Source organism: Mesoplodon mirus (genome assembly GCF_964341445.2).
Source record: "Mesoplodon mirus genome assembly, chromosome: 19".
Lineage (NCBI taxonomy): Eukaryota > Metazoa > Chordata > Mammalia > Artiodactyla > Ziphiidae > Mesoplodon > Mesoplodon mirus.
In genome coordinates, this window is record NC_138995.1 from 6,839,823 (window position 1) to 7,416,538 (window position 576,716).

Consider the following 576,716-nt stretch of genomic DNA (forward strand, 5'->3'; position numbering starts at 1 on the left):
TTGAAGAATCCTTGCATTCCTGGGGTAAACCCCACTTGATCATGGTGTATGATCCTTTTAATGTGCTGTTGGATTCTGTTTGCTAGTATTTTGTTGAGGATTTTTGCATCTATGTTCGTCAGTTTTACTGGCCTATAGTTTTCTTTCTTTGTGACATCTTTGTCTGGTTTGGGTATCAGGGTGATGGTGGCCTTGTAGAATGAGTTAGGGAGTGCTCCTCCCTCTGCTATATTTTGGAAGAGTTTGAGAAGGATGGGTGTTAACTCTTCTCTAAATGTTTGATAGAATTCGCCTGTGAAGCCATCTGGTCCTGGGCTTTTGTTTGTTGGAAGATTTTTAATCACAGTCTCAATGTCAGTGCTTGTGATTGTTCTGTTTATATTTTCTGTTCCTTCCTGGTTCAGAGTCAGAAGGTTGTGCTTTTCTAAGAATTTGTCCATTTTTTCCAGTTTGTCCACTTTATTGGCTTATAGTTGCTTGTAGTAATCTGTCATGATCCTTTGTATTTCTGCAATGTCAGTTGTTACTTCTCCTTTTTCATTTCTAATTCTATTGATTTGAGTCTTCTCCCATTTTTTCTTGATTAGTCTGGCTAATGGTTTATCAATTTTGTTTATCTTCTCAAAGAACCAGCTTTTAGTTTTATTGATCTTTGCTATTGTTTCCTTCATTTCTTTTTCATTTATTTCTGATCTGCTCTTTATGATTTCTTTCCTTCTGCTAATGGGGTTTTTTTGGTTCTTCTTTCTCTAATTGCTTTAGGTGTAAGGTTAGGTTGTTTATTTGAGATGTTTCTTGTTTCTTGAGGTAGGATTGTATTGCTCTAAACTTCCCACTTAGAACTGCTTTTTTTTTTTTTTTTTTTTTTTTTTTTGCGGTACACGGGCCTATCACCGTTGTGGCCTCTCCCGTTGTGGAGCACATGCTCCGGACTCACAGGCCCAGCAGCCACAGCTCACGGGCCCAGCTGCTCTGCGGCATGTGGGATCCTCCTGGACCGGAGCACGAACCCGTGTCCCCTGCATCGGCAGGTGGATTCTCAACCACTGCACCACCAGGGAAGCCCCTAGAACTGCTTTTGCTTCATCCCATAGGTTTGGGGTAGTCATGTTTTCATTGTCGTTTGTTTCTAGGTATTTTTTGATTTCCTCTTTGATTTTTTCAGTGATCTGTTGGTTATTAAGTAGTGTGTTGTTTAGCCTCCATGTATTTGTATTTTTTACATATTTTTTCCTGTAATTGATGTGTAGTCTCATAGCATTGTGGTCGGAAAAGATACTTGATACAATTTCAATATTCTTAAATTTACCAAGGCTTGATTTGTGACCCAAGATATGATCTATCCTGGAGAATGTTCCATGAGCACTTGAGAAGAAAGTGTATTCTGTTGTTTTTGGATGGAATGTCCTATACATATCAATTAAGTCCATCTTGTTCAATGTGTCATTTAAAGCTTGTGTTTCCTTATTTATTTTCATCTTGGATGATCTCTCCATTGGTCAAAGTGGGGTGTTAAAGTCCCCTACTATGATTGTGTTGTTGTTGATTTCCCCTTTTATGGCTGTTAGAATTTGTGTTATGTATTGAGGTGCTCCTAGGTTGGGTGCATAAATATTTACAGTTGTTATATCTTCTTCTTGGATTGACCCCTTGATCATTACGTAGTGTCCTTCTTTGTCTGTTGTAATAGTCTTTATGTTAAAGTCTATTTTGTCTCATATAAGATTTGCTACTCCAGCTTTCTTTTTTTTTTTTTTTTGCGGTATGCGGGCCTCTCACTGCTGTGGCCTCCCCCGTTGCGGAGCACAGGCTCCGGACGCGCAGGCCCAGCGGCCATGGCTCACGGGCCCAGCCGCTCCGCGGCATATGGGATCCTCCCAGACCGGGGCACGAACCCGTATCCCCTGCATCGGCAGGCGGACTCTCAACCACTGCGCCACCAGGGAGGCCCTCCAGCTTTCTTTTGATTTACATTTGCATGGGATATCTTTTTCCATCCCCTTGCTTTCAGTCTGTGTGTGTCCCTAGGTCTGAAGTGGGTCTCTAGTAGACAGCATATATACGGGTCTTGTTTTTGTATCCATTCAGCCAGTCTGTGTCTTTTGGTGGGAGCATTTAATCCATTTACATTTAAGGTAGTTATTGATATGTATGTTCCTATTACCATTTTCTTAATTGATTTGGGTTTGTTATTGGAGATCTTTTCCTTCTCTTGTGTTTCCTGCCTAGAGAAGTTCTTTAGCATTTGTTGTAAAGGTGGTTTGGTGGTGCCGAATTCTCTTAGCTTTGGCTTGTCTGTAAAGGTTTTAATTTCTCCATCGAATTTGAATGAGATCCTTTCTGGGTAGTGTAATCTTGGTTGTAGCTTTTTCCATTTCATCACTTTAATATGTCCTGCCACTCCCTTGTGGCTTGCAGAGTTTCTGCTGAAAGATGAGCTGTTAACCTTACGGGGATTCCCTTGTATGTTATTTATTGTTTTTCCCTTGCTGCTTTTAATACTTCTTCTTTGCATTTAATTTTTGATAGTTTGATTAGTATGTGTCTTGGTGTGTTTCTCCTTAGATTTATCCTGTATGGGACTCTCTGTGCTTTTTGGACTTGATTAAGTAACCAATATTAGGGAAGTTTTCAACTATAATCTCTTCAAATATTTTCTCACTTGCTTTCTTTTTCTCTTCGTCTGGGACCCCTATAATTCTAATGTTGGTGCATTTAATGTTGTCCCAGAGGTCTCTGGGACTGTCCTCAATTCTTTTCATTCTTTTTTCTTTATTCTGCTCTGCAGTAGCTGTTTCCACTATTTTATCTTCCAGGTCACTTATCCGTTTTTCTGCCTCAGTTATTCTGCTATTGATTCCTTCTAGAGAACTTTTAATTTCATTTATTGTGTTATTCATCATTGTTTGTTTGCTCTTTAGTTTTTCTAGGTCCTTGTTAACCGTTTCTTGTATTTTCTCCATTCTATGTCCAAGAGTTTGGATCATCTTTACTATCATTACTCTGAATTCTTTTTCAGGTAGACTGCCTATTTCCTCTTCATTTGTTTGGTCTGCTGGGTTTTTACCTTGCTCCTTCGTCTGCTGTGTGTTTCTCTGTCTTCTCAGTTTGCTTAACTTACTGTGTTTGGGGTCTCCTTTTCACAGGGTGCAGGTTCATAGTTCCCGTTATTTTTGGTGTCTGCCCCCGTGGCTGAGGTTGGTTCAGTGGGTTGTGTAGGCTTCCTGGTGGAGGGGACTGGTGCCTGTGTTCTGGAGGATGATGCTGGATCTTGGCTTTCTGGTGGGCAGTACCGCATCCAGTGGTGTGTTTTGGGGTGTCTGTGACCTTATTATGGTTTGAGGCAGCCTCTCTGCTAATGGGTGGGGTTGTGTTCCTATCTTGCTAGTTGTTTGGCATATGGTGTCCAGCACTGTAGCTTGCTGGTCGTTGAGTGGAGCTGGGTCTTAGCATTGAGATGGGGATCTCTGGGAGAGCTTTCGCCATTTGATATAACGTGTAGTTGGGAGGTCACTGGTGGACCAATATCCTGAACTCACCTCTCCCACCTCAGAGGCACAGGCCTGACACCTGGCTGGAGCACCAAGACCCTGTCAGCCACAGAGCTCAGAAGAAAAGGAAGGAGAAAAATATATAAATAAAATAAAAGAATGTTATTAAAATAAAAAATAATTATTAAATATAAAAAATTTTTAAAGTAATAAAAAAAGGAAAAAAAAAGAAAGGAGAGAAACCAAAAAACAAATCCACCAATGTTAACAAGCTCTAAAAACTAATATAGTAAAAAAACAAAAAGACATAAAACAAAACAAAACAAAACAAAATGGACAGACAGAACCCTTGGACAAATGGTAACAGCAAAGTGCTACAGACAAAATCACACAAAGAAGCATACACATACACACTCACAAAAGGAGAAAAAGGAAAAAAATATATCATTGCTCCCAAAGTCCACTGCCTCAATTTTGGGATGATTCATTGTCTATTCAGGTATTTCACAGATGCAGGGTACATGAAGTTGATTGTGGTGATATAATCTGCTGCTCCTGAGGCTGCTGGGAGAGATTTCCCTTTCTCTTCTTTGTTCTCAACAGCTCCCGGATTCACCTTTGGATCCGGCCTCACCTCTGTGTGTAGGTCGCCTGAGCGTGTCTGTTCTTTGCTCAAACAGGACGGGGTTAAAGGAGCAGCTGATTAGGGGGCTCTGGTTCACTCAGGCCAGGGGGGAGGGAGGGGTACGGAATGAGGAGCAAGCCTGTGGCGGCAGAGGCCGGCGTGAAGTTGCACCAGCCTGAGATGTGCTGTGTGTTCTCCCCGGGGAAGTTGTCCCTGGATAACGGGACCCTGGCAGTGGCAGGCTGCACAGGCTCCTGGGAGGGGAGGTGTGGATAGTGACCTGTGCTTGCACACAGGCTTCTTGGTGGCGGCAGCAGCAGCCTTAGCGTTTCATGCCTGTCTCTGGGGTCCGCGCTGATAGCCGCGGCTCGTGCCAGTCTCTGGAGCTCATTTAGGCGGTGCTCTGAATCCCCTCTCCTTGTGCACCTCGAAACAACGGTCTCTTGCCTTTTAGGCAGTTCCAGACATTTTCTCGGACTCCCTCCCAGCTAGCTGTGGCACACTAGCCCCCTTCAGGCTGTGTTCACGCAGGCAACCCCCATCCTCTCACTGGGATCTGATCTCTGAAGCCCAAGCCTCAGCTCCCAGCCCACACCCACCCCAGTGGGTGAGCAGACAAGCCTCTCAGGCTGGTGGGTGCTGGTCAGCAGTGATCCTCTGTGCAAGAATCTCTCTGCTCTGCCCTCTGCACCCCTGTTGCTGCGCTCTCCTCCGCAGCTCCGAAGGTCCCCCCCACCCACCCGCAGTCTCCGCCCGCAAAGGGGCTTCCTAGTGTGTGGCAACTTTTCCTCCTTCACAGCTCCCTTCCAGTGGTGCAGGTCCCATCCCTATTCTTTTGTCTCTGTTTTTTCTCTTTTCTTTTGCCCTACTCAGGTACGTGGGGAGTTCCTTGCCTTCTGGGAAGTCTGAGGTCTACTGCCTGCATCCAGTAGGTATTTTGTAGGAGTTGTTCCACATGTAGATGTATTTCTGATGTATTTGTGGGGAGGAAGGTGATCTCCACGTCTTACTCCTCCACCATCTTGAAGGCCTCTCCCTGTTTTTTTTTAAGCAGTTTTTAAAATTTAGTATACTGTTCAGGTGCCAATTCTTTTTTGTTTTTTCAATTTTATTTAAGTATAGTTGATGTACAATATTGTGTTAATTTCTTCTGTACAGGAAAGTGACTCAGTTATGCATATATATATATACATATATATATTTTTTCATATTCTTTTCCATTATGGTTCGTCGCAGAATATTGAATATAGTTCCCTGTGCTATACAGTAGGATGTTGTTGTTTATCCATGCTGTATATAATAGCTTGCATCTGCTAATCCCAAAGTACCATTCCTTCCTTCCCCTCCCCACCTCTCCCTTGGCAACCACAAGTCTGTTCTCTGTGTCTGTGAATCTGTTTTTGTTTTGTAGATGTGGTGTGCATTGTATTTTAGATTCCACGTATAAGTGATATTGTATGGTATTTGTTTTTCTCTGTATGACTTACTTCACTTAGTATGATAATCTCTAGGTCCATCCATGTTGCTGTGGATGGCATTATTTTATTCTTTTTGATGGCTGAGTAATATTCAATTTTATATATGTACCACATCTTCTTCATCCATTCATCTGTTGATGGACATTTAGGTTATTTCCATGTTGTGGCTATTGTAAATAGCGCTGCTATGAACATAGGGTTGAATGTATCTTTTTGAATTATTGTTTTGTCTGGGTATATGCCCAGGAGAGGGATTGCTGTGTCATATGGTAGTTCTGTTTTTAGTTTTTTAAGGAACCTCCATACTGTTCTCCACAGTGGCTGTACCAATTTACATTGCCACCAACAGTGTAGGAGGGTTCACTTTTTGCCACACCCTCTCCAGCATTTGTTATTTGTAGGCTTTTTAATGACAACCATTCTGACTGATGTGAGGTGGTACCTCATTGTAGTTTTGATTTGCATTTCTCTAATAATTAGTGATGGTGAGCATCTTTTCATGTGCCTACTGGTCATCTGTGTGTCTTTTTTGGAGAAATATCTGTTAAGGTCTTCTGCATATTTTTCAGTTGGGTTTTTTGTTTTTTTGTTGTTGAGTTGTATGAGCTGTTTGTATAATTTGGAAATTAAGCCCTTGTCCCCTCATTTGCAAATATTTTCTCCCATTCCATATGTTGTCTTTTTGTGTGTGTGTGTGGTACACGGGCCTCTCATTGTTGTGGCCTCTCCCATTGCGGAGCACAGGCTCCGGACGCGCAGGTTCAGCGGCCATGGCTCACGGGCCCAGCCGCTCTGCGGCATGTGGGATCTTCCCGGACCGGGGCACGAACCCGTGTTCCCTGCATCGGCAGGCGGACTCTCAACCACTGTGCCACCAGGGAAGCCCGTCTTTTTGTTTTTTTCATGGTTTCCTTTTCTATGCAAAAGCCTGTAAGTTTGATTAGGTCCCATTGTCTATTTTTTGTTTTTATTTCTCTTGTCTTGGGAGATGGACCTAAGAAAACATTGGTACAATTTATGTCAGAGAATGTTTTGCTTATGATCTCTTTTAGGAGTTTTATGGTGTCATATCTTACATGTAAATCGTTAAGCCATTTTTTGAGCTTATTTTTGTGCATGGTATGAGCGTGTGTTCCAAGTCCACTGATTTATATGCAGCTGTCCAGCTTTCCTAGCACCACTTGCTGAAGAGACTGTCTTCTCATTTTATATTCTTGCCTCCTTTGTGGAAGAACGATTGAGTGTAGGTGTGTGTGTTTATTTCTGGGCTCCCTATTCTGTTCCATGGATCCATATGTCTGTTTTTGTGCCAATATCACACTGCTTTGATTACTGTAGCTTCATAGTATTGTCTGAAGTCTGGGAGGGTTATCCCTCCTGCTTTGTTCTACTTCCTCAGGATTGCTTTGGCAATTCTGGGTCTTCTATAGTTCCATATAAATTTTAGGATTATTTTTTCTAGTTCTGTGAAAAATGTCATGGGTAATTTGATAGGGATCACATTAAATCTGTAGATTACTTTGGATTGTATTGCCATTTAAAAAATATTAATTTTTCTAATCCAAGAGCATGGGATATCTTTTCATTTCTTTGAATCCTCATTAATTTCCTTTATTAACGTTTTGTACTTCTTGGCATATACATCTTTCACATCGTTGGTGAGATCTATTCCGTAAGTATTTTATTGTTTTTTTGATGCAGTTTTAAAAGGGATTGTTTGTTTACATTCCTTTTCTGATAATTCATTTTTAGTGTAAAGAAATGCAGCCAATTTCTGTATGTTAATCTTTGTCCTTCTACCTTGCTGAATTTGTTTATCAGTTCTAGTAGTATTTGTGTGAAGTCTTTAGGGTTTTCTGTATATAGTATTATGTCATTTGCATATAACAATATGAGCTCTTCCCTACCAATTTGAATACCTTTTCTTTCTTTATCTTGTCTGACTGCTGTGGCTAGGACATCCAATACTATCTTGAAAAGAAGTGGTGAGAGTGGGCATGCTTGTCTTGTTCCAGATATTAGCGGGAAGTCTTTCAGCTTTTAAGTATTATATTGGCTGTAGGTTTGTCATGAAAAGCTTTTATTATGTTGAGATGTGTTCCCTCTATACCCACTTTGGTAAGAGTTTTTATCATAAATGGATGTTGAATTTTGTCAAATACGTTTTCTGCATCTACTGAGATGATCATGTGGTTTTTGTCCTTTCTTTTGTTGATGTGGTGTATCACATTGATTGATTTGTGTGTGTTGAACCATCCTGGTGACCCTGGGATGAATCAAACTTGGTCTTGGTGTATGACATTTTTAAGTGTTGTTGGATTCGGTTTGCTAATGTTTGGTTGAGAATTTGGGGGACTACATTCATCAAAGATATTGGCCTGTAATTTTCTTTTTTGGTAGTGTCTTTGGTTTTGGTATCAGGGTGATGGTGGCTTCATAGAATGTCTTTGGGAGTGTTCCTTTCTGTTCATTCTTTAGGAAGAGTTTGAGGAGGATCAGTATAAGTTCTTTGTAAGCAAGCCTGCTTTTACATTTCTACCAAGCAAAGCAGCACTTCCAATATTTAAAAGAGAAATAAAACACACTACAGAGCTAAAACTACCTTTTCCTATCTCACTCACTGCCTTCCCTCCAACACAATCATTGTCTTGACTTTTGGATGTTCCTTTCAGTCCATTTGTATACGTTTACCTATCTATCCATATGTCTGTTACAAGCAATATATAATATTGTTTTGCATGTAGTTTTTAAAATGTGTATAAATGGTATCACTGGGTATGCATGGTTCTGCATTTCGCTTTTCTCAAACTGTATTGTTTAAATGTATCCATGTTGTGTATCTGTGCTGAGCTCCATTCCATTTCACCTCCTTATACTATTCCATCTTTCAAATAGCCTGCATTTTCCTGCATGTCCTCCTACTAATTTGTGTTGTTCAATTTTTTTTTCCTTTGCTATCTTTGTGTGTATGTAGCTCCCTCCACTCAAATTATAGTTGTGAGATCCATCCATGCTGTTACAGCTCAGTAATTTGTAGTCGCTGTGTTTGCTCCATTGTGTAAAGACACACAGTTTAACAGTTGTGCAGTAGATGGACAGTAGAACTCTTTCAGGTTTTGCCTAGTGTGAATCACAGTACTACAGACAGTCTTGTACATGTCCTTTGGAGGCATAGGTAGGTATACAGTTGTCCCTCAGTATCTTTGGGGGACTGGTTTTAGGACCTGCTGTGTTACAATGCTCCCAGGATGCTTAAGTCTCATAGTCGGCCCACCTTATCCGCGGATTCAGCTCCTGCAGATTCAGCCAGTGTGGACTGGAAACATAGTACATTATCTGAAGTTTTGTTGAATCCACAGATGCGGAACCTGCAGATACTGAGGGCCAACTGTATATAGGAGTGGAATTGCTGGTCATAGGGTATGCATGTGGTTACCTTCGGTGGAGAGAGTCAAACGTCTTTACAATGTAGTTTGCTACCAATTTACAGAACAACCAGTTGCTCTACATTCTTGCTAGCAATTGATAGTATTGTTAGGCTTTTCAGTTTTTGCCACTCCAGTAAGCAATTAGTGGTATCTTGTTGTCTTAATTTGCATTTTCTCTTACAGATAATGAGTAGGCATCTTTTCATTTGCCTATCAGCCATTTGGATGTACTCTTGTGAGGTGCTTATTTATGAAATACACCTTTCCCTAATGGATTATCTTATTGACTTAGAGGGATGGAGTCACATTTTGACTGAGGTTCTTTGTCAGATTGTTGCAAATGTCTTCTTCCACCCTGTTGCTTGCCTTTCCATTCTACTAATTATATGTTCTGATAAACAGCAGTTCTGAGCTGTAGCAGAGTCTAATTTTGTCTTCCTTCAGGGGTAGTGCTTTTGGTGTTCTGCTGAAACAACTTCTCTCTACTCTAAGATTGTGAATGCCTTCTGGAACTGTTACTGTTTTATCTTCTCCGTTTTGATTTGTAATCTAACTGGGCTGGATTTTTTTTTTTTTTTTTTTTTTGGCTGCGTTGGGTCTTCATTGCTAAGCGTGGGCTTTCTCCAGTTGCAGCGAGCGGGGGCTGCTCTTCGTTGTGGTGCCTAGGCTTCTCATTGCGGTGGCTTCTCTTGTTGCAGAGCACGGGGTCTAGGCATGCAGGCTCAGTAGTTGCAGCACGTGGGCTCTAGAGTGCAGGCTCAGTAGTTGTGGTGCATGGGCTTAGTTGCTCTGCGGCACGTGGGATCTTCCTGGAGCAGGGATCGAACCCGTGTCCCCTGCATTGGCAGGCAAATTCTTAACCACTGTGCCACCAGGGAAGTCCTAACTGGGCTTGATTTTTGTGTGGTGTAAGTAGGGGTCAGATTTCATGTCTATTGGTGATGCTAAAATGAATTTGCTTAATAGATATAAATAAATAAATTAATAAATAAATGGCCAAAACTGTGAGTACTGACTCACAGCCAATGATCAATTGAGTTTCCACTGGACACAATTTGCATTTCTAGGGGCAAGAAGCATCTGAATTACTCACAGTGGAAGGTGTAGAATCAGATAATCAGGACAGCTGGGAGCCTAAACATGTATTGTTCTTTGAATTCTCCTTTGAACCAGTTGTAACATTTTCTTGGTTCCTTTGTTAATAAAGGAATTAAATAAATTTTTGGACAGGTGTTCAATTCTATATCTTTATGAGAGTTATGATTTTATCCATTTTTTAAAACTGACCTTTTAGCAGTTCTAATTCCTTTGCTTTTTACTCCTCCCTGTTTACCTTCAAGTGCAAGGGTTTGTCATAGATTGTTCTCAAGTTTTTGGACCAGGGTGACTCGTCCAGTCATCAGTGGATGAGGGCTGGGGATAAAACAGTTTTAAGATACACAGTGTGGCTTCCTGCACACGGGACTTGATGACAAGAAAATACAATGGCTGACAGCTCTCCTGTGCCCTATCACTTAGTTGAGAAATACAGGTGTTTTTAGTAACATTATTGCCCCTCTAGCACAGAGCATTCTTCCAAAGACTGACAAATTGCAGAGTGGTCACGTGTTAGTTTTAGAAACTTGGGTTTCTACATAGAGTGAACTTTTGCTGGAAGTAAGACCAGTAACCTAGAGAAAAGAGTAAAGGATAGAAAAACAGATTGTTTAAAGAGAACTGTAACTGTACCTATCTTGTGACTGACCTATTTCTTGTTTTTAGGAGAACAAAAAAAGTAAATAGCATTTAAAAACAATAACAACAAAATGCTTCTGGGTAGATTGCTGTATTCAAAGAGACCAAATTTTATTTTTTTAAAATGTGACACAGCCGTTAAACTTTCACATTAACAACAGCCAACGTCTGTGTAACTCATTCACACGATCTTCTATGTACACACAAGCACACACTACATAAAAAATAAATTAAGCTTTAATAATGAAACACATTTACAAATGCATCTTCTTAAAGCCTATCAAAAAGTAAGAAATATGGACATTTCTGAGACAGGATCACTGTAGAAGCTGGCTCTTCAAGAAGAAAATATTTTGAGAATGAAAAGCCTGAGACAAATCACTGAGTATTAAATGCCAGTTTTGTAATTCTGCATATTTCTTAATCTACTTATTAGCTTTCTGTTGGCAAGAATATAGCTTTTAGGGTTGTCTCCAAAAAGTTAGATGTCACCTAAGTAGAAAGTTCAGCCACATTCCTTCTGAAAATTAAAAGTAGAGCCCCTTTTAGCCGCCCTTTTTATTTATTTATTTATTTATTTATTAGTTTCTGCTTTATAACAAAGTGAATCAGTTTAGCCGCCCTTCTAATTTCCAAATACGACTCATCCTTAGTGGCCCTAGATCAGTGACTATAAAATTTTATGTTCAGAGACCTCAGAAGTGAATTTTGAAAACCGGTGTATGCCCTTATACATTTCTAAATTGATATCTAAAATTTTTCATCCTAAATAGTTGCAAAGGATCGAAGTGCCGGCATGTTGTAGATGCTGCCAAATGGTTACATTCCCCTTTAAATTTAGCCAAGAGGCTCTAAGTACAATAGGTGGTAGCCACTACCATCCTTTCAAAAAATTAAACAAGGCAATTTTTTAATGGCAGGAAATGCTACATTTTTCTTTTTTACTCACTGAATTTGTATTTTTATTCTACTTCCCCCTCAAAATTTTAGCCCAATTATTCTTGGCTTTTATGTTGTTTAGTTGCATATCTAACAAAATTACATATCCTGTCATCATAAGGCTCTACATATTTTAAACTTCTTCTGGACTGCACTTAATAAACAGAGTGCACATTTTAATAAAGTACTAAATAAACACAGTAAAATTTCATTGGTAATGTATCACTTAAGGAGCTGAAGAAGGCTTCTCCCTCCAACTATTTCATCTCCGTATAGATTAATATTTGTTACAATTGTCATGGTACAGTATCACTTCTGTTCTCCCTTTTCAGTTTTATGTATGGAAATACTGATGGTCGTCACAGGTAGATGGGAACAGAAGGAATTATGTGACAGCAACGTAGCTGACTTCTTCCACCTCCTTCAGAACTATGTGCTAAAGTAGATGCTCAGAAACCTTGGGTGTTCCTTCAATTTTGTCGAAAGCAAAGAATTGGGAAGCACCAGCATTGCAGAAGGATTTGTATCTTGTTAAGAGGCTTTCACTTTCCAAACACCATATTTGGATGTTTACATCTTGAGTCATGCTCTACAGTAAGACTGACTATGGGGAAAGATGTTCTCTTCGGTAAGGAGAGAAAAGGGCATTTTCTCGGGCAGATGAATCTTAGGAAAGAGTACAACAGGAAGGGGAGGATCTGAAAACTGATCCCCTAAAACTAACTCCTTGGAAAGGTCTGGTAGATTGCTAGGGGTAAGACTGGCCCACTTTAAAAATTATTGGCCTTGGGGGCTTAAGTTTAGTTTTTATTTAACTATGTCATAAAGCATATAAATTATTAGATTAGGTTGCCTTCTTAATTAATAGAGCAGCAGGTCCTCAAATGTATTCCACTGTAACTAGTCCTCTAAGATGTTTGTTGGCAAAAGGGTTCTCAGATCAAATTTGGGAAAGGGATATTCTACACCCCTCTTCACTGTGCACATTAGAATAGCCAAGGTTTACAGTAGAGAAATTAACTTTCTATAACCTAAATTTCACACTCAAATGATCTAACCAGCCTCCTCCATTTATATTGCCACGTAGTAACGGATGTTCACCATTTCCTTTATCGATTAGAATAAAGACTATTCTACACATAGGCAATCATGGCTTGACTCCATCGATGTTGCTGCCATTTCAGGTTGTTCCTGTCAATCACGATTCTCCTTGACCTGAATTGGCTGTGCTCATTCCATGGCTGTTAAACCACAATCTCAGCTAGATATTTTATGCTTAGGTTATGTGGCATCTGGGCAGACTCTGATGTCATCTGTGCCCCTCACTTTCTCTGTGTCTCAACCTAGAGAATCCTACCACCACCAAGAACCAGATTAATGTGTTACCCTATTAAGGGGAGAGTGTAGTGCCAAAGCAAATAGTCTCTAATGGTGGATTCAAGTCACTGTAGCACAGAGGAGCAGGAGCCGGTTTTAGGGGAGAGGGTTCTTCCCAGCACCATTGAGAGCACAAACCCTCTCATGTGCCTGCTCTGTCTCTGCGTGAGTACGGCTTGGTATGGATTCTACGAGATAGCAGCTGAAAAGATGCTTAGCTTCTGCCTTCTGTGCTACCACTTCTTAATTTTTTTTGACACAGTAGCAGAAAATCCATTTTAAGCAGAAAGGGGATCCTGGTCTTCCCTTTTGGCTTTAAAATGGAGTGAGGTGGAAGGTTTATGTCTTTTATTCATCCCTAGCTGAAAACAGGTAATGACATCAACACCTGAGCTTGTAGAGGTAATGCTGGAGCCAAAAGGGGCTTGTGGCTGGAGGTGCAATAATTAGGCTCCAGTGGCTTCCTGGCCAACAGCCAATGGGGCACTGGCTACAGAGTCTGAAAACTCCCTCCGTGCAGCGTTCAATTCAGTGCCTTTTCCATCTAACCTTTCTTGAATGTTGATTTGAACATTTGCTACCATCGGGAATGTTCTTCCCTCAGTTGCTGGCTGCCAAATAAAATAGCAACTCCAACTCAAGGAATAACTAAGTAATAAGAGCAACCTGACCAAGGTGAGGCTGTTAGGTATATATTCAGGGCTTCACGGAAGATAAAATGCATTTCTTTCAGAAGCACATGGATAGGTTCCATGAGACCGGTAACCATGGCTTTTTTTTTTTTTCTTTCCTTAATTTTTGTAAGACCTGGAACCCCCAGACTTTGGCATAGTGCTTGGTGTATGGAAGTACTTGATAAACTTGCGTGGAATGGAGGGATGGGGTCTTTTGATGAGACAGCATGGCTGGCTTTAAGGTACTCTTCAGCTAATTCGTGCACGCGAAACCCAGGATAATAAGGGGCAGGCGGAGTGGATTTCTAGGACACAGTTCCATCCAAGTAAAGCCACCAGACTGACTGCTGGTTTGTGGCTCCCCAGCAGTCACTTGTTTCCCATAGTTCCCTTTTGTCTCCTAAGTTAGTTCTCAGTTCCCTCTGACCAAGTTGTGGCTCTTCGGACCACTCCCCAGCCCCCGCACACTATCCTCGCCTTGAAAAAGCCTTATTAAAGCATCACACTGTACAAATCATTAAACTGCATCTCAAGATGTAGAGGAGGATCATCTTGTCCTAGGTGGGTCTGCCCCTTTGTGGGTGGCCGAATCTGAGATTTTCTGTAGTTTCCTAAGGCTTCGCTCATGGCTCCAGAAAACTGGATAATCCAGAGAGCCTTCCCTGTATCACACGGTTTAAGCAGTGAGTGACCTCTTGCCTGTGGACAGCTGCAGACCCGGAGCTTCCCTGTGGCTATGCAGCCAGCTCATAAGTGGACGGAGCAGGGGTGAGTGAGAAGCTGGCCGAGCCTTCAGGGGCTCTGATCAGCTCTGTAAATCAAAGGGGCCCCAAGATTTCCACCCTTGATCCCCACTGCCCCTGTCACGAAGCAAGTCTCTGTCTTAATGGATAGGCTCCACCCCCAGCCCCCTGTCATGTATGGCAGCAGGTCGGTTCAGCCTGCTGGTGGTAGTTAAAGTGCTTTGACCCGGGGCAGGGCTAGGGCTCTTCTCTGGGCCCTGGTAAATTCTGATGGCCTTAAGTGTGAAATCATTTGCCTTTTAGTTCAAATCCTTTGCAGAATCTAATGAATTAATTCCTTAGAGATGGAGTTCATCTTCTGTGGAAGTCAATTACCTGGGTCTTTAGGGGCCAGAGAAGGAATCCTCCTCACTCTACAGGTCGTGCACAGAAGCTTTAACCGATCAAGAGTTTCATTGCTTTTATTCAGTGAGGTTTGGAAACGAGACGCCAAATGTGAGCAGGTTTTGGGGGTCCTCTATAGAGACTATAAGTTAAGAAATTGTCCAAGACGGAAAAGTTACCAGGAAATTACCCCAACTCATGCCACTTGGGTCGACTTCAGAAATGTCATCTCGCTGACAGGCTTGAGGAGAGGATGACCTCACACATGAGCATGTTCCCAGGGTCCCAAGAGAGCACACAGTTCTACATGCAAACACACGTGCACACACGACACCTTTACACATGAAGCCCGGATTCTATGAGTAAAACTTGCTGTTGCTGACTCTCTTCTCTCTTAACCTGAAATGAAACAGATTTCACCATCATCCATTAGTCTAGGACATGGGCCACGTGCTGAACTCTGACATTTCTCTGTCCACACATGTGCAGCATATTTGGGGCTGGAGGGTACAGGGCAGAGTTGGAGAAGTGAGTCCCTGGCAAAGACACGTAACTTGCGTGGATCTGTTTCCTCACTGGTCATTGTGCTGGGGTCACTGCTCCTGTGTAGGTGTGGTCAACATGAAATGAAAATAACACGGGTAAGGAGTCTCCATGCTGTTTGCAACGGAGGTTGCTACTGGCATTTTCTTCATGATAGTTCTTGGTGGAGCAGGACTGTCTGGCATACTTGGCTGTCCCTCCTTACACGTCCGTAGCACAATTCAAAGCATCCCTTGTTGTGGAGGGGGAGGGATTCTGTCTCGATTTAGGAACCACTGGACTAGCCCATGCTTGGGAAGTCTAGAAGCGCTCCTTAAACAGTAGTGGTTCTGGCTTATTTGCACTCTGACATTCAAGTGTCCCTCTCATGAGGACAGTTTAGCTTAGGGACGGTGCAGATGCTTAAGCTCTAACTGTAAGTAATTGACGGAGCAAAGAGAAGTGGAGTCAAGGGTATCAGGATTTCTAAAGATGGAGGCTTTCCCGCAGCCCTGACCCCGGGGCCCAACATCACAGTGGCTACACAGGGTCTGCGGCGGCGGGGGCTGACCCACCTGCGGTTGCACTTCTCCTGGTACAGCTGCAGCTGGTTCTCGTTGACGTTGAACTCTCTGACCAGGGCATCCCGGTTGGCGCTGCGCAAGTTCTGGTGTGTGTCGTACAGAAAGAGCTGGTTGTTTAGTTCCTCCTGCCGCCTCCGCAGCTGGCGGCAGGAGGAGTAAAGCTCCTCTTCGCTCTCCTGGGGAAGAGAGGTGAGAACAACCATGTGGGCACAGCGGCCTCCAAACCAGGGTGTGGGGCGTGGTGCGGGGCGTGGCGCCTGGAGGGTGTGAGGGAAGGGAGCACAGGGCAGACATGTCATCTGCTGGGACCTTCCCAGAAAATCTAGGGCCTCTTTTAACCAAAGGTAAACCTGCAGTCATTTACTCCATGGGAAGCAAGCAGTTTAGAAACTCTGGTTCTCCAGGAGGGGGAGCTTTATTGTGAAACACTGAAATGACACATGCACCGCCCACTGATCCTGTTTCTTCATCAAATCTGTTTTTCCGTGGGTCTGTGTCACCTTCTGGCTCTCATCCAAATGCAAAGGCTCTGTGCTTATAGTGGAACACAGCAGGTGAGGCAGAGGGCAGCCTGGATGGGAGGTAGATTAGTGGTGGCCTGGGGGCTGGAGTGGAGACAGCTAATGAGCAGGAGGTGCTTTCTGGGGTGATGAAAATATTCCCAGACTGGTCATGATGATGGTTACACAGCTCTGAAGAGACTAAAAACGATCGAACTGTATACCTTTAAGTGGGTGGAATGTACGGTATACGCATTATAGCTCAATAAACTTGTCACCCCTGCTGTGGCAAAAGAGGCAGGGAAACATAGGCTATACCCCCAGAGATGGGCTTGTCACTCTGGCCAGTAACGACGACTCCCCTGTCACCTCCGCCCCCAGGCGTGTGACCCAAGCCAGCAGATGGGTAGCAGCCCTGGGCCTCTGGTCAGTGCTCTTGGTAAAAAGCAAGTTTCTTTTCTTGGGGATCAGTGGAAAAAGTGATGATTGTTTCCAGTTGCTAGCGGTCCCTTTGCTATCGCGTCGAGAAAGAGAGGGAAACAGAGCCACTGGGAGAGCACCTGGATCCAGCTATGACTGTAACAAGCCCTACTCCTAAACCCCACAGTTGTCTGAGCCAAAATATTCCCCCCATTATGCTAAGGGAAAAAAAAAATCTTATCGGGTAAGGTGTTTGTAGTTCAGTATGGGAGGAGGAGGGTGTGTTGCCTCACTGATGTTTTTAAAGGTCTCTGTCTATTGTGCAAAGGATGGCTACTCAGGGGGTGGGTCTAGTGGCTGTTACCACTGGTGCAGTAGGTCAAGTGAGAGATTCCAGTGCTACAAAAATGGGCATCCATATACACAAGGGGGCTTCTTTTGTCATTTTTTTTTTTTTTCTTTTTGCTGTATGCGGGCCTCTCACTGTTGTGGCCTCTCCCGTTGCGGAGCACAGGCTCCGGATGCGCAGGCCCAGCGGCCATGGCTCACGGGCCCAGCCGCTCCGCGGCATATGGGATCCTCCCAGACCGGGGCACGAACCCGTATCCCCTGCATCGGCAGGCGGACTCTCAACCACTGCGCCACCAGGGAGGCCCTTGTCATTTATTTTTATAAAATGTGGCTCAGACCATAGCTTGGTCTGAAATTTTTTTCTCACCTTAACGACCTAACAAACCATCATGGATATCCCCGGGATAACAGGTAGAACTCTGACTTTGGAGAGTGGGGATAGAGATGGTAAAGGTTATTCTGGCCACTGGCAAAGTGCCGAGGAGTAAAACGATGACTGTCTTTGCACAAGGAGTGGAGGTAAAATGGGTAGTCCTTGGTAACTGATTCAGCGTACTGAGTGGGGCACTGGCAAGGGTCCGTAGTGACTTCGCTTAAACGTTTATCCTTCCTCAAGGAGACCAGCTTTCCTTCCTATTAAAACTAAAGCAAAACAAAACGAAAGCCACACTGAAGTCTTAACACTGTACTACAATGGTCTCTTTTCACCTGCTCTCCGCCTAGAAGAAAACAACTTACGTTGCTTTCATATATGTAATGATGAGTAGCACTGACATAGATACACTACCAAATGTACAAGAGATAGCTAGTGGGAAGCAGCCACATAGCACAGGGAGATCAGCTCGGTGCTTTGTGACCACCTAGAGGAGTGGGATAGGGAGGGTGGGAGGGAGACGCAAGAGGGAGGAGATATGGGGATATATGTATATGTACAGCCGATTCACTTTGTTATACAGCAGAAACTAACACATCATTGTAAAGCAATTATATTCCAATAAAGATGTAAAAAAAATACACCTTTTCCACTAATGCTTTTAAAATTGCAGGCCTTGTCTCCTTTTCTGAATCCCAAAGCATTTACAGTTGTGATATAATTCAGTCCTATGAGATACAACATACATTCAGAAAAGTACATAAAACATATATACAGTTTAGTGAATAACTATAAAGCAAACAGCTATGGAGACACCAGCAAGTCAAGAAACAGAGCAGTCTACTCTATGTACCCCTCCCAATCAAGACTCCCTCCTTCCCTCTTAGAACTTTGTGATAATTATTTCCTGGCTTTCTTTTGAGTCTGAGTTGTCACAAAAATTTAGTTTTTCTTTTCCAAGTCAATGATTATTTCTATTTTCTAATACATGTATCTTACCAATTTTTCTCACCATTGCTTCTTGCATTACGTTCCTTCTTGCTTACCATGGTCATTCTTTTAGCAAACTTTATTAGTACTAAATTATCTGTCTTTGCATTTCTGAAAATACCCCCATTTTGCCCTCACTCTTGAATGGTAGCTCTTAGGATGTAGAATATCTAGACCCACAGCTGTGTGTCTAAGGCATTTTAAAGGTAACCCTTAGTCTTCAGGCTGCCATTGCTATACAGGGAAGCACTGCTGTTATGTGTCGGTCGTCTGTAGTTAATCTGTCTTTTCTTTTATAATTTTCTCTTTACCCTGTATTCTGCCATTTCAGTAGAATATGCCTGTATGTGGGTCTCTATATTGCTCTGTTTATAGTTGGAGGATGCTTGTCTCTTCAGTGCTGGAACATTCTCAGCCATGGTTATTCCAATGTTGGAGCTTCTCATTTTACGCTTTTTTTTTTTTTTTTTTTTTTTGCCCTTTTAGTATTTTTACCTTGTCTTGCTGTATTAAAGCAAATTCCCCAAACACAATCTTCACATTTATTCTTTCCTTAACTGTACCCTGTCTGTAATTTCCTACTTAATAATCTTTAAAAACTTTTTTCAGGACTTTTCGATTCGTCTTTCCAGGGATTTCTTTATTGGTCCTTTCATTCCTACCTTTTCTGATTAATTTTAAGAAGGGTGGTTCTTTTTAAAATCCGTGCATCCACTGGGTTCCCTTTTCAATTTTTTTTTTAATTTCAAAGTTATTTTCAGATTCACTGGAGTCAATTCTCTTTTGTGCTTGTTAGCTATATTAGCACTATTTTCCTTGAGTGTTAAAATTTTAATGTGCAAGCTCATCTGGAATGGGACGTTTCTTTCCTCCCTCAGTCTATACACGGGCATCTGGTTTTCTGAATGCTCTAAATGGGGAACTCCCAAGGGCAGGGCCAGCAGTGTTACAGTGATAGTCTGGGGCTCTAGGTTCTCAGGAATACTACTAACCCTGTCTGTGTCCTGGCTGCAGGGCTGTATCCACTTTTATCCCATCCCCTCAAGCAAGCAGCTGACCGCTCGCCTAAGTCCTGGGCACCTGCCAAACCTCTTTTTATGAAGGGTGTTTCAGAAGAGTGAAGCCCACTGGCCCCAGGCCATCTATCTGTGTACAGCCTATGTACAGTCCCATTTGTATTAGCACACAAAAATGAAATACATAAATTATGTATCCAAACACAAGGAGTAATAAAAAGAACAAAAGGCTAAGGAAAGACTGAATCAGTGAAGATAAATTTAGAAATGGCTGAATTGGTAAACCCAAATACAAAATAAATACAAGAGCGAGGTGGTTTTGTGGGAAAAACACAAACACAGAGTCAATGAAGTAGATAATCTGTTATCTAAACTAATCTAGGAAGGTATGGAAGGCCAATTAGCCAAATAAAAGATAATAGGTATAGAACTACACATAAGAAGATGTGGAAGGAACCTATGAAACGGAAAACCAAGTGATAATGAAAAGAATAAATACGTGTGTGTATTTATTATAAGGCTCTTATATCTCCAATATATAGTAGATATATACACACATATGTTCTATTACAGAAAAGTAGCCCATAATAGAAAAATAATTATCCTGGAAGAAAATGAGAAAATTTTTATATCAGCCTCAGAAAGCTTCACAAATGGTGTCTTTGACATCTGTTGTATGTAGGTAGCAGTTACCTCCAATTCTATTCAAAATGTGCCATAGCTCTGAGAAAGAAGGCTTACAAGTAATTTATATGAAGCCAGCATAACAAAACCTGACCAAAAACTTCAAGGAATAGCAGTGAGAAAACCCTAAGTAAAATATTAACATGTACATTATAGAAGCACATTAAAGGATACAATCCTATTGTATTTCACTAAGAAGTTCTTTTTTCCTGCTCTTAAGATGACTGTTTCACACTTCCGCTCTCCCTAAATCTCCCCAGTCTCAGCTGATGGCCTTGCTGCGTGTTTCGTATAGATGAAATTACGTGGGAAATCTGCCCATCTCGGCTCCTTACCATATAGCCCATGGCTTTCCTCCTGCACTTACCCTTTCTCTGTCCTGCTTCGTTTCCCTTTTTCACTAAATCACCTCCATCAGCAGGATGCAAATACATCTTAAGACGCTCTCCCTTCACCCCAGCAGCTAAGGACCCATCTGTCATCCCCTTCACAGCAAATGTCCTTGAATAAGTCATGTGCTCCCCATCAATATACCATCTACTCCCTCTTACGTTTTACATTTTCAGTTTTTATTAATTACATATGCACAGAGTTTAAAGAGCCAAGAAGTCCTGTGAGGATTATTACCAAAAAACCCAGCTGCCTCCTGGTTTACCACCCCCTGCCCCTTGATCCCTGCCCCCCAAAGTCAACAGTGGTTTCTTTTGATTATTAACTTCACAGTTAAATGATTTTGTTTTTCTAAAAAACAAAAACCAAAACAAAGCAAAACAAAAAAACCCTGCTTACTACTCCAAGTTCTTGGTTTTTCAGTTTTTAGGGATTATTTTCAGAGAGAAAGATTTGGCTGTTTTATCTTCCCCCATGGAGATAAATCCATTTTTGGTTATATCAATTTATGTTTACATCGCAATTTTATTATTATTCCCACTTTGAGCCCTTGAATCTTCTTTAACCCCCTGTTTTAGATGGATGTGTGTGTGTATAATTTAGAATTTAAAATCCTTTAATTCTTGGAGAACACCTTTGGTAGTAAGTTTTCTCTGCTCTGTGACAAAACCTTCATGGAATTCTCCATCTTTACTTTTTTTCTGTTTGTTTTCTCCCCCCACTGATGCTTTTTCCTTTTAATTTTTTTATGTTGCCATTTTATACTTACAGAAAAGTTGCAATAAGAGTACAGCAAATTCTCATACCCTGTGCCACCCTGGTCCCCAGGGTTACCATCCTGCACAACCACAGTATAATTATCAAAACTAGGAAATTAGCATTGGGGCAATACTGTTAACTCAAGTATTCGGTTTTCACTGGGTTTTCCATCCATGTCCTTTATCTGGTTCAAGATCCAGTCCAGGAACCCACATCACATGCAGCTGCCGTGTCTTCCAGTTTCCTCCAATCTGTGACATTTCCTCAGCCCCACCCGCCCCCCATTTATGAGCTTGACACTTTGAAAGAGTACTGGTCACTTGCTTTGTAGAACATTCTGCAGTTCAAGGCTTTGTCTGGTGTTTTCTCATGATTTGTTTGAGGTTATGCAGCTTTGGCACGAATGCCACACCTTCTCAGGAGGTACGTGATGTCAACACATTACTGGTGGTGACACTGATCATTTTTGGTTAAGATGGTGTCTGCTGGGTTCATCCACTGTAAAGCTCCTGTTTTTCTTTCCGATTAAATTTCCTAGAGGAAGGTATCAATAGTTTGAGACTATGCAAATAGCCTGTTTCTCCTCAAACTTTGACTCACTAATTTTAGCATCCACTGGTACATCTTTACTGTGGTGTTCCAATGGCGATTTTCTATTTCCCTCACTCCTGAATTTCTTTTCTTGAATGTTTATTTTTTTATTTTATTTTTTATGGAAGTATAGTTGATTTACAATGATTTCTGCTATACAGCAAATGACTCAGTTATACACATTTAAATATTTTTATATATATACACTCTTTTTTATATTAATATAATATTTTATATTAAACATTATGATTTATCCCAGGATTTGAAAATACTTCCCTGTGCTATACAGTAGAGGACATTGTTGTTTATCCATCCTATATGTAATGGTTTGCATCTACTAATCCCAGACTCCCAGTCCATCCCTCACCTCTGCTTTGGCAACTACAAGTATGTTCTCTATGTCTGTGAGTCTGTTTCTGTTTCGTAGATAGGTTCATTTGTGCCGTATTTTAGATTCCACATATAAGTGATTATCATATGGTATTTGTCTTTTTCTGAGTTACTTCACTTAGTGTGATAATCTCTAGTTGCATCCATGTTGCTGCAAATGGCATTATTTCATTTTTTTATGGCTGAGTAGTATTCCTTTGTATATATGTACCACATCTTCTTTATCCATTCATCTGTCGATGGACATCTAGGTTGTTTCCATGTCTTGGCTATTGTGAATAGTGCTGCTATGATCATAAGGATGCAGGTATCTTTTTGAATTATAGTTTTGTGTGGATATATGGCCAGGGGTGGGATTGCTGGATTAAATGGTAGTTCTATTTTTCGTTTTCTGAGGAACCTCCTTACTGTTTTCCACAGTGGCTGCACCAACTTACATTTCCACCAACAGTGTCGGAGGGTTCCCTTTTCTCCACACCCTCTCCAGCACTTGTTATCTGTAGACTTTTTAATGATGGCCATTCTGACTGGTATGAGGTGGTACCTCATTGTAGTTTTGATTTGCATTTCTCTAATAATTAGCGATATTGAGCATTTTTCATGTGCCTGGTGGCCATCTGTATGTCTTCTTTGGAGAAGTGTCTATTTAGATCTTCTGCCCATTTTTTGATTGGGTTGTTTGTTTTCTTGTTGAATTGTATGAGCTGTTTGTATATTTTGGAAATTAAGCCTATGTCAGTCGCATCATTTGCAAATATTTTCTCGCATTCTGTAGGTTGTCTTCGTTTTCTTTGCTGTGCAAAAAGCTTATGTTTGCTTAGGTCCCATTTGTTTATTTTTGTATTGCCTTGGGAGACTGAGCTAAGAGAACACTGGTACGATTTATGTCAGAGAATGCTTTGCCTGTTATTTCTTCTAGGTCACTCCTGTATTTATTAATGGAATTCTTCTGTAAGGAAAAACTATCTCTTCTGTCTCATTTAATTATTATTTTTCAATTATTTTTTTATGGATGTATAGCTGATTTACAATGTTGTGTTAGTTTCAGGTTTACAGCAAAGTGATTCAGTTATACATACACACACACACTCACACACACATATATATTATTTTTCAGATTCTTTTCCCATATAGGTTATTACAACTTATGGAATATAGTTCCCTGTGCCATATAGTAGTAGGTTGTGGTCGTTTATCTATTTTATATATAGTAGTATGAATCTGTTATGCCCGAATTCCTAATTTATTCCTCCTACCCACCTTTCCTCTTTGGTATCCATATGTTTTTCTGTATTTGTTTCTGTTCTGTAAATTAGTTCATTTGTATCATTTTTCAGGTTCCACATATAAGTAATATATGATATTATTTTTCTCTTAGTATGAATAATCTCTAGGTCCATGCATGTTGCTGCAAATGGCATTACTTCATTCTTTTTTTAAGGGCTGAGTAACATTTATTGTTTATATATTACCACATCTTCTTTATCCATTCACCTGTTGATGGATATTTCATTTGCTTTCATGTCTTGGATATTGTACATAGTGCGCAATGAACATAAGGGTGCATGTATGTTTTTAAAGTATTGTTTTCTCCAGATATATGCCCAGGAGTGGGATTGCAGGATCTTATGGTAACTCTATTTTTAATTTTTTTGAGGAACCTCCATACTGTTCTTCATACTGGCTGCACCAGTTTACATTCCCACCAACAGTGTAGGAGGTTCCCTTTTCTCCACACCCTCTCCAGCATTTATTATTTGTAGACTTTCTGGCCATTCTGACCTGTGTAAGGTGATACCTCATTGTAGTGTTGATTTGCATTTCTCTAATAATGAGTGGTGGTGAGCATCTTTTCATGTGCCTATTAGCCATCTGTATGTCTTCTCTGGAGAAATGTCTACTTAGATCTTCTGCCTATTTTTTTGGTTGGGTGGTTTGTTTTTTTGATTTTGAGCTGTATGTCTCTCGTTTAATTATTAAACATTCATGTGTCCATGGGTTATAATCCAATATTATTATTTTGCTGCTCAAATTGTTCCAGCTTGGGCCTTTGGGAGATTTTGGTGTGTCACCATCCTTTCTTTAGCACTTCTTTATCCATTACTTACTGGAATTTGAAGATACTCCACGCTCATTTTATATTTTATCTGTCCCTACTCTGGAATTAAGCTTTTGTCTAAAGAGCTCTGATTTCTTTTACTGGAGAATGATATTTAGAAAGCAAGATGTGGGTGCTTGTGTGTGCTCATTGCTACTGGGGTGTCATTAGTTCTAGGCCCTCTCAGTAGATACAGCTAGGGTATGTATATATGTAGAGTAATGATGCAAACATTATGTATTTCTGCATACCTGTGTGTGTGTGTATTTTAAGTGAGCTTACACTGATACCTCTGATTTCAATCAAACAGTAACTTTGGAAGGGTTGGTGTATATTTCTCCTTGTTCAGGTGTTGCTTTATGTCTTCCAGTCTAAAAGCCCTATACCTTTCTTATTTGAATTACTCCTAACATGATGTTATAGTTTTTGTCATTATCAAGAATGAGATTTCCCATCTGTCCCTGCCTCCCATCCCACATTTCCAACTGTTATTTCTAGAATAGAGAAAAGTGAGTGACTTAATAGATACATGACAAATACACAAATCAGTCTCCTTAAAATTGGAGTCTGTTTTTTAAAGTATATAACCATAATTTGTGAGCAGATAATTTTATTGCTTTACCACACTTTATACTGATTGTTTCTTTGACTGGTTACATTTGTTACCTCTAAAGGTATATGATTTTGCTCAGTGTCACTAACAATACCAGGGTTAAACCACCCTTGCATTATTGGACTAAACTACTTACTTGTAATATATCATTCTTCCAGTAAATAGCTTTTTTTTAGAATTTTAATCTGTATTCGTAACTGACATTTATCTATGAGTGGGTGGTGATATGAAAGTTATACAGCTTCAAGACATTAACTGGAACATTTCCAGTTTTCTGTTGACTTCAGTGGATTAAAATTGGAATTGCGTTCTTTAAATCCAACTAGAACACAGCTGTTAACACCATCTAGATCTGATACCTCTTTTATCTGATAGGTGTTTTATTACCCTTTGGGTGTTTTTTGTAGCACTTCGTCTCCAAGTTTTCTACTGTTTCTTGACACAATTTTAGCCCATTCTTTAAGGCAACCATTTTGCCCTAGTTTTTCAAACTTTTTAATCTTATTATTCGGGGTTCAGTCTCCTTTTCAGTGTTTACTCTTGTATGCTTTTGCCCTTACTTTGTTCCTTTATTAAGCACGCAAAGAGTTTATTTAATTGATCTTTTCAATGAATCAGCATTTGTTTTATGTTTCCTTCAGTTGGCTTTTATCTTTATTATTACTATTTTTAATTTTAAATGAATATTCAATTTTCTGTGTAGTTTTAAGGCAAGAACTCTCCTACATATACTTATATACTTACAGCATAAATGTTTTACTACTTTTGGGTAATTTACTTTATTTATTTCATCTAGGAATTCCTTATTTTCAAATAGGGAACATTTTGACCATCTTAGTATCCTTCAAATTTTATCAGGTTAAAATGTATTAAGGTTTTCTTTGTGATCAAGTACTCAATCAAGTTTCTGAGAAATAGAAGAAAACAATGTACGTTATCCACTTGTGGGACATAAAGTGTATCTCTTAAATCAAACTTGTGAGTCATTAGCTTGATCATCTGTCCTTGGTGATTTTTTTGTATACTAGACATCCAGATTCTGAAAGATGTTTTCAATCAAGTGATCTTTTATTTGTATGAACTTTTGTTTTATACATGTAGCATAGTAATGCTGGTTTCTAACTAAACATCTATGACTCTTGCATCCCTTTTGTAAACCAGACATTCTGTCATTACATATCATCCCTCTTAATACTCTTTAGTACTTTTGATCTTGAATTCTACTTCGGTATTAATTTTTCCTTCCCAATTTTTCCCAGTAACTCTTCATTACTGTTTTTTTTTCTTCTAACCTTTGTTTCAGGCCTATTTCTTTTAAACATTGCACAGCTGGATTTCTTTGCTTCTTTTCCAACGGGAGAAATCAGCCCATTCACCTGATCAAATCTATGTTATATCCATTACTATATTTTTAATTTCTTCTTCTTTTATCCTTTTCTTTTTCTTTTCTTTTTTTTGTGGTATGCGGGCCTCTCACTGCTGTGGCCTCTCCTGCTGCGGAGCACAGGCTCCGGATGCGCAGGCCCAGCGGCCATGGCTCACGGGCCCAGCCACTCCGCAGCATGTGGGATCCTCCCAGACCAGGGCACAAACCCGTGTCCCCTGCATCGGCAGGCGGACTCTCAACCACTGTGCCACCAGGGAAGCCCCAGCTTTTAGTTTTATTGACCTTTGCTATCGTTTCCTTCACTTCTTTTTCATTTATTTCTGATCTGATCTTTATGATTTCTTTCCTTCTGCTAACTTTGGGGGTTTTTCTTCTTTCTCTAATTGCTTTAGGTATAAGGTTAGGTTGTTTATATGAGATGTTTCCCATTTCTTGAGGTAGGATTGTATTGCTCTAAACTTCCCTCTTAAAACTGCTTTTGCTGCATCCCATAGGTTTTGGGTTGTTGTGTTTGCATTGTCATTTGTTTCTAGGTATTTTTTTTATTTCCTCTTTGATTTCTTCAGTGATCTCTTGGTTATTCAGTAGTGTATTGTTTAGCCTCCATGTGTTTGTATTTTTCCCAGATTTTTTCCTGTAATTGATATCTAGTCTCATAGCATTGTTGTCAGAAGAGATACTTAATAGGATTTCAATTTTCTTAAGTTTACTAAGTCTTGATTTGTGACCCAAGATATGATCTATCCTGGAGAATGTTCCACGAGCACTTGAGAAGAAAGTGTATTCTGTTGTTTTTGGATGGAATGTCCTATAAATATCAATTAAGTCCATCTTTTTAAATGTATCATTTAAAACGTGTGTTTCCTTATTAATTTTCTGTTTGGATGATGTGTCCATTGGTGAAAGTGGGGTGTTAAAGTCCCCTACTATTATTGTGTTACTGTCGATTTCCCCTTTTATGGCTGTTAGCATTTGCCTTATGTATTGAGGTGCTCCTTTGTTGGCTGCATAAATGTTTACAATTGTTATATCTTCTTGGATTGCTCCCTTGATCATTATGTAGTGTCCTTCTTTGTCTCTTGTAGTAGTCTTTATGTTAAAGTCTATTTTGTCTGATATGAGAATTGCTATTCCAGCTTTCTTTTGATTTCCATTTGCATGGAATATCTTATTCCATCCCCTCACTTTCAGTCTGTATGTGTCCCTAGGTGTGAAGTGGGTCTCTAGTAGACAGCACATATATGGGTCCTGTTTTTGTATCCATTCAGCCAGTCTGTATCTTTTGGTGGGAGCATTTAATCCATTTACATTTAAGGTAGTTATTGATAATGTATGTTCCTATTACCATTTTCTTAATTGCTTTGGGTTTGTTATTGAAGGTCTTTTCCTTCTCTTGTGTTTCCTGCCTAGAGAAGTTCTTGAGCATTTGTTGTAAAGCTGGTTTGATGGTGGTGAATTCTCTTAGCTTTGGCTAGTCTGTAAAGGTTTTAATTTCTCCATCAAATCTGAATGAGATCCTTGCTAGGTAGAGTAATCTTGGTTGTAGGTTTTTCCCTTTCATCACTTTAATATGTCCTGCCACTCCCTTCTGGCTTGCAGAGTTTCTGCTGAAAGATGAGCCGTTAACCTTATGGGGATTCCCTTGTATGCTGTTTTTCCCTTGCTGCTTTTAATATTTTTTCTTTGTATTTTATTTGATAGTTTGATTAGTATGTGTCTTGGTGTGCTTCTCCTTGGATTTATCCTGTATGGGCCTCTGCACTTTCTGGACTTGATTATTTCCTTTCCCATATTAGGGAAGTTTTCAACTATAATCTCTTCAAATATTTTCTCAGACCCTTTCTTTTTCACTTCTTCTTCTGGGACCCCTATAATTCGAATGTTGGTGCAATTAATGTTATCCCAGAGGTCTCTGAAATTGTCAATTCTTTTCATTCTTTTTTCTTTATTCTGCTCTGCCATAGTTATTTCCACTCTTTTATCTTCCAGGTCACTTATCCGTTCTTCTGCCTCAGTTACTCTGCTATTGATTCCTTCTAGTGAATTTTAAATTTATTGTGTTCATCAGTTTGTTTTCTCTTTAGTTCTTCTAGGTCCTTGTTAAATGTTTCTTGTATTTTCAGCATTCTGTACACAAGATTTTGGATCATCTTTACTTTCATTACTCTGAATTCTTTTTCAGGTAGACTGCCTATTTCCTCTTCATTTGTTTGTTCTGGTGGATGAGGCTGGATCTTGTGTTTCTGGTGGGCAGGACCATGTCCGGTAGTGTGTTTTGGGGTGTCTGTGACTTTATTATGATTTTAGGCCGCCTCTCTGCTAATGGGTGGGGTTGTGTTCCTCTCTTGCTAGTTGTTTGGCATAGGGTGTCCAGCACTGTAGCTTGCTGGTCGTTGAGTGGAGCTGGGTCTTAGTGTTGAGATGGAGATCGCTGGGAGAGCTTTTGTTGTTTGATATTACGTGGAGCTGGGAGGTCTCTCGTGGACCAGTGTCCTGAACTCGGCTCTCCCACCTCAGAGGCACAGGCCTGACACCCGGCCGGTGCAACAAGACCCTGTCAGCCACATGGCTCAGAAGGAAAGGGAAAAGAAAAAAGAAAAACAAAAATAATAAAATAAAATAAAGTTATTAAAAGAATAAAAAAATTAAGACGTCATAAAGAAAAGAAAGATGAGAGCAACCAAACCAATAAACAAATCCACCAATGATAACAAGCACTTAAAAAAAAAAGACAGAACCCTTGGACAGATGGTAAAAGCAAAGCTATACAGACAAAATCATACAAAGAAGCATACACATACACACTGACAAAAAGAGAAAAAGGAGAACAATATATATATTAAAAAGAAGGAACAGAGCAACCACATCAATAAACCAATTTGCCAAAGATAATAAAGTCTAAATACTAAACTAAGCTAAACATAAAACCAGAAACAAATCCAATGCAGAGAGCAAACCCCAAGTCTACAGTTGCTCCCAAAGTCCACTTCCTCAATTTTGGGATGGTTCGTTGTCTGTTCAGGTACTCCACAGATGCAGGGTACGTCAAGTTCATTGTGGAGCTTCAATCCGCTGCTCCTGAGGCTGCTGGGAGAGATTTCCCTTTCTCTTCTTCGTTTGCACAGCTCCTGGGGTTCAGCTTTGGATTCGGCCCGACTCTGCATGTAGGTCGCCTGAGGGCATGTGTCCTTTGCTCAGCCAGGATGGGGTTAAAGAAGCAGCTGATTAGGGGGCTCTGGCTCCCTCAGGCCGGAGGAGGGAGGGGTACGGATGCAGGGCAAGCCTGTGGCAGCAGAGGACGGTGTGACCTTGCACCAGCCTGAGGCGCGCTGTGTGTTCTCCTGGGGAAGTTGTCCCTGGATCACGGGACCCTGGCAGCAGCGGGCTGCACAGGCTCCCGGGAGGGCAGGTGTGGACAGTGACCTGTGCTTGCACACAGGCTTCTTGGTGGCAGCCGCAGCAGCCTTAGCATTTCATGCCCGTCTCTTGGGGTCTGCGCTGATAGCTGTGGCTCACGCCCGTCTCTGGAGCTCGTTTAGGTGGTGCTCTGAATCCTCTCCTTGCACACCAGGAGACAAATCCACATTGTTGTTTGAGTCACTAATGTGGATCTCTATTTATGTACTGAATTTTTAAATTCAAAAGATAATTTTTTTTTTGGTTTCAAATTCCAGAAGGTCTTTTTTAGAGCTTTAATGTACATCCAAATAAAGCACTGATGTGTTAGGGTTCTCATAAGATGCTTCCGGCAGCTCTAGTTCAACTGCCAGCCACCTGTACCGGGTATTCACCTGGTCTTTCCTCTTCTTGTCGCTCCGTGCCTGGTTTTCCACTGCATGCTCATGGTTTTGTATGTGCGGTAGTCACACGAAGGCACTGGGACATGGTGGAGGCACCTTGTTTCTGCTGTTTGGGAGCAGCACTGGTCAAACTCTAGCTGTTGAGGCACGAGGAGGGCCTTTCTCTCTGTCTCCAGGTCTCCCGACTGTAAAGAAATCTTTCCCAATCTCCAACACCAGGACCAGCTCAGCTCCCGAGTGCAGCACCCCCTACTCATCCTCCAGGACTTCAGTGTGCCCCACAGCCCTTCTCCAGAAGGATATGTGTGAATCCACACATCTGCTCTGGCTGGGCCTTGCTGGGAACCACAGACCCTGGTCTTTCCAGCTAGGCCACTCCACCCCTGGTACCTCAGCCCCACCCAGCACGAAGGTAGGCACTGCCGACCCCGGGATCGGTACTCAGAGATCCTGGGGCTGCCAGTTTTCTCAAACGTACCCTCCAGATACTGCCAGCTTGCCCATCGATGATAATTAGGATGACTATTCGAGTTTCCGTATTTCTCCTGCCCCATTCTTCTGAATCTCACAAGTTTAGATCATTTGAGTGAAGGAGGCCCTTTTCAATTAATGGCAGGATTGCATATAATACATCAACTTAAAAGAAACTATTTACTTCCAGAGAACAATTCGACATGTATCCAAAAATATATGGTCTTTTATTTTCCTCTTTGACCTATTATTCCATTGCGAAATAGCTAGCCTCAGGAAGTAATTTTTAATCAATGTTATATGAAGACCTTCATTATTATAAAGTAAAAAGGTGCAAACAACCTAACTGTCCATCAGTGGGAGAAAGGCTAAGTGAATTAGGGACCTCCACCTGATGAAACAGGCATTAATGGCTTTGAAAATGGTAAGAATATGGAAAAATGCTTAGCATCATCTGTGAAGTGAATAAAGGGCACATATTCATATTATATGAATCCAACTATGAAAATATATGCAAAAAATTATCAGGCAAAGGAAAGATATCAAAATGCTAGCAGTAGTTATGTACAGGTGGTTTATGGGATTTTTTCAACCTCCGCCTTCCTTCCTTTTCCTACTTCTCAAACTAAATATCATAGGTACTAAAATGGTGTTAAAAAGACCCTTTGTAAACCATATATACAGCTAACAGAGGAACAGAACTGATGAGTGATTGTGACATTTAAATGGCCTCCAGAAAGGGCTCAACGTGCTTACTGACAGCTTTCTGGGGGCTTTAAACTCTTATCGCAGCCAATGTTTTACGAGTAAACTCCATCTCAGCTTGCACTGGATCAATCATTTGCTCAGACAAGGCTTTCTGGAAGCTGTTTACCAGAGTGTCTGCCTGGTGTCACAGAGGATATACAGTGATAAATAAAACCGGTTTGACCTTGGGCACCCAGGTGTCCCAGACACACACCTCTCACCACAGTGTGGGGCACACAGGCCAGACGGTGCCTGTGAATGGCTTACAACCAGGTGACAGATGTGGAATTAAATAAAAGCTCGAGAACCAGTAGCAAAGATGAAACCTGCACGTACTCAAGACAACTTTTCCCCCAGGAACCCCACACAAAGCCCCCTCTTCCCCCCACCCTCTCTCAGTGGCCTCCGCGGCAGAAGCTTCCCTCATTAAGGAAGTCAAAGCTGGATAAATACATTTTCTTTTAAATACACCAATTGCATCTGCTGCCCGTGCTACCTAGTCATTTAAATTCTTTATAATGCTTCCGGGTGGTTTAACAACAGCTTTGCAGAGCAGTGTGTAGACGAATGCTCAACAAGGACTACCAGGAAAGGGAGGAATGTATATAAAACTTTCATGTCAAGCATTTCTATCATTTAGAATCATGAAAGGTCATTTTTTTGGATCCATAATTTAAGGCTCAAGTGAAAACTGACCTTCATATAAACATTACATTTACTTTGACAGAGTCCAAAGTGCTAACATTTAAACTTTGTTTCAAAATGGAAAACCTTCATTATCAGTCCCCTTATCTTTTTCAGACAGTTACATCATCATGAGCTTATTTCATACCAACAAACTGTCACTGAGGTTCTTTGGCCCCCACCTACCGTGCCTTGTATTTTTGCATCCTCTTCCACCTTGATGCTTCTAAAATACTTTTGAAACTATCAAGGTTATCAAAACTGAACGGAAGGCAAACAGCTATGCAGAAAGCCTAATGTTCTCTCCTCTGAGTTTTTACTGCATGGGCGATGACTATGGCTGTTCAAAGGCATCCCCATCCTTGCCTTCTCTCTTCCCCATTGGATGGTGCTCAGCTCTACACGCACACCTGGGAGATATTGCAGGTTGGGTTCCAGACCATTCCAACAAAGTGAATAGTGCAATAAAGCGAGTCACACATTTTTTGGTTTCCCAGTGCATGTAAGAGTCACGTTTCCACTATACTATATTAACTATGTCTAAAAAACAATGTATCTACCTTAACTAAAAATACTTTATTGCTAAAAAATGCTAACCATCTTCTCAACAAGTCATGGTAATAACAACCAAGATCACTGATCACAGATCACCATAACAAATAGAGTAATAATGAAAAAGTTTGAAATATGCAAATTACCAAAATGTGAGACGGAGACATGAAGAGAGCAAATGCTGTTGGAAAAACGGTGCCAACAGACTTGCTGGTCACAGGGTTGCCATAACCTTTCAATTCGTTTAAAAAACGCAGTATCTGAAAAGCGCAATAAAACGAGGTAAGCAACACTGACCAAGCCCACGTCAGCCCTCTGGGTTTTCCAGGTTCTCCCAAGAGAACTGGGGCGAGCACAGATTCACCCAACCCAGGCTGAGTGTGGTGTTTAGGGGAGTGGAAAGACCTTGGGAGGTTGTACTGGCCACATACGGGGCCTAGTGGGGTTCGCTCTATAAGAGAGGCCGTCACAAAGACTCTGAAGCTTTAGAATCACAATACATACCATCAAACCCAAGACCTGAACTACCCACTCCTCGGTGCTGTATTCTTACCTTTGGTCCTCACCAACCTTATCTCATCCTCTTTCATAATTCAAGGAGGCCAAGCCCCTTCCATCAAGCCTACCCAAACTGGTTAACCAAAGGAGAGAATAAGTATCTTCAAGGCTGCTGCAAACCAAAAGAACAAGAAGCCAGGCTCCACCAATAGCAGACAGAACCACAAGAGGAGTGCCGCTCGCTGTGGGAACTTGAGGTCCATGAATTCCCTTCCCCAGGACAAGCCGTGACAAAGCTTTGCTGGATGCTTGCAGACCTTTGGAAGGGATTAACCAAAGACCAACAGGTGAGGTAAAGCACGCAGGAAAGATGCGTTTACCTAGAAGAGCACTGTCTTGCCTGGCTCTGACTGAAACGAAACCAAAGAACTTCCAAAGAGCTTCCCCCTTTCCAACTACACAACCTCTTCACAGAATCGTACAGCATCCTGCCAGAAGAAAGGCCACTGGAAGGAAAACCCTAGGACTTCGGAGGACATCTGTAGCTAAAAGGAATCCTTCTTTTATGATGTGGCATGTTTGGCTAGATAATTCTCCATGTGTTCCAAGTCCCTCAGCCATACTCATTGGTCGTCTCCACCCCACCAGCAGACATACATAGCTCAGGGAACCCCAGCTGGTGTGTCTCCACCCACCAGGACTGGCCGCATCTCACAGAAAACCAGGAGGGAAGCCAGCTCCATGTCTTCACTGTAGCCGTTCTTCAGAGGAACAGATCTAAATCCTGCAGAGTGGAAAAACAACACCAAGGTAGGCAGTTAATGTCACACCTTTGCTTTCTTGGAGTACCCAGGGATCACATGCCCAGAGCAAGGAGCAGAGAAGTCAGTGCCCCATGCTGGGGGCTGACTTCCTTCCTGGAAGCCACAGGTCCCACCCTGATGGTTGGGGAGAGAAGCTGCAGAACACAGCCTTGACTGACAGGTCCATCCGGAGAAGTGAAGTTAAAAATACATGCCATCTAGAAATGAAAATGACTCACTCAGAGAGAATTAAAACCCACAGAACATTGCACGTTGAATTCAGAGCGACTACAGCTGTAGTTTCAATTCCTTAAATACTCCTGATGAGGCCAAAGACTCAAAGGAGTAATGAATCCCCACATTCATTTTCTCCACTTAGCCCTTTACAAAGCTTAGGACGAGGGAGTGTTTTCTCTTTAAAGATTTCCAAGGGGAAGAAATCTTCCTGTCCCCTGGCAGTTTGTAGCAGCATTGATCATTCTCCTCTAAAAGCCATTCCCAATTTACAATTAGGACCTGTGTCTGATGGTCTTTTAAATGTTTCTTTTTATTTACGAGAGGGTTGAGGTGGGGCTGAATTCCCCCCGACCCCTCCCCATTAAGTAATGTTTAAGGCAACACATCTCAAAGTTGGTTGGTCTGCTTGTTTTGATGAAGTTGTATAACTGAATACACAGTAGAAATGAAAGTCTCACTCCTACCCACTCTTAACCCCTTATTCCAGAAGGAACCACTGTTAACAGTATCTTTTCCAAAATAGTCTATGCATGTGTTTGTTTCCCTTAAGATCGCAAAGGATAGTACCCTGCCCAGCAATTCTGTGCCTTACAGTTTCCATTGACCACTGTATCTTAAGGATTTACTATATAGCCCTAGTATCACTTTGAAAGTTTTTTAAATTTAAATATAGTTGACATACAATATTATGTTAGTTTCAGGTGTATTACATAGTGATTTGATATTTGCATACATTATGAAATGATCACCACAATAATTCTAGTAACCATCTGTCCCCAAAGTTAGTACAATATTACTGGCCATATTCCTTATGCTTTTATATTATATCCCAGTAGCTTCTTTATAAGTGGAGATTTGTACCTTGAAAGCTTTTTATTTGCACTGTATCTACTGATTGTTTGGGACAAGCAACGCTCAAAGTAGGGCATGTGGGCTAGTTTCTCTGTGCCTTCCACCCGCAGGTTTTGGCTTGTTTGATGACTATTCTTATTTCTCTTAGAGAACCTTTTTTAGTCTGTCAGTTGATTTATCACCTTTAAATAATATCTATTGAATCCCTCACTTTCCACTGCTAATGATGAGGAAATTGGCATGCTTACATAACCCTATAGCTTCTCTCCCTTTTCCTCCCCTAATCTGGGTAAGCTGTATTATTATTTCTACATCAACATGGTGTGTAATATTTGCATTCCATTTTGTAACCATAATTCTCCCACAAAGGGAGGCTTAGTTCTGTAAAAGAACATGACAAGGAACACTTGTACACTCACAACCTAAATCTTACCATTAACCTTTTACTTATATACTATATACTTATATACTTACATACTATATACTTACATACTATATACTATACTTATACTATAGTATAGTATATACTATACTTACTTATATACTATATACTTAAAAACTATACTTATGTTTATCCACCCACCAATCTATCGTGTCATATTTACTTCATATTTCAAAGAAAGATGAAGGCCTCTGTACACTTCTCCTTATGTCAGCATGAATCTCATTAACAAGAAGTCAGTATTTGTTCAGTGTCCCTTTTGTGATATAAAGTTACACACAATGAAATGCACAATTTTTTAAAAATGTCCAATGCTCACCACCTTCTTACTGAACTGAACTTTTCCATCAATATTTTGGCTGGCTAAATTTGTCTTTTGTATTCTTGAATATGAGCTCATGGGACATATAATCCCTGGACTGTGCATGTGTGAACACATCCATCCTGTGATTTTATACTTCAGTGACAGTGTGAGTGGGTATAAAACTCTCAGGTCACACTCTTTTCCCTGGAGGATTTTGGGAACACTGCTCTCCTTGAATTTTGCTGTAGAGGTTTTCTGGCGTATTTTCCCCTTAGAGGTGTTGGGAATTATGGTGATGTGGATCACCTGTGGGTCTTATTAAACTGCAGATCCTGACTCCAGAGGTCTGGGATGGGGTGGAGATTCTGCATCTCTACCGAGCTGATCTATGAACAGTGCGGAAGCAGTCAGTCTAGGTGTTGATTGATGTTAGAAAGTGCTGAACTGCTGTGTGCTGTGGCGTGCTGGGGGGCAGCCCGTGCACCCCGAGCAAAGTGGTGCGGCCCAGCGCGTGCCTCCGAAGTTGGAGAAGTGAGCTCTGTTCCTCCTGTGGCTGGATGTCTCCAGTTCCACATATCTCCTGTCACTGCCCAAGCCTCATTTTTAGGAGCAGCCCTTCACATATATTGGGAGTAGGACTGAACGGTGTTTGCCAATTTCACTAAAAATAGTTTGGCTCCGTTTTTCTTCTTACTGGTTTTGGTTACATCACAGAGGAAAGGGAAATAGGGACATCTTTTGACGTAGCTTCAGTATTTTTGGCTTATTATAGGAGTAGGGGAGGCCCTGAGGGTGGCCTGCAGAGTAGGGAAGAACATGGGGTTTGAATCCCAGCTCTGGTCCGAAAGGTGCGTGACCTTGACCTAGTTAATTAACATCTCTAGGCCCAAAGTGCTTATATTTAAAAAGCGGAGATGATAAAACCCCTTTCACAGGACGGCTGTGAGGATTAAAAGAGAAAGAGTTTAAGGCACGAAGCACAATAAAGGCTGCTTTCCTTCCTTCCCGAGCTCCAGCCGGCTTAAAAGCTTAAGTGCATCTCTAATGACAATGGGCAGAGTTTATTTTCGAGTTCGATGCCTTATGCACAAAGGTATTGTTATTCTGTGTCACGCCTTCATGAATATGGATGTACGAGGCAGTGCCAGCAGCGGGGACAGAGAGAGAAGGTCTTACTGGGAGCATCTCACAGCTGGGGGAAGGGTCACATTTTGTATCATCCTTGAGATGTTCTTTGTTTTTTAAATCTCTCCAAGCTAAGCCATAGCATTTTCTAGATGATTCGATGGGACACTGTTAGGTGGCTGGTCAAGAGGGTTCCTCAGCTGACCTCTCTCTAAGCCTTGGGAGGGGCTACGGTTCACATCCCTCCTCAGGACCCGGTAAGGAGGGGGAAACAGCAGAGCCCCTGCTCTGTGCAGGATGAGTCCACAGGAGGTGGGTTAGGAAGGGGGGTGGGCACAGTTACCACAAAAAGAAATCTGTCCTAAGCCTTACTTATTGGGCTAATGTAAAGGAGGCAAATTGCAGAGTAAAGTCCTGCGGCTAAATTGCTGGGTTTAGTTTCCAGTGAGGGCAAGTTAACCAAGAGGGCTGGCAAACATCAGGCCTCTTGGACTTCCAAATGAGTGTTCACTGCTGTTATTAAATCAGGAAGATGGTACTTCTAATCAGACAAGTTAAATATTTCTCAAGTTCCTGTTTAATCTACTCATTCACTTAGGACTTTGTTTCCTCGATAGGAGGGGCAGCCTAGGTCTCGGTTTTCTCCGAGTGCCCTCTGAGGAGCTGGCTAAACGTGCAGATTCCTGGGCCCACCCAGACTGGCTGAACCAGAACACCCTGGGATGGGCCTGCATTTAGGAAACCTGCATTTTCTAACTGGAGCACCCTCACACACATGTCTAGTTGTAGAAATGATTAAGTGTATATGATATAAATTTAGGGACTATCTGGTATGTTCCAAGTTTAGAAAAAAAATTTTTTTAAATAGGAAACAGGACCCAAGGTTTCCAAACAACATCAAGAGAAAAGACTATCTTTGTATACAAATCACTGAAATGAAAGTGATCTTTTGCTCTCGAAAAATGATCCTTGGAAAATAGGGGAACAGTGACCTCATGAAGAATTTAGAAGGATCTATGACTGGGGTCTCTCAGAAATACAGGGCCCTTCTCAAAGCATGAAGGGGTTTCGTGTTTTGCTCAGCATGGGAAGGAATCACAAGAAGAAGAAGTGAGTCAACCATCCCAACCTCATAGAAGAGGAAGGTGATGCTCGGACAGCCCAGGTGACTTGCCCAGGGTGACGCGGGGAAAAGCAGGCCTAAGACTGTAGTTCCAGGTCTCTTCCTTCCCCGGGAGCACCTTACCAGCCCCTGAACCTGCCTGAGGAGAGGCCAACAGCTTCTAACCTTCCAAAACGAAATCAAACTACAGTGCCAGGTAGACCGTCAACTAATAATCCAGTTTTGGATGCAGAAGCCCCACTGTGACCAGCCCAGCATCCCATCCTGCTACTTTCCGCGGTCCCTGTCCCAGCTCACGGGAACTCCCACGAGGTCAGCTGTCCAACCTACCCACGATTTAATAAAAGCCAGGAAAAAGGCTTTTTTCATTCTTTTCAAAGCCAGCAGCCCAGACCCAAAAGGATGCCAATCCAAGCCAAACATTATCATTAAAACGGGTCTTACCTGATTTGATTCCTTTAATGGGGAAAGTGGCATGTGCGAGAAAGTTGGGATCGCTGAACATATCTTCCTCGTAAACCACAAAGCGTAGAAACGCGAGGTTTGGGTCGTAAATTTCAAACGTCACCTTCTCCTGTGTTGGAGCCCAAACAGGGTTTAGGCCGTTGTCATCTGGAAGGAGATCCAAGCTCACTTAGAGGCCCCGTTCGTCCTGCCCCCTGTTGGTTACACCATCTCTACATCCGTTGGCTTTGAATCTCCGTAGCAACGGTGTAAATACACATCTAGGCCAGGATCTAAGAAATATTTTCCAATGGCATCGCGGGCCTGGCCCTCACTAAGCAGCGGGGGAGGCGACCACCACCCCTTATAGATCTCCCACCTCAACCCCCTGGGATTGGGGGGTGGACAACAGTGCAGGAACAGGTAGGTTTGGATGAGAGAAAAGGAGACATGGGAGCCACATCCCTCGTCTGATGGGGGAGGTGTGTTAGGCGCTCTGAAGAGATAGTGGGGTCTGGAGTTGCCAGGGGAGAACCAGCCTCAGGGAGTAAGGTAAACAGTTAACTTTCACCCTCCACAAATGCCAGTTTCACTGGTCAGCACGTGAGCTGTTCATCGGGCTACCTTCTACTAGGGGCAGTGGTCCCAAGCCTTAAAAGGCCCCCAGTTCAGTTTTTTCCAGGCTTCAAATGGCAGAACAAGCATTCTCTGGGCTTCCCTGCCCTCTGTGGGTTAAGATCACCCAGGTTGGGCTGCAGCCTTTTGGGTCAGGTCAGCCACATCCTCTCTTAGCCCTGGAGTCAGTAGGTAAGCAGGTGAGGGCTGATGCACAGAGAGGGGACACCCCAGAGTGAGGGGGAGCTGCAGCCTTGCTGGGGCCTCCCGGTGTGAGTTACAGGCTGAGAAACACAGCAGTGGGTCCATGTCCAACTCCTTCATCACGTGGCCCTTTGTTTCCCCTCCCTGAGCTGCCCATAGCAGGCAAGGGGGATGAAGGAAAGGACCTGGACACCAGTGCGTTACCGAATACCCGATGACTGGCATCCCCAACCTGTGATTCAACTTGCCTGAAGTTTAATTGAAGAAAGGACCCAGCAACTTACTCACAACTGTTGTTTTGAACTTGTTGTTGTCATATTCGGCTCCGCATATTTCCACCTCCACAAAGGGACATGCAATACTTCGTCCAGGTTTGGGGAGATGACGAGCCCCCAGAACCTAGGACACCAAAAGCAAGTATTGGAACTCTCCCGGCTCCATCCTGGGCAGAGCCAACAAGTTCCACGTGGGTGGGTTCTCATTTCTTCACTGGTGAAGTACTAGACCCTCCTACAGTGGACACCCCTACTGCTTCCCTTTTGTGGATGAGGAAATAGGGGTGGAGAGTCAGGGAGGATTCCCACAGCTGCTAAGGATGAGCTGGGATGGGAGCCCCAGTGCCAAGAGACTCAACAGGTGGACCTCACCTGTGCACAGAAATGCATATGCCCAGGCCCAAGTAGGCACCTACAGAGATGGAGTTCAGTCAATTTCCCAGCCCCTCCCAGGAAAGGATGGGGGAGAATGTGGAATCCTTTTTGTAACAGGCCTTTTTTTTTAATTTTTAAGAACTTTGGTTATTTATACATATGCTTCAGTTTCTCTTCCTTAATCTTATGAGAAATGCAGTTCATTTCCCTACCTTGCATCATTTCCCAAACAGGAGAAAACAAAAACTCTAACAAAGAGACAACACCTTCTCTGAAAGTTGGACCAGTTTAGAAAAGCTTTCACCCCTCAAAGTGGCCACGGTGGGGACAAGCTCTCTCCTCCACAAAGACCAGAGAGCCACTTCTCACATGTTTGATTCCCCCTTTTTTCTGACCAGACACTGACCTCACAGGGACCCTGGTGAACCCAGCCAGAGACAGATTCATAGCTCGCCCCCGCAAACAAGGGGAGGTGACCAAGCTGGACCTGGGAAGATGCCCTCCCCTCTTCCCCTGCAATGACCATGGCAGGCACTGCAATTAAGATCCTGAACCGTGTCTGGGTGTTGACGGTTTAAACCAGGTGACCGGTGTCGCTAGGCAGTGGGCTGGGCCATCCCCACGCTGCACAGCCCCGGCCCCCTGCACGAGGAAGGAGGCCTGGGCCTTACCTTGACCGTCAGAGTCATCAGGATCTTCCTCTGGGACTCGGGCGGCATGGGGTCATACTTCTCTGCCCTCATGCTCTCGGGCTGCAGGACGTAGCCAGTCCGCCCATTGAGGGAAAACAGGGCGTGATTCATCTGCAGGTACTTATCTGGGGAGGAAAGATAACTGCTGATGAAAGTGAGGCAAGAAGAGGGGCCCCAAGGTGCTGGGTAGGGGATGATTTATACCTTTTTCTGAAAATAATTTGAGGCAGCTGTTAAAACAGGTATCAGACTCAAAAATATGGGTTTAAAAAAATCCATTAAAAACCAGTGTTGCAGGAAGAAAATATGGGATTAAAAAAGTCTCAGAGTAGGGACACCTTTCCAAGTAAGATACAAAATCCAGAATGTATTCAAAGCTAAAAATTGCCACATAGAACAAAATTTCCATAAAAGTTGATGTGCTATAGAAAAATCAATTTAACTCAACTGACAGGTAAATATCTCTATATAAATTTAACCTATTAAGAAATCTGATAAATGTGTGCTGTGAATACCTAAACCCCCTTAGAAAAACTGGGTAAGAAGCATGAATAAAGTCTGCAGAAAAGAAAACACAAATGCTTCTTAAGTACATGAAAACCTGGTTAATGTTACTCATAAAAAGAGAAGTTACCAGGAAGGGAAGCTGTGACTACAGTGTAACATCAGTTTTCACCTATCGAAGACTGAAAAGTTTTGCTAAAACTAAGTTGGTGAACTTTTGCCAAAAAGGGTGTAAACGTCTCGCCTGCTTGCACTCTGCCTGCAGTTCCCATGGGGGCAGGGTGGCTAAGTGTCTTCCCTCAGACACTCCTGGATGCAGGTGTTCAGTGGTTTTCCTCAGGGCCAAGTTGACCAAAGCTGTTTGAGCCACCCTGCACTTCTGAGAATTCTGCCCCACAGATGTGCTCCCATATCTGAAGTGAGGCTCACGTAAGATTACAGGGGGCAGTGCCGTCTGTAATAGCAAATGAAGGGAAATAACCTAAACGTGCCTCAGCAGGGGATCAGTTGAAGACCTTATGGTTCTGCTCAGTGGAATCCTATGCAGGCACAAAAATACAAAGGAGACTCCTGATAAACAGGTCCTCCAAAGAGGCTTAAATAACCACCAAAGTGCAAAGCACCATGATTAATGCCACCCTTTACATAAAGAAGTTGTGCATGTTGGCTTTTCCCAGCATATGATTATCTCCAGAAGACAGCCTGAGCAGCAAGCCCTCAGAGAAGGATGGGCCCGGAGAGGGGACCCGAAGACAGCCACTGAACACCTGAATCCATTTGCCTGAAGCTCAATTCCTAGACTTTTAAATTACGTGTGTGGATGCACTTCCTTTCTCTCGTAAACCAGACTGACTCCGCGTCTGTCACTTGCCATCACGGAGCCCCTCACACAAGCACCTGGCATGCCCAGCGGTCCCCTTCATCACTCTGTTCGAGGGGATGGGCCTCGCGCTAGCGTGCTGGCCGAACTCTGACAATTCCTAAGACAAACTGCGCGCTCTGGCCACCACATCACACCGGTGGCCCCAGCAGACTGTGCCTGGAATAATGCTCCGTCATCTCAGATTTATTGGCCACCATCAGCCCCCTTTTACCTGGAGTCTGGAAATTGAGCGCCACCATCTGGGAGCCACACAGCCAGAGGCGGAAGGGGTCGTAGTTGGAGGAGTCCACCCGCTGTCCCTTGGGGTAAACGCGGGTCAGGCCCTTTTGATTGTATTTCAAGAGATCATTGGGTTTCTGTCTGACGATGCTGTCAGCCTTTGTCTCCACGAAGGAGCGGATTTCTCGGAAGTCGGGGTTTTCTGCACAAACAGAGGGAGTCGCATTTATTCTGTGTCTCGCACATTTTCTTAACGCCTCATGTACTGGCAGGATGTGCAGGTCGTAAAATGAAACCAGGAATCTCTCCCGGATGAGACATTCGAGTGGTTATGACGATACTGCCATAATTGGTTCTGCTTTGGGCTCTTCGCCTCTGGGGGGGGGTGGGTCCCAGATATTAACAGGGATCCCAGTGTTCCCACAGCCTTTTAGTCTAGGATGACTGTAATTTACTTTTTGTTTAGAACTACCAGCAGCCTTGTACAAGAAACCACAAAAGCAGTGCAGTTACAGAAAGGGGCGGGGGAAATGGGATCAGCAGGGAGGAGGAGATCTGAGGAGTGGAAGGTGTGGACATTGGATCTGGCTTCCTCATCAAAGGTGTTGCAGGCACAAGATGAGTGAACCCAGCATCTTGGTGGAGGGAGAATTGAATGCTAGCAGGAAGGGATGTGACAGGAGAGGGGATGCCTGCGTGGGTGAGGGGACAATGAATGGGAAGAGACGTGGGAAAACGCAAACAATTCTTTGCTTGGATGAAGCTCTGCTGCTTCACATCCAGCTGTGGTAGGAGAGCTCTTAACACGCTGAGCGTGGCCATGTCTGGTTCAGAGCTATGACATCTTTCCCTGCGGGTGGAGGTACGCAGGGACCAGCCTCCCAGGGACCATTAATGCTGAGGTTTAGTACTGCTTCTCTGGTCCTCTGCCTTGGAATTACAGATTCCTGAGATCAGAGACAGGAGTTGCTCAAAAGGAGGAAGAAAATATGAACAGGACCATTATTAGATGAAAGAACTTGCGACTTTGGAGGATTTGGTAGGAGATCCATTTTTGCATCCTTCTGCAGCAGGCCAAATAATGGCCCCCAAGGATATTTAGGTCCTGGTCTCTGGAACCTGTGACTATGTTCCTTATATAGCAAAGGGACTTTGCAGATTGATTAAACTGAAGGGCTTGAAAGGGGGAGATCATCTGGCCCTAAATGAAACCACAAAGTCCTTATAATTGAGAGGTAGAGGGGGATTTGACTACGTAGAAGAGAAGGCAATATGACCACAAAGGTAGAGATTGGAGTGACATGGCCACAAGCCAAGGAATGCCAGCAACCATCAGAGCTGCAAGAGGCAAGGAACAGATCCTCCTCTGGAGGGAGTGGGGCCCTGCTGACACCTTGATTTCAGCTCGGTGATACTGATTTTGGACCTCGGCCTCCACGACTGTGAGAGAATAAATACATGTTGTTTCAGCCACCAAGTTCGTAGTAACTTGTTACAGCAGCAGAAAAACTAATCCACCCTTTAAGAGGGTTTGCCTTCTGAAGATACCAGAAGGGCCTGTTTCACCAGCACCCTCGCCCTGAGGACAAACTGAAGGGGAGGTTCCCACTTAGCACAGGTAAGACGAGTAGGAAAGGTTTTCACAACGCCATACTCAAATGGAATCAAGAGTTTTCACCGAGGCTGGGGGGCAGAGTGATGGGAGACGGTACCTAGGTTGTCCTTGGTCTTGCTGGTCGGTTTGCAGTAGACGACCAGGTCCGAGAGCTCGATGGCGATGGACTGGTTCTTCTCCCAGTACTTCATGTTGTTCTCCTGTGCGGAGCCAATCTTGAGTTTCAGCCCTCAAGCCGGCACCTGCAAAATCCCATCCTCCCAGCCCCTGGCAGGCATCTCCCTCCCCTGGGTCCCCTCTTCTCTTTGGCCCTCACACAGGCTCACATCTTAAATGCGGTGGAAAGTTCTCCTTTCCCCTGCCCGTCTTCTTACTTTGGAAATTCTCCACCAAGCTGCCTCCACCCAGGATCGGTGTCTAGCTCAGTCTCTGACCACAACTCTCGAGAATACAGGGGAGCGAGGGCTCTTCTTTGTCACCACCCCTCTCTCAACCCTCTGCTCTCGGCCCGCTGCCCTATCCCTGCTCATGAAACCACGCTGTTACAGTTCATCAGATTCTAGTTCTCCAAGCCCAGGACCTCTCTAGGCCACGGCCTCCTCGTGCTCACTCGCTGTCCCCTACACCCCACCTCCCTGCAACGTGCACCTCTCTACGCAAAGGACTCTCCACGGCCCGGGCCACACACCAAGGACTTGGGAGCCACTCGCCCTCGGAGGACCCACGGTCAAATCCATCTCCAGGTAAGGATGGGCTCTCACTCCACTCCAAACCACACAACCCTCTCTGGCCTCACCAACTTCTGACCCTTCCCCCCACTGGCCAAGCGGGGGAACCCTAAAGAGAATATCGTTCGCAGATGATAACACCCACCATCTGGGAGGCTGCTTCGCTTCAGGCAGTGCACACGGAGTGCTTGATGGATATCATGCCTAAGCCCACACACTCCTGAGAGGTGGAATTTATCGCCACTCTTCCACATTACAGCACACACACAGGTGGAGTAGCTTCCCCCGGGCTCCACAGCAGGCCGAGACCAGGTGCCTAAGCAATCGGCCTCACCTGTGTTACCACTCTGCTTCGCGCCCCCTACAGTGTACCTCAGCCACCAGGTACGGGAGGAGGCCTGTCTGAAAGGCCGCCAGGTTCCCATCCCGGGTCCCTCTGAAGCACAGCAACGACGTCCTGGCCCCTCATCCTGCCGCCCCCATCCTCCTCCCTCCTCTGCAGGTCCATCGGATCCCTTTTCCTTCTGGACCCCGCCCAGATCACTCCTCCCCCAGGACGCCTTCCTGGATAACTCCATCCAGGACTGGGAAAGAGATGCTGCATCCCGCAAGCCTTCCAGAATGCCCACTGCCTCACCCGGTCTTGGCCTTGCACTGTCTCTCGTCCGACTATCCTATGTTGGTGCCTTTCAACACGCGTGTCTGGACCAGTGTCCACACTGAGACACGTCCCTTGGGAGCAGGACCCTGCAGGCGGTGAGTCTTCTGGTGACAGGTGGTGGTTTGGTGACAGGAGCATCACAGTGGTTACAACTGTGGGGACTGGACTCAGAGGCGGGTTTGAAAGCTGGCCCGATTTGCTGGCTCTGCCGACAGGGCAAGTCACCTAGCCTCTCTGTGCCTCAGTTTCCTCAACTGTACGATGAGGCTGACTTGAATACCTAACCTCCTGGAGCTATTGAGATAATTAAAGAAGGAGGCCTCTGCCCTCGCCAATCATGTGGCAAACAAGGGGTGCGACACGGACTGCCCCAGAAATGCCTTTCCGGGCCAAGGACAAGAGCATCCACTTTTTAAACAAGCAGGTGCGGGCACCCGATTTCTTCTGTAAGAATGCCTCCAACTCGTGACTGCTGGCAAAACTCCTGGGGCCCAAGTAGACCCTGGCAATGACCAGAAAACAAGCTTTTTACATGAGCTCTGGCAGCAGCCACGTCACCAGGGAAGATCTGAACGTGAAATCTGCCCTAGCTCATCGAAGCACACCCAGCTTTCACCAGCCCTTCCCACACTCCCTGAATGTTCCTGGGCACAAAGCAAGCTGTAGCAGCAAGGCTCAAAGGGCTGGTGTGGGTGGGATGGGCACGGAGCAAGAGACAAAGAAGGTGTCAGCCAGATAGTCTACGGCCCGATGCTGTCAGGGAGACTGAAGCACGATCTAAGCTCAAACCTCAGGTGTTCTTTCCTAATCCTTATGTCAGTTTGGCTTTATCCTCTTAGTACACACTTTTCCCCGCAGGTTATTTGGGGAGAGGAAACCCTAGCAACCACACAGCTCACTTCTGATGACAGTATGCCCGCCTGAAGTAAGGGTGGATTGAGCCAAGCCACAGCTGTGTCAGAGTGTGGACCTCTGGCCTCACCAAGCACAGAGCCATGATGGGTTACGGGGCATCCGTTTTTTCCTCAACCTCAGCAGAAAACAGTATCAGTTCAAGATGAAATACCAGTTGCTACTGCAAACTTGTAGGACAGTTACTCTCCAGACCCACAGACTTTGCCCATAGGCCATCTCAGAGTTTGAAATCACAACACACTTCATTGGTCAGGCTTTGGAAACTCACTGACTAGATGGATCTTAGTGACTGGCCTTCTGCCATTTGACTGAAAGAAGCCAGAGATGATGTAAAGTTACCGAGCCCTGAGCAGGTTCCTAGGGCCTCGGTGAGGAGCTCCCGGCAGTGAGCTGAGAGCACACCTCGTGCTGCTTTCCCAGCGGCAGGAGGATCCACCTCGCTTGTTCCCACACCGGCAAGCCCTGCGGCTGGTGGTGCTCAGCGGGGAACCGTTGTCAATTCTGCTGACTCCTGTTTTGTTTTGCTTTTTAACATTCATGTGAAGTGTGATAAGACTAAGCAGATGTAAAAGCTAACTAAAAAGGAATGTCGATCCAAGGCAGAGAACAGCAGCCTTCAAGAGCTAGGCTTGGTTTCAGAAACTGTCATGTGCTGGGGAATGAAGAGGACAACCTTCAAGTGAGGTCACATTTTCCTCCATTAAGAGAAAGGGAGAGAGCCAGGAAGCACCAGGCCGAGGGTGTCATCGCCATGCCACTTCCCTCTGAGCCCCACACTCAGATGGGGCTTGAGTGCCTGAGAATAAAGTCTACAGGGAACGGGGGCTAAAGGCTTCCTCCTCACTAGTGTTTTTCTCCATTCTCAACTACACGGGCCTAGAATCCCAAATACTAGAATATGCTCAGGACAGTCATGTGCTGGCAAATGGTGCCATACAGATCATGATGACAACCACTCAACTGACAATGAAAACATACCTAGAAGAAGAAAGGAGGAAATTATCTTTCAAATGAACCCCAGGACAGTGGCAACCCCCTGTGCGTCAGAGCTGTACTGCGTTGGAGGCACCAAGGGCAGATGAGGTGGCCCCACGGGGGAAGTGGGAACAGCCTTGTTGGCCACAAGCTCGTGGTTCATCCCAAGTGACTGATGTGATGACATGACAGGTCTTGCAAAGAATAAGGACCCATATGTAGGGCCTCTGACTAGATTCTGGGATGGGGGAAAGACAGCAGGCCCTGCCAGGGAGGGTGCCCATCTGAACAGCTCTCTGCACAAAGTCTTCTAAAGAAGAGGACTTTACTCCAGGGTGTCGAAAGGATGAGTCAAGGGGCCTCTGGAGACCACAGACTGGCCAAGTTGCAAAGTCCTCCCCAGGGGGAAGAAAAAATCAAGCCAAGTACACTGGAGGAGGGAGACTCATCAATTATAACCAGAGGTCAGAGGCATCCAAGAGGTCCTGAGAAAGCCTTAAAATCAGTCCTTTGGGTCAAGATTGGCCATAGAAGCAACTGAGTACATGGGAAACCCTAGAATTTCTTCCCAGTTCCGTGGCCACAAGAAAGAGAAGACAGCACCTTGCTCCATCATCCAAGACACAGCAACACTTCCCCATGTCCTCCTGGCACGAAGACAACGTGATGATTAAATCCTGTGGTGACCTGAGCCCTTGCCGTGTGTCAGGCTCTGGGCCAGCGCTTTCTATGCATCATCTCCTTTCATCTTGTGAGTTGGGTATCTGGCTCCTCATTTTACTGACAAGGAAACTGAGGCCCAGAGAGGTGTGGTTACCTGCCCAGGGTCCAACCCTGCCAGGATGCAAACTCCAGTTGGCTTAATTCTATACCTCCTGTTCTTACCTAGAACCTCACCCTTTTCAAAAGACCTCCAGACAAACCCTAATGCTCCATTGAGGATAAACCCTCAAAAGCTCATTCCCATCTAGACTGGAAGTCCCCCCCACAAGGATACAAACTTCTGGAAGGAAAGGGCTGTGTCTTGTCGATTACAGTATTCCCAGGGCCCTTTCCAGTCCAGAGACGTGAGCTCAGTGAACGTGCACTGGAAGGATCCAGGCTGCTTTGAACAGTATTTAGAAACAAGAAAACGTTCCAAATGAGGAAGGCAAAACTTTCCTGTTAAGACACACAGGGCCCAACAGGCCCCAAACATCAAGGGGGCCTGCACATACCGTGAGTCTTCAAAGGTTCAAACCAGACCCAGCTCCGCAGGTGGACCTCCAATACCCATTTCCTCTCCACAGTGTCATGTTGTCTGAACACCCCCTCTCTGCCCCCTGAACTCTGTGGGGCCACTGGGCCTGCTCCTCTGGCAGCCCAGACCCACCCCACCTCAGCAGAGTACCACAAGTCTGAGAATACCAGGCCCACCTGAGCCCAGGTGAGCAAAAGGCTTACCTTGGTGTCGATCTTCCAGGTGATCTCCCGGATGCTCTGGAACCACTCAAACAGCTCCTCCACCTTGTCTGTGGCAAACTCCACCGGAGGGTCACCCTGCTTCTTGGGCTCCAAGATAAGGACGAAAGGCTTCTGGTTCTTCCCGTGTGGGGCTTTTACTTTGGGAAAGGATAACAAAAGGCCTCATCAGCCTGTTTGAAAGCCAAAGAAGACCAGATTTCCACTTCCCCAGGCCACTTCTCTTATGACCCCAACCCAACCATCATCGTCAGTCAGCGCTGACTGGGACGTCTACCTTGTATCAGGTAGCGGTCCATGTCTTAATGTGCAGTTCCTGTGAACGTGACCTTATTTGGAAATGGGGTCTGTGCAGATGTGCGGAAGGACCTCAGGATGAGATCGTCCCGGCATTTTAGGTAGACCCTAAATCTAGGAACCAGTGTCCTTCATCCGAGAAAGGAGAGGAAAGTTGAGGCAGAGACACAGGGGCATCAGTGGGCCATTGAAGATGGAGGCAGAGACCGCAGTGATCAACTTAAGCCACGGACCGCCAGCAGCCGTGAGCAGCTAGGCATGGAATAAGTTCTCTCTACAGGGCAAGTATTTTCTGGAAAGAGAAAATGAGGGCTACGAGAGGAGAAATTATCAGCCAAATGATATCATCAACAACGATCTCTGGGCTCTCACGTGCCAGGCACTGCTCTGTATCTTATTTAAGTCTAATCACAGCCTTTTGGGGTGCTATTCCTGTTCTGCCCATTTTACAGGAGGGGAAACAGAGACTTGTTGAGGCAGAGTGAGCCATGGACGGTCACCGAGCTGGTAGTGGCAAAGCTGAGGCTCAAGTCAGACCTGACTCCAAGCTCCCTCCTCATCACCCTGAGCCACGTGCCTGTGCAAGTTCATGGCAGGAGGACACAAAGGGTGACAGCAGGGAGGGCACGAGCCCCCAGTGCCCCAGATGCAGCTTGTCTGACGACTTGCAGTGGAAGCCCAGGCAGCTTCTGTGGTCACTATGGGGCTTGGTTTTCTCATCTGTGAACTGGAACTGGAACCAAGGATCCTTTGCCCACCTGCCTAGGCTAGTGGACTGACAGACTGCAAGGGGCATGGAGGCCGGCTACTGAGACACAGGCTGCTCAGAGAAGAAAGGTGCTCTGACTTCTTGCCCAGAAAGTCTCTCCTCACTGCCTTCAGCTCCTTTGTCTGGAAGCTGCTATATGCTCACTTAAAAGACCCAGGAAGCACCATGCAAGTCACACCCCTGCCACCACGGTTGAGGCTGTGGGCTCCCTCATGCACCAGACTCTGAGGGGGAGGCCAGGTTTCCTGACGCCCAGCTGAGCTGCCAGGAAACTGCAGCTCTAAGAGGGGAAATAACAGGCCCAGGGTCTCGCAGCAACTGAGAGGCGGAGCTGGGCTGAGAACCAGACACCCCCAACTCTATGCTCCACTGCAGCCCAGCCAACAGCTCAGGTCCTCCTAGAAAAGCATGGGAGACCCAGGCAGACCCCTGCAATGAGGACGATGATGCTGGGAATAACAACAGCCAACAGTAGTCCAGCACTTAATATATACGCACCCGGGTATATAATAACACCAGATGATAGCGCTGTACGGACGTTAAAAGCATAGCAATCAAGATGTAAGATGACAGTCATTGACCAGCTTGGCCCAATACTCAGCTTCAGCATCCAAGTCGAAGCTAGAAGGACCCAAGACAGCTGACTCCCTGTCTGGAGCGGTCCTGAGGCCAGGCTGGGGGGAAATTTGGGTGGGAATCTGGGCTGAGACCATGTGTGCACATACCAACATTATAGGTGTTGAGATCCAGTATTCCTCTGCAAAGAGACCCTAAGGGATTGTCTTCAATAATCTGTGAAGAAACAAGACATAACTCACATTCGTCTTAAAGGGAATAATGAAAAGATAACCAGTTTCCAAAGCACACCGTTTAGCAAAGGCACTGCCTGTGGAACTGTTTAAAATGCATTTTCATTACAGGCTACGTCCACGGGGAGAGAGCTAAATAACGAAGCGTGTTGCTGATGGGGACCCAGCAGCGAGCAGGTGCCGGCAGGTTCAGTGTTTCATTTTCCAATCTGTAAAAAGGCGCCTTGTGAATTCCAGAGCAGGTTTCGAAGCATTTCCATGGATCTGGTTTCAGAAACACCCTAGACCCTTTCTTCTGACATTATCAGGAAGTGGGACTGGCCTCCTTTCCAAGCCCAGCTCAAGAACCTCTGTGGCTCCCCGTGTCCTATGGGAGCAACACCTAAGCTCTGCAGTCTGGCCTCAGGGCTTTCTGGGCACTGCTCAGTCTTCCAGCTCTTCCTCTCGCGCACATTTGAACCATCCCAGGGGTCAGGTGAGGTGGGGAGTTTCCTGGTCTCGGGAAAGCTGGAAGAGCTGTGTATCTGCCCATCACGTGTACTACACCACCCCTCCCCCAGGCTAATGCCGACCGTGCGGGTAAAGGGCAATGCGGGATGGACACAGCTGGGGAGCCGGGGGCGTTCACGTCTCTGCCTCAGGCCGAGCGCAATGAACAAAACTGTGTTTCCACTACCACACCTTTGCTTAGGCTGTACCTTCCCACCTGCAGTTCCCTTCTGCTGGTCTCTGGCTGCTGAACTCTAACTTAACTTTTAACACTCAAAGGCCTCTTCCTCCATGCAGCCTTCCTAAAGTGCCCCGAGTCTCTCAGAAGAAAGTCTAAGATTCCAGCCTTGGAGCACTGCCATCACACTGAAAGTAGCTGCTCTTCGAGCCTTCTGCGCAAGAGGCAGAGGGGAACAGAAACCAGGTTTGCAATGTCACCAGGAGGGCCTCGACTCACCTTTCCCTTGGGCCAGCCTGCTTACACCAAGCACATTCTGAATGTCAGGCTGGCCAAACGAAATGTTGTATTCGCAAGCCGCTTTAAGCAAAGGACATGGCCGTGGCCGTTTTCACTGCAGAGGGAATCCTGCATATGCAAAGCCTTCCAGCCCAGCGCAGCCTGATTTAAACCTGACTGTCTTGTCACAGTGACCGTCACCCACAACTCGGGGGACAGTCCCAATTTCCCCGTCACTCTGCTGTCCCTGTTCAGGAGCTCCTTGGGGAACACAGGACAACGCATACAAAACGTGGAGCTGGCTCAATGGACCCCCCAGAGCAGGATCAGCGGGTCCCTCCCTGTGATGAACGATGGAGACTCACCTGCTTTTCCAGCCCCTCTGCGTCAGCTGTTGAAATGTCTTCAACGTAATTGGACGGGAAGTACTGCTGGATTCTGGTTCCGTAGTCTCCTTTCCACCTATACGGAAACAGAGAGATCAGAGGGCCTTGGCCGAGCGGTGTTAATGATCATCACTGCTCACTAGCTCCCAGCCGATGGGGGAGGGGGAAGGTGGCAAGTGACTGAGTGTCCGGAGGAGGGGGTCGTTATCTGTGACAGCGGAGCGTATCAAACGGATCCTCGGGTTTTTTTTTTTTTTTATCAGCAGTGAGTGCTGGGGGTCACGTCCTCCCCTTACCATGATCCTAGTGTTTGGTCAAAGCCACCAAAAGTCAAAAGTTTCAGTGCTTTAAGTGGACATCAGATGCCATACAAGACGAAAGCTCAGCTCTAGCGGAGGCCCAGCCCCCTTTCAGGGAGGGCTGTGAATTTAGAGACAGGGGTGGGATAAGGAAGGTTCTGGAGCCAGACGGCCTGGAATCAAACCCCGTTCCACCACCAGCTACGAGGTGCTCTGTGCCTCAGACCCTCCATCTGTACGTGGGGATCATCCCAGTGCCTCCCTCAGAGGATTTTATTGGGACTATATGAGTTAACATACACCACAAGCTTTGAGTAGCACCTAGTACATATTAAGCGACCAACAGTGTCGGTTCTTGTTACTCAGCTAAAGTCGTGCCCCCCACCCCTGACCTTCCCACCTCTGTAGCAACACTAATAACATGAGACATAATCAACTTTTGTACGTGTCTTGATTCAACCAAACTGGCGGCACCTCCAAGATGTGCTGCCAGGTCCGGTGCCTGGACATGCAGGGCTCCTCCTCCAACCCCTCTTGTGGGCCACTTTCTGCAGCCAGGGGGCTCCTTCCAGAATGCCCCTCTGACCCCACCATACCAGTAGCTCCCGAGGCATTCAAAATTAAGCCTAGACTGTTCAGCCTGGCAATCAGAGCCTGGAATGCTATAGCCCCAGGGGCTCCTGGACCCCGACTCCTACCTCTCTGTGACTTGAACCTGATATTCATTCCACACCACCTGTGGCCACCTCCCCCTGTGGCCCTGCCATGCTGTGTAACTTCTATGCCTTGGTCTGTGCCCTTTATAGCCAGCTTGCCCCTAACCATTTAAGACTCAGCTGAGGCCTTCCTCTTCCAAGGAGCCTTCCCCGACTGCCACCTAGGCCGAGTGCTCCTCCTCTGTGCTCCTTGGCATCTGTCCCCACAGCTGTCAAACCAGTCCGCGCCTTATAGTTAACTTAACAGTTATACATCCGTCTTCCCCTGTACGTGAGACCTTTCTCGGTCTTAATCAAATCTATCCTCGGGGGCACTTAACAAATGTTTGTTAACCTGAATAAGCAGAGAGGACTGACTGTCCCACGACCTGGTGGAAACACAGAATTGCCAGTTGTGAGCCTGTTTCACACTCTTTTCACCTTCATTTCTCCAGACCTATCTCCGGCAAAGTCTGGCTGTATTCAGGGCGACTGTATGGACCATTTGCCCAGAACTGAATGGTTTATACCTGTGGTCCAGATGTAGTATCAACAGCGCATTCCCTCCACTCTAGAACGTATCCTGGTTTGAACCACAATTATTTGGTCCTCTAGTCTGGGAGGATGCAAAAAAGTGTGGTCTGAGGCAGACATCCCACTAGGTGGCAATACTGTCACCAGGGAGAGGATAAGAAATGAGGGGACCTCAACTGGGCATAAGGTTTACCCTCAGTCCCTCACTAAAGGCACTTACTCCAGTCTCTTAACTCATCTTGAGACAAGATCTGTGGGGATCCAGGTAAGAAATGGGTTGGAAAGAGGGGGTTCTCCAAATTAAAAAAACAAACAAAAAGAAAGTCTGAACACCTCTGGATCTAGCACATGAGTAAGTAAAAAGTGTGGCCTCTTGAGTCAGAAGGCCTGGCTTCAAATCTCAGGCTGCTGTGTGACCCTGGACAAGTTACTGCACTTCTCTGTGCCTCAGTGTCATCTATAAAATGCAGGTAAGAACAGAACCAACCTTACAGGGTCACTGTGTGCATTAAATGAATTATTTCAAATGAAGTGCTTAAGACAGTGCTTGACAGTGCTCCATTCAGGCTGCTATTCAGATTTCTAAGTCAGGTCCAGCTATCTTGCAGGAGGAAGAGGTGCCAGTTTTGTGAGGCACTTGAGTAACTAACTCTGCAAGTGCTCATGGTTATGAACAAGTCCTTATGGCTCTAAGGTAGGAATCATCCCATGAACCCACTTGCCTAGGAACCCACTTGCCTGGGGAACTATGGATGGGCAGAGAATTCTTATTCCCAGGTGAAAAAGGGGAAGAGATAACTCAACCCTCAAACACCCAGGTGCCTTTGGCCTAAAAATGTACCTCTTCAATCCAGGATGGGGCCACTGCATAGTGCATGGCACTAAGCAATAGTATAAGAATTTGAATTTAAAATAATGCACAGGCTTGTGCTGTTTAGTAGCTGGACCTTGGAAAGCTTCATTCACTGCATCTATAAGTGGGGATAATCATAGTCCTAACTGCAGGGTTGTAACAAGGATTTGGTTAATGTATGAAAGCAGTTAGCATAGTGCTTGGCACACAGACCTCAAGAAATGGGAGCTGCTATTATAATTAAAATAATACATAATATGATGTGATGATATGATAAAGGACATGATCATTGTTATTGTTATTTACCCACTTTCCTGAATACAGCATGCATCAGTCACCTTCCCACAGAAAGTACAACAGGTCAAAGCCAGCCCAGAACAGCAGATAAAGGGGTCAGAGCTCCCCTCAGCCTTACCAGCCCCCAGGCTCCTTGGAGACATTGTGGATGAGGGCGCCACGGCAGAAGCTCAGCTCATCGCTTCGCTTGGCTTTGTAGTCATACAGAGCTTTCACGGTTCTCTGAGGCTTTCAGGGAAAACAAGAGGGTAAAGGTCAGGCCAGGCAACATGAGCAGAAGGAGGCGGCTGCATTTTCTGGCACATTGGTTCTTCTCAAAAGAGAGGGAGGCTTTAGTCCAAGGTTACAGCGCCATCTGCTGGTGAAGGGCTGGCATTGCCAGGGAGCCACAGCCCCGAGGACGTATACCAGGGAGTGGGGATGGGAACTGGCCTAAGCTCAACACCGCTTCTGGACATCCCCAAGCCTCACCAGCATTTTAACCTAGGCCAGTGATCCCCTAACTAGGATGCTGACATTTTCCAAGAGTAACTGAGATGCTCCTCCATGAAATTCACCAAAAGGGGTCTCTGCACTGGCAGAAACAACACAGAACTTAGGACAAAATTTCTCTTCAGTGAATTTGCTTTAATGCCGGCTGCTTGACAAGCATAAATCAATGACAAAATGAACACACACACACACAGCAAGCAAACACTAACAGGAAAACCTCAGAAACCACCAGCCTGTTTAGATCAGCAGCTGCCCCTCCCCCAACCCAAGGAAATGGGGATGGGGGTTTTATAAGGAATCCATAAAACTGCTCCTCAGGGCATGGGCTATGGAGTCAGACACGTGGGTTAAAATCCTTGGTTTGCCCCTTCCTTACCAGCTATATAATCTTGAGGCTCTCTCAGCCTCAGTTTCCCCAACTGTGAAACAGGAATTAAAACTTTACGTACTTCACAGGGTCATTGAGACTATTAAATGAGATAATGCATGAAAGGATAAAAATGACAATAGCTAGCATTTCTTAGTCAAAGCCCTGTTCTAGGCCTTTCATCTATAGTGTCTCCTTTAATCCTCACAACAACCCTAACAGGTAGGTAAGCAGTAGGAGTATATCCTGTTTTACAGATGAGGAAGTAGAGGTACACAGAGGTACACAAAGAAGTAACCTTGCCCAAAGTCAACCAACTGGTAAGTAACTGAGCAGAGAAAGAACCCATTAATATGAGTTACTGCCATAGTTCGTGATGTTCCATAAGAAGCAATGTGGGTTTTAGGAGCTTTGCCATAGGAACCTCCAACCAGAGCTTTCACCCTTGACTCCCCCACCTGCAAACAGTGCAGGCTCTACCTGTGCATCCTGCTTCAAGGGCAGACTTAAGGACCAGAGCCACATCTTTCCCCATGAAATTCTATAGGTCACTACCAGACTCCAAGGCCAAAAGGAAGGTATAGCCAGTGGCAGAGGGGGGTGCCATATAACGGCTTCCACAGGAGCAAGTCTCCAGCCTGAAAGATGGCAGGAGAGGTCCTCATGTCAGGTCCCTCATGAACTAGAGAAACGAACCACCACTGGATGACGAAGCAGGCATGTGATGTGACACAGCAAACTGGCTAAGAGTGCACTCCAGGGAGCATCCAAATCCCAGCTCCACACCTTCCTCAGCAATTATTCAACCTCTATGTACCTCAGTTTCCTCATCTGTACAATGGGCACAAAAATGGTCCCTAATGCCTGGGGCTGTTACAAGGACTGATGAGCCATCACGTGCTTAGAACAATGCTCGCTATGTGGTCATCAGTATGTGTTAGCTGTTATTACTGATCTAATCACTCCAGTTCTGAGAGCTCATTTAAAGGACATAAAGCAAAAGAGACCAAGCCTCACAGGTGAGGAAGTTCAGTTTAGTGTTAATGAGAAGAGCACAGCCTAGAAACAACCCAAATGGCCACTGATGGGGACACAGCCAAATGGGCAGTTACCCAGAATATTCTACAGCATAAAACACACTCTCTTTTTAAGTTAAACTTCTAGTCCATATACTTCATCTAAATTTTTTGGCCTACCAGGTTAAACAAAAATGGTCATTAAGTAGCTTAGCAGTGGAGAAACTCAACCTGTGGCCAAGCAGCAGGTGAACAAAGCAGAATAAAAATGGCAGGTGCTGGTGGTGGTGACTATAAAATACAACTCCATGCGGACAAAGACCAGAACGGACAGCACACCCAGAAATGCAGCTACTGCACTAGGATGGTGAGACCAGGGCTGATTATTTTTCTTCCTTTCAAAGTGTTTTTTTTAATTGTTACATCATTTTTTCAATCACAGTAATAATAATAATAATTTTATTTTGAAGCACTCACCATGGTCTGGCAGCTTGCGATCAAATTCTGCATACAATCATGTTTTACTTGGCTCACTTAGTGTAGGAGGACTTTCTCTACAACTTGGTTTAGTTGCCAGGATTTTATAATGGGGAGATTTCACATCAAACATCCAGATTACTGGCTTGTCTTGAGAAATCAGAAGACCCAGCCTGATCTCTGGAAAGGCAGCCATCGACTCCTAATGGGGGGCGGCTGCCCTTGAGATGGGCTGCGTGTCCCCAGTTTACCGTGGCCTCCACCAAACCCTGACACCTGGCTGACATGAGGCCATGTCATTCTCATACCCAAAGCATCTGTCACTTCTAATAAAAGTTTTTGCTATTCAGCCAAGTCCCCTAATGCCTTTCACACCCAGTTCCATTCACCCACAACTTTTCAAGACTTCACTTCTTGCTGAAAGGGATTTGCATTGGCCAAGGATTATAAGTTTAAACAAATTTCTCTCTGGATTTCTAAAGAGCCCACCAGCAGGGCCCCTTCCTAAGTGAGAACTGTACACTAATCGTGTACCAGATACCCCCCCAAACAGAAAATTCACCACCGTTCTTCCACTGCAGGCTCAAACTAAATTTGAGATGAAACCAGGAGCTGCAGGCTAACAGTAAAATCCAGGCCCACCTGCATGAAATTACACAGCAGCTGGGGTGGGAATGTAAGATACCGTTTGCACTGCAAAGAGGTCACTGAACCAAATGGAATTTATGAACACCACAGGCTCAGTCACTTAGCAAGAAACATTTGAAAGACTTTTAATTAGAAGCTGTGTGGCCCAAAGGTGGTTCATCAAACTTCAGAATTTTAGCAAAACAGTTGCGTTTGGATGGAATTCTATTAACCTCTTCCCTGAAACTAGATGTCGTATTGTCAATCATCATTTTCTTCTCAAAAAAACATTTTGGGGGGCCAAGTTTTCCAAAATGCTCCCTCACCCTCTTTTAACTGGGGGGTGGACCCCATGTCAATCTAGTGACTAAGGAATAGCGTGAATTGGAAGTTTGGTACTGTACCATGGAAGGATTGATTTCACTGGGATCCACATACATCCTGCTGACGTCATAGAGGGAGTTTATATCTCTTTCCTGAAAAAGAATAGAGAACAATAAATGGAGCCATCCAAGCTCCCGGGACAGCCCTTACTTAGAACAGGGATGCATCCTTGTGGTTTCCTGCCCTCTAGTAGAAGAGCTGAAACCTCACAATTTACTCACCTTGCGGGTGGAGACAGTAAAAAGCTATTAAGTTCCCCAAAACTTGGAAATTTTACCCCAAAATGAGAGCGGCCCCCATGTGGGCCTGCGCTGTGCTCCTTTGTAAGAAAAAAACACACACCCTGAGATCCAGTGGTGTGCTGGAGCAAGCTCACCGCTCTTCCTGACCGCCTCTCAACGTCGGCAGCTTGACGCTGGCCACGGTGGGAGTATTTACACCACAGAAATTGGCAGATGCCACAAACCAGGGCTTCGTTTCACGGAGAGGTGGGTAAACCTCCACCAGCACACACTGAAGGTCCCTCCTGCCCTTCCTCTGCCTCTCACTGGCCTTTAGCCCCACCAGCCACATTTCTGTCTCGTGCACGCCTGCTCCCCCACTGGCTCCCCCCGGAACTGGCCTCCTGCACAGCTTCTCGGCCAATCCGCTCCCTGGGCTCCCTTCTCACCCTCTGCAGGAGGCCTGCTCCCACCTCTGTGGCCCCAATCTAACGAAGTGCCCCATCCCTTAGGCACACCATCCTGTTTTCTCTTCTTCACTGTAACTCACCCTGCCCGGTGTGTGTGTGTCACCCAGCTCCCTTTTCTAGAGCCCAAATTTCCCAACGCCGATGGTGTTCCACCATACTCCCAGTATCTAGAACAGTTCCTGGCACATGGTGCACAGTAAATCTCTTTTCAATAAGTTAATGACTCTGTCTGATAGGAACTGAGACATGGTAATCAGATCGGCTGTCTTCTCTGCTCAGAACCCTCCAACAGCTCAGAAAAAAAGCCCGTGTCTCACAGTGGCCCTACACCACGCAGTTCTAACCTTATTTAGTGCTGCCCCCGCCCTGGCTCACTCACCAGCCACAGCAGCTTCCTTTCTGTGCCTCAGGCATGCTCTCACCTCAGGACCTTTGCACTGGCTGTTCTTTCTTCCTCATAGCTGCGGGCTCCCTCCTCCACCTCCTCTTGTGTCTGCCCACATGTCTCCTTGTCAGCGAGATCTTCCTGAGCACCCTTGAGAAGTGCAGCCCCTTCCCCATCACTCTATCCACTTATCCACCTGCTCAGTGAGTTTTTCTCCATAGCACTTATCACCCACCAGCTGATACATGCTCTGTATATATTTTTAAATTTCATTTGTTGTCTGTCTCCCCTACGCTAGATTGTAAGAGTCCAAGGGCAGGTCTTTGTCCACGCTGTGCAATTTTGGACGTAGAGCCGTGTGGGACACATGTCAGTGCTCAAGAAAGGTTTGCTGAATGAACAAACAGATGAATCGTAACCTCAGACAAGATATTCCACCCAATCTCGAGTGAGTCAACCACCTACCATATTGTAGCGCTCCAGGAGCTCGGGGGTCACAGGGTAGCGCAGTTTCATCTTCCGGTAGAGTGCGTGCTTCTCGTAGTAGCTGACCAGCTCCACGAGGCTCTCGAAGTAGGCGGAGGTGCCCAGCACGAAGTGCCGCCCGTCCCGGTTGATGCGACAGTGCTTCACCTTGCCCCTGGCCCTGGGGGGGAGACCACATGGTGCTGACATCCTGGCAGCCAGACAGACGGTGGCCACATAAGCCCACCAATCAGAAACAACCTAGTCATCCATCCTAGGGGACCAAATAAATGAAGAGCACACAGCCCTCGCATGGAATACAATGACGTAGGTCTTTGCAAAACAGATACAGAAGAACCGGTACCTCAGAAGAAACACTTCAGAGTGACTCAACAGCTATGGCTCCTCTGGTCCTTCCCTTCCTCCCCAACTACTGGACTTGACTACAGAACACCCCAGTGTCCAGATCAGGGCCAGCAAACTATGGCCCACAGATTAAATCCACCCCCCCTCCTGTTTTTGTAAATAAAGTTTTATTGACGCACAGCCACATTCATCTGTCTATGTACTGCCTGTGGCTGCTTTCACTCTGCAACGGCAGAGCTGACTGAGCAGCTGCAACAGAGGCCATCTGGCCTGCAAGGCCTAAAATATTTATCCTTTGATCCTTTGTAGAAAACATTAGCCCACCTCTACTTGAGAACTCTGGGACTTGATGCCCAAACCCTTAAATCTTATCTTTAGCGGCCCAACTCGTGCACAAATGGAATTTTTTTTTTCCAAAAGGGGAAACAAATCTTTTGTTTCCTCACCTATTTGAAACAAGAGGCAGAAGAAAATCCAAAAGAGAATAGAATCCTCAGTCTTACTAGCTTTTATCAGCAAGAAGAGAAATATCTGTGAAAGTAAGTTTGACCCTAACTTTACAGCCAAGAGCATCTTTAAAGCTGCAACAGAACTAGTTACTATGCTCAAACTACTTATCTTTTAAAAATTTTGCACCTTAACAGACATTTTTTACTGTTTTAAAAAATACATCCCGGGGCTTCCCTGGTGGCACAGTGGTTGAGAGTCCGCCTGCCGATGCAGGGGACACGGGTTCGTGCCCCGGTCCCGGAGGATCCCACATGCCGCGGAGCGGCTGGGCCCGCGAGCCATGGCCGCGGAGCCTGTGTGTCCGGAGCCTGTGCTCCGCAACGGGAGAGGCCACAGCAGTGAGAGGCCCAAAAAAAAAAAAAAAAAAAAAAAAAAAAAAAAAAAACATCCCGGGGCTTCCCTGGTGGCGCAGTGGTTGAGAGTCCGCCTGCCAATGTAGGGGACACGGGTTCGTGCCCCGGTCCGGGAAGATCTCACATGCCATGGAGCGGCTGGGCCCGTGAGCCATGGCCGCTGGGCCTGCGCATCCGGAGCCTGTGCTCTGCAGCGGGAGGGGCCACAACGGTAAGAGGCCCGCGTACCGCAAAAAAAAAAAAAAAAAAAAATCCCATTAAGCCATTTCTTCCAAAACTCCTATTTAAAAAAAAAAAATGCTAGGAGACTACTTCTTCAGTAGCCTACAGGCAATGATATTTTATTAAATATTTATTTTTAAAAAGAAAAGAAATACTGCTGAGTAAAAAAAACAAGTTGCAGAATGAAACTATAGTATGATCCTATTTCTATTTTTTTAATGGAACAAAATACCACTAACAGAGTGGCGCTATATATTTTCCACAGGTACATACATATGTATGTAAAAAAAATTTTTTTGAGTCTTGATGGAGACACCAGTTACAAAACTGCTTTCTGCCAAAACAAAGATTGAGATGGCAAAGACCACAGGGGGCTTTAGCTTTCACTGCAGTATCTTAATTTTTTATAAGGCTAATATACTTACGTAGTGAAAAATTAATTTTAAAACTTTATACAAAAGCTCTACAGGGCAGGGAGGCTCTGGGGTACTGAGGTTAAGAGCATCAGTCAGGTTCTGGCTCCTTCCCCAGGTAACCTCCCTGAGCCTCAGTTTCATCATCCACAGATCTGGGGATGCACAGCTTCTGTCTCAAGGTGAGTGTCAGGACCGCTGTCCGTTAGGTAACCCAGGGTAAGCCCTTTGCAATGTGTCTGGCACCCAGAAGAAACTAAAGAAATGAATGGTTGGGAAAATATAAACAGCCAAGCCAAAACTTCCCTGGGAGACAGAACAATCAAAAGGGGAGAACAGGGCTGGAGTAAGAGCTGTGCTTTCCAGCCTCCCGGACTGTGCTGCTAGGAGCCAGTGAACACTAACGCCTGAGGGCTTAGCTTCGCGATGAAGCCCCTCATCCCACGGAGGGGCGCCTCCCACCCGTCACACCCGGAAAACAACCTCGTCTCTTTGCGTGCATTTGAAAGCAGACACTTCCCTCCTGTGGAAATCTATACAGAAGGTCAGTATATGTTCCCAGGGCCTAGAACGGCGCCTAGTACAGAAGAAGTACCCCCACAAATATGTGGGGGGAGGGAGCAAGGAAGACGGGGAGTCACTTGTGAGTCCTGTGATGACACCTCTCATCCCCACCAGACCACTGGCCTCATGGGAGCAAGGGCTGGGCTGTTTTTATCACTCCTGAGTTTCTAGACCTGACACATAGCAGGTGCTTATCAAACATTTATTGATTCCTAAAAAAGAAAACCTCCAGCTCTCAGGGTGCCTCCAATCTCATGGGGAGGACAGATGTGCAAGCAGAACACGGTGGATGTCTATAAGCTGAGTATCCATCTGGGAGCCCCCGCTTCATCCACGCATTTCCAGTGACCCCAACCTCATCGCCAGCTTGAAGGTGCCCAATCAGAATCAAGTTACTGGGCTCAAGCAGGGGCCAGTGGGAGCACCTCACAGGACTCATCCTCTCTGTGGACACTGTCCTGGCACCTCAAGGTAAAGTGAGAACAAAGCCAATGGAGCGTAACACCGAGATGCTCAGAGCTAGTCTCCTGTAGGTCACAGACGAGGCTTGTATCCGAGTGTGTTGGAGGCCAGTTTCACCTCTTGAGCATCTCAGCCTGTAGCCACTAAATCCCCACCTTTTTTCTTTCAGCCACTGAGTTTGGTTTCTGTCCCTTGCACCCAGAAGCATCCTGACTGACGACAGACTATAGCGCAATGCGACCCCCAACACCCAGCCCAGTGCCTGGTACAGCACAGATTCAATTAAACACATCCAACTCCCATCCAGGAGAAGCAGACACCATAAAGAGTTTGGGGGAAAAGAGCAAAGACACCCCTCTGTTGGCAGCACAAAGCACAGAAGAGCCATGCTGGATGGAGCTGGCACACAGTAGGTCCTCAGTAAACAGCAGTGATAATCACCATCACCCCCCAGGAAGGCAGCTCAGGGGTAATGGGGGATGGGGGCAAATCCAAACGCCCTGAGGGGCAGACTGAACAGGAGCCAAGGGGGACGGGTGAGGGCAACAGGAAAGGAAGGGCAGGAGCAGGCTGGCACACCGGGGCCCCTACTGTGCAGCCAGTAGCCACCTTCACCCTGGGCAACTGTGGGCCCAGAGCGTCCAACTCCTTCCATTTTTCATAAGAAGCAATCTGAATTTCCAGGTAAAACTTCTCAGTTTTTAACATCACCATGCAGGCTGAGCAAAACACCCAGAGGCCCAATGTGGCCCACAAGCCTCTTGCTTAGACCTCACAGTAAAGCACGCAGGCTTTGGAGGAGGACAGGCCTGAGTCTGAAACCCTGACTCAGCCTAGGATGAGGCTGTATGGCTTTAGACAGGTCAATTAACCTCTCTGGGCCTCCTTTTCCTTACTTGTAATAACTGGATCTACCCCTCATGGGCTACCGTGATGGCCTCAAAGGCAGCCCAGTGTCCCAAACATCGGTTAGGAATTCAATATCTGGTAGCCAGCATTCTATTACCATCATCAAGAATACGCAGGGAGGGCTTCCCTGGTGGCGCAGTGGTTGAGAGTCTGCCTGCCGATGCAGGGAATGAGGGTTCGTGCCCCGGTCCGGGAAGATCCCACATGCCGCGGAGCGGCTGGGCCCGTGAGCCATGGCCGCTGAGCCTGCGCTCCGCAACGGGAGAAGGCACAACAGTGAGAGGCCCGCGTACCGCAAAACAAACCAAAAAAAGAATATGCAGGGAAACCCTGAAAATGGGGAAATGGAAGGAAAGTATGATGCTTTTGGTAGAAACTGGAGGAATTGGGCATCTCGGGGTAGAATTAACATACAGAACCACCGTCCTAGAAGTGGTTGGTCCACACAACCTTCCCACTGGCAGTGGGGTGTCAGCTGTGGATGGGAGAAAACAAGAGCTACAACATCACCCATCTGGATTGCCAGGGCGGCCTGGGTTCGAATTCCAGCTCCACCGCTCACAGACTGCATGTTTCAAGCAGGTTATTTAATCTCCCTGTGCCTCAGTTTCCTCCTCTGAAAGTAGGGATCACGGTCATGCTGACCCCACAGAATTGCTGGAAGATGAGATGAATTAATATAAAACACAATGCTCTTGAGAATACAGACCGGTGCCCAGCACACTGAACGCACACATCAGTGTCGTCTGCTTTCGCTCTTTATGATTGTCATCGTCGTGGTTGACACCCTGGGCGGAGGACACAGAGCTCAGCCTCCGCCTGCAGTTCCCCCTTTGTTCTCCACACCTGCCCTTCCCAAGCCGTCTCTGCAGAGCACACAGTGGGCTCCAGCCCGTGCACCTACCTGAAGGTGATGGCGTAGGAGTCGGTACCTTCCCGCTTCCGGATCAGGAAGGCCCCGTCCCGGGGCACCCGCATCAGCATGTCCTCCGCTTCTCCACGGCTCAGCCCATCATGGTACCACCTGCCGCACAGGGCCGGGAAAATGGCCAAGGGGGAGGCCGCTGAGACTGGCAGCAGAGGAGGGGACGGTGGGTTCCCGGGACGCCCGAGGCACGGCCCCGGAACCCACCACGGCAGCTACACAGGGGGCCTCCTCCCCCGAAACCACCGCTGAAGACTGCAGCGTTTAAAAAGATCACCCAGACACAGCTCGGGTGAAGCGTTCATGCAGTGGGTCTGCTTGGAGCATAAGCGAATAAATCAACTTACATCTTTACCACCACCCCCCCGACCCAACCCCCGACCCCAGCATCAGAGGATGGCACAGTCACCACAGTGTCTCAGAACAGCACAGGCAGAAAAGATAGGGAATAGGGTTTTAGGTTGTTTTTAAAGATGTGAAATAGCAAATTTTACGGCGATCCATTTGAATAAGGACAAGAAAAGTAAAAAATAAAGGTGCCATAGCTACATGGCCTCCTGTGAAATGTGCATTTGAGCAGCCTTCTGCTTAAAAATGACTCTTTTCTTTTCACAACTAGTTAACCCTTTGCAAGGCCTAACTGATACTCACTTTACAATTATTTTTTCGCTCTCAGACCAAAAGGAATGAGCTTGGACAGAAAACGTAACACCGGGCCAAAATTAACTCTAAAAATCAAAGCTCAAGACCTCAGGACCACGAAGATAAAGGAGAAGAAAGGAAAGGAGAGGAGAGAGAAACAGGCTGTAGGTAACCGGACAGCGGCTGCCCTAGGGAACTGCAAGAGGCCCCAGTGGGCCCAGGTGAGGCGCCTCGTGGGAATCTGGGCCCCAGCACACCCGCCAGGCTGGTGTTTCTGATCCGTGAACGCAGTCGCACCCCCAGGGCACAGGGCACACGTACGGCTTCGACTCGTGCGGGCTGGGGTTGGGAACTGGGTCGGTGAGCCGGAGCTCGAACTCGGCACAGCGCAGGTGCGTCTCGCTGTAGTGCTGGATGAGGGCATAGATGCTTGTGAACATGAGGTTGTCAGTCAGGTAGTACTTCAGGGTCCCACCCTCCACGGTGGAGCGGATCCGGCAGTGCTGGACGCGGCCCGACCGCCTGCCGGGAGAGGGACCACGTCAGAGCCCAGGCCCGGCCGGCGGGCCCTTCCCGCAGCCGGCGCGGCAGAGAGCACAGGGTGGGCCAGAGCTGTGGCCGGGGCCCCCAGGGGTGGACGCTATGTGCGGCCACACAAGCCTCCGTCTGCTCTTAGCACTCACCCAGCGCTTTCACACAAGTTGATACTTGGGGCTGGATTCCAGACCATCCTACCTACTTCCTCTACCCGCCGTCCCCTTTCACCTACGTAACTGTGCCTCTGGAGCCAGACAGCCTAGGTTCCAATCCTGACTCTGCCACTGAGGAGCTAAGTGACCGTGAACAGGTGACCTGTCCTCTCTGAGCCTCACTATTATGACCCTAGTGGTCAACAAGGACAATGATAGTATCCTCCTCACAGAGATGTCCTGGGGATGAAACGGGATCATACACAGAACGTGCTCGGAACGCGGCCTGGTACGTGGTAAGCATCTGACAGGCGTTAGCTGTCGCGATTGTTTGTATGTTGTTAATATTAGAACTTTTATCCTTCAGGTCTCAATTTAAACACCACTTCTTTCAGGAAGTCTTCCTGGATTATTCTCCCAACATCACACTAGACCCCTCTCTTACAGACTTTCATGACGTCCTGCGCTTTTCCCACTGCACTTGTCAAAACGAGAATAATGTATCATTTGCCTGATTCCTTTTCCACTGTTCATCTCCCTCCCGAAACTCTGATCTCCATCAGGACGAGGACCCTGTCTGTCTGTCACTGCTAAGTCACTGTGCCTAGCACAGAGCAAGTACCCAATAAATAAATCTCTTTTAATGAATTCATGCACAGATGACTGAGTGAGTGAATGAGCACACTCACTACAGCCTCACCCACAGTTCCGTCAGGCCACTTGACAATTTTAAATAGTGCACTGAAATATCGCTACTCTTGTTGACTACGTTTTGGGGCCCTCACCCAAGTCTTGCCCCACACAGCTCACTAAATAAAGTCTGGGTTTCCAGCCCAGCCCCACCCAAGTGTGGCCTGAGCTGGCACCACTTGCCTCACGGCGCCCCATCCCACCAGCTGCGAGGAGAAGGCGCGTGCCCCGGGGAAGAGGGCCATTACCAGAAGGACAGGGTGTAGTCATTGGGGTAGGTCTCGCTCTCGCGCACCAAGAAGGTCCCATCCTTGCCCCCCGTCTCGGCGCAGTATTCCTGCAGCAGCTTCTCGGCACTTGTCCTCTTCTCCACCTTCTTGTGGAACCACTTCTCCCCAAAATGCAGCTCCGTGGGGGCTATATCCTGGGCCGCAAAGAGAGGAGGGGTTTCTGAAAACCCGGACCAGACCCCCAGTATCATCAGACTGGTCCCTGTGTGCATGCTGATTCCTGAATAACAGACTGGACTGGGTAACAGACCAAAAATGGCCTCAGCTCGCTTTTACCCCGAACCCCGAGAGGTCCGGGAAGCCAGCCTCCACTGCCCTCCCCACCCCCCAGCCACCTACTCCTGACACTTCCCCATTTGTGGTGGCCTCCTGGAGTTCTGAGTCCTGGGGTAAGGGGTCCCCAGTACAGCCCTCAACTCTACTGTACAGGAAGCCTGAGAGCCATAATACCCTGGGGGCTGCACTCAAGAGATAGTACCAAGGATGACCAGCAGCCCAGCGGGGGAGGGCAGGAAAGCCAAGAACCAGGCTAGTGGCTAAGGCTGGACAGGACATCCAAATGTCCCCATCCTCCCCAGGGAGCACAGGCCAAGCCAGCCTTTCAGAGAGCAGGAAAGACACCTGAACCTCACTGGCTAAGCACATGGGCCAGCCAGCCAATCAGAGAAGAGCCAGGCAAGCCTTGGTACCCAAAGAGGCAGCTCCTTGGACTGAGCATGTCCAGGCCTGCCGGCCACCGGATGAGAGGAGCATTATAGGAGGTCTCCACCTACCGGGGGCTGTTCATCTTCCACAGTCTGTTCAATGTCATCGCTGAAGGACAGCTTGGCATCAGCAATGGCACAGTAGTGCCGAGTCCATTTCTACAAAGTAAAACCAGCGTTAGGGCTTCCCCAAAGTCTCTGCTCCATCAACTCCGAGGCCCAAGGCCCCTGCCTGGCATCACCCCAGCATTCACTGGGGACTCGCCTTTCCCACTTTTGTAGCCATTTATGGTGGTTTCACAGAATTCGATCCCCTGTGAGACATTTCTTTTAAAACATCTATTTTAAAACATCTTCTGGGGTTCTTTTGGCATTTTCAGGACTTCTTTATTCAGTGTGTCTAAGGGTAGACACAACGTAATATCGTATTGCTTTCATTTGAAGGCTTTTATGAATGATGGGATTGTTTTCTGTGTGTGTGTCCTCATGACTGTCTTTTTCTATTTCATCCATTTTTTAAGACTTTCAGGATTTCTCAGCCAGCCTGTCTAGAGACCCTTTCTTCAACATTTAAATATGACTTAATTCTTTATTTAAATTTCAACCATTTTTAATTTTTATTTCTAGAATATAAGAATAGATGTGTAAAAATATACTCAAATGCAGAAAGACAAACATAATATGATACCACTTAATATGTAGAATCTAAAATATAATGCAAATGAACCTATACACAAAACAGAAGCAGACTCACAGACAGAAAACAAACTTAGGGTTACCAAAGGGGAATGTTGCGGGGAGGAATACATTAGGAATATGGGATTAACAGATACAAACTACTATACATAAAATAGATAAGCAACAGGACCTACTGTGTAGCACAGGGAACTATATTCAGTATCTTGTAATAATCTATAATGGAAAATAATCTGAAATACATACACATATAACTGAATCACTTTGCCGTACACCTGAAACTAACACACCATCGTAAATCAAATACACTTCAATCAGTGAATCAATGAATTGATCAATACCTACTCAAATGGATTGCCATGTTAGGTTATGGGATATGAGAAGTGGCATTAACATTCAAAATGCCTCATTCCCATCAAAAAATAATGTTTCCTCGGGACTCCCCTGGTGGTCCAGTGGTTAGGACTCTGCGCTTCCACTGCAGGGGTCCCGGGTTGGATCCCTGGTCAGGGGAACTAAGATCCTACAAGCCACGTGGCTCGGCCAAAAATAACAGTAATAATGTTTCCAGTGGAACTGCCTCAGATTGGAGGACACTAAGGAGTTAGGACAACGGATTGCATTATCACATCCCAGATTGCATCCTGGGTCAGAAAAAGGACATTAGTGGACAAACTGGAATAAGGTCCACAAATTAGGTGGAAGTATTGTGCCCAGTGTTCAATTCCTCATTATGATAATTATACTCTAGTTACACAGAATGTTACTATTTGGGGAAACTGGGTGAAGCATGTATGAGAACTCTCTGTGCTTGTATGTGTGTGAGAATCTAGAGTATGTTACACTGAATATAAAACTGCTTCAAAGTAAAACACTAATAATGCAAAAGAAAAACAGTTTCCTTAAAATGACAAATTCACTTGGCACAAAACGGGAGTAAGACAGGAATCCTCCCGGAGCTCTCCAGCAGGCCGTAACGCGCTCAGGGCCTGAGAAGGGGCGCGAGAAGACGCACCTGGTCGATGGAATCCCACATGTACAGTTCACCCTGCTGCTTGTGTTCGTCTTTCTTGTCCTCCATGTTGACATCCACGTCGCCTCGGGGGCCCAGCTTCTTATGCTGAGGGGAAAAATACACAAAGCCTGTCTCCCTAAGACCCAGGTTAGGATCTGTGAGCCAGCAAACATTCATCTACACCAGCCAAGAATCCACCGGATCGTCCCACCTCAGGGCCTTTGCACTGTCTGTTCTCTCTGCCTGGCTTCTCTCTCACCACACTGGCGCTCTGTGCTCGGCGTCACAAACTCAGAGGAGCTTCCCTAAACATAGCCCACACTCCCCTTCCCACCCAGGTCACTCTCTAGCCCCTGGTAGTTCATCTTCACGCTCGTTAGCCTAAGTGTATCTATGTATCTATCTGTCTTCTGTCTTCCCTGCTAGAGTGTAAGCCCCATGAGGGCAGGGACTTCGTTTTGCTCCCTGTTGAACCTCCTGTACTAGGTTAGCAGATAGTGCTCGATAACTATTCAGTGAAGCAATGAGGTGCCCGCGCTCTCCAGCACACAGAGGGCGAGGCAAGATCACAGCCAGTCCAAGGGCACGGGCTGCGCAGGGCAGCGCAAGGCACACTGGGGATGTAGATTTAGAAGACCTGGGTGCGAACAGCACTGCCGCTGCTTTATGGGCTGCGTGACCCTGAGCAGGTGGCCGCACCTCTCTGAACCTCTCACGGCTCATCTGCAAGACTAAGAGAGTGATTACGACAACGTCCGCCTGGGCGAGTTCACTGACCACCCATGTGGACTAGCCTTGATAAATCCCCGTTGTGGCGACCGGGTGGAGGGAGCTCAGGATTGGGAGTCAGACCTGGGCTTGAACTCAGGGCCTATCACCTTCCTCGCTGTGTGGCCTTGGCTGCATGACAATCTGTCTCAGTAACTTCCCCTGTAAAATGGGGGTAACAGGGACTTCCCTGGTGGCCCAGTGGCTAAGACTGCGCACTCCCAACGCAGGGGGCCTGGGTTCGATCCCTGGTCAGGGAGCTAGATCCCACACGCCACAGCTAAGAGTTCGCATGCTGCGACTAAAGATCCCGCATGCCGCAACTAAAGATCCCGCATGCCGCAACTACAGATTCCAAACGCCGCAATGAAGACCCAGCGCAGCCAAATAAATAAATATATTTCTTAAAATGGGGTAACATAGCCCCCCTGTCCCGTAAGGCAGTGGGCGTGTAGGATACCTGTAAATAGTGCAGCATGACATAAATGTTCCATTTTGTTCCATCTTTGGCAGGAACTAACTGTAACCTCAGCTGAGTCAACCTCTAGACCTCAGGGTCCTCACCTGCCAGGTGGGCTGGGGGCCCGGGACTATCCGTCCTGCAGGGCTGCCATGAGACTGAATAACACTGACGACCGTGCCCAGCCCAGTGTGTGGCACTCAGTGACCATGTACAAATGCTACTTCCACCCCTTTTCCCTGAAATTGAAAGGGCTGAACCAAGAGGTACCACAGGTGGGCAGCGGGAACTCTAAAAGGAGTCTTCACACCCTAAAACAAGCGCTGGGAAATCCCTGGGGACACGCAGAGAGCTGTTCTAACAGAAACGGAGGGAAGCCACGGGGGAGCTGGGAATAGAGAGATGCAACGAGGTTCCCTGAAGACGGACGGCCACACCCGAGGAGCCCTGGACGCCTCCACCGCCCGGCCGAGCCCCCTCTGCCTCTCATCCTGCCTTCCTCACGCTAGAAGCTTCCCTGAGCGTCTCAGCGGAACCTGCCCCAGGATCTTAGCCAATTCCTCCAAATGTGCTGGTGTTTTGACCCCTGAGGGCACCAGCCTCCTCCTCTCTGGATGGGCCTCAGCCAAAGCCCCCTCACAATTTGGTGTTTCTCTGTCAAGCGGTTTGTCTCCCTACAAGACCGTGACCTCCTGGCAAGTAGGAGATGTCCCCAATGCATCTTAGTGGCCCAGTGACAATCTAGGGAACATACCATGCGTTCACACTACCCCACCTTCACGGATGTCATCCCCGAAGCCGAAGGGCCTTCTCCCTTCTCTGCCTAGTAAATCCCTGTCTGTCCTTCCTACGGACCTGCCAGCTGTCACTGAAATCCACACTGCTCCTTCCACCGGTGGCTGCCCAGCTAGAGTCAGCCCCTGCAGATGGTGTGGTCATGTGACTAAGTTCTCACGCACTGGACGCAACAGCCCAGGACTGTCCAACTGACGTCCCACCTGCTTACCAGGAATCACTCGCCCTGGACCCCTCACATTCCCGTTTCTAGGAGCTGGAGCTCAATGTGCCTTGCAGCCCAGCATGGACCACACACAAGGACAGTGCCCAAGGGCAGAGCCTTCGCCAGTTCTGTGTCATGGACCCCCTCTGAAGTCTGGGGAAGACTACGGATGCCTTTCTCAGAATAATGTTTATAATGCATAAAATGAAAAGAGAAACCAATTATACCGAAATACAGCTACTAAGTAAATAAAAAATACTTGCAATATACTAATACATGTACTTCCTTATTAACATCTTCCAAAAGATCTACAGGCAGATCTAATAACCATCATAATTTTAAAGTAGTGACGAGCACACGTTATCTTGAGATATTGGCAACAACTGTAGAAGTGATATGAAATTATCCACGATTTCTGCTGGTGGCAAAGCCTCAAGCGGCTTGTTGCCAATATTCATAATGGAAGGAAATGTTAAGTTTTACCTACATGTTAATAACGAGGCACCATTTTTGCCCAAAGTTCACATGCCACCACCTCACGAGTTTTATCTGTGGACTCCCTGGGGGTCTGCAGAACCCCATCTGAAAACCCCTTCCCTGGGAGACTGTAGACCAAGATGAGAAGATCCTGAGTCCCCAGACAACCTCATGGACCGGAGCTCAGAGCTCCTAGAATACTCTCCCGCACATCGAGTCTTGAACTTACACGACTGAAGCCACGGTCCATCTGGTCTCTTAACCCTAGTAATACACATGCCCATACGTCACCCCTCCTGGCATCCGTGGTACGGCCGTCACTCATCCCTCCCCACAGCCACCCCTCGCCTCTAGTGCACGCAACCCTCTGGGGCAACTGTTCCCTTCCAGTCCACCCCCCACGCGAGAACAGAGCCTGGGTCGCTGGAACAGCCCCAGCTCTGCACGAGGGCCTGACGCAGAGCGGGCCGTGGTGAAGACTGGCCAAAACAAACGCACAGAAGTGAGTGAACACTTCTGGGGCACCTGCTGTGGGACAGGGCAGTCCCAAGCGCTCCGCACATGTCCCTCCACGTTACGCTTGCAGCACACAAACGACGCGGGTTCTGTGGTGAAGCCCCAGACCACGAGGACGCAGAGGCGGCGGGAGGTGAAGCGACCTGGCCCGGGTCAGGCGCGAGGTCAGCGAGCAGAACGGGGAGCCCGTGCCCCAAGCCGCTGGCTCTCCCCATGTGAGCAATAGCCCCGGGCCGCTACCTTGATGATGATCTTCTCCCGCAGCTGGCTGGGCGACGGCAGCTGGTCGGCACTGGCCTCCGTGGGCTTGGTCAGCAGCAGGTCGCCGAACGCCTCCTTGAACACCCGGGCCATGTGGCGCTGCTGCTCCACGCAGCAGTGCTCCTCGATGGACAGGATCACGGGGAAGCTGCGGGCGGCGGGGAGGGAGGGGCGCTCAGCAAGCGGGACGGGGCCTCCGGGGCCAGGGCGTGCCCTGTGCTCTCGGCCTAGGGGGACGCCAGCACTCAGCTGGGGCTTCTCGGCAGTGACTTTGGCCAGGATGGAGCCCGGGGTGGGGTGTGCATGTGCGGGGGGGTATCTGTGTCGCTATGTGGGGTATACACGTGTGTCTGTACGTGGAGAATATACGTCTGATCATGTGTCTGCGGAGGGGGTGTCTCTGTGTCTTTGTGTTCCGGGGGTGTTCTATGCGGGCGGTGCCTCTGCACGTGAGCATCTGTGTGGGATGTGCGTGAACGTACGTGCGTGTGCGCTGGGGGTAAGGGGGCGTCTGCGCCCATCCGTGCGGGACTGCCCGTGTCTGTGGGAGGGTGTCTCTGAGTGTGTGTGTGTGTGTCCATGTGGGGTGTGTCTGCAAGGGGGGTATGTTTGTGTGTGTGTCCGTCCACCCAACCCTAGCTGCCTTCCCCTTAAAGGTGAACCACCAGGAAGGAAATCAGCCAACCGACCTCGAGGTGACAAAGGCATGGTCTTTGATGGCCTGCACGACATCATCAAACTTGATCTTGGTGGTCCGCGTCCAGCCGTGGTAGATGATGGGCTTCCCGTCAGGCCCGTCCCAGCAGTCCACTGAGGGCAGAGATGTGCAGCCTCAGCACCCACGCCTCCCTAGTCCAATGAGGGTGGCCACGCTGCCCGGGTGACGACCGTGCCACCAGCCCCGGCCCCCGCACTGGCTCAGTCACCAGGACCCTGGGGCCAGACCCGGCATTGCCCTCAGGGGCCACCAACATGAGGACACGTGTTACCTACGCAGTTACAGGAAGATTTTGGTCGTCTAATTAAAGGTCCCGCTGTCCAAAAGAAACGAAATGTTTCTTTTTTAACAAGAGATTTATCATGTGTTTTATCTTCTGATTTGACTTGTCTAAACCTTGGCTTGCTTTTTCTGCCAGAAGAAAGAATACGGAGCAATGGGAAATTTATTTTTAAAGATTCATGGTGGGTTTCCCTGGTGGCGCAGTGGTTGGGAGTCCGCCTGCCGATGCGGGGGACGCGGGTTCGTGCCCCGGTCCAGGAGGATCCCACATGCCGCGGAGCGGCTGGGCCTGTGAGCCATGGCTGCTGAGCCTGCGTGTCCGGAGCCTGTGCTCCACAACGGGAGAGGCCACAACAGTGAGAGGCCCGCGTACCGCAAAACAAAAAAAACAAAAAAACAAAACCAGAAAAGAAGATTCATGGTAAAAAATTCAGACCAAACTAGGTTATGCAGAAGGTGAGCATCCCTTATATTTTTGACCCCCAGAGGGAATAGGAGCTGACAGTTTCAAACTTGATTTTTTCACATTTGCTTTTTCCTAAGGGGGGAAAAAGGCATAAATTAAGCAACACTCTGTAGGAATAGCTGCCATCAAGGTCTGATACCGTGATGGATGCTTTTGATAGAACTGGAGCCCACATCAGTGGTCTGTGCCTCTTCTCAGCCCAGTATAGCCATGAGCCTCTGGCGCTGAGTCGGGCCGGGGGCGAAGGGTGGGGGGACAGGAGGAAGCACCGGCCCCCGGCCATGTCCGGGGCCTGGAATCACCTCTGCCTGGGTGGCTGTGAGCAACTGGGGACAGAAGAGTCAGGGCGGTGGCCGTGGCAGGGCCGTTGCTAAAGCACGCAGGGCGTCTGCTGCCTCGGACACAGCAGCCCAGAAAGAAGCCGAGGGACAGGAGGACAGTAAGGCCGTCCTGGCTACTGGCCTCCCAGCCCCTCCACTGTATCCGGACACTTTCTGGAGCCCAAGGTGCTGTGGCTCCAGCCTGGCCCGGCTCAACACCACTCCTTGTCGTGGCGACCTTCTCTTCTGGGGGAAGGTCCCCGGCTGGTGGCCGCGTGGCTCACCCCAGATGCTACGGGCACCTGCGTTCTCCCTCCATCTGTCCCGTGCATCCCCACTACTCAGGCCTCCAAACACACAAAGCATCCAGCAACAACACGGCCAGTCTAAGCCCGCCGACCGCATGGCCGCCAGCGCGAAGGGGGTACTCACGCTCAATGCAGCGGCAGCCCATCCGCAGACAGCGGATATAGGCCTCCGGGGACGACTCACTCCGAAGCTGGTCACCCGTGAGGTACCTGGACGAGAGGAGGTGGGTGGCTGTGTGGGAGCAGGCCTGCAGCTCAGGGCATCCCCGGGGAACTTCTCAGCCCGAGCTCCCAAAGGCCTGAGTTCTCCCTGTCTACAAAGACCCCCATTTAGGATCCGGGCCAGACACATGCAGTCGTGTGGCCGAGCCAGTCATGAGACTCAGGCCGTGACCGTGGGCTGTGAAGGATAACCATCCTGGCAATCCAAGTGTGGGCTCGAGAACCTGTGTTCTTTCGAGGAGAATTCGGTCAAAGGGTGTCAGGCGGGAGACTGACGTATGATGATAAATTAACAACCCCCCTGCCCCACCGCTGCCCACTAGGCCCTCAGTCTCAACAGGGCAGAGATGGGCCATCATTCTGATACCAGGGCCCCAGGCCAAGCACAGAACAGATGGGACTTACTACCCTATGAACTATGTCCACCAAAACTGACATGAAAATACCTATTTTTATCACTCTCCTCCTCACCACATTCCCCCTTTAAGAGTCTGTGGTGCTCAGCTGTTTTCTAGGTTTGGTAGAACTGATCATTCTAAGACACAAACTCAAACCAACGGACATGGTGGGGAAGAGAGAACCATGAAGTGAATTTGCCCTGGAAAAGGAAGGCACCTTCCAAAATGCCTGGAGATGAACTTAAGGGTCTTCTCTCCAACTCCTGCCTGGACTGACACTTGGTAAAGTACCAGTCGACAGCTCTCTGGATGCCCAGGACCCAAGGCCTCCACCCCCTCACCTTACAAAGCAGACTGAGTATCAGAATTTGAGTGTAACGCCCATTTCCCCCTTCCCGTCTGCTCTTTTTTGCAATCAGGGCAATCTTCCAAAGATAAGCATTTGAGTGTGTTGTTCTCTGGCCTAAAGGCTATCAGTGGCTCCCACTGCCACTGCCCTCGCTCTGACCTCAACGATTCCACTCAAGCTGACCCTCCTGTCCTCCTCTCCTGCCACTCACCCTCCCACATTCTACACTCTAGTCCTACTAGAACCCCCTCAGTTCCTCCTGCCCCTGGACCTTTGCACATGCCGTTCCTCTGTCTGAAACCCTCCTCCTCGCCTCACCACCTGTTCTTCTCTCACCAACTCCGGCTCATCGTTAAGACACAAAGGAGGCCTTTTCCCCTCCAAGCTCATGAGGACGGGGCTGCTCCTGCCCTTTTCACTGCTGTATCCCCAGCACCCAGCAAGCACAGGGCCTGGCACAGGGCAAACTCTCAGTAAATATCAGTTCAATGACTAATTCAATTGCTTTCCTGTGACTACTAAGAGAATGAGATGCTCAAACAGTGCCAACCAGCTTTGTCGACTTGCTTCTTAGGGCCACAGAAAAAGGTTTATTATTGCAAAACCAACTGGGAAAGAGAGATGCATCCCCCCATCCTCCAGAAGCTTTCATATATTCCAATCTGAGCAGCAAGGGCCTGCACTCTGCCCACTGCCCACATGCTCTGCCAGAGCAGTGCACTTGAGCGCCCACCGTATTGCCCTTCACCTGCCTGACCCACTGCAGGCTCACGGTGAAACTCACGTGTTATGTGATGAGGAGATCCAGTAATGAGACAAGGGGTTGTTCATGTCCTGCATGTCCACCACGTCATACTTCTCGTCCCAAATGCTGTTCTCCCGGGAAAACAGGTACGTGAGGAACTAGGAGAGTGACAGACACAAAGAGGGGATCGTCACACTAAGGACGGGGGGTGCCGGGTTCTTCTGGGTCTGTGTCAACCCGGGGCGATGGGACATGAATATTCAACAGATGGTCTCCAGACCTCAGTTACCCACATTTTCAGTGCAGAAAACTCAGACTGCAAGAGGCTGTACCAACACACGTTTCATTGACCTATATTTACCTTTTTAATGTGTATCCTCAAATATTTGAGGCTACAAGAGTATATGCTGCCCATATATAAGTTTTAAGGCATAATAACATCATGAACATCTGTGAACCTACATGAGAAACGGAACATGCCAGTATCGTAACATCTAAAAGGCAGGAAATTTCATATCCCAAATCCTGACCCCTTAAAAAAAAAATCAGAAGATTGAGTGACAGTGGGTAACACTCTGTTTCCTGGGACCGACGGTACAGGGGACTGGAGCTCCCCAGTGCCCCCTCACACAGGGCCAAAAGCACCGATTTCCACATCGTGCAGGAGCCCCATAAACCTTGGAATTTCCCTGCTCTGCTTGTAATGGTTAGAGACTCCCTGGTAGCACACGCCCCCTAGTGACAAAAGCAAAGATCCCGACCAGGCTATGGGATCAAATAGAGGAGGAGAAAAACCAAAGGCTGTGATGGTTCAGGACCTGGAAGGAAAAAAAAAAGAGTTCTCGACTAAGAGAGCCAGTCTCGGGGCATCTAACAGCAAAGCCCTCCAAGGGAAGAGACCCAGAAACTATACCTCGGAGGACAGAGACTTGCATCACAAAGCCATGCCAACAGGACTGAGGGGCCCACTTACCTCATCCACAAACAGGAAGGGCTCGGCAGTTTCTCTCATCGTGTCATCAATGAACTTTGTCATCCGCTCACGGACTTTGTTCAGATCCTGAGCCCACAGCTCCTTAGAATGATAAAGAGAACAAGAAGTCATCAGAAAGAGGAACTGCAAAATTCTTTGCCTCTCAGGGTCCGGTTTCAGTCTGCACGCACATGCAATCAAGGCCTTACCCTGTGCATGGCAAACATTTTCCCTAAAGGACCAGAGAGTAAACATTTTAGACTCTGGGCCCCAACCACTCAATTCTGCTACTGTCATGCAAAAGGAGCCACAGACAACAGGCACACAAATAGCTGTGGCTGCGTTTGTAAATAAAACTTTATTTATAAAAACAGGCAGTGGGCCAGACCTGGCCCCTGGGTGTAGTCTGCCGACTCCTGCTCTACGCTAGTTCTTTATACGTGTTATCACAAGGAGGCGGGGAGCACAGTTACATCAGACCACTGGGGTTACTCGCCTGGCTGACGCTGGGCAAGTTACACACCTTTTCTGTGCCTCCTCATCCATTACGTGGGAATAATGGTATCTACGCACAGAGGCTATGAGGGGCTGGATGAAATAAGGGTCTGTGCTTAACACAGCACCTGGTACACAGAAGGTGCTCAAACCACGGCACTGTGTGAGCAATCGCCATCCTCCCGTGACATCTCGTTTAGTCCAGAAAACTCTGCAGGTCATACACTGTCATCGTCATTTTACAGACAAGGAAACAGAAGCTCAGGACATCACATGACGATCCCAACTTCACACAGCTAGTAAGCAGGAGAGCTGGGCTTCCAAATAACTGAACTGTGGAAAACGGACATAGAATCAGTCCAGATCAGTGAAGCAGTGCTGCTCAGACAACAGTAACGTCTGAAAGATACATGACCAGTTCAAAAACAGCTTCTGGGGCTTCCCTGGTGGCGCAGTGGTTGAGAGTCCGCCTGCCGATGCAGGGGACACGGGTTCGTGCCCCGGTCTGGGAGGATCCCACATGCCGCGGAGCGGCTGGGCCCGTGAGCCATGGCCGCTGAGCCTGCGCGTCTGGAGCCTGTGCTCCGCAACGGGAGAAGCCACAGCAGTGAGAGGCCCGCGTACCGCAAAAAAAAAAAAAAAAAAAAAAAAAAAACAGCTTCTGCATGGTCTCAGAACTTCAAAAGCCCTTTAGAAAAAGAATATATAACAGAAAGTAACTTTGTTTTCCTCTCCAAACCCTAAAACCCCAAATATTCATAGACAAAAGGATGACACCTGACCCATAGATTCAACTTTGACCCATGTTTTCTGGATTCCAAATATTCTAAAATCTCTATCTTTAAGAATCATAAAAGCAGATGTGCTACCAGACGTGTGCAGTTGGATGGGAAGGGTCAGATCAGGACGTTTGAAAGAAGGAAAAGCATAATGGCAGACACAAATGAGGTGGGTGCAAATCAACAATAAGCCTTGCTGTTCATCCTTGCAAATCTACTTGGATAAAGGACACCCAATAGCTGGGAGCTGGGGGAGCATCCAGTTCATTTGAATACAGCAGTGATGCAATCCTTGAATACCAGAACATGAAACTCAAATTGCAGGATACTTAATGCAAATGCCTTGCCAGCCCTAGACGCCCCCAAAATGCCAGAAGCTTCCTGCTTCCTTCTCCTAAAAAGCTTTCACATAAAAAAACACGGGTACTGGACTTCCCTGGTGGCGCAGTGGTTAAGAATCTGCCTGCCAATGCAGTGGACATGGGTTCGATCCCTGGTCCAGGGAGATGCCACATGCCACAGAACAACTAAGCCTGTGTGCCACAACTACTGAGCCTGCGCTCTAGAGCCCATGAGCCACAACTATTGATCCCGTGTGCCACAACTACCGAGCCCATGCACCCAACTACTGAAGCCTGCACACTCTAGGGCCCGCGAGCTGCAACTACTGAACCCGCATGCTACAGCTATTGAAGCTCATGCACCTAGAGCCCGTGCTCCACAACAGGAGAAGCCACTGCAATGAGAAGCCCACGCACTGCTCGCCACAACTAGAGAGAAAAGCCCATGTGCAGTAACGAAGACCCAATGCAGCCAAATAAATTAATTAATTACTTAGTTAATTAAAAAACAAAAACAAAAACATGGGTACTTAGCTGCTATAACCTGGAACTGCACTGGCTGTAAATAAGAAATCTTCTGCCTAAAGGAGTTTAAAATATGAATAGTCTGGGGGGTGGGTAGAAAAATGTATCTACTTGGTGTGGGGTACTGAGTGGGGCAACTATCAATGTAATAATGAAAATGATCAGCGTAGTGATGAGAGGAGCGAGCATGGTGAGGCCGTCAGCACTGGGCAGGGGCAGCCACCGGGTCTGTGCTCAGCCTTGTCACAGGGTGGCTCACTTTGAACTCACACGAGCCCAGGCAGAACATATAATATTATTCTCCAGTTATATAAATAAGAAAGCTGAGGCTTCAGTCATGAATTAAGTTGACCTAATGATGAGCCCAAGACCAACGCAGGCACATCAGTTCCGGGTCAGTCAGTGTCACCCATGCCTCCCAGGGCTGGACTGCGGCACATTTAACCAGCCCTCGGATGGAAATTCACATCAGTTCCAAGTTCTCACTTCTATGAAAAATGCTGCCATTATTTCTTTAGGATAAGTTCCTAGGAGAGCAATTATTTAATCCAAGTATATAAACTTTCTTTCCAAGTTTTCATTTCAATTGTGTATTGCCAATGGGTTTTCTAAAAACCTGCACTAATTCGCACACGACGTGCTATGGTGGTTATTCCACATGTGAGCATCCACCGCCGCCGACAAACGTCCTAGGTCACTGACTCTGATCCATGCCAGCATCCCACAGAGCGCGGGGAGCTGGGACATTCAGGGTCCACGAAACGGACGGCTCAGGGGCCCCACCCCTGGCAGCACATCTTGTTCCCGTCACGCGCACCCACACACATGCTCGTGGGCTGCCTGCGTCCCAACTCCCGGATGCAGGATCCTAACGGCCTGTACCTTGCTCCTGGCCCACAGCCCTGATCTCTGAGGGCAGCCCAGCCACGGGGCCAGTGTAGGGAAAGCCTGCGACCCTCCCCTGGAATAAAATTACTGAGCACGAGGTGGTGGATGCCAGGATATAAGACTACTTGTCTCTAGGAGTTTAACCGTTTAACTTCAACGCCTACAAAACTGAGTAACTCAGCGCAAGGCAGAGCGCGGCAGAAAAGCAAACAGCCTGTGCCTCTGTCTCTGCTTTACTCTCCTGGCAGCACCGCATCGTGCGTGTAATCGTGCTCAGCAGAACTCACGGATCCCCCCTCGGTTCACCCGCCCTGGGTCGTAGTCTCAGGCGGGGCAAGGAAGCCTTCTCTTGGTCACTGCCATTCACCCCGCGTGGGGAGAGCGCGACACCTCAAAGCCCTCGGTCAGCGCTCATCACGCACCACAGCAGCTGCCAGCTCTGCACCTTGCGCAAGCAGGCGTCTGTTCGTTATGTTCCCCACAATCAGTGACATCTGAACGTGGGACGTGTACTGCGTGACACTAAGAAATTCGTGTTCATCGTTCATAACAGGGGTATTATGGCCATGTTTTCTAAAAAAAAAAAAAAGTCCATTTCATAAGAGAGATGTGCTGAAGTATTTTCAAATGGAATGATACACAGTCCGGGGTTTACTTTAGAATTTGCCAGCAAAGAAATGAAGAAGGAAGGAAAGGAAGGGAGACACGTGGGTATGGGGATGGAGGATGGATGAAATTAAAGTGGCAGAATGTTCTTAACTCTGTAATCAGAGTGATGGGTACAGGGTGGCTTAGATGCCAGCTTGTCTACTTTTGTGTATGTTTGAGATGTTCTATAATACACAGTATTTTTTTAAAGTAAATGAACTGAATATTACTATGAAAAAGACTATATATTGTTATTATGAAAAAGTCTATTAAAAAACCTAATAAAGAGAATAAAAGTAAATGAAACTCCAGTGATATAAATAAAAATTTGAAATAGATATGTGACTATGCACATATATACGTATTCATACACACACACAAAGATCAAGACCATCTTGTCTAATTCCCACAATTCTGAGAGGCAGGGTTCTCATCCCCACTTAAAGAGGAGGAAAGTGGGGCACAGAAAGGTCAAACCACCTGCCCAAGGTCACACAGCTAGTGAGAGGATGTCAGGTTTCTCACTCTAGCTCAGTTTCTCAGCCGAGGCACTAGTGACATGTGGGGTTGGGTAATTCCTTGTTGGGGGGCGGGGGGCTGACCTGTGCACCTCTGGATGTTGAGCAGCATCCCTGGCCTCTACCCACCAGATGCCAGTGGCAGCTCTGAGTTGAGTCTGCAGCCATTGCCTTGGGGCAGAACCGTCCCCTAGAAAACCACTGCCCAACACAAACTCTGACTCAGCCACCAGCTCGGAGCCCACACGCAAACATTCCGGGAGACGTCCACATGTCATTTAAGGACAGCTGTGCCACCTTATCCCCCAGAAGACCCGCAGGCTCATCCACCTTAGTCACACCCTCCACGAGTCAGGGAAGGCTTCCTGGGGGAGTGACACCAGAGGTGAACTGAGAGGAGGAGCAGAGCCAGCAGGTGAGGACACCGTCCGCCCGCCGTGCGGTGCTCTCCTTCCCTTCCTCCAGCTGGGGCCTGGGAAAGGGGCTGATGAGAGGCCAATCTGATCCCAGAGTCTAAGCCCCCGAGGCGGCACTGAGCAGGGAGACGACACCTGTTTCATGGCGGCAGGTGGTGAGAAGGTGAGCAAGCGCTGGGGCAGCCCCACCCCAGAAGCCCCTGCCCTGCTGTCCTCTCACCTGCTGCTCATGTAAGAGAAACCGCTGGAAGTCGTGCAGGTGAACTGCGGAGGCATCCGGCCGGTCGGTGTTGCTGCCCTCGGGGAAAGGGAAGGTGTTGAGAGAGGGGCATCCAACAGTCAGGAGGCGATCCCAGCCAGCAGGACGGCCACCCAGACACCCTGCCGAGTGCCCCCCACAGGGCCAGGTGCAGGCTGGCCAACAGGAAGACAAAAGTGACCCAGGTGACATCCCTGACCCAGGAGGATTCAGAGGGGCCCTGACACCAGAACCTGGGAGAACTGGGCCCTGGAATCTACACCCAGCTGCTCCCAGGTGGTCCACGTGCAAGGCAGAAGGAAGGGGGAGGGAGGCAGGGTGGGCGGGCGGGCGGGCAGGCACGGACAGGCATGGACAGCAAATGCCCGGGCAGGGCTGGATGTGGAGAGCGCCTGGGGTAGGCGATGCTGGAGAAATGACTCCAGAGTTGGCTGAGCCATCGAGGGCTCTGAAGCAGGAGCGTGGGCCAGATGAAGCCCCCAACTCTGGCGGACAGGGAGAATCATCTGGAACATGCAAGACGAGAGCCGTGAAGCGAGCAGAGGCCCGCTGCTGGGAGAGTTTTCCATTTGACACGGACCCCTTCACCCTGAATAAAGGGAGGTTCCACCTCGGCCAGCAGCTTACTGACTGATGGCCTGGTGGAGAGGATGCTCACAGCCACCAGAAAACCAGAACCTCACTGGACTGGCAACCCTGTTCGCTATGGAAAGTGTATCCGGCAGAGCAGGGCATTCCGGGGAAATCTGTACTCTTCCCTGAGCACATGCAGCGGGGGTGGAAGTGGGGGGGGTCTCTTTTGAAATACAGGAGATAAAACAAGCTTTAAGCTTTCTCTCTTTACTAAACACTCAGGGTCCAAAAGTCTGTTGTCTTTGAGTGCATTTCCAGCCTTCTTCCCTAACCAGCCTCATGGTCCAACAAGACTAATCTTTTCATTAAAATACCACATAAGAATTGGATTCATTTTATATACATTTTGGAGTCTTGGGGTTTCTGGCTTAGAATGTAACAGAAGGAACAGTTGCCAGGGCACCCTCATCAACGAGGGCTGCTTCCAAAAAGTAGGCCCAGGTCAGTGGGCCGCAAATCACACTCCAGGTGCTATTAACTCCATGACAAACATTTCTCCCAGGTAGACAGGCTTAGAGGACATAGAACACTTTATAATTAGGGGAATTAGTAAGTGCAGTAGAGGTCCTGACAAGTCCTGCAGCGCTTAGGTTTTAATAATAATATAATTATCACTATTTACGAGCCCTGCCATGCACCACAGGAAGCACTTTATATGCTTCAACTCATCTGAATTCAGTTCACTCTGCTTAGCCAGGAATTTCCCCAACTCACCTCTGGGAAAGGAGGTCCTGAAGCAAGCAGGCTTCTCTACAGAACCTTCTGGGTCACCCTCCCAACATTCCACAAGCCCTGTTGCTGTGCATGTTTATTCGTGGCACAGGCTTGGGATGGCCAGTTCCCCAACAGGGGGACCCCAGTGCCTGCCAGAGAGGTGACCTCCTGGAGTTCCGATGGCAAGGCTGGGGGGACCCACAAGGGCACCAACGCCCGGCACAACTACCCAGAACAACAACCCAGCAGAGGTGCCTCACCCCAAGATGAACACGGAGGAATCCTTTTTGAATTCGTCAAGAATCTAAAATAGAAAACAGAAGGAACACACCCATGAAACAAGAACGTTAGACAAGTCGAGCCACTTCATGCAAATAAACAGATTTTTTTGTTGTTAAAAAATTATCATTGTCATTTATGTGACTTGCAAATGTTCAAATATTTATATCTTTACACAAAAGGTGGAAGTCTTCCTCATCCCTTGCAAAGTCTTTTTTCTGAAAAGCAATCACTCGATAATTTGGCAGGTCTCCATCTAGAGTTCGTTTTATGGATATTCTTTTTTTTTTTTTTTTTGCGCGGTACACAGGCTTCTCACTGTTGTGGCCTCTCCCGTTGCGGAGCACAGGCTCCGGACGCACAGGCTCCGGACGCGCAGGCTCAGCGGCCACGGCTCACGGGCCTAGCCGCTCCGCAGCATGTGGGATCCTCCCAGACCGGGGCACGAACCCGTGTCCCCTGCATCGGCAGGCGGACTCTCAACCACTGTGCCACCAGGGAAGCCCTGGATATTCATTTAATTCTATCTTATCATATTATATTACATCTACGTCTCCCAACTTTTTGCTGTTGTTTCAAGCTTTACGTCTTATTCAGCAACCTCACATCGCCCTACCTCACTACTTTCAAAACCCACACTGTACCCCATAACATGTCTGTCTTTCAGTTTTCTGCTATTATATCCAGTCTTACAAAGAACGTTCATACATATATATATCTTTGTCCACCTGTGCCAGCATTTCCATTGGGTAGTTTCCTGGGCAGGAAAGCGCCTGGACGCGGGGTGTGTACTTTGGCAGATTCACCAAATTGCTTTCAAAACAGCTGTCCTGACCAGCATGCCCACCAGAGAACGCACACCCTTTTCTGCACCCTCACGGGTACATTTTCAATCCTTAATATTTCAATGAGCTCATTTCTAATCCTTGAATTCAAAAGAAAGAAACAAATATTGGACAGCTCTGGTCCTACACTTCATGGCCTACTGATCTCCCAACCACTGATGGAAGGATGGCGAGCTCCTCCCCCAGGAAGGCCTGGGGTCCCCCAACCCCCAGCCTCCACTCACTGGCCAGGCATTTTCCACATGCACGCGCACGCATGCATGCATGCACACACACGCCACACACACGCACACCCATACTGCATCCATTTCTGGCTAGGTAGCATCACTGAAATAATCTTCAATGAGACTGCGATTGGATAAGCATTTGAGTAATTCAGGGCACAAATGGAAATGTAGCCCCTGGCAGGTTACAAACGCTAATGATATAAAACAACTCCTGCTCTAGATTCCCCAAGTCCTCTTGCCAAACTGCTTGCACTCCAGGATGACGTGGAAACTCTATGTTCTAGAAAAGGTATCCACAGGCCCCTGGGAAGAATCAGGAGATCTGCATAAGTCTGTGCAAATATGGTTTTTTTTTTTTTCTCGAAAGATGATCCATAGCTTTAGTGAGCATCTCAAAGAAGTAGGTCACCAAAAAAGATCAGAAGTCACTCTTTTAGAATGCCTTAGAAGTACTTCCTTTCATTTATGTGTCATTTACAGCATGGCTATTTATTTTAAAAAGAAAAGGGATTTTAGGCAGTGCCAGCAGTTTGTTCTCTGGAGTCATGTGGCCCTTAGATCACTGGGTCCATCTGGTGCTTAAGGCCGGATCCTTTCCAAACCCAAATCCCGAAACTGGTTTCCCTACATCTGGAGAAAGGCCATCTGTGACCCCCCCTTCAACTGTCCACTCCACGCGGCCCTTACTTAAAGCCAGCCCCATCCTTGCCTTGCCTTGCAATGATGTCCAGCAAAAGCTGCACCCCATGTCAGCTACATGAGGAGCTGGGATGAAGGAGGAGGTGCCTCTACTGTGGAGATGCTCCAGAGCCAGGAAAGACCGGGAGCAACACCTCAGCTTCCCCACTCCTCTGCCTGCAATCTCCTGTCACCCCATTTGCTGAACCCCCTGAAGGCAGAGGTGCCTGGGAACTTGTTTGTAAGAATCAGCCCCTCGGGGTACAGAGCAGGGCAGAGAATGGACTAAAATTGAAGAGGCAAATATGACCAGCCCAGGGCTCACCACTCAGGTAGCACACATGGAAGCAAACCCAGTTCTCTCAGAATTCAAAGGCCAAGCTGCCTGAGGATATGTTAGGAGATGGGCAGGATGCACTGGGGGGCAGGGGTCATGGGAAGTGGGAGAGAGGAAGCAAGACGATTCCTGGGCTCTCCCAATGGGGCGGCCATGTATGGGTTCACGGCAATGGAGGTGGGGGGTGGTGCTGAGTATCATGCCGCCTCTTCTGGACGTTCTAGTGTGAGATGCGAGGCAAGCTGGCAGTCAGGAGAGTCTGGCATTCAGGGGAGACGTGGGGGCCGGAGACATATGTTTCTGGGAGTAATCAGCATAAGATGCTATTTGAAGCCGGGGGACCAGACAGGATCACACCAAGAGTAAACAGGTAAGACAACAGCTCTGTGGACTGAGTTTTGGGTAGGGATGTACAAAAAACAGCAATAGCATGGTGGGTCTTTTCCTGAAAGCAGCTGGGAGGCCATTCTGGGGCTGCAGCGGGTACTGGGTGTTTCTCCGCCTGGGTGCCAGCATAACTGCAGGGAAAGCTGTCCCTCACCATCTCTGGCCACAGATGCTTGAGGACACGCCAGTGCGTGTGAGCAGGGGGCTGGCTGAGGAGCTGACGGGCACTGGATGGTCCCCCGTGGGGTCCACTCAAGACTCTTGGGGACCAGCGGGTTGGTAGGGCAGAGGGTAGTCACGAGCTCCCTCTGGCAGCAACCAGTTTAACAACTGGTATCAGCACTTGCCAGCTAAGCACCGGCCTCACCTGGGTCATGCCAACCATGAGACACCAAGAAACTGAAGACCCAGCCAAGGAGGTTGAGAGCCAGCAGAAGGTGAGGTACGAGAAGAAGGAAGACAGTGCAGCATCCAAAAGCCAAGTGACAATATCAAGGAGAGAGTGGCCAACTGTCACGTGGGTCACATGCCACAGAGCGAACAAAACAAAGACCAGAGGATGGACCACTGTACTTGTCAAGGCGGAGGTCAATGGTGATGACAAGGTGAACTGCTGTGGGGTAAGAGGCATGGAAACACCACTGGAATGGGCTCCAGAGGTGGAGGGAGGGAAGGAAGTGCAGACGGCGGTATAGACGGCACTCTTGGAATAGGTCACTCTACAGGGTCAGAGAAATGGGGCGGCAGCCAGAAGGGGGAGGTGTGTCAGGAGGATGTTCTAAAGATGGAAGAATGTGCAGCATGTGTTATGCGTAGAACTGCGTCCCCCAAAAGTCATGTCCAGGTCCTAACACCACCTGTGAATGCAGCCTTATTTGGAAACAGGGTCTTTGAAGATGCCATCAAGGTAAGTTGAGGTCATGCTAGATTAGGGTGGCCCTAAATCCAATGAATGGAGTCCTAACAAAGAGGGAGATTTGCAGACACACACACACAGAGACAGTGCCCATGGGATGATGGAGGCAGAGACTGGAGAGGTGCGTCTACAAGGTAAGGAGCACCCAGGATCGCCAGCAAATGGCAGAGGCTGGAGAGGGGCAAGGAACAGATCATCCCCTAGAGCCATCAGAGGGGAGTGGCTCTGCCCACACCTGGCTTCAGACTTAATCTCTAGAACTGTGAGAGAATGAAGTTCTGCTCTTTTAAGCCACTCAGTTGTGGGTCCTTTGTTACGGCTGCCCTGGGAAACGGACAGGGCGTGCTTGCGAGCTGATGCAGGGCAGCACCGACCTCAGTCACTCCTTGGGCCAATCCTATTAGGAAAGCAGTAAAATAAACCCTGTTTCAGAAGCAAGAAATGGGCTCAGGGAGCACACATAATGGTTCCAAGGTTATATACGGAGAACGTCAAGGGGGCAGAATTTCAACCCAGGTCCACCCTGGTCAATCGCCACTGCCCCACACAGTATGTGCAAAGGCACATAATATAAATAACAACATCCTAGCAACGAGGGCAGAATGCTCTAGATACTATGAGCACACAGGGGAGGCAGCAATTAATTTATCTTCGCATTACCGTGTACGGTTACATGGCCAAATCCTGCCAAGCCAGGGCATTCAGCCCTCTGTGACTCTGGGCAACACTTCTGACGCCCTACGACCCCGATAAAAGCTCAATAAGGTCAGGGTGACGTCTGTTTAGTTGACCACTGTGCCTTCTTGAGTCACCCATTTATTGAATGGATGACTAAAATAATAAATTAATTTCTCTGGGGAAAAGTAAAAGGCTACAGGGAAACTCAATTAAATTAAAATTAAGTTAAATTAAAAGGCTACAGGGAGGGCTTCCCTGGTGGCACAGTGGTTAGGAGTCCGCCTGCCAATGCAGGGGACACGGGTTCGGGCCCTGGCCCGGGCAGATCCCATATGCCGCGGAGCAACTAAGCCCGTGCACCACAACTACTGAGCCCGCGCACCGTGCTCCGCAATAAGAGAAGCCACTGCAAGGAGAAGCCCGCGCACCGCAACGAAGACCCAACGCAGCCAAAAATAAAAATACATAAAATAAATTTAAAAAAAAAAGGCTACAGGGAAAAGTAACCTATGACTTTTGGTCCTCAGGAGAAGAGGAGGTTACCAGCTAGACAAGGGAAGGGGCCACGCCAAAGGAAGGGGACAGAAATGACGGCCCAGAGGCCCCGAGGTCCACCAAAGGTCAGGGACTTGCATCTTCCCACGTCGCTGTGGGTGATCACATCCTCTGGGGCTGCAACTTGCCCAACACACTCTCTGTGCTTTGCGGGTCATGTGAAGCGGCCATGGGGACAAACCGCAGTGATAGGAAAGCGAACCAGATTCACGGCTAACTTCTGCACTGTGGACCCTTCTCTCCCCTGACCACTGATCAGGACAGCCTGTGATATTCCCTAGACTCCTCCACCAACATAGGACAGAATGTTAGTTGCTCTCCTCCCACACGCTCACACCCATGGAAAATCTGGAAGAGTAAACATCCAACTTCTTATTGAATGTATAATGGTAGGTATAATCATGGGTGGGCTTGCAGGTATTTTAATTTCCTTTTTATTTTATAATGCACTTTCCACTTTTACGGACTGCATATGCATTACTTTGCTTGTAGTACAATGTATCCAGATATCAGAAACAAACTTCCTGTCGAGGGCTGCCTCATCTTCTGTTTCAGTACATGAGATATCAAAGGACATGCTGGGAAATCCACTGACTGTGACCAAGATGGTCTTTTATTTTTAATTTATTTTATTGAAGATTACAATGCTGTGTTAACTTCTGCCATACAGCAAAGTGATTCAGTTATACACATATATCTATCTAGATATCTATATATTCTTTTCCATATGGTTTGTCACAGGATATTGAATATAGTTCCCTGTGCTGTACAGTGGGACCTCGTTGGCTGTCCATTCTCTATATAACAGTTTGCATCTACTAATCCCAAACTCCCAATCCATCCCTCCCCCACTCCCCCTCCCCTCCCCCTTGGCAACCACGAGTTTGTTCTCTACGCCTGTGGGTCTGTTTCTGTTTCGTACATAACTTCAGTTGTTCCATATTTTAGATTCCACATATAACTGATATATATTTGTCTTTCTCTTTCTGACTTACTTCACTGAGTGTAATAGTCTCGAGGTCCATCCACGTTGCTACAAATGGCATTATTTCATTCTTTTTTCATGGCTGAGTAATATTCCATTGTATATATGTACCACATCTTCTTCATCTGTTCCTCTGTTGATGGACATTTAGGTTGCTTCCATGTCCCAGATGTTGTTTTAGAAACAGGACAGAGAGCAGGAGCACCAGCGGCCAGCTGCCCTCACCTCCTCCCAGGGGGATTCTGCCTCGTAAAGACAGGCTGACAGTGACAGCAGATATCACGCTCTGAGGGCAGCTTTGCATGCCAGACCCTCTGCTGGGTGACTGAGACCTTCCAGTTCTTTTTTTTTCTACCAGTTCTTTTAATCTTCACAACAACCATCTAGGATAGCTACCGTCACCTCATGACGGTCAGGAAATTTAACACTGCTCCTAGCCAAAAGCAATGCTAAAGGAAAATCAGTGCCACCTTAAATTATAGCAGAGTTGTTTCCTACTTTAACAGGCAAACAAGCAACAGAAATCACCTATATTCAGACCCCAGTGGGATAGATAGTAATGGGATGGCAGAGAGCTGTGTGTGTTTATGTTCCCTGGCACCTTGCAAGGCTGGGAAGGCATTTGTTCTTTCAACTGCACTGGACATAATTTGTGAGCCGTTTACTAATCAGTAAACGCTGGAGCCACTGGAGAGCGACTCAGACTTGGGTTCATGGGAACCCATGGTGGACAGACGGCCCCAGGATCTCCACCTCCTGGTATTCAGACCCTTGCCTTATCCCTGTAACTTGCAAAGGTAATGGATGTACACACTTATGTGCATATGATTACATGATGATGTTTTTATATGCTTGGAGAACCTGTCTTGCTGGCTTTGAGGAAACAAACAGCCATGCAGGGAGCCCCACACATGGAGAAGCCGTGGGCAGCGACTAGGAGCTGCAGGCGGCCAACAAGAAGCTGGAGCCCTCAGTCCTACAACTGCAAGGAACTGAATGCTGCTATCCCCACATGAGCACGGAAGCCGATCTTTTCCCATCTGAGCCTCAGATGAGACCACAGCCTCAGTGGAAATCTTAAATGCAGCTTTTTGTGAAACCCCAAAGCAGAGAATCCAGCTAAGGCACACCTGGATGCCTGAGCCCCAGAAACTGAGAGAGCAAACGTGCATCGTGGTAATACTGTTATGTACATGCCAGCAATACAGAACTCATACACATAATACGTAAGCAATACATAAGTAATACAGAACCCTAACGCATTTCCAAACTAATCTACTAGAGGGTACCAAGAATAGAGCATGTGAAACGGCAGGGGGTAAAAACAGATGAATCAACAGTAACCCAACCACCTAATCCCATGGGGTTGAAACTCCAGTCCTGGGCCGAGAGCAAGAGTGATATTAGTCAACCATCTTCACTTATAATCAGGGCCTGTAAATGCCAGACCCCCAGCCTCCAGTAACCCAAGGGGGGACTTCACAGGTTTGCTGGGGAGGCAGCAAAGTAGCAGTGATGAAGCTGGGTATTAGATTCAAATATTTAAGGAAGAAAAAACACAATGTCTTAGGTTTGCTTCAAAACCATCTGAGAAGAGGGAGGTGGGTAAGGGCATAGATGAAATAAGATGACCATGAGTTGACCATTGCTGAAAACTGGCTGCCAGGTGCTTGGGGGTTTGTTATACTATTATCTCTGCTTGTCTCTGTTTGACTTTTCCCTTAATACCAAAGTTTAAAAAATTAAAAAGAAGTATCAGTGGGTGGGCAGTGAAGCTGAGCACAGGAGAACGCAAATTCTAGCTCTGCAGCTTACTCACCTCATGACCTCCAGCAAGTAACCGGCGTGTCAGCAAGTTCATCCCCAAGATGAGGATAATAGCAGTACCTCTCCCACAGGGTTGCCAGGAGAATTAAATGTATGTAAGACATATAGCACAGCGCCCAGCACAGAGTTCACACTTAGGAAATGTTAGCTCTGATCTTTATTCACAATACTGTTATGACAGCCTAGTTAGAAGTATATCCCCCCACAGGGGGACACACATGGAATTAAATTTCTTATCTTCCTGCTGCTGCCAAACTTTTGGAAGCTTTGAGGCTTCACAGCAGCAACGTAAGCGAGTGGTTAGACACAAGGAGGGACTGGCAACTTCAAGTTGGAAACCTATAGCTACTGATAAGCAGGACCCCACTCCCTGCATTTAGCTCTGGGCATCATCAATCACCATGAATGGCCCTGTCTCCCCAAGGAGCCCAAGAAAGCCAGCTGCGCCCCTAACAGCACAGAGGAAATGCTTTTCTCTGCCCTGAGCTTCCAGTGAGGAGCTCAGTAAGTAAATGATATGCTGACAGGGGAGAAGCATTTATCTACACAAGAGCACTGAGGCTTCTCAAGTTGGCCAGTAACTATCTATAGAGCCTGGGGCTTTGTTATTCAAATTCCAAGTCACTGAATTAAAATATGCAGTGGCCGGACTGGACAGTTACACCCTCCAGTGATGGAGAGGCTGCTGACCCAGAAGGTCTTAGGGACTGGGTAGGTGACATAAATTAGCAGAGAGAGCTGGATGGGGGGTTGGGGGAAGGGCTGGGGCAATCCAGAGAAAGCAGGCTTCCCCCCACCGCGCAGAGGCTGCCACATAGAGCCACATCTCGATTTTTCTTTTCCCAAGAGAAGTGAAAAATCTGGATCTTACTAAGAAATCTCCCAAGTTTTAAATGTAGGCAATTCATTTTAAAAACATTTAAACCATTAGGCCAAGTACAACTGAATGCTGGCTGAATGTGGCATTCTGGCCACCAGGGTAACCTCTGGTACGTACAGATGTTTTTCCCCAAAACTGGGCCATCTAGGGTACCCCCGGAGGACTCAGGGATTCCACAGAAACCTGACTCAAATTTCTTTCCCTTCCTTCTCTCTCTCAAACACACATACATGAGCTTTAGAAAGAACCACAATGAAAAGTGCTCTTATGTGGAATTTTATCACGGTGGAGACCACCAGTGGTGGGTAACCTGTACTGGCAGATGCAACAGCTTTTCTGGGAACCTTGCTCCCAAGCTTCACCTGCTCTCTGCCTGATGAGACAGTATCTTGAAATTTCCAGACAAACGATTATAAAACCTGTTTTTTGCAACTACTTATCTTGAGTGAATCAAGTTTTTCTCAGTCTTGGTCAACTGCCTAAGACAGCAATTGTCATTATTCTGGATTTCATTTATATACTATCATCACAACATTGTCATTGCTCTCAAGAATTGATTATGAATGAAAGATACAGATTTTAACATAAAAAGTGTTCTGATCAGCTTTTATGTAGCAGAGTATTCTTAATTAAGGTTTCGTACAAAAAAGGGGAGCGGGGTTAGATAGCTTTAAAGTTGTATAACCAATGACCTGATTTAATACCTTCATTTTACAGAGGAGGCTGAGTGACGGGGGGAAAGATGGCTTTCCCCAAAATCACTTGGTCAGTGACAGGTCAAGTTGGGGCTGGAATCCAGGTCTTTCAACCTCCAAAGCCTACGATCTTTCTACTCTATTTGGCAAACCAAGAACTAATTATCACTTGTGAGAAAAAGTGAACACACTGCAACTGAATCTTTTACTCTATGAAATAATGTATTTTTCCCCAATCTAGGCAGACAAGAAATGCTTCTCCCATTTCTCTACCTCAGATACGTCCGAAGTCCCAAGGCCAGTGGTCACCTATCAAGAGGCCTCACCCTGCGGCCAGCCGTCTTTCACACTCATCACTTTAAAATGCCTGCACTCTTGACCTCCAGTCCCTCGTCAGTCCTCCCCAGCGCCCGGTGGGGCAGGAATCATAGCCCCGATTGCACGGATGAGAAGACCGAGGCTGGGAGTGGTCAGTGACTGGCCCAAGATCACGCACAGCCAAAGAAAGCAGATCCGTCTTGCTGCAAGTCCTACCCACTCTCTGCTTCCTCGCGGCTCTGCTCTGGACCCACCTCAGCCCCCTGCAAAGGCCTTTTCCAACAGTAACAGCAGTAACCACCCACCAGGCATGCTGCTCCCTGCATTGAATTGAATGCCTCCCTTTTTAAGCCTTATGCTTTATGGGACATTTTTTTTTTTTATTGCAAAAGTAACGTGCTACTTGGAACAAGTTGAAAACGGAGTGGTGCAAAGACAAATTTAGTTCTCCCTCCTGAGCATCTTTCCAAATCCCTCCAGGACATACACAAAATCAGCATTAAATGTGAGGGGCTTCCCTGGTGGCGCAGTGGTTGAGAATCCGCCTGCCAATGCAGGGGACACGGGCTCGAGCTCTGGTCCGGGAAGATCCCACATGCCGCGGAGTAACTAAACCCGTGCACGACAACTACTAAGCCTGTGCTCTAGAGCCCGCGAGCCACAACTACTGAGCCTGCGCTCTAGGGCCCACCTGCCACAACTACCAAGCCCGCGTGCCTAGAACCTATGCTCCGCAACAAGAGAAGCCACTGCAATGAGAAGCCCGCTCACTGCAACAAAGAGTAGCCCCCTCTCGCCGCAACTAGAGAAAGCCCACATGCAGCAACAAAGACCCAACACAGCCAAAAATAAATAAATAAATAAAATAAATTTAAACCACAGTAATCTATTAAAAAAAACATTAAATGTGAGGTGTGTATACTCTTCCATACCTTCTCCTTGTTCATAAAAACACTCACAAACATATATAGGAGGAGTACTGTTTGTTACCAAAAAATCAGACCTAGCTCCTTGAATAATCTGCAGCTGGTTTTCCTCACAAAATACCATGAACATCCCTCCAGATGGACAGAAACACAACGGACTCAGGCTTCTTAATCAGCTGCACAGTGTCGCACAGTATGGATGGACCGTAACTTACCCAGCTTTTGCTCTACTGAGAGGCATTCAGATGGCTCCCAAGTATTTTGCCAGCATAAGTAATGCTGCAATAAACAATCTAGTGATACACTCTTAGGTCTCAGTGCTTTCATTTCTCTAAAACAGAGCCCCCAAAATGCCACTGTCAGGCCAAAATGTATGCACATCTTAATTTAATTTTAAAATAGCATATTATCTATTTTTTAATAAATTTATTTATTTTAACTTATTTTTGGCTGCGTTGGGTCTTCACTGCTGCCCACGGGCTTTCTCTAGTTGCGGTGAGCGGGGGCTAGTCTTCGTTTTGGTGCGCAGGCTTCTCACTGCGGTGGCTTCTCTTGTTGCGGAGCACAGGCTCTAGGTGCGCGGGCTTCAGTAGTTGTGGCACGCGGGCTCAGCAGTTGTGGCTCGCGGGCTCCAGAACACAGGCTCAGTAGTTGTGGCGCACGGGCTTAGTTGTTCCGTGGCATGTGCAATCTTCCCGGACCAGGGCTCGAACCTGTGTCCCCTGCATTGGCAGGTGGGTTCTTAACCACTGCACCACCAGGGAAGTCCCAATAGCATATTATCTTAATGGAAAAACAAACTCTCATTAACAAGGAATAAAAGTATAAAAAGAACAACACACAAAAATCTCTCAACCCAGAGACAAGTTACCATTAATAATTTGGTAAATTTCCTTCCAGAACAAGATGACAGAGTTAGTAGAACCTTTCTTACTTTAATAGGCTCAGACTAAATTCCAAGCAGACTGACGGCCACTCATATTCCCACCGTGAAGGTATGAGAGCACCATTTCCCCACACTGTCCCCATAGCTCTATAACATTTAAAACTTTTGCCGAGGCTTCCCTGGTGGCACAGTGGTTGAGAATCTGCCTGCTAATGCAGGGGACACGGGTTCGAGCCCTGGTTTGGGAAGATCCCACATGCCGTGGAGCAGCTAGGCCCGTGAGCCACACTACTGAGCCTGCGCGTCTGGAGCCTGTGCTCTGCAACAAGAGGCCGCGATAGTGAGAGGCCCGCGCACCGCGATGAAGAGTGGCCCCCACTTGCCACAACTAGAGAAAGCCCTCGCACAGAAACGAAGACCCAACACAGCAAAATTAATTAATTAATTAATTAACTCCTACCCCCAACATCTTCTTTAAAAAAAAAAAAAAAACTTTTGCCAATCTAATAGATGAAAATATGATGTCACTGCCATTCCCACTTGATATTTCCTTGACTAGAAGGGAGACAGAACACTTCTCATGGGTCTCTTAGGAACATGCCGGACTTCGAAACACAGGGGAAACAAAAATATCATTCGATCATTTGCTCAAGAATCATCTTACCCATGCAGATGGCCGACAGGCACAAGAAAAGATGCTCAACATCACTAATCATCAGGGAAATGTAAATCCAAACCACAGTGAGATACCACCTCAGACTCATCAGAGTGGCCATCATCAAAAAGAACACAAATAACAAACGCTGGGGAGGGTGTGGAGAAAAGGAAACCCTCCTACACTGTTGATGGGAATATAAACTGATGCAGCCACTGTGGAAAACAGTATGGAGGTTTCTCAGAAAACTAAAAATAGAGTTACCATATGACCCAGCACGTCCACTCCTGGGTATATATCCGAAAGAAACAAAAGCACTAATTCGAAAAGATACATGCACCCCAATGTTCATAGCAGCATGATTAATAACTGTCAAGATACAGAAGCAACCTAAGTGTCCATCAGCAGATGAATGGATAAAGAAGATGGGATATATATACACACACACACACACACACACACACACACACACACACAGTGGAATACTACTCAGCCATAAACAAGAATGAAATAATTACCATTTGCAACAACACGGATGGACTTGGAGGGTATCATGCTAAGTGAAATAAGTCAGACAGAGAAAGACAAATACTGTATGATATCACTTACATGTGGAATCTAAAAAATACAACAAACTAGTGAATATAACAAAAAAAGAAACAGACCCACAGATAGAGAGAACAAATTAGTGGTTACCAGTAGGGAGAGGGAAGGGAGGAGGGGCAGTATAGGGGTAGGGGATTAAGAGGTACAAACTATTACATATAAAATAAGCTACAAGCATATACTGTACAACACAGGGACTATAACCCATATTCTATAATAACTATAAATGGAGTATAACCTTTAAAAATTATGAATCACTATATTGTACACCTGTAACTCATATAATATTGTACACCAACTATACTTCAATTTTGAAAAGTAAGGTAAAATAAGACTATCAAAACCTTCAAAAAGTGAATGGGAAAAAAAGAATCATCTTACCAATTTTTGCTGTTCAAACATAAGTTTTTTATAGAAGAGATGGAACTGTTCAAAGCTGAGTTCATCTTTGTGTGCGCCTATTTCCTGTAAATATAAAAAACAAGTGACCGCACGATTTTTCTTGTCCACCACAAGAATGCCTCTTCCCTGTTCACAGAAATACCATGGCTCTGCTACAACACTGGTTAAAATCAAACTTGCATTCCTCTGAACCCAACTGTCCACAAGTTTCCTAATTTATCTGCCTGGAGAACATACCCACCAGGGATCCCTGGAAAGATCCTTCCCTTGACTCTGCAAAAGGGAAGGATCTTAGCCAGAATTCCAAGAGCCATAACGCAGAACTCCTCCTTTTGGGGGCAGAAGACACTTTCAAATCTAGACATATTTATAGGGTGTGTACAGATAGGTCATTTTTAAAAGCATAAGAAAATGAACCGAGCCTTTAGAATTAACAGAGCTCAACTCCAGTCAAGGTCTGCCCCCTGAATGGCTTAACAGCTTCGGGCAAATCACTTGACCCTCTCAGACCCTCCGTTTCTTCATCTGTAAAATGGGAGAACCACCATTACCCTCCTTGGACTTCCTTGAAACCAAACCAGATAACATCCACGTAGCACCTGCTTGGTAAAGGCTTGATAAAGAACAAAATTCCAACTACGTGGTGGTCAGTGGTAAATGCCTCTCCCATCTCTCTTCCGTCAGTCCCCACCGTTCTCTGGCTTTGCCTTCTTGGACTAGTTCGAAGGATGGGGGCGGGCCAAAAGACGGCTTGATAAGCCATAAAGTGGGTGAACTGTTCCGGGAGCTCACTGGTGTAAAAATGAATGGGCTTCTTCCGCTGAGGAATCCTGTGACATGCCCCTGTGAGGCCACCAACTGGGGCTACTGGGATAGAGTGTTGTTGGGTTCCTTGAAGAGAGTCAATCTCTCTCTGAAGGCCAGAAAGAATGCCTATGGATCACCTCCATCCTTACACCCTTCAGAAGAGCCCCACCTGACCTACGCTACCCCATCACTCACGGAATGACCCACCCTAGGTCTACCAACGGCTTAATTACACAAGAACATAAACAAATTAAATGATGGGCGGAAGGAGGGATGGAGGGGCGGGAGGAGGGGCAGGAGGAAGGAACAGTGGATGAAGGGAGGGGTGCGAGGAGAGGGGGAGGGCAGAGAAGAGCCACCTCTGACAACTATGCTATCAGGACTTGAATACAAAATGCCAAGTCCTTGGCAACCTACATAAGGAATCTTGCCTAATATATTCCAGAAGAAACACGTGTTCATATTATTAAAAGGAAAACAGGCTGTGGGGTAGCGAGGGAAAGGGAGAGCTGGACTGGCGGAAACGTCCCAAGTCAAGCAGCTCGGTGAACATGGTCTTCGTGGATGACGTCCTCTGCCATGACTGAGGACACAGGCTTAAGATCTTCACACAATCCCTCTGTCCGGACTAAGATGGATGAATCTGGAGGCGGGGGACTTCCTTGGGCACCATTCAATGGAGCTCAAAGGCATGTAGTGGCTTCATGGGAAAGGCACATGTAGCCCTGGGTTCACAAAGTCGCCAGGCTGAGAAACAAGACTTACCACGAACTTATCTTTGAGGAACTTGGCGCTGCTCACTTTGAAGTTGACCAGGGGCAAGATGGTCTTCAACTCTCGGAGGCTAATGCTGCAAAAGAGGGGAACCCCAGCCCCATCAGCCTTGAGGGGTGTCACGAGTGGAGGATCTGGCTGCTCCCGTCAGCTCCCATCTCTACGAGAAGACCTGCCAACAGCTGTTAGTGAGCACTAACTGGGAACAGAGACTCTGGGATCAAGACACCCGATGTGCAAAGGCTGGTCTCCACCCTTCAGGGATGGCCGTGGACACGGATCACGTTGGAGATTCGCAGTGTGGGCAGAAATGGTGTTGGATGACCTCGGCAGATATGAAATGTCACAGTGGTTCCAGCCAAGAGGAGGTCACTGAAGGCCAGAGGCAGGCAGGGGAAGGAGCCAACCTTCTCTGAACACCTACTATGTGCCAGGCTACCCCGGGGATCTCCAGGCAATGACGTCACCTCGCCCCTCGCTACGCTTGACCCCCCACACAGTATGCATTCTCGAACCCCAAGGTTCAGAACAGGCAACGGGGATGGGGGCAGGGTATGCGGCTCGAGGTCGGAGCTGGTCTGACGACCTGAGGAGGTGGGCTCCATTATCACTCCATGCAGCAGGTGAAGAAACCGAGGCTCAGAGACGTCGGGTGCTGGCATGCAGTGGAGGCGGACTCCAGTGCAGCCTGCCTCTGGGTCTGCCTGTAACCACTGCATTTGAAGCCTCTCAGGGAATGCCACGAACAGTGATGGAGGGTGGCGGGTCAAGGGCATGAGATCCAGACCCTCGTGGCTGCACAGCCAAGCGTCCGGCAGAGCGAGAGAGGGTGGTCTGGGCGGCCTCTGGTGTGGCCACAGAAAACTGTTCTGCCTTCTTGGAGACGTCAGACTAGAAAGGGGTTGTGCGGGGCCAGGAAGGAAGTCTGCCCGGGCTGTGGGCAGAAACGGCCCAGCTTCCGCCACACTGTCTACTCGGCCTCTGCCAGCACGCCCGGGAGGAAGCAGCAGGCCACACTCGGCAGCTGCCCCGGGAGACCGCCAAGAGGACTCCTGGCCACCCCAGTGTCCCCACCTCCAGCATCCCTGTCTCTCATCTAACAGCCTCCCTAACATGGGAGACCTTTATGGGCCACGTGTTCCCCACCTCCCGCCACTCCTGGGGCCGGCACCCAGGGCTTTCCCAGAGAGACGGTGAGGGCAGCACAAAGCCCCTGGCAGGCCCGGCGGGGCTGGCCGCGCAAGGAAGCGAGCAGGCTGGCTGAGACCCCCTTTCGGACCCTGCCCCCGGGGTGTCCACGAAGAGCTTGGCCAGGGCAGGATGAAGGGAGAGGAGCGGCGGGGGATGGAGCTATAAAACGAGGCAGGGAGAGGGTGTGGCCAAGCTGGTAGCCAAGGGGGCTCATCCAGGACCAAGGAAAAGGTCACTGTCCCCTGGGGAACCCAGAACTTCCAGGCAGAAACGGGGCCAAGAAACCTTCCCACAACCAGGAACAAAGGGACTGGGGAGCTGGGAGCCAGTGCAGCTGCCGGTGGGCCAGTGGAGCAAACACAGGGCCCAGGGGCACGAGAATCTGAGCACTGGGGCATCTGAGCCCACCGGCGCCAAAGGTCCCGCCTTACAGTGGAGCAACTGAGCCCCCAGGTAAAGGTGGGGGCCAAAGAGCTTCTTTGGACTCCCGTGCAGGGACTAGCCACTCCACTACCCTACCTGCACCTCACCCTCACTCCCCGCTCTGGGCATGTGGACCAGGACTGGCCCATGGAGCTGCCGGTGGGTAGGAAGCCAGCAGCTCCCAACTTCACCCCTCTCCCTGTCCAGGATTTGTCATCAGATCTCAGCCAAGATCATGGTGTGCCCTCTGGCCGTAACTCAGGACAGCTCTGCAGGGCCTCCCCGGAGCTCCCCACGGGCCGGCTGAGGCCGTGACTGTGACTGCATCTCAATCCAGCTGCCTTCACAGGTGTGGACATGCACACACTCCCCATAAGCTTCCTGCACACAAACCCCCATCTCAGATTCTGTTTCCTGCAGGCTCAGCCTGTGATGGTGCGTTAGGGAACCAGGGCAATCCCTTTGGGGAGGGATGGCAGGAACTACCCCCTCCCCACGGGCACTTAACAATCATGTCAGCGTCCCTCCTCAGCTTGGCATGGTCCCAGATCCTACAACACTGCACCCTGGGGCAGCCTTTACCAAACAACTGAGGTTGGCAGCCCCAGGAAACTTACCTGCCACCCTGAGGCTGGTAACCAACACCTCCACCACCCCTGGCTTCTTGTAATAGTAATAAACATTCATTAGTGTTTACCGTCAGCCAGGCACTGGCCAAGCACTCATCACAAAGGAACCCACTGAATCTTCAAACCAATCCCAGGAGGTAGGAACTATGATCTCTCTTACAGATTAGGAAACTAAGGCACAGAGAAGTTAAGTAACTTACCCAAACTCATACAACCAGTAAGTGTTAGTGCTGAGATTCAAACCTCAGCGCTGCCCAATAGAAGTTTCTAGGATGACGGAAACGTTCTGTATCAGGGCTGTCCAATGTGGCTAGGGTGACCAAGGAACTGAATTTTTAAATTTTTATTTAATTTTAATTACTTTAGGTTTAAATAGTCACATGTGGACAGTGCAGCTCTAGAAGCCTGCTCCTCTAAGCAGGGTCCCTGGAACGCACGCCCGTATCAACATCAGTTGGAAATTTGTTAGAAATGCAAATTCATGATCCCCATCCAGACCCAGTGAAACAGAACTTCTGCAGGACAGGCAGTGCACCTCTGTGGGTAAAGCCCCCCCAGACTGTCCGACGTGCTAGAGCCAGGACTGCTGACCGCAGGGAACCTATTTGCATGCCTGCTGAAGACAGAACTGGACCACACACCTGCACGCCCAACCCTCCCGTCTCCTAAAGGCCAGGCTGAGCAAGAACAGGAAGTGCACACTCGGTTTATGCAAAGTCAGTGTCGTATGCCGAGGGGCAAAGGGCAAAGTGGGAAAGAAATGTCCACAGCGACAACCTGCTCCCAGCCCGTAGGTCTGCTGGCCCCTCTGCAGGACTCAGCCCGTGAGCCTCACCCTGAGGAAGGCAATTCCAGTGACCACGCCCCACCCCCGAAGGGTCAGGGGCTTTCGCAAGGGGTATTTTGACGGAAGAAGTTTTCACCTAATGCACTGACCTTAGAACCTAATTCCCAGGTAAGAGGCAACTAAACTCTAAAGACTCAAAAAGAGGGGGTTTGTGGAAACCTGGCCAAGATTCATGTTAAACGATTCACGCCTTTGACTCAGTCTCCCCAGGTCTGGAAATGTTATAAGGAAAGCTTCCAAAGTGAGAACGTTCTGGTTGTCCCTTGTTACAATGCTATGTCTGCGAATGAAAAGGGAGGGCTTCGTTCATCTGACCAACACTACAAAGACCGAACCAGCCGGATCCCCGACCTCAAGAGACCCCACCGGTGTGAACAGCAATAACAGGGGCAAGACTCTAAGAAAGCAGAGGGCGTCCAGCCAACGGGACAGCCTGGCACTAAGACAGAGAACCCTACGATGACCCCGAAAACGCTTCCCGTGAGGGTCGCTCCATAACGTTCCCTCTGAACACAATTCAGTGAAACTGTGAACATTAGGAAAAACCGGACACAAACTAGATGACAAACAAAAGGCAACGTTTCAAGCCAAATATCAGAGCCCATTGGTTGAATTACAACGTAGGCGTTAATACTATTCCCAGAGAGTTGCAACAAAATGTAAACATGTTCCTGGTTTAAGGTGAAAACAGCTTCCCCTCCTTTCACGGGGACTGGACTTAGTGACTGGTTCCCAGAAGATAGAGCGGGGGCAGGTGGGGGGTGGTCTTTACAAAGGAGAGATCGGGAAGACGCCACCTTGGCCAGGAAATCAAGGTTTCCATCACCCTTGACAAGCCACGGTGAAAGCAGGCACCTCTTGAGCGAGGTGAAGAAAAAGACCTTCACCTCCGTGATATTCTTCCCAAACACAACCTCAGGTTACCCTTAACTCCACTCTAATCATGACCAAAATATCAGACTAACACAAACGGACGGACATGTTACAGAATACCTGAGACCTACTCCTCAAAACTGTCAAGGTCATGAAAGACAAGGGAAATGGAGAAAGCGTCACAGCCTAGAGACCAAAGGGGCGGAACAACTAAGTACAATGTGGGGTCTTGGGTGGGATCCAAGACCAGGAGAAGGACACGGGTGGAAAAAATGGTGAATTCCAATAAAGTCTAGGGTTTACCTAACAGTCATAGAGCAAATGTGGTCTGTCAAGTTTTGACATGAATGATGTGAACCGCAGGGAAAACTGGCCAAAGGGGTATATGAGAAATCTCTGTGCCATCTTTGCAACTTTTCTCTAAACGTAACATTATTCCAAAATTTTTAAATTAGTTAAAGAAGAACACAATGGAAAGTCATATGTATAGTTACATATTAATGAAGTAAAATGAACAACAAACCAATAAATAAAGTTGAGGATGGAAATCTACTGAAAACAATTGTACCCAGAGTTAAACAGTGCCTACCACTTAATGTCAAATTCACACCAATTTTTTCTAGTTTTCAGTAGTTCCAAAATTTTCTATAACGAACATGAGTTACTTTCATAATATATATACACTACCAAACGTAAAATAGATAGCTAGTGGGAAGCAGCCACATAGCACAGGGAGATCAGCTTGGTGCTTTGTGACCACCTAGAGGGGTGGGATAGGGAGGGTGGGAGGGAGACTCAAGAGGGAGGGAATATGAGGATATATGTAGATGTATAGCTGATTCACTTTGTTATACAGCAGAAATTAACATTGTAAAGCAATTATATTCCAATAAAGATGTTTAAGAAAAACAAAAAACATAGGCTTGGGGTTCCCTGGTGGTCCAGTAGTTAAGCCGCTGAGCTCCTAATGCAGGGTGTGCCAGTTCAATCCCTAGTCAGGGAACTAAGATCCCACATGCTTTGCAGCACGGCCAAAAAATAAAATTAAATAAAACATAGGCTTGTTTACCATATCTAAAAAAAAAAGTCCATGTGATATTTTTAAATGGGCAAAGGACTTGTCTAGATATTTCTCCAAAGAAGATATACAAATGGCAGAAAGCACATGAAAAGATGCTCAAGATCTGTAGTCATTAGGAAGATGCAAATCAAAACCAAAATGAGATACTACTTTACACTCACTGGGATGGCTGGAGGGAGGGAAGGGAGGGTGGGGGGGGGAAGGAAGGGAGGGAGGGAGGGAGGAGGTTAGGTGTTGGCAAGGAAGTGAGAAAAACATGAAATCCTGTTGCTCTGCTGGTGGGAATGTATAATGGTTGCAGCTGCTGTGGAAAACAGTAGGCAGTTCATCAAAAAATGGAACAGTATTACCATTTGATCCTGCAATTCCACTTCTGGGTAATGCACAAAAGAACTGAAAGCAGAGACTGGATACCCATATTCACAGCAACAATACTCACAATAGCCAAAAGGTGGAAGCACCTGGAGTAAGTGTCCATGGACAGATGGACGGATAAACACCATGTGTTATATGCACATAGTGGAATATTATTCGGCCTTAAAAAGGAAGGAGATTCTGACACTTGCTACAGTCACGTGGGTGAACCACGAAGACATCATGCTCGGTGAAGTAAGCCAGTCACAAAATGCAGCATCCTTCCACACATATGCCCATAGGAGTCAAATTCACAGAGACAGAAAATATTGGGTCATTTTACAGAAAAACCTCAACGACCTTTTTGGCACAGCGGTTACCAGTGGCTGCAGAGAGGGTAACAGAGTGAGGGCTTAACGGGTACAGAGCTTCAGGTTTGCAAGAGGGGTAGAGCTCTGGAGACGGGTGGTGATGGCAGCACAGCAGCAGGAAGGCACAGAAGTGTACACTGAAAATGGCAAGTCTTACGTTATGTATATTTCACCACAATGAAACCAACACGTACTTTTCAGTCAAAGGAGGTCACAGTGGGGAAGGGAAGATTTCTGCCTTTTACCAGCTTAGTGATCAGGTAAGCCACAGCTGACCGGCTAGGTTGCTGTGGACAAGTGATCTAACCTCTCCTGGCCTCATATCCTCATAAAATGGACCAGAGGGGGCCCAGCTCACCAGCCTGAGAGCCTTCGTTCCATACGCTTTCCCCAATTCCCTAAGTAAGGAGAGTGCTCAGAGCGGCGGGTGTTACAAAGTGAGTCCTCAGCAAATGCCAGCTGCTGCCATTTTGCCTCTCGAGAGGCTGAAAAGGGAAACATGCTCAGGCCAACAAAAACCCGGGATTGGACACTGCCCGAGCCGGGCCAGCCCACAGTCTGCCTCCCATCCCCAGACTCTTTCCTTTGTGCTGCAGCTCCTTTGTTTTCTTCCAGGAAACGGGACCACTATGCGAGACAGGAAAGGAGGGAGACTGGCAGAAGTCAACTGCCCTTTCATTGGCACCTTGGTCAAGTTCCTTTTGAAAAACTCCCTCTGGGCCTCACAGAACCACAGGAAAGGTGGGATTTTCCACGTGTTGACAGAGCAGCAGGGCTGTGCCCAGCGGAAGGGAGGTGGGGGAGCGGGAACAGTAAGCAAGGAACAAGGAATCATGGCCAGAGACAGACGTGCTCTCTGCTGAAGGTTCTGGAAAGGACTTCTCTGCGGAGGACTTGCAAGAATCCATTCTGAGCGAGAGAGCTGGAGGGAGGCTCCCACTTCTTGACAACAGAAGTTGGAGAAGCAGACTGTGGAACCAGATCAACAACGCCGTACCCCACCATGTGGAGAGAGGGCCCAGGAGGGCTCCCTCTCTCAGCTCTGTGCCAGCCTCAGCTGTGAATCACGCCAAGGCCACAGGGAAGGGAAACAGTCATGGGAGGCTCCACCTCCGAGACTGAAAGAGGCCAGTGTGTATAAAATCCCCCAGCGCGGGGACCTCGTTTGATCCACCCTCCGTAACACAGGCGGAGCCCAGGTGTGGGACCACAGAACGCTGGCTGAGAGGAGGAGGGAGTGAAAGGAAGACGGACAGAGACACGGAGTGAGCTGCTGGCTGACCTAGCAACGTCACTAAACTTTTCACCGCTTCATGGTTACCATCTGCAAAGCATCCCGTGGGGCACGTGTACAAGAGACCACAGAGGCTCTGAAATCAACAAGTGATAGATGACACTAGCCTGACACTAGAATGCCTTAGGGATGGAAAGACTTTGAGGAACAAGAGAGGTGAGTTGTAGAGGTTACTTGCTGCCTCATTTATGACGCTGACGCCTCTTAATGGAGAATGGAAGGAAGGAAAAACATTTAAAAACTTTCAAAGAGGTCTGATGTGAGGCTAAAATGATACAATTGATTGTCAAGTGCTTAGTACAGTGCCTGGCATTCTGGGTACTCAATAAATGGTGGTTTTTTATCTTTTTTTTTTTTTTTTTTTTTTTTGTGGTACACGAGCCTCTCACCGTTGTGGCCTCTCCCGTTGCGGAGCACAGGCTCCGGATGCGCAGGCTCAGCGGCCATGGCTCACGGGCCCAACCGCTCCGTGGCATGTGGGATCTTCCCGGACCGGGGCATGAACCCATGTCCCCTGCATCGGCAGGCAGACTCTCAACCACTGTGCCACCAGGGAAGCCCATCATTACATTATTAACAAGAACTGGATCATAACCGAAATAAAATGGAGAGGATGTTCAACCTCACCCATAAACAAGGAAATGCAAATTTAAGCCAAAATCCACTGCTGCCTTTTACCCGTCAGATTAATAAAGGTCAAACTCTGGTGACATAGTGAAACAAGTACTTTCTTGCACTGTTGGTAGAAATAGAAATTGCTACCACCTCTCTCAAAAATCTCAGACCCGATGACACCTGGCCGCTGGAATTCCTCTTCTGGGAATTTATCCTGCTCATACCCTCATCACCTAAGTGTACAAAAAGGGAGATGTGAAGGCTTTCACAGTATGATAATAAAGGACCAGGAACAACTTCATGTCGATCAAGAAGGAAATGATTTCTCATCAATTAGAGAATTACACTGCATCCATCCAAGGACAAACCGCATTTGATACAAAAATGTCTGGCATGGAGCGTTGTGTGCTGACAGGGAACCACTCCAAGACGTGCTATTCAGTGAACCAGTCAAGGACACTGAATTACATGTTATCACATCGCCCCACTCATGTCCACCCAGCCCTTACGACCATCGCTACTGAACTGGGTTTACCTCTTGATGGTCAATCACCCACCACAGAGAAAGGGCAGGCACCATGGTGATCCTGTTTCTCCCCGGGACACAGAAGGGGCTCACACGTGAAGGCCTAAAGGACGGGCTGCAAGTGCTCCACAAAAGAGGAGGCACCTCTGCAGACGGACTGGAATTTTCCACTGCAGTGAGGTCCCGCACGGGTGGAGATTCTGTCACCATGACCCCCACCACCTAGCACTGTGTCCAGCACCTTGTAAGTCAAACCTAACTTCATGAGGCACTTTCCACAGCAGAGAACTTGCTCCAACCCCCTCAGAATGTTTAAAGGAAGAATGAACATCGGAGTCCAAAACTATCGGGAGAAAACTACAAAAATGTGAGTGAATCTTACCTGTTTCTTCTGGTTTGATCCACAGAATAAATCTGCTTTCTCAACCAACTGGGAAGAGAGTTGAGACAAAGAAAGTAAGTTAGAAAACAGCACAAGTCTAAGTGAGTTCTATAGGATGGGACAAAGGAAACTGGAAACAAAAAGGAAGGTTTTCCAACTTTCTAACTCAGGCGACTTGGGAAGAAGCAGTTTCTCCTTGTGGTTGAAATGCCCCAGCTGAGCCAAGAGGCCCCTTTGACAGAGGTTGGCAATCTTTAAACTGACAATTCCCTCTGATATTAGTTATTCCCCAAAAAGCTGGTAAGGAAAATGGTGTAAATCAGAGGGCTTTGGTTTGCTGGAGGGACAGTAATTCACACACCAATCCCACCCAAAGGGAGTGGCAGGTGGAAAATCCCAGACCTCAAGCCTGAGGTCCTTTGATCAGTCAGCTTAAGCCCTCTTCCTAAATCCTTTAAGAAACAAGCCTCCGGCCCTCCCCTCAAACCCAACACCAGTACGAGCTTCTTTCTCAGCCCCAGTGCACTCCACACTCCAGCAGGCCAAGACCAAGGCCCAGCACTGAGACAGGCTTTTCTGTGAGATGCTGGAGAGTCCACAGCCACTAATGGGCACCTACTGCATACAGGACACTCAATGAGCCTCCAAGACACAATGTTCCCTTTTTCTTTTTTTCACCATGTTGGCTAAAGGGAGCAGAATAAATGCCTGAGTGAGCGAACACAGAGGTAAACAGGCCAAAACCGTCACCTCTCAATGATGGTGGGGGTGGATGCACTCATCACTTCCTGGTGTAAGATCTTCAAGCCAGAGAGCCACTTAGTTGCATCTTCTTTAGTGTCGGCTGCAGAGGTGAGGGGACAGAAATGCTGTTACTCCCCGGGAAGACAGACCGCTGCTTAGGGACCCCCGCCCCACCTTCCCAGCCCCACACAGACCATGGGGCTGGGAGGAGCCTGTGCTGGTTCCTAGGCCCTACTTTTTGTCTCAGATGAAGCCATATGCCCACAGTGAGCCTCCTACAGCAGGGGTGACAAGCCAGTGCCTTTTTAAAAGAGTTTTAGCCCTATGCTAACGAACAAGAGGCAGGACCTGGGATAACTTGTACCACAATCCTGAGCAGCCCTGAGCATCTCCCCTGTTTCCCTTCAAGGCCAGAGAGAGGGGTGCAAAGTAGGTGATGCTGATGCCTGTAAGGGAAGCGGCAACAAGTACCAGTTAAGAGCTTGGCATCATCGGCAAGTCCCAGTATACCACTTCAGGGTTGTGTGATGTTCACTTGGTTACGTAACCTCTCTGTGCCTCATTTCCTAATCAGTAAAGTGGAGATGGCAATGCAAACAACTAGTCCAGTTCTTAAACATCTCCAAACTAGGGAGTTTGCTAGTCTAGATAGAGCATGCTGAGGTTTCTGCTCTCACTCTTCCCGTGTGGCTGAGGAGAAAACTACAGCTCAGAAGAGTGACGGGACCTATCCCAGAGCCAGTAAATAAGAAGCTGGGATCCAGACATCACCCTGGCATCCTGGGCTCCACGTCTTGCTTGGGCTTTCATGGCCTCCCTACCAAGAAGAGCACCCAGGCTTCAGCCTGCAGGGGGGCTACGTGGACAAAGCTCTGAAGGGACACGGTCATGGGCCCCTCTCTCCTGCCCCATCTCTGCCTCCTGCTACACACCATCAATCAGACGTCCACCCAACACTTCCTACATCCAGCTTGCTAATTTCCCTCCTCCAAGCCCTGGCACATGCAACGTCCTCTCCCTGGACCATCCATCCTCTTTCATCCCAACTCCTACCGATGCCTTAAAACCCAGTTGAAAAGTCACCTCCCCTGCAAAGCCTTGCAGGGAATGAGGCACTGTGTATTCCTCCAGCATGCTTATGTTTGGACTACTGCTCTTATCACAGAGTACTCTAAGTTCCTGTCCACACGTCTGTCTCTCCAAGTAGACTGTGAGCTCCTTAAAGGCAGCAACTGGGTCTTATTCCTCTCTACAGCCCCACTGACATCTAGCACAACCTGGCACAGAGCATATGCTCAAAAGATGCCTGATGCAAGCATGAGTGAGAAATCAAACCAATGAGACCTAACTGACCCTAAATTTTATGTCTTTTATAACTGAGTTGTAATAGTTCTTAAATATTCTAGGTATGTTTTTTATCAGGCATACGAATTGCAATTTTTTTTCTCTACATTGTGGGTTGTCTTTTCACTTTTTTTTCCTCTTGGCCGTGCTGCATGGCTTACAGGATCTTAGTTTCCCGACAAGGGATCAAACTCGGGCACCCTGCAGTGGAAGCTCGGAGTCCTAACCACTTGGACCGACAGGGAAGTCCCTCCCTGACCCTAAATTAAATGTCTCTAACGCTACTCAGCTTTCACGGTTTCCCCCCACTTTGGTCTACTTTTAATGCTACTTATTTTCTCTCTCGTCAGTCATGATTGTACATCAAGTTCTAAGTCAATAAATTCTAGGATTAGACCTGAAGGCAGCTACAAGCTTCTGCCCCTGAGCAAAGTGCCTGAGCTTTTTCACAGCCCTTCTCCTGGCTGCTCTGAGGCCTCTTTGACTTTCTGGTGGATTCACAGGGATGGCCTGAAATCTCACCTCCAGATACGTGTGTCTACGTGTGTGCACGTGTGTGTGTGCACGTATGCGTTTACTGTAAGTGCATGTACGCATGTTTACATGTGTGAGGTGGAACATTTCAGGATAGTTCCTTTGGATCAGTTAAGCTGAATAAATGGTGCAGACCAGACTCTGCTGGACGAAAAATGTACCCTGCCTTCAGCTTTCTGCACGAGCCAGGTAGGCCCTTAACATAATCCTTTCCACATGCCAGTGAAGTCAGCTTTATTAGGCTCCCCGTTTCACAGCTGAGCAAACTGCAGCTCAGAGAGGCTGAGTCGCTTACCCAAAGTCACACAGCTAGCAAGGGACAGGGTTAGGATTCAAAACCATGACACCCTAAACGGGCATTAGCGGTCGGGCAGGTGTGAGCATCCTGCTAGTGAACTTTCTAGGAAGGAAACAAAGACCCAGGGAGGGAGAAAAGCACATGTCATGCACCCACCTGCTAAGCTGAGCGTGCTGAGGACGAACTGGGTGCCGTACAAGATGGTGAAGCAGCACTCTTCCTTCTGGCGGACTGCTTTCGCACGCTCAAAATCCTTGGAGTTCTTCCCTGGGCGGATTTCCTTTATTTCCATGATATCCACTGAAGGAAAATTAACATCAGCCAGTCAGAAGCTGGAGTTCACTCCATCTGAGGCTGCAGCCATGCGCCTGCACCCCAGACACACAGAGCCCAGCTCTTCACTCCCCAGAGTGAAGACAAGCTGGGCCAGCCCCACAGTCGTGCCCCGCTTGCAGGATTATGTGCAAACAATGAAATGCTTGTTGTTCTAAGCCACTAAGTACTGGGCAACTTGTTGAACAGCAATAGATGACAGAAAAAGAGGAAACCCATCCTCCCTGGAACCCCCGCTGCCACGTGATGCCAACTCACTCCTAGCCAAAACCTACCTGGCCAGGATGGCACCTGACCCAAGGGTGACCCCTCCCTCCATGGGATGGCCATCTAAGGGTGACCCCCCCACACACAGGGTGGCCATTAGGCCCAAGAATGACCCCCTCCCCTCACAGGATGGCCACCTGATGCAAGGGAGACCCCCCCCTTCCTGACATAGGATGTCCCGTGAACTAAGGAGTGCCACAGAGTGACAAGTCCCCCCATCCTTTCCTCCCTTTCTTCTGTCAAAAAAGCACCTTTTCCTGGGATGAACCCATTTCACGTGATCAACGTGAAGATGATCCACATCCCGACACCTTTCACCACCACAAGCCAAAGGAGGGGCCAAGGGTCCCAGGAATGACCAAGATGTCCCACCCCTGGCACGGTGATGGGTTTGGGGATGAGCACATGGCCTAAGCTGGGCCCATCGGCATCCCCCTGGGACTTATTTATTTGGCCAAAGCTATTCATCAAATTTCTCCCGCTGCTGCTGCCAGGCTGACAAAACGTGAGTCTAGGGATAGCAGGGTCCATGTGGCCTGCCATACAGAAAGCAAAGATTCGTCCCTGATGCACTACTGAGGCCCTGGGTCCATTTGGGCTTGAAGCCACTTCTGCGCTGGAGCATGCTACCTATGTGACCCAATAAATTCTCTTTTTTGCTTTGGTTAGTGGGAAGTGAGTTTCTGTCACATGTAACCATAAGAATCCTGGGACATACATCTTTGTGCTTACACTGAAGAGAGAAACAGGAAAGAGAGGTATTCCTGGAAATGAGAGAGTAGGGACAGAGACCTCAGCATTGACCTGGGATCAGGGAAGCAAACAGACCCAAGTGAACAAAGGCATTTTAAGTCAGAGTTGAACTGGCAGGAAAGGTTCACAGCCATTCACACATAACAATAGGAGGAGGAGACAGAGTATTAAATTAGGGGAGGAGGGGACGGAATGAACCAAAGCCTTTTTTTTTTTTTTTTTTAATTTATTTTTGTCTGCGTTGGGTCTTCGTTGCTGCACACAGCCTTTCTCTAGTTGTGGCGAGCGGGGGCTACTCTTCGTTGCGGTGCACGGGCTTCTCATTGCGGCGGCTTCTCTTGTTGCAGAGCATGGGCTCTAGGCACGTGAGCTCAGCAGTTGTGGCTCAAGGGCTCTAGAGCGCAGGCTCAGTAGTCGTGCCGCATGGGCTTACGTGCTCCACGGCACGTGGGATCTTCCCGGACCAGGGCTCAAACCCGTGTCCCCTGCATTGGCAGGAGGATTCTTAACCACTGTGCCACCAGGGAAGCCCGAACTAAAGGCTTTTCACTTTCTTACCATGGATCTAGCTAGACTGAAAACAGTTTGGGGGACAAGAATCATGAAGTAAAGTGAAAAGACTTTAAATAAACAGCATTTGTTCTGTACCCTGTGTGTGGTGGTAGCTACACAAGCCTAAACATGTGATAAAATTCCTTGAAACTACACACCAAAACAAAAGCCCAAGAATGACCCCCTTCAGTCCACATAAAAAATGGTGAAAACTAATTAAGGTCTGACTACTCAGCCATAAAAAAGAACAAAATAACGCCATATGCAGCAACATGGATGCAACTAAAGATTATCACACTTAGCGAAATAAGTCAGAAAGAGAAAGACAAATACCACATGATATCACTCATATGTGGAATCTAAAATATGACACAGGCTTCCCTACTGGCGCAGTGGTTGAGAGTCCGCTTGCCGATGCGGCGGTTGCGGGTTCGTGCCCCGGTCTGGGAAGATCCTACATGCCGCGGAGCGGCTGAGCCCGTGAGCCATGGCCACTGAGCTTGCGCATCCGGATCCTGTGCTCCGCAACGGGAGAGGCCACAACAGTGAGAGGCCCGCGTACCACAAAAAAAAAAAAAAAAAAAGAAAAAAGAAAATATGACACAAATGAAACTATCTACAAAAGAGAAACAGAATCAGGGACATAGAGGATAGATTGGTGGTTGCCACGGGGGAGGTGGGTGGGAAAGGGTTGGACTGGGAGTTTGGGATTAGCAGATACAAACTGGTATATGTAGAATGGATAAACAACAAGGTTCTACTGTATAGCACAGGGAACTATATTCAGTATCCTGTGATAAACCACAATGGAAAAGAATATGAAAAAGAATGTATACACATGCATAACTGAGTCATTTTGCTCTTCAGCAGTAATTAACACAATATTGTAATTCAACTATTATTTAATAAAAAATAAATTTAAAAAAACTAATTAAGGTCTGTAATTTAATAATATTTTACCAGAGTCAATATCCTGGGCTTGACAACTATGGTTATAAAAGATGTTATCACAGGGGGAAATTGGATGAATGGTACACAGAAACTCTGTATTATTTTTGTAATGTCATCATGAGTCTAAAGTTATTTCAAACTAAAAAGTTTTTTAAAACACTTATCAAGGGACTTCCCTGGTGCAGTGGTTAAGAATCCTCCTGCCAATGCAGGGGACACAGGTTCAAGCCCTGGTCCGGGAAGATCCCACATGCCACGGAGCGACTAAGCCCGTGCGCCACAACTACTGAGCCTGCGCTCTAGAGCCCGCAAGCCACAACTACTGAAGCCTGCATGCCTAGAGCCCGTGCTCCACAACAAGAGAAGCCACCGTAATGGGAATCCCGCGCACCGCAACGAAGAGCAGCCCCCGCTCACCGCAACTAGAGAAAGCCCGCGCGCAGAAATGAAGACCCAACGCAGCCCAAAAATAAATTTAAAAAAAAATTTTAAAAACCCACTTAATTATGGGTGGTCCTATTATGGGGGTGGGGGTGGGGGTGGGGTCAAGGGGTCCTTCATTCCTCAAAAACTAACAACAAAACACAGAGTCTTTGTGCGTGCTCAGATTCACAGCCTTCTGGGGGGTTAAATCGGCACTGTTGATTTATCTGCTTCAGCAGTTATCTGAGAACATCTGAGGTATTAAATGTTTGTTCTCAGAAATCAGTTACTTACCCAACCCAGCTGACTGCCAGTTAAGAGTCTAGTGACCTTAAGCAATACTCTTTTTTTCCTAGCTATTCTAACAATGATTATCTAACCATTCTCTTTCCCCATAAAATATCTCTAAGAGGGAATTTCTGAATTGGCCAACTGTGAGCTTTTTTCCTTACAGCAAAATTATAATAAAAATTTGATGCATTCATAACTAAATAAAAAAATTTCAGATAATGTAACACTGTCTTCAGGCAATCACTTAGTCTTATCAATTCCTTCTAAATCACTCTTGAATCTATTTTCTACCCATTCCCAGGGCCAACACCATAATCCAAGCCACTGTCACCTCTCACTTGTGCTACTGAAGTAGCCAGGAGCTACCCCCACAGTCTTTTCTATGAAATGCAGACATGCTCAAGCCACCCCTGGGCTTCAAGCTTGCCGATGGCATCCCAGTGCTATTAGGACTAAGAACCAAGGCCATGGGATGACCCTGCCGACCCCATCTGGATCAACTGTGCATCCTCACTGTCGTGCTCCAGCCACACTGGCCAGCAGCTTGCATTCACTCCCCCACAGGACACCGCCGCTGGCTCTGCTGGGGACGCTCTTAGCCTAGTTAGCTCCACGTTCTCCCTTTCAGTTTCAGCTCAATCACCGTCAGACGCACAGAATACCCTCCAACTACTGCTATTACACACACCAAGCCCCTCTTCCCCACAGCACTGAAGAGGCCAAGTGCTTAGTGGTGTGAACCATGGATTCATGGCTCCTTCCCTAGATGGTGCATCTTTCCTCACCACTGTATCTCCACCCCTAGCAGAGCAACTGGTACACAGTGGGGCCCAATAAATAGCTGTCGAAAGAGGAAGCGGACAGAGAGAGATGGGGACACAGACAGGGACAGAGTGGAGATGTGACAGAGGGGGAGGCAGAGGGAGACAGACGCACACAGATACGAACACACACAAACGGCAACAACCAGACAGGGTAAAGGAGGGGCAGAGACAGCCAGACAGGAACAGAAGACAAGCCGTCCAGATGAGGAGGGAGGGAGATACAACCACGCAACGTACAGAGTCAGAGAGAAAGAAACATGCGAGACGGGAAAAGAAGAAAATGTAAACAGCCACTCTGATGATGCAAGCAGCCCTGACCATCCCTACACTACCCTTCACTTCAGGGCACGCAAGGATCCTTTGGAGGCCAGCCCTGGCCCAGGAAAGGGCCGCAGGCATCCACCCTCGCCAGCCGGGACTGCCTGCCTCCATGACGTCATCCTGATCACTTCCCCCTTTCTTTTCCGGGGATAAGTACTGGCCTATTCATCATGCTTCTGATAAGACTATGCTCTCTCCATTGGGTTGCCTTTGTTCCATTGTCAAAGACAAGTTGATGATTTGTGTGGATCTATTTCTGTTTTCTCTATTCTGTTCCATTGATCTAATTGTCTATTATTTCCCCAGCATCTCACTGTCTTGATAACTATGGCTTTATAGTAAGTCTCAGAGTACGGCAGCAGACACCTCTGACTTTGTTCTTCTTCAATACTGCACTGGGCATGCTGGGTGTTCTGCCTCTCCGTATAAACTTTAGGATCAGATTGTCAATATCTACAGAGTAATTTGCTAGGATATTGATTGTGATTGTGTTGACTCAACACCAAGTTGCAAAGAACTGACATACTGAGTCCTCCTATCCATAAACGCAGAGTACTTATTCATCATACTTTGTCAGCCAGACATTCTCCTGGATGTACACAGTCCTGACCTCCAAAGGTCTTACAGACACACTAGCTTCATTCTTGAGATTAAAAATAAAGGCAATAGGGCTTCCCTGGTGGCACAGTGGTTGACAGTCCGCCTGCCGATGCAGGGGACACGGGTTCGCGCCCTGGTCCAGGAAGATCCCACATGCCGCGGAGCGGCTGGGCCCGTGAGCCATGGCCGCTGAGCCTGCGCGTCCGGAGCCTGTGCTCCGCAACGGGAGAGGCCACAGCAGTGAGAGGCCCGTGTACCGCGAAAATATAAAAAATAAAAAATAATAAAAATAAAGGCAATAATAATAGTCATGTACAGCTCCTACAGAGCCCTTACTATATGCCAGGCACAGCGCTAATGCTCTGCACATGTCATAGGTCGGTTCCCTGGAAGCCAAGCCTGAGGCAAGGATTCTCTTTTAGGCTTTTATTGGGTGGTGGGGTGGACAAAGGACTGCAGAAATAGATGAGGCAGGAGAATAAAGCTAAAGCTAGGCTGTGGTCCCAGCAGGGGACGGGCTTCAGCTTGGTCACATGAGGCGCTGGAGCATGGATCACACCAGGAAAGTGAGTCTCCTGGAAACAGCGAGGCTGTCCTATTGTTCCCCCATGACTGTCCCCATTATACAGATGAGGAAACAGGCATGCAGAGGTGAAGTACCTCGGCCACGGTCACCAGCCAGCAAGTGGAAGAGCCAGGATTTGAACCTTTACGTTGCTTCTCACGGTCAAGCAGGCGACGCTGAGAAGTCATGTTAGGACATGCAGCCCTCTTCCCACCGCGCTCCGTCAGCAAGTCTCACCGTACATGGGCCTCCTGGCTACGTCGGCTCTCATTTAAGTGATTTCTCAACACCGCCTTCCTTCTCCCCATCCCTGCACTGATCCAGCCTGTCATTTTTACATCTGTGCCATAAAGTTCCTCACCAGCACCATCCGCATTCATAGGTTTCTTTGTTTGCTGCCTATCTACTCTCTCCTCTAAGCCCCAGGAGGACAAGGGTCGTGTCCGCCCTGTTCACAACCGGAGCCTCACACCCGCCTATGTCAGAGCCTGGCTCAGAGCAGAAATTCAGACTGCCGCGGAATACATGATAAGGTTTCCTGGGTGTCTTGGCTTGGCTTCCCCCAGAAGTGGACCCTGAGACAAGGATCTGAGCGCTTGCAGTTTATCCAGGAGCCGATCCCAGGAAACACCAGCAGAGGAGCAGGGAAGTGAGACAGAGAAGGCAAGCTGCTGATAAGGAGGCTGCTGTGTCATCAACCTGGCACCCCAGGGGCACCGGCAGCTGACCCCATGGGGATCTGGGAGCCCCTTAGAGTTTGCCCCACCGAGAGAGGGAGGGAGCTGGGGTGTTATCTCCCAACCTCCAACTGCTATTGGTTGAGGGCTGCTTTTAGGGGGCCTTAACTCCCCAGGCCTCAGGCAAAGAGCTGCAGCATTCACGGCGAAGTGCCTTTAATGTACAGCAGTGACTACTATGGCAGCAGGGTTAGGCCTCGGCATCCTCTGCTGTATCAGGTTATCGAACTGGTAGTTTCTGTGCTACCCCCACGGAACTCGGCGATCAGATGTTTGAGGGCTGCAATGTCTCTCTAGTTCAGGCAGAACAGTGGCAGATGTGGACAAGTCCCAGTTGTTGAGGGAACAGCGTCTCTGGGCTCCCCCAGGAGAGATCCTACATGGAGACGGGACGAGATGTTACTGTCCCTGTACGTTCTGTAGCCCCAAAGCTATCCTGGATCAGCAGGTGGTTCTGGAATTACAGGTGTCAGTGCGCTCCCTCGCTCACTCTCTCTTTTTTTTTTTTTTTTTTTTTTTTCTTTTTGCGGTATGCGGGCCTCTCACTGTTGTGGCCTCCCCCGTTGCGGAGCACAGGCTCCGGACGCGCAGGCCCAGCGGCCATGGCTCACGGGCCCAGCCGCTCCGCGGCATATGGGATCCTCCCAGACCGGGGCACGAACCCGTATCCCCTGCATCGGCAGGCGGACTCTCAACCACTTGCGCCACCAGGGAGGCCCTCTCTTTTTAATGTAACAGCTTCAGTAAGATATAGTTCACAGGCCATACAGGTCATCCACATGAAGTATACAGTTCAGTGGCTTTTAGTATATTCACAGACTTGTGCAACCACCACCGGTGTCAACGTTAGAACATTTTCATCTCCCCAGAAAGAAACCCATACCCTTCAGCCTCCACATTTCCCACTCAGCCCACACCAGCCCCCGGACAACACTCATCTACTTTCAGTCTATAGAGACTTGCCTGTTCTGGATGTTTCATATAAAGAGAGGCATACGATACGTGGTCTTTTGTGTCTGGCTTTTAAACTCACTTGGCAGAAGACCTTTGAGGTTCCTCCGTGTTGTAGCACGTGTCAGTACTTCATTTTTATGAATGAATAATATTCCATTGCATGGATTGGGTCTATCTATTTATCCACTGATGGACATTTGGGCTGCTTCCACCTTTTCGTTATTGTAAATAGTACAGCTATGAACATGTGCAGACAGGTTTCTGTCTGAACATACAGGTTTCTTTTTGAACACCCGTTTTCAGTTATCTCAGGTTTCTGGTAGGAGCGGACATTGGTCCTCTCACGACTATACCCTCAGGGCTGCAGGTGTAACGGTGACGTGCCCCCTCATGCCACGCGGCTGACCAGCCACCAACCCGGGCCAGCGATGGTGCTCGTATGTAGGTGGACAGTCACTTGCTGTGCATGAGCTTATGGCTGGGCCTCTGCGAGCCAACACCGAGCCCTTCAAAGCTGTCACCACTACTTCCCAGGCCTTCTGCGCAAGCAAGGGCCACCCTCCAGACACACAGAGGTGCTCACTCTCTCGCCACCCCCTTGATTACCAGGGGCCCCAGGAAGTCAGGAAGGAAATCCCTGGCCAGTGGGAGTGGTTTTCTATTTGATAACTGGCAGAGTCTGCAAGGGCCCTTTGGGTATTTTTGTTGGCATGCCCAGTACTTGATCTTGCATCCCACGGGGGCACCTTCCTCGCTGAAGGGTGGTCCCACCACACCAGGGGTGCGGAGCAGCAAGAAGCGTAAGGCCGGCTGCACCCAGTCGGGTTAATCCCAAACCACCTTTCGGAGCTGCCGCTGGGAATAAAACCCTAGTGCCGGGGATGCAAATCCACAGGTTTCCAAGGGTCCCCCAGGTCGTGACAAGCCCATGGCTGGTGATGAGCAGATAAGACTCTGGAACCAGCGCACCCTGGGTTCAAATCCAGCAGGTGGTTTCAGGCCGTAACTTCACCTCTTCCTGCCTCCGTTTCCTCATGTGAACAATAGGAGAAATAATGGTCTCCCCACACGGTGCTCTCTGAGGATTAAATGAAAGTGTGTCCGTATGTGTGCGTGCGTGCGTGCGTGTGAATTAAAACAGTGTCTGGTAATTTTAACTAATAAAGATGTAGTAACTTCTAAGTGCTTGTTAGCTACTATTTTTTTAATTATTAATGCAATGGAATAAAGCTGAACTCATATAAGGCCTAAGGAAAAACACCATCTCTCAACTTATCTGTTGTGGAAATTGAAGAGCCAGATTCTTACGTAGTGATGTGGAGAAGCTCCACAACAGCTTACATAAACAGGATACCAGATTTATGTGCCTGCATCCGTGTGTGTGTGGGTCCACATGTATGTACAAACACATGCATGCACATATAGTATACAGGTGCCCGTTGCTGTTCAAAGTCTCACTATATTAATATTTACTGTAACTCGCAAACATTTTTTACCTAAAATGCACCACAAAGATCACACACCTGCTACAGGAAGGTCAGGTGCAGGCACCTGTGGACGTACTGCTGTGTATCAGTCTGCATTAGAGAGGAACATGTCCGGTGCTCTAAGGCTGAAAATCATCATGCAGCAAACCTAGCGTCCTGCCCACCCTATTCAGTCTTAGTGTTCACTTCTGGCAAGCCAGCTACCAACCAGAGTCCAATTTAGATGACCTCTTTAGTATTTTTAACAGATTTCATTGTCATTTCTATCAAGTTACAAAGTAGTTACAGGACAGAAAAAAATCAAAATTCAGAACCAATACCGTGTAGTATCATACGTATGAGTAGTAAGTTCATTAAAGCATCAAATCATTAGGTATTTGTTGCTGTCAATGCTTCGTATGCTTGCAGAAATATTTGATGGGCTGGTTTCTAGGTGATTAAGGGTGTCAAGCAACACTGGGGAAACTGGTTGGGTTTTTTCGAGCTGTTGGTAATGTGTCACCACTTGTATCCATGTAATATGACATAACACACTGCTATCCAAAGAAAGATGCTCTCCATTGTGTTTTCAGGAATGCACTGGGCTCAGCTGAGGAGGGATGCCTGTATTTGTACACGTGCTCATATGTGTGTAAAAGCATGAGAAAATGTTAAAAAAAGAGATTCCCACCAATTTGCTGACAACAGGGATTACCGGTGGGAAGGGGGATGGGCAAACGGTGGCAACGGGAGCTTGATCTGCACTGGCTGGAATTCTGGCCAAGGGGCACAGAGTCGGTAAGAGGACCGACTTTACTTTCCAAGTCGGCTCTGGTGGCCAGAGCTCGGGCCGAGTATGCTCATGCAGTCGGGCTCTGCAGCCGTGCTTCCTGCTTGAAGAAGTGAGATAACACAGCCACAGAAGCCAAGCCTTGTCTCTGAAACCTCCGCCCGCTTCCCAGCATCACCTCGGGTCTTCCCCAGGTCCGGCCACTCATCACCTGCAGACTTACACTTGGGGTTTTCTGCCCCCCCCCCCCGTCGGTTGTCCCCATGCCCCTGTTCTTTGACTCCTGTTTCCTTCCTCCTCCCACTCTTGAGTCTGGGCCGCTGTCTTGCTGACCCCCGCACGCCTGGAACATCCTCCTATCCTCACATGACCTATTCCCCAATTTCCTCGGTCGACCTCAAGTGGCACCACCCCCCAACAAGCTTAACAAAGTATCTTCAAGGAAGCTCCAGATGTACCCAAGGGGAAGAGACAGAGAAGGCTCGGGGACCTTCCTGCACATACCCACCACCCTCCTTTTTCCATCTTTCAGTCATTCAACCAACCAGGTAGGTAGTGATCATCTCGCTGAGCGCCAAGGATGAAGCCGACAGGCATGGTCCCCGTCCCCGGAAGCTCAGAGCCTGGGAGGACAGACCCTGTCCGAACCTGCACACAAGCACGTAAACCCACCACCACGCTAAACACCTCAAGGGAGCAAAATCAAGTCCACACGGGGGCTTCTTCCCAGCAAGGGGAAGAAAGGCTTCTCGGGGGCATGCGTCTTGGCTGCGTTCTGAAGGCTAGAGTCATCCTGGTGAAGGGGGAGCAGAAAGCCCTGGAAGGAGTCCCGGGGTCCAGAGACCCCGGTTCAAATCCCAACTCTGCTCCCCAAAGACGCCTGGGAGGTCGGGCAAGTCACCTCCCTTCTCTCTGCAATTTCCTCGTCTGCACTCACAGTGGTCCAGTAGCTCCTTCCCTGAGCTGCTCTGCAAACAAGATGAAATTACATTAAAGAAAAACTGCAGTGGCCCCCAGGAGGTCTCACAGCCAGGGTTAGTTGAGCTATTGGGATGCATGTTCTTTCATAGCGTCTTTCAATAACACCTTCACCACTGCTCGTGGTTTCACTTTGTCTCAGTGTTGCTCGGTCTCAGTGAAGGACCCTGCTTTAAAAAACCAAGGGTGTGGGCTTATTTCACATACACAGCAGCATCTGACCTTGCAGTCAGATAAAAAACTGAGATGCACCACAGAACACAGTTACAAGAGGCTCAACGTGGGAGAGGAGAAAGAGCCCAACTTTAAAAGAATCTAGAAGACACGTGCTTCAAGTTCCACTCTACTTGTCCCAGCTATGCAGCTTGGGACAGGTTTCTTTATTCTAGCCTAGCCTCTGCCTTCTTGTAGGTAAAATGGGGAAATAATATCCATCCCACAGGTAGATATTATACCTAAAAGAACTTGGTAAAACATTACAAATTATTTTAAAGCCTAGAGATGGGAAGTGAGGGGGGCCGTTCTCATCTTCCTTGTTGAAAATGTAAGAAACAATGGATGAGACTGCGCTGACAGCCAGAGGAGAATATGCCACCTCATGCTTCCATATAGAGACTTTTCCAGAATAACAACACTCAAATAATTATTTAGCTGTTCCTGGAATGCGCTGTATCCAGGCAGAAATGTTTGAAGGACTGTTTTATGGGTGTTTAAGAGTTTTAAGCGATCCCGGAGAAATTGACTGGCCTTCTCTTCCCTCCGGGGACTCCCTCTCCCCAGGGGAGCAGGGAACGCTCTCGGACAGCAGAGTCTGGAAGAAGGAACCGGGCTTGCCCAGCTCAGCCTCCTGGTCCAGCTCTTGTCCAATCCATCCCCCAAGAACCACATGCCCTGCCCTACTCCCTGCCACATGGAGTGGACATCCAACAGTGCCAGTGACAGAGTGAGCAGGTCAGGGGTCGGGGGCCAGAGGTCAATGCTAAACCAGACTCTTCAGGCAGCTCAAACGCAGAGCAAACCTTCTCATAGCCAGTTATGAGTTACCTGTGTTTCAGTTCTTGTTTCCAAACGCAAGAGAAAATGAGAGAAAGAGAAGTCTTATGAACTGGTCAGCTGAAACCCCAAGCACTAACTAACCATCAAATACAATTCTTTAAATATGCATTGTTTTAGTGTCACTTAAACTTGATGTTTCCTCACTCCTGCTGGAAATGAAATGAGAATAATCCCATGCGTGTGATATGGGAGAGGACTTTAATAAGAGTACCTACATTTTCTTTTTATGTCTTAACTGTGATGTATTTTACTACGAATTGGAAAAATACAGATCTAGCAGCCTCTAAACTGTGAGATCAAAGTTCCTTCTCTACAAATTTAACTTAAAAAGAGTCCATCTTAAAATATGTATTAGGTATATAAAACAGGTATTGTGCAGATATTTCAAAAATCATTCAGGCATTAAAGGAAGGACTCACTCCCTTATGCCCAGCCTATTAAAATTTTAATTTGCTTTGCCTTAGACCAGTATTGTGAATCAAAATTACACAGAAGGCCTTCATTGTACAAAGGCTATATATAGATATTTCCCCCACTGGACCAACCAGTTTTGGGTTTGGGGTTTTTTGGAGTCATATGTGCTTTTGACACTTTCTCGAATGTCAGTCATTTGATTATCAACTTTGTCAAGTGTGCCATATCTGCATAGTGCTGGCACTGTTTGTCTAATATTTATCTTTAAATCAACTCATCTTTTTCACTTGAACAGATGTATTTTAAGAATGGGTTTATGCCTTACGGTAAAAAGAAAACCAGTCCCGCCCACCATACATTATAGGAATTGTAAAATAACGCAGTCAGTGGAAACAGGACAATATTAAATTCTGCCTAAAACCAGCTGATGCCAAAAGGAAACCCTCACGTGCTTCTGAGTTGTAAGAGGACAAAAGCAGGCGTGTTAGAGGGTGTGAGGCCAAGTTCACCATAGTAAGACTCACAGAAGACACAGAAGCAAAGAGGTGGTTACCTCGTGGGGACAGTGGCCACAGAGCTGGACATGTGTAAATTTGAGCTCACGCTCACCTCGTTTGCATTTTACCATAGGTTTGTTATATCTTATTAAAGAAAAATGCCTTTCAAAATGAGACGTGTTAAAATTTTAGAAATGCAGGTGGGTATGGTCATTAAGAGGGATTTTGGTGGTGATGGAACTTCCAGTATCTTGACTGTGGCAGGGGATACAGGGACCTACCCATGGGATAAAATCGTGCAAAACAAACAGATACACACAGAGTATAAGGACAACTGGGGAAATGTGAGTAAGTCAGGTAGTGGACTGAATCAGTGCCAGCGTCCTGGCTGTGATGTCACACTACAATTTTGCAAGATGTTACCATTGGGGGAAACTGAGCACAGTCCACCTGGAAAATGAATCTTCATTTATCTCAAAAGAATCTTCAATTATCTCAATGAAATTTTCAATTACAAATACAGAGTATGGGGCTTCCCTGGTGGCTCAGTGGTTAAGAATCCGCCTGCCAATGAAGGGGACACGGGTTCGAGCCCTGGTCCGGGAAGATCCCACGTGCCACAGAGCAACTAAGCCCGTGCGCCACAACTACTGAGCCTGCGCTCTAGAGCCTGCGAGCCACAACTACTGGGCCGGCGTCCTACAACTATTGAAGCCTGCGCGCCTAGAGCCCGCGCTCCGCAACAAGAGAAGCCACTGCAGTGAGGAGCCCGCTCGCCGCAACTAGAGAAAGCTGGTGCACAGCAACGAAGACCCAACGCAGCCAAAAATAAACGAATAAAAAATAAATAAATTTATAAAAGAATAAAATACAGAATATCAAGAAAGAAAGAAACCAACCATGCTAGTAGCAAACAGGTATTCTCCCTGACATGATCAGAAAGACCAGAAAGGAACTTTGAAGGGAAGGATGCTCCCACCACTGGCTCATGTTCCAGGGGCCCTGCCTGGAAATCGTGCTTTGCCAGGGCCCCGAGCATGGTCTCCCCTGGGGGACGCTGGGGACAGCATCCCTTACCCCTCCCCACAGGCTGCTTCTCCATTCTAGGAGCCAGTCCTGTGCTCCTCCCTCCACCAGGATTCATACTATTTCTAGCCGGACCAGAAATAGATGCGCTTGGGGCTGGCCGATAAGCCAGTCACTAAAACCCAGAGGAAGTGGCCTGCAGGGGACCCACAGCGGGGCCTAGCTTGGGCGCCCACTCATTCTGCAAAGGCCAAGGACGGCAGCCAAAAACACAATTTCTATGTACGTCTGCAAGGAGCCTGAGTTCTCAGCACCTGCAGAAGGACAGCGTGGGTTCCCCCTGTAACAAGAGAACGACCTCTCGTCCCATCTACCCCCTGCCTGACCTCAGCCCAACCAGCGGCACTACACATAAACACACACTCATTCTTTGAGTCTGATGGTTCTTTTCTTGTTATTTTTTCACAGGAAAAGAAAGGTTCTGAGAATACAGACAATTATCTCAACTTTGACCAGGTTTGCGTAGAGAAAATTCTAGAGGTTGACTGATGTTGAATCTTCCCATGGAAAACGCTGGTCTTCGTCTTTCTACCAGGAGCCTCTTGGCTTCAGAGGAAACCAAAGAGGAGCAAAAGGGCAGGGAAGCCACATTCACAGAAACGTCTAGTACAGCCAGGCAACATATCAGGGATTCTGATGTGAGCCGAGATCGTCATCTGCATTCCAAAGATGGGGACACTGAGACTGAGATGCGTGACTTTCCAAGCCCACACTGGTGGAGCCAGGACTTGAACCCCAGCAGTCTGGTTCCCAGCCTGTGCTCTTAATCACTATACAGGGAAGAAAGACCTCCCTGCTGCTCAGACCTCACCCTGGGCCAACGGGGTCCTGCTAGGTTCTTCCTCTCAGGAGCATCCTTGCAAGGGTCCTGGCTCCGAAACCCCTACACAGACAGAAGCAACTCTGACAGTTCACCGTTTGCCGACCACCAGCCGAGTATAATACTTGGTGTCCGTTACCTCAGTGGTGCCTCCTGCAGCCCTAAGGGGCGAGTGGCCACCGTTACCAGCACCCCCATTTTGCAGAGGAGTAAACAGGCTCTGGCAGGCTGGGTGACCAGGGTGCGAGCCCTGCTGGTCCAGCTCCAGAGCCGGCACACTCCGGCACCACCCAGGCGGGCTCAACAACCAATTCCACCAGCAGAAAACGGAGCCCGGCCAAGGTCAAGCCCAGGGTAGAAACACCTGAGTTGGATGGAAAACAGACCAGACCCTTCTTACAAAATATTTATTAGGTGCCAGAGCTGACCTCCCCATCTCCTTAATCCTCTGTCAACCTTGGGAACAAACCCCCATTTTCCAGACTCGGCTCAGGAAGGTGAAGTCATTCCCTCAGGGCCACCTGGCCGGGCCTCGATGCCAAAAGCAGCAGGGCGGAGGCAATGTGGTGGTGGTGCAGAGAGAGAGCCCCACCAAGCAGGGGAGCCCGGCTCTCTGCCCTCCCCACTTCTATTTCCGAGCGGGCTGCTCCACCAGTGGCCTCTCTGAAAACCCTTGCGTGACCAGGATAGATACCGGCTAAACGTGGCTCCTCTCTTTGAAGTCAAGCCTCAGCGGGCGGAGGGAGATGCTAAACGTATTCGGGGCTCCCGCTGCCACAGTCAGTCCCTGGATGAGACAGGCAGAGATACCTTTTCACCCTCCGGCTTCCCCTGCAGGCACTGGGCCGTGCTGGCCAGAAAAACGGCTCAGGACCCTCGGAGTGACCGACAGAGCCATGATCAAGGGAAGGAGCTCCGAGGGACGAGGACAGACCGCAAGAGAAGGCCCCGCTCTTCCAGAAGCCGCCCCCAGAGTCCTGTGGTGAACACACGACACACTGGCCATTTCCACCCGGCCTAGAGAGCCCTCCAGAGAAGTAAAGCCCTCATCCTTTAAAGGGGGACTTCATCCTGGGGTCCGTGAGCCTTCATGGGGTCCTTAAAACCCCCAACACAGTGCCTTCCAGGCAGGGAAGGAGCAGGCTCTCCGGAAGCCCAGAAGCAGGAAAGCGCATTCATCTCAGCGCAAGGCCCAGCGCAAATGCCCCCTTTCTGGGAGGGCTTTCCTTCCTCTTCTCAACTTCCCCTTTCCGGGTTCTCATCACACTTACGGTAATGACTCGTTCCTCTGCTTTAGTGCTACAACCTTGACGCCAACACCAGGCCCGGCCCCGGGCCCCGGGCAAGCATGGCACACTAGAAGCCTTCAAATAGTTACAGGCGCGGATGCCTGGACCTCTGGGAGCTTAACAACTGCCTGTGCTAGCTCCCATCCTGCTCCCTTACAGCTAACTGGGCACCCACGGTCTCCCCCACCAGACCCAAGGCAGGAGGGCCAGCCTCTGCCTCATTCTTCAGTTTTGCAGGAACGGGGTCTGGCCCTCACGATGCCCTCAGTCAGCTCCATATCAGACTGCTCACAGAAGGTTAACTAAAATGGCAAATTCTGCTCGAAAAGGAAAAGGAAAGAATGCATCAGGAAGTATTCCTTTATCTCCTTGTTGCTGAACCTGAGGATTATTCCTAAAAAGCAGCTACTATGTGGAGCGGAGGCCGGGAGAAGGATGCCGACTATCTATCACCACCATGGAAATGATGCTAATAGCCTCCCAGTATTCACAGTGCGTCAGGCACTGCGTGCATTTCCTCATCTGAGCATCAGATCACCACAATATTATTATGATTACTCCCATTTAACAGAGGGGAAGACTGAGGCTGGAAGACTAGAAAGCCGGCAGCTGGTAACTGGCTCCAGGCTCCCAAGCCCATTGGCAGGGCATGACCAGTTCCAGCAAGACAGCAGCCTGCGGACGTCGGTCCCTTCTGCTGGGGGCAGAGAAGGGCCCTGTGGCCCCTGCTTTGCCTTTGCAAATGAGTTTTCACTGTGGTTAGCAAGCCAGCCCTTCATTTCCCCACGAGGCTCAGAGTTTTGCAAACCAAGGTTGCGGGGTAGGGGGTGGCAGTTCCTGTTACAACGAGCTAGAAGGTGAGAGCCTTCCTTCCCTTTCAGAGAGGGCAGGACTGGGGCAAGAGGGTCCCCCAAGCACTCCAGTCCAGGCAGGTCCACCCCGAGACCTCCCTGCACAAGGATCTGAGTCCAGCCCGGGGGGCACGAACGCTTGTCTGACTCCACAGCCTGGGGCGGAAACCCACAGCATGCCTCCTCTTTCCCAGCATTTGCCAGGGAGCCAGCCTGTGCTCCCAACTGGAGCTCGGGTCAGCAGAGGGTCAAGTCCCAGCCCCACGGTCACTCCACCCACAACCCTGCCAGCTCCCATTCCCCCTGCAAAATAGAGACACATTAAGTAGGGTCAGGCTCACGGAGGTGATGCGGGGATTTAAGGAGTCGACAGCTCACATCAAAGAGGTACGCAGGATGCAATCTGGTACTAAACGCTCGCTGCTGACACCCACAGGTCATCACGGTGAGGGTAACGCCCACCCACTCATCCAGTTGGCAGAGGCGCTGAGGGTCCACGGGCCTGGCCCAGTGGCAGGGGCTGTGGATACCACGCAGACCAAATCCCTGCCCTCAAGGAATTATATTCTAAGGAGGCAGACAGGTAAATCAATATGTATTATATCTGGTGGTGGTAAGTGCTGTAAGAATTAAACCAAAGCAGGGACTTCTCTGGTGGTGCAGTGGTTAAGACTCTGCGCTTCCACTGCAGGGGGCAAGGGTCTGATCCCTGGTTGGGGAACTTGGATCCTACATGCTGTGTGGTGCAGCCAACAAAAGAAAAATCCAAAGTAGAGCGAGGCCTGGTGGGTGACAGGGTAGGGGAGAAGCTTGGGTAGCAGGTGTGATGTGGGAGGCCTCCCCGGAGGAGGTGCCCTCTAAACTGAGGCTTGAAGGAAGCAAGGGCAGATCCATGTAGATGTCTGGGGAAGAATATTCCAAGAAGAGCAAACAGCAAGTACAAAGGCCCCGAGGGGAAATGGCATGCTGTGTTCCCAAGAGGGAAATGTGCCTGTGTGTCCCGCATTCTGCTAATCTCTTGGATGTGAGGAACAGCAGGGCGCTGCCCGGACCCACTGCACGTGCTCCCTGGAGCCTCCATGGCCCCCAGTGCCTGCCCATCTCACCTCTCCCACCCGTACACTCTGATCACACCAGCTCCACATCTGTATATTCAGTCATTCCTCCTGCCTGGTGCACACACCTGTACGGCCTTTGCACCTGCCTGGAGCCCCATCCCCGCACCTTTCTCATCCCTGTCCACCGTCACCCACTGTAACTAGCTAGCTCCCCCTGGGGTCCTCTGGAGTGGGCTGTGGCCCCTGGTGGGTGGGCGTGCCATTTTTTTTATATACTCATGATTACAGTTTTACTATAAAAGACAGAACTCAGGAATAGCCAGATGAAGAGAGAGGTACAGCAAGGTTTATGAGGGTCCTAAACACAGAGCTTCCATCCCTTCTCTTTGAGGAATCAGGGCTCAGCACTCTCCTGGCACATCGGTATGTTCACCAACCAGGAAGTACCAACAAGCTTTGGTGTCCGGAGTTTTTAAAATTGGGGTTTCATTACAAGGACATAAGTGATTGAACGTAGACCTCATGATTGAACACAATCTCCAACCCCTCTTCCTCTCTTCTCTCACCGGAGGTCAGGCTGTTTTAACATCCCAACCCTCTAATCACAAGTCTGTCTTTTTGTTGACCAGCCCCATCCTGAGTCATCTCATCTCATTAGTATAAACTCAGGTGTGATCCAAACGGCTCTACATAATAAGGACACTTATTTTACTTGGGAAATTCCAAAGATTTAGATTCTCCTTCCCAGGAGCCAGGGACAAAGACCAGTCAAATTCTTTGTTACACAACAGTAGGTCTTCTTGAAGTCCCTGGACTGCTAACAAGGATGCTTCTTGCCATGATTTTTTGAGACCTACTAACTGGCTAACTGTCCCCCTCTCACTTCTGCATCTGCAGCATTCAGTACCTGGCACCAAGGAGGGACTCAGCCAAGAGGCAGAACAAGGCCCCTGGACAGTGATGTGGCAATCCCCGATGCCACTGGAAACGCACACTCCTTCCCCAGGCGATTCCACCTCTCAGAGTCCGTCCACCCATGAGAAACACCCACCCATGCTGACTGTGGAGCAGCTCACACCTGCAGAAGGAAAAGAGAATCAACGTGCGTGTCCATCACTGGAGGAGTTAAGCAAACTGGCTCTCCTCATCCATGGATCCCTCTCCACCAATTAAAAAAGACAGACCTATACACAGTAACGTGGATAAATCAAAACAACCCAGTGCAACGTGGTGCTCTGGATGGATCCTGGAACACAAAAAGAACATTTGTGGAAAAGCTGGTAAAATCCAAATAAAATCTGAAATTTAGTTAATAGCCATGCACTGATGTTAATTTCCTGGTTTGGGCAAATTCATCACATAAGACGGGAGCGTAGGAGAAAGGCACATGGGAACTCTGCATCTTTGCAACTCCTCTGTATATCCAGAATTATTCCAAAATTAAAAGCTTAGTTTCAAGAAATGCTAAGCACGGAAAAGGTTGCAAAAGTTTGAAATTTTATACAAATGGTAATGACTTATTTAAAAGACACAAACCGGAGCTTCCCTGGTGGCACAGTGGTTAATCAGCCTGCCAATGCAGGCGACACGGGTTTGAGCCCTGGTCCGGAAAGATCCCACATGCTGCAGAGCAACTAAGCCCGTGCACCACAACTACTGAGCCTATGCTCTAGAGCCCGCAAGCCACAACTACTGAAACCTGTGGTCCTAGAGCCCGTGCTCCGCAACAAGAGAAGCCACCGCCATGAGAAGCCCCCACACCAGGACAAAGAGCAGCCCCCGCTCGATGCAACTAGAGAAAGCCCGTGTGCAGCAAAGACCCAACACAGCCAAAAGTAAATAAATAAAAGAAATAAATTTTTTAAAAAGAAAATAAATAAATAAAAGACACAAACCAACTGTCATGTGTATCTGTGATTCCAGTTACCCCAGTGTATGAAAAGTATAAGACATAAAAGAGAAGGGTAGGGACTTCCCTGCTGGCACAGTGGTTAAGAATCCACCTGCCAATGCAGGGGACACGGGTCTGATCCCTGGTCCAGGAAGATCCTACATGCTGTGCAGCAACTGAGCCCGTGTGCCACAACTACTGAGCCTGCGCTCTAGAGCCAGCAAGCCACAACTACTGAGCCCACATGCCACAACTACTGAAGCCCGTGCTCCGCAACAAGAGAAGCCACTGCAATGAGAAGCCTGTGCACTGCAACGAAGAGTAGCCTCCACTCAGCACAACTAGAGAAAGCCCGTGCACAGCAACGAAGACCCAACGCGGCCAAAAAAAAAAAAAAAAGGAGAGAGAGAGAGAGAGAGAGAGAGAGAGAGAGAAGGGTACACATCTTCATCACGAAATGGTTATTTCTGGGAGAACTGACAGATGGCTTTATAGCCGTGTCTATAACATTTAATAAAAAGAGATCTCTAGCAAATATAATGAAGAAAATGCTAAGAGTTGGTAAAACTGGGTCATGATGCATAGGTACGGTTTATATTATTTTCTATGCATTTTATGTTTGAAATATTTCATAATTTAAAAACTCAAACATGTATTTATTAAAATAATTAAAAGTTCATGAATGAGTGAAAAGCACAGAAGCAGAAAAAGACAGGACAGAGCTAAGGCACGTGCCTCATCATCATTAAAACCCAGCTTCTGTGACGTTGTGACTATTTTTGAGTCTAGAAATCTTTAAGAGATTCAACACTCACAGCAGACACTTCATTCAGTGATCCCTCTAAAACCGGGATGCAGCTGGTGAGATAATATGACACAATCTATTAAAATGTTCAGTGTGCACACCCAGGAATTCCACTTCTAGGAACTCATCCTGCAGCAATAGTAGGCACAGGTGCACAAAGATGCAGGTCCAGGGGCATCTCTATTCTGGATGATTGGAAGTGCCCTCCTGTCCACCAGTAGGGAACCTGGGTTAAAGAAACGACAGCGCAGCCACTATCTGGAACACCAGGCAGCCATCAGAAGAGAATGGAACAGACCCACGGGTACTGATGAGACAGACGCATAGAGCACAGTAAAGAGAAACAGCAGGCTGCAGAGCGACGTGCATCGGGTGGTCCTATTTCTGCTTAAAAAACTGTACATAAACTTATGTACATAAGTGTGCATATGGATATATACATACATAGGAAAGATGTAAAAAAAATACACTAAATGGTTAACACTGGTTACGTCAAGATCTGGGAGAAGGAAGGACAGAGCATTTTTTCCCCTCACTTACATTCTCTGAGTTGGTTATAGTAAGCAGGTAATGTTTTCGTAATAACACAGCAAGAATGAGGCCCCTTTGTCTCAATGTTCACAGTGGCTAACTGACAAAACAAAAACCTGGAAACGCAGTAAAGGTAGAAGAATAGGTGATTTACCTTTGGTTCAGCCACACCATGGGTTATGATGTAATCAGTAAAAAGGGCGTAGTAGACTATCTGTGTCAACTGAATTGGAGAAATTTCCTGAGCTATTATTCAGTGACAAAAGCAAAAAAAAAAAAAAAAAAACCCTCAGTGTACAGAGATGGTCAGACTATAAAGAAAAGTGAAGAGCTGGTTGGTAAGGGAGGAGGGGTGATTGGGAGGATACAGGAGACGCTTCTGGGAGCTGGCAACATCCTCGGTCTGGATTTGAGTGATGGTTACATGGTAGTTCGTCTTATAATTAGTCATTATACTGAATATTTAATGTGTGTTGTTTCAAATTAAAAAAATTTAAAAAGCTTACAGACAGGGTTTCCCTGGTGGCGCAGTGGTTGGGAGTCCGCCTGCCGATGCAGGGGACACGGGTTCGTGCCCCGGTCTGGGAGGATCCCACGTGCCGCGGAGCAGCTGGGCCCATGAGCCATGGCCGCTGGGCCTGCGCGTCCGGAGCCTGTGCTCCGCAACGGGGGAGGCCACAGCGGTGAGAGGCCCGCGTACCGCAAAAAGAAGAAAAAAAATAAAAAAATAAAAAAAGCTTGCGGACATACGGTCGATGCCACAGAGTCTCTATAATGACCACGTGCGCATAGCTCGGCCACCCTGCTCCTCATCAACACCCTGCCCCCCTTGCCTTTTTTTTTTCTTTTTTAAACACAGCAAATGCTCTCTGGCTACGGGACCTTGGCACTTGCCAGGAGTCGGAACCCGTTCTCCTGTGGCGCTCACTCTTCCCTCTATGCCAGACTGCCAGGTGCATCTCCAGACCCGAGCCAAGTCTGAACAAGACCAACACAAACAAACGTGAAACCCAAACAGAGGGCTAGGTGTCAGGATGCCTGGGAGATGTGCAGTGTCTCCCTGGAAAGAGGTTTCTAGTGATAAACCCCAGGGCTCTCGGCCTTTCTCAGCTCTTTTTTAAATTTTACTCCAAAATTTGGAAAAGAGAAGGAAGGCAAATTGATGGGAAAGAAATTCACATTTACTGAAACCTTGGATGGAGCACACCTTTCACGCTCTGAAAAACACTACAAGTTCAACTGCCACAGCGGCTTCACAAGGCTGGTGCTATAAAGGTCAGCAGAGTCTCTGAGGAGTTCTATAACTTGCTTAAGGCCACACAAGCATGTCTTCCCAGGATCCTCTGTGGACCCTGCAGACCCACTGATTGCAACTGTGGCCGAAACGAGCAAAGGACAAGGCACCATGTGCCACGCAACAATAAGAATCACAAACACCCTCATCAGTCTAAAACAGACTTTATACTCATTGGCCAGGGAACTGCATCTGGCTGCAGACGTGTTTGGTTAGGTCAAGATCACGTTGCTTATTTGTTTAAATGAGTCAGCACGTTTTAAAAATGAGACGATTTTGCATTAACGACCTACGTTTCCAGCTGCGGATGTGTCGACCCTGGGCCTACAGTGTGGGGTACGATCTGCTCACCTCGTACCGGGCACACACGGGCTCCCCACCCACCATAGTTCCCACCCGCCCTCGCATCTCACCCACTCTGCGGCCCAGGTTTGCTGTCACTCATTCCCTAGACCCTGTCCAGTGCTCTTATTTAGGTCACCTGCCTGGCCTCCTACAAGTAGATGAGTTTCTGGTCCTTCACCTGGAACAGAGGAGGTAGAGTTTTAAAGGAATAAATGCAAGGTTCTGGTTTTGGACCTGAAAACTTAACTGATGCTGTACAGAAGTAGCCAGAGCTCCAAAACAACAGAGACCCTTATAACTGCAGCAGACATGAATTTACGAGGCTCCTTCTCACACATCCCATCTACGGGGTCCCGGGAAAACGTCCAGTGAGTCTTGATTTCAGCACAAGGTCACAGGGAAATGCACCCTCAGGACACTCAAGCATGGTGACACACAGTCTGTAGATCATGAAGCAATTCCTTAGGGGACTGAGGAGGCTGAACCGAGAGAGCAGTTCAGGGCCAAGTGCCCTGGCTTCAGTCATCTGATCCAGAGGAAGCAGGAGCCTGGTTCTGCTCATCTCCAGCAGGAAGAGCCTGACTTCCAGGTGGGAGCAGGAAGAAGCTTCAAAAAACCCAAGAGGTGCTCAAAATTGTCTCAGGCCACCTTGAGAGACATACTGGAAAAAATCATGGCAGAGCCATTCCAACTAAGTGGCTTCAGGAAGGTCACGCTACTTTGTGAGACTCAGTTTCCCCATCTGTAAAATGGGGAGGCTTTATAAAGGCTTAAGGAGGATTTATAAAGCACCAAGGACAGAGGTTGTTAAGACCCTTCAGAGGACATGGAAAGTGGCTGCTGCTGTTAGGAGTTTTAGTGCTTCTCCACCAACCACCACCATTTATACAGGATATCATTCTAAGTCCTTTATATATTTTAACATATTTAATTCTAAAACATCCCCATGACATAGGCACTATTTTTATTCCCATTTCGTCAGTGAGGAGACTGAGGCACTCAAGATGAAGCACTTGGACCTCAAGAGCACACTGCTAAGTGCAGAGCTGGGATTTGAACCTGGGAAGTCCATCTTTGGAGTCTACCCTTTTGGCCATGACACTTATGGCCTCCTACTACCTGTATGAGGAAACCGGTTACATTGGATGTTTTTCTCAATCCTCCCCTCCCTCTGTGAGCCCGGATCCTAGTGCTGTGCATCTAGCAGGAGGGAAGCATACCTCCAGGTGGGGATAAAACCCACAGACCTTGGGGGCAGGTTTGGTGTCGAAGGTGAAGAAGAGAGAGTGGAGTCAGGAGGACTCCAGTGTTCTGGCACGAGCCACTGGGTGGGTGTGGTGAGCCTCTCACCAAGGTGGAGAAACAAAGAGTAGGTTTTAAACAAGGAGGCCTTAATTTTTTTTTTTTTTTTTTTTTTTTTTTTTGGCTGGACCACACGGCATGAGGGATCTTCCCCGACTAGGGATCGAACCCGTGCCCCCTGCATTGGGAGCTTGGAGTCTTAACCACTGGACCACCAGGGAAGTCCAAGGCCTTCATTTTTTTAGTGACAAGTTCCATTTTAAATAGTTTCAGCTTAAAAGACTTACTAGATGTCCAAGTAGGGATAACCAAGACGCAACTGGACATTTCTAGAGTTCCTACTCCAAGTTCGGAGATCTTCCCAATGACTTTTATGAGAAACCTCCCACGGCCCCCAGTCTGGTTCCACGTCTCTCCTGACAACTCCACGGCACCCTGCACATACCCCTGTCGTAGCAACGTCACCTCTTGTCTATCTCCCCCGCAGACTGTGACCCTCTGAGAGATGGGATCCTGCTTTGTTCAGCTTGGTCACCTCATTGCCCAGCAGAGTGTCCAGAACATGGTCGGTGCTCAATAAATCTTTACTAAATGGGTCAGTCTAAAAGATCTTGGAAGGAGATGCATAGTTGGGAATGTATTCATTTCCTATTACTGCTCTAACAAATGACCGCAAACTTAAGAGGCTTAAAACAACAATACAAATTTATGATCTTACATTTCCGCAGGTCAGAATTCCAAAATGGGTCTCACCAGGGCTTCTCCTTCCGGAGGCTCTGGGGAGAATCCATTTCCTTGCCTTCTCTGGCTTCTAAAGGCGTCCCTTGCCTGTGGACCCTTCATCTTCAAAGCCAGAATCTTTCAGCCTCTCTCTGACTCTGATCTTTGACCTCCCTCTTCCATCTTTTAAAGACCCCGTGATGTCCTTGGGCCCACATGGATCATCCAGGATCATCTCCCATCTTAAGCCCCTTAACCTACTCACACCTGCGAAGTCCCTTTGGCCATGTTAGGTCACATATCCACAGGTTCTGTGGATTAGGACCTGGACATCTTTGGGGACCACTACTCTACCCACATGGGGGGTGTCCTGGGAAAGGACCAAAAGCGTAGAGGTCACAAGATGGCAACCAGTGAGACGACCCCCACCATGGGATGTGCTTCATTTCTCAGCCCCAGTGCTGTTCTTTCACTACAACACGTACTACTGAATTTCAATGCCCAACTCCTACCACGCCCCATCACCTCACAAACGTGGCACATGAGGAACACGGCAAGAAGGCCCACGACACACCCAAATAGGGTCCCAACAGAGAAGCACGGCCAGCCCTGCAGTCAGTCCCACTCAGCACCAGGGCCTGCTTTTCCACGGAGGTTGGCAGTGGTCTCACATCTCCAGGGGTCATTTGGTGCCAAATCACAATAAAACAATCATTAAAAAAAATTAAATACAAGCCCACACCAGACAGAGAGGAGCTCGCCTCAGAGAACACCGGGCAGCGGAGTCCCATCCCCGCCCCACCTGGACCCTGACGCAGCGGTGGGCAAAGGCGGCACACAGGAAGCCTGGCCCCGAGAACGCATGGCTCGTTTCTCTTCCTGCTCGAGAGAGGAAGAGAGAGGAAGCCTTTGTGCAGCAGTTCCCCTAGCCACGGGGGCGCGCGGCCGCCTGACCACAGAGACCGAGGCGCTGAGGCCAGGCCCCAGGGAAGCCACAGTATCTCAAGTCCCAAAGGCCTGACCAAAACAGTCCATCCAAGCCAGAAGGGTAAAAACATAAAAATGAGCACAGGGGCCATCATGGGAGGTTACCTCCTACGAAACCATAACAACATAAACCTGGCAGGCTGTGCAAGTCTCTGATGGCTGCTGTAACAAATTCCACAAATCTAGTGGCTGAAAGCAACATGAATTTAGTCTCTTTCAGTTCCAAGGTCAAAATCAGTCTCACGAGGCTAAGGTGGGCTATCCAGGTATGGGCAGGGTTGGTCCCTTCTGGAGGCTCTAAGGGAGAATCCATTTCCACACTGTTTTCAGCATCCAGGGGCCTGGCCGTCTGTACTCCCTGGCTCGTGGCCCCTTCCCTCCAGCTTCCAAGGACATCTATGCAACCTCTGCTTCTGTCATCGCCTCTATTAACTCTGACCCTCCTGCTTCTTACTTAAAAGGATCTTTGTGATTACACTGGACCCACCTATCCAGACCATCCAGAATGACCTCCCCATCTCAAGATCCTGACCTTAATCCCATCTGCAAAGTTCCTTCTACCACATAAGAGAACATATCCACAAGTTCTGGGGATTAGGACGTGGACATTTTTGGGGCCATTATGCACACCCTACCCTTCAACTCCCCCTATCAGTGATCTGCAGAGGAGGAGGGTATTACTTCAAAGACAGCTTTGCAAGTATCTTTCCAGGAAAGCCAAAGCTTATCCTTCCCCTCATGCCTACCACATTTACAGACACTGAGGCACAAGTTCTGGGACAAGGAAAGAGGGTAAATGAAAAGGAAAAAACAAAAACAAAAAAAACTCCCTATTTGCAGCAGCCAACCATGTGTCAAACGCAGGGCAAGGTGCTTTGCATACACGCTTGAGAGTCTGGTCTCACCTTTGCCAGTTAGCACAGAGGAGAACTGAGGCTCAGAGAGGTTAAGGAACTTGCCCAAGGTCTCACAGCCTGCAAATGGTGCATCCGGGGTTCAAATCCAGGCCTGTCCAGCTCTAACTCTGGGCTACACAGAAAAAACTTGGATCCTTTTGAGATTTTTTTTTTTTTCTGGTCCCAAAAAGTTGTTCACAGTAAAACCCCTTCCTTTTGGGGAGGAAATTATGCAAAGCATGTGCCACTGCCTCCACTCGCTTGGAGACTGAGCAGAGAAAGATCTATTTGGGGGCTTTACGCTCCAGTGATCTGCTTACTTGGCCTAAAACTCACCACCCGCTGCTTATACATTTTTTTCTACAGAGGCCACTTCCTGAGGCTCAAATGAGGCAAGCTGGTGAGTCTGCCCAGCAAGACCAGAGCCGGCTCAGAGCAGGACGCAGGACAAGAAGCAGGGCCCGCTCTGAGCAGGTCAGAGACCCCAGGGCCTGCCTCAAAACAAAACCGAACCACGTTAGAAGCGGCAGAGCCTGCCTGTTAGCCTGTCGCCAAAATGCACAGCGTCCAAGCCTGCGACAGAGGCAATAGCCACGGAGGCTGCCCTTTTTATTATTTTATTCATTCATTCATGTTATTCAAAGGAGCCCCAGACTGAAAACGCCTGCAATGTCTATCACTTAGTTTCTGGGGTAGTTTGTTATAAGCAAGAGATAACTGAAACCTTTATTACTACTCTCAGTAACAACCACCATCATTGAGCACTCGCCATGTGCCAGGCATTCTTCTCATCACTCACAGGAACTCATTAAATCCTCACAGCAATCCAGCAAAGTGGACCATATTTCCCCCCATTTTACAGAAGAAAACAGAGGTGCCCAAGGTCATCCATCAGAAGGGTGGGTGGAGTACCACTCATCAATAGAAAAGAACAGACTACTAGGACCTGCGACAACACACATGAACCTCAAGAACACCACGCTGAGTGAAAGAAGGCAACCACAAAACAGCACATACTGTATGTGCTATTCCATTTATGTGAAATTCTAATACACACGAAACAAGCCTGGAATGGCAGAAAGCAGGTCAGGAGGTGCCTGGCGCAGGAGTGAGCAGGCGGGTGCTGACTGCAAAAGGAACACGAGGGAGCTTTCTGGGGTGATGGAGGGGTGGTGGTTACACGTGCGTACACGTGTCAAAATGCACTTAACCATATACTTAAAATGAGACCCCTGCATTGCATGTAAATTATCCCTCCATAAAGTTCATTTTTTTAAGTTTTTAAAAAAAATACCAGGTACATCTATCTCCCAGAAGATCATAACCCTTAAAGATGAAATATGACATCTTCATAGAAAAGCAACCAAATGCTAGCTTGGTTCCTGATCAGGTACCTAGACCGTAGGCGATGGGAGCTATTTTTCTTTATCCGTGTTTTTCTGTATTTTCCAAAGGTTCTACATTGAACATGCATTCCTCTTATGATGGAAAATGAAACTACAGTCAATGTAATTTTTAAAACTCAGATGAGATGAGTCCAGCCTTCCTGAGATGGCTTGGATGACCGCTTCCCCCAGGGAAGGTGGAAGAGCCCTGGAGGAAGAGTCAGGAGATGCACCTGGCTCAGCCTGGAGCTTCCTGGGTGTCTGGGGCCCAATCCTGGCTCAGCCTGGAGCTTCCTGGGTGTCTGGGGCCCAATCCTTAACTCCTCTGAGCCTGGCTCTATCAGGGGACTCATGTGAGCCCCTCTTGACAATTCTGCCCAACCATCTGGCTCTGGAAGGGACTCAGCCTCCCCTCCTCCCACCCTGTGCATCCCCAGAAGCAGCCCTGCACCCAGCAAGGTCTTTGTGCTCCACATCAAAGCCCTGAGAGTCCTCACTAAACCCCACAGGCAGGCCGACTGGATCTGGATCCCACCTCGGCCATCCCCTGGCTGTGTGGCCTTGAACAAGTCACTGGACCTGAGTCTCAGCTTCCTCATCTATAATTCGAGGAGTTACACTTGCCTATGAAGGAGCTGGAAGAATAAAATGAAATGATGGTACTGGGTGTACCCTAAGTTCCCACTAAAAAGCTGTATTTGGTTTTACTTTTGATTCAAAGAGTGCCCCACCAAAAAAAAAAAGAAAAAAGAAAAAATCCAGTGAGTTCCCACTAATTCATGGAAGAGGAAGCAAATCTCCCCCATGCGTGCTCCATCAAAACACCAGCTCCAGGCTTCCCTGGTGGCGCAGCGGTTGAGAGTCTGCCTGCCGATGCAGGGGACACGGGTTCGTGCCCCGGTCCAAGAAGATCCCACATGCCGTGGTGCGGCTGGGCCCGTGAGCCATGGCCGCTGAGCCTGCGCGTCCGGAGCCTGTGCTCCGCAACAGGAGAGGCCACAACAGTGAGAGGCCCGCGTACCGCAAAAAACAAAAACAAAAACAAAAAAAACACCAGCTCCCATGATGCTCCCCTCCATCCTCCTCCCTTATGCCAAGTTGATGAGGTAGGCAGCCCTCAGTTTCCATGGAAACTCATGACAAGGGGCACCCTCACGGAAACTACTCCAACCATTTCCTTCTGCCTGCCTGCGAGTGCCAACCAGGCCTGCCACATCTGACGAAGGCTGTGCCTGGATGGATGGCTCTGGCCTGGCTGTCATCCAGACCACAGAGGCCTCCAGAAACACTGCCCTCGCTGGACAGATGGTTCCTGAAGCTCAGGTCTCCAGAGCTGCATTTCACTACAGCTGAAGGGTATCGCTAGGCTAGACAGGGGAAGGATGGCATTCACCCACTGAGATGATGTGTACAGTGTACCCAGCATGTGCTGGTCATTGGGAAGTGCGCTGGAGCACTGAACAGAACAAACACGGCCCCCCTTCCAAGTGCTGACACAAACGCAAAACCCACAGAAATAAGAAGTAATCACAAGCTGCACAAAGCTCCCCAGGAGAAGGGCGAATGAGAGAGAATAATGGGGACGTGTACCAGACAGGGAGGCAGGAGGTTAGGAGTCAACTGAACTCAGATCCGGAGCCAGAAAGGCCCTCACCAGTGAGGAAACCGAGGCACAGAGGGTGGAAGTGGTCAGAAAAACTCTAAGAGCTTAAGACACGAGCTCACTGAATTCTCACGACCGCCCTATGAAGTACTGCAATCCTCACTTGACAGATGGGGCACTTGGGCCCGCAGAGAGGAAGTGACTGAGCCACGTCACATGGTGGGAAGGAACAGAGAGAAGATGACCCCCAGCTCTCCATCTTGCCCCTCCCTCCCAGAAGCTGACTTCTCCTTTCAGTCTTGCTCTCAACCCCAAAGATTCACTTAATCCTTTTTTCCCTCCCCCAAAGAAGAAGGGACACTAGACTAAATGCTCCATGCAAGCAGGGAACTTGTCACGACCAGGCACGTATCAAAAGTACTCAATAAGTGTGTTACGTGAAAGAATTATCACCTACCCTCTGAAATGCTGCCTTCACATTCGGAGTCTTTCCTGAAGGACAGGTGCCGTTTGAGAACCTCACTTTGACCAACTGTGTTTACTGAAGCTGTAGTCACACAATATACAATTGATAAAGTACCTTGACGAGGCAGTAGACAGTGACCCTCAGGTCGATGCATTTCATCTCACACCTCCTCCCACCAAGAGGGGTAACCCTCACCTTGCATCTGGGCCGGCCTCGTGACCTGCTCTGACCAACAGGATGAGACAGAAGTGACACTGTGCAAGTTCTAGAGCCCAGACATCAAGAAACCTTGCCGCTTCTGCCTCTGAGAACATTTCTTTCTTTTTTTTTTCTCTTTTGGCTGCCCGGCATGTGGGATCTTAGTTCCCGGACCAGGGATCAAACCCGCGTCTCCTGCACTGAAAGCGCAGGGTCTTAACATCTGGACTGCCAAGGAAGTCCCATTAGAACGTTTCTTTGAGACTGCCACATTAGGGATCCAGGCTGGCCTGCTGGAGGATGAGACGCCACACGGAGAACAGAAGCCCCCAGCCAACAGCCAGCACCAACTGCCAACCACGCAAGGGAGGCCATCTCGGAACGTCCACCGAGTAAGGCCAGCACAGCAGCAGAGGAACGGCCTCAGAACCATGCAAAATAACAAATGGTTGCAGTTTTAAGCCACTAAGTTTTGGGGTAGTTTGCTACAGAGCCATAGATAACTGAAACCATTATGACCACTACCAACAAAAACTACCGTTCATTTAGCAGTTACTATGTGCCAGGCGTTCTCCTAATCACTCATACATTAACTCACTTAATCCACACAACATTCTGATAAAGCGGATAAAGTTTTCTCCTACTTTACATAAAGGGGAAGCTAGGGTGTCAAGAGGTGAAGCGACTTACCCAAGGACACCCACCAGTGACCATCTGAACTCAGATCCTCTGACTCAAGCCCACAATCTTAATCCCTTACAACTAATAATAGCTTACATTTATTCAGCTTTCTCTGTATGTTAGCAATTCAACAAAATGCTTTGCATGAATTAACTCACTAAGAATTCACCACAACTGGCAAGGTAGTTGGGATTATCCTCATTTTACGAATGAGGAAAGGGCCCAGAGAGGTGAAGTAATGCGCTCCAGGTCACAGAGCTAGAGAGAGAGCATGCCAGGATCTGGACAGGCTGTGTGGCTCCAACGTGTTGGTTCTTAACCACTCTTCTACACTGGCCTCTCTCTACAGTAATGAAATTCCTTACGTCTCCCAAACCGATACGTTCATTCTAAAGCCACACAACTGCCTTTTGATCAACACTGCCTACTTCTTTGTGAAAATGCTGACGGCACACACCACGTACCACTCTTTTTTTTTTTTCTGTTGAAAATCCCAATATGTTATTAGTTGGATATAGACAAACTAATTTTACATTTTATATGCAAGACCTCAGACTTAAAAACACAACACAATATTGACGAACATGGTCTGAGGACAAATACTACTCTACTTCCAAACTGTGTATAAAGCCACAGTAATCAATAAAGTATGTATGGTGGTGATGGACCACATGGAAACAGTGAGCAGGCAGAATGTGATGGCTAGTCCGGAGACAGGGGTTGCGTCCCGAGGGAATGGTGTTGAAGACCACGTACCACTCTTTAACACAGCCCACGTCTGAGCTTCACAAACAGGCTGGAGCACCATTCGTGGTCTTCGGGCATCACACACACATACACACACTCTCTCAAGTTCCCCAGAAGAATAAGACTCCTCTCCAGCGTAATAATAAAAATAATAACACCTAAGAAAGCTTTTTGTTCTTAGCGAGGGGTAGATGCTTTACAGGCCCTAATTCATTCTATCATCACAGCTGCCCAAGGACATAGGTGCTAACACTCCCATTTTACACATGGGGAGACTGAGGCCTCAACGTCCTCAGAGACCCCACCATGGGTTCTCCCGCACCTTGAGTTGCCTTCATTAGTAAAGACGGGTCTTTGTCTTCATTTCCCTTTCACTACCCACCTCTTCCCACCAGCCTACGAGGGTCATGAGAAGGATCTTGTCACTGTCATTTGCCTATTTACGCAGCATCCAATACCTTTAGTGCCTGTCAGGCTCTAAGCAGGTAGCTGAGCAATGGGTACAGGAGCAAAGAAACTGGCTCAGAGGAGACCCACAGCCCAGCTGAAAGAACCGGGACGTGGCCCCGGGCATCCAAGCCCTGCCCCACGCACAGTAACAAGGTGTCCACCATCTTGGTTCTCCCTTCTGGAACCCCATCTTCTCGGGAGTGAGTAGTCATCTCTAACCAGGGACAAGGGCCCCTTCTCAGACTTGTCACATGGCCCTTTCATGGCCCAAACTGGGCAGTGCCGAGCAACTCAGTGCCTGAGGGCTAACTGTAAGGGTGCTAAGTAACACGCATTACAGGCCCTCAGAGGTTTCCGCCAAGAAGGCCACAGGCATCTAAGGAGCCAGCTACACCAGGGCTGGGACAACATCAGGCATCAAAACTGGATCCCCCCAAGGAGGCGGGATCCTGTGGCTCAGGCCCTGAGCTGCCTGAGAGGGACGTGTGTTCTGGACGGCTTTGGAGCTCTCTTAACCTTTGGAAGGGCCAGGAGAACCTCAGAGCAACAGGATGAGTCGACAGAACCCAAGGAGGGGTGGGCAGAAGGGAAAACAGCCCCCAGCCAGGGCGGTTCTAAAGAAACAAATCAGGAAGCCTTGGAGGCAGGTCTCACAGCCCCCAGACGTCCCCCTGGAGGGACAGGTCACCCTGGGGCTGTGTCTTCTGCCTCTGGAACCCTGAGGGCTCGGCCAAGCATAAGCAGTTCGCTGTCCTGGGTGGCCCCCACCTGCTCAGGCCAAGACCCCCTGGGGAGGACTGGGAGGCTCACAGGCTAGCCTGGGCCCCCCAGGGAGAGCAGAGACCCTCCAGGTGAAAGACCCTTCCCCTCTTCTGTCCAGAAAGCCTCCACGTGCAACGGCTGCGTCTCCCTTCACTCACACTCAGCACGAATGGCCATCGCAGGAGGTGGCCTCACGGTGGTTTACTTTAAGCCTCTGAACTCCCTGACCGTGAACAATAACTACACATTCCTTTCATCCCTGGGAAGAAAGAAACGCTTAAAAATTAACCTCGGGCCTCCCTGGTGGCGCAGTGGTTGAGAGTCCGCCTGCCGATGCAGGGGATACGGCTTCGTGCCCCGGTCTGGGAGGATCCCATATGCCGCGGAGCGGCTGGGCCCGTGAGCCATGGCCGCTGGGCCTGCGCATCCGGAGCCTGTGCTCCGCAACGGGAGAGGCCGCAACAGTGAGAGGCCCGCATACCGCAAAAAGAAAAAAAAAAAAAAAAAAAAATTAACCTCAACAACCAGAAGGTTTAGTCCTGGAATGAGATTTGTCAGGTTGGCACGACTTCTATTTTTTTTTTTTAATTTATTCTTGGCTGCGTTGGGTCTTCGTTGCTGTGCGCGGGCTTTCTCTAGTTGCGGCGAGCGGGGGCTACTCTTCGTTGCGGTGCACGGGCTTCTCACTGCGCTGGCTTCTCTTATTGTGGAGCACGGGCTCTAGGTGCGCGGGCTTCAGTAGTTGTGGCGCACAGGCTCAGTAGTTGTGGCTCGCGGAAGTCACACACAGACAGAGTAGCAGAGCCAGGACTCAAGCCCAGGCTCGTCCAACTCCAACACTGCTGTTACACGTGATGTGACCTCCCGCAGCCCATCAACTGCCCCAGGGTCGCCCCCAGGAAGTGCACACTCACAGCCCTCTGGGACACAGGTCAGACTTGGCCTCGAGCCACAAAGCACAGCCACTGGGACCAGAAACGCCATAGTTAGATCAGTTTGGCTGCTGTTCCCTGGGCTCCTATCAGGTATGAAACCTCCCATGGTCCCTCAAAGAACGTGTCAGAACTTATCTTCATTTTCATTACAAAGGCAGTTGTGTGTGGATTCTACCAATGTTTGCCAGATCCCCCAAACAATAATGTCTGTGAAATTAAAGACCATGTCTATTTCGAGCTGAACTCAACAGTTCCCTGCCCTTGGCAAATAATCAGTAAGTAGTTATTAAATGAATAAATAATGGGAGGAATGAATTCAGCAATGATGAATAAAAGCAAAGAGACAGGGACTTCCCCGGTGGCGCAGTGGTTAAGCATCCACCTGCCAATGCAGGGGACATGGGTTCGAGCCCTGGTCCGGGAAGATCCCACATGCCACGGAGCAACCAAGCCCGTGCTCCACAACTACTGAGCCCACGAGCCACAACTACCGAGCCTACGTGCGGCAACTACTGGAGCCCACGCGCCTAGAGCCCGTGCTCCACAACAAGAGAAGCCACCGTGATGAGAAGCCCGCGCACCGCAACGAAGACCCAATGCAGCCAAAAATAAATAAATAAATTAAAAAAAAAAAAAAAAAGCAAAGAGACAACCAGTTCATTGGCAGCCTCTCTTCCTGACCAGGCTTTGAGAGCCACAGCTGAGACGTGTTCTCCCGACCTCGGTTCCCAAAAGGCTTTCACGACCTTACAGTAGAAGAGGCTAATTCTAAGGAAACAGACCTTCCCTCTCAGACTTGAGGTCTGGTACCTCCTGGGGCTGTGGGAAGAGCAGGCAGAAGGCTCTAGAAAGCAGGACGTGGGGCTGAGTTTCTCGCCGAGACTTCCAGTGGGTGGCTTTGGTGGCAGGACACGCTCTCTCAAGCCCAGGGAAGAAGCCAGACACGCGCTCCCACCCGTCCTCTGGCCTCTGCACACCCTCTTCTAGAATTCACGTCACTGGTTCAAGTGGGGGGCCCCAAGACCAAAGCAGAGCCAGTCTTACCCCTGGATTGACATATACAGTCAATTCTCACCTTTCACAGCAGTTACATTCTGTAAAGTCACTGTAAACACTGAATAGGCAAATATGGACCCATTGCTCCTCGGGGGGAATACGAGGTTACGTTTTTGCGAGCCTCTGGTCCCATCATTTTCCTCAATTGATCAACACAAAACCTTGTTTTATATGTTTGTTTAAAGACACCTTATTTAACATATATTGTTGATTCCTTAACACTGAACTCACAGCCAGCAACAATGTAACTCACGCCTGAACAAAGCTTATGTCACACCTGTTATTTTCTCCGTAAGGCATAGCACAGCCTTCTTGTGCTTCATAGGAACACTAGACAGCCGTCAGGTGCCTTTTAAATGACAAAATCACACCCAAAAGGCAAAAAAGTGAGAAAAACGCGGTGCTAACTAGCCTGTTACACTATGAACGCTGAAACAAGCACGCAGCCAGCTGGGAACGCAAACCTCGGGCAACTCCAACGTTCACGGCTCTAGGAACTCCCTGGCGGTCTAGTGGCTGGGACTTGCACTTCCACTGCCGAGGGCCCAGGTTCAATCCCTGGTTGGGAAACTAGGATCCCGCAAGTTGAGAGGCGTGGCCAAAAACAGACAAACAAAAAAGCAAAAAAATGTTCACGGCTCTACGCACGCGCACAGATGACTACAGAAGCCACGAGGTTTGGTACAGGGGTTGCGAATAAGTTTTAGCGAGTATGCAAATTTGGAAAGGTGGAATCCACGCGTGAGGACCAAGGGTAGACGCTGAGGGAAACTGGCACTCTCGTCGGGCTGCTGGGCTGGGGCTGCTCATGGCTACACGATCTGCTCTGTAGCGAGGCCTGTCTCTGAAAGGAGAGAACAAGGGCAAAAAGCAAGGACCCGCAGCAACGTGAGCAAAGGATGGGAGAGGCAGTCTCCGTTGCTGCTCCCAAGGCCCCAGCTCCTTGGATCTGGTGAGTTACAGAGCATTCTTCTCAGGCACACATTCCAGTATATTCTCCGTTTTGCTTAAGCTGGTTTCTGACCCCTGCAGCCCAAAGATTCCAACTTGTGCTCGGGGCAGTGGGAACTGGGCATGAGATACACTCTCTCTAAAGTGAGGACAGAGAAGACTGGGCAATTGGCAGCAAGAGGGGAAAGGCACATGCATATGTATGTACACACACACACACACACACACACACACACACACACGTGCTCCCCAGTCTGCAAGCTGACCAGTGCCACCCGGGATGCAGGGCACCCCCAGAAGAAGGTTCTACTGGGACTACTGAATAATCTGCAGAAGCACAGCTGGAAGTGGACGCTCAGGCCCCGGGGATCAGGTGTCACACCTAAATCTAGAACAGATGCCCAGGCAGATGGCAGAGCCAGCAGACACGCACAATTCCACATTTTCAGTTGCTGTAGGAAAATAAAGCCACCGGACCTCATGAAGCAGGATGCAGATTTGCCCTCGTGATCATCACAGCAGCTGCCACATGGAGAACACCTTTGTTGCTTGGGGGAGAAGGAAGAGTATGGGGATCACAAAGGAAGTGGGTAATGCAAAAAGAGGAAGTAGGTATATTCTAGAAGTGCAATGTCCGATTCAGTAGCTATTGGCCAGATGTGGCTCGTGAGCACTTGGAACTGAATTGGTCTAAATTGAGATGTTCTGTACGTATAAGACACACTAGATTTTGAAGACTCAGACCAAAAACAAAAATGTAAAAATCTCATTAATAATTATATTGTGGAGCTCGGTGCTTTGTGACCGCCTGGAGGGGTGGGATAGGGAGGGTGGGAGGGAGACGCAAAAGGGAGGGGATATGGGAACATATGTATATGTATAACTGATTAAATTTGTTATAAAGCAAAAAATAAAAAAAAAACAAAAAACAACAACAAAAAAAATAATAATTATTATATTGTGGGGACTTCCCTGGTGGCACAGTGGTTAAGAATCCACCTGCCAATGCAGGGGACACGGGTTCGAGCCCTGGTCTGAGAAGATCTGACATGCCAGGGAGCAACTAAACCTGTGAGCCACAACTACTAAGCGTGCACTCTAGAGCCCGCGAGCCACAACTTCTGAAGCCTGCATGCCTAGAGCCCATGCTCTGTTACAAGAGAAGCCACCACAATGAGAAGCCCATGCACCACAACGAAGAGTAGCCCCCGCTCGCCACAACTACAGAAAGCCTGCATGCAGCAATGAAGACCCAACACAGCCAAAAATTAAAAAAAAAAATTATATTGTGTACATGTTGAAATAATACTTTGGATATGCTGAGTTACATAAAATATATTATTAATTTCACCTCTTTCTTTTTTTAGTGTCATGACTAGAATATTTGAAACTATGCATGTACCCGGCATTGGTGGTTCTCATTATATTTCTTTTAGACACAGCTGGTCTAGAAGTAGCCTACCTTGGCTACAGCAGAATGGAGAGGCAGGTGGGTGGGCAGTGTGGTGGGATGGGGGAAAGAGCAAGTGAGGTCTCTGTTCAGATCCTTTGCCCATTTTTAATTGGGTTGTTTGTTTTCTTACTGTTGAGTTTTAGGGATTCTTTGTATATTCTGGATACAAGTCCTTTATTAGTCATGTTGTGCAAACATTTTCTCCCAGTCTATGCCTTGTCTTTTCAATCTCTCGACCTAAAGTTTTTATAGCACATAGTGATTGGGGAAATCTGACCTTATTAGTTCCTCTAAAAGCCTTGGTAACCTTTGGTTGACTTGCCTAATTCACTTAACTCACCAGTAATAGGGCATAACTCACAGGTTTATTGTGATGACTGGACACTACACATGAATATCCATACACACGATCACATGGGTACATATGTGCTTATAATACCCAGCATGATGCTGACTCATGGCACATGCTCAATAAATGCAATAATTACTCTGCCTTCAAGGTGTTCCTGTCCTCTTGTCAGCAGTGCCTCCCAGTTCCCCCCCAACTCCCCTTAGAGGGTAGCTGGCAGCCAAATGGCAGGCAGAGGGGCTCAAGCAGTCAGTTAAGAAGGGAGGAGGCATTTCCACGGCTCTGTGAAAAGATTCACCAAGTATGGACACCCTGGGGACAAGGCATTAAATCTTGAAGTGATGGAAAATCTGTGCCACACCTCAGCCACCACATCCAAGTGAACTTGAACATTTACTAAGGAAAGTAAGATGAGCCAGCCCATTCAAAAAATGGTCCTGGGACTTCCCTGGTGGCGCAGTGGTTAAGAATCTGCCTGCCAATGCAGGGGACACAGGTTCGAGCCCTGGTCCGGGAAGATCCCACATGCCATGGAGCAACTAAGCCCGTGTGCCACAACTACTGAGCCTGCGCTCTAGAGCCTGTGAGCCACAACTACCGAAGCCTGCGCACTTAGAGCCCATGCTCTGCAACAAGAGAAGCCACAGCAATGAGAAGCCCACACACCACAGCGAAGAGTAGAAGAGTGACCCCCGCTGGCCGCATCTAGAGAAAGCCCGCATGAAGCAATGAAGACCCAACGCAGCCAAAAAATGAATTAAAAAATTAATTTTAAAAAAAGATTAAAAAATAAATAAATAAATAAAAATAAAATAGAACAATGGGACTTCCCTGGTGGTGCAGTGGTTAAGAATCCACCAGTCAATGCAAGGGACACGGGTTCGAGCCCTGGTCTGGGAAGATCCCACATGCCATGGAGCAACTAAGACCATGCGCCACAACTACTGAAGCCCGTGCCTAGAGCCCGTGCTCTGCAACAAAAAAAGCCACCATAATGTGAAGCCCGCACACCACAATGAGGAGTAGCCCATGCTCGCCGCAACTGGAGAAAGCCTGTGCACAGCAACGAAGACCCAAAGCAGCCAAAAATAAATAAATAAATTTTAAATAAATAAATAAAATAGAACAATGAGCCAAAAGGAAGATGCAAATCAGAACCACAATGAGATATGGTTCCCTCCCACCAGGATGGCTACATCAAGACAGATAGACAAGGGACTTCCCTGGTGGTCCAGGGGCTAAGACTCCCAGCTCCCAGTGCAGGGGGCCAGGGTTCAATCCCTTGTCAGGTGACTAGATCCCACACGCTGCAACTAAAAGTTCGCAGGCTGCAACTAAAGATCCTGCATGCCACAAATAAGACCCGGTGCAACCAAATAAATAAATAAATATTTGGGAGAAGAAAAAGACAGACAAGAACAAGTGCTGGTGAGGATGTGGGGAAACTGGAACACTCATACACTGCTGGCGGGAATGTAACATAGTACAGCCACTTTGGAAAACAGCCTGGCAGTTCTTCAAACAAGTAATCAGAGTTACATGTGACCTGGAAAACCACTCTTAGGCATACAGCCGAGAGAATGAAAATATATTCACACAAAAACATGTACACAAATGTTCACAACAGCATTAGCCACAATAGCCAGAAAGTGGGAACAACCCAAATGTCCATCAAGCGATGAACAAAATATGGTCTATCCTTACAATGGAATATCCTTCAACCATAAAAAGGAGTACTGACACATGCCACAATGTGGATGCCCACTGACAATAGTATACTAAATGAAAGTAATCAGGTGCCAAAGGGTAGAGAGTCCATTTAAATGAAATGCCCACAATAGGCAAATCTACAGACATAGAAAGTAGTTCCTCCTCAAAAAGAAAAAAAAAAAAAAAGTGGTAGATCATGGTGGAAGATATTCACTCAACAGCACACAGTTATTGAGCACCTACTGATGGCACTGGTGCCAGAAGCTAGAAGTACAGAGACTAACAAGACAACCCCCGCCTTAAGGAACTAGAGTCCAGTCTTTTCATTCCAGACCCGACTCTGGTCGGCAACTCTGCATAGCCATACATTTTTGGAACCAACTTCAACATGGAAGATCATCCAGAGCCTTATTCTCGAGCAAGGAAAATGACACCCAACTCACATCCCAGAAGAGAGCCTGTCCTAGTAAAAGGCATGAGCTGAGCAATCAGAATAACTGCAACTAAATCCCCACTGTTACCCTTGGAAAGTTCCTCAGCTTCCCTCAGCATCAAATGTCTCCTATCAACTTTCTGGGGTGACTGTGAGGCCCCATCAGCAGCCTCGGCCCACAGTACGGGCTCCTAAGTTTTCCACCACCATCCAAAGTGGTCCTGTTGATGTCATGGCGAGACCCACACCTTCAGCCAACAGGGGAATCAAGCTGCTAGATTCACGGCCTGGGACAGAATAAAGGCAAACCAGGAGGAGAAGGACACCCAAACAACAGTCACAAGACCCTTCATTTGCCTGTGAATTTCATATCTGTAAAAGATGTGAGAGCCCACGGACATCCAGATCCTGGTAAGGGTGGTAAGTGGGCGTACAAGTCGGTGAAGCTTTCCTGGGGACAACTGAACTCTATGCCCAGAGCCCTCAACACAGCCTTCCTTCCTCCCAGAAATTCTTCTAGAAATTTATCCTAAGGAAATTAACAGGGATGTGCCTACGAGTTAGATATGAAAATGTTCCCGGGATCACTGTTTGACATGGCAAAATAACAAACTGCATAATATACAAAAATAGAAGTTTGGTAAAAAATAAAAATATACATAAATAAAAATTATGAAATAAAGTAGAGGGACTTCCCTGGTGGCCCAGTGGTAAAGAATCCATCTTCTAATGCAGGAGACGTGGGTTTGATCCCTGGTCAGGGAACTAAGATCCTACATGCTGCGGGGCAACTAAGCCCTCATGCCACAACTACTGAGCTTGCGTGCCTCAACTAGAGAACCCACACGCCACTATCTACAGAGCTCACGCACTCTGGAGCCTATGCGCCACAACTACAGAGAGAAAACCCGCGAGTCGCAACTAGAGAGAAGCCCACATGCCAGAAATGGAGAGAAACCTGAGCAGACCATGCACCGTAACGAAAAGATCCTGCACGCCTCAACAAAGATCCTGTGTGCTGCAACTAAGACTCGACGCAGCCAAAAAAAAGTTAAGGAAAATAAATAAATTAAATAACAGCTATTTTTAAAAAAAGTAAGGTAGAAAAATATAGCCATTTAAAACAAAATGGAAGGCATATACTTGGACTGGAAAGATGTTCACAACTGGAAACCACCTAAATATCCATAAGCTAAAGGACAGGTGTATCTATCAAGCTGTACTCATGTAGTAAACCAGCTATGGGCGGTTCAAATAAAGCTGCTGATATTATGTGGATACCTCACAAATAATATACTATTATAAATTGCAGACTAAAATTTTTGAAATAAATGTAAAAAATATGCATGGGAATGACAATTATCAAAGCATGATACTGGTTTCTCCAGGGAAGGAGGGGTATACATGAGGACTTAACTGTAATATTTAATTTCTTAAAAACAAACAAAAAAGATCCAAAGCAAATACTATGATGTGTCTATGTTGATTAGGAGGGTGTATTCATTTCCTATTGCTGCTGTGTAACAAATTACCACCAACTTAGTGCCACCATTTATTATCTTACAGTTCTGGAGGTCAGAAGCCAAATATGGGTCTCACTGGGCTACAATCAAGGTGTCAACAGGGCTCCCTTCCTTCTGGGGGTGCCAGGGGAGAATCCGTTTCCTTGCCTTTTCCAGCTTCTAGAGGCTGCCCACATCCCTTGGCTCATGGACCCCTTCCACCTTCAAAGCACTGACTTCATCACTCTAACCTCTGCTTCTGACATCACGTCTCCTCCTCTGACTCTGACCCTCCTCCCTCCCTTTCTTTTTTTAAAATTTTATTATTATTTGTTTTTGGCTGCGTTGGGTCTCCGTGACTGCGCACGGGCTTCCTCCAGTTGCGGCAAGCAGGGGCTACTCTTCATCCTGGTGTGCGGGTTTCTCATCGCGGTGGCTTCTCTTGTTGCGGAGCACGGGCTCTAGGAGTGTGGGCTCAGCAGTTGTGGTGTTGTGGCACGTGGGCTCTAGAGCACAGACTCAGTAGTTGTGGCGCATGGGCTTACTTGCTCCGCAGCATGTGAGATCTTCCCAGATCAGGGATTGAACCCGTGTTCCCTGCATCGGCAGGTGGATTCTTAACCACTGCACCACCAGGGAATTCCCTCCCTTTCACTCATAAGGACCCTTGTGATGACACTGGGCCCACCCAGATAATCCAGAATCATCTCCTCATCTCAAAATCCTTAACTTAATCACATCTCCAAAGAGCCTTTTACCACACTGGGCAAGAGTCACAGGTTCTGAGGATTAGGATGCGAATACTGGGCTGGGGGGCAGGGTGGTGTATCCACAGAATATATAGAAAGAATAATAATAATAAAAGCAGTGGTCGTAATAGCAGCAGCTAACTCTTACTGAGTGCTTTGAGCTATCTGTGAGGCCCTATCCCCAGGTGTGCTCCAGTTAGCTCTCCTAATCCTCGTGAGAATGCGGTAAGGAAGGCATTACTATTACCCCATTTTATAGATTGGAAAATGAGAAGCTAAAAAACTTGTCCATGGTCACAAACGTTGTAAGTGACAGAGCCAAGATCTGAACCCAGGCAGTCAGACCCTAGAGGACATGCTCTTAAGTACACAGGCGTTTGTCATCTTTGTCTCTACACCAATCTCAACATTTTAAATAACTCATAAAGAGAAGAAGGTGGTCACAATATAGCACAAAATGAAAAACACATATTACTATAGAGTATTATAAAAGGATTATGTTTTGTAAAAATGTAACTGTCTTGCAAAAAAAAAATCTGGAAGGGTTACACCAAGTGTGAACACGCATCCCTCTGGGTCGGGGGTGGCGAACGGTTCGTAATCCTCACCAGTCAAAGTTAAAAATCTTTCTACTAGGGGCTTCCCTGGTGGCGCAGTGGTTGAGAGTCCACCTGCCGATGCAGGGGACACGGGTTTGTGCCTCAGTCTGGGAGGATCCCACATGCCGCGGAGCGGCTGGGCCCGTGAGCCATGGCCACTGAGCCTGCGCGTCCGGAGCCTGTGCTCCGCAACGGGAGAGGCCACAACAGTGAGAGGCCCGCGTACTGCAAAAAAAAAAAAAAAAAAAAATCTTTCTACTAATGGACACATGTGACTTGCTTCAAGAAAAACAAAGTAAGAGCTGTTTAATTAGGGGAAATAAAACCACGTCAGAGGGGCCTCGCTGGGAGCTGTCTTCAACAGGACACGGGTGTAACTTTCACCATCGGCCACCCAGCGCAGGCCCTTCTTGCTGCCCCAGGGGCATCGGTCCTCCCCCGGCCAGGTCCCTGCTCCCACCAGCAGAGGCTGGCAGCAGGCCAGGAGTGGCCTGGAGTGGCCAGGCGTGGCAGGCAGGTGACACCTGGCCGGTGAGACCCAATCGGACTGAGAAGGTGAGGCAGGGAGACCCCGGCGGGCCCCCAGTCCTGAGGTGTGTCTGCCCCTGTGAGTCCTGGAGGCCTCCTCCTGCCATATCGCTCTCGACTGTGCGGTGCTGGCTCTAACTCTGCTGGTTTCCATTCTACTGACCAGCAAGTTCCCAGGCTTTTCCTTCTCAGAACAGAATCCTTCACACACAGACACTTTACCCCTCAAAACCCACTCCCGACCATGGCCACCGGCACACCTCGTGTAAGATGAAAGCATCTTACAGCTTCTCCCTATACTGTGCCAGGAATGTGGAAGAGGCCCTCCTGCTCTAAACTGGCATCAGCACCGATTCTGTTTACGAAACTTCACCGCTGCCCTGTGGACGCTCCTCCTCCAAGTCCAGGCCTCCCTGGACTGCGGAGGGAGAAAGGCAAGGAGCTGGGCTGCCCGCCGACAGCCAAGCTCAAACCCAAGGGACCTTAACCCCGTGGGACCCCTACCCACACGCGTCAGGAGGGCCCAGCCTCTACATGGGTGGGCTACATGACGACCGCCCCCAGTGCCCCCAGGCACACACAGATGCGGCCCACACAAGCTCTGTCAGGTACATACCATGCGTGTCAGATGCACTTACAAATGTAATCCTCACTACCATCCTGCAGGGTAGCCCAGCCATTAATTACCCATCTCACACATGAGAAAACTGAGGCAAGCACAGGCCCAGGCCAGAACCAGCAAGTGTGGATAAAGAAGTTGTCACAGAGCTGTCCTAACCCCAGACACTGCCACCTCTGGGGAGAGAGAAGGGGACAGAGGCTGAGAGGACAGCCAGGTGTGGTTTCCTGGATCTGTCTGCTGACCACGTCTCTGAGAAGCACCCACTGCAGGTCAGGTGTGGGCCAGGTGCTGGGATGCCTCCCTGGTGATCAGAACCAGTGGGCCCCAGCCTCCCGGAGCTCACGGTGTGTGGGGTGACAGGCACCGAGGGCCTGGCTCTGGGGTCAGGCATGGCCAGGGGGCAGGAAAAGTCAACACCAGGATTTCTGGCTTCAACCTCAAGGTGCACAGCACTCAGGTCTCTTCCAAGGCAAAACAAGGCGTGTCACTTCGCCCGCCTGATATGGGAAAATGTTCGTTTACAGCGAAGACGGACGGGCGTAGGGGTGAGGGTGGGCTGGGGAGGGTGGAGGGGGAGGCAGATTATTTTCTTTCCTACAGGATTCACCAGGGGATGCCTTTTATTTATTTTTATTTTTATTTTTGTGATACGCGGGCCTCTCACTGTTGTGGCCTCTCCCGTTGTGGAGCACAGGCTCTGGATGCGCAGGCCCAGCGGCCATGGCTCACGGGCCCAGCCGCTCCGCAGCACGTGGGATCTTCCCAGACCGGGGCACGAACCCGTGTCCCCTGCATCGGCAGGCGGACTCTCAACTACTGCACCACCAGGGAAGCCCAGGGGATGCCTTTTAATAGCTCCCTCCCCTAGTCAGACATGTGTAAGAGATCCAACCTGCACCCACTGTTGGGGACCCTCTAATTGTGTGAAGCGGGAACACAGATGCCTGCCAGGGCTTGGCACTACAGCACAGATGCTCCCTGTGCCGGCCCTCTGGCTTCTCGGAGCAGATGTGTCCACACTCCAGCTGTCACTCTCTCCTGTCTTCTCCTCCCCAACGGCCAGATGGACCTCTGGGCTGGGACACCGAGATCCCCAAAAGCCAGACCAAAAGAGAGTCCTGTCAACACCTCCACAGCCATCGGGAGCACAGGGAACTGGCTGGACCACAACTAACCAGACATGCACAGGGTCCTCCAAAGGGGAGGCTTGGTTACTTGGAGGAGAGAATTCAAGGGATGTACTTCCAAGAGACGGGCGAGAAGCCTGAGCCATGGTAACAAGAGCAAACCTCACATAGCGCTTCCCCTACCTTTCTAAGTGATTTACCTTCAGGAGCTCATTTGATCCTCCTGAAGACCCTATTAGGTGGGTACTGTCATTCTTCCCATTTTACAGGTGAGGAAACAGAGGCACAGAGAGGGAAGTCTCTTGCCCAAGCCACAGACTTGGGACTCAAACCCAAGCAGGCTGGCTCCAGTCCCCACATTTAACCAGCACACAACACTGCCTCTCACACCCTCACAGCCAAGACCAATGCAACCAGGAAATGAGATGACACTTGGAATAAAGCAAGGGCTCTTAAATTCCTTTACAACAAACTCCAGCTTGTCCGTATTATCTGCGGCCACGTGGATACATCAATCGCTGGGCTCACCTCCCTGCCCCTTGGGCTCCTTTGAAAGGGGAGTGTGTTAGTCTGCTAGGGATGCTGTAGCAAAACACCCCCAACTGGGTGGCTTCAACAACAGAAATGTATTGTCTCACAGTTGAGATCAAGGTGTTGGCAGGGGTGGCTCCTTCTGTGGCTGTGAGAGGGAATCCCTCCCGGCTTCCCGTGATGTCGGCAACCCTCAGCGTTCCCAAGCTTACAGAGGCGTTGCGCGTGCGCGCGTGTCCTCTTCTTATAAGGACACCAGTCATATGGGATTAGGGGCCCATTCTGTGCCAGCATGACCTCATCTTAACTAATTACATCTGCAAAGACCCTATTTCCAAATAAGGTCACCTTCTGAGGTCCTGGGGATTAGGGCTTCAACACATGAATTTGGAAGGGAGACACAATTCACCCGGAACAGGGACCCATCTCTGCCCAGAGTCCTGAAGAAGCCAGACCCTGTTCTCTATCAGGAGACCCGTCTAACCCACCCTCCACATCAAAGCTGACCGAGAGGACACTGGTCTCAAAGGCAGCCAACCCCCGAGCACGTGCTCAGAAGACCCAGCCAATCAGAGGCATCCATCGTTGGGAGGCTGGGACCCAAAGCCTTCACTGATGGGGCTACACAGTCAAAGTGGAGAGCTTTGCTGGGGAGGGTCTAGCCATGACTATGAGGAAACCTAAGACGGCCGACAAAGCCCATCTATGGAGAGACGTCACCAGTGGCAGCTCCTGTCACAGATGGGATGGGAGAGTCCTCAGTGCCATCACCTCCCCCTCCCAGGAGGCCCAGTGCAAAGGCTCTTCATGTCCCTGAATTCCTGCAAGGATCCCTAAATCCGTACAATCATTCTATTCTCTAGCCATCAGTGGGGCTCCTACAGCCACCTCTTCATCTTCCAAAATTAGGGGTCGTGGAAGAGCCTGGGGGACGCCTGACAAGCCGCTTTCCCATTCTTCCTGACACAAAACTGGGCCACATTTCCCAGCATCCTTTGTAGCCAGTCACATGCCAAGTTCTGGTCGATGGATGATGGGAGGGAAGAGGCACATCGGTTCCAGAGATGACCCCTAAAACCTCCTAAGCCATCCTCCCCTCTTCCTCTTCTGCCACATGCTGGCCGAAGAGAAGACCCTGCAGTGGCCTCAGATGGCTGAGGGGACAGTGGTGCCACCAGACAGCAGAGCCCCACCCCCCAATCCCACTAGACCATGACCTGAGAAACTTGCATGAGATCAAGAAATCACTTGTCACTGCTGTTAGTCTACCCTGACTAATACAGAAGCTTTATTGCTGTGCCCTCTGCCCAGAATGCTCTCCCCTTAGACCTTCTCATGGCTCCCTTATCACCTTTCAAGTCTCAGCTCAAATGTCACCTCCATGGAAATGCTCCCCTGAGGCGTGGCCTCCTAAAACAGTGATCGTCACCGGTTACTCTGTCAAGGGGTCCTGCTTCTTCCTTTCCTAGCACCCAACACCATCCAGAACGACTGAATGATTGGCCTGGCTTTTTCTGCCTTTCCCGTGACACTGTAAGCTCCTCTGGGGGTCCACGCTGTCCCGCTCACCGTGCAGTCCCCAGTGACAAGCACCATACCCGACACACACCACGTCCTCTGAGTGTTTGCTAAACCAACAGAGGGCTGAATTCTAATCACGCCAAGTGATCGTCATCCAGGGCCGAAGACAACCCTTGAATAAACACAGAAACCGATTCCTCCACTGACCAGCGTACAGGCAGGTCTCCATCCATGTCAGGAATGAAAACAAGAGCTCTGTTTCTCACACCAGCAGGCTCCGCCCTAGGGAATCCGTACCCCGGAAGAGGAGGAGGACAACCCATTCGGGTGCAGGAAAGAAACAAGGATCTCATTACATAAATGCAGGTTCTCACATTCATGGCATCCTTTCCACAGTGCCGTTTCCCTTCACGTCTGATGCGGACAGGAGCAGCAGATGCTTGAGCACCTACCTCCTCTGTGCCCAGCACTGTTGAAAGCAGGTTACATGTATTACTTCATTTAATCCTCACAGGAGCCTTAGGAGACAGGTTCTCTTACGATTCTCATTTTACAGACGTGGAAAAGGGGCACAGAGAGGTGACATGGATGGTCCAAGGTCACCCTCCAGTGAAGAGGCAGGGCTGGGATCTGAAGCCAGGCCCTCGGGCTCCAGAGCCTGTGCTGTTACCGTAACTGCACATCTATGATCAAAAATTGTATGTGTACACACACACACACACACACACAAAATGGAGTATTACTCAACCATAAGAATGAAATAATGCCACGTGTAACAAGACAGTTAGACCTAGAGATTATCATACTAAGTGAAGTAAGCCAAACAGAGAAACACAAATACCATACGATATTACTTATATGTGGAATCTAAAAAAAAAAAAATGATACAAATGATCTTATATACAAAACAGAAACACACTCACAGACACAGAAAACAAACTTCTGGTTACCAAAGGGGAAAGGGGGCAGGGGACAAATTAGAAGTTTGGGATTAACATATACACACTACTATATACAAAAGAGATAACCAACAAGGACCTACTCTAGAGCACAGGGAACTATACTCAGTATTTCGTAATAACCTATAAGGGAAAAGAATCTGAAAAAGAAGAGATATATGTATAGGTATAACTGAGCCACTTGGCCATACACCTGAAACTAACACAACATTGCAAATCAACTATACTTCAATTAAAAAAGAAGAAAAATTCTTTAAAAAGAAAAATAAGTTTGTACACACTGGGGGCATTGGTGGAATCTTATTTCTGATGGGACACTTGACTGACAGAGCTTGGGAACCACTTTCAGACAATGGATTTCTTCTTAGACGGAAGATGCCAGTGGGAAAAAAAAAACATCTATTTCTCCATCGTTTGAAAAACACTTTGTTAAAATAAGAACTTGGCAAAATACTCTTTTTTTTTTTAAAGATGGGTAAGAAGCTCAAGGTTGGATTTCAGAAGAAGCCAGGATACAAGACGAGCCCATTTCAGCGCCCCTGGCTGTGTCCGCACTTGTCTCCACTGTGGGGTCTCCAGCAGGCATGTCTGGCTCCCCGCTAACCAGGCACCTCTCGAGCCTCCTTCCCCTGGCACCTCAGCACCAGGCAGAGCGTGTCCTCTGCGCGAATAAGGAACCGGTGCCTTCCCTCCTGTCGTAACGAAACCTGAACGAAGCTGTCATTCTTAGGTCCCCAGCAGGGTGCTTCTCCATCCCATACGGGCTCAGACATCTCCGATATCATGTAAGAGAAGATAGCAACACAGAGCGGAAGACTCGAGACCCTGAAGGCAGGTTGAACGAACGCAAACTGTAGTTGTGCCCCTTCCTGACTGTGCAGCCTCGGGCATGTCACCTAGTCTCGCCAGGACTCGGTTTCCTCGTAATAAAGTGGGGATGATTCCTGCTTCCTGTTCACAGGGTCACAGGCAAGCCAAGAACCTAATACCAGGGAAACAGAACAGCTCCTATTTGCGAGAATCCCTCATTCACGGGCAGCCACCACTTGCCAAAACTAAGCAGACGGAGAAAACACGCGTAAGCAGAAGTGAAAACTTGAGGATAAAGGGCCCATTCAGTCAAGAGGGACATGGTCCACGTCCTCAAAGGCGGCTCATTGCACAGCCGGCCCCATCCACACTCCACAAACAGCTGGCACCACATGGGCTCCTGAGACGCATTCCAGACCGCCCTCCCAAATGGACAAGATGCAAGAGGACCCCAAAGGTTCAACTCAGAAAGGTCCCCAAGCGGGCTCCTTTCCAGCTGGAGTCTACGCAGCTGGTGCCCCTGGAAAAAAAGAAAAACCAGAGAGGCAGCACTTCCCGGCATGAGCTCCCTCCCGACATCCAGAGACTCAGGAGCCAGTGCAGGAAGGAACACAGGGCACCACCTTGCCCATCAGCCTTGGAAAGTAAACGGGAGAATGACAGCCAAGAGGTGAGTGTCTGCCTGGAGACCATCGTCTTTATTAGAAGCCAGGCCTTGGGAGTCCCACCCACTAAAATATGTACCTTTTATATACAGATAAAACATGTACATATAAAAAAGTACATAAGGACTTCCCTGGTGGCGCAGTGGTTAAGAATCCGCCTGCCAATGCAGGGGACATGGGTTTGAGCCCTGGTCCGGGAAGATCCCACATGCCGCGGAGCAACTAAGCCTGTGCGCCACAACTACTGAAGCTCGCACGCCTAGAGCCCGTGCTCCCCAACAAGAGAAGCCACCGCAATGAGAAGCCCGCACCCTGCAATGAAGAGTAGCCCCTGCTCGCCGCGACTAGAGAAAGCCCGCACGAGGCACTGAAGACCCAACCCAGCCAAAAATAAATAAATTTATTTTAAAAATTAAAAAGTACATATGATAAAATCCGTTTGATTCTCACCCTTATCTTATTGGTGGGGACTACTATCATTTCACTTGACCAACAGGGAAACAGGCACAGAGAGGTCAAACAACCTGCCTTGGATCACGCAGCACCTAGTGTTTGATCAAGCGGGGAGTTGAGCTACAAGTCTGGATCCAGAGTCCAGCCGTTCTCAAGGTCACTTGGCTCCAAGGTGGCTGCTGCCAACTTTTTCCCACCCTGGACATGCGAGCCTCGCCCTCCCCAAGAGAAGATTCCCCATGCTTTGAACCTGAGTTGGCCCTGGTGACCTGAGCACGTGACTTTCTGGGAGTTCTTGGGCTAAGTCATAAGAAGCCCAGCAGCTTTGGCCTGGGACTCTTGGAACACACACCCAGGGGGTACACCAGGCACCATGTAAGAAGTCCAGCTACCCTGGGACTGCCACGCAGCAGGTGCTCAGCCAACATTTCCAGCTGAGCCCAGGCTTCCAGCCATCACCACCACAGCACCAGACATGGGAGTCAAGATTCTGGAACCTTCCAGACCAGGTGATATGCCAGTTGAGTGCCACCTCAGTCCAGGCCACAAAGAGTAGAAGAACCGTCCAGCTAAGCCCTGTCCAAATCACTGACCCACAAATCTACTCACTTGCATCCAATGGCACCTACTGACCCCACTTCAGGGCAGGCGTCCTGCTGGCCACCTGACAAGCCCCTCCCTTAACTCTCCACACAAGCAGCTCCGCTGCTATGAGGCCTCCCCCCATTTCCTACCACCCCCCCATCCCCACTGAGGGGGACAAGAGCCTTTCTTCCTCGTGAAGTACCCAGCGCAGACCTGCACTGTGTACCGACCACACAATCCTACAATGCCCAGGTGCTGCATCTGTTCCCTCCAGGGCAGGGACTCCATCCTTCCTCCTCTCTCTTATCAGGATCTAGCACCCAATATGACAGCAAATATGGGCTGAACACATGACATAGCTCCGTCATGACAGGGTCCCAAGAGAAACCCAAATATACCCAGTGCCATTTTACGGTTCTAAGCAAAGCAAACGCATGACTTTAGACCAGGGCTTCTTAACCTTGGCACCACTGACACTTTATACGGGATAACTTTGTTTTGGCGGGGGTGGGGACTGTCCTGTGCATTGTAAGGTGTTTAGCAGCACCCCTGGCCTCAATCCACTAGATGCCAGAAGCCCCCCCAAATAATCACAACTAAAAGTATCTCCAGGCGTTGCCAAATGCCCCTGAATGGGTGGGGATGGGATTGCCCCGGCTGAGACCCACTCACTGCTTTGCACAGTGGGACCCCTGGGTGTCTACCTTCACCCAGGCCTGCAGGGGGTGTGTGACACCTGTCCAAAGGTCACAGGCTGCTTGCCAGTTACCCCAGGACCACATGCTCGTGCTCCCTCCTGTTTGCCTGCCCCTTGCAGATGCCACAGTAACCTGGAGGACCCCACTAACTAGGACCCCTGAAGCAACACGACAGCTGTGGGGGCCCCCCCAGGACACCCCTATGTCAGGAGGCTGAAAATGCGGTGCTGAGAGTCCCCACCTAGGGCCCAAAGGCCTGTTCTCTCTAAGTGGTCAAGGGAGCACCTTTTCTAAGCTCTTTACTCCCAAACTGGGTTTTCTGCTGCTTTACAAACACTACTGACATAGCCGTATCACACAGGCTCGCCAGCGCACGTTCCAAAACGCAAACGTGTTCGCATCATCCCTCTTCTGAAAACACTTTGGTGGGTCCCTACTGCTCTCCAGAAAAAGTCCAAACGCCTAAGCAAGACTCTGCTGCCCGGGACAAGCTGGATGCCACTTGTCATCAAACAACCCATGGCAAAAATGGCAGCAGCAGTTGCCACCGGTCCAGGGCTTACCCTGTGCTGTACCTCATGTTCCAGCCTCTGATGTATCGACTCATTTACTCATTCCCAACCGTAACCGTGTGCATGGATACCAATGTCACTCCCATTCTGCAGATAAGACAATCAGATCTCAGAAAGTGGAGGCAGCTTGCCCTGCGGTCACATGGCAAAGCTCATCAAATGTGCTGGAAGTCAGCTCCACACTGCTTGTACCTAATCAAACGATGTAGGCTCCACGAGGACTGGAGTCTAATGTAATTCCTGCTGTATCTCCAGGACCTAGAATAGTGCCTGGGAGAGCGGGCATTCAAATATAGATGGACAGAGGTAAGGAAGGATGGGTGGAAGAAAGGAAGGAGGGAAGGAAGGGTGGATGGACTGAGGGGAGGACGGAGGGAGGGAGGGAGTCTCCAGAGCAGTACCTACCAAACCTATAGCTACAGGATCACCCGGGGCGCCTATTAAAATACTGAATCCCAACCAACCTGGTGAATGACAGTCATCCTCAGCCACTCCAGGGAGGAGGAGGAACCGCTTTTGGTTAATGAGTGGGGAGAACTATAGTGTGTGGATTTCAAGAGCCAAAATCCTGTCTCACACCCATCAGAACTTTCAGGAGAAAGTTCCAGTAGGCTGTATCTTTAAATGCCCCTCACCAGGTGTTTCCAATGTTCAACCCCCAGAAGAGAAGGGACCAGCCATCCACTCTCAGTGCAGGACACCAGTATTTACCATCCGTGCCCTTTCATCCCCAGGCAGGCCCCCACCCCCGCCCCAGCTGCGACAGGTCTCTGGGCCACCTGGGAGGCGGAGTGCGGCCAATGCAAACAAAACCCGGAGGAGAGTTTGCTGCCTCCAGACATGGGCACTTGCAAAGCGGGGCTTCTGGCTCTGTGCCACTAGAGGCCTGCTCGGCTCCAAAGCCAGGAGAAACCTTTTGGAAAGCTACTTAATCTCACTCATGATGAAAGAAATCAAACGAAGAACTACACCGAGCTATCAGAGACCACCTGTGAACGGCCAAGTTCAGAACCCCATGGCAGAGTGGATGAGGGTGTGGGGAACGGGAGGTACCCTCAACACCTCGTGGGCCTCTGTGGGATGCTGTCCAACTGTCCTTTAAAAGTTAAAATAGCCTGTACCCTTTAACTCAGAAATAACACATATAGGAAGCTGTCCTTCAGGTAAACACAATATGTGTGCATGAAAGCATAATGCAAGGATGACCCTCACACACAGTTGGTGGGAATGTAAAATGGTGCAACAACTTGGAAAATAGTCTGGCAATTCCTAAAATGATTAACAAAGTTACCATACTGACCTAGGAGCAATGCTACTCCTAGACAGATACCCAGGAGAAATGAAAACACACAGCCATACAAAAAATCACTCATGAATGCTCCTAGCAGCAGGATTCATAATAGCCAAAAAGTGTAAACAACCCAAATGTCCATCAACAAATGAATGGATCAACAAACTGTGGAATATCTATACAATGGGATATTACTCAGCCACATAAAGGAATGAAGTATTGAGACACACCACAACGTGGATGAAGCCTGAAAACACTGGAAAACATTGTGTTAAGTAAAAGAAGCCAGTCACAAAAGGCCATATACTATATGGTTCCTTTTAGAGGAAATGTCCAGAACAGGGAAATCTATAGAGATAGAAAGGAGATTGATGATTGCTTAGGGCAGGAGAGGTGGATGAGGAATAGAGGGATGGCTAAAAGGTACAGGGTTTCTTTTTGGCGTGATGAAAATTGTGGTAGTGGCAGTGGTTGCACATATCTGAATATACTGAACTGTTCATTTTAAATGGATGAATTATATGGTATGTGAATTATATCACCATAAATCTGTTACCAAAAAATTTTTTTTAAAAACTAGAATCCGGGCTTCCCTGGTGGCGCAGTGGTTGAGAGTCCGCCTGCCGATGCAGGGGACACGGGTTCGTGTCCCGGTCCGGGAAGATCCCGCATGCCGTGGAGCGGCTGGGCCCGTGAGCCATGGCCGCTGAGCCTGTGCTTCCGGAGCCTGTGCTCCACAACGGGAGAGGCCACAGCAGTGAGAGGCCCGCGTATTGCAAAAAAAAAAAAAAAAAAAAAAAAAAAAAAACTAGAATCCAAGTATAGTCACTGCAGCTAATAACAAAAGACTGGAAAAACCCAAGTGTCCGTCTCTAGGGGTTAAACTGTTACACTGTAGCCAGAATGCTATGTGGCCATGAAAGAAAAAGGCAGCTCAATATGCCGATAATAAACCACCTCCAAGATAATTGTTAAATTAAAAAAAGAAATCAGGGCCTCCCTGGTGGTGCAGTGGTTGAGAGTCCGCCTGCCGATGCAGGGGATACGGGTTCGTGCCCCGGTCCGGGAGGATCCCACATGCCGCGGAGCGGCTGGGCCCGTGAGCTATGGCCGCTGAGCCTGCGCATCCGGAGCCTGTGCTCCGCAATGGGAGAGGCCACAACAGTGAGAGGCCCGCGTACAGCAAAAAAAAAAAAGAAAAAAAGAAATCAAAGTGCAGAAGTGTATGTAGTAGGTACCCATTCATGTAAGAAACACAATGCACACATCACACAAGCATAGAATACTTCTGGAAGACCAAAGAACTTGGTAATGAGCTTGCCTCTGGAGCATGACGTGGGCTGGGGAAGAGACATTTATTTATGAATTGTCTCATTTTCCCCCAAGTGTACATTTTAATTCCTCAATTAAAAAGTAGCCAATAAAAAAGTCAAATTAAACAAGTCTCTGCAACTGAAAATTGCTTAAGTCTCCTAACTCTGTTTGTTAAAAACTGTCTTAGAAACTTTAGGAACTGAGCCAACTGCCGAATGTAAAGAGGATGGGGAGAAGAAGATGCCTCCACCTGGACCAGAACTTCCCTTCAGAGCTACAGAACAGTCAGCAATGCGCTCTGTCCACCTGCAGCTACGGCACAGGCCTCTCACTCTGCTCGTCTGGCCACCAAGCTATGAGTTTCCACAAGCTCTGGCCAGTCAGCCCTCAAAGGGCAGACGGCTTGACCATCAACTCGAAACAAATGCTCCCCGACGCTGTGAGACAGGGAGCCCGGCCCCTGCCATCCCAGGTGAGCTGCCTGGATGTCACTTCCAGGTTGGCCCATGCAGGCTTCTGTTCCTTCACCCGCTGTTTCCTGGCTAACCTCCCCCACCTGCTCTAAACCCATTCGAAGACCCAGACAGCGCGGCCCTGCTTTCACTTTCAGAAGGTATCAAACCAACAACAACTGCCGTGACCACTGGTCTGGGCAGGAAGGTGAGAAGGTACTCACGGAAGCCCTCGATCTTATCGGCCGTCTTGCTCCAGGCCACCTGCTGCGTCTCCATGACCACCTGGACAGTCCTCCGCTCCGGCGTGGACCTGCGGAAGCTGAACACCGACATCACCGTGCCCAGCTCCAGGGCCCTCTTGATCTGACTCTTCTCGTACTCCGGAAGGGCGTCCACATTGATCGTGGTGCTCATGGTCGCCCGCTCCAGGGGGACGCAAGCAAGGAGTGAGAGAACGAGGGAGGCTGGAAGGGTGGAATAAAGGAGGGAACTGGTTTTAGTTAACTGAGCGGGATTTGGCTGAGACTTCAAGAGCCAAAATCCTGTCTCATGCCCATCGGGATGAGTGTGGGGAGAAGGTTCTAGTGGCGGAGACTCGCTGGCCGCTCAGAGGGCCCAGGCAGGACACACAGAGGTTTAAATGGAAGTGAGGTGTGGGTGGGGCCCTCGACCTCAGTGACCCAACCACTATCCCGGCTTTAAATAACCAAATCACCCCAGCCTGGCTGTTACCACTCCTTCCCCACATACTCTGATGCTGTGGAACATTTGAATAGCCAGAGCAGCCCAGACTGACTCCTGACCCCACCCCTGACACCCTGCCAAGAGATTTCCAACCATCCCTTTACTTCCCGAGTGAAGTTGGGAACAGGAAAAAAAAAAAAAAAAAAAAAAAAAAACCTTCCGAACGTGTCCATGGAACTGGGGCAAAAAGGGCAGAAAACAGCAGGGCCCAGCAGCCTCACGTTCAAATCCTGGTGTAGGTTGCCACGGACCGTGTGGACCTGGGCAGGCTGCGTGACCTCCGTGAGCCCCAGCTTCATCGGAACAGTTAGGAAGCCACCTGTGAAGCACCTGGTGTGCAGCTCAGCACCCAAGGGGTGTCCCTGGCGATCCCTCATCCTCGTGCACAGGTGGCATTTCCCAGAGAGGTGTTTGCGCCCCAAATCTCAGGGCCTTCCTTGTCTGGTTTCTCTCACGCCCACATCCAATCCACAGGCAAACCCAGAATCCAGTCTCACTGCTTCACTGGTCCCTCCAAGGATCTTATACTTGGGTCGTTCTGATCGCCTGCTAACTGGTCTCCCTGCTTCCGCTCCAGCCCCTACAGTCAACTCTCGGACCAGGAACCAAAAGGATGCTTTAAGAACAAGCGTGAAATCATGTTGCTCCCTAAGCCCCTGCTCTGCAAAAACCCTCCCCCCCAGTCTGCCTCCCAAATGTCCAAAGACTCACTGCCCCTCACTCAGAAGGGACTTAACTTCAGGCTTGCAGACTGCAGCCCCTACCCCAAGTCACTTACACCCGCAGGCTGAATTGCCGCCCTTGTAAAGGGGAAGATGACAGATGAAAGAACCTCCAAAGGTTCTCGTAAGGATTGAACCAGATAATATATCTCAGCCCGTAAAACAAAGATGCAAAGTCAATGCTCCTCAGATTTAGCTCCTGTTACTGTCACTATCCACTGTTCCCTGTATCTTTCTTACCTCCTCCCCTCCTCCAAATCCCTTTAGGCTCACAGTTGCTACTCTGTAGAGAAACTGGTGTTCAGCCAGGGCTGTCTGGGCCTCCACACTGGCTCAGCCTCCCCACAGCCTCTTTGCCAAGTTGCTCAAAATCAGGGCCTCAGTTTCCCCGGCTGTATAATGAGGATAACAATACCACCCTCGAGGGGCTCTGGAAGGACTAGACACCACAATGTGTGTACAGCCACCAGCATCTAGCAGGGCCTCTGATCATATTAATCAGACAGCTGGTCAAGACATTAATCAAGGGTCAACTCTATGACAGACATGGAGGGTGGACTTGTATGCAAGTGAGGGGTGCAGGGAGCGGCCCAGGCCCTGTCCTTTGCTCCCTCATCCCTCTACCTCACACCCACAGCCAAAGGCACCTCCCAGGTATGCTGACAGCCCAGCGATAAGCTCATGAATTACACCTGCTCTCCACCCATTTGGAAAGGGACCAGTCAGCTCAATGACTCTGCAGTAGCAGAGACATGGGGGTGGGGGTAATAAACGGAGTAGCAAGAAGGGGTCCTTAGTCTGAGGTAAGGCTGGGAACTGACAGTGTTCATAGGAAGCTTCTGGGGGAAGGGGGCGTCTGAATCCAAGCTTTAAAAATGATGAAGTGGGAGGGAACAGTGTTCTAGTCAGAGGAACAGGCTTAAGCAAAGGCCCAGCAGCAGGACTACAGGGTAGGCCAAGAACTCTGCCTGACCTGAGCCTCCTGCCTCACCGCCCTCGAATCCAGGTCAGGGGATGAACAAGGTGCCTGAGGCCAGTCTCACCCTGGTAAACTAGCTGTTTATTGGCCCTCCCCAGGCGCCTGCACCTGCCATATCTCGTTCATCTCATTTACTTCAATGAGAAATACCGGAGGTGAAATCTCAAGTCCTGGGAGGTGAAATCATGTGATCAAGGTCACAGAGACACATGGTGACATGAGGATCGGAACCCCAGTCTGAATCCCATGCCCCTGCTCCTTCAGCACCTGCCTTCTGGAATCCAGAATCTGGTGGCAGAATATGGTCAGACAGTAACTAACTTGGCAAAGAGGTCAAAGGACTTGTCCAAGGTCACACAGCTGGAAAGTGTCAGAACCAGGACTTGGACCAGGTCCCAGCCATACACCTCCTGAGTTCCCCACTCCCAGGGCTCAAGGCCCACGTGTAGCAGGGCACAAATAGGAAACACACAACCCCTCACAACACTGCCACGTAAACCAGCCAACCGGGAAGCACCAGGGCCCTCAGTTCTTTCTGACTCTGGGAGGGCCTTGGACTTAACCTTCCCAGGATTCTGGTTACTTCCCACTTAGAAGCCCAGTGGATTGGTTCAACCATAAACACCAAGTCTCTCACGTCCTTCCCCAAGAACTGGGAAGACATCCTCACGGCCACAAGATCCTTGGAGTCAACCACCAAAATCCACCAGCTCCCAACTCAGGCTTCCAGAGTTCAGTGCTTCAGCAACTAAGGTAAGGAGGTCTCTGAGGCCTTGACCCCAGGGGAGGGCACTAGCCATCACAGGCAATTTCTATTTTGCTTCTGCTTTCAAAAAAAAAAGAAAAAGAAAGAAATAGCCTTGAAATCCCTTTTTTGTTCCTGTTTCTCAACCTCCCTGGGTAACTTTATAAAAGTGACTTATGGTGTAAATACAAATGTGGCTGAGATTTAACAAGATTCTACTTTTCATGTCCTTCTATTCGAAATAAACTTCTGGGAAAGATAAATATCCTATGATACTGCTTATATGTGGAATCCAAAAAAATGGTACAAATGAACTTATTTACAAAACAGAAGTAGAGTCACAGATGTAGAAAACAAACTTATGGTTACGGGGGGGAAAGGGAGGGGGGATAAACTGGGAGATTGGGATTGACACATACACACTACACTATATATAAAATAAATAACTAATAAGGACCTGCTGTGTAGCACAGGGAACTCTACTCATTACTCTGTAATGACCTATGTGGGAAAATAACCTAAAAGAGAGTGGATACATGTATATGTGTAACTGATTCACTCTGCTGTACAGAAGAAACACAACATTTTAAATCAACTATACTCCAATAAAAAATAAAATAGAAAATAGAAAATAAACTTCTGGGATACAAGGACCCAGAACCAGGAAACAGGGGAGTTATCTTCAGTGCTCTCTGCACACGTTAGAGAAGTACAGAATTTCATACAAAATCCCACGAAACAATTCTGTTAGACTTTGGTACAGTCGCATCCCTGAGAGGTAACAGCCCATCCTACAGCTCGAGGGACGTTACTGCTGCATCTCACACCCACCCTACAGCAACAAAGCGATACATATTTTCATTGCAGGAACCAAGCAGTGTCAGCTGGGGCAGGTAGGAATGTGCGTTACTTCAACTTTTTTTTTTTTTTTTTTTTTTAGGGCAATCTGTGAGCACCTACTAAAATGTAAAACATGCATATGCTTTGATCCAGTGCTGTGCAGAAACACACACAAAAATATTCACAGAAGCATCATTTGTAATACAAAGAGGAAAAAAAAAAAACAAGAAACAATTCAACTGCTCACGAATGGGGGGGGTCCCTTAAATGATAGGACACACACACATTAAAGAATGCTCAGTAGCTATTGGAAAGAATGAGGAAGATTTACACGCAATTTGATCTGGAAAGATTCGTGAGGTGGATGAAGAAAAAGTTGCAAACTAATAAGCATAAATATAATTACATTTTTTAAAAGACTGTCTGCTTATAAATCCAGGAGGAGTGGTTACTTTCGGAGAGTGGGAGAAGGTAAAGGGTCTGACCTGACTTTTGACTGATTTAAGTGCTAACACAATGGATGAGTTTTCTGCTTTGTGTTTTTAAGTGTTTTCCAAATGAAGATGTGCTTTCAAAAATTTCCTCACCCGCCATTTTCCATCAACTCCACTCAGCCAAAGGGCTCTTTATGGGGGTCCTGGCTTGGCCTCTTCCAGAGGAGTTTCACAGGCTCCAGGTAGAGGGAGGGGGAGGGGGGAGGGCTGCAGCATGATTAGGCCATTTCAGCATCAAGGAAACCTGCAGTGAGTATCGTCCTGAGCTGGTACACACGGGGCATCCATACCTTTGTAATAGGAGTAACTGCCTGAGGCGGCCAGGGACCCCTAAATTAAGACTCCCTGCAAGACTGTAGCTAAGGATGAAGGCCCGAGCCCCAACGCAGGGCCCTTAGGCACAGGGTGAAGAAGTGGCAGCCCTGGAATGGAGGCCTGGGTGGCCCAAGTACCCAGGGGAAGAAACTGAGGCTCAGAGATTCTTCAATTTGCCCAAGGTTACACAGCTGGAACCGAAATTCGAATTACACTGACTGACAAGGCCACCTGTTTCCCATGCGCGTGCCCCCCCCCATACTTTCTCACTCTAGTTCAAGATCAGGGTGCTACAAGAGCCCCTCCCGGGCCCCCTCTGGAATCCAGGCGCCAAGCGCCCCCCGCCCCCCGTCGAAACGGGACACATCTTTCCCGCGAATTCTTCCGCTATGGGGGTAACGACCTCCCTGGGATTCCACAACATAACCAGGAAAACTCAAGAGACGCACATAATGATGCATACAACTATTGCGGGGGGAGACGGAATCTGGAATCCCCCGAAAGCTCTATTTCTCAGGGTGCAGGGCTGCGCCTGTTGTCAACAAGCCCTGGGCACAGAGGTGGTCAGGAGACACGACCGCCCCCCCCCCCCCCCCCCCGGCCACCGGAGCCTACACCACCAGCGCTCGCGCGAACCCGACCGCAAGCCGCGCCGCTTCCTCCAGGCTCCCATTCAAAGCCGGACGGACCCGGGACACCAACCGACGAAGTGGCGCCGGCCCAGAGTGAGGAAGTGGTCGGCGACGGAGCCTGGACCCCCGCCGTCACCGCCCCGGCCCCGGGCACAGCAGGCTGGGGCCCCGACGGCAGCGCCCGGGCGCAGGTCCCCCCTGGACGCCGCTCCCCGAGCGCGGGTCCCGCGGTTGCCCGCGTGCGCTCGCACCCGGCCGGGCCACTCACCTGGCCGCGCCCCCGCTGCGGGTCCCGGCTCTGGGGTCCCGCGCGCAGCCGCCCGCCGTCCTGGCTGTGGGCACTCCCTGCCGCGCACGCCCTCCGACGCGGGCGCCGTTACTTCTGCTTCGGCCGCGGCCGCGCGCCACGTGACTCCTCCGGGGCCGCCCCCCGCTCCCCGGCCCGCCCCACCCCCGGCCCGCAGCTGTGGGCACCCCCGGCGCCGCGTCCTCCATGGGGGCGGACCAGGCCTGGGACCCCGCCTCCCCGGGCCGAGAAAGAAACTGAGGCAGCGGGAGAGGATCGACCTGCCCCTCCTCGCTTGCAAGGTGGAGAGAAAACTTCCAGATAGACTAGCTTTTATGGAGCTCCTACTGCACACACGTGTTTTACATGCATTTAATATACTCCCCGTAATCACCGGGAATTGGCAGTTCATGGCCCTAATTTGAAATCGTTACTGAGGCTGCGCTGGTGATCACCTCTTACCACCTGGGGCAAGCCACATAAATACCCTCAGCTCAGCTTTCTCATCTGTCAGACATGATCAAAATAGTGCCGGCCCCAAAAGTCTGTTGTACGGAACGTAGAATACTAGGGAATTGATCTCCCATTTTCCCAATGAGAAGATTATTTTTTATGGCTCACTTTATAAACTTCTAAGCATATAGACATGGTCGAATGCCTAATGACGGTATTTAGTTGATTCATTTAGCTACACCAAGCCTACCTCAAGTCACATATTGTATGATGTAACATATTCTTTAAGAGAAATATTGCTTTTTTCCACTTTCCTGTTTCATGAAGCAATTTTATTCAAACCTTTCATATGCATCTTTGACTACAGTCCGTTGTGACTGTAGCCAGCTTCCCAGTCACCTACAGAGCTGTCAGGACACGTCAGTTCTACTCGTAAGCCACTTGAGTTACAGCATTTTTTAAATCTATGAGTATTGTTCTGGCTGAAAGTATAATACCTAAAGCCACAGGGCTCATTCACTGACTTTAGGCAATCTGGACTCATTTCTTTCACTGCTTCTAGCTCCGGGCTGTACCAGTTGCTATTCCCCACAGATCACTTACTGCACCATTTTTTAAAGAAATCTTCGAAACCACGTGTAATCATGGGGCCAACTCCCCAGGAATGACGGCTGAATCTGGGTTAAATTTCTTTGCCTTTTTTTTTAACAACTTCAATTTATATTTATTTCCATCAATCCTTTTATCATTTCTATTTTGGTACATGTTATCTAATGTACATAATATATTGTTACAAAGATATATGTGTAGAATTTATTTTCTTTTTTTTCTTTTATTTATTTTTGGCTGCATTGGGTCTTCGTTGCTGCACGTGGGCTTCCTCTAGTCGCGGTGAGCGGGGTCTACTCTTCCCTGCGGCGTGCGGGCTTCTCATTGCAGTGCCTTCTCTTGTTGCGGAGCATAGGCTCTAGGCGCATGGGCTTCAACAGTTGTGGCACGTGGGCTCACTAGTTATGGCTCACGGGCTCTAGAGCACAGGCTCAGTAGTTGTGGCACACGGGCTTAGTTGCTCCGCAGCACATGGGATCTTCCCAGACCAGGGCTCAAACCCGTGTCCCCTCCATTGGCAGGCAGATTCTTAACCACTGCACCACCAGGGAAGCCCTAGAATTATTACAAAATCCATGTGTATAGGGAACCGTGTTAAACCTCTTGCTGATGAAATGAAACTAAGTGCCATCAGCTTTGGAAACCACAGTGGGAAGCTTTGGCTCCTAACCTCTGTCCAGACAGATAGCTAATTCTGGCTGGAGTTTTCCCTGGTCCCTGGGGATCAAGCAAGCAAAGACCAACATGTAGCACACACTTCAGCTCAAAGAACTCTCATTTAATGTGTGACTGGGAGCCTACAGCATTTGGGGAGTTAAAATGTCTGCTGGGTTTGAGATGGTGGTCGTAGGAGATGGCAGTTCGCTTTTTTCGTATTTCTAACTACTTTTCCTCTTTGCCTTGGTTTTCGCTCTCAGGTGAACAGCTAAAGGAACACAGTGCAATGAATGGGAGTGTCTGGGGTTCCTCATCGTGGCCTCTTTTTCTCCAACTCCAACTTGATTGTTCAAAATAGTCACTGAGATGGAAGCCCTGGTTCTGGGAGGGCTGAAACACGACATGACACTTCTTCTCCAAGGCATAATGGGTAGGGGGAGAAGCCACCCAATATATTCAGATACATATGGCAGAAAGCCCCCTGTCATGAGTTAGCTATTTTAGGGCTCAAGGGCATTAAGTCAGTGGGTGGTGGAGGCTGGATTTGAACCCAAGTCTGTCTGGGGCCAGAGTCCATGGGCACACAGGCCCACTGCCCGTCCCCAGCATTAATAGGAGGCATTCGGGCAGGAAAAAGTGAGTGTGTAACCACTCCGCATAGATTCACAAATGGGTCAGGAAGTGACCTCAAAGGGTGGAGGGAACTTTCTTTTCCTTTTCATATAAAAAGAAAGAAAAGGGGGAGGAGGGGAATAACCTGAAAGAAAATTGTGTTTTAATCAGCCTTGTCTTGACTTTCTATTCTGAGTCCCTCACCAGTCCTCAGGGATGCACATGTTTTTCCCCATAACCCTCTCCCATTTGCTAGCAGCCATGGTGCATTGGACCATTAGCCAACCCCCTCCGTGCCTCAGTTTCCCTCTCTGCAAAATGGGTATATTAACTGTCCTACCTCCCAGGGTGATTATGAGGATTAAATGAGATGAGGGATAAAACAGGCAACATAGTTCAACCATCAGGGCTGACTATCTTCAGTATTGTTATTGGGAGGAAGAAGAAAAAGCCCCGTGGTGCAATGGGAAGGTATGGATTTGGAAGACAGGGAGATCTGGTTTCAAGTCCCAGATGGCCACTTCCTTAGCTGTGTGAACTTAAGCTGGTCAGTTACCCTCTCTGAACCTCCAATTTCCCCATCATTCGACCTACCTTTGGGATATAAAGAACAGGCAATCTACAGAGACGGAAAGTAGAGTAGTGGTTGTCTGGGACTGGGAGACATGGGGGTCTTGGAACGTGATGACTAAGAGGTACAGGGTTTCTCTGTGGAGTGATGAAAATGTTCTAAAATTGATTATGATGATGGTTGCACAGCTCTGTGAATACACGAAAAGCCACTGAACTGTACACTTTAAATTTTTGTGTTTTTTTGGCCACGCTACGCGGCATGCGGGATCTTCCCCGACCAGGGATTGAACCCATACCCCCTGCCTTGGGAGCGAGGAATCTTAACCACTGGACCACCAGGGAAATCCCTGAACTGTACCCTTTAGATAGGTGAATTGTATGGGATGTGAACTCTATGTCAAAGCTGTTCAAAAAAAACCACCTACCTTAGAAGGCTGTTTAAAGAATTAATGGCTGGGACTCCCCTGGTGGTACAGTGGTTAAGAATCTGCCTGCCAATGCAGGGGACACGGGTTTGATCCCTGGTCCGGGAAGATCCCACGTGCGTCAGAGCAACTAAGCCCATGCGCCACAACTACGGAGCCTGCGCTCCATAGCCCACGACCCACAACTACAGAGCCTGTGTGCCACAACTACCGAAGCCCACACGCCTAGAGCCCGTGCTCCATAACAAGAGAAGCCACAGCAGTGAGAAGCCTGTGCACCGCAACAACGAGTAGCCCCCACTCGCCGCAACTAGAGAAAGCCCGCGCGCAGCAAGGAAGACCCAACACAACCAAAAATAACTAAATTAAAAGAAAATGGGCCTCCCTGGTGGCGCAGTGGTTGGGAGTCCGCCTGCCGATGCGGGGGGCGCGGGTTCGTGCCCCGGTCTGGGGGGATCCCGTGTGCCGCGGAGCGGCTGGGCCCGTGGGCCGTGGCCGCTGGGCCTGCGCGTCCGGAGCCTGTGCTCCGCGGCGGGGGAGGCCACAGCAGTGAGAGGCCCGCATACCGCAAAAAAAAAAAAAAAAAAAAAAAAGAAAAAAGAATTAATGGCTAACACAGCTTAGCACAATGCAGTCTTCAATAAAGTAGCAGCTGCTCATTATAATAATCATTATTATTAGATAGTGGGTCTTCTGAACCTGGCCATTCTCTCCCGGTTACGCACAGCAGTGGCCAGGCTGAGGTCCACCGCGCTGCCCCAGGGCCTTGCCAACCTCCTCCCTCCACCCCACAGCCAAAAACAACCAGAAAACCCCGAGAGGTTTTGAGTTTGGTTTCCTTTCCCGATATTGTTCAGAGAAGTGCATGTCCCCTGGGGACAAGCTGAGTCCCAGCTGCTGGCTGGCAGGCGTCTGTGAGAGGAAGTACCACCCAGTACTGGCTTCCAGACCTGGTCAGGGTTAGGCTCAATCTAGAAGTTTCTGCACTGGGGGGGCAGTCAGACCCCCCTATTTTTTTTCAGCTTTCCTGAGGTGTAACTGGTACTAAACTGCGCACAATTAAAGCATACACGCTGATGAGTTTGGACATATGCATACACCTGAGAAAACATCACTGCAATCAGGGCAATAAACATCCATCACCTTCAAAAGTTTCTTGTATCCTTTTGTTATTGTTGTCATTTTTTGTGTTGTTGTATTTGCATGTGTATGTGCGGTAAGAACACAACATGATACCTGCCCTCTCAACAAGTTTTTTTTTTTACGATTATTTATTTATTTATTTATTTATGTTAGGGTGCATCGGGTCTTAGTTGCAGCACACAGGCTCTTCATTGTGGTGCACGGGTTTCTCTCTAGTTGTGGCGTGTGGGTTTTCTCTTCTCTAGTTGTGGTGCACAGGCTCCAGGGCACATGGGCTCTGTAGTTGTGGTGCACGGGTTCCAGAGCGTGTGGGCTCTGCAGTTTGCGGCACGCGGGCTCTAGTTGAGGCTCGCGAGCTCAGCAGTTGTGGCACACAGGATTAGTTGCCCCAAGGCATGTAGGATCTTAGTCCCCTGACCAGGGATCCAACCTGCGTTCCCTGTATTGTAAGGCAGATTCTTTACCACTGGACCACCAGGGAAGTCCCTCAACAAGTTTTCAAGTGTAAAATACAGTACTGTTAACCCTAGGCACGTGCTGTAATGCAGATTTCTAGAACTTACTCATCTTGTGAAACAGAAACTTTAGATCCATTGAACAACTCTCCATTTCCCCCTCCTTCCAGCCCCTGGCAACCGTCATTCTATGCTCTGTTTCTATAAGTTTGACTATTTTAGGTGGCTCATATGAGAAGAATCATGCAGTGTTTTTCCTTCTGTGTCTGGCTTATTTCATTTAGCATAAAGTCCTCCATGTTGTTGCAAACAATAGAATTTCCTTCTTTTTAGAGGGTGAATAACATTACATTGTATTTATACACGACGTTTTCTTTATTCATTCATGCATCCATAGAGGTTTAGATTGTTTCCATATCTTGGCTATTGTGAATAATGCTGCAACGAACATGGGAGTCCAGATACCTCTTCATGATACTGCTTTCAATTCTTTGGGATATACACCCAGAAGTGGGATGGCTGGATCATATGGTAGTTCTATTTTAAAATTTTGGGGAAGCTCCAATGTTTTTCATAGCAGCTGCACCATTTTACATTCCCACAAACAGTGCACAGGAGTTCCAGTTTCTCCACTTCCTCTCCAACTCTTGTTTCCTTTTGGTTTTTTGGTGATGGCCATTATAACAGGTATAAGGTGATACCTCACTGTGGTTTTCATTTGCATTTGCCTGATGATTACTGATGCTAAGCACCTTTTCATATACCTCTAGGCCATTTGTATGTCTTCTTTAAAGAAACATCTTCAGGTCCTTTGCCCATTTTTAAGGCAAGTTATTTGCGGTGTTTGTTTGTTTGTTTGCTGCTATTCAGTTGTAGGAGTCTGCTATTCAAATTGAGGGCTGCTTGGAAAAGCCTCTGGTCCTGTGGTTTTAATTTGGGCTTCTCAAAAAATGGGTAGATGACCTAAATAGACATTTCTCCAAAGAAGACATACAGATGGCCAACAGGCACATGGAAAGACGCTCAACATCACTAATTATTAGAGAAATGCAAATCAAAACTACAATTACGGGGCTTCCCTGGTGGCGCAGTGGTTGAGAGTCCACCTGCCGATGCAGGGAACACGGGTTCGTGCCCCGGTCTGGGAGGATCCCACATGCCGCGGAGCGGCTAGGCCCGTGAGCCATGGCCGCTGAGCCTGCGCGTCCGGAGCCTGTGCTCCGCAGCGGGAGAGGCCACAGCAGTGAGAGGCCCGCATGTGGCCAAAAAAACCCAACCAACCAACCAAACAAACAAACAAAAAACTACAATTACGTACCACCTCACAGCTGTCAGAATGGCCATCCATCAAAAAGTCTACAAATGACAAATGCTGGAGAGAGTGTGGAGAAAAGGGAACCCTCCTACATTGTTGGTGGGAATGTAAGTTGGTGCAGCCACTATGTAAAACAGTATGGAGGTTCCTCAAAAAACTAAAATAGAGTTGCCACATGATCCAGCAATCCCACTCCTGGGCATATATCTGGACAAAACTATAATTCAAAAAGATACATGCACCCCTATGTTCACAGCAGCACTATTCACAGTAGCCAAGACATGGTAACAACCTAAATGTTCATCGACAGATGAATGGATAAAGAAGATGTGGTACATGTATACAATGGCATACTATCCAGCCACAAAAAAAGAAGGAAATAATGCCATTTGCAGCAACATGGATGGACTTAGAGATTATCATACTAGGATAAGTTAAGTCAGAAAGAGAAAGACAAATACTATATCACTTATATGTAGAATCTAAAATATGACACAAATATGGGACTTCCCTATTGGTCCAGTGGTTAAGACTCTGCGCTTCCAACGCAGGGGGCTCGGGTTCGATCCCTGGTTGGGGGCTAAGATCCCATATGCTGTGGGGTGTGGCCCCCAAAAAAATATGACACAAACTTATCTACGAAACAGACTCACAGAAGTAGAGAGCAGACTTGTGGTTGCCAAGGAGGATGAGGGGTGGGGGATGGTTGGATCGGGAGTTTGGGATTAGCAGACACAAACTATTAAATATAGAATGGATAAACAAAAAGGTCCTACTGTAGAGCACAGGGAACTATATTCAATATCCCGTGATAGACCATAATGGAAAAGAAGATGAAAAAGAATGTATATATATATGTATATGTATAACTGATTCACTTTGTTTTACAGCAGAAATTACCACAACACTGTAAATCAACTATACTTGAATAAAATAAATTTTTAAAAAACATAAATGAGGGACTTCCCTGGTGGCACAGTGGTTAAGAATCTGCCTGCCAATGCAGGGGACACAGGTTCAATCCCTGGCCCGGGAAGATCCCACATGCTGCGCAGCAACTAAGCCCGTGCGCCACAGCTGCTGAGGCTGTACTCTAGAGCCTGCGCGCCCTAAAGCCTGTGAGCCACAACTACTGAGCCCACGCGCTGCAACTGCTGAAGCCCTCGTGCTCTAGGGCCCGTGCTCCGCAACAAGAGAAGCCACCGCAATGAGAAGCCCGTGCACCGCAACGAAGAGTAGCCCCCGTTCGCTGCAACTAGAGAAAGCTCGCGCCCAGCAACAGAGACTCAATGCAGCCAAAAATAAATAAATTGTTTTTTAAAAATGAAATAAACAAGGCTGATTGGGCAAAGCTGATCAGCGCCCTTGGAATAATGGTTCTCTTGGACTGGGGAGGGGCAGAAGACAGGCTCTTGGTGAGCTGTGATGTTCTCGGTTTTGATCTGGTGATTAATATGAGCTGGTCACCCAGTGAAAATGTATTGAGCCTTATGCTTACAACTTTTGCGACTTTATGTTATACCTCAATAAAAAAATTATTATTATTATTTTTTTTTTTGCAGTACGCGGGCCTCTCACTGTTGTGGCCTCTCCTATTGCAGAGCACAGGCTCTGGACGCGCAGGCTCAGCGGCCATGGCTCACGGGCCTCGCCGCTCCGTGACATGTGGGATCCTCCCGGACCGGGGCACGAACCCACGTGCCCTGCATCGGCAAGCGGACTCTCAACCACTGCGCCACCAGGGAAGCCCTAAAAATTAATATTTTTAAAAGGCTGTTCAATGTGTTAACAGGTTGTCTCTGATGTATGTTTCTGCCTTCAGTGTTTTCTACATATGCTTTACTAAGCATGTCTTAGCTATAAGAGAAAACCAAATGTGTTTCAAAATCAAGGCTGTCACAGGTCACTTTTCTGCATTATGTCATGCAACAATAAAAACATTAAAATACAAGGGCATTAGCTAAAAGGAAGAGGAAGCATTTAAAATCTTTGCCGTTTACCAAAATCAGTAACACGTATTGAATACCTACGTGGCACCAGGACCCTTCCTGCAGTAAATGCATTAACCCCTCACAACAAAGTTAGGAAGCTCAATTATTCTCACGTCTCTTTTACTGATGAGGAAACTCAGAGGTGTTAAATGATTCACAGAGGCGACCCAGCAGTTGGTGCCAGAGCTGGACTCTGAAGCCGAGTGACTTCTTCAAGATCTGGGGTTATTTCGACTCCCACAAAGGACTCTTGCTTCTCCTGGGGGTTCTCAGGGAGGTCTAAGACACACTCAGACATGCTGGGCCTACAGAATCAGAACCTCGAGGATGGGACCGGGGGATCTGCATTTTAACACCCCCCACCCCCACCCCATGATTCTTTTGTACCCTCTAGTATGAGCAACAGTGCCTTCTGCTGTAACAAGGAAGAAACACATCATGGGCCTCTTCAGAGGTGGAAAGCAGTCTGGGCACTTTGGGCAGATATAGGAAGGTATTAGGTATAAAGATAAGGAGGTTATGCCTGGCAGATTCCAGAAAAATGACCTCATAATGAGTTCCTTTGGGAGAGAGGGCATCGACTAATACTCCCCCCATGGCATCCATGACGAATTCTCCTTAAACACCAATTTGACAGATCACCCATTCAGTCATTCAGCTTACCTAAACACCTGTTGAATGCTATGTGTCAGTCACTCCTCTAGGTTCTGAGGATAAGAAAAGGAGAGATTCATTCTCTATCAAGAGGTCGCAGCTGGTGGGAAAGATGAGCAGGTAAAAAAAAAAGGTTACTCACCTGTTAAAATGGCTAAACTAAAAACACCTGACGGGGAATTCCCTGGCGGTCCAGTGGTTAGGACTCGGTGCACTCACTGCTAGGGCCCGGGTTCGATCCCTGGTTGGGGGACTAAGATCCCGCAAGCCTCGCAGCACAGCCAAAAAAATAAATAAAAAGAAATATAATTCAAAAAATAAAAACACCTGACAATAGCCAGTGCCGGAGTGCACGTGGAGCCACTGATGGGAATGCAAAAGGGTGCAGCCTCTTTGGAAAACAGCTGGGCAGTTTCTTAACAAGTTAAATACGCTTACCGTACAAGGCAACAATCCCACATCTAGGTGTTTACCTGAGAGAAATAAAAACATACGTCCAGGGGCTTCCCTGGTGGCGCAGTGGTTGAGAGTCCGCCTGCCGATGCAGGGGACACGGGTTCGTGCCCCGATCCCGGAAGATCCCACATGCCGCAGAGCGGCTGGGCCCGCGAGCCATGGCCGCGGAGCCTGTGTGTCCGGAGCCTGTGCTCCGCAACGGGAGAGGCCACAGCAGTGAGAGGCCCGCGTACAGCAAAAAAAAAAAAAAAAAAAAAAAAAAAAAAAAAAAAAAAAACATACGTCCATGCAAAGATCTATACACTAATGTTTACAGCAGCTTTATAATCACTGAAAACCGGAAACAGCACAAATGCCTTTCAACTGGTGAAGAGATAAACATCCATACACTGAAATAGCACCCATGGATAAAAGGGAAGAAACGCCAAGGATGCATCTCCCATGCACTATGCTAAGTGAAAGATGCAGCACCAAAAGACCACAGAGCTAGGATTCCATTGATAGGACATTCTGGAGGAGGCAAAACCACAGGGACAGAAAATAGATCACTGGGTGCCAGAGACTGGGGGTGTGGAGGGGGGCTGACTACAAAAGAACATAACAGACTTTGCGGGGTGGGGGCAGATGGAACTGTTTTACATTTGGTCGTGGCAGAGTTACATGACTTTATGAACTTGCCAAAACTCGTAGAACTCTGTACCCAAAAGGGTGAACTTTCCTGAGTGTAAATCATATTTTCTTAAGAAAAAAAAAAAGATGATTACAATACAGGTGGTAAGGCCAAGGTTGAGAGAGAAGGGATAATTAACGCAGGTTTGGGGGGAAAAAATGAGAAGAGAGGATCAGGAAGCCTTCCTGAAGGTGGTGATCCTGACACTGAGACTAGAGAAAGGTCAGGAGTTCAAGTTCCGTGAAGCTGAACTGGGAGGGGAGGAGAGAGGGCGGGATTTCAGACAGGGGACCCGCCTGCGGGACGTCCGCTCTGGGAGTGACTCAGTTCTGCTGCAGTGAGGGCTGGACGTGCCCAGAGGGGAAGGAAGGCGGGCAGGGCTCCACTCCGGCAGGGCTGGCTGAGTCCTGCTGAGGCATTTGGACTCTACCCAGGAACAATGGGAGCTACCGCAGGTCTCAGAGCAGAAGAGTGACTTGGATGATTTCTGGTTTGGAAAACTCTCAGTTGACCAGGATGGGGGTGGGATGAGGGAGCCGGGCTGAAGGCAGGAGGGCTGGTCAAGAAGTTCTGTGCCTACGGTTGTGCATCCTTGGCTGAGGCATTCTGTCACTCAGCAGACACTAACCAAGCACTTGCCACTTGCCAGGCACTGTTAACAGAAGCCGGAGATATAAGAATGGACCCAAACTCCCTGTGTCTCTTGCATTCTACTGGGGAAGACAGACCACAAACAAGGAAGCACAGTGTCACGGTCATTGCAGACGGGGTGGAGCAGGCGAATATTATGGGGAAGGTGAGGGAGGTGTTTAGACCCCGCAGCACAAAGGCCTCTCAGAGGAGGTGCCAGCGGAGCGGGCCTGAGGAGGAGGGGCAAGGAGCCAGTCCGTGAGGCTCTGGAGAAGGAACTTCTCTGGCAAAAGCAAAGCCCCCAGCAACACACCTGATTGCTTTTGAGGGTCACACAATGGGTGCAGGATGTGGAGTCCCTAAAGCCCTGGGGTGGGGGGCAGCTATGCCTCCCTGGGATCTCTGTTCCCGCAGGAGAGGGACAGGGCCTTCGCCGGCAGCAGCTATGTTTCCCATCATATTCTGGTGAATAACAGTTTAAGGGCCCGAGTGTGAGCGTGGAGAGAACAGCCTGAATCCATAAGGGCAGCCTTCCTCTCGGGTCTATAGGTCACAGCCGTTGCCGTTATAAACAGCGCCCATGTGGACACAACCACAGCAGCTCCAGAGTCAGGGAGACTCAGGCCATACCTGGGAAGGCCAAGCTGGATTTTCACATTTAAAAAAAATTTTTAAAGCCCCTAGCAAGCAAACACACATCAGTGACTGGTGACTCATGTGTTTCCCGAATCCTCCCCGTCAACAGAGCAGGCCGTGCCTGAGTCTCTCCTGGCCTGTCACCTCCCTTGGCCACACAGCACGGGGTCCACAGGGGTCATTCCTGCACAGATTGAACCTTTGCATCAAGTCTGAATTAAGCCACTAATCGGTCAGCCAGACCCCCAACTTGTAAGGGACCAAAATGTCACTGACAAGTGCATTGGTCTCCTGTGGCTGCTGTAACAAAGTACCACTGGGGAGCTTAAAACAACAGAAATTCGGGGCTTCCCTGGTGGCACAGTGGTTGAGAGTCCGCCTGCCGATGCAGGGGACACAGGTTCGTGCCCCGGTCCAGGAGGATCCCACATGCCGCAGAGCGGCTGGGCCCGTGAGCCGTGGCCACTGGGCCTGCGCGTCCGGAGCCTGTGCTCCGCAACGGGAGAGGCCACAACAGTGAGAGGCCCGCGTACCACAAAAACAAAACAAAACAAAACAAAACCCCAGAAATTCATTCTCTAATAGTTCAGGAACCAGGAGTCTGAAATCAAGGTGTTGGCAGGGTTGGTTCCTCTGGAGGCTCTGCGGGGGCCAGCAGCCCTTGGTGTCCCTCAGCATGCAGATTCGTCACTGCAGTCTGCGCCTCCACTGTCACATGGCTTCTCCCTGTGAGTCTGTCTTCACACCATCTTTCCTCTGGGTCTCTCTGCATCATCTCTTCTTTTTCTAAGGAGACCAGCCATTAGATTTAGGGCTCACCCTAACCCCGTATGACCTCATCTTAACTTGATTACATTGGCAAAGACCCTATTTCTGGATGTCCCTGGTGACGCAGTGGTTAAGAATCCGCCTGCCAGTGCAGGGGACACGGGTTTGAGCCCTGGTCCAGGAAGATCCCATATCCGTGGCACAACTAAGCCCGTGCGCCACAACTATGGAGCCTGCGCTCTAAAGCCTGCAAGCCACAACTACTGAGCCCACGCACCACAACTACTGAAGCCCGCATGCCTAGAGCCCGTGCTCCACAATGAGAGAAGCCACCGCAATGAGAAGCACGCGCACCGCAAAGAGTAGCCCCCGCTCGACACAACTAGAGAAAGCCAGAGTGCAGCAATGAAGACCGAACGCAGCCAAAAATAAATAAATACATAAAAGACCTTATTTCCAACTATGGTGACGTTCTGAGGTTCCGGGTGGACATGAATTTGGGATGGACCCTATTCGACCTAATCCACAAGGTAACAAGCAAGATGGAGAAAACAGGGCTTGCCACCAGCTTCTCAGAGACCTGGAATTACCAGAGAGCTCAGCTTGTGGCTGAAAAGACAATCACAAGGGGTGAGGGTGAGAACCCCCCAAAGGGTATGCCTGGGTGATAATCCATGGGGCTAAACTGCCTTCCGAGGAGAGTGTGGCACTCAAAAGCCACCTGTGGGCAACTGTATTTTCCAAAGACACCTGTCCATACCATCTGCTCTTCCACACACAGTGTGACACTGATATTCCTCCTTTGAGAGGTGGGGTCCAGGTCCCCTTCCCTTGAACCTGGCCAATCTCTGTAACCTTTTATAACTGCCTCAATAGAAGGTGGCAGAAGGGACAATGCATGAAGCTTCTGCCTGGCTCAGGACGCATACCTTAGGAGCCCCAAGCTGACTTAAGAAGACCAGCTCCCCTGAACTCACCATGCTGGAGAGTCTGAAGAGAGAGACTGCACAGAGATGACGAGATGCCCAGGGAGCCCCAGTTGCTCCAGCTCTCCTCTGGTCAAGTCCTTCCAGCCCAGCACCAGATACGAGCATGAAGCAGCCTTTGAGATGGTCCCAAAACAAATCAGCACCTGCCTGCAATAGCATGAGAGACTCCCCACCCCCAGCCAGAACTTCCCTGCCTCTCCCAAATTCCTGACCCTTAGAAACCATGATAGACCATCAATGAGCGTTGTAGTTTCAAGCCAGGGCGAAGTTGTTATGCAGCAACAGATAACTGGTACAAGGGGTCTGCTTTGCTGAGTGGGGTTTGCAAGTCTGGGACAGAGCAGAATTGTCCAAGGCAGTGGAAACAAGGCAGGGCTTCTGAACACCAGGCTTGTGTTCAGAAGCTGGCAACGGGAGAAGCAGGTGTCGGAGGGCACATACCTGGCAAAGGCAGTGGCAGAGACACCCAGCATCCAACAGCAGCAGGACCAGAGGCTAAAGCCTCCAAGCCCAGGGGAACCAGCTGTGCTGCCTGTGCCCGACCCTGGCAGGGGCGACCTGTGCTTGGTTCTGCCTTGCTTCTGGTCGTGTAGATTCCAGACCTGGATCTCTGTCCTTCCAGAGAGTCTGCAAGCCACCTAATATCCTTCAAAAAATTCCTTGTTTTGCTAACACTAGAATGGGTTTGTCCTCTACCTCCTACAACTACTGGATACATTGTACGGTTGAGGTGACTCCTAACTATGTAAAGAAAACTGTGTACAGCTAAAAGACTGGAAAGGAGCTGTTGACAAGTGTGGAAAGGGTGACATACTATGGTTTAAGGGGAAATTGACATGTATATGTCTATATGTACAAACCAGCTCCAAAAAATCACCAAGAAAGTGGTAACAGTGGGTGTCCCTAGGAGGAGTTTGGGTGGCTGGGGCTCAGGGCAGGAGACTTATTTTAAACCTTTAGAATTCCGTAGTTGTACAAATATTACCTGTCGAAAAATAAATACCTAACTGAATTGATAAGAAGGATAAAGAGGGACTTCCCTGGCGGCACAGTGGTTAAGACTCTGCACTCCCAATGCAGGGGGCCCGGGTTCGATCCCTGGTCCGGGAACTACATCCCACACACATGCCACAACTAAGAGTTCGCATGCCACAACTAAGGAGCTGGTGAGCTGCAACTAAGGAGCCCTTGAGTCGCCACTAAGGAGCTCACGTGCCACAACCAAGAAGCCCGCCTGCCACAACTAAGACCCGATGCAACCAAATAAATAAATAAATATTAAAGGAAAAAAAGGATAAAGAAAAAGGAAACATTATTAAACACTAATCATGGTGGTCTCAGGTGGTTATTTTTCCACCTTTTTATACATTTCTCCATTTTTCAAATATCTTAGCATGGGAATGTATACTTTAATAATAATAAAAAAAGGCACCATGAAAAAGGACTGAAGCCCACAAAATGCAAGAAGACACTTGAAAATCATATATTTGTATCCTGTATCTAGACTATACAACTCAATAATAAGACCAATAACCCAATTTAAAAACGGGCAAAAAAATCCAAATAGACGTTTTTCCAAAGAAGATATACAAATGGCCAATAAGCACATGAAAAGATGCTTTACATCATTAGCCATCTGGAAATGCAAATTGAAATCACATGAGATACCACTTCACACCCACTAGGATTGCAAACCTGCAAAAGAAAATAGCAAGTGTTGACAAGGATGAGGGAGAAATTAGAAGCCTCATACACTGCTGGTGGGAACGTAAAATGGTGTAGCTGTTTTGGAAAACAACCTGGCAGTTCCTCAAAAGGTTAAACAGAGTTATTATATGACTCAGCAATTCCGTGCCCAGGTGTATACCCAAGAGAACTGAAAATGTTCACAAAAACACTTGTAATGACGTTAATATCAGCATTACTCATAACAGAGGAAAGGTGGAAACAATCCAGATGGCCACCAATGAATGAATGGATAAACAAATTGTGGAATATCCATAGGATGGAATATATTCAGCAATAAAAAGAAATTAAGTACTGATACACACTACAACATGAATGAACCTCGAAAACATTATGCAAAGTGAAAGAAGCCAGTCAGGAAAGACCACCTAGTATGTGATTCCATTTACATGAAAGGTCTAGAATAAGCAAAGCTATAGAGACAGAAGGTAAATTTGTGATTGAAGGTGGTTGGGGAAAAGGGGAAATGAGGAGTGGCTGCTTAATGGGTATGGGGTTTCTGTTCGGGGTGATAATAAATGTTCTACAATTGATTGTGGTGATGGTTTCACAACTGTGTGAATACACTAGAAGCCACTGAATATACACTTTAAATGAGGAATGGTATGGTATGTGAATTATGTCTCAAACTGTTCAAAGTATTAAAAAAAAGAACTGAAGGAAAATGTCAAACAGTGGCTTTTTTCTGTTGGTTTGGGATTGTGTGTGTGTGTGTGTGTGTGCGCGCGCGCGCGTGTGTGTGTGCGCGCGCGCGCGCGCCGCGCGCTTTGTTTCCAGGGCCTGGCTCAAATTGGAGTCCAGCAAATGTCTACTGAATGAACGGATGGACAAATGACAAAATGATGGCTAGCTGGATGGATGGACGGATGGATGGATGCCTGGATAGATGCCTGGATGGATGCCTGGATGGTGGTAGCCAGCCTCCAAGATGGCTTGGCTCCAATGATCCTTGTCTCCTGGATCTACGTCCTTGTGTTGTCTCCTCCAACACTGAACAAGGCATGATTCTGACTTAACAGAATCCTGTAGAAGGGACGGTATATGACGTGTCAGGCTAGGTTATGAAGGCATTGTGGCTTTTGCTTTGGTCTCTAGGGCCACTCTCTCAGGGGGAAGCCAGCCACCATGCTGTGAGGACACTCAAGCAGCCCTCTGGAGAGGCTCAGGTGGAGAGGGACTGAGACCTCTCGCCAACAGCCAGAATGAACGAGTCAGCCATTCCTGAACTCCCGACCCTCAGAAACCAGGCAACAATTATTACAGTTATTGTTGTTGTTTAAACCACTAAGTTTTGGGGTCAAGAAGCAACAGATGACTAATAAAGATTTATAAAGACAGGATGGATGGATGGACGATGGATGGCAGGTGGACAGATGGAAGGATGGGTGGGTGGGTAGGTGGGTGGATGGATGTATGGATGGAAGGAAGGAGGAATGGGTGGGTGGATAGAATGTTTAATTTGGGTCCCTTCTAGAGCTTTCTTTTTTCTTTGACTCACACAAAAGTAAAGGAGATGCAACTACTCCAACATGATTCTCAAAACTCTCCATTTCAGTGGAGTTCAGGCTCAGGCAAACATCCATGAGCAAAAGATACGAGGTCACTACCCTTCCTACTGTACTTCCTCTCCCTCACCCAAGGAAGCAGCAAGTGGAACCATCTGGGATCTTTTACATGATCTCAGAAAACATGTGTAGAGGCCTGGTGTGTCTGGTCCAGGTCCCAGAGTTCCCAAGAAGGATGAGACTTGGAACAAATGGCCAAGGAAGCAAGATAAGGTGGTGGGGTCACTGAATGAGCAACACATCTGGTTCAAAGCATAGCTCCCTTGCTTGGGCAACTCATTTACCCTCCCCGTGCTCCCAGTTCCTCATCTATAAAACAGAGCCAGTGACAACCCCCTCGTGAAGTCTGTGACTCTTCAACGCCAATATTAATGAAAGGTTCACATGGGACCTGGGTGCTAGGACTTACCTTCCTTCTCCCCTCTACCCAGCTCTCTGCTTGTCCTCCCGTGGCCCGCGATGGTATATGGCACGGTCACCTGCACCAGCTCGGGCTTCAGATGACCTGGGCTGGACTCCAGGCTCTGCTCCTCTGCTGTGTAAACTTGGGCACAATACCAAACCTCTCTGTGCCTCAGTTTACTCACCTGTAAAATGGGGATAGTAATAGTAGCGGCCTTATAACTTTGTTGTGAGCATTAAAGGAGATAATCTTCTAACTCACTAAGGTCGGTGACTGGGCACATAATATGCACTCCATGAATGCTGGCAGTAATGATACAGATAATAATAATACGGCATATCACTACCATCCCGTCAAGCTCTGTGTGAAAGGCAGGAGTGGCGCTGGCAAGTTATCCGGTTGGCTTCCAGGAACAATGCTGCCGTCTACTCGGCCTCCCCAACTGTCCTGGGCTTGGCCACCCTAAACTTCATCCTGATGGAACAATGGCGGCTCCACCACTCGGCTGAGCACCACCCCACTCAACCTCTGAAATCCCACTGTGCCCTTGAACAAAAAGCCCATCTTTCCTCCCAGAAATGCTGTCACCTCTCTGGTCTCCATGGAAACAGACTACATGGACCGGCCTGGAGTCAGGGCAGGTTTGGGATGACTGGAGGCACTGCCACACTCTTACCTGGGGGCACGAGGGGAATGACTGTCTTTCCGTGGACTTTGTGGAACACTCTTTTCTGATGGCCTGGAGCTCTGGGGGAGAGCAGTCTCAGTGTCCTCGAGGGGTGTCCTCCGAGCTTGCAGACGCGGCTTCAGAAGCTGAGGGCAGATGCTTCAGTTAAAGGCACAGGAGGGGCTGGTCTCCCATGGACGGCCACCTCCCTGCTCGGCGGGGCAACACCTTCCTGCTTGCCAAGACTGACACATGTTCTATCTCCTGACCCCCAACCCACAAGAAGGGGAAGGAGGTTTTTCCAGCCTCATTCCACAGATCAGGACACAGGGGCTCAGAGAGGCCAGGCACTTTGCCTAAGGACACATAGCTGGCTCCTCCTCTTCAGACATGTCCCTCACTTTGTGCTGTTGCCGGGGTGATGACCTTGGCGGGGGTCACCACTTCTGAGCCAGCTTGGAAAGTCAGCTCGACGCCTGGGGCAAAATTCAAACGCTGCAGTACCTGGAACAGAGTAGGTGCTCAATAAATATTTCTAAAAACCAAGTCCTCCTTTTTTACATAATAATTATCTTTAAAAATAAAAATAATAACTAATTTTTTAACAACTACAATGTGCCAGGCATTTTCTACCTGTAACTCTACTTAATCTTCACGGCATATTCTATTTAATTCTATTTAATACCCCAGAGCAGGTTATTAGTGCCCCATTGGGGATTCCTGCAAATATTTAAGACAGGCCTGGATTTGACAAACCTAGGGAGAAGTGTCAGGAGGGGTAGGGGTCTCCACTAGTGAGCTCTGCCAGAGGGCCAGCAAAAAGTCATCCACTAAAGCAGGTGGTGACTCCTTACCAGGTCCTTGAGGAGGATAAACTGTGAAGTGAAGTGCATTGCTTTGTGAATTTCCAAATCACCTACCATGTGGGATGAGGTACAAAGAATAGAGAAAAGACAAATGGGAAAGGAGAAGGATGGGGAAGGAAGGGAATGGGGGAGGGGAATGGGGAGGTCATTCCAGAGGCTTCTCTGTCCCCTCCTATCACAGGTGAAGGTGGCAAACCTAAAAGTGGGTTCCCAGGACCTGGGGTCCCTGGGTCAACCCCCAAGCATGGTCCCTAAGGACCAAAGTCCTCAGCCTGCCAGGTCTGGCCTTGCCTTCCTCCTGGAACCGCGCCAGGCCAGCAGGGCTGTGATGGGGACCCAGGCCAGCCGACCAGGCAGTGCCCTCACACCAGCTTAGCCTCCACCAGAGGTGGGACTGGCCTGGCCCTAGCCACCTCCTCTCCCTCCACAGCCACCCCTCGCTACCCCGTGCCCTCCAGCTACCTCCGCACAATGAAGCGCCAAACCAGCGCTCCTCTCATCTCCAGCCAGGGCGCCTCTTCCCGCCCCTGTAATCGTGGCTATGGCCTGTCTTCGGTCATCCTCCCAGCTGCCTCATCCCCTCCCAAACTCAGGGCCCAGACTGAACCTGGTCGTGGAGAACAGTACAGTCAAGCTCAAAGGAAAGAGGAAAGGGCTCCTCCTCGCCTGTGCCAGTGCCCACGTAGGTCAGCACCCAAACTTTCCCCTCCGGCCCAGCTCAGGCTCTCCCAGAGGTGGTCCAAGGCATGGCTTTCTGGCTTTAGGCCGTGGACATGGAGAGAGGGACTCCCCGCAGATGAAGAGAGATTCCCAGAGACCTGGAAAAGGCGAAAAAGAAACCTGAGTCCTGGGGAAGGACCAGGGCCAGCCCTAAGGGATGCTCCACAGCAGGGTCAGGCTGCTATGGTGCTGCAGAAGCAGTAAGACTGCAGGAGCGGATCTCAGCGAGCACACAGAGGCACCAGTCACCGGAGCTAACAGTTACGAGCGCTGCCGGTGTGCCAGGCGCCGTTCCAAGTAAAATTCTAATGACCACCACAGCCCCATGAGGCAGGTGCTCGTGCATCCCATGTTACAGCAGAGGAAACTGAAGCACAGAGAGGGTAAGGCACCTGCCCAAGGGCAGAGCCAGGGTTGGAACCCACCATGTCGAGCTCCTGATTCCACCACCCTCTGTCGTCAGTACATCCAGAGGGGCCTCCCCAGCGCTTGGGCCCAAATTAAAAACCAGCAAATCAAACAGCATCACCATATGACCCAGCAACTCCACTTCTAGGTGTACACCCAAAAGAACTGCAATAGGGAGTTGAACAGATATTTGCACCGTTATGTGCCTTAGCAGCACTATTCACCACAGCCAAGACGCGGAGGCAACCCAAGTGTCCGTTGATGGATGAGTGGATAAGCAAAACGTGGTCTAGACACACAACGAAATATTATTTAACCACAGAAAGGAGAGAAATTCTGACACCTGCTACAATGCAGATGAACTCTGAGGACCTTACTCCGATTGAAATACGCCAGTCACAAAAAGACAAACACTGTCTGACTCCACCTATATGAGGCATGTAGAGTCGTCAGATTCGTAGAGACAGAAAGTAGAAGGGTAGGTGCCGGGGGCTGGGAGAGCGGAAATGGGGAGTTAGTGCTTAATGAGGACAGAGCTTCAACTGGGAAAAACAAGAAGTTCTGGAGACGGACGGTGGTGACGATTGCAGAACAGCGTGAGTGTATTTAATGCCACACAAGTGTACACTTAAAAACGGTTAAGGGCTTCCCTGGTGGTGCAGTGGTTAAGAATCCGCCTGCCAATGCCGGGGACACAGGTTCGAGCCCTGGTCCAGGAAGATCCCACATGCCACGGAGCAACTAAGCCCGTGCACCACAGCTACTGAGCCTGCGCTCTAGAGCCCACGAGCCACAACTACTGAGTGCACATGCCACAACTACTGAAGCCCGTGCGCCTAGAGCCCGTGCTCTGCAACAAGAAGCCACCACAACGAGAAGTCCGCGCACCGCAACAAAGAGCAGCCTCTGCTCGCCACAACTAGAGAAAGCCTGAGCGCAGCAACAAAGACCTAACGCAGCCAAAAATAAATAAATAAAATAAATAAATTTATTTTTTAAAAAAAGGCTAAGATGGTTGATCTTACGTTATGTAAATTTGACCACAAGAATCAAAACAAACCCAGGGCTTTGGCTCGACACTGGGCCGGGCACCCCAACAACGGCTGACACTGATGTTTCACCGAACTGGCTAGATGGGCTGAGAGGCTACAAACTAAAGAGAGGTGGTATTCCTTGCGGACCTGAGCTTGAGGGCCATACCTGCTGCAGGAGGGAAGCCGGGCAGCTGGGCGGGTGGGAGTCGAGACAGGGCAGAGGCCAAGAACAGAGCTGGGTAGCTGTGACTGGTGGGGGTGGAGGCATCCTGAGAGGCTCAGGCCAGCTGCAGGCTCTGCCTAATAAGAGCTGATACCATTATTAAGCACCTGCTGTGTACCAGGCTCTGTGCTTAGCACGAGACACGTAGCACCTCATTTATTCCTTACTATTACAACACTTGGAGGTGTTATAATTTACGTCCATGGCACAGATGAGGAAACTGAGGCTCCAAGAAGAAAAGCAAGCTGCCCAAGGCCCCCAGCTAACAAGTGGCCAAGCAAGGCCTGGACCCTGCATCTCTGGACACCCATCCTCTTCCCAGGCGGCAGTTCCTCTGCCTCTGGGGGCATTTGTTATTGTGGTGTCTGGCGCTGGGCTGGGGTCTTCACCTCCCTGGGCATCCTGAGGGGTCTGGCTGTCCAGGCAGGGGTCCTGGACTTGGGCCACATCCTCCACGGAAGTTGCTGGGAGCGGATTCTGCCCAGGCAGAGCCTGAAGGGAGGGTGGGCAGCACTGGGTCAGCGTTATGGGTCCCTAAGGGAGCACTCAGGGAGCACACCTACCCCACCACCACTGCTCTCTGGGGCGTGGGGTAGGACCCTGGAAGTGGAGGTGGAGAAGTGCCCGCAGCCCAGCGGGTGAGTGCTTCCAGGAGAGCCTCAGAGGCCTCAGAGGCCACTGCCTGGATGGCTGCCATTAGTGTGGTCACAGCTGCCTCCGCCCCAAGGAAAAGAGGAAGTGGTCAGAAGCAGCGAGAGAGAAGACAGAGAACCTTAAAAGAGGACGTGTCCCAACCCACACTGCCCCCTCCCCTCAGAAGAAAAGGGGCCAAGCTGGCCCAGCACTTCTTGGAGGCTCCCACCAGCGAAGAGGGAACCTGCTTGAACCCCACACTGATGTTCTGAAAACACTCTAGACCTCTGCGGGCCTCCGGCCCTCCAGCCTCGGGAAGCCCTGAGGTCCAGGGGCAGAGGACAGTGGGAGCCCCCAGCCCAGTGCTCACAGCCATGAGCCATGGAGGATGGGGCATCGTGGGGTTCTGGGTTCAAATCCTGCTCTGCCCTTGTTAGTTCTGCAGTTAGAGACAGGTTGCTCACCTTGCTGGGGCGCCAGTTTCTTCATCTGCAACCTGGAGATAACGAGAGCCCCGAGCTTGTGGTGAGCATTCAGTGAGGCTTTAGATAGGAAGTGCTAATGCCATGCCTGGTATGCAGTAAGGGTTTAATAAGCATTAGCTATTGTTATGTCAGGGGAATCTCTGAGGCCTGCAGGTTGCCTCTCTTCTCTAGGAGGCTGGGCCTAGGGCTGGCAGCAGGTGGAGGCTAGGCATGGGGCACATCCAGAGAAAACTAGCCATGCTGCTACCATAAATGGAGACAGAATCAGAAAAACCTTAGGGACAAAAATGGATGAGCCCCATCTCTCCAGAGGCCTACTCTGAACCCCCTCCACAGCACAGTCTAATCCTCAACACCTCCAGACAAGGAGGTGTCACCAACATGCCAAATGGCACAGCACAAAGGGTCTGGGACCCTATCTCAGGAGCTAAGCCAAAACTCTGCTGTTTGACCTGGATGCAGAATTAGTTGTGTCTGTTCCATCACCATGTTGAACCTAGTTCAGCAGAAATGGTCAGCACCGCTCTACCTCGTAGTGCAATAGCTGTTTACAGATCTTTTGTTCTGTCTTCAAGAAGCAGTCAAGGAACTTCCCCGGCGGTCTAGTGATAAAGAATCTGCCTTACAACGCAGGGGATGGGGGTTCGATCCCTGGGCAGGGAATTAAGATCCCACATGCTGCGGGGAAACTAAGCCCGTGTGCCACAACTACTGAGCTCGCGCACCCCAACTAGAGCCCGCGTGCCGCAAACTACAGAGCTCACATGGTCTGGAACCAGCACGCCACAACTAGAGAAGAGAAAACCCTCACGCCACATCTAGAGAGAAGCCCGCATGCCTCAACGAAGATCCCACATGCTGCAACTAAGACCAAATGCAACCAAAAGTAAATAATAAAAAAAAAAAACAAAAAGCAGTCAGTAGGGCTGGGGCTTGAGTGAGGTGAGTGCAGTACCTAGGATGGGTCCCTGAGAGTGAGTACCTCCTCACACTTCGTGTATCCTTAAATTTGGCAACTCCTGAAACGTTCACTCTCGGGGTGGACCTTAGGACCCTTGCTCACTTCACCCTAGTCTTGGCCTTGGTCGTCAGTCTCTAGTTCCCATCACTCCTTCTCTCAAACATTCTAACCACCTCCACTTACAAACTATTCACCAAGAACCAAACAATATACTTTACAAGAACTCCCTAGAAATGAAAGAAGGAAGAAACAGGAGTGACGCTTTGGGCAGGAAACTTCGTATTTTTCAAAGCCCTGCATTTCACAGGTTAACTCATGACATTAAGACGCAGAGCGCTCTCTGCCTCAAGTTCAGAAACCTCTTTTCCAAAATACCCTTGTGAAGGAAGCATTGGAAACCTAAATAGAAACTCTTATGAGACATGGTTTCAGAATTTTACACCATTTGTATGTGACAAAACAGCAAGGAACAGTAATATTTCAGCAATTCACACAAGCGGAAACATAATTGGTCAACCCCGCCGCCAAAAAAAAAAAGTCAACCTCACTAATCATCAAAGAAATGAAAATGAAATGTCATTTTTACATTCTAGTCAAATAATTTGATATCTAACATTATAAATTGTTTTTTCTTATGTTTATTCTAACATATATATCTCTGTGAATATATGCTTCTAGCTAGCTTTTTTTTTTTTTGAAATGAGATCATTTTTTAACTCACTATAGTGTAAACATCTTTCTGGGCCAGCAAATGCAGCAAACCTCATGGTATATTGTTTTGTTTCATTTTGGTTTTGTTCTTAATCAGCCATGTCACTTTGCAAACCCTTGTGCACATGGAGATCCACTGCGTTTAGCAGTTGCCTACTGATGGGCTGTTTACAGTTTTGGGTCTTTCTGTTAAAAGCAATGCATCTTTGCACATGTATCTTTGAACACCTGGGTGAACATAATCACAGCAAAAAACCATCTGCCATTGTAAATGCTGGATCACGTACCAAAATGTATATATATATTTTTTTTTTTTTTTTAATTTTGACAGAAATGCCAAATGGTCCTCTAGATACTTTACTGTTGAATTGGTAACAATATCCATCTAATACTTTGATTTTTTTTTTAAATAAAAGGACCACTTTAAGATTTAAGATTACAGAGATGGTAAAAAACAGCCCAGATGGGCTCAGGGATGAGGTTCTTTGGCTGAGTTGGCTCATGGTCCCCCAAATAAACCTCCAAACCAGTAATGCATGAACATGTAAATCAAACCCATGCTTTGGATGCCCAGCATTGATGTCTGTTTCCTGCCTGGAGAGCCCCGTGTAAAAGCAGCAGTGGGAAGGCAGCTGGGCTGAACTTCAGGCTCCACCTTGGGCCCTCTTCTGCCACCCCCAGGTCTCACGGCTTGGAGAGGTCCCCTGAAGGAGGGAAGGAGCCAGGCTGTGTCACTAGAAAAGACTCAGTTTCAATCCCAGCTCTGACAGTATCCCACTGGATGACTTCGGACTAGTTGCTAAGACTCTCTGAGCCTCAGTTTTCCCAATCTGTAAAATGGGCCTGATAAAACCTGCCTGGCTCATTCATTGTGATGAGGATCAGATGTAGGAAAGGATGTGAAAGTAACTGGTGTTCCTTCTGCTTTGGGTTTGCTGTCAGGTCTACAGCTGGGGAATAGCGGAGCCCAGTCTGGGGTTTTCTGACCACAAGTGCTTTCCCAGAAACAATCTTCTCTTAAGCTGTTGTTTTTTTAAACTGAATAGATTATATGCAATACAAAGTTCAAAAGGTCTAAAAGAGTAAGGGTGAGAAGCCTCCTTTTCCCACTCCTGTCCCCCCAATCCCCCATCTCCCCTCCCCAGAGGCAGCCTTTGTCACCTCTTTCTTCTGTCTTCCTCTGGGGTCAGTTTTTGCGCACCTCCACAAAAATGCAGCATTCTACATCTATTGCTCTGCACCTTGCTTTTAAAATTTTTTTCTAACATTTCCCACAGCTTTTCCCCTATCAGTGCATATGGAGCTTCCTCATTCTTTTTCCTCCCAACTTTTGCTTTGGAAAATTTCAATGCTATTAAAAAAATCTGCAAGAATAGGAAAATAAACAACCATATTTTTTAACTTAGCAACTGTTAATCACCAATTATTAATACATGCCATGTTTGTTTCATCTCTTTCTCTCTCTTTTTTCTAAACTATCCAAGAGTTAGTATTTCAATCCCAAACACTTCAGCAGGTATCTCCTAAGAAGGACATTCTTCTACATAACCACAATACAATTATCTCATTCAGGAAACTCAATCATCTAGTGTATTGACCATAATCAAACTTCCTTAGGTATCCAATTTAAAAATCCTTTTTAAAAATTCAGGTTCCAATTAAGGATTTCCCATTGCATTTAGAGGTCATGTCTCTTTAGTCTTCTTTAATCTGGAACAGTCCCCAGCCTCTTTTGTCTTTCATGACATTGACATTTTTGAGTGTCTAGGTCAGTTCTGCAAAATATCCCTCAATTTGGACTTTCCTGACTCTTTCCTCAAAACAGATGAAGGTAAATCAAATTTTTTTTTTTTGCAGGAATAGAACATAGCTGACGTTACACCTCATTCGTTTTGATGGCAACAGAGTATCCCAGTGTATACAAGTTGTGCAACTGGTCCTTTATCCACGGATGTCTAGATGATTTCCAATCATTTGTTTTATACACAGTGCTACAATGAATGTTCTTAAATCTGTCCTCTTGAAAGTTTCTGAGTATAGAGTCTGTCTATAGGGTAAACTCCTGGAAGAGGAATCCCTGTACCTACATATAGATGCATTTGTAGTCTTGAAAGCTATTGCCAAATGGCCCTTTCTAGAGGATGTATTTATTAATACTCCCACTAATACTGTGTGAGGACGCTTGCCCCAGAAGCCTGTCATATTTTTAAACTTTCATCTCCCTGAGTCCTGGCTCGCAGGGCCACGCAGCCTTGCAGAGCCACTGTCTGACAAGATTTCCTTACATTTTCCCCTATGAGCTTTGACTGGAATCCGAATAAAATCCTACCTTTCAAAGACAAAGTCCAAAGAATTCTCAGGGAGCAGAATTCTTGATGTTTGTTACAATACACATCCACTTGTTCAATAAGCTGCTACGATTCAAAAGGAGGGATTTGTTAAGCAACGCCTGATGGATGCCTGCGAAGTGTGCATTATTAACACGCCCATTTTACAGATAAGCAAACAGGCTGATGAGGTCAAGCAGATTGTTCAGTCCAGTCTGAGCGAGGAATAACCGATCCAGACCAGTGTGCCATCACAGAAGCGGGAATAGCCTCCTTGGATGTTGGGAGTGGACAGATACAAAAATAAATCCTACATAAGAACTCCAAATCCAAAACTTGTTAACGCCCTGCAGCCGCTTTCTGCTCGGGTGAGATCATCTCGGTTCCCACTGCTGGGTTCTCAGACTGCTTGAAAACTATCTTCCCCAGAATGCATCGCTCTCAGGGATCCTCCGGCCTCTGTGAACTACATTTCCCAGAATACAGTGCGGCCACACCCCGCTGGTGCGATTTCCGCTTCCGGCCTAGGTGTTTTCTGGGAGTTGTGGTCTCTGAGGGTTCCGGGATCGGAAATGCTAGGACCTAAGGGGCTCGGGACTGACCAGGCAGCGAGCCCGTGTGGCACAAAGATATCTGGTGGGAATAGATACCGCATTTATAAACCGGGAGGCACTGAGCAGGCCTGAAGTCACTTTCTGCTTCCCTTTACCCAGCAGACTGGCTCTGTCTGTGGCCACACCGCCCCGGGAAGCTATCGGTTGGGACTTTCTCTGCCCGACTTCAGGGATAGCAGAGGTTCCTTTAGGATCCTGGCATTCACTTTGCTGCTGAGTCTTCTAAGGGCCCCGAGGTTCCGTCCTTTATTCTGTGACACCATATTGCCCCAGAAGCGCACCCTGTTTCTTCCTCCTTGAGACACCCGCTCCCTTCCAAGCAGTAAAGAAAAAAAAAAAAAAAGGAAGCACCTTTTAAAAGTTATCTTATGGGGCTTCCCTGGTGGCACAGTGGTTAAGAATCCGCCTCCCAATGCAGAGAACACGGGTTCGAGCCCTGGTCCACGGAGCAACTAAGCCTGTGCGCCACAACTACTGAGTCCACGTGCCACAACTACTGAAGTCTGCACGCCTAGAGCCCGTGCCCTGCAACAAGAGAAGCCACTGCAACGAGAAGCCCGCGCACCGCAACGAAGAGTAGCCCCCGCTCGCGTTAATTAGAGAAAGCCCGCGCGCAGCAACGAAGACCCAACGCAGCCAAAAATAAATAAATAAAATAAATTTATAAAAAAATAAAAGTTGGGCCTCCCTGGTGGCGCAGTGGTTGAGAGTCCGCCTGCCGATGCAGGGGATACGGGTTCGTGCCCCGGTCTGGGAGGATCCCATATGCCGCGGAGCGGCTGGGCCCGTGAGCCACGGCCGCTGGGCCTGCGCGTCCGGAGCCTGTGCTCCGCAACGGGAGAGGCCACGGCAGTGAGAGGCCCGCATACCGCAAAAAGAAAAAAAAAAAAAAAAAAAAAAAAAAGTTATCTTGCTCCTTCAGATAGTCAAATAGCTGTATTACAGGCAGGAAGTTCAAAAATAAAGTCTGGACGCTGAAGTCAGCTTCTGAATCAATAGGTGAGAGCAGAGTCCCCAACCTCCTCTCTGTTAAAACCCGCAAGCCCAGGCCAACCCAGATCCACTGAATCAGAATCTGGACAAAGCTCCCCACGTGATTCTAACCTGCAGCCAAGGTCATAGCCTCAGGTTTACAGGGAAGATACGAAATGTTTGTATTCTAGATTTACCTACGTTTTCTTACGGGAGCTACCAGACTGCCTGCTTTGAGAGCAGTGAATGTACAGAATTTATCACTGCATCCCCAACATCCAGCCCATGCTGCCCAGAGTAGGAAGTGTCCTTGGGGTTGATATTCAGCTGATATTTACCATATGGCCCAGTTGCCTGTGGCCATTCAATGTGCAGTGCCCATGCCGTCCTGGTTGTTAAATATTTTGAATACAGTTCCTAAGTTATAGTCATTGTTTTGAGAGGGAGAGGGGGAGGGGGAGGGGGGAGGGGGAGAGAGAGAGAGAGAGAGTGAGTGTGTGTGTGTGTGTGTGTGTGTGTGTGTGTTTCCGGGGGTAGCTAGAATTCAGGAAAATGCAAGCTGGGAGACAGAGAATGGTCAGAGGTGAAGATATTTGGTGGCAACACTAAGAGAATATTGGAACTTAGAGAAAAGAAAGATGTATATGGCCACAGGTCATCACGGAAGGCTTCTGGCAACCCTACCTGTTTCTCATAGGTCAGCACTAGGTCACATGCACATGTCCAATCAGTGGGAAGAGGACAAGGAATGTCATGACTGGCTTAGACCAACCAAGATTCAGTCTCTGCACTGGGCACCCTGATGTGGTGTCAGCAAGGAGGAAAGGGAACCTGTAACACCACGTGTTACTGAACACACCTTCTCTAGTTCAGCCCTGCAGGGACCTGGATGCAAAAGCCAGCGTCTTCACTGGGGCTGATTTACATAAAACGAGCATTTATGGGTTCATGTATTCTTTACTGAATGTTTACAGAATAATGGAAAGTTCCACTGCACAACATTCTTTTTAAAATCCGTAACACTGTTGGGGTTAAGATTAGACATTTTTGTTCAAGAAAAAGTAGCATTTCTTTTCATCTCCCCTGCCTTCCCATAGAGCCCAGTCTTGTCGGCTCCTCTTTCCAGCTCTCCAAATTTCTCTCAAAAATTCAAATTCCTTTTCCCGCTTTTAGACAATTCAGTTCTTTCCCAGCTCCTTTTCCACACTTCCTTCCTCATCACCACCGTCACTACTACAGTTGACCCTTGAACAACGCGAGGGTTAGGAGTGCTGACACCCTGTCAAAAATCCGCCTATAACTTCACAGTCAGCCCCTCCCTATATCCCAGGTTCTGCACCCATGGATTCAACCAACTGCAAATTGTGCAGAAGGTATTGATTGAAAGAAATCAAACCCATGTTGTTCAAGGTCAGCTGCACTTATGGAGTCTACTGCTGTGAAATTGGAATCTTTTGGTTGCAGGTGAGAGAAAAGTCAACTAAAACTGACGTGAACAAGAAGGGAAATGATCAGCTCATGTAACTAAGGGCCCAGGCCTGCAGTCACAGCTGGATCCAGGAGCTCAGACAATGTCATTATTCTTAGTCTCTCTCCATCTCGCCTATTTCCTTCTAGGGGGACCTTGACCTCAGGCAGGCTCTCTCCCACAGTAGCCTCGGCAGCTCCAAGTTTCCCTTGTCCCAGCTTCCTATCCACAAGGAAGAAGAGCTCCCGACCCACCAAGTCCAGTGAGAGCCCTGAGCCCAAGTTCTCATCAGCTCAACGTGGACGAGGTGCCAATTCCTGAGCCCCTGTGTGAATGGAGACGGAATATAGGGATTAGCTTAGGCGGGGTCAGATGATCACCCCTAGAGCTGTGGGGTCAGGGGCAGTCAGAGCCATCAAACCATGGACCCAGAGTGCATGTGAATTGGTTCCCTCAGGGCACGTGGGAGACCGTCAGCAAAGGGAGGGTGGATGTTGGGTTAGACCATGCATGACCACTAGGATGCACGCTGGGTTACACTTCACACAGATTAGCCCACTAATCATCCTGTCAACACTACACAAGAGGGACTATCATCCCCATTGAATTGATGAGTAAACTGAGGCCAGTAAGTGGCAACAGTGAGATCTGAACCCAGGCAATCCTAACTCCAGAGCCAAGTGAGTTCAGGTGCTCAGTGAAGCAAAGGGTCCTCCTGTCAACAGGCCACCCCTCCCGCAGCAGATAGTTTAGTAGGTGGTCTTTGCTGCTTGAGCATGCCTTTAAGGGTTCACCTTCCACCCTAAAGAGCTCATCAAAGTATAATTTATAAAGAAACGTGGCCCTCTTCCCTAGAGCAGGGATTTATTTAGCCTGATGATTGTGGTTAAAGGGGTACATAAATTTGGATGCTGTTACTGATGAAAGTTTGTGTCCCCCACCCCCAGAGCCATGGTTGAGCCCTAACCCTCCACATGATGGTATTTAAAGGTGGGGACTTCTGGCGATGACCAGGGTTAGATGAGGTCATGAGGGTGGGACCCCACCATGGGATTAGTGGCTGTATGAGGACATAGTAAGAAGGCAGCTGTCTGAGGGCCAGGAAGTGGGTTCTCACCAGGAACGGAATCAGCCAGCACCTTGATCTTGGGCTTCCAGCCTCCAGCACTGTGAGAAATAAATATCTGTTGTTTAAGCCACCCGGTCTATGGTATTTTATTACGGCAGCCCAAGCTAATACAGATGGGGAAAAAAAATGACACCTTCATTTGCACTAACCTTTAACTGAAATTTAGCATTTCCTTCCATGACGAACACGGCAACAGAACACAGGAGTATCAGCAGGACCTGTGACTTCCTCACCCTCAGAAATTACAGATATTTTCACATCACATTATAGTTGTTGCAGACATCTCAGATATCATTGATGCTCATCACTCCTTGCAAATTCTAATATCATGAGACTGCTTGCTAGAGCTGGTTATTAAATATGTTACTTACAAGCACAGGTATTATTATACTACAAATTTGGACTTTATATCTTGGTAACTGTATTCAGTATAACTGGTGTCCTTAAGACTCCTTGGACTTTATTTTATGTACTTAAAAATATTATTTGAGGGCTTCCCTGGTGGTGCAGTGGTTGAGAGTCAGCCTGCCGATGCAGGGGACACGGGTTCGTGCCACGGTCCAGGAAGATCCCACATGCTGCGGAGCAGCTAGGCCCGTGAGCCATGGCCGCTGAGGCTGTGCGTCCAGAGCCTGTGCTCCACAACGGGAGAGGCCACAGCAGTGAGAGGCCCGCGTACCACCAAAAAAAAAAAAAAAAAAAATTATTTGAAAAAGAAGGGCACAGGCGCGGGCCCAGAGGAAGCCCGGGGAGCACACTGTCCTCTTTCTTGTTATGCCTCATGGGAAGAACCACTGAAGGGACCTGCAACATTCTGCCCAAAGCAGATAGACCTGGGGACATCCGAGCTGCCATCAAATCCTCAGGGATGTTTGCATTTCGGAGCTAGGACCCAAGACGGAAACTACAGGAAAGCAAGCCTGGGCTTCCCATAAGCAGGCAGTTCCTCACTGTCACAGTGAGGTGAGGGAACCCTGGAGTGAACCCACACACCCACTCTTGCCCCCTCCCATGAGCGAGGCTCACCGGAGCCAAGGCAACCCTTGGGAAGATAAATCAGATCACATCACTCCGTCACTTTACATTGTATGGCATCCCAGCTCCCTCAGGATCTCACCCAGACTCCGCACCATGGCCCACGAGAGCCGAGCCACCCAGCCTCACCCTGTTCTACCTGCCAGCCCATTCCCTCCCTCCAGCCCTCCCCCTCCCCCAGCTTTTGGAATGTGCCTCGCTCCCTCCAGCCTCATGGCTTTTGGCCATGCAGGTGCTTCTGCGGGCACTGCACTGCCTTCTGCTCCTTGCCCAGCTGATGCCCGTTCCTCCAGCATCATCGAGAACAGAAAGCACCCTGCTTCTTTTAACAGAGACAGTGTAATGTAGCTGTTGACCAGGTATTGCGAACCCAAAAGACAACATGGGGACACTAGGTATCGCGGGCTAATAGGGACCCAGGGCAGCCACCATCCCAGGGCTGGAGGAGCAAGGGAAGCAGGTGATGATGCAAATGGAGAAGCTTGGAGGGGGACGCGGTGCTGGGCCCGAGGCCTCTGAGGCGGGGCCGGCCAGCTTGTGAGCCGCAATTTAAACATCAGCTCCCTCGAAAGGGGGCCCTGAGGGTGGTAACCTCCCTGCCCTTCAGAGCGCTGTCACAGGTGGTAACCGGTGTGCACATGTGCTGGTGTCCACCTGCCCTTACTCTCCCCACCAGACCCCCGAGAACGGTGATTATGCTGCGTTGTACTAAGTGCCCCCCAGAAACCCTGTTGACAGAATCATTCCTCAGGGACGGTGTGTCAGAAGCTCCTTTCCTGGCTGGACTGGGTCTCTCCCAGGTTATCTAAACTCTCCGTGATCTTGAACCTGGGCTGGGACTAGAGTGACCAAGAGGGGCCACGCTAGGTTCCTGTTGCAGGACTTCGGGTGGCGCCCCCTCTGGGGGCCATGCAGGTGCAGGGTCAACCCTGAGAGGGAGCATCACCTTAAAGTCTTCACCTGGGGCCCCTCACGGCCTCACCTTGAACGCTAGGCCCTGCCAGGCAGGTAGTAGGGCCCCGTAAGATGTGTTGAGTGAACGAATGAGCCCAGGCCTCCGTTTTCCAGGGGAAAACAGCCCACTTGGAGTAGCGAATTCTCTAGGTCATCTCTTGGCTGAGAAGGGCTATTCTGCCTTTGAAAATTCCCTCTCTTAGGGCTTCCCTGGTGGCGCAGTGGTTGAGAGTCTGCCTACCGACGCAGGGGACACGGGTTCGTGCCCCGGCCCAGGAGGATCCCACATGCCGCGGAGCGGCTGGGTCCGTGAGCCATGGCCACTGAGCCTTCACATCCGGAGCCTGTGCTCTGCAACGGGAGAGGCCACAACAGTGAGAGGCCCGCGTACCGCAAAAAAAAAAAAAAAAAAAAGAAAATTCCCTCTCTTAGATGGCACATTTTATATGTTTTTTATGATTAAAAAACATTTTTTAATGGATAAAAATGCCCCTACCAATAATAAGCCTCTTGGTGCTGTGAGAAGTGCCCCTGCTTTGGAGCCAGACTGCCTGGGTTCAAATGGAAGTGATTCTACTTCCTGGCTGTGTGGCTTTGGGCAAGTCACTTTACCTCTCTGAGCCATAGTTGCCTTGCCTGTAAATGCAACTAAAGCCCCAGCACAGTACCTGGCACGTGGTAGGTACTTTATACAAGTCAGTTTCCTCTTGTTGTGAGCCCTGATCACACCTCAAACACAGAGGACCTGCCTCTCTGAGTGAATGGGAGTGAACCAGGGTGGGGCTGGATCAAAACCAAGGCTGAGGGCCCTGGTCCATGGGAGAAGGGGGCTGCCTTGGGGAAATCCCTCCTGCTCTATGGAGCAAAGAAGGTATATGGTTCAGAACTCTATTCAAACTTGCTTAAGCAAAATAAGAGAGTTATGGTCTCACATGTTGGGAATCCCAGGGAGGACACTGGCTTCAGGTTAGGCTGGATCCAGGGACTCAACTAGACCTTTATCAGGTTGGTCTCACTCACTAACCCAGTGACTGGCCGGGGCAATAGGGTACAGTGATTGGCCTTGCCTGACTCACATGCCCTTTAGGGGAGGGCAGGGTTGGGGGCTGCGATCGACAGCCCCACTGATCCAGCTCCCCGAGGGAGGGAGAATGGGTGTTGTCACCAGAAGAAGGGAGGAAAGTAAGATAAATGGTAAACCTTCCGACCTGCCACACACTGTCCTAAACACTCATACTTAAGTCATTGAATCCTTATAACAACCCTTATAACAACCCTACAAAGTGGGTACCATTTTCATCACTCCCATATTACAGATGAAGAAACTGAGGCCATGGGTGTCTCAGGTCACAGTCAGTGAGGGACGGAGTCAGTATCCAGCCCCAGACAGTCTGGCTCCAAGTCCAAGTGTGTCACCACTTTCCCATGTCGCTTCTCCCCATCAGATAGAAACAAGAGACGGTTGTCAGAGGGGCAGCCCCGGAAGGAGTCCCAGGGCTCCCCTGGAGTAGAATGGGGAGCAGCTGAGGACAGCAGGTGGCCCAGCCTCATCACGAAGCCTGTCTTGAGTGCCTCTCACTGTATCTGGAAAATGCTGGGAGCTCCCAAAGAATTTACCAGAAATTGAGGACACTCCCAGACTCTGCCCCAGGGGCAAAAGTCCTGGCCTGAAGACCCAGACCCTGGCTTTGCACTGCCACAAGCTGGCTGTGTGAGTTAGGGCCGGCCACTGCCCCTCTCTGGGCCTGTTTCTTCCTCTTGCAAATGAGTAAGTTGGGCCTGAATCTCCGTCACTGAGGGCCTGGGCTTCCCCTGGGGAAAAGCTGGGAGTGCACTGCTCTGACTTGTGGTCGGCCACAAACTACTCTGTCCTCAACAGCCCTAGGTGCTGGGAAAGCAAGGTGGCCCCCTCCCCAGCCCGGCCCCCAGCACATCACCGAGAAGGCCCAACCATGAACCCAGCTTCCTTCCAGAAGATGGCCCCTAGTCCCTGGCTGACCACTGCTGGGCCCACCCCTAGCTGGTACCCAGGGCGGTGCCACCACCCCGCAAAGCTCCACCCCGATGCAACTTCCCCATCTGGTGTCTTAGCCTCCTAAACAGGTATGAAAAACTCGCCAGGGCAGGGGCTCTCAACTGGTGATTTTGTCCCCTTAGGGTTTCCAGATTTAACGAATAAAAATGTAACCTTTGGGACATAATTCTAGTAAAAAGTTGTGAGTTGCTCATCTGTGATGCAAATTTAACTGGGAAACCTGTATTTTATCTGGCAACCTTATACTCAGGGGACATCTGTCCACATCTGGAGACATTTTTGATGATCACATTGGGGGGTTCTATTGGGAGCTAGTGGCTGGAGGCTGGGCTGCTGCTGAAACCCCACCATGCCCAGGACAGCTCCAGCACAGAGAACAACGCAGCCCAAATGTCAGCAGTGCCCGAGGCTGACACACCTGCCCTGGGTCGTTCCCGAGGCTGACACACATACCCACATGCGATCTCAGGGACTTGTCAGAGGGAGCAGTGGTTATCCTCACGTGAAAGCCAGGGAAACCGAGGCACAGGTTAAATGGCTTGTTCAAGATCACACCCAGTGGAGTCTTCCGCCTGTCTGTGCCCTCTTCCTCTCTAATCACCTCACGTGTTCTTCTAGACAGGGAGCCATGCAAGGCCAGCCAGGAAGTCCAGTAGGGGAAGGGGGACTGGTAGAGCTATACAGGGTCTCCAGACCCCACGGGGCTGGCGCTCTGGGCTCCCAATGGGCAGGCAAGCCAGTCCTGGAGAGGGAGGCTCCCAAGCATCACTACCAGGGATGCTGTCAGTTGTGTCACCAGGGGGCAGCAGAGACTTGGAAATGATTCCGTGTGCCTGTGCCCTCCGCTACTGGAAGGCACTGGGTATTCATCCTGACTCCTGGGTCCCACCCACAGAGATTCTGACTAAGCGAGTCTGCATGGGCACCAGGCATTGGTGGGGTTTTTTTTTTTTTTTAACAGCTCCCATGTGCAGACAGGATTGAGAACCAAGGGCTCAATTTTCATGCCTGATTTCACATCAGAATCACCTGGGAGCTTTAAAAAATACCAATGTGGAAACAACCCAAATGCCCATGGATGGATGAAGGGATAAACAAAATGTGGCATATATTATACAGACAGTGGAATATTATTCCGCCGTAAGAGGAATGAAATTCTGACAAATGCTACATGGGTGAACCTGGAACACACTGTGCTAAGTGAATTACTAGCCAGACCCCAAAGGACAAATACTGTATGATTTCACTTATATGAGGTTCCTAGAAGCAGTCAAATTCATAGAGACAGAAGGTAGAATAGATGTAACCAGGAACTAGGGAGAGGGAGGGATGGTGAGTTAGTGTTTCACGGGTACAGACTTTCAGCCTGGGAAGTTAAGAAAGTTCTGGAGGTGATGGTTGTACCATAATGTGAATGCACTTAATGCCACTGAATTGTACACTCAAAAATGGTTAAAATGATAAGTTTTGTGTTACGTATATTTCACCACAATTAAAAAAAAACATGTAATGGGAATATACATGCTGGGTTTCATGATTAAAGTTTAAGATCACTCCACAAAACAAACACAAATGTCCACGGGTCTCACCAGACTAACTAAATAAGACGGTCTGGCGGTGGAGCCCTGGGCACTGATATTTTCTAAGTGTCCCAGATGAATTTAATGTGCAGTTACGATGGAGGGTCCCTGTTCTAAGATTATTCTAAGATTCCAGCATCCAGGAAGAATAGCGGGTGTGCCATTCATTTATCTGTTGTGATGGTTTTAAAACCTGTCCACAAATTCTTTGATGCCCTTCCTCTAAGAGGTGGAGCCTAATTCCCCTCTCTCTGAGTGTCATCGGACTTAGTGACTTGCTTCTAACAAACAGAGAAAAAAAAAAAGGGAGAAGCAATGGTGATGGAGAACCAAAGGCCTCCCACCAACAGCCATGAGAGGGAGCCATCACAGAAGTGGATCCTCCAGCCCCAGCTGATACCTTGGTTGCAATCACAGGAGAGACCCTGAGTCAGAACTACCCAGCTAAGTCACTCCAGAATTCCTGTCCCGCAGAAGTGGTGAGATAATGTTTGTTTTAAGCCACTAAATTTTGGGGTGATTTGTTACACAGCAATAGCTAATGAATACATCCATTCAGGAGTCATTGAACCATCCATGCATTCCTGTACACACCCACCCATTTATCTACCCACCCACCTCACCTATCCTTTCATTTATCCATCCATCTATCCATTGATCTCCTTACCTCTTCATTCATTTATTCACTCACACATCCACCCATCCATCTACCCCTCCATCCACCCACCATCCTAGAACACAGGGCCTAGCACATAGGAGACCCATGTAAATATTTGTCAAATAAATGAACGAACATTTTCTAAATGTCTCCTCTATGTTACTGCCTGAGACAGGCCAGGGGACTTGCCGAGAAACATGACCCTCAGGTCATACTGGGTTGGTACCTGGTCCTGCAGGACAAGCTGGGCAGCCCAAGGACATACTCTGGCTCCCAGAGACTGTTGACCACCTTGTGGGGAGGATCTTCCCCACCTGAGCCCATCCAGCCTCATTTCCTCCTGCTGAGAAGCTTTAGCCTGGAAAAGGAAGACTAGGAGGATGGCAGAGCCGCCTGCCCCCTGGGGGGGTTTGTGATGAGAAGATCTGGGCTTTCCTGGAGACCAAGTGGGGCAGCCACAGAAAGGCCGATTTCCTCCTGTGCAGCCTCATTCTCTTCCCTGAGAACAGGATGGAGGCCTGGGCCCTTCCCACCCCACACATGCCTTTTCTAGCCTACTCTCTTCTCATCCCTCAGGGTTACATGCTAGGACCCCAGTTTTCTCATCTGTAAAATGGGAATAACAAGAGTATTTTAGAGGTGAGATGACTGGGTGCCGGGGAAGAGCCTCAGCAAAGGGCCAGTGGCAGCAAGCACATACTGTGCCCTGGGAGCTGTGATGAGGAGTGCGGAGTGACAGTAAAACCAACGTCCTCCCAGCGGGGGCAGGGCCGCAGGTGACCACCCTCTCCTCTCTGCTTTGCTCACTCTGCTCCTGCTGTGTCATCTCCTCCTGTTCCTCTAACATTCCATGCCCCGCTGCTCCCACCTCAGGGCCTCTGCACAGGCTGTTCCCTCCTCCTGGAAAGCTCTTCCCCAACTGACAGCTTCTCCCTCCCTCCTTCAGGTCTCTGCTCAAATGGTCACCTTCTCAGCGAGGCCTTCCCTGGCCCTCCTTCCTTTACTCTCTCCATCCCCCTTTTGGATTCATTTTTTTCCATTACGTTTATCCTTCTAAGACGCTACATCCTTTCCTTACTGAGTTTGCTTATTGTCTGACTTCCCTCAGAACATTGGCTCCACAAGTGGGGGTTTGGCCTTGTTTATTCACTGCTAGATCCCTCACCTGCCAGAGTGACCAGCACATAGTAGGTTTACAAGATGGATGGATGGATGGATGGATGGAGGATGATAGATAGATGGCTGGCTGGACGGAAGATGATGAATGGGTGGATGGATGGATGGTTGGAGGATGATGGATAGATGGATGGATGGATGGATGGAAGATGGATGAATGGGTGATGACTGAATGGATGGATGGATGATGATGAATGGATGGATGGATAAATGAACAGATGTTTAAAGTCAGGATACCGAGCGGGACTTCTCCAGCAGCCCTGAAATCAGCATCTAGGTGTACGTTCCCCACATTCTAGAAAAAGCCAGCAAAGAGAAGACCAGACCCCAAGGCTTATGAAATGTGCCTGCAAACGTTCTGCTCTCCCCATTTATCACCCCAGCACCAACAAAAGATGGGTGTGGGATGAGGAGGGAGAGAAAAGGAGAAACCTCCCTTCCCAGGCCTCAGGTTCAGCCCTGTCCTGCACCCATCCCCAGCTAAGCCCGGTGCCGCGGATCTTCACGTGGCACCTGCCTGATGTAGGGGGAAGAGAACTGGCAAGAGGTGCCAGGGTGGCAAGAGGTGACCACTGCAGGGAGGCCTGAGTTCTGGGAATCACATGGACACCAGGAAGGAAGCAGGGCCTGAGACACTTTCCCAGTATCATCCCACCCGAAAGCGTTGGCCCCAGGATGAGGAGCCCTCTCCCCCCAACCCCAGGAAGCAGTGGCAGGTGGGAGATGGACCACAAGGAGAGCGAGCTGCAGGGGAACACGCCGTGGGGACCCTCACCTCTGCCCCCACCCATACGGTTCCCCAAAAAGCACACGTTTGGGCTGCCTCTGAGCACCCCTGTGGACAAAAGCATGATGCCTGCCATTTCAGAAAACAAGCAATGCTACCCGCCATCAAGCCATCAGACACTGTAGCCATCCCATCCCGAAGGTGTGCCCTGAAGGGAATTCAGGATGGAAAAATACAGGATACTGGCCCTAGATAGTGAAGATGACTATCAAAGGAATAATTTCAGTGAGCCCAGACTCTTGCACCATCCCATACACAGAAAGACACTAAAATCATTAACTTGAGATGTCTAGTTTTTGTGGTTAGCAGTAATCTTTTGTAAGTCTTTCTACAGCACTTTTTCCCCCCGGCAAAAGCTCCTATATATCCTGGTTCCTCCCTTACCTCTTTGGAACCGTCCCTCAGAGCCATCTGAGAGGCTGCCTTCCTGGGCTATAGTCCTCAGAAATGTCCTCGAATAAAACATAACCCTCAACTTTTAGGTTGTACTTTTTCTTTTTTTTTAAGTCAACACCCCTGGCCACTTCTCTGATGGCCAGCAAGAGAAGCGGCAATGACCAGACAAGGGCAAGGACAACACCAGTGGTCCCTTCTCCACCTTCGCCGCCCACAGGAGGAGACAGGGACTCAGAAAAGGGAAGAGGCATGAAACGAACGTGAAATTGGACGGGAGGCTAAAGTTCTCAACTAGCCTGGGCATTTTGCTACTGAAAGTGTCTTTAAGAAACTGGAAAGAAAGGTTTCAGAGAACAAGGTTTAGTGACAAAGAACACACCATGTTACATGTGTGCTCCATACGTGAGCAGTGGGCCAGCTTCCCTTGCTGGGCCGCCCTGAGGATCACAGGTGCTCAGCTCGGCAGAGAGCCTGGCACGCGGAGGTCTCAGGAAATCGTTGAATGAAGGGACATTAAAAACAAAACAATGGAGCTAGGAGTGCGGGGGTGGGAGGGGTCAGTAGAGGGAGCCTACACACCCGCCTCCCTTGGCCGCCACTGTGGGGAAGGGCCACAGCCTGAGCTGTTTTACACCAAGACATCTCCCAGACTGCAAGACAGGAGCGTGTCTGGGTGACAGGCTTGGGGGCAGGATGTAGAGCTGGAGGGCCCCCCTCCCGGTGCTGGTACCCTGCCTTCTCCCGGACCGTGCTCTGGGGCACAGGTCCGCAGGGTTCAGGGCTGTTCTTCCTGCTTCCCTCAACCCTGCAGAGCCTTCCCTGCCCGGGGGGTCTCCAGTAGCTGCAACACGTGCTGCTGGAAGCGAGGGGGTGGGGTGGGGGGAGGGGTCTCCATGGCAACATTGACGTCATGGACCTGGAGTCCCTGAACGCTGCCTCCCGCCCCCACCAGGGCCTGGTGCAGCCCTAGCCTCATTCTGCAGCGGCTGGGACCTCAGGGGCGTTGGAGCTGCCACCCTGCCCTCCGCTGGCTCTCGTCCTGGCCACCAGAGGCAGACAGCTGTGAACCGGGCCAGCCAGGTCTCACCTGCTAGCCGCCTTCCTGATGCCCCTTTGTCCTCAAAGCACTCTCAGCTGGCCGCTAGCTCAAGAGACCTTACTTCCTGTTTCATTAACAGGAAGCCCCGGAGAAAGCACATCTTAATACAATGTGGGAGGTGAGGTGCTGGCCTCAGCCCCCAAATGCTAACCGCGCCTGAGGACTGAGACCTAAGGGCCTTGCCTGTGATATTAAAAAAAAAAAAGTCCCAATCTGAGATGCACGGTTTCAGCTCTGGGGTGGCCTTGAAACTGAGCAGCACCCTGTGGGGCTCTCCCAGGTACAAGCCCTATCTGTGTCCCCTGTTTCTTGTTTGTAGGAAGTAGGCTTTTTTTTTTTTTGCAGTACGCGGGCCTCTTACTGCTGTGGCCTCTCCCATTGCAGAGGACAGGCTCCGGACGCGCAGGCTCAGCGGCCATGGCTCACGGACCCAGCCGCTCCGCGGCATGTGGGATCTTCCCTTACCGGGGCACGAACCCGCGTCCCCTGCATCGGCAGGCGGACTCCCAACCACTGCGCCACCAGGGAAACCCGGAAGTAGGCTTTATTTAGCCTCCTTGACCTTCTCTGAGTTCCAAAGGGCAGATCCAAACAGTTGCTAATCAGGGAAGGGAAGGAACACAGAAACAAGGGAGGAGCAATCAAGAAACAATAGTGCAGCCTTGTGGCAGGGTCCTCCTCAAGGAATATACATAACAATGTCTTTGAGTTCTTCTGCAGGAACTTAGGCCCCATCCAGGTGGAGGATGGTAACTTCAGGCTGAGCGCAAGATTCCTGAAGCCCCGCCCTGTTACCTCACCAACAACCAATCAGACAAAAGTCACACACCCCGCAGCCCTTACACCAAATTTTGCCTATTAAAAACTTCCCCCCCTCATGGACTTCTCTGGTGGCGCAGTGGTTAGGAATCCCCTTGCCAATGCAGGGGACATGGGCTCGAGAGCCCTGGTCCGAGAAGATCCCACATGCCATGGAGCTACTCCTCGCAGCTAGAGGAAGCCCACGCACAGCAACAAAGACCCAACACAGCCAAAAATAAATAAATAAATAAGTTTATTTAGGAAAAAAACTTCTCCCCCCAGACCATATGGAATTTTGTTTTCTTTTTTTTTCTTAAATATTTGTTCATTTATTTGGCTGTGCCAGGTCCTAGTTGCGGCATGTGGGCTCTTATTTGCAGCATGAGAGATCTAGTTCCCCGACCAGGGATCGAACCCGTGTCCCCTGCATTGGGAGCATGGAGTCCTTAACCACTTGAGCACCAGGGAAGTCCCAGGATTTCAGGGGTTTTGACCATGAGCCACCCGTTCTCCTTGCTTGGCCCTGCGCTAAACTTTTCTCTGCTCCAAACTCCACCGTTTTGGTTTGTTTGCCCTCACTGTACATCGGGCACGTGAACCTGTAACAGCCTCTCAATTCACACCATCTCAGTAAAAACCATTTATGGGTGTGTAAGTGCTGGCTCCCATCCTGTCCCCTTGCTGCTCTCCCCACCTCCCACCGAGCTGCCACTGCCCCTGCTCCTGGTTTATGGAAATTCTGGAACCATGCTGTCCACACAAGAGCCACTGGCCACATATGGCTGCTACTGGGCACTTGAACATGATTGGTCCTGACTGAGATGCCCCGGAAGGGCAAATTACACACTGGGTTTCAAAGACTTTGTATTAAAAAAAAAAAAAAAAAAGGAATGTAAAATATCTCAATAATTTATTTTTTCCAATAATTTTTATATTGATTGCAGGTTGACATGTTTGGGCATGTTAGGGTAAGAGATATATATTATTAAAATGAATGTGGCCTGTGTTTCCTTTAACTTTTAAAAATGTGGCTACGAGAACACTTTACATGTGTGGCTCGTATTCTATTTCTCTAGGACAGCACTAGTCTTGAACAGCCACCCACCAGGGGACACAGCCCCCAACCCCATGGCCGTGGTGGACACCACCGGAACTCCAGGCCTGTGAGGGGCTTAAGATGCATGGCTGCTATCCACAAAAAAACCCACCTCCCACCCCAGCAAATCCCCTGTAGCCAGTGGGTGGGGGAAGCCCCAGACAGGAGCTGCTGTTGAGACCAAGCAGGACCCTGTGGGGCTCCTGGACACAGAAGCCTTTCTGTGTCCCCTGTTTCTTGTTTGTAGGTCAACGGATACACATAACAACATCTTTGAGCTCTTTACAGAACTAAAACCCCCAACCAATGGAAGATGCTAGCATTCTTCATTCCAGAGATCACAGTTTGATAACCTCGAGAAGCTCATCAAGAGACCACCTGAGGCCAGATCAAAGGAACCAGAAAAGCTCATCAGGAGCTTTTCTGAGACCAGATTAAAGGAGTGCAGGCCCTGCACACACCTTGATCCTTATCAGCAACTCTGCCCTTGAGCCATTGCTCTAAAACTCCTCACCAAATCCTCCCAGGTTGGGACACACAGTTTTTCAGGGCACGAGCTCACTGTATCCCCCTTTGCCTGGCAAAGCAATAAAGCTATTCTTTTCTACTTCATCCAAAACTGTCTCTGAGATTCGATTCGGCACCGGTTGCACAGAGGCCGAGTTTTCGGCAACATCGTGAGGGGTAAGTTGTGCCCAGCAAGCTGCTAAGGTTCCAGAACCCCATTACTTGAACCTCCCTTCCCACTGGATCTGACAGCCCCTTCCCCTCCCTGGCAAATCAGAGAGGAGACACAGCCTGGTGTTTTAGGGGTGTTCAGCTCCTTGGCCCTACCTTTACATCAGAGGAAAAACAGCCAAGATGTCTGTCACCAGGAGCTTGGTGGAGACCTTCCAGCCCGTCCTCAGCCTCCTGCTTCTTTGATGACCACAAGTGCTCTGGGGAAGGTTTCATTTCCAGAGGTGACTCTGAAAGGCAGGTTTCAATACACTGATGAGTGGATCAGGGAGCAGGTGGATTTCATCTCCCTGACAAAGCTGGGAGAGGCTAGCCCAGGCTTGCCTTATTCAGCATTACCGTGGAACAAGAGGGAAAGTCAGCCTGAAGGTTTTCAAGGCCCCATCCATATCTGGATAGAGTACACTGAAAAATAAAGCCAAGTCACCTATCCTGCCATGTACAGCTGTGCAGGTTGGGCACTGTACAAGGGTGCCGCATTTAGAAGGTTGTATGTTTATTACATAAACTTGAATATTTACTATGACAAATTTCCAGCAGGTGGCAGTAGAGTGTTTTGAGGAGGCGACACAACCATTCACCAAGAGGCTTCACAAGGATGGACAAGTATGGCTGATAGGAGATGTGATGGTGGCACTGGCACCCCTTACGCTCCCCAGCCCAGACACAGCAGAGAGGAGCAGCAGCCACCTTGTCATTTAAAAAATTCTGTTTTGATGCCGCTTAAGAAAAAACGGATGCAAAATTCAAATTAAAGAAACCACTTTAAAGTGGCATTTCGAACATTCACAGTGTTGCACAATCACCACCTCTATCTAGCTCCAAAAATTTTTCATCACTGTCGGGCTGCACCCCGCAGGCCTGTACGGCCTGCACTTGCCCAGCTTTAAGACGGAAGAAAGAGCCCAGAGTCGGCAACAGAGACATCAAAGGTTTAATGGATGGGGGAGCTTACATGTCTGAAGCAAGGTCCTGGAGCAAGGTCCCACCGAGCAACACCCCACCGTGTGTGGCTTCTGGTGGGCAGGACACGGTGGCAGGCTTTGCTCCTGGGGGCCAGGGGAGGTTACCAGTTACAGGAGAAGTGACCTCAGGTGGGCTCATTAGTTACCAGGGAAACCAGCAGAGGGACACGAGGTGAGGCCCCTCACTGGCCCTTTGATAAGAACAATCACCAGCTGGGGCTCGGGGCAATTACACATAGGAAGGTCAGTCAGGTGAGTAGGGTATGGGGAAGCAGGCCCTGGTCCGGCAGGGGTTGGACAGAAAGCAACAGAACAGCCACCTTGAGTGGCCTGACCATACACTCAACCCCAAATAAAACCCCATATCCATTAAGCAGTCACTCCCCAGCCACTGGTAAACACCAATCTGCTTTCTCCCTATAGAGATTTGCCTATTCTATTATTTCATATAAATGGAATCATACAATATGTGGTCTTTTGTGTCTGGCTTATTTAACTTAGCATAAGGTTCTGAAGATTCATCCATGCTGGAGTATGTATCATTATGTATGTATTCATTCCTTTTCATGGATGGATAAGAGTCCATTGTCTATATATACCATGTTTATTTATCTGTTCATCTACGGATAGGCATTTGGATTGTTTCCACCTGCTGCCACTTTTATAAAGTTGATGTGGGGCTTTCTCTGGTGGTCCAGTGGTTAAGACTCCATGCGTCCAATGCAGAGGGCGTGGGTTCCATCCCTACTCGGGGGAACTAAGATCCCACATGCTGTGTGGCCAAACAAAACAAAACAAAACAAAACAGTTGACGTGTAATGAACGCAGTAAATCACACGAATCTTAAGTGTCGAGCTCCACGAGTGTGTAAACATCTGTGTATCAAGATGTAGCGCATTTTCAGCACCCCAGAAGATTCTCTCCTACCTTCCTCATCAATAACAACCCCTACCTTGCAGAGATAACCACTACTGTGACCTCTATAACCACAGATGACTTGTGCTTCTTCATGAACTTTATATAAATGGAATCACACAGCAAACCCTCATTTGTGTCCGGCTCCTTTCACACAACATAACGTCTGTCCAATTCGTTCACGCCATTGTGTGTATCTGTTGGATCTTTTTCTCTTTTTCGGCAGAATCTCCTCATATGGACATGTCACCATCTATTTATTCTTCCTCCTGTTGATGGAGGCATTTGCGTTGTCCGCTGTATGTCTGTTCCACAGTTAGTTTATTCATTCTCCTGTTAGTGGACATTTGGGCTGTCTCCACTTTGGGCTATTATGAATAACACTGCTATAAACATTCTTGTTTGTGTCTTCGGTGGACACGTGAGCTCGGCTCTCTCAGGCGTCTACCCAGGAGCAGGGCTGCGTGGTCCCGGGGTCAGCAGATGTTTAGCTTTAGTAGATACGCTTCCCAAAGCGGTAGAACCAATTTCTACTCCTGCCAGCAAAGTCTGAGAGCTTCTCTCAGCCGCCACTCCCACCTCTGAAAATGGGTGCAAGCTGATTCTGGGGGCCCCTGTAGCAGAGCTCTTCCAGCTCGGCTGGGAGGCACTTGGGTTGCTGAGGTTGGGACAGGAATACCCGGTGCCCTGGTACCCTTGGGAGGGGTTTCCCAGCCTGTCGTGGAGACGCTCCCCTCCATCCTGTCCCTCTGTCCCCTGGCACGGTCAGTCACTGTCTTAGTTTGGGCCTCCCCAGAAGCAGGCTCTGCGATAACTATTCCAGCCAAGGTAGCTTATTTGGGAAGTGGTCCCAGGAACCACGAATGGGACCATGGGAAAGTGAACGGAGAAGGGCAGGAAGTCCTAACCAGCAAGTCAGCCCGGGGGCAGCTGGAGATTAATCCCAGGGAAGGACTCCAGGAATCAGGGAAGAAAAGGAGCCTTGGAGGTCTCCGGCCTCACCAGGAGCCAGAGAGCAGGGGCATTTACACACCAGCTCCCCCTGCCACGAGGGCTGCTGCCAGGCAGAGGTGCAATTCTGGGCCTCACAAAGCCTCAGGGAATAAGCCAAGAAACCGAACTTCACCCTTCACTCCTCGCTGGCCCTCCTTCCATACCTATCACCACGTTCTACAGTTTTACTCCTCAGCTTCTCTTGAATTTGTTTCTCCACGTGGTCCAAGCCACAGCCTCAGCCCCATCCACTCACCAGTCAGCAGTGGAGAGATCTTCCCATAATGCCTGGGTCATAAGCTTGCTTTGATCCCCAGCTCCCTGCGTGACCTTGACCAAGAGACCCAGCCTGTTCTGGCCTCCACTTCCGCATGTGTCAAGAGGGATCATGTTAGCACCTGCCTCATAGTCTTGCCAGGAGGAGTAAATGAGTTCAGACCTATAAAACCCTGTTACCATGCCTGGCGGGTAGTAGGTGCTGCATACATGCTTTGTCAGCAAATGGATAAGATAATTGCAACGTCCTTACAATCGTTCATAGCCCTTGGGGTAAATCCCAGACTTCGATGAATAAATATGACTAACGAGACACTGGCTGGTCTCACCCCACACCTTCCCACCGTGATATGCTGAGTGGTGGCCCCAGAAGGTACCTGCACCTGGAAACAGTGACCAGGAACTTATATGGAAAAAGAGTCTTCTTCGTAGATCACATAATCATGCTAAGGATCTGGCCATGAGATCATCCTGGATCATCCAGGTGGGCCCTAAATCCAATGTCAAATGTCCTTACAATAGAAAGGCGGAGGGATTGTGAGCTGGAGAAAAGGAGGAACCACATGAAACAGAGGCAGAGATGGGAGTGATGCAGCTGCCAGTCAGGAACGCCGGTAGCCACCAGAAGCTGGAAGGGAAAAGGAAATTTTTCTCCTCTACGGTCTTCAGAGGGAGCAGTGGAAGCGTGAAGCCCTAACCACTGGACCACCAGGGAATTCCCCCTGCCGACATCTTGATTTTGGACTTCTAGTGTCCAGAAACAGAATACATTTCTGTGTTTTTATCCACCGGGTTTGTGGTACTTTTTGTGGCAGCTCTGGAAAACGAATGCACTCTGTGTTTTAGGGCTGCTGTGAAAAAAACCCACAAACTGGGGGGCTTAAAATAACAGAAGTGTATTCTTTCACAGTTCTGGGGGCCAGAAAACCAAATTCAAGGTGTTGGCAGGGTTGGTTTTTTCTGAGGGCTGTGAGGGAGAGTCTGTTCCCGGCCTCTCTCCCGGCTTCTGGTGGCTTACCGGCCTGCCCTCATCTTCACATGGCCTTCTGCCTGTGTGCCTGTCTCTTCAGATCAATTTCCTGCTGTGCATGTCTGCTTCTGTGACCAAATTCCCCCCCGCCCTTTTTTTTTTGCGATACGTGGGTCTCTCAATGTTGTGGCCTCTCCCGTTGCAGAGCACAGGCTCCGGACGTGCAGGCTCAGCGGCCATGGCTCACGGGCCCAGCCGCTCCGCGGCATGTGGGATCTTCCCGGACCGGGGCACGAACCCGTGTCCCCTGCATTGGCAGGCGGACTCTCAACCACTGCGTCACCAGAGAAGCCCCCAAATTTGCCCTTTTTACAAGGACACCAGCCATACTGGATTAGGGCCCACCCTAATGACCTCATTTTAACTTGAATACTCTGTAAAGACTTTATTTCCAAATAAGGCCACACTCTCAGGTACTAAGGACTTCAACATCTCTCTTTTAAGAGACACAATTCAACTCCAACGATAACACCCCCCACCCTGCCCCCATGCCCACCATGCTTTCCATCTGCAGGTCCCAACACAGATCCCGCTCCTGTCTGTCGCCACGTCTTTGCACACTCCCCTTTCCTCTCTGATGTGACAAACATCCTCATTCTTCACTGTCAACAATACCACCTCCTCCAGGAAGCGTGCCACTCCCCCCCCGACTCCCAAAGCCTGGGTTAGCTGCCACCCTCCATGCCCACCATAGCTTCCTGTCGTAGCATCTGTCACACAATATCAGGGCTGCCTGACTGACTGCCAGCATGTGCCAGGTCACTGGGGCCCTGGAGGGTGAGGACCATGTCTCGTGCTTCTTCTAGCATGTTTTCTAGAACGTGCTAGCACCTGCTAGAAGGTGTTCAATAAGGAATAGTTGAATGCATGAATGAATGAGGCCAGGCCCTTTTCCAAGGCTCTCTGACCCCTTTCCCGGCTGGCCTTTAGAGAAACTTCTAGCAGTCTGTCAGACACAAATGACAACCAGGTTCCCACGTGGTACAACTCCAGGGAGTACCATTCACACTGTAGTCTAAGTGACTGGAGGACAGCTCATTCTAAAGTAGGCACTGTTTGAGTGTGGCAACCTGGAGAATTGCATCAGGCTGGCCTGCGGACCACAGAGCTCAGATCCCACTAACCCAGTGGCCACTCTCTTGGGAGTGCTTCTCCCTGCCCCCATTTCAGGATCTACCCTGAAAATTCCTGATGAACATCCCTCCCCAGCTCAAGGACCTAGCGCTCCACTGGGCTCTCACTGGGCCCCTCACCATCAGCTGTGGGGGGAGGGGGAGAGGGGGGAAGTTGCACGTGTGTTACAGGAGGAACAGGTAGGGTCCTGGCATGAAACAGAAGACCCACTCTGGTGGGTTCTGGAAAGTACGTGAGGAAGGGCTAGCTCTGGAGGGGCGGTGCCGGCTAGGTAATTGACAAGGGACGCTGAGGTCCCGGAACGTACAACAGGGGGCTCTTACCACGTGCAGGTCAGCAGGGTGAGGGGAAGACGCGGTGTAACTCAGTTTCTGTAGGAGGAGGTCGAGTTGGCAACCTTCTGGTTCAGGGAGTGGGCGGGGTCAAGGGACGTGAGGCACGTGAGGCACGTGGTGGGTGGGGTTAAGGGATGTGAGGCATGTGGGGTGGGCGGGGTCAAGGGGCGTGAGGCACGTGGGGTGGGCGGGGTCAAGGGACGTGAGGCACGTGGCGGGTGGGGTTAAGGGATGTGAGGCACGTGGGGTGGGCGGGGTCAATGGGGCGTGAGGCACGTGGGGTGGGCGGGGGTTAATGGACGTGAGGCACGTGGGGTGGGCGGGGTTAAGGGACGTGAGGCATGTGGTGGGCGGAGGCTAAGAAATGTGAGGCACCTGTAGCTTGCAGCCCGCAGGTCCTTCCAGGCCAAGGCTGAGGGTGGGGGTGAGGGTTGTGCTCAGAGCTGGAACTGTGGAGGGCGGCTGCTGGGGGAGGGGAGGGCGGGTGGGTACCTGAGCTCACAGAGGTAGGCCGATTCTGCAAGAAAAGCATGGGGGGAGAAAACGCCCTGATTCTCTCTTCCCGCGTCCCTGCCTCTCTGCCAGGTAGCCAGCATTCTCCAGGCTCAGCCGGAGGAGCCCAGGTGACAGGGTGGGGAGGAGGGCTGAGGACAGTGCCTGCAGGGTCCTACCTTTTCCATCTGGCAGTGATGAGCGCCTGCTGAGCCAGGCCCTCCTCTGCTGGGTGGGAAGAATCAGAGACGGCAGGTTGCGGGGCCTCACAGCCCCGTGTCTCAGCCCGCAGCTGGCTGTCGTGAAGCCAGTGCCATCTGGCCTGAGGACCGGAGCTCCTGGAGCTCGCCCGCCAGCCCTGCAAGTCCAGGGCCCTCCTTGTTCTCACGCAGGGCACCTGGCTTCCCTGAGTGGCCGGAAGTCGTCAGTGGGTCAGCTGACAGGCCGCACACCTGAGGGATGTAGAGGCCTCGGGGAGTGAGGAGGCCAGGGGAGGGGGAGGTGTACGGAGAGGCACGGAGGTAGTGGGAAGAGGGTGTGGGGTTATCAGGGGGCGTAGAGGGGGTTACACCAGTTGTCCTTGGGAGAGGGATGAGGGGCCTGGCTGGAAGGGCTGGGCAGGGGGCGGATGGAGGTGCAGAGGGAGGAGACTCAGCAACCTAGCAGCAGTGGGCTGGCCGTGGGGCAGGGTGGAGGTGAAAGTTACGTTTCTTCTTATCTGGGGGAGGAGCCAGCTGGCTGGCTGGCGTCTAGGCGCTGGACCTCAGGGAGCCCGCCACAGACCAGAGGCATCCACGTCAGCCAGAGCTTCTCAGAAATGCAGGGTCTTGGTGCCCACCCAGACCCTGGGGATCAGAACCCCCGTTTTCTGGACTCTCACTGGACTAGAGCTTCCGTGACGCCCTACCGCACAGCAGTCTAGGAGGACGGCCGGGTTCTACCCTGGGGTGACTCTTCCCCCTCCCCCGGGGACACTAGGCCCCATCTGGAGACATGTTCAGTTGTTACAACTGCAGTGGGCGGTGGAGGGGTACTCCTGGCATCTAGTGGGTCAGGGCTGGCGGGGGCCTGCTCAACATCCTTTGATGCCCACGGCGGCCTCACAACAAAGGAAGATCTGCCCCCTAACGCGCCGGGGTGAGGAGTCCTGGACACTTGGAGAGGGTGTCCGGGCTCTGCCGTGAGCCCCCGACTCTCGGCCTAGGTCTCGTCCCTTCCCATCGCCCGGGGAGGCCCCTTCAAAGCCACACAGAAAGGCCAGATGTCAATGAGTCACTTACAGTTTATTTTTGCCTGAAAGTATTTCACATCTCTGAACACAGCCACGTGACAGTAGTATTAACCATCAGGAAAAGCAACGGTGCGAGGGGGAAGGTGGCGTGTCTCGGCTCTTCTTTTTTTTTTTTTTTTTTTTCCTTTTAAAGTTTTTTTTTTATGCTTCTGCTTCTTCCTGCACCAGAGTGCTGTAAAGTACGGGACCGGAGGGGAGCGAATAAAACCAAACAACAGAAAACAACAACAACAAAAAAAAACACGGAACGGAACACACTCACACGCACACACGAAATCAAACCTGGCACGGAAAATGAATTAAGACTGAAACCCAATTTCTTTTTTTTTTCCTTTTTTAAAAAAATGAGGGCATAGTCGGGGGGTAATAAAGTCTACCTAGCAAAGTATAAAACGACAAAAGCATGGTTTCCATTGAATAAGATTAAATATATATAAAACAATTACATTGACTGGGGGTTAGGTCTGGAGGTGCTGAAGGGGGGCTGTGTTTGTGCTAAACCAACAGAAGAAGGGGCTTGGGGGAGAGGGGACCCCAAGTAAACCATGAGGGCTGTTTTGTACAGTGAGGGCTTGTTTATAAAAGAAACCGAGGTTGGTGTGTCTTCGGGGCCGGTGTGGGGACAGAGGGGGCAGGAGGGGCGTCTGCGCTGCAGTGGTCACATTCGTGGGCGGGGTGGGCAGTCAGGCTGGTGGAGGCGACGTCTCTCTTCTCCCAAGAGACCATGCAGAGAGGCGGGCATGCATGAGGGGACCGCGGGAGGCACAGGACGGCGGGGAGGCCACAGGTCGCAGAGCCTCAGCGGGGACGGGGGCAGCAGAGGCCACCGCAGATGGGAGAGCTCTGGGGGAGGGGGCGGGGCAGCTCTCCTGCGGGACGGACGGGAGGACAGGTTAGCACCCTCCCCCTCCAAATGTGTAAAAGGGGGCCGAGAGAAAGCTGGGGCCGTAGAGGAGCAAGACGACAATGTGGGGACCCCACTTCTCCTCCCCCAGCTGACCTCCACCCTGTGAGGAAACTGGAGACTTCTGGGATCGAAACGCACGGTGGCGTGGCGGGCAGAGGGATGGACGGACGGACCGACATGAGAGCTTTAGCACAGAGAATCCATTACGAAAAAGCAATTAATTTTCCAAGGAGGTTCTTTTTTTTTTTTTTTTTTTTCTGTCTGTTTGTTTCCTTTAAAAAAATAACAAGAATACTACCACTACCCTGACAGCTGACTGGTTTGTACAGTACTACACGCCAGGGGCGGCCGGCGGGCGGGCGGGCGGGCGGGTCAAAGACTTCATAAATAAGAAGCAGGTCCCAGACCTGCAATTTGTCAACATTTCTTAAATAGGCGCATTATTTAAATCTTATGTACAACAAGAATCACTTTGCATAGCAATGGCGAGGACACAGGACAGGTGTGGGTGTGATGACGTGACCGGGTCTTGTCCCATGGCGACGACGGCGGGGTGAGTTCTCGGCAGGGCCTCGGAGGGAGAAAGCATCCTTCCTCAGCCTCCAGGCCCATCGGGGTTGCGAGACGGTGGCATCAGAGTTGACTCTTCCCACATGGCATTGAACACAGAGGCAAAGAAAATCCACAAAGGGTCCCCCCTCCCCAAGTGCCCCCATCCCCACCCTCTTCCCGACCCGCTGCCGCTCCTCTGGTTGCTACAAAGTCCGTTTTAGATCAGGTCAAGGTTTCCGATTATGAAGCTAAAAGAATTAGGTGGGGGCTGGGCGTGCTTACGGACCCCCTCCCCACCCCCTCCCCCCTCCGCCCTCCGCCCCCAGAAAGACTCCCCCGTCTATCTCACAGCCAGGACGCGGGGTGGGACCCCGAGACCCGCTGCTCTACAGCTATTAGTCAAGAGTTGCGTGTCGCAGTTGCAAACTCCTTCCTGCCGAGCGGGAGCTTCACCAGGCTTCCGTGTAGCGGACGTCCACCTCCTTCAGGTTGGGAAGCTTGGCCTGGGGGGAGCAAGAAGGATCCAGTCCCTTCCAGAACCTGGTGGTGCACGCCCCCACCCCTGGCGGCTGGCGTTCCCACCGTGCCCTCCCCACTTTGTCACCATCGGGGGCTCCCGAGCCCAGAGCTGGGGAACCTCCGGGAGAACCAAGTAGGCGGCATGTGGCTCCACAGAAAGCAGGCGATAGCTTCTGGGGAGTCCACGTTCCCACCCCACAGAGGCTTCGGATCACTGGCTCTGGGGGCAGGAAACCCAGGATGTGAGCCCCCCGCCACTGTCACTTGCAGGCCACCTGCCCTTGGGTAGATCCCTGGCCTCCGGGAGCCGGCTTCCTCATCTGTGGAGGGAATCCGAGTCCAGTCCCTGGCTCACAGGACGGGGCGAGGGACTGGATACCAAATGCAGGGCAAACCCAGAGCACCCGGTCCGAGACAGTGCCTGTGCCCTCAGGGCTGTCAGGAGTCCGGTGGGGAGAATGGAGAGGGATCCATAAGCTGCAGGTTCCTGGCAGGTGGGTGGAGGTCCTTCCCACTTAGGCTCCCCTACGTGGATCTGTGGCCGGACTACAGGATCCCACCTGCTACTCCTCAGAGCGGCTTCCTGCCCCCCATCGCTGCCACCCATACGCGTTTGTGCTCTGCCTTCTTTTATCAACAGTTGACTTTTTCTTTACAAGCCTTTGCTGTACAGCCTTTGCTGCTAACTGGTCTCCTGCCTTTACTTCCCGCCTCCCCAGCTTCCTGGGCACTGGCCTGCCCGGCAGACTCACTTTAACCACTTCTTTCTGTGCAGGCTCTTCCGCCCCAATGAATGGAGCTGGCGGTCCCCTCCCTGCTGGCCCCTGAGCCCCGTCCTGCTTCAGTCTGCTGCGCGTGTCTGTCTGCCGGGGACTGAGCTCCCTCCTGGGCAGGGGTGAGCCCGCTGCACCTCGGTGTCCCTGTCCCCAGCGCAAGCCTGCCACACAGAAGGTGTCTGGAGGCTTGGCCAGTGAATGGGCCCCCGGCTGCAGGTCTGGCTGAGCTGGAGGGGAAGCTGAGCAGGGGAGGCCCTGCTGGAGGTGGGCTTCCAGGGCACCCAGGGTCCAGCACGCTCCTGGCCCAGCCCTGGGAAGGGTGCTGGCTCTGCGGCGGAGCCCACTCCTCCGGGCCCAGGATGAGGGGGCGGCAGGAGCCTGCTGAAGGCCCAGCCCCTCCAGCCCTGACGAGACATGCATTTTTACAAACAAAATGTGCCCACCTTCCACCACCCAGATCCTCTTTCCTTGACTTTAAGTTGCCGACCTAGCCCAGCCTGCTGGTCCTGGGTCTCACCTGTGTGACTGCACCAGCCCTGCAGACCTTCTCCATGGTGCTACCCCTTGCTTGTACTCTCCCTCAAAAATCCTGCTTTCCACGTAACAGCCAGAACAAGCTTTTAAAAGCAGAACTCAGCACCCTGCTTAGAGCCTCTGAAAGCTTTCTCCTGAACTTAGATGAGATCCAGAGTCCTTCCGTGACCTGCGAGGGCTTATTCGGTCTGGCTCCGGTCTCTTCTCTCACTTTCTAGTCACGTTGGCTACAAAGTCGGTGCGTACCAACCCTTTCTGCCTCAGGACCTTTGCACTTGCAAAGGAAGGAAGGAAGGAGGGAAGAAAGGGATTACCTTCAGGTCTTCGTAGGTGTCCGCCGAGAGCTTGGTGCTGTTCATGTTTAAGCTGCAGAGACTCTTCATGGCTGTCCAGGGACAGACAGACAGACACAGTCATTAGGTCAGTGGGACCCCACAAGGGGCAGTTGCAGGTACAGGATGGAAAAGCTGGGGGTGGACTGAGTTGCTGAGGCCTCTGGTTAGGAGATGGGGTCGGGGAGGTGGGGTTTCAGAGGCACAGCCCGGGACCACTACGTACAGAAGGTCTATTTCAGGCAGGAGCTGATCTGAATTGGGCCCACGTTCTCCTCCTGCCCTCTGAGCCTCTCTCCCTTCTGGTCCCTCTGTCATGTCCCTCCACTGCCTGTACCCCAAATGTCCCCAGAACTTGCCTGCCGCACTGCAGACAGCGGACCCCGCTGTGACTCTAAACCTCATCCTCTCTGCCCTCTGTTACCCCGTCACCTGCCTCCAGCCACTCCCAAGCCACCCAGAACGTGCCGACGACCTTGCAGGAGTCATGCCCACTGCCCAGCATGCCTCCCCCTCGGTCAATTCCTACGTATGTGTCTCTCACCCCCAGATCCAGTCACCTCCCTGGGAAGCCTTCCTGGATTCCTCCCAGCTGAGGCCCAGGGCCTCTCATCTAAACCAGTGGACCTGGAAATGGGAAATGCAGATTCCCAGGCTCGACATCACCCAAGATTGGAGTTTAGTAGATTAGGGTCAGGGTACAGAAATTGACAGTTCTAGGTGCCTCGAGTATTTTGTGGCTCCTTCTACTAGGGCGGTGCTTTTCAAACTTTAATGTGCCTGAGAATCACCCAGCAGTTTGTTACAGTGCAGTTTCTGAGTCAGCAGGTCTGGGGCAGGCCCGATAATCTGCATTTGTAACCAACTCCCGGGTGAAGGCTGTGGCTGTGGCTGGGGCCGCAGCTGCTGCGGCGGGTCAGGGGAGCACGATCGCCCTCAGGGGCTGTGACAGCGTCGGGAGGGCACAGGCTGGGCCTCACTCATTCTTCCTTTTTCCTCTAGAGTATCAGCTCCACGAGGGCAGGGGTATTTCCGCCTGGCATGGAGGAGGAGCTCCGGGGGCACACAGCACGGTGCGTGAATGGAGGAAGGCATGAAGGGATGGATGGACGGACTCACAGCTGAGGGCCAGCAAGCCGGCGTCGGTGACAGGCGTCTCGCACAGGTTCAGCACCTGGAGCATCGTGAGGTGTTCCGACAGGAGCCGCAGGCCGGCGTCTCCAAACTGTGGGGCAGAGACCTTCTCAGCCTGGACACTGACGCTGGCCTCCCCGGGGCACCCGGGGCGATGACCCCGAGGCGGGGGCAGCGGTGGAGCAAGGAGACAGGACAAAGCCCAGGCCCGGGGCCCATGGCCTCCATGCCTCAGGGCCTGGGCCACTCTCGCTTCTCTCCAGAGACTCCAGTGCCCGGACCGGGTTCACATCCAGCTTCTGCTGGTGCCGTGGACCAGACAAGGGCCCCCGTGGAGTCGGTGTTGCCATCTGTCAAGGGTGGCTTTGAACTCAGTGACTCGTGGCTACTAGCAGGAGCCGAGGTGGCCCTTCCCTGGGCGGGACAGTGGGACAGCAGGGCAGCCGCCCGGGTTCTCTTCTGCGAGACGAGGGCGTCGGCAGGGCCTGCACCTCACAGTGGAGCGGAGACCACACACGCTGGTACGTGTTTAACAGCCCAGTCGGTACGAAGCACGGGCAGCGAGCACTGTGCGCTGTGGTCATTATTACAAGGAGGAGACCCAGCAGCCGCCTGCACGCCCCCTGGGCAGGGGTGTGAAACCTGTGTCACATGTCAGCTGTGCCAGGCATGTCCCTGCTCTGGGCCTTGGCGACTCCAACTGTGGGACGGGCCACTGGGCTTCACGAGGGGCTAAACCTTCTCTGGCCTGGGACCCCCTGGGGGACGTGGGCGCTGTGCCGTGGAGGGGGCGTGGTGATCAAGCGACTGGACCCGTGGGTTCTGGGCAGAAACCCAGCCATGGAGGAGGGTGCGGGGCAGGTCTGGGGCAGGGGTGCACAGTGGGCACGGAGGAGGGCGCAGGGGGCAGGGGGCAGGGCAGGTCTGGGGCAGGGGTGCACAGTGGGCACAGAGGGCACAGGGTGCAGGGTGCAGGGCAGGTCTGGGGCAGGGGTGCACAGTGGGCACGGAGGAGGGCGCAGGGGGCAGGGGGCAGGGCAGGTCTGGGGCAGGCGTGCACAGTGGGCACGGAGGAGGGCGCAGGGTGCAGGGTGCAGGGCAGGTCTGGGGCAGGCGTGCACAGTGGGCACGGAGGAGGGCGCAGGGGGCAGGGGGCAGGGCAGGTCTGGGGCAGGCGTGCACAGTGGGCACGGAGGAGGGCGCAGGGGGCAGGGGGCAGGGCAGGTCTGGGGCAGGCGTGCACAGTGGGCACGGAGGAGGGCACAGGGGGCAGGGGGCAGGGCAGGTCTGGGGCAGGCGTGCACAGTGGGCACGGAGGAGGGGGCAGGGGGCAGGGGGCAGGGCAGGCCGTATGTACCTGAGTGGACCACAGGTTTAGCTGCTTGAGAGAAGGCAGTTTGATGAGGTGCTCAGCGCAGGCACTGGTTACGTTGGTGAAGGCCAAACTGAGGTTCTCCAGGTTTCCGAAGGAGCCAGAGCTCAGCAAACGAGCCAAGTCAGCATCCTGCAGACAGGACGGGCAGGCGGGGTCTCAGGAGGCCTGGGGCTGCCAGTAGCTCCCCGAGGCCCTGAGCCTCCCCTCCCCAGCCCCACAGAAAGCTGTGGCGGGGAGGAGAGCATGGTCCAGTGGCTTGGGACAAAACGGGGTGTCAGGGAGGGCACGGCTGCCTCCACGTCTCCGTGGTGGCAGCTGCCTAGCTGGAGAAAGCCCTCGGAGCTGTGACTCACAGCCTGAGTCACCAGTGGGGTGTTCCGAGGCCACGTCCCTCCCACAGGCGTGTGCGTGCATGTGTGTCCGACCGTCTCACTTTCCCAGGCGGGAGCTTGCGCCTCTTTCCCACCCGCAAACACTGAGGCCCTTTCAAGGAGTATGTGAGCACTAGACTCTGAGGTCATTGAGGGTCCCTTCCATTTTTGTGATAGAATCCTTGAGTTTTAGCTGCCAACTGGCTGCCCTGGATTAAGGCTAATCTCCCAGCTAGGTGGGGCCACGTGCTAAACCTGGACAACGTGTCCCGCAGAACTTCCAGGAAGGTCCTTAAAGGGAAGGGGTGTGTTCCTCTTTGCCTCTTCCTCCTTCCTCCTGGCGTGAATGGAGATAAGATGGATGGAGTTTGAGCAGCCAGTTTGGACTATGAGGTGGAAGCTATGTGCCAAGGACAGTGGGGCGGCAGGATAGAAGGAACTAAGATCCCTGAAGACCTTGTAAAACGGGGACGGAAAGAGGCACCAACCTGATAGGCTTCTTGCCATAAAATGAACTATCAGCACAATTTATCTGGTACGTGAATCCTCAACGTATCTGAGCTATCATTGTCATCATTATGAATAACTGGCAACATATTAACATTAATATCAACAATAATCTTTATCATAATGTTTGGTTTCCTGCAACCCAGTTCCCTCCTAGGCAGGGAAGTACCACAGGGTCCCTGTTCACCTCCTCCCATCACCTCCAGCAGACACTGTCTGCTGTTCCCCACCAGGGAGGATAACCCGCTTCTTCCCTCCCAGCCCTGCAGGAGAATGAAACCAACTCACTGTGGACTTGGAGGGCAGTGTTAGCCTGGTGGGCCCGCCTTTCCTTTGCTGCAACAGAAGTCAGACTGGTTACGACCCGCTTTTCCCTGAGCCCTCACCTGGTACCCGCGCCTCCAGTAACACCTCTCATGGCGCTGTTTGTATTTCTTGGTAGTGGCAGGCGACATGGTGGTCTTTGTCTCAGGGGCAGACCCCGAGGCCAGGTCTGAGAGCAGGTGGTTTATCAGAGAGGCGATCCCAAGAAACCCCAGCAGGGGAGCGGGGAACTGAGACCACAAAGGCCCCTAAAGGAAGAGCCTGTGATCACCCCAGCTACCCCTGGGCCTCTGGGAAATGGTGGCAAAGTCACATCTCACAGAGAGACCCCACCTCTCCCGCCAGTCACTGGTTGCGAGCTGCTCCAGGAGACCAGGGGGCGTGAATTCTCCACCCCTTCTGTCCTGCTGCGCCCGTGGACAGAGAAGGCCCTTTGGCCAGGAGGTACGGGTGCTGGCATTCGGAAATCAAGCCCTGTGCCCTGAAATGAAGGGCCTCAGGGAAGTGGGGGAGGGAGGGAGGAGGGGCACAGACAGCCACTGCCAGGCTTGGCTTGGAGGGTACATAGGATGTGGCCGTGACCAGGCCCATATGGGCTGTTTGACTTTGGGCCACAGACTCAGCCTCTCTGATCGTCTGGAAAGTGGCGGGTGGCAATCTCGACCTCTCTGGGTCTGGAGGAGGAGTCAGTGAGGTGGAGGCCCGCACAGGGGCCACGGACCCTGGGCTCTGCCCTGCTCACTGCAGCCACGCTCTCGCTTCTGGGCAGGGGAGCCCCGGAGCCAGCCGGGCAGTCGGGCAGCCGGGCAGCCGGGTGCGGACTCACCAGCTCCTTGAGCTCCCGCTGCCGGTCGCACAGCTGCTCATACATGCGCTTCCCCACGCTCGTGCTCTCCAGGGTCGAGATGATCTGCAGCTGCGTGTCGTTGTTGTCGATGATGTTGTATTCCAGCATCAAGCATAGGATCTGCCAAGAGCCGGGAGGCGAGTTACCGCCAGCCCGAGACTCTGGGCGGGGTGGTCCTCGAAGGCGCGGAGGCCTGAACCCTCAGCCTGTCCCAAGAGGAGCCCCTCACGCCTCAGGAGGCGGCCAAGCTCGGCACACCCACGCGTTCCCAGGTGTTGTTCTCTCCCCACTCTCTGCACTTCCGGCTGTGCGATGCTGGGGGGATAGCCTGCCCCAGTGTGCCCTCTGTGTAACGGGAACATTGGTGCACACACACTCAGCGCGTGGGAGCTCCTGGTTAACGCTTGTGGGCACGATGCACGCCGGGCCCGTATGGCCTGGTAGAGCCCGAAAGACACCTCTTTCTATCCCTTGCTTTTCCACGGAAAGCTCTGGGAATCAAACTCTTTGATGTTCTCCCTGCTGAGAGGTGAAGTCTAATTCCCATCCCCTTGACTATGGGCCTGGCCTCGGTGACTCACTTCTTTTTTCCTTAAAAAACATTATTTATTTATTTATTTATTTGACTGCACTGGGTCTTAGTTGTGGCACGCCAATCTTCAGTTGCGGCATGCGTGTGGGATCTAGTTCCCTGACCAGGGATTGAACCCATGACCCCTGCATTGGGAGCGTGGAGTCTTAACCACTGGACCACCAGGGAAGCCCCGGGGACCGACTTCTCATGGCCAGAAAGTGGCAGAAGTGATGCCGCCTGACTTCTGAGGCTGAGTCAGGAAAAGAGATATAGCTTCTGCCAGGTCTCTTTGGACAGTGGCTCTGGAAGCCCCAGGCTTCTGGGGACTTTGGGGGAGACAGAAGTGACATGAGTGCCCGGGGCTGGTGTGTGCTCCTCGGTGAGTGGGAAGGCTACGACCAAGGCTGCTGTGTGGACGGCGGCCTGGCAGCCCCAGCTGCTCCAGCCTCTGCTGGTTGAGTCCCCTCAGGCCAGCGCCAGACACGTGAGGGAAGCAGCCTTGGGAGGACCTAGCCGCCCCCCATCTGACTGCGACCCCATGAGACACTCAGAGTGAGAAGTGGTCAGCTGAGCCTAGTCAAGCCAAGACCCATAAGCAAATAAATGAGCATTTTTGTCTGAAGCCCCCATTTGGGGGTGGTCTGTTCTGCAGCAACAGACAAATGGAACAGAAACCTGCCCGATCGATCCCTTGGACCCACGTGGATCAAAAGTGAAATTAAAATGAAATTAGCAGATGGTTTGATGAAGGTCTCCCGCTCCCGCTAAGCTCAGGAGGGCTGGGGCTGTGCCTGCCTCGTCTGCTGCCGTGTCCCCAGCTCTTGTAATAACTTGGGGCTCCTAGAAGCTCCTAGAAGGTGCTCCATCAACAAGGATGGAGTCCTGGGAGAGTTGGCAACCTTACCAGGGACTCGGGCCAGCTCCTTACCTCCACCATGGTCTGGTTCCCCCTCAGCGCCAGGAGCATGCAGGGTCCCAGCTTGTTTTCTGCCAGGGAGAGCAGGAATTTTTTGGTCTTGTAACAGGAGCCCATGAGGATGTGCACCTGTGAGGAGAGATGGGCCAGGTGAAGAGCAGTGACCGCCGTGGACTGTGGCCGCGGTGCCTGCCTTCTGCATGCTGCAGGGATCGTGAGACCAGAAGACACTGATCAGACACACCCCACACCCAGTCTGGAGACACTGCATCTGAAACGATCACCAGACTCTCCCCGGGGGATCCAAAGGACCCCTCCCTGACACCGGCTCCCATGTGGATGAACCTCGAGGACGCTGTGCTGCGTGAAGTAAGCCGGTCACAGGAGGACATATCCTGTAGGGTCCCACTCGTGGGAGGGATCTAGGGTCAGGCTACAGAGGCAGAAAGGAGAAGCGGGGGTGGGGTGGGGTGTCGGGCGGGGGGAGCGTGTGGGGAGTTAGGACAGTTTCAGCTTGGGAAGATGGAAGTTTGGGGATGGACGGTGGTGACTGCAGAACACTGTTGGTACACTGGATACTACAGAACGGTACACTTAAAAGTGGTTCAGGTGGGCAGAAATCAACACAACAGTGTAAATCAACTATACTTCAATAAAAATAGTTTTTAAAATGGTTAAGGTGGCAAGCTTTATGCTATATATGTTTTACCTCCGCTCCGTACACACACACAAAAGCCCCCTCTCCCGTCCCCCTCGGGACTCTGCTGACATCTGGCCCTCTGGGTCTTGGCACTGTCAAACCTGGTGGAAACGTCTCGGCAGCCCCTGCTCAGGGTGCACAGGCCCACCCTTCACACGCAGGGCAGGGAACAGTACGGGGAGCCCTGTCTCCCCTTCCCAAGCCCCCTGTGAGTCCCAAAGGTATTCTGAGTGGTCGCCTGCCCCAGAAACCCAAGAGTTGGCAAATTCTGCTCCATCTTGGGTTATCTGCAGGGCGGCCATTAAGAAAAGTGTGTTTCTTTCTGGTGCATCTGGAGATGGGTGCCCAAGGGCAAGGGTCCCCAACCAACAGCTGGGAGGCCCAAACACCTGGTGTGCTCTCCCCCGACTTCACATTAGAGCCAATGCCCTTCTGCGGTTGGAAACGGCAGCCTAGTCAAGGGGACCTCATCCGTGCCATGTGTCTCCATGGAAACGACGCATCACCATCCAGGGGCTGCCTGCTTCCTTCCCCACGTATATTCTTTTCTGCTCCATCACCAACAACTCTGGCATACAAATGCAATCTCTCAGGCTGGGGAGCTGCCAGCTCCCTGACTTCTCTCTCTCACAGTCCCCGCACCAAGGGGCGGGAGGGGGGGGGAACCACGGGGCGTTGCCATGGTGAAGCTGTGACATCAGAGCAGAGAAGCCTGTGAGAGGTGGTGCAGGAAGGCAAGGCCAGCATTTCCAGGACACACAGGGCACTCAAAGGGGACACGTCAGGCAGCAGGCGAGGAGTGGAGAGCAAGTGCGTAAGGAAAGGAACCTAAAAATAAGCCCCTTTCCAGAGAGGATCCAGAGGCAGTGCTGGGGTCTGTCGTCACTGAGCAAACACTGCCAAGTTCACTGCGGAGAGCGTTATGAGCTGCTCACCCCACTGAACCGGCTACCCAGTAGGGATGAGAATAACCACACCCGTCACTTCTGCGCACTCACTGTGCGCTAGGCCCTGGCCCGGTGCCTTGCATATATTATCACAGGCAATCACCATGGTAATCCCGAGACGCCAGGACTACGCTCCCCGTTTCACAGACGAGGAAACCGAAGCCCTGAGAGGCAAGTTACTGATCCGAGGTCATCAGGCTAGCGTGTAGCAGGGTTGCAACCTTAGCCACGGCTGGCCTAGGCTTGCGCCTTTCTCAAGCTCTGGAACATGAGTGACTGTGGAACGGAGTGGTTTTGTCAGCAAGCGGGCTAGGTGAGGTTGCTGGCCGCCTAGAGGAGCATCTGCTCTGGGGAAGGGGCATCTGTGCCTCCTTTCACAAGATGGACACTCTTTGCTACTGGAAGAAGGGCCGGCTCTGGACAGCGTGGGCCTGGCCGAGGGAGGAACTTGGAGGCCGGAGGCCTGTGTGACCTCAGGCAAGCCACTGCACCTTTCTGTGCCTGTTTCCACAGAGGTAGTTAAGGGATAGGGCTGCCGTGAAGATTAAGAAAGGTCGTGCATGTGAGGTGTTGGTCACAGTGCACAAGGAAAGTAGCTGGAATCACCAAGGATGCGGTTATTGGTCTGGTGATCTCAGATGCCTCATCTCCAAGGTGGGCCGGTCATCCTGACCTTGGGGTATCAGGGCAAGGATCAGACGAGCTGGCGGATGGATCTGCAGTGCCTTCTAGGATACCTGTGCCCATTACGCGCTCAGTCCCTTGAACAAAGCAACGCGCTACAGTGAACCCGGTGAGCTTGGGCAGTTAACACCTGTAACGTCTGGAAGATGGGGTAATAGGAAGTGTCCCTCCTCACGCTGCTGGGGGAGCCTTTGGCTCGGGGCCTGCTCAGGTAAGAGATGAGGAAGTGACACTTGTGGCCGGCGTCACCATCACCATCTTCATCACCAGCATCCTTTCAGCCTAGAAATTCCAGGGCTGGTCCCAGCGGGCTCGGGGCGGCTCTCTCACTGGTCAGGGGAGGGGAAGCCAATGTGCCCGCCCGTGGCTCCGGTCACTCCCAACCCCGGCCCTCACGTACCATGCTGGCGAACAGCTCCCCGTCATCGTCGCAGGCCACCCCTCCGGGGCTGTAGAGCTGAAACCAGCCGTCCTTGCCGGCTCGCACGCTCAGCAGGCACGAGTGGACCTGCCACAGGGGAAGAGCGCTTGGTCAGCCCCTGCAGATCCATGATGACGGTGGCCCACGATCCACACACGCAAACGGCAAAGGCCCAGACAAGTCCCACAGTTAAGGAACTGGTTTAACTTAGTTTAGTCCAGACCCGCCCCCAGCCTTCTACTAAATTCCATGGAAGGCCTTTTGGGAAAAACTCTGATATCCATGAACAGGGGAACTCCAGCTCCTCGGGATGGAGGGCCGGGCCCTGGCTTGTTTAGTTGCCCTGAATAAAGCAAGTCTGTGGCCAAGCTGGGGTGGAGAGGCGCAAAGGGACCTCTGTGCCGCGCTCTCCTGCGCCTTTGATGGGGGCATTGTTTTCTCCTTTCTCTGTCTGGGTCTCTGTCCCCCTGTGTCCCCAGTTCCTCTCTCTCTGCTCTCCTTTCTCTCTGAACCTCTGCCTCACTCCCTCACTTTTGGGGCGTCTGCTCCTCCACCTCTGGGGGTCTGCCTGCTTCCCTACGTCACCCTCATGGGCGCTGTCCCCCGGCTTTGCCTCTGTCCCGCCGATCTCTCTCTCTCTCTCTCTGGGACCCTGACATCCTCTCCTTAGGAGAAAGGGTCTCTGTCCAGAGTGGGGGGCAATTTCAGTGCTGCCCGAAGCACAGCTCTCTCTCTGTGGCTCTCAGCTTCCTCCCCAGGGCTCCATGCGTCTGTGTGTGGGTGGCGTGTGTGCGTGTGTGCAAACACGTGTACACATGTGGGAGGAATTCCACATCCACCCCGGCCCCGCTGTAATTGCAGAGAGTGAAGGACGAGCTCCTGCCAAGAGTCACTTCCTCACAGATATTCAGTTGATCACAACCCACACACAAGTAAACAGAAAGCAGGGGCGGCGGGGCTTTGACCTTTCCCTCCGAGTTGGAAGACTATCGGACGCTAACTTAGCTACTTCAAGAAACAAGGAAGCCAGAGTATGAAACTCTGTTCAACAGATACAGCAGAGAATCTATAAGAAAACAACTATGGCTCCATCTGGGAGGGAGAAGGTGGGAGGGGAGAGGAGTGAGGAGGAGAGGGGAGAGGGGCAGAGAAGCAGGAGAGGAAATCAGAGCAGGAGGCGGGCGGAAGCGGGAGGCAAGGCTGGCAAGAGGGGCCTGCTGGGGGGCCGTGTCCTCAGCAGCCTCCCGGGTGTTACCCGGGCTGGGAAGTTTCCCTCCTGGCACTTGGCACTGCCGCTCCGCTCTGGGATGCAGCTGGTACCACTTTTATTCATCAACTTCAAAGTCGGTGTCTGAAATGAAGCCTCACTTTCCAGGGGAATTCTGAGACTCTGCCTTCACGCACGGCGAGGGATGGCTCAGGTTTAAGAAGAATGGAGACCATCGCTGGTGCCCAGACGTTTAAAAGCTCCCTGTCTACGGCTTCTGCCTGAGGATCGCTTTTGGAGCCAGGTGTAGAATCATGGTGTTTTAGAACTAGATCCTTCTAGATCCTTCTCGAACCAGGCTTTATAGTGTGGCCTCTTTAGAATATACTCTGGCTCCACCGAGCATAACTCCCTCCCTCATCCTCCGGCTCTGCCAGGGGTGCACGTGTCCACCTCTGTCCCTGCCTGGGAACCAGACCCCTCATGCCCCAGACTCCGTGTGCACAGAGAAGGGGCCTGAGCGCCTCAGGGCAGCCCCGCCTGGCCCACTGTGCACGCTGCAGGGCTGGCCCCTTCTGGAGCCTAACCATCCCTGGGTGAGGATTGGGCCTTGGCCAATGTACCAGTTGTGTGATCTTGGGCATGTAACCCCAGTTTTCTCAACTGTAAAAGGAGAGTAATTCCAATGTAAAATGGGGATGATGGTAGCACCTAGTCACAGGGTTGTTGTGAGGATTAAATGAGACATCGCACGTGCCTGACACAGCGAGAGCGCCCCGTGAAGGCTGCTGTTGCCATTACAGTGATGCAATGGAGAACGGCGTTGGGCGGGGGGGTGCCCAGCCCGCTCTGAGTCCCTGTTCACACACAGCGGCTCTGGGAGGGAAGGCTGCTGCCCTCTCCCTGAAGCCCAGCTGTTGCAGGGGCAGAGCGGCCCCTCGGGGAGGCCCTAGGCCACCATGCCCGGGAAATAAAACCCGGCTCAGATCCCAGCTCAGACATCTTCCCTGGCCCGCTGATACTCAGAACGGCAGGACCAGAGAGGATGAGCCGTATCTCAGAGCTGGTTAGGAAGCCCGGTGCCAGCCTGGCCCTAAATCATGGCCCGTGCCCTAAGGAGAAACAGCCGGTGGGAAACACCTCTGGGGAGCCTCCATTTACAGGAAAACACTGACATCACGGGCCAGGCTTGGACACTTGGGTTGGGGGCTGTGTTTACGCACAAGGCAAAGGAGCCTTTGTAAACTGTTATGGATGCCCGCGGGGGACAAGGGCGCCCTGACAGAGCCACATGCGCCCTGCTGCAGCCTGGACCGTGTGCCCGCGAGGGAGAGGGAGGCCTCACCTCTTGTCGCGGGTCTTCGGCGAACCTCTGAATCACGTACTTCAGTTCCCTGAAAGAGACGGCGTAGGGGCAGAGTCATGCCCAGGGTCCTGGCTCGGGTGGGCCAGGATGGGGGGCTGAGGACAGAGCTGGGGAGGGCCGGGGCACCGGCTGAGCTGGCGGGGTCAGGAGACGCCTCGACGGGCCTGGACACGCGTCTCGGGAGAGCTTCTGGGAGGAGCCATCCTTGCCTCCCAGAAGGCACGTGATGAGGACGGGCCGGAAGGAGGGCTGGCTGCTGGGGGACGCCCGCACGACAGAGGACACTCGTCCGGGAGGAAGGTAACAAGGGCGCTGCCCAAATACTCACTTGGTGAACTTCTCGTGTGCGAGGGCTCTGCAACAGAAACAAAGGGAAAACCGCAGTGAGCAGGGCGTTCGCAACAGCTCAGTGACCCAGGGTCTTTCCTCTGGGGGCGGCAGGCTTTCTGCCCGATTCCAGGAATGAAGAGGAAGTTGAGCATGAAACACCGACATCGTGTCCCCACTCGACATGACATGGATCAGAGGAACGGGAACGGGCTGAGCTGCCCAGGCCCCTGCTTACTCTAAAAGGAGGGTAATTCTAATGTAAAATGGGGATGATGGTAGGGCCTGGTCATGAGCACCAGGCTCCAGAGTACGCAGAAGTGGCGCTCTGGGTGGGGCACGTGAGCACGTCTGCATGTGGGTGCCAGGGACCCAGGTGTGCTTGTGAATTGTTCCACCACTAAGGCACGGCCGTGCTCATGACCACCACTCATCCGAGCGGCAACAGGGGACCCTTCTCAGGTCCAGTCGCCTCACGGGCCCACCATCAGGTGTATCCCCGCAGCTGTGGGAACAGCGACTGCAGCCAATGACGCCACTGCCCTCAGGAGTCGGATTTCTCCAGTCTCAAATCCTGGGGGCTCCAGGGAACAGCCGGCCCGGCAAATGGGGTAATTACTGAGTGTAATGCCCCCTTGGAGAGCCGCATTTCGTAAACACAGGGCTCCTTAGTCTGCTCTGGAGGCAGCCCGGGGCTGCCTCCTGGGGCCTGGCTTCTTCACAGCTATCAAAACAGGCCTGCAGGCATTTTAGGGCCTGGTGATTTAGACAAAGCCTTCTCCTCAGGCCATTATCCACCAGAGAGTTTTCTCCCTATTTTCCCGTGATAAATTCGATACTGGGATGAGGGCCAGAGAGACGGAAGGGTCCGTTCCTGGCCCAGCTCACTGTGGGGCATGAGCTAATCATTGTAATGGGGGTACTAAGGGAGCTTTCAGCATATGGCTGCGCAGCACATAAAGCCATTCCACACGCGTTATGTTTGGATTTTTACTCTGGCCCTCGGAGACGGGAGAGGCAGGTTTTCCTACGCCCATCTGACGCACAATAAACACCCCTGACGTGACCGCATGGGGGCTGGTGCAGAGGGCTTTGTACTCTTAGCTCAGTGAAGCCATCTAGCCATGCAAGCAGGTGATTTCCCCATTTTTGGGGGTGGGGGTGAGCCTCCTCGGGGTCCCACAGCTGAGGACCAACACCTCCATCTCCATCTCCCGCTGTCGTCTGTGGTGTCCCCCGGTGCGTCCCGTGACCTGATCGGTCCCCCTGCTAAGGCCGGGGTGGCCGACGGAGGTTGTCCTTTCAGGCCGGAGGGTGCTGGGGACGTGTGTGGGACTTACTCTTTGGGGAATGGAATGGGCTGAAGCAAGCTGGCCAGAGACGGTCTCCAGTCATCATAGTCCGACCTGGAACGAGAGGGGACAACGGTCAGGGCTGGTCTAGACGAGGGGAGGTTATTAATGGTGTGTTATCACACAGGGTCAAAGACGGGGCGAGAGTCTGGCAGAGATCACGTGGCACCGACTCTGCTCTGGTCACCTCGGCTCCCAGGGGCTCCGAGGGACAAGCAGCTGGTGTCTGCAGCGTGGCCGCGAGGCCTGATAAGCCTCTCCGGAGATTTCCCTGTGGCCACCGAAGGGGCTAGTCGCCCAGCTCCCCGGATTCCTCCTCCTCGCCACCACACCCAGGTTCCCAGACCCTTGTTCCTTCTATCTTCCAGAGCACGGAGGGCTGTCATGAGCTGAAACGTGGCCCCCTCAGATTCATACGTTGAAGTCCTAACCCCAGGACCTGAGCCCAGGAAGAGGTGACTGAAACGAGGTCATTAGGGTGGGTCCTAATCCAACCTGACTGGTGTCCTCGTAAGTGGAGATTAGGACACAGACACACACACGGGGATGACCACCTATAAGCCAAGCAGAGAGGCCTCAGACAAAACCAACACTACCCACACCTTGATTCCACAGTTCCAGCCTCCGGAACTGTGAGAAAATACATTTCTGTTGTTTAAGCCCCTTGGTCTGTGCTGGAACCTGGCCTAAGCAGAGGATGGCCCCGGACCCCAGACCTAATTTGTGGTCCTATGGGCCCGGGGCTCCCTGATGTACAGAATTCGCTGTTTTTTGTTTTGTTTTGTTGGCACTGCCGTGCGGCTTGTGCAACCTTAGTTTGCCAGCCAGGGATCGAACCTGTGCCCGCTGCGGTGGAAGCATGGAGTCCTAACCACTGGACCACCAGGGAAGTCCCAGAATGCATTGTTTTTCAACCTTCTTTTCATTCAGTTGGACCCCTCTGCCCCCCGCCGCCCCAAGGAGCTTTTTCAACCTTTTCCTTAATCGGTCTCTAAGTACACTCTATCTGTTAATATGCTGTATGTCTCTCTATACTTTATTCCAAAAAAGAGGAAGATCTTCTCACCCCCCAGAACAAATAATTCACCCTCACCAACAATGCACAGCTTAGATAACCCCAGCGTAGGAACTGTTCCCACCCCTCCTTCCTTCAAATAAAGTGATGATAAAGCGGCAGCCTTCAGAATCCAGCTCACACCCTCGAGTGTTCCGAGGAAAGATGCAAACGCCGGACACACAGAAAAGAATTCCCAGAAAAGCCTGCTGGCCTGAGATAAGTTCTGACAGTGGTACCTGCTGAGGGTTACTAAGCACTTACCAGGCCGGGCAGTGGGCACAGCCTGGCTCACTTAGTCCTCAGAACAGGCACTTGAGGACAAGAGTGTCACACCTGCCCTACAGGTGAGAAAGCAAGGGCCCTCGTGCCTCCTGAGTCAAGCAGCTAGGACGCTCAGAGCAAGGGTTCACAGCCAGGTCCTCAGACTCCAGGGCCTGGGGCTGGGTGTGTGCTTTACGCTGCCCATGGGCAGATGCGCACAGGGAGCCCGATTCAGGACGTGGAGACAGACCCCTTTCAACCTCATACCTGCGGTCATTGATTTTTGCAGCTGGCTTGTCTTCCCTCTAAACCCCTTCCCTCTTTCTCTCCTACCTGTCACTGACTGACTTATGGTTTCCAGAAAAATCTAAAAGTAATAGGAGCAAACAGTGTAGACAGCACCTGTCTCGAGCCAGGGGCTCTTCCAGGCACATACATGGATCAGCCCCTGTGTTCCTCCCAGAGACCTGGTAAGCTGGATGCGCCTGCCATCCCCATTCTACAGCCAAGAAAACTGAGTCTCGGTGAAGATAGGCACTGGCCCAAGGTCACACAGTCGGTAAGAGCTGGGGTTTGACCCCAGGAGCCTGGCTCCCGTGTCTGTGCTCCTACCCACCGAACAACACATCTCGTGGCCCCTGTCTCCACCTGCAGAGGCAGGCCCTGTTCCCTTTCTCAAAAAGGGCGCGTACGCATTTTTCTTTTGCTTTAAAAAAATATGTTCAATGTAGAAATGCCATTAAATACAGGAATCGCTACAGAGTGTTTAAATCACCCATAATCAGAGTGGGTGTCAGAGGAGCTGTGGCCGTGCCTGGTGTGTAGGCACCTGCTGGGCTCCCAGACAGACACAGCCCAGACCGTGGCTCACTCCAGAGGAAAGGGACATGATCAATGAACAGCATGTGTCACTGGGTCCAGGTGCTAAGCTCAGTGGGAGGCTGGGGCAGGGGTCTAGGTGAAAGCGTCTCCCCAGCCTGGAGCTCGGCCTCCTCAAGGCTCTGTCATGGCAGCTCACGCAGGACCAGGGGGAGGATGCAGGGGTGAAGGACGAGGCAGAGGCAGACGGACTTCCTTCCTGGCCTGGGCCCTGCCCAGCTCCAAGTTTGCAGTTGCTCCAAATGTCCGGTCTGACCATTTTAGCGTACATGGTGGGTGTGTTGGGCCGAGACTGGGAAGCTAGGAGCCCGGGGCCTGGCCAGGCCCAAGGGATGGGCGTGGGATCCCCGTGGCCAGCAGAGCGCCTGCCAGGAGCATCCTGAGAGTAGGGCTGGCCTCATGGCTGGCAGGCCAGGCTGACCTGGGGTGGAAGGGAGAGCTGCAGGCCGGGCTGTGAGAGGCCTGAGCCCACCTGCAGGAGGGACAGGATAGCCAGGCCTTCCTGGGCTCAGGGAGGAAGGCGAGAGTGAACCAGGTGCCTTAAGCATCCTGAGGGCCTCTGACAGGCCTCAGGTGTCAAGCAGCACACATTTAATCCTATAAGCCCCATTTACAGATGAGAAATGGAGGCCCAGAGAGGTCAGGACACCTGCTGAAGATCACAGAGCTCATGAGGGGAGAAGCTGGACTTGAACGAGGCTCCGTGAGCAGGAAATCCAGCCCTCTGGCCTCGGGCTGCTCTCCACGAGCGGTTTAGAGCCTACATGGCTGAGGACTTCCTTTCTCTTGCTTGGTGGGGGGGGGGGGCGGGGAGTGCGTAGGTGACACCAGAGACAAGCTGGGCCGGTGAGGGGTGGACGTGGGAAATGAGGGCAGAGTGGTTCCGAGGATTTGGGGCGGCCGCCTTGGCCCGGCAGAGACAATGCACACTTGGTAGAACTGTAACCCAGCTTGACAGGTGCTGTTAAACCAAAGCTCTGAGCTGTCCCGTGGACAAGGTGCTTCCTCCAAGCAGACCATTTCCCCGATTTCACGGAATCTTCTGCATGGCGTGGGGAGAACACACCAGCCCGAGGGCACGGGGGCCAAGCGAGCCTCTGAGAAGCCGAAGCCCCAGCACACGGGTCTGGGACCGGCCGCCGGCCTGGCCCTGACGGCTGTGTGCTCGCAGCGCCCGCCCTGAATCCTGGCTCTGTCACGGCCACAGCCTGGAGAATGCCGTGTGTGGCTCCCTGGGGTGGGGTGCTGGTGGGGTCCTCAAAGGGGCCCCTGGGGGTGAGCTAGGGCACAGCGAGGCCTGGGAGACCAAGGGGAGGTCCATGGCCTTTCTAGAAGACCAGGAGCGAGGCACCTAACGCAGCCCAGGGCTCCAGAAGGGCGTGTCAGGGACACAGCTCATTCTGCTTGGCTGCTGCCATCACACGCACAAGTATCTGCTCCCTCAAAAGGCAACTAGCTGGCCCAGGGATTAAAATCCAAGGTGAGAACTGAGTGGCCTTTATCTCTGAAGCTGGGGATCCGGGCAAATCCCCCTTCTCTGCCTCGTCATCCCACCAGGGACCTTCCAGGGCTGTAGGCAGATCCACTGGCCTCAAATGCTCCAGGGAGTGTCTGGGTTCTACAGAGTGGCCACAAGCCCCAGGAATCTGCATCTGAAATTTTCCAAACTGACCAGTCCATCTATACGCATACATACACTATAAATACACACACATATGTGTATTTCTGCTGCTCTGCAGACCTCATCTAAAACCCTCGCCAGAAGCCCGAGCACGGAGATGCTGACCGTGGGAATGGGGGTACCTGTCCTTGCCGTAAGCCTGCAGGGTGCCAGGTGGGGTGGCGAACGCGTGGCACACACGAATTCACTGAATTCTCGAGGCAGCCCTGAGAGCCAGAACGCACTGACAGACGTCACTATCCTTATTTCACAACTGGGAAACCGAGGCCCAGAGAGGCGGACTCATTGTCCAAAATCATACCATCAGTTGAATGGTGGCGGGGAAGATTGGACCCCAGTCTGGCTGACATTCAACCAAGGAGGTGAGGTGGTCCTTCCACCCCCGCCCCCAGGCACCCAGCTCCCGCCCCCGAGTCCCACTGGGAAGACAGCGGCTGGCAGCGGTGGTGTCTGGGGCCTGAGGACCTGCATGAGGACAGAGATGCTGACTGGGCTCCAGTCCACCCCACCCCAGAGCCTCCTCAGACTCCCCAGCCACACTCACGGGCTTCATCCTGGCCACGCGGTCGCCAGCAACCTCCTTCTCCATCTCTCCGCCTGTTGGAGGCTATTCCAGCCACTCCTTGTCCGTCAGGGTCTCCAAGCCCCCAGACAGTCCCTGTTCCCTGCACTGAACTCCTGGTGTTTCCGCTCAGCAGAGCTGCACTATCTGGCTGAGCCAGTCCTTCACGGAGCAGGGCGGTCCTGGGCGGTATCCCCAGCACCTGCCTTCTACATTCTAGTCACTACCATGCTTCCCGGGCACGAGGACAACCCCAAGTCCATCTGCATTTTCCCTAAAGGCCCCGAGGGGTGAGGCGTCTTCCAGCTGACCTCCAGCCCACCGAGGCCTCTTTTAAAATCCATGTGTTTGCAAAAGTAACAAGTAGCCAGATTCAAGCTGATCAGAAAACAGGGGATGTGCCCATCTCCCATCTCTCCCTCATGATGGCGGCTCTTTTCTCTTCCTGGACGGAGGGGCATCCCTTTGCCTGTGGCCACACGTGTGCCAGGAGATTCCCACGCTCCGTCCCACCGGGCGGGCAATGTCGCTGCTTTTAGAACTTGGTGCTACTCAGATTCAGAGGGAATGTGAGCAGGGGGCGTTGGGTCCCCAGCATTTAGCATAGAGCCTGGCCCACCTGGGTGTGCTGTAAGTGTCTGATGAAAGAATGCATAAATAAGTGGGTAAACAAATGTGTGAGCCGCACACACGTGCCCAGGAGGTTAAGAGCTGGAATCCGAACCACTATAGGCCAAACCTGCTCTGTCCAGCTCCCAAAGGCCACATTCTTTCCACCGTACCACCCAGCTTGGGCCTCACAGGCCGATGATCTCAGAGTCAGCCTTGACCTGTGCTGGGAATAGTTTTCCTTTTTTGAGTCTCCCAGGGAACATTTTGCAGTTTACGTTACTTTCCAAAGGTGTTAAACTCTAACTATTTGAGGGCCCTCTGATGGGAACACAACTAATCAGGGCCCCTGTCCACTCTCTCGGGATGGAGCGGTGCCCGCCTGCTCCTGTGGACACGGTCTGCCAGGCTGGGCCCAGGCTCTAAGCATGGCTTCTTTGGCCCCCACAATGCACTGATAGGACCCCTCAATTCCACATTAGAGCCTCTGTCCTTCCATTCTTTACACATTATTCTCATCTGGGGAGCCGTCCTATTGATAACAGCAGTCCACTCTCACCAAGTCCTAAATTCTCCCAACAGCCCCTCTGAGGAAGACACCCATTTTACAGATGAGAAAACTGAGGCCCAGAGAAGCCAAGAACACTGCCTGCAGTTACACAGCAGACTAAGCCCTATGGCCGCATTTCCTCGATTCTCAGATGCACGCTTCTTGCAAACTGAGTCTGCACTGAATGCCATATTCATGGTTTGTTTGTTGTTTTTTTCCCCCTCTTAAAGTGCTGTTATTAAATCGATGATGTGTCTTACTCCCAACGGTACCTTAAAATAGAGGAAACACAGTTGTAGTCAGAAAGTGTACCAACTCCCATCTGCCCAGTGTCCATGCCTGCAAGATACCTGCTCTGTGCTGGGGCCCAAAGCCATGCCCTCTAATGGCTGGGGGGCAGCTCGACTCAGAGAGGGTGGGTAACCAGCGCAAGGTCACAAGCTAACACTGGCACCCCTGGGCCCTGAACCCGGCAGTCTGGCTCTGAATCTGTGCTTTTTCCAACGTATCATGCTTCGGAGCACTTTGAGCTGCTGGGGTTTTGCGGATTTGACACATGTGAGGCCCTCCAGTGGGCCAGTGACTCAAGCAGGCAGCAGAGTTAGAGAAGGAAAGCCGCTAGAGAAAGAAGTGATCAGGCCCAAATCGTGCTCTGCGCTCCCCCAAGGTGAAAAAGGCTTCTGGACGTATAAACCTTGCTTCGTGGAGATCTCCGGGTGGGGCGGGATGTGCTGCCCTGAGCAGTGGTCAGGAACACCGCCCAGCGCCCAGCAGGCAGCCTCTGATGGGCCCCCTGACCCCCACCCATGACCTGGCAGCTGAGCAATGCAGGCAGGCAGGAGGTCTGGAAGCAGATCAGGAAGAACAGAGTCCTCATTCATGAGCATGTTTATGAAGAAGGAAAAAAAATGTGTGTCAACTGCATGATGAAACTCAAGCCCTTAGCGCTTAATGAGAAATATGAGTCAGGGCCCGGACTGGCAGAAGGTCTGGGAGTTCCAGGTGTTTGCGGAAAACAGCCGGAGTCAGGGGCTGCGGGAGGAGAGCTGGGCCCGGCCAGATGAGGAGGAGATGTGGGCCGCGGCTGGCCGGTCCCTCAGTGGGCTGACCGCCACCCTGGGAGAAAGCGGGGACTCCTCCAGCCTTAAAGAGACTGAGATGTGTTCTTGGAGATGCTCTCTGAGCAGAATTTTGAATCTGCTTTGGGTGGGGATATCGCTAATCGCGGTCGTGCCCTCAGCTGGCCTTGGCTGCCGGAACCACGGGAGGCCTCCCCCTCTCCTCTCCGGGGCCAAAGCAAGGGCAGAGGAAGAGTTTGGGGATGCTGCATCCAGAGTCACCTCCAAGCATGAGAAGCCACCGCGTAACGTGTACGCCTGTGTGTGCACACACGTGCTCACCTCCACAGACACCACAGGCCTTGCTTTTAGAGCACGAACAGGGGCACCCCTAGGCAGCTCTCATTCACCAGCTCACCAGGCAACCGGCAGGTAGCCTCCACCCTCCGGACCACGAGCGCACTCCGGGCAGCACCCCGTTCATGAGAGCAGAACGAACGCCACAGAGATGAGCGACAACGACGCAGGGACTCAGTGTGACCCCAGCAACACCGACGAGCCCCAGGAGGCAGGACCCCCCAGATCGAGGGGCTCTGGTGCCCTGACATTAGATAAGCACCGGGCATCAGTGAGACGCGACCATGCCGTCATGCCCCCAACCCCTTGGAAAAGCCCATGTGCCACCACCAACTGCGCCGGGCAATGCCCATCCCTGCAAGTGGAGCCAAGTCCTGTTCTTTTTTTTTTTTTTTTTTTGCGGTACACGGGCCTCTCACTGTTGTGGCCTCTCCCGTTGTGGAGCACAGGCTCTGGATGCGCAGGCTCAGCGGCCATGGCTCACGGGCCTAGCTGCTCCGCGGCATGTGGGATCTTCCCAGACCGGGGCACGAACCTGTGTCCCCTGCATCGGCAGGCGGACTCTCAACCACTGCGCCACCAGGGAAGCCCCCAAGTCCTGTTCTGAAGGACAGAGATGGTGGGAGCAAGTGGGGGAGGCATCTGCTGGGTTCTCCAGGCCCAGCTGGTCCACAGAACTGCAGAGTTCAGCGCGGGGCGGAAAGGAGTGGACAGCAAGGCCCTCCGCCTGGGGCTCAGCACCAGGCGCACACAGTCCGTGACGGGTCTGGGGTGTGAATGGTGGAACTGAAAGACCTTTGGGGGTCAAAGACTAAGACCCCCTCCATTCTAGAGTCACACAACTGAGGCTCGGGGAGGGGCAGGCATGGCCCAAAGCACCCAGCTCAGAAGCACCACTCAGAGCAGACCGGGTCTCCGGCTCCGGCTCAAAACTCCTCCCACCAGCCAGGTGCGTGGAGCCTGATCCGGATGCCATGCTCCCTCCCCCGCCCAGCGGATGAGGCTGCATGGGGGCAGCTGCTGGAACTTGACGGCAAGTAGACACCACACACGCGAAGCGTGCATGGGTCGTGTGACACAGAAACACACCCACACGCTGGCTCAGGGGCATATCTACACACACAGAGAACATACACACACACTCCAGCTCTTGTGCACAAATGCTCATACCCACACGTTGCACTCAGAGCCACTCATGCACAGAAGTAGCACAAGCACCCGGACACACCTACACTTGTGCACTTAGACTCACAGGCGCTCGAAACACACATACTGCCCCTATAGAGAAATCCACATCCCTCCCATATCCAACTCCTACACGTAGACACACAGAAACTCGGGCAATCACCCATATGCTGTTATGCCCTCATACATCCAAAGCCATGTATACTCACACAAGGACAATTACAGATTCAGAACGAGCCCACACCCTACACAACACGCAGAGGTGTCCACACACTCACAGACATACTCGGGCCCCGTGTGCTGAAGCACATCCTGGCAGGCGTATGCACTCACACATTCTCAAACTCATGGACACAGGTGTAGACATCATGCTCGTGCCTATACCCTACACACGTGTCCAGATCCTCGAGCACACACGTACACACACAACCCTGCATGCACACACCCCAAAACAAGTGCCCTCATACCCTACATCTGCATCCTGTGCACCCACACTCAGCACGCCCACCCTTGCACGCCTCCAGCCAGCTGCAAGGCCCCTCCCCAGCCCGAGGGTACCAGGCAGGCCGGGGGACACTCACAGCAGCTTGAGGATCTCCACGTAGCAGCCGAGCGTGCGGTCGGCCTGGGGGCCCAGCTCGATGCTCATGGTGCTGCAGGCGGGGCTGACCATGAGGCAGTCGATGAGGTTGGGTTCGCTGTCGTTGCCCACGCTGGCCGTCAGCGCCGGCTTGGCAGTGCTGGCGGGCTCCACCTCCACGTGGATCTCGCTGGAGGCCACGACCACCGACTTGAGCCGCGCCTCGGACAGCGTGGCTTCCTGAGACACCAGGTCCGGGCTGGGGTGCAGGAGGCGCAGAGGTAAGGTGGGCTTCCGGTCGCAGGGCTGCTGGCAGCCGTTCCGGATCTCCTTCAGGCTGGGGGAGTTGTCGCGGCTGGGGGAGAGGTGGAGAGGGGCGTAAGTGCGGGCCCTGGGGGCGGGTCACAGAGGCCGCGAGCTGCCATCTAGTGGCTGCTTCCAAGCGCCAGGCTGCACGCGGCTAAGTGTCCCCGGAACCCCACGGCGGTGCGATGAGCTGGTGCTACTGTATCCCTCCCCACCAGCGAGGAGACAGGCTCCCTCGAGGCCTGCAGACAGGGAGAGGTGGGGATGGCATCCAAACCGGGCTGCCTGTCATCGAGGCACGTGCTGTAGTCCCAGCACATAGCAGGCGGTCGACACATTTGTGGAACGAATAAGTGATGTTAACCTCTACACAAGACCTCCCCCAAGATGCCTTCCCTGGCCACCTTCCGGACACACCTATGAGACCTACTAGCGATTTTGCTTCTAGTTGCTTCCTCTGGTCTAACTGCCCCCTCCCCCTAATGTCCTCGGGGCAGGGCCCAGGCCCCACCTCTGCGGCCCCATCCCTGCTGGGTGAGAAAGCTCAGCTTCTGCCCTCCACTGGGAACACCCTTCAGAGGGATCCCAAACCCCAGATGCTAGTCCCCTGGAGTGTGCACGTCCCTCCTGTCTGCAGCACCGCACCGCTCTGGGCTAACCCCCCACCCCGCCCCTTGCAGCATCTTCACCGCCTAGAGGAACGATGCTTGTGCAGGGGGTTAACGGGTGTTAGCTGAGGAAAGGGCGCTATGGCATCACTGAGGTCACATGTGTTTGGGAAATGCTGGGCCTCTTTACAGCAGGACTTGTCAGAGCTTTGAGTCTGGGTAAAGCGCCTCCTCACTGGGTGCTTCCAAAAATTACGGGGAGGCGTGCGTCAGGACAAAGGTGACTCCAGCAACGGGCTTCCTTTGTTGGTGCCCCTGGGCTGCCACGGTGCTAAGTGCTATCACACAGACCACACAGACATTCTTAGATATCTCTGAATGGTAGGTATTACCAGGTGAGGAAAGATGCTAGCAGAGGTCAAATGGCTACCCTGATGACATGGCTCGTAAGTGGAGAAGACTGGGATTTTTTTTTTTTTTTTTTTTTTTTTTTGCAGTACGCGGGCCTCTCCCGTTGCAGAGCACAGGCTCCGGACGCGCAGGCTCAGAGGCCATGGCTCACGGGCCCAGCCGCTCCGCGGCATGTGGGATCTTCCCGGACCGGGGCACGAACCCGTGTCCCCTGCATCGGCAGGCGGACTCTCAACCACTGCGCCACCAGGGAAGCCCGAGGACTGGGATTTGAAACCAGGTCTCTGAGTGCGTGTCCAAGATCCTGCATGATCCCATGCAGGTCCTCCTCCCCCACAAAGTCTTCCCTGATTTCTTCCACCCGCCGCTCTCACCCTTCCTGCCCCTGGGCCAGAACCTTCCACCCCTGGCTGGACACCAGTGTCCCTTGAGGCACTTCTAAACATCCTAATGTCCCATTAGGTCAGAATCTCTAGGGTGGAGTCCAGACACCAGTCGTGGTTAGGGCTCCCTGTGTGTGCAGTCACGGTTGAGCCCACTGAGGCTCCAAGAGACTCAGAGCACGATGATATGATCACAAACAGCTGCTCGTCCAGTCCTTCCCTAAATGGGCCACACGCAGGCGCCTGTGCTTCCAAAGAGATGCGCGTGCTCCTTGTGCACGAGGACTGGCTCAAGCACAGGACTCACACCCAGTGTGCTCAGAGGGCCTGAGTTTGTCCAGCACGTGCCACGAGCCAGGCCTGAGCTGAGCCCACCAAGGATGTTTGATAAATACACTTTAAGCTTTGCTGGGGAAAAACAAAACCCTTTAGCTAAACTCCCAGAATTCTGTGCCTGATGGAAAATTGTGTGTGGTCCGGTGGAGGATGCGGTGTAGTTACTCAGAGCTAACTTGCTAGCCAGTGCTCAGTTCCATCCCCTTTGCCTTTGCTGGGATTTAGGAGTGGATTTTCAAGGCTGCTTGGCTCAGACTGGGTGATTTTCCAGCGAGCTATGCTAACCTGGGTCAAGTTGTCTGTTTTGTGCACAAGTACATCACGTACCCACTGAGAGTGCCGCAGATGGGCCCGGTAGACGGCACGGGGTTTTGTCTTCCAGGGGCTGACCAAGGGGGTGGGGTGGACCTGAGCCCAGGGAAGGTCTTGCATCCCTCGGCGTGATTTCCTGGGGGAGGTGAGGGCAGCACTTGGATCCCCAACTGCTGGGGGCTCCGAGGGGGCTGGGCTGTCCTGAGCAGGGAATCAGGGCAGGCCTGAGCGGCAGGCAGCAGGGCCCGCCCCGCCCTCCCCAGGCCTCCACCCTGGGCACCTAGTAGCAACCGCCGCCTCCTGGGATCCCCAAAGTTGTGCTTGGCCTCTGCAGAGGCAGCCAGAGGGGAGTCTGGAAACTGACATCCCATCAAGTCCCTTCTCTACTTAAAACCCATCGGCGGGGCTTCCCTGGTGGTGCAGTGGTTGAGAGTCCGCCTGCCGATGCAGGGGACGCGGGTTCGTGCCCCGGTCTGGGAGGATCCCACATGCCGTGGAGTGGCTGGTCCCGTGAGCCATGGCCGCTGAGCCTGCGTGTCCGGATCCTGTGCTCCGCAATGGGAGGGGCCACAGCAGTGAGAGGCCCACGTGCCGCAGAGAAAAAAAAAAAAAAAAAAAAGGAAAAAAAAAAAAAAAACCCATCGGCGACTGCAACGCCCTTAGAATAAAACCTCCACAACTGACGCGCAGGCACAGCTCCGCCACTCAAAGCATGGTCCCCAACCAGCAGCGGCGGCATTACTGGGAGCCTATGAGACAAGCAGAGGCTCAGGCCCTGCCGCAGACCCGCTGACATGACCCCGGGAGCAGCTCAGCACGGGAGGCGGAGGTGGGAGAAGCTCAGTGGTACAAGTCTCTCCGTGGCCTGGCCTTCCTCTCCAACTTCGTCTTCTGCCTCTGCCCCTCTCTCTGCTCAGGGCACACTCAGTTTTCTTCACTTCCTCCCTGCAGTGGAGTTTAAGAATGCAGAGTCCTGGGCCTGGCCCGGAAACGTTGCGTCCAGGAGTCTGCATTTTCAAGCAACACTTCAGGGGACTCTGAAGCAGGTGTTTAAGGACATGTAACCAATGGCAGCTCTATCTGCACTGCCGGGCCTTTGCACATGCCGTTCCCTCTGCCTGGAACATCTTGTCCTCTTGCCTTGCTGACAGCCAGCAGGTGTCAATTTAAATATCACCTCCCTGCAGAATCCCTTCCTCACTTCCCCCTAGGGCAGGGGTTCTCAACTCTGGCCACATACTCCACTTGCCTAAGGTGTTAAAAAAAAAAGAAAGAACCCGATGCCAGGGGCATCCCAATCAAATCAGAATTGCAGTGGGTGAGGCCCAGGCACCTTTTTTTTTTCCTTCTTCTTTTTTTTTTAAAAATTTTTAATTAATTAATTTATTTGTCTGTGTTGGGTCTTCATTTCTGTGCAAGGGCTTTCTCTAGTTGTGGCGAGCGGGTGCCACTCCTCATCGTGGTGCGCGGGCCTCTCACTGTTGCGGCCTCTCTTCTTGCGGAGCGCAGGCTCAGTAGCTGTGGCTCACGGGCCCAGCTGCTCCACGGCATGTGGGATCTTCCCAGACCAGGGCTCGAACCTGTGTCCTCTGCATTGGCAGGCAGATTCTCAACCACTGCGCCACCAGGGAAGCCCTCTTCTTCTTTTTAAAGATATAACCAGTGGGATGCGGGTAAAAGTCTAACAACCAAGTCTCCAGAAAAAAAGGAGCCCTGATTGGTAGTGTTTGCCAATTTTCTTGGTGTAAATACTCCCACCATGATTGAATTCAAGCTACCAACGTGTCACCCCTGACTGTGGAAGTGGGAAGAGATGTGCTTCCAAATGTGCCTGGGCTCCAGCACACCCCGGGGGTCAGTCCAGTCTAGTCCACAAATCTTAGGTGCAGAGCTCTGTGACTATCACAAATTCTCCTGTGTAATAAACAGCCACCAGACCAGGGCTCCTCCTCTTGATACTTCGGACATTTGGGGCCAGACAGTTCAGATGATTCCGGGCTGCTCTGTGCGTGGCAGCGTGTTCAGCAGCATCCCTGACTTCCACCGCTGGATGCCAGCAGCACCCCTCCTTCTGCAGCCCAGAATGTCTCCGGATGTTGCCAGAAATCGCCTGGGGGTCAGAGCTGCCCCCAGCTGAGAACCACTGACCAAGATCAAGATGTGAAAACATTTCCAAGAACCCAGCAGTTCCTCTCACGCCTTTCCACCTAACTCCCTGCCCCGAGGCTGCCACTCTTCTGGCCTCTATCACCAGAGGTTCGTTTTGCCTGTCACTGAAACTCAAGGAATGAGATTCACACTCTATGTATCTTTCGGGCCTGGCTTCTTCGGCTCCATATTATGTGTGTGAGATTAGCTCACAGCTTGCTGGTTGCACTCGTTTGTTCATTCTTGCTGTCCTGCAGTGTGCCTTCGTGTGAACACACCACTTACCCGTTCTACTGTTGTAGGACACTGGGGTTGAGGCAGATTTTAGTTTGGGGCTGTTACAAATAATGCCGCTGTCAACCTTCTTGTACGTGCCTTCTGATGAATATACCAAAGGGATGAGGAGCTGGGTCCCAGGGCTTATGTGTGTTTAGCTTCTGTAAAGCCTTCCCAGCTCACTCTGACACGCAGCCAGGGTTGAGACTCGTTGCCGTGGACCACGTTAATTACGCCTCTGGCTTCTTTCCTCACAGCCCTGATGAAATCGCTCACTTTCTCGTTCCCACCCCTCCACCCACTGCTACACCATCCGCTCTGGGAGGGCAGGGGCCCCATCGGCTGGTTTACTTTTGTGCCTTCAGCACCTGGCACAGCAGGGACCCTCACTGAACAAGTGTTGAAAGGATGAAAGAAGAATAAAGGCTGGCTGTTGCTGTCCCCAGTCCCCTCCTTGTGGAACTGCGTTGCACGGGTCCTAATTCTGGTTGTTTCCATCTCTGCCCTTCTCCTAGGGTGGGAACTGGGAAAGAGATTCCATTCTGCTTCCTGCTCCCAAGTCAGGGAAACCCTGCTCTAGGGCACCCAGGCAGAGCCTTGGAGACACAGAGGGAAAACGCTGGCAGGTGCTGTTTCCTGTTCCTGCCCCGAAACCTAAGTCCCAGCTCAGGTGTCCGCGGAGCGAGCCCGGGGAGGGTGGATGAGGCAGAGGCTTCAGGAGGAAGAGGAGCCTGCGAGTCTGTGACACCCCTGATGCTCTTCCTACTTCCTGGGGTGGCCTGGGTTTGAAATGCATGCAGATCAGCTCCAGAGCTGCAGTGTATGAGGCCAAAGGCACGTGACCATCCATGTACACAGGGATGCCGAGGATGGTTGTACAGGCCATGCCTTACTCTCTACTGCCTCCACCTTTTTTTTTTGGCTTTTAATATAACATGCTGTAGGGCATGGAACAGGCACCGGGGAATGACCAGCATGACACCTTCATGTTGCCCTGTTTGCACAGGTTTCCAGTGATGCTCCACTGCCTTTTCTTTACGGACTGAAATATATTCCTGCGATGCTCCCAGCTCTAGCGGTGCCTAGACACATTCTGGTCTTTTCCGAGTTGTGCAGTACTCCATCTGAACAACTGGACAGGGCGGCTGCAGCAGATGCCATCTGTGCTCTGCACATCATACCTTCTCTGATGACCCCAGAGATCACCATAGAAAGTTCTATATGACTAATGGCATCCACGTCACTCTGCATCCCAGGAGCCAACCTCAATCCGGGAAGAACGGGAGCTGGTAAGTAACTACCCCGGTGCCATCATCCCTCAGGGGAGGGACTCCGAGAGAACATTCCACGGTCTCCCGGGAGGTCCCACTGGGACACGCACAGGTGCCTGCAGTGGTCACCTGCTTACGAACATCGAGTCTGCTGGCTGTCCTCCCTTCCCATGCTCCCTCCCACTGCTTCCTGGGGTTACCTCCCTCATAAGCTGCTTGCACCCGAACCCTGGGGGACCCAGGACAGTGGCTCTGTCATGCCTTCTTCCAGTTACATGTGCCCGGTGGTGAGAAATCTTCAGAATAAAACACTTGTTCCTAAAGCCAAGTCAACACGACGGCCTTGCAGTGCCAGTATTGATTCACAGTGTTTGCTTTTCCAGTCACATCCCTGGGTTCTGGGCCCTGGCACCAGTGAACACAGGGGATCTGGCAAACACACCTGAGGCAGGCCCAGTGGAAGCCACTCCACCTTCCTGCCTGGCCAGGTGTGTACAGGTCACCGTCCTTGGGGCAAGCGTGTCCCACCCAGGCCCTCCCGAGGCGGTGGGAACTGACCTGTTGATGAACTCTTCATAGCAGGAGTAGATGGCGGCCAGGCACACAGCCACCAGGTTGGGCAGGACCCGGGGGTGGGGGCAGTGTCCCGTGGGGCCGTGCATGCTGGAAAAGAGCAGAGGGCTAGGTGAGAAGGTGACGGCAAGGAGGAGGGGGAGGCCGGGGCGCCCTTCAGACACACACTGGGGGGGATGGGGGGCACCCCAAGTCCTCTGCTGGGGAGTTGGCAACACCAGGATTTGCGTCCTGGCTCTGCCATGTGCAGGCAGCAGAGAGCCAAGCTCTGGACCGTGGGCTCCAGATCCAGGGAGCCTGGGTTCACGCCCAGCTGAGTGGCCTTGGCAAGCTTCTTAAACTCTCCACTCTTTCCTAAGCTATAAAATGGGGACAATAGCCCCCTCCTCAGTGGGTGCCATGAGGATACAATTTTCTAATTCATGGGAAGAGTTAGCAGACAGTGGCCATACGTCCTGTGTCTGTAGTTCATGCCCAGTGGTTCTGTAACAACTACTCACCTCATTTTCCTTTCCAAGTGGCCTGCTTTGAAAGAAAAGTTATTATGGTCATCCTGATCCTGGCCTAGCATGAGGTCTGGGACATATTTGCTAAGTCCTCCATAAAGGCCAGCCATTGTTATTCGTCACAGCGATGTCTGTGCCTCAGTTTTCTCATCTGTAAAATGGGGCTAATATCCCTACTCCCAGGGCTGCTTGGGGCCTGGGGATAATACCTGTAACATTCCTGGAAAATCGGTGCGGCCGTTGGGACTAAGAGGCCTAACCTGAAACAATTTCGTAAACCATTACTGGGTGCTTTAAAGGGACCCTGGAGTCACCAGGGTTCCAGCAGGACAACTTTTTTTTTTTTTTCAATTCATCTTTTTTTTTTGGCTGCGCCACGCGGCACACAGGATCTTAGTTCCCCGACTAGGGATGGAACCCGTGCCCCCTGCAGTGGAAGTGCGGAGTCTTAACCACTGCACTGCCAGGGAAGCGCTCAGAAGGACACATTCCTTGGGTTTGGAAATGCTTTGTGAGTTCCAGGTGACTATCTTTCGGAACTGCCTTCAACAGGCTATCACGATTTTCTTAAAAAATGAGAAGAGTAGTGATGACGACCACTCACGTTCCCATCACACTTAGGCACTGTTCTTGGTGTTTATGTGTATAAGCTCACAGAATCCTCACGTTACCTAGATGAAGTAAGTACTATAGTTCTCATCTTACAGATGAGAAAACTGAGGCACAGAGAAAAATTTTTAAAAATCAAAGCAAAAGCACCCCCTCCCCGCCCCAAACACCAAAAGTAAGAGTCAGAGTATCAGGCTTCCTCTAGGCCAAGTCTGGGAGGCGGCTGTTCAAATCCCCAATGATGACTCTCCTGGGCTAGCAGGAGATCGTTCCCTACACACCCAGCACCCACAGGTGGGATCCACAGAAACTCTCTTATTATTTAGGACCGTTAACCATTTCCCGAGTTCCTACTGAGCATCAGGCACTGTGCTAGGGGCTTCCTCATATATCATCTTATTTAACTGCATGACAACCCCTGTGGATAGCAGAGGAAAGAGGATCAGAGAGGTACAGCGACTGGCTCAAAGTCACACAGCAAGTGAGTGCCTCAGACCATATGGGGTCAGGAGGACGCAGGAGACCCTCGTGGAAGATGAGACGCTTGGGGCCTCTGAACACCAGCAGGTCCTCTCCAGGCATCAATGGAGTGAGTGGTTCCGGGTGCAGAGGAAAGCTGGCTTGCAGGCCAGGAAGGGGAGGGGGCCCGGCTGAGGAACCCACCTCTGAATGAACTTCTTCACCACCTCCATCCCCGCATTGAGCTCGTTCAAGGCAAGGATGTACTCCTGAGTAAACAGCCTCAGTCGCGGGCACTTGCCAAAGTCCTGCAGAGAAAGCAGAGGGCAGGAGCTGGGGAGACAGGCAGGCAGGAGGCCAGAGGGGTGGTGGGACCCCACTCTGCCCCAAGACACTGGGGTGGAAGGCAACGGGGACATGCCAGCCATCTCCTCTTCCTAGAAGCACACGTATCTTTCACTCGAAGGGACCGGCTCTGTCACCCTCTCCTCACAACTCCCGATGGCTGCCCGTGGAGATGGGAGATGTCCTGCCACAGGAGGGTCCCTGACACGTGTCACCCACCCTGTGGGTCAGCGTGCCACCCAGACGTGCTCGGAGAACAGCCCAGCTGGTGTGTTTCCCTTCTGTGCGGCTGCACGGGGGCCTGCAGACGCCCAGCTGGCCTCCAGCGAGGACCAGCTCCTCTTCTGCAGTCCCCCGAGAGTTTCTGGGCCCCCTGCTTTCTCAGCTCAGAGGGGAAAGGCCAACGTCCAAGGTGGCTGTCGGCTCGGGGACTTGTCAGGAGAAGCAACACAGGCGGTGCAGGAGAGAAGGGTGTGGGCCAGGAAAGGACTGTGTCCCTTCCCACGTCACTGGACTTCTGAACCCACGTGCTGGGGTGTGAACGGCCAGGAGGGCAAGTCACAGTGTGGTGATGAGGTTGACCAGCAAGACCTCAGAAGGAAGCCTGGTGGTCTCCAAACTCCTGTTTCTTCTCCTGCCCCCGCTCAGGGGGAACCCATTTAATAAAAAGCAACCTGGGTCAGGACTCTAATCTAAAATAAAGCCTGTGGAGACTTTCCTTGTGGATCTAACCGATCCTGCGGGCCCTGGGGAAAGCTCAGATCAGAACACGGCCCGCCCACGCCCTCCTGCCAGCTCACAGGAGCGAGTTTCTAGAGTGCCTGGTGCTTCCTCACCTGGAGTGAGAGGCTGACTTAGGATCCTCAAGACGATGGGGGCTCATTTGCTTCCATCCTGCCTGCTAGGGTTACGCCTTTGCATATGGAGGGCAGTAAAAGCCACGAGAAAGCTTGGCAGGATCTACACACGCACGTGCGTGCGCACACACACCACAAATACATACGTACATACACGCACACGCAGAGCATTGGGCTAGAGGATGGGGTCCCTGCATGAAGAGAAGATGGAAGCTTGATTGTGCTTTCAAACTGAGGAAGTTGCCCAGAGGCCCTGAGTCCCCGGGAAAAGGGTAACAGGAAAGCTGTGTGGCCTTGTGCAGCCATGGCCCTCTCTGGGCCTCACTGTCCCCACTGGGGAATGAGAGTTGAAGAAACTATCTCTAGGCCCCTTCCACCCTTAACGTTTTATGATTCTACGAAAACTGATTCAACTAAACCCTGCTAACTGCCACTACCTTTGTTATTAGATTTCTGGATAGTCAAGGTCATTTCCTTGGAAATTAACATTACAGGTGGGTCTGGTGGCCTTTTAACATGTGGGTGAGGGACATTTTGCCGCTTTGGCAAAGTCAAATATGTTGCCTTTGGAAAGTGGGAGGTCCGATCACAGTCCACTAGGGACCACAGCCATGTCTTCTTGCTTCCTCTGCCACAAGAACACACCAATGAGTGGCACGTGGGCACAGGAACCGTGATCATTCTTGGGGATGCAGTTGAACAAACTGTTCATACTTAAGGAATGCTTCCATTTGTATCTAGTTTTTTGGGTTTTTTTTTTGCCGTACACGGGCCTCTCACTGTTGTGGTCTCTCCCGTTGCAGAGCACAGGCTCCGGACGCGCAGGCTCAGCGGCCATGGTTCACGGGCCCAGCCGCTCCGCGGCATGTGGGATCTTCCCGGACCGGGGCACGAACCCGTGTCCCCTGCATCGGCAGGCGGACTCTCAACCACTGCGCCACCAGGGAAGCCCTGTATTTTTATTGTGGCCCAAGGAGTAACATTCTTTGAGACTCTTAACCTAGATTCAGTTTGCTCATCCCTGAAACGGGACACGGGATATAGTGACAAAAGATGCACTCTGAGAGTAGGGGAAGCTCTGAAATCCCAGAATACCACGGGGGTGTGTAACCTTCCCCATTTCCCAAACATTCAGGCGTGTCCTTGAGAAACACTGCACCAGGGGTGAAGAGAAGTCAGGGCTCAGGCTGTGCTGACAGGTCTGTGGCTGGCGGCAGGTAGTGACCAGACACCCCACGCCAGCTCCGAAACGCTGTCCCGGCCGATCACTTAGCTTTAGGGAGTGTGAAGTGGGTGACACTGAAGGCCCGCCGTGCTTCCCATGCCTGGTGTGAGCCACAGTCACATTTGTCTCTTCTGCAGGAGGGCCTAATTCCCCCACCCTGTCCCGTCCACAGTTCTCTTTGACACAGTTCAGTGTGTAGTTAGTGGACTTTAAGAGCCAGTGGGATCGTGAAGCGTTACAGAATGCCCAGACCCTGGAAGCACGCGGGGGAGTTCTTTAAAAGTGAAGTAAGCATTCAGGCCTGAGGGTCCCCGGTCTCTGCCAGGCCACAAAAGATGCTATAAATTCTGGATCTGCCTTGTAGCTGTTCTGATTTTTATCCAGAAAATTACATAGTCAACACTTCAGGCCCATAAAACTAACCAGGTATAAGGGAGACGCTGTATGGTTAAGCCTTGGGAGGCTGCCTGAAATGTGACATTTTCCCCTTTGAAGTCAGATGTCCTAAAAGAACCCTTATTAAACAGCCTATTGACTACCATGGAATGCGCAAAAATGCTTACGCACCTGAGGAGGCAGGGACCCTGGCCAGGGCTGCCCTGGGGATGTGGCTCTGTCACTGACATGTTGTGATGAGAGAAGGTCCTTTGCAAAAGAAACTCCAGAACCTTTGCTCTGGACTCTGAAAGGGCATGGCCCTCCCCTCACACCACATCCACAGTGACTTTAAAGTTAACAATCAGGGGACTTCCCTGGTGGCGCGGTGGTTAAGAATCCGCCTGCCAGTGCAGGGGACACGGGTTCCAGCCCTGATCCGGGAAGATCCCACACGCCACGGAGCAACTAAGCCCATGCGCCACAACTACTGAGGCCGCACACCACATTTAGTGAAGCCCGCACACCTAGAGCTCGTGCTCCACAACAAGAGAAGCCACCGCAATGAGAAGCCCGCGCACCGCAACGAAGAGCAGCCCCCGCTCGCCACAACTAGAGAAAGCCCGCGCGCAGCAACGAAGACCCAACGCAGTCATAAATAAATAAATAAATAAATAAATAAACAGGGGACCAAAAAAGTTAACAATCAGGGACCCTTTCCTCCCAGCTGGCCGAGGCCAGAGAGCACCCTTGCAATGATTAAAGCCTAAATTAAGGCAACACCACCCCCCATCCCCCAGGGGAGTTTCTTTGTTAGTCCTGAAGAAAGAATTGCATGGAGTATTCCCTTCAGCTGTGTTCAGAAAACAATAAATACATTTATCTCAAATTAAGGAGGATCTCAGAAATAAGCAACAATTTAATTATGGTGTGTGATCACTCAGGGAGAATGGTAAAGAGAATCTGTAGGGTACCAACATGGTACAACCGGTAGTGGCTGCTTGGAATGCTGTGTGGAGAAAGACTCTGAAGCTACCTCTGGGCTCTGCAGGAGGAGTGCTGTAATCGGCTAATGATGTCTGCCAGGGGTGTGGGATGGGAGAGGGCGGCACATGTGTCATACCTTCCATTCCTGACTGGGGAAGGGGGTAGGTTATGTACTGTTCTTTGGGGATCTGGTGTCGAGACAGGTAAGCTACCTCACAAACCAAATTGTGAGCTGGTCACCCCTTTTCCGAGCTGTTTTCACACGCTGCCTCTCGACGGCGGGGGGGGACAGTAGTCGCGGTCACCCCACAACCGATTCAGTGGCCCAGCGTGTGATGCAATGACACGGATGCCGCCACGCCACCCAGGCAACGTCAGTCCAGGTTGGTGGCTGGCTCAGCAGAGCCTGTTGGAACACCAGCCCTTGCTTCAGACTGCCGGCTCCCTAGCACCACTCATGAGAGGCCACACCTGCCCGCAGGTCCCTGAGTAACCTACAGAAATCACAGCTGCCCACAGGTTCCGGGGGGAACCCACGGCACTTTCTGGGTCTCCGCTTCCTCATGTGCAGAAGGAGGTCACGGGCCGTCAAGGGGGTCACACGGCATAATACACTGGAGCATCGCACTGTATCCGGCTCTGAAAGGCGCTCCGTGAGTACCTGAGACTAGGCGCTAGTTGTACTTATTCCCAGCTGTGGCCCTGGGGCCAGTTAGAGGACTTTGCTCAGCCTCAGTTTCCCCACGTGTAATACAGAGAAAACAATGACATTTGCTGCTCTCACTGGACTGAGGACCGAATGCAAAAGGGCCGCAGATTACAGGAGCCTGGACCACCGAGCACGCAATGAAATTCTGTGCCTATGTTTTTAAAAATTAACTAATTTAAGGCTGTACTTTATGCGAACTTCCTCGATTTCCCCCTAATGTCCTTTTTCTGTCCCAGGATCCCATCCAGGAAACTCCACTGCAATTACTCATCATGTCTCCTAGGGCCTCTAGGCTGTGACCGCTTCTCAGACTCTCCTTGTGTTCGATGACCAAGGTGCTCTGTAGAATGTCCCTCAGCTGGGATTAGTCTGACGTTTTTGTTATGATTAGACTGAGCTGGTGGGTTTGAGAGAGAAGACCCCCGAGGTCCAGGGCCCTCCTCCTCACGTCACATCAAGGGTACATGCCGCACTGTGACTTAACACTGGGGATGCTGACCCTGACCTCTGGCTGAGGTCACGACTGTCAGGTTTCTGCACTGTACAGCCCTCTTTCCGCCCTTTCCACGGACGCTCCTATGGGTAGCCCCCTCTTAAGGAGTGAGGAGTTCACTCCCCTTCCTCGAGGGCCGAGTTTCTACAGATATTATTTGTGACTCTACACACCTATCTCTTCTCCCCCAGCCACATTATTTTTGTCATTCTTACCGTGGAAAGATTCCTCCTGTTGTCTTAAGAGCAAAAAACAGAACCAAGCAGGGTAGGGTGCATGAAAACCCACAGGGTGCAACAGAATCCCAAGCCCAGTCCCTGGCCATCAGCCGCCAACCCCATCCCCAAATCTTTGGAAAAGTGAAAGACTGGAAGCTTGTGCCCCTCCCCTGGCTCTGCGGTCCGGGTGTCGGGGGAACTTACCATGTTATGCTTGAGGATTCTCTGGACCACGGGGGTGAACACTTCGATGACCACCATGGACCGGGGCCGCTCTCTGCAGTGCTGGGGAGGCAGGAGGAAATGGTCAGCGCCGAGCCTGGCGGGGTCCAGCCAGGATCTGCGGAAGCCCTGACCGTGGTCTGTGGCTCAGGGCAGTGAGCCCGGCTCTGGTGCCTGGGTTCCCCTGCTCAATGCTGCTGCATACCTTTTTGTTCAATTTGGGGGAGTGAGAAAAGTGGGTGGGGATGGGATCTTCTGTTTGCTTTTTGTTTTGATCTGACTGACGGTCTGAGATGGTTTCAGGGGGTACTGACAGGAGTCCGTTCCCACACAATCCTATTTAACAGGGCAAGATCCCCATAGCTCTGAGGTTCGGCGTGCGTGGTCTAACAGAGGAGTCTCTTGAAAATCAGGTGCAAGGATACCAGGGGTTAGTGCTTGGATGCCAGAATCTCGAAAATTCTGTGACTTCTCAATTGAAGGCTTTGATAAGCTGGCTGCAGGGTACAGGCCACACGCAGCTCTTGGGTGTATTTTATCTCACCAGCATGGGGTTTTGTTTTTCAAAGTGAAATTGAAGGCCTTCGGGTGGAACAGACGATGTGCTGCTCCACCACGTTTAAACCTGCCTGGGCCTGAAGGTGCTGTTTCCAACCCTGGAAGAGGACACTGGACTTGGGATACTAGAAATCCTAGACGCTTCTTTTTTTTTTTTTTTTTTTTTTTTTGCGGTACGCGGGCCTCTCACTGTTGTGGCCTCTCCCGTTGCGGAGCACAGGCTCCGGACGCATAGGTTCAGCTGCCATGGCTCACGGGCCCAGCCGCTCCGTGGCATGTGGGATCTTCCTGGACCGGGGCACGAACCTGTGTCCCCTGCATCGGCAGGCAGACTCTCAACCACTGCGCCACCAGGGAAGCTCCCTAGACAATTCTTGATACGTAAACTTTCCCCAAATCTCGGGGTCCTGGCTTCCAAGTCTGGCAGGAGAGGCTGCCTGGGCGTGTCCAGAGAGCTGGCCAAGTGGACCCGGTGGAGGCGACTTTGTTCCCTCAAGCCTTCCTCTCTGGGTGGGCTGCCTGGTGGAGGAAGTGCTGAGGCTGCGACTCCAACCGCCCCCCGAGGGAAAACAGCCCTGAGTCTCACCAATCCCTGTGCCTGGGCCCCCTGCTCCAAACGGCAGGGCAGCTACCCAGGGAGTTCTATCAGGAAATGCCAAAAGGGATGGTTTCTTCCACATCACTGCTTTTCAAACTGTGCTACCAGGAACCCTCAGGTATGATTTACTTTGAACAAAGGTCCATTGTTCTAGAACAAAAGTCTGAACACCGTGAGATCTGGGAGAAACCACCCAGCTTGAGAGGGGAACAAGGAGCAGGTCTGGATTAAATGGGACAAAATACTGAGAGAGGAGATGACCCACCGGGACAGGTAAGGGAGCAGCTGGCTGCTCTCTCGGGAGCCCAAATACTGGGTGACCTGATTGCCCTGCTTGGGGGCACAACGCCAGGTGCTGGAGGCAGAGAAGGCCCGTCTTAGTTGTGTGCAGTCCCACCAAGTGGTTATTCCTTCTGCAGCTGTTCCCCACGGGGGAGGGGGGCCTTGGTACAGCACAGGGCCCGATGCCTAGACACGCTCTTGCACACACACACACAACTGTACACTCGGGGCTCACCCGCGTGGGCCAGAGGGCACGCACTGGCACACGCCCACATTAAGAGATGCACCTGGGCATTTCAGGTAGCAGGCTGGGCCCACCCTCTGCTCTGTGGGTCGCTGGGAAAGGTCTGCTGATGGAGAGACAGGGCCAAAGAGGATGATGTGATCCTGTCTCCCTAAAGCTTGCGTCCCCTAACACACGCAGAGAGCACGCTCCCTGGGTGAGGAGACAGGAGCAATAAGTGCACCACGGTCCCCTTTACCCCAGGACCAGCAGGGCCCCAGGAGCCCGCTCTGCCACGCCACGCGCCTGTCTCACTGGTGCACACAGCCCACACCCCCAAAGGACGGTGTGTGGCCGTGGAAGGAACAAGCTCGGTGAAGGGGGTCGCCAAGAGGAAGTGCTGGGAAAGCAGCAAACCCAGGCCCTGCGACTTTCCAAGGACATCAGACCATTGCATTAAAAAAAATCACCCAGCAAAGGATCAAACAGGATCGTGTGCTGGTCCAGCCCCCAGGCCACCAAGGTGCTCTCAGACGGGGGATGCCTGGTCCCTGACGTGCCCTGGGGATGTTCCACGTAAATCCCACTGCAAGGCTGGCGTGGGGTCCCTGGGACTGGATGTCCTGCTCCGGGGCTCCACCAAGCTCACCTGGCATCCCCCTGCCTGCCCTGTTCAGGGAAAGCCCCACGGCTGTGCCCTCACTGTGGGCCGGCCTGTGCTCACAGGAGCCTTGGCTAATAATAATAGCCCAGCTCTGACGTCAGGAGCTCAGAAAGTCTGCTGCAAACTTCTCCCAAGACAGCCAGGAAGACATTCCAAGGAAAACTCTGATGCTCCTCCCTGACCTGCCGGTCTGACCCTGGGTCTCGCTTATCACCTGTCTGGCGGAGAGGGGGCTGTAACCCAAGAACGGGGTGCCTGGCTTGTCTCTGGCTGTGTCTGGGGCCCTGACCTGGGTCAGGGCAGGGGGAGGGTCTAAGTTTGGTTTTCAGCAAATTTTGCAAAACCAACCCCTGCCATGCACATACAGAGACAGGCTGCTTCCTGAAAACACAGCCCCGCTTCAGCAGTGCCGTACCTTGCAAAAGAATTCACAGAGATCTGGTGGCGGATGGTTGTTTTCCAGCAAAGGAGCGATTGCCTGAAAGAAAAGGAACAAACGTCAGGTGGAATCCCTTGGAAGGAAGCGTAGGGGTGGGGGGGTGTCTACGTTAGATGGTTAACTCACGGTGGAAAGCGCAACCTCCTTGTCACCCTCTGGGCAAAAAAGCCATCCTCTAACTTGCCGGCCAGAGCTCCTAAATTGTGTGTGTGTGGCGGGGGGTACGTGGCTCCCACTGAGAAGCTGATAAAATCTCTGGGCTGCCCCCGAGAAAAATATACATCTGTAACGATGCATGCAACTTTAGGGGTTTCACGACCTGCTGATGACCATCCGCGTCCCCCGTGGATCAACAGTCCCTGCCTACGAGGCAGGACGCGTGGTGGTTATAAGCCCAGGCTTTGGGGGCAGAGTCCTGGGTGCAAGTCCTGCTTCAGGCACTTGCTATGATGTGACCATTAGAGCAAGTTATTTCATCTCTCTTAACCCTGTGGTCCCCACCAGGAAGGTGGACCAGAGAGCATCACTTTGAGGGTGAGCGGAGGTAATCTGTGCAGAGAGGGCCTCTTAGCCTGGCCCTGTTAGCACCTGGGGCTGGCCCTTGCTTCCAGCGCAGCTGTCCTGTGCACTGCAGGATGTCTGGGAGTATCCTTGCTCTCAACCCCCAACCCAACCGTGACAATCAAAACTGTCTCCAGGTGCACTTCATTTTATAAAAATTAAGAGAGGTTAGAATTTCTAATGCCCCTTGACTTCATTCCTCACCGAGCCTTTTTTTTTTTTTAATTTTTAAAAATTTGGCTGTGCTGCGTGGTGTGTGGGATCCTAAGTTCCCCAACCAGGGATTGAACCCGCGCCCCCTGCATTGGAAGTGTGGAGTCCTAACCACTGGACTGCCAGGGAAGTCCCATCACCGAGCCTTCTTAGGCCAGCTGTACACTGTTACTGGTTCCCACTGCCATTCCTGTGCAAGGTTCCCATGACTCAGATAGCGTTGATTTTTTATTTTTCTGCCTCTTTCATAATTTCTGTTTTAATGATTTTGCCAAATTTCAAATTCAAATAAAAAATTGGAACAATGGAGAAAAAGCTATGTCCAGACATTGCCAAATTCCCCCTGGGGGACAAAATCGGCCCCAATTGAGAAGCCCTGGTGTAAAGTGCCTCTCCTAGCCTGCGATAAGGCCAGCTCTACAGAAACATTCATTATGGGATGGATGGTTAATGCCTATGTGAGGTCCACTCGTTGTCCAGTTCCACACTGGTCCCTACAGTAGGAAACGGGAGACCCAGGACCCAGCACCGAGACTGCCGGGCTGTGTGACTGAGTGAGCAGCTCGGCCTCCCTGGACATTTGTCTTCTAGTCTATAAAACGTGGAAAACTAGAGTTACCAATTCACAGGGTTGTTGCGGGGAGGTGATGAGAGAAAACTCTAGAAGCTTTGGCGTCTGAGGCTTGGGATAAACCCACTGCCTGGAGTACAGTTTGTCACTGACACCAGCACAGGGGGACCGTCTTGGGCTGTACTGGACACGGCGGCAATTTCGCCCGACTTCTCAGGAAGGCTCTGTGATGACAGGGTCTCCCCATCACTGAGCCCCGTAGCCCAGACCCTGCCTGCTTGTTTTCAGAGGGTCTCCTGGCTCTGCTTCCGCAAGCAGGGCCTTTGGATGTGGGTGGGTACCCCTCGGTGAGGGCTTCCGCCGGTCTCAGGACCGTTAGGGGAAGGAACACGTAGCGCGATGGCAGTGGGGGATGACCACCAGCCCATCTCCCCCATTATGTGGAAGGTGAAGTCATCAAAGCTGAGGCTCTGCTTCACAGCAGCGACGGTCAGGCTGACCAACAAGTGGAGACGGGGCCCAGGGTCTTACTCGCTTAGGGCTATGCGGTCCAACATGGTAGCCACTAGCCACGTGTAACTCTTCCCGTTATAACTGACATGGAAGAAACAATTTCTTTCTTTCTTTCTTTCTTTTTTTTTTTGGCCACCCTCCTTGGCTTGCGGGATCTTAGTTCCCCAACCAGGGATTGAATCCGTGCCCCCTGCAGTGGAAGCGCGGAGTCTCAACCACTGGACCGCCACAGAATTCCCAAGAAACGATTCTAAAGGAAATGAAATTAAAAGTGCAGTTCCTCAGTCACACTGACCGCATTTCAAGTGCTCACCGGCCCCATGAATCTAGTGGCCACTGCAATGCACGGCGCAGACGGAGAGCACGTCCATCACCACAGGCAGCTCTCCCCGACGGTGTGGGAAGGGGGTTGGTGGGCTCCGACCTGACTGCAAGGCTGAGCCCACCACCCTCTCACAATCCCCCGCAGCCATGTGGACCAATCACTACACTGATGATAATAATATACCAAGAGCAACACCCACAATAGCCATAGCTGTTGCAGGCACTGCCTATATGCTGGGCTCTGGGCTGGGTCATGTCACTTAATCTTCACCGTGTGCTGGGAGCGGGGTGTGCGTCTTGCCCTTTCCTCAGAGGGATGAAGTCTGCTGCCCAAGGTCGCATGGCTAGAATGTGCTGGGGCCAGATTTGAAGCCATGTGTGTGACCCAGGAGCCTGAATTATTCACCATGCTACTTCTCAGCCCGGGCTCTCCACACGAGCAGGAAACAAGCAACCCGTCTGGTGACAACTCCATAGGAGGAGAAATGGGGCAATGAAAGACGATGAAACACCCCAACGTAGGCCGGGCCCACGGTTCAGGCTTTGCACGCTCATTTTCAGAAGTTCAGCGCCCGGCCTGTCAGATGGGGACTCTCTGCTGCCCATGCTGGTGAATGCAGGGAGAGGTCAGGCCACAGCATGGGTGGCGGGGCAGGGCAAGGGCCTCCCCCAGCCCTCGAGTCGCTGCCTGGCCCGCGGCTCCGCTCCCCACACTGAGCTCTGGGACCACCTCTGGGAGGAAGGATCACGTGCAGGGTGTATCCTCCTGGCTTCAGCCCCTCCAGTCAAACTGGGCCCACCTCTTTCACAGGGATGAGTCAAAGAATAAAGGATTGGGAACAGATGAAGCGCCCACAGTGGGCGTCAGGCGTGGGCTCCGCGCTTCCACAGCTATTATCTCATTTGATCCTCATGACAACTCTGTGAGGTCAAGCGGTAGTGATTTCCATTTGCACAGCTGAAGAGACACAGGGTCAGGGAGGTTGTTACAAGGCCTGCCCCAGTCACAGAGTAAGGATCGTTTTAGATCGTATTATTAATAAGATTTTATGTTTCTGCGGCATCTTGCTATGAGCCGAGCCCCCTTCCAAGCATGTTTGGTGTATTAGTCCATTTAACTTTCCCAGCAGTCCTGTAGGAAAAGGCACTATTATCACACACATTTCATAGATGAGGAGACTGAGGCTTAGAGTGTCAAGTTAGCTGGAAATGATGTGAAGGGCCATCTGGTTAAATACAAACACTCTAGAGCCAGTGGAAAGAATGGAGTACGGGGTAGACCAGTGGTTCTCAACCAGGGTCAGCTGTGCCCCCCTCCCAAGGGATATCAGCATGTATGGAGACAGTGCGATCATCACAACAGGGGAATGCTGGGTGGAGTTCTAGTGGGTGGAGGCCAGGGATGCTGCTCAACATCCTACAATGCCCAGGACGGCCCCACCACAAACAGTCATCCATGCCCAATTGTCACTAGTGTCGAGGGTGAGAAACCCTGGGTTAGACACGTGCTTGCATGTCTTGACTTGAAAGAATCTCCAAGACATGTTGTTAAGTGAAAAATCGAACACAGGACAACACATCAAGCTTCGCATCTTTAATGTTAAAAGCAAAAACTAAAAACACAACCGTGTCTGTCTCTGTGGGTTTGTCACCCCATGAAAACCTCCAGGGCTGCCTCTGAAGGGGCCGCTGGGATGAGGTGAAATCTTTTTTTTTTTTTTTTAAACAATGAAAATATACTCACGAAATCCTTACAGAAGTACTTTAAAGAATATTTTAAAGATATTTTAAGTGAAATTAAAAGCTCTTCCATTACTCGCCCAAGGTCACAGCTGGTAGGGGGTGAGCCCAGGGTCTGCACTCAGCTCTGAACTTGAACCACACTCAGCTTTAAGCCCACGTTCTTCACCAGCACGTGGGAACACTGCCGGAGTCTGGACTCCAGGTCCACGCTTGTCCAAGGACACGCCAGCTGTTACCAGGTAACAATTACCCACGGCACTGATGCCTCACTGATGGGTTGAATAAAACCAACTTAAATTACTTGTGAAAGTACTTTTGAAAAATAAGCGCATAAAAAACAAAACAAAAACCGAGCCCCACTGGGAGAAAACTAATTGTCAACAGGTCAAATCAGAAAATGTAATGGCTGGAATGAAAGGAGGCTACAGAAGGCTTCACGATAATAACAGCATTGGTAATAGAGAACACTGAAAGCAAGGCTGCCAAACGGGGGGCTGAGGGTCACACCCTGAGATCAAATTCTTCCCTGTTCTCAGGCATCCCCGCTGAGCAGGGAAGCTCCGCCCAGTCCCATTAAGGGGTCAGCCCAGCCAAATTAGCTGAATAAACGCAGGCTGGATTTCTCAGATCACAATTCCTTTCCCAGGCTCCTCCCAAGTCCAAAGCCCTGACCCTCCTTCCAGGGCTGAGGTGCACAGTGGGACCCACAGGTGTTGCCAACCAGGAGGGGAAGATGCCAACTCCTTCCTCGGCACCCACGTCCTTGCCTGCTTCTCCACCAGCGAGAGCCTCTTTGCCTTGGCCTGTGCTGGGCTCCCTGCCTGGACTGCCTTTCCCAGGAGCATCCTATCCACCTGTTAAGACTCAGTTCACTTACCTCCTCCTTGAAGCCCTCTGCCATCTCCCTCCCAGTCCCCTCCCTGAGAGAGGAGGTCAGGTGCCTGCCCTCTGTGCTTCCCTGACACCCTGAGCAAATCCCAAGCCCGGACCACGTGATTTCTGGATTACCCGCCAGGTTCTGCCAGCACACAGTAACCCCTCAAGGGTAGCTCTGTCTGTGCAACAGAGACCAGCGTCTGGCACATACCTGTCCTCACATGTCAACGAATGTTTTGTTAAGTGAATTTATTAATTAGTAACATGCCAGAGAAAGGTGCTGGTGGGTGACTGGGGAGGTCCAGGCTGCTGCTGCCCCTGTTCTAGCAAGAGGAGGCAATGGGTGGTCAGAGCAGAGCATGGGAAAAACCTCTATATTCTTAGCAGACACCCACTGAGCAGCTGCTGTGCGCCAGACACTGCGGTTGGGACACCACAGAAGCTGCTGCCTTTACTCTCCACGATAAAAGCCCTAAGGCTCACCTCCTTTGGTGCCCACAGGACCCAGCTGCAGCATGGAGGGTGATTCTCCAGGCCAGGCTGGCCAGGGCCAAGTGGGTGGGCTCCCGAAGCCCTAAAGCAGCTCAGAGGGGCACGGTGTCTGGGATGTGGCCCTTGTGTCAAAGGCTGCGGCCGCGGGACCTCTTGGGCAGGTAAATGTTCCAGGTCCCTTCCTGGGCACACAAAGCTCTGCCTCTCACTTCCATTTCAAGTTCTGCCTTCCTGCTTCCTACTTCCTTATGCTTTATGCTCCAGCAATGCTGAAGCTTCCAGAATATACCATGTTGCTTTAAATCTCTGTGCATGGGACTTCCCTGGTGGTCCAGCGGTTAAGACTCCACACTCCCAACGCAGGGAGCCCAGGTTCGATCCCTGGTCAGGGAACTAGATCCCACATGCTGCAACTAAAGATCCTGCACGTGGCAACAAAGATCCCATGTGCTGCAACTAAAGACCCGGCGCAGCCAAATAATTATTAAAAAAAAAAGTTTCTCTGCATGTTTTGTTTTCTCTCTCTGGAAAGCCCTTCCCCTGTTTTGCCATCTGGCAAACTCCTATTGATCCTTCAAAACCCGGCTCAGACATCATTGCCTTTGGGAAGCTCTCTGGCTTCTTTCCCAGGTGAGTTTATCACTCTACTCTCTATGTGACACGCCTCTTATTTTTGCAGCGATCTCATTTAATAGACCAAGAACTCCTTGGGAGCAGGGGCCATCTTAGTTACCTGTGGATTCAAATACAGAGCTCAGTGCTTGGCACCTGGTAGGTGCGCTTTCATTTCTTTCTTCTCTCTTGGGAGAACCACATTTCATAGTTTAAAATCACCCAGGAAGATATTTTACACCAAAGATGCTCACATCAAAGTCAAGTCCCAGAAACTACCATCGCACTTTGCACATCAGAGGGAATTCAATCCGGGTTTCTAGTTGTGGATTAATTGGGAGCATGTCTTGGGGCAAGAAAGAGAAAGTTTACCTTTCAGCTAACAGGGTTATGGCTGAGAGTAAATTATACGGTCTCTGCCATCTCTGGCCTCCTCTCCCTGCGACCGACTCAGGAAGGAGGAGGCGATTAAGGCACATTTGCTACCAACCTCAGAGACTGATAATAACATCCCCCCAATCAACTGGGGCTCTGACATGTGCAAAGGCAGGAGGGAGACATGTCTGGCCTGATAGAAAAGACAAAATTGATCAAGGCCACCGTGCTGGTGGATGATGCTGGCATTTCAAGAGTTCACTCAAACCAGGGGAGGCTTGTGGGCACAGGATGTGGGCAGAGGGAGAGGGGCTGCCCGGGACTTACCACAATGATGTTTTCATGCTCCTGGGTAGTCAAGTTTGTGTTCTGAAGGATGAGCAGAGAGATCAGGAGGAAAACAAAACAAAACACACCATTAATAAAATGGAAATTGGGAGATTGGAACTGACACATACACACTACTATATACAAAGGAGATAACTAATAAGGACCTACTATGTAGCACAGGGAACTCAATACTCTGTAATGGCCTATATGGGAAAAGAATCTAAAAAAGAGTGGATATATGTACACGTATAACTGAGTTGCTTTGTTGTACAGCAGAAACACAACTTTTTTTTTTTTTTTTTTTTGCGGTACGTGGGCCTCTCACTGTTGTGGCCTCTCCCGTTGCGGAGCACAGGCTCAGCGGCCATGGCTCACGGGCCCAGCCGCTCCGCGCCACGTGGGATCTTCCCGGACTGGGGCACGAACCTGCGTCCCCTGCATCGGCAGGCGGACTCTCAACCACTGCGCCACCAGGGAAGCCCAGAAACACAACATTTTAAATCAACTATACTCCAATAAAAATTAAAAATAAATTAATAAATAAAATGGAACATTTGCATCTCAAAGGTCCATGCAGTTTCAAATGCTTTCAGCCTCTTGGACAGAGGGCACGTGTCACTTTTTCTTAATTAAATAGATCAGAAGACCCTCAAAGGCAGGGTCGGAGGCGGGTGAAGGACGGCTTCGGGGCAGGAAGAATCGAGTTCCAAGTCCCTGTTTCACCACTGGAGTGACGTGACCTTGGACTAGTCACTTCTCAGTGAGACAGTTTCTTCTTCCGTAGATGGGGCTCCTCTTTGGGCTTAAACCCATAGCTGGGCCCTTGTCATAGTGAAACACGCAACTTGGAAGCCCGGAGGCAGCTTCATAATAAACATGTAAAGAAACAGACTTCCGGGCCTTGACTTTGTGCCAGGTAGTCTTTGGGGAGCAGCACACAGAATATTTCAGTGGTTCCCAAGCTAGGTTCCCAGGGAACACTAGTGTTCCATGAGTTGGCCCAAGATGGTCTAGTTATGTTTAAGTTCTAGCAATCACCTTGCAAAAATATTAAGCGGAATGGATTAAACTTGCTAAATTTCTAGGGGTTTTTTTCCTGCCCCCCCCACCCACCCCACAATCTGGAATTTTCTTACACAACTGGTACCTGTGACCACCATCCTGTGTATGCAAATGAGGATGCGAATGAGGAAAGGGATGAATATGCAATACGCAAGAGACAGTGAGAAAACTTCAGAAACAGCCACTATTGTCTTTGTTGCTGGTGTCCTGGTGTGTTCTGCTCTGACCATCTGTCTCAGTGGACACAAGCTTTCACTGGTGTCAACTCATTTCCTAACAGCCGTGTCTGCTGTTCATAACGCACCTCCTCGTTGGGCAGTAAACCCCAAGATCGACTGTTCCCGGGTTCTAGAAAGAGCCCCACGGGCTGAACAGGTTTAAGAAGTACCTGTCATCTGATGCATTTACATCAGCTACAGCGGAAGAAAAGCTAGTGAGCTGTGGATTTCCTTTTGTCCAGTAAGCTGGCTGCCCAAGGGGTGAAGGCGGCACAGAACCAGGGTCAGTGCCTGAGCGCCACGAACGTCCAGGTTTCCATGGAGGCTGCCTGACTTATGGGCTTAGGATCCAGAACACGCGGGAGGATGCTTTTTGGATTCTAACACCTTGTGCTTTTTGTGGATGTTGGTGTGGTTTGAGCACCCCGTTTAGGACAGATTATTCAACACCAGCCATTTTTCAGCCGAGGGCAGACGAAAGCCTGGCTTTGGTCTTTCCTACTCACTACACCTAAGGCACTGTTGTCGGGGCTTTGCTACACTCCTCCCACCCGTTTCCTGTTCTTGGGATAGGTTCTATTATCCCAGTGACAGATGAGCAACCAATGGCTCACCCAGGAGCACAGGTAACAGGTGGTGGGGTGGAGATCTGAGCCCTGTCTGTCCTGTTCCAAAGCCTATACCGCCAGCCACTGAGCTATATACAGCTCAGTCCATGTGAGGGGCGGTTCCATCTTTCAGGCTGCCGTGGGAGCTCCGAAGGGACCAGCCAGCCCTCACCACACCCATGCACCTTTCCAAGAAGAGCCTCTGGCAACCACAGGTGCCGTTTCTTTGGTCCCAGTCACTGGTGATGGCACATAGCACTCTGCAGGGAAACTTCTCGCCACTAAGGCCATTTCTGACCCGGGGTGGAGAGCTCTCACTAACAGCCACTGCCCTGGAGGGGACACTTGAATCCTGAACCGAGCAGCCACTACACACACTCAACCCAACAAAGGCCTGGGAGGGTGGGGACGCCAGCTTTAACAGGCCTGTCCTCCCCCTCCCTCCCTTGGGATCCTGCCCACCTTCTGGTCGCTTTGGTGATGCCTGGAGCCTCTTAGGAGGAGGCCTCAGGTACAACTTAAGTAAAGAGAACAGACAGGGAATCCAGTCCACACACAAAAAAGGGCAAGAAAGAGGGAGAGTTTATTCTTCCAACCATCCCCTCTAGACATCTAGCTGAGGGTGCTGAAGGTCAAGTTCACAGCCATGTCCCACGATAACAGAAATGTGACCAGTTATCAATTGGTCCCTATATATCAGGCACAGTGCCAGGCACTGTATACATATTAGAGCATCCAATCCCTAATTCTGTGAAACGGGTGCTAATCTTAGCCCCAACTCATAGATGAAAACCGCACTGAGAGATCTAGTACATTGAGCAAGGCCAGTGAGCTCCTGAGAGGAGAACCAGGTCTTTCTCACTCTGCACACCTGCTCTTAACTGCTGTCCTAGGTGGCTGGGTCCTTCACTCACGAAAAGGTCTCTACCAATTCACGTAATGTCACATTAGCTTTGCAGTTGGGCAGACCTGGGCCTGGGTCCTGCCTACCCCTCATCCAAGTGACCCTGGGCAGGCGACTTAACCCCTTGGAGCCTCCGTTTACATTTCCGTATGTTTTAATACTTACCTTGCACGGTCGCTGGGAGAAATGTAAAAGGGCTGGTGTAAATGCCTGCCACTGTGATCGTCACAGAGCATGTGTTAAAAAAACATCAGCATCACTCGGAGAGGCGTTAGCCTCACTGGAGGGGATGCTGCCTGGGCTGCGGTCCCAGCTCTGTCCCTTGCAAACAGCAGCTCTTAGCAGTAAATTGGGGATAACACGGACCCCTTGCCTGACTCACAGTTGGTGCATAGCAAATCCAAGCTTCCTCCTTTTCTTCCCTTTAAATGCCTCTGTCTCTCCACCCTAGCGCTTGGGATCAGCTGACTTTGAGATCCTTGATCTAAAGCCTCAGAAGTGATGCAAAGCCCACGAGCACGTGGTCACATGAAACATATCTGAGACGGGCAAGAAATCCCACCAGAGGTCGGGCACAGTGTCATCTGCCACCTTCGCCATCGTCCTGATGACAAGCCTGACTTAATGATGGTGTGATGGCGGCTGAGACTGGTGGGGTTGATGGGGTGGGCGATGCAGCTCTGCACTGAGAGCCAGACAGCCTTAAGGTGAAACTTCCGGCCCCACTGCTTTCTCGGCAGGTCACTCGGTATCTCTGGGCCTCAGCTTTCCCATCTGTGAAATGGAGACAGCAAGGGCTGTCTCTCAGGGGGAGCGTGAGGATTAGATGGGATGCTGTGTGCGTGGCACCCGGCGCCTGCCCAGCATGTAGCAGGTGCTTCCTGAGGGCGAGCTGCTTCCCCTTCTCCAGATGAGAAGCCAGCCCCGGGCCTGCCAACAGGCCCCTCCCGCTCAGGTGGGAAGCCTGGACTCGAGGCCGGGCGTACGGCACAGGCCTCAAATCCCAGACCTTGACCGTGATTCATTTCAGACCGGGGTCTTTACTGTTCCGTGGGACGACGCTGGTCTCCCACCCGAGGACAGACCGTCCTCTGCTCCTTTGCCACCCACTTTCTACCTCTCGCTCCCACCTCCTCGCAGGGCGAGGGACCCTCTCTATTCAGCAGACATGGAAGGCCTGGGCCAGTTTCCTGGACCAACGGGCAGTGACCAGCCTGGGTCTGCAGAGAAGGCGGAGGTTCTAGGTAGCAGGGAACTTGTGCCGGAGTCCGAGGGGGGGGTGGGAGAAGCCACCAAGAGTAGCGGGGCAGCCAGAGGAGCAGGGGCCGCTCCCCGGGGAGAGGGACAGAGAGATAGCTCTGCTGGCCACGCATAGCTGAAACCGGGAGTCATCAACCCCTGTGTCCCTAGAGGGCCAGGCAGGCAAATAAATGAGAGAAGTATTAATATCTGTCAAGTGCTTAAAATAGCACTGGAACACAGTAAACGGAGAGATGTTTCCGAGCACCCCTCGCCCTCCATCGGGCAGCCTAAATGACGGATTAAAGCCTCATGTCCCACTGTCTTTCCTGCCAGAACGTAAGCTCTAGGAGGGCAGGGGACCATCTTCATCCAAGTGCGCAGAACACCGCCTGGCACATGGCACACACTCAAAGTGTGGGGCTGCCTGGGAAAGCCGATGGCTCAGATGGGTGGCACTAAGCAGCCAGCTGCAAACTGCTGCTGGATTTTCTGATCGCTTTTAAAGAGAACCTGGAAATTCCTATGTTGTTGTGAAATCTCTCGACTTTTAATATCCTGTGTGAGTTGAAGGATAGCTATGGGCTGTGAGGGGTGATTAGAGTGGAAAGCCACATCTGCCTGGACCTCCAGTGCTGGTGGGGGCCGGGGCAGGGGGAGACGGAGGCGGGCCAACGCCATGGGGATAGGAAGGGCAGTCTGGGGGCTTCACGGACGTGTTCCCGCTCAGGAACGAACTAGAGAATTCTGAAAGCAGCTGCCATCATCACCATCGCCAGCCCAGCTCGGGCCCAAGAGCAGCACCCACAATGTCCTCCCTCGAATCCAGTCCTGGGGCACAGCAGGGTGGCAACCACTCAGCTGTAAGCACCCGGGGCAAACCTCCTTCTCAACTCCCTCGTGTCGCTGGGGGACCGCTCACCTCCTCCCGCAAAAGGGAGACAACACAGACTCAAATTCGATTCTGCTGCTTGGTACCCGGTGGTACTCAGCAGGTGTAAAGGAAGCCGACTTCAAAGTGGCGGGGGGTGCGTGGGTGGGGAACGGGATGGCAGAGTGCGAAATCAAGCCAAGGGGAAGCGTTACCTCTGAGAGCAGTTTCGAGACGATTTCCAGTGGGGCTTGGTTGATGGAGTCATCCTGCAGGGGGGACGTCAGGGCCATGTCCACCAGAGTTCGGATCTCCTTCAAGACGACTTCCCAACGGCTTGGGTTACTCAGGACTTTCTTGTATTTGTAAATCTTTTTCTGGTTGGGAGAGAAAAAGAGACCCACACGTGTTATTAACAGGCCAGGGGCGCAATATACAAGACGATCAAAGAATCAGACGTCCTGGATGTGAAAGGCCCCACGTCTGGACCCCTCCCCGCCCCATCAGAATCTGACCCCCGAAGACGGGACAGTCTTGCCCCAAGTCGAAGGCTGCATTTGCAGACAGCCAGGCCTCCTGAACGCTAGTAATTTCCACTCCTTTTCCAATGACTTAAAAAAAAGGATGAAGCTATTTATCCTCCAGGTTATATCTTTTGCCAAACTTGTTCCCCAAGTATTCAAACGCAATACGAAGGGGGAGCATTATTCCGGGTCCACAAAGGCACTTTCTTTGCGTTGGAGGCACTGTTTCTGCTCACCCTGACCCTAAGAGGTCCCCTTGGAGACTGTGCTCAGCTGAGAAACCTGACACACAGGCTTGGGGCCTGGAATTCAGCTCCAGCCAGGTGGGGACTGAGCCCAGAATGGTCCTCAGCTTCCACCTGGGGAGTAAGACGGGTGCGTTCTCACCTCCGCATCCAAAGCTGGCGAGCGGCTGGGGCAGCGGCCGGGGCTCTGTCCATATGAGGCCGGGCTGGTTCCGCCCTCTGACATCATGGAAACAGAAGCCCTCTCTGAGGCCGAGGTCCCGGCCTGCGCTCCCCGGGCTCCGCAGCGGCCTGCCCCACTGCCGCCCGGCGTGCCTGGGCATCTCTCCCTCTAACTGGAGAAACTTCATTAAGGACTCTGCTCCTTGGGGAAAACCTAATTTTAATGTCACTGAGCCAGCTGGGTGACATGTCACAATCTCTGAACCAAAGTCTGAAAGAGGGCAGGAGGAGGTGAGGGTCCCCCACTGGCCCCGAGGCTCAAAGAGAAGCTTGTAGGCCACCAGCGTGTCCCCAGTCACTTAGTTTCTGAGTTAAGAATTACAAAGGGGCTTGGAAGCCAAGGCCTAAAATGAAGCACATGGGGGACAAATTCTGCATCAAACTGGGTAGTTCTCTGTGCTGAGTGAGGCGCGGTGGTGGAACAGGAGGTCAACTGTAGGATCAGACAGGCCCGGTTCTTCCCATAAAGTATTTCACCTACGGAGCCTCAGCCTCCTCTTCTGTAAATTATGCATGAAAACACCCTGTGGCCTCTTCCAATGTGGAAGCCTTATAAATCCTGGACCCAGGTGGTCCCCTCTCTGTACGGAGTTATACTCAGAAGCGGACTCCAAACAGCACAACCACATAACCCAAAGGGAACTCCGATACTCAACCTGCCTCTTCTGAAAAACTTTCAAGGAATGAAATGGACAACCCACAGTGATACAGACAGCATCCCGTTTTTTTCTCCCATCTTTTTCCCACACTGCCTGATGTTCTGGAGCCTCTTATCTGCTAATCATACCCCGGTGCCACCACCATCACCCACTTACTTAACTCACACCTAAGTTTATTTCCCCTCAGTCATCCCAGATCTTTCTTATGTAAATCTCCGTAGTCTGCCTCTCCCTCCTTCTCTCTCTCCTTCCACACACTCTCTGCCGGAAAGAGTAGAAACATCTACTTATCATTTTAGGTCCTATAAGGGCTGGAAGAAACGCATGGCAACTTCTGTTGGGGTGGGTATTCAGTGAATAATAAATACGCTGTTGATGGAGATGATGGTGACAAGCAGTATTTGCTGACCCCATGACTTGCATGATGAGGTGCACCTAGCCGCCTGAGGCTCCCCTGGGACCGTAACCAGCCTCAGTCCCAGTTACCTGCCTGGTGTTGTGAGCCAGGAGCATGACCAGGGCTATACAAATATGAAGTGCCCAAAGTCTGAAGCGGTAGAGACACTTCCCAAGGCAAGAAGCCGGCCCATCCCCGAAGATGAACGCTCCTTTGAGTCCCAGACACTGCGGTTCTGCTCTGGGTCCAGAGAATTGCTTAATTTTTAAATGACCATGAAATGGTCACAGAAACTCACTGCATATTAAGCCCCAAAGGAAACCACAAGGACGCACAGCCGTGTATTCCCACAGTAGATTCTAGATTGGAATATGGTTTGCACTTTAAGCGCCCTCTCTTGTAATCAGCTGCAAGTTATTTACTTTTGAAAGAATAATGACTTCATTCTTTTCGTGAAAACGAGGCATGCTCACTGTAAGAAATGTAAACTACACTGAAAAGCACAAAGAAGAGGTTAAATGAGAAAAGGTCTCGAATATCCCACAACCTAGAAATAGCCATCATTAACCTTTGGTAAGCATTGTTCCAGCTGGCCCTCAGTTAATTTTCGCCTGTGGGCGGGGGGGGGGGGCGGCCGTGAGTTCGGCCCCTAAGTCCTCAGGACCCACACTCGGACGATGTCGCCGAGACAGTGAGGCCCAGGTGAAAGGGCCCATCGGGCGCCGCCTGCCCCAGCGAGCCCCTTCACAGGCGCGCCCAGCCTCGGGCTCACGGACAGAGCCCCCTTGACAGGCTGTGGAGGTCAACAGATTTTCCCACGAGCCCCTGCTTAAGAAGCGTCCCAAGGAGAGTGGTCACAGAGGCTGCACTCAAGACCAGAAGTTCCCAGGGGCTGACAAGGGCTAACGTTTAACGACCCGCCAGGCACTGTGCGGAGCACTTCTGGGCATCAGCTCACTCCACCCTCACAGCAACCCCAGGAGCTGGGGACCTGCCACAGGCCCTGGGAGCAGAACCGCAGACAAGGACCCGAGTGCAGATGGTTTATTTATTGGGGAGGTGATGGGGGACGCATCAGTGCAGGGGTGAGAGTGAGACCGGGAGAAGAAGGCAGCCAATCACCGCCAGGGCATCATCAAGTGTTAGGACTGGGCAACAGGCAACGCCACCACTGTGGGGACGAGGTTGAGTCCTGAGGGGGCCTCTGGGAGACAGTGTGGATCATGCCCTAGAGTTGACCCACCCAAGGAGCAAGGAAGCGGCACTGTTTACCCACCAACTTCCTGGACTTCTGGCTGCCCTGTGTCCAGGCCAAAATGCTCCCACAGCCAGGAAAAGACGTGCCCCCGGGGCAGAGTCACTGTATTTACACTGAGCAGCCTTCAGGGCAGAGCCACGCCAAGAGGTAGGGCGTCTGCAGCTTCTGCCCCAGGCTCTAGTTTCCTGTTTACGCACAAGACTACCAGGGCCCAGAGGTGACATGACTTGCCCAAGGTCACACAGCTAGAAAGGGGCAATTCACAAGTACAAACCGGCTCTGGTGGACCCCAGAGGTCTCCCTCTTTCCATTACATGGGTCAGGGCCAGCGCAGATGGTGGAGAGGAGGCACGGATTCACCAAGAGACACTGGGAAGAAGGCAGCAAGAACGCTTGATGGTCTGGGATGAGGGCTAGAACATGTCTCCAAGGCTCTGAGAGCTGGTGGGAGCGGCAGGGGGGCGGTGCAGCTGTGACATCGTGGTCGTGGGGTGTGGGCAGGTGGCTGGCTCCCGGAAGAGGCTCTGAGCCCTTGCACAGGGCAGCCACAGGACAGAGGGAGGCCTGCCCAGGACCATGGGGACCTAGTCACTCTGCCTTGGGTGACAAATCAGCACATTTCACGCCAGGAGCTCTGCTGAGCTCGTCTGGTGATGAATCATGGTGAGACTGGGTTGGGGATGCCTCTGGAACCCTGACTCCCAGGAGCCCGGCCGTCAGCTTTGCCCTATGGTCCCTCCACTGAGCCCATGTCACCAGAAGGGGCGGGTGACCTCTTGCCATCTCTGGAGTGGATGGGCCGCTGGATTCCTTTGACAGGAACCTTGGAACTGTCCCCCTGCTTGTTTTTGTGTAAGAAAGCCAAGAATGGTCTCACTTTTTTTTTTTTAAGGGTTGTTAAGGGGAAAAAAACAACAACAAAAAAGAATACGCAACAGAATCAAATGTAGCCCACAAAGCCCCAAACATTTGCTGTCTGGACCTTTAAAGAAAAAGTTTGCTAACCCATGGCTGGAAAGGTCGAACCCCACCCACCCAGCCAAGGAGTAAGAGCACAATGCAGCTCAAGATCAGGGGCCATCAGGGGAAACACAGGTTCAAACCATAAGGAGATACTGCTCCACACCCACTAGGCTGGCTGGAAACAAAAGACAGGTACCTCCAAGTGTTGACAAGGATGAGGAGAAAATGGGATCCTTGTGCATTGCTGCTGGGAATGTAAATCAGTACAGCACCACTGGAAAACAGGTTGACAGTTTCTTAAATCATTAAACATAAATTTATCATATGACCCAGCAACTCTGTTCCTAGAAATCTACTCAAGAGAAAAACAGACTCTACATAAAGACATGCACATGAATGTCCATAGCAGCATTATTCATAACAGCTCCAAACTGGAAACAACCCAAATGTCCGTTAGCTGATGAATGGATAAGCAAGACATGGTATATCCAGACAATGGAATAGTATTTCGCAGTAAAAAGGATGGAAACACTCATATGTGCTACAAACATGGATGAATCTCACGAATATGCTAAGTGAAAGAAGCCAGATGCAAAAGACTTATTGGAGGATTCCTTTTATAGGAAATGCCTAGAAAAGGCAAATTTATAGAGACAGAAAGTGGAACGGTTATTGCCTGGGGTTGGGAGGTGGCAACAGGGATTAGGCTGCAAACAGATATGAGAGCAATTTTAGATGATGGAAATACTCTGAAACTGCATTGTGATGGTCGCACAACCCTGTAAGTCTACTAAAATCATTGAAGCATTCACTTACCATACGTGAATTTTATGCCATGTAAATTACACCTTCATTAAGGTGTTAAAGAAAACATCCCAACCCAGGTAGGTGGAGGACATCAAAAAACGTCAGAGGCAGTATGGCTTCGTGGTTAAGAGTGCAGGCTTTGCAGTCAGCAGACTTCCGTTCATATCTAAGCTGTACTTCATCTACCCATCCACCTATTCACTTACCCATCCACCCATCCATCCATCCATCCACTCGTCCATCCATCCATTTATCTAATCATCCAACAACAGTTACCAGGAACCATCTAGTATGGTGTGGCAAGTACTGAGTTAAGTCCTAAGGATACCAATGATGAGCAAAGCAGACAGCTCCCGGTGCTCGTGGAACTTACAGCGTATTACTGGCGCCCTACTTTCCTCGTCTGCAACGTGGGATGAGAACAACCACTATCAAAGGCTTGCCATGCCCATTCCATGACATGATACATATAAATACTTAGCCCTGTCCCTCGCGAAACAGCAGCGCTCATTCTTATCACCCACCAAGTCCTGTGGGTGAGTGATCCAGAGCAGGCAGGACTCAGGAGGGCTCCCGGCATCTGTGACAAAGCCCCACCCGCTCCCGAAACAACAAAGCCAGCAGGAAGAGCCAGCCGCTCCTCCACTGCAGTCTTCGCCCTCTGCTTATCAGCAAGGGGGCGTTACCTGGGCAACATCCGCCATCTCTCCAGCAAATGCTGCTATACCGCAGAGACAACCACAGACGCCCGGGTTCTCCGGCCTGGGAGAGTGGAGCCTGTCGGCTCCTCCACGGGAGACAAGCTGTCACCGGGCAGCCGCCCCTCTCAGGAGAGGTGTGACTCAGAGTGTGCGGGCACCACGCCTCCCGCTGACGGGGCGGTTGCTCTGCCGCTTGCTGCGCCTCCGAAGCTCGGGCTCACGCAAGCACGCATGCTCCCCCCGCCCGTCGTTAAAGGAGAGGGCGCTCCCGGAGCCAATGAGAAAAAGGAGCCCGGCGGGAGCTGGGCTGGCTGTGACAACTTCTTTCCAGGGGGTGTCCCAAAGCTGTGCCCGGCACGAGAGCCAGCAGCCCCGTGTGGCTACTTAACACTGAACCTAATTAAAATGAAATACAACTCCTCAGTCCCACTAGCCGCATTCCAGCGGCTGGACAGCCACACGTGGCTAGAGGCTGCCACACTGGACAGTGCAAATAGAGAACATTTTCATCACTGCAGAAAGTTCTATTGGGCAGGCTGTCCTAAAGTCTTAGCATGCCCTCTGTCACCCACGCCCCAGAGGACCAGTGACATGCTCCTTGCCTCTCCCATCACTCAGGCAACGCCTATGTGCTGGGGCCAGTATGTGAGCGGCACCCTGCCCATCTCCTCCAACTTTCCCTCCAAGGCCTACAGGGGCTGTCCCCAGATGTCCTTTGCACACCCAGGGAGAATGACCAAGTGGGTGACTTCTTTGGCTTCCCTGATTCCTAGACAGGGGGGGCCTCTGACCTCCTCATCCCTTCAAGACTCACTGGGGCTACGGATGAATGTGCCAGGTAACTCACCATCTCTGCCAACCCAGTGTGCTTCTGGGGGGCACACTTATAAAAATTCTCACAACCATCCAACAATGGGAGCAGTATAATTAGCTTCATTTTACAGATAAGAAGTCTGAGGCTGAGAGAGGTTAAGTCAAGGAGCTAGTAAGAGCCAGAGCTGGAGTTGGGACCCAGGTGTAGCTGGATCCTGAGTCCCCGACCACCGTGCCACTCTGAGAGGCACACCTGAGTGCTTTCTCTGCCTTGATCGATGCTGCTGCTTCCTGCTGAAACGAACAAGAAGCCCTGTAAATTGGAGGGCTGAGCCCAGGGGCAGTTCCAGACTGGCTGCAGCTGGGCGTCTGGATGACATCTGCCTGGAAAGCCGGGTCCTGGAGAGACAGGCAATTTGTTTGAAAAAGGGGGAAGAGCATGGCACTCTGCCCCCTAAGTGCCCACTGGAGGCGGTCTCCCTGCAGTCATTACTGCTTCCAAGGAAACAGCAGAAACTCGGGCACAGTGTCCTGCTCATCGTCTCTGGAGCATCGCCTGGTTGTCTGGGCAACCATGCATCTGGCTGGTGAGGAGATGTACTGGTCTTGGTGCCAGGCTTGCAGCTGGGTACCACATCCTACCTGGCTCTTAGGGCCTGCTGCAACCTTGGCAAAACCCAATCATCCCGTGGATCTGACTGACTGCACTGAGAAAATTCTATGTGGCTGTTTTCCTCACTGAGCTCTGGCTCCTTGGGGACAGGGATCATGCCTTGTCTGTTTCTTTACTGTTCTGTGTGGTGGCTGGAACCGCTGAGGGCACATGGAAAGTGCTCTCAGTATTTGTCAAAGGGAGGAGAATAAGAATCAGAAATAATGGTTGGGCTTCCCTGGTGGCACAGTGGTTAAGAATCCGCCTGCCAATGAAGGTGACACGGGTTCGAGCCCTGGTCTGGGAAGATCCCACGTGCTGCGGAGCAACTAAGCCCGTGTGCCACAACTCCTGAGCCTGCACTCTAGAGCCCGCGAGCCACAACTACTGACCCCGCGAGCCACAACTACTGAGCCCGCGCACCTAGAGCCCGTGCTCCACAGCAAGAGAAGCCACCGCAGTGAGAAGCTCGCGCACCAAAGAGAAGCCCTGCAACAAAGAGCAGCCCCCGCTCGCCACAACTAGAGAAAGCCCGTGTGCAGCAACAAAGACCCAACACAGCCAAAAATAAATAAATTTTAAAAATGACACCTGTTCTTTAAAAAAAGAAAGAAAGAAAGAACGGCCAAGATGTAGGAAATGCTTCCACTGTTGTCAGCTACTACACCGAATCCTTTCACCCTCCCAGCCCACGGCAAACGCAGGAACTTCCTGCAGGGGGAGCTTGTTAAAAGGCAGATTCTAACTCGGTAGAGCTGGATAGGGCCTGGGAGTCTGCACTTTCCAGTAGCTTCCAGATAAGAGAGATGCTCCTGAACCCAGCCCCAGGTGCCTCGTCTGCACCTCCCTAGGAGGCATGCTTGCTCTGTCCCCGTGATACAGAGAAGGGGGCAGTGAGGGAGTGATACCTTGCCTGCGGTCACACAGCTGGTGTTGTGAGCTACGTCCCCCAAAATGGTATGTCCAAGTCCTATAACCCCTGGTATCTGTGGACGTGACCTCATTTGGAAATAGGTCTTTACAGATGCCAACAAGTGAAGGTGAGGTCATGCTGGATTAGGGTGGGCCCTTATAAAAAGGCCAGGGGAAGACACACACAGACACAGGGAGAGAAGCTAGGTGAAGGTGGAAGCAGAGACTGAAGCAACGCCTCTACCAGCCAAGGGATGCCAAGGAGTGTAGCAGCCACCAGAAGCTGCAAGAGGCAGGGAGGGAACCTCACTTAGAGTCTGTGGAGGGAGCATGGCCCTGCCAACACCTTGATTTTGGACCTCTGGCCCCAGAACTGTGAGCGGTTACATTTCTGTTGTTTTCAGCCACCCAGTTTGTGGTACTTTGTTATGGGAAACTCACACAGCTGGTGGGCAGCAAAGCAAGGCAGACCCCAGGGAGCCTGGCTCCTGGTCACCCTGCTGGTCCGCTTCAGCCCTTCCAGCTGACTCTTCCCATCCTTTTATTTTATGGAGGTGGCAGCTGGGGCCCCTGCTCTCAGCGGCTTCTCCCAGCTTACCCTCGGCTTGCAATCGGTTAGGTCTTCTCTTGCTGGGGAAGACCTGACCTCCTGTCTCCTTCTTGCTCCCTCGGGGTTGGAAAAGCTGGCGTCCACGCTTGACGCCTGCCTCCAGCCCATCACCCGAGCGCAGAAGCCCCTGGTCCTGTGCTACCTGGGCGCCTGCACCGTCACTAATGTCACAAGGAGCCGCCTGGACACCCAGAGAAGCTGCAGAGGGAATTCCCAGGAGGATTCAGGAGGCCATCAGCACAGGGCTGCCTTAGGGTCCTCGGCAAAGAGTCAGGAGGTGGGCTCTGGCTCAGAGCAAACAAAGCCCACTTTCCTTTTTTTTTTTTTTTTTTAATTGAAGTATAGTTGATTTAGAATGTTTCAGTTGTATAGCAAAGTGATTCAGTTATATATATATATATATATTTCCAGATTCTTTTCCATTATAGGTTATTACAAGATATTGAACATAATAGTTCCCTGTGCTATACAGTAGGTCCTTGTTTATTTATTTTTTATATAGTAGTGTGTATATGTTAATCCCAAATTCCCAATTTATCCTCCCCATCCCTTTCCCTGTGGTAACCATGTCTGTGACTCTCTTTCTGTTTTGTAAATAAGTTTATTTGTATCTCTTTTTTTAAGGTTCCACATATAAGTAATATCATATGATATCTGTCTTTCCCTGTATGACATACTTCACTTACTATGATGATCTCTAGGTCCATCTATGTTGCTGCAAGTGACATTATTTCATTCGTTTTTATGGCTGAGTGATATCCCACTGTATATATGTATCACATCTTCTTTATCCATTCCTCTGCCAATGGACGCTGAGGTTGCTTCCTTGTCTCGGCTGTTGTAAACAGTGCTTCTATGAACATTGGGGTGCGTGTAGTTTTTCGAATTAGAGTTTTCGTCTTTTCCGGATATGCCCTGGAGTGGGATCGCTGGATCATTGGTGGTTCTATTTTTAGTTTTTTGAGGAACCCCCATGCTGTTCTCCATACGGGCTGTGCCAATTTACGTTTCCACCAAGAGTGTAGGAAGGCTGCCTTTTCTCCACACCCTCTCCGGCATTTCTCTTTCCTTTTATGAGGGTTACACATCTGCCAATGGTTGGCAACCCCCATTACGCCAGCTGACAGCCCAGGGTTTCCTACCGCTGGGCACTGAGCTAAACTCATCCCAGAACAACTGTTTCAGGGTTCTCCATCCTGGCTACGCATAAGAACCATTTGGGAGGCTTAACAACATTCCAATAACAGAGTCCAACCCCAGGCCAATCTCATCCGGCGGCTGCTGTGGGCAGGGTGGAGCCGAGGCATCTGGTTCTTTGGGCGCTGGTATATTTTAAAGTATATCTGAACACCAATGGGCACAACAACATTATTCACAACTGCCAAAAGGTGGAGGCAACTCAAGTGTCCATTGACAGATGAATGGATAAGCAAATGTTGGCTATGGATGCAATGGATTATTCAGCCATGAAAAGGAAGGGAATTCTGACACCTGCTACAACATGGATGAACCTTGAGCACGTTATGCAAGTGAAATAAGCCAGTCACAAAAAGACAAACACTGTAGGTTCCGTTCACAGGAGGGTATACCTAGAGTCGTCAGATTCATAGAGACAGAAAGTAGACAGAACGTAGAATGTGGGTTGCCAGGAGCTGGGGGAGGGGGAAAGGGGAGTTCGTGTTTAACAGGGGCAGAGTTTCAGTTTTGCAAGATGAAAAAGTTCCAGAGAAGGATGGTGGAGGTGGCTGTACAGTGTGAATGTACTTAACGCCACAGAACTGAACGCTTAAATCTCCAGGTGACTTGAGCCTGCAGCTAGAGGTCAGCCCTGGTGGTCCAGTCTAAGGTGGCAGATGTGACCCCTGCACACTGTACAGACGCGAGACCCCAAGAGTAACCTGCTCCGGGTCAAAGCGGCTGTCTGAACCAGGACCCCTCCTCAGGGTCACCTCACTGTCCCGAGTCACGGTCAATGAAGAGACCGTGAGCTGCATACATAGGTACAGCCCTGGACCTGCTCTCAGCCTCTGGAAATGCTCTCCTGTCTCCACATGGCCTAACCCCAGGGGCTGGGGAACGGGCAGTGCCCAGGGCGGGGCTGCACGCACCTTCCGGCCTGGTCACAGCCCTCTAGGGAGGCTGGGGGCTCCCCAGTCCTGCTCAGCACACCCGGCGCTACATCCTCACTGCCTTTGCTCACATGCCTTCCACCCCTGTCAACTCCTGGGGTGCTCAGAGGCTCAGTCACGACCCTGCTATGGTCCTCAGGTGTGTGCAGAGTGGCACACCTCTGCATTCGGACTTCTGCTGCTAATAAGCTGTGCAGCCTCAGGCAAATCATATCACCTCTCTGAACCTTAGTTTCCTCATCTGTAAAATGGGGATAATAGTCGCGCCTGCCTCTTGCAGCTGTTGACAAGATTAAATGTGATATTTCATGCTGAATCGTATAGATGCTCAATAAATGGTAGCTACTCAGTCAGCAGGACATCGATTAAAGACAGTTAACTGCTGAGAAAAAATAAAGACGACTAGAAACCCCTAAATGCCCATCGATAGGGAAATGCCTGAACACACTATAGCCACATGCAGTATCACACCAGACAGCAGTTAAAAGGAACAAAGGCAAGCCAACAGACCTGCCACGGATTCCACCCCCACGAACTGTGTTAAGTGTAGAAGCAAACACACACACACATGTATGTATATATTTACATGCCCACGCTGTACATATATGGGTGGGGAGGGGAGGACCATAGAGGGGGCTGAGGAAGAGCTTCAGCTTTATCTGAAATGTTTCAAACTGTTGCAGGAAGCCATAGCCGTGTATTATACATTTAATTTAAAAGAAATAAAATTCCCAGGATTACTTCCCTTTTTTTTTTTTGCAGTCCGCAGGCCTCTCACTGTTGCGGCCTCTGCCGTTGCGGAGCACAGTCTCCAGACGCGCAGGCTCAGCGGCCATGGCTCACGGGCCCAGCCGCTCCGCGACATGTGGGATCTTCCCAGACCGGGGCACGAACCCGTGTCCCCTGCATCGGCAGGCGGACTCTCAACCACTGCGCCACCAGGGAAGCCCCGGATTACTTCGTTTTTGAAATGATACGTGTTCACTGGAAAACCAGAATAGTACAGAACCGTGTCCAGGAAGGGAGTAATAAAGCACACAAGAGCTCGAAGTGTGGGCTCACCGCCTGCACATCTGTATGCTGGTGACCATCGCTCCACGGAATCTCTTTCTGTGCACGTGCGTACCCCTGCCATAAAAGTGTACATAAATTTAGCCCATATTGTATGTGTTGGCTTTTTTGTTTTTAATTTATTTATTTTTGGCTGCGTCGGGTCTTTGTTGCTGCGTGCGGGCTTTCTCTAGTTGTGGCGAGCGGGGGCTACTCTTCGTTGTGGTGCACAGGCTTCTCATTGTAGTGGCTTCTCCTGTTGCAGAGCACAGGCTCTGGCACGCGGGCTCCAGTAGTTGTGGCACGTGGGCTCAGTAGTTGTGGCTCGCGGATTATAGAGCACAGGCTCAGCAGTTGTGGCACGTGGGCTTAGTTGCTCCGCGGCATGTGGGATCTTCCCGGACCAGGGCTCGAACCCGTGTCCCCTGCATTGGCAGGCGGATTCTTAACCACTGCGCCACCAGGGCAGTCCCTGTTGGCTTGTTTTTTTAACCTCACCTCTGCCTCCCCTGCATCTCCCCCATCCCAGAATCCATGCTAAAAACAAACCATATGGTTGGCAAACATTTTCTGTAAAAGGGTCAGGTAATAAATATTACAGGCTTTTCTGGCCACATTCTGCTGTTGTAGCACAAATGGGTGGGGCTGGGTCCCCCCAAACCTCTTATTTACAAAACCAGGCAGTGAGCCCGATAGTCTGTCAACCCCCGTACATATCAATTCAGATATTCCTCCACGGCCATACGTTAATCAAATGCAAATATATAGAGAGATTTTCTTTGGTCCTTAGCTTTTGTTTTACGAAAAGGGCATCACATCATACGTGGATCTCTGCATCTTGCTTTTTCTCTCTTAACACCTGGAAGTGGCCCCATGTCAATCAGTATAGATTTTCCCATGCTGTGTGTTTTTATAAGCCACCTCAAATATCACCGGGCAAAGGTAGCATACACGTTTAGAAAATGAAAAATCAAGCCAACAGGAGTCCTCTCGCCTGACCTCAGCCTTCTGTGCAAATCCTCTGGGAGGTCCTTCTGGCAGCAGCCATCGGGTGCTGTGACCGCCATACATCAGTGACCGGGAGCATCCCTGACCAGACAGCCGGGTCCCTTACCAGGCACTCTGCGTCAAAGAGCTCTTCTCCAGGGGCCACTGCCTGCCCTGAGGCGGCCCCCTTGGTCCAACACGTACTTCCACGGTTCCCGAGATCAAAGCCACTCCCCCCACCCCAGGCTCTCATATACCCAGAAACGTGTCCTGATTCTCCTTAATTGTAAACTCGACCGAAGGTGTGGGTGAGACCCCACCTTTAACAGAATGTTTAAGAAGATCCTATTATTTTCCTGTAATGATTTTGCCAATGACATTAGTGGTGCTGGGAACCCGGTGCAGAACTGAACCACATCCTGAAGAGCACAGTGGGGGCCACTTGTTAATCAATAGCAGGAAAGGCTCTTCTCTGAGGAAACAACCCCCGCCCCCCCCCGATTGCTAGCAACTCACCAAATAAATTAAAAAATGCAAATAAGGTACCAGAGGCTGCTTTTCCTCCGCCCTGTGGGAGAGGCCGGCCCCAAGCGAGCTTGGCTGCGCTGAAGGGCAGAGGACAGCACAGGGCTGTTGCCTTTGGGTCCATAAAGGGAAACCTCTACCCCAAATAAGGAGTTCTCCCGCTTGGCTTCAGACGGTAGCATCTCAACAGGGGCCTCCGCTGTTTATTTGACTAACAACTTTATCTAGTGCTCGCAGCACTTCAAAGGCATCCTATCCGTTCATCCCTTTGTGTGGGAAGCCTCTAGTCCTTGTCGGGCTGCCGCCTCTGGGCTGGAGCCATGGCTCCTGCCAAAAGCGGCCTTAATTTATGAGCACCCTGGAAAAGGGTCCAGTTCCCTAATTAATTCATCCGCAGTGGATCGTCAATGGGCGTGCCCAGGCAGGCAATGAGGGTGCGCTTGAATCAGCGTGGGGCGTACTCCTGCCTTCCCGATCGGGGGTCTTGTGGGGAGGCAGGATGCACCAGGGGCTGTTCCTTCCTTGCTGAAGAAGGCCCCTCAGGCAGGCCCAGGGCATGGTCAAGACAGAGTCCAGGGGTGGGACCTGGGAGACATTCACAGCGGTCAAGTCTGAGTTGCCCGCAGAAGTGGAGGAGAGGCTGGCAGAGCAATCCAAGAGGCCTCCCTGCTTGATCGCAAGCCGAGAGGGACCCAGCAACGGGGCCTAAGGGACACAGAGGAGGCTCAGGCCCGGGTCTGAATTCTGGCTCAGATACAGGGGGAAGTTATTTACTCTGAGAGTCAGTTTTCTGGTCTGCAAAATGGGGACACAATCCTACCTCCCAGGGACTCTGTATAGACTAAAATAGGGCAGCAGATGAAATGGCTGGAAAACAGTCAGCACTCAATAAACGTCTGCTGCTCTTTCCCCTTTCTTCGTTTTTTAAAACTTTTATTTATTTGTTTGTTTATTTCTTTTTTGGCTGCATTGGGTCTTAGTTGCGGTATGCGGGGTCTTTCACTGCGGCGCGCGGGCTCTTCATTGTGGTGCACGAGCTCCTCTAGTTGTGGCGTGCGGGTTTTCTCTCTCTAGTTGTGGCGCACGGGCTCCAGGGCACGTGGGCTCTGAAGTTTGTGGCACGAGGGCTCTCTAGTTGAGGCGTGCGGGCTTAGTTGCCCCGTGGCATGTGGGATCTTAGTTTCCCGACCAGGGATCGAACCCACGTCCCCCCTCATTGGAAGTTGAATTCTTTACCACTGGACCACCAGGGAAGTCCCATCTTTCCCCTTTCTTCAAGCTACTGCCGTGGCTCTCCGACTGTGCTGTGTATCAGAATCACTTGGAGGGCATGGAACACACACCTTGCTACACTCTCCTCCCCCACTTTCCAGCTTACAAGACAGAAGATCTGCATTCCTAGTAAGTTTCCAGGCTGCGTTGAGGCTGCTGGTCTGGGAACTCCACTTTGAGAACCACCGAGCTACAGTTCAGGACCCCTGGGGTCCGTTGTGACGGAGAGGCCTCGGAGGAAATAAAGACCATCCCTGATGCAAAGTTCAACGCAGATGCCGACAAAGCCTTCGAGAGTCAACAGATGCCAACGGTCTGCTCCAGTCTGCCACCTTCGGCCACTGTTGAGCTGGTCCTTGATCTCCTGGGGGAGCTTTTCAGGGTCCACGCACTCTCGGACGTCTGTTCCAGCCCAGAGGGCAGATGCGGCCCACTCTGCCAAAGGGTCTTATCCACGCATCTGCTTGGTCCCCACTGCTTCTCTAGCTCCCACCCGGACACAAACCACCGTGGCCTCCTGCCGCCAAGGTCAGCAGGCTCCATGCGGGTGGCTTTAGCACCCTGGACAGGGGCGGGCTCTCTGTCCATTTCAGAGCCTTCTGCAAAACCATCCTTGGGGTCTCAGAGGGACAAGGGCCATGGGACTTCTGCCCTTGTCTCCTGATCAATTAGCCTCTCTCCCAAACCCCTTTCCATCCAGAGAGTTGGCTGCCCGCTGGGTATTTTCTGATTGCAGGGAGAGGTGAGGACCTAATCCCTCTGTGGGGACAGGCACTGCTCTTTTCGGAGGCTCTGTTTGGCCTCGTCTCTGAGCCAACAGGCGGGCAGGAGCCTTGGAGGCAAACCCAGAACGGCAGGCCACCCTCCCCTCCGAGGCCGGCCCCGCCCCCGCATGGCCCCCCGAGAGCTGCCCAGCATGCCTGGCTCGGGGGGCTTGCTGTCCACCACCCAGCTGCGGAAGGGACCTGCAGACTCCTGTAGAACAGAAGGTCTTCCTGGTCAAGAGATGGCCTCCCATTTATGTTTTAAAGACTTATTTGAAGAAAGAGAAAGGAAGAAAAAAAAATTTTGCCTTAAAGGGCAGAAAACAAGTTCACCCGCAAAACGTTTACGTGGAAAACTTGCTTGTGTGGTGCGGTGACTCATCAGCTCCGTCAAAGGGTGCGTGGGATGACACGCTGAAGCCCTGGTCCCCCTCCTCGTCTGGGAAAGAAAAACAGCCCACAAATGCTCTTCTTTCCTGGCTGTTTGGAGGGTCAGCTGTCCCTCCTGAGGCCCAGGGAAGGCCGTCATGCAGCGGGCACTGGGGTGTCTGATGTCTCCAAGCCCGGTGCTGGGGCAGCAGGGGGCAGGGAAAGGCCTGGGGTCCCAGGGACGTGGTGCAAACCCAACTCCCCTGCTTCCTGCCCTGCGGCCCGGACAGGTCATTCCACCTGGGGCCCCTGGGCTCCATGTTCTTGATCTTTGGAGTGGGATGGTTAAAGGGATCCAAAGGGGTGATGATTAGGTACAAGGTGCCTCTCACTGCCTCTGGCCGGTGGACGGCGGGCACTCAGCAACGCCTGTCCTTTCTCGCAGAAACTCAGCTTCTCAACAGTACAAACTGAAAGATCTAAAGTCCCACCGGGCTTGACCCTTGTCTGAATGAAATACTACAAAACCATAAAAAGAAATGAAGTAGATCTGAATGTGCTGTATGAGCTCGTGTACGAGCTCAACCACGATACGTAATTAAAGGGTAAAGGACCAAGGAACACCCAGTGTGGATAATAAAACCTGTGTGGTGTTTTAAAAGGAATTTTCATAAAACCTTCTGAAGGGCCCCATGAGACTAACAGGACTGCCTTTGGGAAAATGGAGTTGAGGCAGGAGGGACTATGCATTTTACACCCTTCTATAGTTTTTAGAATTACCGAGAACGTGCATAACTCATTGGTCTTAGACGCTAACAGCGGATATCTGGGGAGTGAGGGACTGGCTGGAAAAGGGGGCAGGAGGGAACTGTCCTGGGTGACAGGAACCTGGATGGTGGTGATTCAGGTGACTACAACAGTCAAAACTCACCAGACCCAACAGAAAAATGTGTGCATTTTGTTATGTCGCAATTATAGCCCCATTTTTTTTTAAAACTTACAAAGTGTTACCAGAGGTTTATGGACAGTGGGAAATTTTTTTAGTTTTCTTTGTCCTTTTCACTATTAAAAGAAAATCTTTATAAATGCAATTTTAAATGTCTCACCTTAGTACTCTTGTATACCACTGGTAGGTGTATAAATTGGTTTGGACCACTTTGGAAAACTGTTGCGCAGCCTCCACCAAAGGGGACCCTCTGCTTGCCCTACGGCCCGTGCTCAAAAGGCTGTAAACATACGTTTACCAAGAGACATGTTTATAATGGTTCTATTCATAATAGCCCCAACCTGGAAGTATCTGTCCATTAACAGAATGAACAAATTAAGAGTCTATATTCATTTAGCAGAATGTTATGGAGCAAAGCAAATGAATAAATTACCGCTACACAGGATATTATATATTGCATAGATAAATCTTATAAACATAATTTTGAGCCACAGGAGCCAGGCACAGAAGAGTTCAGCCTGTACGATTCCATTTAGATGAAGTTCAGGTTCGTGCGAGACTAATCCATGCTGCTGGAAGGCAGGAGAGTGGTTTCCTGTGCTGGGGGGGGCGGTGGTTGGCAGGGACTGGAGGGCCTGGGGGGGGGCGGGGGGGTGCCAGGGAGGTGGTCATGCTCTGTGTCTTGATCTGTGTGGTTACACAGGCTGATTCTGTGAGACTCTGTGAGAATTCATCCAGCAGTACTCTTTTGATCAATGCACTTTTCTACATGTATGTTATCCCTTAATGAAAAGCTTACTTAAAAAACAGACCAAAGGACTTCCCTGGTGGCACAGTGGTTAAGAATCCACCTGCCAATGCAGAGGACACGGGTTTGAGCCCTGGTCCGGGAAGATCCCACATGCCGCGGAGCAGCTAAGCCCATGTGCCACAACTACTGAGTCTGTGCTCCAGAGCCCGCGAGCCACAACTACTGAGCCCACGTGCCACAACTACTGAAGCCCGTGCGCCTAGAGCCCACGCACCGCAACGAAGAGTAGCCCCCGCTCGCTGCAACTAGAGAAAGCCCGCGCGCAGCAATGAAGACTCAATGCAGCCAAAAATAAATAAATAAATGTATCAAAACAATAACAACAAAACAGACCAAAGTGCCCCATGTCTATTCCAAAGAGAGATCTGGTTGGGGAAAGTGGAGACAACTGCAAGGGCTTAACGCCCATCTGGGGCTTCCCAGCCTCTGTGGGCTCAGACATGGGGCTACACCAACCACACCCGCAACCTCTCCAGGCCTGAGGTGGCGCCTCCTCCCACCAGAATAAGGGGGTTGGGCTCCGAGACCCACCACCCCGGGTTCAAATCCCAGCTCTGCCTGGTTCTAGCTATGGACAAGCCCCTTTACCCTCTCAGCTCCTCCTTCAAGATGGGCCTGACTTTGAGAAGACTGCAAGGGAGCACACATCAGAGCCCCCAGCACAGCTCCTGAGGCCTGTAGGTGCCTAGTAAGTGTCTTCTCCGTTTACTGTAAAGAAAGCCCACGAGAGCGTGAGCTCTCCTCCCCAGGCCGTCCTGCCCTCTGCCACTTGTTGGTTTCAATCCCTGAAGCTTTCCTTGTTATTGGTTACAGGGTCCCCGATGACCCACCGAGGGCCGTGCGCTGTGGCTGGGAGTCGCTGGAGACTGGACTGTGGTCCTGCCCGGGGGACTGGCAGCCAGGGCCCCATGGCCGCCCTTGAGTTCCGTTGACCACAGGTGCAGCAGAAGTGGCCTGGCTGGACTCACCTCTGTGAGGGCCTCTGCTCTCTGGGGCTTGGCTCTGCCACCAGCTGCACCTCCCGCTGAGGGCCCCCCCAGAAGTCCTGGACTGTGATGGGCCCCCTGCCTCGTGGGGAGAGCCCCTCCTTTCACAGTTCTCTGTGGAATCCCTCTGATCCCTCATAGGAAGTCACAAAGCCCTCTTTGACCAAGTGCCAGAAATTAATCTGGATGGAATTCCTGCCTTTCGACCTGGAGGAAGCAGACCTGCGGCCGGGCCTGTAAAAGGACCGAGGGCACCTCCTGCCCTCCTTGCCCTGCTTCCCTGATTTACCTTCCTGCTCAGAGGCAGGACGGCTGACACGCATGACCTTCCCAGGCAGTGGAGAACAGGAAGCTCAGCGAAGGCTCCCGTGAAAAAGCCCCAAGGAGGCACAGGCCAGAACTGACAGGACTGGACGTGGATTCCCAGTACTACTCAAATTCCACAGGTCCAGGAGGTCACTATAGCGGGTGTGGTGGGAAGCTTTCACTCCCTCTGTCAACTCAGGTTGACCAGCAGGTACCATGTGGAGAAGAGTTCTGCCTCAGGGGGAAAAGAGTTCAGCGATTGATTAGTGATGCCTGTCATGGGGCTCACTGGGGGTTGGTGGCACGCGTGCTATGCATGTGCCCCCTTCCTTCTAGAGCCCTGTCCTTTGGAACCTTTCTACACAAAGAGAAAGAGGCCTTGATCGCTAAAGAAGAATCATTAACATTGATCCAATACTTATTCGCATGGCAGGTGCCATTCTAAGTTCTTTATTGCTACTGACCCATTTAACTCTCACAGGAACCTAATAAGCTTGGTCTTATCATGACCCCCACTTTATTCAGGAGGAAAAAGAAGCCCACAGAGGAAAGCAGCTAGTCCAGGGTCACAGAGCCCGTGGGCGGTAGAGCCAGGATTTGAACCCAGGCAGTGTGGCCCAGAGCTCTCCCCCTAGGCATTACAGAAATTTTTCTTTGGGGAGCAAATTGGCAGTATGCGGAAAGAGTCACACACACACAAATACCCCTGCTCTCTGCCTGGTAACCACTGTTCTGGAAACCTGCCCTAAAAAGTAGTTCAAAAGAAGCAAAAGCTTGGCTATAGGTGACAGTCATGACTGCATCATCTATAACTGAGAAAAACGGTAACAGTGCAAATGGCCAAAAGCAGGTCCTTTGGCCAATTATGCCACGACCTCTCTACAGACGTGATGGACATATGCTGAAACGTTTAAGCTGCAGCGTTCATGCTGGCAGGACCGTCTGCGCACCTGGCCACAGCTGCCAAAAGGTCCGTGCAAAGGTGGATGAAAGCTGGAAGGGCATTTGCAGGAGTAAAATCTGCCCTCAGGTGGGGACTGGCCAGAGCAGAGCGGTCTCTGCCCTCGAACGTGGTTGTAAAGGCGTTTTCATGATCGTGGTAAAAGGGCAGAGAAAGAGGGGAGCGGGGCAGGAGGGATGGGCTGTGTGGAAATGACAGGAGGTGAAACAGGGGTCACTGTCTTCCCTCTAGACACTGAGAGCCCAGCAGGAGCCACGTGGGAGCGTGTGGCCCAGAGCCAAGGGGGGCCAGGAGCAAGGCTAGGTCAGGTAACACAGCCTCGATGCTCCAATCTGGGGACACGGGTGACATAGTGTGTTTGGGCAGATGTGTAAGTGGCTGGTCCTGACCTTGACCTTCCGGGGCCCAGGCCCAGGTTGTCTGCCGTGTGCCATGCGCCATGCAAGGCGGGCAGGGCGCTCGGCCCTTCCCACAAGAAGCAGGGGCTTGCCAAGTCAGAGGTTAATTCACATAATCCTCACGGGGACGTCTGTGAGACTCAGAGAAAAAATGTAAAGCTCTCATGAAATGCTTCACGAGACAAAAATACCACAGCCCCCGACACGCAAGGCACGAGGACAGACAGGCGATGGGGATGGTCAGGAGCGCAAGCCCACAGGTGTGAGGGAGGAACTGTCCGGTGCGTATGCGTGTCTGCGTATGTGTGCGCACACACACGTGTGCGGTGGAAGCCACGTTCCCAGCGGTTACGATCCCAGGTTCTGGAATCAAACTTGTGTTCAGACCCCAGCTCTGTCACTTAATAGGTGCGGGCCCTTGAGCAAGCAGTTCACCTCTCGGCCTCTGTCTCCACATCTGTGAAATGGGGAAGCAGGAGGACGCGTCCCCTCCTCAGGGTTGCGGGGATTCAGCGGGGTGGCGAGCGAGGTGCTGGCATCTGCTCAGCACAGGAGGAGCAGCCCATGGAGGGTGCTGAGGCCACCGGCCGCCATGTGCTGAGGCGGGGCTGGATTTAGGCTCGGGCGCGTGTGCTAGGGGATGCGTGCTCGGGGGATCTGCAGTGGGCAGAGCGGGGGAGTCCAGGGGCCGCGGCTGTGGGACCAGAAGTGGCTCTTCCCCCGGGAGTCAAGGCCTCGGACTCCTGTGCCCAAGAGGGAGAGGGAGGAGGGGCCAGGAGGAAGGTCAGAGTGGAGGGTGACAGCAAGCCCTGGAGGGCCCCACCCTTCCCCTGCGCAGCTTCCCCTCAGGGGAGGGGCATCAGCTCAAGGGCTGTCTGTCCCCTCTGACCCAGCTGCCCCCAGGAATCTCAGCGCCAGCGGGGCCTCTCTCCCTGCACGGGACTGGGGGTGATGGTCCAGCCTTCCCAAAAGGGCGACCCGATGGGAGAGAGAAGCCAGGCTCCCAGCCCCACGCCCTGCACCCCCGGTTCCTCGCCTATGCACCGGGGACCCTGGTTGGGGCTCAGTCCAGGGCCCGATGTGGAAGCTAGACTGTGACACCATTGGGAGCGGCCGCCCTTGGCAATGGCCGTCCCCTCATCCATGAGACGGGGTAGCAAAGACCTTGCGGAACCACTACTGCAGGCCTGGTGGTAGGAGCGCCCCATGGCCTGCGCCAGGCAGGGCCCTCCGAGGACAGACTGCCCACCCCCTCAGATCTTACAGACATGCCGCGGGGGCACTGCAGGGGCTGGGTGCCCACTCCCACCCGCTGGCTGCTCTGATAAGGGCGCATGGGATGATGGTCCCACAGCCCTGGGAGGGCAGCCCTTCTTCACGCTGACCCAGTGGGCGAGGTGCTAGTTAGCAACTTCCCCATTTCACAGAGGAGAAAACTGAGGCCCAAATAAACACACCCCACACCCAATGCACCCATAACACAGTCACCCCCTCGCGCTCACACACACACACACACACACAGACCCCACGTTCTTCTCCACCCTCCTACTCTCTACAGAGGATGGGGTGACCACATCGCTGTGGCCGCCCCAGGGGCTTGGGAAACCCTGCCTGGGGACTCGGGGAGAGGGCGGCAGCGTGGCCAGGGCAGCAGGCCAGAGAGGATGCGAACCTGGGCTGGGATTTTCCCAGAGCCAAGTGCGTTCCTCTGCCTGGCAGCCTTGCGACAGGAAAACAGGCGGCTTCTGGTCTCACACAGTCTGCTCCCCGCCCCGGCTCTCGGTCGGCCCCCGGGGCTGTAGCTGGTGACCCAGCTTCCCCCAGGGAGAAAATCATCTTGGTTTTCAAGACTTCTGTGCAAGGGCCGAGGAACCCCTCTCAGGAAGGGAGAAGGCGTTTTTCAGAGCTGGAGGCACCAGAAGCGCCGGCTACACAAAGCGGGCGCTTTTTGGTACCTGGCTTTTTCGGGGCTCCTTCGGGGGCACCTTATGCACGTGTCTCTTCCCAGCCAGGTACTCAGGGTCTGTGGTCCAGGCCCTTGGGCGCCCAGACGGGCCTGTCCTCACAGCTGTGAGCACCTGGGCCTCTCGGCTTGAACCTAGAAACAGGCCAGCCTCCTGACAGCGTTATAAGCACACACTGGACCCTCACAGCCTGCAGCACACTCTGGCTCTGTCACACAAACCAGGCCTGTCCCCTCCTGGCCTCGTACACCCACACAGCCCTGTCCCCTCACAGCCTGACACACACGGGCAGGCCTGTCTCCCCAGGACGTGGCTTCCAAGGTGCATCTGAGTCAGAAATGAGGCCTCATTAACTCAGTACAACTGTTTATGCCTCCATCCCCCCAGGAACTGGCCTCAGGGGCCAAGCCACCCAAACCAAACAGGCCTGGCCTCCCCAGAGAGCCCCGAGGACAGCGCGCCCTGCTCCAGGGCATCCTGGGAGGGGCTGACGCTGCGGTCCCACCCCCTTCCTGTCGTCCTCCGGGTCCCGGGCCTTCCCTGCACCTCCCTGACCAGTGCTGCCCAAGGGCAGGAGTCCAGGAGGGAGGGCAGAGATACCCGGAGAGAGGGAGAGGTAGGGAGAGGGGCCCGGGGGCCAGGATGTTGGGGGTCAAACCCCTGTCCCCCCTCTGGGGGCCTTGGGACCTTGGACAAGTGACTCCGATTCCCTCACATGCAAACGTCAACAACAGACCATTCAGTGAGCTGAGATGACGCACAAAATACAGAGCCCAGCGCGGAGGGAATGCTCCCGACGCGCTGTGACGGCCTGTGGACGCACAGAGCTGAGCTGAGGCCACGAGAGCAGCGGGACCCCCAGGGTGCAGACAGGCATCAAGAGCATCACACAGGTGTGTTACTCAGACTCTGCCCTGTTCCACATCACAACTTGAGGTAGATTCTAGAGCGGTGCTTCTCAAGTTTTTTTTTCCATTATCATTCCCCTAAGGAGCCTTGTAAGATATCCGCCCCCGGCCCCCCACCAATTTGCCCTGATCCCTTTGAAACTAAATTCTAGACAATAAGATTTTGTTGAGCAGGTTGAACTAGGAAGGCCACACACCACTGGAATAACTTAAGGGGGTCAAAATACCAATTTTGACCCCCTTGGAGGCAATATCACACCTGTGGAGAATGCCCTGGAGGTGTCAGTATAACTGGATAAAACTTCGATAAAGCAACAGGAACGCAGCATTTTAAGAGCTAACATTGTTTACAAATAGAAAAAGTATTCTCTGTGTGCGCTGCAGCTACAACAGGGACGTACACGTTGGTATAGGAGAAAAAGTGATAAACACAACATTTAGAAAATTTAAAAACTCAAGCTGAGGTTGTGGGATTTCTAAAGTCCTTAATTTTGATGTTCTATGGATTCCCCCCCCTTTTAGTTAAAGATAGAAAAAAGAAAAGGAAAGAAAAAGAAAACCCCCAAATGGTTGGTGGTAAATACAGAGGAGAGAGTAGCTGTATCAGGCAGGAGAAGCAGGACACATCCCGAGTGGGCTGAAAAGGCCAAAGCTCAGGATCAGGCACAGCTGGATCAAGCAGGAGAAAGGGCAGCTCCACAAATCTGTACTGAAATCCACTGTGTGACTATGGGCAAGTAACTAGACCTCTCTGAGCCTTGTCATTTGCTGAATGACAATGAACAGGAAAGCCCCTGGCCGTGCCTTGTATATTGTAGGTACTCAGTAACCACATATGGATCAATAAACACTTGCTAGAATCTATGCGGACCCCAAGATGAGTCACCTATAGAACCAGGATTCGAATCTGGGTCTCAACACAACAGCAGGCAGTACGTCAAAAACACCTTATGTTCCTTTGCCATTTTACAAGGAAGGAGAGCACGCCTCCCTCCAATCTCATCAAAACCGAGTGGCAAAGAGCCACAGAAATGAAATCAGGTTGCTGATACTGAAATATCACTGCCACCTGGTGGCAGCGTACCTAAATTATGGGGGGGTGGGCTGTCCAAAGGGAAAAACTGCCAGCATCTTACACATGCCTAAGACACAAGCAAATATCGAAACAGTGAGAACAAAGGTCACCATCCATCACCTGGCAAAAGGGCCACTCACTGCTGAGCATTTGTTGAGTCCTTGATATCCTGATCTGAGTTTCCTGGATGCTTGCTTTCTTTTCTTTTTAAAAATTCAACTGATTAGATTTAACAACCATACACAAACCAAACACCACCAAAATTGAGTGCAGATATCCAGGTCTTTATGAGAACTGCTAGAAGCCCAGGGATCCCCAGTTCTGTACTTGCTCAATCAACTGTCTGAACCCCACATGCAATCCTTGACGTCTGAATTTGAACATTTCAAGCCTGTCACTCTTAAATCATCCTTCTGGCTGTCACTGTCTCCCGAAATTTGGCTTTCTAGGCCCACCATCTTAGTCATCCCTTGTAGCTGCATAATATCCACACATTTCACAAGCACTGCCTTTTAGGTGTTCCCAGAGATTCCAGAAAATGGTTGAAGAAAATGTGGACCAGGGCAAGGAGGAAAGCAGAGCTCTGTGAAATCCACTAAAGACTACCTCTTCCTTGACACTGATCTCGGCCACCTTTTCAAAGAGGCATTTCCCCAACCTGTCAAGGAGGCGGTATGTCTCCAAGTACTTCCTGCCCCACCCTGAGCTAAGAAAAAGCAAAGCAATCACTTACTGAGGACTCACAAGGAAAACACGCATGAACAACAGAAGAGGGAAGCCTCTAAGTAACCCCTGTCCGTGGCAGTGAAGTGGCCTCTTCCTGCAGGACCACCACTGCACCATGCCTCTATTCCTCTCTCCCTCTCAACTGCTCTGGTATTTACCTCCCAGGTGGCCCCTGGCAGGTCCTGATGTATGTCCTGCCTGTCCCGGGACACACCTGGCCGCAGACAGCCAGGCCTTAGGGACGATGTCCCTGCAGAAATCAAGCTCTCAGCAGCACCTGCAGACTCTGAGCAGGCATGTGCCACTTGCCTGCTTAGCTGTCACCCGGGGCCTTCTGCCTGCGACCAGAAACCCCCAGGAACGGCAAAGACCTGGGCCTGAACACTGCCCCAGGCCCTTACCAGCTATGGGAGTTGGGCTCCGGTCTGGCCTCACCTTCCCTGCACAAAAAATGGGAGCAATGATAACAAGCCGCCTTACGAGGCTGCCGCAAGGGTGAAATAAGCGTGATGGGCCAGCCTCATGTTCCAGGCACACAGTAGGTGCTCAGTAAATGCCAGTCCTTTTCCTTTGCGGCCCCAACTTGGAGACTCGCGTTCAGCCTCTGAGATGGACACACTGGCCAAAGGAGAGGACCTGCAGCTGTCGGGGAAGGAGGGGCGTGGCCCGCTTTGGGACCAGGAATGTAATTTTCCGGGGTTGTATTTCTGTCCTCCGCCCAGCTGTGACGAGAGCCCCTCCAGAGGCACGAGAAGAATTCTAAGTGTCCCTTTGGTCATCCCAACACGGCACATGGTCTCAAACCCTGTCCAGGGCCAGCTGCTCATCCCCCACCGCGCTCCAGATTACAGTAAAGATGACAGCTCAGGACAGGCACCGGTCATCCTAGCCATACCCTGCTGGCTCTGCGAGCCCGCAGGCCTGTCACGCCTTGTTCTAAACTAAAAGGTCAGAAGGCAGGAGAGACAGGGGGGCAGGGCGCGAGGGTCCTGAGCCACGGAGCAGAACGTGGACCCCCCAGGGGCCTGGGAGGACCCTTCTCATAAATCTGGCCCCTGGGTCTTGAACATGACCAGTCGGGAACTAATTCACCGTGTTTATTAGAAGGCCGGGGACCATCCTATGCAGAGCTAGAAGTGGGAAATTAGGCCAAAGGAAGTGAAGCCTCTGGAAATACGGTTGGGCTTCTGCATCTCTGATAAATTTACCTCTGCTGGCTCCTTCGGAAGTTACTTTCAACCCATCGCCTTGAGCCCCTCAAGTGCTGCCTGCCCGAGCCCCTCAAATGAGGCCCTGTTCTGAGATCAAGCAGTTCTTTGATCCTTTCAGAAGCAGGCACCACACGATAAGGCTCCTGGGCAAAGTCAAGGGCCAACCGGGCAGGAGCACAGTTTCACCATCGCAAGGGGGAAAGGCATCAACCATCCAAGAGGGAGGTGGGGGGCTTCCACACAGTGGAGCCAAGCTCCTGGGCTGAGCCTCCTAGAAGGCAGGAGACCTCTGCCCTCACGTCTCTGGGTGGCAGACCAGCTCCTCCAACAAGCAAGCGAGTCAGGACTTACCTTCCACTGCAGAGAATGGAACCACTGGTCTCGCAGGTAGCTGTTGGCAGCCTACAATGAGAAGAACAGGACAGCAAGGTCAAGTCACTGGCTTGCATCATTTCAGAGCATTTTACAGGCCAGCATGAGAGCCCCAGCCTGCTCTGTCCTGCAGGCTCTGCCCTGTGACCCTGAAGAGCCTTCTGAGGCATGCACCAAGCTGAACCCCTTGTGTGTAAAACCAAACCGGAAGTGGTCACGTGGGGGACTTGTCTGAAATAGACATTGCTGCCACCGGGCGCTTACTCTGCTGGGTAGACACTGGTGGCTGGAAGAGCTTTAACTGTACACATATCGTCACTCATCCGGGATCAGAGAAGGGGCCAGGATGAGTGGGGAAGAGGCGTGTGGGGAGATGATGATGATAATGGAGCTGCCTGGGAGCTCCCCAAGCCCTGCTCAAGGCACCGGGCCTTTGTTATCCCCGTAATCTGTCAGCAGCCCTCACGACAGCCCTACGAGGTGGGCAACACTGCGTCTATTTCACAAAGGGAAAAACTGAGACCCTGAGCTCTCACGTCAACTGACCGCATTTAAACCCAGAGCCTGGCTTCCAAGCCTGCGGGTTTAACCACCGCACCTCCTGCCAACTGCAGAAAGCCGTGGTAGAGAGCACCCAGCCTTGACCTCGGACAGAACTACATTACAAAGCACCGTGCAGGGAGCCAGGCCTTCCTTGATCCACACCACACCAGTTCAGAGACTTGGGCCGCTCAGCCTCACGCCGCTCTCACCCCCAGTTCTAGCAGATTTGCTGATGGCAAAAGCAGTATTTACGGCACGTCTGACAGGCCCTAGACGGAGCACTAAGCCCCACGCGTGGGCTGGCTCATCCAGTCCTCGTAAGTCAGTGCTGGGAAGCTGGCACTGTCAGCATCGTTATCTCTATGGTACAGATGAGGAAACCGAGGCTCGGGAGGTTAAACTCTCCCACGGACTCACAGGCAGTCGGTGTGGGGCAGGGCCTGAACCGGTGGTCTGACTCATGCTGAAACCACAGCGTGATGGCGTTTCAAGTTTGCTGCTGGCCACCCCCAAGGCAGACATGCAGCGTCTGTTCCCTGCCTGACCCCACAGCTCCGTGTTTCAAGTCGCCGTGACCCTGATGGGCAAGGGGCTCTGACAAGGCCAGAGCCTCGCCCCAAGCAGGAATGCCCATCTTCTTTTCCTGAGCCACACAGGTGTACACGTGCACGCACACACAGCGTGTGCAACTTGGGGTCACCCTCATTCAAGGAGATCCAGGTCTTGCAGATTACCTCCCCCGACTCCCGCCAGATCATCGACGAAACATCAGCAGTTCGCCCAGGGCAGAGTCTCGGCAAATCTCTGGGCCGGAACAAATCAAGCAGTTCAGTGGCCTGTGCAGCCGGGAATCAGGCTCCCATGGGCAAAGCTCGGAGACTCATTCCAAACCCTGAACAGATCCACTCCAGCACCTGGAGGCAAGGTGTGTTTGTCTTTCTGCCCCGCGTGGGGAGCAGGCTGGGGGACACCGTCCATGGGATGCAGGAACGTCTGCAGCAGCTGAGTCTCCAGCAGACCCGGGTTCGAGCCCCCATCCTGCCATGGTCTAGCAGTGTGACCTGGAGCAAGTTCCCTGATGATGCAGAGCCCGTGACACCTGACAGGGGCAGCAGAGGCTGAAGCGGAGTCCACCACGGGGACCAGAAGCCCCCCCTCTGGAGGGTCCATGCCTGGGTCCCCTCCTGTCAGTGCTGGCCTAGCTGTGGTCTCATGACACTTCTTGTTCATTAGGGTGACAAAATACATCCCACACTCAGGAGCAGCGGTGCAAAGATACCAAGTGATGAGATAATCCATGTAAAATGCTTACTCAGCGCAGCGCCAGGCGTGGGCAAACACTACCAACAGGAGGGCTCCGGAAGCGGCATGGCCAGTGCTGTGCTGATACATGCGTAACAACAGGCTCTCCTGGATAAAGAGCCCCGGTCACGGTGTGTGTGGACTTCCGTGAATGAGGGCACTTGGCTGATTCCACGCTACCAGGGGCCGTCCCTGGCCCAGAGCTGAGAAGAGCTGACCCCGATCGGCTCTTGGGCGCTGGTACAAGCCAGTAGGAGCTGGCTGCAGGACGCTTCTGGTCCGCAACCGTTTGTCTGCTTTTTAACACACCGAGGTAGCCAGAGAGAGGGGAGGTGTGGTAGGTTGAATGAGGGGCTTCCAAAGACCGTCCGTGGGCCTCCCTGGTGGCGCAGTGGTTGAGAGTCCGCCTGCCGATGCAGGGGATACGGGTTCGTGCCCCGGTCTGGGAGGATCCCATATGCCGCGGAGCGGCTGGGCCCGTGAGCCATGGCCGCTGGGCCTGCGCATCCGGAGCCTGTGCTCCGCAACGGGAGAGGCCACAACAGTGAGAGGCCCGCATACCGCAAAAAGAAAAAAAAAAAAAAAGACCGTCCGTGTCCTCATACCCTGGGAATGTGTTACTTTAGGTGCAAAGGGACTTTGCAGATGTCATTAAGAACCCCGAGATGGGGAGATTATTCTGGATTCTCTGGGTGAGCCAATGTCATCACAAGGGTCTATATAATAGACAGGCAGGAGGTCAGGGAGTCAGAGAGGGAAGTAGAGGTTGGAATGATGTGGCCATGAGCCCAGGGATGCAGGCGGGCTCTAGAAGCTGGAAATGGCAAGGAAATGGACTCTCCCCTAGAGTTTCAGAAGGAACCAGCCCTGTGCATACCTTGATTTTAGCCCAGTGGGACCCATGTTGGATTTGGTCCTTCAGAATGGTCAGATAACAAATTTGTGTTGTTTTTGCGGTAAGTGTGTGGTACTCTGCCATGGTAGCAGTAGGAAATGAATACAGGGATGCAGCATGGCCAGGTTGGTTTGGTGCTGACATGGGTCATTGCATTGGTTCTGAGGGTCCGCAGGGGCCCAGGCAGGGCCCACAAGGTGTCACTGGCTGCACTGAAAGACCAAGTGAAGACAAAAAGGAAGAGAGAGGAGACAGCAGAGGAGAGGGACGTGGAGAAGGAACGGGGGAAGGAGACCCATGTTCTCCCTCTTCTGCGCCCACTGGCCAACCCACCATGCTGCCCTGCCAACACGAGTGACCCGTGTGTGACCCTTGTGTGACCATCACTGTACCCCCAGGGCCTGGGGCATGAGGTGCCCAAGAGAGACCTGCTGAAGGAATGAACACATGAACAAACGAGAGGCCTGTAAACTCCCTGAGGGCGGGGTCTCATTTCCAAATCCCTCACTCTGATTAGCATGGCCGGTAGTAACATCAGGGCTCGTTGCACAAGAACGAGTGAACACAAACAATGCAAGAAGCAGGAGGGCAATGGTAGTAAGTGGCGGATGGTGACTCCTTTCTCTGCCTTGGCAATCCAATCCAACGCAGACCAGTCTTCCCCACAACCAGGCCCAGCCCTTCCCATTCTGGGGCCTCTCCAGTGTGAGTCCCTGTTAAAGATCTTTTTTTTTTTTTTTGGCCATGCCACGTGGCTTGTGGGATCTCAGTTCCCCGACCAGGGATTGAACTCGGGCCATGGCAGTGAAAGCCCAGAACCCTAACCTAGGCCTAGGCCAGCAGGGGACTAAAGATCTTTAAATGGGCCTCCTGGCCCCTCCCTTGGCCATGTGTGAGCAGGTGATCTGACTGGGCAATCAGAAGCTCCTGCTGGGACTTCGGGTCTCGAGGAAGTGGTGTCAAGATGGCGGGTGGGGGGTGACAATTCCTTATGAAGCAAGGGCTGCGTCTTCCTTTAAAGATGGTTACTGGGCTGGGACACGGCGCCCCCACCAGCCTCGGCTCCAGTCTACTTTCTAAGCCTGCTCTCCAGGACCCCGCCAGTCCTTCTAGTATATTTCCCTTCCTGCTTGCGACAGCCTGAGTCCATCTCTGCTGCTTGCATCTTAGAGTCCTGACGGATCCCCACGGCCCCGCCGGATCCGTTTTTCCCTGCAGCTGTGTCTCCAGAAGGAGCCAGCCAGCTCCCAGAGACACAGCTTCTCCCAGTTACACTGTGAGCCCTCCTGGCGCCACCAGGTCCCAGGGCTCACACACCAGATGGTTCTGGCCCTACCCAGAGCTCAGTCAATGTGCCCAGCTCGCTGCTGAGCAGGGACAGCTCCAGAGATTTCCTCTCCTGCCCCGTGTCCAGTCCAGCCTTGTCCTGGTCTCACTTGGGTCTGTGTGCCCCGCCTTTCACAGCTGTCTCACTGTCTGGGGGGGAGGAGGATTTCTTCAGGGACATCAACCACCATCTCACCTGCCCTTTGTCATCTCCCCTCTCAGCCTAACCTTTCAGGCAGGACAACCTGAGTTTTCCAAGTCTTTGCTCATGTGGGAGAGTGCGTGCAAACTCCCATCTCACAGATGAGGAAATCGAGTCTCAGAGCAGGTGGAGGGCCCTGCGGCCCAAGCAGGAGTCCGACCCGGCCCTGCCCTGACCACACCATCGCCCCCATGCCCACCGTTCTTCGAAGGCACTCGCCCACTTTTCTCTACTTTTGAAACCCCTTGCCCTCCCCGAGGCCCTGGCCAGGCCCACCCTCCCTCCCCAGCTTCCCAGCTCTTAGAGCCCTTACCCTCCCCACGCCCCCTGCCGGTTATCTGTCCTGCCCACAGGATTAGGAAAGGAGGCAGGATCCAGTGGGATTAACTGCCGCCTCCGCAGTGAGCCTGGTGTTAAAAAGACCGCGGAGTGAATTAATTTCAGGCGAGGCAAAGCACAAGAAGCCTTGTGACGCCACCCAGCTTCCCGAGCCGCCTTCCCTGGGAGGTAGAGACACCCCATGTCTCCTGTCCACCCGCGGGCTCATCCCTTCCAACTCCACTGGGAGGGGAGGCGGCCACAGTCCCCTCTTCCGCTGCAGGCTCGCTGCACTTTGGAGGAAGACAGAGGCCTTGGCCGTGTTCGTCCACTGTAACAAATGGCTCTTTGATTCAGAGGCTCAAAGGGATTTCAAGGATCACCCAGACCAGGGCTACTCAGTCTTTTGGGGGTTTATGGGAACCTGAAACCCTTTGAGAGCCTGAAAGAAGCTGTGGACTCGCACCCAAGTAACGTACACATGTGTACACCCCCCCCCCCCACACACACACAACTGTGCAAGCAGTTTCAGAACACACCACGGACCAAAGGGTAAGGACCCGACTCTGACCCAAACTTTCCCTCTCCAGCCTTGTTTCTGATGAGGAAACCAAGACCCAGACTTGCTGTGGCCTCATCCGTGTCTTCCCCCAACGTCTCCAGCTCTCCTTCGGGCACGCGGTAGGAATGCACAGCCATGGGACTTGTGTCACTTCCGGTGGAAGCCTTGACGAGCCAGCGCACCACTGAGTAGGTCCCTTCCCCCTGCCCTGCTGACCAGAAAGACTGCAGGTGGAGCGTGCTCCCAGCAGACCCATGATGGACATGCAGCACGAGTGAGAAATAATCCTTTGCTGTTTGAAGCCACTTAGAATTCGGGGCTGCTTGTCACTGCAGCATAACCTAGCACAACCTGGCTTGCTTTGTTTTAGTCTGGCTTTCACACGGTGTGTACAACCCACGAGGAATGCTCTGCCTTCACCCCCTCCCTCAACGCCTGCTGAGCTGTTTACCTTTCGTGTCTCACCTGAAATGTCAATTCTCTGGAATGCCTGTCTGAGTGGTGGTTCCCCCTCGCCACCCTTGACCACATCAGGTGATGACGCCTCATTGAACAGATCACACTGCCCTGTAATCGCCTGTCTTGTTCTTCTTTCTTTCCAGCCTGTGGGCCCTGTAAGGTCGGGGACCATGTCTGACTTATTCAACACTGTGTCCATAAAACTCAGATAAATGTTTGTTAAGTGAAAGTTTGGCTGACTTGTTGAATGAATGAAAGATTGGATGGATACATGGATAAATGGATAGGTGGATGGACAGGTGGGTGAACAGACTGATGGATAAATGGATGGGTAGGTGAATAGATGGCTGGCTGGATGAAGCATCAGTATACCCATTCTGTTCACTGAAGAACATTTCATGTGCAGTAAACTTCAAAAGACCTGTCCAGCCTTGATACCCTCTCTTCCCCATGTCATAGTTGACTAGGGCTCTAGAAATAATCACGGCAGTCTTTTCCTGAACACCTACTGTGCACCAGGCATAGTGTTTAAGGATTTTACGCGTAATACCGCTGATCCTCACAGCACCCAAGGAGACAGGTATCATGGGTCCGGTTTCCAGATAAATTGCAGGCCCAGAGAGGTTATCCTGCTGCCCAAGTTTACAAAGGTAGAGAGAGCATGGTAGAGCTGGGCTGGGCCTCTGGTTGGCTGTGGAGCCCACAGCCTACTCTCTCTGGGCTCCCCGGAATTGGGCTGGGGGATCCGAAAGCACCGTGCTGATGAACGGGAAGGCTCCAGTCACCAGGAGGCCCCACACCGCAAACAAGAGGGTAGGCCAGAAGTTTCCTCCAGAAGAGGGGAGGCGACCTGTGGTGTGGCCACTGCATCCTCACAGCTGTGTCCCCTCTCGATGACGGAACCAGAGGGGATGCGACATCCCATAGGGGATGGGTTCTCCTGCTCCTTCCTTTGGCTTGTCTAGTTTCGAAGAAGGATAGGGGCTGCTGAGGGACGTCCGGAATCCCAGCACAGGCATCTCTAAGTGCCTTCCAGGGGAATGGAGAGCGGACTGGGCTGTGCCCGGCCTGGGGAACAGAGTGAGTTTCTGCCGAGTCACCACACTGACATGGGAAGGGGCTGAGCCTGGATGACCCGGCCCCACGGGACACAGGGCCCAGGTCCGAGTCCTGAGGGTCACTCAGCGGAGCCTGGATCCAAGCCTGGGAAAGACCCCTGGAAGTAGGCAGGCCTGCTCGGGCAGGCGCCGACCTCTCCTAGTGATAAATCTTTCGAATACCGAAAGGGCCTCGTTCCAGGCAAATTCTGCCTAATTTCCTCTTCGAAAGTTGCCAAGTTCTCCCTCATTGTTGTATTGTCTCGAGAGGTGAGAAAAACAGCCAAGGGTGCACCGTGGGTGGGTGAGCGTTCTCAGGTTCGCCTTCCCCGGCCCAACTTCTTAGGGAAAAAACAGCACGTGCTTTTCAGGCCGGAAAGGTCTTTCTCTCTGGCTTCCAGTAAGAAGGGCACCCGCCCTGTCCCTGCCCCTGCTGCCAGCGTTTGGGATCAACAGTTGCCTGGCCTCCTGAGGGGCTTTCGGGAATGTCAGTGAGAAGCGCGGGTCTTGGAAACCGTTCCAGAAAGCAGCAGCAGCAGAAGCTCGCGGGAAAGGGGGGGCGGGCGGGTCCCCTTGCTCTTGTCCCGCCCCAAAGCTTGTTTTTCGAACAGTGGCCTCTGTCCGCTTCTCATCAATGGGTGGAAACCCATCTGGGAGGCAGAACTCCCCGGAAGATGATCTGCCGCCACCCGGTTCTTTAGTCCCCGCTCCCCGACCCCGCAGGCCTGCCACAGCACCCCGCAGGATGCTTTCAGGCACTGTTTATGTACTCGTGGAGGTACTCCTCAGGGTGAAATGCCAGCCGAAAGGGCATTAAGGGAAGAAGGAAGATAAATAGGTCCTTTCTGCACCCGGGGAATCTAATAACATGGCATTAGGGAGCTCACGCTGAAATACCACAAAGCATCCAGAAACACACCGACTGGACCCAGGCTGGAAGAAGGCTGGCGCCTTTGCCTGGTGACTCGACCTGCTGGCATGTTGCTCGGTGTCTCTGAGCAGAGTGGGGGAGGCATGTCCGCCTGAGAGCGTTTCTTAAGCTTCCTTGAACTCAGATGGGTTAGTTCCCAGGGGTCTGAGTGAGGTACCGAGTCAAATTCTCATAAAGCAGCTGTGTAAGGACGTTGTGGGTAGAGGGGCAGGGAGAGGGGAGGGAGGGAGGGAGGGAGGGAGGGAGCGTTAAGTCCAGACCCACAGAGAGAAGGGCTCAGGTGGAGAGAGAGGCCTGGAGAAAGACACCAGAGGAAAAGAAACTGCCAGAGAAGCAGAGAGTGAGGTATATCAAGAGATAGAGACGGGGAGGGGAGGGGAGAGATGGAGAAAGACGTGTCAAAGAGAGACAGAGGGAAACAGACATACATGGATACGGAGAACCTGAACGAGACGGAGAGACCGGGCACGCTAGGGCAAGGACCCCTGTGACCCCCAGACATCACCCCTACATAGAGAACAGCTGTGTCACACGCAGCAGGATGGAACCCTACTCAGGGACGCAGGAATGCTGGAATCCTACGGATCCCCCCCCTGCATTCTGAGGCTATTTCCCATGGCGGGAGCGGTGCACGGAGCACGGGGTCAAAATGAAAAGTTCTGGGGTCATATCCTTTGTGTGATGATGGAAACGTTCTCCATCTGCACAACAGCAGCCACGGGCCACACGTGGGTCCTGAGCACTCGGAACATGGCTAGGGGCCTGAGAAACTGCCTTCTTGATTTATGAACTTAAATTTAAGTGCAAACAACGCTGTGTGGCCAGTGGCTGATGTAGGGACAGCGTGGTTCACGGCACCTTCACCCTCTGCTGACCAGGAGCACCCAGATGAGGTGTGGCTTTGCCCCCCGAGCACACCTGGCTGCTTCGCGGTCCTCCCCCTCCCGCCCCCCACCGGAGCAGGGAAGGCTGCTCCGACACGCCACTGCTCTGGCTCCTGTCACGGGACTCGGGACCAAGCCAAAGCAGAGGATCCCACCGACCGTCCCAAGAGCATGGGAGGGACGCCCTGCCTGCCACCTCCGGGCACCACCCTGGGCCCCACAGGACCCCTACCCCGGGCTGCCCCATAACTATACGGACCCCCCAGTCTGGAGCCCATCTCCAAGATGACTCGAACCCGCTTACATAACAAGACGGCCACACGCCACCCATGAATCACAGGAGGGAGAGGAGGAGGGTGACGACAAGAAGGAAGGAAGGTAGAAGCGAAGGAAATGACAGCGAGGGAGAGACCGAGGAGGCAGGGGCAGGGCTGCACCCACCTGGGCCTCCCCGGGGGACGGGCGGGCGGAGGCTGCGTGCGCTTCCCGCCCTGGCTCCCGCAGGCCCCCCTCCTCCTCCAGCCTCCAGCGCCCGGGCTGTGACGGCTGCACTGTCCACTGGAGCAGGGGGCCGGCAAGACGGGGGTGCGGAGCAGCTGCAGGCCCGCCCGCCCACCGTTAACACGTCAGGGGGAGCTCTGACGTGAGGCCACCACGGGACACAGCCCCAGCCGGGCGAGTCATCACAGCCGGACCACGGCCACCGCCGGGATTAAAGGGACATTCTGGCGCTGCCCGGTGACCTGCATCCTCCAAGCCGCACTGCCCCCTGTCCCCGGGGCAAGTGATGCTCAGGTCCTCCTTGGGGGTAGGCTGCCCCTCCAGCCCCCAAAGCAATGAGGCCACCCAGCTGCCTCGACCAGGGTAGCGACCATCACACCCAGGGAGCTGGGGGCTCGGGGCCCTCCCTCCTCCAGCTGGGCTCTCTCAAGGTTTCCCTCCGTCTTGCCTGCCCGTGGCACTCACGGATCCAGCACCCTCTGCCCTGCAAACAGACTGATCCCTCTACTGGGCCACCACCTCTTAGGAGCTTTCGGCGACTCCCTACGGCCCTCAGAATAACACTGTGGCTTCTCCACTCAGCTAACAAGACCTGTATGATCTGGCTGCGACCCAACAACTCTGGACGCGTGGGCAAGGCCCTGCATCCGCCTCCCCCTCTTCTCCACGGCAGCGAATGCTCCCTCCGCCACATTCATGCTTTATACCCCCTTTTCCCTCTGCCTGGAGTGTGTGGACCCCCATCCTGGCCCATTCCTACTCACCCCTCTACACCCAGATCTAATATCGCCACCCCGGGGGGAGCCTTCTTTGGTACCCCTAGGCCCAGTGAGTCACTCCCTGCAATGGGCTCCCCCAGTCCTCGGGGACAGGCCTCTCTTTCAGTCGCTACCTCTGCAGTCATTTGTTTATGGTTCTGTCTCCCCGAGGGGGCCCAGGAGCTCTTCGGGCCGAGGGGCTGACTCACCTCCCCACCCCCAGCCCTAGCACATGCTCTGTGCTTCAAACTGTAGAGAGTGAGAGATTTAAGAAGAAAACAGACAGGCAGGTGTGGCTCTGGTGTTTTCCAAGAGACATCAGTGAATGACGGGGTTTTCCTAAAGGATGTTTAGCTGTTACACGTGGCTTCTGGGGCTCGACATTCCTCAGAGGCCAAACTGTGTGCCTCTTGGCTCCAATGTTGTTAGACAATCCAGTGGCCACTTTTCCAACAAGTTTTAGGGGGCATCTCTTTGGGCTCAAAGCAGGTCTCCCCGGACTGACAGAGTTAGAAAACGTTCCTAGAAGAAAGCCCAAGGCAGACCATCCTCCCAATGATAAGAGAGTACATTCTCTCGGGACGAGGAGTCTCTGACTTGGGGTCCCTGTTGGAAACTGGGGTGGCACTCCCTGAAATGATACAGAACATGTCACATGCATGTACTGCAGCAGCCGTGTTATTATTTCTGCCACAATTCCTTTCTTGGTGGACCCACCTCTCCCCTCCCATGAGGTCTACACAGCTGCCAGTGTAAAGGTGGGCGTGTAACGCAGGGCAGGGCATCCCCTGGGGTGAATCGGATAATAGCACGGTGAATCAGAATCTTCCATGAGATTTTATAGAAAGATACTGAAAGGAAAGTGCGTTCTCACATTTTTTTAAGAATTACAAGCTCCAAGAATGTAGTTTGAGGCTGTCAGAAGTCCATCTTTCCCACCACATGGAGAGCCTCTGCCTGATAATGAACGAGCACACAGAAGCAAAGCCAGGAGATAGAGAGAGACTGAATATTAATGATAGCATTTGACCCCTGGGTCCAGCTATGCCTGAAGTCCTCTCTTAGACTTCCAGTTACTTTAATACAGTTACAGCATCAAATTCTCTTTTTGCTTCAGGTCATTTGAATAATGTTTGCATCATATCCAACCAACAGTCTTGATCAATACACACAAAATGCACCCTTTTCCAAGGAGATGGCTCTCATTTCCATCAGAGTCTCAAAAGACTGAGATCAATGAGAAGTAAGAAACCTCCTCACTTGAAGTACAGCAAAAGGTAGCATCTGTTGCTTACTTGCTTTCTACAGCCTTTTAAAGCCTGTGTCTGTGTGCCTCAGTTTCCTCATCTGTAAAATGGAGATCAGAAAACCTCAGTTTCCTCATCTGTAAAGTGAAGATCAGAAAACCTATTTTTTGGCTTTGTTAAGAGCAATAAAAACACAACATGGAAAGCTCCTAGATGGTGGCACGTATACAGTAGGAGCTCAATCTGCACGCACTCCTTCGTCTCCCACAGTGAGCCCCAATTTACACCTTTCTTGTACTTGGAGGGAAAAAACATCCTAAGTTAAACAACCTTTCCTCTTAATAGTTGGCTGTCTCCCTCCGAGGGATAAGAGGAGGGCAAGTGAGTGGGGATGGAGCAGAAACTGCTTGTTCATGTCTATTTATCCTACCTGCAGTAGGACAGTTCCCCCAGGAATTGTAAGCTGTAAACAGTACTTCGGGGCATTCTCCCAGGACAGCAGCTGAACGTCTTCAATGGCGCTGTAGGAGACTGAGTTTTCCATGTACCCAGTTGGCTGCAACAAAAAAAGAAAAAGCAAAGACACACATTGGTTACAAGATCAGGCACAATATCTGCACTGGAAAACATCCTCACTCTAGCAACAAGCAAACTGAGAGGGTACAGATACTTGGCAACTCTGGGGACCAAAGGACTCCATCTTTCGTAGCTGGCAGCATCCAGCTGGAGGGGAGGGGCCATGGTGGACACCTGCCCATGTGTTGGGACGTGCAGACTGGGGGCACTTTGAGGGCAAGGCCTGTGCATTGTTCCTCTGGACTTCTGCGGGGCCCAGCACAGCCGGAACCTGGACCCCTCCATCCCTCACCATGTCCAAGCCACCACCCTCTCCTGCCCAGAAAGTAGTCATAGCCCAACCCCCCCCACTGGACTCCCTGCCTCATCTCCCCCTACAGATATGCGTCCTCCACTTGGCACTCGGGGCCGTGTTCCAAGTCAGCAAACTCGATCCCTCTGCCCGCGTGCTCAGCAGCCTTCAGTGGCTCCCAGTGGTCCAACCACATATGCCACAGTCCCATCCACCACCGACGGGCCCCCGCAGGAATGGTCTCGCATCCTCCTCCAGCCCCACCCCCTTCGTCTCTCTCCCTTTCCGAGCACCCACTCGCAGACACAGGCCTGCTGACAGCATGGCAAACTCAGGCTGCTTCTTGTCCCCAAAAGGCTGTGGTCCCCGCGACCCACCCCTGGCATCCCCTCTTCTACTCTCCAGACCCCATAACCCACCTGGTCGCATCCCTCCCTGTGCCCTACGTGCCTACCCCGCCCATATTTTTTTTTTTTTTGATGTGGACCATTTTTAAAGACTTTATTGAATTTGTTACAATATTGCTTCAGTTTTATGTTTTGGTTTTTTGGCCGCGAGGCGAGGCAAGTGGGATCTTAGCTCCCTGATCAGGGATTGAACCCAAGCCCCCTGTAGTGGAAGCATGGAGCCTTAACCACCGGAACACCAGGGAAGTCTCGACCATACCCGTTTTAATTACTGTGGACCTATGCGTTATCTGTCTGCTGTCTGCCTCCTTAGCCAGGCTGCAGCTCCGTGAGGTCAGGCCAGTGTCTGTCTTGGTCCCTGCTCTCTCTCCCCAGTGCCTGCCACGTGGCAAGGGCTCCGTCATTTGTGCGGAAAGGGAGAATGATAAGGGCTATCATGGGTGAATGCTGGGGTAAGGGTGGGGCAAGAGACATTCACAGCCACTCACGGCTGAGTGAGTGAGTTCCGCTGTCACGGGGAGAAGGCGCTAGGCGCCAGGGGGATGCGCTGGCCACCGGGAACCAGCAGTGTCCTTGTCACTCTGGCCCCAGGAAGCCAGGCTTCAGCAGCATCAGAGGTGAGTGCAACACAGATGAGAAGAATAACAGCTAACATCTCCTACGCTCTGACAAAGGCCGAGCACTCCCCAAGCACATGGCAAGTGCTATCTCCTTTAATCCTCACAACGGTCCCAAGAGCCATCCCCACTGCACAGATGAGGAAGCTGACACTCAGCAGGTCATGTGACTTGCCCAAAGCCACCCAGCTGGGAAGGGGCGTGGCCAAGCTTGAACTCAGCTGCTGACTCAGGGATCTCTGCCCGGACCACTAAGCTGTGATACAAGCAATTTAAAATCTGTGGCCCAACAAGTGAATTTTACCCTGAGGATTGAGGACCTCCACGAGGTTTTTTATTTTCAATTTCTGTCTGCCAAAGCTGAGGTACGGCGGTCGTGGCGGTGGAGGAGAAAAGGTTGAGGGCTTAAGCTGCCTCAAATCTCCCTGATACGATCAGTTACATGCTCAGGGAGTAAGAGTAAACTGACCAATCGGTTTGTTCATTCATTCATTCACTCGTTCATTCATCCGACAGATATTTATTGAGCACCGGTTACGTTCCAGGCCCCGTGCTGACTGCTGGGGATACAGCAGTGAACAAGACAGAAGCGCAGTGGGGCTAAGAGACAACAAACAGACAAAATATCCAAATAAGTAAACGATTGGAGAGTGGCCAAGTGCTGCACCAAAAATCAAGATAGGGTGTGGTGACAGGTGGCAGAGAGCTGGAGCACCGTGGAATGACGGTGGGGAAGTGCGTCGCAGGCCCATGGCCTGTGCAAAGGCCCAGGGGTGGGAACAAGCTGGGAGTGCTCAGGGAGGAGCAAAGGCCAAAGGGAGGGAGGGCGGGTACGAACGGTCTTGAAGAGATGGGCAGGCCATCCCTGGAGGGACCGGAAGGCCCAGTGGGATTCCGGGGATGGTTGCCCATGGGGTAGGCGTAGCATCACTGGGACTGCTGCATGGAGACAGTTGGCGGAAGCAGGGAACAGCCTAGAGGCTCCTGCATGGGTCCAGATGAGCCATGAGGCTGCTGACACCCAGGCAGGGCGGGGCTGAGGCAGCCAAGTCCATCTAGCCCCTCTCACCAGTGCATGGGCCACCCCTCGGCACCAGCCCAGGCAGCCTGTGTGTCCAACCAAGATGGCTTATCAGTGCACCCCAAAGGCAGACACGTGGGCTCCCCTTGGCCCTTCTGCCCTATTCCACATCCCCTGCGCTGGCACGTTCTCAATCTTCTGCGGTACATGACTCAGCCTCAACAGCACGTCTTGTCCTGAGAACACCAGCGATACCAGGGGCCTGGCAGGTTGGTGACTATGCTTGAGTTTCTTGCCGACTGTCTCCCCTGCTGGTGCCTCAGCACCACGAGAGCGAGAATTTTTACCTGCTCCGTTTCTTGTGCCTAATCCGCGCCTGACATTTAGGAGGTGACTGGTATTTCCTTAACAAATGAAGGAATATTTTCCTAAATAAAAAAATGTCCATCCGTGATATTACTTACAATCACATGCATAACATACTTGGAAAGAGGCTTTGGTTACTAGTTTCAAATATTAAATTAAAAATAAATTAATAAAATTTAAAAACTCTCCTTTGGGAAGCAATGGCACCTGGGTGCCCGGATATGCTGAAGAGCTCTCCTTGGTGGCCCACGGCCACCTCTCTCCCTTTTCTAGGTCTGGCTGGGTCCCAAACCCCAGGCCACTGACCCCTTGATGCACAGAGAAGCCAGAGAACACGTACTAGGACACAGCCACTAGGGCATCTAGAAAATCTCTGGATCACACCAAACAACCAAGATACAGAAAGCCATTCCAAAAATCCCACAACGGTATAGAGCGTGACCACAGTGGGCTGGATTTGATTATCCAAACTGAGCAAATGGCCAGCCTCGTTCCCTTAGAATTGCATCTTGGGCACATAAGCAGAAAGCCTGGAGGCTTCTATTTCCCACCCCAGCCTCCTGGAGACGAAGACACGGCAAGGCCCTGTGCCGCCCAGTGCCCACCAAGCCCGTGGGAACACCTTCCAGATGACCACGGCATGTGGGACGTAACATGATGGAGGGCCAGCTAACCACCTGTGCCTGCCTTTTTCACGACCCCGCTGTAGCTGTCTCAAGGTGGCCTTGACTAAAAGTTTCAGCACTGGCATTTTGGGGAAACGGGTATAAATAAATACATACTGTCTTTTAAAAGCAGATGCATTGCTGTTTGAAGCAGTACTGGCTAAAAGCAAAATTTGGAGAATCAATGAGACCTGTGTTTGAGCCACTTACTGTGTGTCTTTACGTAAGTTACTGCACCTCTCTGAGCCCATTTCCTCCAATGGTAAAATGAGAATTTAAGAGAGTATTAGGAGCCTTAAAGGGAATCCAATTTGTTAAGGGCTTAGCACAGCATCTGGAACATACTGAAAAACTCAATAAAATGAACTATTGTGAGAAACACTAACCTTTCTGTCTCTGGGATCTTCCTCCCCTAAAGCCATAATTCTCGTCTAACCATGAGAAAAACATCAGACAAACCCCAGTTGAGGGACAGTCCTCAAAATACCTGACCAGTACTCATCAAAAACAAGGAAAGTCTGAGCATCTATCCCCGCCAAGTCTACGGAGACCTGATGACTAAATGTACTGTGAGTCCATGTGAGATCCTGGGACAGAAAAAGGACATTAGGGAAAAACTAAGGAAATCAAATATAGTGTGGACTTCAATAAGAGCATATCAATATGGGCTCATTCGCTGTGACAGATGTCTCAAGCTAGTGTAAGATATTAACAATTGGGAAAAGGGGATGTGGGGTACATGGGAACTCTCTGTACTGTCTTTGCAACTTTTGTTTGCACCTCAAACTGTTCTGACATAAAATGCTTATTAAGAAAAATTAACTGTTGCTACCACTATAGTTGATCCTATTGTCATCATCATGGATAGAGCCTGGAGGGGGTGCCCCTGAGGCTTGCAAGGGTAACGGGGCAGATCGGGATTGGAAGCCCCCCACCCCCCGACGCTGCTCTTTGGATGCAGGTGTGAGCTAATGCTGACCAAGGACCTCCTTCATCCTGGGTACTTTCACACTCTTGGGATGATTTTACAGATAACTGATAATTCCCTGGTAATCTGAAAATGATGATCAGAGCTACATCGGAGGAGATTCCTGCATGGGTTAAAGGCTGAGTTAGGTAAAAAGGAAAAATTAAATTCTCTACTTGAGGGAAGCTAGGAAATCCAGCTCTAAGAGGTGCATTTAAGAGAACATTAAGCAGATTAAAAGTTATTTCTACATGTAAAAGCAGTGCGAGACGTACTGTATGATTCCGTTTGTATGACATTCTGGAATAAGCAAGAACTACAGGGGCTGAAATCAGACCAGCGGTTGCCAGCAGATGGGGGAGGGGACTGGTTACCGAGGGGCCTGGAGGAGGGGCGTGGAGGATCTTTTTGGGGTGATGGAAATATTCTGTCCCGACTGTGGTGGTGGTTACTTGACTGTACACATTTGTCAAAATCCACAGATCTGCACACTAAAAAGGTGAATTTTACTGAATGTAAATTACAACTCAAACCTAAGAAAGGCAATGCATGAATGTTCAAGATGATTTGGAAGACGATAAATAGAATGAAATCTTTCAGATCAAATCATTATCAAGGCCTCTCATGAGCGCTTTGGTATACTGCCTTCCTGATTATTTTTTATAAGTAATTTTTTTTACAGGTACATATAATTCTGTAACTCGCCTTATTTCACATGTTACAGCATATGCCCATTCCATATTCTGAACCCATTCTGAACATGCCCATCCCATCTTCAGAACAACCATTTTAGTGCCTATTAAATATTCGACCCCCGTTTGTCTCATCACCACTCCCACCCCCTCCCCTAGACAGTGTGGTGGTTTCACTTTATGCTACTATAAACAACTCCACAATGAACATCCTTGTGAAACATGTTTTTCTACCCCATGTTTAGGATTATTTCCTTAGGCCGGATTCCCAGAAATGGAATTACTGGGACAAAGGGTAAGAGCATATTTTATGTTGTTGCCAAATTGCTCTCATTAAAGAGAAATTAAAGAGAACTGGGGAGTCCTGGCTAAGCCTGGGGGGCTTTACCCTGGGCCACCAGCTTGGCTGGGTCCTGCTGGACGCTGCTCTGACCCGTGTTTGAGTTCAGAGCAACCGCCTGCCCGATGAAGGCCTGCAATGTAACTGCATGGCATGGGTGCTGGTGTTTCAGAAGTTTGCAAGCAGGGTCTTTTTGCAAGGGGGAGTCCTTCTGCGGTGGGGGGGTTCCTTCTGCAGGAGGGAGGTCCTTCTGCAGGGGGGTCCTTTTGCAAGGGGGAGTCCTTCTGCAGGAGGGGGGTCCTTCTGCAGGGGGGCTTCCTTCTGCAGGGGGGGTTCCTTCTGCAGGGGGGCTTCCTTCTGCAAGCCAGGTCCTGGCTCGTGCTTTCCCATGGGAGTTGGGGAACAGGTCGGGGATGCCTTTGCCCTTTTGCTCTCAGGGACTGGTGAGGGGCCAGGGTGGGCCCTGGTGTTGCCAGACAGGGAAGAGAACACTGCCCCCCTGCTCCTGTCTCTGAGAGGAGCTTCTTCACCGTCCACACAACACCTGGATCTGGACTAGAGACAGCAGGGCTTGCAGGGAGCGCGTCAGGCCCCCCAGTGACCCCCCCGAGGCCTTCAGGGTTGATGTTCCAAACGCTGCACCGTCTCCACTTTCCCATGTGGCAGAGTTGGCAGGGAGTGGGGTGACCAAAGGCCCCCTAAAAACAGCCCCTGACCTCAGCCCCTAATGCTGGCACGATGCCACCAGCCTTCGCCTCCCCCTGTCTTTCTGGGGAGCCAGCTCCCTCCCGCCCAGACCTGCCTGCTGGTTTCCATGGGGATTTCTCTAAAAGTGAGTATGAATCATGAGTCTGAAGGCCCCCAAGACGAGGCTCTGGGCTGATTCAAGACACAAGTCAGGAAAGCTCCCGGCACCGTTCCTGGGGAGGGGGAGGAGGGGGAGGGGAAGCGGAGGGGGAGGGGAAGAGGGGGAGAAGGAGATGGGGGAGGAGGGGGAGAAGGAGGAGGGGGAGGAGGAGGGGAGGAGGGGGGAGGAGAAGGGGAGGAGGGGGAGGGGGAGGGGAGGGGAGGGGGAGGGGAGGAGGGGGAGGGGGAGGGGAGGAAGGAGATGGGAAGGGGAGGAGGGAGAGGAGGAGGGGGAGGAGAGGAGGAGGGGGAGGAGGAGGGGGAGGAGGAGGGGGAGGAGGAGGGGGAGGAGGAGGGGAACTCTTGCCCGGCCGGGGGGGCCAGGCTGGGAACAGCGGGGGTTGCCGCCCAGGCAGGCGGGCCACACTGGGGACTGGGGACGTTCTCTTCTCTCCGTGTGTGGACGTCGCCTGAGTCATGCAGGGGACCCACAGCGCACAGCCTGACTCTATATGGCACCACCCTTCCGCCACGAGGAAGGATTTGCCCCCAGCCCCACACACAAACCCCTGCCTCAAAGGAGAGAGATCAAATCAGAGGGCAGGGGAGCCCCCTCTGGCCCTGCCTTGGATGGCCAACAACAACAACGGCAGTAATAATAACAGTGACGTCATTACCTCGGTGGTGGTACCACGGAGACTCTTGGATCAGGGGAGTGGGCTTCAGTCCTCATCTCCCCCTGCTGCTTTTTTAAAAACTGTGGTAAAATTCATATGACATAAAATTAAACACTAACCATTTTAAAATGTACAATTCAGTGGCATTTAGTGCATTCACAATGGTGTACAACCTCCAGCGCAGTTTAGCGCTGACACTTTCATCATCCCAAAGGAAAGCCCACATCCGTTAAGCAGTCACTCTCTGTCTCCCCACCCTCAGTCCATGGTGACTGCTGGTCTGCTGTCTGTCTCTGTGGATTTGCCTGTTCTGGCCGTTTCACAGCAATGGAATCATACAGTAAGTGTTGCTTTCTACTTGGCTCCTTTCACCTAAATGTTTTTGAGGTTCACCCACATTGTAGCATGTATCAGCATGCTGTTCCTTTTTTATGGCTGAATAATATTCCATTGAACGGAGAGGCCACATTTGGTTTACCCACTCATCAGCTGATGGACATTTGGGTTGTTTCCGTCTTGGTTTTTGTGAACAGCCTGTTGGATATTTTCTTCAGTGACACGGCAGGACACACCACGCTCTGCAAATACCACCCACGTGACTCCCCCCCGCCGACACACACACACACGTAGAAAGGCACGGGTGTCCCTGGGTAACATTTATCAAGCCGTTACCATGTGGCCAGCACCACGCTGAGGGCTTTATATGCTATATTATCTCATTTAACTGTACAGCAACACTGGGGTCAGGGGGCTGTATTTATCTCTATTTATCTACACACTACAGAAAACGAAATGGAAGCACGAATCGGTGATGACATGTCACTAGTCCCTGCTTTTAAGAAACAGACCATGGATTCAGTCTCACATCCCCTCAGATGGTGACCTCCATCTCTATGCTCTGCCCAACTCCTCCAGCCAGATCCAAACTCCAGTGTATGTACCTGAACGCACGGTGTGCAGAAAGGAGCCGGCACAGCAGGGGGGCTCAGAATCTCCCTTCCCACTGCCACCCACCCAGCCCCTACGGCCGCCATCGGCTCAACTCGGCCTTGGGGGCAGACACACACACACTCTCATTTGGGAAAGGCATGTCAAAATATTTTGATGTTCTTTTTAATCCCACAGAGAGAAAGCTGTATAGCAAAAGCAAAGTGGCAGGTTAACAATTTGCTGCTAGGCCGGCCAGTTTGGACCCCAGTCCCCGAGCAAAGCTCCTCGAATACCTTTCACACTCCCTCTCCCCTTGTTTCCATAAAGCAAAGATACTGCACATAACTTAACCTTTTGCTGCCCCGGGGCTACTGTTATGACTACCACCCACCATCCATTGGTGAGTGGTGCTACAGCCCAGCAAAGCTCTTGGTGCCACTAAGCGGGTAGAGAGCTGCCAGCTGCTACATCTACTGGCCTCAGAGCGTGAGAGAGCGTGTCTAACCTGAAGAGCCTCCAATCAGTCTCTTGATGTCAAACGGCTACTTCCTATCGTCCCCGCACCCAACCCTCAAAAGGTTTCTGCTCTACTGTTGTTGGCTGTGAAACCAGACAGCCAAGTCTGTTACGATTACATGTAAAGTAAAAGTAACTGGGCTTTGAGCAGGAAAATCTCTTACGAGAAAAAAAAAAACATCTTTCTTACGTTTTAGTGTGTTTTGTTTGATCTTCTTTCCTTGGTGGTGATTATTCTAAATTCTTCAGAAATAACCCTGATCAGCACTGTCCAACAGAACCGTCTGTGATAACGGAAATGCGCTGTAACAGCGCTGTCCGCTGCACTAAACACCCGTGGGCTCCTGAGCACCTGACAGGTGGCTAATGCAACAGTCACCTCGGGACCGAATTCACATAGTCACTCAACACGTGGGACCTGTTCCGTGTGCAACCTAATGCCAGGGCTGGGCACGTGGCAGTGAAGAGAAGGGACATGGCCCTACAGTTAGGGAGGAAACAGATGACCCAGGAAAACCAGGGGGATCAGATGACCAGGAATCTGTGTCGTTGGGCATGGCACTTTTCATCTGTGCCCCTGGGCATCTCTGTCAGCCGAGCAACTGATCAAGGATGTCTGGAACGGAGCCTGGATGGAGGGACCGGCCCGGGCCCTGACTCAGGCCCAGCAGAGCATCCCACCCCTGCCCGAGCGTCAGGACCTCTCAGGCTGGGAGCACCCCTGCTGGCTCCCCTCGCCCACCCACCTCCATCAGCCCCCTAGAAGCCACAGCCCTCCCGGGAGGAAGGTACGGCCACCACCCCTGTGACAGACCAGAAATGGAGGTTCTGAGCAGGTGCGAGCCTGGCCCAGCCATACACAGCAACTCAGGACAGACCAGAAGAGAACCGAGGCCTTCGGACTTCATGCCCCGACCTTTGTCTCCAACAGGCGGGTGAGTTAAAAATGGGGGCGGGGGAATCCTGCCACAGTGTGAGACCATCACACCATCCTCCAGCAGAACTGGTTGCCCCGCAGGTTCCCCCTGGGTGGGAGAGGACTGGAAAGGGGCATGAGGGAGCTGAAGGAGGCCTGGTACCGTTCTAGGTCTTGCCCCCGGGTAGGAGCGACACAGCATGTTCACTCTGTTAAAATGCATCAGGCAGGACACGGCGTGGGCACTTTTCTGGGTGTGTGTGTGTGTGCTACACTTCAATCAAAAGATTTTTTAAAAACCAGAAGTTCTAGAGTTGAATCCAGGCTCCACCACTTGCCAGCTGTGTGGCCTTAGGCAACTCAGCCTCTCTGAGACTCCAATTTCACCCTTGTAAAAGCGAGGTAGTATTCATACCCACTTTTTTTTTTTTTTAAGACAATAACAGGTGTTGGAGAAGATGTAGAGAAACTGGAACCCTCATACAATGCTGGTGGGAATGTGAAAGGGGGCCGCCACATGCGAAAGCAGTCTGGCAGTTCTTCAGAAAGTTCAGAAGTTTCCATACGACCCACGTGGGGAATTTCATGGTCCCATGTGGGAAATTTCATGGTATGTGAATTAAATCACAATAAAAAAAAGTAGCAGCATTCAGATCTTAAGGGTGTTTGTGGAAAGCAATTAGGTATGTACAGCTCCGCACCTCCTAGGAGCTGGATATAGGCAACTCCCCTCATGGTCACCCCGAGACAGCACTACACAGGGGTGGCCTGAGAGAGATGGCCCGGAATGGGCTGAGGGCAGGGCAGCCGCGAGGTGAGAGCTCCTTACACCCAGGCAATCATATTCAAGCCTCAACAAGAAGGAAAAGGGGGCTTTTGCCCAAGAGCCCTCCAAGGCCCTCCATCACCACAGACCACTACAGAAAGATGGATCAGAGAGGAGGGCTCTAGCTTGGAGCGGCCTGGCGCCCAGGATGTGATCAACCAGCTCCGGATGACAGATGAAAAGCAGGCCCCATCCGTTGTGGACGGTCTGGGGTCAGGCCCCCAGATGGCATCCCAGGAGCTCTGGGCCGCATAGCACCGCCTGTTCCAGGCTTGCCCCCCTTGCCTTGTCCCATCTCAAGCACCCCTCCCCCAACAGCCCAGGCCTCTTTGGGGGGCCAGGAGGGGTCGCCGAGGGGGCCGTGGGATCTTCAGCACAGAAGGAAGAGCCACCAGCCCCCCTTTCCTGCTGTACAGACCTTGGCAGAGCAGCGCCGGAGGCTGGACCGTGAGGGCAGGGCCAGAGTCCGGGGCCAGCCAAGGCTGTTCTCTATGGACTGCACTCCGTGCAGATGGTCAGGAGGCCCATTGGGCTCATTACCCATGAGTCCAGCCACGGCTGCTACCCCCTTGTATGGCCAAATGGCTCAAGAAGTTTAACAGTAGAGCGAAGGGCTGATATTTCCACATTCAGACCCTTCCCACTCCAGCCTCCAGGGCGGGCATGGGAAAACAAATGGAAATCCAGACCCCCAGGGCGCCGCACCACCCTGGGGCGTCAGTGCCACCCAGTGCCTCTGCCACTGGAGCGGTTGATCGAGGCTCGTGAGGGCTGGACACAAAGTCAGCATACTTCCAACCACTGGGTCGGCAAACATCTTCAAGGATCATCTAAGGAGGTCACAGGCACCATCTCACTGATTCTTCACAAGGACCCTGGGCAACGGGTGCTGCTAGGACCCCCCAGCCGGTAGAGGGAGGCTGGGGACAGTCACAGCTGGTCAGGAGAAAGGCCACACTGTTGACTCAGAGGCCAGGTCTGGTCCACTGGGCCACGTCCCCTGTCTGTTCTCTGAGACAATGGCCCTGGAGTGACAAGATGACCAGGACTTGCTGGAGTGGGCCTCTTGATTGGGGCAAAGGTGGGGGGGGGTCACAGAAGTGCACAAAGGTAATGGCCACATGAGGTGATAAGCACTACGGTTGCAGACAAGGTACAATGGGCAAGTGGGGGGAGGAATGCTCTGGAACATTGGGGAAGGCTTCCCAGCAGAGGGAAGGGAGGGTACAGGAGCCTGCGGTGTGTGGGACCCTGATCTCAGAACAGGGAGGTGTTACCCGAGGCTGGGGTACCCGCCTCCCTGGAAGGCCTGAGACAGGACCCAGACCAGGGCACAGCCCTTGACTGCCCAACCTAATTCTTGGATATCCTCTCTCTCTCTCTTTCTTCCTATCTTTTAAAAAATTATGGTATACCATATAAACAGTAAAGTGCAAAAATGCACAAATGTTTGGCTGCATTTATTTTTGCATAAGCACAGCCCCGTGTCACCCCTACCTGGGTCAAGACCAGGAGGCAGGCTCCCTTGCGCCCCCTTCCCAGGCAGGGCTCCCAGCAGTGTCCGCTGTTCTAGATCTACCACTGGAGACTGGTCCTCGGACGTCCTACAGATGGAGGCACACAGTAGACGCCCTGGAGTCTGGCTTCTTTTGTTGGGCATCATGTCTGTGAGATGCGTGTGTCCGTAGCTTATTCACCTTTTCTTTTCCCCCCTTCGGCTTTGTTGGGTTTTTGTTGCTTGCACGCAGGTTTTCTCTAGTTGCGGCGAGCGGGGGCTTCTCTTGTTGCGGAGCACGGGCTTCAGTAGTTGCCGTGCGTGGGCTCAGTAGTTGTGGCTCACGGGCTCTAGAGCACAGGCTCAGTAGTTGTGGTGCACAGATCGAACCCATATCCCCTGCACTGGCAGGCAGATTCTCAACCACTGTGCCACCAGGGAAGTCCCTTACTGGTCTTTCAAATCGCAAGGCAGTGTTCCTTTCTATGTGCCACCGCTGTCTGTGGACCTTCAGTTATTTCCAGTTTGGGGCTACTGTGTAGAAAGCTGCTGTGAACGTTTCTGTACTTATTGGTAGGGTGTGTGGCGGGGGGGTGGCAAAAGCTCTCCTCTGGGTAAATACCCAGGAGTGGGATTCCTGGGCCACAGGATAAACTGCTTTTATTTAAGTCCAAGAACACCTGTTTGTGGGGAATTCCAGGGAAGTTTGATATAAACACGAGCTTCTTTGTAGGGCCTGCTCTTCTCAGGTACCCACGCCTTTGGGAGAACAGGATTCCTGGGTCTGGGGGATGGAACTGGGTGGTGATGGAGCTCAATTTTCTCAAAAGGTGGAGTGTGCCTTTCGCACGGGCCTCTGAGAAACGCAGGAGAGGCAGCACTCTTCTCAAAACTGCACTCAGAGCTGCAGAGGACGTTGCGGCAACTTAGAAACTTTTCCTTTGTGGCTCATGTGGCAGAAAGGGACGTCTCTGTTCCCTTCCTGTTCGGTCTCCTTGCTGTGCTCGGCACAGATGCTGCTGCAGATGGAAAGGGCATGTCTGCTCAAGATTAGAGCTCCGAGTTAAAGGCTGGGAACAGCAACTGTTATTTTTTGGTCAACATTAGTATTAATTTAACTCCAAGATCACAGGCCACTGTCACACAGGCCTTTATCCACTTGGTGTTTTTGATGTAAGGATGCCAGTGGGGACCAGAGGGCACACTGTCAGGTCTTCACAAACATATGCTAGTTGATGGTGTAACTCAGGGGCCTCTTGACAGCCTGGAAACAGGGCCACCTGCCTCTAGGCTCTCCTAGGCCGGGGCACCCCTCAACCGCAGGACCTTCCTGTGCACTGTCATCAGCTGTTTATGTGCTGTGAGCTCCTGAGGACAGGCACCCTGCCACCTTAGCCTGCTTCCGGAGTAACTGTCTTGGTCAAGGACCATCTATGTGCCTATGTGGGTCAACTGCTCACAGATGTCTTCCCCTTGACTCCTCAGAGGCACCCACGAGATGGATGTCACTATGATCCCATTTTAGAGCTGAGAAAACCGAGGCCCAGAAAAGAGAAATAACTTGCTCTAAGCCACGCTGCCAGTTACTGATGAAGCCAGGACTGGCACTCTAGCCCTTTGATCTAAACCAGGGGTGGGTAAACATTTTCCGTCAAGGGCCAGGTAGTAAATTCTTTAGGCTTTGTGAGTCACATGGTCTCTGTCCTAACAATTCAACAGTGCCCGTTGTGGTGTGAAAGCAGCAACAGACAATAGACAAGTGACTATGGCTGCGTTCCAATAAAACTTTATTTACAAAGACAGGCGGAGGCAGAGGCAGTTTTGGCCTGGGGGCTATAGCTTGCCAATCTCTGACTTAAACCACTCACGTAAAAATACGTGATCGATAGATGGATGGGAGAAAATGAGTGGAATGTTCTCTCTCCTTGCTTTCTTTCTAGGGTGACATTAACACAGAGCATCAAAAGATGTTTCAGCGGGTAAGGAGGTGAGTGGATCAATTTGCTATTTATTGCATCCACCAGGGCTGGGTCCTGCTAAGACTTCCTGAGGTTGGCTCCAGCAATGTCCCCTCTACCGACTGGCCTTAGCTCTAACCTTAAATTCTGTGGATGCACCAGACAAGCTCTGCAGAAATTTCCCAGACGACAAACTTGAGGAAACCCCCCCGGTCCCATCTCGAAATGAAAACAAATGACCCAGAAGCCAGGGCATGTGGGTGTTCTCTCCTAGCGCCACCCACGTCCACTGGTGACGTAGGCTGCTGAGATGAGCCAGGAAGAGAGCTAGCGGGACCCAGGTGCTGCTACCCTCATCTTATTTTTGTTCCCAAAACAATGGGAACAAGCCAGAGTGACTGAAGTCCCATTCAGAGAACCTGACAGTGTAAAGAAAGCTGGGGACAGTGCCTTCCGTCAAAGCAGCCTTCTAGAAAATACCGGGAGAAGGGAGGGTGGGAGGAAAAGAACAAGAATGATGTTTTGGTCCAACATGCAAAAGGAAACAGGCTCAGAGAGGTGCAGTCACTGCCCAGGGTCACCCAGCTGGGAGTGGCAGGGCTGAGTCAGGACCACCGAACTCTCTGCCTCTTGTGAGTCCCACCCAGAGCCGGGCCTCGGTGCGTGAGGATTGCTGGTGGTGAGCGACGGGAGTTTCAGAGTGATAGCTCACCTTGCCCTATGGTCCAAGGTCCATCTGGCCTTCATCAAGCCATGTCCCTGCCACCCCCGACCCAGCAGAATCCAGCACCCCTCCTCTGAGGTCACAGAAGACCCCTGGCAGATGTCAACCTATCACATGTGCTTTCACACATGGAAACTGTCTGTTACTTCCATTTTTCATTAAACAGATTAACTCCACGCCCGGAGTTCACCCCATTCTCCATGACAGAAGGAGCTGGGTTACTTTTTACGAAGCCTGACTATGCGAAGGCATTTTCAAGCATGTGTTAATCGTCACTGGAACATGCTGAGGTGTGCGGCACTCTTCCTCCCATTTTACAGATGAGTCAGCAAGGCACCGGGAGGCAAAGCCACCTACGAGAGAGCAGTGGGGCCCGGACTTGAATCCTGACCCGTCCAACCCTTGGAATCGCTGTTCAATCCTGTGATGGTGATAATAAAACTGGTGGCTCTGAAGACCCTGGAGCAGCCACCCAGCTGCAGAGAAAGGGGGGAAGAGGGAAAAGGAGAAAGGGGAAGGAAGAGGCCCTTTGGGGATGCAAAGCACGAGGTGTCCCCAGGTTTTCCTGTTCTGGCTCTGGCCCTAGACAGGCCAGCCCAGGGCCCACTCGGGATCTGCTGAAACCACCAGAGTTGGTGTCCGTCAGCACAATGAACAAGTGGACTAAGGGGAAAAGTCTAATTAGACATGAAAACGGTGCACAGAGGAAACGTGTGGCTGGCTGCTGGCCCCCAAGACATCACAAGACCGGAACGGCGGCTGATGACACCCCACGTGGGGGCAGGTGGCACGCGGGCACAGGCCTGGCCCACGCCGGGCACAGGTCCGCTGTCGAGCTCTCCTCTCTGTTGATTCATTATTTCCAGAAGGTGCTGCCCTGTGCTAATTACAGCAAGGTGGACGTGGCCCCCTTTGATCCGAGCCACAAGGCTGGCCTTTCACGTGCCACTTAGGAGGGTGCGTGTCCTTTTGGGGCACCTGGGGGGCTGTACCGAGGTCACGGCCGGCAGTTGCTTCTGCCCCGAATGTTTTTCAGTTAATGCCATCTCTTCTACTCTGTGAGACACAGAATTTGGGGTTCCGATCATATCCTGGGGCAAGAACTTGGGAAAGTGAACAGGTCTTTTCTTGCAAAGAAAGAGAGAGAGAGATCTCCCTGCAGGCCTGGGGCTGCACGGGGTCAGCACCTGTCAGGGCAAGTGTAGCTCTGACGTTTCCACAATCCAAGGATTCTTTTCTCTCCCCCCTGGAATCCCAGCACACGGCTGTTGCTCTCACCAGTGATTTAACTCCACAAGCGTGTACTGCTCGCCCTGCTGGGCTCCAGCAGCCTTACCATGATTGGAAGGACACCGAAGGTGATTCAGCATCACCTACAACAGCCCGGAATAAAACAACCAATACTCAAGGCAGCTACCCAGATAAATTCATCAAAACCTCATGCTTCTGAAATCAGATTAAAACCACCAAGTAATCACTACACACCTACTAGAATGGCTTAAAAAGAAGATACTATCAACACCTCACACACATTAGTATGGCCACGCTCAAAATAAAACCAGAACCCAGAAAATAACAAGTGTTGGTGAGGATATGAAGAAATTGGAACCCTTGGGCACTGCTGGTGGGAATATAAGATGTTGCAGCCGCTGCGGAAAACAGTTGGAGGTTCCTCAAGAAATTAAGCACAGAATTACCATATGATCCAGCAATTCCATTTCTGGGTATATACCCTGAAGAACTGAAAAGTAGTGACTTGAACAGATATTTGTATACCCCTGTTCACAGGGAACTATATTCAATATCCTGTGATAAACCATAATGGAAAAGAATATGAAAAAGAATGTATATAAATGTATAACCGAATCACTTTGCTGTACAACAGAAATTAACACAACCTTGTAAATCAACTATATTTCAACAAAATAAATTTAAAAAGACAGATCTAGAAAATTCCAGAAAGCAAACAAACCAAAAAAAAAGGAAGGAAATTCTGATGAACCTTGAGGACATTATGCCAAGTGAAACAGGACAGTCACAAAAAAGACAAATACCGGGGCTTCCCTGGTGGCGCAGTGGTTAAGAATCCGCCTGCCAGTGCAGGGGACACGGGTTCGAGCCCTGGTCCGGGAAGATCCCACATGCCGCAGAGCAATGAAGCCCATGCACCACAACTACTGAGCCTGCACTCTAGAGCCCGTGAGCCACAGCTACTGAAGCCCGTGTGCCTAGAGCCCGTGCTCCACAACAAGAGAAGCCACCGCAATGAGAAGCCCGTGCACTGCAACGAAGAGTGATCTCCGCTCGCCGCAACTAGAGAAAGCCCGCACGCAGCAACGAAGACCCAACGCAACCAAACAAACAAACAAAAGACAAATACTGTATAAGTCCATTTATATGAGGGATCTAGAGTAATCATATTTGTAGAGATAGAAAGTAGCAAGACTGCCAATGGCTGGAGGGTCGGGGGGAGGGGGTGGGAGTTACTGTTGAATGGGCGCAGTTTCAGTTTTGCAAGATGAAAAGAGTTCTGGAGAAGGATGGTGGTGATGGTGGCACGACAATGTAAATGAATTGATGCCACAGAACCGTACCCTTAAAGCTAGCTAAAATGGTGCATTTCAAGTGATGTGTATTTTGCCACAGATCTGTACCCTTAAAGCTGGCTAACATGGTAAATTTTATGTCATGTGTATTTTACCACAACAATAAAAAAAATGGGGGAAAAATGATGGTAGCCAGTGACAGCCAAGATGAGGAGAAACCAGGATGCTCCTGCATTGCTAGCAGGAGCATGAACTGGTACAGCACTTTGGAAAGTAACTTGCAGCATTTGCTAAAGCTGACTCTCCCCTACCTTCTGCATCCTGGGATGACCACTCCTAGATACTCCCAACAGGGCTGTGTCCACATGGTCACCATGTCCCCAGGGTCACAGGAGCACTTCACAAACACCCGTTGACAGTAACTGAGTAAATAAACGATGGCATATTCACCCAGTGGAAAACGACAGGGCGGTGAGAATAGAAAAACTGCAGGTCTTCACAGCAATATGGTGAGTTTCACCGACAGAAGAGTATATACCATGTGAGTCCACTTATATAAGGTCCAGACACTGGCCAAGGATAGTGTAGTGGTCACCTTTGGGGGAGTGGTGGCTGGAAGGGGACCGAGGAGGGTCTCGGGAGGGGTCATCCTCCTTGTCTTAATCTGGGTACAGGTGACAAGGACGTGTTCAATGTGCAAATTCACCAAAGTGTACACTTAGGATCTGTGTGTTCTTCTGCAGGTCTTTTATACAATTCAACAGAAGAATGTCCTTTGAAAGACCGTATTGCTCTGGATCAACGGTTGCCAGTAATGGGCACAGACCAGGGTGGGGGCTTGCAGAGTGACTCTGCGATCTTTCCTCGCCACGCACACCTGCGTCATTCAACAGAGAGAGCCCACGTGTGCCGGGCACATGCCAGGCTGCGGGGGATGCCAAGGTGTGCGAGACCCACCCCTGCCCACAAGCACACCCTGTAGACTGAGAAATTGGTATGTCTGTGTACACACTGTATGTACACTGTATCTCAAATGCAGGCAGGTGCTGTCACTGTGAATGTAAATTTGTTGAAAAGCAAGACTGAGTTCAGGCATTTTATAAGCAAAATACATAGGATGTTAAGTGTCGATAAGTTCAAGTTAAACAAAGCAGGTGAGAGCAGGAGGGGATGCCGGGCTTTGGCGCAGCCATAGAGTTTCAAAAGGAAGGAGAGAGGGACTCCCCCGGCGGTCCAGTGATTAAGAATCTGTCTTGCAACGCAGGGGACGCCGGTTCGATCCCTGGTCGGGGAACTAAGATTCCACATGCCCCGGGGCTACTGAGCCTGCGCGCCACAATTAGAGAGCCCTCGCGCCGCAACTAATGAGCCTGCGAGCCACAACTAGAGAGGAACCCACACACTGCAATGAAAGATCCCACGTGCCGCAACTAAAACCTGATGCGGCCAAAGACCCGATGAAGCCAAAGAGTAGTTAGGTAAATAAATATGTTTTTAAAAAATTAAAAAAAAAAACAAAGGGAAGGAGAGAATAATGTGACCATCACGTGGAGATCACAGTGGGAAGCGCTGTGATCGGAGGTAAACCACCCCTGGCCTGAAACGAGCCCCGCTGGCTGGTGACGTAACAGGACCAAGCTAAACGGCCCCTCCTACTAAGGGTCAGAGCTCAGGGAGGCAGCCCTTTCTAGAGGCAACTGTGATTGACAATCCCACCCGGAATCTCTTAAAGAGGTTTAATCCGTGAATGGGGAAAAAGAGAGAGAGGAGAAAGGCAGGGAAGGGGTGGGATCTATCCTGCGAGATGGACTTGTGTGTTTTTCCTGGTCAGAAAACAAAAGCAATGTAAACCATGTTTCCCTTTTGCTGCCTAAACACAGAGCCCGGGGCAGCCAAACAAGGCTTGGGATAATGGGCGCCTCTGGGGATCCGAGGGGCGTGTTCTGTGAGATCCTAATTGCCTCATTTCACATGGCGTCTTAGCTCTGAGCAGCCGCTGTCCTCTTGGAGGCAGACAGGGTATAATCTTAGACAAATAAACAACAGCTCTTGGGGAAGCATGGCTGGCAGCCACCGCTGGTGCCTTTCAAATAAGAAGTGGGAAATCCCTGCTTGTTCTGCCTCGGATCTTGCCTGGGGGCTGCAAGCTTCCATCCGAGGGTTCTGGGATGTGTGACAAGGGAATTCTTGCACGTTAGCTGCTTGTGCACAGCTCCGGTGATCCTTCTCCAAGGAAGGTGGGCTGCGGGGCCAGAACCATCTCTAAGGCTTGTGAAGGCTCTCGCTCACCACCCAGAGGTGGGATCTCTAGGACCGTCATTTAAAAATCTGCTTCTGAAAAATGTATGTCCCTTCTAAAACCTGCATGGGGATGCTTACAGCGGCTTTATTTGTAATTGCCAAAACCTGGAAGCAACCCAGATGTCTTTTAGTAGGTGAGTGGATAAACTGTGGCACATCTGGACACTGGAATATTAGTCAGCACTAAAAAGAAATGAGCTAGGGCTTCCCTGGTGGCGCAGTGGTTGAGAGTCCGCCTGCCGATGCAGGGGACACGGACGGGTTCGTGCCCCTGTCCGGGAAGATCCCACATGCCGTGGAGCGGCTGGGCCCGTGAGCCACGGCCGCTGAGCCTGCGTGTCCAGAGCCCTGTGCTCCGCAACGGGAGAGGCCACAACAGTGAGAGGCCCGCATACCGCAAAAAAAAAAAAAAAAAAAAAGAAATGAGCTATCAAGCTATGAAAAGCCATGGAGGAAGCTCAAATGCATATTAATAAGCAAAAGGAGCTAATGTAAAAAGGCTACATACTGCATGATTCCAACTATATGACATTCTGGAAACGGCAAAAATTTGGAGACAGCGAAAAGATCAGTGGTTGCCAGGGGTTCAGGGAGATGGGGGGAGCAAGGGATGAATATGCAGAACTCAGAGGATTTTCAGGTCAGTGAACAGTGTTTTGTGTGATACTACAGTGGTGGATACACGTCATTATATATCTGTCCAAACCCACAGAATGTACAACACCAAGAGTGAACCGTAAGGTGAACTATGGGCTTTGGAGGATTTGGGGGATTTGGGTGATGTATCAATGTTAGGTCCAGCAACTGTAACAAATAAACCACTCTGGCGGTGGGGGGCTCATAACTGGGAGGCTGTGCACAGGTGGGGACACAGGTACCTGTGAAATCTCTGTACCTTCTCCTCAATTTTGCTGTGAACCTAATGCTGCTCTAGAAAAAAACATGAAGCCTAAAAAAAACATCTGCTCCCCCTATGTCAGAAGAGGAGGGAGACACAGGCTGGTCACTTCAGGAAGCCAGATGGGACACAGGAAAGATCTGGAATGTGGACTCAGACAGCTGGATCCCCATCCCAGCTCTGCAGCTCACTCATGGGGCAGCTCACCTCTGTCATTGGTAAGATGGTCACGATGACTGTGACAGTTATGACATCTAAGTGGACACTTGGGAAGCCAAGGACTTCCTAAGCCGTGGCTCTGTGGGTGCAGACGTCAAGGGAGCCACTGAGACCAGGTCCCCACGTGTGCAGACGTGACCCAGAGTAACCACCGCACGGCTCTGACCCTCAGGCACTCTCCCTACCAAACAAAACTGACCTATGACGTAGTAAACAGAAGTGATAGTAAAAATATTTAATAGCTGAGACAGCCTAGGAATGAATGAATCAGAACAGACACCAGCTGTAAGCAGCTGGTCCTGCGTCCAGGTGCAGCCCACAGGATTCCTGCCCGTGGTAATGAGTTGCGCATGACGCCCTTTCCATGAACAAAAGACCCTCTCTCTCTGCGCAGCAGCATTCTGGATCAACGCCACGAGCCACATAACCGGTATTACCAAATCGACCTGATTACACTGTACTGAAAACCCCAAACCAACCAACCCCATAGGTCTGATCTTGAAGACTGTTCTTTACACTGTTCAAAATGACTAAAACAGTTCATGGGTCCCAAGGGATTTGCGCGCGCACACACACACACACACACACACACACACACGCGCGCGCACCAGAATTCTGGAGCCCTCACATTTGAATCCAGCCATCATCCCTCTTTGAGTAATCTACCTGGCTTGCCTCCTTCACCCAGCTTTAAGCACCCACACAGATACCTCCTCATTCACTTGTCAAGCATCTGCTCCAAGAAAAAAAAACACAGTCTAGAATCCCATCCATTAAGGACCTCTCAGTTGAGTGCGGGAGTCAGACACATCATAGATCCTCAGAATTCCACGTGCATGATACCTGCAGATGGAAGGCACTGGAGCCCTGGGGAAGGTGACCTAACTAACCTCACTTTCAAGAAGCCTTCAGAGGCTATGTGATGTTGAGTTGGGTCTTGAAGGGTGGAGAGGAGTTCATCAGGCAGAGATGCGGAGGTTGAGGGAACTGAGTCAGAAAAACTCTTAAGATCCAGATTATGGAGAGCTCTGAACGCCAGGCTGTAATCTCCACTGGATAACCGAGGAAGGTGGGATTTGATTCCTTGGTGCACAAGACATCGAGTGAGCCAACGTGTGTGAGGCCTCGGAGAGAGGGACTTGACAGGCGGCCCCCCAAGGCTGGCTATCGTCTACAACCGGGTGAGCCTTGAACAACCATCTCTTTCCGTTATCGATGTTGCTATCCTAACAGTCACAACAAGTCATCACCTCAATGAGGAAGAGCCACATGGCAGTCCCAGCAGGTCTTCCCTCTCAGGGCCACAGCCCACGGCGGGACGTTTGCCTTGGCCATCAGAAGCATTTCTAAACCTGAGTTATCGAAACAGTGGTAGGAAAGTTACCTTCTACCTCTCAGCACCCCCTTTACACAAAAGGTTCCAAAATCCCATCTCTGAGGGACCCCGGCAGTTGGAAGCCTAGGGGTGCGGCAACCCCAGTCACCACAAGTAGCTGTTTAGACCCAAGCAAACCCCAAATCCCTTCTGGAAAAAGACAGAAGCACCATAAATGACAACGTGATGCATCACAGAAGCTAGCAAGAGGAAGCAGTGACGTCTGAGTGTGAAAACGCCATCTGTTTATTCGGTGGGTCACTCATTCACTCAACAAACATCCAGGGGCAGCGCCCTGTGCTCTGTCCTCCAGGAGCTCGCAGAGAACAGGCGACATGGTTAGCACGGGATGAGATGTAGCGCCACACGAGGGTACGGACTCTCCCGAGGCGGCAAAGAAGAGGACAGCCACCGATCCTGCAAAGCTGACTCTTGAGAAACGAGTAGGAGTTTGCTGGGCGGAGGAGACAGAAAGGTGTCTGGGACAGTTTGGGGGATGGTGGGAAGTGGGGGTGGCCGCAGCCTGGCATCCACGAGGGAGAGGGTGGGCTATGAGATCAGAGAGCTAGGCTGGGTCGGGAAAGGTAGGGAAGGCCAAGCTATAGACACGGGTCATGTCTTGCGCGTGGCCGGGCGGAGAGGCATCTGGGCACAGGAGAAGGACAGGTGCGGTTGTTCTCCTCCAGCCCCGGCTGTGCGTAGGCGCTTCCAAGGGCCAGGGAAGAGGACTGAGAGCTAAGTCACGGGGCGTCTGCAAACTCTGTGGTTTGACATGAACTTCTCTGCAAAACGGAACGAATTCATACTGACGCAGGTGACAACGTGGATGAACCTGGAAACGGTATGTTAGATGAAAGAAGCCAGATACAAAAGGCCTCAGAGTGTATGATTCCATTCACATGAAACATCCAGAATAGATAAATCCAGAGAGACAGAAAGCAGATTAGTGCTGCCCGAGGGCCAGGGGGTGACTGCTCATGAGCATGGGGCGGGGTGGCCGCCTTTGAAGGCGACCAGAGTGTTGTTGAACGAGATAAAGATGGTGTCCAACGACACTGTGAAGGAACTAAAGGCCACTGAATTGTATACTTTAAAATGGCTAATTTTATGTTATATGAATTTCACCTCAATTTTTTAAAAGTTCAAAATAAATGTAATGAATCCTAAGAACTTTACAGACTCGAGGATGATGACGGAGTGGTTGGCTTGAAGCCTTTGCTCCTCCTTAGGTCTCACACACAGGTGTCCAGGCCCAGTGGCCAGTAGCATCCTGCACCGGACAGAGAGAGAGGAGGAACTAGGGTCTCGGGGGACTCCTTCAGAGGCCATTTCAAGAGAAGAAAATCATCTCCTGGCATTGAATCACGTGTTGATAATTCCGATGATGGATGACGCCAGGCTGGTCTGCACAGGATGAAATGGCGTTTATTTCCAAGAGCACTGGCCTCCCTGGTAGGATGAACCAAGCCATTGTGTAGAGCTGCGATCAATGGATGTTGACATGCTCTTAACTCCAGATCAATTCAATGGCCTCATCAATTTCCATGGAAAACTCTATGACCGCATTAGGTAAAAACAGGGTCATTCTTCTGGTAGTGCGAAGGACGGTATTATATATGTGTACACACACACACACACACACACACTCACGCTGTCTTGTACTCAGCTCGACAGAAATAATCCAAAAACTGGCTTAAGAGTCTGTTTCCTGAGCTTCAGACTCACAGTTTATTCATTCATCAAATATTTAGAGAAGACTTCCTGTGTGCCACGAAAGTGCTTCCAGTATGTTCTGGGTGTTTGGAGACACGTCACCAAACAGAACAAAGCCCTTTGCCTTCGTGGAGGGATTACGCTCTAGCGATCGCCGGCGGGCACCACCACCTTGATGCCTTCCAGGCCCCTCCAGATCACCACCCAAGCTGAGCCCACCCGGTGGGCTCCCTTGCTGTCTTCCCAAGCCTGGTTTGTGGCAACACATCTACTAGTTGGCCCCCTGCGAAGTCTAACTGCTCAAACCTCTTCACAGCCCTAACCCCTGACGTTAGGTCACCACCAGGGTCGGATCCAGCTACATCTTGCCCCTTCAATTCACCCGTGCTTTTCAATGCATGCTACTCCAGTTCTGTCATTTTCCTTCTAGAATACTGCCAAGGCTTCCTGTCTGGATTTCCCGCTCCCAGCTTGCTCTCTCCACCTCCCTCTGATGGAACATTGCCACCAGAGTTTTCTTCCTGAAACCCATTCGGTTTTCTTGTTCCTCTGCCCAGTGACTCTGGGTAGCCCTGTCTTGCCTTCAGAGAAAAACCCAGCCCTTTCACCCTGCACTCAGGAGCGATGATGAAGTTTCTCAGATGCTCCGGTCTCTCCCAGAGCCCATGTGATCAGGGTACCCAGAGTACCTGTGCAAAGTCTGAGAGCAGAGAGGAGCTTAGATCCAAAGAAAGGTATCCCCCCAAACCCCAACTGGGGGCAACAGTAAAAAGAAGGGACTCGGAGACAACGGGCCTCCTTTGGGGACTCGACCACTCTGCTCTGAACCTTTGACCCAACTGTGGGAAACTCTACTGACAACTTTCATTGAGGGCTGGTCCCTCTCTCTGCCCAGGGACAAATATTCCCGATGATTTATTTTTAAAAAGCAAAATCGGGCAATGATTGAGAAAGAATTCAGATTTAGCCCAGGACAGTTGCTCCACAAATAACAAGAATAGACTGGTGGCCGATTGCAGTCAGGGTCAAAGAACAGAGCCTCCTTTGCTGCTGTCTGGGACCACAGCTGTAGGGGAGGCCCCCAGTTCCGACCCTGGGACGGGACTCGTGACACAGGGGGACGTTCACACAGACAAGAGGCCCTGGGCTCTCCCAACGCTGCTCGCCATCAGTGGGGAGACAGAGGGGCCAGGCAGCCCAGATGTTGGCAGGGTCCCGTTTGCAGCCCCAGGAACAATTCCCTCTTTCACTGCCCAGGCAGGCGGCCAAGGTCAGAGGCAACGCCAGCCAGAGCTTACCCTCCGAGCCAAGGCCCTTTAGAAAAATTTAAATAATTTTAGATAGAAATGTCTCCTCTTTCCTTGCTGTAAACAGACCATTCAGAATATCCTTTGCCCTTTTCTGGATGACATAATCCCCATCCTGAACATCCCTGATTGCACACTGCCACCGTCAGGGGCTCGGGACACAGTGGCGAGCTGGCTGCTGGACACTCCATGTCCCCAGCTGCCATGCAGTTTTGCACTTTTCTTTCTCTCATTTCCCCCTCCCTCCCCCCAGCTTCAGGCCGCCATGTGTTCCTTCTCCCCAAGGATGGCATGTCAGTCCGTGAAAATTACCCTAACCTCCTCCTAAGTTGCTGCTTCTAATTCACGGTCTTGGGAACCCAAGCAATATACTTGTTGGAGCTGTGCCCGGGGTGTGAGTAATGAGAGCTGTGAGCTCGGTGTGGGGCTGTTACTGCCTCTCAGGATGCATCTTCCTGGGGTTCTGGGCTGTATTTGGGGCTGGCGTGCCTGCTGGAAGGTGACCTCGGAATAAGTACGGTGTTCCTCTGTCTACTCGAAACAAGGTCCACCGCTGACTCAAGGAGCAGAGGTTCTTGCAGTTGAAAAGCAGCACCACTGAACCCCAGGTTGTAATGAAAGGCCACCCCCTGCCTTTTCGGGAAGGCCTTTGATTCAGAAAGGAACTCTTCTGGATCCCCACTCCTCCAGCCCCACCTGCCTGTCTGATAAGTGATTTTTAAAAGCATCGCCTTGGTCCCATCAGGCTCAGAAAGATGGGGGCTGAGCTGGCAAGCTGGCACATAACCATTCCAGGCAGGAATTCCCAGGGGCACTGCGTGAGCAGCCCCTTGGTGCCCAGGCCCTCCGGGGAGGAAGCAGAGAGCAGGAACCAAAGGCCCTGGGCTCTGGGGCTCAGACTCCCTGGGTTTGAATCCCAGCTCTGTCACTTTGAAGCTGTTTGACGTGAGGCAAGTGGTTCCATCACTCTGTGCCTCTGAAACATCTGCATCTACCTCAAAGTGTTATTGTGAGGAGTGAAGAAGACACAGTTCTTAGAACTCTAAGCTCCGCAACTCCCCTCCTAGGTATAGAAGCCCAAAGAACTGAAAACGGGGACCCAAACAAATACTTATATAATACATCATTGCGCACAGCGGCTTATTCACAGTAGCCAAAAGGTGGAAACGACCCAAAAGTCCATCCGCGGATGACTGGATCAAGCAAATGTGGTCTGTCTGTGCAGTAGAACACTATTCAGCCATAAAAACAAACTGTTCCGTGCTACAACACGGAGGAACCTTGAAAACATCAGGCTAAGTGAAAGGAGTCACACACAAAAGGCCACGTATTGTATGAGTCCATGTATGTGAAGTGTCCAGAATGTGGGGAGCCACAAGGACAGAGCACAGAGTGGTGGGTGCCGGGGGCTGGAGGAGGGAAGCAGGGGGAAATGAGGAGTGACTGCTATTGGGGACAGAGTTTCCCTTTGGGATGGTGAGATGTCCTGGAGCTAGACAGAAGGGATGGTTGAACGACATCATGAACATAATAAATGTCTTTGAATTCTTCACTTTACAACAGGTAATTTCATGCTACGTGACTTTCACCTGAGTTTTAAAGGCCTGAGCTCAGTTCCCAGCACACAGCTCACTGTGTCCAAGGCTCTGGCACTGGGAGACCCTGCAGCTCCCTACTCAGATTCCTCGTTTGTCCATCAGATGGGTCTGATCATGGCCGTGACCTCACGGGGCTGCTGAGGTGAGGAAATGAGGCAGTGTGTGCAGGTGCTTGACACGGGGCCTGGGACGTGACCAAAACACTCAGTCTGTCAGGCTGAGGGGTCTGAAGAGGTGGGAGGAGTCAGGGAGGGGATGGGGACCAGTGTGGAAGCCGATAAAGGAGGTGTGTCTGAAGGCAGGTGAGGAAGCCTCCCAGACCCCACCTTCCTCGCTTATGAGGCTCTGAAGAGGAGAAAGAACACTTCCAAGCCCAAGACACTGGCTCAGTCCTACTGGAAACACTGGTTCCTCAGCATGTCATAGCTATCCCAGCTTAGCACTTTGCAAACCTGTCGAATCATTTTGTTTTCTTTGTTTTTAAAGCCAGAGAATCTTTTTTTCAAATGAAACCTTTGCCCAGAGTCCCGATAGGTAGAAGATAAGGCAGGCGCCTCTGGGGGAGGGTGGGGAGTGGGCTGGGGAGGGCCTGGGACGAGCCCCTTGACGTCTCCCCATCCTGCTCTGGTTCATTTCCTCACATCTTCCTTGTGAGACACTCAGGAACAGGCCTGGCAGGTTTCTGCTGATTCCTTCAAGAAGGAGGCTCAAGGTTAGCCATTTTCACGAGGGACAGAATTGTTTTTGAGCTAGAAATTGCCTTCCAAAGTCTGGAGCGCTGCTGTGGTGAGGCCAGGAGAAGGAGGTGCATTTGCGGGTGGAGGGCTGAAGGATATAAGGCAGAGGGGAGGATAGGAAGGTCTCTGGACCCCGAGAGGCGCCCAGGCAGGCAAGGAGCCTCAGGAGGCCAGTCACTGCACCCTGTCTCGGCTGACTGTAGCAGCCCCTCATCCTCTTCTTCCCACTCATTGTTACAAGATGACCGCAAATCTGCTCTAGCAGGCAGGGATGCCATCCCCATTTCCCTGAAGGGGAAAACCAAGGCACAGAGAGGTCAGGGCGCTTGCCCCAAGGTCAACTGGAATTCTTATCTGAACCTGAAGAGAAAAACAGAGGCTCGGGGAGGGAGGTCACTTTCGGGAGCTGACACAGCTGAGCAGGATCTGGGACTCTTGTCTCCTGACCCTCAGCCAAGCACTCCTTCTGCCCTACTCCACTGGCCGGCACAGAGAGGCAAGAGAGACACAGCTGGAAAAGTCAGCTGGCACCGAGTGAGGCCAGACCTCACCGGCCAGGGCCAGAGCGCACGGCTGCAGGGCCACAGGTGGCTTGGGCTTGCCTCTGCCATCATCCGTCCCTGAAGGCCAGTGTGGAGGGAGCTCTGACTTATCTGCAGTGGTCCCTGCCTGCAGCCACCACAGGCGGGGAGCAGGTGTTACTGCTTCCAGGCCGTGGTCCCCAGAGAGAGTCACAGAGCATGTGTGCACACAGCCTTTTGTGACATCTTCCGTGCGGAAAAGCCCAAGGCGTCCTTATCCAACTGGTCCAGAAAGATATCCTGCACATCCATGAGGCTGAAGGGACCAGGGGAAGGGATGGGAAATTCACAAGGACAGCCCTCTCTAATGTGGATTCCAAGATGAGATTATTTTGGGACAAAAGAGGAAGGAAAGAAGGAAGGAAGGAAGAGAGGAAGGGGGAAGAGGTCTCACAGACAAACACATTTGGAGAACTGCCTCCCTGTTACTCTCCTCACTGAGGTTTACAGTTCATGGCAACCTATTAAAGGCACTGATAAGTCCTGCAATCAAAACACCTGTCTATATTGTTTCTATATCACTGAACCTTTGGATTGTTGTTTTGCTGTTGTTGTTATTCTTATTTTTGCTAGCACACCTATTAACGTCGTGGGACAAAACTCATTTCAGCAAATGCTAGGCTAAGATATTCCTGCCACCACCAGGAAAGAGTGTGAGGGGTTTGAATTTCTTTATTCGGGAAGGAGAAGTCCTTCTCAACTGCAAGGAGAAGATCACACTACCCTTCTTTTGTGTGTGTGTGTGTGGTACGCGGGCCTCTCACTGTTGTGGCCTCTCCCGCTGCGGAGCACGGGCTTCGGACGCACAGGCTCAGCGGCCATGGCTCACGGGCCCAGCCCCTCTGCGGCATGTGGGATCCTCCCAGACCGGGGCACGAACCCATGTCCCCTGCATCAGCAGGCAGACTCCCAACCACTGCGCCACCAGGGAAGCCCCACACTACCCTTCTTAAGGAACTCTGGTGCGCCGCCATATTTCTCAGAAAAAGTCCAAACCCCTCAGAGTGGCATTCGAGGCCCTTGACAACTGGTGCTGGTCTCCCTCTAAGTCTCACCTCCTGCTGCTCCCCTCTCCCTTCACTGCTGAGGATTTCACTGATCCCTCGGCATTCTGTGCTCAGGATCCATTGTGCCTCTAACAACACGCCCTCAGCTTCCAGAAAAAGCCCTGGTAACAATCGCCTAAGCTCACCAGGCAGGGGAAACTTTTCAGAGGTAAGAAAAATCACAGACTTGTTTTCCAAAAGTGTTATAAGAAAGAGCAAGTGTGGTGAGGGATTGTTAGTGAATTCAGTGTTATGGTGCCCATTTCACAGATGAGAAAACAGAGGCGGATACCCCTTCTCAGTACCCTCTTGGGATTTCCTGCCCTTGAGCTGTCCTGGCTCCTGAATGGAACCTGCAGGCTTGTTGGCAGGTCGGACTGAAGGACTCATGCTGAGTTCCATCTAGGTGATCCATCCGGAAAGACTCCTCAAGTGGACTAGTTTCTCCTGCTCCTTCCCTGCACCCATCTAACTCCAAAACACTCTCATTTTCCAAATCAAATGTTATGGCCCATTAGTCCCAGGGTTGGGGTGGAGCACTTCAAGTGCTCCCCTGCCCTTCCTTTCTGAAGACAAGCATGACCTGGACCTTGTTCAGACAATGTGAAGGTTCTACACCAGGAGAGACCCAGCATTCACATAGCTCAAGACTGGGACTGTCGTTGACTGGGATGAGACCAAGGCACGCTGCACCCACTGTGACAGAGTCACGAGGGAGAGCAGGGAAGAGGCCTTACACGCAGTGTCTTTCACTTTCAGTGATACCGTGATGGTGAGGTGAGTGATGATGGTGCTGATAACGGTGGTGATGATGCTGAGAGCGGTGGGGGTGGCAACGGTGATGACGGTGCTACTGAAGGTGGTGACGACAGTGATGGTGGTGGTGATGGGAGTGGTGGTAACGGGGTGGTGATAGCGATGATGACAGTGACAGCGGTGACGGTGATGGGGGGTGGTAATGATGGTGACGGTGATGGTGGTGGTGATGGGAGTGGTGGTAACAGGGTGGTGATAGCGATGATGACAGTGACAGCGGTGACGGTGATGGGGGGGTGGTAATGATGGTGACAGTGATGGTGGTGGTGATGGGAGTGGTGGTAACGGGGTGGTGATAGCGATGATGACAGTGACAGCGGTGACGGTGATGGGGGGTGGTAATGATGGTGACAGTGATGGAGGTGGTGATGGGAGTGGTGGTAACGGGGTGGTGATAGCGATGATGACAGTGACAGCGGTGACGGTGATGGGGGGGTGGTAATGATGGTGACAGTGATGGTGGTGGTGATGGGAGTGGTGGTAACGGGGTGGTGATAGCGATGATGACAGTGACAGCGGTGACGGTGATGGGGGGGTGGTAATGATGGTGACAGTGATGGTGGTGGTGATGGGAGTGGTGGTAACGGGGTGGTGATAGCGATGATGACAGTGACAGCGGTGACGGTGATGGGGGGGTGGTAATGATGGTGACGGTGATGGTGGTGGTGATGGGAGTGGTGGTAACGGGGTGGTGATAGCGATGATGACAGTGACAGCGGTGACGGTGATGGGGGGGTGGTAATGATGGTGACGGTGATGGTGGTGGTGATGGGAGTGGTGGTAACGGGGTGGTGATAGCGATGATGACAGTGACAGCGGTGACGGTGATGGGGGGGTGGTAATGATGGTGACAGTGATGGTGGTGGTGATGGGAGTGGTGGTAACGGGGTGGTGATAGCGATGATGACAGTGACAGCGGTGACGGTGATGGGGGGGTGGTAATGATGGTGACAGTGATGGAGGTGGTGATGGGAGTGGTGGTAACGGGGTGGTGATAGTGATGATGACAGTGACAGCGGTGACGGTGATGGGGGGGTGGTAATGATGGTGACAGTGATGGAGGTGGTGATGGGAGTGGTGGTAACGGGGTGGTGATAGCGATGATGACAGTGACAGCGGTGACGGTGATGGGGGGGTGGTAATGATGGTGACAGTGATGGAGGTGGTGATGTGAGTGGTGGTAACGGGGTGGTGATAGCGATGATGACAGTGACAGCGGTGACGGTGATGGGGGGGTGGTAATGATGGTGACAGTGATGGTGGTGGTGATGGGAGTGGTGGTAACGGGGTGGTGATAGCGATGATGACAGTGACAGCGGTGACGGTGATGGGGGGGTGGTAGTGATGGTGACGGTGATGGTGGTGGTGATGGGAGTGGTGGTAACGGGGTGGTGATAGCGATGATGACAGTGACAGCGGTGACGGTGATGGGGGGGTGGTAATGATGGTGACGGTGATGGTGGTGGTGATGGGAGTGGTGGTAACGGGGTGGTGATAGCGATGATGACAGTGACAGCGGTGACGGTGATGGGGGGTGGTAATGATGGTGACGGTGATGGAGGTGGTGATGGGAGTGGTGGTAACGGGGTGGTGATAGCGATGATGACAGTGACAGCGGTGACGGTGATGGGGGGTGGTAATGATGGTGACAGTGATGGAGGTGGTGATGGGAGTGGTGGTAACGGGGTGGTGATAGCGATGATGACAGTGACAGCGGTGACGGTGATGGGGGGGTGGTAATGATGGTGACAGTGATGGTGGTGGTGATGGGAGTGGTGGTAACGGGGTGGTGATAGCGATGATGACAGTGACAGCGGTGACGGTGATGGGGGGGTGGTAATGATGGTGACGGTGATGGTGGTGGTGATGGGAGTGGTGGTAACGGGGTGGTGATAGCGATGATGACAGTGACAGCGGTGACGGTGATGGGGGGGTGGTAATGATGGTGACGGTGATGGTGGTGGTGATGGGAGTGGTGGTAACGGGGTGGTGATAGCGATGATGACAGTGACAGCGGTGACGGTGATGGGGGGGTGGTAATGATGGTGACAGTGATGGTGAAGAAAACAGCTCCCACTGTGGCCAAGTGCTTCTTGAGCTTCATCAACTTTGACCCCTGCTATGACACTCCAATTTCACAGCTGAGAACACCAAGCCTCAGAGATTCTGGGACATCTCAAAGCCACACGGTTGGTAAGTCACGGGAGTGGGCTCCACAACTGGATCTAGCTCTAGACCCTCTGTTCTACACTAGGCTTAGTTCATGTAATTCCGTAGCACACGTCAGTGGTTACGATACCAGGCTCTGCAAACAGGCTGCTTGGGTTTGAACCCTGGCTCCGCCTCTTTGTAGCTGCATGTACTTGAGCAAGTTACCGCACCTCTCTGTGCCTTGATATCCTCATCTAGAATGAACACAGTAATATTGTATTTCGTCAATTCAAAGATGCACAGCCTAACCTCCCTTGAAGGTGATGTGATAACCAAGCTCTAGGTGCATTCTTTTCTCTCTTAGAGGTACGTAAGAGAATGCAATATCTAACAAGCAATGGTCTCAGATTTGCTGAAAGATGGTGGTCCCTACCCCACAGAGTTGTTCCAGGGACAAAGTGGGACAGTATCTACTGAGTGCTTAGAACTGCACCAGGCACTAAGCAAGCAGTTATAAGCATTTGCTCTCATTTTGAAATGTTTATTAGAGTTTAGCCAGTCTACAAAACTCATTCAAGTGTTAGTTCAGTGATCACACTGCCCCTCCCCTGAAAGACCAGCACAGACCCCTGCCCACACGTCAGACCTCAAGCTCACACGGCTAGGAAGCACCAGAGGCAGGACTTGAACTCAGAACTCCTAACTGCCCACACACAGCTCAAAGCACTCTGGCTTGGAGCTTCACTGCTGTCACGTTGGCAGTAATTCAAGCATCCCAAGGGGAACAGGGGAGTAAAGGAAGGGAGCAGGGCAGCATGTCCCAGGCCCCAGCTGCAGCCTCAAGGGCCTGTCGTCATGGTGTTTACTTTGCACTAATGGATGAAGTCAGCCTCCGCGTGGGACCTTCCTTCCTGGGGCCCAGACCATCACTCTGGAGGCCCGCTGGCTCCACTTAGGGAAAAGTTCTCTGTTCGCTGCAGCCCCGCCTCGCCTCTGCTCTGAGTCTCCTAGAAAAACTGGGCCAGCGACAGCTTTGGAACCGCCTGGTAGTGTGGCGGCTGAGGTCAAGGAATTCAGTGCCAGGGTCAATTCAGACCAAGTCGGCTTCTCAGGAATGTTCTGAGCCTGGTAAAGCTGCAGAGGAGACTGAGGGATCCCCGCTCCTCCGCTGCCTGACTTGATCTCAACTACCAAACTTTTCTGTGCCTCAGTTTCCTCCTCTGTAAAATGGGAATGATAATAACAGGTCCCTTGTTTGAGTAAAAGTTAACTGAGATCATCAGAGTAAAGCATTTAGCATGTACTGGGCACACAGTAAGCTTGGTTCATCTTAGATATTATACTATAAGGCAACTCTCCTTGAGGACATTCCAGAAGCAGCGGGGAATGCCTCTTTGAACTCCATAAAGTGGGAGCAATGAATATCCCCTCTGTGAGGAGGAAAGGACAAAGATTTCAGTAGATGACAATGTCCTATAGAAATGTTCCTCCAGCAACCACTTAATGAGCACCTACTGTGCGCCGGGCCCTGGGGACACTCAGGGGACAATAACAGTCCTTGCCAGGCACCCGTACATTTGGTCCGTTCTAGCACTCAGTACTGGTGGTAGAAGCACTGACGGAGCTGAAGTGCGACTATTTGCTTAGGCGTCTGACCCTCTGCTGGGTCTGTGAACTTGACAGCAGGGACGGTGACCCGTCCCCCAGAGGTCACCCGTGTATCCCCAGCACAGGGCCCAGGGCCCAGCACATCAAACCTGCTAACAGATGGGTGAAAGAAATGAGCAAAGGTCAAGGGCTATTTCAGGTCAAAAATCAAAGCCTCTTTCTTACAGAAACACCCATCATCTTTCCCTCCCTCTGTTTTTTGGTGAATGAAAGTTTCCCGATTTGTCCAGTATGAGAGCCTCCAGGAGTTCCCAGTTTTCGCCAAACCATCATCTTTTCCTGATGGGTTACGCAGACACCATGAGCTCAGGACAGGGCCTGCCCAGTCCGGCTGAGCCAACACGCCAGGTGCCAAGCCTGGCAACCCCCGCCACACACACACACATCCTCCTATCTGCCAGCAGGAGGACTCCTGGCGCTGGGAAGTTGCCGGGGGGGCCAGGCACCGGGTGGCCCCGGGAAGGGGCAAGAGGCTACCAGGAGAGCTGCAGGGGATGCAGATTCACAGCCTGCAGCCGGATGCTGAGCCTGGGGAAGGGCACAGGTAGGCTCCCTGGCAGCACCAACACCCCCAGGGTTCAGCGCTCCAACACAGCAGCCAGGAGTGGCTACGGAGCACTCCAAGAGTGGCTAGTGCGACTGCAGAACTGCATTCCTCGAAAGTAATTTGAACGTAAATCAGCCTCGCGTGGCTAGTGGCTACAGTACTAAGCAGCCCAGGCAGGGACTCCACAGGTCAAGCCCAGGATTTGGAGGTTAAGCTGCAGCCCAGGAAATCAGCCAGATGAAGCACAGCACGTCAGAGCCCGGCTCTCAGACACACGGTCTCCTCTCTGCTCAAGAGGCCTCAGACAGCTAACAGCTCACGTTCACGAACCCAAGCGTTGCATTAAGCGCTTTACTTACATTAACTGGCTTCAACTGGCACACCCACCCAGGGAGGTGAGCGTGATGACAACGCCCATTTCACAGATGAGGAGGCTGAGGTTTGTGTTGCTGGAGGGACACAGAATTAGAACTCAGGGCTGAGGATTCTGGAGTTTCAGCCGCCATCCTATATTCTCCCCACCCATTCTCCCCACCCCCATCTCAACACACTCACACACACCCCTCTGGGAGCAGGGCTGTCCGCCAGTCACCCTCCTGCAGCAGGGTGTGGTGGGTTGTTCCCCCATTTTGTGCATCTGTTAAACAAGGATGCAGAGCAAGTGTGGAGGAGGGCGCTGGGTGGTGAAGGCCTCCGGGGGGGGGGGGTCCAGTTCCTCTCAGATGGCCCACCATCCACAGGAAATGGAAGGCTTTGCCAGAACAATACGTAAAGTGACAATTCCATCGACAATGCTTCCTTCAACTAAAGTCAATTTCTGTTTCCACATCTCCCCTCAAACTCCTCCCTCCAGCTCGGGAGAAGAAAGACTCAGCTCTCAATGAGCGTGGGTTGCAGGTCTGTTTCTCTCCGACTTCTCAACAGGCAGTGACACCCCGATGTGGGGGCGCTGCCCCCGCCTGGACCTCCCCACCTCCAACCTCTGGAGCACCCACTCCGCAATCTCCCCGCTCCCCTCAGCCAACGGTCAAATTCCTCACTGCTTCTTCCCAAAGCCTCCAAGGATGAAATAGCAGGGTGCACCTTCCTTTTTAAAAGAAAGTTCTCATGCTATGGCTCCATTTAAAATCCTGGCTGTTCCTATAGAGGAATTTCTCGATTACAGCTTTGATAATTAGGGACAAGAGGTCATTTCATTATCTTATATTTACATTTCTCTCTCAATCTGAAACTCGCCGATACTTGAAGAAAGTGGGATGTGAATGACCAACCATGCTGGTCTGCCTGGGATGGAGGAGTTTCCCAGAACAAGGGCCTTGCAGTGCTGGGCTGGGGAAGTCCCAGCTGGTCACTGACCTCGGTCACAAGGGGCTGACTCTCCCAGCCCCAGGTCACTTTCCACGAGAAGCATCTGGCTGATTTCACAACCATCACCAGAGACCTGGGGCACCTCTGACTAAGTAAGGGGTCATCAGCCACCAGGCAAGGAAGGGCCATCAAGAAAGGAGCCTGGATTTGAAGGCAGACTGAACCAGGTTTGGATCCCAGACCAACCCCAATCCCAGACCAACTCCTTGCTGGCACCTGGAGCAAGGAGTTTCTTGGAGCCTCTGTTTCCTCATCTGTAAAATAAGGACAGTAAGACTCCCCTCCCAGGGCTGCTGTGGGGAGAACAAAGAAATAAAAGCACATTAGGTGCTCACAGAATACTTTTTGCTGCCACTATTAAAAAGCCCAGAAGAAGAACTAACTTTTCTGAATAATTGCAAAGAAAAACTCTAAATATCTCATTTAAGTAACGTTCCCACACCCTATACCCCATTTTTACGGGGGGGAGGGACTCTTTCCAGGACAGACCTCAGAGCCCAGCCTTGGGATGGGGGGCTCATGCCATGGCCCACCATCCACAGAAAGAGCTGATGGGGGCCACGTGCTGCTCTGAGCAGGGTCAGGGCAGAAATGGTAGCCAAGCAGGAGACCGACTTGATGGACAGAAATGGGAAGCTGAGTCTGGGGCAGTTGCCTGAAATCACCACTCTGGAGATCCAAGAAAGAGATGGCTGCTCAGATGGCGAGCTCAAGGTCTCTGAAGCCTTGAGAAGAACATGCAAAAAAGTCCCAGGCAGAGGAGGGAAATTGGCCCAAGGACCGGCCCAAACACTACATCAAAGTGTCCTGGGCTGGTGCCCAGGGCTGGGGCCAAGGACTTCCTGGTGATGAGTCCATGAGGGTCTGATGGTGGAACTCACTTCCCAATGCCCTTCCTCCCGTGAGATGAAGGCTGAGGGAGCTGTGGTGGGGAGGACCAGGACAACCAGAGAAGAGGTCATTTCAGCACAGGTCCACCCATCAGTACAGGAAGAGGCTGGGACTCTTCCTGGGCATCGCGGGAAAGGCTCAGAGTTCAGGAAGCACTCCTGGCTTGGGAGGCACGATCGGGGCTGCCATGCGCTGGTCAGGGTTGCCATGCTGGGAGCGGGGTGGGACCAGCTAAGGCGATGAATGGGACGCCCTCCAGTCCGCACTGCGCTCTCTACGCATGTGTGCGGCTCAAGAGGAGGGGGGCTGTGTGAGCCCGCAGCTCTCTGGACGGCCTTTTTCTTTTCAATGGATCTTATTGTTTCAAACAGCTTCAGATTTACAGAAAATAGGCAAGACAGTACAGTGAGCTCCCATGTACCCCGCACTCCATTTCCTCTATTTCCACTAGTGCAGTGCCTTTGTTACAAGTGAAATAATGTTGATGCTTTATTATAACTAACGTCCATGCTTATTTCCGATTTCCTTATTTTTTACCTAACGTTCCTTTCCTGCTCCAGGATCTCACATCACATTTAGTTGTCATGTCTCCTTAGGCTCCTCTAGCTATGACAGCTTCTTAGATTCTTCTTGTTTTTAATGACCTTGAGTTTCGAGGAGTGCTGGTCAGGTGTTTCGGAGAAGGTCCCTCAGTTGGGATAGCTGATGTTATCCTAATGACTACACTGGGGTTGTGGGTTTTGGGGAGGAAGAGCCAGGAGGTGAAGCACCCTCCCCCTCACATCCTATCAGGGGTGCAGGCCATCACGTGACTTATCGCCATGGCGTTGACCTCGAGCACCTGGCTGAGGGGTGTCTGTAGGTCTCTCCACCACACAGGTAGTCCTTTCTTTCCCTTTTCCATACTGTGCTCCTTGGCAAGAAGTCACTATCAGAGCCTCTCTGGGTATGGCCGGTACTATTCCTACCTCTTTATCAAGCAACTGCTCCAAGGCTGTGTGAACGGGGTGGGGATCAGGATCCGGAGGGAGACAAACGGGGCTGCTGTTCCGACTTCAATCAGTCTCTGTGATCAGGCAAGAGACATGAGCATCGGACCTCTGCCTGCCGACTGTGCCCCCCAGACGGGAATGATAAGAACCATGCCACAGGGTGGTCGTAGGGACCAGAAGTCATGCCTGTAAGGCGCCCAGCACTCAAGTAGGGCTCAGGAAACGTGGTCCTCATTTCTGGTGGCTACAGAGCGGGGCTGATGACCTGAAGGCCCGAAGGTGAGACACAAAGGGGACAGGGAACCAGAGACCCCAAGAAATGGAGCAGTGTCTTCCTCCAGAGCTGCACTCAGAAGACCCAATTCACACGGGATGATGTTTCGCCAGGGAAAGAAAGCCCTTTGCCTCGTCCCTCTTCGCTTCTCCTCCCAGGCCTGCTGGCGCCTAGAGGAAGAAGGGGGCCGATCGGGAGACTCTCGAAGTCCCAGCCATGGCCCAGGGCTGACGCAGCCGTTTGGCAGAAACACCGAGAACACGATGAGCCTGGAAAAGGGCTTCTCAGCACCGGCCTCTTCAGTCCAACCCCCCGCCACCGGCGAGGAAGCTGCTGTCAGCACAGTTTTACAGACGGGGAAACTGAGGCTCAGAACATGGCATCACTGGAAGTGGCCAGGTCAGGCTCAAGCCCAGGTTCTCTGGCTGCACCTGCCTCATGACTGTAGCACCTGAAGCACCAGGTCACGTCCTCTGAGCAGACAACGTGGTGCGCCAGGATTGGCTGTCAGAACACACACGGCTCTGGGTGTGGGCCTTCTCAACCCTTGTCAGCCACAGCCAGGCGGCCACATAAAAGGAGATTGCTATCCTGGTAAAAACACACTGCCCTGGGCTCAAACCACAGCCAACAAGGGGCAGACCAGGCCCCTCTGGAGAAGGGTCTCAGGTTCCCCTCTGCTGATTCTCCAAAGGAGAGAGGGCAAAGGAAGATTCCAGCATGGTCCTGGTGCACAGTGGACCCTCAATGAACAGATGCTGATAGACTGAAGGAGTGACAAAGCTGGATGAATGAATGGATGAATGAATGAATGAAAAGTCGTGCGCACACAATAACAACTTAGCACCTACTCTATGCAGGCACTGGACCAAGACTTTACCTGTGTTCACCCGTTTAATCTTCATGAGCAACCTCATAAAGTAAATATTGTTCCCGTTTCACAGATAAGGAAACTGAGCCTCAGACAATGAAGTAATTTGACCAAGGCTCCCCACCGGGACATGGAGCAGCTGTGGGGTATGAGCTAGAGCTGGCTCTAGCCAACTATGCACATCTCTGCCCAATTCTGCAGTCAGTGGTCTTGCTTTGGCCACAGCAGGGTTATTTACACTGGAAACTGGCAAACTCTATAAATCAAGGCTTCCCCCCAGAAAATTCACCACTTCCCAGAAAGCAGATTCACAGGCACACCACTGATTCAAACCCAGGGCGTCAGAATTCATGCTCTCCACCACCAGGGCACATCCCCTGAGTGTGGGTCTATGTGTATATGGTGTGTGTGTGTGTCTGTGTGTGTGCGTGTGCATGCGCACGCGCACACGATGCTCTGCCCTTCAGGCTCCCAGGTTTTGTGAGAAACCCACACTCCCACACTGAGAGTTCAGATACCTATGGGATGACTTGCCTCAATGAGCAAAAGCACCAAATGCCACGTGGCAAAGCTATGGATGCCCACCTACAGCCCAGTGGCCTCCTTGGCAGGGCTGTCCCCGCCCGTCAGCCCCTGCAGACCACAGCTGCTGGAAGGTCAAAATACAGACCAGAGATGCCAGGACCCAAAACGCGAAGGGAGGCAGAGAGGAGGAGAGCATGGCCTTTGGGGCTAGTTACCTCTGGGTTCAATCTCCAGCCCCACTACCCACCGTGGAGCCTTCCCCAAGTCACTTCGCTATCCTGAGCCTCAGTTTTCTCATCTGCAAAACGGAGCAATAAGCCGTCCTACATAGGATGTCCAGAATAAGACGATATGGGCAGAAGGCCTGACCCAGAGTAGGTGCTCATGTGCGGTGGCTACTAAAGCCTCGGCAGACACGGAGCCGGGGTGAGAGGGAACAGGGACAAGGCCACTGAAAGACTAACTGATTTAGAGGAGGAGGATGGCATGCCCAGAAGGGAGAGGGTCCACAACAACGATGCAGACACCTCTCTTCCTTGGAAAATGCATTATCATGTTTAAATTTTTGCTAGTTTTCCAGGTGAAAAAGTGTATCCCATTTCTTTTTTAATTCACATCTCTGATTATTGGGAGGTTGATTCTTCTCGGACGGTTAGTGGCCACTGCATTTCTCGTTTTGTTCTTTGCACATTTTCCCCTTCAAGTGATCACGGCTTCTCACTGATTCATGCACCCTTCTTGCACATTCAGGTTTTTTACTCTTTATTTGCCAAACGTGCTGCAACTGTATTTTCCCAGTTCATCATGTGCCTTTCAAATTGGTTTATGGTGAGGCTGATTTGTTTGTCTGTTTTTCCACGCTCAAGAGTCACTTTTTATGTAGCCAAATCCAGTTCTCCCTTCCTTTGTGGTTTCTCGAACAGACAGAGCCAGGGTTCGGGGCTGTTGTTGATCTGTGAGGTTGATCCCCACTAATTGGCTTGCAGAGTGAGAAACAACTGTAAAAGTTTCCGCTCTCCTCCCCGCTCCCCTAGCAAGCCAAGGGCCGTGCCTGGGCCTCCTTCCCAGCAGGGCTCCACTCAGTGGGGTCACTCCCCTGTCCCCTGGAGCTCCTGCCTGGCATGGAGAAGGAGTGACTCACCCCCGAGGCACGGCACCCTAGCAGCCCAGAGGCTGCGGGGTTTTCGCAGAGCAGCCCCTCACCTGAGGGTGGGGGACCCAGCTCTCTTCTGATGCACGCGCAAGCCTGATGGACATTCACACACGCACACACCCGTGTGGCCACCACCCAGCTCCCAGCAGGCTCCCTGGTGCCCCTTCCCGGTCAACGTCCCCCAGAAATAACCACTCTTGTGATCTCTGTCACTACAGGCTAGTTCTGTCTGCCCTTGAACTTTGCATAAATGGAGTCTTGCAGTAGGTACTCATCTGTGTCTGGCTTATTTTGCTCAACATAATGCCTGTGAGGTTCAACTGTGGTGTTTATCTTTCATGGCTGTATAGTACTCCCCTGTGTGCTTATGCCATGATCTGTTTATCCATTCTACTGTTGATGGATACTTGGGTTGTTTCCAGTTTTAGGCTATTACTCAGGCTGCTCTGAACACTCTTGTTCATCCCTCTTGGTGAACATCATTGGGAGTGGGTCCTAGGAGAAACAGGAAGGAACATGGTAGAGCCTTGCCAAGACCTGGTAGGCAGGCAACACGAGCCTCATCATATAAATGAGAAAACAGAGAGGTCAAGTAGCATGCCCAGGGTCACACAGCTAGAGCATGGCAGAGCTGGGACTGAAACTCAGCTATGCACAGCTCCTCTCTCACATGGGTGGATGCCCTGAGTGGTACCTGCTGGAGAAAGAGATTTCAGAGAGAGGGAGATCTCTTCAGGGGGAGGATAACGCTCCTTAACTCCCTGGAAGAGCAGCAAGGCCCCAGTCTGTCCCCAGGAGGCTGGGAGACCAGGGATGGGGCCCGGAGGGCTGAGCAAACAGAGACGCATGAATGAGGCCTAAGTCCACCAAACCCCAAGCACATAATTTCACCTGGAAGCAAAGGCGTCCAGCCGCCCGGCGTGCCCTCCTTCTTGGGGAGAGGGCAGCCTCCGATCTGAAGCGCCTTTGTCTACCTGGAGTGTCCGAGACGGAGTGGCAGAAGCCTCGCTTGTCCAAACAAAGGACAGTCAACGGTCCCCCACGTCCCCTGATGCCCGATTTCAGCTTCAAAGGACCAACTATTTCTCCAGTCTCTCGAGTTTCTCGCCTGAAGTTTCCTGTTGGCTGTGAGGACACACTCTGTCTGGTCCTAGACCTGAAGCCTAGAGGAGGGGGCATGTCCACCCGTGTGACATCTGTGCCTGCTCACCCTGTGCCAGCCCCAACACAGGGCTGGGAAGGAAGAGACGGATGGCGCTAGCATGTCTGGAAGGAGTTCATGTTCTCAGAGGGAGAGAAATGTAACGACAGACAGATGTGTGTTGAGGCCGCCTTTCCACGGACAGGATGAGTGAAGGGCTGAAGAATCAGAGAAGCCAGGAGGCACCCAAACTCCTCCTGGGCGTGGGGTACCAGTGGCACAGCTGCTGTCTCTGTGTCACTCCCTCCGCTTTCGAAAACTCTAGATTTCCCCTCTGAATGTCCCTGCCTCCATTGGCTGCAGGGTCGCCATGGTTACCATAGGAAGCTGCCCTGTGTACACTATGACCCAGCCGGGTAGCCATGGTGATGGTCCAGAGGTCGGTATCTGCCCTAAGCCTGGCCATATGGGGTCTCTTCTTGGGAACTTGGAAACTGGGAGTGAGAGCAGACAGTCTTCTCACCAACGGGGAAGCTGCAAAGGGTAAGCTGGGTGCACTGGAGGCCGTGTTTTAGCCTGAGAGAGGCAGGAGGAAGCAGAAATGCAGAGAGCAGTGGAGATGAAGGCGCCAGGGGCTTCTGGTCCTGCTTCCCACGGTCCTGAGTTGGGCTGCTGTGATGTGTGCCTGGAACTGGGAAGGTTATCTGAAGGCAGCACCTTTCAGTGGGTCTTGGAGGATGCACAGGAGTTTATACAGTAAAGACTAGGGAGAAAGGTTCGTGTCCTCTGAGTAAGCCCAATGGCACCCAAAGGGGCAAACTTCCCTTTGGAAGGTCCGCCATGTAGCCAAATGCACCCCATTCCACGCCCAGCTGGGACGCAGACTCTGGGCTAGAGTTCACAGTACTGCCCTGACCTTGGTCCAAGGAGGGACTTTCTGTAGATTCCATGGTAACCGTGCCATTTCTGCCTCACTCCCAGAACTGAGCCCATAACCAGCCAGAAGGTCCTGAGCTCCCCCCGGGATCGGCCAGCCCTCACACGGCACACCAGAGCACCAACCCTTCAGTTAACCCACTCTGGAGGTCGCTGCTCCACCCTTACTGCCTTGGAACCCCGATCTGCGCACGTGCACCCGGAATGCGTGCATTCGCTGCTGTACTTCGGCGTGTCGTCATTTGCAAACTCATTCTCCGTACACTCACCCGTCACCTCATGCACGTTTTATTCATTCCTATATACACGCCTCCAATCATCACATATGTACCGAGCACCTATTACGTGCTGATTCTTCCCCCAGTGCCCAGTTTCTAAGACTGTGATCTGCAGGGTCACCAGCCTCGGAACCGCCTCGGCTTGTTTGTTTGAAATACAGAGCAGCCCAGCCCACTGCCACCATCACCCAGGAACACGTTCCTGTAACAGGCTCCCTGCGCTGCCGGCGTGCACTCCAGTTTGAGAACGGCTGGCAGAGTGCTGACGCAGGCCAGCTTTGCCCCCTCCTGGTCCTCATGATTCACTCCTGCCCCACCCCCCATCGATCCTCAGAGATTCCAGGAAGGGGCTCAGAACCACATTACTTGGAGAAGAGATTCCTCTCTGATAGCTTTATGGTTTGATTTCTGCTCCGGAAGCATTAAATATATATATAACATGCACACACAGAGATCTACATCTGTTTCTAAATGTGTCTGTGTGTATATACACTTCTAAGTTGAGTCTCTGGAGGACTTCTTGAACATGTCTTAGGGAAGCTCCCCCAAGAAAGGTGACTTAAGTGGGCATGCAGAGGGCGATGCCAATGACCCCGGGGCCAACAAGTCTTTATCTGCGGTCCCTCTGGGCCGCCGACTCCCCTGCCCGTGTGGGGGGTTGAATTCTCTTGTCCCGAGAGACTGATTTGCCCAATTAAGACGTGGACTCCCCCGTGACGTAATAGCCGCCTGCTTCTCTCCCACCCACCCCGAGCTCTCTCAGACCACAAATATCGATCTGTCCTAAAACTACGAGCTACGAGAGAGGAGGGAGGCAGTGTGGCTGGCCTCCCAGCCCTGGGCTCGGGCTCTGCAGCTCTGGCAGCTGCACGACGCCAGGCTTGGCCGGCCGGGCCCAGGCACCGCCAGCTGGAGACAGCTGAGCCGCAGCAGGGCTGGGCGGTCCCCAGCCTGCGGTCTGCAATGGGAGTCTGGCTCTTCAAGGCAAGGTAGACAGCCAGACTGCAGCAGGAGCAGGGCCAAAGGCAAAAGCTTTTCCAGGTATTGATCTGTTTTCCAGGGCACCTCATCTCTGCACCATGAAGCCCCATAAAGACGAGAGTATGAGAGAGGCGGCCCGACACTGCACAGCTCATAAGAAGGACACGCCCACCAAGAGCGGCGTGGTGCCTCTTGGTGTTACAGAATTACCTCGTGTAGTTCACCCCGGAGCTTCTCGCATTTAACGTGCATACGGATCGCCTGTGTGTTTTGAGAAAACCCACATTATAACGCAGTAGGTTCGAGAAGGGTCTAGAGCCTGTACTTCTAACAGGTTTCCAGGTGATGCTGAGGCTGCTGCTACGTGGACCACGCCTCAGATGGAAAGTTATTTCACACCAGATGGAGGAGGTTATCATCATCATCATTCCCATGTGAACAACAAAAAGGGAACTGCAGCTTGTAGAATTCAGGAGCCGCCTGCAGTCACAAAGGCAGAAGAGGCAGAGGTGGGATCTGAACTCGGGACCAGGGGCTCCACGGCACAAGCCCATGACCACGAAGCCGAGGTGCCTCCCCCAGCCACCCTCTGGGCTTTGCTTCATTCTCGCCAGTTCTCTGTGTCTGCCATCCCGGGTGCCAGCCAGGCTGTGGGAATTAGAAAACGAAACCCCCTCGCAGCCAACACAGGTCATGGCCTGGCGAGCTGGGGGAGCATTTGTGCAAAGAACAAGATGCCCTTTTCTCCGGATGGGTCAGTGCCTTGCCGGGGCACGTGGGATTCCGGCCCATTCAACCCTTGGCCGTGCCAAGGGCTGAAATGAAAAGTGCACCACCGTCCGCAGGAGGCCGTGCTCCCCAGTGTTTCAGGCTGAGGTGGCAAGTCCTCGTGAGAGCAACACGAGGCATTCCAACAGCGCTGAGTTTAAATTCTGCCTCTACTAGTTAGCTGCTGTGTGACTTTGAGCAAGTGACTGTACCTCTCTGAGCCTCAGTTTCCACATGTGGAAAATGGGGGAACTACCCACCTCCCTCGTGGACCTACTGTAAAATATGAACTTGGAGCCCTTTGACGCCGGCACAGAGTCGGCACTGGATAGATGAGCGAGCCAGGCGGGTGCTCAGGGGGCCGGCGGGGCAGCCTGCCCGTGGTGGGAGAGGGTGAGGTTGGGAAAAACGGGAGGACACCTCGGCAGCCTTGCTTTGCCACGTGACGCACTGTCATGAGCCACAGCCCAGTGAGCACTGCCCTGGCCCCCAGGCCCGCAGCTGGGCGCCTGCCAAGCACGGCCAATACTCCGTGTGGGTCCCAAATGAACTCGCTCGGGGGCAGGAGGGTCTGGCACCTCGCAGGTGGTTTCTGGGATGAGAGAATGGCCAATGAGCCGTTCCCTGTGAACAGCTCAGAGGGGAGAAGACCCAGGGTCTGAATCCTGATGCTCTGAACCCCGAGGCAGATGAGCCTGGCAGGCCATGGCCCTCCGTGGGGCCTTCCCTGCTCCGCTGTAAAAGGGGCCTCCAGGAGAATCGGCACAGGCCGTGTACTCGGTGGGTGAGTTCCAGTTACGTCCGCGCCCTCATCTCATAAATGCCTCTCAGTCAACCCAGCTGCCCCCAGCTTCCCTCCCTCACATGATTACACCCAACCATGAGCAAGTCCTGTCCTTTTCACCTCCAACCAGGTCCTGCAACCCACCCCTGGTCACAGCCTCCGCCAAGGCTGCCAAGTAGCCAAATATCAGCATCAGCTCTCACCTGGATTATTACAGCAGCCCCCAGCAGGTGCCCGAAGCGCACTCTCCCCCCTCCCCCCCTTACACAGCACTGTCCACACACACAAGAGAACTTTCTGTGACGGTGGAGACGTTCTGTATCTGCACTGGCTAGTGAGTGCGTGAAATGTGGCCATTGTGATGGAGGAAATGAATTTTCGGCTTTATTTCTTTTCAATTAATTTAAATTTAAATGGTCACATGTGGCTAGTGGCCATAGGACTGGAGGTTTAGACTATTCTCCATCCGGCTGCTTTTTAAAGCCAAAGTCAGTCAGACTGTGTCCCTCCTCTGCTCAAAACCCTCCAAAGACTCCCTTCTCACTCAGACGAAAACCCTAAGCCCTGGCACGTGCCTGCAAGATCCTCCGTGATCTGCCCGTCTCCACTCTCTCCAGGCTTAGCACCTATCTCTTCCTTGCTCACTCCGTTCTGCCCCACTGGCTTGCCACAGGGCCTTTGCACGTGCTGTACCTACCCACCTCTCTCTCTCTCTCTCTCTCTCTCTCTCTCTCACACACACACACACACACACACCCCAAATATCTTCACAGCTGGTTCCCTTAATTCAGGGCTCTGTACTTGACCCCACGAAATGACACCTGAGTCCCCTGTGCCTCACTGCCCACTGCTTTGTTTCTTCAGAACACCTATGACCACCTGAACTATTACGTATTTGTTCACATGTTTATTCTTTCTTTCCTTACTAGAATGTGAGATTCATGGAAACAAAACCTTTGTCTATCATGCTCGCAGCTGCATCTCCTGTGCCTGGGACAGCCCTGGATGGGCACAGGGCAGGCCCTTGATAAAGGTGAACGGAAGAATCGTTAAGATACCCAGTGCACAGTAGGTGCTCAATAAACGGCTGCCATTGCTGCGGTAACAGTAAACTGTCACCATTATTCTTACCCCAAACCCAACCAGCCCACGTCAGGGCCTGATGTCTCATCACTTGGTCCACTCAGCCAGGCCTGGTGTTCGCCTTAAATAAAAACCAACAAGGGAACGACACCCTCTCCTCTGCCCGCATGTCCTGCCTGTGGGCGCCAAGAAGCTGGAAACCCCATGTAGAAGAAGGAAGCCCTGTGCAGGAGGGCAGCAGGGGGAACTCGTGGTCCCAGTTGCCAGGCAACCCCACCCCATCACTCACAAACACGGGCAAGCAGGTTCCACCGGGAAGGACTGTGTGTTTATTTACACGGCTGTCTTATCTGCCAGCCTGGCAGCCAGTGTTTGTGCCTTGCCTTCAAAAGGACAAAGTACCTTGGGGAGCGACGCTGAATGGGACCAGAGTCACGATCGCAGGGCACGTGTCTGCAGGGGGGAAGGAAAGTGAGTTCAGCTTGCTGAGAACCTGTGCAGCCCACTTTCAACGCTCCAGACCACCCTTGTGAGGCCGTGGGTTTAAATAAGAAAACACGAGAAAGGTGCTTCCTGTGGTGCCTGGCACCCCGAGGAGAGCTCAGTAAACATTAACCGCGGCTGTGGTTATTAGTTTTGTTCTTCTGGAACATGCTCCTCGCAATTTTCGCAGCAGCCTGCCCGGCCAGGCCTGCCTCCGCCCTCCCCCACCTCATTCCGAGTCTGCCCCTCTGCCGCTCACTCACTCTAATCCAGCGTTTCTCTACCTCGGCACTGCTGACATTCGGGGCCAGATGGTTCTTTGTCGCGGGGCCTGTCCTGAGCACTGTCTGGCGTTGAGCAGCAACCCTGGCCGCTGCCCACTATTGGTGGGAATGGAGGATGGAGGCCCCTCAAAAAATGAGAAATCGAACTACCATAGGATCCAGCCATCCCGCTTCTGGGGTGGGTACACACCCCAAAGAAGCGAAAGCAGGATCTCTAAGAGATATCTGTACATCTGTCTTCATAGCAGCATTATTCACAAGAAACAAAAGGTAGAAGCAACCCAGGTATCCACTGAGAGATTAATGGGTAAAGAAAATGTGGTTTCTACACACAGTGGACTATCACTCAGTCTTAAAAAGGAAAGAGACTTTGACACATGCTACAGCATAGATGGACCTCGAGGACATTGCGCTAGGTGAAATATGCCAGCCACGAAAATACGAATGTTGTACGATTCCACATACAAGAGCTACCTACGGGAGTCAAGTTCACAGAGACAGAATGTGGATAAAGGGTCACAGGGGACCACGCCCCTCAGGAGGCTGAGGCGGGCACCTCTGTCCTCCTTACTCTCCTCCACAGAAGGCTGTCCTCACCCCACCATCAAGTCCCCACTCAGAGGGAACTTCGTGTGGGGCTGCTCACCCCAGTGTGCAAAGCTGAGCCCACACATCCCAGAGCCCCTGAAAGTTCCCTGGGTTTTAGCACGAGGATTATTCAGAAACATGACCGGGATCTCCCAGGGATACAAAGAAAGGTTAAAGATGCAAACAGTCTCGAAGAATATATTCCAAAATATTAACCGCACTATCTCTGGGTTGTGGGATTCCAAGTAATTCGGGGTTTTTTTTGCAGTACGCGGGCCTCCCACTGCTGTGGCTTCTCCCGTTGCGGAGCACAGGCTCTGGACGCACAGGCTCAGCGGCCATGGCTCACGGGTCCAGCCGCTCCGCGGCATGTGGGATATTCCCAGACCGGGGCACGAACCCATGTCCCCTGCATTGGCAGGGGGAGTCTCAACCACTGTGCCACCAGGGAAGCCCCAAGTAATTCTTTTTTACTTTGCTTCGCTTTATCTCCTATAAGCAAATATTTCATTTGCTTGTTTTTTGCTGTAAAAGTTAAAGTAAAAAAGAAACCAAACAAATAAAGGCATCTCACTCACAGAGAAAAAAGATAATATTCAAGGTATTAGTATTAAAAGCCCAGTGAAGTAACTAACAGGGTGTTGGCACTTGGAAAAAAACCAAGCTCCAGGGACCAAGAATATTCTCTTGGGTGGCGTAGCAATCAAGGCAGTGGGGATTCAGTTCTTTTAGGATCTTAACTGTTCAGGCTGAACTCTGAGCCATCTCGAGCGCTGTTCCTTCTGCCCACACACTCTTCTCTCCATGCTTCACCTAACAGGTCCCTGACAACCCTCTAGCCTCAGATTAACCATCACTTCTCCTGGAAGCCCTCCCTGACCACACCCACCCAGATCAGACACTTCCCCCCTTTTAACAACTTTTTAAAAAAATTTTAAAATCATTTCAGTTTTACAGAAAAGTTGCAAAGACAGTACAAGGAATTCCCATGAATTCTGGTATACCTTTCACCCAATTTCCCCTAATGTTAACATCTTCATATCCATGGAACGTTTGTCACAAGCAAGAAGCCAGTGTTGGTACGTGACTATTAGCTAACTCGACATTTCATTTGGACTTGACTGCTTCCCTCCAGTGTCCTCTTCCTGCCCCAGGATCCCAGCCAGGACCCTGCATTACACTTGTCATCACATCACCCTAGCCGCCTGTGGTCTAGAACAGTTTCTCACACGTTCCTTGCCTCTGAAGCTCTGGACAGGTTTGAGGAGCGCTGCTCAGGTGTTCTACAGAATGCCCTTCAAATCGGGTTTCTCCAATGTGGCATCTCATTTTTTTTTTTCATTGTGGTAAGATATACATGACATAAAATTTATGATTTTAACCATTTTTAAATAGCATTAAATGCATGCACATTGTTGTACAATCATCACCACCATCCATCTCTAGAACGTTCTCATCCTGCCAGCTGAACCTCTGTCCCCATTAAATGTTAACGCCCCATTCACCACCCCCCTGACCTGGGGAACCAATATTCTTCCTTCTGCCTCTCTGAATGCAAACCACACGGAGATGCCACGTCACACCCATTAGGACGGCTATTATCAAAACAACAGAAAATAACAAGCGCTGGGAGGATGCGGAGGAACTAGAACTCTTGTCTGCTGCGGGCGGGGATGCAAAATGGTGCAGCAGCCAGGGTGGAGAACAGTTCGGCAGTTCCTCAAAAAATTAAACACGGAATTACCACATGACCCAGTGGTCCCATTACTAGGTATATACCCTCAAGAATCGACAGCAGGGACTTGGATGGGTATTTGTACACTTGTGTTCATAGCAGCATTATTCAAAATAGCCAGAAAATGGAAGCAACCTATGTCCGTGGACATCTATTTCCTTTTAGAACTGGCCTCCCCTTGTAATAGCCAGTTCAACACCTGTGTCCCCACCTCCCTACCTTCCACCTCTCGGGGCTGTGCCTGCCTTGCTCCTGGGGGCATCCCAGCCCCAGCGATGCCCAGCACGTAGCATGGGCTCCATAAGGGCACACTGAGGTCAGCCTGCGCCACAAATGGAAGTCCCCGGCTGAGGCTGCATCAGAAGGCAGTGCTGTGGTGGAGATGCCACAGCAGACACCCACGGCCCCCAGGCAGCTGCTGCATCCCTGGAAGAGCTGGGACCCAGGGCAGGGGCACTGGGCGGGGCCTGGACTACTGACACCACCTGGTGGCTCTTGAAGCAAAGGTGGGAAAGAGAGGCTCCCTCCCCGGAGAATCTGACCAGCAGCCCCTCCCTCCCCAGCACACACACACCTGGGAAGTAACAGCCACAGCATCCACCAAGAGAAGAGTGACAACCTGCTAACAGTCGTCCTCACTGGGCTGAATGAGCACTTGACAAGGTTTCCTTCAGGCTTTGAAACACCTGATATTGTAATAATCCCCCATTCTACCGCAGGGGAAACTGAGGCGTGGGCAAGGGATGTGACCCGCCCAAGGTCACATAGGTATCATCCTGGTCAGTGTGACTCCGGAACCCAAGTTCTGATGCCCACGGGATGTCCCTCCCAGCTGGAGGCGTCAGGAGTTAAGGGAGCCCATTGCATGATTCCCACCGTATCACTGGGCCTGCATTTTTTAGGGAAACAAAGGCTAAAGGAAGAGAAGACGGTGATTGTTTTCAGTGGGACCATACTCAAGTGGTAAGAAGAGTGAATGACAGCCGCAAAGGAGTCGCTATTTATTAGGCACTTACTGTATGCTAAGGTTTACCTCCTAGCCATCCTCTTCATGGCCCCCCACCTGCAGGCATTATTATCCACCCATTTTAGAGGTGAGCAAACTAAGGTTCAGGGAGGAATCAGGCTCCTCCATTCAGGGTAGATTGTACACAGCCCCAATGGCAATAATTGGCACCAAGGAGTTTCACCTCTCTAAAGTGCAAGACTGGATGTACTAGGGCAGGAGGGGTCCCAGACCCCTGCAAGACAGGAGCAGAGGGTCTAAGGGGAGGGGACAGCTGTTCTAAGGCCAGGCATGGGGCTGGGAGGGAAGGGCCACGAAAGCAGCCCTTCTTTCAACCCTAACCCACATCAAAACATCCTTCTGGGGCTTCCCTGGTGGCGCAGTGGTTGAGAGTCCGCCTGCCGATGCAGGGGACACGGGTTTGTGCCCCGGTCCGGGAAGATCCCACATGCCGAGGAGCGGCTGGGCCCGTGAGCCATGGCCGCTGAGCCTGCGCATCTGGAGCCTGTGCTCCACAACGGGAGAGGCCACAACAGTGAGAGGCCCGCGTACCGCAAAAAAAAAAAAAAAAAAAAAACCTTCTGAATTTCACATTTCTTGCCTCTTCATTTTCGAGTTTCTTCCCCCCCCACCCAGTTTTATTTACTCATACGTGGAAAGTTCCAGCAAAGGTTCAAGGTGTGTTCCAAGGAGGCAACACAGTCCCACTGCACTTGCACTGGAATTGGAGGATCTGGGTGCATTTTCCGGCTGTGCCACTGGAAGCTGTGTGACCTTGGGCAAGTGGCTTCACCCCTCTGAGCGTCAGTCTCAGCACTGCAGGATGGAAGGACTCATATGTACCAACAGGCTTGCTAGGCTCCTTAAATGAAATCGTGACTGTGGGAGCACCTGGAGCAGAGTCAGGCACGTGCAGTTCTGCAGAAAGTTGCGCGGAATCTGAACGGGCGGACAAAACAGAGGAAAAGGCCGCTTGCGCCCAGCAGGGGGCGGAGAATATGGCACACACCTGCCCAGGTAACACACCTGACACACTGCAGCATGATCCACACAAGAGCCCAGGCCCTGGTTCCCCACTCGGTGCCCCCTCCACCCACTTCCTGTCCTGCAGGCCCTTTCCATTTGGGCGACCCTGGGGCCTGCAGGTTCCCCTCAGATCTGCCTGGGACCCCCTCCCTGGGAGGCCTGGCAGTGGCGTTAACAAGCCCGTGGGGTCACCATCTCCCTGTGTCTCCCGCCAGGGTGTAGGTGTGTTCCCCAAAGGTAAGTCAGAAAGGAGAAAACGTCCCCACCTGAGGCCAGGGGTACCCTTGACTTCCCCAGAGCCACGGTGACCACTTTGGAGAAAAAGGAACGAGGGCATTTTTTTTCCGAGTCGCTCCATCATGTTTCCCATCCCTAGATGATGCCTGCTGCTTATTATAACTATGACAACATCGGAAATATTTCTTGTGGATTTCCACAGGGGGAAATGACAGGCCTTCTTTTCCCTCTGGCTTTGCGTTGGATGCTGCAGACCTGAGATGAGGTCTTTAGGTGTGCGATGGTTCCCTGAGCTGGGAGGAGTGAATGTGGCGGCGGGGTGGGGGGGGCATCAAAGTGAGAGGGGGTTAGGGAGTGTGCTGAGGAGGGCTGGCCAGAGACCCAGGAAGGGCAGGCCTCCCCAGGCGCTTCAGCCCAGTGCCACCTGCTGCCGGGGCTTCAATCTGCTGAGGATTTAGGGGGGAGACAAATGTATTTTTAAATTGCTATCATTTCCTGAGTGTCCATTAGGTGCTAGCAAGTACTGTTCCAAGTGCCCTAAGCTTTGGTTGGGCCTCAGGGAATCTTGCCAGACATTATAATTATTTCCATTCTACAAACAAGGAACTGTGGTCCACAGAAGACTAAAGTGGCCTGACCAGGGTTACACAGTCAGTGAAGTGGCCACAGGAAGAAAGACACCTATTGACGCTGGTAACTGAAGAAAAGGAGAAAGTACAGGGACCATCCTGAGTCAGAAAGTAGAAATCTGGAGGTAAGGTACAGATGGATTCGATTATATGGAAATGCTTGTCAATTTGGGATTTTGCAAACATCTCAAGTGCCTGGTAGTGACTTCCTGGAGGTGTGTTGTGAAGGATTCTGCAGCTGCAACTGGGCTCAACAGGAAAGAGTGGTGACTGATTACTGATGTCTGCTCTGGGCACAGTTGTGGGAAACACTACAACAGATGCCACATTTATCATCACCAGGCAACTGTACATCCTCCTGACGCTGGAGAATGAACTTTCCTGGTCCTTAGCTTCCCCTTGCATTAAATGAGCTCAGATAAAGAGTAATAGGTAGAAATACTTTTGGAGAGGAGGGTATTTTTCTCTGAATATTAAATGACACGCTTGGCATTGAATTCTTACATGTAGTGTACACTTATTAGACACCCACTGGGTTCTAGGGTCTCTGCCCTCACAGTGCTTAGCAAGGAAGACAATTAACTTAATAATTAAATAATTGGTCTAAATGCCTCAAGTGGAAAGTCCAGGGGGCCACCACACCCACCAGTCCCTGCTTCTCTGGCAAGGATTTGATCCTGACGTGGAAAATTACCTTTCCGTCCACAGTCCACTAGAAACACTTGCATGTTGGCTCTGGCGCCCAGAAGGGTGTTGAAGGCTGAGGAATGTGGGCAAGAGATGGAAAGGGCACCTCGGGAGGCTGCACCACATGAAGCCCAGGGTGGTCCCTCCACCAGCCATGTGTCTATCTTTGCTAATTAGAAGGTCATGCCTCCTCCTTTGATTTTTCCACCCCAAAGAGGAATCTTGGCCACGCCGCCTAGAGCTTTTGGCAGGGGGCAAAGGCACAGGAGAAAGAGAACGCCAATGGCATCTCTCAGGGCTCAGAGGGAAGGTGTGTTTAAAGCCAGTGGAGCGTGTCCAGCTTTTATCTCTAGGCTGTACTTAGAGGTCTCGCTCTCCCTTTGGCCTGAACTACCTCACCCACCGCCATGCGGGGGGCGCCCACAGCACATCACAGTCACCTCCCCTGTTTGAGGCTGGCACCAAGACCGGCAGCGGGGTTTGTTTGGAGGATCTGTTCTTCATCAGAGGAGCCTTAGACAATCCCCCTTTCTGGCCCGAGGAGGAGGAAGGCATCTCTGAGGCCGGCGCTTCCCCCCCAGTGCAAACAGCTGAGCCCAGGCTGCCCAGCCCGGCTTTCGACTGTGGTGCTTTTGCAAATATCAGTAGGTCCTGGGTCCTATTTCCCACATCCCTGCAGCCAAGTCCGGCCAGCCTCCTGGAGGCATGGCCCACTCCAGGGCCAGAGACCCGGACGAAGAGGAAGCCGTCCCCTCCTACCTCCCTGAAAAGCGGTGGGCGGGCAGAGGGGTCCATGAACACAGCAGACACGATTAGCACAGACAAAAATGAGGAGCAGCTTCCAGAAACTGAGGGAGCCCAGGCCCTGGGTACTGGGACCGAGCGGCGAGGAACCCGTCTTTATAACGTTATCCCCCAGCTCACTGCCCTAACCCCTCCTCACTGCTCAGGTCACAGCTGACAAATCCCTGCCTGGGGCTTCCCTGGTGGTGCAGTGGTTAAGAATCTGCCTGCCAAGGCAGGAGACAGGGGCTCGAGCCCTGGTCCAGGAAGATCCCACATGCCGCGGAGCAACTAAGCCCGTGAACCACAACTACTGAGCCTGTGCTCTAGAGCCCGAGAGCCACAACTGCTGAAGCCCGTGCTCCTAGAACCCATGCTCCGCAACAAGAGAAGCCACCGCAATGAGAAGCCCACGCACCACAATGAAGAGTAGCCCCTGCTCGCCACAACTAGAGAAAGCCCGCGCCCAGCAACGAAGACCCAACGCCGCCGAAAAAAAAAAAAAAAAAATCCCTGCCGGGCCCCACCCCGAGCAGGCGACTGGGCCGCCCCATAAAACGTGCCCACTGTTCACGTCAGTCCCCCTCCTCCCCCCACCCTGGAATGGACTGGCAGCTCCATGAGGAAGGGGCTTCGTCATCCCCAGTCCCCAGCACAGTGTCTGGAGGGAAACAAAGAGCAAGGGAGGAACAGAGGTGGGGTAGGGGAGGGAGCCTGGTTTCTCCTACCAAGGCTGGCCCATGTGGTCAGCAGAATAAGGGCCCCCAGAGATGCCCACGTCCTAATCCTTGGAACCTGTGAATATGTGACATGACATGGCAAAAGGGTCTTTGCAGGCGTGATTAAGAGCCTTGAAGTGGGGAGATGATCCTGGGTTACCCAGGTGGCCTCACGTCATCACATCGTCCTTCTGAGAGGGAGGCAGGAGGATCAGAGTGATGCCACCACAAGCCAAGGAGTGCGGGCAGTCTGGAGAAACTGGAGCAAGAAAGGGAATGGATTCTGCTCCCTCGTTGACACCTCGATTTTAGCCTGGGGGACCCATCTTGGAATTCTGACCTCCAGAACTATGAAATAATAAATTTATGTGGTTTTAAGCCACAAAGTTTATGGGAATTTGTCACAGCAGCCAAAGGAAACTAAAACACCCAGGTAGGACAGTCGGGACCTCCAGCCCGCGATGGTCAGCCCCACTGATCCCACATCCATAACAGGCAGGCATTACTAATGGCCACTAAGTCCTGGTTTCCTCCTACTCCGGCTACCGGAAAGATGGACAGTCCTGCCTCCTTGGAGCCAAGCCACAGCTGCATGACAGATTCTGGCGGAACATATGTGAGAGAAGTGACATGAGTCCCTTCCCGAGGCCAAAGGACTATACTGCCAGCACTGAGGGCTCCAGTCCTCCCCGCCCCCGAGAGCCCCGGTGTGGAGGTGACACATCACCAGGTGGAGGAACCTCCACCAACCTGGCCCCCAACATACCGCCACGTGGAGCAGCGTCCCTGCTGATGCCCCATGGATACGTCAACTGAGCAAGAAGAAACCGACTTATGCCCCTGGGGTCGGGGGGTCTTTTCTTACAAACACAACCTTGCCCATCCTGACGAGGCCCGTGGGGACCCTTGTATGTAAGCAGCAGCCATCACCCCCGTGCATCTGGGGGAGCTGTCCACTCAAGAGCTCTCAGCCGCCTTTGGAAGCCTTGCCACAGACCCTTGCAATGTCCCCAGGGTCCCCTCAACAACTTCCACCAGGGACAGGGGAAGTCTGCCTTAGTCATCAAATGACCATGAAGTGAAATCACTTCTTCCAGACAGTGTGGCGGGAAAGGGGAAGACGGAGCCGCTTCCCATGCCTCCCACGCGTGTCCCACGTGTGTCTTTGAGGCAAGTACCCGCCGACACGCCCAGTGTGACTTGGTCCTTTGTGCTTCCTTCCTCGGGACCCACAAGCGTCTTCCCATTTCTGGGCTTCTCTGCCAGGCCCTCTGCCATGCCTATGGCTGGGATTCTAGGAAGTCAGTGGATACTTTCAGAGCTTTATTGTCCCATTCGTCACTTGCTAATTAGCGAGCAGTGACTAATCAGAAAACGGTGCCAAGGCGGAGAAATTACGCCCATTTTCTTGGCTTTTGGTTGCCCGTGGTTACTGAGAACGCTCTGGCTTTATCTGATGGAGCTGGGATGCAGGGTGTGCGAAATGGGGGTGGGATTTTCTTTGTCCTCTCCTGGGCAAACCGGAAGAACCTGGGAGGCTGTCGCTACGGAAAAGGGTGGCAGCTTCACATAAGAAGGGCAGTGTTGTGGGCACTGGGGGCAAAGCTGGGGCCTCTGGAGCCCCTGACCCCGAGTGGAAGAGCTACGGGAGCACAAACGGCCCCACTGAGTTCTGGCCTCTCCAGGCACCAGAGGCCACGTGACTGGGCCACACCAGCTGGGAGATGAGTCTACCCAGCCCTGCCCGATGCTGGGAGGGGAACTAGAGTCCCCACCTCCCCAAAGCCTGGGGGTGGGGACAAACCTCTACCCTCTGCCCTCTCCCAGCCAGGCTCCCAGCCACATTGTCACGTGTGGCCCTCATCGCAACTCCTCCTCAAGGTTGCTGTCTTTTATTCTCCCATTTCACAGACCTGAACGCTGAGGCTCAGAAAGTGGGTGTGACTAGCCTCAGGTCAAGTGAGTAACTGGCAAAGCTGGGTGTCAAGTCCAGGTCTCTCTGTGTCCACCGTTGTGACAACGGGGGGAGAAGGGGTCATGTCACACACAAGCATACAACACGTATGCATGCACACAGGAGGACACATATGCATGCACAGATTTAAACACACATAGGCACACAGACATGTGTACACACATGCAAATGCACACAAATGCGCACACACACAGATGCATATACAATGGTCACCCAGACACAGGTAAATATGCACACACACACAAGTACTTGTATATGTACACACACAGCTTCTCAACATGCAGAAGAAGAGGACACTTGGCACCCTGTGCCCTGCTCTGCGTTCTGTCAGCCCAGCTGCCAGGTTTAGCAAAGGCCAGGCCTTGCCGCCTCTGGCCCTGGGGCGATTTCATCACTGACGGTGATTTCCAAAGACAGTAAATAAACAAGGAGGCCTCAGGCCTGCCTCTCAGGGCCATTTCCTCAACACGTCCCAGAAACACACACACACACACACACACACACACACACACACACCCCCACACTCACACACACTACACACACATACACACCACACATACACCACACACACATACACACCACACACACAAACATACACACCACACACACTCACATGCCCACACCACACCCTCACACTACACATAGACACACACACTCACACCACACACTCACTATACACATATACACACCACACCACATACTCACACTACACACACACTACACACTCACACTACACACTCACACCACACACTCACACACCACACACACACACACACAAAACCCGGCCCTGAAAGACCCCCATCTGGGAGAGTTTTCCAGAGGGCAAGCGGCAGACCGGGGCTGGCAAGGGAAAGAGGGAGGCCTCTGCCTGCGGCTGCCCCGGGGGGCCCTCAGCACCGCTCCTGACTCGTGGGTAATAAAAGCCCGATGAAGAAAAGCAGATGAAACAAACGGCCCCACTTCTGCACGGCTGGCATTTTCCAGGGAAAAGTTCTGCCTCTCCAATGAGTGACCAGCTCAGGTTAATCGCTGCCTAAGAACGGGTGGCTCCCTCATCCCTCAAGGCTGCTCCCCTGATGCTACGGCGACTCAGGGACCAGCTAGGGGTCAGAGAGCCCGCCATCCCTGCCCTGCAGCTCCAGCTCCGAGGGGCAGCTTCACTGACTGAATAAGCCGGTGATTGATCATCAAAAGAGCCCTTTCACTGACCACCTACTACGTGCCTGGCCTTGGGCTACGCCCTTGCCATCTAGGCCAACAGTAAAACAGAGTTCACGGCCCAAGCGCCCAGGCCCAAGTGGACAGACGCCCGGGTTCAAATCCCAGCGCTGACAGCTCAGCTCTGACGCCTGCTGGTTCCGCATCTGTAAAATGGGTCGCTATGAGAATGCACGGGACAATGTGTGTTAGGGGTCCTCAATCACGGGCATCTGGCAACGTCTGGAGACATTTTGTTTGTCACAACTGGGGGCGGGTGCTACTGGCACCTAGTGGATGGAGGCCAGGGACGCTGCTAAACATGCCCCCATGCCCAGGACGGTCCCCAGCACAGAGGATGATCCAGCCTCACATGTCTAGTGCCGAGAGTGAGAGATCCTGGTGTAAAGGATGCAACACAATGCCTGGCTCAAGGTAAGCCCTCAGTAAACTGCCCGCTGCTATTATCGTCTCAAAATGGTCCCGGTGGCCCTACAGCGTGACATTACTGTCACCAGGCTGCAGAGGAGGAAGCGGGGCTCCGAGAGGCTGCGACTCACTCAGGTGACTAAAGGAGCAGGGCTGAATGGGCCGCCCGGCTCCACGCGCATTCCTGTCCCCCACGGCACCTGGCGCTGTGGCACAGGCTGGTCCCAGGCCCGGGGGAACCCGCCCTCGCCGCCCCAGCATCGCAAGCCCGCCTCTCCGCGCGCTCCGTCCTTCCGCAGCTCCGCAGAGGGAAGAGGGGTCGTTTCTGGACCAGTTTTCTGGGGTGCCGAAGGGACCAACACCGAGTCTGGACCCTGCAGACAGTTCGGAGCAGACTCGTCCTCCCCCCTCCTCCTCCTCTCCCCATCCCCCACCTGCCTTCCGGGCTTCTGCCCAAGAGGGGCCCTCTGAGCAAGATGCCCGCCCCAGCCCTGCAAGCTGGACCCTCCTCCCGCCTCCCGGAGGGTCTGCAAGAGCCAGGACGGCCTGGTCTCCCTCCACTTCCGGTTTGTCCCGCTCCGCACTTACAGCCACATAAACGCACGGGGTCCACGACTAGCCGCGCTGAACTCTCGTCTCTCCAGCCTCTTTCTAGAGCCCAGGCCTTGATACATGTTCCTCCCTCTTCCTGGCACACTGTTCCCCTCCCCACTTGCCCCACACCCTCTTGATGAGACGCAGATTTCACTGAGACACCCCCGGCCTCTGGAGGCCAGGCTCGGGTGGGCTGCGCCGCTTCAGTGCACCCACACCTCAGCACCTATCGCCCTGCGTTGTAACGGAATGCATGCTGCTCTTCAGCCAACACCAAGAGTCCGCCAACTCCAAGGGCAGGGCCTTTCTGAGCGCCCCCCTCACGGCCCAGCGTATCGAGCAGCACTGTGTTCCCAATACAATTTCCTGCAGTGATGGAAATGGTCTGTTTCTGCCCTGTCCAGTATGGGAGCCGGTACCCACACGCGGCTAAGGAGTATATGAAGTGTGGCTTGTGCGCCTGAAGGACCGAATTTTTAATTTTGTTTAATTTTAATTAAATGTAAACAGCCACATGTGGCTAGTGGTTACTGTCTTGGAAGTGCGGGCCTAGAACAATGCCTAGCGCGTGGTAAGTGTCAGATACCCACTGGTTCAATGAATGAATGAATGAATGAATGAATGATGTTCATTATCCTGCTTTATCGCCACACATTATAATTGTCCCGTGGCAATCTTCTCCGGCGGGCTGAGAGCACCCCGAGGGCAGGATACAGTTAGTTCTTGCTCAGCGCTACATCCCCAGTGTTTTATATGGTTCCTGGGACCTCAATAAATATGCACCGAAGGAATGAGCTGTAACTCAGTCCCCCTTTCCCTTCCTGACAACACCCGAGGAAAACTGTGATGAGGAAGAAAGCAGTCCCACGGGGCTGGTTTCTGAATGTAGTTCCAGACCAATTCCTCCCTCTCACTGAAGTGACCACCTGCCCCTTGCGTGCTGGTGTCAACTGTGAGGTTCGGCTGCCAGGAGCAAGCATCCTTTCTCTCGTGCCCCCCCCCCCCATGCCATGGAAGAAGTAAGGCAAGTCTGTTCGCTCTAGGCTCAGAGGAAAGGATTAGGACTCCTCCCTTCCCCGGGGCTGCTGTTCCCTGCTTCCGTGCTCAGGCGGCAGGGGCCCCCCAGGAACTTGCAGGAAAAATTCTAACTCATAAGAAGGAGGATGAACGTGAGATTCTGTTATAAAGCAAATGCCTTTCGTCTCTGACTGTCGGCTGCGATGTTCTCCCACGCTGTTATTCTCCCCCCCGCACCGCCCGTCCCACGTCCTTCCAATGTAGGTCACGGTGGCTTCTCCCTGCGTTCACTAGGTGTGCCTCCAGTGAGGCGGGTAGCACCGCTGGAAGCAAATTTAGGAATTCTCTCAAGGACACATAGGAAGGCTGCGCTCTCTTGGTCAGCTGACACCCAGACTTGCAACCGCAGGAGGAAACCCAGTGCAAAGATCCTGCGGCACCTGGAAGCGTGGGCAGGGCGGTTCCTGTACCCGAGGAAGATGGACGGGTAGAACTCGAAAGCCATCATCACAAGGAAAACGACGCCAAGGAAGGTTTAGTGGCCAGAATAAAAGCAGATCAGACGAGTGGTAACCGGCCTTACTTGATGGGGAGTGTCTCACTAACTGTGTGACCTCGAGCAAGTGGCTTCCCTTCTCTGGGCCTCATGTTTCCACCTGCAAATGGGGAATCATGCCAGAACCTGCCCCACAGAGTGGTATGGATTAAATGCGTTCACAGAGGCAGAGGGCTGAGCAGGGGCCCAGCACAGAAGCCACCCTCAATACACATATATTACAACTGATGCTGATGTGTTTGCCAGGCTCTTTCAGCAGCACAACATCAGCATCTTACTACAGACCCTAAGCTTCTGCTTCTCGGTTCTGACCAGCACGGAGCTCGGACCCCTGCCGGGCAATGCACTTGGTGCCGGCGACACGGAGATGGGTCAGAGTCTGCCCCCGTTCTCAGGTAGCCAGACACCTGCTGGACGACGGACGCAATAAATCAAACACAACAGTGCACGTGACAAGAGAGTCTCGCGAGGATAAAAGAGGCTAAGGAATCCAGCGGAGGAAGGACTCGATCTGGGCAGGCCTGGGAGGTTTCACACCCATGTGAGCTGGGCCCGGAAAGAGGAAAGAAAGGGGATCCCTGGCTGTGGGCCTGGCATCTTCAAAGGTCTAGAAGGGCACAAGATCATGGGCTCTTTGGGCAATAGCAAAAGGTTGTTTGTGGCTGGAGCAGAGGGTGCTTGGTAGGGAACTGGCAGGAGATGAAAATGAAAAGATTGAGTTTGGGCCAAATTCAGCCTTCTCTGCCAGGAAAATAAGGAGCTGAACTTTGTCCTGTGGACGGCAGAAGGGTTTTAAGTACCACTCGTAAAGTTACTCAACTCTGGAGACCGGTAGCATGCCCCCTACACACACACGCAGACACACAACACTCCACACACATATACCCTCTCCACACACACAGACACGCACAAATACACACACACACATGTACATGTGCACACGTGTACGTGCACACGCGTTTACCCATTGAGGACGAGAGCTCTTATGGGTAATTCAACGTGATGCCTTTGCAGGTCAGGGCGACCACATGTAGCACCAGAGACTTTACAATAAAAATCCAGTATTTTTCACTTGCACAACTTTCCAGCCTGATCCTCATTAAAAAAAAAAAAAAAAAAATCCTCCCTCCCTCCAACTTAAAAGGGAAGTGTGGGTCTGTCTGCACGAACTCAGAGCCACGGTGCGGGAGGTGCAGTGATGGGGACCCCAGGAAAGATGGAACGATGGTGGGGGAGACTCCGCCATGTGAAGAGAGACCACACTTGGTCTCTCCCTTCCTCCCGCTCCTGAGCTGATGAACTGTTTTCCAAGGCGAATGGTTACCCCAAGGAGGCTCATTCGGATTTCTTGTGGCAGGTGGGTGCAAATAAAGATGAGTTCAAGTTCCTTAAAATAGCTGCATTCTCCTCAGTAGGATAAACCTTTTCCCCTGCAATATGGTTCATACCAGCATAATAGCTCAGTAAATCCTTCTCTTTCGAGAGAAAGCAGAAGTTGAAATGGAAAGGACTTCAGGGGCTGGATTGGAGGGAGTCAGTTTTTTAAAAGTGAATTCAAACTCAGTTATTTCCTCGGAAGGAGAGACTGCCTGAGCCAAATAAGCATCTGCCTTTGTCCCAGAGAATTAAACGCCATCTCTGTTAGGCCTGATACAGAAGCCAGGCGCTGCTCCAAGACAGGAGCTGGTTTCATCCTCGCCATGACTCCTGATGGGGAAACTGAGCCGCGAAGTGACTTGCCCAAGGTCACAGAGCAGAAGCCAGGATGTGAATCCCGGCCATCTGGCTCTAAGGGTCAGGCTCTTACCCCACGACCCTGACCTCCCTCTCGGCACATTTGGCCCTCTCGTTCTTCTGGGGTGAGGCCGGGCCACACGCACACTTAGCGGGGCCCAGGAAGACAGCGGCAGAGTCCTGAGCGGCCCTGAACTTTGACGTGGGGATGGCTGGCCAACACAATATCTTGGCAACAAGCAGCAATCAATGGGGGTGGATGTGATTGTTTCCAAATGTTCTCCTGGGGCCGACAAAGAGGACTCTCTGGCTGTCATGTGGCCTTGGCTGTGACTGGGGGTGGGGGGGGTTGAAAGATGGCCATAAGGCTTGGCTGCGGGTGCCACTCTATGGCATCTCAGCACTATACTTCTTCAGATTTCCCAAAACTGACCCAGCGCACCTATCAGATGGGCACACGGAGGCCCAGAGCAGTGAAGCAACTTCTCCAAAGCCACACAGCAAGCCAGAGACAGAACCAGGAGTGACACACAGGTCCCATGATGCCTCTACCCTTCCCACCTCACAGATTCCAAGTCAGTGGGGGTCAGATGAACACTCTTTGGAAGGGGCCCCTGAACTTACCTCTCACTAGGCCTAGGACAGAAAATCCACAAACCGCCCCCCCCCCAAAGAGCCAAGTCACAAGCCAACCTATACATTCTGGCCCTTTGTAAAACGTTCCTCCTCTTTGCTCTTCCATGCCAGCGATGGTGTTATGGACTTAATGGGTTTGTCCCCAAAACTCCTATGTTGAAGCTCTAACCCCCAATGTGAGTGGTATTGAGAGGTAGGACCTTTGGGAGATAATTAGGTTTGATAAGGTCACGAGGGTGGGGCCCCCATGATGGGATTAGTTGTCCTCACAAGAAGAGAAAGAGACCAGAACTCACACCCTCAGCCAAGTAAGGACATAGGCAAAGGTGGCTGTCTGCAAGCCAGGAAGAGGGCTCTTGCCAGGAACCGACCACGCTGGCATCCTGATCTCAGACTTCCAGCCACCAGAGCTGTGAGAAATAAATGTCTGCTGTGTAGGCCCCCCAGTCTATAGTATTTTGCCACGGCAGCCTGAGCTGACTGAGACAGATGGAGAATACTACCCTTTAGACTAAGGCCCAGAAAACTCCACTCGTGCAGTCTGCTCTTCCAAATACAGAATAATTTCCCCTGCTTCTCAGGACCAGGACCCCATACTGGGCATCTCCCACCCCCCAATGCCTAACATGGTCCCCTGGCATACAAGGCGGGGGGGCTCAAGAAACACTTGCTGAACAAACAGAACTAAGCACTGGTTGAGTACCTGCACATTTACGACCTGTCCCCTAACGTAACCCTCACTCACAGCTGAAAGACTGTTCCTTCCTTCACAGAGCTCCCGGCCCAGAAGGCTTCAACTTCCAAATCAACCAGTGCCAACCTCCATGAAAATGAAGAATGCCCAGACCCGGCAATTCTGCATCTCAGCAGTTACCCACAACCGATGTGTGCATAGGAATCTCAGATAAGGCTGCCTGCTCCTGCACTGCATTTAAGTGAGAAACGACCTTCACGTCCATCCACAGGGGTCGGGGTGGGGGAGTGGCCATTTCATGGAATTTTTTTTTTTTTTTTTTTTTGCAGTACGCGGGCCTCTCACTGTTGTGGCCTCTCCCGTTGCGGAGCACAGGCTCCGGACGCGCAGGCTCAGCGGCCATGGCTCACAGGCCCAGCCGCTCCGCGGCATATGGGATCCTCCCGGACCGGGGCACGAACCCGTATCCCCTGCATCGGCAGGCGGACTCTCAACCACTGCGCCACCAGGGAGGCCCCATTTCATGGAATTTGATGCAGCAGCTGAACAGAATGAGGTAGGTCTACAGCTATCAGATGAACCCAAAATAAGTCAATTAAAGGAGGGAATCCTAAAATGAAACAGACATTTTATTTTTACTGAAAATATCTAAAACGGGTATTTGTTCTCCACCTTTCCTGGCAGCAGCAAAGCCTTGTCCTTGAAGATGCCCCCCTCCCGAAATCCCCCGTCTTTCTCACAGAAACCCCAAGCACTTTGCAATTGACAATTTGCAATTCCTGTTTCTTTAAAGACCTTCACAAGTCCATCTGGTTATTGTGGCTTTTTCTCACTCTTTGACGGTTCTCTCACCCACAACAGCTATTGTTTCACTGAGACTTTCTTAAGCATTCCATTTAGTTTTCATAGAAACAACCACTCTCTTTTCACACTCATATTTCATAAGTTTACGTAAACTTCAAGTAAATTGTGTGATTACAGTAACACCTATAACCAGCATACTCAGGTTTGGGAACAAACACACTGGCTCTTGGAAACACACAGCACGACTCATCAAGAGAAAAGCACAGGGGCTTCCTGGAGCATCCCATCATCTGTGCCTCAGCCATTGAGGAGCAGGTTGTCGTCCCAGCCAATCTCTTAAATAAGTCTTCAGTCATTTACAGTTAGAGGAGTGAGTCCAGTTAGCATAATTCATACGGTTCTAGTGAACTAAAAGTGAACTAAAACACACATCCCCAAAAAGTCTTAGTAAGAGAAAAGGCAAACTGCAGAAAGATACATGCAATCTGATTCCTTTTATGTTTATAGCCTTTCTATAGAACTACCTGTTTAGATATAAATCTACAGAAAAAAAAAAAAGACTGGAAGGATGAGATGTGGGGTAGGAAGGGGACTGGTGGTCAAGGAAGGGGAACTTTACACTTTTTTCTAAGGCCTCGTTTTTTGCAAGAATATGTATAGATAAAGTATATAATTGAGTTTTTTTCTTTTTTTGATCAACAAGATTTAACAGAAGAGTACAGCACATGAGACAAATAAGCCTACAGCCTGATACATATGCAGCTTAGAAAAAAATTAAAATAACACTCAAAATAAGAAACATTCTACTGGCTTCAAAGAAACAGCTGTCTGCCTCTCAGCCGGGGTGAGCAAGCGAATGGCGTGGTCAGAGGCATTCGGGGGCTGGAGATCTTCAATGGGCAGGACTAGAGGGTTCTCACCAGACACAAGGTCGGCACTGGCGCTAAGCCACCGCAGTGACCGACTGCTCTTGGCCCTTGATTTGTTCCTCCATTTAGCCGGATATGCTGTACCATCTGACAAATTCACCGAGAAGTAGCACTCAAAGGGAGCTTTCAAGGTGGCTGAGATTATTCTGCAAGTTAGACAACGACTTGCAGCCTCACTCACTGCAAACGTTGGTTTCCATCATTCACCCCCCAGTGATCCGTGGGTCCCTCGTTCACGTGAGGCATGGCACTCGGACCTGGGGCCTGGCTGTGAACTTGGAGACTGTGTCCCAGCACACAGGACACAAAACCACCAACGGAAAAATTATTCCATGGGAACTGTGTTCGTGCTATAAAGCCCTTAAAGAGAACGACCTAGCCTATCCCGGCGGTTGGGAGAGGCCCATGAAGGGACCCCTGGGGAGAGGGCACTGAAGCTGAGAACCGGTGGGGACTCAGGAGGGAGGGAGTGAAGGTGGGAGAGAGGATGGCCTTTGCAACGAGGACAGCGTGCACCCAGGTGATCAGAAGGCTGGCCTGGCTGAGCAAAGGACTCCCTGGATGGGGCCAGGGAAGTGAACCCCACGGTGCGTGAAGAGGTGGCAAAGACGGGTCTGGACGGAATCATATGTAGCCGTGAGGCCCAGATCAAGAATTATGAAGGTTTCCTAAATGCACTGGGGGAACCTGAGCAGGATTCCTGAGCAGGAGGGTGGCATTTCATCGTGCACGTGCCATCCATGCCCAGCTGAAAACACTGGTTTTGCAGCCTGTGCTTCCAACATGGCCCTCATTTTCTTCCAGCACTGTGGGCCTCACCAACGTGCGTGTCAGGCCCCCTAGAACAGCTAGACCCTCTGCAGCTGTCCCCACCCGTCATGATCAAGGGTGCCTGGTTAAAACCCTCTCACCGTGTGGCACAGACCCTCACAGTGCTGGGCTTATGGAAACATTCCCAAAATGGTTTTCTGTGCAATTGAGACGCCTGCTTGGAAGATCCCTGCTGCAAGCATTTCTTCCTCCCAGGCGGCTACACCCAACTGTTTCGCTGCAAGCTTCTGCGTCACAAAAGGGATCTCCCCAGCTAATATGACAGTCGAATGAACTGGAGAATCTAGGCTGCCTGAATGCAGGGCAATCACGTCCCATCAGTGTGTGCTCTTCCTCCCCACTATCTAATTGAATTTCCTATGTGTATGAATATAAATACTGTTGTTCTGACCCATGATGAACTGGTAAACAGACTGATTATATAAGCTTTAATAGATTAAGGTTTCCAAAAACAGATGGACACCATTTCTTTTATTTTAATTTAAAATGAATGCAATTTCCACTGGATATGGCTAAAATTAATGATCTTAGAAGGAATCAACTTGCCTGTGAAAAAAAATTCGGATAATCGAATCATCACCCAAGATCATCATATGGTCTTTCTTAGTTGGAGATGTCACACGCTATTTCCGCCTTTTTCTGTTTTCTTGGCATGAGGCTATGCTAACACGTTCTTTTGAGAGCACTGAGTTTCAGGGGAATTGGCTTAAATGGCAGGGGATAGATCACCACCCCGAAATTACTGCAACCGAGAGAAATCCACAGGATCAAGACCAGACCAAGAAAATCTTATAAAATGGTAATCAAATCAACTTCCTCCCAAAACCAGGATCTTTTTTTTTTTTTTTTTTTTTTTTGCTGTACGCGGGCCTCTCACTGCTGTGGCCTCTCCCGTTGCGGAGCACAGGCTCCGGACACACAGGCTCCGCGGCCATGGCTCGCGGGCCCAGCCGCTGCGCGGCATGTGGGATCTTCCGGGATAGGGGCACGAACCCGTGTCCCCTGCATCGGCAGGCGGACTCTCAACCACTGCGCCACCAGGGAAGCCCAACCAGGCTCTTTTTAAATTGCAGTTATCAGCTTACTCAGTTTATGAAGTAAGAATATGGAGATACATGCCAGTCTCAAGCAAATCCTCTGAAAAAACTCCAGCTAACCCACCACACGTTCACTAGTGATGATGAAACTGGTTTCGACCGTGTTTCCACTGGGTCCCAACAACCCCTCGCAGTCAGATAGGGAGCCTTCTCTCAGTGTTTACGCCGCTCAGGCTCCCGGAAGCTGGAGGGCCCAATGCTGACTCCGTGAGTTCTGTGGGCAGGTCTTAGAGCGTGGGGGGTTAGGAGTGAAGTTCTGAGAACCAGACGGTCCCGGTCCTACCCCTCCTCCTTCCAGACAACTGATCTAGGGAAAGTCATCTCACCTGCCAAGCCTCAGTTTTCTCATCTGAAAATGGGCACAGCGGTGGTACCTGCCTCACAGGGTTGTGGCAGGGATGCAATGAAATGTGTAATGTGCCCCCTGGCAAGTGTCAAGTATCACTGCTATTCACATTCTAGGATGCTTACTTCTTAATTGACTAAAACAGTTTATAGTACCATGTTTATGACACCAGATCACAGGTGTAATGCATCGATCATGTTTTCTATGATATTTTCATGGTAGCGCCTCGGCTGAATTATCTTCAGCAGCAGTAAAATATCGGTAATAGCTTTAAGAATACTTTCAAATTAAATGAACAAAATAAATATCAACGTTGGATGATTATAGATGAAACAGGTTCAAGAGGAAATTAAGACAGCATCATTAAAAAGCAACCACTCTGAATAAAATAACCATTTTTAAAAATGTTATTACTGTTACTGTTCGATCCAGAACACCCGGTCTCTTCTCCCTGACACACCCAATTCCCACACTCACCCTACGCTTCTCTGGGAATCCTCAGTCACTCCTTTGGTTGACCTTTGCCCTGTGCTCCCTCCAGGCATCTCTCACCACCCCAGGGTCTCGCTGTCACAGAGAACAACACAGGTCACTTCGCTAATCAACATAAGCTGTTCCTGGAACACCCATGACTAACTCCTCCACTGAACATTCACGAAACTCCCGAGCTGGCCACTTCTATCCAACTTTATTTCTCAGGATCCCCCCGCACCCCAGGCCAACTGGCACTCTCACGTGCCCCCTGAAAGGCAGGACGGTGGAGCAGATGCGGCAGACCGGAGTCTGCATCCCAGGTCGGCCTCCAACTGGCTCCGCGGTCTCCAGCAAGCTGCTTGTATAAGTCACACAAACATCACATATACAAAAGTTGCCAGACAAGACTGTACACGCTAAATGCACTGGTGTGAAGCTCGGGGACGGGCAAGACTACTGGATGCTAATGAAGGTCAGGAGAGCAGTTACCCCTGGGGCTGAGAACACGGGGAGGGCTGGCCTGTTTCTTGATTTGAGTGCTGGTTACACAGATGTGTTTAGTTGGCAAAAATTCACTGAGCTGTACAGTATCTGTGCATATTTCTGGATATATATTTAAATAACATTTACTAAAAAAAAAAAAGCCATGAATGACAATCTGTGCCTCAGTTTCATCATCTGTAAAATGGGAGGTACTGGGGAGATAATAGACCTACTGCAGAGGTCTCTGCCAGTGCTGCTTCTCCTTTCCCTTCCTGCCCTAAATTCTATACACCTCACCTGAAGGTCGTGAACTAGGTGCCCATCCTGAGGTCGGCTCCAGGACTTCATTTAAGATGAATGATAAAGTTTTGGAGATCAGCTGCACAGCAACGTAAATATACTTAGCACCACGGAACTATATACTTAAAAACGGTTAAGATGATAAATTTTACATTGTGTGTATTTTACCACAATTAGAAAAAAAAAAGGATTAACTATAAGGGAATATTCTAATCCTGAAGATGAATTTATAAAGCCCCAGAGTTAGTGACTTGTAAGAAAGGCACCAAGTTGCACCCTGGGGCTTCTATGTTTCAAAACTCTTGCCTTGAGCATGGAAAAAATGAATAAATAGCAATAGCTGTTAAAAAAGAACACAGGATACAAAGTTTTATGTATTTGGAAAAATATGTTGAAACATGCAGGGTTTTAGACAGAGTAGGAAAAGGAGCCACAGACAATAGCAATTATTGTTCTGAGGAGCAGAAATCCTGATGCTTTTCTTTTTCTATTTTTCTACACTTTGAATATTTTAGATTCATATTTCCTAATCATAAAACTAAATGACAATAAATAACTTTTATCTGGGTTTCATGGTCTAGGTGCTCCCCTTTGTGAAGTGTCTTTTTAGCCCAGTTTTATTGTGTGTCTCTGTGGATTCCTGTGTTTCTGAGACACCACCCCCCCCTCTTCTCCACATGGAAATATCGATAGATTTCAGCCCTTTTTCCTGCTGAGCTGAAATCAAGCCCCAAAATCCTTCTCAATACAGTGTCCCAGGCAGTCCCATCCCTAATTACACTCACCCTCCCTCCTCTTTTCCCGATTGTTTCCCAGAGTTCATCCTCATCCCCCCGGGACGCAAGTGCAAGACGGGGCAGGGGGACGTCTCGGTTCTAAGCAGAGGGGATGAGAGGTTCAACAACCACACTCGTGACTGACCACCTCTCAGGTGACACCACCCCTCTCCCTTCGGCTGAAAGCTCACTCTTCTTGTTTTTAAAAAAATAAATCTATTTATTTATTTTTGGCACGTTGGGTCTTTGTTGCTGTGCGCAGGCTTTCTCTAGTTATGGCGAGCGGGGGCTACTCTTTGTTGCGGAGCACGGGCTCTAGGCATGTGGGCTTCAGTAGTTGTGGCACACGGGCTTCAGTAGTTGTGGCACACAGGCTTAGTTGCTTTTCAGCATGCGGGATCTTCCCGGACCAGGGATTGAACCCATGTCCCCTGCATTGGCAGGCAGATTCTTAACCACTGCGTCACCAGGCAAGTCCCCATGAAAGCTCACTCTTGACTCAGTTCCAAATCAAGGCCACCTCTTTCCAAGCCAAGGAACCGCCAAGCATGGGTTCTTACAGAGCGTGACCCAGAACAGCTTCCACATGACGGTTAATATCAACCCACATTCCAGAGTCCGGGCACTCAGAGGGGACGCACCTCTGTCCATGTGCAAGAAAGTGACTTCAGGGGCTTCCCTGGTGGCGCAGTCATTAAGGATTCGCCTGCCAATGCAGGGGACACGGGTTCGAGCCCTGGTCCGGGAAGATCCCACATGCCACAGAGCAAGTAAGCCCGTGCAACACAACTACCGAGCCTGCACTCTAGAGCTCGCGAGCCACAACTACTGAGCTCACATGCCACAACTACTGAAGCCCGCGTGCCTAGAGCCTGTGCTCCGCAACAAGAGAAGCCATGGCAATGAGAAGCCTGAGCACCGCAACTAAGAGTAGCCTCCGCTCGCCACCACTAGAGAAAGCCTGTGTGCAGCAACGCAGCCGTAAATGAATAAATAAATAAATAAATAAATTTATTAAAAAGAAAAAAAAAGAAAGTGACATCAGCAGCAAGGTTGGGAAGCACCTTCCAAGTGCCTTCACCCTCCCACAGGTTCGAGGAACCAGTTATTTCACGGAACCTGGTCTCTCCTATGTGTAATATGAAAGTAACTAACAGGTACTTGATTTCAGAATTTTTACAGGGAAATTCATCTTTGCGTTGGCCAATTATAGCTGCTCTGCAGACCTTGCGGTAGGGGTGCTTTGAGTCCCTGTCCACGAGCTTATCCTGCACAGGATCCACTTCCGTTGATCCAGAAGTGCCTGGGACACTGCAGACACGAGGTCCCTCATCACTGAGGTTCTCTGGCCCTCGGGTGGCACGACTCTGGGGGAGACGCAGATTGACCTCGAGTCCTTGTTCAAGTGTACGGTTTCTTAGCACTGCAAGAGCTTGTTAGCCCACTGAGAGTGTGGGACCATCTCAGTAATTTACTGGATGGAGGGGGAGGTGGACATCAGGGTCACACACTGGCCATTGGGAGTATCCTGAAAACTCAGGGACATAGGACTACAGTGCCTTTACTATGAATTCTGCTCAGAGGTGAAAGGTGTGAAGTAAAAATGTACCTTACAGAAAGTCAATTACACTGGTGGAAATAATAACTGTACTATTATTAATAGATTAAGGGCTTTTATGTGCCAGACATGGTGCTAGGAAATTCACAGCTGATTTCATTCTTGTTAATTTTATGTGGCAGATACTAAGGGCTGGCTCTGCTTAGGAGAGACAGAACTTACTAAGCCTGTGGGAACAACAACCACAACAAAAAACCATGTCTGTGATATGCCATGAGCAAGAGTGATAATAATATATAAGAAGCACAGAAAGCCATCATGAGACAAGACCTACAAGAAGCTTAAATACACTGGAAATTATATGCATATGAGATTTGGAGACCCCGATTAGCTGTGTGACTTTGGGAAAGTTATTTGACCTCTCTGTGCCTCGGTTCCCTGATCTTTAAAATGAAGGCGTTTAACTTTACAACACTATGAATCTCCAATAACTAAAACAGCACAGCGCTGGAGCAAGGACAGTAAATCAGTAGCAACTAACAGAAAGCCTAAAAGAGACTTCAGCACATATTTGAGATTTTTAGCATATGATACAGGGATATTTTAAAGCAGTGGAAAAGGGAACATTATTCATTGAATAATACTGGACAATCAGTTAATTATTTGGAGGGAAAGAACAGCCTCACACCTTATACCAAAAATTAACTCTAGATTAATTTTACAGTTATATGTTAAAAAAAACAAAGAAACAACAATGGGGAATGTCTGCTCAATCTTGAAATTTGGAAGAACTTTTATAAACCACTAAGACAGTTCATTAACAAGCCATGGATTAAGACACTGAGATCCAAACACAGAAAAATGTGAAACTTCTATATGTCAATAATTACCTCGCACGAAATTAAGAAGCCAGAGAAAAAGATAAGTGGGCAGGGGTAACAATTGCTACATGTTTGATTTGAAAAAAGATTAATAATTTTTCTATATTAAAAATGAAACCCTTGGGGCTTCCCCGGTGGCACAGTGGTTGAGAATCTGCCTGCTAATGCAGGGGACACGGGTTCGAGCCCTGGTCTGGGAGGATCCCACATGCCGCGTAGCAACTAGGCCCGTGAGCCACAACTACTGAGCCTGCGCGTCTGGAGCCTGTGCTCCGCAACAAGAGAGGCCGCGATAGTGAGAGGCCCGCGCACCGCGATGAAGAGTGGCCCCCGCTTGCCACAACTAGAGAAAGCCCTCGCACAGAAACGAAGACCCAACACAGCAAAAATAAATTAATTAATAAACTCCTACCCCCAACGTCTTAAAAAAAAAAAATGAAACCCTTATAAAGTACTTTTTTTAAAAAAGGCACATACTCCAATTAAAAATAAAACACATAAGGAATCTAAACAATGCGCAACAGAAATGCAAATAGTTAATAACAAACTCATGAAGCGAGGGGAGAGAATGAGATTTAAGGTGGCCAGTCCTTACAGAGGGTACCATGCGAGGTTCATGCTCCTTAAGAGTTCAGAGTTCACTATAATCAGGCATGTGTGGCCTTGCTTGTGTGGTCAAAAGGGTGCATTCCTGAAAGTCCTGGCCACGAGACACAGCTGACCACAGGCTGCCCGGGACGTGCCCAGGTGCAGGAATCCTGACAGAGACGGGCGCCCCAGCCCCAGCCTGGTGGAGATAGACAGACCCACATAAGGGGGGCAGTGGGGCTGTGAGCGGAGTGTCCACGGGACCCCTCTCCTGCCCTGCCTGGAATGCGACAGCAGGAACAAGACAACGCTGGACTCCAGGATCTTCCTTCCCCTCTGGCTGCCCGGAGGATGCCCCTGATGCTCAAGGTTGATGGCGGGCTGGAGGGGGGCTGGGAGGTGTCTCCCTGCCTTCAGACTAGCACTTCCCTGCTGTCCCGCACTGGCTCAGCCCCAGCTCATGCTCTGGAGAACCTTCAGCTGCAGCCCCTTGCGTTTACAGATAAAGCACAGAATGATGATATAAATAACAGAAGCTGTCATTTAGTGAGTATCCATCACTTCGTGAATGCCTACTACATACTTAGTAGGCAGACTTCACTCCAATGAGCAAAGTGAGGCTCTGCAAAGTTAAATAGATTCATTTATTCATTCATTCATTCACTCAAAAGGTATTTATCGAGCATCTACAAGCACAGAGCCCTGTTCTAAATGCTGGGTATACAGCAGTGGGGGGAGAGAAGACAAACAAAAGTCCCTGCCTTTCTAGCAGGAGGAGAAAATAAACAAAACAGATAACAAATGCATAGTCTGTTAGATTATGGCAAGTGCTAAGGAGAAAAAATAAGGCAGAGAACGAGAAATAAGATAAAATATTGCAGCCGTGGGGTGGGTGTCAACATTTCAGACGGGATAGCCGAGGAAACCTGATTAGGTGACTGCTGGGTAAAGATCAAAAAGAAGTGAGGGAGCTGGCGGTGTGGATATTTAGTCCAAGGCGCAAACAGAGGGCCCAGCCAGGGCAAAGGCCTCCAGGTGCATCGCTGGGTGTGTCCACGGCGGCAGCCCAGGTCAGCCCCAGTGTAAGCAATGAGGTGAGCTCGCAGGCCACACTGCCTTTGCTGACGGCCCGGGAGGCCACGTGGTGTGCCCAAGGTCACACGGTTAATCATTGAGAGACCAGCCAGACATGGATGGCACTACGGAAAAAGGGCATGGAGCCCCGCACTGGATGCCCCGCCTCCACCTTACTTCAGGGGCTGGTGGTGAAAAGCCCTGGGACCTTCCGACCCACCTCCCACCCACCTCATAGCACTGGGTCCCAGAGCATCACCTCCCCCTTCCTCTGGCCCCGGGGAAGCTTCTCCTGCCTCAGCCACTGGACAAGCGGAGGGGGCCTCCTTCGACCTGCAGGACTGAGCTGAGGACAGCCAGCCCCGGTCCCTGGGGAAGCACAGGGCTATTTGTGGGATTTAAAAGGTACTTGAAGAGACTGCGAGTAAAGCCCAGTGGTTCATCTGTTGGGCTCAACTTACTGGTCTGCCAGGAGAGGTCATTTAGGAACTTTTTCACAGTTGGTGACGGTTGACATTCTTGAAGACACTTATATGTATGCAATGGTCTGCTGCACAAGCACGCACGCACACCACACGCTCTTCTGCCAAACGCACATCTAAATGTGAACACCCTGTGTTTGTTCTTCTCTGCCACCTAATTACGAAGGTGTCTGCAGTTAGCAGGAAGACAGGCAGAGCAGAACAGACTCTTGAGTCCGAAGACTGCGGTTTGGAAGCCAGCTCGCACAGGCATGAGCTGCACGACCTTGGGCTCCTAACTTCCTCAGCTGTCCTGGCCTCAGTTTCCTCATCCGTAAAATCTGGAGCTCACCAGATGACTGTGAAAGCCACAGATAATGTAAGCAAAGTACCCAGGGTTGTGCCTGACAGAGTTGGAGATCCACGAAATAGAAGCTATCCAATCGCAGTATGGTTTCCTCTTAGAGGACAAACCAGACCCACGTAAGCAAATTTATAAGCTATTTCTAAATACAAATGGCAACAGAGGTGAGATAATCAACAACTAGCCCCAACTAGTACTTTGCAACAGAAGTGAATGTTTCTTAGTCAATAATCTGTTTTTTTTTTTTTTTTTCCCTTTCCTGGCTGTGGCATGGTTTGAACCAGCCAGTCTGGGAAAAGCCACGACACGGTTTGAGCTCTGGAAATCAGTTAACCTGGAAGGAGAGGAAACGATTCTTGAACCCAATGAACCCAGTTCTCCAAGCAAAGGTTGGACAGCGAACCCGAGCTTGACGATATCTGCAAAGGCCCTGTCTCCAAATAAGGTCACATGCCCAGGTACTGGAGGTTAGGGTTTGAACAGATCTTTTTCAGGGACGCAGTCCAACTCACGACACTGGTAATGGTATTAGAGCAAGCTGGCATCAGCCAGTGGCTGATGTCCCAAGTTCAACACTAGACGGGACATGAGTGGGTAAATGTGCCGGGTGCCAGGTTCAGCTTTTCCACTTATTAACCCGGAGGCGTTAGGATAATACATTTAATGCAGGAGTTGTAATGCTAAATGAGGTAACGTATATGTAAAGGAGGGCACAGTGCGGGCACTGAATCCCACCTGCCCTCATGGGAAGTGACTGGAGGAGGCTCCTGGCTCCATCGCTGGGTGACATCAACATCTCCTGGTGACACAGACGTCTTGGAGGTAACAGTCACACAGGCCCCGGCTCAGGGAGAGCCGTGGGAGGGAGGTGGGGCGGGAGAGGCTCTGCTCTGTTCTCAGGGAAGGAGGCTTTTGTGAGCAGGAGGCAGGAGATTCAAGAGGATTGTCGGGGTGTCGGCTGTAGAAGGTGCTGCTGGGGGAGCCGCTGAGTCAGACGGGCCGCACGGATCACACCAAAGAGGAATACTCCCACCTAGAGAAATCTGTTTGACTTTAGGAAAGTACAGGTTACAGTGATACTCACTAAACACCCCACCTTCCCGCTCAGCAGACAGGAGAATGAGTAACAGGAAATCCAGCAAGGTCCCTAAGGGATCTGCCATTTTCGCTGGGATTTTTCACCCCAAAGTGGGGTCCAGTTCACATCGTATTTGCTTGGGGTGATGTATTCTCAGAATCCCCTAGAAAGAAGGTTCCAACGTCCTAACACATGGGTCCCGGGTAAGAATGGATCAGGATCAGTGAGTCTCCTTGATACTAAATGAGGTTAATTTCCCTCTGGCCTTAAATGGCACAACAATTTATCTACCAAGAACACCGGATGGAAGAGGGACTCTCTAAAAAGGTTTTCAGGAAATGGTGATGGTCTTACCGTCCCTGGCCAAAAAGTCCTGCACCCCTAACCCAGATCCTTGTACAAAGATTTTCAGATGACCCCACACGTTAACCAGCGTATCAGTTTCCTAAGGCTGCTGCAGCGGACATCTATAACTTAGTGCCTTCAAACAACACAAATGTATTCTCTTACAGTTCTGGAGGCCAAAAGTCCAAAACAGGCCTCAGAGGGCCCAAACCAAGGTGTCGGCAGGGCTGCACTCCTTCTGGAGGCTCAGGGGGGAGACTGGCTCCTGGCCTTTCCCAGCTTCTGGAGGCGCGCACACTCCTTGCCTTGTGGCCCCTTCCTCCGTCTGCAAAGCTGGGGGCAGCATCTCTCTCACCTCTGCTCTGTTCTCACAGGCTGCACCTCTGACCCTGCCTCTTCTGCCTCCCCCTTCTCTTACAAGTATCCCTGTGACTACACAGAACACATCTGGATAACCCAGGATCCCTTCTCCATCACAAGATCCTTAACTCAATCACATCTCAGAGTCCCTTGTGCCATGTCAGGTCCCAGAGTCACAGGTTCTCGGGGTTTAGGATGTGGACACCTTTGGGGGGCATTAGTCTGTTCTACTGCCCCCTATAAATGCTGTCCCAGTGCCCCTTGGAGGGCCGTTAGGCCCCGCCTAAGCTGCCTGCTGACCCCTCCAGAGCTGTATCTCCCACCTGACCTCACACCTGGTGGCCTGAGGTTCACTCAGCGCCCCCGGCACCGCTCGCACACCTGTCTTCCTCCACCAGGGAAACCAGATGCCCACTCTCTCCCATCACCCTCCCTCACTGGGCCCATCCCGAGACAGTGTTAAGATGCAGCTTCTGGGGCTTCCCTGTGGCGCAGTGGTTGAGAGTCCACCTGCCGATGCAGGGGACACAGCTTGAAGCCCTGGTCTGGGAAGATCCCACATGCCACGGAGCAACTGAGCCCGTGTGCCGCAACCGCTGAAGCCCAAATGCCTAGAGCCCGTGCTCCGCAACAGGAGAAGCCACCGCAATGAGAAGCCCGCGCACTGCAACAAACAGTAGGCCCTGCTCGCCACAACTAGAGAAAGCCTGTGCACAGCAGTGAAGACCCAACGCAGCCAAAAATTTAAAAAAATAAATTAAAATAAAAAAGAAAACAAAATGAAAGAAGAAAAATGTTGAAAGGCTTACGGTGGCTACTCATACATTCCCCAGTTAGATGCTACAAAGACCATTTTACGACTCCTGCTTTTTCGGCTCTCTGTCCATTCCTCTAGCCATCCACCAGGCCTCGGTATTAGTGTTCAATAATAAATTTTTTTTCTTTTTTTTGCGGTACGCGGGCCTCTCACTGCTGTGGCCTCTCCCATTGTGGAGCACAGGCTCCGGACACGCAGGCTCAGTGGCCATGGCTCACGGGCCCAGCCGCTCCGTGGCATGTAGGATCTTCCCGGACTGGGGCACGAACCCGTGTCCCCTGCATCGGCAGGCGGACTCTCCACCACTGCGCCACCAGGGAAGCCCAATAATAATATTTTGACATGCAGGCCATAAAGCCAAAGTTTCTCAAACAACACAGCCTGGCCTTCCCCTCCACAGCTCTTCACCAAGCCAGGGCCGTCTGCAAACCTACCTTCCCCGACTCCCGCCACCACCACCACCCCCGGCCCCATCACCTTGCTCCCTGCACCGCCCACCCCCCCACCCAGTCCCACTTTGGGCCGATGAGCTGGAGAATGGAGATGTCGTGAAGTGGGCAAAAACTAAGGAAGCATGTTCCTCTTTGCGCTCAGACCCATCTGGCCTCGCGCTGTCTGAACTGCACCATCACCCTGCAGGCTGCGTCCTCCAGTGGAACCAGCCCCAAGGCTGCAGGGTGCACGCACCTGTGTGCTCGCTCCTGGGAGCACAGACAGACTGAAAACATGTCCAGAGCCATCCCGGAAACAGAGAAGATTTCCATAATTATGAAGTGAAATTTCTCTTCTCAGTTTTGTGGGGTAGGGAGCGGCTGAAAATCACCGAGGGCCCAGGATGCCTGACCACCCCTCCAAAGAAACTTTGATTCTCCTCCACGGAGCTGCCTGGAAGCAATAATGTAAACCTACTCCATCTGGTGGGCTGGATCCTGCACTGTAGGACCTGCAGGGGGAGAGGGGGTACCTCCTGAGAAGAGGGGGCCTGTGTGTACTCGTGGGCAGGGGAAGATGCTCAAGCCTCTTAACCTTTTTTGTGCCTTGGAGCCCTTGGCTGTCTGGTGACTCTGGACCTCTTCTTAGAATAAACTTTTTATTTTTTATTTTATTTATTATTTTTAAAAAACACACCTTTAGGGCTTCCCTGGTGGCGCAGTGGTTGAGAGTCTGCCTGCCGATGCAGGGGACACAAGTTTGTGCCCGGGAGGATCCCACATGCCGCAGAGAGCCTAGGCCCGTGAGCCATGGCCGCTGGGCCTGCGCGTCCGGAGCCTGTGCTCCACAACGGGAGAGGCCACAACAGTGAGAGGCCCACAAAAAAAAAAATACACCTTTACTTTATTTTTTGGCCACACCGTGTGGCAGGCAGGATCTTAGTTTCCCGACCAGGGGTCGAACCCATGCCCGCTGCGATGGAAGTGGGGAAGCCAGTGGACCGCCAGGGAAGTCCCAGAATAAACTTTTTAAATGGACAAAAGAAATTCATAGGATCGCAAGGGAACCTAGTGAAATATGGATCATACTGAAATACGGTTATCAAAATATTTCTTAAAATTTGTGATAGAGCAAAAGATAACTTCTTTACTGCATTAAATAACAAGATCTAGCCATAGGTGTGGTAACCACCGTAACTTTGGAGTAGGGGCACAGATGACGATATTCCAAGGTATCTCCAGTGGCAGGAACGGCGTCTGAAAACATCTGGGACTTCTGTTAGTGACCGTGTCACAGGTACTGCTGACACTGCCGCCACAGCACTGTCTACAGTCGTTCCCGAAGGAAATGCTGCATGTCAGTTACAGGTCAGTGACAATAAAGCTGTCATTTTTTTTTTTTCCATATCCAGGTTCACAGATACCCTGAATTCTATCCATGGGCCTGAGGATAAGAACTCCTGGAAGTTAGGAGTTTTCTGTTTGTTCCTTTCATTTTATTCCTGATGATAAAATGCTCCCTGCACCTACATATATACACAAACGAAGTGACAGTGGAAAGGAGAGACTCAAACAGATACTTGTACACCAGCGTGCACAGCAGAGCTACCCCCGTTCACTAAAAGGTGCAAACAACCCAAATGTCCACTGACAGATGAGTGGATGAACAAAATGTGGTGTGTGCACACACGTGCGCGCGTGCACGCACACACACGAATATTATTCAGCCTTAGAAAGGAAATTCTGACCTGTTACAACATGGAGGAAACTTGAGGACATTATGCTAAGTGAGATAAGCCAGACACAAAAATACTAGTCTGATTCCATTCACATGAGAGACCTAGAGTAGTCAGATATATAGAGACGGAAAGTATCACGAGAACATGGTTACAGGGACCTGGGGGTACGGAGAATGTGAAGTTAGGTGTTTACTAGGGACAGTCTCAGTCTGGGAAGATGACAAATTCTGGAGATGGACGGTAGTGATGGTTACACAACGATGTGAATGTACTTAATGCCACAGAACTGTACATTTAAAAATGGCTAGGATGGTAAACTTTACGTTATGTATATGTGACCACGATCATAAATAAACAAATCATATATTAATTAATTAATTAAAAAAACAAACAAACCACTCCCTGTAGAACATGGAGGGCACTGGCTCTGTGAAAAGAGGAACAGCCTCCCCTGTGGCTGGGGGCCGGGCCGCCACACAGGCCTGGGATTGCGAGCTGCTGAACCACCGTGGGCAGGTCACCTCACCTCTCTGGCTTCAGTCTCCACTTCCGTAAGAGAGGGCTGTGGTCACAAGTGCAGCTGCCACGCATCGGGCACTGGGGCCGCGCCCGGCACGGTGACAGTCACGCCGTCTTGCTGAGACTTCTGTAACCCGGATGGGTTAGGGCACTGTGCCTGTGCTTACAGGGGACTTAGCTGACCTCACCCGAGGTCACTGGCAAGGACTGGCAGGCTGGGCTGACAGCGGAGCCCCGGGTCCGGCCCTGTGGTTATCTGCCTGGTGCTCGTTTACCGTCTCTCCCACTGGGCAGCAGGCTCCAGCATGACAGACACCGCCTCTGTTCCATTTGCCACACTATCCCCAGGGCAGGCGCTCAGGAGGCTCAGTAAATACCTGCTGGGCGACTGGAAGAATCAAGTTCTGTCTGACCGCAAAACTGACTTTCCTTTTAAGCGAGGGACGGTGGCATTCACAGGGCCTGGGCTCTCAGGTCTCCACGTGGATGCTGTGATTCCCCCCCGCGAGTCACAGGTCACTGTTCTCCCCGGGGCTGCCAGCAGAGGTGGGGCCGGAGGGAGCCACTGTTAGAGGGACTGAAAAATCCATCTACCTGCTGGTGGCTGCCCACATACCGGCACACGTACCATGCACACCTGGCGAAAACACCGATGACTCAGAAACCAGGAGCTGCAAGTTTCTGCCAGTGTGCGAGGGGGTGGCTTTTGGTTCAAGGGGTCCCGACGCTGGGAGAGAGCTGAGGAATGAGGTCAGCCTTATGGCCACGCTCCCTGGATGAGGGAGCTGCGCCTGAGCAAAAGGTCAGGGTTCCCTGAGGGTGACTCAGCGCAGGAGGCAACTCGGGGTGCTCAGCAGAGCGGCGCGGGCACCCAAGGCTGCCTTTGCCACCTCGCGGCCGGGGCCTCCAACCAGGGGGTCAGGGTAGTCCGGGAAATGGGCACAGCTCTCTCCCAACAAAAGCGCCGTCATCGCGTTTCCTTTTCAGACGGCGCTCTAGGCCACAGTGCTCTTTCAGGGAGGGGGTTGGCAGTGACCTAGATTAGGCAAACACAGCTGAGCTGGGTGACTCGGGAACCTGAATTCGTCAGACTGCATTCGTCAGCTGCTGGGCCAGGGACGTGAGGGATGCCCTGCCTTTGGAGTCCCACCAACATGGGGGCGGGTGGGGTTATGAAGCCCACCTTGCAGCCAAGTGACCATGGGCTCCAGGTCCCCCTCTAAAAGACAAGGTTTATCTGCACAAGATGGCAAACACAGGGTTACTGTGCAGCAGGGAAAAGAAGTGAGCTAAACGGGAACCAACAGACACAGATCCCAAACCCGGGAGCAAATGGCGCAGAGGGGAAAAGCCAAGTTGTAAGCACATTTTAAAAACCTACGCAAAGCAATGCTACATACTGTTTATGGTTACGTGTGTGTGTAAAAGTATTTAAATGGAAATTATCGGAAAGATCTACACCAAATTTATAATAAAGGGCAGCTGGAGGCGGGTGTGGAGCTACAGGTCAAGGTAATTATTCACTTTTCCAATGGTGTCTTATTCCTTTTACTTAAAAAGGCAAAGCAAAGAGGATAAAATATAAAGAATGGTCAATTCTGGGTGGTAGAAATGTGTTTTCTGATATTAGTCTTTGATGCTTTCTGTTTGATTATTGGCTAACCTGAAAGTCATCTTGATATCCGTATGTGGTCAAGCAATGAATCCTATTGATTGCGTATGTATCCTACATTGTGTTTTTCTTTTTAATTCTCAAAATTCAAAAAGAAGAAGTCTCTGGCTTCCCTGGTGGTGCAGTGGTTGAGAAGCCGCCTGCCAATGCAGGGGACACGGGTTCAATCTCTGATCCAGGAAGATCCCACGTGTCTCGGAGCAACTAAGCCCGTGCGTCGCAACTTCTCAGCCTGCGCTCTAGAGCCGGCGAGCCACAACTACTGAGCCTGCGTGCCGCAACTACTGAAGCCCACACGCCTAGGGCCCGTGCTGCGCAACAAGAGAGGCCACTGCTCACCGCAACTAGAGAAAGCCCAGGTTCAGCAACAAAGACCCAACGCCGCCAAAAATAAGTAAAATTAAAAAAAAAAAAAAGTCTCCCAGAGTACGCAGTGTTCATTCAAAGTGCTCACTAAACTGCAGTCCTCCCAAAAAGAACAGAGTCGGGCGCTCCCCGGCTCAGCTAGTAGGCACTCCTCTGACCTCTGGCTACTTCAGGTGAAAAGAGTTGGTCCGCTCGGCCCTGGGCCCTGCCACGAGGCCATATTCCTGGGACAGGCACTTGGGTAGCCCTGGGTGTCCCGCAGTGGACACACCGGCACTGAGCCCTCCATCCCGCCCGTTTCAGTCCAAGTATGGCCACCTGGAACACGGCTCTGATGGCAGGGTCCGATCCACCAATCACACCCCAGGAAACCCACTGACGGCACCGACCGCCAATCGGAGCACCTGCCCGGCATGAGCGAATCGTGTTGCCACACCAGGTTGACAGGATTTCAGCTCGAGGCAAAGACATTTCCTTTCTCTTGGGAAGCCTTTATCAAGGTGGATGTGCAATTTATGGACGGCGCTGTCCAACAATGAAACCAGCAGCCCCCGTGTCCGCCCACACTTGGCTCCTAAATTTCAGAGTTCCTCTTCAATTGTAACAGTGCCTCTTGAATCCTGCTTTCTCACTCTCCTTCCCTCATCTCTAGATAAAAAAGAAATGACAGTCTGTATGCTATGTCTCACTGTATCATCCGCTCGCCTATCTACGGAGAAATCCTAGCTGTAAGATTTCAGATGCCAGAAGGGAAAAGAAACACTCAGGGTACTTTTTTCCTTTCCCTGATCTTAGCCAACCACCAAGTGAAGAAAAGTATCACGTGCTGGACAACCCGTGACCCCCATACCGTGGCCATGCTGAAATCTGGATGCACGGTACTGCAGGAGTTTTACAAACCACCTGGTTTCTCCTGCAAATAAAGGCGGACTTGGATGGGAAAATATGGACTTGGAACTTGGATGGTTCTCTGGTTCACTCCAGGGAACCACCAGGAGGGACTTTTTGGATCAGCTCCCCACAGACCCCACCTGCTACTTTCAGGGTCCACAAAAAGCCCCCTCCCCAGCTGAGGTGCCCCAGACATTCAGGGCCCTCCCCTTCTGGAGGCAGAAACACCCCTGTACAGTACAGTCCTTCCAAGAAGCAGCACTGGCATTTTGGGGGGGATGGAGGCGACCTCAGCAGTAATCATTTTACACAGCAGAGCGGCAGTGGGGGCAGCTTGTGTTGTGCTGTTCAGGGGGGCGGCGAATGCAGAGCCACCGGATAACTAAAACCTCTGCTGTCTTCCTGCCACTGCCGACCATCACCATAGGAACCACATCCTGCTGCTACCATGGCAACTGCACAGTACCATCCGCTCAGCAAGCAATGATGCAGAGGCCACTCGGGAAGGCTTGCTGCAAAAGGTCTTGGGGCTGACAGTGTCCTGCGGTCCACAGTCACGGGCACCGGGAAGTGACAGTAAGCCTTCCGAAACGATTAGAGTGGGGTTTAAAAGCCCTCATCCTGCTCCTCAAGAATTAATTTACCCCCAAATTAAATCCTTTCTAAAGTACATTCCTGTTCCTGAGCTGCAGAAATCTCCAGAGTAAAATACATAAGAAAAGAACCCTACAGGTGCTTCTTTCCATACACTGGCCACAGCTCAAATGGAGAGAGCAAGCTGTGACACCAAGGGGCTTCCACAGTAAGACCACAAGCTCCCTACAGGAGCCCCTACAGCAGACTAGGCACTTGGGAGAGGCCCTTCCAAAAGCAGCATCTGATTTCAACCTCCCAACCCTGCTCATAAACTGAATTTCCCACTTCCTACCCATATTTTACAGAGGAATGAGGCTCAGAGAGGTTAAGTGACCTGTCCAAGGTCGCACAGCACACTGGGCAGGGCTGTCTGAATCTGACTCTCAGGCCCTGAGAAATTCTGGTCACCTTTGTTATCTCCAATGCAGTGAGTGTTCAATGAATCCGGCCCTATTTATTAATAGTGGCTAATGGTGATTTTTAATAAGTATTATTTTCAATACACATTCATAGCTACTCCATAGAGATTGCTTACTTTGTGCTAGGCATTGTGTTAGATACTTTACATGGGGCATCTTATGTGTCTCCCAGAGACTGTGAGGCAGAAACTACTACAGATGAGGAAACTGAGGTGCAGAGAGGTGAAATGACTTGTCTGAGGGCACAGAACAACCAAGAGGCAGACATGGGGCTCAAACTCGGCCAGCTAGACTCCAGAGCCGGGGCTTTTGACCACCGGCTTCCCAACGACACGCACAGCTGAAACACAAGCATTAGACCCCAGCCAGCCAGCACAGCTTCGCAAGGCCTCCCAACCCTCTGGGCTGCGCCTGTCACCCCATGACACTGTTTGAAAGGACCCTGCTTGGCCTCACAGGAGCATCTGCGTCAGCACCCACGGCTGCGTCCATGCAGTCCCTCCACAAATCCTAATGACGGCTTCAGTGAACGGCCCCCTCTGTGCACACGGGACCTTCCAGGGAGTCATGACTTCACTGCTCCCTCTTCATTCGGAGGCAATGATTTCGGAAGCCACTTCCCATTCACTGCAGTCCAGGGAGACAGGGCCCTCAAGGCTGAGGGCGTGAAGGGAGGAAACAAGAGTCCAGCCCTCCCTGCACCTCACAAAGGCATTTCCATGGTGTAAAGACTCAGTAGAGCCATATGAAATTGCCATTTTGTAGGGTAAAAGAGGCCAAATGCTGGCAATTTCATGTGGCTTATCCTAATGTCTGAGCCTCATTACAACTCCACTTTACAGATGAGCAAACGGAGGCTCAGAGAGGGTTAGTGACCTGTCCAAGGTCACAGAGACAGGAAGTAGGAGATGCAGCACTGCAGCCAGGTCTCTCTGGCTTCACAGTCAAAGTCCTTTCCCTTTCCCAACAGCCACATGCTGTTTCCCCGAGTGCCCTGGGGGCTGGGAAGCCCAGCGAGGCTGTGCTGAGCGGGAAAGCAGACCAGAGAAACCACTTCCTGTAAGATGTGAGTTAGGAGACCAGGGGCTAGGGCTTTCTCTTGGAGTCCAGGCTCTGCTGTCAAATGCAAGCAGGCCCAGTGTAGTGGTGGGACCAGCAATTACAGGGATTTTGTCTCATACTTTTAAATCAATACCCATAGACACAGAACACAGGAAGCAGGAACACGGTTACTTAATCAGTTTGAGCTCAGCCGGCTAGTGAGTAAGGTAGGATGCTAACGCCCACTGCACAGTGCTGGCTGAGAAATAAACGCCATCGTGTGAGCCACAAGCCCGGCACCACTCCTGGGACACAGGGGGACCCTGGATTCCGCACGTCCCTTAATCACGGCTGGCCTCTGGACCTCCTGCCAAGCTGGTGGGGTGCGGCCCAGCCTGGTCCCTTCCCAAGCCTGTGCCCTCTTTCTTTCCCTGAAAGGTTCACGCATTTCCTGTATTCCATCCACCATGAGAAAGCCATTGTTTTGATTCACGACCCTGACACCTCTCTCCACTTCCCAACTCTGTGGCGTCAAAAGCTCAGGGGACAGACAGTGAGCCAGGTGAACGGAGCCCTTCGCAGATGGAAGGTCACGCTTTCAAAATCACGACAGATTTTTCTGTGCTCAGCGATCTTCTGATCAAAGAGCGAGCCAAACAGGAAATGTAGGGATGAGATAATCCACAGGCTTTAGCCATGGGGGTTTCAAAGGTGACTTGGGAAACAGCATCTCATTGACTCAAGCCTTCCAAAGGATGGCAAATCCTCAAGGAGCTGCATTACCTGCTCCCGACTCCACTCCCGTAACACACACACACACACACACACACACACACACACACACACACACACAGAGTTAACCATGGTGGGGTGAGGGGAGGGGGCATTCAAAGGAACTCCTTTCATTTACTTTGCCTGCAAAGAAATTCCACAAATCCATTGATGTCCACTCTCCTAGAAAATCCAACAACTATAAGAGGTTCCCAGTGTTGTGATGTGAGGTCAAGGTTGAAAACAGATGTTTTAAGCCAACTTTGTGCCACAGCTGCATCTTCCAAGTCTCCAGGGAAGACTTAACTCCAAAATGGCATTCCCGAAGGATGGGACTGTTTCCAATATATTCCCAACAGAGACAAGGCTGTTCCATGTTTCTTCTGGAGAAAATGTTTCCAGTCTCACTAGTGTTTTGAGGGGAGATTCCTAGGACACACTAGCTTAAACATGGGGGTGTCTTTCCGTCGATACACCGTTACTTATTTTACAGTTACGTAGCTAACACATTAATACAGTGTTGTCATAAAAACTCAACAATCCAGAAATGTGAAGAGCGAAAGGCAACAAAGTCAGCTTCACCTGGATTCAATCCCACTGGCTTCCCCAGAGATAATCCCTTTTGCCAGTTTGGGGGTGTTTCCTTGGAGTCATTTTCTAGGCATTTATGTGCATGTAAAAAAATACCTTATGTTTTATGCTTTGGTGTGACAATGGGTCTCAAACAACAGCATGTCTTGGGCATCTTTCCGCGGCAATGCATTTTAGATGAACCTCGCTTTTTTTCATCATGCATCTTACTCCACAGGATCAACGGACTGAAACATACTGACCGAGTGCTTCACTGACAAACCTGGACGCCGTCTCTAGCTTTTTACTCTGCTCTCTTACACATCCTTGGGCGTGTCTCTAGACGCACGAGGGAGAACTTCTTTAGGACAGACACCTAGACGCTTTGGTACCTATCGCCAGGCCCCCAGACTCAGCGGTACACAGCCAGCCCCGGTCCCAGCCCCGTGGAGTCCTGAGCCCCGAGTGAGCACGGGGTGCCGTCATCTATGGGACACACAGGCTGGGGAGGCAGGGCCAGCTTCCTCTAGTGGGGAAGACAGACAGACATCAGAGTGTCCAGGGAGGGGCGCTGGGGACAGATTCCAAGCCTGGTAAGAGCACACGCCTGCAAAGAGCAAGCGGGCAGTCGGAGTGCCGTTCCTCAGGAAGAAGATGCAGTCAGTGTGACGGAGACCCTGCTGGGAAGGATGGTGGAGACTGAGAAGCAGGCTCCGAGGAGAAGCGTGATTTGATTCTATACTTCAGCAAGCACTCAGGGGAACCAGGAAAGAGAAAGCAGGCTGAGATGGCAACCCGGGCCCCAAGGAAAGGCATGAGCAGACTGAAGCTTGAGGAGGGGAGAGTCTGAGCACTTGGAAAACGGCGGAGGGAAAAGGAATGTATGGCTGAGACCTGAATCAGGTGACAAGACTGGAAATCACGTAGCAGCTGGGACCGTGGGGTCTTCATCTGGTGGATCAGAGGCATCTAACCAGAGACAGAAGCCCCTAGGGTGTTTGAACTGAGGGACTTCATTAATGCAGGGAAATGGGTACACAGGGATGGAAGAGCTGAGAAGTCAAATGGGGGACGCGGAGGAGACCCGGAGATCAGCTCCAGCAGGAAACTGCCACCACCCCTAGACAGGAAAGACAGAGGGAGGGAGTGGCAGTCCTGACGCCCGGGGCTGGGGACAGAACCACAGCCTGTCCAGTGGAAGCCAGGGCCACGGGGGAGGGGCAGCTGCTGTCACAGAGACTTCCGGAGACAGAGAGGGGGAGCAATCCTCCAGCCTTCCGCTGGCTCCTCCCACTGGCCAAACCCAGTGACACAGGCACTTGGGACATGTGGCCTGCAGGGTCGCCCCCTCTCCCTGGCAGCCAGCGGGAGAGAGGAAGGGCAAGGAATGGACCGGGAGTCAGCAAGTCCAGACCAGCACAGCTAAGACTCTGGTACCTGGAGTAGCACCTGGTGCAGGAGACACGTCTCCTAAAAGCATAAATAAAGCCCAGATGGCATCAGAGGCCCTCCAAGCCTACGATCGATTTCCTGATAGCCACTGACGCTGCTCTCAGACTGACGAAATCCGCCTCTTGTTATCTGAGCCCGGTCCACGTGCCCCACATCCAAGAGCCGATGGATAGCGTGTTCTCTGAAACAGCAGCCAAGGGGTGCCCGCCTGCCTGGCCTCCGAGCCGGGACTGCACGCGCCCCTCTCCTCCCGTCCCCACAGATGACAGTACCATCCAGCGGAGGCTGATTTCCACACCGTGAAGCGGGAGGGACCCCAAAGGTTCAGGGATAAGAACCGGGACTCACTTAAAGTGTGAGTCATGGGACATGCCTGGCGGTCCAGTGGTTAAGACTTTGCCGTCCAGGGCAGGGGGTGTGGGTTCAATCCCTGGTTGGGGAGCTGAGATCCCACATGCCTTGCGGCCAAAAAACCAAAACATAAAACAAAAGCAATATTGTAACAAAATTCCATAAAGACTTAAAAAAAATGGTCCATATAAAAAAAAAAACTTAAAAGAAAAAAGAAAATGTGAGTCACTTTGCGGCCTCCAAGTGTAAGCGAGAGGAACCAGCCTTACCTGCCCAGTCAATCCTGAAATCCTGCTCGGGGTCTCTGGCACATCCTGGCTCAGAATAAAGGCCCACTGCCAGTAGGTTTCTCTCTGCTAGAGCCTGTGCTTCAGTCTAGCTGGGAGAAGACATGGGGAAGAGGCTGAGGGCTTTGCGGCTGCCCGGCTCTGTCAGTAACCGGCTGGGTGGCTATGGGTCACCCCCGGGCTCGGGCTCCAGCTCTGGGAAACGGGAAGGATAGGATCTCCCTCCAGGGCTGCTGGGAAATTTACTGAAATGGTGCCTGGTTCTCAAACAATGACCCTCGGGTGAGCCACTCACTGCACCTCCTGTCACTGGAGCAAAGGGCCCCATTCTAGGTCCATGGCAGCCACTTTGGACAGACAGTTGTATTGATATTAACTAGAGTAATAATGCTGGCACTGACCCAGCACAGACACGTGCCAGGTGTTACCCTAAGGACTTCATATCTCTTAAGCCACTTAATCTTCACAAGCCTGGGAGGTAGGAAATATAATTACGCCCATTTTACAGATGAGGAGACTGAGGCACTGAGAAGTTCAGAAACAAACCCATGAACTCACAGTTTGTAACAGGTGGAGCCAGAATTCGTTCGCATGCACCCCGGAGCCCACACGATTAACCGCCTTGCTCGCACTATCCATTACAGGTACCCACTATGTGCCAGGAACTAAGTGAGAGGCTCCCCATTTTATGGATGAAGAAATGGAGGCTCAGGGAGGTGAAGCCACTTGTCCAGGGGTCACAGGCTAACAAGTAGCCACGCAGGTTGGGACCTAGGTGGTCTCATTCCAGAACTACACTCCCGACCCACGGGCTCAGCCTTGTCGCCAAGGTCAGGTTGGTCTGCCCTTCCGCTCTCCTCGCTCCATTTCTGGAAACTTCTCTCATCCTCATCCTCTGGGGGTGGTCACACGTCCCCCAGAGGGGAAGCTTTCTTGGTCACTCTCTTCCTCCCTGCCTACCCTCCCCTCAGCTGCATGGGTCAGAACACCTGTCCTCCTCACAACAAATCCGCACACAAATCCACCCTCAGATAGACCAGAAGTTTCACTGGATTCTACCCTCTTATACAGTAAATACATGAAGTCATTCTCCATAAACAAACACATTATTCTGGGGACCAAGAGTCTCTGGACATCAACAAAGCTGGCAGCGTTTTTCTTTTCTTTTGTTTTTTTAAACCAGCAGCAGCAACCAGAACAGAAGCCCCGAGGTCCATTTAGGGGTCCGGTCACAGAGCCGTCCTTAAGCCCATGATTGTGCTGGGTACTCGGGACCAGCCTGGCCAGGGCAAGGGGAGCAGAGGAAATACTGACAATAGTGCAGAGGCTGCAAGTCAGCGCAGTGAAATCCATGCCCAGAGGCTCTGAGAGCAGGAGCCGTGCCGCTGGGCCAGGGACCGGCTCCAGTTCTGCCTGGGCCCCCAGGGACAGCCCGGTCTGGGAAGTGTCAGAGCCGGCCCTCACACCCCGGCCAGTGCCCCTCGCAGGAGGACGGGCGGCTCCCACATCAGCACCCTCGGCGCGACCCTGGAGGTTTCACCCCAGCTCCCCACGCACTTGGCCCTGGGAGGGTGTCCTGAGGCCACAGGGAATCAAAGGCCAGCTCTATTTTCGAGTTGGCCTCTCGGGAGAATCCCAGGGTGGAGCGGAACCCAATCCAGCCAGGTGGTGTGACAGATCAGCTTTCGGTCCCTTCATTCACTCGACAGCCGTTTCCGGAACACCTACTGTGTGTGGGGCCTGAGCCAGCAGTGCTGGCCTCTGGCTGGCACCTTGGCAACAAGGCCAGCGGGGAAGGTGGCACCTATGAATAGCCCGCTGGCAGGAAGCCCCTACATTCTGGGCCTGGTGAGCAGCCGTGCATACGGGCAGGCCCCACTCCTTCTGGAAGAAAGGGAATCTTCCCATCAGCTGAAAAGAGGAGAGAACTTGGAGATTCACAAAGGGTTTAGTCGAGGAATCAAAATCAAGGCAAGAGGCTCCCACTGGCCATAGGTGGGACAATCTAGACATCAAAAAGAAGAGTAACTACGTTGGATTCAAACACATCAAGTATAAATTTAAACCCCTGAATTCACATTGATAGTAAAAAAAATTTTTAAATAAACCTTGGGAAGGTTCTACCAAATCAGCTCATTGCTCTAAAACTTGGCGATACGGGGGAAGGCTGAAGCTTTTTTCCCTGCATTTTCTGTGTAAACTGAACTTCAGTACAAACAAGTAGCTGATGAAGTGAAGCCCTTTTTAAAATAATTCCAGCTAACAAATGAAGAAGGAAAGGTAGACTTAAACTATTGTCTCTCTGCATCCCTGAGGATATAATGCACCCCAGCATGATCGTTGATGACAACTAAAAACTTAGCAGGAAAGCCGGCGGCTGTTGTATTAGACAGCACAGGTGTAGAGCTAACTAGAAAGTCACAGGAGGTGCAGAAAATTTACAGGGAATACAGGGTACAGAGGAACGAGCTCGATGACACCATGAGGAAGCAATCGGCAAAACTGGGGGGATGGAAAATTCCACAAGGTACATGACCTGATTCCAAAAGAGAGTTAAAAACCCTTAAGAGACGTATTAATCAACCGTGATGTACTGACCATGTTTGGATTCTTCTTTGAACAAATCACAACCAAAATCATTTATGACACAACTAGGGAAATGTGACAGGGCGTTTGACATCAAGGAATCATTGTTAGTTTCTTAGGCAGGAGAATGGCATTACGTTTCTATTTATTTTTTTAAAGATACCTTATTTTTTAGAGATACCTATTTAAGTAATCCCTGATGAAGTGAGAAGATGTCAGGGAATTACTTCCAGATAATTCCGTGGCTGGGGGAGAGGGGAGTGGCGGGGGGAGACTTACTGGACAAGACTGGCCCAGAGCTGGAAACTGTTGAAGCTGGTGACGGGTGCGCAGGGGCTCATTTTACTCTTCTCTGGTGCCAGTATATGTTTTTAAATTTCCCAAAATAAAGGTTTGATTTATTTTTTTCTTTTAATTAGAGACAAAACCATGAGTCTCGGGCTGGTCTGAAGCAGCAGCACAGGAGGGTGGTGTCGGAACACTGACAGCCACAGCCCTGGAATCGCGCCTCCAGGATTGAAACCCTGGCGTTGCCACTGGCTGGTCACGTGACTGCACGTGCCCCTTCACGGCCAAACCTCAGTTTACTTCTCTGTTAAGTGGAGCTAATCACAATGGTGCTTCCTCAGGAGACTGCTATGAGGATTACAAAAAATAATCCAAACTAAGGGCTTAGCCCGTAGTTAACGTCAGGTGGCAATATCACCAGCAATACCGGTTTTGACATCATCATCTTCAGAGAGAATGTTGGAGACGAGGTGCCTGTCCTGAGCACGTTCTAAGCTGAGCTCCAGGGTCCTCACCCTGGGAAACGAAGGACCTGATCTCTGCAGCTCTTGGGCAGCTGTGAGGAGTGAGTGTCTCCTCGTCCCCGAATGGACCTTGAGAACCATAAATTCCAGGAGGAAAAAGGTGGAAGGATGCTGATGACCGTCATCGAAGCCTCGATAGGGCACTCCTAGGGAGAGAAGGCAAAGCCCAGCTAGACGGCTCCTGCCAAATGGCCCATCAGAGATAAAAGAGCACCCTCATCCGAAAGGGTAATGTAAACCGATCAGAAAACGAGGTGCGTTTGCCAGCCAGATCCGATGTAGGCAAAGTTCCTCCCGGGGCAGAATTTCCAGACAAAGGGCCTCGTCCCAGAGAGGTGGGGAAGCCACTCCATTCCGTCCTACCAATCGCACGTCCACGCTCCAGCCCATCTATAGTCAGGGGAGACAGGAGGACAGCTCTTTGGGGTCCGGGGTCCCGGGTAAGACCCAGCCACAGAGATGTAGCTGGGGCAGGTGTGCCCAAGAGAAAGCGGGTCAGACCATGCCCTTGGGTGGTCCAGGCAGGGTTCGGGAGCCACCCCGAAAGGTGTCCCCGCCTGACTCAAGGGAAATGCTCCGTGCTGGGGCCACACTGGCCCGACCTGCTCAGGATGACGGGAGGAGATGGACAAACGGGGCAGGAGGGAAAGACAGCCAGACCGCGACTCCCTGAGCGCCCACCCTATCGTGAAGGCCATTCCCATTTTTCGTGCTGACAAGGCTCAAGTTCAGAGAGGCGCCGGAGGTGACACAGACAGGAAGCAGGGGAGCCTCTGTTGCAAACCCAGTGACTATCTCCAAAGCCATGCTCGCTCCATCGCACGCTGCCCAGGGCCTGGGTGGCGGGGACGAAACCCCAAGAGGCGGGGAGGCACACACGCTGGGTGGCCCTGCCAGGGCCCGCACCGGCTCTGCAGGACGGAGCTAATAAAAGCCCACCGCAGTGAGAATGACGTCCCAGAGGCAGGACGAGGGCCCGCCCGGTGGGGAGCATGCGTCACCTTCGCAGGCTTGTATGAGCCTGCTGGCTTTTCTCCCTGGAGGGTGATCTTTCTTTGAAAAACAGTAAATAATGATTTCCCTCTGCATCGTGAAAGCTGCTTCTCTTCGGGCAAAAGTGAAAGGGAACCGGAGTTTGATGAAAGAGTTCATTCCTGGGAGTGGGGTGACTTCACACCAAGCAAGAAGCGGGCTGTACATCCCAAATACCCAAATTCCTTCGGAATGAAGGCAGCACGTGCTAAATTGTGCAAGCAACTGGCCGGCGGAACCGAGGGAGGCTGGCTCTGGGCCGTGACACTTGTTCTCCTAAGCATTTCCCAACCCATGCTGCATCGTTGACGAAGCACATGTCAGGCCCCGGGATATGAGGCCCAGCCCAGCCTGGTGCCTGCTCTCTCCACAGGCCACCCCAGGCCTCCACACACTGTCCTGAGACCTTCCTCAGGGGCACCCTCTCGGAGCAGCACGGTTCGGAAGTATCTCTCAATATTCCAAAGGCACGTAACCTTTGACCTGGCTACTCCACTTCTAGGAATTTATCCCAGAGACTAGCTTGCACGTCTCAACGATATATGTACGTGGCTGATGGCCACCAGCATTACTTGAAAGAGCAAAAGGCTGGAAATGAACCCATCATAAGGGAACGGTTCTGTAAATCCAAACAGGGGAATACTCTGCAGCCACAAAGAGAGACCGAGGGAGCCGTACTGATAGAAATAAATAACACAGGAACGTGTGTGCGGGATTCCATCATTTGTTTAAACAAACAACACAGAAAATTAAAATATGCAAGCATCTGCTTGTGTGTACCTAGGCTACCTCTGGAGGTGGGACCGCTTCTGTCCTTCAAGGATCCTCCAAGCTGGCCTGGTGTCCTGGGCAGCAACAGGACGCAATGCACGCCCTCAGCACGACTGGCGCTGTCGTTACAAACCCTCCCTAGACCCCAAGCCTCTTGCTCCTCCAAGAACCCCAAATATAAAGAAGGCGCACACACAGTAACCCACATCCACTCCACGAGGAATTCTCGCTCAGGTCTTGTGTTTAATCCTAAGAAGCCTTGTGAATTTGGCATTCCACCCCATATCGGCGCCTGCTCTAATAGCAAACTCACATTGTAAATGACTCCTTAGTTAGGCTGTTGCAACCTTCCCCATCACCAAGTCTGCTTCTGAAATGGATGCTTCCAGAAAGGGGTGACATATTACAAATCACACACCAGTGAAGTCACCTAACCTTTCCCTCCGTCACGTAAAATGCTCATTCCAAGAGGATGAGCCATGTTTTCAATTATAGATGAGCTAAAAGACTTAACCTTTTCCCTCTGAATCGACGAGTCCAGCAGATACGCAAGGAAGACACACGTAGTTAGCCTATGGTTTCTGGAACTCCTGATCCCCGGTGGGCTGCACGTACCCTGTTTGAGAGGAGTAGCTTGAGGCCCATCTTTCAATCTGCAGAGGGCAGGTGCCCGAGACCCCCAAGAGCCAGGCCACGGGGCTGCCTCTCAGGGCACATTTAGAAAAAAGGCTTTGAGCCACTTCCACTTCAAAGACCCACTTTATTCTCCTCCCACTTAACAATCTTTATATTTGGAAAACCTCCCCTGCCCTCAACTAGTGTTCTGAAGCCATTACCAACTTTTATTTCCATTTTCCCATGCTATTTCCATAGCACAAGGACAGCTTTTTTAAAAAAAAAAAATTGTAAATGTCAATAAAAGGAAGGATCAGGTTTCCCTGTGTAATAAAGGGGCTGAACTTAACTTAGCCAGGATCCAGGTCTCAACAACAAATGTCAAGACTGCACTGGGCTTTCTGAAGGGTTCAACGTTTCTCCGGGGAGCCTGCCTCATTACTATCTTCTGAGATCCCAACTCAGTAAAACAGTTCAGAGGGCAAGCTCAGAATCACACAGACCTGGATCCAACCCCGGCTCAGCCACCTGTGCGACCCAGAGGAAGTTCCTTCACCTCTCTGAGCCGTGGTGGCCTCATCCATAAAATGAGGCTCAGAACAGTCACACCTGTTAGGGTTGCAGAAGGATGAATCAGGAAAATGTGAGCAAATGGCTCAGTCTGGGGCCCAGCACATAGTAAGCACCCCATCAACCGTAGTTCATGTTATTCCCGATTTACACCAGCCCCTACTTCACCAAGGAGAGCCCCGAGGTCTGGGAAGGGAAATTATCTTGGCCAACATGTCAGACTAGCTTCCTGACACTGCTCACCATTTCTCCCCTTGCACAGCCTGGCGGAAGTAGACAAGACTTTCAGTTCCCAAACCAAGAAAGCACTAAAGCTACCCTCCAGCAGGGCCCGGAACCCAGTCCAGAGGGCCCCACCTGATGCCCTGGGTCCACGGACCCTGCTGCCTGTGGAAACCAGAGTGTAAATGGCAGGACAAAATCAGCAGCCCTGAGAGGTTGTGGGAGCCTGGCCGGCCCAGAGGACCAGTCACACCCAGAGCAGGAACAGGCAGGAGTGTGGTAGCAGGTCTGTTCCCAAACACGCAGGTCTCCTCCTTCATCCAGGCACAGGGTGGGGCTCCACTTCCCCCCTCCTTAAATTGTAGGTGTGGTCGTGTGACTTGCTCCTGCCAGTGCAATGGCAAAAGGGACGTGTGTCACTTGCAGGTCCATGTACAAGTTGCCACATCTCTTATCCTGCCTTCCTGATGGGGGAAACATATGTTGAGACGGGGCCTCCACCAGCCTGGGGACCCGTGTATTCCGGAGATGAGCAAGGCCCCTGCTGAAGTGCCCCGGATGTTTAGCACGAAGGAGAAATAAACTTCAGTTGTGTAAAGCTACTGGTGGGCAGGGCTGTTTGTTACTGCGGCAAAACCTAGCCTAACTGGCTGATACAAGGAGTTAAAGAGCACAGTCTATGGCAGCATTTCTTAACCTACCTGTTGTGAGAGACCAGTTTTCACTTTTATTTTTAATTTCCAATCCATTGCAGACCAATACTTTTGAAAAACACAATAAAAACAACATTGCAATGTTCAATTACTAGAAAAGTGTCCAGGGCTTTCCTGGTGGCGCAGTGGTTGAGAGTCTGCCTGCCGATGCAGGGGACACAGGTTCGTGCCCTGGTCCGGGAAGATCCCACATGCCGCGGAGCGGCTCGCCCCGTGAGCCATGGCCGCTGGGCCTGCGCCCTGTGGAGCCTGTGCTCCACAACGGGAGAGGCCACAACAGTGAGAGGCCCGCGTACCGCAAAAAAGAGTAAAAAAAAAAAAGAAAGAAAAGTGTCTACACCCTTATTCTCGCTCTCTGTACTCATCTCCTCGCAGATCGGCACAGATCCCGGGCCACACTGCAGAGGCACAGTCTGTGGCTCAAGACAAAGGTGGGTTCAAGCCCCAGCTTCACATTTTTCTAACGATGGGGAAATAATTTTACCTTTTCAAGCCTCAAGTCTCCATTTGTAAAGTAAGGATTTTCATGTGAGGATTTAAACATGAAGCACACAGACCACAACGCCAGGTGTGAAGAAGGGGCTCGGTAAATGTCAGCTCCTCGTCCACATCCTGTCCTGTTCTTGGGCGACGCCCATGTCACACACAGGCCCAGTGGCTGGCTCCGGGATCTGGGCGGGGCCCCAGGCTGCAGGCAGCCCCAGAGAACAAGGCCGTGGGCTGAGATGCAGAATTCGCTTCCAGACACCCTCCCTGAGTGAAGGTGGTCAGACTGGGCAGGCCTCCTGGTTGTCCACTGAAACCAGAGGATGATAACCACTGTCTCGGCACCATGAGGAAAATCTTAAGATAATTTATAACCGGTATGGAACCAGGGCTCACCACCACTTGCCAGGCGCCATAAATTACTGATACCTCACAGTGACCCCGTGAGACGGGTACCAATAAAGCCTCTTTTGCAGGAGAGGAAACGGAGGCTCAGTGTGGCTAAGCAACGTACCGGCTGACACACAGCAGAGCCCGGTGTGGTCACCCACGGCTGGCTTCACTCCAGAGGAGGGTGACCACCTGCCCTCTTTCCCTGGGACTTGGGACTTCCCAATGAGGAAACAGGGGTGAGCTGTTCACCCAGCCCCAGAGCCCTGTGTTCTTTAGCCACCGTATTTAGCACGTGCTGAACTACGGCAGGTCTTTAACAAAACATCCACCGGGAAAGCCACATCCCACAACATCCCGCAAACACATCTAAGGACAGGGAGACAGGGCCCAATGGGTGTGCACCAGCGATAAACCAATTACCAGGCATCTTGAGGACAGCAATGGCTCCATACAGCCTGGGGATTGGCCCTGCCCCAAGGCCGGCTCACGAATGGAAACTTCTAAATACCGATCACATAACCAGAAGCTGTTTTCTGGCCGGCTTCTTTTTCTTTTTTTTTTTAAATTCAAACAATAGGTAATCAGAATGTGCTGGGTTGGTGACATATCGTCACAATTTGCCAAACAAAGCAAGGGGACTAGGATCCCAACGGGGGTAATGCTTTGCATTTCTTACAAGGGGGGGTAATGCTTTGCATTTCTTACAAGGGCGAGTCTTGGGCGTGACTCCATCTTCCAGAGCTGCTGGCTGTGTCCTCTGTCTCCCTTCTCATCACCCCCACAACCCACCCCCGGCCCATAGCACGAGAATGCCTGGCATGGGAGAGATGCTCAGTGCAGTCGGTGAATGAACTGATGCAGAGGACATCTCTGTTCTGCAGTGACTCAGGCAACCCCCAAGGCTACCCAAGCTGCTGGTGATGGCTGTGTCACCTCCCCCTCCATCGTTCCCGTGGATCCTGTGCCCACGGTGTTCCCGGGACTGTCCTAAGTGCTCCACACATAATCTGACCACATCAGCTATCCTCCAAATGGGACAGTCTGGGGAATGACTTGAAACGGGGCATGACTGATAATTATAGCAGGACTACAAATGTAACCTGGGATTGTCCCAAGCAAAACGGGATAGGGATCACCCTGCTAAAGGACAGCACCTCATCTTACCCTACCTAGAGCGACATGTAGCTCCATGGGAACAAGCCCAGACGCTGAGGCCAGACTTTCTGGTCTAAAGCCCAGCCCTGCCACCAACCAGCAGCGTGAGTTACTTAACCTCTCTGGGCCCCGGTCTCCTCATCTGTGTAATGGAGCTAAGTAGCAGCGGCCTCAGAGGGCTGCCGCAAAGATTACACTAGTTAATATTTGCAAAGCCTTAATGCAGGACCTAGCATGTGGTAGGTGCATTATATGGGTGTTTATTGAATCAAGAAGTTCTACCATTCCCAGGGGAGTACAAGAATCATCACTGTTTTACAAATAAGGAAACTAAGGCACAGAGGGGTTACGTAACTTGCTAGTTAGTGGCAGAACTGGATTCGAACCTAAGACTCAGGCCGTGGCTTAACCACCGGCAGTCCTATCCCCCCCTCCCCCAATGGGGAGCACAGCACTTCCTCTCCCCGTTTGGGAGTTTAGGTCACAGGTCAAGTAAGAGGTGCAAGAAGGCCTGAATCCACACGTGGCACATGGCACTGCCAGAGCTCGCCCTAGGCCCGGAGAGGTGGCTGACTCAGAGGAGGGGGTCTGGGTCCCCTGAGGCTGCGTGGCACTTGCAAACCCAAGAGGCCCTGGTCCCATAAAGGGCACCGCTGCCGCAGTCACAAGCCAGAGTTCTCCTTTTTCCCTCCAGCCAAATCACTCGAGCTCAGAAATTCCTTTGCAAGACAAGACTGAAATGCAATCTCCAAGCCCATCGGGCCCAGAGGAATTTCACTAACACAAATTGCCGAGTTCTCCAGGAAAACGGAGGAAGCTTGCCTGAAGTTTCAGATTCTTGGTAGGTCTTAGAAAGCTCAGGCGCTCGAGCGGCTCCTGGAAGCGGCAGGAAGTGGTTTGCCTTTGCTTATTTTCCAAAGGATAACCACCAGATTTGCTCATAAAAACTTTTAAACCAATTGGCAAGGGGCACCTGTGCAATCAAGTGATTTCTCAGCTCCTTGGGGTTTTCTTTTGTTAGTTCAATTTGTGGCTTCAAAGCAGCAGTGTTCAGGGCTGGACACAGTGCTTGGCACACGGAAAGAAAGAGAGAAAGAGCGGAGTGGGGGGGTGAGGAGGAGGGAGAGAGGGCATCTTGATGAAGAATCAAACTTCACCGAAAGAAAAGCTGCAAGTTCAGTGAAAGCCCACGGCTCCAGGCCCAGCAGTGCTCAGACAGCCCTGACCACCAGCTCTAACAGAGGTCAGAGGCTGAAGACGGCTGAGCGCAAAGAGGGGACTTGGTCCCTCCCTCCAGGCTGGGTATGTTTTGTAGAAGGAAAGAGAGATTCCACGGGGGCGGTGGGGAGATGGCCAAGCAAGGTGCAGAGACAGGTAAAGGTGCCGGGGAGCGCAGCAGCTCTGGCTGTGGCCCAGAAGTCTGGATACTTCTGAGGAGGCCAAAACAGGAGAGTCTCGCTACGGCCGACAAGCCCAGACTTGAACATGAGGGCGACAACTGCAGGCCCTGGGCCGGGCTGGGAGCCGCTGATGGTCAGATTCAAAGGCCCTGCGGGGTCAGGGTGGGCGGATGAGCTGGAAGGGAGGCGAGGGACAACTGCCAGGAAGTGAAGGACCAGAAGAAGGAAACGTGAGCTTCCTGCCAGGGACTCGTAGGAAGCCTTTGGATCAGTCACTCCTGCCCCCCGGGACGTGGCCCTGTCGCCAGCCCAGCCCAGCATGGATGTTCCCAGATACCTGTGCCAACCGAGAAGATAGATGGGAAGGGAGCCAAGTAGGGGTCCTGGCAGAGGGAAGAGCTGTGGGGCTCTGGCGGTGGAGGGGGGGGTGCCCTGGGTCACGGCTGCCTGCCACACAGGGGCCACAAGCCAGGGAGAAGGTGAGCACGGGTGGCCTGGGTTGGGCAAGTCCAGACCTGTAGAATCACTTCCCTCTCCGGCCAGGTGAGTGTGCAGAAACAGAGAACAATCTAGAAGGTGGGAAAGGGAGCTGGAGACTGGGGCGAGGCTTGGAAGAGAGGTGCAGGATACCTGTGTGTCTGTCTGTGTGTGTGCGAGTGGCATGCGTGCAGACATAAGCATGTTCTCTGGCACGTGTATCGTGTGTCCTCCTGAGCACGTGGGCAGCGTGTGCACCCGTGACCTTGAGAAGATGGTCACGTGTGTACACTGCGAGGGGTGTACACCACGCCTACACACATTCACAGGGTGAGGATGGCACAAGCCACACACCTTCATGGGAAGAGCATCGCAGCGGGCTTCAGAGTCCTGGCTAGAGCCAGGCTGGGGCTGAATCTCGGCCTGCCCTGCCCTGGCGTGCGACCTTGAGCCAGTGACCCTAACTTCCCCAGGCCTGTTTCCTCATCTGGAAGACAGGGCTAATGGTAGTCACCACCTCAGAGTGTTCTCAGGGAGATTAAATGAACTCCTGGTTGTAAAGCACTTAGGTGGGGCCTGAGTAAATGCGACATATGTGTGTGTTAAAAAAATAAATACACACATGTAAGTGAGTGCTTACACAGTTGGACATGCACACCTGTATACAATGCAGAGGTGTGCACAGTGTAGACTAAATAGGGGCACGCGCACACTTGGGGCAGGGGAACATGGGCTGGGTGTGCAGCGGAGCGGCGTGCAAGAGTGAAGTGTGTCCAGCTTTTCTCCAACACATGTGCTGCGTGTAACCACGATGCCAGAGGTCATGGGAAGTGCGTGTGACTGCCCCAAACACGTGCTGCTCCCGGGCCAGTGTGAAGACACGTGTGCACATATGCGGGCATGCAGAGTGTGCAGGCATGCTCGGGGAGCGCGCACGCGCATGGGGTGGACCTGCTCGGTGGGGAAGAACCGTGTTGAGCGCGGGCCTGATAACCCGGTGGGAAGCGCGGCTCCAAGCAGCCTGGGCGGTCGGTGGCCAAGTGCTCAGAGGGACCCATCGGCCAACTGTAAGTCGAGAAAGGTGGGGAACCCACTCCAGCAAGGCCAGCGGCACAGGCCACAGGTGACTCAACCCTGTGCCTCAGCAAGTTTTGTAGGAAGGACGGAGAGAAAACACGAGCGTGAGCAGGTGAGGGACAGACACACACGACAGTCCACAGACCAGCCACCGGACACACGCGCACCAGGGGCTTCGCGTGTTATTTCCTTTCACCCTCCCGACGGCCCTGGGAGGAGTGCCATCCCCATTAGCTTAAGTAATTTGTCCCCAGACCCCCAGCTCGGAGCAGGGGCTCGAAGCCAGCTCTGTGTGCTCTGGGCCTGCCCTCTGAGCTGCTGCGCGGTTCGGAATGAATGAATGAAAACGAATGAAAAAATGGACGCACACAGGCAGGAATGAACGAACAAACAAACAAAGAACAATGAAAAGCAAACCGAAACCGCGTGCCCAGAGAAGGCATGGCACAGGGGAAGTGCTGGCATAGCGGGGGCGTGCCACGTTCAAGAAGCCGCGGGGGGACAGGGCCGCCCCCCGAAGTGGTCCTGCTGGGGGCCCAGGACCCACGTGGCAGAGAAGCCAGCCTGGGTGGGGTGGAGGCTCCCAGGCCAGCCTCCTCCAGCCCAGAGTCTGTGCAGGCCTGGCAGCTGCACGCCGGGGCCTCAGTGTGCTTTCTGAAAACTGGCATTCCGCGTTCACCTCAGCTCCCACTGGGACTTTAGATTAGTTAGATCCCAGCTGCCAGGGCCTGGCCAGCCTGCCTAGGCTGGGATGTCACAGGGAGGACGAGTTCACACTGCAACCTCAACAAGCCGGCTGTGTCGTAAGGCCCCATAGGGCTCAGACCAATGGTGGTGAGAGAAAGTCCCCCTGCCCCCGGAGACCCTTCTGGAAGCTGCCAGCCGGGTTCAGTGGCCCTTTGCAAACGGCTCCTTGAGCCCTCAGCTGGCCACACCTCGCAGTCCTGAGCTCCAGGCAGCCTTGGACCAGGGGCTCAACCTGGCCGGGCCCCAAGCTCCTCCTCTGGGGTGGGGAGTGATCATCTGCTAGGGGTTAAGGGCGGGGAGGGCCCCGTACAAGGTTGAAAGCACGTCTCATGAGACACGTAGCAGGTTCTCCCACAGGACGGCTGCTCTCAGAATCAGCAGCCATCAGGGGCCAGAGCTACCTGGGCAGACAGAGCCCCAGGCTGCTGACCCCACGGCTACCCGAGGTTGCCAGGAGGGGCTGTGAGGGGTCTCAGCGTGGGCGCCCCGGCTCCCCTGCCCCTCTCTACCTCCGAGACCTTGCCACGCCCCAGACACCCCTTCAGGGGCCCAGCCGGTACTTCTCTGCAATCCACTTTCATGGCCACTGCCAACTGCTCAACTCACCTGCCACGATGAGGTGAGCAAGTGGCCCCAGTGCCAGGTGAGTGGGCAGCCCCTAGGCACTGCCTTCCAACTGGCACTGGTTTCTCCGTCTTAAACCTGCCCTTTGCCCCCTTTCCTCCAATTCTCTTTAACAGCATGTTCTTCTTACACTCTGTGATCGTTTTAATTGGGAAGAGACACAAGAGACGGAATGCTGGTTTTCAAACTGTGTTCCCTGGGACCCCTAAATGGGCTCAAAGGGTCCCCACGGGGGGGCTGATCCCCACCTCAACCTGGACAGCATGGCTTTATGAGCCTGCTCTTCAGGATGGTGTTTGAGGAGCACCGTGACATCAAAATCACTGACAGTGTGTGCACAAAAGTTCACCCAATTTAACAGCACAAAACCCTTTCTCACCGAAGCCCTGCCCCACTGTGTGGCTTAGTCCCTCTGCAGAGCGCACAGCATCACCATCATCACCACCATCATCATCACCATCATCACCGTCATCATCACCATCATCTTCACCATCATCATCATCATGGCAGGACGCATCACCATCGTACATACGTTTTACTTACTTATCCATTTCCTATCCATCTCCCGTAACTAGTAAGGCCCATGAAGGCAGGGGGTTGTTTGTTTTGCTCACGTCTGTATCCTCAGGACAACAGTAGGTACAACAACTATTGATTCGACATTGTTTTAATGAACTAAATACAATAATTAATAACAGTAACCACAGTACTCACTACAGGCTAGGCTCTGTCTATACGGGTTATGAGTGTTAACTCACCCATTGCTCACATCAACCCTTTGAGGTAGGTCCCCTTGTTATCCCCATTTTACAGAGGAGAAAACTGAGGCACAGCTGAGCTCACCACCCCAGATCTGCAGCATCTTCAAGGCCCCTGCCTTCCGTCACTAGCTCTCCTGCTCCCCTTGACCCTCCCCTTTTCACCAGACTGTCTCTGCTCCTGCAAGTCTCAGGGCTGGAGGAAGCGGGAGCGCGCAGGCAGTTATCCTGCAACGTCCATGTTTCCGAGATGAGGAGACTGAGGACTAAGAAATTCCTCTCTAGGTGGGGAATAAGCTGGAAAGGAAACAGCCAACAGTGAAGTCGTGGAGCAGGGCTGACCAACATTCCAAGAAGGATGGGTGCCTGCTGCTGAACATCAGGGAGGGCTTCTAGGAGGTGACAGCCTTCAAGGATGTCAGGCTGGAGCTGCATCTCCTCCATCAGGGAGGCCTCCACGTCAAGGCCTCCAAATGCCAGTGGCCAACAGTTCTGGGGTCTCAGCCACTCCTCCCACAAAAATAAAAGGAAGAGGGGCCCAGGATATCTCAGGTTAGGAGACACAGCTACCCACCCTCCAGTAAGCAGGTGTGTGACTTCAATCAGGCCATGGCCAGCAGCAGCAGCAGCAGGAGGGCTCTGGACACAGCCCATGAGCTGAGCAGGAGCACAGCAAGCTTCCCACCAGCCTCGCCTCCCCATGCAGACCACACCCCAGCAGCAGGGCAGCCGGTCCCATCCTTCCCTGGAAGCCAGGGCGGAAATCCGCAACTTCCCTCCTCGCGGGAAATGGAGCGGCGGTGGCAGGCTGGGTTGGTATGCTGTTCTCCCGGAGACCCCTCCACCGCCCACCTGCGTGGGCAGCTCCTCTTCACGCCCACGCCCAGCCCCCTCACAGGAGCCTCGGTCCTTGGGTCTGCCTGGCTCCCCCCATACCGCTGTGCCCTACCTGCCCGGGCACACCCATGGGGGCTCCTCCTCTACCTCCCCAGGCCAGGAAGTTCTACTCTGACCATCAGTGTCTATTCCTCATGAGACCTTGTGTTATGGTAATAACGACGATGATGCCCGTGATGGTAGCTGACATTGTGCCAGGCACTTTACACTTATTAATTCACATAATTCAAAACTCTGCTATAGGGAGCGTGATTAGGCCCACATATAGAAGAGGAAACTGAGGTTCAGAGAGGTCACCTAACTTGCCCGAAGCCTTAGAGTGCCCAGGTATAGGACTCTGGTCATCAGAACCACGTGCCCAGGTATAGGACTCTGGTCATCAGAACCACGTGCCCAGGTATAGGACTCTGGTCGTCAGAACCAGGTGGAGGTCCCATCTCTCTGTCTCTGACACCAGCTGTATGATTGGTGGCTAGTGACGTAATCCATGCATCATGATGGATAATGGGGCCCATGCCATGGGCTTCTTTAGCAGGTAAACGAGATGATGCAGGGAAGTGCCTGGCAACTAGAGGCTCTGGATAAATGGCAGCTATTATTATTTATTCTTATTAAGAGTATTCACGATAAAAATCAATTCTGTGCTTTTCTGGGGACAAGAGTACCAGGTACCCACAGGCAGGTATCCAGAGGGAGTCAGAGGAGCCCAGGACGTGGGGCACAGGACAAAGAGCTTGAATCTTGGCTCACCACTTCTTACCGTGTGGCCCTGGGCATCGTGGGCAAGGTAAGGACGGCAGCCCGTGACCCCCGGCACCGTGCAGAGAAGCGTAAGCAGTGCTTGGCACGAGGGACCGCCCTGAACGCCAGCCCTGGTAGGAACCAGCCAGCGCTCCTCTAACCCGCTCTTTTGATGTTGGCTTCCTGTGGGAAGTGTGTCCTGCTTCATTTCCTCCCCGAGGTGAAAGGAGGGCTGTCTGGCCTTCCCCTGGAAAGTTCCTAAGGAGGCCCAGCCCTCCCACCACAGCCCCAGGCTCCTCTCCCACCCTTTGCATCAACGTAGGTCGGTGCCGGGGCCCTTCCCCCCCTGCATCTGCTCCATTCCCGGTGCACATCTGGAAACACCCCTGGACGACTGGACCTGCTGTGGGTGCCCCGGCGCGGGGCTGGGGACAGAGAGAGGAACGATGCCATAGTCGGCGGGCAGGCATGCCCCGGAGCTGCCAGGCCAAGGCCAAGGCCAAGGTCGGAGGTCGGAGGTCAGAGGGAGCACGGGGTCGAAGCCAGCCCCGGGCTGAAGACCCAGGCAGACGTGGCTCCAACAGCCTGATGCCCACCTAACCCTGCCCTGCTTCCCCAGGTGACTGGTCAGCGGGCAAGGACGGTGCCTGGAGGCAAGCTTCTGGAACATTCCTCACCCAGGTGGGCACGGCTGTGACCTCTGAGTCAGGTACTCTGGCTTCCACCTCTCAGATCAAGTGGAATCACAACTCCACACACTCACATACTTTTTTTTTTTTAATTAAGAGATGAAAAACAGCTAATAAATAAATCATCTTTCCTGAGACTTCCTGAAAAGTTCCAGTTCACAGGCTGGGCCGGAAAATGAAGCAAACGCCCTGTGGACTGTGTGGCCCCCGCTCAGCCTGGTCCTGTCCCTCCGTGGTCATGGGGCCCAAGCCGCCCAGCTTCCTCTTTGAGCTTCAGTTTCCTCATCTGTCAGCTCCACTGTACGGAGGATTACGAATGGCACAGATGCCCTGTGCATGGCAGGCCCTCAGAACCAGTTTGTTGTTGCCACCGTTACTGTTCTTATTATTGCACTAACTCTCTGAACTGCAGGTTCGCATGTGTGAAGTGGGAACGGTCAGGCCGCGTGAGCCATGTGGCTGGGGAGGCGACACCAGGCAAGGTCCCCGGTCAGGGCTCACGCCATGGCGGCTGCAGTACCGCTGCCATCGTCACAGCCACTGCAAGGAGGGCAGCCCCTCAGGTCCCAGCAGCATCCGTGCCACGTGCCCGGCCCGCACCAAGTGCCGTACACAGCATACGGCACTTGATCCTCATGCCCTGAGAAGTGGGCAATGTCGCTACTGTCTGGATTTCACAGATGGACAACAGGTAAGGAAGAGATGACAACAGGTAAAGGAGAGACTAAGCACCCCCAGGTCCCCTGGCCTGCAGGGTGGCAGCCAGCTCTGCACCGGGGCATCCAGGCCCTAGCATCCGTGCCCACCCACCTCCTCACGGACGGCTGTGGTCAACACCCACTGCCCCATCAGACTGGCTTCTGATGCTGGTGGGGTGTCCGGGGAGGACCTGGTGGACGTGGCTTTGTCCCTCTGAAGCGGATGTCCCCGTGTGCCAGGTGCTCGCCAACGCTGTCACCCTGTGCGGACAGTGCCATCACCAGAGGCGGAACTGGGGTCACTTGGCTAGGAAGGGGCAGCCTGGGGGTGGAAACCCGTGCCCAGCTACAAGTCACCGCGCTTAACTTCCCATTCAAGTTTCATATGGACAACACACGTGTCCCACCTCCCTTCCCCCCCTTGCTCACACCCTGGTCCCGCCGGGCTCAGAGGCCGCCCACCGCAGACAAAGCAACGACTTCATATAAAGCAAGGGGTTCTTCTCTCCCCACTCGCCACCCCTCCCCCCATTCCATTCCCTCTCGCTCTCTCCTTTTCCCTTTTTCGCTCTTCTTCATCCCACGCCCCACCCCTGTCTCTCTGCGTCTGTCTCTGTATGTCTGTCTCTCTATTTCTGTGCCTCTCACTGTCTGACTCTCCCTGACTGTCTTTGTCTCTCTCACGGTCCAGACCCCTGCCTCCTCCCCTGAAACCCCTTCTCGCTTTACGCCCATCTCCCTCCGCCACCCCATCCATCCTCCGCTCCTGCGCACGCTGCCTTTCTCCCCAGCGGTTCTGTCTCCCTACCTTCACTGCTGTTCAGGGGTCCATCTGTGCCAGGCTCTGTCTGCGCTTCCCCCGCCTGGATTTCTCCAGGGCCCTCCTTTCCCTCACGGGTGTAGGGCACCCTCCCGAGGCGCCTCTGTCCCCAGACCCTCTCCCCGTGCCCCTCCTCTCTGCTCCTCGTCCCCCCTGGCTCTGCAGGCGGACAGGAAGTGGGGTCCTGGTCTGAGGGTCCGCGGTGCCACCTCTGTTGCTGACAGCAGTGCTGGTGGCTGAGTGTCGAGGGACGGGAGGAAAGAGGGCACACGTGAGCTGACGACACGAGGGCAAGGGTCTCAAAGCCAAATGTTCCCTGACAACACTCAACGCCACACCATGTTCAACCCGTGAATTTAAAATGCAAAAAAAAAAAGAAGAAAAGAAAAACAATGACACCCAGAGTGGGCTCAGCTGTGCGAAAATGAGGACATTTGTGCTGCCGAAGGCATGACAAATAGGTTCAACTCTTTTGGAAAGCAACAGAGCCTCGTTACTATCAAAAGCCATCAAAACGTTCATACTCCTTTGACCAACTAATCTCCCTCCTGGGAATTTTTCCAAACAATTATTCATCATCATAAGGAAAGGGGGGAAAGAGCTACGAGCGTACAGATATTCACGGTGGCACATTCTAGTGAAGAAGAGAGGTTGGAAATTGACTTAGTATCTAACCAAAGGGAGACGGTTTCATAAAAACATGGTGCAGCGACTACCACGGAGCCACTGAAAATAATGATTGTGGAGACTGTGAGAAACATAATCTCTGCTGGTGACGGTAGAGGAAAAAATGAAAAAGAAGCCGCATGTTCACCCTGTAATGACATAAAAATACATGCCTATATGGACAGAAACCAAGACGAATAATTAGAAAATCAATACAAGAAATGCTCAATGGCCAAATCCATCCAGCTCCAGGTCAGATTGGGAAGGATGCCAAATAATCGGAATCTGTGCGGTTCCGAGATTGGGACAGCAATTAGCGCGGGTTAGGAAAATACAGAATTTATCTGAAAACACATCCAAATCTGTTCAGCTGGTACGTGTTTGGGTAGGACAGGATATTCGTGGTCATGTTGAGGTGGTGTAACTGTAAGTAAACGATTTTTCTTTTCTTTTTAAACTCTCTTTAATGTTGCTTTGATACCGTTTCTGCAATAAAATAAAGGGAAAAAAAGCAGGATTCTCATGTACCAGGCTTTCGAGCTGACAAAGGGCTTTCTCATCTATAATCTTACTTGATCCTCACAAAAGCTCTGGAAGGGAGGTACGGCAGGGAGCTGCTGACCCTATTTTTACCAAGATGAAAGCCAGGACTCAGAAACGAGGTGACTTCCTCAGCATCACTCAGCCACGTGGTGGCGGAGAAGGAACTCAAACCAGAGCCACCAGGAGGGAAGCGCCAGGCGCCACACAAGGCCTGTGGGCCCGTCCTCGCTGGGCAAGTGGACACCAGAGCTCCAACCCCCTGGACGTCTCTGGCCGTAGCCCTCCGTCCCCCGACGTGATGCCGCCCTGGGCCACACCACGGATCAGCCTCCGGGGCTGCCAGCCAAGAGCCTCCACAAAGGTAACTAACGCCCCTGACCTGCAGCTGACCGAACGCCATGCTCCACACATGGCTCAGGAGCAGGGGACTCACAGACGAAAACCTCCACCACTGGTCTCACCTAAGCCCTGCAGCCGGATGAGGATGACAGCACAAGCACACCAGCTGCGGCTGTGAATCCCGACTCTTCCGCTTACTGTCCGCGTGCCGAATCGCCCTGAGCCTCAACATGACCGATCAGTAAAATGGTCATAACCTCCAAGGGTTATTGATGCAAGGGGACAGTGTGTGTCATGCACCCCATTCAATGTCCGGCCACAGCAAGCGCTCCTCCGTGCCTCAGGGCCTTTGCACTTGCTTCCTCTGTCTGGAATGATACCCTCGTGGCTGCCCCCTTCACTTCCTTCGAGTCTCAGCTCAAGTGCTCCCCTGGTGCTCGGAGCCTACCCTGTTCACATGACGGACGTTCCTACCCCGGTATCCTCCCTTGGTCTCCTTCACGGCCCTTATCCACACCCAACGTGCTGTGTATTCATCAGGTTAGGGTCAGGCTCCCCCTACCATGAGAACAGAGACTTTGTTCCTTGCGGTGCTATATTTCCCAGCACACAGTAGGAGCTCAATAAATGGAGAACTGATTAATTAATAAGCGGTGGTGATGATTTTGCCACAGAAACAGGGACCTTCGGCCACACTTAACTAAAGGCCGACACGGCCTTTACAGCCCCCAAGGGGCATCAGATTCCCCAGGACACTGCAGGCCTCTGGCCAGGCCACCACAGTGCCCATGGGTCCTACGCCCTCTCTGCTTCCCTGCCCACTCCCTAGGGACCGAAAGGGCACCAGACCAAAGGCTGCCACTGAGAAGATACCACAAATCCTGCTGGCCAAAAACACAACAAGCTGCCTTGCTGTGGCAGGAACTATACATTTCAGTACATCCACTGGATTCCGGAACGCCTGAGGGAGGCCAAAGCCAAATTCCTAGTGCTGGATGGCTGGGAAAGTTCCCCGGGTCTCTCCCTCCCCACTGTGACTCCTCCTGCTGGGAGGGACGCCCCGGGCCAGGACCAGGACCTCGGGCGCTGGCATTTGCAGAAACCTCCCTTGTGTGGGGCGTTTCATACACATCACAGCTCTACGCCCCCTGCACCCTGAGCCAGTGCCATTTCACAGAGGACAGGGGCTACAAAAACCCAGATGTGAAAGCCAAGGCCACCCCAGGAACCGGGTCCTGGGAGAAGAGTGGCCATGTGGTTTGGTTTGGTTCCAAAGGGCTTCCAGACCTCTGGGTACAGTGGCATTTTTGGAATGAGGGACCCACAAACTAGACCTCCAGTGCTGGTCTCTCACCTAAGCCCCTGCATCCAAATGGTGTATCTCATTACAGAGGGGAAGAAAGCATCACCTTCCTGGAGTTCTGGAAGCCCATTCTTGGCCCCAGGGACCCTGAGCCTCTGCAGGTAAGGCCCACTCTACAGGCAACAAGTACCACCTCCCCTCCTCACCCGGCTAACTCTAGCTCTGCCCCTGGGTGTCCACTTGGATGCCGCCTCTTGCAGAAAGCCTTCCCTGACCCCTCAAGTCAGCCTCTGAGAGCCCCAGTGGCACCTGGATGGGCGTTGCTCCCGGATGCATCTCCCATGCCTGAGAGTGAGGCCAGGACACAGCAGACACTCAATAAGCTGAAAAATGAGTGGTTGACAAAAGAATGAATGAAAGCAAACAGTGGGAACAGAGGAAATGAAAAAAACTGAATGAGCGACAGAATAAAGCGTGAATGAAACATGCGGGAAGAAGCGAGAGGCCGTCCCTCCCCCAGTGACCGTCCAGAGTCGGGAGTCACAGTCAAGTGCCAGACGACGGCAGCACACATCTGACTTTACAGTCACCCCCTCACTGTCCCCTCGAGATCACACTGGGTGACAAAACAAGAGTGCGTCGGGCCCAGGAGAGAGTTCCCGGAACGGGGTTCTGAGGCTCCAGGGCCCACCCGACGCGCTTCTGGAAGTCACAGGGGCGATGCCAGGGCTGGGGTCAAGCAAGGGGAAGGAGTCCACTGAGGGGGACAGGGAAGGGACTGGCCCGTCACCCTTACAGCAGTCCCAGGAGACCGGCATTTGTGCTCCTGGAGGGAACCAGACACAGACTCAAGCTGGTCAAAGACTAAAGGCAGGAGTGCAGAGAATCCACTAACACAGACGCCCGCTGCGCACCAGGCCCCGTTCCAGGCACTTTTCACTACTACCTCATGCAAGCCTCACAACAGCCCTTTGAGGTAGACAGTATTATCACTATTTTAGAGGTTGGGAAACTGGAGCACAGAGACACTCAGCAAGTGGCCCCAGGTCACACAGCTAGGAAGCAGAGGAAAAAGAATTTGAAACCCATGCAGACTGGCTCCAGAACCTGAACTTTTAACCACTATGGTCAACGTCTCTCAGCTTTAGTGTGCTTTGGTCATGTAGATGATGATGATGATGATAATACTCTAATAATACTCTCAGCTTTAGTATGTAAAGACTATAGAGCCGACAACAGTTAATAAATAAACAGAGTATAACAATGGCCCCTTCAAGTCATGTACCACAATGTTCATTGCAGCTCTATTTACAATAGCCAGGACATGGAAGCAACCTAAGTGTCCATCGACAGATGAATGGATAAAGAAGATGTGGTACATATATACAATGGACTATTACTCAGCCATAAAAAGAAATGAAATTGAGTTAGTTGTAGTGAGGTGGATGGACCTAGAGACTGTCATACAGAGTGAAGTAAGTCAGAAAGAGGAAAACAAATACCGTATGCTAACACATATATATGAAATCTAAAAAAAACAAATGGTTCTGATGAATCTAGGGGCAGGACAGGAATAAAGACACAGACGTAGAGAATGGACTTGAGGATATGGGGAGGGGGAAGGGTAAGCTGGGACAAAGTGAGAGAGTGGCATGGACATATATACACTACCAAATGTAAAATAGATAGCTAGTGGGAAGCAGCCGCAGAGCACAGGGAGATCAGTTCGGTGTTCTGTGTCCACCTAGAGGGGTGGGATAGGGAGGGTGGGAGGGAGACACAAGAGGGAGGAGATATGGGGGTATATGTATGTGTATAGCTGATTCACTTTGTTATAAAGCAGAAACTAACACACCATTGTAAAGCAAGTATACTCCAATAAAGATGCTTAAAAAAAACCCAACAACGGCCCCTCCAGAATTTATATAGAAGAGGGGCTGGAGGCGGTAATTCGATGAGACAAAGAGTATCGGGAGATTGTAAAACAGTGGTTTGCAAAACGAGCACATTTTTTGTCTAGATTGTATGTCAGTTGGGGTGTGGCTCGCCCCCCCGCCCCCAAACTACTGTTTGGTACCCTAACCCTAACTTTGGAGCCGAGCGCCAGGCTAATCACTTCACATAGATTTTCTCCTTTGAAAGTGCTGCAAGGATGCCCCCAGTTTGCAAATAAAAGAGCTGAGGCTCAGAGAGGTCAAGTGACTTGCCCAAGGTCAGACAGGTAGGAGGTGGCGTTGGAACTGAGCCTCTCTGACCCCCAAGCCCAGGCCCTGGCCCTCTAGCTCTGGCCTCCTTCGCTGCGCAGGGGAGGGGCTGCCCGGAAGCCGAGAGGGACAGCCTGCCCGGCCTGCCCTTTCCCGCCAAGTCGGCCCCCCTGGCCTGCCACAGGGCCCGGAACCCCATCACTTCAAAGTGACTCACCCTCGAGGGCCGGGTGGCTTGGTCTGGGCCTGGGGGAAGGCGGGGCGGCGAAGGGACCAGAGCCATGCTCACCCCTGACCACCCAGGTTTGCGCCGGGTTCCCCAGAGCCTCGGGAGTCCACGGGCAGCCCTCGGCGACCGCCCAGCGGGAGCAGCAGAATACCACCGGTGCTCAGGAAGTCGGGTGGGGCTCCCAGGCGCAGATGCAGGGGGAGCCGGGGGGAGCCCCAAGGCAGCCCCGACTCCTGGCTGTGCAGCGGTCTTGCCTCTCTGTTCCCAGCAGGGCCCGGCTGCTCTCCCCAGACCCCCATGGGCTGCAGGCCAGCCCCAGCCCACAGGCCTCCCCTCGGTTTCTCCTGCTGCCCCCAACCCGGGTCCCACGCTCCCTCTAGACACTTCCCTTGTCCTGCTCAATGCCCCCAAAGCGGTCATCCCCTGCCTTGTGCCCCGGACGCCAGGAGGCCAGGGGGAGGCTGGAATGTGCCATGCCTGAGGTCACAGCCCGAGTTTGATTTGAGTTGGGTTGAGACGAGAGGAAAATGGCCAAGAACAACTCGCTCATTTACTTCATTTCCAGACTTGGCGGCTGCCGGGGCCAGGCTTCCAAACCAAGCTGGCTTTGGCCAGGACATCTGCAGCAGCGCCGGCCACAAGGCACATCTGGATCTGCTTAGGGAGTTAAGAGCCATAAAGTTCTCTTAAGAAATTAGTTCCTGGGGAGCCTGGGTCTCTCTGGGGACTGGGTGAGGGCCCCCCTTGGGCTAAGGACACCCGGAAACCACCTCAATGGGGACGGTGGACCTCTAGGTGTGCTTGGAGTCACAGTGTGCGCTCACGCACAAAACGGTTTGAGAGGGCAGGCAGGCTGAGCCCTGGCACTTACTGCTGTGTGACCTTGGGCACCTCTCTTGACCTCTCTGAGCTGTTTGGCAAATCATCTCATCTCACCTCTCCTGGAAGAGAATGAACTCGGGAAAGGACCCAAAGTGCCATTTCCTAAGTTGCCACTGTGTGTTGGGGTCTAGTGAGTACTGGCCCACATACGAGGTGAATGAGTGAAGGAAACTGGGAATGAATGACCGAGGCTCGGTTTCCTCATCTGTCAAATGGGGATGATAATCTCCACCCCCCACCCCAAGGCTGTTCTGAGGACAGACGGAGAGAACAGACTGAAGGCTCTGGCAGAGCATGTGCATACCTGTCCCTTAATGTTTAAGTCTGTCAACTGCAGACCTCACAGCCTGAGTCTTGGGAACCTGAACGCCCTGAGAAAACCTAACCCACGCAACTGCCCCCGTACCCACTCGCATGAGGTCTGACACACGCATTTACTGACCAGGCAGGTGACGAGCATGCAAACCGACACGCAGAGAACACAGGGTGACAGCCTTGAGAATGGCCTTGGCTGAGCCCCCTCAGCCTGTCAGGCACAGGGCCAGGCTCATGCCCAACACCTCACCTCTCAGCAGCAGGTCTGGGAGCTCAGGGTCATTAGCCCCATGACACGGGCTCAGAGCAGTGGGGTGACTCAGTGGAGGAAGTGGCCAGCACTGTCATTCATCAGAAATACTACCTCCAGCAATTCCTCTTGCCTTGACTTCCCCATCTGCACCAGGGGAGGACGGGAGCACCTATTTCATCAGGCCGTTTCTTACCTGTGTAAAATGGTACCCACATAACTAAACAATACCGAAAATGCTCAAAAACGTCTGGCGTATTTTAAGTGCTCAGCAAATGTTAACTCTTATTATTACTGCCACTGTCTGTCTAAACCTACAGCAAAATAAATAAGCCCTTGGCTCCCATCGTGTCCAGAGGGATGACTTGGAATCTTCTAAGCTGGAGATCGCCATTCTGGATGCACGTTAAAATCACCTGGGGAGTGTTTACAAATGGTGGTGTGTCCAGCAGTAACCAACTGCGTTTTGTGGGCACAATTAATCGGCATTTCTATGAGCAAGGATCATTTTTACATTATCATCAGCTTTCTACAATAGAGTTGTAAAATAGCTCCAAGACAATGAAAGGCAGAAAATAGCTCAGATGAGTGAGCGAGACAAGACACCCAGGAATCTTTCCCCACCCATTTCAAAGTCATTTACAATATTTCTTGACAGACGTGATCTCAGAAATAGATGGATGTAGAATGTACTATTGTTGGAAAATTTAGAAACAGTTCAAATGTCTGTCAAAGGCAACAATTCTGGTATATACGTGCAAGAGACTACTCTGCAGCTATTAAATTAGATGATGTCATCATAAAAACCGATGCCTGGGCCCCACCACACATCGCGTGGACCCCATCCTCTGGGGGTGGGGCCCGGGGAACCAGCATAGTCTCCTAAATTCCCGCAGGTTCTTAAGGGCAGCCCAGGATGGGAGCTGCTGCCTTGGACAGAAAAGGGAGGTCGTCGGGGGCTGCCTGCAGGCAGGAGGGGAGGGAAGAGGGTGTACCTGGGCAGAGGGCATTCCCAGGACGGGACACAGGAATAGGAAGCCGAGAGTCGAGCAAAGGCAGGCCGACCGCCGAGGAGCAGAAGGGAGGCTAAGTTCCACACCTGCTCCAGAAGCCACCTGGCATCTTCCAGCCCTGTCCAGAGCCTTCGAGGACTGGATCTGTCCAATATTTGCACCACTTAATAGTCTGCAAAAGGCTGATCAATGGTCCTTAACTAGCCGTTCTGTGTACACACCCCACAGGCTCACTCCTGCCTCCCCTCCAGCTCTACCTGGACCAAGGGGAAGGGAGACGGTTTTTACTGCGAGGGTTTCTATAACCGAGTAATCTTTCTCCACTAGACTCAAGGTGAACTTGCACCCCCTCCAGGCCCTTAGGGAGGCAGGAGGCCGTGGCAAGGGCAACCCCAAAACCTTGGCCCAGGCAGGGGCCTGCTGAGTGCCACCCAGCAGTTTCTGCTTCTGCACCTCACAGAACTTTTCCCCAGGCTGGCAAGTGCAGCGGCACAGCTGCCAAGGCCATTTCACCAAAACCGACTGCCACAAGGAAGGGGGACCAGCAGGGTCCACGAGGGAAGAATGGCTTCCACCAGGTGGGCCTCCAAGCTGACCTGGGATGATGGCGTCAAAACAAGACTGAAATTATTTTCACTTGTTTTCTTGCTTTTTGTAAAGCCACAGAGAAGGTTCCTGTTTTGTTCACCACCAAGTCTCACGTCTAGCAGAAAACTGCACACAGGGTAGGTGTTCGACACACATTAACCAATTCAGTAACCTTGAAATGATTAGATACAGAGTCGAGCTAAACTGGATGCTACCTTACATGAGTCCACTGGAAGTCAAACGCATAAGGAAAAATATAATGGGTGGGAAACATGAAACGCAGACAATTCTTTCTACCGTCATTGGTTTGGAGAAAGATCGCCATTATTTGCCTGAAGGTATAATGTACTGCAGGAGAGGCTGAGAAATTCTAGGAGCAGAGTTTGTAAACCACTGTGTCATATAAATAGCAGAAGCCACATCAGACCGGTGGTGAGGCTAGCTGAAGGAGGGGCCAGCCGAGGGAAGTCCCCAAACAGGACAGCAGGTGAGGCTGGGCTCAATGCAGCAAGGCCTTGATGGGCCAACCCTTCTCACACAACAGGGTGGGCAGTGGATGCAGGCGGCAGGGAGGGAGGGAGGGAGGCGTTGAGGCCTTTGAGAGCTGCCATGTTCTTGGATGTCTGCTCCAGCACAGCTCTCTTCTCCCTCAGGGTCAAAGCCAAAGTTCAAGCAAGGCCTTACACTGTCTGGCCCCTCCCTGACTCACTGACGTCAACTCCTACCACCCTCCTCAAGTTGACTGGCTCTACCTCGACCACATTCATCTCCCTGCATTACTAGGAAATGCCAAGCTCCTACCCCAGGGCCTTTGCATGTGCTGAGATAACTGCATGGCTGGCTCCCTTACTTCCTTCAGGTCTCTGCTCAAATGTCACCTCGCCCAGATCTTCCCTGACCACCTTATTTAACATGCCACCACACACAGACCCCTCCTCACTCATGCCAACACTCCCATCCTCCTTACCCTGCTGTATTTTTCTTCATAGCATTTATCAGCAGCTGACAAGACTCTCTATTTCCTTCTTCTTCCTACAGGGGCCCGGGGGCTCCGAGAGGGTCAGGACCTTGTCTGCTCTGCTCTGGGCCTTGAACAGTACCTGGTGCACAGCGGATACTCCAGCCACACCTGCTGGATGAAGGAGCGGGCGGGGGGGCGGGTGAGCGAGCTCTGCTCGCCCCATGACTCACCTCATTTGGTTCCTCCTCACGGGTGACCCTGTGAGACGGGCACCGTCTCACCCCCATTTTACAGAAGGATGGGCTTGGCTTAGAATGTGGTGAAGCCTGGACCCTCCCAGCTCCGGGGGCTCCAAAGCCCAGGCATGTGACTTCCCGCCAAAGTGGATGATGTAGCGTGTGGGGCCTGCCCGACCCCATGGAGCCAAACACCCTCCTGTCTCGGAGACTGCTGGCACCTGCAGGACGCGGATACGCCCAGCTCTCCATCTTCCTGCCCAGAGACTGCAGGACGGAGGCTCCCCCTCTCGTACCTCCAGGCCCCAGGCCAGCCCCACTCTCCCCTGCTGTGGAAGGCACAGTAACGGCCCCCAAGGACGTCCTTGTCCTAATCCCTGGGCCCTGTGAATATGTTACTGTACATGGTAAATGGGACTTTGCAGATGCAGCTAAGCCAGGGATCTTGAGATGGGGATACTGTCCTGGATTACCTGGGTGGCCCCAATGTCATCACAAGGGTCCTTATAAGAGGGAGGCAGGAGGGTCAGAGTCAGAGAAGGACATGTGACAACAGAAGTAGAGGCTGGCCTGATACCGCCGTGAACCAAAAAATTCAAGCAGCCTCTAGAAACTGGAAAAGGCAGGAAACAAATTTTTCCCTAAAGCTTCTAGAAGGAATGCAAACCTTGGTTTTAGCCTGCATGAGACCCATTTTTGGACTTCTGACCTCCATAAGTGTATGAAAATAAATGCATTCTGTTTTAAGCCACCAAATTTGTGGTACTTTGTTACAGCAGCCATAGGAAACAAATGCACCCCTGCACCCTCAGCTCACGGGGTGCTGCCCTGGCCTCGGCGTGGTCTGGCCTCATGCAGATGCTCCAGGGACTTCTTCTTTCACAATTATCCATCAGTGGCCGGGAGCTTGAACTGCGACGCCAGGCAGCCCGTTCAACTTCAGCCTCCACCTCTCACAAGCTGTGCAACCTTGGAAATGTTTCCCAACTTCTCTGTGCCACCTTCTTTTCTCCTCATCTCTTACACGGGGCCAGTATCTCCTACAACTGCCAAGAGGCTGGATGTGAGAACCCACGCAGAGACAGGGCCCGGCTCGCTCAAAGGAGGGTTTGCCACTACGATCTGTATCCTGCAAAGAAGTCTGGGTTGTGGAGAGTGGAAACTGTGCCCACCTTATCCACCACGTACCCCCAGAGTACCCAACAGTGCCAAGCTATCAGGTCTAATATTTGTTGAATGAATGAATGAATGAGTGAGGCCCAAAGCGTCAAAAGAACTCAGACATGAACCATGTGACATGGTGCTCCTGAAGGAAGCCAAACCAGGCCCTGAAGGTCGCATGGCTTCTCCTGGGTCGACGCCGGTGGATACAACTGGGCAGAGGGAGCACTTGACGGCCCAGGCCTTCCACTGAAAATGCTGTGTCCAGCTTCAAGCCTGGCCTCAGACCGCCACCGCACTAGCCAACCTGCCCTCTCCCTTCTTGTTTTTTATTTATTTATCTTTGGCCGTGTTGGGTCTTCGTTGCTGCGCACAGGCTTTCTCTAGTTGTGGCGAGCAGGGGCTACTCTTCATTGCGGTGCGCGGGCTTCTCACTGCGGTGTTTGTCTTGTTGTGGAGCGCGGGCTCTAGGCGCACGGGCTTCAGCAGTTGTGGCGCATGGGGTCTAGAGCGCAGACTCAGTAGTTGTGGCGCACGGGCTTAGCTGCTCCGCGGCATGTGGGATCTTCCCGGACCAGGGCTCGAACCCATGTCCCCTGCGTTGGCAGGCAGATTCTTAACCACTGCGCCACCAGGGAAGCCCTCCCTCTCCCTTCTGCTTTAGGAGAGCACCCCATCACGATGGCTGCATGACGGCTGATGGGGCCCCACCTGTCTTTCCCCGGTAATGTATGAGCAAATCATGTCCCCTTTAGTGCCAGCTCATGGGGAAACATGTCATTGTGACATCTCTCCTGCATGGGGCTCCTGTAGGGGTAAAATGAGAGAAGGTGAATGAAGTGTATAGTGCCTGGCATACAGTTAGTGCTCCATAAATGCTTGTGAGTTTTTAGTTATTTTATCCCATAGCATACATTTGAGTAGCTATAGGTCCCCCTTTCGAAATCACATATAAATAGGACTAATTGCGGGGGGCGGGGACAGCAGAAAGGGTCGGGTCAGGGCTCTGGACTCACACAAAGATGTGAAGCTGTGCAAGCCTGGGTACACTGCTGAACCTCTCTGAACCTGTTTCCTTATCTATAAAATGGAGATCACATGTAGGCCCAAAGAAGTGCTACAGCACAGTGAAATCATGCATATCAGTCATTCTCACAGTAGAATCACTTCAGGAGCTGTTTAAAAAAGCCCAGTGCCCAGGCCTCCCGTGGACCAATGCACTCAGCATCTCCAGGTTATGAAGACCACCTGAGCGACTGCACAGTACAACCAGGTCAGAGAAACACAGATGTTTGCATGCACCTGGCACATGGTAAGTGCTCAGGAAATTCAAGCTTTCCTCACTATTTCATCAACTGGCAAGGCTTTTCCTTCATTCATTCAACATACATTTGTAGAGTGCCTAGTACACGCCTCGCCTCGTAGATGCAAATTCACAGGTTTAAACCATATGCTGGTTGCCAAGGGCTGGGGGTCGGGGGATGGGGAGTAAGTGTTAATGGGTACAGGGTTTCCTCTTGGGGTGATGAAATATTTTGGAACTAGATCGAGGTGGTGGTTGCACAACACTGCGAATGCACTAAATGCCGTCGAATTGTCCACTTTAAAATGGTTGGATTTTGTCAATCTCACCTCAATAGAAAAAAAAATCATAATCCAGACACAAAAGGACAAATACCATATGATTCCACTTCTATGAGGTACCTGAAGTGGTCAAATTCAGAGGCAGAAAGTAGAATGATGGCTGCGTGGGGCGGGGAGGATGGGGAGTTAGTGGTTAATGGGTGCAGAGTTTCAGTTTGGGAAGAGAGAAAGTTCTGGAGACAGACGGTGATGACGGTTGCACAACAAGTGAATGTACTTAGCCCCGCACACTTAAAAATGGTGAAAATGGTAAAACTGTATGTTCTGTGTATTTTACCACAGTTTAAAAAGTCATAAGCTGACCTTCCAAGACATCACGATAAATAAAGTTGCCGGGGCCCATCGGAGCGTCCCCAGCACACAACTCACTTCTGTCCGAGGCGACACCTTCCCAGCTTTTCCAGGCCAGCGACCTCGAGTACCCGAACGCCCTCTTTACAAACAGGATGGAGACTGTGCATTTGTTTTCTCTACGGGGCAAGGCCAGATTAAGTAAAGAAAACAGCGGATCCCTCCCCTCCCCCCAGGAAAGACTCCGCCGGGTCAATAGCAGAACTAAAAGGGCCGGCGCACACTTTCACTTCCCGCTCCCCCCAGGCCCCGCGTCCGGGTGTCCAGCCAAGCCCAGGCACGGGGGCAGGTGCTGCCCTTCAGGCGGGTCAGAGGGCCGGGCGTGCAGCCCGGGAAACAAGGCACAGCCACGCCGCCTCCAGGAGGCAACTTCTGCAGCTGAGAGGCTGAGAGGGGCCGCCGGCCCGCGCTGGGCACCGCTGGGGACGTCACTTCCCTGTCACGCCCTCAACGTCCTCACCTGAGAGACGGGATCCAGGCAGGAAAGGCAAATGAGCCGCCTATCAACAGGGGGCTCTGGGAGGGTTCTCAGGTGGCATTTGGGTTCCACGGGGCACCAGGATGGACCAGTGATGACTGCCATCGGCAGGCTGGGGGAGGGAGGTGACAATGCATGGTCCAGTCCTGGATGAGCTCCCCTAGACAGCCATTCCCATGAGGTCCCACAAACCTTCCTTCCAGATCTGGAACACACTCAGTGGCCTCCCTGACTGACACACGTCCCTTCAACTTCTGCTCACATATGTCCTCTCTCAGGGAGCTCACTACCTCTTCTGGTAGCCTATTCCTCCACATACAGGAAGCCAAATCTCTGCCTTCAACCCTTTCTCAAGGAGCATCGTCCCAATCTCTGATACCATAAAGAGTAAGACAGTTCTTTGTTCTACTTTACACCCTTGATGAAGAAAACTTACTCCTTATCCCGGCTCCTGGTAAAAGAGTTCCTTCCACTGTTCTACACGTGGGCAGGTTTCCCAAGGATGGCCTGTTTTAGAAACAGGAGGGTATGTCTGTGCCCTGCTTACCATGTGTCTTCCTGACTACATCTCCTAGACTCCCCTGAAGCTAGGAACTGCTGTGTGACTCGGTCTGGCCAATAAGATGAAAGCAGAAGTCTCCTTAAAAAAGAAGTCCTTTTCCACTCTCCCTCCCACTCCCACTTACCGCTATTACTGCTAATTGGAATGCAGATGCGACAGCAGGAACTTGAGCAGCCACTGGAACCATGAGGCAAGGTGCTGAGACCAGTGGAGCAGCAAGGCAGAAGCACCTTGGGTCCGTGAAGAGCACGGACCAACCACACTAGTCCTAACATGATAGCCTATACCCTAGACTTTTACATGAGAGAAAAATGCAAAACTTCTGTTTGTTTAACCTGCTGGGGTACTTTAAGATTTTACGAACCCTGAACCCAAATACAGGATAAATCCAGTCTTACTGCCAATGATGAAAGAGTCTGGCTGCCTTCACACAAGACGGAGCACCCTGCCATCTTCAGTGGGAGAGGAGGTGACCCCAGTCGCTAGGCCCTGGTGATCTCAACATACAGCCCCCACCATGCCCTAGTATCTTCCCCTTAGGAATTCAGGGCCAACATTTCCAAGGCTGATGTGCTCCTGCCAAGTCAGTGGATGGACTGGTTTTACCAGTGGGTGATAAGATAACTAGCCGCCTTTTAGCAAGCACGGACCAGATGCTCCAGGTGTTCTGCTCAAGTCTGCCTGAATTATCTTAGCCCCGCAAGATGGAAACAGCCATACGACAGGCGGAGTCCAAAGACATCCAGCACGTTGGAGCTAAGACCGAGGACCCAGCCCTCTTCACGGTCACCTGAAGATTTTCAGGAGGCCCAACGGGCTGAACTTGGCTGCCGCTGGGAAGTGAGGACACGAGGAAGGGAGGGGTGGGGAGAGGGGGAGGAGGAGGAGAGGATGGTGTCAGCAGGAAGAGCCCTTCACCCCGCAAAGGGGGTTGTTTATAAAGAGTTCAGGGCTGAGAGAAAGGCAAGGGCTACAACCAGAGAGCAGAGAGGGGCACACATGGGAACGTCAGGAGTCGCAGCTGGAATGGTTGATTTCTTACACCGGGTGTTATATTCACATACTACTTTACATACTGCTTTGGATGGCTAAAACTGTTCAGCATCTTAAAAGGAGAGGGAGAGGGCTTCCCTGGTGGCGCAGTGGTTGAGAGTCCGCCTGCCAATGCAGGGGACACGGACGGGTTCGTGCCCCGGTCCGGGAAGATCCCACGTGCCGCGGAGCAGCTGGGCCCGTGAGCCATGGCCGCTGAGCCTGCGCGTCCGGAGCCTGTGCTCCACAACGGGAGAGGCCACAGCAGTGAGAGGCCCGCGTACCGCAAAAAAAAAAAAAAAAAAAAAAAGAGGTTTTTTTTTAATGTACCCAGGGCCGGGGCGGGGAGATGGGAAAGAGGGAGGGAAGGGTTAAGACCTCCGAACACAGCGGCATCTCATCACACCCGTGCTCCTCTCTGCCCCAGGGAAGGCCAGCCATGCTGACCGCAGCAGCTCCATCCACGGAGCCACAAGCCCTCTTGTGAAAAGGGCCACTTCACCTCCACATCGCTGAAGCCTCCTTAGGTGAAATAACGTCTCAAAGCTTCCAGAATGAGTCACCCTGGAGCCTGCCCACCCCAGAACCACGTTCTGCCCACCAGCAGTTTCGACAAACAGTGGCCGTCCCCTCCCACCCGCCATGGCGGGGCTGGCGGGGCTGGCGGGGCCTCGGAGCAGACGCCGTCCTGGGCTTGCTCCCTGGCCCTAAGGTGGGGGGAAGGGGAGGAGGAAGGGGCGCCCCACAAGGAGGTGCCTCCAGCACAGCCCCTCCGCAGCTCCTTTCACAGGTGGGCATGGATTCTCTGCTGTCCCCACGGCCCCCCTTCCAGGAAGTGTGGCCGACGCAGGGCAGGAGGCTGGGGTCCCCCTTCTCCTGCGGCCTGACTCCGTTCACCGCGGAGATCCTCACGTGGCACCTCCCACTGAAGGTCTGGACTGAAACTCAGAAGCCTGCACGAATCCCCACAGGGAGCAGCAGTGGTGTGGGGTTTGCCCGGCCCAGGTGGGCCCCGGCTGACTGCCAGCTCATGGGCGGGGGGGAATAAGTCAGTGATAAGTGACTCAATGCAAAGATCAGCAGTTTTCCTCCCCTCACCCATGTGGACCTCTCCACGCTCAAGAAGGTACAAACTCCGATGCCCCCGGGCTCGGGCAGGTGAGGAACCTGAGTTCAGGGGGCCAGCTAAGGCCAGGGCAAGTGGAGGGTGTATGCCCAACCCCAATCGGGCACGTACACAGCCAGGAGAAGCCTGGGTCACCGCCTGCCTCGGTTTCCCCAGCTGTAGGAGGAGGCTGATAACAAAGACACCTGCGGCACGGAACCGTCCTGAGGATCAGAGGAGAGAAGAGACACAAGTCGTTTAGAACGGCGCCAGGCATCTAGTGAGCGACACAGAAGTGTTTGCTTTTGTTGTTATTATTAGAAAATGGAAATCCGGATTTTTTTAGGGGAACTCTCCCGATTTTTAAATGTGGACAACTTACTGAAGCATTTTTATTTCCGAAATACTGTGTGGGCCAAACAAAACAGATCGCAGACTGGACCTGGCCCATGGATCTCCACTTGTCACCTCTGCTCAGCGTGCCCCCTGCTTCCCTCCAAGGCAGTCAGGTCCCACAGCCATCGCAAATGACCAGCCACCAGCCAGGACTTGAGATCACCCCACTTCCAGCACCAGCTTCCAGCCCATGAACCTCTTAATGGGAAATAAATGTTTCAGTCAACCCGCACCTGACTCCCACACCAAAAGGACAGAAACTACTAATTCCTACCCACCACATCCAAGTTGCCAGTTTTCTTTCATAGGAAGGGGGGGAAAAAAAGACCTATTAAAAACAAAAAAGAAGAAGAAAGAAAAAAGAAAACCAACAAAGGCAAACTGGGGAAGGGCACTGCTGTTGACTCGGGCGACAGCCGCCGCCATCAGAGGAAAGCAGCTCAGCTCTGGGCCCGTCCCAGACACGAAAATTACAGAGCAGCGTCGCAGACATACCCCTGCCCTCTGTGTCATTCACGCAGGAGGAATGCATCAAGACGCCCTCCCCTGGGCCGGAGAGGGAACAGAGCTGACCTCAGAGAAGGACGTGGGGGCCCAGGCGGAGCAGTGGGAGGGTGGAGGCTGCCACACTCACGCCCACTGCGCAGATCAGGACAATGGAGGAGACAGGATGCAAGCTCGTCCCGTGGACCAATCGGACGCGCGGGGAATAGCTGTCCTCACACGCTCAGGATGAGCAGTGCAACAGGCCCCGGGCAGCCAGTGGGCGGTCGCTGCGCAGCCGAGCCTGAGGCAGGCCCAAAGGGGCGAGAGGAGATCAGGACACACAGTCCGCCCTTGACCCCGTCTCACCAACCTCTGTAAAAGGACGTCAGATCTCGCCATGGCCCTGCTTCCCAAGGCACTGGGAATAAAATCCAAGCTCCTTGCTGAGGTCACCGTGGCGATCGGCCCTTGCCTGCCCCGCTAGCTTTCCTCCTCGGGGCCTTTGCACTCGCTGCACCCAACCCCGGAACGTTCCTCCCCAGACCCCCACAGGACCGGCTCACCATCAGGGCCGCCTCCGCGGAGAGGCCCTCCTTGACTGAGCTGTCTACAGTATGCCTCCGCCCCGACCGTCTCTACCCCGTCCCATTTCTGTCCTAGCACTGGTCACCTCTGAGAGGACCTTGGTGATTGCTGACTTGTTTGGCTGCTGTCACGTCCCCACACCCTGCCGTGAACGCTAAGCTTTCCGAGAGCAGAGGCCGTGCGTGGCCCAGGGCTGCCGTTCGGCGGTGCTGAGTGGGTGGTAGAGTTCACCATCTACCCGTAACCAGGAGAACCACAGGCCGGACGGGCCAGATCCTCCACCCGCGGGCAAGCCGAGGTCCGTGGGAAGAGCGGAGAAGGCCAGCCAAGGAGACACCAGAAGGAACACTGAACATAAGAACAGCTCCTCTGGACTGAGCCCCGTTGGGGTCCCGGGCCTTGTCCTAGGCTTGTTTTATGCGTTCTCTCACCGCATCCTGGCCACAGTCCCAGGTCACAAATATTACTACTGAGCTCACCTCAGAGATGAGGACGCAGGCAGAGGTTAGACAGCTTGCCCCGTCACACACACCTGGTAGATCTGAGCACGAGGAGTGAAACGCCAGACAGCCTTTGAAGATGTGCGTGTACGTGTATATATGTGTGTGTGTTGCACGCCTGTGTGTGTGTGTACGTATACCTATGTGTGTGTGTATGCATATGCATATGTATATGTACACCAAACGTTACATTCCCTTTTCCTCCTCAAGAAAGGGCTTCCTTCCGTACTGATCTTAGGAGTCTCAGGGCCACAGCCAAGAAATGACACCAGAAAGTCGGGAATTGAGTTGACTTGCAAACTCACGGTTTGAACTTTGTGAAACCAATATTCAATCACTTTTGACACAAAATCATAGTTCCCTCTGGTCCCCCCAGTCTAACCCAAGAGCCCCCCTTTGTGTGGAGTCTTAAAGGGCGGGCAGGGGCCAAGGGGAGAGCACCAGGGCCAGGATCCCCGGGGCAGGGTGGGGGGGCCACTGGTCACTGCAGTTCAGGCCCAGCTTATCTTTAGCACTTTCTCCAGACACCCCGAGGGGAAAAGAAAGATGCTTTGAGGTCAAACTTCTGAACCATCACACCATCTCTGAGATCTGGCCTCTGTGTGCAGATGCCACAGCGCACAGGACAGGAAACACCAAGCAGAGGCCTGGAACCCTGGCCTCTCAGCCAGCAGCCTGCGTGCACAGAGAAAGCTCCGAGAACTTGGGCTGCTTCTCGAACCCGACCCCGACCCCGAAGCATCCCCGCGGGTGCCCTGTGCAAGGGCGGAGCAGCAGGGAGCAGAGGCTTGAGGCCACTGTATTTATCATCTAACACTTCTCAACAACTTTGTTGTTGTTATTGTTTCAAATTCTCTTCAAACTGAAACTGTCAAAAGTGGTGCCTGATAAATCTGAAGGCTGGAGAGGAAGTGGCTTGTCCTTCCTCCCGCTCATGACTTCTGCAAAAGATAACACACAGCTCTGGGTGAAATGTCAGGCGAGGCCAGGGCTCCCACCGGCGCCTGAGCCTCCAGACGACGTCAAGGTGCAGGTTTCTCGGGTTCCCTGGCCCCCACGGTCTGCGGGGCTTCAGGAGACAGGAGGAGCCAAAGGAAGCCCTCACCTCCGCCCCCCAAACTTGATTCAGGCCGGAGCTGCCAGTGGCGGCTCTTATACCTCCACAGCAGCCTGGGAATAGAGTGTTATTATCCCATTTTCCAGGCAAGACTACTAAGGGGTCAGGATGTAAATAACATGTTCAATTTTATCTCAATAACTCGCTCAGGGTCCCATACAGCCAGGGACTGGCAGAGCCTGACTCTAAAGCTCCAAGTCACCTGCCCTGGGAAGCCGTCTCTGGCCCCTTCCTCCCGGGCTCAGGAGTCAGGTCCCCTCCTCTGTAGTCTTGGTAACGGCACTAGTCATCACAGGAACAATAAGATCTCTCTTCTTCTCGGGCACCAGCTCTGTGCTGGGCACGGCACTCACACTAGACATGCACTATTCTCACCAAATCCTCTCAGAAACCCAAAGGATTGGTACCACTATCTACCTCATTGTACCGAGGAGAAACGAAAGCTCAGAAAGGTTAAGCCACTCGCCCAGGTCACACAGCTGGCAAGTGGCGGAGCCCAGGGTGGAACTCCCAACTTGCTGCTCTGATCAGGAGCCCAGGGGTTCCTTTCGCCGTGGAAGACTGATCCCAGCCTTTCAAACACCAGACAGTTCTCTCCATTATCTTGAGCTCAATGCTTCTGGCCCAGAATGACCTCGAGGGCTGGCCCCTGAGTCTTTCCGCCAGCACCAAAGGTTCAGGGAGATAGGCCATTTCCTTGCTGGCAAAGAACTGAGCCCCACCCATGTCACCAGCTCAGGCCTTTCCCAGGTTCTCATGCCTAAGGATGACCAAGTCAGAGCAAAGAACGAGGTCCTTCAAGTCCCAGCAGGAAGGAACAAGATGTTCAGGGGCATTCCAGGGGCTGGGCTTCCACGTTCAAGTCCACAGTCCTGAGCCCAGCACCCAGGACAGCTCACCCGGGCCCACCCCACTCAGCACACTCCTAGCACAAGGAGCGTCTCCCTCTCCAGGCAAGGCTGGCCCTGCCACACCTCTGGGCTCTGCCAACGTCTCTCTTGGCCTGGAATGCTGTTCCCTGCCTTCTCCACCTGGCCGAAGTCAACCCCTTCTCTGATCAGCAGCCCTCTCCTTGGGGGACCCTGGTGCGTCCCCGAGCCCCCCATCACGTGGCGCATTAGATCCAACTGTCCCCAGCTCTCTCTCCTCGGGCTCTCTGTATTCCCTGGTACCCAGTAGGTGCTCCACAGCGCCATGTTTCAGGCATGGACGCCTGAATGCCGAATGAGGAGCCCCCTAGCACGCTTGGAGGATGCAGCGTGCACAGCCCTGCGGGAGTTTTCTCCCTTCGTTCCCACCCTACCTTGTGTAGAAGGCTCCGTCTGTACGGAAAGGAGGTGCACGGCTGGGGTTCGAGGCCAACCCTTCTGAGCCCGGCACAGACACATCACCTGACAGCGTGAGAGGCGGGTGGGTGGGGAGGGAATGAGCCCACTGTAGTTTATTTTCGAGGCGGGAGCAGGGCCGATCCTGCGGGAAGGGGGAACTGCAGCCCCCCATCCAGTCCCTCACCCGCCTCCCCACCCTCCCAGCCCACCCAGCCCCATAAGGCCCTCTCCTGTCATCTCAGACTCCAGCGAGCCACCAAGTGGCCCCGACGGTGCATCTCATGGTCTTGTGCCGCAGGGCCCAGGCCCGTGGGAGCCCTCGGATTCCAAGAGGAACAGAACGGGGAGGCCCAGAAAAGTAAAGCACTCAGTTCCTCTTCCTGCCAGACCTGAACCTGGGGTATAAATGGCACTTCTGAGGGGAGAGCTTGCAAATCCTCCCGCCTTCACATGGCAGGCGTTTGTGGGGGGAGGAGAGCTGGGGGAGGGGCGCCCTTGTTGGGGTGCCCTTCCTACACGCACCTGCTCCATCCCCCACCTGCCTGAAGAGACCCGGGGTGGCCGTGTGCCTCCTGTGCAGGTGGGACCTGAGGCCAGACACTCAGAGACACGGAGGGCTCACGCGGGACGGATGGTGAGGGGCAAACCAGGTCCAGGTCCAACACACACCGTGGCTGCGCCCACACGGGCCGGGTGACACCCCACAACCTCGCCCAGCCCTTTGCCTGATGACCTGGAAACTTGCTCCATTTAAAAACCTCTCTGTGCCCAAGGAGATCCCTGTCCCTGCCCCGTGAGGATGGGCATACTTCAAAGGGCAGTCTGGGAGGGCTCTGTCTGCTTATTTTCCCGTGTGTTCTGGTCATCGCAACCATCTAACCAGAGGGCCCTGGCCCCAACTGAGGCACAGGAAAAAGGAAAGAGCTGGGCCCTGCCACAGAACTCCTGGCCCCAGCTGCAGATCTCGCCTTTGGCGTTCCCCAACTTGGTGAGGGAACAGGGCCTCTTTCATGGCTGGGCCCTTTGTTCCTGTTCCCAGGGAGAAGGGCGTGCTGGGCAAATTGGGTTCAACCAAAGCATTCAGGCAAGTGATGCCGTGTCGAGTCCCCTACACTCAATGCCCTCCCGGCCCCTCTGCGTTAACCAGTGGATTGGATGGGCCAGTTCTGCCATTTTAAAACCATGTAGCCGGCAGCCTCATTATTCCGGGATCGCAGGAGCAGCAGCAAGTGTTGCTGAGAACTCACGACGGGTGCTGTGCACAGTGCTCCATGGGCAATGTCTCCGTTAGGCCTCATCATAACTCGAGGAGGCAGACACACCACTATCTTTCGTATACAGACAAGAAAACAGCCTTGCAAAGTGTCAGGTCCTCGCCAAGGTCACTGCTAGCAAGAGGAGGAGCTGGGATTCAAACCTGGTAAAGTGCACACATCCCTGGCCTCCAAGCAACCAAGAAATAGCCAGATTGGATTAATTTTTATTTTTTTAAGAGAAAGAGAGAAATGAAGAGGGGAAAAAAAAGAAAAAGATGTGGTTTTCATCACACGTATAGCTATCTGAAATTAGGGTGTTCTTTTGCCCAAGCGTGTCCCCTACTCTGGAACGTAAGGTCCTTGAAGGGGCCCTGTTTTGGTCACCCCACAGCCCAGCCCGTAGCCAGGCACCTGACACACAGGAAACCCCCAGCAAACATCTGTGCAGTGAGGGAACACACACAGGGGGAGTAAACAGGGCCCTGTGAACCCAGCTTTGCAGGGAGAGCCTCCAGAGCAGGGGGGACAGCAAGGAAGCGGCACAGGGACGACGCAGTGTGCAGCACGCCTGTGCGGGGTCCCTCCCGAGACGGCCTGACTCCACTAGATTACGTCGATGAGTCTCAAGTCTGCAGGCTGGTTAATTTCACTTATTCATTCAGCCCCTTCTCTTATTGAGCAGGAAGCACCACCAGGCGCTGTGCTGGGCAGCCCTCCCAGGACTCAGACAGGACTCAGACGGTCCAGCCGGGGCGGGGGGTGGGGGTGGGGCAGATAATAGGAAAGGGAACAGGCAAAGCAGGACACAGAGCAGTCACAGGCAGGGGGGCGTGCCCTGGAGGCAGTGCACATTCAGCTGGGTCGCAAAGAGAGAGTGGCGCCTCCTCCCCCCTCCCAGTGTCTTACACAAAGGTTTACCCATTTCTGAATGAAGACCTATCCACACTCCCAAACACTGTGCAGATACAGAGTAATCCTGTGTGGACGGAACAAACGGCACACTCAAACGACCGACCTACAGAAAACATTAATTATCATTCCCGGGTGTTCCCATTCTGGTTAAATCTTATTTTTTTCTTTTGTTTGATTGTACTGACTAATTATTCTACAATGAACCTGAGTTCCCTTTGAAATGGGAGAGAAGGAGATGAATGTCTTTAAGTAATAAATGTCCACACCTAGGTATGTAGGCAAAAGAACTGAAATCAAGAATCCTAACAGATATTTGCCCCCATGTTCACAGCATCATCAATCACAGAGTCAAAAGTTCATGGAAACAGGGACTTCCCTGATGGTCCAGTGGTTAAGACTTCACCCCCCAGGGCAGGGGGTGCAGGTTCGATCCCTGGTCAGGGAATTAAGATCCCACATGCCTCGCGGCCAAAAGACCAAAACATAAAACAGAAGCAATATTGTAACAAATTCAATAAAGACTTTAAAAAGGGCCCACATCAAAAAAATCTTAAAAAAAAAAATGGAAACAACCCAAGTGTCCATCAACAGATGAACGGATAAACAAAATATGGTCTACCCATAAAATAGAGTACTATTCAGCTGTGAGAAGGAATGAAATTTTGATATATGCTATAACATGGGTAGACTCTGAAAACATATGCTAAGTGACACCAACCAGACACAAGAGTATAAGTATCATATAATACCACTTACAAGAGGTACCCAGAACAGCCAAACCCACAGAGACCGAAAGTAGAATAGCGGTTGCCAGGGGCTGGGGGGAGTGGAGAAGGGAGAGTTATTGTTTAATAGGTACAGAATTTTTGTTGGGGATGATGAAAAGTTTCGGGTATAGGTAGTGGTGACGGTAACACAACACTGTTAATGTATTTAATGCCACTGGATTGCACACCTACAAATGGTTAGAATTATAAATGTTATGTATATTTCATCACACACACACACACACACACACACACACACACACACACACTTAGAACCCAAATGCCTAAATAAGACTGTGGCGCCACAGTGTAGATAAAGAGAGAAAACCAGAAGCTATGCTGGGGAAGGAATGGTGACCCGGGCAGTCTCTCTCCCTGGGCCTCAGTTTACCCAACTGTAAAATGAAAGCAGCGGCCTAGATGATCTCAAAAGGCCCTGCCAGACCAGACGTGGACTCAGCGACCAGAGAGATTTCTTCCCTCGTGTAGTGACTCAGAGCTGATTCAGGGAAGATGCTGGCAAGTATGTGCCTCTGGCTCGTGACACCAACCCCCAAGATGCACCTCTTCCAGGTAAACGGGCGGTACACACCTACTAGGAACAGTTCAGGCTCAGCCTGGCCTCTCATTATCCGAATGGCCACGCCCAAGCCACCCCCCCACCCCAGAGCCCCAGTTTTCTCACCTGTGAGACAGGGAGACTGATGAGAAAGCACCCCCTTCCTTTATGTACCGGCCAGGGCGGCCGTGGAAGGTCACACAGGTGAGGCACATGAAGCCCTAACTTCATCCCAGAGCCGGCTGCCTGGAGAAGGCCACCCTGGCTGGTGACTAGGACGGCAGGGACAATCCCAGCCACACCTGAGCTCGGCAGCAAGGAGGCTGCCGAGCTGGAGAAGCAGAACTCTCCAGGCTTTCCCTTGTCCAACCAATGCCTACTCGTTTTTCCTCAGGTGGAATCTTACCAGGGTGGGTAAGGAAGTCCCTTGAGGCCACAGGAGCAGCGTGGGACTCAGGAAAAAACACATGGATTCAGGTCAGCCTGACCTGGGTGTGACTTGCAGCTGTGCCTCCTACAGCTGTGTGACCCCGAAGGCCAGGGGCTGTCTCCAGCCCTGTGACACGGGGACACTGCCCACCTGAGGAGTTGCTGCAAGGGTGAGATGAGATGCATAAGCGCCTGGCACACAGTAGATGCTCAAGAAATGGTAGATTCCATTACTCAGCCCAGCTGGACAGTCATCTCAGATCTCCCTACAAAATCTTCAGGGATGCGGAAGGACTCCAGGCTCACACAGCACACTTTTAAAGACAAATCTGAGAGTCATAAAAACACACCACCTCATGCCGCCCAGACGGCCAAATGTAGTGGGGGTAATGAAGCAAAACAAAGGGAAAGTCCAACTCTTTTCTCCAGCTTAAGAACACTCACATGCAAAAGTCAGTGGCAAAGCAATCACCCCAGCAAAACCCCAGGTCTAAATGTGAAATGGTTCCCTGGAACCCTCTCTCTCTCAAGTCACCGAAATCATGCTTCAGTCCAGGGCGTGGCTAAAGACGGTGCCCCGGGTAGGGGGCAGGGGGCGTCGGAGGAGTCGAAGGCAATGACAGGACTCATTACTGGGGTCCTTCTATAAGTTACCAACCAAGGAAGACCCTGGCTTTCTCTTAACTATGCTGGTCAGCCTGCTTGAAGTCTTGTGTGTCCAGGAGGAGAAAGCACATTAGAATTGCACTCATCCTGCACCTCACAGAAGAACTCAGTTCACTTCAGCTGGATCTGCCAGGCAACCTCCATCATACAGGCTCAGCAAAAACACCAACCTTTCACAGAGCAAAGGATCCATACTACTGAGTCCCAATTCCAAGCAACTGAATACAAAATCCACCATGGCCTATTTGGACATTCTCTGGACTGTCATGCTTACTAGAGTCTTTAATCCTTGACTACCAGGGGTTGGTGGTCATTCTGTCCCCCGCTTCACAGGTCAGGGAGGTGAGGTGGCCCAAGGTCACTGTGCGCCGGGCAGGCTGAGCGCTGGGCCACCATCTGCAGCGCCAGTGGAGTTGCCCTGTGCTCGACCACAGCGCGTCTGCAGTGATGCTCTCTGCCTTATCAGAGTGAAGAACTGTTCTAAACCTTAAAATAAACATTTTAGGGGCAGGAAGTACCAACCTTGAAACTCCAGACTAGGGTAAAAGGAAAAATCCTTTTACCATAACCAAGAAGACTAAACACAGCTTAACAAGCATAGAAAATGCTACGTGGACAAACCCACTTGCCCAGCCAAAGAAGCAGAACTCTGAATAAAAACCTTGACCTTTCATAATGAACCATTTTGCTTTTGTCATTTACATGTTTATTTCCGGGCAGAGTTCCATTCCATGCTAACTAGAGTGTCCCAGGCCCCCTGGACTGGTTATAACCTGAGGAGTCCATGAGTCAATCCCTAAAAATGCCTACACTATAGATGCTAAACTTTATGAGCCTGTCACCTTAGCATTTTGCCTGCAGAAGGGTCCACAGCTTTCATCAAATTTCCAAAAGGAGTGTGTCCCTCTAAACGGTCTAAGACCCAGTCTCCTGTCATATCCATTCGGTCTCCCTGTCCCAATCGGCCCAGATACAAGGATGGAAACGAGACGAGGAATGAAAGAAAAAATACATCACTTCCCAAAGCGAGTCATGTGATGCATAAACAGGCCAAATTCAAGTGGCTGTGTTGTTAAAAAATAACAATAACACCACAATTTCATAGGTCTCCAAGAAGCAAAGAGGAAGAAATGCAGCATTACTTGAATCTTTAAGGCACAGCCACTGAGGGCAGGGCCTTGTCTACAGGGCTCACCACCACGTGCCAGGACCAGAGCAGTCCTGGGCGCACACTAGGCCCTCCACCAGTATCCGCTGGAGGCTGAATTAACATTCCATGGCATTTATTCCTCACAACCCTGGGATGTAGGGATTACAATTTCTAGTTTCACAGACCAGGCTCAAAGAAGCCATGTGACTTGCCTGAAGTTACAACCAGTAAGAAGCAGAACTGGGATTTAAACCCAGATCAACACACTGCTATGCAAAACCCAGGTCCTTCCCCCACACCACACTTCATTTAGACGGCGGACTTTTAACCCAAAGTCATCTCTCAACAGCAGGCTCCACAACCCCAGTGGCTCCCTTGAGGGTCATTTAACTCCTCTGGGTCTTGGGTTCCTAATGTATACAGTGGGAGACATGGTGCATGCCAACAACAGTTGATTAGCAGTGGCTGTCTCCAGGCTCAGTGGGAAGGATCGATTACGCCTGGGTTGATTAGCAACGTCTACCAGGGGCTAGGCAATGAGCAATGGCTGCACGTGTGTCATACATTCGCCATCCCAGAACTAGATGACATGCCGGTTCTCTTCCAAGTCTGGCCGCCTCTGATTTTAACTATAAAAATTGTAAGGGGGGGGGGGTATGGAAAAGGAAAGAACAGACTAACATTTTCCAACACCAGCCATAGCTAAATTCAGCAAGGCCCAAACCGGCTGCCCAGCCAGTCCTGCATGCTCCATGCACACAGCCCCGCCACAGGAGAGGAAGTGGAAAACATCAGATCTGCTGCCTGCACACCCAATAAGACACCCTGTCCAAGCCAGAAGCAGCAAAACTGTGGGTTTGTCTGGCTTGGCCTGGGTTGTAAAACACCTCATCGGTAAGCGTAGAAACCTCGCAGGGAGCATCATCGGGGTTCATACCCTGGCCCGACCTCCTACCCATCCTGAGCTCTAGGCAAATTACTTTACCTCACTAAGCCTCAGTTTTCTCATCCTGGACAATCCTCAGAGGATCGTCATAATGATTAAACACAACGGTGCATCAAAGTTCTTAACACAACAAGAAGCCCATAGTAAGTGGGCAAAGAGCCACAGCTATCATCATCACCATCGTCACCATTTGTCTCTGAAGGGGGCATGTTTTCAGAAAAAAAGTATAAGTGCAAGAGATTAATTTCTTTCTCCCCATGTTTAGCATTACAGCCCATTTGGTTACTACGAACTCTAAAAGGGAAGAGACTCTGAAAACAACTCCGTCCTCCTGAAGCTCCCGGTGTATCAGCCGGGGCCCTGGGAAGAAACAGATGGCAGACACAAAACGGTGTCATTTGAAGAAATTGTAACAAAAGGGCAACATACCCAGGTGTGGGCAGAACACAGGGAAAACACAAGAGGTGGTTTTCTCCTCGGGCGACCGAATGTCCTGATTTGCTTGGGACTGAGGGGTTTCCCGGGACACAGGACGTGAGTGTAACACCTGGGACAGTCCCGGGGAAGCCAGGACTCGGTCACCTCATTCCTAGCCTATGCGTTCCTACCCCGAGGCCTGAAGGGACAAGGAAAAGGAGCAGTTACTGAAGCCCGGAATTGGGGGGTGGGGTGGTGACAGGACAGGGGCCGTGGCCAAGGGACGCTGCCTGCCCACAGCAACCCTGAAGGAAGAAGCCAAGGGCCTCCATCTCCCTTCAGGGTCCCCACTTATGAGCCAAGCCCACCTGGAGGCCGGAGGGCACAGAAGCCCGTGGATGAAGGCCACACAGCCAGGTCCTGGGCACAGGGGAGGGTGGACAAGAACAGAGTGTTAATCCTGGGATGGCCAGGGGGCCAGACCCCACCTCTCAGAAGGCTCCCTAGGGTGCCAGGTGGGGACTCAGAGCTCCCAATCTTCGTCCAACAGGGAGAGGACCCTCCTCCTGCTTTGGGATGGGAATACTGGATGGAACAACCAGATTCAAGCTCCGTGAAGCCACCCATCAATGGGCTTAGTTCTCGGCAGGGGTCCAAGGAAGAAGCCCCCTCCCCTGGCAGCAGGGTGGCCGCCAACGGTGTGGGCGAGGCTCAGACGACACAGTGAGCTTCCTCAGAAGAAGAGGGCCTTCCCGGGGTCTGTCTCAACGGGGCGCTCTGTCACCGCAGACCCAAGTGGGGGGATCAAAGGTGAAAAGCCGAGGGGGGTGGGTAGGGGTATGATTCATGGAAGGGCCATCAGGGGGCCCCCTACTGGCAGGCTCGGGCCGGACACCACCATTCAAGGCCCTGTGCGTGTGTCAGGGGCAATATCGTTGAGAAAATAAAAGCGACTTCCAATTCTGTTTTTAAATCATATTTTCCAAGATCAAAATCTTATTTCCCAAGCACTGCTGCTGAAAGCTGAGGCGAAAACCACCAGTAATGTCTTAACCTTCCCAACTGCCAGTTTCTATCTTGCCCAAGTCGGGGACACGGTGACTGGGGTTGAGTCCAGGACTGTGGTCCATTCCAGGTCCCGGTGCCCAAGGTCACAAGCACACCCTGGAGGTTCTCCTAACAGCTCCGAGGTCGCCAGACAGGGCCAGGGCTTCCAGCAAAACGTGAGACCCTTTTCTGTGTCTGCGACGCCTGGGGCCTCTATACATCAAGCAACCCTATTCAGCCAGAAGCCTGTACTGACATCGGGTATTGCCGGATGAGACGCCTGCCTTCGAGAAGTTCACAGTCGAGCAGAAGCGGGAACGCAGTGGGCAGAGCAGCAGCCAGGACTGAGCTGGTGGTCATAATGCAGGAGCATTGACTGAGCACTGGCTCCGAGCCTGACACCACTAAGCACTTTCCATGTATGCATCATCTCCTTTATTATTCGGATAACCCTGGGAGGTGGCCACGATTATCCCCAGCTTACAGATGAGAAAACTGAGAGCTGGATCACACCACGGCTTACATGGTCTAATATGAAGTGTCTGAACCCACAAACTCGGGCCAGAGCTCGAAACCACTTTGCCCCCCACCACCCATTAGGGAAGGGCTGACCTGGGAAGGCAGGGTCTTTGGCGCCTCTACCTCCACCTTGGGTTTCAAAGTGGGGGCAGCGTGTTTGCAGCCCCCCAATCCGCAGCACACACCCCTTCAAGCAAGGCCGCGGTGAATGCGAGCAGGGCCTGCCCGACATGAGACTGCCCAGCCGGGCCGAGCAGGGGCTGAGATTCACCAGCACTCGGCTGTCCCGGCCCAGAGGCGCCTTGCTGACCACTGAGGCATGAGAAGAACCCCAGACCGCTGCCCTCTGCAACAGTCTCTGGCCTGAGACCCTCGCACCTTCACTGCACCTGCTGGCAGGACCCACACATACTCCAGAAGCTTCCTCTTTGTGTCTTTCCTGGTGGTATGGTTCACTTAGCTCCAAAAAGCAGAGGGACCCAAAGCACAGACTTGGGTGGGGCTTGACTCAAGCAGAGGAAGGCCTTTGTCGAAGAGCCACGTAGCCAGCTCGCCCACCACGGCCCACCCCCTTTCCTCGCTGCACCCATCCCCCCAAGAACACTCAAACAGGATTCGAGAAGCAGGTTTCAAAGTCATTTTCCTCACACCAAAACTTCCTAATGCTAATTTCCTCTCTTTCTTCTTTTTTATTGGCGTGAAGCAATTCCCCTTCCAACAACCCAGATCTCTGAAGTCCTGAGTCATCAGGACAGCAGGGGAGCCGACAGGAGGGATCAAAGGTGTGGGAAGCTCGCTAATGCCTGGGCGGCAGGATTTCCTTCCAGGGTCCCTGCCGGCTCTTGGCCCGCGCCACGCAGACAGAGGGATCTGGGCTCCTGCAGCCCCACGCAGTTCTTGGTTCCCACCTCTGTGCCAGGTTCCAAAGAGGCAAGGTGACTGCAGACAGGAGCACAGGCTCCCAGCTCTGCCACGGGCCAGCCCGCAGCCGGGGCCGCTCATCAAACGGGACCTCTCGGGGTATGTGGGACCTCAGCCAAGTCACCACAGGGGTTCTCAACCCGTGATGTGCCCCCCAGGGGACCCGTGGCAACATCTGCAGGCATTTGGGGCTGTTACACTGTGGGGAGCGGAGGACTGGCATCTAGTGGGCCGAGGCCAGGGATGCTCGACATCCACAAAGCCCAGGATGGTCCCCACCACCAAGTAAGATCTGGGGCCCAAGATCCATAGGGCCAAAGGGGACACACTTTGAGATCATGCATGAAACTGGCTTAGCTCTTATGCATAAGACTTCGCCCTCCTCGCTGTGCACACACGGTCATGTGTGTCACACGTACTCATCCGGGAAGAAAGCAGAGATGGCTCTACCCCAAAGTGTTCATCTGGGTGATTTCTGGGTGGTGGGATTATGGGAGAATCTTTTCCTTCTTTATTTTTTAAGATCATCATCATCCCTGGGTGATTATTTTTGTTTTATTTTACAAGTACGGAGGCAAATAGCTGGTAGAGAAGACAGACGGGCAAAGAGGCAATCGCCACCCAGCTGGAGCTCGCAGGGAGCAAGCCCTCACTCCAACTGGGGGTCAGGGAAGGCTCCGGGGGCCAGCAGCACTCCCCACGGCAGAGGGGAGAGGGGCCGAGCCAGAGCCCCGAGGGGTGGGGGGAGCCCAGCCACGCTCTGAGATGGGCTCCAGACCCTAGGCTCGCCTGCACCAAGCCATCACAGCCGGCTCTCAGGGACAGGCCATCTCAGGCGAGGAAACAGGCTCCGAGAGGTTGAGTTCACGATCCCAACACCAAGCAGGGGCAGTTGAGAAGCAAACCTCCACCACGGCTCTCCCAGCCAGAGACGCGTCTGCAGGAAGACGGCCGAACCACCCAGGGTGAGACACTCGACTCTGTTCCCACCCTCCCGCCTTCCGCACGGCCCCCCTGCTCGGCAGGGAGCCAGCCCTGGCCACCCTGGGTCTTCCTGAGCCTCTGCTGCTGAGCCGGGCTCACAGCCACATGCAGTTTATTCTCTGGAGCCAGACGGCCTGGGTGCAAATCCCAGCTCCACCACCACTAGCTGGGTGAGTAGTGACCTCATCTCTCTGGGCCCCAGTCTGATCATTTGTAAAACAGGAACCGTGACAGCAATACCTCAGAGGTGCATCGTGAGGTTTAAACAAGCTCATCTACGTACGACCCAGCAGTTTCACTCCTGGGTACGTATTCGGAAAAAAAGAGAACACTAATTCGAAAAGGTACACGCACCCCAATGCTCACAGTAGCATTATTTACAATAGCCAAGATATGGAAGCAACCCAAGTGTCCATCAACAGACGAATGGATAAAGAAGGTGTGGTATACATATACAATGGAATACTACTCGGCCATAAAAAAGAATGGGGCTTTCCTGGTGGCACAGTGGTTGACAGTACGCCTGCCGATGCAGGGGACATGGGTTCATGCCCCGGTCCGGGAAGATCCCACATGCCGCGGAGCGGCTGGGCCCGTGAGCCATGGCCGCTGAGCCTGTGCGTCCGGAGCCTGTGCTCCGCAATGGGAGAGGCCAAAACAGTGAGAGGCCCGCATACCGCAAAAAAAAAATAAAATAAAATAAAAAAAGAATGAAATTCTGGCATTTGCAGGAATGTGAATGGACATAAATCAGAGAAATATAAATACTATAGATGTCACTTTCGTGTGGAATCTGAAAGATAACACGAATGGATATAGCAAAACAGAAATAGACTCACAGACACAGAAAACAAACAAGTGGTTACCAGTGGGGGGTGGGGGCAAGACAGGAGTATGGGATTAAGAGATACAAACTATAGATAAGCAACAAGGACATATTGTCCAGCACAGGGAATGATAGGCATTACTTTGTCATAACTTTTAAGGCAGTGTAAACTGTAAAAATACTGGATCACTATGCTGTGTACCTGACACTAATATAATATTGTTAAGTCAACTAGACTGCAATAAAAGAAGAGTGCTCATCCACGTGTAGGCTCAGAACAGTAGACGCTGTGCGAGCGTTAGCTGTAGTTCTCAGTGCTTTGCTGGTGACTGTTCCTCGCTGCCCAGGCCCCCCTGCTCGAAGCCACCAAGGAGGCACCGTGCTCTGTGCAGGAGGCCTCTGGCTCTGGAGCCAGGTAGTCTGGGTTGCAGTGATGTAACCTGAAACTCACAGGGCCTTAGTTTCCCCAAGTGTAAACAGGAGCCTCGGGGGCTGGGTTAAATGCACAGATACACACACCCAAGGGGCCCGGGAGCGGGGGGGCGCTGGAGGAAATGATCGCTACCGCCCCGCAGTCACCTCCACCCCGTCCTGGTCTGTGTGACCCCGCAGGCTGACCCTGCTTGGACCCTCAAGCCCAGTAGCCACCAGGCTGCTGGGACGGGTCAAGCTCTTTCACCTTCCCACCGTCAAGGCAAGCGTCGGCCACAGGGTCGTGAAACGCGACCCAACAGGAGCAACAGGCAGACGTCAGAGTCACTGTTCCTCTTTCCAGAGGGGCAGCCCTGCGCCCCCTGCCCCATAGCCCCCAGGCCCGAGAGCCCACTAAGGGCACCAGCAGGGCCCCACAGCTGCCCTGCCTCGGCCCCATGGTGCCACCTTCCCAAGCCCCACGGCTGGGTGGGGCCTTCCCACCTGGCCTCCAGGAAGGAAGCTTCCAGAAGGGGAGCCCTGGGAGCCAAAGCTCAGAGCGGAGGTCTCAGGCCCGGGATCTGGAAAGCACCAGAGGCCTCTGGTGGCAGCGGCCTCACGGGCCCGGCAGTGGGCCAGGAACCGCGGGCCTGTGTCCACCCCGAGGCCAGCTCTGCAGGGCAACTCGAGGGCCCACTGCACGCACTGTCCTTCACTGGAGGTGAAAGAAACACGCAGGGTTCCAGGGATGCAGAGGGCGTGGCTCTTCCCTCTGCCCTTCCAGCAGGAGGGACCACCCAACTGAACCTGTGCAGCAGCTCATTCCTTCCTTCCTTCACTCATTCATCCACTCATCTGGCCAAAGAGCGCCTGCTGAGAGACACAGCCTCAGGGTCCCCATCTGTAAAATGCAGGGAGCCACAGCAACTCGTTGGGCTGCTATGGAGGCCACCGATGTGACCTCCCAGCCCAGCTCCTAGCAAACAAACTCTCGTGAGTGGCCACGAGACCACTGCTGCGGTGGTCACTACTGTGACAAACGCCTGGCCTGGTGGCTCACATCCCTGCACTCCTGAAGCTTCCATTCAGGGGCATCCCAGGCTCCCAGCTGGCGGCCCGCTCCCCGTCCCTCTGCGTCATGATCAGGGCCCTCCCGGCTCGCACGTGAATCCCACACTGACCTCGAGGGCCCCTCTGGGAAGTGACCCTGCCTCCATCTTCCTCCCTACCTGCTCTCACGGTGCCAACCACGGCTGCGGCCCGTCTGCCCATTCCCAGCCCTGGCCCCCAGCCCCTTCTCTGCCAGTCCCCAACCCTACCCCTGTCCGTCCAGATGCGTCTCTCCTACGAAGTCCTTCCTGAAACCACCTGGCCCCTCCAGACAGCAGGACAAGGCACAAATCTCTCTGAGGATGTGTGCTCCTATGGTGTATCCTAATTTGAAGTGTCCCCCAATTTAACTGTGAGCCTTTGGGGAACAAAGCGTCGTCGACTTTGTAAGCGTGGTACTAGGGAACACTCACCTTGTCAGCCCAGTGCCTGGAGACACTCACTCCACAAGTGCAGTACCTGGGAAACTCCCTTTGCACACACAGCATCTGGTACTCAATTCACAAACTTGGTACCTGGCGCTTACCCTTTACAAATACTTGGCATTCACTTTCCAACACCAGTTCCCTGAACTCACTTGACAAATTCACAAAGGGATGTCTGCCAAACATCGGCAAACACTAAACTGATAAGCCCACTGATTCCCCCCTAAGACGTTTCGGCAAGAGGCTGAAATCATTTTACGTATATCCAACAGATGCACATATATTCACGGACACACACACTCAGGCGTGGCGGCAGACCTGCCTTTGCCTCTCAACTCCACTTCTTCCCAGTTCTCCTTGTCTCAGTCTCCGTTGCAGCATCTATAAAATGGGAAGGGTAATAGCTGCCCCGTAGGATTGTCTGGAAAATTAAAAGAGCACAGTGCCTGGCACTCAGCAGGGAGACAATAAGTGTCTCTGTAATCACGAGTGCATTGCTCTATCCCTTGCAACAGGTTCACTAAGATGTTTTATTCCCCACCAGAGAGCAGACTGCAAACTTTCCTGACCTGCCGCCAAGCTCAAACCCAGGAGCCAGAAGAGACCACGCCATCTGAATTTCCTTTCCAGGGAAGCAGCTCTGCTGCTGGTACCCTGGAGACCTCCAGACCACTGCAGGGTCCCAACGGTCCTGGGGTGGGTGTCGCCATCATTCCATGGTCTCCTGTCTCCTGGACACAGCTGACCCGGCTCCCTAGCCTCCCCTGCACTCGGGGGTGGCCATGGGACTGAGCCATGGCCAATGGAGCGGCCAGACCCACAGACCGAACCTCCGCCTGGTGCTCACTCCTTCTCCCCAGCCCCGACTCCACGAGGCCCTGAAGGGACCGGGACACGAGGCACATGCAAACCGTGCTGTGTGAAGCCCCCCAGGTTTGGGGGCTGGCTGTTGCAGCAGTCAGCCCACCCTGACTGTGGCCCGGCCCCATCCACGGGGACGGCTCCACCACCGGCTGGGCCTCACACAAGCACGCGCGGCGATGCAGATTCACCTGGGCTGGACAGTGAGCCAGACGAGGAGGCAGTCTGGGCTTTCCCAGGCTGTGTGCGCCTATCTGCAGCTTCTCTGGGCCTCGAAGAGCTTGGGACTGGCCCAGGACACCAGGAGACGTTCCAGTGCTATCCCCTCTCTCCTGATGACCCCAGCCCCAGGGAAGCCTCCGCTGCCCCGCCCCGCGGAGTCCTGCCTGCCCACCCACCCGGGGACTGGAGAATCCAGCTCTTCAGCTTCCCTGCAGAGTGAGTTTACTCAGCCTCATCTGTTTATACACTCCAGACCTGATACCAGCTAGAAAGCAGGAGAACCCATGACAAAGGAAGGCAGTGAAGGTGCTAGGGGTGCGGGGAATCCTGGGTGTGAATCCCAGCCCGGCTGCTGAGTCATGTGGAAGGGTCTTTGGGCAACACGCTGGCGCTCAGCGCTTCCCCCCCTCAGCGCTTCCCCATCGGAAAAAAGCCTGAGGCGAATTCAGTGATTAGGGTGTTCTAGGTCCTAGAACCTTTGTAACACAGTGTGGACAAAGGGAGCTGGTTTTGGTAATTTAGGAGTCTCTTAAGGCACTGCTATTCTTCGCTATGGGAGGGAGCGGGTTAAATAAAACACACACACACACCCCAGAAGTGCTAGAAACTAAGGAAGCTCCATGGGGCAGGGAGCTGCCTATACGCCCAGCACCTAGCACATTCTGGGTGCTCATAAATATTTTTTAATAGATGATAACAGCTCCTGGAAGGCAGGGGTGATGACCACTGTAGAGCATTCACTAAGCATTTACTAAGATCCGGTCACTTCTCTAAATCCGGTCCAGCCTCAGGGCCTTTGCACTTGCCATCCTCTCCGCCACTAGATACCATCTCCTTTCCTGAACACCATGTGCAGAGTAGCAAGGCTCCTGGTCCCCAAGCCCCGCACACCCCACCCACCACTGCTTTGTTTCCTCCGGGGCCAGACAGATTTTATAATTACTTAGTCAGTGGTTTATTGTCTGTCACCTACGCCAGTCCAGGAGGGCAGGGACTGGTTTTCCTCAAAATGCCTACAAACAGTGATATTTATCTGTTGAATGAACTGCCATGCCTTACTCCACCTAATCCTGACATCATGCTAAAAGGAAGTCCCCAGAATGTGAATTTCACAGATAAGGAGGGAGGTTAGGTGACCTGCCCAAGGTCACCCACCAGCTAGGATGCTGCAAGGGCAGGATTCAAGCTTGCCTGTCTGACCCCTCTGCTGCGATTGGCTGTTCTCCTCCATCCACCTTCCTGACACCCCAGACACTGGTATGTGGCAGGTGTAAAGAAATGGCTACTGGACATTCAGTTTCAGCACAACAATCAACTTCAGCACCAAAACTATGTTCTCTGTGGTCCCCTTCGCCTCAACAGACATGAACACCTCCCCCCCCCACACACACACACACGCCTCATCACCCTTTGTAGGGCTCTGCTGGTATCAGCCGAGCTTCCTTTCAACCTCACACGGCCTCCCTCGGTGGCCCGCTGAAGGCACTGGGTGCCTTGTCACCAGAGCCAGGAGCAGGGAAGAGACACTGTCACTTCCTCCTTTTCTCTACCATGGGACCAGGCGGCCTGGCTTCCATCCTGGGGAGGCAGGAAGCCTGGGGACAAAAACGATGCTCTCAGGTGGAGCAGGAAACAGCCCTCCTGGCCATGCAGACCCTTGTCCTTGGGGGCAGAGGTCTGCGGGACTGGCTGGAGCCCCCCACCAGTTCCTGGTGGGGCTGGGGGGCCAGACCCTCAGGAGGCTCCCTAGCCAGTGACAGTGAGCCAGACCCAAGCATGACTCCAGACCGCAGTGACCCCAGGCGGCAGTGCCCTTCCCCCACTGAGGGAGGGTCAGCTAACCCTTGCAAAGCACTGTGGGACTAAATATTTTAACACTCGCCAAAGAAGTAGGCAAAAAACATTCAAATTATCAAAACACAAACAACTCCACTCAGTCAAAGTGGAAAGTGTCTTGTTGGAAACTGCAAAAGCCTGGGGCTAACCTAAATGTCCAGTGATAGGGGATGGTCTACCTACATTATTATGGCGCCCCTCTATGATGGAACACCGTGCAGCAGGGAAGAGCAGCTGTGCAGGCACAGATCTAGAATGACTGCCAAAACACACCGTCCAATGAACAATAACAGCACAGAACTGTGTGTAAATGCCCAGAATGCTCAGCAAGGATTCAGGGCTGGCCTGCGAGGAGGAGAACTAGGGGCCATGGGTCTGTGGAATAAGAGAGAAGCTTCATTTTCCCTTATATGCCTTGTTGTACCATCTGAATTTATTTGATGTGCACGTTACTATTTCAATTTTCCAAAAAAAAAAAAAAACAGTTCTGTATTTTTTTAAAGAAACTGGACTGTGCCCCCTGAGAAATTTTTCTTAAACTGCTTTCAACAATTTCATTGCTCTCATACATACCAGATCCACTAAATATCCCTAACTTTCCCAAATGCACCGCTCATCTCAGGAGACTTTCCTCTAGAGACTGCCCATTTTTAAGTAGCAATAATCCCTTGCATTTGGGCAGAATTTCTTGAAGCACTCTCGGTAATTAGGAAAACACAAAGTGGAATACAGGCCCCTTGTCATACCCCTACTGTGTGCTGGCCATCCTGCTAGGTGCTAATCTGAGTGATCCCCAGTCCTTTCAGCAACCCTGTACATGAGGTAGGATTATCCCACCCTCTAGGAGGAAAAGCAAGCCCCGGCAAGGGAAAGCAACGTTCCAGAAGTCACACAGTCAGGAAGCTGTAACCTCAGAATCCAGACCCGGTGCAAGTGGCAGCAAACCCCGTTGTGTTGCCCCACAGTGGAGACGCCATGAACCATTAGGCTGCCTTGCTTAATCTCACTTAATCCTTTCATCAAAGGCTTAACTTGACCATCTCGGATGTTCATTCCACCAAAACACCAAGGGGATACCATCCATGTGGGCCAAGCTGAGGCTGGCAGTGAGGCACCCTCAGAGAGCTTCGGTTTTTTAGGATGACAAGGCCAGCAGGCTCCCCCTAAGCCTCACCGGACGTGGTGCCCCAGAAATGCCCTCTCCCACTGCCAGGTGAGTCAGCGGGCTCCCCGGTTGGCACGGAGGAGCGGGCAACACTATACACAGCCACCTGTGGCCCACGGAGCCCCAGCCAGCTCGGCAGCAAAGCCCAGCCATGAGCAGCGAGTGAGACACCTTCAACCTGGACTGGTACAACTTTGCCAGCGGCTAGAAAAGGCATCTCGGATTGCGCCAGGAGAATGGCAGTATCAAAACCTCTCCCGCCTTAAAATGCTCCTATTTATTACAGCCTGGGGAAGGCAGACCACGTGTGCCGTTTACAGAGAATTCAGATTTTTTTCCTCCGCTTCTGTCCCAGCCCCTCCCCTCCACCACCTCCAATCAGACAAGTAACCTGGGAAACAAATTCGATATACTCCGAAATCTTACGACAAATGGCACTGAAAGAAAAAAAAAAATTCTTTGTGTTTCTTTATGCCACAAAGAAACATCACATAAATCAAAGGCGGGGAGGACGGGCACAAGGAGGACGTGTGAGTGACAAAGTGGAGAAATGAACACGCGTGTCCGTGTGCACACAGGCGGGTTCCCACGGGACTTCTGACTACTTGGGAGGACACAGATTTTAATTCCCAAGGGGAAGCCGCCATCAGGATGAATGCAGCACTCGGACACCCAGTAGGTGCTTCGTAAGCATAAGTCCAAGTTCAGAAGGTTGCCGCCCCCAAGAAAACACCAGACTAAAGAAATTGATGGGAACTGAGGGGACTCCTCTTTTCTTTCCCACAACAGAAAGCCCAGAGACGTTTCAACTGAAGCCGCAGAGTGGTGAAAATTTAAAAAGCAAGTCAAGGCTACTGTGCCTGTGCTCTGACCCCTGTTTGATCCGACTGGACCCTCCCCATTCTGAGATGCCACGTGCTACATGTTAAAAAAAAATAAGGTAAAATAAAAGGTAAGCCGCTGATTCGTACTTCTTTGGCGCAGAGGAGACAAAGCACACGGACAAAGCCCTCTTCCAGAGGACAAGCATGCCTAGCAGGTGATCAAATTCAGCCCAGACACGAGAACGGCAAAATGGATTCTGAACCCACGGACCCAAACCTTCTTGGCTACAGCCGACACCATGGTTGGCAACCACAAAAAGCCCAGGGAGGCCCGGGGACTGGGAAGTCTGGATGCGAAAGGGGAATGAGGAACGGCGGCGTCCAGGCCACAGCCTGGGCAGATGCGCCCTTCCGCTGGCAAGGTGCGGCCGTGTGTACCCCAGGGAGGGGCGGACACCTCCCAGTCCCCCCTCACGGCAGCCGGGTCACTGGCGCCTTTGTGTTTCCTCCTTTGTTTATGAGTCTTCTGGATCCAAAGTCTCCAGCACAGAGTGCATCAGGCCCGGCGCTGTCACAGGCCCTGTCAGGCACTGTTGACTCTGCAAGGATTTAATCAGTAACCGGCCCAGCAGATAGGCGCAGGGGCAAGCTCCAACCTGACCCAAGAGAAGGCAAAGTTTACAGCCAGGCCAGGGAGTGAGGCCGCTGGCCCCGCGGGGCCCCAGGCTGAGCCCGTCTCCCCAGCAGGGAATGCAGAGAGGTCCGTCCACCTGGGGGGTGTACCCAGCTGGAGCCACCTGCCAGGTGGGACTGAGAGCCCCCGGATGCCTCCACCCAGGCCTGATGCAGCTGTGGTCCTGGAAGCCTGGGCTGTAGCTCTGACTACCATCCAACTGACTGGATCAGTGCAGACAGACCCTGAAGACGGTTTGGGCAAAGGGTGTATTTGGTTTGTTTATGGGTTTGAATCCAGATCAATCACTCTGAGTCTTGTGCCTGAAGCCCACACAATTAACCAGATAATTACCAGATGGTTCTGAGGTGGGCTGTGTAGAGGGCTTAACAAAAGGATGACGTACACTTTATAGAAGGCTATGACCAATACAAAACACCTGATACACCCGTGGCTCGAGGCTGGGCCACATGGGGCTTTCCGTTGTAGTGAACTGCACTCAAATTCACCTTTGTTTCGTTTGGGCTCACATTTCTCAATTGAGTGCTTGGGCCGCGCTATAAAATGCAGACAGATTACATAATGCCCGGGCTTCAGGGAAACCCCTCAGGGGGCTGCTTTGCTTCCCGGGGGGCCTGGACACACCAACAACCAGGTGTCTCAGGAAGGGACAAGGTCCCCGGTGGTGGTGCCATGCACACCCCTGCCCTGGAGGCCACGGCCTCAGCAGCCCCCCTCCACGCTCACAGGCCTGGCAGGGAGGGCCGTGCACCCCACCGGAGCCCACCAAGGCCACATGTAAGGACACTCCCTGCCCTGCCCGTGGGGCTCGCCGACGACAGGCAGAGAAAGGGGACAGCCCATTGGACACTCGCGCGTAGTTCCTCCCTCCTCGCTCCCCAACGCCACAGCAAGGCTCTGCTGAGACAAATCTCGTGCCACGGATGGCCCTCGGCCCCCAGTCCAGAAAATCACGGCTCCTCTCCAGAGAGGCCCAAGAAGACGAAGGTGCCACCCACCACGGCTGGGGAAGGTGGTGCCGGGGCCCCTGGCTGCTTGAGAAGCCAGCGCAGGGCTCCAGGCTCCCTTCCTCCCCACTCTCTCTCTCAAATAGACACCTCTTGAGCAATCAGAGGTAAACTGGGGGAGGGGGAGGGGCACCTTGAGCCTCCAAAGCTGGCTTCCCCCAGCCGTGGGCAGCACAGCACAGCTCCTGGCTTCTCCCGGGGGAGCACGGGAGCTCGGCCTGTCCTTCCCACGGAGGGTCACTGTGCCTCCCAGCCATCTTCTCCTCCCCAACTCCCCTTCACTTTAAGGGGTGACAGAAAGAAAAATAAAGCTCCCCCAGCCCCGGCCAGGGGAAATTTCTGAAGCCAGATTTGGAGGCTGCTGATCCCAGGCAGGGAACTACTGAGGACACCGGTTCCTCCCTGAATCTGAAACACTGCGCGCTGGCGAATTTTCTGAGGGTCTCCCTCCATCAAATGAAAAGCCAAATGCCGAGGCCTGTGGCTCGGGACAGGTTTGAGAACGTGCACGAGCCTAAGACTGGGACTGGACCGCTTCTCGGCAACCAGGGATCCTCCCCGAGAAAGCAGCCTTTGCAGATTGCACCAATGTGCCCACAGGAAAGAAAAAATAGGTGTTCTGAGTACGTCGGACCCAAAATTCAGAATAAAAGTCCTCGTGTGCTTCAGTGCCCTGGGAGGTGGGGGCGGGGGGGAGCTGTTTCAAGGAGTATGGTTTCTTCTGCTAACTTTTCCCCCTCCCCATTCCCTGGAGCATGTGTCACGGCCTGTGACACACTGCCAAGGGAACATGGATGCCGGGGAAATGTCTGCACATGCTACACGTTTGTGACATGCTATGTAAGCGACACCCTATTTCCCGGCTGGGTTTTCTTGGCACAGGTGTGGGCAGGCGTTAGATTCAGCGCCCCCGCCCCGACCACCGTGCTTAGTAAACCGGATCACGGTTGCCCCAGAGGGGAGCGTGCATTCTGGGGAAGACCTGCCACCTCTCCATAGAGGACGGGACCCCCTCACAGAAAGGCTCGGGCCCAAGCAGAGCTGGTGCTTTCAACTGTCCTCCTTTCAAAACACAAAGCATCCTGTTCCGGCTCCTGCCCGCCACCCTCCCCCGCTGCGACCCCACCACAGCCCTCTCTCTCCACCTTGCAGATTTGATTTCAGAAACAGATCGATGACTTCTCTCCCTCTCATGAGGGCGACCCAGTCCCAGCCATGTATTTTAAAACAGTAACAATAACATAATAAAACCTCCAGCAACAAAACACACGTATACAATACTGCATAGACAATGCAAGACCAGAACCCCACAGGCCAGCTTCCGCACTAGAACTTGACCGCCCCCCGTGGGGAGGAGATAGCCCAGGACCCCTGCCCCCTCTCCCTCCCCCTCCACTTCCACCCTCCCAGTGTGCCAGTGAAATTTTTTCAGAAAGGGAAGCACCCAGTTTTGCCTGCCAGGCCGGGCAGGAAAAAGACGGGTAGAGAGCAAAGAAAGGAACTGGCTTCTGGAAATTCTTTGGGTTTTGGGGTTTTGAGGTTGTTGGGTTTGTTTTTTTTTTTTTTGCTGGTTGTTTTGTTTTCCCATCCGCCGCAGATCCAGATGTGCTTTCCGAAAGGGAACCCCACCACCATCAGGGCCCAGCCTCGGGGGTCTATCCCAAGGTCCCATCCGTAATTAACACAAGCGCTGGGCCCGGAGGTACCCAAATGCTCAGTCCGGGGTGGGCCAGATCCTCTCCATATAATTCTAAGGGTCTCCCCGAGCCTGCCGGCAGGGCAGAGCTTCGAATTCCACAATCCAGTCCGGAGCCCAGGCCAGGAGGGGGGCGCCCGGTTCTTCCCGCCCCCCGGCGCCCTGCAGGCCCCGGGCTCCAGGTGCAGCGGCAGGCAGGAGGCAGCCGGTGGGAGGGGGCGCCTCCCGGGCCCCGAGGGGAGGCGCGGGGGTGCAGGCGCGCCGCCGCGCAGAGCGACTCACCGTGGCGGACGCCAGGCTGTTGTCGGCCAGCGTTAGGTGGTGCGGCTCCCAGCGCCTCAGGAATTTCGAGGTGAGGATCTTGCTGAGAAAGGTCCGCGGGTGCCGGATGACACAGACCTGGATGTCGCCCTCCTGCAGTAGTTTGTACCTCATCCCGTTGCACAGCAGAAGGGCCCGGCGGCAGGGCACGGCGCCCATCTTCGTGCCCTCGGGGGCCGGCACGTCACCCCCCAGCAGCGGCTTGGTCTCCTCGATCTGCCGGGAATCGCCGCCGCCCGAGGTGCTGGTCAGATCCATGGCCGGCCGGCCGGGCCGGGGAGGGGGCCGGGGGCGGGGAGAGGGGCTGTCCCGGCTGCCCGGGCGGCGGGGCCCCCGGTCGGCGTCCCGCACCCCCCCACCCCCCAGGAAGGTGGGGGGGTGTGGGGCTGGGGGCGCCCCGCAGGGGAGGGGCCCGGGCGGGCGGGCGGGCGGCCGGCGCTCGGTCCTTCCTGCGGGGCTCCGGCTTCCTCCTAGCTCGTCGGATGCATGCTCGCGGCGGCCGGACCGGCTCGGCGGAGGGGCGGACGGGTGGGGACGCGGGGCAGAGCCTGCGGGGGGGCCGGGGGCCCGGCGGCGGCGGCAGCGAGCGGGGGCCGCGCGGGCGGGCGTGTCTCGGCCCCGCCGCCCGCTCGTGTGTACAGTACGTGTGTCTGGGCGGCCGTCCGCGGGCGAGTGTGCGGCGGGGGCCGCGGGGGCCGGCTCAGTTGAGAGATTGCAGAAGCCGCTCGGCGCCCGCGCGATTGGTCCCCGCGGGGTCATGTGCCCGCCCCTCTGACGTCAATGGCGGCAACGGCGGCTGCCGCCGCGGCTTCGGCCTCTCGCAGGCGGAGTCCGCCGCCGGGCGGGGACGCGAGGGGCCGAGGCGCGGCTCGACGGGAGGGGGCGGCCCCCGGGGAGGGGGCTGGGGCGGGCGAGCCCTGGCAGGCCCGGGCCCGCCCCGCCCGGAACCTGGGGAGTGGGCGGGGGCCGCGGGGGCAGGGCGCGTGACGTCACGCTGAGCCGCGCCCCCGCCGGTGCCCAGGCCGGTGCTGAGCCGCGCGGCCCGCCGGCCCGACGGATCTGAGAACGCGCCGCGGACCCCGCAGCCCACCCTTACCCCCGCGGCCAGCCGGGATCCGAAATGTCAGCGCCCCGAAACCTGTCCACGAGGATGGCGGAGGTGCGGCCAGGTGCAAACCTGAGGGACCGGGGCCGGGCTGGGCTGGGCTGGGCCGAAGGTGTGGGGGACAGGACCGCAGGCAGAACCTGTGACACCCCCGGAACCCCAGCTCAAGCTGTCCACCTGGCTGGCCAGATGGCGCCAGGAGACAGAGATATTTCCTCGAATTGAACATGTCCCGTCAGTTATCCGGGAACTGCCCTGGCTCAGCCTGCAGAACTCTGCAGGCCTCCTGGTCATTTACAGATGTCTGCCCGCCCGTGGCCCTTGGGGTCCTCAAGCCTCCGGGGGGGAGGGGACAGGCTCCCCAGCCCCCCTCCTTCCTTCTGCCCCTGGAGTCTGATTAGTTCCTAATAGGAACCTAGACAACAAAATCCCTCCCCAGCGTTACCGGCGCCCCCCTCCTCTGCCTGCACCCCAGCAGCTCCAGCTTCTTTACCTCTCCCCTCAGGCCGGGACCAGGTCATTCATCTCTGCATCCCCAGGTCCTGCGCAGAGCTGTGAGAGAATCATATTGGAAGCCCCTTTGGGGAATGAGCTATGGTGTCACTCGGGAACGCCAGCTGTGCAACAAAAAACGTTCCCTTTCTGCCACCAGGAGTGGCACCTAAAGCCACGCAGCAAATGCTCTGCTCTGGGGTGGGGCTTTCTCACATCCACGCACTTCTGCAGTTAATACGATTAAAACCCCCAGATCTGTGCCTTTTTTGTTAAGTGAAGGTGTCTCTGTAGTGAACACACAAGTGTGTGAGCATGCGTTGAATTGCATCATGAGTGCCGAAGTTTGTCCACGGCAGCCCTACAGTGGGGACTGCCCCCTCCCCCTCTCTCCCACGAACAGACAAGATGAGGGCTCCCCAAAACACTCTCACCTGAGCCTGGCCAGGGCTGGGGCCAGGGTGGAAGGCAGGGCCCCCGCATGTGTCCCTCACCAGAGAAGACGCATCTCCAGCCTGCCCAGGAGACAGGCAGAGCTGTCCTCTCCTCGTGAGCCCTGGGGAGGCACAGTTAGGCAGGAAAATGCGGAATTCACTGACTCCCCACAGCCTGCTGGCAAATTCTGTTCTTGAAGTTCTGAACATCAACAGCCTTGAGAAAACCATCAAACAAGGAGGAGTCAGGCAAGCCAGAGACCCCATCCGGTGGCAGAGAAGTGGATGCCGGAGGTGGGGATGGCAGATGATTGTGACCAAGACGCCCAGGCCATGCCGCCAAGGGGGTTAGGTCTGTTGTCCGAACCCTGATTGAGCTCCTGCTGTTTGCCGGTTGCAGGAAGTAATCCCCAGCGTCCTAAGCACGCACACAACTTTTCCTTCTCACAGCAACCCATGACACAGGGTTGACCCATCAGCATCCCCTCCTGCAGGTGAGGATACAGAGAGACTGCCAGGCTCACTTAGCTAGCCAGGACTGGGCCCAGGTGTGGAGCTCAGGGTCTAGGACCATGTAAAGACAATGACCACACTGTGCTTGGGGCTACAGGAAGGGGGAGGGGGAATCTAACCCAGCTGGGCTGTGGCACTGGGGACATGTCCTGACTCCAAAGAGGTCTTTAGGAATCAGGTAAAGAAGGGGAAAGGTGCTCCTGGAAGGGGGGACGGCACATACAAAGGCAAAGAGGTGGGAAGACCCTCAGCCTATGCAGGAAACTCCAGACTTTTTTTTTTTTTTTTTTTTTTTTTGCGGTACGCGGGCCTCTCACTGTTGTGGCCTCTCCCACTGCAGAGCACAGGCTCCGGACGCGCAGGCTCAGCGGCCGTGGCTCACGGGCCCAGCCGCTCCGTGGCATGTGGGATCTTCCCGGACCGGGGCACGAACCCGTGTCCCCTGCATCGGCAGGCGGACTCTCAACCACTGCACCACCAGGGAAGCCCCAGACTTTTTTTGTTTTTTATTTTATTTATTTTTGGCTGCGTTAGGTCTTCGTTGCTGCACGTGGGCTTTCTCTAGTTGCAGCGAGCGGGGGCTATTCTTCGTTGCGGTGCTCGGGCTTCTCCTTGTGGTGGCTTCTCTTGTTGCGGAGCACGGGCTCTAGGCACGTGGGCTTCGGTAGTTGTGGTGCACGGGCTCAGTAGTTGTGGCTCACGGGCTCTAGAGCGCAGGCTCAGTAGTTGTGGCGCACGGGCTTAGTTGCTCTGCAGCATGTGGGATCTTCCCAGACCAGGGCTCGAACCTGTGTCCCCTGCATTGGCAGGCAGATTCTTTTTTTTTTTTTTTTTTTTTTTTTGCGGTACATGGGCCTCTCACTGTTGTGGCCTCTCCTGTTGCGGAGCACAGGCTCCGGACGCGCAGGCTCAGCGGCCATGGCTCATGGGCCCAGCCGGTCTGCGGCATGTGGGATCTTCCCGGACCGGGGCACGAACCCGTGTCCCCTGCATTGGCAGGCAGACTCTCAACCACTGCGCCACCAGGGAAGCCCGGCAGGCAGATTCTTAACCACTGTGCCACCAGGGGGGCCCCAGACATTTTGCCAAGGCATGCAAGGAGCCCAGGGAATGCAGGGCAGAGGCCTCAGAGGTGAGCAGGGGCTGAGCAGGCAGTACCTTGAAATGCAGGCCCAGGGACCAGACTCTGCCCTGAGAGCATGGGAAGCCACCACGTGGGGCATGCAGGGAGTGACTTGTAGATATCACCTTCATAAGGTCACTGGCCACAGCATGACATGGACAAGATTTGCAGAGCAGCAGCCTGGAGGCAGGGAGGCTGGTGAGGAGGCTGTTGACGGTACCCGGGAGGGAGGTGATGGGGTCCAGCAGGAAATCATGGAGTGGGGAGGCTCGGTGGCAGACAAATCAGCTGCTGTCCACTCGAGGGACATCTGTGGACCCTCCTCGGGGGCAAAACTTCAGCAGAACGAGATTTACCAGGATGCAGAGGATCCCTGATTTTATCCAGACATCCTCAACACTGCTTGATATGGTTGATTTGTAAGCATTAAACAGGAACAGCATGATAAAATGACCAGCACCCAAGTGCCAGGTACTATGCTGGGGGTGTTATATATATATATATATATATTTTTTTAACATCTTTATTGGAGTATAATTGCTTTACAATGGTGTGTTAGTTTCTGCTTTATAACAAAGTGAATCAGCTATACACATACATATACCCCCATATCTCCTCCCTCTTGTGTCTCCCTCCCACCCTCCCTATCCCACCCCTCTAGGTGGTCACAAAGCACCGAGCTGATCTCCCTGTGCGATGCGGCTACTTCTCACTAGCTATCTATTTTACATTTGGTAGTGTATATATGTCCATGCCACTCTCTCACTCGTCCCAGCTTACCCTTCCCCCTCCCTGTGTCCTCAAGTCCATTCTCTACGTCTGCGTCTTTATTCCTGTCCTGTGGGGGCATTATATATTGATATTTGTTCTCCTTTCTTCCAACCAACCCAGAAGGCAAAAATTCTTATCATCCCCATCTTAAGGGCGAGGAAGTTGAGTCTCAGAGAGGATCAGACAACCATGGGGATCCAGCCAAGATTTGTACCTGAAATTCTGACCTGAAAGTCCATGTTTTCCCTGCTCCTCCTTTGTTAATGTTTTCCTGAGCAGGGACTCAGGAAGAAAGTGTTGAATTTGATCAATGTCATCTTTCAATAAGAGTATTTCTTGGTCTGAGTTTGACGTCAGTGATATGGAGCCCCCAAGATCCAGCCAGAACTTCCTTGAGAACAGAAACCAGGAGTTCCTGGTTCACAGCAGCACTCAGTGCCTGCACGCAAATAGGCAGTGACTTTTGGGCAGACTCACCTATCCTCTGTTGCTTAGGCACGTGCAGGCGGTAGGTTGAGGTAAGTGAGGGTGTGAGAAGGTGGTGGGACACGTTGATAGCTGGTGATACGCAGAGCCCCTCGCCTCCCACTGTCCCAGGTTCCTGACCTAAAAATGAGTTAAGTCCAGCTGTCAGATTCCTTCAGAAGTCCCCTCCCTCCAGCCCGCCAGCCTCTGTAGGAGACACAAGCCCATCGAGTTTCCACTGATGGATCCTTGGCGCCACAGGAACCCTGACTCTGCCAAGAACAGTGCAGGCCCCTTAGAGTTCACCTTCCTGGCGTCAAACTTGAGAGGGTTACGGAGCAGCAGGGAGGGCACGCAAGTTCACAAACGCTTCACTCTCCTCGGGCCCCCACTGGCCAGTTGACTCACAAAGGTCACCAGACAGAGCCGCCATGTTCTGCATTCTTTGCTGGCAGTCCCAAAAGCAACGTTCTGCTCTCACCTGCTCACTGCAAGTACCTCTCCCACTTGGGTCAGCAAGTGGGAGACTTGTTACCACTACGGGCTTACCCCGGGCCGTACTGGTGGAGAAGCTACTCCGCTTGGGGAGCTGGGGGAATGTAGTGAGCAGGCAGGGAACTGCCCTCGTGAGCTCACATCTCAACCCCGAGGCCCCTCAAGTCACCCCTGGTGCCAACTCAGAGGGGAAAGACAGACCTGTTCCCCTGGCTGCCCACAAAGGGGTCTGAGGAAGTGGCCAAGTCCCTGGTGGGGAGGACAGCATCAGAGCTGACGGCCAGCCCTAGGAGAGGGCCACCTCAGCACCCGCTTCTAGCAGCCCTGCCCCTTCCAGCAGACGCTGACAGGTGGGTGTCCTCCTCGGACTGGTCTCCAGTGGAGATCCTCAGCAGCCTTTGCCCAGCTCCCTCCTGGCCCCCGCCCCCAACTATGAAATGGTGCACAAACCCAACGCACTGTACCCTGTAAGAGGGCAGGGTCCATTCCAGTTCCACACCTCACTGTGTCCGGTGGTGTGCTGGTGAATGTTTAACCATCGGCTTGCGGGGGGCGGGGAAGCCCTGATTTATAGCATTTGACAATTCCCCAGTTGGAGATATCCCCACCATGGCTGTTTTCAGGTTATCAACATGCATCACTGAACGTGAAGTTGGGAAAAGACGCACCCCATTGTAGAGTGTTTTCTACCCTACAGATAGAACATTCCAAGGGGTAGCAAACAGTGGCTGAGGGGCCAGACTCAGCTCATGGCTTACAAAGCCTAAAATATTTACTACCTGGCCCTTTTACAGAAGAAGTTTGGCGACCCCTGAAAGAGACATAAATAACCTACAGAACAGAAACACAAAATGTAGTATAATATGTAGTCAAATAATTAGGAAGTGGTGAGTTTTATTACCTTTTTAAGAATATGATTTATTTAATCGTAACTTTATATTAATTCAATCTTGTTTAATGGCTGTTTGACAACCAGCTTGCAAAATTCATGAAAAATTAACAATCAGCTCTCATGAGCCAGTATAGGTCAGCCTGAGCAGGCCCCTGCCTGTTCTGGCCCAGAGAAGATGCACGATAGTTATCTGTTGAATGGTTGGAAATCAAACTGCAACACCAACGTTCTAACCACTAGGCCACCTTGCCCTGCTTCCTTCCTTCCTTCTTTCATTCAGTTCCATTAAACATGTCTATTAGCACCTACTGAGTGCCAAGGACTTTGTTGGGGACTACAGATCCAGCTCACACAAGATGCTGCCCTCATGGGCTCACAGTCGAGCGAGGGGAATCAGACACCCCTCCTCCCCCAATCACCCCCCCCCAAAAAAAGTATGGAAGGAAGAAAACAAACTCCTTGCCCTTTCCTTTACCAGCTGTGTGTATCTTTGGTTGATTTACTATAAAATGGGACTGCAACGGTACCTTTTTCCAGAGTCATAGGAATTAAGTGAGATAATCAGTGTTGAGCTCACAGCCTGGCACTGGGTAAGCACTTAGAATAAGCGTTGGCTATTTTGTGTTGCCACTGTCATTTTAGAACCCATGTTTCCACGGCCCTGATCGCAGGTACTCCTTTAGATCACCTCTCCAAACATTTCCCATCTGCCCAACAACTGGGATACAGATACCCAATACAGCATCTTTGCAGGGTTTTCAACTTTGGCGCTGTTAACATTTAGGGCTGGATCATTCTTGGCGGTAGACAGCTGTCCTGATGACTTCAGGGTGTTTAGCAGAATCCTTGGCCTTAACCCGCAGATGCCAGGAGCAGCCACAATTTGTGACAACCAAAACGTCCCCAGACGTTACCCCGTGTCACCTGGGAGGCAAAATCAGCCCCGATTGAGAACCCCTGGTTTAAAGGAAGATGTTTTCCCCACCCTGTCAGCCGGTACAGGCTGCTCCCCAGCCATCCTGTGGTTCCCAGTCTGGGGGAGATTATATTGTCCACGTTCATGCAACGGCACGTCCTTCCTCAGATACCACTTCCCAGGGGCCGGAGGAAACTCGCAGCCAGCTTTTCAGACTGTCAAGGAACACGAGGACCCACAGGATGAAATAAGGTGCAACCTGTTTTGAGTCGTGTTTTTGGAGCCCTTTAATGGCATGAAGCCATGCATGTAATCATATGCCAAGCACCAAACGCAGACAACAGAATTGTTTGTTCTTAATTCCATAGCTGCCCATGGCACTGTTGCGTTTGGGGAACGTTCCGGAAGCTCCTCCACCTGAAAACTCTGTCTCAAAATTACATCATCCAGGAGAGCATTCCCGAACCTCATTTTTTTTTTGCGGTACGCGGGCCTCTCACTGCCGTGGCCTCTCCCGTTGCGGAGCACAGGCTCCGGACGCGCAGGCCCAGCGGCCGTGGCTCACGGGCCCAGCCGCTCCACGGCATGTGGGATCCTCCCGGACCGGGGCACGAACCCATGTCCCCTGCATCGGCAGGCGGACTCTCAACCACTGCGCCACCAGGGACGCCCCCGAACCTCATTTTTAACAGGCATAAGACACCAGCATAACGGAATACACACTCTGTACCGATGGCGTTTAATGTACTGATCGAATAAGAAAATGTGCTTATTCTCCTGGTATAAGGAGAGGAGTCATGGTTTCATCCTGGAGTTGGGGAACATCCCCCTTCTGCTTCTGAGCTGAGGTGAAGTCAGCCCATTTTCTAGGCTCACGGGTGGGGACGAAGGGAGGAGCGGGTGGGAGCACGATTCCTCCTTCGCAGCCTGTGATACTGGGTGGCTGAGTGATGACTGTGCCACCCTGCCCACTTCTCTGATTTGGGGGATTTGGGGGTGCCAAGGTGGGCATCAAAGGAACATGGAGTACCACCTGCTCTGCCTTTCTTTCTCACTCTCACCAAATAATTAAATCTGAGGTTAATTTTTTTTTGAAGTATTACAGAGGATTGAACATTTACCTGGAACTGACCTTTGTTACACACAGTCAGTGGATTCATTTATATACACGCACCAAAACCTTAATAGCCGTTACCTCTGGAGTGGTTGGATTACAGGTCATTCTTTTCCCTTTTGAAATCAATATTATCCAAGTATAATTTACATGAAATAAAATGCACCCGCTTTAAAAGAACAGGTTGATAAGTGCTGACGAATGTCTACACCCAGGTAACTACCACCCCAGTCAAGGTATTGATGTAGAACATTCCCACAACCCAAGAAAAGTTTCTTATGCTCCTTTGCCGTTGATTCCAGCCACCCACTTCCGGACCTAGGCAACCCCCAATCTGCCTTCTGTCACTACAGAGAGCTTTACCCCTTCTTGGACCTCACATAAATAGAGTCAAAAGATATATCCTCCTTCGGGTCTGACCTCTTTGATGCAGCATAACAATTTTTGCAATCCATCTGTGTTGGTGCATGTACTGTGGTCTGTTCCTTTCGTGGCTGACTAATCTAACCATTACATGGCTATAACAATTACAGGGAAATAATGTTTTCTTCTTTATGCCTCTCTTCCCACCCCCCAAGCCCAAATTTTCTACAATGAACATACATTGATTTGTTTCACTTTTTAAAATGAAGATGAATGCCATTAGTTTTTTTTTTTAATTCACGGGGACTTTACGAAAAGCCCAAACGCCAGGCTGCCGCTGACTTGTGGAAATGGATGCCTGGCACAGCTCCACAGAGGACTGAAGGCCATGGATCATATTTTTAAAAATAAAAACCACTGTGTTTTTCAGATTAATTGCATCTCTCTCCCACACCAGCCTTTGCGGTGAGCTGCTCAAATTGACCAATTTAAATGTGACCTCACTTCTTTCCCCTTCATCCGCTCTGAGTCAGTTGCTAAGAAGCAAAAGGAAAGGAAGTATCGGGGGGGGGGGGAGGGAAACGTGTTACATGTGTGGAGTACGTGTGGCTCTTCCAAAACTTCCCCACACCCCCCTTTCATCAGCTGAGGCACCATCAAGGGTTTGTGCAGATCCCAAAGCAGGAGAGCAGAAGGATGCCATCCAGGGGCTCCAGGTAGGATGGGAAGGAGGCTGAAAGCACAAACCTTGGATCTGGAGCCCAGCTGTCCACCTTACGTAGGTGGGTGATACTAACCAAACCTCTTAACCTCTCGGAACCTCAGTCTCTTCATCTGTGAAACAGAGATCCAATCATGATACTCACCATCGAGCAAATGAGATAATGCATGTAAAGTGCTCAGAACAAGGTTTAGGAAGAAGTCAGTGCCCAATACGTGGTAGGGAAATAAATGGTTGCTCAACTCCTGGTCCCTTCTTTCTTCAACCACAGCCCGAAACTGAAACTGCAGTCTGCTTGGGCTGACAGGAGAGGAGTGGACATTTTCCTCTAACTCCAGGGAGCAGACTCCTCGCAGATGCAAAGAAACGCGGGGAAGTCAGGCTGCGGCATCCAGGTATTCACCAAGACCCCGGCTGCAACAGAAACCAATCAGAGTAGCTTCAAAAAGGGTGGAAATGGCTTTTAAGGAATCGAGGGTGTCTCACAGAACCCCAAGGGCATAAAGGTAGGCAGGTCTCAGAAAGAGCCAGAAACCAGGGACCCAGGAGCTTTCTCTCTGCTCTGTGTACATGCTTCTCTCTGACTCATCCTTCCCCCATCCTGGCTTTCTCTGCTGTGTTGCCTCCGCCTGACAGAAGGTGACCACTCGAGAGACCAGCAGGATCAACAAACTAGGAGCTCCCTTTTGGTCCAGTTCTAAGGGAAGAACTCGGTTGCTCAGTTGGCCCAGATGCCCACCCTAGCCAGTGTCCGAGCCGAGCTGGCAACCGCTCCTTAGAGGTGAGAAGGACGGTCAGGTGGGTCACTGTGATCTGGTCAGACACGCCCCCCCACCAAGAAACGTCTTATCCCAAATAACAACTACTTCTTTCATTGTGTTCCCCAACCTTGTGCATTTCTTGACTTTATTAATAATAATAGCAAATAGCCACATAGGGCTTACTGTGTGCCAGCCACTGGTGTAAGCACTTTGCCTATGTTGATTCCTTTAAATTAATCCTCACAAAATTGCAATGAGGTTTATTGTGTCCACTGTACAGATGAGGAAACTGACAAGCAGGGAGGTGAATTAACTTGCCAAGGTCACACTTGAACTCAGCCAATCTGGTACCAGACTCGTTCTCTTAGCCACCATGCCATGTTGCCTATTTTAGCCCCAATCATGTTTTTTATAATTTCTCTGTTAGCCCATGTCTCTCAAAAAGAGAAGAAAAAGATGAGGAAGGGGATGAACACCGTCTCTGACATTTCGCAAAAGCCTTTTACAGTAGACAATGGAAAACGCTGGAACTTTGCTGGCTGTCCGCACTGTTTCATTTTGAACTGTGGGAGTCGGGGGGACAGGCATGACAGCATTGTTGTTGCCTCTCCACGCCGCCCTGTGACACTCCCCTGGCCTGGACCACCTGGGGCAGGACCTGCAGCTTCTTAACCTGCATGCAACGGGCGCTCAGTAAGGTGGTTTTTGCTGAGAAAATGTGTTCCCCGCATTACAGTTTTCAAAGCACTTCCAAAGACAGGCAAAGAGATCAGTTAATATATTGTCCCCGTGATACCTCAAGGAAGGGAAGTCCGTGGGAAGAACACACACGTGAGAACCCAGCCGACGCTGAGCAACCAGGCCCTGGGAGGAACAGGAATCACGGCAGGGTCTGCACAAAGCCTCCTCTCTCCTCTCTGCCTTTTGTCCTGATCTCTCTGGGATTCTGGTCCAGTGCCTCATGGGACTCTGGCTGCCTCTGCTATGTGTCTGGCACTGGGCCTGAAATGGCCAACTCAGCCCAAGCACCAGGGCTAAGTGGGCACCACCTCCCAGCTTCCCACCACCTCCAAATGTCCAGGTGAGGAATCTGATGGATGGCTGGATTTTATCCATACAGGCCCCGAGTCTCAGGTTCTTTGGCCCCAGGCTCAAAGAAGGAAAGTAACTTGCCCAAGGTCTCCCAGAGGGGAGGCCACCAAGTCAGGATTCTGGCCTGTCAGCACCCAGACTCCTTTCCTGGGCTGCTGTAACAAAGCACCATAGCCTGGGTGGCTTAGACAGTGGAAATGTACCCTTTCACAGCTCTGGAGGCTAGAAGCTCTAAACCAAGGTGTCAGCAGGTTTGGTGCCTCCTGAGCGCTGAGAAAAGGACCTGTTCTGTGCCTGTCCTGTAGCTTCTGGCGGTTTGCTGGCCATCTCTAGCTTGTAAACAGAGGCATCTCCCCAGGCTCTGCCTTCAAGTTCAAGGCATTCTCCCTAGGTACGCCTGTGTCCAAACTTCTATTTTTATAAGGACACAGTCATACTGGACGAGGGGCCCACCCTATTCCAATGTGACCTCATTTTAACTTATTATCCCTGCAACAACCCTATTTCCAAATAAGGCCACAGTCCTTATTTGGAGGTACTGGGGGCTAGGACTTGGACATCTTTTTTTTTTTTTTTTTCCCCTTGGTTGCGCTGCGTTGGCTTGTGGGATCTGGACCGCCAGGGAATTCCCCTTTGGACACCTTTGTTGAAGGGCATAATTTGACCCCTTACAGAGGCCAAAGCCGGCTTTGGAAGTGCCACTCCGTCCTGCCCCAGCCAGTCCTCACCGTAACGCCCCGGTTCCTTACAGCCCCGGAAGGCTCCGCTCATCCTGTTTTCCCTGGAACAGACATGGACACAAGTCTGTCTTCCTGTCCTCCAGCTCACATGGGAGCAGTTCCCAGGAAGCCGCCGTGACTCAGGAGGACCCACTGGGGCATCCTGGGCGGGGCATCAGGGAGCTTTTATTCAGACGGTGGCCCATTGTCTGACCTTCTCCACCATGCTCCAGTGTCATCAGGCAACTGCGGAGGCATTAAACCTGAACAGCTCACAATGGACTAATGAATTTCATTCATCGTGGATGACAATGACCCAGGCATCAAAGCCGGCTGGTGTGACCTCTGGCCTTGTGGTTTCACAATGGTGATGGTGGACAGGTGGCTGGGTCCTGGGCCAGAGATTCAGGCAAGTGATTCATTTCTATATTTATTCACTTCTCTATTTGGTTTGGCTAAAAATCTTCAGCAGATTTTCCTCGAAGGTGGATCAGCCAAATCTACCCCGATGATTAGTTGCATCTCGGAAGCCCAGGATCTGGGTTCAAGTAAAGTCGGTCCTGCCCATTTCTTCAGCCTTGACAGACATCAGCAATCCTCTGTGGAATGCTACCTAAGATCACAGGGCAGGAGGGGCAGGGTGAGGAGTGGGATCCAGGACGGTGTAGCTACAGTCTCTATTCATTTGGTACTTTGACTTGGTGACTCACAGTTTTGAGCCTGGACTTGGTGTTTGCCTCCTTGAAAGGAAAAGTGCTAAGGGCATCACCAGTGCATCCAGATCCCAGCAGCTGCGACCCCCTCCTTCATCCCCAGGCAGCAGTCAGTGAGATGGAACATTGGCCTTGCCAGAGCTAAAAGAAACCCCTATGGGGCCTTCGGTCCACCCCTCCTATTTTGCAGGTGGGAGAAACTGAGGCTCAGAGAAGAGAAGGAGCCTTACCCAAGACCACACAGGTGATGGATGGGTGGCAAATCCAGGCTCAGAGCTCCTGATCCCCCAACTCAGAGCTCTCCCCACCCCCAATCTCCTGCTTCTCTTCTCCAGCTGCTGATGGAGGATGCCGGATCCTTTGTATTCCTCATCTGCCTGCCTGTTGTCGGAGTCTGTGGAATCAAGTCCCTGGGGAGGCTCATCTTCCTCTTTTCCATCTGCCCAGCCCCTCGAAACCAGGCTGTGTGCTCCCTCGCCGTCCTAATGATGTGTGCTGTCGTTTCCACCCTCTCCTGGGATTTCTGCAGCTTTTCACACTTTACTGCGTTTCCTCTGGGCCTCCCTCCTGGTGTCACCACCCTCAGCCCCCAGGAAGGGGCCAAACCTGGATCCTGGCCCCCAGATTCCAACCGGGGCATTTCCTTTGAGCCCCTCTGGCTCTGTTTCCCACCTCGACACTCCCCCATTCTGCCATCTTCAACTGCCCGATGCTGGCGGTCCTTCCTCAGGGCCTAGTGGATAGGGTGGGCCCAGCAAACAAAGTGAAGACAGACCCCCTTGTGGCTATAAACCAACATAGCTTTGAAAAGTCTAGCAGCCCAGGAATGCTTTTAAACTTTTTTTTTTTTTTTTTACAAAAAGGATATATTTTCACTTGAAAAAAATCAGAAGATATAGATGAAGAACAAAACAAGTCATAATGGATGTTAATTAGGTACCTACTACATTCTAAGCACTATGCACATATTAGCTCATTTAATCCTCAAATGAGCAATCCTACACAACAAATGACATGATTTCTTCAACAAATAAATGGCAACAAAACAAAACAAAGACATGACAGCAAGGAGAGTATTGAGGTTAAAAGAAACTTAAAAGTGCTACCAACTGTAGAGAGACAGGTAGATAGATAGGCAAGTGACAAAGCACAGTAAACATGTCAGTGGTTCAGTCTAGGGGGTGACACGCGCTCACTGTAAAATCCTTCTGCCTTCGCTGGATATTTAAAAATTGTCCTATTAAAACTCTGGGGAGGGGCTTCCCTGGTGGTGCAGTGGTTGAGAATCTGCCTGCTAATGCAGGGGACACGGGTTCGAGCCCTGGTCTGGGAGGATCCCACATGCCGCGGAGCAACTAGGCCCGTGAGCCACAACTACTGAGCCTGCGCGTCTGGAGCCTGTGCTCCGCAACAGGAGAGGCCGCGATAGTGAGAGGCCCGCGCACCGCGATGAAGAGTGGCCCCCGCTTGCCACAACTAGAGAAAGCCCTCACACAGAAACGAAGACCCAACACAGCAAAAATAAATAAATTAATTAATAAACTCCTACCCCCAACATCTAAATAAATAAATAAGCTGGATGTTTAAGTCAATATTTAAAAAAAAAAAAAAAAAAAAAAAACTCTGGGGAACGGATTTCCCTGGTGGTGCAGTGGTTAAGAATCTGCCTGCCAACGCAGGGGACACGGGTTCGAGCCCTGGTCTGGGAAGATCCCACATGCCGCAAAGCATCTAAGCCCATGAGCCACAACTACTGAGCCCGCGTGCCACAGCTACTGAAGCCTGCACACCTAAAGCCCGTGCTCTGCAACAAGAGAAGCCACCGCAATGAGAAGCCCATGCACTGCAACGAAGAGTAGCCCCCGCTCACCGCAACTAGAGAAAGCCGGTGGCAGCAATGAAGACCCAACACAGCCAAAAGAAAAAAACAAAACTCTGGGGAAATGGATGTATCAGGCAAATGAAATGTGTGGATCTTGTGGATACCGATTCAAGCAAATCAAATTTAAAAAGCATTTATGGGACAACCGAGGATGATTATACAGTGATTAGACTTTAGATAATTTCAGAAATTGTTTTTTAAAAAATTTTAGGCATGATAATGGTATTGTGGTGGGTTTTTTAAAGAGTCTCTTTGTTTGGGATTTGCTTTAAAATAACAGCAGGAGGAAGGATGGGGAGGTAGAGATGAAACAAAATTGGCAATTTATTGCTAACTCTTGACCCTGGGTAATGGAGGTTCACTATAGACTATTTCTTCTTCTTTTGTGATGGCTTGAACATTCCCATAATAAAGAGTTAAAAAGAAGAAAAACACTCATATTTTGCACTTGAGGAAACTGAACTGAGGTTTAGAGATGTCAGGTTATTTGCCCAAGATCTTGTAGCCAGAAATCCCTTAATAGGGATTAAAGAAAAAAATTCCTGGAACTTCCCTGGTCATCCAGTGGGTAAGACTCCATGCTCCCAATGCAGGGGGCCTGGGTTTGATCCCTGGTCGGGGAACCAGATCCCGCATGCGTGCCGCAACTAAGAGTCTGCACACCGCAACTAAGAAGCCCGCATGCCCCAACTAAAGATCCCACATGCCATAATGAAGACCCAGCGTGCCGCAACTAAGACCCTTCGCAGCCAAAATAAATAGATAAATATTAAAAAATATATATTCCTACCTGACATCCTATCACGCACTCTTCACACCTTGGTGAATTATCCAGAACTTCTGTGCATATCAAAGGATTGTACATGACTTAAAATATGTGTATATACACTGCCTGACTCCATCCCTGGGCAACATGAATCATGTCAGTGTTGTCCTCAAGCATCTCTTTCTGACGTGGAACTCCGGAAAAGGAACTCACCCATATGGAGGGCCTTCTGAGCTACGCAGTCCCACCCGGCCGATTCAGAGGATGCTCATGGATCCCCCAGCATTACTGCTAGTCATGTGATTGTCCCTATTTTTACAGAGAAGGAAATAAACTCAGAAAGGAGAAGCAGCTTGTCCAAGGTCACAGACCTAATCACTGATAGGAAAGTCAGGCCCGTATTTGATGATGTGACTTGGTGAAGGTCTGTCTGCCCCTGTTGCCTGGAGCCTTCAGCAGGGCAGCAACCTTGTCGGCTTCCCTCATGGCCATACAGCACCTGAACGTGAGAAATAAAGCCACGTGGACAAAAGAATACACAAAGAGGTGTGGCTGTGATTTGAATCCCCCCTCCGCCAATCAAGTAGTATACTAGGCATCCTTTTTGTAACAAAACCATGGTAAGAGACACATAACATACCATGTACACTTAACCACTTGATAAATGTACAGCTCTGCAGCATTAAGTATTTTCACATTGTTACACACCATCATTACCATCTATCTCTAGAACTTTGCAGCTTCCTAAACTAAAACTCTGTCCCTGTTAAACCCTAACTTCCCCCTTCCCTTCCCCCCAGGCCCTGCAACCAGACTACTTTCTGTGTCTATGAATAATCTGACTACTCCAGGTCTCTCATATAAGGAGACTCGTACGGCATTCGTCCTGTGTGTTTGGCTTACTTCACTTAGCATAACATCCTCAAGGTCCATCCATGTTGTAACATGTGTCAGAATTTCCTTCCTCTTTAAGGCTGAATAATATTCCACTATGTGGACAGACCACATTTGGTTGATCCATTTATTTGTGGATAATGGACACTTGCGTTGTTTTCACCTTTTGACTATTGGGAATAATGCTGCTGTGAACACGGGTGGACACACATCTATTCGAATCCCTGTTTTTCCTTATGGGTAGATGCCCAGAAGTAGGACTGCTGAAAAAGACGGCAATTCTCTTTTTTTAGGCACTCTTTTTTTTTTTAAGATTTATTTATTATTTATTCATTCATTTTAGGCTGCCTCAGGTCTTAGTTGCGGCACGCGGGCTCTTCATTGAGGAACGCGGGATCTTTTCTCGTTGCGGTGCGCGGGCTCTTCGTCGTGGTGCGCGGGCTTCTCTCTAGTTGTGTCACGCAGGCTACAAGGCGCGTGGGCTCTGTAGTCGTGGCGCATGGGTTCCAGAGCACGAGGGCTCTGTAGTTGCAGCACGCAGGCTCTAGTTGAGGCATGCGAGCTCAGTAGTTGTGGCACGCGGGCTTTTAGTTGCCCCGTGGCATGTGGGATCTTAGTTCCCCGACCAAGGATTGAACCCACGTCCCCTGCATTGTAAGGTGGATTCTTTACCACTGGAACACCAGGGAAGTCCCTAGGCACTCTTCTGAATCAATTTTTAGGCTGCATGTTTCACCTAATCAGGCACCTTTCTGTGTTGCCATGTTTTTGTAATTTTGGTGGCCAGTTGTGGGTCAGTTCCTGCAGACTTGCTGCCCTCCTCCTGAAACCTCCTTCCTGGCTCAGCCTGGTCCACCAGAGAAAACTTATCCCTCATGACTTAGTTTCATGGACTCAGACCAGCTTCGGGCCACTGATCACACCTGAGACTTCCCTGGGTGTCCATTTCCTAATTGACATTATGTGATCCTTTGGGTCATCACAAGTGGAACATCCCCCCTCACTGTGGAGGCAGCAAGTGTACCCTCCTCTCCTCTGCTCTCTCCCTTCCCCATCTACTGCTAAGGCTCTTCGTTGGTCTGCATGACACACAAATGTTATTGAAGTAATTAAGTAATTACCTTCTCTCCTGGGGGTTATGTCCAACTTTTCAGTATTATTAACAAAGCCACAACAAGAAGATCTTTTTTTCCATGCTGCTGAATCAGTTCCTTAAGATATATTCCCAGGAGTGGGATAACTCATCACTGGATTTGGGAATCAGGGAGAAAATAAAAGAAAAATGGCAGATTGGGCGCCCAGTTCACCAAACAAGGGAGCCAGAAGGCAGTGCATGTCGGTGAGAGAAAGCAACTGTTGAAGGAAGAAACTCTTCTTCCCACTACAGATAATACCTCTAGTGGGTGGAATGGTGGCCCCCAAAAGATACGTTCCACTCACAACTTGTGAATGTGACCTGACTTGGAAAAAGGGATTGGCAAATGTAATGCAGGATCTCAGGATGAGATCCTCCTGGATTAGGGTGGGCCCTAAATCCACTGACAATCCTTAAAAGAGAAGGGGAAACAGACAGAGACATAGAGGAGAAGACCATGTGAGATGGAGCGAGGTTGGAGTGACCCACCATCTATAAGCCAACAAAGGCCAAGAACTGCCGAAGGCCACACGAAGCTCAGAGGAGCACGGGACAGATTCTCTCTTGCAGCTTCCAGAAGGAATCAACCCTGCTGACACCTTGACTTCAGACTTCTGGCCTCCTAAGCTGTGAGAGAATATGTGTCTGTTATTTTAAGGCACCAAGTTTGTGGTCATTTGTTATGGCAGCCCCAGGAAACTAGTGCCGTATCCATCTCTGCAGCCCCTTCCAGAAGGACACAGCCACAGCTGCAGGCTCCAGCTGGGCTCATCCTGGGAGCAGGCACAGACGTCACTGTTTTGAGCACTGAGCCCTTTTCAGGAGGAAAATCCCCGGGTGTGCCGTGAATACTGATGTCAGGGATAGGGATGCCGGGGCCTCGGCCCACCAGGGAAACCAGAGCATGAAATGGGGTGAGGCCGGCCATTGGCAATCCATCTGGGAAAACAAAATTAGGTTTTTTTTTTTTTCATTCATTGCACATGCAAATAAATCCCAGGTGGACTGAGGCCAGAAAGTGAGAAACAAAGCTTGGAATTATTTAGCAGAAAATATAAGACAGTATTTCTATGACGTTGGTGTAGGGAAGGATTTCTTAAACAAGATCAACCTTGGTGCTTGAAGCATTTGACTACGTTGAGATGAAAAACCTCTGTACATCAAAGGAGACCATAAACAAGCATAAAGGTGAGCCAGAGACCAGCTGAAAAGCCTTGCAATGCAGGGTAGTATCCAGGATCTACAAAGAATTCCTACAAATCAGTATGAAAGACACTCTTAACTCCAGCTGAAAAATGGGCAAGGTATGAATAGGGAATTCACCAAAGCAGACACAAAACACATGAAAAGATCTCAATCTCATTAAAAACTGGGGGGAGAGGGGGCAAATCAGATGACAGTGATGTGCACCCTCATCAGATTGGCCAAAAATGAAGAATTCTGGCAATGTCAGCAGCTGTGAACCCTGAGAAGCAGGAAGGTCTATGTGTCCCTGGCAAGCGTGCATTGGTGCAACCAAGGTGGAAAGCCACGGCCTCACTCGTGTCATAGGGTGAACTGTGTCCCCCCCCAAATTCATATGTTGAAGCTCTAAAGCCCAGTACCTCAGAATGGGACAGTGTTTGGAGATAGTTCTTTAAAGGGGCAATTAATTTAAAATGAGGTCATAGGAATGGGCCCTCACCCAACAGGACTGGTGTCCTTATAAAAAGGGAAAAATTTGCACACAGAGACAGAAACACATAGAAAAACAGTGGGAAGACTCATGGAGAATGCCATTTACAAGCACCGGGATGCCTGAGGCCATCCGAAGCTGGAAGAGAGGCCTGAAACAGACTTTCCCTCCCAGTCTTCAGAAGGAACCAACCTGCTGACACCTTGGTTTTGGACTACTAGACTCCAGAACTGTGAGAGAATACATTTCTGTTGTTTAAGCCACCCACTCTGTGATATTTCATTACAGTAGCCCTGGGAAACCAATACAGCCACCAACCAAAGAATGGCTCATTAATTGTGGGACATCCACCCAATGAAATCCTATATGAGAAGGAAAGCAATCAACACAAGCAAGCTGCGGAGTGACACGGACAGTATCATATCATTTACACAAAGTTTGGAAACATAAAAAAATGCTACATCTAGTTTTTGCAAACATAAATGAATAGAAATAGTATGAAAACAAGCATAGGAAGAGAAACTCCAGAGAGGGGTGATATATCCCTGGAGGCAAGAAGAAACTTAGCTACAAAAGGGCCCCCTGAAGTCGGGAGCTTCAGCTACGCCTAGAATTGTTCTTTAAAAGGACTGAGAGAGGGCTTCCCTGGTGGCGCAGTGGTTGGGGATCCGCCTGCTGATGCAGGGGGCGCGGGTTTGTGCCCTGGTCCGGGAGGATCCCACGTGCCACGGAGCGGCTGGGCCTGTGAGCCGTGGCCGCTGAGCCTGCATGTCCAGAGCCTGTGCTCCACAGCGTGAGAGGCCACAACGGTGAGGGGCCCGCATACCGCAAAAAAAAAAAAAAAAAAAAGTACTGAGAGAAATAAGGTTAAGACTCATGCATTCAATAAATGCTGAGCGCCCACTAGGTGAGGGGCAGGGGTGGGGCCCATGCAAAATTGCCCCCAAGAGTCTGGGTAAATGCTTCTTGATTCATACCCTGCTCTGGGCATCCATCCCCTCCTTCTCCCCAGCAGACATCACAAAAACACACAAGGTGAGTTTCAGAAGGCAGCTTTTTACCCACATCTGTGAGCGTGCATGCATGAAAACATACACAGACTTCAAAAAGAACAACACGACATAGCAATTTTCTCTCCCTATTTTTTTTTTTTTTGCATAAAGAAACAGAAAAATTCAGGTCCATCTTTCACATCGTGGTAATAGGAAAGAAAAAAACAAAAATATACCAAGAAAAAAGCTGCCAGCAAGACAACAGGGACCCAGTTTTCAGCGAAAAAGGTATGCATACCCCAAAGTCGTAAACTCACAAAGGCCCAGGAGGAAATTCAAAGAGGAAACAAATGTATGGAAAATGGCCAACCTCAGGAGTGGCCGGAATCCCCACTCACAAACCCTCCCACCTGCACACGTCGGGAGTGATGGAGGTGAAGAGGCTCCTGGGGCCTGAGAATTCCTACCCACTGGGCCCACAAATGACAGGGAGCAAGTGACCCTCAGAGAGGCCAGGCATCTGGAGTGTGGGAAGGGGCCAGGCTGAAGAAGGTCGGGGACACCAGGCCATGTGGGGAGGCCAGGGGCTCCCCAGAGATTGTCTCAAACACAGAGGATTTGTGAGTGCCTCAGCCATGGGGCAACAAAGTAACTGTCACAGAAACTACGATGAAAGCACCGCTTTACTCTTTTACCCCTTTTTTGAATAACGCCCAGTGCTGGGAAGATGGGGGACTAAGAAAAGGAGGGCTTCTGTGCGCACAGGATCTGAACCATCCATGAATCACCCAGTGCCCATTTAGGGTGTGCCAGTCAGTTTCAGGCACTGGGGCTGCCCTTTCATCCAATCAGCTGGTTTTGTACTTACAGCAAGTCTCTGCGGGGCACTGGCATGATCCGACCGTCACTGGACTGACCGACTTGTCCGGGTTTGCCTGGGACATGCTTGACTTCAGCACAGAAGGCACGGCATCCCAGAAAAACAGGCACAGTTGGTCACCCTACGCTTTTTGGGTGAGGAAATCTGACCAGAGAGGTGAAGTGGTCGGACCAAAGCCAAGTTGCCAAGCCAGGATTCAAAGAATCCACAGTGGCGCAGGTAGGGAGCAACTGAGAAATCAAGGGCACCCAGATCAAATCAACTTTGAGGGCCCTGGACACGTGCTCTTTTGGACGAGAGTAGCTAAGCCTCAACACTGGGTGAGGGCTGGTGAGTTAGGCAGGCCCGGCTGCCATCCATGTCAGTGCCTAGAGGGCTGTCTCCTTGTAAAGCAATTTGGCAACTTGCAGTTCATGCTGTGAAACTATCGAGCCTTTGACTGAATAATACTATGCTTGGAAATCTATTCTAAGGAAATTATGCCTTTTTTTATTATTATTAAAAAGCTCCTGGAGGACTTCCCCGGTGGTGCAGTGGTTAAGAATCCACCTGCCAATGCAGGGGACATGGGTTCAATCCCTGGTCCGGGAAGATCCCACATGCCGCGGAACAGCTAAGCCCATGCACCACAACTACTGAGCCTGTGCTCTAGAGCCTGCGAGCCACAACTACTGAGCATGCGTGCCACAACTACTGAGCCCGTGTGCCACAACTACTGAAGCCCATGCACCTAGAGCCTGTGCTCCACAACAAGAGAAGCCACCGCAATCAGAAGCCCACGCACCACAATGAAGAGTAGCCCCCACTCACCACAACTACAGAAAGCCCGTGCGCAGCAACGAAGACCCAACACAGCCAAAATTAAAATAAGTAAATAAATGAATTTATTAAAAAAAAAAAAAGCTATTGGAAAGAAAATGTTCTCTGCAGTATTACCTGGAAGAGAAATAAACCTGAACAGTCCACAGGGGGCGATGGCTTTGTACATCATGACCCATCTGCCCAGGGGCATTGTCACACAGCCACAAAAATGCAATATGGATGACCGGCAACATGGAAAACTCTTACAATGTACGTTGTAGCTTATGGAACAGGATAAAAATGTCTCTTGTGCCTACAACTTCGCAAAATGCTCTTGATTGAGGATCAGGCTGGAAGGGAATATGCAGAGTGGTGGGCATGGTGGGGATAAGGGAAGATTTTTATAAATTAAAGATAGTTTTTAATCCCCTTATATTGTCTTTTCAAAAGCAAGAAAGAAGAATTTTCTGCACAGATAGGCTCATGTACATGGACAGAGACATCACTTACCAAGATGGTCTTTGTGGTACTGGTGGAAATACCAAATGATTGGAAATAACCTGAAAATCCGTCAAGGGGGAATAGTTAAATAAAAACTGGTACATCCAGGGACTTCCCTGGTGGCGCAGTGGTTAAGAATCTGTCTGCCAGTGAAGGGGACATGGGTTCAATCCCTGGTCCAGGATTATCCCACATGCCACGGAGCAACTAAGCCCGTGCGCCACAACTACTGATCTTGCACTCTAGAGCCTGTAAGCCACAACTACTGAGCCCTTGTGCCACAACTACTGAAGCCCACACGCCTAGAGCCCATGCTCCGCAACGAGAAGCCACTGCAATGAGAAGCCTGCACACCGCAACAAAGAGCAGCCCCACTCACTGCAACTAGGGAAAGCCCGTGCACAGCAACGAAGACCCAGTGCAGCCAAAAAAAAAAAAAAAAATTGGTACATCCATACAATGGAGTACTACATAGCTGTTAAAAAGAATGAGGCAGCTGTAGTTATAGGACGATCATTAAGATACATTAAGAAAGAAAGGCCAAGTGCAGAAGTGTGTAGAGAATGCTACTATTTGTGTAAAAATGACACACACACACACACACACACACACATACAGCTATACCTATATTCCTATATACACAGAGACTGTCTCAGGAATGAACTCTGTGGAGGTCTATGGGTGCCTGGATGACATGGGTGGGAGGGCGCTTACCTCCCCTCCATGCATTTGGTACATGTAGTGGGTTAAATGGTGCTCCCCCCAACCCAGATACAGATACCCGAGGCATTCTACAGATTCAATACAATCCTTATCAAATTACCAATGGAATTTTTCACAGAACTAGAACAAAAAAATTTTAAATTTGCATGGAAACACAGAAGACCGAAATAGCAACAGCAACCTTGAGAAAGAAAAACGGAGCTGGACAAGCTCCCTGACTTCAGACTATATTACAAAGCTACAGTAATCAAAACAGTATGGTACTGGCACAAAAACAGAAATATAGGTCAATGGAACAGGATAGAAAGCCCAGAAATAAACCCACGCACCTATGGTCAATTAATCTATGACAAATGAGGCAAGAATACACAATGGAGAAAAGACAGTCTCATCAATAAGTGGTGCTGGGAAAACTGGACAGCTACAAGTAAAAGAATGAAATTAGTGTGTTTTCTAATACCATACACAAAAATAAACTCAAAATGGATTAAAGACCTAATTGTAAGGCCGGATACTATAAAACCCTTAGAGGAAAACAAAGGCAGAACACTCTATGACATAAATTGCAGGAATACCTTTTTGGATCCACCTACTAGAGTAATGAAAATAAAAACAAAAATAAACAAATGGGGCCTAGTTAAACTTAAAAGCATTTACACAGCAAAGAAAACCATAAACAAAACAAAAAGACAACCCACAGAATGGGAAAAAGTATTTGCAAACGAAGCAATCAACAAGGGATTAATCTCCAAAATAAACTCATGCAGCTCTACATCAAACAAACAATGCAATCAAAAACTGGGCAGAAGATCTAAATAGACATTTCTCCAAAGAAGACATACAGATGGCCAAAAAGCACATGAAAAGATGCTCGATGTCACTAATTATTAGAGAAATGCAAATCAAAACAACAATGAGGCATCACCTCACATTGGTGATCATCAAAAAATCTACAAACAATAAATGCTGAGAGGGTGTGGAGAAAAGGGAACCCTCCTACACTGTTTGGTGGGAATGTAAATTGGTACAATCACTATGGAGAACAGTATGGAAATTCATTAAAAGAATAAAAATAAAATTATCATATGATCCAGCAATCCCACTCCCGGGCATATATCCAGAGAAAACTCTAATTTGAAAAGATACGTGCACCCCAATGTTCATTGCAGCACTGTTTACAATAGCCAAGACCTGGAAGCAACCTAAATGTCCATCGACAGAGAAATGGATAAAGAAGATGGGGTACATATATACAATGGAATACTACTCAGCCATAAAAAAGAATGAAATAATGTCATTTGCAGCAACATGGATGGACCTAGAGATGATCATATTAAGTGAAGTAAGTCAGACAGAGAAAGAAAAATATCATATGATATCACTCATGTGTGGAATCTAAAGAAAAAAATGATACAAATGAAGTTATCCAAAAAACAGAAACTGACTCACAGACTTCAAAAATGAACTTATGGTTACCAAAGGGGAAGCATGGTGAGGGGAGGGATAAATTAGGGGATTGGAATTAACATTACACACCACTATGTATAAGACAGATAACTAACAAGGACCTATTGTATAGCACAGGGAACTCTACTCAGTATCCTCATTTTTTTTAAACATCTTTATTGGAGTATAATTGCTTTACAATGGTGTGTTAGTCTACTCAATATTCTCTGAAAACCTATATGGGAAAAGAATCTAAAAAAGAATGGATATATGTATATGCATAACTGAATCACTTTGCTGTACACCTGAAACTAACACAACACTGTAAATCAACTGTACTCCAATATAAAATAAAAATTAAATTAAAAAAAATACAGGATATCCAGGGAGCTGCTCACTGTGGCTGGGAGGGTGGGCTGGGGGCGGTGGAGGAATGTACACATCACCCTGGAGACCCAGGGAGACAGAGGGGAGCCACATGATCCAGGTCAATCATGGAGGGGCGCTCCAGGGAGGGGTGTTCTCCTGGCCTGCCTACAACCTCCTGCAGGTCCACGGAGGCTCAAAGCAGTCACAGGGATGTCGTGTGGATTGCAACCCTCCCCCAAAGACTGCACTGTGTTTGTTCTTGTGATCTCATCAAGGGTCAGGAAGGGCTCTGGATGTCAGGCAGATCCACTGGATCCAGTTCATTTGTTCATTCATTCATTCTACAAGTATTGACTGAGTGCCTACTATGTGCCCAGCCCTGCTCCAGGCACTGCTGACAGAGCCGTTACAGAGACACACTGTGAAAGAGACAAATACATGGAATCAAAGGTATGTCAGGTGCTGCTAAAAGCTAAGGAGGAAAAGGAGGTAGGGGTGGAGGGCAGGGAGAGGGGAAGGTTTGACTTTAGGTAGGACAGGCCTTTCACTTTTGTTCTGGAATGCATCAGTAGGTGCTCAAAAAATATTTGTTGAATGAATTGGAAAATATAAAAGGCGCAAGAAAAAAAAAAGAGAAAAAAAATTAAAAAATTAAAAAAAAATAAAATAAAAGGCGCAAGAGACTTTGAAGATCATCTGCTCCCAAACTCTCAGTTTACAGATGAGGAGACTGAGGCTCCGAGAGGCTAAATGGTCAGCCACGTGTCACTGTAGCTATGAAGTGACCCAGCAAGGCAGAGAAGATGCTGGGGTCGTCTGCCTCGTGACGCCCGCCAACAGCCATCCCTGCTCCTAATTCATCACAACCTGTGGGGGGCAGGGCAACTCCACATCTGCCTGTGGCTGGAAGCAGTGAAAGCCTGTGGCGCCACCCCTGACCGGCGTGTGGAGACCAGGGCCGCTCGGAGTTGGCGCTGGATGCTGAGCCTTGCCTCGCCTGCAGCTCTTCTCAGCAATCTCAGGGGATGACGAAGTGCTGCCCGTCTGCTCCTGGCGTGCGTTTGCAGCGACTTGGTTTACACAGAGCCCAGCCAGCTTGTGGGGATCACACACGAGGTCACTGATGGGCGACCGGCCGGGCCTGTGCTGGTGCTCCAGAGAGGGGTCCAGGAGTGAGTAAGGCGTGCCCCCCCTCCAGACACGGCCATCAGAGGTGCTGGGAACACAGCTCAAATATTGCAGCCCGCAGAGCAGGGGCAGAAAGTGAAGATCTGGGGGCTGCGACGGGGAAAGGGGCCTAGGATGGGGTTCGGGGAGCAGCACCGGTGATGGCGCTTGAAGGATGGGCAAGGTGGAGATGGTGGGGGGAAGGCCAGGAGGAGAGAGCGCAACAGGGCTCAGGGGCAGGTGTGTGGGTCGGTCCAGAGTCCGGGGCTGTACCCCGAGAAGGGCAGGGTCATCCACGAGGCCGGTGGGGGCCTGGCTATCGTGTCTTTGATGGAAGGCCGCGGGAGGTGTCGAGCGCGGCAGTAAGGGAGAATGGAAGACGCTTCTCTGGAGGATCTGAAGTTCTGGATTCATTTCCTAGTTTCCTGTGTGACCTTGGGCATGTCACCTGACCTCTCTGAGTCTCAGTTTCCTCACCTGAACATGGGACTAAGGATCCTTCCTGGGCTGCTGTGAGGAGCAAGCGAGCACAGTACATGAGCAGGAGCCGCTACTAGGACTCACGTCTCTGACAAATGTTTATTGGGCACCTACTGTATGCCAGGCTTTGAAGCTGACCTGGGCTTCAGTGGTGGAAGGCAAAGTCTTCTGGCTTCCTGGGGGGGAGATGGACAAGTTATCAAGGCTCTCAAATTCTGGTGGGTGGGGCCTCGGGGCAGGGAAGGGCACCGCCCCAGCCTGGCGGCACCGGGGTGAGCTTCCTGAAGGAAGAGGAGACACTCCCTCGGTGAGGAGAGGGAGGAACAGCACAAGCCAAGACCCGGAGGGACGGCCTGACCCACTAGCCCCTTGTCTCCTGGGGGCAGGCCTGCCCCTACCATGACTGGACATGTGTCCCCAGAACGTGTCGGGGGGGGAGCCACTGTCACTTGGCAGCGGCAGTGGGCAGGAAGGCTAGACGTCCTGCAGTGTGCCCGCCAGTCCCCACGACCGGGATGGGCCCACGTCCCGCGTGACAGTCTGACGTCTCACCCGGCATTCATGTGGGCAAAAACCCTGCTTGAAATGATCTGCGTCTAGAGTCTAACTTCATCTTACATATAAATGCAAATTTTCTTTTCCTGCCCCGTTTTAATAGTCACTGAATTTTCCAGGAATGCAACCACCATGTCAGTTGAGGGAAGGTTGTTCTTTGTTTCATTTGGACATTAACCAAGAGCTGGTCACCATTCTGGAAAATCACGTCACCAACGGCCTCACCCACAGGGCACACCTGTGACTGTCTGCACTTGTGGCCGCTGCCTTCCTGGAGATCCTGGTACAGGACAAACTTCTGATTCCCCACATCATTTTATGACAAATTACCTTCCTTTTAATCCTCCACTTTTACGTTATAATGAGGGAACTATATCGCTGTTTCGGAAATCACACATGCAGGCGAATTACATACCTATGAACTCAACTTCAGGCAAGAGAGTCACATTACAAAATATTAGTTTTATAAAATAAGCATCGGGGGACTTCCCTGGTGGTCCGGTGGTTAAGACTCCGTGCTTCCAATGCAGGGGGCACGGGTTCAATCCCTGGTCGGGGAACTAAGATCCCACATGCCGCGCGGTACAGCCAAAAGTTAAAAAATAAATAAATAAAAGAAGCGTCGAGTCTGAATGTTTGCGAGCCCCTGAGTCAGGAGACACACAGGGAACTGGTTTTATGATGGTGTCAGCCAGGGCTGAGTGGAGGGACCAGCTGGCCTGGGGCACCCACCAAGGAGCACGCAGACCTCAGGAATGAGTCAGTGATGTGGGAATGAGTCAGGATGGGGGATCAGAACCTCGCACCACCCCCTCCAAACAGTGCCCTCAGGCGGAGATTTCAAAAGTACCTTTGCCTGGTACTGACTCATCTGTGTTCTCATAGGTGCGTCCTGGGAGAGGACTGTGATCCCGAGAGCAGCCAACTGCACACAGTCGCCCCGATTTGGGTAGGCAAGGTGGAGGCTCCTTACGGCAGATAAGACTTTGAAACTGAATCCACCTGGGATACAGTCGGCCTTTAAGGAGGGTGAATGACCCACCAACGAGGGCAGGGAATGTCAAATGAGAGACACTTCCAGACCAAATGGCAGGTCACTTCAGAGGACATGATCTAAAGCCCCTGGGTTCACCAAAAGAGAGAGGGATGGACTTTCTCTTCGTAAAAAATGTGGTTTCCTTTTGGATAAATGTGCAAATATTTTAAAACTACCAAGACGAGTGTCAAATTTCCAACCTGCCTGGGACCCCCGTGGTTGGACCCCGGCTGTCCCTTAGAGGGATGAGGCTAGAGTGCCAGGCATCGGCCAGATGACCAAAGCCCTCGTAAATCACGTCAAGGAGTTGAAACTTAATCCCAAATTTAATGGAAAGCCTTCGGTGGATGCTGACCAGGGAGCAACGTGATCAGGTCTGCATCTTAGAAAAGTCAGTTTGGCTACAGGGTGGACGATGGGTAGGAGGGTCCAAGACTAGGCGAGGAGTCTCACAGCATGCTGGGGGAGGGAGGCAGATTGTCTTAGGGGGCAGGAGAGGACAGCAGGGCCCGTGTAGCGGGGAGATGAGGGTGGCCCAAGAAATCTCGGGGGTGTGGGCACAGAGGTGGTCTGGATTGTCCGGGGGGAGATGTCAGCGGCCTGGCTTAGCAAATGGGCACGTGCAACCCTTCTGCAGCCCATGCCCTGGGCAGGCACTGCTCACGCAATCCTCCCTGCAAACCTCTATGGCAGGTCCATTATGATCATTTCCGTCCTTTTTACAGACAAGGAAACAGAAACAGAGAGCTTAAGCCCTTGCCGTGGTCATCTCAGTGGGACCCCATTCTCAGAGATTCCAGGGCTCCTTTGGAGGCAGACTGCCAGGTCTCGTGACTGATTTGTGCTAAGGAAGAATGTGTGTCTGCGTGGACTGGCCAGGGTCCGCTCAACCTCATTCAGGAACAAAGAACTCAGGTTCTTCTGTCCAGGCAACGGCCCCTAACTCAAACCTGCTCATGCTGCGATGGTGGCCCTGCAGAGTTGCCTCGCTGAGAAACGGGTGGTAGAGTGTTCCTGGTGGGCAGCCAAGCTGGGTGGGTGCAGCCAAGAGCCTCCTGTCTGAGTGGACACAGCTGCCCCACGCAGGGAATGGACCAGACCCTCCTCCCGTCTCCCAAGGTCTCAGGCAGCTCTGATCAGGGCCAGCAAGGGTGCAGGACGCCCCTCCCTTCCTGCTTCTCCACCATCACCGGCGAGAGTCACTTAAGCCCTGTCCAGAGTCCAGCGGTCCTTCTGCAGAAGACCTGGCCGGGTACCGGCTGGAGGCCAAAGCGCAGAACCTCCCCCTTCCCCACCCCACGCCTCCCTAGGCGACCGCGAGAGCAGGAGACGCCGGCCCTGTGGGTTTGGGGCGCCCTCTGCTGGACATTTTCCACTGTCCGCCGTGTGATGCCGGCACCTGCCTCTGGACTGGATTTTTGGGTGTTTGCGGCAGGGGGGAACCCGAGGCATGTGGGGAGAGGATCTTCTTTCTCCTCAAGCTGGGAAGGGGAGGCAGTCACAGGGGTAAGATGGCCGGCCCCCAGCCGATGAGAAAGAATACGCAGGGCAGATGAGCCTACGTTTTTCATTTCAATTTTTGTGTCCCCATCAATAGCGATCTGCCCTGCTGGGACCCCCCACTCCATCCCTCCCACAGGCCGCCTCTGATCGCTTACCTTATTTACGAGTCACGGTAGCCCTCGATAATCACAGCACTAAAATCATTTTAATGAATATCACTGCTACCACTACTTATTTTATTGGATATTATTTATTAGCTATTGGAGTCACAATAGCCCATGATAATAGTACTAAGATTGTTTTAGTGGATATAATTATTCCTACTTATTTATTAGATATTATTTGAATGGCTATGCCAAATATTCTTACTTATCTGTGGGTATTTTATTCAATATTATTTGTTGGATTTGGAAATTTATTAGATATAGGATATTACTTACTGTATATCAGATATTACTTATTGGATATTGGATTCACAGTAGCTCAAAATTGTAGTGTTAAATTCATTGTTAATGGCTAGAACCACTCCTATTTATTTACTGGATATTTGATTGGATATTATTTGAATGGACAAAACTGACAGAACTCAGTTATGTGACCAAGCCTCATTACCTCGTTTAATCCTCCCTTCTATTATCAAGCCCATTTTTCAGATGAGAAAACTGAGGTCCCCAAAGATTAAGCCCCATGCCCGAATCACAGGCCAGCACTCTCCCACCTTCGCCTTGCGGGCCCCTCCCGCTGAGCCAGACAGCTTGCACACACACACACACACCCCATCCCCCCACCCAGCCCCAAGGCAGTGGTAAAGTTCTCACTGGGCTCCGACTAGCGCACGGAGCCACTTACCTTCCGCCACCCGCTGGTGCAGCTCTGTCCGGTAGCTCCTTACTTGAGAAGCGGCGGAGGCGAGGGCCCAGCCCGACACATGCGCACCGGAGTTCCCGCAGCGCCTTCTGCGCTGGGGGTGGGACTTGGGGATTCCCATCACCCCTCCCTGCGTGCAAGTGAAGAAGGCTTTGGCCGAAACCATCTGTGTGATCAGGAATGTTGATTAAAGAAAGGTCATTTCTTGGCTGGCGAAGAACAGCCTCTTCCAACAACATTCTTTCAAAACAAATCCATCTCAGCTCTGTGGGGTGTGCGTCCCAGGGTGCTGGTGCTTCATGAAGATCCCAGCACGTCCTAAGGGGCCCCTTCAGGTTTTCTTCCTGGAGACACACCTGAGCTAGACATTGGGCGGTGGGGGAGGAAGGACGGATTAGCCCTCACTGAACACCCTCAACCAGGTTTTCCAGGCCCTACGCAGGGTGTTTTCATTTGCTGTCTCACCAGCTCATTACCCGTGGGGAGACTGAGGCACAGAAATGTTAAATGACTTCCTTGCCCAGGGTCACGCAGCTGGGGCATGACAGGCCTAGGATTTGAACTCAGACCTTTCCCACTCCAAAAAACCCACGATTTCCCCATTAAAGTGACCTTTGTATTTGGCCTGTGGTCCGCTTTGACTTCCAGATCTTTTTCTCCTCCACGTTTGCACAAGGCCAGTCCTATCCTGTCGGGCAGCAATATGCAGTGTTTAAGTGCACAGGCTCAGGGATCAGCCCACCTGGGATTTAATCCTGAGCCCACTACTCACCTGCACCAGGTAAATGCCTTCATCACTCTGTGCCTCAGTTTTCTCATCTGTAGAAGAGGGATAATGATAGCAGTACCTACCTCCGAAGGATCCTGTGAAGAGTGAATGAGTTAATATTTACATATGTAAAATTCTTAGAGTCTGGTACAAGATAAATGCTCAACAAATATGGGCTTTTAATCACTGATGTAGTTGCTCTCAGCCCTGGTTGCGAATCAACCCAGGAGCTTTAAAAAATGCCAACATGTGGGCCCCACCCCAGAGATTCTGATTTAATTGGTCTCAGGTGGAGGGAGGCCAAATGTAGGTGTTTGTCAGAGCTCCCCAGGTGATGCCAATGCTCAAAGGTGATATGCAAAAAAAAAAAAAAAAAAAAGGTGAGATGCACCAGGCCAGAGTCTCCTCGGCAGGGCTGGTGTCCTGGGCACCCGGATAGTGGGTGGCACCCAGCAGGTGTCAGGAAATGCTGGAGGGCTTCTCAGATGCCCTGCGGGTCTAGGTCACTCTTTTTTCAACATCAAGATCACGAGTTTGGATCTCATCTCCCATCACTTAGGAGGGAGGTCACCCACTCAGACGCAGGTCATCAACCCTGAAATAAAGACAGGCTCTGTCCCATCCTGAAAGTCCCTGATCCAAACATGAAATCATCCCAACTCTGCCTCTGCCAAGGGCTGTGCAAGTTCCACCTGGACTACGCCAAGTCCCCGGAATTTCCGAGAAGGGATCTGCCCCGTTTCTTTCTAAGTCACCTGCTGCTGGCCCCTGGCTTCCCTGGGATGTGCCAGGAGGAGAAATTCAGGTCCAGTGAAGATGCTGGGGCAGGCGGAGGGCTCTGAGCTCCAGCCCACCCCTTCCAAGTCACCCAAATCCCTCTCCAGCAGAGGAGGTTGATACACGCTGGCTCTTTATACCATTTTACAAATGACTTCCACTCTCTGGGTCTTTGTTTCTTTGTCTGAAAATACTTTGTAGGTTTCAGTGAGGATTCAAATGATTGAAGACACAGAGCAGGGTTGCATTAAGTGGTGGTTATTTATTTTATTTTTATAAATTTATTTATTTTATTTATTTTTGGCTGTTGGGTCTTGGTTGCTGCGCGCGGGCTTTCCCTAGTTGCGGCGAGGGGGGGCTACTACTCTTCGTTGCGGTGCGCGGGCTTCTCATTGCGGTGGCTTCTCTTGCTGTGGAGCACGGGCTCTATGCCTGTGGGCTTCAGTAGTTACGGCGCGCAGGCTCAGTAGTTGTGGCTCGCGGGCTCTAGGTGCACGGGCTTCAGTAGTTGTGGCACGCGGGCTCAGTAGTTGTGGCGCATGGGCTTAGTGGCTCCGCGGCATGTGGGATCTTCCAGGACCAGGGATCGAACCTGTGTCCCCTGAATTGGCAGGCGGATTCTCAACCACTGCACCACCAGGGAAGCCCCTTAAGTAGTGGTTATAATACAACAGTCACACCCATTGTGACGGGGGTGGCCCAGGCACATCACCTGATGAGGGGCAGCTGGCCACGCTGAGTGGGGAGAGGGCTGCAGGGGTTCAAGGCCCAGGTCTGGCCCTTAGAGGAGGGGTCAGAGGCTGGCAGAGAGCAGACAGAGAAAGTGCAGTTGGCACCAGAGTCAGACCCATCCCCTGCTCCATAAAATGTTCCTAACTGGGACCTGACTGTAGACAGAAAACACACTCAGGGACCACCATGGGTTCTGTTTGCAGCTCTGGAGCCAAGCATCCTCATCTCTGCTCTTCTGGCCCCAGCTGCAGATCCCAAGCATGGGGACCAAGGCAGAAAATGCTGCCCACCCAAGATGGCGTTTCCCCCCAGAGACATCAAGGGACCCACATTTCCAGAGTTCCTCCAGGCACGGAGCAATATGCCTACACAGGCATGACACGTATCTTGGGTAAGCCTCCCGGCAGCCTTTCAAGGAGATGCCAGCCTCTGCTCTCTGCTTTAAAGACAACTGTGGCTTGGAGGGGTTAGATGCTCCAGAATCTACACCCAAATTTGCTCAAGTGTGAAGCGTACCTTTTCTACTGTTTGCATGCTAGAATCAGATGTAGCTGAAATATCAGCCAGGGGTCTAAGGGACCTTCCTACATTATCTGGTTAAAATTATATGATGGAAGATGCACAAGTCTAAGATGCACAAGTCTAAGTCACGTTCCCTTATGGGGGGACAGGTCACTCTCATCTCCAGCTTGATGTCTTGTGACAAGGGGTTGGCATCACAAGTCTCTGTTGACTTAAACATTCATTTATTCATTCTTTGAACAAATATTTATTGAGCACCTCCTGGCCATGATATGAAGCACTACAGACCCAACAGGGAACAAGACAGACAAGGTCCCTGGGCTGACAGAGCCGGCATTCCAGGGTGTGTGGGGAGCCAGGTGAGCAAGGAAGAGACAAAAAAGTAAACAAACAACAATGATGAAAGACTGTAATAAGGGCTATGTATCGGTTATGTGTTGCTGCCTAACAAACACTCCTAGACATATGGCTTAGATAACCATCATTTATTTCCTTCCAATTCTGCAATTTAGGCCAGACTCAGCTGGGCAGTTCTTTTGCTGGTCTTGCCTGAGGTCATTGGTAGCCTCAGCTGTTATCGGGTGGCTTGACCGGGGGTGGGGTGGCTGGAGGGTTTCAGCTGGCCTCACCAGTGTCTTCTCTCTCTCCATGTAGTCTCTCGTGATCCAACAGTGTACCTGATGGCTTCCTTACATGGTGGCCAGAGGGTTTCAAGAGGGCAAGGCAGAGCTGCAAGGCCATTTGGGGCCCAGGCTTTGGAACCAGTGCTATGTCACTTCTGCCACTTTCTACTGGCAAAGCGAGTCTGCAGACCGGCCCAGATTCAGGAGATGGGAAAATTAACTCCCCCTTTTTTTGTGGGAGCAGCTGCAAAATGATATGGCCATGTTTTTCAATTTACTCCAGGCTCGGAGAGGCATACCAGGTGCTGAGGTAGGGCAGAAGCCAGAAATCAGGCCCACAGACATATTTGCTTGGTCTCAACAGTGTTACACTTTAAAAAAAAATCAAATTAACTTTAAGTGCAGAAACCAGAGCATTTCGTGCAAAACTCCAGATTGTCCAGCTTCTTGGGAAAAAAACAGAAGTTCTGGCAACACCTGACCCGCATTCCCACATGGCAGCAGACTATTTGCTGAGCGGTGGCTGCCAGCACCAGACGGGTATCAAAGTTCTCACCTCTCCCTGCTGATTTCTAACCCTGAGGCTGAGCGTCTGTGGCCAGCTGGGACTCTTAAGCTACTGTGGTTCTGACAGGAGAGCTAAGGAGGAAAGTGAAACATTGCTCCTACCTGTGGAAAAAACAGTAGACCGAGAAGAGCCCACGTTTGGTTATTGGTATTGTGTATGTCATTCGTATTTGCAGAGAATCAGCAGTTGGTTCTTTACACCTCTGCTTCGCTTTTAGACCCTTTTGGCATCTTCCACCCCTTCTGATACAGAGTTGGAGGAAGGAGCAGGGAAGTTCTCCATAAAGACAAGCCATTGATGCTGTACCTGAAGGATGAGAAGCCAGGATGAGTGAAGGGAGGGGGCACAGCATGTGCCAATGCCCTGTGGTCACAGAGGGCCCCTGGGGCTGAAGGATGAGGTGTCAAGTGGCACAGGATGAAGCTGGAGCCGTGGGCAGGGGCCCCCTGGCAGTGGTTCAGAGGCCACGGCATGGTCGGGTTTCATTCTCAAGGCAGTGAAACAGCAGCAAAGGGCTTTTAAGCGGGGGAGTAACATGGTGGGATTTCCAGAGACTGAGAGAGCAGATGGGAGGGGGCTAGGATTTGGGGGATGGGTTTTTACAGAAGTTGAGCGGGATTGGCAGAGAACACTGGTGAAGACAAGAGGGTCTGTCTGTCAAGACGCCTGTCTGTCTGAAGGAAGCCGGGGTAAAGAGAGGCCTCCAGTGACTCAGGTGGCCCAGGGCCTTCTGCTGTAGCCTCTGTAGGGTAGGAAGTTTGAGTGGCTCAGACCTTGAGGAGTAGGACTGGCAAACTCTGGCCAACGAAAGCCTTGGCCAACTCTGGAAGCAGATGCATCATTTCCAAGATGGAAAGAAATCTGGGAGATGGGTGGGTCTCAGCTCTGGCTGACCATTAGAGCCACCTGGGTCCTATTCCTGGGCCCCTCCAGACTAATCAAGGTTGAACTCCTGGAGGGTGGGGTTGTATGAGTTTCCTATGGCTGCTGTAACAAACCACCATGAACTGAATGGCTTCAAACAACACACATTTATTATCTCGCAGTTCTGGAGGTCAGAAGTCCAACACTGGTCTCACTGAGCTCAAATCAAGGTATCACAGGACGGTCTTCCTTCTGGAGGCTCCAGGGCAGAATCGTTTTCCTTCCTTTTTCCGACTTCTAGAGGCCGCCCACATTCCTTGGCCTGGGGCCCTGCGTCACTCTAACCTCTGCTTCTGTTGTCACCTCTTCTCTTTGGTCCTCCTGCCTCCCTATTATAAGAACCCCTGTCATGACACGGGGCCCACCTGGATAGCCCAGGATCATCTCCCAGCTCAAATCCTTAACTCAGTCACATCTGCAAAGTCCCTTTTGCCACATCAGGTCACAGATTCTCTGGTTCAGGGATTAGGACGTCGATGTATCTGGGGGCCGGGGGAGCATCGTTCCGTTAACCACAGGAGTTAAGGTATCTCAGGGTTTTTTTCTGCAGAGAACGCTGAAAGGGAGGGCCCTGAGCACAGCTGGCTCTTCTGGCCATGTCTCCAGGCTGGGTGCTGTGTGGACCCATCAGAGTGGGGACTGTGTTAGTGCCGGTCCCCCTGTGTTCTGGCTGCTGACAAAAAGGGACAGCATAAAGGCGAAAGGACAGTTGTAGGAAGAACCTGGGCACAGGTATCAGACAGACCTGGGCCCAAACGCCAGCTCTGCATCAGACCAGCCACGACTTGGAGTAAGTGACTCAAATGGCTTGTGACGTTCCTGTCTCTTAGGGGAGGGTCGCGATGATCTCTTAGGAATGCCGTGAGGATAACCAGCAGCAAAGGACCCACCACTGTATGGTAGGTGTCCGAAGGATGCTGTCCCCCCCAAAGTCCCTGGGCAGCTTAAAGGATGGGGGGGAAGGCAGCTAAGGGGCACCGACACCCCAGGCAGGTGATATCCCCTCTTCCTCCCAGCTGCAGTGGGGAAACACAGCAGTGGCAGCGATGGAGAATCTGGCCGGGCTGGAATTGTTAGTCAGTTTCCCCTTTCCTGGCCATAGCTGATAAGTATATCCTGCTGGATAAAAATACATCCACCCTTACGGTAAGATTCCCAGGCAGGGAATTCTCCGAGCACCCCGCCTCCAGCCTGGGGGAGCGCAAGTTGCCTTTCCCTGAAAACATTTTAGGAGTGGCTATGGTTCCTGGGCGAGGGGTCCGGCAGCACTGCCACACTCTGGGACGGGAAGCAGCAGGCCAGGCTGGGCTGTGGTGCAGGGCACCCTGTTAGTAAGTGGCAGTGCCGACAGAGCCGAGAGGCAAGAGCCCTGTGACCAGCACGGGGCCTTGCTGTGCGCTGGCCGGGGCTTGGTGCCACGTGGTAGCCCCTTCAGCTTGCACTATGTCCCCAGGATGGTCTCGTTGTCCCTGAGGCACAGGAGGTAAGGAACTACCCCAAGGAAGCATTGGTGGTGGAGACCGGATTTGAACTCAGCCGTCTGGTATTTAACAGGTAGACTGGCTCCTGCTGAATCGAATTCAGAAAAGCTGTTCGGGTTTTCAGTTTCCTGATGGTGAGGAAGAGGTCTGTGGATCACCCCAGATGCCAGCTGACACACACACAGAGGTGGCAGACCTCACACACCAGACACGTGGCGCTCCCGCCCGGGGCCGTCTACAGTACACAGCACTGGGGGTAGGGAAGTGGACTCCCATTTCCTCAACCTTCCCAAAGACCCAGCAGCTAGTGTTGATCATTTTTCTGATTTGTTCCCTATATTTAATCCCTCATCCTTTTTTTTGAGGCTAACGTCACATAACACAAACCATTTGAAAGTGTGCAATTCGGTGGCATTCAGTACTTTTCACGACGTCGTGCAAGCATTTCTATCTTTTTCCAAAACGTGTTCTTCACCTGAAGGGAAACCCCAGGCCCATGAGCAGTTTCTCCCTGTTCCTCTCTCCCTCCAGGCCCTGGCAACCATGAATCTACTTTTGGTCTCTAGGGATTTGTCTTTTCTGGACATTTTGTATAAATGGTATCACAGAATACATGGTCTTTTGTGACTGGCTTCTTTCACCCGGCGTGTTTTCAAGGTTCATTCATGTTGGAGCATGTATCAGTGCTTCGTTCCTTTTTACGGCTGTATAGTATTCCACTGTATGAACAGGCCACATGGTGTGTATCCATTCATCTCTTGGTGGACATGTGGGTTGTCTCCACCTATCGGCTAATGTGAGCAGTGCTGCTGTGAACATTGGTTTGAGCCCCTGTCTTCATCTTTCCTGGGTATATATGCCTGAGAGTGGAAGTGCTGGGTCACATGGTAACTCTCTTCAACTTGCTGAGGACACGCCAAATGGCCCCCCATAGCGGTTGCACCATTTTCCATTCCCACCAGCAGTACACGAGGGTTCCAATTTCTCTACACCCTCAGCAACACTCGCTATTTTCTGTAGCTGTTGTTTCATGATAGCCATCCTCGTGTGTGCGAACTGCTATCCTTCACCGTGAAAGTGGAGCTGAGATACCACGCAGCCCCACCTCCACAGATCCAGCTGAGAAAGTGGATTACCAAGGGGATGCTAGAACTCAAACCCTCTGCAGCCCCGGGGGTGACTTTATTAGCAGGGAATGCGCTGCATGCAGAGAAACATCCTTGGGTGAAAATGGACTGGGGCCAGGGGAGGCCACTGACACAACTCTTGGAAAAAATTCGTGGGGACAATGAGGATCATACCCTACTCACACTGAAATTTCAGAAGCTGCTCCAAAACCTAACAGGCAGTGAACATGAATGAACTCCTCAAGTTCTCCAGAAAGCTACAGGTTTCTTTTACAACAAAACGACAACACACACACACACACACACACACACACACACACACACACACACACACACACCCCACCCCCTCACTCAAAGTTGGTTTTGGTTTTGGTTTGGTTTTGTTAATTAATTTATTTATTTTTGGCTGCGCTGGGCCTTCGTTGCTGCGCGCAGGCTTTCTCTAGCTGTGGTGAGCGGAGGCTACTCTTCGTTGTGGTGCACAGGCTTCTCATTGTGGTGGCTTCTCTTGTTGTGGAGCACCAGCTCTAGGCTTGCAGGCTCAGTAGTTGTGGCACTCAGGCTCAGTAGTTGTGGCTCGCGGGCTCTAGAGCGCAGGCTCAGTAGTTGTGGCACACGGACTTAGTTGCGCCGCGGCATGTGGGATCTTCCCGGACCAGGGCTTGAACCTGTGTCCCCAGCACTGGCAGGCAGATTCTTAACCACTGCGCCACCAGTGAAGTCCGGTCTTGGTTTTTTAAAAAATACCTTGGCTCTCATCAGCTTCTATTCCAGCTGAAAAAATGGTGGCGGCTCCAGCAACGAACCTCCTATTTCAGCTCCCATCGAGGAAGTCTTCCCTGACTGACCCCTTCAGCCACAAAACTGTTTGATTTTCCATCCTTGGCCATTAAGCAAACACATGAGCAGCTTTCAAGAAGGTCTGTCCCCTTTCCAGAGAGACAGGCTGTTGGTCTGCCTGGCCTTGAATCCAGCTCTGCCCTCCCACCACTGAGCCTGAGTTTTAGCCAAGTGATAACTTCTATGGGCCTCAGTTTTCTCTGCTGTAAAATGGGTTGTTGTGAGGATGAAGTGAGTTAACACGTGAGGTGCTTAAAGCAGTCCCTGGTGCACAGTTGGTCAAAACAAGGTATGTGTCACTCTCTGAAGCCAGCAACAGTATCAGGAAGGTGACACGGTCAACCCCCATTGTCCCATCTCCACCTGCATCAAAACTGGCAAAGCACCCCTCCCCCACCACCTACATCAGGCAATCTGGGGTCTATTCTTGCAGAACTGGGTTCCTTTGCAGGGCAGGCTTTGAGCAGACTGACATCTCAGGTACTGTAGACATAAAAGGGACCTGGCAATGATCTGGTCCAGGGTTTTATATAACAAGGAATTATGTCCTTGCCCTCCAGACAAGGAAATCCAGTGACTTAAGTCTCATTTTAGAGACAAGAAACGGGAGGCTCTGGGAGGGCAGAGACTTCTAAGGTTTCCCAAGGGTGAGTGGGCACAGCCAGGACCCCTCGGAGCTGCTGGTGGAGGCCTGGGCATCGCAGGGCCGGGCTTCAGGCTCCGACGGCTCCGACTACACCCTTCCGCAGACAGCCAACTTGGGCACTGGCTTCTGGCCAAGTCTCTGTTTAAAGAAAGGGTTCCACAGCAACCTTCCCACCCCCCCAAAGATAAAAAGGCTGGCAGACCGCTGGACCATAGAACCTTCTCGCTGTTATGGAAGGTGGAAAGAACTTAAAACCAACTTCCAGAACTACCTGACGCTATGCTGTACGACTGAAGAGGAATAGTCCATTTCTTCTTCTTTCCAGGTGACTTCAGGAGTGATTCTGGCAGACTTCATGTACGTAACCTTGGCATTACTGGGAGAGTCTCTCTTTGCCCCGTGTCTTCGGTGGAGATCTGCCTGTGACATTTTTCAGAACCCCTGGTCTTTGTAGCTTTGTAGTCTCTGGGCATGAGAGCAAGAAGAAATTACAGAGAATTCTGTTTGTCAGAGACAGAATTCTCCAACATATAACTAGACCGTTGAGGTCAGGATCCTCTATTCCTCTTAAGTCTAATTTCGTTCTCTCTTCCAAGGAAAGTAAATTTGAAACTGTCTTTTGGGGGAGTCAGAATGGGGACTTATTCTGATAAGGGATGGAAGACACTAAGGCAATGACTGTGGAGTGTGGTGAAGGAGTGTATCTCACACTGTGAGCCAGGATCCAGGGAGCTGACACCCAAACCGTTTAAGATGTGGTGTAAAAAAGATAATTTTCCACTCAGAAGTCAAGCCAAGCTGTATCGACAATGCTAATTTAGTGGGAACCACTGTAAAAATCAGAACCAATTACAATGCCTTCCCCATCAAATTGTTTTATTAGGTTAATTAAACAGCTTAAAGACGATTCATTTGTTCAGTACCCTTCTAGAAAATATTTCAAGTTTTAAATGAACTTCCAGTACATAAAACAAAATTACTTTACCATAGACAAATTTCAGATCAAAATACAACACTCTGTTTCTGTTTTCTTACAGTTATAAAATCCAGTCAATACAAACTACATAAAAAAGATAAAACACTTTCACTGATCCTTGGTACAAGAGAACAGCACGAATGCAGTATGTTCCCAAAGCACAAATCCTGTGCTCGTGAAACGGGGTGACCCCGTAGTTACCCCACAATAAACCAAAGCTTGTAAACAAAGTGCGTGCTACTTAATTTTAAGAAAGTTAACATAGCCTCTTTGCATCAGTATTACTTATAAACCATAAAGCAACTTTGTAAGAAAGGTTACTAATTCAAAATTACTTCAACTTCACTAAAATTTCGTATCAGCAACGGAATAGAAAACTACTCCACAGAAGAAACGAATACACTTGTACCACAGGATGTTTGAGACGTGACGTTTCAATGAAATCACATTAGCACAATTTCTCTGCTATCCTACTGAATTCGGGGAGGATAATTCTACAAGTTGCAACTTCCCAGTACTTGAAATATTTTGAACTTTCCATAGCATGTCTTTTGTCTAGCTTATGTATATTTCATTGCAAATCTCTGGTTTTTTCAGTAGTAGGTCTTTCTTTAAAGATCGAGATACCTCATCTGAACACACGTAACCTCATCTGAATACACGTCTAAGTAGACTGCTCAACTTGGAATCTTACCAGATAATAAAAGCTGCAGGATTTAAATTAAAAACTCTTCTGTATGTACCATGTCAGAAAATACAGATATGTTAATTAAACAGACTTGCGTTTAAGAGGATGAATTTTGATATGGTATTTTGGGAATCTGGTATTCATGGACTTTGCTTTATGGTATTAAAAGCATCAAAATGACAAAACAAGAGTGTGCTGAAAACTGGTTCTTGACAAGGGCGACTGTCATATATGGCGGCTGGTGCCGCACAGGCAACCAGGCAACAGGAGTGTCGCTGGTTGTTCTGCCGGACCAGGGCCCACTGTGAAGATCAGCCCTGAGTCTGGGAAAGTCAAACTGAATTTATGGCCCTGTTTCAAGGAGTTCCCTTGGTAGTCTTCTCTCACAGCGGAAGACTGGGATCGGTGAGAGAAAACCAATGAATCTACACGTTTTAGAATGAGTGATGGATGGACCCCATTCACAGATAGGTACGAGCGTCTCTGTCACCAGGAACATACAGTGTGAAAATGAAGTCTGCCAGAGCCTGCTTGGGGTACTTCTACAGGAGTTTCTGATGAGGATGGGAGGGAAGGGGTGGAGGAGGGAGGTGCTTTTGTTAAATCCACTGATCACTCTAAGCTCGGCTGATGCAACTGCACAATGGGCCGCGACAGGTGTTCAAAATGTTCTGCCGAAAATACGATTATTTTTTCATGGTCGTCACAATTCACAAGTGGTATGATTGAACACAAAACAAGTATCGCTATGTCACTGGCGACTTGAAGGGGTACAGGAATGAGGAACCAAACAAATGCTGTGTTGCAGATGAGTCAAAATGAAAAGAATCCCATCAGCAGAAAAAGCCACTGATACTTAATGAAGCACGTGTTGCTAAAGCGCCTGTGCTTTTCTCAACTAAAGGCCACTAGAGACATTTCCCACCATAAAATCATCTACCCCATGGACCCTGGCTGATCTGTTTTCACCTAGAACTTGAATTTTGAGGTCCCTTATAGGAAAACAATGCTGTAAACCCACCGACACTGAAGGTTTGTTTTTAAGCTGATGATACATACCCTTTTGCCCCATGTACCAGATCCCACGTAATTTTATACAAAGCATAGAGTCCAATTCAATGAGCGTATGCTTAGATTAACAAGAATACATTTACTTTCTGGAGATTTTTCTGAAGCAAAAATTCCTTTTGAAAAAAATACATAAAGATGGTCTCTCTCTTACTGTAAATGAGGAATTCTAATTTCTGATCCTATTCACAATTTGGAGTGCAGTGTGTTTTTAACCAGAGCTAAATAAGAGGAAAGGACGAGGTGGAGCCCGCACGGCGCCTGGCAGCTGGGTGCTGAGGTGGTGTGTCTGGCACCTGGGGCCCCTGCTCCTGGCTCAGAGAGGAGCCCTAAGAACCTCCGGGGCAGGTGTGGAAGGTGAGGCCGCCCAGGGCCCCGGGGAGGCTGTTCCAGTCCAGCTGCTTAAGGAGCCGCAGAGATGCACCACCTGGCCATGCCTGGGGCGGGAGGCTCTGGGCCCCCAGTTCTCACATGGCGGCAGCAGAGCAGTGCAGACTCTGGGAGCTGCCCGGCCGGGGCCACTGCTCTGGCTCTCTGGCAGCGGAAAGTGCTGGTCACAGAGGCCAGGTGAGGGGTCCTGGAAGAATGCTTTTTCAACACGTGTTTTAGGCTAACGGTCTGGGGAACCAGAAGAGCACCCCCCACTCTTTTGGATACATAATTCAAGCAGTTAAAGAACCAGACTGGGAGAGGCCACGGGATGAGAACCGAGGGCAGGCGAGGACGCGATGGCCAAGAAAAGTAGGTACATAAGCGAACACTTCAGAACGCAACGAAAATACCTCCTCCCATCTTGACTAAAGTTCCTCAACCGCCCAGAAAGAAGGGCCAACTGCAGGAAGGGCCCCTGTCCTCGGAGAGCCCACCTGCATTCTGTGCGGGCACAACGGGACTTGGGGAGGAAAGTGAACACTGGTTCAAACAAAGGCTTATCCGTGAGTGAAGACGACCGAGGGGATGGGGAGAAGGCACACGCCCCGAGAACACCGCGGACAGCTCCCTCCCTCGGACCTGGACCTGGACCTGGACTTGGGTGCCCGTCCCAGCCTCTGCTCAGTCCCTGGGCTTTGGGGCAGGTGGGGTCCGGAGGAGACACAGAGGGGGAGTGGCACCCCTGCAGCCCATCAGCTGTGAGGAAGACTGCAGGGGTTTTCATAGAAGAGGGAGGGACAGAACCGCGAAGAAGCAGGTCCTCTGGAAACGCTTCTCCAGGGATGACAAAGTAACCCAGCAGCGAGGCGCCCCTTCCTGGGGCCGGGAGGGGCTGCAAAAGGTCAGCCGACCCAACACCCCCGGTACACGGGCCCCTCGACGGCATCCCAGGCCCTGCTTAAAAGAGTCCAACTTCTACTTATCAGCTTTCTTAAGTTTGCAGAGGTACTGAGGGATTTAGAACAAAGCGTATATAAACAGCAAGAATCACTGTCTAGTTAACAACATGGTTTTAGGGAAATCTCCAGAAGTATGTCTATTTCTGAAGGTTCTGCTGAAGCTGGCTGTAGCCGTGGGCCAGTGGCCGCAATCAGGAGACGGTGGGCGGGCAGAGAGGACGGAGGGGAGGGAGGTGGGGAGAGAGCACACGTCAGGAGGAGCAGCGGCCCTTCTCCTCAAAAACAATGTGAAAGGTAAAGTACAAACGTTATTCCACACCCCCCACCTTTTTTACTAAACGGTTCACAGAACCTCTTCTGCAAGCAGCTTTGGAGCCTGTGACAACATCCTGTCACCGTGCAAGACACCCGTGGTTGACACTGTCACACCCGCTCATCACAGCTGCACGGGGCATCCTTGGGGTGATTCTCAGAGCTGAGCGCTCAGAACCACAGGAGGCACCCATTTCATCACGAGGCAATTCTAGAAAGTTCTAAGAGCGACAGAAACATTCTGCCTCTACAGTTTCTGCCTCTCGGCTTGAGCAAGGCGCTCCGGGGCACGCACATCTGCTCCTTCTAAAGCGCCCCCAGCAGGCCAGAGCCTGGGGCCTCCAGAGAACCCACCACCCCAGCCTCCGGGCGGCCTCCCAGGCGCTGGTGCCCGGAGCCGGCAGCTCAGTGCAGTTCCCAGGGCCCATCAATGCAGCATGTGGACGGGACAGACTTCCTCTTTGGGCTACCAGCCCCCAACACAGACAAGGGCACTATTTTTTTTTAAAGTTGGCTTATGTTCAAATTATCAATGATTTACACACACACACACACACACACACACTTTTTTCTTTCCCTTTCAATTGGGAACTATCTTCTCTGAACCTAGACATAAGACTATATTTAGCCATGTTATTAGACTGTAAAAAAAAAGCACTGCAGACCCTAACACCCAACACTTTCCTCTACCGTCTATAGTTTTATACAAGTTAGTAGTGAAAACGTTAAAAATGCATACTGCTAGATTACCCCCGTCCGTGCTGACACAAGGGCCCGTTCCTACCAACCTTGCCTGGGTATTTCTCAGCCCTTTTAAACCTATTTCTACTTCCTTTTCTCAATCACAAAAATATCAAGAATGACTTTATCAAATGTCTTATTGAAGTCAAGATAAGCTGGGTATGTCACATACCACTAAATTCACCAGTCTGTAATCTGAACTGGAAAGGAAGTGATTTTATAAAAGGATTAAGTAGCTCACTTTTGGTATCACTTTGTTAAATAACCCTTCTTTACCTGAAGGTACAGAAGTTCTACACACACACACACACACACACACACACACACACACGTAACACAAAGTTTGTTTGTTTGTTTTTATGTTCCACATAACATCCAAGTTCAGAAAGCATAGTTCAGGTATACTGATCTCAAACAGAGATCTAGAAAACATCCAGTTTACTGGACTAATATAGACTACTACCTTTAGTATTTTAGGGAAAAAAGAAAAATTCAACTTCAGGAAAGAGTTTTAAATATTATTAGAGTACTTCATTAGGCAAACCCTGAAATAAGGGATATTTATAACCACTCTAAATATTCTAAACACATATTTTGGGGTGTTGCCGCTGTCTAGAGTTACCTTGAATTGAGGTCTTAGAGAAGTAGGAGGAGAACGGTGTCATGGATCCAGAAAATAAATAATTTTGGAAGTGCAAATATGCATTTACTTGTGTATTGTGGTGGCAGACGTGAGAATGAAGAAAGCACTAAGGGTGGGGACACTCAGCAAAGGGTGAGAGCCAAGACCATGAGTGACTAGAGGCTGAGACGGGCGGCAATGGCAGCTGAGGTCCCAACCACCCCATCTGTGTGCAAGACACCCAGTTCTCACCGTCCTTACTCCACTGATTCCTCACAGCAACCCTAGCAGGTAAACACCCATCATCTCTTTCTACGGGGTAAAGAGCTTTGAAGCTCACGAAGCAGCCAGCGGCCAGCACCTCCAAACCCATGTGCACCCGGCCCTGAAGCCCACGTGTGCTCACAACCATTGGGTTCACTTGGGACAGAACAGAGAATGTTTACAGATATTTTCCTCAAAACATTTACAATACAAAGGCTTGGGGCTTTAGATAGGTGAACCTTGGTTCTCTTGGAAACCACCTAAGGGAATGCCTCATGGCCGACGGCTAGAACCACCCGAGGAGGACTTTGCCAGAATACTGCTGTCAGCAGCAAGCCCTTTAGTCTACAAAGCACAAGCACATCCATTAAATCTTAATGCACAGGGACAGTTAAGGTTTTAGATCTCACCTGGTATGTAAGTTATTCCTAGTATGCTAGGTTTTTAGGAATGGGCATAACTCTTTTTGGCCATGAAGGGTACTGGGTAATTCCTATAAGAAGTCACCCCAGGAAGGGAAGGTCTGTCTGCAAGAAGTGATGGGCCCCGCAGCTCCCCCTAACTCACCAGCCAGGTAGGCTGACAGATGCTGGCGAGGACAGCACCCAAACGTGCCCTGTGCAGATGGTGCGTACGGGAGGAAGCTGGGGACATTCCACTGACACACAAAACAAACCCGATCACTCGTGATTTTAAGTTTAATGAAGTTCTGTGTTGTTTGGTCAACTCAACCCTGCACTTTCAGAGTTTCATTTTAAAACCTCAGGTTATCAGAACTAAAAGAGAAGAGGAACTTCTTGATGAGCCCTATACTTTCATCAAGATTAAGATTCTTGGGAAACAAATTCATGAAACTACACTTAACAGACCCTTAAACTGCTCCCAATAGCACCTTATAGAATATGAAAAACAGTAGCCCCAAGCATCTAAATCCCAAACACTGGGTCAGATTACAGACAGACAACATTTCCTGTCTGATCTGAATGACGATGGCGATGAAGCCCTCTATTTTACACAGCAGTGGTGTTTAAATATACTACTTTCCTACGTTATGAAAACATAGCCTTGTAAAGACTCTTTAAAGTTCAAGTTGAGCTTCAAGTAATCACTTTGCAGCAGCTCTAGGAGAATTATTGTTCCTCCTGATTAAAAGTGCCTATTAAAAAAAAAAAAGCAGTAAAATGGAAACTACGCCTTAGAGAATTGTATTCCTCAAGGCCACTCACTGCTTGTTTCCAGGCTTTTGTTAAAGGACAGAATGTGTTGAATTCTTCTAAACTGGCAGGGGATCAAGCACAACACTACATAATGAGGTAGCCAACAGCGTCTTTCCTATAAACACGAAGGACAAGGGAATAAGTGCATGTGTAATTCTCATCCGATTAAACAGGAAACATGATAAAGCAAACTGTGAACCAAATGCCTCGGTTTAACTTGAGAAAATTTAACCCAAGGTTCTAAGGTACACCTTGTGTGTAATTGATGAGTGAGAGGAATAAAAATAAGGTACTTAAAAAGCTGTACTGACAGGCTAAAAATAAAGTCCTAACAAACATAATTCACCAACCAGAAAGAAAGACGAACCTACAGCCACTCGGGATCTGAATTATTTGAAGTGGCCATTCATTTACTTGGGTCACAGGAAGTGGCTAAGCTTTCTCCACGTCATCTTACGCAATGTGTACCCAGACTTCGTGGGCGACACGGCCCTCCTACCTGCACCTTCTCTAATTCAGATCACAGTGATTTAAGAGTTTACAACAACTCTGTTGGGCCATGAGGACGTCAATATCAAATATATATATATATATATGTGTGTGTATATATATATATATATATAGTTAGCCTAAATTTCAGGTGAGTAGCAATTTTAAAAGATTAGTTTTTATCTCAACATGAAAAAGAGAAGGCAACAGACATTTCTCACTAGATAATTATGCAATGTTATCAGATATTGGATTTCATAAGAAAGGGAAGGAGTTTAAAAATCCATTCGCTTAGAGAACTTCAATGAGAGAATTGAAAAAGAACTAACTTTCCTAAGCAGTATGCATCAGTCCAAGAATATAGAGTTACATCTGAGCTTCTCACACGTCACATACTGCAGAGACCAAGTTGAGATATGTTTAAAATTAAAATAATAGAATTATCTCTGAAACAAAATTACAAAAAATTTAGAATTTTTACTAGCTGGTTTGCCAAAAAATAGAGGAAGTCTCCAGTTCAAGACCAGGAGGACTCCACTGCCAGCAGGCAGGATTAACTCACCTGAGTTCACGTTCCCCTCAAATGTGGGCAAGTGGGGCATTCCTCACCCTTGTACCATAAACTTCTATCAACCAGCTCTAGGGAATACTTCAGGGATTACTAGAAAGCTAGCAAAATGCTTTCCTCAACATTCTAAGACACAGTATCTTTTCCCTTACTGATTAGATGTAAGAAAGGGAAGGATAAATGAAGGATAAATTCAGCTTTTAAAAGTAAAAACAGCTTCTCTCTCAAACACAAACGCTTATGACTTCTGTTCTTACAACTTTAGTAAATTCTTAAATTTCCCACAGCTAAATGACAAAGAAAACCAAAGATCTTTTAGTTTATATTTGTGGAACTTGCAAAGGATACGTTTGGGGGTTTAAGTTATACCATAAATGATTATTATATGATTAAAAATACTTGTATGCCTAAAAAATTAAGTGATATTCTAATACACTGAACAGTGAAATTGATAATCCAAAGACCAGATTCCACTTTTTGGCTTCTACTCACATCTGAAGCGGGGAATGAAGCTGTATCTACTGGGCCTCAAAGGCTGCTTTCTGTCCAATGGAGAGCACTGCACCCATCACAGAGATGTGAGGATCAAAGCAGTACGTTCCGGAAAAGATTTTGAGCCCCATATAAAAAGCAGTGAACAAAACCCAACATTAGATGTGGTAAACATTATTGGGTGTGCTGAGTACAGGGTTTCAAAAATCCTCCAGAACATATGGAGACCACAGAGCTGTGCGTCACGTATAAGTCAGGCACTTTGCATTTGTTATTCTGTACTGGTTTCCCACTCTGTATTATGAGGCCGGCCTATCTGTGTGCAAAGCTTCTCACTTAAAAGTAAGTCCCTTCAATCCTGTGAAGAATGTCACCTGGATCACAAGGACACTGTATTCATTGGTCATTTATTGACTACCTACCGTGTGCCAAGCACTAGGATTAGCAGAAGACTAAAGTAGGGCTCCTGCCCACAAGGAGTTCACAGTCTAGAGGGAGGGCAGGACTTCATCTGCCTCACTGTGAAGCTCCCCAGAAACCCAAGCAGAATTCTGAGTAGGTGCTCAGTCAACACTGTTGATTAAACCCAGGGCGGGCTTTTCTGTGCCAGGTGGAGTCTCTTCTCTCACGGCTCCAGGGGCAGCCACTGGACCAGAGCAGCCTCACCCTTCCCTCCCCTTCCACTGGGTGCTCTGTATGGGGGTTCCAGCACCTTCAAAACTGATGTGGTGAAAGTGCCACCTCATTCTTTCCCCGGATAATCACAGGTCTTCATGTGACCACAGGCAGCCTCCTCTTGAATCAAGAAAGCCAACATTCCGGAAGGTAATACTGCAGTGGTTTTTTTTGTTTGTTTTGTTTGTTTTGTTTTTTTTCTCCCGGACGCGCAGGCTCAGCGGCCATGGCTCACGGGCCCAGCCGCTCCGCGGCATGTGGGATCTTCCCGGACCGGGGCACGAACCCGTGTCCCCTGCATCGGCAGGCGGACTCTCAACCACTGTGCCACCAGGGAAGCCCACTGCAGTGTTTTTAATGCTCCTTGGAAAACTTTTGGAGACCCCTGGTTTGGCGCAATGAAGCAGGGAACACACCAAACGGAACCCCAAAGGACCTAAGCAGCTAACACATTTCTCTAAAAACCTAACTTGCTACCCTGAGTAACTGCAGTGTCACAGCAAAGGAGCCCTGTCTTTACCACATCAATATAAACGATGTATCTCCCATGCATTCCCTAGGCAACTCCTCACTCATAAATGACAAAATGGCACTTCCAAAGCATCACCGAAGAAAGTGCCATCATTAAAGTGGTAGTGCAAGATAACAGAACACTTCAAGACAAACAATAGGCCGTCCAACATCCCCCAAATACTCCTTTTTGGTGGTTGCACAGTTTGAAAAAACCCTACTGTCAGCTATCAACTCCTCATAGCAGTAAAAGAAACGATGAATTTAGAAATTTCTTAGGCCAAATCTTTATAACATACCAACTATGAGTTGGTAAACACTAACACTGTTTTTAATATGCTAAAGAAAAGAAATGCAAACGCCAAGTAAAACTTACTACACACTACAAATACATCAATATATACACTCAACATGAGTTTAACACAGTAGTATAAACTGAAGGACCACAGGCTCAAGAATTTATCTGAAGCACCAGGAGACAATAATATATGTAGTTTGGAACAACAATTCCAAAGCTAAACATATACAAACAGACTTACCTAGTCACATCACACACATACACACACTCACACACACACTCTCTCTCTCACACTTTTACATCTCACAGGATATAAGCACTATCACAAAAAAATTTAAAACTTCATTTTAAATTAAACACTTAAATCTTCGGGAAAAAATCTGTATTTGGATGTGTTAAACAAAGAAACAAACAAACCTACTTTAGACCATAGCCTAGAAGAAATCCTTTAAATTACTCTAAGCTGAGACAACTTTCCTTCTGTTGGCGGATAATGAAAATAAATTGCACTTCCCCCAAAGATACTGTATTTAAAATGTTAAGATCTATCTTTCACCGCTAATTCCAATATACACCTGATAAAAGTGCCTAATGGAAAAAGAAGTATCAAACATTTACCAAGAAAGGATATTTCAAAGCATAAATGGATGGTTAAAACACAAACCTGTGTGAAATTAGTTAAAATTTTTTTCACGATACTAAAGTAACTGTAATTTACAAAAAAGTCATGATTAATTTTGGAACATAATAAAATTAAATACATCCCTACACTTCAGTGTAATATTTTTATATTTATATATAGTAAAATAACAGTTTGGCACTTAGCAGCTTTTCTTGTTTATTGCATCCCATATTATGTGGCATTGGTCATTTATTGGTCATTCCATATTATGTGGCATTGGTCATTATAATATAATTAATATAATTATATTATATTTAAAATTTAATTTTAAAAAAGTTACCTAATTTCTGAAGCTACAGTGTCAATGAACTAAATTAAAAAAAAAACAAAACTACTTTTATAAAATGAATTGACCAAGTCATGCAGGCACTGATAATACTGCAACAGGGACTCATTCACTCCTAAACAATGAACTGTCTCCTTGGAGAGGCCTGGTGTAGCCTGGGAAGGACTTTAAATTTCAGAAATTAAAGAAAAGAGAATTGCTGACTGTCATGGCTTTAATAGGACATCAGTTACCACTTTAATGTACCTCAGCTGTGGCTTCTGAAGGCCAAGGTTCTGTTCTGTATGGGACATTTTACCAAAGAAAATCCACTTTTTCAGAAATTTATTTCCTCTAAAACTAACATCTAGTTGTACAAAGAAAGTTTTCTTTCTTTGCAGTGGCCATGCAGTTTGCTTTGATTAAAAGACATCCAAGGTATCCTGGGGAAAGCGTGCAGACAACAGCTGACTGGTACACGGTACAAAGCAAAGAGGCTGGCTTTGACTTACGCGTCAAATCTGACTGTTATGTGAATGGCTGGCAAATCTGGCCCAGTGCCTCTGATAGAGAAGAGGAAAACCCTGTACCTCCTTTTACCCATGTCTCTGCCAGGATGGAGAGTTAATGCGCACACACAACATTCTTTAGAATTCCCACAGACAAGGCTGTTCAGTGACTTTTCTAGCACTGGATTGACTTCTACTGTTCCTGGGTGGGAAAAGACAAGTGATGTTTCATATGCATGGGAAAAGCATACAGACATTCCAGGTAGGAAGTTTCTAGGAGAAATTCCTATTCGCAAATTTATAACCAAAGGATACACTTATACATTTATTAATCATTAAGACTAAATGCTGCTTCTTATAGCCATATGCTAAGGGGCGGGGGGAAGCTGTAGAAAACAATTAGAAATGAAGAGCTCTATATTAAATTGATTAGAAATCTGATATTGCATAAAATTCAAATGATGAAGTCATCAAGCACTTTGAACTCCTTGGTTTCACACTAAGGTGGTATAATTCGAATGGAAAACAAAATATCTTACAAAAGGGGTTCCCTGGTGGCACAGTGGTTAGGAATCCGCCTGCTAATGCGGGGGACACGGGTTCGGGCCCTGGTCTGGGAGGATCCCACATGCCACGGAGCGGCTAAGACCGTGAGCCACAATTACTGAGCCTGCGCTCTGGATCCTGCGAGCCACAGCTATTGAGCCCATGTGCCACAACTGCTGAAGCCCACAAACCTAGAGCCTGTGCGCCACAAGAGAAGCCACCACAATGAGAAGCCTGTGCACTGCAACGAAGACCCAACGCAGCTAAAACTAAAATAAATAAAATAATTTAAAAAATATATCTTACAAGGTAAGTACCACTAATGACAGACTTTTTCCCCCTTGGGGAGTGGGGTTGAGTGGGTCGACATGGGAGTTAGAGGGAGGGAAGGAAGAAAGGATTAATTTGCTCTACAGGAACAGAATGAAATTAAGTTGAGGTAGTTTATTCTACCAGCCAACCTTTACTTGTAATGTAATTTGTCTGAAACTCGTACTAGTGAACGGCATTGAAAAAATTCTGCTATAAAGACTAGATTCTTCACATGGATTCGCATTCCAAGACACGTTTTCAAATCCTAGACAGTAGTAAACAAGACTTTGTGTGCTTTCAGACAGATTACTTTTAAAAGTTTTTGATCCCTATATATTTCCTCTGGACTTTTTTTTTTTTTTGGTCATAGCAGACCTTTATTATTTGTCCGGCTCAGGTCCTTCTTTTACAAAATCTCCTACTCACTAACATCCTCATATTTATAAAACAGTTCTGGTTAGTTGGAAAGGAAGACTGGCACTGCATGAGATCCTTCACAACCCCAGAAATGACGGCATGACACATCTTCATCTGAATTTACACAGAAGTCAGCAACTTCCTTTAAATTCACGGGAGGGCTGCCACCTGACTCCTTAATTTATTGACTCTTTTGGATTACTAAGATAGAATGTCATAAAAGAGAAATTTTATCTTAGTTTCAATTCATCATAATTTGGTTTAAAAAAGATTCTTAGGACAGAGAACTAGTAGTAAGTGGAGACTAACTGGCACTGAGTCCAATCTAACATTTTAGGCACAAACCTTAAATTGTTGGGCAGAGTTAGGCATAATATCTCCTTCCAAGTGCAGTGGAAAAGCAATCCTGCTATGTTTGGATATGTTGATATATGCATGTTTGCTCGTTTGTTAACCAAAGCCAGATACTCGAACACAGCGGTCAGCCAGACGTGAGCTCCCCGCGGGGAACATGCACCTTGGTGCTGTGACTTCCTGATTTTACATGACACGGATTCCCAATTCCCTTTTCCTCTGACGCTGACTAGCCCGGTTGGTCTAGGGACACATCTCCTGGAGGAACTGACTCCTCCTCGTTTTTTTTCAGCAGTTACGTGTTCTCCCGAACAAGAGCTGGAAGCCCAGGCTTCTAAGCATTAGAAAACCACTCGCGTTACCGCACAGAGGCCGGCGCAGAGCAAGGGTCGCCTGCCATCTCTGTCCCCTCGCAGAGCGCCGCGTCCCGGCGCGCTTGGTCAGGAGCTCCGCTTCCGCGCCGCGGCCCCGTCAAGGTGAGTGAACGCGGATGCGGAACAAGCCCTGCTGAAGCTGCAGGCGGAAAAGCTTGCAATTCGCAATACGTAAGGCTGCACACCCGGTGCGGCGGAGGTCAGAGGGGAGGAGGGGCTTGGTGTGGTGCCAGGTTCCCGTGCTCCTTTTGAACTCGCGCACGTAGTCGTAATTGGTACCTGTGCCGTGAGAATAAGCAGAGGTGACACACCGTGCCTCGGAATCACCGGGAAACGGTTCCGACACGATCACTGTAACATTCTGACCTGTATCAAGATCTCCGATGACATAGATACTGGCTCCTATGGGGACAGCTCCGTACACAAAAGAGGAACTGGCGGGGATGCATAAATTCTGGTCATTAAGATAGATCCACCTGAGGACAAACAGAGGGACAGAATGAAGGAGGTCAAAGGGTGTCCACGACATCTCAGCAGCCTGAGATGACAAAACTCAGTGAGCCACCTACAGTACAAGGCACGACAGCGACACCCCTCTTCTGGGGAAACACTCATTTCCTTCCAGTCACTGAACACTTCGTTGTGTCTGTTCCAGAACGTCGCATATAATGAACCATAGAGTGCACTATTCGGTCCGCTTCCTTCACTCAGCACAGTGTGAAGGAGATTCATCCGTGCTGTGGCTTCATCGTTATCTCATTGCTTGTTATCTTAAGCAGGATTCCATTACGTGGTACAGCAGAATTTGTTACCCATCCACCTGTTCAGGTTCATCTGGGCAGCCTCCAGTATCTGGCTATTGTGAATGAAGCTATTTTGGAATTGAGAGGTTAAAGCTCTTTTGTGGGCTTACGTTATGGAACTGCTTGGTTATATGGTTAAAGGTATATTTCCTTTGATAAGAAAACACCACACTGTTTTCCAAGGTGTTGTGCCATTTTGCATTCCAGTGAGCAACATGTGAAAACTCCAGCTGCTCGGCATTACTGCCAGCTCGGGTACTGTCGGTCTTTTTCATTTTAGCCGTATGAGTGGGGTGCTTTTCCCTGAAGACCAATGGTGCTAAGCATCTCTGAATGTGCTTACTGGACACTTTATGTATCTACTTTTGTGAAATTTCTACTCAAAGATCTCATTTTTCAAATTGGCGTTTCTGTCTTCTTATTAAATTTTAAGATTCTTTTTATTTTATGGATACAAGTCCTTTGTTGGATACGTGTATCACAAATCTTTTTCCCAGCATGTAGACTGTCTTTTCATTATCTTAATGGGGACTTTTGAGAACAGAGGTTTTTAATTTTGATGAATTCCAGTTTATCATTTTTTTCTTTTTATAGTTCATGTTTTCTATGTCCTCCTAGGAAATCTTTGCCTACTCCAAGGTTGCAAAGGTTTTTTAAATTAAAATTTCTGGAAATGTTATTGTTTCAGTTTTTACACTTAGGTCTTAAGATACATTTCAAGTTAACTTTTGTGTATGGTATGAGGTATAAGAGTCAAGTCCTTTTTCTCCCCCATATGGATACCTAGTTGTTCCAGCATCACTTGCTGAAAAGACATTTCTTTCCCCACTAAATTGCTTGGTACTTCTGTTGAAAATCAATTTAATAGCCAGGGCTATTTAAATTTAAAAGGAGCCAGGGCTCCATGAAGAAGTGGCTGACTCCACAGAAGAGGCCGAAAATACAAGATGAGCCTGGATCATCTTGTGCTGCCACATGGGAAGAGCTTAAAACAGGATGAGTTGTGTCAGAAGGACACCGGAGCTGATATGCAGTAGCTCCCAATGGCCACGGTGGGAACAGTTGGAGCAACACAATGAATAATAAGAGTCCTGGACAGATAACTCATAGAATAAATATCCACAAGTCCATACTGAGAAACACAAATGACTGAATACATTAAAAAAAAAATTAGAGAGAAGGGGCAGGTCTTCTTTACAGAATTCCAGCTGACAAAGGTAGAAGGAACGAGGGAGGCAGAAGAACCACCATCAGGCAAACAGCACAGTGGTAACTACTGCAAGGCCAGTCCACCAGTGATGCTGAAGTAGAGGTGAAAGGTTAAGGAGAAACAGCGTATTCCCATATTCTCAAATTCTCTCTTCCAAGATACTCATTAATTACAAAGGGAGAAATAGTGACTTTACAACGGGGAAACCCAAAAGATGCCACCTTAACCAAGTCGTCAAGGTTAGCATCACCAGTAACGAGACATTATCGACATCACGCTCCCCCTGACGCCGGGCAGAGAAGGGCCCAGCAGCACTTCGGTGGGATTCCTGGCCCAAACGCGCAACCTCAGCCTCATCGCGAGACGTCATGAGACAAACCCACGTGAAGAGACATCCTAGTAAAAAAACTGACCAATAACCTTCAAGGGTGTCAAGGTCATGAAGGACGAGGAAAGACTGAGGAACCGTCACAGATTAAAGGAGACCGAAGAAACTCAACAACCGAAAGCCATGTCGGGTCCTGGATAGGATCCCGGAGCAGAGAGAAAAAGATATTAGTGGGCAAGCTGGTGAAATCTGAATAAAGTCTGTAGTTTACTTAATAATACTGTACCTATGTGAGTATCCTGGTTTTGATATCTGTACTATGGTATGTAACATGAGGAGAAGCTGGGTGAAGCTGGGAGAAGCTTTTGGGAACTCTGACTATTTTTGCCACTTTTCTACAAGTCTAAAATTATTCCAAAATAAAAGGGTTTTTTTGCTTTAAAACAAAAACAAAAACAAATGGCTCTGCTATGTAATAATGTTTACTTAAGGTAATCTGACCAAACAATTTCCCTTTAATAGCTAAAGGCATAGCCAGGTCAGAGCAGACCTCAGTCATATCTTGGAAATGTATCTAAACCCTTCAGAACTACCAGTGTCTGGGCCTCCACTCACCATCAGAGCACGAAGATGTCCTGGCACTGTTCCCGTGTGTCTAACTCTATGCCATCAAGCATCCAAGAAGCCACTGGCTAAGGTCTACAGCATCTTGATGTTAAATACAAATGTAAAATTATTTCACCGAGAACAGCACTTTTATTTCAATGAGCACTCTTCCCAGACTGTTATATAAAGTAGTAGATTCCATATTTTTAATCCCAAGAAACCCAGAAGCAGAATGATTTGTCCAAGATCATGGAACAACTCAGAAGCAAAGCTGCTGTAAAGCTGCCATATCCCTGAGTACCTTTACCTAACATCCGATTCCTCGAACGTCTACAAGTTGACTGGAATCAAGCAGTTTGCTGGGACCGGGAGTTCAGTTTGGCCCCTGCCTCCGAGATGCCTCTAATAAACAGGAAAAGGGAAACATCTAAGAGCTCTCAATGCAAAGTGAAAATGGGGACCCGAACAGGCCTTTGAAAGAAAAAGTTTGAAAAATGTCAAATACAATAACTGGTTTGTTCATATTTTATGTCTTCAAGGCTAAATAAACATAAATAACTAAACCTCGACATTTAAATTCTTCCCAGGTCCTGAATCAAACAAAGCTGATGAGTATCCCCCTGTCCTGTCTGCAGCTGAGCCACTCCCAGGATGACCCTGTTGGAGAGGCATACAACCCTTCCAGCAAGTCCATCAACAGGGCCACAGGCACGCCCACAAGGTAGCTGGCACTTCTTCTGAATTAAGACATACGTGACTAGATTATCTACTGAAAGAACACATCAGAATACAAGGGCATTTCTCAGTAATTTTGTAGAGTTGAGAATTCAACATGATTCCTCCCTGGAATAATACAACAAAGCTGAAGAAATTGGTCTATGTAGACTGTCTACAAATTTGGTCCAAAGCAGATCAGTGATTCAGAGTTCCTGGGTTTCAGAAAAATAATCCTATGTGATCTATTTTATATAATGCTGAGGCTTCAAAGTACATAAAATATGAGAATTTAATTGGATCATATATTTAGCTGCTGCTTTAAAAAGTGGTATAAATGGCATGTAGTTCTGCATTTCTTTCTCTACCATTTATCACCTTGTTGACCTTGGACGACTGAGCTAACCCAGTCTCTCTTTCGTCATTTGTAAGGTGGGGACACCGTCACTAAGCTCAGGTGTCTGCTGTGAGGATGAAATGGAACAGCCAATGTAAAGTACTTTGCACAGTGTCTAGTACATAGCAGGCATTGTGAAGTAGCAGTAATTTTTGTAATGGACGAGGCAATATTATGCCTTTATTGCACTATTCTCAAACGTGGGCTCCTCAGGACTTGGAGGCTACAATGATGTGTCCTCTGGTAACTCAGAATTAAGAATCCCCCCTCCCTCAAAGGAAACTTTAAAATGGGGCAAGCTTCAGAGAGAGCAGAGTAGGAGGGGTAAGACAGGCAAGGAGAGAAGGTGGGAAGGAGAGAGGGAGGGGAGAAGGAGCTTCAGTGAGGGCTCAGCTGAGCCTCCCACAAGAGGCAGCTATAAACTCTAGACAAAATACAAAAGACAGACTGCCTGAGGGCTCTGGAGACTGAGCAGAAGCAGGCAGATTTGGGAAAGAAGTTGAAAGCTGAACAAGCACCCACATGGAATGAGTTTCCAGTTCCTTGGTAGCTCCGTCTGAAGGCAGCCTGGGGCTAGCAGCTCTGGGGAACAAAAGCCCTAGAGAAAACCCTGCCGTCTTTCTGGCCACCGGAATCAGGGGAGAGCATCTTGGGGCAACAAGGATCACTGAAGTGTGCGGGGGTCTCAGAAAGATGGGAGGTACGGAAGAGCCCCTAAACTGACGGGCATCCACCTGAGTCACGTCTGACTGACACTGGATCCACGAATGCTTGCACCTGAGGCTGCATAAGTCTAACCAAGTCCACTGTCTGCTAAATGCCTGGAGCAAATCTCTGAAGCAACAGTAAGAGACCTCGGGGCCTCAACAATGTCATGTTCACAACGCCCCGGACACAATCCAGAATTACTCAGCAAAAGAGCCAGAAACATGAAAACCCCTCTGCAAGGAAATAAACAATCAACAGACGCCAACTCTGAGATGACTCAGATGCTGGGATTATCTGCCAGGCAGGGACCTGAACTGAACGCAGCTACCATAACGATGTTCAGTGAGGGAAAGGAAAACACGCTTATGATAAAAAGATAGGAGACCGCAATAGAGAAATTTAAAAAATCTAATATGCTACCTGAAGAAGCTAGAAAAGGAAGAACAAAATAAACCCAAAGTAAGTAAAAGGAAGGAAATAACATAGACAAGGGGAGAAACCAATGAAACAGAAAACACACAGTGGAGAAAATTAACATGGATGCGTAGCTGGTGCTTTGAGAAGGTAAGCGCAGTGCAGAGAGCGCTGGCGGGACTGCAAGGAGAGGAATGGGCTTCTTCCCTGGTGTCGGTGGCCTTTTCCTTCCTCCATCTGCTCTGCCGCCTCCTGTGTGCCGGGGGACCAGAGTGGCTCTCCCTCAGGGAGGTCCTTTGCCAGCCAGCAGGCAGCTTCCACGCAGCAGCTCTGGCCCCGGCACCCCAGGGCTCTGCCGCGTCCGGGGCCACTGCACACCCTCCTCCACGGAGATGAATCCAGCCTTGTGGGGCAGGGAGGGCTCTTCCCAGTTTGCTCCTTCCTGGGGCACTCTCCCTCAGCCCTAAAGGCTGTAGTTACGCTTCCTTCATCGGCCGTTTCTGCATTCTCTCACCTGTTAGCAGCTAACTACACTTACTAGTTAATAATTACGTACATTAAATCTCCCCTGCAGATTACGAGGTGGTTTCTGTCTCCTGGCTGGACCATGACTGAAGCAGATTTGGTTAGGAGCAGCGTTCATCTCCCATCCTCTTGCTCACATGTCTTACAAAGGCATCTGTAGTATGTGCTACTTCCTAAGCCTCAGATCCACACAGCATAACATGGTCAATGGGGCAGACCAATACAGTACGGCACACCAAGGTGATCAAAATCTCTGGGGACTAATAATATACTGCACACGGCAAAACTGACACAGTCCTGAGGCAACACTGTACAGGGGTACCGCTGGTCCTGCCAGGTACAAGGAACAGCTGCTGGTGGTCGCTGCAGACTGGTGTGAAGAGAAGGCATCAGCTAAGGCAACAGCAGCAACCAAGGCCAGGGACTGTGCTGCATAAAGATCCCACCCGTGGGACTGAGTCTGTGATCAGCTTAATTACCTGCTTAAGTTTATGAAAGTTCACGGTTATTTTCCAAAATCCACTTGACTTTTCTACTTTTTCTAAGTGAATTAAGTGGGGATATGATACGTAGCACGACTCCTGCATTTTCAAGTCTTTGACGGTGGCACTAATGTCTGCACATTCCTCAGGATGCAGTACTGCTTCTTGTTTTCTATCTTGGCAGGGAAGGAAAGTTCCAGTGACTTCCACTTAACCCTTGCTACCATAATGGTCCATTACCCACAGTCAGAGAACCACAGGGGGTTCAGCCAGTGGTCAAAGATGTCTATCCAAGTATACATTCAGGCTTCAAAAGATGAAACCGACAGATGTAGGCTTCAAAGAATAGTTAACATGATTTACCTATAATATAAAAATGAAAGGGAGAGGGCATCTCGGCTGAGCAAATGCACAGAGACAATAAAACACAGGATGGCTGTAAGAAGTGAGCTGGAGTACAGAACATGTGAAAAGAAGAAAGTGAAAAAGGCTGAACATTTTTCTCAACCTCAGATCATGGAGGGCCCCAAGTAGGAGGCTAAATACTATTATCTTTACTTGGTAAGCAATGGGGAAACAGGAAGAATTTCCATCACAATGAAATGACCAAAGTCAGATTAATCTTTCAAAAGCACAAGTAGGTGAAATGTATTAGAGAGACTGGTTAGAAGACTTTGCACATATAAAAGAGTGAGCTCACTGGAGTCGGGGCAGAAAAATAAAGGGGGGGATGTGTGAAAAATACTACAGAGTTTAAAAAGAAAAAAGAAAAAACTTGGCAACTCATGAGATGTGAAGCGTAAGAGAGAATCAAAGATGACCTTATTTTGAATATGGACCACTGGGAGGATGGTAGTACGAGTAAAAGAACAGGGATGCAAGGAACAGAAATAGATATACTGTCTTTCTGGATATATGAAGTTGTTGCCATGACTTGGTATAAATAATGGCAATTTTTTTTTTGCTTTCCTTCAAACAGTTTTGTTTTTAGTCAAAAACACAGAAAGTAGTAAGATATGGCATTTTTCCAGGAAAGTTTTAACCTAAAAATAGGGAACAAAGACAGGAAAGACAAGAGATTACTTAAAAACAGTAAATGGTCTCTAGTCTAAGGCAGGTTGTTCATCTGGCAACAGTTTCCAGAGTATGCAAATATCACACACTTGGAAACATCTGATCTTTAAAGAAATAAACTACTTATAGATTTTTTTTCTGTCTATAGATATTTATGGGAAAGCCTATATTTTTAAGGCAATATTGTGTGGTGGCTGAGAATGTGGACTCTGGGGCCAGAACGCCCGAGTTCAAATTCCAGCTCTGCCGCCTGCTACCTGTGTGTTTTGGGACACATTGCTTAACCTCTCTGTGTTTTGGTTTCCTCGTAGGCAAGATAGGAATAAAAAGAGTAACTATATCTCAGAGGGTTGTTTTGAAGGTTAAATGAGTTAATACATGGCACTGAGTGTTATATGCATGTTTAGTGTTATCTAAACAAGAATCCTACATATCAACAGAAGTTAAGCTTTCTTCATTCTGTTTGTGAATCAACACTGGAGAGCTTGAATATAAGCAAACTAAAGATAATACAAATTTTGTTTGGAAGTGCTTTTAAATAGCAAGGAAGAAGCAATACTCATGTTTAACAATTATGAACTGAAAGCAAGTAATATCCTTATATCTGAAGCTTATCAACTATATTAATATGAGACAACCTGATAGAAATCTAAAGGTTCTAATAATTGATAGCATATCAAGGGCAGATAAAAAACTTTACAGCCAGATTTAAGTCCTATACAATCAAAATAGGGACAGAAAATGGTAAAACCATAAGCAACCCTGATTACTTCAGCGAGTTTATAGCTCTCTAGCTCACACGGTCCAACCAGTAATTCAGTCATTATGACAAAGGCGGATAACAATATTTTATCAGAAACCAAACGTACTGACCACTGCTTGTTAATGAGGTTGGGCACACTGTTTTGGGATTCATTTGGGCAAGAAATTAATATACTACTTCATACCTTGAACAGTCAGCCCTCACAGTAACCTATGATGGAAGAGAAGTGTAGAAAAGTCCTTGAAATTCTGCCCACCACCGCTACCAGAGCAAGCATTCTCAAACAGCTCTCCCACTTTGTCTAGTAAATTTTCCTAAGACTGTTTGCCCCCTGTAATTGAAGGAAAAGGGGGGGAAAAGGCTATGCAAATATCCTAAATTTAAAATACACTAATAGTTAGGTAACATTTATACGTATTTCTAAAATCTTGGCAGCTGCTCATTGTTTGCCCTTATCTAAAATAATATGAACTTGAACACTATATTCTGGCACCCCCTTCTGGTAACACAGTTGAAATGCTATCACAAGATTAACTTCAGCACGGCAGTTTCCCTGTAGGATTTGAACATATTACTGCAATAACAATACTGTCTGGTGGTTACAACAATATAACGTGTCAGAGGAGGGAAGTGAGGGGGTTGGAAGGATGCTGCCTACTTTACAAGACATATGGCAGCCTGTCAGATGTTTTAAGAATCTCTGACACCACGTTTGCTGAGTGTCTGACACTGGCCAGGTATGATGCCAGAAGCTAGGACCCAAAGCTGAGCTGGAACTTGTCCTGAAGGAGCTTCTGTTACCTCTATCACATCCAAGAGAGAGATGTATAGGATCCCAGACTGAGGAGCCTGACTCAGACTGAGAGGTGTGAGAAGGTTTTCTCTGGGCAGTGATGATTAAGCAGAGTTTTGGAAGAGGTCAAATTAACTGGATAAACATGGGAAGGGAAATATTAGGCAAAAGGAATAGTACAAAAGCACAGAGCTTTGTCACAGCTTACCCTTCCCCCTCCCCATATCCTCAAGTCCATTCTCTAGTAGGTCTGTGTCTTTATTCCTGTCTTGTCCCTAGGTTCTTCATGACCTTTTTTTTTTTTCTTAGATTCCATATATATGCGTTAGCATACGGTATTTGTTTTTCTCTTTCTGACTTACTTCACTCTGTATGATAGACTGTAGGCAAAGCGAGAGAGTGGCATGGAGATATATACACTACCAAATGTAAAATAGATAGCTAGTGGGAAGCAGCCGCATGGCACAGGGAGATCAGCTCGCTGCTTTGTGACCACCTAGAGGGGTGGGATAGGGAGGGTGGGAGGGAGGGAGACGCAAGAGGGAAGAGATATGGGAACATATGTATATGTACAACTGATTCACTTTGTTATAAAGCAGAAACTAACACACCATTGTAAGGCAATTATACTCCAATAAAGATGTTAAAAAAAAAAAGCACAGAGCTGAGACAATCATACCATATTTTGGAGCAACAAGTCACTCAGTGGGACTCAAGTGACGCATCTGGGTTGAACAGTAGCAGAAACAGTAGACATAGGCCAAATCACAAAAGGCCATATCTGCTAAGTTAAGGAGTTTAAACTTTCTCCTAAAAGCTATCAAAAGTGTCAAGGTCTGATCTACATTTTAGAAACATTTTTCTATGGCTTTCCTATGAGTTACCAAGATTTCTGAAGTCACTGAATAAATATCTACTATGGATTAGACATAAATAGATAAATTCAATGAAATAATTTGAAAACAAAACTAAACAAAGCTAAAACATGCCTTTGAAAGCATAAAGAAAAAGTTGCAGAAGCCACATGAAACCATTCATAAATACCTTTTAAACTCATCGTGGTAGAATTCCGACTTGCAGGTTACCATCTCGCCCCCCTGGATGTCGTCGCGACTTCTGACTCCCCCAAATACATACAGTTCCATGGCGACTCCACAGGCTACAGCTCCAAACCTGAAAGGCCACATAGGGCATACTAGGTATTAGAGTTACAACTCATGACCCGATTCCGTAATTCCTCTTACGCTTGTTTTAGCTCTGCGCCATTCAACGTTTCACAAATACATGGGTCTTCCTTTTTCAGGAAATGGCTTATTAATTTAATGTTATATCAACCAAATGCCAAGTCAAATAAAAGATTAGCTGGAAAGAAGGGAAAAACAAAAGCCAGGTGAAGGGGGCTCTGCACAGTCCTTATCCAAGTTCTCTCACCTTCTCTCTTTCAGTGGACAGATAGCGGTCCACTGCTGGGTCCGTGTGTCATAACATTCCACAGACTCGAAGAGTTTTCCATATGATCCTCCACCCATGGCATAGATTTTCTTTTTCATAGCTGCATAGCAGCCAATCTGAAAGGAGAAAGCAACAGTGGGGGAGGCAACATTTATTATTAAAGTTAGGCGAGTAAGTAGCAGCTTGGCTAGAGAGCACTGGCAAATATCTGGAAAAGGATCTGTCTTCTAATAGTAAGACTATGTATGGTGCCTTCCAATATTACAACAGAGGCTTTTAAAAATGAGAAGAGCAAGGTAATACACACACTGTTAATCCTCAGAAAAGGATTAACTCCATCTAATACTATTCCACTAAGTGAGAAAAGTAAATAATCCTAACTTTTAAAGAGGCTTTCCAGGCTCTCTGTTCTCACCACTATTTGAAGAGTCCAAGATGTGGACTCCTTGGAGCAAGACGTCATTCAATTCCTGCCCCAAGTTAAGTCAGTTGAAAGGGCACAGACAGTGAGAGGTCATATTATGAGTAAATCCCAGTACCCAAGGTGTAAAATACCTAGGGCGCTAGACAAGGCTTTGGCCTGATGATGAAATTCCAGCCTCTACCAGGGAAAAGAAATACAGACTAAGCTGTAAACAGCTAACATGAGCCATCTGTTTTCATTCTACTCAGTAAGCAATGGCAGTTCTCTACCTATGGATTCATGTTTCTCCCCAGTCCTGCACAATGATTAAGAAAACAGGTTTGGGAGACCTGCTTCCTTCCTAGGTTAATGCAATCACAAAGCATTTATCAGGCGTGGGCCTTGGACACAGCAGCGCTGCCCAGAGCCCACTGCCAAGGTAAACTCTCTTACACACCGTTTCCTAGCTTGGTGTGTGGCTGGTAATAGTGAAGGCAAGCTACCAACAAAGACATAATTCTATAATGTTAATTCTTTTAACACTATCAATTGTGTTAAAAGGCATATGTAGGAAATGAAGAAACATAACTTTAAAATCCAATTTGTGAATTAGTTATCACAAGATATAGTTCTCACCTTTCTAACCATGGTTAAATCGGGTTGCTTTGTCCAGGTTTTAGAATAAATATCATAACATTCCATGGAAATTAGCTCTTTTTCACCATCTTCTCCTCCTAAAACGTACAGCATCCCATCTATCTCCACAATTCCAAAGTTATGTCTTGCCTGAAAAGACATCAAAGATCTTTGTAGACAAAAGGCCAACTATCAGATTGAAAGCTGATATTCATACATTTAATAAAAATTACAGATATCATTATATTCCAGTGTTCCAGCAAAGAAATACCAGGCTCAAAACCATCTCTCTCGAATATTTCTGATTTCCCTAGCAGCTCACTCTTCTATCACAAGAGACAGAGAACCCAAGTCCAGGAATTTCCCGGAACAAGGGAACTACACACGTGGTGAATTCACTGGCAGAATTCTTACTTTTTAGTCACAACAGCTCACGACAAGAAAGAGAACTATTACTATGTGGCTCTGTGAAATGATCTTTGTACAGCAGTGGGCAGCAAGTGGTTCCCAGCTGATGTATGAAGTCAAGTAAGATCCACATCAACAGCACTGCCTGTGGCTGGAGAGGTGGGGGTGGGAGGGGGAGAGGCCCGGGCTAAGGCTGCCTGGAGCAACAGAACCTGATGTGTTTCACACTCATCCACTCACAGCACTTCCTGGGTGCCCAGCCCCACTCCAGCACTGCAGGGAGAGCGCTGACCACACAAACAAAATGCACTGCCGTCATCAAAAAGTTTGTGCGAACCATTGAGAAAGATCTAGTATGTGAGGAGGTTCTATGTGGTATGAAGAGAAAGAAAGCAGGGGAGGGGGCAGGAGAGCTGAGAGGCCAGGGGAGGCCTCACTGAGAAGGAGCCATTTGGACAAACACTGAAGGAGGCAAGCAGCGAGCCACGTGGGTACCTGGCAAAGGTCCCAAAGCAAGTGCACTCCTAGGAGGCTTGAGAAGGGGGAGCGAGGGAAGGCGCAGGGAGCGGAGCCGGGAGGGGGGCACGAGCACACCAGGCAGGGGGGCTTGGCGAGGCTGCTACCTCCTTCCTTATACTCAAATGCAAAGCAAACTAAAGTGCTAAAGGGAAAAAAGAAACATCAGACAAATTACAAAAGCAGTATTTTACCTCGGTCATTGGTGGCAGTGCGGTCCATGTGTTTGCATCTGGGTCATACTTTTCTCCTGAGCTCAGGGTCTGCTTATTTTCATCTTGGCCCCCATATACAAACAAAAATCCTTCTGCAAAAAATCAAAGAAGACACGCAAGAAAGTTGAAATGTAAGTTTTCAACACCTATCTCTAGTCAAATACAAATGCCGTAAGGGCACAGATAGGATGTGGAGATACCTTCTCTGACAACAACGGATTCGAGATCTTACCAAGCCTGGGTGATAGAGCCAAATCTGTGAGTCACTCTGACCATTTCACTTGCCTCGGGATCTCTGAGTGGATTCCCACTACCCTGCACCTTAAAAGGAAGACTGACACCACCCACCCGGTCAGCAAGTGACTCTGAGTTATCTCAGTTCAGCTGTTCTGTTCCCCAGCCTCTATTTAAAATAGTCTTAAAGGAGAAGAAGCCAACAAGACACTATGGTAAAACTGAAGGGAAATGTGGGCCCTAGAGAGGTTACCATGCATGGAAACCATTTTGCTCTGAGGGTGGTTAGCAATCTGGGAAAAATGCAACCTTTCTCTTAATGGCTTTGAGGGGATGAAGAAGATAGAAATCTAAATCCCAGGCCCACAGACAGCATGGCTTCTGGCAGGAAAGCCTCGCTGAAGTTCTAACCATCAGGATGAAGGCCAACCACAATTAGAAGCCAGATTTAAATCTCCTTGCTTATCTAGGAAATCGCAAAATTTGAATTCGATTTACAGTAATTACAAATTAGTAGTGTTTTCAGGCAACTGGCAGAAAAAATCACAAAAGTTCTATGGAAGAAAGTATGTTTATCTAAGTTTTAGATTCTAACATTCTAAGATTTTAAAACATCACATTATCCCTACAAATAATTTTTTTTTTTTTTTGCGGTACGCAGGCCTCTCACTGTTGTGGCCTCTCCCATTGTGGAGCACAGGCTCAGTGGCCGTGGCTCACGGGCCTAGCCGCTCCGCGGCATGTGGGATCTTCCCGGACCAGGGCACGATCCCGTGTCCCCTGCATCGGCAGGTGGAATCTCAACCACTGCACCACCAGGGAAGCCCCCTACAAATAATTTTTAATAAAACAATCTTTGGCACTCAGCCAAAGATACTCAGGTATACAAAGAAACCAGACTCTATTAAGAAGAACCAGCGGAAGCAGAGAATAGGGAGTAGTCTTACAAAGATTCCAAATTTCAAATAATGGAGTAATCAGAAAGACGATAAAACAACAAAGCTCACTATGTTTTAAAAAAGACAAATGTGAAGGTAACTCTAGAAGAAGGGACAAGAGAAGTGACATAGTAGATTTGAAAAAACTTACAGAGAATTTCTAGGGAAAAAAAGATAAAAATAGATTAAATAAAAAATTCAATGGATGGATTTAATGGCAGATTCATCACAGTTAAATAGAGAATTCATTAAGTGCAAGATAAATCAAAAGAAATCACAGAGAAGGCAACATGGAGAAGCAAAAAGATGAAAAAGAAAACAAAAAGAAGGTAGAAGGCAGGGGCTGGAGTAGAAAGGTCTAGCCATGTTTGATCTGACTTCCAAAAGCAGAGAGACAGAGGAGAAGGAGCAAGGATGACATATGAAGACATAGCAAACAAGAAGTTCACAGATTTGATGAAAGGCCAAGCTACAGAGTCAAGATGCCCAACACAACAGTCTCCAAATATGGTAAAATTTCAAATAAAATGTTGCCTAAGCACACTACAGTGAAATGGCAGAAAAACCAAGACAAAAAGAAAATCTTAAATACAGCCCAGAGAAAAGGCAGAGCTTTAGATCTGACAATTGACTTAACAACAAGGAATGACAAAAGTCAGTGGAAAAACATCTTCATTAATAGATGCCAACCTAAAATTCTATACCCAGCAAAAATATCCTTTAAGAATGAAGGCAAAATAATGACATCTTTAGACAAACAAATCTAAGAGTTTGCTACCACTAGACCCACATTAAAGGAAATTCAAAAGGATGAACTTCAGAGAGAAGGAAAATGATCCTAGACGGAAAGTTTGAGGAGTAAGAGGGAAAAACAAAGAAAGTGGTAAATATGTGGATAAATCTAAGTGAACACTATCTACAGATACGTGTATAAAACAGATAAACATATATATGTAAATATTTACTTATAAATAACCATGTGTTTTAATAATGTAAGACTATGGAATGTGAAAAATAAGAGTATAAATGTACTATTTATACTACTAGACTTTGTTAACAGTACAGGCTGTGGATTCAAAAGTGACCTTTAGGGGACTTCCCTGGTGGAGCAGTGGTTAAGACTCCCAATGCAGGAGGCCCAGGTTCGATCCCTGGTCAGGGAACTAGATCTCACATGTGTGCCACAACTAAGGAGCTGGCAAGCCGCAACTAAGGAGCCTGTGAGCAGCAACCAAGAAACCTACCTGCCACAACTAAGACCCAATGCAACCAAATAAATAAATAAGTAAATATTAAAAAAACAAAACAAAACAAACATAAAGTGACCTTCAAAGGAATATAGACATAGAATATAACTTCTAACCTGGTAGAGAGGGAAAAAACCAAATGACAAAAGTCAATCAATTTTTTGAAAAAAGGCAAGAAAAGAAGAAACACAGAATGAGCTGGACAAATAGGAACTCCTCAGTCATTTCACAACTTCAATGAATACGACTGGGCACAATTCCTCTCCTCATTGTTTCAAGTTTCTGAAACAACAACCTCTCTCGGAAATCTGAAAATCAGTGATATAGGAACCTTTGTGGTAGGTGTGCATGTGTGAAAATTATGCACATGTATACACATTATGGGAGGACAACTTAAGGAAGCTAATTTGAAGAAGGAACAGAGAAATCAGACCCACATTCTGTTGCCTACACCACTCCATCCAGCTGATTATCATTGACAAAAACTTCAATAATTGTGGAACCTACGATTCCATTTCTATTCCATAGCCTTAGGCATATCTAAAATATGGTACAGTGTGGCATAGCTTAATTTTTAAGGTAATGTTTGTGGGCAAGCAGAGACTATAAAAGAAGAACTGCTAACAATAATTAGAATGAAGTGAAATGGCACTTGCAGGATGAAGCCAACAAGGCAAATCCAAGGTGAAGAGAAAGGCAGCAAGGACAGCCTTCCCCATCACCTCCTGGAGAGAAAGCTTTGAAACGTTCCAAACTTGTAAACGTCAACTAAAACATACTTCCTGTCATAAAACAACTTTAAGCCAGAACTAATTTAAGCAGTATTTTCTCAAGTTTCATATGAAATGCCTGCTTTTATGTGACACTCTTATTTTGAATATAGTTACATGTTGCGATTCTACACTGCACAACTTTCCAAGATGGGAGGCTATCACGGCTCAAAGAAGTCCTGCGCCTCAGGTGTGATCACCCAGCTAACGGGTGGTAAGAGTCACTGAGTTCTGCTCTTCTATCAGTTAAGTCATCCAATAAAATGCTCCTCAAGTGACGTCTTAAAAACAGCTACGTATTTAAGATTTAGGAATGATAAGGACTGACAGAAAACATTCTTCTTACCATAGTCTTGGAAGCTAGAGCCACCCTGAAAATGTCACCACAGAGGGATAATAAAATTATTTCTTTAAAAGGTTTTGAGTCATTTTGCACAACTCTGAAATGACATTACTTGATCTTGTGTTTAGGTAAACTTGATGACAGCATGGTACCTGCTGAGAGGACTCCGTGGTTGATTCTCGGCATGCTTAAAGGGGCCAGTTCAATCCACAGCTGCCGATTAGGGTCATAAAGGGGGCACATACATCGCATCGCTGCTGTTGGCTTCCGTGAACTAAGGAGAGAGATAACTGATTAGTAGTTAATATGTTTTATGTACTTCTGCTTATAATAACTATGACTAGTTTTACTACGCTAAAGAATGTTTCAAACATTTTAAAAAATCTATTGCTATTAGGCTTCAGATACTGAAAAGTGTTATAACTTTCTGTTTATGTGGAAATCTCTCTTCCCTTACACCACCCGTCAAACCGCTCGCTCACAGCCACGCTTACACTCTTTCCTCTCCGCCAACGGTCACGATGCACTCCGAGTAGCCCCGGGGCTTGAAGCTGGCGAGCATGGCCTCCCCCTGCTGCGGCTGGCTGAGAGGGATGTTGCCGCACTCTTTGACAATCTCTCGGACTAACGGCTCATTCAGCATCTGCTCCCGTAAATAGCTCGAGTCCAACCCTGAAACCCACAGCGCTGACATGACGTCCTTCATGTGGACCTGGAGGGCAGAGAGCACGGGGAGGAAAAATGGGGAATACGTTGTACATCTAGAGTATACGTTTTCCCACTCCTGGAAGACTAAAATTATTGACAGTCAGATTATCAACAGGCAAGTGGTAAGGGTCAGTACTGCTTGAATGTGCTTACGGCCCCTTTCCTTTCTACTTCCCTTGGCCTTGATAAAAAAAAGTTTAACTTAAAAAAACCATCACTTCAGATTTATATTTGATGTATCACTGCGAAGTTTTAAGCAGCTTTCTTTAATGCCCTACAGGGTTCCCACAGCAACAGGAAAACTTAGAAGAACCCTGCTATGATTTGCCTTATTTCACATGCTTGGATGTGCTGTGAGTTACATCACATTTATAGAAACATTATATACAGGAATAGCTTGATACAATATGGTCAACTAGATAATGAACATGTATCAACATTAACATTACAAGAAAAATCTGAAAAAGCCAAATTTCAGAAAAGAAAATCCTGAGTATTATATAATTATTTCTTCAGTAATTACTGTTAAAAATTATCTAACATGTATAATGTGGATGATACACTTCTTTAAAAAAATATTCATGCATTTTCCTTATTTATTTTCCTTATTTATTTATTTATTTTTTGGCTGCGTCGGGTCTTAATTGCGGCACACGGGCTCTTTGTTGAGGCATGAGGGATCTTTTCATTACGGTGTGCAGTCTGCTAGGGTTTCTCTCTAGTTGCGGCATGCGGGCTTCTCTCCAGTTGTGGCGTGAGGGTTTCCTCTCTGTAGTTTGTGGCACACGGGCTCTCTCATTGAGGCACGCGAGCTCAGTAGCTGCGGTGTGCGGCTCAGTTGCCCCGCGGCATGTGGGATCTTAGTTCTCCGACCAGGGGTCGAACCCGCGTCCCCTGCACTGGAAGGCAGATTCTTTACCACTGGACCACCAGGGAAGTCCCTGAATGATATACTTTTCATGCTCAATCATCAGATTTGAACCAACTGACTATAGCACTCTACATACATAAGGTGACTAGTTTTTCTGGGCTTTGAAACTGTCATTTTAAGGTACACTCTTTTATACCCTGAGTAATGAAAGCCAGCAGTCCTTACAGCATCAGGTTCAGATTAACCACAGGATGAGGAACTGCCTCTTGTTTCCCAGCAGCCGCTCCATCTTACATGCCCTCATCACTTTAAGGCAAGAAGAGGGTCAGAGAGAAGACACTTCAGTGGTGGCAGCAAGCTGGAAACTCCTCTATCCCCTTTCCCAATCTACCCCACCAACGGGGAAAACAGAACACTAATTGTACTAAGGAGCTGAAGCTACGAACGTGGTTTCTAAGTGGACATGTTCATGGGCCTGCAGAATTTAAAAATTACAAGATAATCATTAAAATGTAAGCCAAGAGTTACTAAGAACAATTAACAATGCAATCATGCATTCTGAAAGCCACTCTGAAACCTAATATATTTCTTTATTTTGATATAGTAATTGGAGCTAGCCTCTAGTATATAAATATTAGACTTAAAGCCTTGTGATTTAAAGGTTAAAGCTCCCTCCCCCAATGTATTAACAATGGGGATCTCAAGCCTGATATTCTCTAAGACCCTTCCTTCCTAGGCTGTCACTCCTAGAACCTTCCTATTTGGAACCTCATTGCCATGAAAGCTCCGGAATGCTCCCCCACTTTCTCCTCCAGTGGTGTCAGTCGCTCCAGGGAGAGCCCAGCGCCAGAATTCAGCCCTCTGCCAGAATTCCATGTGCCCTTCTCTCACCCCACTTCCTGCATCAGAGTCCCTGAAGGGGTTAGCCCGCCATCGTAGAGGGAAGGATGCTGAAAGCTAGGATGAGGAGTGTAGGGTGCATTTCTATACTCTCCAGCTTAGCTTGAAATCCCGTTTCCCTTAATAACAGCATTCAAAGGATATCATGTGACTTGTAAGTATTACTATTTTCATTGCTATATGATGAGTTACATGGACTTTGGTAGACTGGTCTGAACAACAAACTGCTTTAGTGAGGCTATAGGAAGATGTTTTCCAGGTTATGGTTTAGATCACAACCTTGTCAGTTTTTCAAGTTGGAGGAGAAAAATAAAACATCTAGAATTTGGATTAAAAATAAACGAACAAATGAATAAGTAAGTGAAAAGGCAAAGTCAGAGCACGCTATAAAGTACGGGTACCTTTCTTATTTCTGTATCATGTGCTATCCATCGGATGACTGCTTCAAATACATATCGTTCGTTGCCAACGTTTAACTTCTCAAGAGAGATCACTTCTTTAAGCTTTTGAGGACTCAGTTCTAGGAATTCCTCTGTGCTGCTGACATCCCGGAAGTGAGTCTCCAGGTATTCCGTGGCCAGGTAATGCACGTGGTGCAGGCAGTAGTGGAGCGCAAAGTCTCGGATTCCGATGCAGTTCTCGGCGGCAATGCAGCCTTCTAAGAACTCACAGCAGAGAGTTTTAAGGTCCGTCAGCAGGAGCAGGTCTGCTGCCTGCACAACATCTTGGATAGTATCTTCATTCAGCCGGATCTGTAAGAATGATCATAGATAGTTTATATTTGAATGTATATATTTAGAACCCAACCACTAATCTATCAGGCTGGACCATATGAAAGGTCCATTTATAGAGGTCAAAGATGATTGAAAACTGGCAATTTCATATGGTTCAGCTTTGTTTTCAAGAATAGTCGGAGGGCACCAAGGCACCTGCAGACAACACAGGCAGCACGTGGCTGATTAACTTTTCCCAGCTCTTCCCTTCCTTTACCAAGATGAACCACCAGTATCCCTGCCAAGGTGAACTGTCCATGGGGCTCGCTTCTATACTTAGAGAAAAACCTTAAATGACTGAAATGCTTAGGAAATGGCAAGTTCCGCATTCTATGGTAAACTGAAGGCGATTTCTTTAAATGTTAGCACCTGAACTAATGAAAATCCTGCCTCCAAATATATTAAGTTCACTTCTTTGCCAAATGGTACGTGGAAGGTACCACACGGCCCCTTGAAGACAGGGAGAGCCACACTGCCCGAGGGGCCTCATTCTGAACACAAAACATTGCACTTGGTGCAAAAGATACAAATTGGTCTCAAAGCTACTTTCTGGAATAAATCCCTAAGAAGATTTTTTTTTTTAAACATTGTGAACATTTACTTTTCCTTAATTTTCTTCAATTTCTTGATTGATGCTTCTTCCTCCACCCACTTCACAGTTTTTCTACGCAACAGTAAGGCGACATCAAGAAACAGGCCCCTAAAATACTGTCACAATCACGAACGGTCCAGACTCTCCGAAAGAATGGGTACTTATCCTCCATTAGGAAGCGTTAAGGAGAGATTTCACAGTGAAGTGCAGCAAGAAACATTTTACCACAATTTGCACGTTCTGTACCACAGATAAATAGGGTTTCAAGTTTCCAACGCAAGCCTGAGCGTGAATACACTCCTCTAACTTGTTATAACTGCCACTGAACTGATTTTACAAGTTAGATAAGAGTTTGGACCTAAGCCTGGTTTTGTGATGCTAAAGAACATTGCCAGTATTTTAAGGGCTGTCCCCAAATTGGTTTAACTTCTTTTTTTTTTTTTTTTTTTTTGGCGATACGCGGGCCTCTCACTGTTGTGGCCTCTCCCGTGGCGGAGCACAGGCTCCGGACGCGCAGGCTCAGCGGCCATGGCTCACGGGCCCAGCTGCCCCACAGCATGTGGGATCTTCCCGGACCGGGGCACAAACCCGTGTCCCCCGCATCGGCAGGTGGACTCTCAACCACTGCGCCACCAGGGAAGCCCCTAAATTCATTTATTTTTAAGAATCATACACATAACCTTATTTCCACACACCCACCACCTAGTGTCTAGAGAAAAGAGAAAGTGATAACATCATGAAATGCAATAAAACAACTTCAAAGAGGACGATGAGCATCGAGTTTGACTCTGGACAGAATGCACATATTCACAGAAAGTGAGCAGTACACTCAGAATACTTATGTAGGAGACAGAGCCTTTACAAAAGGAAAATTAAAAGAAGAAATGAGGAAGAAGGAATAAAGGAGAGAACAGGACATGAGCCCTCAAAAGGAGTAAAGATAAAACGTACTCTTGTGTAATGAGATGTGAGGCCCATGAACTTCTTCCTAATTCACACCCAAGATTATCCTATTATAAACAGGGGAGTAGTGGGGTGGAGGAGGGCAAAGAAAGGGAAAGGACCACTAGCCACTGATCACTTTCTTCCTTGGCTTTCATGAAATCCCCAGAAATATAAATGGGTACAGAGACTAAAGGGAAATCAGAACGAAAGAATGCGGGGGAACAGGGATGTTGGTCCTCTTGAGGCAACAGAACGGAGGCATCATGAGTACAATGCAGGTGCCTGTCACTGGTGTGAAGCTCGAAGTCTTTATTTCTACAAAATAATCCCCACCGCCCAAGGAGCCTCCCACGTCCACGCTGTGGAGACAGAAGGAGTTCCCCGATAGTGTGGGTACAAAGCAAGACTGGAATTAAGATTTAAAAAACAAAAAGACAGCAGTGAAGGGAGCATCCCATGTTCCTCATGTCTCAGACTGGAAGGTGGAGCTCAGGACGGTAGAAACAAAACCTGGGATTTGGGTAAGATCTTACTTAGTCTGCTTTTCTTTCAAGGGCAGAGCCCCGGAAGAACACCCTTGGGCGCCATGTCCAGCAGGAGACCCGAGTCAAGCACACAGTGACAGAAGATGGAGATGACAGTGCTGCTCGGGCACAGAGTGGATGAAGGAGACCCTCACCCTGAGCTTGAGGAGCCTTTCCTCAGTCCTCCTTCCTGTGTGTCTCATCATACCTGCCCACTGAAGATGTAATCCAGGATCTCTCTCATAACCATTACCGATATCCCTTCAAGTTCAATCTTATAGGTTGATCCATCATCTTTTGGAGGATTATAGTTTAACTTTGTCCTAAGAAAGGGAAAAAAATGTAAAATTTCTATGAAAGAACAGAAATAGCTAGAAATATTTACACACTAAATACTCTATAAAGTATATTATACGTATCCATATATGAATCACATCTAAAACATTTCATTTGTTAACTTTAGAGCAACATACTTTTTATGTCTTTTAACTACAAAGCATTTGTTCCAGGATTCAGAGTGCTACCTCTTAAAAAAAACAAACAAAACAGAAACACATGTTCAGTTCAAGTCTCTCTCTTTTTTATTCATTCATTCATTCATTTATTTATTTATGGCTGCGTTGGGTCTTGCACGCGGGCGTTCTCTAGTTGCAGCGAGCAGGGGCTACTCTTCGTTGCAGTGTGCAGGCTTCTCATCGTGGTGGCTTCTCTTGTTGCGGAGCACAGGCTCTACATGCGCGGGTTTCAGTAGTTGTAGCACGAGGGCTCAGTAGTTGTGGCTCGCGGGCTCTAGAGCGCAGGCTCAGTAGTTGTGGCGCACAGGCTTAGTAGCTCTGCCGCACGTGGGATCTTCCCGGACCAGAGCTCGAACCCGTGTCCTCTGCATTGGCAGGCAGATTCTTAACCACTGCACCATCAGGGAAGTCCCTCAAGTCTCACTTTTAACTGAGCTAATCACCCTCCTCATATTGAGGTGTAGGCGTTTTTTATTATCTTCTTGATATCAAACCTTTGGCAGACTTGACACTTTTTTTTAAGGTGATGAACAATGTGAAGAATAATTTTTCACAGTCAACACTTTCTGTGCCTTGTTTAAGAACAGATACTTTACTCAAGATCTAAAAGATATTCCTAATTTAGCAGCGAGGGAAGCTCAGACACAACCTAAGTTGCATTTAAGTACCCCCCCAAGGCTCGGAATTGGTAGGATGAGGAAGCTGTGGAAGGAGGGGTGAAGGATGAGCTAATTACAGAAGAGACTGACAAAGTCTTAGGAAATAGGTGAGTTCCCAGATCTTTGCTCCACATAGATACACGACTCCTCTGCCCTGTTTAGTAAGGCTCCCCAGCTCCAGTGGAAGATAAGCGATGTGCTCTGAAGAGTGTGAGATGGAGGGGGCGTCTCTGGACAGGGGGGTAGCAGGCACATCTGAGGGTAGGTGCACTGCACCAAAAACTGAGAGAGTCAAGAGAGTGTTTACATATTGAATGCTGAGATCATCAGTCTTTTTTCTCAATTTTGCTCCTAAAATTACTGAAAGCTAGACCTACATCCTCCAGGTGAGAACCTGATGACTCTTCTGGAGGATTTGATCAGCCCCAAAGGAAACATCTAAAGATATGGGCACAGATCTGCCTCAAGAAAATGACCCAGGTGGACCGTGCAACAATGAAACCCACTGTCACTAAGCCAACCTATGGGATCTGAGCTTCCCACACACTGTGGGGAGCACTTCTGAAACTTCTTCACTTCACATCACATGCAGAAAATGTAATATGACCCTGGGGTAAACAGATGAGGCCGTGTGTAGGGCCAGGGGGATTCAGCCTCCCCAGATGCTGCCCTGCCACTTGGAGGGCTGACACCATCATTATCTTCACACATTGTGACATCTTTTCTTGGGGGGGGGCACATGGGTTAAGAAGCTCTGCTTTAGAGCCCCACTCTTAAAACTGAGCAACTCAACAGATGCCTAACAAAGAAGAAAGACAGAAACCAAAACCAGCAGAAAAAAAGTCAACTTGGAGAAAGTACAGATCACGCAAGATGAAAAGTCAAGGAAAAAAGAAAACCTCTCATTAACATTCCCAGAGAGAAAAGAGAGGATGTTGTGCTCATGAAACAAAAATAGGATGCTCTAAAAGGGAACATTCAGAGAGCAACAACAACATTTTAAAGAACACACACAAAAAATTTTTTTAATGTAATGTCAAAATTAAAAGTTGTAGAAGTCACAGACTTGTAGACTTCAAGTCGTAGAAGTTGTAGACCTCAAGTCTCCCAAGAAAGCAAAAAAGACAAAGGTAGAAAATAGAAAGCAAAAAAGACAAAGGTAGAAAATAGGAGACACAAGGTAAGAAAACTGGAAGATCAATCCGGAAGGTTGAACATCTGAAAAACAGGAATGTCCGTGCAAAAAAAAAAAAAAGAGAGAATATCATCAAGTAAATGCTCATAACAAGGGATAAAAATACGCCTTTCCGAGGCATGTCATTGTAACACTTCAGAATACTGGAAACAGAAAAATTCGTATAAGCTTCCAGAAAGAAAAACAGGTTACACAGAAAGGAATGGGTATCAGAATGGCTTCGTACTTCCAAATGGAACTTTAATAGCAGTGTGGAAATGATTTCAAAATTCTGAAGGAAAATTATTTTCAACCTAGATTTTTATAGCCAGCCAAACTACTCATCAAATATCAGGACAGAATAGACATTTTCAGCTATACAAACTCTCAAAACAATTGATCTTCCATGCAGCCCTTCTCAGAATGCTGTTGGAAAAACTGCCCCAACAAAGAAAGAGGAAGATTCTGGACTAAAAAAAGACATGATCCAACACAGAAAAGCAGGGAAAGGAATGGTGAAGGATGACCCTAGGGTAAGAGCTCTGCGCCAGCAGAAGGAAAGCTGGTTCATTCTGGTACAGCAGGATGCCTTGGCAGGCCTTAGGAGGGCAAAACTGATGGAATATATAACATATGTTTTAGACAACTTTGTTTCCCCCCTATATTCCGTATCTGCTATTCCTACCTCTACAGTTTCTATAGAACTAATAATTTTACTCAAAAGGCATTTCTTTTCTGCTTGCTGCACCCTAGGTGTAGCTATATGACTGACACTTTTACTAAAAGTGAAGAAAAATCTTCAGTCAATTCTCAGTCAAGAGAGAAAAATAACGTAAGTAGTAAGAATAACACCTAAATCATTAATATTTGGCTCTGAAATCTATCGTATGCAGACACGTCCTCCAGGAATGTTTCACTCAGGATGTCATGACTATTTGTATTTCTTAGTTACCGTGCTGGTTATCAACATATTGCCTCTCAGCTCCAAGTCCACCCTTTTCGCGTGCTCTGTGAAAATGGCTCTGAGCCTTTCCAACAGTTTTTCTGCATTAACTGGCATGATGTTAAGCTTCTCAGTGGAGGGTGCTGGAAAGACACTGCAGGAGGAGAGAGTTTTGCTGCCGGGCTCTGGTCCTGCAGCTGGATAGGCTCCCGCAGTGCACAGCTGCCAGCGGCACCCTGCAGCTTTCCCTGGAACTCCCAGAGGCAGTTTTGCAGTCAACTGTTTCTGGGGAGACACCTCCCTGTGAACAGATTTCCCAGATACCTTAAAGGACAGATTTCTGGCAGGTTCCAGAGGGCTGATTTCAAGCAAATTCCACCAGTGTGGTTTCTCTGCCATGAGGTGAGCTGTGGCTGTGTGCCGTCCAATAAAGTCTGGATCTCAGCCCTGGGTACACCAGCTACTCCTTTAATTTTTAGAGTTTACTTCTTAGTAGCCAATCCCTTATTACTCTAATCTCTTGCTGCAGTTAAAAATTCTTTATATTAAGCTGTCTTTGTTCAAATTACTATGTGGTCTCTTTCTCCTGACTAGATACAGAGTCTTGCACCTATTTAAAGGCAGTAGCTCTAAAACGTGTTCAGATAGAGGGGCACCACCTAGAATTCAAGTTGTTCAAACAAGAGCTGGCTGCGCCTGCCCACAGGCTGTGGACAGTGCAGGACGAGGAGGACCAGGCTGACGGGGAAAGGGGTTACAAAGAGACCGTGCAGTGTGCCCCCTTTTTATTTTTCAACCATGCGACTGGATTTTTTTTTTTAAGATGACTATACAGTCATCTCTTGGTATCCTCGAGGGACTGATTCCAGGACCCACACGGATACCAAAATCTGCAGATGCACAAGTCTAATAGTCCGCTCCCCGTATCCTCACCCACACACTCAACCAACCACAGATCGTGTACAGTTGACCCTTGAAAAACATGGATTTGAACTGTATGGGTCCACTTATACGTGGATTTTTTTCCCAATTAATCTGTATATAAGTAGACCCATGCAATACTGAAAAAAATCCGTGCATGTGTGGATCTGTGCAGTTCAAATCCATGTTGTTCATGGATCAACTGTACTATCTCATGTTTTCACAGTGAAAAGTGTTTCCTTTTAAAGAGTATGGTTTTCTTTCAGCAGATGGCAGGGTACAGACAATGGCTAAGAGGACTGAAAAAAAGACTCCTTTAAATATGAGCATTGACCATTTCAGATCCATAAAGTCTGACCCTTTTTAAAGCCCATGAAAAATGAATCATTGTACTCTTCAAGTCTCTAAATATCTGAGGGTTAAATTATAAAACCTTATTTTTTTTTGCCTTTGATAAGTTTATTTATTTATTTGTAAACATCTTTATTGGAGTATAATTGCTTTACAATGGTGTTACCTTCTGCTTTATAACAAAGTGAATCAGTTATACACATATATATGTTCCCATATGTCTCCCTTCTTGCATCTCCCTCCCTCCCACCCTCCCTATCCCACCCCTCTAGGTGGTCACAAAGCACCGAGCTGATCTCCCTGTGCTATGTGGCTGCTTCCCACTAGCTAGCTATTTTACGTTTGGTAGTGTATATATGTCCATGCCACTCTCTCACTTTGTCCCAGCTTACCCTTCCCCCTCCCCATGTCCTCAAGTCCATTTTCTAGGAGGTCTGTGTCTTTACTCCCGTCTTGCCCCTAGGTTCTTCATGACCATTTTTTTTAAATTTTAGATTCCATATATATGTGTTAGCACACGGTATTTGTTTTTCTCTTTCTGACTTACTTCACTCTGTATGACAGACTCTAGGTCCATCCACCTCACTACAAATAACTCAACTTTGATAAAACCTTATTTTGATTACGGTTTAAATTCAGATCCCAAGCTTCCCATCTTTCGGTCCCACTTCTGATCTCTCCCTCATGCCGTCTGCGCATGTCCAATTCCTGCCATCTTCTCAGGAGCTGTACGAATGCCGGCCTGGCAGTGGCTCCCCTTCCCCCGCCCTGCCCCAGGCTCCACCTCCGCCCTCACTGCCCTGCGGGTGAAAAGAGTTCCTCATGTTATCAATTTCCCCGGCGCTGGATCTTGTGGGATCATCAGGTTCTGTCTTGTATGATGGTATTTATGTACAAAGCCCATTTCCTCTCTCCTTTATTAACCTCAAGTTCCTTGGGGTCGGAGTCCTCTTCATCACTATAACCCTACAGTGTAGCCTGTCAGTTTACAAAGAATAGATGTTCAATAATGATTTGTAAAATACGTTTTTGAATTAACAGCAGTCTTTAAATATCTGAAGAGCTGTCACAGGAGATGTTTTTCCTGCAGGATCTCAGGTACAGTGAAGGAGAGCTAGAATCAATACGAGGAAGAACTTCCTAATAGTTTCATGCATCCAATGTAGAAAGGTCTGAAGCACAGAGCTTCTCAAGCTTTCAGAAGGTCTGTGGTGGGAGCTGAGTTTCTGCATTGGTAACAGTCTCAGTGACGCAGACCCCTCCGAACCTCTCCGAGTAGCAAGGGGTTAAGTGATGCTTCTCAAATTATCCATGTGTGTTTTTGTATTTCTAACCCATCTCAGATGAATCTTTTGTAAAATATGATAAAAATGTAATGGGGATGAAGTGTACGGCATGGTGCCTAGTTAACAATACTGTACTGAATACCTGAAAGTTGCTAAGAGAGCAGATCTTAAAAGTTCTCACCATAAGAAAAAAATGTGGTGACAGATGTTAACTAGACTTATTGTGGTGACTCTTCTGTAATATACACAAATATTAAATCATTATGTTGTACACCCTGAAACTAATATAATGTTCTATGTCAATTATACCTTAATAAAAAATGAATGAGTGGGCTTCCCTAGTGGCGCAGTGGTTGAGAGTCCGCCTGCCGATGCAGGGAACACGGGTTCGTGCCCCGGTCCGGGAGGATCCCACATGCCGCGGAGCAGCTGGGCCTGTGAGCCATGGCCGCTGAGCCTGCGCGTCCGGAGCCTGTGCTCCACAACGGGAGAGGCTACAACAGTGAGAGGCCCGCGTAACGCAAAAAAAAAAAAAAAAAAAAAAAATGAATGAGTTATTAAAAAACAAAATTTAAAAGCCATAAAATACAGGCCCCAATTCTTTAAAAAAAATTTTTTTTTTTTTTGGTTGCGCTGACCAGGGATTGAACCTGGGCCACAGCAATGAAAGTGCAGAGTCCCAACCACTGGACCGCCAGGAAATTCCTGTGGCCCCAACTCTTTTACCATTTGATTCAACAGACATAAAATTATTCTGTCAAACTGCTACAAGAGTTTCTAACTCTTACTCTCCGTGTGTACTTATATTATCAGGGCCGGGTGACAATTCACAGACCATCACCAGCCTGCAGGTGACGTCTCAGGAAGCTGATATCCAACTGTCCGTCAGGAATATAGTGAAAGTTGGCCGTTAGTCTTTATCCATCTTAGACACTAAGAGTCACTCAGACCTGCTGTGAAACTGTCTTGCTTCACAGCCTGCTGTCATTTGCAGTTACTTCCTTCTTTCATTGCTTTCTATTTTTTTTTTTTTTTTTTGCGGTATGCGGGCCTCTCACTGTTGTGGCCTCTCCCGTTGCGGAGCACAGGCTCCGGACGCGCAGGCTCAGCGGCCATGGCTCACGGGCCCAGCCGCTCCGCGGCATATGGGATCCTCCCAGACCGGGGCACGAACCCGTATCCCCTGCATCGGCAGGTGGACTCTCAACCACTGCGCCACCAGGGAGGCTCTGCTTTCTATTTTTAAAAGATTTTTATTGAAGTATAGTTGATTTACAATATTAGTTTTAGGAGTACAACATAGTGATTCAATATTTTTATAAGACTTTTTTTTTTTTTTTTTGTCCTCGCGTGGGGCACGCAGGATCTTAGTTCCCCGACCAGGGATCTTACCCCCACTCCCTGCATTGGAAAAACGGAGTCTTAACCAATGGACCACCAGGGAAGTTCCCCCTTCTTTCATTTCTTGGATACTTGCCATCCCTTTCTCATTTAGAAACCTCATCAACTTGTCTTATTTTCCCTCTTCTTGTCTTCACTTCCCCCTCCCCCATTCCCCAATTAAATCTCTACATCCCTCCAGTTTTTGTTGCATTCTGTTTCACATTTCTTTCCTCCAGTAAATACCCTAATTTTCCCAATATCTACCAACACATTTTCTCTGTATTTTCCCTTTTTCATCTAGAATTTTCTCACCTTGCACATCATTTCTATCTTCTCTGCCACATATAACTGAGAATTCAGTGAACTGGACTGAATGAGTTAATGACTTAAAAAAAAAAAAACAACAACTAAGCCAAAGGGTTAATAACCAATAGTTTTGTTTCTAAAGTTAGTCCATATATATAAGGAAGTAAATCAACTCTTCTGTTTCCTTTCTTATTTTAATTAAAGTATAGTTGATGTACAATGCTATATAAGTTACAGGTATACAATATAGTGACTCACAAGTTTTAAAGGTTATAGTCCATTGATAATTATTATAAAATACTGGCTATATTCCCTGTGTGGTACAATAGATCCTTGTAGCTTATTTTATGCATAAGAGTTTGTACCTCTTTTTTTTTTAAATTTATTTATTTATTTTTGACTGCATTGGGTCTTCGTTGCTGCACGTAGGCTTCTCATTGTGGTGGCTTCTCTTGTTGCAGAGCATGGGCTCTAGGCACGTGGGCTTCAGTAGCTGTGGCTCACGGGCTCTAGAGCGCAGGCTCAGTAGTTGTGGTGCACGGGCTTAGTTGCTCTGCGGCATGTGGGATCTTCCCGGACCAGGGCTCGAACACACGTCCCCTGCATTGGCAGGCAGATTCTTAACCACTGTGCCACCAGGGAAGCCCAACAGTTTGTACCTCTTAATCTCCTACCCTGATATCGCCCCTCTCCCTCTTCTTTTCTGTTTTGTATCTCCACCCCAGGAAGATATAGAGTCATATGTAAATTTATTGGAAGTCACAAAATCCTTGTTTTTATTATTATTATGTGATGTCAATTTACAAACTCTCTCCTAGAAACTGCCGTAGTCTTAAAACATCAGTTTGAGAATTGCATAACACGCTTTGAAAAAACTAGAAATAATGGGGAGTATTGTAAGATTGGGCCTCCAGTGTTCAGATATAAATATCCATGCCTATCACATTCTTCCCCAGTTTTCTGTTTCTAGGGCAAAACATTCCCCCCGCCCCGCCCCTGTTCTCTCATTTGTAAAAAGAAGAGGTTAAATAAGGTGATTTGAGGGCTTCCACATCCCTGAGCACTTCTGGGCTAAACTGCTGAAACACACCAAAAAGTTAGGCGGAGACTCAGCTCTGGAGACACATTCTGTTGAGTCCTAGAGGATAAAGTCCAGCCAACTCAGTCAGTTTCATAGGATTTATAATACGCCTTCTGTGGGTGATGCAGTGCAAGTCCATTTTCCCTCCAATCACCTACCCTCTCTGGGCAAGCATTTATTTTCTGTTCTATTAAACTTAAACACAGTGAAACAAAATCAGTTTTTCTTTCTCTTGACAACACTGAAAAGAAGTTTTATAAGAAAAAAGTTGTTGGCTAATAAAGAAGCTGGTATGATTCAAAGTTTTACATCCATGAAAAAGGTCTACGACTGTTAAAAAAGTGTAACAGAGCAAAGTCCTCTGCTGGCTATATACTATCCTCTGGCTTCCAATTGCTGGAAAAGTCCGGTGTGTCTAAATGTCATAACAAACACCCCAGATGATCAGTCCTGGCCCTCCTCCTCACGGTAGACATTACTGAACGGGATTTGATATAACAGTGACAGAGGAGACATCTAAGTGACTTTTCCTCCCCCGGGATGCAAAAGCTTGTCTCCAATAAAAGCAAAGAAACCTACTCAAATAGGATGCAAGAGAATGTAATGCTCAAGGAGTCAAGCTTTACAGAAACTCCAGGGAAATTCACGGGTATTACTCACACGGTTTCAAATGATTCATGTCACCTCAAACTGGGTAGCTCTCAAGAGCAGAGGGGCGTGGGCTCAGCACTGCATTTGCCCACTGAGGCCCAACTAATGACGTCTGCTCCTGTGGGGAGCCGGTTTTACAGATGCCCCCTCCCCCTTTTTTTGTCTTCGTGAGCTCCTAAAAACCACACCAAAAAAGGATCTTTAGGGCAGAGGAATTTCAGGGCAGTGACACTAGTCAGTATGTTACTACGATGGTGGATACATGTCATTATGCATCTGTCCAAACCCAAAAAATATACACCAAGAGTGAACCCTAACGTAAACTATGGACCCTGGGGGATGATGTGTCAATGGAGCATCATCAGTTGTAACAAAGGCTCCCCTCTGGTGGGCGATGCTGAGCATGGGGGAGGCTACACATGTTCTGTTTGTTTGGGTTTTTTTGACTATTTAAAAATATATATTTATTAAAATATATTTCTTTTTAAATTCTCAAAGCTTCAGACCATCTTTCATCTAGCCCATGAGGTACTTGAGTGTAGACATTACAGTATACAGCAGTGATTTTTCTCTCCCTGGGTCTAATCTTTCCTTTTCTTTAAAGTGAAAAGGTTCAAATATCTGAAGAGCCCCACCTAACTCTACTTGTGTAATGTGTTGGTTTGACTGCTTATTGCATCTTCAGTCATTACCCCCTGTGGCTTACTCAGTATTTTAAATGGATGAGTCAGGTTTCCCTACCAGATCATTATGGGTGAGCAGTAAGTAATATATAAAGAACATCTGTATTGAATATTATTCAATGCAGTTCTTGGTTTTGCATAGAAGGAGGATCAGGATAAGCGGGGGGCATGAAGGCCATGAAGAGCTCCCTGACACCTAAAGCCATTAAAGTATCTTCCTGCAGGCAGTGCTGTCTGATGGGAGGAGCTCACTCTATTTGGAGGATGGGTCAAAGCCTTGCTAACAGTCCTGCTTCTCTGCCTTTAGTCTGCTATCACTCTCCCCCCAAGAAAGGGAAACAGGTCCCAGCATATGCTGCCATCATCATGAAACCTGCCCCCCGGGTTCTGGTCTCTTCATCCACCCTCTGGTCACAGCAGCCTTCTTAAGGCACAGAAAGACTATGCCTGGGCCCTCTGCAGCCTGGCTGAGGAGCTGCAGTGGCCTCTGAACTCCAGGGAACAAGTGCTGGCTTCAGCTCAAAGTTTCCAGGAGCTGGGAATGCCGTGAGAACAGCCAACAGAAGAAAAAGGAGACGTGGGGCTGGAAGTTCAATGTCTGGAAGGAGGGGCCCCAGCTCTCTCCAGCCCCCAGAGACTGCACAGCTGTCACCAGCTAAGTCATGCTGAGATGTGGATAGGCTAGGTAGTAGCCCACACCTGAGCCCAGGACCACGCCAAAGAAAATCCAGGTATTGTAGGACATAACAGCCAGCATCATGAAGTAGCCGATGACCACCTGAACAACATGAAGTAGAGACTGGCCGAAGTGACACAAGAACCACCTGAGGTGGGTTCTGCTGACTGCGGGGGACTCTGAGCTTGAAGAATTCTGGTCTGTCTCTTCGATGAGCTGCTGGCTGGTGGAGATGCACAGGTTCATCAGGGCCTGGTGGAGCAGCCTGGCTTTGCCAACCTTGATGCCTTCATACCACACAGCCAGGAGCAAGATGACCAACACCAAAAGGGCCATGCCTGAAGGACTGTGGACACTCCAGAAATCAAAGAGAAGCGGAAGTAGGTAGGAGGTATATGGGGAACCTCTATCTTCCTCTCAATTTTGCTGTGAACCTTAAGCTGCTCTAAAAAAGGCAGTCTATTTTTAAAATGTATTTTTTTAGTCCCAGTCAACTTTATGAAATATAAATGTGCAGGTAGTATTTCCATCAACAGATGGCATCCTCTCACGACAAGGCCTGCTTTTTGGTGGATGGGAATGCAGGAACCCATCTATCCCCCAGTTCTGCCACCTAAGAATTACATCTACACAGGAGAAAAGCGTTTACACCGATGTCTGACACGTGACCAGGTGTCCCAGAGGGAGGTCCAAGGAGATCCCGAGGCACACGGTGGGATATGAGCTAGGTGCCATCGGCCAACCTCTAGGTAAGCTCCCCTTGCACAGCACCTCAACCTACATAGGCTAGCTAATCCTTGCAATGCTCCTCCCACAAGACCAAGCAAAGTCAGGGAGCAGTGAGCAGAGGAAACCACGAGAAATCACAGGTATGGTGCTGTGTGTCCTGTCTGGGAACTGCCACCAGCAGGACACTGGTTCACTCAGAGCAGGAGGTGCCAAAGAAAAAGTAGAAACGGGGACCAGAGCCGCAGTCCTCTATTATTCTGAGAATCAAACTTTATTATAAGAATAGCATTCTCATTAAGGTTCAAGACTGTTTCTTTCCCTTCATTATTTCCTTTAATTTCCTCTATTCATTTCTCTTTGCCTCCAATTCTTTTTACCCAGAGGGATTACGGTTTTTACTCATTTACCATCAACACTGTTTTCCTCATATAGATCCTGGAATGACTCATACTTTTAATGGATTTTAAGAGTAGCTCCCCAACCTGCTTCCCAGAAGCTTCTGAAGAGCTTTTATAGAAAAGCAGGTCCTAGACCAATTATGTCAGGTCCAAGACAATGTGTATTTTAAAAGTACCCCAGCTTATTCTGATGTATTCCCTCCTGCCTGGAATATTCTCTCCACCTCCCACTTCCTTGATTAGTGGAAGGAAGACTTAATCCTTCACTGACTTCAGGTCTCTACTCCAGTTATACCTCCAAATAGCAGCCCAGGTACCCTGTTATCTAAAATAATAGCCCCTGGGCTTCTCTGGTGGCTCAGTGGTTAAGAATCCGCCTGCCAACACAGGGGACACGGGTTCGAGCCCTGGTCTGGGAAGATTCCACATGCAGTGGAACTAAGCCCATGCGCCACGACTACTGACCCTGAACTCTAGAGCCCGCGAGCCACAACTACTGAGCCTGAGTGCCTAGAGCCCGTGCTCCACAACAAGAGAAGCCACAGCAATGAGAAGCCCCTGCACCGCAATGAAGAGTAGCCCCCGCTCACCGCCAACTAGAGAAAGCCTGTGCGTAGCAACTAAGACCCAAAGCAGCCAAAAATAAATTTAAAAAATAGATAAATAAATAAATAAACGTATTAATTAATTAACATCCCCACTCCCCTCCCTGCTTTATTTTATTCCTAGAATTTACCACCATCTAATAGACGGCATTTGTTTAATGTTTACATCCATGAAAACAGGGACCTTGTTCTGCTCACTGCTATACCTGCACACCCCATAAAGTGTCCAGTACTGAATGGGCACTTGAAAAATACCACGCACTCGATAACGGCACACAGCCAGGTGGGGGAACCAATGGATTTTAACGCTGCAGTGATCAGTTACTGTTTTCATTTGGCTCCGAAACAAAATGAGCACAAGTGTTCAGAAGTGGCAGCATTCACCAGCTAAGCATCTGTACACTCCCCTGTACAGCATCCGCTGGTTGGTCTGCACTGGGGGGAAGGTGCTGCTTTCCCCCGGCATCCGAGCCAGGGTGTGCTGTAGTCAGCATTCAAGAATCGAGTGTTCAAATGTTCCACTATCCAGAGGCCCCTGATGCAATCATCTGCCTTTGTGCTGAGGCCCAAATGTAAACTGGCTGTAGGGGAGGCCTGTCATCTGTGAATGTGCCTAACTGCCTGGCACTCCATCCTGCCCTGCTTTGCTGCCTTCCCCTCACCATCACTGGGGCACTGCATGGGGAATGAGGAGCTACAGAGTGACGGAAAAGTGCGAAGGTTAGGAAAGGGTTCCAGAAAATGAAAGGCTTACTGTCCAGGTGTCAGCCCACCAAACCAGCCCCTGGTAATGAAGCCGAAGCAGAGCCACTTCACCATAGAGGAAGCAGAGGCCACAGTCCTATCTGTCCCTGACCACCGCCCCGCTCCCCCATCACACAACACGTGAGGATCCACAAAAATGTTTTCCATCTTCCTCCTCTTATCACATCATCCACTCTGAAGATGAAGTACAGCGTTTCATATTTAGATCCGCCCTGAGTAACCACATCCAATGACATCAGTATCTGGAAGAAATACGAAAACACAAAGTATATGCCTTTCAGTCATGTGATTTGAACAAAATAGAAATTCACCTTAGGGAAGGTGATGTTTTCTGAAAAGAGAACGTGCAAAGTGTGCACTACACCTCAAACAGGGACAGCTCAAGGAAACTGTGTAGACTGTGAGCCAGTGCTGGGGGGTGGGGAGCGGACAGGGAGGGAGGGAGGAGGTGGTATCCACAAAATATCACAGGGACAGTGGGTGTACACGACCACGGGTGACATTAATTACTCCTGGCAGAAACGCAGCAATTGACAGAGGGAAAGCTGTAAAGTGAGACCAAACCCATAAAAATGGTGACTCTGTTTTGCACAGCTAGTCCCTTCACTGCCCGGGCACAGCATTTAGCGCTGGGCATGGATTTAGAAACTGGATCTCAACCAGCTGGTGGTCCCCACCCTTGAGGAACTGACCAACTGTCACTTCTAACCACGGTCTTAATGTTAGTAAAATGAAATGTTACCAGTCATTTCTAGGAATTTGGGTTTTAACCCCCTCATCTGAAGCCTCTAGATAAAGTACCCTTTACGTTCCACAATAAATCTTTGTCCCAACCTGCTGAAAGCCCGTTCCTCCCTCTACTGTCCCCATCGTGGTAAACGGTACGATTTCCTACCCAGCTGCTTAAGCCTAAAATTTAGGAGCCCGACTAATACATACAGAAGGAATGATAGTTACAGAGCATAAGCGGATGCTAAAACTAGAAAGTTGATGGGGAATGCAATATTTACATAATCTCAAAGTCTCGCCCCATTAATTACATGTTAATTACAAAGAGAAAAGGAGTGGATTAACCTGGTGGACATCATCTCTAACCATGTGATCAAACCAACACTACTGATGTTGGGACAAACTGCCAACACGGACCCCTGATACAATGCACCGAGGAGGGTGCAGCATCGCCCATGTGCTGTTCTTGCCAAAAATGTGCAACCTCAATCAAAGGTTGTAAGAAATCAAACAAACCCAAGTCGAGGGGCCATGCAAAAGAATGTGGACTTCACCTTGAGGGAAATGGAGACACTTATGAGGAGTTTCTTAAAAGTCTTTTCATTTTGAAATAATTTTAAACTCACAAAAAAGTTTTTAAGAATTGTAGGGTTCCTGTATACCCTTCATGAAGCATATCTACTATTAATAAATTACAGTTAAATTTTTTTTTTAATTTTTAAAATAAAAAAATATTTTTAATTAAAAAAATTTTATTAAAGTATAGTTGATTTACAATGCTGTGTTAGCTTCAGGAATACAGCAAAGTGTTTCAGTTATACACACATATACATCTATTTTTTTTCAGATTCTTTTCCCTTACAGGTCATTGCAAAACATTGAGTAGAGTTCTCTGTGTACTACAGTAGGTCCTTGTTGGTTATCTATTTTATATATAGTAGTGTGTATATGTTAATCCCAAACTCCTAATATATCCCCCCCCTTTCCCCTTTGGTAACCATAAGTTTGTTTTCTATGCCTATGGGTCTATTTCTGTTTTTTTTTTTTTTTTTTTTTTTTTTTTGCCGCACGCGGGCCTCTCACTGTTGTGGCCTCTCCCGTTGCGGAGCACAGGCTCCGGACGCACAGGCTCAGCGGCCATGGCTCACGGGCCCAGCCACTCCACGGCATGTGGGATCTTCCCGGACCGGGGCACGAACCCGTGTCCCCTGCATCAGCAGGCGGACTCCCAACCACTGCGCCACCAGGGAAGCCCTATTTCTGTTTTGTAAATAAGTTCATTTGTATCTTTTTTTTTTTTTTTTAAGATTCCACATATAAGCAACATCATTTGATCTTTGTCTTTCTCTGGTTACTTCACTTAGTATGTAACCTATATAATCGTAGTACAATGATCAAAACTAAGAAATAAAGACTGGTCAATCTATTCAATAAACTATAGACTTTATTCAAATTTAACCAGTTTTCCCCCTAATGTCCTTTCTCCATTCTGGGACCCAATCCAGGGTTCCAAACTGCATTTAGTTGTTGTGTCCCTAACCTAACCTGTGACAGTTCCTCAGTCTTTCTTCATCTTTAAAGACCTGACACTTTGGTGAGCACTGGTCAATTATTCTGCACAATGTCCCTGAACTTGGGTTTAATTTCTTATGATTAGACTGAGGCTGAGCATTTCTGGCAGGGATACTACCAAAGTGATGCTGTGCCTGTCACATCAGGGAAAACATGATGTCAATATGCTATTAACCTTGGGCATGTTATTAACCATGTGTCAATGTGCTGACCTTAACCTTGGCCACTTGGTTAGGTGCTGTTAGGTTTCTCCACTGTAAGATACTATTTTTCCCTTTGTAATTAATAACTATATCAGAAGAGGTAATGTGAGAATATGCAAATATCCTTCTTCTCTTCAAACTCTTGTCCACTAATTTTAGTCTCCATTATTACTGTGGTGTTCCACGGATGATTTCCTATTCTCTTATTCCTTCTTCTACATTTATTAATTGAAATTCTTCTGTAAGAAAGAACTGTTTCTTCTCCACCATTAATTTATCCATCCATCCATTTATTCATCCATAGACACACAGGTATTTCTTTATTCTATGGATTATAATCCAATGTTGTTGGTATTCATTTTCTTGCTCATATCATTCCAAATTTGGCTGTCGGGACTTCTTTCAGGCCAAGTCTGTGCTCTTTCTGAAAGCCTCTATCTTCTTTTGAGCACCTCTTTACCTTACTTTCTGGCACAAATGCTCCAGGCACATAGTATATTCTTCCTGCCCCAGCGCCTGAATCAGCCACATCCCCAAAGACACTGGAGTTTCGAACATTATCTAATTACATTCTAGAAACATCACTCTGGTGGCAGCTCTGGGAGACTGATGGACCAGCAGAGATCCTGCCACAACTCAGGAATCATGGAAGCTAGAGCACGAGTGCCGGCGATGGTAACGAAGAGACAGCTTCCAGGAGGGTAAGGGAGGGGGTGGCGCCCTGAGGACTCCCCCGTTTCTCCTGCAGAGTCTGGTAATGAAGGACAACCTGCCCGGGGCAGAGGGAGCTGGACCTGACTGGGTGTGGGGTGGCCGTGTAGCGGGCCGTCGGATGTCCAGGCCTGGGGCTCAGAAGAGAGCGGGCAGCAGCACCTTTGGTGATGATTTGATGAGACTGTTGTGGGGAGAGTACAGGGAGAAGACAGAAGCTTGTGCCACATCACGTTTAGGGACAGACGAGGAAAGAACCAGAAAAGGAGACTGTGGCGGAAATGGGACAAAGGTGTCACAGAGGCCTGGAGAGCCTAGAGTGATAAACACAGCAGACAGGTCGAGTACAAGAAGCACTTAAAAGTTTGAACTTGACTAAGTCAGAAAGAGAAAGACAAATACCATATGATATGACTTATATGTGGAATCTAAAATATGACACAAATGAACTTCTCTACGAAACAGAAACAGACTCACAGACATAGAGAACAGACTTGTGGTTGCCAAGGGGGAGGGGACTGGGGGAGGGATGGAGTGGGAATTTGGGGTTAGCAGATGTTAGCTTTTATATATAGAATGAATAACAACAAGGTCCTACTGTACAGCACAGGGACTACATTTCATATCCTATGATAAACCATAACGGAAAACAATATTTTAAAAAAGAATGTATATATATGTATATGTATAACTGAATCACTTTGCTGTATGGCAGAAATTAACACAACATTGTAAATCAACTCTGCTTCAATAAAAAAAGAAGTTTTCACTTGATTTGGCCATTATATTTAGCAATTTTTGAAAGAACAGTTTTAATGGAGTGAGAAGACACGAGCCTACGGGCAGAGTGAAGCAGGAGGTGAGACCAAGGACGAGGTACACAGACTCTTCCTTCAAGAATCACTGGAGCAAAGTCAAGGAAATCGTGCACTTGTTAGAAGAGGATGCAGAGTATGTTTGCTTCTAACAGACGCATTCACTCAACATCTGCACATCTCCTAAGCGCCGGTTGCTGGAAAGGACTTAACCATACTTTCATGCTCGGGAAGAGGAGCCAGAAAGGAAGGACAAAAAAAAATTTTTTTAAGAAGAAGGAAGAGGATACACAACAGACCATCCAAGAAGAAAGAGATGAATACGGGGTGGGGGGCAGGGGGGGAGAGCAGGTGAGGGAGCCAGGGAGAATCAGCCTTGACTGCCAGCCTCTGCTCTCTGGAAGACCGGCATGCAAATCACGACCTGACATTTAAACTGCATTAAAGATGATCACCAGCATTAGAGGTTTTATGTCCAAATTTTAAAAACTCAAATACTCTAGATCACGGTTGACACACTACAACCCACAGCCTGTTTTTGTATGGCCCTTGAGCTAAAAATGGTTTTTATGTTTTAAAAGGTTGTTGTTAAAAATGAGAACAGGGGCTTCCCTGGTGGCACAGTGGTTGAGAGTCCGCCTGCCAATGCAGGGGACACGGGTTCGTGCCCCGGTCCGGGAAGATCCCACATGCCGTGGAGCAGCTGGGCCCGTGAGCCATGACCGCTGAGCCTGCGCATCCGGAGCCTGTGCTCCGCAACGGGAGAGGCCACAACAGTGAGAGGCCCACATACCGCAAAAAAAAAAGAACAAACAAAGAAGAGTATGTGACAGGGACCACATGTGGACTGGAAAGCCTATAATATTTCTGACCCTTTAGAGAAAAAGTTTGCCAAACCCTGCTCTAAATATTGTTACCATGGCAAACATACAACATTTAGAAATCCAGCCTAACAAAATAGTAATAATATGCAAAATAGTAGTAACTTTGAGAAACCACTTGCAAAAGGGACCAGGCAATGGTAATAAACCTGAGGGGGAAAAAATAATCAGACACACACTGCCAGGGTCTTGATATGATAATCCAGTCTTCCTGGACAGTAATCTGGTTTCATATAATAAGAACAAATTTGTTTCTATCTTCAGAAACAGATATGCCTGGGACATAGTCCCCACAGTGGGTTTACCCACAAAAAATACAAAGAAAAAACAACCAAGAGTCTTTTTTTTCCCCCCGAATTTGTTCATAGTGACTATTCAGAAGAAAAAAATAACTGCAAATTAAAATGTCAAAGAGGAATGATGAAGCAAATTATATGGAGCAGCAATATGACGTCATAACAAATAGCTATTAAAAATGATTATGGGTATTACACTGAGATATAAGAGGGACACAACTTGACTTCAAATGAAAAGATGAACCAAAAATAATATGTACATATAGAATACAACTGTAACAATATATTAAGTACCCTGTTCAGAACCAGAACTTAGGGTGACATAAATAATTGAACCCTCATGTGGTTTTCCATAAAACTTTTTATATAAAAAATTCTTAAAATTTAAATCTAGTTCTTGTACATCTGAAAGTAAAGCAGTCAATAAAATTTACCTTTTAAAAGACAAGGTTTGAAAATGCATATTAAAATTTTAGGATGAGTTCAAAGACAGAATCATGAGGCAGCAACTTGTGAAGCCAAAAATTCTTCTAGGATGAAACAAGCCTGGTTCCTTGTTCTGGTCACACCCTGACTTTTTGGAAATAAAAGAAAGACATTCATGCCTCAACCTGTCAAATAGTTCCAGATGTTCTCCTCAGGTATGAGTTTTCAGATGCTGTTTAAAAGAGGCTCCTCCTACAACCTTAAGAGCCCATGGAGGGCTTCCCTGGTGGCACAGTGGTTAAGACTCTGCCTGCCAATGAAGAGGACACGGGTTTGAGCCCTGGCCTGGGAAGATCCCACATGCCACGGAGCAACTAAGCCTGTGCATCACAACTACTGAGCCTGCGCTCTAGAGCGCACGAGCCGCAACTACTGAGCTCGCGTGCCACAACTACTGAAGCCTGCGCACCTAGAGACCGTGCTCCGCAACGAGAAGCACCGCAATGAGAAGCCCGCACACCACAACGAAGAGTAGCCCCTGCTCGCCGCAACTAGAGAAAGCCCGTGTGCAGCAACGAAGACCCAACGCAGCCAAAAATAAATAAGTAAATACATTTACATATATATATATAAAAAAAGAGTCCATGGAAATAACCATCTCAAGGGTAAGCCCCTCTGATCTGGGGGGCATTCTTACAAGTCTTCTGCAATTAAAGACTGGTGGACCTGGTTCTTCTTTGCTGCAGTACACCCATGGCACTGAATACTACAGAAATGTCATACTGCAGAAGGAGGTCCATATTTCTACTCACGTTCTATTCCCTCTTCCCAATGTAAAGAGTTAGAAGGGGGCCTCCCTGGTGGCGCAGTGGTTGAGAGTCCGCCTGCCGATGCAGGGGATACGGGTTCGTGCCCCGGTCTGGGAGGATCCCATATGCCGCGGAGCGGCTGGGCCCGTGAGCCATGGCCGCTGAGCCTGCGCGTCCGGAGCCTGTGCTCCGCAACGGGAGAGGCCACAACAGTGAGAGGCCCGCGTACAGCAAAAAAAAAAAAAAAAAAAAAAAAAAAAAAGAGTTAGAAGGAAGGTTTATGTCTTTTCAAAGGCGAAGTGGAACTCCTGAATAAATTCAAAGGAGAAGTAAGAATTTATATGAATTTATTCTTGTCTTTGTATTCATCCTTTCAAAGGAGTTCAAACCAAAGCGTTAAGTGACGGTTAAGAAGCTCTTTTTTTCTTTTTAAAAAAGGACAGTGGGAGTAGGAAAACAAAACCAAAACCAAAAATCAACTACAGCCTGAAACACACCCCCTTTCAGTTTTCTTTAATAAATGAGAGGCAGCTCAGGATGAGTTCCACTTCAGCATCTCACAATGATCTTTCTGCTTCTGGCGCCTTCTTAATTTATAATCTACTGTTATAAACTTCTCTAAACAACCTGAAGCTGAAAATGCCTTCCAAAATGTTGTCAAGGGAATGAATGCTTCTCTATTAATTCTTTAGTCATGTTGTGACAAAAGCTCTCTCACTGGAGCTACTACTTTTGAATAAAGAATTTGGCCCCTTCTCCCAGGTTTCTTGGCACCAGAGATGGACTTGGTTGAGCTTGACTGAGCCATCTGAAACAGCACAAAATTAAAGACTCTGTTCTGGTTAAAATCTGTTCTCAGATGGTTTCTTCTGTGCCTCTCCCCCAGTCCCCAGTACATATTCAGCTATACAGTAAAACGCCACAGCCAAAAGTGTCATCTTATTTGGAAGCAGTGTATACAGCATCCTGAACTCTGATCTACTTCTTCATCAGTACTTAGACTGCAGTCAACTCAAGTCTCTTACCTACAGACTTTCCACTAATGGATTTAGTGCCTCTGGCCCTAGAGATACAAGATGCTTTCAAAGCACCCAGTCCATCTGTCTGTTCTATTTCTCCCCACTGAATAGAAGTCAGTGGAGCAATGACACATGGTACACTGAAGGTACACGCCATACACTACAGAGAAGCCTGTAGGACAGAGTGACTATTTGGCAGAATTGGGAAAATGTTAGAAAGGAAGGGATACCAGGTCCTGAAGGATGAACAGGAATCCCTCTGCCAGTAAAAAGCAGGAAGTCAAGAGAGGCAGAGGTGAGAAACACACAAATTCACAGGTAAGTGTCACACTCCATAGAGTTTTCAAGAACTACAAGAGTGGGGGCCTCCCTGGTGGCGCAGTGGTTGAGAGTCCGCCTGCCGATGCAGGGGATACGGGTTCGTGCCCCGGTCTGGGAGGATCCCATATGCCGCGGAGCGGCTGGGCCCGTGAGCCATGGCCGCTGGGCCTGTGCATCCGGAGCCTGTGCTCCGCAACGGGAGAGGCCACAACAGTGAGAGGAAAGAACTACAAGAGTGTACTTAAGGGGTTTATAGAGCGATGCTACCCTGAATAGGACACATCGAAGACAGATGTTACCTTCCCCACTTTTCTTAAGCAGCTGGCCTCAAAACCTGTCAGCTTTTCCCTCTCCCTCAGCCTAATTCCCACATCCAACTAGCAGTCGATTGCTTCTTCCTCTAATCCCGACCTCGGCCACTACTACTGACACGGTGCGGGACAGCGCCACGGGGCGCTGACCTGGATCAGTAAGCAACTCTGGTCCCCCTCTCGGTCCTGTGAACAAACAACTGCCAAGTTACCTTCTTAAGGCAGAGTTCTGTTTCTATCACTAGTACTACTGGTGAAAGACTGAATAAAAATCTAAGGGATATGGGAACATATGTATATGTATAACAGATTCACTTTGTTATAAAGCAGAAACTAACACACCACTGTAAAGCAAATATACTCCAGTAAAGATTTTTTTTTTTTTTTTTTTTTCTTTTTTTTTTTTTCTTTTTGCGGTATGCGGGCCTCTCACTGCTGTGGCCTCCCCCGTTGCGGAGCACAGGCTCCGGACGCGCAGGCCCAGCGGCCATGGCTCACGGGCCCAGCCGCTCCGCGGCATATGGGATCCTCCCAGACCGGGGCACGAACCCGTATCCCCTGCATCGGCAGGCGGACTCTCAACCACTGCGCCACCAGGGAGGCCCCAAGATGTTTTTAAAAAAAGAAAAATCTAAGCGAACTAGCCTGGCACTCAGGAATACCATCCTGACCTGCCTGTCTACCAGCACTTGCCCCCATCCCTAGCCAAGGCCCCAGTCCAGCCCGGGGAAGTATACTTACTACCCTGGGCGCATACAAGCCCCCGCACTCACACTTTTGTTCACCTGAACCCTTCTCCTTGCCCTCCTCTTCCCCTACCCGCCCACCCACCCACTTCCAACTCCTCCCCGAGGCCGTGTTCAATTCTGTTTACGAAACCTTATGGGATCACGCAAGGGGTCCTTCCTCCTCGGAACTCCTATGGCTATAAGTGTCTATGCAATTAAAATAGCCTTGGTTCTATACTTTGTGCCTTCACAACTAAGCTGTAAACTCTGCGGACAGATCCTGTACTCCACAGAGTCTTTTACAGCTGTCCTTATACCCACAGTAAGTGATGATAAGCACTGGTCACTGAGGATACCGAGGAAGTGACCCTGGGCTCTCCTGGGTCTTCCCCTTTTCTCACCAACAAGTCCTATTGCTAATCTCCCTACTACAGCCACTTCACTCCAAGTCCACGGACCCACCCTAGCCCAAGGCACCCTCATTTCCTGTCGGAACCATTGCAGTGCCCTCCTAAATGACTCCCATCAATGCCTAACCTAAAGCTTTATAATAAAACCTAAGCTCTCTTGCACGGAATAACCCACATCAGAAAAAATTCTGAGGTCCCTTTCCCACACCTGCCACCTCCCCAGTTGGCTCCCCACACACGGCCCTTCTGGGAGACGTTCCCGCGAAAGTTTAATCTTGCTGGGGAGCAAGCAGTGCACGTGCCAACCTGAACTCAGGACTACGAGGCCCTGCTGCCCCTCTAGTCTGGTTTCCTGCCACGCTGCCTGCCGCTCATCATCTCCTCACGCTGCTGTTCTCCGCCCCCCCTGGCTGTGCCAGTCTGATTCTGTCTCCGGAGCGCAGCACTTCTGCTCCCGGTGCCCTGCCCCTCTGCCCCCAGCTCTGCTCACACTGAAGCCCTCCTCCAGATCTCAGGTGAACCGGCACTTCCTCAGAGCGGTGCTCCTCTCACCCATCCACGGCGGCAACCACGTCCATCCCTCACGTCTCTCTGTAACGAGGCCTCTTCATTGTCTGCCTCCCCAGCTGGAGCCCGTGGATGCCGGAGCCTTGAAAGCCCAGAGCACGGCAGCGCCACACGTAAATGCTCAAGAAAAGTTTAATGAACGAACGAGCATGCAGGAAACCTCGGCCAAGGATCTATGTTCTCTACTTAAAAACAGTTGTTTCTGGAATCCGCCTGCCAATGCAGGGGACATGTGTTCGAGCCCTGGTCCGGGAAGATACCACATGTTGTGGAGCAACTTAGCCCGAGCGCCACAACTACTGAGCCTGCACTCTAGAGCCCGCGAGCCACAACTACGGAAGCCTGCGTGCCTAGATCCCGTGATCTGCAACAAGAGAAGCCACTGCAATGAGAAGCCCGCGCACTGCAACGAAGACCCAAAGCAGCCAAAAATAAATAAATAATAATTCTATTTTAAAAAGTTGTTTCTGTACATGTGATTAATTGCGGTTACTAACATAGTAGCGAATGATCAGATGAGTCATTTAAGTATACTCTTTTTTTTTTTTTCAGAAGTGACTACTCCAAAAATAAAGTCAATCTCTTCTTTTCCCATTCTTGAAATTCTGGTACTACCACACTACACAGTACAGTAGTGAAAAATTAAATGAACGTCAAAGCTAATTTAAAAACTCTTAGCTTTATGTTTCTTTCCTTTACTGGCCCCACAGGTGGACAAAATAAGTTGAGTGATTTTGATCTCCATGTGCTCAGTCTCAGTTTTGACAGTGTTTGTGGGAGATCATTGAATATACACTCAAGTAGCAGCCAGCACACAAGAAAGACAGTGGAGCCTGGGAAGGTGTAACACTCCGCAAACCATGAAATACAAACTCCAGCCCGTCTCCCCCCAGCACCCAGCTGTTGCTGATACCCAGTGTCTCCTGTGTATTTGTTGAAGGAATGATTAATCCTAATTAGTCAACACTAGTTACATAAGGTCCCTTGACAGGGAACTCCGTGATGAATTAATACATGACACATTTCAACGACTTATGACAATGCTCATTCTTGAACTGTGCTTTATTATTGGTGAGCACAACCCCACAAGCATATGGGTTAAGGTGGTGATGACATTTCTAAAGAACGTACCAACAGCGTGACAATAGTGCACATTTTCATAGTCCCCTTTCCTATCAATAGGAAAACAGACGGTAAGGAAAGGGAACAGAGCGCCTATTCTGCTCCTGCTCCACTGCAGGAGGTGAGAGAAATGAGAAGTTTGCTCCCTCTCGGCCAGCAACAGGGAGTCTCCCTTTTGGGCAAGGAACAAAGTTGGTAGCTCTGCTCATACAAGCAGCAGTGTTAAGAAGTCAGGCAGGAAAATAAACAGACCAACCAACCAACCAACAACACCTGAAAGAAGTCTCTAATCTGCGAGGTAAGTCTGAACTTCCCATACCAGCTTTAGCACAGGAGGAAAAGCTGGACGGAGGTGGGAAACTCTTCCCTTGACTAACCAAATGGAATAGTCAAGAAGACCCTGGGTTCTGCTGGCCTCCAATTCCATCCCTGAAGCAGAAGTGGGCTCCAGCGAGGAAGGAAGAGAAATCAGTGATCAATGACCTTTCTTTCTAAGGATTCCCATGGCTTTTCTCAAGTCCACCTTTCTCACACTGCCGGCCACTCCCAGTGAATGTGCTCCAAGTGTTAGAAGAGGCTCATCCCAACCTCACACCCTAAATATGCAGTTTCCTCCAATTCAGGGATGGACTGATATAAACAATTTCAGTGACAAAAGTCTGAAAATATTTTGAACTCAACAGTACTAGACAATTTACAGTTATTCAAAGGCATAGGCAACTGGTTAATGATGAATGCGAATATGACTATAAAACTATGTTTTACAATATTTCTACTCATCTTATCGTGTTAACATAAAAATCACAAGTGTCAAATGGTCTTTAAAATTGCTCCTAAAAAGATACCAAAATACTTAGTAGTTGAGAGAATCACAAAATACCTATGAACAAAGATGTACATTTAAGGTTCTATATCCATTAGCACATTAACTCTAAACAGAAAAATGAAGGACACTGTATTGGTCTATATCCCATTATAACAGTCTGTTTTTAAAAACCAGTCTTCCCCGCTTCCACTTGATATGTGCTGCCTCCCAAAGCTTTACTGCCTGAAGGCTAACTGTTTTATCTAACAAAATATTTCACCAAGATCTTATTTTTCCCTAAGTATTCTATTTTTCTAAAACTCTCTGAAAAGAAGAAAATAAAATATAATTTACTCCCACAGAGAAATGGAAGCAGCAAACATTAGACCATCATTCTGTGGTGAAGACATTCTTTGGCAATACTTAGGAAAACGACTTCAGTCTCTGCTCTTCTGAGCATGGGGGTCAAGAACTCCACCTGAGTGACAGGGGACATTTAGATGGACACACGACCTTTACCCTCCATAGAGCTACAGCTGCCATCTTTGACCTCCTTCCTTCTTTGGACTCATCGTGTCTTAGGAGGCAGAGGACCCATGGGAAGCACTCAAATTCAAGGCTGTGACCCTAACCTGCCAACTGTCACACCCACACCCCCGCACCTCCACCCTTAACCTAGGGTTCCAACTTAAAAATTATGCATTTATATTATAGCTCTAGTGCACAAAATGAGAGACTTGTATCCTTCTGAAGGATGAAGCCAAACAACTCCTTATTTGTCCTAATTATGTTTTCTTTATGGATTATAAATAGATTTTAAGCCTCACTTTGATATCATGAGACAGACTGATTAACAGTGTAAACAACGGATAAGGCGGTTTTGTAATCTGGATGCTTAGTCTCTATTATCCAAATCTAAATCCAAGGAACCAAACTTTCTATGTGGAAAAGCACTTTGCTTGACTCTCTAAATTATATAATAAAAATTACTTTAAGAACACTGAAGCGGACTTGCAGAGGAAAATACACACTGGAAGAAGAGGTAAAAGTCAAAGGGCATAGGTAAAAGAGGGAGAACTTAACAGCTGGTATTCCGTGGAGCTAGGATTTACTTCTATCACATTACTATTATTCCAAACGACAACCCTCAGGAAAGTTCTACAATAAATCTAAACATTCAACACTTCACTTTATGTTAGATTCACTAGTCTAACAAGAATTTTATTGATTCGTTTCATCGTTTGAAACCTTCCGAGAACCTGTCCGGAATTAGAGTATTCACTGCTACTAAGAGTGGCAACCGCTGCCTTGTACAAATAAACACATATATTTCACCTGAAATAAGCGATCTATGTTAAACTTAGAGCTCCAATTCACATGCTCTTAGTTTCCTTAAGAAGCCCAGAGAAAATACTTCTTTGATCTTCTGAAAGAAAACATACTTTAATATTGGTTTTGAAAAACTCACGTTAAGAAAAGGGTTTAATCAAATATGACTGCAAGTACTAAAGAGGAGGAGGGGGAGGGGGAGGGGGAAGGGGAAGGGGAGGAGATGGGGGAGGGAAAGGGGGAAAGGGAAGGGGAGGAGATGGGGGGAGGGAAAGGGGGAAAGGGAAGGGGAGGAGTGGGGCAGGAAGAGGAGGAGAAGGATGGAGACGATCATTTTGAACCAAGGGACTGTAAGCCCTTCTGGACAGATTTCATCTTTTTAAGCAGTTGTAAAGGATGCCTTATAGTAGGTGGCTAAAAACAAACAAGGCTAGATCCATCAAAAGATATTCAGGCCCAATGTGTTTCCCATCACCATCAGAGGACAGCAAGCGGTAGGTACAGTTGATTTGATTTAAAGACTGCTCAGGATTCAGCAACAGTCTCAGAACCTGGAGCTTCTAGCTGAACCCTTGAGAACTAAGAAACTTAACAGGTTACAATCGCTATACAAAACCCTTATGACAATCATTCGTGAGCTGCTATATACCCAGGTGACTATGAACTCAGAGCACAAGTGAAGGAAAAGGGCCTTGGGGGCTGACAGCTTGCTCCACACACAGCAGACAACACTAGTGGACTTTACTGCTCATAAAGTACAGGGCAGATGTCAAGTACCCAAAGAAAGGATGATAATTTCTACATCACCGTGAAACTTGGAGTCCTACAGAGATCATATGAGTCTCCTTAAGAAGTTTCATCAGCATCATCTATGAGTCCAATTTTAGATTTAAATGGCAACACAGGCTCATCAATAATTAGGCCTTGGAAAGCATCCAGATTAACAGCATAAAATAAATGCTTGTTGCAAAACAACTCTACAGGGCTGGATTTATATAGCAGAATACCCAACCAAGTCCTATGTGACAGGGCAAAGGAAAGGCTTTAACATCAATATGCAACAAAACTTTAGATGATACAGTAAAGCTGTAAGAACAGAGACAGACTCCCTCCCCACAACACAGACACGCCAAGCGGACCTAAAACAGCACGGAGCCCAATCAACCTCACTTCACAGATGAGAAGACTAAGGCCCAGAAAAGTTGTCCAAGATGATCCAGGCTGGATTCTAGGCCCAATGCCTCCACTCCACCCTCACTAGACCAGCTTTCTCTCAAAAAACAGGGACAAAAACTGCCATTCTTATTGTTGGCTAACTCATCAAAGGATCCCAAAATCCTGGGAATCTTTCTTTCCTTTACTCTCCAGGACTAAAAGCTAAACAAACTCATGTTCCAACAGATTCCCTAGAAAAACCAAAATTCCAAAAAGTGGATACGGGACTGGAACCTGTACAGAGCCACTATAAGGCCACTGCAGAATCACACGGCAATTCATTGCCACATCCTTTCACGTACATTACCCCCCAAGAACCACAGCTCACGAAAGAGAGGAGTCTGAACTCCACATCAGATCAAGGGAATTGTGCCAGAATGAGAAGAGCCTCAGACATGAAGCAAAGCAAACTTTGCAGTATTCAAGAGAAAAGGAGATTTCCTATAAGCCTCAGGGAACCTTTCCCAGAAGGTCTCAGGGTTGCTGAGAAAGGAAAGGGTTGCTGTGGGTCGTTGTTATAGCTATGAATTCAATATCATCATTCTTTTTTTTTTCCCCGCGGTACGCGGGCCTCTCACTGTTGTGGCCTCTCTTGTTGCGGAGCACAGGCTCTGGACGCGCAGGCTCAGCGGCCATGGCTCACGGGCCCAGCCGCTCCACGGCATATGGGATCTTCCCGGACCGAGGCACGAACCCACGTCCCCTGCATCGGCAGGCTGACTCTCAACCACTGCGCCACCAGGGAAGCCCCAATGTCATCATTTTTAAAGGTCGTCAGCTACATTTAGATTTTGTTTTCCCAACAAACCAAAGGAAAAATGTCATTCAGGATCATGAGAAAATGCTGGGCAGAGGGCATGCTGGGAAAGTAGCATCCCACTTACTGGGGTGAGTGATGAACTATGGAAGCTCCTGCCTGTCCTCCCTGCAGCATTTGAATCTTACGCTGAGTGACACATACCCTACACAATCTTCTCTCAGGTTATCACTGGGGTTTTGTGGCCGAACTTGGGTTTTTTCTGGCTTTTTCCTTTTATACAGAAAGTGTTTCTAAGGCAGTATGATTGCTAAGACGACCCGGAGGAAGAACAAATGTTAAACCAAAGATAAAGCACAGGAAAAGAGTAAACCAGTAAGGCTAAAAGACTTCTATATTAAGTAGAAAGTATGCCAAATGAGTTGCTTTAATTCCTAGTGCAACAGTGTTGGATTGCTTCCCTTGGTTGATGATACAGAAGCAATATATAACATTGTTTCTAAACTGCCCAACTTCAGACCCCTATGACAGTTACTAAAACCAGGCTAACTGAAGACATTAAACAAAACTCAGATTTTTATAAAACTTCAGAGACTACCAAACTTTTGAACTCCTAATCCATATATTAACGACATCACAGACCTAAATGCTTAAGCTTCAAAAGGGAAAGTGAGAAACATCAAGTTCTAGAACACACAAACTCATTTTGTTTCAATAGAATTCTTTAAGTTCCATTCAAACAAAACAAAGATGTTATAAAAGCCCAACATCATTGGTATCAAAAATTAAAGTTTGTTTCTAAGTAGTAACACAAATTAGTCATACTACTTTGAAGTAGCCTTGAGATTGATAATTTTAAAAGAACCCCAAGAACAAATATACCACTTCAACAGTCAAATAAAGTTACAGCAATTAGTCACTGAAAAAACACATATTGACTAATTCATATTTATCTGTAAAATGTCAAAAATATCTGCCCTGCCTACTGTACAAGATGGTTGAAAATGAAAATCAAAGTGAGACAGCATGTGAAAGTACTTAATAAGCACGTAAACCATAACATATTGTGTAAACTCTACTGCTTACTGACTTGTTAATAAGCACGTAAATCATAGCATATTGTGTAAACTCTACCGCTTACTGACTTGTAAAGAATAGTTACATGTGAGTAATGCTGTAGCTTGGTATGGTAAACGAGTAGGAGACTAGGTGTCATTAACCTGGAGTCTAATCCTAGTTCAACCATTAAGTGCTAATAACTTCACTGTAATACAGATCACTAATGCTCACCGAGCACCACTTCTTTATCTGGAAAGTAACAGAATTGGATTAGAGGGGTCTGAAGTCCCTTTTGGCTCTGCTACTACGATTAGTAATATTTCACATCTAAATTACTGCTAGCGGGACTTCCCTGGTGGTCCAGAGGTAAAGAATCCGCCTTACAATGCAGGGGACACAGGTTCGAGCCCTGGTCGGGGGAACTAAGATCCCACATGGCGCAGGGCAACCAAGCCTGCACGTTAGCCAAGCCCGTGCGCCACAACTACTGAGCTCTCACATCTCAACTAGAGAGCCCACGCGCCCTGGAGGCTGCACGCCACTAGAGAGAGAAAAACCCACAACTAGAGAGAAGCCCGTGCACCACAACTAAGAGCCCACACCGCAACAAAGAGCCCACGCCGCAACAAAAGACCCCGCGTGCCGCAATGAAAGATCCCGCGTACCCCAATAAAGATCCCGCGTGCCTCAATTAAGATCCAACGCAGCCAAGAATAAAATAAATAAATAATAAATAAATCCTAAAAAAAAAAACAGGGCCTCCCTGGTGGCGCAGTGGTTGAGAGTCCGCCTGCCGATGCAGGGGATGCGGGTTCGTGCCCCGGTCTGGGAGGATCCCATATGCCGCGGAGCGGCTGGGCCTGTGAGCCATGGCCGCTGGGCCTGCGCGTCCGGAGCCTGTGCTCCGCAACGGGAGAGGCCACAACAGTGAGAGGCCCGCATACCGCAAAAAAAAAAAAAAAAAAAAAAACAAACTAAAAATAGAGAAAAAAATTACTGCTAGTCTAAATAACATTTCACATTACTAAATATTCTCATACGTGCCACCATGTCACAAGCGGATGCCCCACCTTTCCTAATTCAGCAGATATAGCAGTGATACCACTACCTTTGGAAACCTGTGTGCAGACCTGTGAGCGGCTCAAAGCACTATTACCTACTTCTTCACAGTGTGGGTCAAAGATTAAATGAGATGAAGAAGCATTTTATCCCTCATTTATCAGACTAGTGAGCTGAAGCCAAGATGAAGTCATCTATGGACAACTCGCAGAAGAGTGAAAGCTGGGAGCAGAAAGCAGGTGCAGGGCTCTTCTCCATCAGGGACAACTGAGCATCTGAAATGGAAACGCACCAGGGCCGGTCCTCTCATGTCCAATCTTCTGTGGCATACAGGAAGGCAGTCCCTGCTTCAACCCATCTGCTAACCACTAGGCACCGGTCTTTCTGTGTGCCAGGGATACGGTAATGAACGAAAGGAAAGTCCCTGGCCTCTTGGAGCTTACACTGTGGGTGGGGAAGATCCACAGAGTAAATGAATAAAATATAGCGTATATTATAGTGGCAAGTGTTATGGAGAAAAATGAACCGTGGAAAGGGAATAGAGAGCATGTATTTGGTGATTTGCAATTTTCTTTTAAGCCAGCTGGATGTCACTTACAGAACTACACTAATACATCTAAAGTAGTTTTCCTAACCATTTCCCCAAACAGGGAATACTTTGGATACAGGGAAGATGCTGGCTTGCTGATGCCAATTTTATATTGACTGCTCAAAGCTCTGAACTGCCAGCTGTAAGACATCTGTCATGTTGGCAATCTAAATCCACACTAATGACAACTCACCCCAGCCCCACCTTTAAATCCACAAAGAAAGAGTGCAAGTGGATTTAAGAAAGAGAGCCAGGAGGAGCCAGAAGTTACCAGAGCACTTGAACTGCTTCTGACTTAGCACAAATGTCTGCCAATGCAAAGGTTAAAATGCAGTTTGTGTGACGAATTCTGCTAGGACAATGCACTAAGAATGCAGCGCACATCATTTTGCCTTTTCTGACCTGTCAATTCTAGTGACATTCTCTACTATTAGTCTATATTTAACCAGCTTACTAGGCAGTTTCTCCAGCTTCTAGCATTTTTTTTCTTTTATTAAAAGAGTAACCCAGTTTGCAAGAAAGTTGCTGTAACATAACAGCCCCCTCAAGATGTGACACACTTGTATGAGCACTGTCCTATCAACCTTTAATTCACCTCGTTAGCTGAGCTGGCAAACCAGGTTAAGCTTTGTTTTAAAATGTCTTCTGTAAGTCGCTAAAATCTCATGGTCCTCGGGTTGTAACAGCATCCTGAGAATTACAGTAAGTCTTTTAAAATGTGCTACAGCTTACTTTAACGTCTATAATGCATTACCCTTCTTTTTAAAAGGAGTTTCCACAAAGGGTGGAAAGTCACTTCTGCGAAGAACTTGGGGCTGGGGGGGTGGTGTCGGATCGTCCATCCTAAGAAAAAGATCCGACAGGGTTTTCCCTCTGCCAACACCCGGAGAGGAGGTGTTTGTTTGGCTTCTCCGCGGGAGGGGCCGCTTTCGCGGCGCTGGGCCCGGCCCACTATGCGTCGATTTGGAGGCGAACGGCCGGCAAACTTCAGCCGGGATCCGCGGGCTGGGCCGGGGCGAAGGGGCAGCTCTTCCCGGGCGCCGCCCAAGCCCTGCTCGCGGTCGCGGGGCCGGGTCCGGCCCAGGACGGCGTCTGGGGGCCTTCGGGGTTCTGAGGCCCCGGCCAGCGCAGGGCGGTGGGAACTCGAGGAGGAGGGCGGGGGGACTGAGGTCCGGGGTCAACTCCAGGGGGAGTGGGGTCCTGTGGGGGGCAGGGGCCCGGCCCGGCCGAAGCCATAGGGGCTGTTCTGCGGGGAAGCAACGAGTGGGGCCCGGCCGGCGTGTCTGCCAGGAGGGACACCGCGCTAAGCGGTGACCAGAGGGACCCCGGCGGCTGGGGGGTGGGGACCAGGGGCTCCGGGGACACGCCCGGCTCGCCCCGTCCCCGGGCTCCGGGCAGCGCGGCCCCGCCTGGCCCCCTCCTCACCTGATGTACGGGCTGGCAGCCGCCAGGATGTTCTTCTGCACCGGTATCTCCTCCCCGTCGAGGACCAGGTGCGCGTCGCAGAAGCGGGACTCCTCGCGGAAAGAGCTGAGAGCTCGCAGTAGGCGCGTGGCGTGCTGAGGGTCTGACACGGCGCTGCCCTCGGCCATCACGGCGCCCGCTCCTCAGCCCGCCGGTCGGGCTCCGGACGCCGCCCAAACGGACCCCTTGAGCCACCCGCGTCCGGCGCGCGCCCTGCCTGCACAGCCCGCTCGCGCCCGTCTGCCCGGGCCGGCTCTCAGCGCTGCGAGCAAAATCGGGAGCCTCTGGAACGCGCCTGCGCCGTGCGGCGCTCCAGAGTCTGGCGCCTTTAAGGAGCCGCGGTGTTGCGTCATTTCTGCGCGACGCCCCCGCTCCTTTGTGCCCTCCCTCTCCTCCGGCGTCGCCGGAGGCTGCCAATCCGAAGCCTCGTTCCTCCTACTCAGCTGCCGGGCGCGGTCCGCCGCTGAGAGCGATCGCTGCAGCGATGGAGGGGTGTGCGGGCAGGCTGGCACTCGGTGGTTAAGCCCGTGGCCTTTGGCGCCGTGAATCTGAATCCGAGTCTCGGCTCTTCCACTCACTAGCTGTGTTACCATGGGTAAGGTGCCCATCCTTAATTTGTCCGTCTGCAAAATGAAGATGATATCTTAGTGTTGTTGCGGATTCATGTGAGATAACGCATGTAAGCGAGGGCGCAGTAGTTGTAGCGTTCACTATTTACGAGAGAAAAGGCGCTTCCCAGGTAAGAGCACAGAGACCCGAGAAACCAGGCCCTGAAAAGAGCGTTTGGGTTGCTTGCCAGGGAGGAGATGGAGCAGAAGCAGGGCCTCCTTAGCAGTGATAAGGAAGTTGGTCTTGATCCTGTAGGTTAGGAACCATGAGAGGGTTTTTAGCAGGTCGTTTCACGAAGATCACTCAGCTGCTGCGTGGAGAATTGGGGGGGGGGGGTGCCAAAGGCAGAAAAGTGCTTAAATATTGCCATACTTGAGGGAAGGGAATGGTGGCCTGGATGGAAGGGTGATGATGGAGGTGGACAGTAGTGGATGGCTTTAAAAGAATAGGCAGAATTAGAAGGGAGAGGGAGTCCAGGATAATGTTATGGGTTGAGTAACTAATTGCATGATGTTGGTACATTTCAGAGAGAGAGAAACGCCGAAGGGGTGGAAGGTAGAGAGGCCAGATGTTCAGATGTGACCAGGCTCCCCACCCAGTGAAGATCAAGGTGGTGACAGGAAGCAAATCTGGGGCAGCTTGGCCTGCAGAGCACGCCCCATACTGTCTGAGGTTTCTGGGAAGGTTGCTAAGGGCAAATGGGAATGTGGAATGTAGCCCCCGTTTTATCCACACATTAGGGGCTCAACAAGCTTATAAGAAATTAGCAGTTTTACAAAGGCCAAGGACCAGAAGAATATGTTTAGTATTCCAGATAAGGCAGGATGGGGTTTTCACTAGATCAGCTCAGGCTTTTCCTTCTGTCAACTCAGAGGCTCCAATAAAGTCTTGGATCTTTACCCTGAACCAGTCAAGGATTTGGGGTTACTGGTGGGAATCAGGGTATATAACTCTGGTGGAGTCACTGGCAAAAGAATAGATTGGGAGAAGGATGTTACTAGCGGAAAGTCCAGACATTTCCAGCTCAGTATTATGGATGAAATGATTAAAACGTCTAGGATTGGCTTCAAAACAAAACAAAGGGATGGAGTGAAGTGGGTGGAGGTATAATTGAATCAAAAGTGGCTATGACAAAGTGAGAGAGTGGCATGGACATATATACACTACCAAACGTAAAATAGATAGCTAGTGGGAAGCAGCCACATAGCACAGGGAGATCAGCTAGGTGGTTTGTGACCACCTAGAGGGGTGGGATAGGGAGGGTGGGAGGGAGGGAGACGCAAGAGGGAAGAGCTATGGGAACATATGTATATGTATAACCGATTCACTTTGTTATAAAGCAGAAACTAACACACCATTGTAAAGCAATTATACTCCAATAAAGATGTTTAAAAAAAAAAAGTGGCTATGAGTTACTACTTTTAAAGCCGGGTCATGGGTACATGGAGATTCGTTGTACCCATCTCTATATTTTTGTGTACGTTGTAAAATGTAATGATACAAAGTCAATAAGATAAGCAGCTGGAGCTTATCTTCGCCATGATACCTGCCCAGTATTCATGGGAGCAGTCAACACTTCTTTCTTGAAGTTATTGCTGTACGTTGAAAGTTGCTCTGGCAGGAAAATTACCGTAAGGGGTTTATTTATCCATGTCGCCTGCTAGCTTGTATATTTCAGGGCATCTCCATTTCTAGGTGCCAAGCTCACTGCCTGGCCCTATTAGTGCTCAGTAAATGTTGGATGGATGGAAGGATTTTAAAAATTGTGAGTATCAGGCATTTAATAAATGTTTTCTGAATTGCAGTCTATTTTCAGTTTGTGTTTGTCTTCTTTCTCAACTGGGTCATTGTTGGAGCCAAAAATGATATATATGACAGAAGGAGTTCCAATCAAATATATAGGTGTTTGATAAACACTTACTGATCAATTACTTGGAATGCTGGTCTATTCTTCAAATGTCAGAGGTTCCAAAACAAAACAAAGAGCTCAAATAACAGAATCACCCTCAGGTAGCCAGTTTTCCCAGAATGGGAGTGTTGCCTTAGTTGAAGTAACTGGAGGTGAATGGGGGTTAGTCAGGCAGGCTTTTCCTGGTAGAGGTAACCTTCTCTGGTGTTTTGACAGAAGGAAGGTATGGGAGGACCTGGGCAGAGGGTTGTAGACAGACCAGCATCAACCAGGGGAAAGGTAGTTGCTGGCTTGAGAGTTTCCCCTGTGCAACAGGCAGCAAATCGGCAGAAGATCTTATAAATGCTCTCCATTCCACCCCCACTGTTTGCAATATTCCCCACCAACCACCTGCCTGAATCACTCATATTCATCCTTCAAAATCCAGCTCATTGACCTTCAGAGAACCTCCAACCAGTTTCTCAGGGCAGAGTCCCCATGCTGTGCCATGGTCATGCCTTCTGTGCTGCATTTAGCTCACTGCACAGTAATTAACTGGTTTATACACGAGCTCCTCCAGGGTAGTAGCTGTGTTGCATTTACGTATTCCAAGAGACTTGCACAGTGCCTGGTGCTCAGTGGGTTATCCCTGAATGCTTCCCGTAATCTGTTAGAGGTGGCAAGTTGGGTGAATGAGCCCAGGAGGCAGAATATAGCACAGTAGGGGCAGGTGGGACCACAGGGAGCTGAAGAACACACACCCCCTGTGTCAGGTGGGAGGCTGCCCCTCGCTTCCAGCTGATATTTCCAGGGGATGAGGGCCCACGGGTGCCAAATGCAGCGATTTTTCAAGAGATCTGAAAATTCAGATTCACATGTCCAGTGTCCCAGTTTTTCAACATTAGCCACGAATTCCATCTGAGAAAAAAAGATGCAGCATGTGTCTGCAGACAGGATCTGGCTTCCATTCATTTCCAGAGGCAATCAGGAGACCATCTTGGTTTACTGAGAAGGGAGTTAACAATCAAAAGAATGCTAGATTCTCAATAAAAATTGTTGAGTTGAACTCAAGTGCCCCCAAAAACCTCATCTTGGTTCTGTAGGGAAGGAAGAGGGCCCAAGTGTGGGAGGAAGGACCTGTGGGGCAGCTGCTACCAGAGCCACTCCTGGTTAGACCGTGGACTGTTTCGCAGCCTTTCTTTCTTTTTTTTTTTTTGCGGTACGCGGGCCTCTTACTGCTGTGGCCTCTCCCGTTGCGGAGCACAGGCTCCGGACGCGCAGGCCCAGCGGCCATGGCTCACGGGCCCAGCCGCTCCGCGGCATGTGGGATCTTCCCGGACCGGGGCACGAACCCGTGTCCCCTGCATCGGCAGGCAGACTCTCAACCACTGCGCCACCAGGGAAGCCCTCGCAGCCTTTCTTGATATTGCTCAAACCGAGCCACCCTTGATATTGTTTATGGCCATCCGAGGGGTGTATTTAGTGTTATTGTTTCCCTACATTCCATAGATATCAGACATCAGCTGTTGTGAAACGTGTAATCTCAGAGATTCGATACAGTCCCAGCAAGTTTCAGTCTCTGGTGACTATAACTATAGCCTCTTCAGGGCTAAACAGCCCCAGAGAAAGGATTCTTTTTTTCCTCTGAAGACTAAAAAGGATGTTTTCACAAGATACTAACAGTAGTCATTCATTCAGCAAATATTTATTAAGCACCTGCTATATGATACCTGTTGCAGAGGCACTGATGGTGAAAACAGACATAGTTACCTCCATGGTATCAACTGTAGGGACTTTTTATTCTCTTTGTGCTTTTCTGATCATGTATCGTTTTACAGTCAGGAAAAAAACAAGTTTCATTTGCAAAAAGAAAATACTTTGCTTCAAAAAATGAACCCTCAAAAGAAAGAAGAATCACCCTGGAGTTTGGGGTTTAATTTTAAATAAATATTAGAAAGAGGAATAAGACTCCAGGAGAAGATAAAGCAAAGAAAAAAATTAGTAGTTTGGAAGCACTTTGGAAAATATTGCCTTCAGTGGATTCATTTTATTGAAGTGAAAACTGAAGCAAGATGAAGGACTCAGTCAAGGTCATACCTGTGACCTAGTTGGGCAGAACAGACAGGCCCGGAGCTTCTGCCTTCCAGCCCTGTAAGCTTTTCCATTACACCAAGTTGCCTCTTCATAAACATGAATTTGGTTGAGGCAGTCTCTTCTGATTCATTTTAAGGCAGTCTTCAAATATTTTATTAGGTAAATCTGTCATTTGTCCAAATCTATATATAGCTCCTTTCTTTCCGAGAATCTGAGCTCTTCCAAATTGCTGAGTCAGAGAACATCTCAGTATTTATAACTCTTGAGAGTTGATTCTATATATTTACACAATATTCAGAGAAGTGTCTCAGAAACCAGTAAACTAATTAAGCTGTAATGAAGGTAGTTTCTCTTTCTGTGCAACTCCATGCTGTATTCCCAGCACCTGGCACAGGGCCTGACACACAGTAGGTACTCAATAAATATTTGCTGAATGAATAAACGTTACTAAGTAGGGAGAACTGGGATTTTTCTATCCACAAGGGATTACTTCACTTGTTGTTTTCCACAGTACCCCCATGAACTCCAAGCTGGTCTATGCAACAGCAGGCTAACATCTCTGGTTGAAAATAAACTCCTGATTTTACCCCTTAAACCTCATCATTCCCCAGATAAAGTGGCAGTGTCATTCATTTAACCAAGGACAGAGATTTCGGGACATTCTTGCTCTTTTTTCTCATGCCCTGCATCCAATTCACTAGCAAACCCTGCAGCTCCTCCTGCAGACTGTGTCCTGAGTCCAGCCTCATCTCCTGACCACCATCAGTACCACCTGAGTCCAGCCACCAGTCAGCTCCCCCTGGACTCCTGCAACAGCCTCCTAGGCTGTGCTCCCTGTTCCTCTTGCCCGCTTATGAGTTCTTTCTCCCCGTAAGTTAATCAGATCAAATTGCTTCCCAAAACAAAACACTCCAATAGCTTCCCATCAAACTTAGGGGAAAAAAGGCCAAAGTAGAAAGCCCTGAGAGATGTGGCCTTGTACTTCCTCTGTGACCTCATTTCCTACCACTCTCCTCTCCCTTGATGTGCACTAACCAAAGTGGCCTTCTTGCTGTTCCTTGGACAGGCCTCACAGATGCCCACCCCAGGGCCTTTGCACTGGCTGATTTCTAAGCCTGGAAATGTCTTTCCTCATATTCTCAGACTTTGATCTTTCCTTCTGCATAGGTCAGAGCTCAAATGTCAGCTCCTCAGAAAGGCCTTCACGTATCTTCCTGTATAATGAATGCTTCCCTCAACCTCCTTCATTTTTCCTCACTGCATTCAATGAGTACCTAAAATAATATATGTTTATTTGTGTATCGTGTGTCTCCTCTGATTATAAGTTTCATGAGGCCTGGCAGGAACTTCCTAGTTTATTTATCACTGTATCGCCAGCCTCTAAAACAATGCATGGAATATAATTGATACACAATAAATACAGACTTACTGAAAGAAAGAAACAGACTGAAGGAAGGGAGGAAGGGAGAAAATCTTCCTGGATCTTTTCATCCCTTGCTGCCTAACCTGACCTTGCCAATGTGGAGAAAGATGAATTATCAAGAGTGATTCAAAGGACATGAAACTTCCAAGCCTCAGAAGGTCACGAAATAACGGCTCTGGGCAGAGGTCGCCCCAGTTACTTCTTTCAAACCAAGTCCTGTGCAAGAACCTTTATTTCCTCCTTCGAGCTACACCATTTTCCACTTTGTACTCTTTAAATTTAGTTTGGGTATTGTATGTTGTTTATATACCCAAAAGCATGCAAAAGATACTCAATTTCTGTCCTCCCCCTAGAATTCTAGCCAATACGCTGCTGATTTATTCTGCAGCATTTATATCATGTAAGTAATTTGCCTGCTTGTTAGACCTGTTTTAACGTGAAGTCATTTGAATTCCTTTAAGTGATTGGATTTCCTCACTACCTCCCCACGGGGTCTCTTTCTCCTATTCTTGGAGGCTCCAGGTTAATTACTCCACTTCTTCAGTTTCTCCCTCTGTAAAACTAGCATAATCGTAGTAACTTCCCAGAGCGGTTGTGAGGATTAAAGGAGATGATACTAGTGAAGCACTGACAAGAAGGTCTGGCACATAATAGGTGCTCAGCAAGTGCTAAGTGTTCTTATGTTTATGATCGCTATCATCACCACAGTCGTCCTCCTGGTTTTTAATGGCATTTTTCCCAGCTCACGAATTATTAGCTTCTGGTTGACTTTCAAGTCAAAAATCTAGTCTCTTGGGCTTCCCTGGTGGCGCGGTGGTTGAGTCCGCCTGCCGATGCAGGGGACACGGGTTCGTGCCCCGGTCCGGGAAGATCCCACATGCCGCGGAGCGGCTAGGCCCGCGAGCCATGGCCGCGGAGCCTGTGCGTCCGGAGCCTGTGCTCCGCAACGGGAGAGGCCAAAGCAGTGAGAGGCCCGCGTACAGCAAAAAAAAAAATCTAGTCTCTTCACCTCTACAGTCCGGGCTCCACCAGCTACCTCCTCTAGGGTCTGGCTTGACAACTTCACGTCTCACTTCTCCCTGACGTAAATGCTGGACTGTAGTGAACTTAATCTATTTTCTGACTCCATCTGCCATTTTCCCTTCCTATTCCAGCTCTTTAAACATCCCTATTCTACTGCTTTTTATTTCACGCTCCATGTATTTAATTTGATTTTTTAACATTTAAATTCATTCTTATATTTTCGGAAATATGTTAGACATCTTTGCCTAGCAAGGTTTGAAACTAATTAACACTTTAATATATTTATTATCTTGGAAAAACATCTTGATTGAGGTATAACATAAAGTGTACGGCTCAGTGAATTGTTCCATGTGGATACACCTGTGAACTCACCAGCCGGATCAAGATAAAGAACATTCCCAGTAACCCAGAAGTTTCCCTCAGTGTTTCCAGTTAGTACCTCCCACAGGAAACCACTGTTCTGACTTCTATCACTATTGATTGGTTTTTCCTGTTCTTGGACCTTTGCATTTGGCATATTTCACTCCATACAGTGTCTTTGAAATTCTTCCATTTGTTACTTTGAAATTCTTCCATTTGTTACTTGTAGCAATAGTTGGTTCTTTATTACTGTGACTCTACCACTGCGTGAATATACCACCATTTATGTATCTGTTTCCCTGTTGGCAGATACTTGGACTGTTTCCAGTTTGGGGCTATTACAATAAGGCTGTTATGAACATTCTCAAACAAGTCTTTGTTTGGGTGGACACATGCGCTTTTTTCCCTTGTGGATGTGCCCGAGTTCAGTTGCCGGGTCACAGAAAAGGCATATGTTCAGCTTCAGCAGACACTGCCAGTTTTCCAGAGTGGTTGTACCCAACTACACTCCCACCAGTCGCCTATGAGAGTTCCAGTTGCTACACATCCCTCAATAATCGGTGGTGTCTTTGTTTTCATTACACCCATTCTGGTGGGTGTGTAGTGGTATCTTGTTGTTTTAATTTGTATTTCCCTAACGAATAACAGTGGTGAGCACCTTTTGATATGCTTTTTGATCACTTGTATCTTTTTTTAAGTGCTTGTTTAACCTTTGTTTCATTTTTAAAAATTGGGTTTTCGAGTCGATTTTTTTAGGAGTTCTTTTATTATGTATACGGAACACAAATTTCTTCTCCCAACCTGTGGCTTCTGGAGGAGCTTACAGAAAACCCCGAACGAACTTTTTGGCTAACCCAATACTTTCCCCTTAGAACATCGGTGTAGATTACATTCCCTGCGTGCCACGATCCTGTCTTTCTCATCCTTCACTGGTCCCCCGAGTCCCTGTGCCTGAGTCACGAGGTGTCCCACCATCTGGCCCACCCTCACCTTCTAGACCTACACCGCCCTCCATCCCATACCCTGTGCACAGACCCAGCTCTTCATCCTGCCACCTCTTCCCTCCTGCCCGGACTCCTTCTCCCATGACTTTGGTGCCTGAAAAACTGCTCGCCGCTCCAGCACCTCCTCTGTGAAGCCTCTCCTGGCTTCTTTCTGTCTCTTTGTGCCTTGAAATCTGCCTCTGAAACCAGATGGCTGGGTTCAAACCCTCCTCCTGTCCCTTTCCAGCTCTGTGGCCCTGAGGTTTAAAGGGCCTAAACCTCAGATTCCTCACTGGGAAACATTGTGGTTCCTGATATACATGGTTTTGTGCAAATAAATGAGATGATCCAGGTACAACTGTTTAGCACAGTGTCTGGCACATAGTAAGTGCCCTGTAAATGTTTGATTTAAAAACAAAAGTCAAAAATAGTCATACCCACCACACTAATGACATTCATCTGTTAACATACTGGTCTTTTCACTAGACTGGGTGTTTCTTGAAATCAGAAGTCATTACCTTAACTTTTGGAGTTTGTGGAGTTCTTAGTGTAGTTTGCTGTGCAGGGAGCTTTACGTCCATTACCCCAACAGATGTTTACAACAACCTGCAAGGTAAGTATTAGGATCTCCATGCCATGCGTTGCAAAACTGAGGCTCCAGCCCACATCCCTCACCTGATTCATAGAGGAGCCAGGATTTTGACTCCCTGATTCACTACAAAGTTTTTGAGCCATTTATTGGACATCCTTGCCTCTCCATGTGTGCCCAGCACCTACACAGTGAGCTTGGTAAATATCTGATGAGTGGAATTGAGTCTAATAAACCCCAACGTACCCAGGCTTGTCAGAAAAGAACATGGGTTTATCTGTGCTGCTAAAGTTCTGAAGCTGACCCTCAAAGGCCAAGCAATTAGAGACTTGAGATCCTTCTGGCAAAACAGACAGCACCTAGAGCAGGTGCCTGCTTTCAGCTTTTCCCTCTCAGGAAACAGTGGTTTCAACATCAGTAAGTTCAAGGTGTGCTCTTTAATTGACACAATGCTACTTTTCCAGAGGAACAGGTTGTCACTTTTCACAAAATTTGTCTTATTTAATGAAAGGTTGTTTGCTATCTTAGTTACCTACCATCTCGCCTATTGCTATATTACAGTCCCAAGCTTTTAAAATGCTGTACCAAGAGTCTTGGGAAGATCGTTTTCAGGCAGATTCTGGAAGCTTGGCCTCTCCAGCTCAATTGTAAATATCTTGAGAGCAGGAATCACCTCATATCCGTCTTTATCTCCCATGGCACCTGACTCGGTTAGGCAGGAATTCAATAAGTATTTGCCAAATCCATTACTGCCTGCTTATTTCATGCTGGGGACTTGGCTAAGCCTTGGGAAGGAGAAAGGAGGAATCACATTCAGATCTTACCCTCCAGGAGCTTCTAGGCCAACCCAGGAGATAAGAGTCAAACGTAAACAAAAAGCATCTGATACGGAAAATGATGTTTGTAATGGGGATTATAGCAGAGAGCTACACTGGGGTACCCCCATCCCCCCCGCCAACACACACCCAAAGCATCATTTGTACCTAAAGATTGCTGGGAAGTTCTTTGCTATTAAAATAAGCATGGACATACTGTGGAGTCCACTCTAACATGTATATGCACTTTAAGGTAAAACGCAGATTTCAAGGTGCTGTATTTGGTGGACCTGTGCCCCCGCCTCTCTTTAGCTCCCCTCTCCTCTGCCTCTAGGAATGCTTTGGTGAGCGTGATGATGAACACTGCTATTGGCATCAGACAAAACCGGGTTTTCATTCAGGCTGTGCTCCATCACTTTCTAGCTGTGTGATTTTGAGCAAATGGTCTGAGCTCTCTGAACCTCAGATTATTCATGATTTTTATGAGGGTTAGTGTTTCATGTAAAGCTTTTGTCACGTACACAGTAGCTTTTATGCCTGTTGTGAGAAAACAAGTGTGGGATGGATGGACGGATGGATGGAGCAGGGAACAGGCCAGTCTTGCCACAGCAAAAAAGGCACATACCCTTTGACATGAACACTTTGCAATTCTATAGCATTTTATACACTTGAAGCATTTTCATAATCACACAAAAATCAAAGAAAGTAGAGCCATCCCAATTCTACCTATGAGAAAAACTGAAGCCTCAAGAAGTG

General features: G+C 50.3%; 4 protein-coding genes and 1 long non-coding RNA gene across 5 annotated transcripts; 1 reads left to right on the top strand and 4 right to left on the bottom strand.

Annotated features, from left to right (window-relative positions):
• Positions 1-14,941: 14,941 nt before the first annotated feature.
• PLCG2 (phospholipase C gamma 2) lies at positions 14,942-165,166 on the bottom strand. Its single transcript, XM_082605758.1, has 32 exons — positions 164,661-165,166; positions 109,789-109,932; positions 107,463-107,556; positions 106,713-106,760; positions 98,118-98,202; positions 96,525-96,608; positions 83,724-83,767; positions 82,078-82,150; positions 77,248-77,349; positions 76,314-76,432; positions 74,685-74,770; positions 73,156-73,276; positions 72,446-72,614; positions 68,985-69,089; positions 67,343-67,432; positions 66,528-66,703; positions 65,222-65,422; positions 64,238-64,357; positions 59,535-59,715; positions 58,014-58,085; positions 54,749-54,858; positions 51,932-52,028; positions 50,537-50,603; positions 48,728-48,885; positions 44,103-44,205; positions 42,383-42,592; positions 40,764-40,909; positions 39,727-39,841; positions 38,624-38,791; positions 33,989-34,077; positions 15,971-16,155; positions 14,942-15,272 (listed from the first exon to the last, which is right to left on the bottom strand). The coding sequence occupies exons 1-32, from the start codon at positions 164,851-164,853 to the stop codon at positions 15,230-15,232; spliced, it is 3,798 nt and encodes a 1,265-aa protein (XP_082461884.1). The 5' UTR covers positions 164,854-165,166; the 3' UTR covers positions 14,942-15,229.
• Positions 165,167-219,923: 54,757 nt separating this feature from the next.
• CMIP (c-Maf inducing protein) lies at positions 219,924-460,118 on the bottom strand. Its single transcript, XM_082607275.1, has 21 exons — positions 459,443-460,118; positions 311,285-311,410; positions 299,809-299,859; positions 273,522-273,683; positions 268,402-268,443; positions 261,771-261,833; positions 259,013-259,093; positions 253,804-253,907; positions 252,011-252,115; positions 245,403-245,756; positions 236,611-236,676; positions 235,272-235,298; positions 234,923-234,971; positions 232,350-232,457; positions 229,631-229,747; positions 228,108-228,248; positions 227,246-227,293; positions 226,062-226,208; positions 224,690-224,795; positions 223,553-223,623; positions 219,924-221,912 (listed from the first exon to the last, which is right to left on the bottom strand). The coding sequence occupies exons 1-21, from the start codon at positions 459,737-459,739 to the stop codon at positions 221,859-221,861; spliced, it is 2,319 nt and encodes a 772-aa protein (XP_082463401.1). The 5' UTR covers positions 459,740-460,118; the 3' UTR covers positions 219,924-221,858.
• Positions 459,641-461,150, top strand: LOC309795176. Its single transcript, XR_014292221.1, has 3 exons — positions 459,641-459,722; positions 460,503-460,640; positions 461,092-461,150. It is a non-coding gene; the product is annotated as an uncharacterized lncRNA (long non-coding RNA).
• Positions 461,151-506,717: 45,567 nt separating this feature from the next.
• GAN (gigaxonin) lies at positions 506,718-566,466 on the bottom strand. Its single transcript, XM_082606027.1, has 11 exons — positions 566,138-566,466; positions 534,062-534,176; positions 531,421-531,771; positions 529,035-529,252; positions 528,693-528,814; positions 524,988-525,100; positions 523,870-524,019; positions 522,810-522,946; positions 522,423-522,551; positions 512,928-513,037; positions 506,718-512,840 (listed from the first exon to the last, which is right to left on the bottom strand). Exons 1-11 carry the CDS (start codon positions 566,302-566,304, stop codon positions 512,659-512,661), a joined length of 1,794 nt encoding a protein of 597 aa, XP_082462153.1. The 5' UTR covers positions 566,305-566,466; the 3' UTR covers positions 506,718-512,658.
• Positions 544,366-546,680, bottom strand: LOC309795471 (protein SLC31A2-like; the record flags this gene model as incomplete). The annotated part of the gene is made up of 2 exons (XM_082607844.1): positions 544,366-544,888; positions 546,616-546,680. The coding sequence occupies 2 exons, from the start codon at positions 546,678-546,680 to the stop codon at positions 544,462-544,464; spliced, it is 492 nt and encodes a 163-aa protein (XP_082463970.1). The 3' UTR covers positions 544,366-544,461.
• Positions 566,467-576,716: the final 10,250 nt, after the last annotated feature.

Bases quoted from the DNA above. Each gene is read 5' to 3' on its own strand.
- CMIP (XM_082607275.1), bottom strand. From the start codon at position 459,739: ATGGATCTGACCAGCACCTCGGGCGGCGGCGATTCCCGGCAGATCGAG. The intron at 229,748-232,349 runs GTACGTGAGGGC...CTCTCCTCACAG, and splicing joins GGGAGCTGTTCGCCAGCATG to GTGCACATCCTCATGGGCTC. The intron at 228,249-229,630 runs GTAAGGAGCTGG...GGCTCTTGGCAG, and splicing joins GGAACCAGACCATGGTGGAG to ATCCTATGCTTGATGCTGGA.
- PLCG2 (XM_082605758.1), bottom strand. From the start codon at position 164,853: ATGAGCACCACGATCAATGTGGACGCCCTTCCGGAGTACGAGAAGAGT. The intron at 107,557-109,788 runs GTGGGTGCATGA...TCACCTCTGCAG, and splicing joins CAGCACGCTCAGCTTAGCAG to CCGACACTAAAGAAGATGCA. The intron at 16,156-33,988 runs GTGGGTGGAGAC...TCTCTTCCCCAG, and splicing joins GTGAGATGCGGCCAGTCCTG to GAGAGCGAAGAGGAGCTTTA.
- GAN (XM_082606027.1), bottom strand. From the start codon at position 566,304: ATGGCCGAGGGCAGCGCCGTGTCAGACCCTCAGCACGCCACGCGCCTA. The intron at 524,020-524,987 runs GTAAAATACTGC...ATGTCTTTTCAG, and splicing joins CACTGCCACCAATGACCGAG to GCAAGACATAACTTTGGAAT. The intron at 512,841-512,927 runs GTCAGAATGTTA...CTCACGGCACAG, and splicing joins CATCGGAGATCTTGATACAG to GTACCAATTACGACTACGTG.